Source organism: Neovison vison, chromosome X, assembly GCF_020171115.1.
Source record: "Neovison vison isolate M4711 chromosome X, ASM_NN_V1, whole genome shotgun sequence".
NCBI classification, from domain to species: Eukaryota; Metazoa; Chordata; class Mammalia; order Carnivora; family Mustelidae; genus Neogale; species Neogale vison.
This window is the reverse complement of record NC_058105.1, coordinates 94818560-95395275: the sequence shown is the minus strand read 5'-3', so window position 1 is coordinate 95395275 and position 576716 is coordinate 94818560. Positions and strand designations below refer to the sequence as shown.

Below are 576716 nucleotides of genomic sequence, written 5' to 3'. Positions count from 1 at the left end.
GTAAATACAGCAATTCCTCTTTCAATGTTTAGGCAGATCATTAACTATGAGCTAGCCAAATGTGGGCATATTATTACAGGGAAAGTTTAAAGGTCTGATAACTTGAAATAGGTTTTTAGGAGAATTCATCTACTTAGACTTTTTAAATGCCTGCCATAAATGAAATTGAAATGGTAGAATGGCTGACCACAGCAATGACCAGCCCTCCTCGGGGCCCTGGGTGATTTTTGGTCTAATAACGCATGCTAGTGTTGATGTTTTTTGGTCAAGAGGGTATGAACAGGAAGAATTAATGCAGCAGGCTTTATTTTAAATGCCGATTCACATTACTCTGTTCAAGCTGCGTTGAGATGTTAAACTGGCTTACTATAGACTTTGTAAAAATGGCTCCAGAAGAGTAACAAACTGAAATCTTTTGAGATCACACAGGTTGGAAATATGTACATAACTGCACAAGGTGTCGATTCTGCTCTACAGTGCAGTTGTAGTCAGTTTTAGTTGCATAGGTTTCCATTGTATTTATAGTCTGTTTATGCTAAATCTGGCCAAAGATGAGCATTGTCCACCACTAAAATGCCTCTGCCACTTTGAATTCTGTGCTAATTTTGTGGCCAGAATGCGGTGATCAAAACGCTCAATCTTTTTACAGTGGCATAGGAAGACGGCAAAAATTTCCTAAAGTGCAATAGATTTTCAAGTGTATTGTGCCTTGTTCTAAAACTTTTATTAAGTAGGTGCACTTGACAGTATTGAGGTCATTTGTTATGGTGCTATTTCAATTAGTCTAGGTTTAGGCCCTTGTACATTTTGCCCATAACTTTTTACAAAGTACTTCTTTTATTGCACATTCAGAGAATTTTATATATATGTCTTGTGTGCGTGTCCTTAAACTTCCAATCTTATTTTGTCTCTTGGAGATTGTTGAACGCAGCTTGTCTAGGAAGGGGATGGGACTAGATTCTAAAATTTATTTGGGACCACGGGAATAATAGTCGGGAAGAAAACTATTTGCACACGACAGATTTCTAGATACTTTTTGCTGCTAGTTTTATGTAATATTTATTGAACATTTTGACAAATATTTATTTTTGTAAGCCTAAAAGTGATTCTTTGAAAGTTTAAAGAAACTTGACCAAAAGACAGTACAAAAACACTGGCACTTGAATGTTGAATGTCACCGTATGCGTGAAATTATATATTTCGGGGTAGTGTGAGCTTTTAATGTTAAGTCATATTAAACTCTTAAGTCAAATTAAGCAGACCCGGCATTGGCAGTGTAGCCATAACTTTCTGATGTTAGTAAAAACAAAATTGGCGACTTGAAACCAAATCATGCCAAGGTTTTGATACACTTGTCTTAAGATATTAATGATACACTTCAAAACACTGATAAGAAGTGTCCAGATTCTCAGATGTTTGTTGCGTGAGTTTTGTTTAGTTGTGTGTATTTTTTTTTTTCCAGTGAATGTCTGGCACATTGCAATCCTCAAACATGTGGTTATCTTTGTTGTATTGGCATATTCAGTGACTTGTACATTCAGCGGTAGCGTTTGAGCAAGTTGTATCAGCAAGCAATATTTTCAGTTAATAAGGTTTCAAAAAATCACATAAGAATGGATTTAAACTTGCTGAATGTAAAGATTGAACTTCAAGTCACTGTAGCTTTAGTAATTGCTTACTGTATTAGTTTAGATGCTAGCACTGCATGTGCTGTGCATATTCTGATTTTATTAAAATAAAAAGTTGAACTGCACAGTCTCCTTTGTTGTTGTCAATTGTGGTTTATTATTATAGGTGAAAATAAAGTTGTGCTCTTGCCTGAAGAATTGTAAGGTGTAATTTTTTTTTTAAATATTTTTTGGTTTGCTGTCCAGTGCTAATTTGGAGATGCCTTTTGGAGACAGAATTACTCTGATACAAGTATTTGTCATAAACAATGAAGGCCCCAAAAAGAGTTGTTGGACTAGGTGGGAATCTAAGAGGTCCTTAGTGATGTACAGTATGTATTGCAAATTGGTTTGTGCTTTGAGCAGCTTAATATGGGTGGGAATCTCTTTGTTCTTTGAAGCATTTAATGAGAAGGTCATTTGAACAGTGGAAGAAGTTGGGTTAGAAGCAAAAGTACTAGTAATCTAAGTGATGGTTAACACTTTGGGATCAAGAATGTATTTGGTGCAGGGGGAGCAAGGGGAACTCCTGGGTGGTTCAGTCTGTGGATCACGTGTTTCAGTCTCAGTTGTGAGTTCAAGCCCCATGTTGGGCATGGAACCTACTTCTAAGGGTATTTGGGGTCAGGGTGATAGAGATGGCATGGGCACCCTTCCTCTGCGTTCTTTGCTGGCGTCCATTACTCTACATAGCTGCAGGCCCCTCCACTACCAAGGAACGGATGGTCTGGATAAGCCTCATTCTGAGAAGTGAGGTTGAACCATACAAAAGGACTATTTTGTTTGGGGGGTCAAACGTGAAGTGTTGGCAATCAGATAGGATTAAACCTAGGGAAAATACTTAATTCACCTTGTTTCTCTTGGAGTTCTTTGCAGTATGATTGAGAATTTTTCATGAGCATTGTAGGAAAGTACTTGCATCTGGATAGTTATTTTCAGAGTTCGACATGATCTCATAGCAGCAAACCTGTTTTTACGGCAGAATTTTGAAGCATACCATATTGGTGTTAAAGGTGGGAAAGAGGAAGGGGAGCCTGAGTTTAGTCAAAAGTATAGAAAGGTTATGTTAGGACCGCTGCATTGACAAGACAGTGGCTGAAGGTGACAAAGTGAAATTGGATTCTAAGAATGGTTCCAGTTTGCTTTTGAGTGAACACAAGCTATCTGGGGGGACTGTAGTTCTGAATTGAGAATTATTTCTAGTCTAGCAGAGCTAAGATTATAATAACTCAGGTGTACTTGCGTACTATGTTAATTTTTGTAGTTTAATTTTTAATAATTTATATGATACGTTTAAGTATAAAATACTAGTCCTTTCCCCCCTCTACCCAGTGTTAGCAGTTTCCTGGGTTTTTTCTTAACCATCTTGGCTGAATTTCAAAACCAGATACTTTTTTTCAAAAATGACTTAGTGGGGCCATGTTTGAAAATGTTCCCAGTGTCTTTGCTTAAAATTATATAAATTTTTTTTTTCTATTCTGGGTAGCTGTTCCCCCTGCCCCAATGCTCCTAAGTGACCTGGTTGAATGGTCACAGGCTTGTTCTTGAAGCTCAGTAACTAAGCTATCTAGGTGTTGACACAGGTCTTAATGGGCCTTCCCGCTGGAATGCAGAGGCTCCAAACATTCACTGCATTTTAGGAGTATCTCGGGGTTTTTTTCTCTTCTGTTCTCATTGAACACCATTCCAGATAGGTTTAAACCTGCTCTGCTTCGCATCTCATCCTCATTTCATTTGATGGACTTTCCAGCATGTTCAGTCTGTTTGTAATAGGGTTTCCTCTATAATGACTCTTCTCCACTTCCATTTTCATTGTCCATCCCCCACCCCCCCCACCCCCCAGGTTTTTCCTCTCTCTACCTGATTGGGTTGTCTTCAGGGTAATTCTGAAATAGGAATATTTTGACACAAGGCACTAGGTTTAATTATAATGTGGAAGAATATTTCATGACCTGCAAAGATGCTTATTATGGGAGAAAACTCCATAAAACAGATGAACACATTTACTGTAAGAGGAGCGGCAGTCTCAAAACAGGTGTTAAGCATAGAATTACATTATGACTCAGCAATTTTACTCCCAGGAGAATTCTACCCAGGAGAAGCGAAAACAAGCTTACAGGTTATGTTTGCATGCGAATGTTCATAGCATTCAAAATAATCAAAAAGTGGAAACCACCCAAATGCCAATCAGCTGGCGGGTGGACAAACAAAATGTGTATACATGGAATGGAATGCTGTTTGGCCTTAAAAAGAAGGAAGTACTGATGCTATCTCTATCCTCTAGGGACATGACCACATCCCTAATTTCCTTTCCCTTCAAAGGATCATTAAGAGGGTCTGTTAGTACTGTGACACATGTCTGTATTCTTACTTAAGGTTTTCTGTGGATGTCTGGTTTCAGTCCTGATTTTATTGTGTTAACAGCTCTAGTCATGGTTTATAATTTGAGGGTTCCTGTTTTCCTTGTTACACTGAGGATGACATTTTACTTTTTTTTTAAAGTAGGGCCTTGAATTTAGGGTTAGGGTTACCTAAGCCTAATCCTGAGATCAAGTGTGGCACCATGACGTTTTCCTTTTGAGCTAAGTGAAGTAAAAATGCCTCCCATCTTTGGAAGAAAGTGGAAATCCTCATTTTCCCTTTTCCACTCTTAACTCTATTCCACACTCAACCTAAATTTTCAACAACCCGTCTCATTTACCTGACATCGGTTGGTTAGTTGGATGCGGAACGGTCTCTGAAACTCCACTCCTGACCCAGTCACCTGGTAGGACCCTAGTGGGTTATCTAGTAAACATTTGGATGGCCAAATCCAAAAATGGCTCATTCAAAAGCTGATTTGGGGTCTGCTTGAGTGTTAGGGAATGTGTAGTGTTGAGTTCAAATGTAGTCCTTGTCCTCTTAGAACCTAGTTTTTTTTTTGTGGTTCCCCAACTTAATATTGCAACAAGGGAATCTGGGAAATGATTCTATGGCAACTCCTAATAAAATCTGTCCCTGGGGATTCACTCTATAATCTCTTTTGCTTTTTGCTTCGGCTTTTAATTTCCCCAGGCAATTCTGATGCAGCAGACTTAGGTATGGAGTCTGCTGTTCTCTACCCTTTATCATGTGTTCCAAAACTTCCAATGACCATGATCATATTTCAGGTACTTCATGGCAGAAGATCTCTATATTCCATATTGCAGTAGATACTGCGACCAAATTAATGGCACTCTATTAAGTTGGTCCAGTGGTGTGGCACCAGACTCCCTTGGTAGCTCTTAAGTTCCCCCTGCCTTATATTGTAGCTGAATATGATGCTCTTGTGCGGACAATCCTGTACTCGGCCAGAGTTTTTGTTCACCCTGTTCCTTCTGAGTGGAATTTGAGCTGAATAATTTTATATACTGTGCTAAGAATATTAAGCCGCCATTTACAATTATTAGCGATGTAGAGAAAATAATTGCTCTGGGTTGAGGAAGGAGTAGGTTTCAACTGGAGTGTGCAGAACGAGCTCAACTCTTTGGAGAGTGTGTAGAAAACTAGAAGGAAATCTGCCAAAATAGAGGCAGTTCCTGCTTCTGGTTGAAACAAAGATTTTCTGCTGCTTCACACTTTCCCTGTACTAAACAGGTTTTATACAGTTATATTTTCGATAAAACTTAAGTTTATGTTTTTTAGTCTGAAATGACAAATTCATAGGAAGTTGTGAAGTAGTACAAAGAGGTCATTTGGGTCATTTGTACTTTTCACAGTTTCCCCTGTTGGTAACATCTGGCATAACTACTACATCAAAACCAGGAAATTGACGTTGGTACAATCCACAGATCTCCTTCATTTCTCACCAGTTTTATGTGTGTGTATGTGTGTGTGTGTAGTCCTATGCAGTTTTATCACATGTTGATTTGTATAACCACCTCCATGGAACTATTCTACCACCAAGATCTCCCTAGTGCTGCCCCTTTAGAGTCACACCTGCATCCCTTCCTGCTTCCCCACTCTGTCACCCCTGGCAACCACTTGTTTGTTTTCCATCTCTAAAATATCATCTCAGAATTGTTAACATAAATGGATTTGTGCAGTGTGTGACCTTCTGAGATTGGCTTTTCTTTTACTCCACACAATGTCCTCAAGAGCCATTCAATTGTCGCAAAGAGTTGGTTTCTTTATTGCTGAGTGGTATAGACGTTCCCTGGTTTATCCAGCCTGTGAAGGGTATTTGGCTTGTTGCCAGTTTGTGACGATGACAGATCAAGGTTGCTACAAGCATTAAACACTTGTGTACAGCTTTTGTGTGGACATGGATTTTTGTTTTTCTGGCAGAAACGCAATTGTTGGATCATATGGTAAGTGTATGTTTAGTTTAAGAATCTGCCAAACCATTTTCCAGATGCCCATCAGCAATGCGCGAGAGATCCAGTTTCTCTGCATCCTCACAGTGTTCGCTATCAGCACATTTTGTTCTGGCTGTTCTGATTGGCGCGAGATGGTGTCTCCTCGGGGTCTTAATTTGCATTCCCTAATGGCTAGTAATGTTGAACATCTTTTCAGGTGCTTATTTGCCATCTCTGTAGTCTCTGGTAAAATATATGTGTTATATGTGTGTGTCTTTTGCTCATTTTAAAATAGTTGATAGTTTTGCAATGCTGAGGTTTAAAAAAAATATTGAAGTGTAGTTAACAGATGATGTTACATTAGTTTCAGGGATTTGATAATTCTCTACATGACATGGGGCTTACCATGATAAGTGTAGCCACCATCTGTCACCATACAAAGTTGTTGAAACATTATTGGCTATATTCCCTATGCTGTACTTTTCATCCCCATGATTTATTTCATAGCTGTAAATTTGTATCTCTTAAGCCCCATCACCTATTGCCACCCCACCACCCCACCGAACTCCCTCCCCTCTGGAAACCACCAGTTTGTTCTCTGTATGTATGAGTGAGTCTGTTTCTGTTTATTCATTGGTTTTGTACTCTGGAGTTTTGAGAGTTCTTTATATATTCTAGGTACTAGTCCTCTGTCAGATACATGATTTACAAATATCTTTTCCCAGTCTATAGCTTGTCTTTTTATTATTATTTTAATTCCAGTGTAGTTAACATACAGTGTTCTATTAGTTTCAGGTGTATAAGATGGCAATTCAACAATTCCAGTGCTCAGATAAGTATACTCTTAGGGAGCCTGGCTGGTTCAGTAAGTAGGGCCTGTGACTCTTGATCTCAGGGTTTTGAGTTTGAGCTCCATGTTATATGTAGAGATTACTTTAAAAAAAGATAAGTTTATTCTTTTTTCTTTTTAAAAAATTGATTTATTTGAGAGAGAGCACAGAGCGAGAATGCGAGAACATAAGCAGGGCCAGGGCAGAGGGAGAAGCAGATTCCCCACTGAGTGGGGAGCCTGACGCAGAGCTCGATCCCACCATGACCTGGACCAAAGGCAAATGCTTAACTGCTTGGGCCACCCAGGCGCCCCAAGATAAGTGTACTCGTAATCCCCATCACCTATTTCACCCATCCCCCTACCCACCTCCTCTCTGGTGATCCTCTGTTCTCCATAGTTAAGAGTCTCTTATTTGAGGGGCACCTGTGTGGCTCAGTCAGTTGGGTGGCTGACTCTTAATCTCAGCTCAGGTCTTGATCTCAGAGTTGTGAGTTCAAGCCCCATGTTGGGCTCCATGCTGGGTGTGGGGCCTTATTTAAAAAAAAAAAAAAATAGAGAGAGTGTTATTTGGTTTGTGTGTCTCTCTCTCTTTTTCATTTGTTTGTTTTGTTTTGTTTTGTTTGTTTTTTAAATATTTTATTTATTTATTTAAGAGAGAGAAGTGAGAGAGAACATGAGCGAGGAGAAGGTCAGAGGGAGAAGCAGACTTCCCATGGAGCTGGGAGCCTGATATGGGACTCGATCCCGGGACTGCAGGATCATGACCTGAGCCGAAGGCAGTCGTCCAACCAACTGAGCCACCCAGGCGCCCTGTTTTGTTTTTTAAATTCCACATATGAATGGGGCGCCTGGCTGGCTCAGTGGCTTAAAGCCTCTGCCTTCAACTCAGGTCATGATCTCAGGGTCCTGGGATCGAGCCCCACATCGGGCTCTCTGCTCAGTGGGGAGCCTGCTTCCCTTCCTCTCTCTCTGCCTGCTTCTCTGCCTACTTGTGATCTGTCTGTCAAATAAATAAATAAAATCTTAAAAAAAAATAAATTCCACATATGAATGAAATCATATGGTATTTGTCTTTGGATCTCTCATCCATCAATGGACATGAAGGCTGCTTATTTTTCTTCTTAGCAGGGTCTTTTGCAGAGCAAACATTTTTAGTTTCTTAAAAACATTTCCAATTTTGATGCGGCCCAATTATCAGTATTTCCTTTTGCAGATTGTGCTTTTGGCATCACATCTAAGAACACTTCACCTAGCCCTAGGTCCTAAAGATTTCCTATTTTTTCTAATTTATAATTTTACATTTAAGTACATGATCCATTTTGAGCCCATTTTTAAGGTGTGAGGTTTAATCTATGGATATTCATCTATGGATTTTTAAAAAATCTTTAAACTTTTTTTTTATTAAAGATTTTATTTATTTATTTGACAGAGATTACAAGTAGGCAGAGAGGCAGGCAGAGAGAGAGGAGGAAGCAGGCTCCCCGCTAAGCAGAGAGTCTGATGTGGGGCTCGATCCCAGGAAATTGGGATCATGACCCAAGCCAAAGGCAGAGGCTTTAACCCACTGAGCCAGCCAGGTGCCCCAAAAAATCTTTAACTTTTTAATCTATGGATGTTCAACTGCACTATGGATGTTCTAGCACTGTTTGTTGAAAAGCCCCTCCTTCCTCTGTTGACATGCCTATGCACCTTTGTCAAAGCTCAGTTGACCATCCTTGTGTGGGCCTATTTTGGGTTGTCTTCTCTTTCATTGATCTATGTGTCTGTCCCTTCCCTGACACCACACTGTTCCCATTACTTCTAGCTATACAGTGAGTCTGAAAACTGGGTAGAATGATTCTTCCCACTTTGTTCTTTTTCAAATTTGTTTCAGCTCTTCTAGTTCCTTTGTCTTTTCACATAACATTTTATTTTATTTTATTTTTTAAAGATTTATTTATTTATTTATTAAGTAGGCAGAGAGAGACAGGGTAAGCAGGTTCCCTGCTGAACAGAGAGCCCAATGTGGGGCTCGATCCCAGGACCCTGGGTTCATGACCTGAGCCGAAGGCAGAGGCCTGGGCACCCCCACATACATTTTAGAAAAAGTTTCCTTCCTTCCTTCCTCCCTCCCTCCCTTTTTTTTTTTTTTTTTTTTAAGTAATCTCTATGCCCAACGTGGGGCTTGAACTCATGATGCCGAGATCAAGAGTTGTATGCTCTACTAACTGAGCCAGCTAGGCAGCCTTAGAATGTAAGCTTTTCCTTACAAAAAAAATCTTGCTGGGATTTTGATAGTAATTGTGCTGAACCTATAGATCAATTTGGAGGAGAATTGATCTAAATCTAAAACACATTGTTACATTGTGAACTCAGAATATCCAGCCAACAGGAAAAATCATCTGCTACTTCCTATCTGGAGCGCTTCTATTTATTCATGCTCCTGGAGCACAAGATCATGCTCTTGGTTTGGAGCATGTCCATGAAGCAGGAGTCTCCGCGAAATGCCACATTTTGTGAAGGAAGTTTATGTAGGAATATATAGATGAAGGAGTCCAGCTGGTGCTCGTGGCAGTCTAGATATTTAAGAGCAACACTCCTGCTGAAGGCAACCATAAAAATGGACGTAAATTTAATGCAGGCATTCCCCTTCTGGAAGGGTTCCTGTTAGGAACAGAGAGGCTTCCCGAAAGTCAAGTTAGGAACTGCCTGTGCAGAAAGTGTGCAATATTCAGTTTATCTGAAACTTGTAAGAAACCTTACACCCTGGGGCGCCTGGGTGGCTCAGTTGTTAAGGGTCTGCCTTTGGCTCAGGTGACAATCCCAGAGTCCTGGGATCAAGCCCTGCATCAGGCTTTTTGCTGAGGAGCCTGATTCTCCCTCTCCCACTCTGCCTGATTGTGTTCCCTCTCTCACTCTCTCTCTCTCTGTCAAATACATAAATAAAATCTAAAAAAAAGAGAAAAGAAACCTTACATCTTTTCAGTTTCATCATCTTAAAACTCATCATTGGGAGAGTACTTGGGAGTCTTACTTTCATATTAATTCTCAGCAGGCACTGAACCTAATGACCATAATGTCCCAGAATTTTAATAACAAAATTTTAATGTCAGTTTTCATCAGGGAATTGTGTCCTTGGATTGTCCTGTGGTGACTTCCTGTAGAAGCTTCTTTAATTGGCATACACTTAGGCAAAGCCGTCTTTCCCACAAGGGGCACGGGAACTGCCGTGTGCAGTTTGTAAGTGTGTTTATTCCGTGGATTTCTAAGAGATCTACAATGTTAACAGTATTTCTTGTGATAGAACCTGTGGGGTAGATTTATTTTGGATATCAGTGTCATAGACAGGCTTTTTTCTAAGGACATGTTTTTACTTGAGCCCACTTCTAGGAATGAGGTCTGGGGCATTTATTAACGACACCCCTGGTTGAATCTCAGCCTACTCATTTCTCTTTCTCGACTTCTTTCATTTTCTTGCGCAGACATCTGAAACTTGCTTGTATGTTTTGGAGATAAGGTATAAACACATAAAGTGAAACTTAACACTTTTTTTTAAAGTCTGTTGTTTTGGTGTGTTACCACAGGAAGGAATATCTGGAGATAGGAATTCAGCTTTAACAATGATAATAAAAAAAATAAAAGAGGGGGCATGATTCGATTTTGACAGCCCAGCAACGTGGGTAATTGATTTCCAGCTTTGGAGTTGGGTGGGATACAACTCAGGTTTTATCTAATTCTATAGGGAAGTTGGGTTTATATTCCCGTCTGTAGCTTTCCAAAAACTAGCTTAAAAAACACTGGATGGCCCTTATAATTGTGTTCTCTACTGGGACAGAGGCAACTCTGTTGTGAATGGTAGTGTCAGTAGGTGGTCACAGCCATAGCTTACATGTTATAGTGATCAAGTAGCCAAAGGAAAGGTGTTTTTAAAGGGCATTTAGTTCCAGAAGATCAGGATGTATTTGCTAACAGCTCTGTTGAAAACCCTAAGTAAAGAGAGGAACCGACATCACCCCTGGCCAGATTCATATTTTTTTTTTTAAAGATTTTATTTATTTATTTGACAGAGAGAGAGATCACAAGTAGGCAGAGAGGCAGGCAGAGAGAGGAGGAAGCAGGCTCCCCGCGGAGCAGAGAGCCTGATGCGGGGCTCGATCCCAGGATCCTGGGATCATGACCTGAGCCGAAGGCAGAGGCTTTAACCCACTGAGCCACCCAGGCGCCCCCAGATTCATACTTTGTGTTCCTTTTGATGCTTTCTTCTGTTACCTCCTCGTGGAAGAAGTATGGCGTGCTCTTATTTAGACTATCTAGCTCTGCTTTTCTCGACCACTTTGTTCTGTGGTGGTCTCTCACCTATGAATGTATTATCTGTATTTCCCTCTCTTCTGGATCATTCCCTTAGTATCACCAATCTCAAAGCCCTGGCTTGATCTCATGTCTTTCTCCAGCTTGCGCTTCCATCCGTGTTCATAGCTTTCGGTACCACGTCTTTTTTTTTTTTTTTTTTCTGGAACCATGTCTTTTAATTAATATTTTACCTAGAGAATACATTGACTTATTTTAGAATCACCCGATATGTGAAGTTATGCAATGAAGTCTTATTCCCACCTCGCCCCCATCCCAACCAGTAACCGCATATTACTTACTTGTCTAACCTTCTAGAGGGTCTTTATGCAAAGGGAAGCATCTATGAATATATTTTCTCCTAATTTTTCATAAAAGGTAGCGTGCTACAAGGCACCTGGCTGGCTCAGTCGGCAGAGCGTGTGACTCTTGATCTCAGGGTTGTGGGTTCAAGCCCCATGCTGGGCATAGAGCTCACTTAGGAAAAAATAGATAGCACAGTATATGGTTCCATACCTTTTTTCTACTCAACAATATATAATGGAAAATTTTGCATGTCACTACATAGAGTCCATTCCTTTTTACAGTTGTGTACTCAGAATAGTCTTATTGTGTGGCTATACCGTAATTCTGCAACTGTCCTATTGATGGGTTGTTTTCTGTCATTTGTTATTTCCAGTAATAACTGCAATGAATGATTAACTTCACACACAGAAGTATATTCTTTGAAATTTGGGCACATACGGTCAAGTTCCCCACAGGAGTTGTATCAATGTGCACTGCCATCAACAAGGTACAAGAGTCCTTCTTTTTCCATAGTTTCGTATTTGAGTGTGTTGGCAAACTTCTATGTTGGCTAATGTAATTGATCCTGTTTTTTATTTTTTTAACCTGGATGGTTTTATAGTTCTCTTCTGAATGAGCTCAAACACCTTCCCATATTTAAAAGACTATTTGTATTTCTTTTTCTGTTAATTGTCCATTCCCAATGATCTTTGGGCGATTTTTCTTTTGCGTTATTGGTCTGTTTCTCGTGTTTGATTTGTAGAAGCTCTATATGAGGAAGATTAGCTCTTATAGTAGTAGCCAAATAATTTTTGTTTTTGTTTTTGTTTTACATTTGGCCATTTGTGTTTTCATGTTGCTTATGGTGTTTTGGTTTTTGACAATACAAAGGATCTAAAAAAATTTTTTTAATTAATTTATATGACAGAGAGACAGCGAGAGAGGGAACACAAGCAGCTGGACTGGGAGAGGGAGAAGCAGGCTTCCTGCTGAGCAGGGAGCCTGATGTAGGGTTCGATCCCAGGACCCTGGGATTATAACCTGAGCTGAGGACAGACGCTTAATGACTGAGCCACCCAGGAGCCCCAATACAGAGGGTTTTTAAAAATTGTTTTTTATTAGGTAGCCTCTACGACCAGTGTTGGGGTCGAACTCACAACCCCCAGATCAAGAGTCGTATGCTGCACTGACTGAGCCAGCCAGGCACCCCTGGCTTTTTTATTTCTTAAAAACAACATTTACAGGGGCGCCTGGGTGGCTCAGTGGGTTAAAGCCTCTGCCTTCAGCTCAGGTCATGATCCCAGAGTCCTGGGATCGGGTCCTGGGATCGGGCCCTGCATCTGGCTCTCTGCTCCGCAGGGAGCCAGCTTCCTCCTCTCTCTCTGCCTGTGTCTCTGCCTACTTGTGATCTCTGTCTGTCAAATAAATAAATAAAATCTTAAAAAAAAAAAAAAGCAACATTTACAGTCCATCTGTTTAGCTCTAAAAGTTTTTCAGGTTCTTTTGGAATGGTGTTGATTTACAAAGTGACTTAAGGATAATTGACATATATGATGACTCTGGTCAGGTTGTCTTTTTGTAACTTCAGTAATGGTTTCAGAGTTTTCTTTGTATAATTTTTGCACATTTCATGTGAAATTTATTCCTATGTGTTTTATGTTATTTGTTGCTATTATAAATGAGGTATCTTCTTTCATTAGATTTTCTAGCTGGTAGTTATATATAGGAAAGCTGTTGATTTTTGTATATTTTATTTTCTGCTACCTTACTGAATTCTGACATTTTTTATAGTAGTTTCTCGGTTGAGTCTCCTGGTTTTTTGAGGTATACATGTACAAATAATAATAGTTTTACTTTCTCCTTTCTAATTATTAGACCTCAAATTGGGGGAGGGCAGCACTAGCCAGGTTATGTTTCTTTATTTTTTTTTTTCATTGCAGAAGTGGTACTATTTATGAAAGACAAACTATATTATATACTATAAAAAAGATACACTATGTTAAAGATATACCCTATTAAAGATATACTGAAATCACTCAAATAATACATAGAGTAATTTTATCTGTTCCTTAAAACTATACTATTAGACCTCTGATCCATTTTTCTTGTCCAGTTGCCTCAGTTAGTGTCTCCACTAGAATGTTAAAATAAGAATTGTGAATTCTTTGGGTGTTTGTCATTAAGCATGATGCTAGAATAATATCAACTGAGGGTATCAGTCTGTTCAAATTTTGAATTTTTATTGAGAATGGGTGTTGAGCTTGTCACATGCTTTTTTAGCCTTTGCAGAAATGATTACATGTATTTTTCTCCCTAGATTCATTAATATACTTAATATATTACTATACTTAAGCATACTCCCTAGATTTATTAATCTCCCTAGCTCTATTAATATATCTAAATTTATATTAAATATAAATTACTATAAATATACATAAGCTTTAAGAGATTTTATAATATTCAAATAATGGGGTACTTGCCACCATCTGAACTAAAGAACTGAAAGGTGGTGGATAACAGTAGATACTTGTACCTTCTCCTTCCCTTTCCCTGACCTCCTCTGGGTCCTTTCCCCATTTCCTTAAATGGCTAGATCGTTCACCCACTCACTCAGGTCAAAGGCTTGGAAGTCATTCTTTTTTTTCTCTTTTTCTCCTTCCCTTCATCTGCAAATCTCAGATGCTCTACTTCTAAACCTGGCCACTTCACCACCCCCGCTGCTAAAGTCCAAGTCAACTTCCTTTCTTTCTGGAACTACTCTAACAGTCTCCTCGCCTGACCTTCCTGCCTCCGTTATGCCTTATAAGACCACCTGACTTGGTTCCTCCCTGTAGCCACAGGTCCTCCTCATACCAACCTCCTTTCCCTCCCTTAGCCGTGCCAAGTTCCTCCTTTCTGCTACAACTTCCTTTCTCCTCACAGCAGTCTCCTGCTCATTCAGGTCTCACCCAAATGTCGCCTCTTCAGAGAGGCCCTCCCTGGCATTCTTAGCTAAGGACTCTAATTAAAGTCCCAGGGAAGCCCTCAGGGAAAGACATGCCATTTCTGACAGGGCCCTGAGCCAGTCTCTTGCCTATGAAAGGGGGAACAGGAGCTGCTGAAGCTGATGACTCTTCTTGGCCCCCTCCTTTCCAGCTTCTGAGGGCCAGCTTCCAGAGGGCTGGGTTTCCCCTCTCTCGGGGCCACTAGATGTGGTTCCCTTGATGCTCCTGTGCCAAGGGCTGTCCTCCCAATACTGTCTTCCTGCCATGGAAGGATCTGTAGCACCAAACCACATTTACTCCCTGAAAGTAAGATGCTGTCTATTTAAAGGGCCATTGTATGATTCCACGGCTTCACTGGACATATCGCCAATAGTAAACTGTCATGACAGGCACGAAAACTAATGCCCTGCCCCTGCCTCCCAATCCTTCCACTTGTCCACCAGGGCAGGAAGCTCAGCACCACCCTGACGGCTCATTGTAACATCTCTCCTACTGTGATCTGAGATTGGCTCATTGTTTCTGAACATGGCTCCTGTCTGCTCTTCCTTCCCTTCCTGCTGCCTTCCACCTGGACCCCCAACGTGGCTGCCTCTCTGCTTTTATTCTCTCCCTGTCTGTGACAGATACTCCTTTCCCGTCTCCGTTCCTAACAGAACCCCACTTGGGTTCAGGATGGACATGCTTCTCTAAGAGTCCTTGGCTCCTTAACCCCCCTTCCTCTAGGGCAGCCTCGTCTTTCAATTGTGGTCAATGAGGTGTAGGTAGAAGTCTCTGGGATGGATGGGTGGCCCTTTCCAAGGGAAACCTCATAAAAAACCTTTCACATCTGCTATTTTTTTTTTCTTTCCTAGAACTTGGAGCCTCACACCCAGGGGTGCAGGAAGTGTTCTGTGACCAGAAAGACTAAAACCATATGCTGACCATAGTGGAGTAGAAAGATTGAGCAAAACTACATCACGGATGACCCTGTGATGCCAGTACCCCAGCCTGAGCTGTCTTCCCCGATGCCTCTCCGTCCATAAGAAAAATAAATCCCTGTGCATCTCACTTTCCTTCCTTTGGGCTGTTTATTCTTATAACTCTTTGGCAGGTTTAAATTTTTTTCTAGATAAAATATTGGGAAGCAAATGAACCTATAAAACTAGAGGGAAAGGGCAGCTCCAATCAATCATGATACATAAATATTTTTACATATATTTTCCATCATATGAGAGATCTGCATGACCCCTTGGCAAATACAAAATTTCTTGTTTTACGACTTTATATTTTATTTTTACTATTAAAGAAGAACACACACACACACACACACACACACACACACACACACTTTCTCTCTCTCTCGGAATATGGAGAGAATGTGGCTGGGGTGACACGGTGTTGTTATAGCGTCACTACGATGGAGGTGAGCCCGTTGCACAGAAACACTGAGAACTAGTGACTCACCAGTAACTACCACTGCTCTTGATTTTAAGTTTTCTCTGTGAGTCAGACATTGGTCTCACAAGTTCTCACAAGCACCCGGACGTTGAGGAATTGTGGGAGTTTTTTTGTGATAATGGTAGTGCAATTACTTTTTGTGAGGGGGCTTCTGACCTTTCAGAGATACATGTTTATCAGTGAAAGGAAACAATGTCTGGCATGGGCTTCCGAATAATTCAAGGGGCAGAAGTTGGGCAGGGTACAGACAAAACGAGATCACCCAATCAGTTGACAGTTGTGAAGTTGGATGGTGGGTAAGTCTTTTAAAAAATATTCCCTGAGGGAACGCCTGGGTGGCTCAGTTGGTTAAGCAGCTGCCTTCGGCTCAGGTCATGATTCCAGCGTCCTGGGATCGAGTCCCACATCGGGCTCCTTGCTTGGCAGGGAGCCTGCTTCTCCCTCTGCCTCTGCCTGCCTCTCTGCCTGCCTCTCTGTCTGCCTCTGCTCGCTCTCTCTCCCTCTCTCTCTCTGACAAATAAATAAATAAAATCTTAAAAAAAAAAAAGATTAAAAATAAAAAAATATTCCCTGAGGGGGCACCTGCGTGGCTCAGTGGGTTAAAGCCTCTGCCTTTGGCTCGGGTCATGATCCCAGGGGCCTGGGATAGAGCCCAGCATCGGGCTCTCTGCTCAGCAGGGAGTCTGCTTCCCCCCCACCCCCCTCTGCCTCTCTGCCTACTTGTGATCTCTGTCAAATAAATAAATAAAATCTTTAAAAAAATATATTCCGTTAGGATAAATTCCCAGGACTGGGGTTAGGGATCAGAGGATGGGCTCATTTATGAGTTTTTTTTTTCCTAACATTTTATTTATATATTTGACAGAGAACACAAGCAGAGGGAGAAGGTGAAGCAGACTCCCCTCTGAGCAAGGAGCCCAACACCGGGCTTGATCTGCCTGCCTTGAGCTGAATGAAGGCAGATGCTTAATTGACTGAACCACCCAGGCACCCCTTAAATATTGGTTTTGCCTGGTTTTGAGCTTTCTTTGCTCTGTAATATTCGTGAATAGCACAATGTACTGAATTCTGCCATTGCTGGACATTCGGGCCATTTTCTAGTATTTGGCTCTTGGAAACAATTGCCGAGCGAGCTTTGAGGTTCTAGCATTTTCGAAAGAACACAAAAGTAGAGAAGGAGTGATAGGATGAACCCCCGTGGAGTCACAAGAAGCTTCAACTCTTATCAGCACTGCAATGCAAGTCTTTTCTTTTTTTAAGATTTATTTATTTATTTATTTGACAGACAGAGATCACAAGCAGGCAGAAGAGACAGGCAGAGAGAGAGGAGGAAGCAGGCTCCCCGTCAGGCAGAGAGCCCGATGTGGGGCTCGATCCCAGGACCCTGGGACCATGACCCGAGCCGAAAGCAAAGGCTTTAATCCATTGAGCCACCCAGCTGCCCCAATGCAAGTCTTTTCAATACAACAATAGAATCTCTGGGGGCACCTTTGCTAAACACACGGGTTCTAGCTCAATCCCCGAAGATTCCACACTACATTTAGTTATGTCACTATTCACCAAGCTATGGACCTAATCCCAGCGTCACCAGTGTTTTCACAAATGTTTCTGATCTGTTTCAGGATCCAACCCAAGATTCCACATTGTATGTGGCTATTATGTCACCTGGTGTCTTCCGGTCTCTGACACTTTTTTTAAGATTTTATTTGTCAGAAAAAGAGAGCACAAGCCCGGGACCAACAGGCAGGAGGAGGAAGCAGGCTCCCCGCTGAGCAAGGAGCCCAAAGGCAGATGCTTAACTGAGGGAGCCACCCAGGTGTAGAAGCTTACTTAAAAAGATACTTTTTTTATCTGATACTTTTTTTTTAAATTTATTTTGTATTTTTTATTTTATTTATTTTTTTATATCTGATACTCTTGATTTCAGCTCAGGTCATGATCTCAGGATCATGAGATCAAGCCCCGCATCAGGCTCCCGGGCTCAGAGCAGAGTCTGCTTGAGAGTCTCTGTCTTCCTCTGCCCCTCCCCCGCGCTCTCTCTCTCTCTCTCTCTCTCTCTCTCAATAAATAAATAAATAAATAAAATCTTAAAAAAGGATAAACACAAAATAAAAACACAACTAGGCACTCTAGTTTAAAAAAAAGACTAAGAAGAGACACCAGAGAGCTCCCTCTCTCTCCATCATGTGAGGACACTGTGAGAAGGCGGCAAGCCAGGAAGGGGACTCTCACCAGAACCTGACCAAGCCAACACCCCGAGCTCCAATTTCCAGCCTCCAGAACCGTGAGAACATTTCTGGTGTTGAAGCCACGTGGTCCAGTGGTATTTTGTAATGGCGGCTCCCTGCTGACTGAGAGCCTCCCTTGAGGTGACAACCGTCCCCAGCGCCCCAGTTCTAGGGGTATGCTTCGGGAGAACCATAGTAAAGGCTCTATATGCAGGAGTCTTGGGGAGGGGGGAGGATGTATGAGCTCCTTTAGAGTTTTGTTTGTATCTACCCAAAGTGAACAGATGCTTTCCCTGACTCAGCACTCCCACTCCTGAGTAGATCCCCCGAGGGAAATGCAAATATACATTTGCCCCCGGACAAAAATGTTCATGGCAGCATTCCTCTTAATAACCCTAAACCGGAAACTACCCCAATGCCACTGACGTGGAACAGAGAAGTAAATGATGTCGTCAGACAGTGGAATACCATACAGCCACGCAAATGAATGGGCTCTTTAGACAAGGCGGATGCATCTCCTAATGTTGACCAAAAAAAGCAAACAAGCCCACATCTGTACTGTATGATTCCATTTACAGGAAGTTCAAAAACAAGGCAAAATGAACCCGTGATATTAGAAATCAGGGGAGTGGTTATGTTCCACTAAAAGTTTTAAATATTTATTTATTATTATTTTTTTTTAAAAAAGATTTTATTTATTTATTTATTTGACAGAGAGACAGAGAACACAAGCAGGGGGAGTAGGAGAGGGAGAAGCAGGCCTCCCGCCGAGCAGGGAGCCCCATGCGGGGCTCGATCCCAGGACTCCGGGATCATGACCTGAGCTGAAGGCAGATGCTTAATGACTGAGCCACCCAGGTGCCCCTATTTTTATTTATTTTTAAAATTTATTTTATGTTCGGGACGCCTGGGTGGCGCAGTTGGTTGAACGACTGCCTCCGGCTCAGGGCGTGATCCTGGAGTCCCGGGATCGAGTCCCACATCAGGCTCCCAGCTCCATGGGGAGTCTGCTTCGCTCTCTGACCTCTCCTCGCTCATTCTCTCTCTCACTGTCTCTCTCTCTCAAATAAATAAAATAAAAAATCTTTAAAAAAAAAATAAAATTTATTTTATGTTTTATTTTTAAAGGTTATTTATTATTTATTTATTTTTTAAATTAAGTAATCTTTATGCCCAACGTGGGGCTCTAACTCACAACCCCAGAATCAAGAGTCGCATTCGCCACCGGTGGAGCCGGCCAGGCGTCCCTTCACTGAAAGTTTTTAAATCCGCGCTGACAAATGGTTGACCAGGTATGAAGTGCCGGAGCCCACCAGTTACCTCATTCTTTGCTCTTTTTCCTGCCTATGGTACTTTATGGATATTATTTAGAGACAGCCAAATGCATAAATCTGAAGTGACCAGCTCAATGAATTTTGCCCCATATATACACCTGGGTAACCCACACCTAGATCAGGCTACAGAACATTCCAGCACTTCTGAGGCTTCTCCCACATCATCTCCTTTTATCTTCATGACAGTCGCAGGACAGCAGAGCTGTTATTTCTCCCCTCAGCCCTGAGTAACAGTCTCAGGGACGGACTCCTGGCGCTGAGCCCTGCCTCCCGCAGGTCAGAATCGCGCTGCCTTTTGTAGCAGAGCATGACTGAGAGAACTCTGGGCAGCCTTCTCAGCACTCCCTCTCTGGAGCTTGCACCATTAGCCCATGAGCTGAGTCCCTGGAAAATAAAGCTCCGTCCCCCTTTCCACACAGCCAGGCAGGGAAGTTGGGGTGGCCCAAGTGGGAGGTACCAGTTAGTTATTTTTCAGCTCCAGTTCTTTTCCAGAGTCCTCTTCCAACCATCAACATTCTGGACAGTGCCCTGGAGTCTGAGGGTTGCTGGGGACGCTGGAGCCAGGCTAGAAACTGCCGCTGGGGAGGGAGTGGCCCCCAACCCGTCAAACTGGGTGGGCAGGGTGCCTAGTGATGACAGGTACCTCTAACCCATTCGTGCTTCAAAGGAGCGGGGCCTGGAACAGGCCTCAGGCCGAAGCTTCTGGATGCTCTTGGAGTCCAATTTTCACTGTTCCTCCATCCCCGCCTGGGGCTGGGTGAGGTTTGAGGGCTGACCATAGGCACACTAGAGCAAAGAGCAGGTGCCCTGTGATCTTTACTGGGGATTTCTTCCTTCAGTTCAAAGTCCTCCCTCAAACCTATCCCCAGGTCACAGCCCTGGGGACAGAGCCCAGGCATCTCCGTGACCTCTGTTCTTCGAGGGTAGCCCAGTAGGCTCTGCAGGGGCGAGGATGCCCTTGCTCATGGTTTCTCAGAGTTCTGGGAAGTTCTCAGTCCTCTTACAAGAATATTCTGGACTCTTTCAGTCAGAAACAGAGCTCCTCCATCGGCTCCAGGGGTTGGAATTCGGTTGTCTGAAAGCAGATGACTGAAGGTCTGGATGACAAGGTGACGTGAGAAATATACAAAGGCTTGACAAAATTTTGTCTCTTCTATTTTTCTATGAAAACACACACACATGCCTTAACATTCCAAACCCACAAATGAACTTACACCATCTGCTTATCCCCCAGTTTAGGAACACAATTCCAGGAAGCAGGAGAAAGCTGGCCTGCCGTGGCTGTCATGTGAGGACCGTCGGATGGGAACAGCTGCTTATCCTCAGTGACTATTTCCATGTAGGCCCATTTTGGGGATTTGCCGTTCTTTGCGCGGCAGAAAGGAAACAGACTCCCCACCTCTGCCCAAGGGCCAAGAAAAGCTGGGTCTCTCCTCCCCCCTACAACACAGGGAGCAAGTGCAGGGGCAAGGCAAGAAAACAAACAGCCTCATGTTGCTCAAGGGACTAAGGTTTCACTTGGTTCAAAAACAAAACAAAACAAAACAAAACAAAACAAACAAACAAACAAAACAAACAAAAAAATCAAACACAAACACAACCCTCTTCCTGTTCCTGTTCCTGGGGACTGAGCTTCTGAGTAACAACTGTCAGCCTCTGCCCCCACAGATCGCCTCATCTGGATTTGCAACAAGCTCCTTGGTGTGGGACTTTGATATGAATTCTAGCCCTTTTATTGTGGCTCATGCCCGCTTGATGTTGTGTAAGTGTGTATGGAGTGGGGGAAGGCACTAGAATCAGTGCGGGACAGGAAGTCATAGAGGCAAAAGAAGAAGGAGGAGGAGGAGGAGGAGGAGGAGGAGGAGGTGGTATCTTTGTTGTGCATACAAATGTAGCCACACCCCAGCCTGAAAGATCCTTCCACAGAGAGAAGGAACTGGGCAGCAGGAGTCACATGCCACCCAAGCCTCAGTGAGGTCTGGGTGAAATGGAAACTTCCTGTTTATTTTAGTCCATCTGAGCCATGGGGGGAGGGGAGGCAGGGATTTAAACCAGGGCTGTTGGGCTTGGAAAGAATCAGAGCTGCTGCATCAGTCCGGAAAACTGTGGCGTCGCTCGTCCCATCAACCACTCCCTCCTATTCCCAGCCAAGGACAAGACCGAGATAATACCATGATAATGCATAGGAGTTACCGTGAACTTGCACCAGATGCTTTCAATGAGCTAATTTTAACCTCGCGGCACCCTTTGGGGGGTGGAGGTGAGAAGCAGACACCATCCTCGTTCTCTTGACCAATCACAGCCCGGCTGGGGGAGGCTGACTGACCCAATCACGGTCAAACAGCAACTCAAAGGCAACTCAAAGGCTGAGTCAGGACCTAGCTCGGTCTCTGTCCTCCCTCTACCCCAGCTACTTCCTCCTAAATCGCTCTAAGCACTCAGTTTCTTGGGCCTCAAGTTTCAGCGCCCAGGCTGCCAAGAGCCATTATTTCCTCAGTAACGTTCCCCCTCGTCAGCATGCCATCCCCGCTGTCCCCAAACCTGGGGCTCTCTGTGCAAGGGGATCCAACCCCGGGCCACCCCACACCTCAGAGAGGTAAACAAGTCGGACTTCTGGAGCTCAGAGCAGGGTGCTCAAACTTAGTTGCACCTGTGCAACGTGATAGAGACCCACGGGCCAAGGACATGGGGAAACTGGAACCCTCCTCCGTTGCTGGCGGGATTGTTACATGGTGTGGCTGCTGTAGAAAACAGTTTGGCAGAGCCTCAAAGGATTAAGCAGAGAGCTAACCTATGACCCAGCAGTTCCACTTCTATGTACCTCGCCAAGGGAAGTGAAAACGCACGTTCACATAAGAACTTGCACACAGACGTTCACAGCGGCATTAAACACAACAGCCCCAATGAGGAAAAGATCCAAATGTCCATGAACGGATGCTTGGATAAACAAAATGGGGTTGACCTGCATTGGGAAATACGATTCGGCCGTTGAAAGGAAGGAAGGCTTGATACCTGCTACATCATGGATGGACTTTGAAAACATGAGGCTGAGTGAAAGTAGTCAGACACACAAGGCCACGTATTGTACGATTCCATGGACAAGCGAAGTCCAGAACAGGCAAATGCACAGAGACAGAAAGTAGATTAGTGGTTGTCAGAGGCTGGGGGAATGTGGGGGGGGGGTGGAGAATGAGGAGTGACTGCTAAAGGGTTTGGAATTTCCTTTTGGGGCGATGAAAACGCTCTAAAATTAGATAGTGGTGACGTTCGCAAAACTCTGTGAATATGCCACAAACCGCTGGCTGGTACAGTGTAGAAAGGCGAATTTCATGGTATGTAAATTACACCTTGGTTAAGTTATTACCAAAAATAATACAGATGCCTGGGCCCACCTGCAGAGATTCTGGCTTAGCCAGTCTGAGATGGGACCTGGGCACCTGCCTTTTTATCAAGTGCCCTAAATGTTGCGGAGGGAGCGGTTGGCAAAGTGTATGGCGTCACTGTCCCCAAAGTGCTAGCTCATTGTCACACTGGGGAAACATGGGAGCCTCTTAAGGGGCAATTTCAGTGTCATTCCGTGTGATCCTGGAAGAGAGTGCATAAGAAGTTCAGGAGATAGAGGGCAGTTTGGGTCAAGGTGGATTGCGGGTGGGGAGAGGGGATTGATCCTTGGAGGATGGACAGATTTACACAGACAGGATCTGCTGGCACAGATTTGAGCATGGCGTGGTTTGGGGTCTGTTTGAACTGAGCTTGAGGATGAACTTGGGGGGTATTGGGGAAGACAGGCTTGGAGGAGTGGGCTGGGATCCTCCCTGAGTGCCAGGCAGGAAGCACTGGGGTGGGAGATGTGGAGCCAAAGAGGAATCTAAGGATAAAATGAAGCAGAGTTTTAGGAAAAATAACCTGCCATCTATGTAAGAACATACTAAAGGGCACCTGGGTGGCTCAGTGGGCTAAAGCCTCTCCCTTTGGCTCGGTCATGATCCCAGGGTCCTGGGATGGAGCCCCACCTTGGGAATCCCTGCTCAGCCGGGAGCCTGCTTCTTCCTCTCTCTTTGCCTGCCTCTCTGCCTACTTGTGATCTTTGTCTGTCAGATAAATAAATAAAATCTTAAAAAAAACCCATATTATAGCCAAGGACTGGCTGTGAAAGGCTGATTGAAAAGCTAGGGCAGGAATCAAGAAATAGAATCATGAGGGTCTGCACCAGGGGCTTAACAAGGTGTTAGAGATGAAAGATCAAACTCGGGGTTCAAAGAGGAAATTGGCATGTGATGGAGAACGAGGGAAAGAGTAGAATCAGAGAGAAGCCTACGTGCTTGTTCACACAAAAGGAGGAACCATGGCTGCTTCCCCAGTCAGACCTGGTTTCAATCCCAGCTCTCCCACTATTGGCTCTGGGACAGGGGGCAAGTCATGTGACCTCTCTGTGTTGTACTCTTCTAACAGGAAAAGTCAAAGAACCATTGTAACTACCCCCCAGAGGTTGTCCTCATGAATAACTGAGAAAATCCAGATGAAACAGAGGGAACACTTTGGAGAATTCAAGTGGGCTTTTCCGTCTTGCGTTTCTGTATAGGTCACCTTCTCCTTGGGCAGTCTGAGGACCATTTGGTTGGCAGCAGGAAAGGATTTTTCTGCATTTCTTGACTGAATTAAAAATTAATCCTCTGTAAAAATAAACAAGGAGGACTATATTGCACTAAGAAGCTTCCGCACCACAAAGGAAACTGTCAACAAAATGAAAAGGCGCCCTACTGAATGGGGAAAATATTTGTAAATCATGTATCTTGTAAGGGGCCAGTATCCAAAATAAACAAAGAATTCATACAACTCAATAGCAACCCCCTCAGGCAATCTAGTTAAAAAATGGGCAGGGATCTGAATAGACATTTTTCCAAAGAAAACATATAGATGACCAAAAGGTACCTGAGAAGGTGCTCAATGTCACTAATCATCAGGGAAATGCAAATGAAACGACAGTGGGATATCACCTCACTCCTGATAGGATGACTATTATCTCTTTGATAGGGGCGCCTGGGTGGCTCAGTCGGTTAAGCGTCTGCCTTTGGCTTAGGTCATGATCCCAGGGTCCTGGGATGGAGACCTGTCTTGGGAATCCCTGCTCAGCAGGGAGCCTGCTTTCCCCTCTCCCTCTGCCCCTGCCTGCCTCATGCTCTCTCTCTCTCTTTCTCTTGCTCATTCTCGCTCTATCTCAAATAAACAAATAAATTCTTTTAAAAAAGACAAGAAATAACAAGTGTTGGAGAGGATGTGGAGAAGAAGGAACTCTCGTGCATTGTTAGGAATGTAAATTGGTGTGGCTACTCTGGAAAATGGTGTGGAGGGTCCTCAGAAAATGAAAACCAGAACTGCCATAGGGTCCATCAATTCCACTTCTGGGTATTTATCTGAAGAAAATCAAAACCCCAATTGGAAAAGATACATGAACCTATGTGTTTATTGCAGCATTATTTATAACAGCCAAGATGCGGAAGCAACTCAAGTGTCCATCAATGGGTGAAGGGACAAAGAAAATGTGATGTTCATATATACAAAGGAATGAGAGTGAAATCTTGCGATTGGTGACCACCACATGGATGGATCAAGGGCATTATGCTAAGTGAAATAAGTCAGAGAAAGGCAAATACCGTATGATCTTACTTATATGTGGCATCTAAAAAAACAAAACAAAACACACACAAAAAATCCAAGCTTGTAGATGCAGAGAATAGATGGGTGTTTGCCAGAAGTGGGGTGGGTGGCTGAAATGGTACAATTTTCCAGTTATAAAATAAATAGGTCATAGGGATGTAACGTACAGCATAATGACTATAGTTAATAATACTGTCTTGCGGGGTGCCTGGGTGGCTCAGTGGGTTAAGCCGCTGCCTTCAGCTCAGGTCATGATCTCGGGGTCCTGGGATTGAGTCCCGCGTCGGGCTCTCTGCTCAGCAGGGAGCCTGCTTCCCTCTATCTCTCTCTCTGCCTGCCTTTTTGTCTACTTGTGATCTCTCTCTGTCAAATTAATAAATAAAATCTTTAAAAAAAATAATACTGTCTTGCATATTTGAAAGTTGCCAAGAGAGTAGATCTTAAACGTTCTTATTACAAGAAAATTTTTTTGTAACTGTATGGTGATGGATGTTAACGAGACTTCCTGTGGTGATCATTTCATAACATATACGAATACCAAATCATTATGTTGTACACCTGAAACTAATGTAAGGTATGTCAATTATACCTTGATACAAAAAAATCGATTCTGGAGAATTCATATCACAATAGTTCCCCTGTGATGGAGAGACAATGCCCCTTGGTCAGGCTGTTTCTTTTGAGGAGGAAGATATGACCTAGAGGAAGTGAAAGCCCAACATTGGTCCCCTATGGTTCCTGGGAATTGTGGGAAGAAACATGGAGGCGGGGCCAGGAGAGGCGTGGCAGTGGGTCCCAAGGTTGCTTTTCTGGGCATATGGCCAGAGAAAGGGTGAAAACTTGGGAGAAATTGAACGGGAAGAAGCAGAAGGCCTTTGGTCATAGTCACATTTAGGATCCTGAGAGGAGATCGTGTCCTGCACTGTCCCATGCCACCAAACACACACTGGGGCCACATGGGACAGTCTTGGCAACACAGCACGAGATAGATATATAGCAGGGAGGAGTGTATAGCTGCCCAGGATTTCCTTCCTGCGCTGCATGGCTTGGAAAGAAGTTTCTGTTCTGGCTGGATTTAGGCCAAGAAGAGAGAGTCAGGCTATATGTAGAAAAGTAGCAGTCAACGTAAATTGAGCCCCTAGAAAGTTCTGCTCTGGGGAATATAGAAAGAGTGGTGCAAAGGTGACCTAGAGTTTAATCTCTCAAAAAAAGATTTTTGAATTCAAGCTTGGTGAGCTCACTGACGAACAGGGTAAGGAGACCCATAAATCAGGGAAGACTCAGTCAGAAGCTTGCACACACCCCCAGCCAAGGGAAATTCCAAAGACTGTCCCTGACCGGAAGTGTGGCGGGAAACCTGGCAAAGTGCTGTGTCAAGGAATCAGGGGAAGGCCACGGCTTCAATGACAGATGTTCAGTTCTGGACGTGCTTGGTACAGGCCCACTCACTGGGCGCGGCCAAGTTGGGCTAATCCGCGTGTTAAAAGCTCGGTCCCTCCTGTGCCTCTGAGCCTTTCTACTCACCTGACATTTCAGAATGGGGAGGCCGAATTCTCTAGGCCTTGAATGTGCTCTTTGCAGAATACTGTACTCCTGTTGGATCCCAGGCTGACAGGAGAACAGGTCCCCGTTTGGGAGGCCACCCAGGCCCTTACTGGTAGAGTTCCTGCTGGCGCCACACCTATTGCCAGGGGAGAGGTGAGTCAGGGCCTTAAGTAGCCCAGGGGAGCACTCCCTGTCATCAGGGAGCCTCAGTCCTGGCTCTTGGCCAGAGGGCAAGGGAGCAACTCAGTTTCCTTCCACTACCATGGTTGCAACCTGGGCATGGTGGCCAATTCTGAGTGCGAGAGTGGCAGAGGCCATGGGAGCGCCCAAAGGCGGGTGGGCAGGTTACTTGAGTGGGCAGGTCACTTGCGTGGTCAGGCCTGCCCGGTCCAGATCCCTGAACTGGGCCAGGAGGGTGTGTCAGGCAATTAACCAAGGGCGACCGTGGCTGGGCACACAACCCCTGATTTCCACATGACTTGCTTCTTCTTGTTCTTCCTGTCTGGGGTAATTTTAGTTTTTGTCTTGGTTGTTACTTTCTTTTTTTTCTTTTAAAGATTTATTTATTTATTTGAGGTGGGGAGGGGCAGGAGAGAGAGGGAGAGAGAATCTCAAGTCAACTCCTTGCTGAGCGGGGAGCTCCATGAGGGGCTCGATCTCATGATCCTGAGATCATGACCTGAGCTGAAATCAAGAGTTGGACACTTAACCGACTGAGACACCCAGGCGCCCCAGTTCTTAATTTCTTTCTATAGCACTTGGTCTGAAAAAGGAGATGAAAAAAATAGCCCCTCCATTTGGACCCAGAGAGAAGTTTCGGGATGGATTTTCTTTTTTCCTCTTTCCTTCCTTCCTTCCTTCCAGTAGAGGCATATATTTATTTATTCATTTACATTTTAAAAATATTTTTAAAATTTAAATTCAATTAATTAACATATACTGTATTATTGGTTTCAGAGGTAGAGGTCAGTGAATCATCAGCCTTATATAATACCCAGTGCTCATTACATCATGTTCTTCCTTAATGTTGGGGATGGATTTTTAAGGCCCTGGTTGAGGAGGGAATAATGGGGATATCACTTCCTGAGATTCTCAGTCACTACGGGAAATTACGGAAACGACAAACTTTTTCATGGGATATATTCATCATTGTAACAAAAGGTGGATATGGACACAGTCTCATTTACCAAGTGTTTTGAGATTTTATTTTTTATTTTTTTACTTATTTATTTATTTATTTATATTTATTTATTTAATAGAGAGAGAGATCACTAGTAGGCAGAGAGGCAGGCAGAGGGAGGGGGAAGCAGGCTCCCCACTGAGCGGAGAGCCCGATGTGGGGCTTGATCCCAGGACCCTGGGATCATGACCTGAGCCAAAGGCAGAGGCTTAGCCCACTGAGCCACCCAGGCGCCCCTGTTTTGAGATTTTTTGCAAAGATTTATTTATTAGAGAGAAAGAGAGAGCGCATGTGTGATTGTAAGCAGGGGGAGGGGCAAAGGGAGAGGGACAAGTACACTCTACGCCGAAGGTGGACCCTGACTTGGGAATCAATCCCAGGCCCCTGAGATGGTGACCTGAGCCGAAATCAAGAGTCTGACTTTTTTTTTTAAAAGATTTTACTTATTTATCAGAGAGAGAGAGCGGGAGAGAGCAAGCACAGGCAGACAGAATGGCAGGCAGAGGCAGAGGGAGAAGCAGGCTCCCTGCCGAGCAAGGAGCCCGATGTGGGACTGGATCCCAGGACGCTGGGATCATGACCTGAGCCGAAGGCAGCTGCTTAACCAACTGAGCCATCCAGGCATCCCAAGAGTCTGACATTTAACTGACTGAGCCACCCAGGCGCCCAAAGTTGTTTTGAAATTTTGAATGATTTGAACCTCCTATGTTTTCTGCCAGTTTTTGTGTGTGAAAGTTGTTCCCTTAAACTGTTAACGTAGACAACATTCTGGCATTCAAAGCCGCCGTACTTTGATCCTAGCATGATGAAAATCAGTCTTCTCCCTTAGTACTCATTGACATCAACTTCAAGCTTATTCACTCATTTATTTATTCATTCATCCATCCATGTATTCATTCATTCATTCATTCAAGACACAGTTTTTGAGCATGAAATGCATAGCTATGTGCTGCTTGAAGCTTGGGGTGCAGAGATGAAAAATACAGTCTATAGGGTTCAAGAGAGAGAAAATAAAAAACAGTTTACCATTCCATGTGCAAGTGTTAGGCTTGGGACTGCAGGGTGCTGTGATGGCCTGCCCCTTCTCCCCTGGGCCCCTGAGCTCACCTGTAGCTGTGGTAGGCAGGTGAGCACTCTACCTTGAGGCCTGCTTCTCAGCCTCTCAGCCTGAGAAACTGTAGGTACAACAGGAACTGTGGATGGGGGTTAGCAAAAGGGCAAGGGAAGTTGGTAGAGAAATGTCCCAGCCTTCTGGTCCTCCAGTGTGATAGTTTGGAGGCCTGTCCCCGACTTCTCAGATGATCCCTAGGAGGCCTGAGTCCCCGGTGCCCAGGGTGCTAATCAACCCATAAACACAACTTTTATTGGCTTCCCTCTATGTCTCACTTTCCCTACTGGAAAAGAATAAAACCATAATTCTTTTTTTTTTAAACCATAATTCTTTTTTAGAAAATATCTATTTATTTATTTGAGAGAGGGAGAGAGAGAGAGCACTCGAGAGAGCAAGCATGGAGAGGGGGAGGGGGAGCGGGGATAAGGGAGAAAGAGAGAGAGAGAAGTTGACTCCTCCTTGAGCATGAACCCTGAGGCAGGGCTTGATCTCAAGACTCTGAGATGACCTGAGCCAAAATCAAGAGTTGGATGCTTAACCTACTGAGCCACCCAGGCGCCCCTAAAACCAATTCTTTGAAGGATGGAAATCAGTTTTGATTCCTGGGGTCACCTGTCAAATAAGCTACTTGTCTTTAAATCATGCTCTGAGGGTTTGCTTTGTGGGGAGGGCAAACTAAGACAAGAGGGATGTGAATTGGGGGAGCCCAGAGGAGGGACCCCCAAACCAGAAACCGTACAAATTTCTACAGACAAAAAGCCTTGAACAGAGTCAGATGAGAAGCCTGAGTTGATTAGGTGAAGAAGACAGAGAAGAGCTTGGGCTCCACGCGGAGGGGCTAACAGGTGGAAAGGGTTGTAGGTGTGAGAAATCACGGAGAGTTGCAAGTAGAACCTCCAGACTGCAGGGGGCGCAAGTGCAAGTTGCCAGGTGGGCGGGGCCGGATCTCCCGCGCAGCCGGGCTTGGGGTGGGCTTCCTGCGGTTCCGGAGACTCAGTGCCACCTCAGAATGGGTTCACGGGTTGGCCGTGAGCAAACCAGAGGGTTTGCTCAGCCTTCTAACCTCGCTGGCGCCCCCTGGAAAAAAGAAAAAAAAAGACAACATCTACTACTGAAAAGCCAACATTTTAGCAAGAGTTTAGAAGCCTTCGAGGTGGGAGCTTCAGGTTACCTCAGTCCGTAGACCCTGTGGCTCTTGATCTCGGGGCTGTGAGCTAGAACCCCACGTTGGGTGTAAAGATGACTTAAAAATAAAATCTTTAATTAAAAAAAAAAGAGGGGCGCCTGGGTGGCTCAGTGGGTTAAAGCCTCTGCCTTCGGCTCAAGTCGTGATCCTGGGGTCCTGGGAGAGAGCCCCGCATCGGACTCTCTGCTCAGCGGGGAGCCTGCTTCTTCCTCTCTCTCTGCTTGCTTCTCTGTGATCTCCATCTGTCAAATAAATAAATAAAATCTTAAAAAAAAAAAAAGAAAATCAATCGTCGCTGAACATAGGAACAAAACCACATTGGCACCCCGACTTTCCAAGGAAAGAACATAGATAAAGCAACAATCAGGCATTCCCTTAATCCCGAAGTAAGTGTTTATGGGGCACCTGCTGGGAGCCAGATGGGTGTTCAGTCAACACAAGGAAATGGCAGGGCGTCCTTGTCACGGAACACGTCTCTGTGCCCACTTGTAAGTGGACCTTTGCCTTGAAAGTGAACCATAGATACGATGAGATAGAATCGTTGAGCAGAAGGTGAGCAGTAGGAAGGCTCGTCTTAGCTCTTTCTAGTTTTCTCCCTCCCTTCTTTCCTTCTCCTTCCTTCCCTTAAAACAGTGTATTTTTATTCTCTTCAAGAACCCACAAGGGCAGAGCTAATTCTTGTTCTTTTGTTTGTGTCTGTTTTTCTGAACGGGTAATACACCTTTGTTCTGTAAAGAGAGAACAAGGTAACGTGGACACAGTCGTCGTCCTCCTTCTGCCCTAAAAGTCAATGGATCACCTCCCCAAACCTAACCCCTGTGACCAGTTTCTTGTGTACCTTCCAGAAATACCCTACGCATTTATCAACATATATGTTGACATATGGTTTTATATATAGTTCTGTCTTTTTTTTGGCTGCATAGAACTAGTAGTATTCTCTACACCATCTAAACCTTCTATTTTTACCTTGAAAATCATTCCTGGAGGTCTTTCAATACCAGGGTAACTGGAGGGGCCTCATTTGGGGGGCCATACCATCCTGTATTTGACTCGCCTACTACTGATAGATATGTAGGTTGGAGACAGCCTGTTGCTGTGACAAACAACGCTGCAATGCATACCTTGTTTACAGATCATCTTGCGCAGGTGTAAGTGTCTCTGTAGGATGACTTTTTTTTTTTTAAAGATTTTATTTATTTATTTGACAGGCAGAGATCACAAGCAAGCAGAGAGGCAGGCAGAGAGAGCGGAAGAAGCAGGCTCCCCGCTGAGCAGAGAGCGGGGCTCGATTCCAGAACCCTGGGACCATGACCCGAGCCGAAGGCAGCGGCTTTAACCCACTGAGCCACCCAGGCGCCCTGTAGGATGACTTCTTAAAGGAGCTGCTGAGTCAAAGGGATGAGCAAATTTTAATTTTCATAGATATTGCCAATTTGCCCTCTGTAGAGGTTATGTGAATTTACATGCGAAGCAGAAATACATGCATGCAGCCCTTTTAAAACACAGTGTATTAATTTTTTATGGCTGCCTAACAAATTACCTCAAACTCAGTGGGTTAACGCAACACCCATTTATTAGCACACAGTTCTGTAGATTAGAAGTCTGGCCCAGCATGGCTGGATTCTCCCTGCTCAGGGTATTACAAGGTTGAAGTCAAGGTTTTGGCCTGACTGACTTCTTGTCTGGAGACCCTAGGGAGATACCTGCTTCTAAGCTTGCTTTTGGTGAATTTCATTTCCTTACAGTTGGAGGATTGAATGGGGAGAAGTTGTCTGCACACGAGGGGGTGGGAATTTGGGAGATCATCTTAGAATTCTGCCTGCCACACACAGTGTTATGAATGTTTTTGATCTTCGCCAATGTGAGTGATGAAAATGGAATTTATTGGATATTTCTCTTACTATGCTGGTGAATATTTGTTTATGGTTTTGTGGGGGTTTTTTGCTTTTTTTTTTTTTTTAGAGGGAGAGAGCGCATGTGCACGAACACAGATGCAAGTTGGGGGAAGAGCAGAGGAAGAGAGAGAGAGAGAGAATCTTTTTTTTTTTTTTAAAGATTTTATTGATTTATTTGACAGACAGAGATTACAAAGAGGCGGAGAGGCAGGCAGAGAGAGAGAGGAGGAAGCAGGCTCCCTGCTGAGCAGAGAGCCCAATGTGGGGCTCGATCCCAGGACGCTGGGATCATGACCTGAGCCGAAGGCAGAGGCTTTAACCCACTGAGCCACCCAGGCGCCCCGAGAGAATATTTTTTTAAAAAGATTTTATTTATTTATTTTTCAGAGAGAGAGCGAGTGAGGGAGCAAGCCGAAGCAGGGGGGTGTGGCAGGCAGAGGGAGAAGCAGGCTCCCTGCCCAGCAAAGAGCCAGATAGGGCACTCAGTCCCAGGACCCTGGGATCATGACCTGAGCCGAAGACAGATGCTTAACTGAGACACCCAGACATCTCCAAGAGAGAGAATCTTAAGTAGGCTCCATGCTCAGTATGGAGCCCGACCACGGGACAGAGAGGGTTCGATCTCATGACCCTGAGATCATGACCTGAGCTGAAATCAAGATTTGATGTTTGACTGAGCCACCCAGGTGCCCCACAAATATTTTCATATATTTAAGATTCACTTTTTTTTTTTTTTGGTGAATGCTATCTGCTTATATTCTTTGCCCCTTTTCCTACTGGGTTCTTGGTCTTTTTCTTTCTTTCTTTTTTTTTTTTTTAAGATTTTATTTATTCATTTGTCAGAGAGAGAGCACAAGCAGGGAGAGCAACAGGTGGAGGGAGAAGCAGGCTCCCCGATGAGCAAGGAGCCCAATGTGGGACTAGATCCCAGGACCCTGGGATCATGATCTGAGCTGAAGGCAGACACTTAACCAACTGAGCCACCCAGACGTTTCTTTTTGGTTTTTAGAAGAGCTCTTTATATGTTGAGGATATTTCCTACCTTTTTTTTTTTTCCACCAACTCCCTCCTACCTTAATGACTTTGTTTGTCCTATTTATTTTTACCTGGAACCCCACCCTCCTTCAGCCTTCTGAAACATCATTCATTCTTTACCCACATTACTAATGTCGTACTAATGCATGCTCCGCAACTCCTCTTGACTCCTTTCTTGTGCCATTCTATGCTTTATGTTTGTTGGTTAATCTTGGCTCCCCAGCTGGGATGTTGAGCTTTTTCACTGCAGGGATCCAAAGAGTTTCACGTGTGAGACTGAACATGTAGTATGCCCAAAACTGGTATCTGTAAACTGATAAATGGATGCCTTGAACTGGAAGTTAAAAATTTCAAGCTTCCTCTTCCCATTTCCTATGTTCATTATAAATACATGTCAGCATATACCTCAAATAACCCTGTCTTTGTAACTTCCATCTTTTTATAATTTTTTAAAGTTTATTTAATTTTTTTATGTAATCTCTGTGCCCAGCATGGGGTTTCGACTCACAAACTTGAGGTCAAGAGTCGCATGCTCTTCTGACCAAGCCAGCCTGGTGCCCCCATTTTTATAATTATTAAATGATACTAGAGAATGTTAGTGGGTAATCTGTCATGTAATCTCATTTTTTTTAAAAGGTTTTATTTATTTATTTGACAGAGATCACAAGTAGGCAGAGAGGCAGGGAGAGAGAGAGAGGAGGAAGCAGGCTCCCCACCGAGCAGAGAGCCCGATGCGGGGCTCGATCCCAGGACCTCGAGATCATGACCTGAGCCGAAGGCAGAGGTTTAACCCACTGAGCCACCCAGGCGCCCCTGTCATCTCATTTTTTCTGTTAGCTTGTTTCTCTTTGGAATGGCACAGTTAGTGAAACTTGTCTCCAAATCCATAATATTTCTTTAATTTGATTTGATTTGAAATTAGTTTAAGAGTTTATAAAAGGGGGTGCCTGGGTGGCTCGGTGGATTAAGCTGCTGCCTTCAGCTCAGGTCATGGTCTCAGGGTCCTGGAATCGAGTCCCGCATCGGGCTCTCTGCTCAGCAGGGAGCCTGCTTCCTCCTCTCTCTCTCTGCCTGCCTCTCTGCCTACTTGTGATCTCTGTCTGTCAAATAAATAAATAAAATCTGGGGACGCCTGGGTGGCGCAGTTGGTTGGACGACTGCCTTCGGCTCAGGGCGTGATCCTGGAGTCCCGGGATCGAGTCCCGCATCAGGCTCCCAGCTCCATGGGGAGTCTGCTTCGCTCTCTGACCTTCTCCTCACTCGTGCTCTCTCTCACTGTTTCTCTCTCTCTCAAATAAATAAATAAAATCTTTTAAAAAAATAAATAAATAAATAAATAAAATCTTAAAAAAAAGAGTTTATCAAATAGCGTGTTCATTTTCTTTCTTTCTTTCTTCTTCTTTTTTTTTTTGTTTAAAGTAGGCTCCATGCCCAGTGTGAAGCCAGTATGGAGCCCAGCGTGGGGTTTGAACTCATGACTCTTGAGATCAAGACCTGAGCTGAGATCAAGAGTCAAGACGCTTAACCGACTGAGCCACGTAGGTGCCTGAATGTGTTCATTTTTTTCTTTCTTTCTTTTTTTTTTTTTTTTAAAGATTTTATTTATTTGAGAGTGATAGAATGAGCTGGGAGAGGGGCAGAGGGAGAAGGAGAAGGACTCTCTGGGATGATGACCTGAGTCAAAGGCAGATGCTTAACTGAATGAGCTCCCCAGATGCCACCCGAATGTGTTCATTTTTTAAGAGAGTTAAATGGAACTGAGAGTTTCATGATGAATCACCCTGCCCCGGCCTTCCCTACCTCCTTCACTTCTCTTCCAAAGGAGATATTTTCAGCCTTTTCTCTTTCTCATATTTTTCTCCATATTTCTAATTAATACACTTTAAAAAGTTTTTTAAAATTTTAAAAGCACTCTCAACACCGAACGTGGGGCTTGAACTTAAAACCCCTAGATCAAGAATCTCATGTTCTGCTGACCAAGCCAGCCAGGCACCCCTAATTAATACACTTAAACCACTCTGTTTGATTTTTTTTAAAGTTTAGATATCCTTGGGACGCCTGGGTGGCTCAGTTGGTTAAGCAGCTGCCTTCGGCTCAGGACATGATCCCAGCGTCCTGGGATCCAGTCCCACATCGGGCTCCTTGCTCGGCAGGGAGCCTGCTTCTCCCTCTGCCTCTGCCTGCCTCTCTGTCTGCCTGTGCTCGCTCTCTCTCCCTCTCTCTCTGACGAATAAATAAATAAAATCTTAAAAAAAAAAAGTTTAGATATCCTTGGTGACTTCCTGTCATGGTGATGAAGACAGGGCCTTTTCTTGTACCCTGATCCCATTTTCCCCACTTTTACTCCCCCACCAGAGCTGCTTTGTGATTTTTGCTTGAAACAGGTCACTATTTATATTATCATGACCACACAAATGCTTACTGCTGGGCTAGGTCGTGCTCCACAGCCGCATAATTCCTTTCTTAACCAGCAGTTTTATAAATGCGTGGCTATTGGTAAGGAACCCGGAAGCAACAGAAAATCCATCTTATCAACAGTGGCTTAAACCATAAGGCTCTTACTTTTCTTTTCTTCCGTTCTCTTTTCTTTCTTCTACACACCCAACGTAGGGCTTGAACTCCCCTCCTTGAGATCAAGAGTTGCATGGTCTGCTGAGCCGGCCAGGGGCCCCTCTTTTCCTGCTTTCTCTAGGAGCATGAAATAGGCGGGCCAAGGGTTAGTTCACAGGTTTGGCAACATCATCAGAACCCAGTTCCTTCCCTCCTTCCACTCTGCCCATCTGTGTCCTGTTCTTCATACTTAGTTTTGCTCTGAACAGTAACAAGATGGTTGACATGGCTCAAAGAGTGGCATATTCATACTACGTCATTCAGGAAGAAAGAATTCTCCTCCTGTGGCTCTTTCTTTATTTTGCCTGGGGTGGTGGAGGGTGTGGGGGCGGTCTTGGAGATGCACTTCCTTTTGTGTCTCACCTGCCAGAACTAGGACACGTGAGCTACCAGCTGTCAGGGAAACTGGGAAAGTAAGTGTCTGCCGTTTTCACCCTCTATAATGGAAAAGAAGTTGGGAAAGGGTTGCCAACCAACAGCATGGGCCCGTGAGGGTGTTTTTTCTGCAAGTGACAGAAGCCTCGATTAAAAATTGCTTAAACAATACTAGGGTTTGTCATTTCATATAAGCTACAGAATTCCAGGTTGGGTAATTGACTGACTCAATGATACCAGCAAAGATCCAAGCCCTTCGTGCCTTTCTGCTGTGTTATCCTTAATTGTTGGCTTTGGTCCTCTGACTTTCTCCTCATGGTCATAAGAGGGCTGCAGTGGCCAGGATCACAGAGCACCAATGGGATCAAAGAGAGAACATTTGGGGGGCACCTGGCTGGCTCAGTTGGTAGAACGTGCGACTCTTGGTCTTGGGATTGTAAATTTGACCACCATGTTGGATGTAAAGATTATTTTTAAAAAATAAAATAAAATGATTAAAAAGAAAGAGAGAAAAAGAGAATGTACTGTCTTCCTCTCTCTCTCTCTCTCTCTCTCTTTCTTTTTTATTCCAATATAGTTGACATACAGTGTTATATCCGTTTTAGGTGCACAATATAGTGAGTCAACAATTCCCTACATAATTCAGTGCTCATCACGCTAAGTGTCCTCTTCATCCCCTTCACCTGTTTCACCCATCCCCCCACCCACCTCTGCTCAGACAACCACCTTTGTTCTCCATATTTAAGAGTCTGTTTTTTTTGGTTTGTTTGTTCCTCTATTTTTTTCTTTATTCATGTGTTTTGTTTCTTAAATTCCACATATGAGTGAAATAGAGTCTTTCACTCTATAGAGTGAAATATCTTTCTCTGATTGACTTATCTCACTTAGCCTTATGCCTTCTAGATGTTGCAAATGACAAGATTTTATTTTCTTTCTTTTTTTTTTTAAGATTTTATTTTTTATTTATTTGAGAGAGAGAGAGCCCAAGCTGGGGTGGGACAGAAGCAGAGGGAGAAGCAGGGAGTCTGATGCGGGGCTCGATCCCAGGACCCTGGGATCACGACCTGAGCTGAAGGCAGATGCTCAACTGACTGAGGCACCCAGGCGCCCCCAAATTTTATTCTTTTTATGACTGAGTCATATTCCATTGTGTATATATACAGCACATCTTTCTTATCCATTCATCTATTGATGGACACTTGGGTTGCTTTTGTATCTTGGCTATGGTAAATAATGCTGCAGTACACATGGGGGTGCGTGTGTCTTTTTGAACTAGTGTTTTGTATTCTTTGGATAAATACCAAGTAGTGGAATTACTGGATCATATGGTGATTCTATTTTTTGTTTTCTGAGGAAACTCCATACTGTTTTCCACAGTGGCCATTCCAGTTTGCATTCCCACCAACAGTACACAACAGCTCCTTTTTCTCTACACCCTTGTTGACCCTTGTTTCTTTTGTGTGTGTGTGTGTGTTTAATTTTAGCCATTCTGATAGGTGTGAGGCGATAGCTCACTGTGGTTTTGGTTTGCATTTTCCTGATGAGAGTGATGTTGAGCATCATTTCATGTGTCGGTTGGCCATCTGTATGTCTTCTTTGGAAAAATGTCTATTTATGTCCTCTGGCCATTTTAAAATTGGATTATTTTCTTTTCTGCTGTTGGAGTCATGTAAGTTCTTTATATATTTTGGATATTAACCCATTATCAGATATGTCATTTCCAAATATCTTTTCCCATTTAAGGAGTTGTCTTTTTGTTTTTTGGATGGTTTCCTTCACTATGTGAAAGCTTTTTGTTTGTGTGGAGTCCTAATAGTTTAATTTTGCTTTTGTTTCTAGATATGTTTAGATATATCTAGAAAAATGATTCTATGGTCAATGTCAAAGAGATCACAGCCCATATTTTCTAGTAAGAATTTTATGATTTTGGGATACCTGAGTGGCTCAGTCAGTTAATCGTCTGCCTTTGTCTCAGATCATGATCCTAGGGTCCTGGGATCGAGCCCCACATTGGGCTCCTTGCTCAGCAAGGAGCCTGCTTCTCCCTCTACCTGCCATTCCCCCTGCTCTTGCTCTCTTTTTTTGTCTGACAAATAAATAAGTAAGATCTTTTAAAAAAAAAGAATTGTGTAATTTCAGGTCTCACATTTAGGTCTTTAATCCATTTTGAGTTTATTTTGTGTATGGTGTAAGAAAGTGGTTCAGTTTTGTTCTTTTGCATGTAACTGTCCAGTTTTCCCAACACCATTTTGTTGAAGAGACAGTCTTTTCCCCATTGTGTTGTTCTTGCCTTTTTTGGTCATAGATTAATTGACCATATAATTGTGGGTTTATTTTTGGGCTCTATTCTGTTTCATTGATCTGTGTCCATTTTTGTGCCAGTACCATACTGTGTGTGTGTGTGTGTGTGTGTGTGTGTTAAAGATTTATTTATTTGAGAGAGAGAGAATGGGGTAGGACATGAGTTGGAGGGGCAGGGGGAGCAAGAGACAGAACCTCAAGCAGATTCCCCACTGAGTATGGAACCTGAGGCGGGGCTCAATCTCGCAACCCTGAGATCATGACCCAAGCTGAAACCAAAGGTTAGATGCTTAACTGACTGAGCCACACAAGTGCCCCTACTGACCCTACTATGTTTTGATCACTACAGCTTTGTGTAGTATATCTTGAAACCTGGGAATGTGATACTTCTAACTTTGTTCTTTTGCAAGATTGCTTTGGCCTTTTGGGGTCTTCAATGGTTCCATGCAAATTTTAGGGTGATTTGTTCTAGTTCTGTGAAAAATGTATTGGTATTTTGGTAGGGATTGTATTAAATCTGTAGATTGCTTTGGGTGGTATGGACATTTTAACAATGTTGGCTCTTCAGTCTATGAGTGGGAGGTATCTTTCTACTTGTTTATGTTCTCTTCAATTTCTTTCATCGGTGTTTTATAGTTTTCAGAATACAGGTCTTTTAACTCCTTGATTAAGTTTATTCCCAGATATTTTATGTGTTTATGTATTTATTTAAAAGATTTTATTTATTTGAGAGAGAGAGAGCATGAGGGATGGGGAGGGGCAGAGAGAGAAGCAGACTCCTCGATGAGCAGGGAGCCTGATGCGGGGCTTGATTCCAGGACTTTAGGGTCATGACCTGAGCCGAAGGCAAATGCCTGACTGAGCCACCCAGGTGTGCCATTTATTTATTTATTTATTTATTTATTTTCTTTTTAAAGATTTTATTTATTTTTTTTCCTTTCTTTTTTTTTTTTTTTAAGATTTTATTTTATTTATTTGAGAGAGAGAGACAGTGAGAGAGAGAATGAGCGAGGAGAAGGTCAGAGAGCGAAGCAGACTCCCCATGGAGCTGGGAGCCTGATGTGGGACTCAATCCCGGGACTCCAGGATCACGCCCTGAGCCGGAGGCAGTCGTTTAACCAACTGCGCCACCCAGGCGTCCCTTAAAGATTTTATTTATTTACTTGACAGAGATCACCAGTAGGCAGAGAGGCAGGCAGAGAGAGAGAGGAGAAAGCAGGCTCCCTGCCGAGCAGAGAGCCCGATGCGGGGCTTGATCCCAGGACCCTGAGATCATGACCTGATCTGAAGGCAGAGGCTTTAACCCACTGAGCCACCCAGGCGCCCCTGTATTTATTTTTTTAGTGCAGTTGTGAATGGGTTTGTTTTCTTTATTTCCCTTTCTGCTACTTCATTATTAGTATATAGAAATGCAATAGATTTCTGTATATTAGTTTTGTATCCATTCCTATCCTTTTCTTTCTTTTTTTTTTTAAAGATTTTATTTATTTATTTGACAGAGAGAGATCACAAGTAGGCAGAGAGAGAGGAAGGTAAGCTGGCTCCCTGCTGAGCAGAGAGCCCAATGTGGGGCTCGATCCCAGGGCCCTGAGATCATGACCTGAGCCAAAGGCAGTGGCTTAACCCACTGAGCCACCCAGGCGCCCTCCTATCCTTTTCTTAAGAGTGAGATGTCTCTTAGAAACTTAACAGAATTCTCAGTTTCATTGACCAGTACTGTGTCACCTGTTCATTAGTTAACCAGCCATTATCAAAGGGAATAAATTACTATGATTGGACTAGTCAAGATTCTCTCTCTGGAGAAGACACTTCAAGAGTCCCAGCACTCTTGAAGTAGATGAAACTGACATATACTTAATTGAGTATATGTCAGAGTTCTGTTAGCAAAGAAGAAGGAGGGCTGGCTGCTGGGGAGGCAGCAAATAATGTCTGCCACACCTTCATTTTTCCCTGGAGTTTATAATTGCCTTAATTTTATATTAAAAATGTATTGAGACTCTACCTAATTGTAGGCACTATTCCAGGTATTAGGTATTTTTCTTAAACAAGAGAAACTTTGTTTTTGGCATTATGGACTTTACAACAAGATCATACAAGTTGGGAGCATTGGCCTCAAACTGCCATTGGCAATGGTCTCCTGCAATTTTCATTTGGGTCTACATGTACTTGTTTGAAGACTGCATCTTTTTTTTTTTTTTTAAAGATTTTTTTTTTATTTATTTATTTGATAGACAGAGAGAGATCACAAGTAGGCAGAGAAGCAGGCAGAGAGAGAGGAGGGAAGCAGGCTCCCTGCTGAGCAGAGAGCCCGATGTGGGGCTCGATCCCAGGACCCTGAGATCATGACCTGAGCTGAAGGCAGAGGCTTAAACCACTGAGCCACCCAGGCGCCCCTGAAGACTGCATCTTGCTCAACAATTATTTATATCCTTCTTTAAAATTTGAAACATTTTTTGGCCTGTCTCTGAGTAATTCATTTGAATTCTTAAGAGAGGCTTTATAGTTTCAGTTGTCAGTTACTTTTCAGATTCCTCAGACTGGATAATCAAAAAAATAATCTTACTTCCTTAGACATGGAAGGATCAATATTTTTATTTTCTTATGATGAGCACCTTTGGGTACATTCAGTCATTCCTGATTTGAAGATAATGTTCCTTTTGACTATTGTTTTCAATGAGAGATAGTAGGAGGATGAGGCCACACTATGATATAGGAGGAGAAGGGATTTTTCAAAGATACTATGCTTTTTTCAGATTATCCCATTCAGGACTCTCCCTTCTTCCCTATTGAAATAAGAATAATCAGGGTGCCTCACCGGCTTAATTGGGAGAGTATGCAACTCTTGATCTTGGGGTCCTGAGTTCCTGCCCCACATTGGTGTAGAGATTACATTAAAAAAAGTAAAAAAAAAAAAGAAATCAGAATAATCAATAGATACTCTCAAGTTTTGCCTATATTAATCATTAGCACTTGTCTCCTGCAAAGGCTACAAATTTCAGGAGTTTTTCTCTCTTCTAAACTCTGCTACAACTTTGTAAGTTTTGCTTCTCCTAAGTCAGTATTTAGGTTTTGAGTAAACATGCCAGTAGTCTTGGTAGCATGTTTTTTCTGGCCCATAGCGATGAAAACATTTACTTAATCAGTCAGCTCCCACGGTAGGATGTGAAGTTCAAGAGCTTTCACATTAACTGCAGTGTATCATGAGATATTTTAGTAAGGGGAGGACAACAGTTTTGTTGGAATTCTGAGAAATCTATGAGATGAAGTTTCACCCAGTGCCACTGGCTCATTCTTAGGAGGTTGTGAGCATACCTTTTCCACAATTGTTCCACTTTTTGTTGGTGCTGATGACAAATGTAGGTTTTAACTTTGTGAAAATTGCTGCGTACTATGATCTGAAATCATGGTCATGTTTTGGAAGGGGGTGATCCGTTTAAAAGAGGACTGTTTTATCTCACTCTAAAGAGACTCTGCATTTTACTGGAAACATTTTATGAAAATGTTCTCGATAAACATAATAGAACATGTAGAACAGGTGGGGGAACTGATGATTCTTTGGTGGTATTCGTAAAGTCCGATTTCCCACTGTAAAGAACATTTATGCTGCTTATTTTTAAAAAAGGATTTTATTTATCTATTTGAGAGAGAGAGCATGAGAGGGGAGAAGGTCAGAGAGAGAAGCAGACTCCCCTTGGAACTGGGGTCCTGATGTGGGACTCAATCCCTGGATTCCAGAATCATGACCTGAGCCGAAGGCCGTTGCCCAACCAGCTGAGCCACCCAGGTGCCCTTATGCCACTTTTCTACTGAGTGTATATGATGGGAGTTCAACTTTGTAAAATTATATGTTCTTCTCACGTCTTTTGAACGTGACACCAAAATTTTGACACCAAAATTAAAAATTTAATTTAAATTTAAATGTTCCCTCTCACTCTTCAAACAGCCTGGAACTGTTGACAGAGTTAGCCCTTCTGATTCAGGCACCCAGCATGGAAAACCATGGAACATTCCGTGGGTGCCCTGGCCTCTGGTGGTTGAGTTGCTCAACTCTTCCCAGCTTTGCACTGGGCATTGTCCGTCTGCATTCCAGCTCCTGGTGCTGGGTTTTCTCTCTTGGGTCCAGTCCTGCTTTTACCCTTCCGTCTCCTCAAATGATCTTGGCTACCTCAGGCCTGGCGCTCATGGGGCTCACTGTGCTTGGCTTTGCTCCCAGCTCTCTCTGTTCTACCTGTGTCCTCTAGGTGTCCTGCTCTGGCCTGGCCCTAGGATCAGAGCCCCCCCCAGTGTTAGACTGCCTGGCCACTCCTCACCAGGGCAGAAACATGCCATGTGTTATAGGAACAAGGATGCATTGGCTTGTTGGGTCCCAAGGTCTGCCCTTGGGGGTGTGCACCAATACCCCCACTCCATACACCTGATCCCAGCTATCACAGCCCTATCAGACACTCCTCAGAACCTGCACTCGACAGACCTCCATTTGCTCTGTTTATCAAAGAGCCTTTCCACCGCCAAGGCCTCCCTCTCTCTGATTTCCAATCTGAGCTGCAGTTTTTACCTCTGAATACTTTCCGTACGTCAGGCACTGCACTAAGGGTTTCACACAGATTATTGCCTTCAGCCTAGTTATAACCCTATGAAGTAGGCACTGTGTTCAGCCCATTTCACAGATGAGGGAATGGAAGCTTCCAGAGTTTCTGTCCCTGGGCCACAGTCACCCAACCTTCCAATTTATCCCCCGCAGACAGACTAAATGATTCATATGGGCCCATGCTAACTCACCATCCAGGTAAATGGGTAACCTGTAAATATGCCTCCCTCTATAGACCCAGAACATTCCATCCCTTGGTCATTAGAGCTTTCATCCCTGTTGCCTGTGAGCCTCACCAAAATGTTAGCTGCCTGTTCGTATCTAGCAGGACTTCTCCTTGCCCCAGCAGGACAGATCCCCTGTTAGATTTAGTGGGGTACTGTATACTGTGGGAAAGAGGCATATATGGCATGGGGCTGACAGGCATTGGCTCCAAGGGAGACAGTCAGAGAAAACAGCCTAAGACTCTCCTTCCTCCCCGGTGACTTCAGCTCCCCCTGTTGAAAAGTTGAAGTGCACTGTTTTGCCCCATGCCGGCTGACAGGTTTGCTCAGCCCCGTGGGATTCTGCTGTTGGTGACCCTGTCCAAGCACCCAGTAGTATCTTCTACCGCTTTCTGCCTTTGCTGGCTCATTGAGAGCCTGGCCCATTCCTTCCTGTGTTAGTTTCCTATCAGTGCTCTAACAGATTTCCACAATCTCAGTGACTTAAAACGCCACCCATTTATCATCTTACAGTTCGGAAAATTCAAGTCTGGATATCGAGGTGTTGGCTGTGTTCCCTCAGGAGACTAGAGGGGAGAATGCATTTCCTTGCTTTTTCCAGCTACAGGCTACCCACATTCTTTGGCTTGTGGCCCCTCCCTCCATCTTCATGGCCTTCAGTGGAGCACCTTCCAGTCCCTCTCCTTCTGTCTTCGACCTCTGCTTCCATCCCCACATCACCCTCTCTGGCTTTGACCCTCTTGCCTCCCCCTTAGAAGGACCCCTGGGCTCACATTGGGCCCAGCTGGGTAATCCAGGCTGATCTCCCCATCATGAGATCCTTGATCACACCCACAAAGTTCCTTTAGTTGTGTAAGGTCACGTGTTCATGGGTTCTAGAGATTTCCATACTTCCCACAACAACAGTCCAGCCACTAGAGATGGGGAACTAGGGGACACAGGGGAGGAGATACTGGGCTGTGGCAGAGATCCTGGCCAGCTCTAGTTTGTATGTCCTGTGGGAAGAGGAGGTGGACCAGAAGCACCTGAGGAAACTGCCTTCCTTCTCAGGAAAAGACAAATTTCTTTCCTCAGGCAAATTTGGAGCAGCCTTGATTCTGCCTTGCCCTGCCCAGCTGCTTAGGTGGGAGAGGGCAGAAGGGTGGGGGCTGCCCATAAACCAGGTCACCTTATCATCTCCCACAAGATGGATGGCCAGCAAGGAAAGCTACCACTTGACACACAAGCCCGCTCCTGTCCTGTCCATCTCCTGTCCCCCTGGCCTTGACCCTGTTTCTGTCTCTGCTTCTAACCTGGAGACTTACCCACTGACCTTACTTTCCCACCCTTGGCCCCAATGGTTGTTGAACCAGGCCTACCCTCCAGCTCTTCTTACTTCAGTAGAAATCTGGGTACCATCTTTGGGCCCTTGGATATTAACACTGTACCTCAAGGAGATGGATGTTGCTCAGGGAGAAGAGTCTAGAAATATTTGCCACTATTCTCTTGTTCTGTCTGGCTCCTTGTCCTCAGTCAGGCATTCTGACCAGAATGGGCTGCACACACAGTCTTCCCTCAGCAGAACATGGGCCACTGTGAGCTCAACTTTGTGAATAATTGTGAGGTGCTGGTCCCCCCCCAACCCTGCTATCTCAAAAATTGCTTTATGATTTCATTCATTTAGATATAATTCATCAGGATCCTAGAATTTCAGGGGAAATGATGATGTGTAATGACAAGCAGATAGACTATTTAAAATCAGGGCTCACCCAAAATAGCCAGAACATATGATCGACATCTGGAAAACATCTGCATGAATGGTGTGACTACAACAGACACCAAGGAAGTGGAAATTTTAAGAACTATACTGAGGACTTCTGGGTCCTAAGAACACCAAAACGAAGTCCTCATGGATTATATAGCAAACTAACATTCCAGAGGAGATTTTTTATTTATTTAATTTTAAAATAATTTTTATTTATTTAATTAACAGGAGAGAGAGAGTACAGGAGCAGGGGGGATGGGAGAGAGGCAGAGGGAGAGGGTGAGAAAGAGAATCTCAAGCAGGCTCCACATTCAGCACAGAGCCTGACACGGGGCTCGATCTCACAACCCTGAGATCATGACCTGAGTCGAAATCAAGAGTTGGACGCTTAACCAATGGAGTCACCCAGGTGCCCCTCCAGGGGAGATTTTCTTTTTTTCTTTCTTTCTTTTTTTTTTTTTTTTAAACAAAACCCTTTTTACTGTAAAATAAGACACGGACACAGCAAAACAAATACATGACTCGATGACTTATTTTAAGCCAAACATCCTCGTCACCACCAACCAGGTCAAGAAATAGAGCTTTGCCGGGCACCCGAGAAACCCCTTCATGTTTCCCATCCAAACCATACCCAACCCCCCACCAGCATGTAACCGTGATCCTGACTTCTCTGCTGATCACAGAAAACAATAGTTTTATCACTCAGAGGTACATTCTTATACTATAGTTTAGCTTGCCTTTAAAGAAATTTTTTTTGGTTTGCCTTTTAAAACTTCTCTTCAGATGTCTTCTAAGTCACTTTTAACCTATTCCTCACCCCCCTTCCATTTCTTTCTTTTCCTTACAACCTAGCTTTTGGAGGGCCTGAGCCATTTTTGTCCCGGACGGTTTCCCATAGTCTGAACTTTGCCCATGTCTGCTTGCAGCTCTGTCTGCCATTTTACTCTGCCCACCCTCTGAGGAGATTTGAGCTGTGAAAAGGAGGAGGAATGGCAAAAGTGGACCACCTCACCTGTTCATCTGTGGTCTTTTCCCAGAAATCTTGTGAATGAGGCTGGTGCCGATTTAGCTCTCCATGCCAGTCGAGGCACCTGCTTCCTCAGCCTGGTCCTTTGGGTTCCCACAAGCCCAGATTCCTTTATGGAACTGCCCCCCAGTCCTTCCCAACCCCATCCCAGGGTCAGGGGATCTGGTCAGGGTCACAATTTCCTGGCTTCAGTGAGGTTAGGAAAGCAGCCAGGGGTCTCCACGAAAGATCCTGTAGAGCCTGCCTGGGCTGGAGCTTGTTTTCCCAACACACAGGCTTTGTAGCAGGTCAGGCTGCCTCTGCCCATGGTAATGCCTCTGGCCCATTGCTTCCAAAGTGAGCCCGTGTCCACTGAAGCATCGGATCATCCAGAAGCATTCTTGGCCACATTCTTTTACTGCACTCTCCTGGACGGACCCGCAATGGAGGCTGGGCTACTCCAGGCAGCAAAAGGAGCTCCTCATCCAACATTGCCCTTGGACCTGGGCCAGAGGGCCCTGGCCTGGGCTCCGTGCTTTGGAGGTCGCCCTATTGCCGTAAGAACACACAGCAAACACGTGGTAGGGATTGCATGGGCATCTCTGCCTTGGGAGCCTGTGGTCAGTGCTGGCCTAGTGCTGAGCCGTGAACTGTGCCCTTCTTAGAACAGCCACTTGCTTGACTAATAACTGTGGAGGCCCTAGGGAAAGAAATACTTCTGCACAGCGCTTGCACTGTGTCCTCAAAACAAAAGGTGACTATTTATGGATGCCATGAAGGTTTGTGGGTTGTGCCTTCTGTGATCTTAGAGATGGCCACTGCTTTGGAGTAAGGGGAGAATTTGAGCAGCAGAGGTTTAGGAGGAAAAAAGACAAATTAACGCATCAAACCCTTCCTTCCGATAGTGTGAACGCAAGAGATCCACGGGTAACCAAGTTATCATTTCCCACTGATGCTGCGTGTCCCTATTCTTGTTTCTCTTTGTGTTCCAAATGGTGGTCCCACGTGGTGGCTAAGGAAAACCACGAAACATTAAAAGATTAATATTACTCTTAAGTCTATACATATGCATATCTATAAGCATACATTATTTTTTATTTTTTACTTTTAAAGATTTTATTTATTTATGTGAGACAGAGAGAGAGTGAGTGCGTACACAAGCAGCGGGGAGGGGTAGAGGGAGAGAGAGAGAAGCAGACTCTATGCTGAGCAGGGAGCCAGATGTGGGGCTTGATCCCAGGACCCTGAGATATGACCTGAGCTGAAACCATGAGTCAGATACTTAACCGACTGAGCCAACCAGGTGCCCCACAGACTCTTGACATACAGGAAGCATGGTATTAGTTCTCTAGGATGGAGCTTAGGTGAACGTTGGACTCTAATAATGTAAAAAGTTATTTATAAAAACATTTAACAAGATTTAATTAAGTTTCAAATGAGTGGGGTGCCTGGCTGGCTCAGTAGGAAGAGGATGTGACTCTTGATCTGGGGGTCGTGCATCTGAGTCCCAGAGCAGGTGTAGAGATTACTTAAAAAATGATAAAAATTAAAAAATTAAAAATTCTAATAATAAAAAAATTTTATTAAAATTTAAAAATAAAAATTCAAATTATTAAAATTCCAGCATACTTAAATCACTTTGACTTCAAGTTCTGATGTATACATTTTGAGTATACATGTGATATGGGGGCCTGCATCTGTCCTCTTGCCCTTGAGCTTGCAAATCTGCGAGGTGGACCAGATCTTGTACTCTTGAACGTCAAGCTGTGAGGCCTCTCAGAGTAACCTCCCAGCAGCCCTTGCTAATTGCAGAGTTCTGTCTTTAAAGCTGAAGTCCTGAGCCATTCTGCTTTGAAAATACCACTATGTCTTCCCTTTTTTCTTTTTGCTGGTTTCTTATATTTTCATCATGGACATGGACTAATTGATTAATTGTGGTTGTAAAAACCAGCGACTGTTTGAGGTAGCCGAGAGTAATAAGATGCCAGGAATTCCTCTCTCATACCATTCTGTTGTTTCCAAATTCTCTATATTTCTTTTTTTTAAAGATTTTTATTTATTTATTTGAGAGAGAGAGATAGAGATATATAGAGAGAGACAGAACACCTACGAGCCAGGGGTGGGTGGAGGGAGAGGGGCAATCAGACTCCACTCTGAGCACAGAGACCTATGTTTGGGGCTTGATCTCACGACGCTGAGATCATGACCTGAGCTGAAATCAAGAGTCAGCGGCTTAACCTGCTGAGCCACCCAGGTGCCCCTGGAAACTATCTACATTTCTAAATGTTCAAATTTTCCAAGTTACTTTTATAACCTGAGAAGAATTACAAGGAAAGAAAAGATAAACTTCTGGCCTTGAGCGGGGTCTAAGTCTTCTTGATCAGGAATTCAACTTGTATGAGCCCAAATAAATGTTAAGATGTTCGATTCATTCGTACAGTGGCTGTGGATCAGGGCACCATTCTGGGAGCTGATGACACAACAGCAAATCTTTCATTCTGTGAAACAAAACATATAAAGTTCCTCATGAAAAAAGAAAAAACCCAACAAACTAGAGAATGGATGAAGCAAAATGGATGAGGGTCAGGAATGAGGAGAGGCAGGAACAGGAGGTACACTTAACTGAACTGATTTCAGGATTAGTTAATTTTGTCCTACCCCTAAGTCTCCCTACCTGTGAAATGATGTTGGTATTCTGTACGCAACTTATGCAACAAACCCTATTTTAAATGGATAATTAGTAATTATGCCAGTGAAATGGAATATGTTTATTTATTGGTTTTATTTTATTTTATTTTTTAAAGATTTTATTTGACAGACAGAGATCGCAAATAGGCAGAGGGGCAGGCAGAGAGAGAGGAAGGGAGGCAGGCTCCCTGCTGAGCAGAGAGTCTAATATGGGGCTCGATCCCAGGACCCTGGGATCACGACCTGAGCTGAAGGCAGAGGCTTTAACCCACTGAGCCACCCAGGCGCCCCATAAAAATAAAATCTTTAAAAAAAAAACTTCCAGTATAATTAACATACAGTGTTATGTCACTTTCAGGAGTACAATATAGTGATTCAACAGTTCTGTACATTACTTAGTGATCTTCATGAGTGTACTCTTTTGTTAAAAATTAAAAAAAAATTTTTTTTAAATTTTAATTAGGCTCCATGCCCAGTGTGGAACCCAGTGCAGGGCTTGACCTCATGACCCTTAGATGAAGACCTGAGCTGATATCAAGAGTTGGATGCTTAACTGACTGAGCTGCTCTGGTGCCCCACGGTAAGTGTACTCATAATCCCCTTCACTTATATGACCCCCCGCTTCCCTCTGGTAACCATCAGTTGGTTCTCTATACTTAAGAATCTATGTTTTGGTTTGTCTCTTTTTTTTCTTTGTTCAATTGTTTTGTTTCTTAAATTCCATATACAAATGGAATCATATAGTATTTGTCTTTCTCTGACTGACCGATTTCACTTGGAATTATACCCTCTAGATCCATCCATGTTGTTGCAGATAGCAAGCTTGTACTCTTTTTTGTGGCTGAGTAATATTCCATTGTACATATGTATACCACATCTTTCTTATCCATTCATCTATTGATGAACACTCAGGTTGCTTTATCTTAGCTGTTGTAAATAATGCTGCAGTAAACATAGGAGGGCATATATCCTTTCAAATTAGGGTTTTGTTTTCTTTGGGTAAATACCCATTAGTGGTATTACTGGGTCATATGGTAATTCAATTAAAAAAATTTTTTTTTTAGAAAAACAAACACCATACTGTTTTTCATAGTGGTTGTACCAGCTTGTATTCCCACCAGCAGTGCACAAGGGTTCCTTTTTCTCCATATTCTCGCCAGCACCAGTTGTTTCTTGTCTTGTTGATTTTAGCCATTCTGACAGGTGTTAGATGGTAGCTCACTCTGGTTTAGATTTGTATTTTCCTGATGATGAGTGATGTTGAGCATCTTTTTATGTAGCTGTTAGCCATTTGTATGTCTTCTTTAGAGAAATGGCTATTCCTGTCCTCTGCCCATTTTAAAATTGGATTTTTTTTGGTGTTATATAAGTTCTTTATATATTTTGGATATTAACTCCTTATTGGATATGTCATTTACAAATATCTTCCCCCATTTAATGGGTTGTCTTTTTGTTTGTTGATGGTTTTCTTCACTGCGTGAAAGCTTTTTATTTGTATGGAGTCCTAATAGTTTAATTTTGCTTTTGTTTCCTTTGCCAAAGGAGGCATACCTAGAAAAATGATTCTATGGCTAATGCCAAAGAGATTACTGCCCATGTTTTCTTCTAAGACTTTTATGATTTCAGGTCTCACATTTAGGTCTTTAATCCATTTTGAGTTTATTTTGTGTATGGTGTAAGAATGTGGTCCAGTTTCATTCTTTTGCATGGAGCTGTCCAGTTTTCCCAATACCATTTGTTGAAGAGACTGTCTTTTTCCCATTGTGTATTCTTGCCTGTTTTGACATAGATTAATTGACCATATAATCATGACTTTATTTCTGGACTCTATTCTGTTTCTTTTTTTAAAGAATTTTTTTTGTATAGTTTCATTGATCTATGTGTCTATTTTTTTTTAAATTATTATTTATTTATTTATTTTCAGAAAAACAGTATTCATTATTTTTTCACCACACCCAGTGCTCCATGCAAGCCGTGCCCTTTATAATACCCACCACCTGGTACCCCAACCTCCCACCCCCCCGCCACTTCAAACTATGTGTCTATTTTTTTAAAAGATTTTATTTATTTATCTATCTATCTTGAGAGTGAGAGTGGGGGGAGGGGCAGAGGGAGAGAGAGAATTCCAAACTGACTCCATGCCAAGCACAGAGCCTAATATAGGGCTTGATCTCACACCCTTGAGATCATGACTCAAGTTGAAATCAAGAGTCAGATGCCTAACCAACTGAGCCACCCAAGTGCCCCATATGTCTATTTTTGTGCCAGTACTATACTGTTTTCATTACTATAGCTTTGTAGTATATCTTGAAACCTGGGATTGTGACACCTCTAACTTTGTTCTTCTTTTTCAAGACAGCTTTGGCTATTCTCGGTCTTTGTGCTTCCATCAAAGTTTTAGGATAATTTGTTCTAGTCCTGTGAAAAATGCTGTTGGTATTTTGAAAGGGATTGCATTAAATCTGTAGATTGCTTTGGGTAGTGTGGATATTTTAACAATATTAATTCCATGAACATGGAATATCTTTCCATTTGTTTGTGTCATCCTCAATTTCTTTCATCTTTTTTTTATGGTTTTCAGAGCACAGGTCTTTTACCTCCTTGTTTAAGTTTATTCCTAGGTATTTTACTCTTTTTGGTGTACTTGTTTTTTTGTTTTTAAAGATCTTGTTTTTAAGTAATCTCTATAGCCAAGACGGGGCTTGAAGTCACAACCCTGAGATCAAGAGTTTCGTGCTCTACTGACTGAACCAGCCAGGTGCTCCTCTTTTTGGTGCACTTATAAATGGGATTGTTTTCATTTCTCTTTTTGCTGCTTCATTATGTGTATAGAAATGCAGTAGATTTCTGTATATTGATTTTGTATCCTGTGACTTTTTATTTTTTTATTTTATTTTATTATTTTTTTAAAGATTTTATTTATTTAGTTGACAGAGAGATCACAAGTAGGAACAGAGGTGGGCAGAGAGGGAGGGGGAAGCAAGCTCCCCACTGAGCAGAGAGCCTGATGCGGGGCTTGATCCCAGGACCTTGAGATCCTGACCTGAGCCGAAGGCAGAGGCTTAACCCACTGAGCCACCCAGGCGCCCCATGACTTTTTATTTTTTAAGATTATTTATCTATTTATTTGACAGACAGAGATCACAAGTACGCAGAGAGGCAGGCAGAGAGAGAGAAGGAAGCAGGCTCCCTGCTGAGGAGAGAGCCCGATGCGGGGCTTGATCCCAGAACCCTGAGATCATGACCTGAGCCGAAGGCAGAGGCTTAACTCACTGAGCCACCCAGGCGCCCCTTGTTCTTGATCTTAGAGGAAGAGCTGTCAGTTTTTCACCATTGAGTATGATGTCAGCTGTGGGTTTTTCACATACGCCTTTATTATGTTGTGCTATGTTCTTTCTAAACATACTTTGTTCAGTTTTTATCATGAATGCATGTTACACTTTGCAAAATGCTTTATCTTTATCTATTGAAATAATCATATGGTTCTTATTCTTTATTTATTGATATGTTGTATCACATTTTTTCCTTAAGATTTTAAGTATGGGGGGCTCCTGGGTGGCTCAGTCAGTGAAGTGTCTGCCTTCGGCTCAGGTCATGATCTCAGGGTCCTGGGATCAAGTCCCATGTCAGGCTCCCTGCTCAGCAGGGTGTCTGCTTCTCCCTCTCCTTCTGCCCCTCTCCCTCCCACTCTGCTCTTGCTCTGTCTCTGGCTTTCTCTCTCTCAAATATATAAAATCTTTTTAAAAAAAATATTTTACTTATTTGACAGAGAGACAGCAAGAGAGGGACACAAGCAGGGGGAGTGGGAGAAGGAGGGAGAATCAGGCTTCCCTCCTAGCAGGGAGCCTGATGCAGGCCTCGACCCCAGGCAATTGAAGGTGGATGCCTAACACCTGAGCCACCCAGGTGCCCCATCAAATAAATAAATAAATAAAATCTTAAAAAAGAAATATTTTAATGAGGGGTGCCTGGGTGGCTCAGTCGGTTGAGCATCCAACTCTTGATTTTGGGTCAGGGCATGATCTCAAGGTCCTGAGATCGAGCCCTGCATCAGGCTCCACGCTTAGCAGGAAGTCTGCTTGAGATTCTCTCTCTCCCTCTCCTTCTGCCCCTTCCTTCCCCACTCTCACTCGCTTTCTCTCTAAAAATAAATAAATAAAATCTTTAAAAAAAAAGATGTTATTTTAAGTAAACTTTATGGTCAACATGGGGCTTGAACTCAAAACCCTGAGATCAAGAGTCAAACGTCCTTCAACTGGGTCAGCCAGGCGTCCCTTAAGTGATGTATTACATCAATTGATTTGCAAATATTGAGCCACTGGAATATTTTTAGATGGGTTTTTGTAACATATGAATCCCTTATGTCTATAAATCCATTTAAGGGGTGCCTGGCTGGGTCAGTCAGAAGAACATACAACTCTTGATCTTGAGGTTGTAAGTTTGAGCCCCACATTGGGTGTACAGATTACTAAATAAATACATAGACTTAAAAAGTACACTTAGAAAGGCCTTAATGAGGGCGCTTGGGTGGCTCAGTGGGTTAAGCTGCTGCCTTCAGCTCAGGTCATGATCCCAGGGTCCTAAGATTGAGCCCCACATTGGGCTCTCTGCTCAGCAGAGAGCCTGCTTCCTCCTCTCTCTCTGCCTGCCTCTCTGCCTACTTGTGATCTCTCTCTGTCAAATAAACAATAAAATCTTTTAAAAAAATAGAAAGGCCTTAATGAGAATGCATAATAATTGAAATCAGCCTCTTTCATGGAATGGCCCAGTAGAAGAGCAGCAGCCACCTCCCTGGATAAGAAGTACTGTGCAGATGTTATCCTGATCAATGATTTCTGCTTCTTGCTGGAGGAAATAGCAGAGAATGTTCTTTAATACCCCTCCGCTGGGGGGGTGGGGGAGGGGAGGGCAAGGGTGTGATGAGGCACACCCTGAGGAAGGTGGGAACTTGCCTGGCCGCTGAAAAGGGAAGGCAGGGTGGAGATGGCTTAGCTAACTCGAAGAACAAAGTTCAGTCTAGGCCCCACACCCCTTCTTGGCCAGCTGTAGGCCCCTGGCCTCAGTATCTAAAATGTGAATATTTTATAAATTGGCCCCATATTGAAGAAAGAAGGTCACTTCTGTGGGAGGGTGGAAAATGCACCCCCTCGTCAGGCTAGGGTCACGGACCGTAGCTAGAGCAGCCCCCTCAGTCTCTACCTGGTGGGACAAAGGAAACAGGGAAGTCCTCAGTGAGTGGGACTTGTTATTTACTTGAGGCGGGGTTTAGGTGCGGCCCATCTAGGACTGGCTGTTTCCTGGTTGACATTTGACTTGAGCTGTTTAGCACACTGTTGTTTCCTCACGTTTGTCAGAATGAAGGAAAACTTGTCAAACTTTCGCTTGTCGAAGTTCTGGATGATTCCTTGCTTCTTGAATTTGTTTTTGTATGATCAGGTTCTCATAGCCAGTACCATCCTTTTTTTTTTTTTTTTAAAGATTTTATTTATTTATTTGACAGGCAGAGATCACAAGTAGGCAGAGAGGCAGGCAGAGAGAGAGGAGGAAGCAGGCTCCCCGCTGAGCAGAGAGCCCGATGTAGGGCTCAATCCCAGGACCCAGAGCTCATGACCTGAGCCCAAGCTTAACTGACTGAGCCACTCAGGCACCCCTGTGTTATTTTTAATTTGTTATATATGCAAGTTTGGACCTAATGTGTGCAACATGATACCACTTTTTTTTATTTGTCAGAGAGAATGAGCACAGGCAGAGGCAGAGGGAGAAGCAGGCTCCCTGCTGAGCAAGGACCTGAGCTGAGCTGAGCAAGGACCTGAGCTGAGCTGAAGGCAGCTGCTTAACCAACTGAGCCACCCAGTTGTCCCGATACCATTTTTTATTGTATTGTTTTGCCATTACAAAAATGGTCCTTAAGAATTAAATTTTCAAAACCTTAAATTTAACATGTCAACCTTATTTAACGAACCTAGATAAAAATTTGATATATGGGGGCGCCTGGGTGGCTCAGTGGGTTAGAGCCTCTGCCTTCCGCTCAGGTCATGATCTCAGGGTCCTGGGATTGAGCCCTGCATCGGGCTCTCTGCTCAGCGGGGAGCCTGCTTCCTCTTCTCTCTCTGCCTGCCTCTCTGCCTACTTGTGATCTCTGTCTGTCAAATAAATAAACAAAATCTTTAAAAAAATATGATATACGTTGATTATATTTGCCACTTAATTAAAAATGTTTTTATTGTGGTGGAATACATATAATAAAATATATCATCTTAACCATTTTTAAGGGTATAACTCAGCAGTATTAAGGACATATATATATACATATATTTTAAGTTTTTTGAAGATTGATTTATTTATCTATTAGAGAGAGAAAGATTGTGTGTACATAGAGGGAGAGGGAGAAGCACACTCCCCATTGGGCAGGGAGCTTAATGTAGGGCTGGATCCCAGGACTCTGGGATCCATGACCTAAGACAAAGGCAGATGCTTAACTGACTGAGCTACCCAGGTGCTCCAACATTTTAAATTAGAAGGAAAATATTTTTTAAAAAGATTTTATTTATTTATTTGACAGAGATCACAAGAAGGCGGTGGGTGGGGGGAAGCAGGCTCCTTGCTGAGCAGAAATCCCGATGTGGGGCTCGATCCCAGGACCCTAAGATCATGACCTGAGCCGAAGGCAGAGGCTTAACCCACTGAGCCACCCAGGTGCCCCTAGAAGGAAAATATTTTTAGAACATAATTTTAAAATTTGATATAAATATATTTAAAATATTTTTTACCTTAATTTTAAAATTTGACATAAATATATTAGAAATGTGTATAATTTTACAATTTTAATGCAGTTACCTCTTCTGAGGTAATAGAAAAATATATCTATATACACACATTGGTTTCTGTCCCTGGTTTCTGGCACAGAGCTCCCAAAATCCTTTGTAAGTGCCCAAGTGATCAGAGCATATAGAGCATCTTTTGTTTTATTTTATTTTTATTTTATCTTTTTTGCATCTTTCAATTTACTGTTCGGCCTTAGACTCAGGTTCATGATGCAGAGTTCCTAAATCCTTTGTAATTTCCGGGGTGACAGCAATGTTTTTTTTTTTTCTTAGATTTATTTATTTTTAGAGAGAGAGCATGAGAGCGAGCTCGCATGAGCAGGATGGGAGGCAGAGGGAGAGAATCTTTCAAGCAGACTCCCTGCAGAGTGAGGAGCCCAGGGCGATGCAGGGTTCAGTCCCAGAACCCATGAGATTGTGACCTGAGCTGAAACCCAGGGTTGGATGCTCAACCGACTAAGCCACCAGGTTCCCCACGATGTCTTTTGTTTTAGTGAAACCGCTGCTGGTGGCTCCTGGTTGGGGGCTACTTACTGGAAAGACCAAACCATGATTAGAAGGTGGAATTTTCAGCCTCATTCCCCATTCTCCAGAAGGAGGAGAAGGCCCAGAAATGGAGATAATGATCAGTCATGCCCAGGTGAGGAAGCCTCCATAAAAACCCCAAAGTACAGGGTTCAGAGAGCTTCTGTGTTTCCGGGTTGGTGAACACGTGGCAGAACCAGGGAGCGCCACAGGCTGAGAGGGTGTGGAAACTCCACCCCCTTTCCCACACTTTGCCCTATGTACCTCTTTTTTTTTTTTTTTTTTTTAAGAATTTATTTGTTTGATAGAGAGAGAGAAAGAGCACAAGTAGGGAGAGCAGCACGCAGAGGGAGCAGGTGAAGCAGACTCCTGAAGGAGGCTCCCCGAGGAAAAGACAGAGCCCAGTTGTGGGACTCAATCCCAGGACCCCAGAATCATGACCTGAGCCGAAGGTAGACGCTTAACCAACTGAGCCACCCAGGTGCCCTTTTTTTTTTTTTTAAGATTTTATTTATTTATGTATTTGAGGGAGAGAGAGTTCAAGCGGGCCGGGGCAGGAAGGGACAGAAGGAGAGGAACAAACCAACTCTGCTGAGTGTAGAGCCCCACATGGAGCCCGATCCCACAATCCTGAGATTGTGACCTGAGCCAAAACCAAGAGTCAGATGCTCAACCAGCTGAGCCACCGGGGCACCCCCTATGTACCTTTTTATTTGGACATTCATCTGTATCCTTTGTCATACCCTTTTACAATAAACTGGTAAACAGTAAGTAAGTAAACTTTTCCTGAGTTCTGTGAGCCACTCTAACAAGTTAATTGAACTGAAGGAGGGGGTCATGGCAACTTCTCATTTATAGCCAATCTGGCCAGAACAAGTGAAAATCTGGACTTGTGACAGGCATCTGAAAGAGAGGTGGGGGGCAGTCTTGTGGGGCTGAGTTCTTGACCTGTGGGATCTGACACTAGTGTCAGATTTAACTAATTAAATTATGGTATACCCAGGGGCGCCTGGGTGGCTCAGTGGGTTAAGCCTCTGCCTTCAGCCCAGGTCATGATTCCAGGGTCCTGGGATTGAGCCCCGAATCGGGCTCTCTGCTCAGCGGGGAGCCTGCTTCCCCCTCTCTCTCTGCTTGCCTCTCTGCCTACTTGTGATCTCTGTCTGTCAAATAAATAAATAAATAAAATCTTAAAAAAAAAATTATGGTACACCCAGCTGGTGTCACAGAGGATTGTTGGTGAGGGAAAGCCCCACACATGTGGTGTCACAAGTGTGAGTGTGGTAGTCATGTGAGAGTAAAAGAGATATACAGGAGGAGACTGAGTTTTTCCCAACACATATCTTCTGTTAAAATCCTTTAGATAGGGGCACCTGGGTGGCTCAGTGGGTTAAAGCCTCTGCCTTTGGCTCAGGTCATGATCTCGGGTCCTGGGATTGAGCCCCGCATTGGGTTCTCTGTTCAGCAGGGAGCCTGCTTCCTCCTCTCTCTCTGCCTGCCTCTCTGCCTGCTTGTGATCTCTCTGTCTGTCAAATAAGTAAATAAATAAAATATTTTTAAAAATCCTTTAGATAATTGCTATCAAGAGAACATGAATTATGTAAATTTTTTATTATAGCTGCATAACTTCTGATTTTGCAAAATAAAGGCAATGCTAATATATAAAAATAGGCCTCTTTATTTTATTACTCATCCAAACTCAAATAATACACAGACATGCATAAACATAACTGATTTCAGTAGTCTTTAATATATTTTATTAAGATTTTTTAAAAAGATTTGTTTTTTTTTTTTGTTTTTTGTTTTGTTTTTTTTTTTGAGAGAGCAAGAGAGAGTGCAAGCTACGGAGTGGGCAGAGGGAGAAGGAGAAGCCAACTTCCCGCTGAATAGAGAGCCTGATGCAGGGCTTGATCCCAGGACCCCAGGATCATGACCTGAGCTGAAGGCAGACGCTTCACTGACTGAGCCACCCAGGTACCCCCACCCCTTTCTTTAAAGATTTTTAAAATTTATTTTTATTTAAAAATTTTTTTAGATTATTTATTTGAGGAAGAGGAAGAGAGCATTCATGAGGGAGGGGCAGAGAGAGAGGGAGAAAAAGAGAATCTCCAATAGATTCCTCGCTGAGCACAGAACCAGATGTAGAACTCCATCCCAAGACCCTGAGATTATGACCCGAGCTGAAACCAAGAGTCGTATGCTTAGCCAACTGAACCATCTAGGCACCCCTAAACTTTTATTTTTAAGTCATCTCTCCACCCAAAATAGGACTTGAACTCACATCAAGAGTCCCACACTCCACCAACTGAGCCAGCCAAGTGTCCCAGTAGTTTTTGATATTTTACTGACTTTCAGTCATATTAAAAATTTTGTCATTGTGTGGGTGTATTGGTCAAGATAGGAGAATAGAACATGCTTTATTCAACAATTTGCTAGTTTGGTGTATGACTTAGTCTTTAGACATAGGGTATAGGGGCTTCCCTTTGTACTCTTGTCCTGGACAGTTCGGGGTTGTCAGATTTAGCAAGTAAAAATATAAAAGCAAAGTTAGATTTGAATTTCAAATAAACAATGAATTTTTTAAAAGATTTTATTTATTTGACAGAGAGAGAGATCACAAGTAGGCAGAGAGGCAGGAATAGAGAGAGGGGGAAGAAGGCTCCCCATTGAGCAGAGAGCATGATTCGGAGCTCGATCCCTGGACCCTGAGTGATCCCAGGACCCTGAGACCATGACCTGAGCTGAAGGCAGAGTCTTAACCCACTGAGACACCCAGGCGCCCCAACAATGAATAATTTTTTTAAGATAAGCCTGTCCCATGAAGTATATTTGAAATATACTAAAAAAAAACCTGCGTGTTGTTTATCTGAAATTTAAATGCATTGGGCAGTCATTCTCTACTTTGTCTGGCAACCCTGAGCTGAATGTAAGGAGGAGAGTTACCTACAACCCAGTCTGACCTGCTGTGAATTTTTACTGTAATTCAACTTTATCTGACCTGCTAGTGTTTGTTGTTGTTAACATTTTATTTATTTACTTGACAGAGAGAGATAGCAAGAGCAGGAAGACAAGGATGGGGAGTGGGAGAGGGAGAAGCAGGCTCTGTGCTGAGCAGGGAGCCCGATGTGGGGCTCGATACCAGGACCCTAGAATCATGACCTGAGCGGAAGGCAGACGCTTAATGACTGAGCCACCCAGGTGCCCCTGACCTGCTAGTGTTTTTTAAAAAAGTTTTTCATTGTGGGGCGCCTGGGTGGCTCAGTGGGTTAAGCCGCTGCCTTCGGCTCAGGTCATGATCTCAGGGTCCATGGGATCGAGTCCCGCATCGGGCTCTCTGCTCAGCAGGAAGCCTGCTTCCTCCTCTCTCTCTCTCTCTCTGCCTGCCTCTCTGCCTACTTGTGATGTCTCTCTGTCAAATAAATTTAAAAAAAGAACTTAAAAAAAAAAGTTTTTCATTGTGAAGTAAAAGGCAAAAAAGTGCCTAAAACTCACATGTGTGATTTACCAAATGCTTATGAAGCAAACACCCACATCAGCAACACCCAGATAAAAACATAGGACATCACTCCCACTCTTGAGGTCTCCAGGTATCCCTTCCAATCATAGTTTTAATCTGTCTTTAAGAAATAATCCCTCTCCTGACTTTTATAGTAATCATTTCGTTGCTTTTCCTTACCTTTTGACTACTCATGTATGGTTTAGCAAACAAATGACAAAACCAGAGACAGACTTATAAATATAGAGAGAAAAAAACCTGGTTGTTGCCAGAGAGGAGGAGATGGGGGATGGGCAAAATAAGTGAAGGTGACGAGGTACAGACTTCCAGTTATAAAATAAATAAGTCATGGGGATGAAATGTCCAGGATAGGGAACACAGTCAGTAATGTTGGAATAACGTTATGTGGTGACAGATGGTAACTGTACTTATCATGGAGGACGTTGTGTAATGTATAGAATTGTTGAATCATACTGTACACCTGAAACTAATCTAACCCTGTATATCAGCTATACCTCAATAAAAAAAGAGATAAGGGGCAACCGGTTGGCTTGGTCAGTTAAGTGTCCGACTCTTGATATCAGCTCAGGTCATGGTTTCCAGGATGTGAGATTGAACCCTGCCGTGGGCTCTGTGCTGTGCATGTGGAATCTGCTTGGAATTCTTTCCCTTCCCTCTCCCTCCCCCTCTGCTCCTGCCCCCTGCTCATGTACTGCCCCCCCCAAATAAATGACTAAATAAATAAACAAATAAATAAAACCTTTTTTTAAAAAAGAGCTAAAACAATATGGCTTCACTTTTTTTTTTTTAATGTGTAAGTAATCCCTACGCCCAACATGGGGCTCGAACTTACAACCTTCAGAACAAGAGTTGCCTGCTCTACCAACTGAGCCAGCTGGACATCCCACTATGGTTTAGCTTTGCCTTTGCTTGAACTTCAGAGAAATCAGTTATACTGTATGTATTTGGGGGGGGTGCCAACCTCTCCGTGTTGTGGCATGTAGCTCCACTGTATCCACTCTTATGCTATATAACACTCCATGGTATGAACATTATGTAATTTATTTATTCTTCCTGCTGTTGAGACACAACTGAGTGTTCCCAGTTCAGAGTACTCATAGAGAATGCTAGCATGACTCTTGGCCCACGTGTATCCTTGTGCACATATACAAGGATTTTGCTAGGAATACACGAGGGTTTAGATTGCCTAAATATGGAAATTAAGTAGACATCTAAATTGGATTTTTTGTATATATTAGAATTCTCTGCTTAAGAAATACATGAATGGGGGTGCCTGGGGGGCTCAGTTGATCAAGGGTCTGTCTTTGGCTCAGGTCATGACCCCAGGGTCCTGGAATCAAGACCCACATTGGGCTCCCTGCTCAGTGGGGAGCCTGCTTCGCCCTCTCCCTCTGCCTGCCGCTCTGCTTAGTTGTGCTCTCTCTCCCTCTCTCTGTGTCAAATAAATAAAATCTTTAAAAAAATAAGAAATACATGAATGAAAATAAAACTGAAGAATTCTGGATTTCATCTTGCCTAATTCAATGAGCAACCTATTGTTAACATTTAAACCAGAAAACTGTCATTTTGTTTTTTAAAGGAGATAGAAGTTTATTGAATATATTGCAAGGGAGCAGTGGGCAGGACAGCAAAGGAAAGACCATCTACAAAGACTTTCTTTTAAAAAGGATTTTATTTATTTATTTTCAGAGATCACAAGTAGGCAGAGAAGCAGGCAGCGAGAGAGGGGTGGAAGCGGGCTCCCCACCAAGTAGGGAGCTCAATGCAGGGCTTGATCCCAGGACCCTGGGATCATGACCTGAGCCGAAGGCAGAGGCTTAACCCAGTGAGCCACTCAGGTGCCCCATACAAAGACTCTTTTTTTAATGTGAGCTCCTTGCCCAATGTGGAGCTCAAACTCATGACCCCAAGGTCAAGAATTGCATGCTTTACCAATTGAGCCAGACAAGTACCCCTGAAGCAGTGTCCTTTTTACATACATGTGACCATATATATTTCCACCTCCTGTTGCTTTTTTGCTTAAATTTAGGTATCATAGGCTTTTAGTTTGTGGTTTTCTGAAGCTCCTGGTACTAGGAGAAGGGGAGTACAGAGTAGTCATCCTCAGTTTTCTTGATCTTTTCCTTTTATCTTGCCAGTTTTGTGGCATCCTTTGGCTTGTTGTATCAGCTCCACTGAGTCTACCTATAATTATGGTGTCTGTGTGCAGAAAAAAAGACTTGGAAAGGAGGCAGAAACAGGTCCTGCTGACAGAGACCAGTTTTTTCCAAGTGAAATATCTGTAATTAGGCCAGTAATGATATTTTCCTGGAGAAGGGATTGAGTGAATGGTTAAAAAAAAAAGAGTTTTAAAGTGCAACATGCATGTGTCTGAGGGAGGGGTTGGCACTGAAATGTGAGATAATTTAAGAGTTTGGTTTGGTATCACCTTTCTTTACAGAAGAAACGTAGTGTTGGTAATACCAGCCCTGTCCTGTGAAGAGAGGGAACTCCTCCAAGAATAAAGGGATATAGAAGTTTTAGGGAGAAACATCGGTGATTAAAAAAAATATTTGGGTTGGAAAAAGCCTTTTATTTCATTATTTTTAAAAAAAATATTTTATTTATTTGTTGTTTTAGAGAGGGAGTGAGCAGGGGGAGGGGCAGAGGGAGAAGGAGAGAGAATCTCAAGCAGACTCCACACTGGGTGCAGAGCCTGATATGGGACTTGATCTCATGACCCTGAGATCATGACTTGAGCTGAAATCAAGAGTTGGACCCTCAACTAAGCCACCCAGATGCCCTGGAAAAAAAGCCTTTAAAAACAGGTCCACAACCACAAAGCAAAAAACTAGTAGTTTTGATAATATAATATAAGAAAAAATATGTGAATCAAAATACCATAAGTAAAGACAAAAACTAAACACAGATTCCCCCCCAAATCTTTGAAATACACATAACAGACTGTATGCTAATTTTCTGAATATACAAAGAGCTTGTACTAATCAATGAGAAAAGGACTAATAATCCAACAAAAAATGGGCAAGGGTCAGGAACAGGTAGCGTTTACAGAAAAAGAAATATGAGTGGCTAATAAGCATGTGATAAGATGCTCAATGTAATTTCTAATTAAATAAATGCAAATGAAAACAACCATATTAGTCTGCCTAATGGTTAAAGATTTAAAAGTTTGATAGAACTAGGATGTGGTAGAAATAGAAATTCTCATTCTCCATTGGTATATGTGCAAATTGGCAACCCCTTCATGGAGACAATTTAGCAGTACCTAGCAATTTGGCACCATTTAGCACAGTGTAAAAACGCACAAGCTCTTTGACTCAGCAATTCTACTTCAAAGAATTTAGCCTACAGATATACTGAAACAAGTGGGTAGAAATAAACCTAAGAGAATGTTCATTGTTTCATGGCTTGTACAGTCCCGTGATATAAATTGGTTAAGTACTTTGCAATACATCTTTACTGGGGTAGAATGAGGTAGGTCTATGGGTGCTGATGTGTGAAGATGTCTGTGTTGTAATCAGTGAAAATGTTCCCAGAGTCTCTTCCTCTCTTCTGTCTCCCCACACAGGGTAGGGTTGTACTGACCCATCCTCTTTTTTTTTTTTTTAAGATCTATTTATGTTTTTTAGAGAAGAGAGAGAGAGAGAGAGAGAGAGAGAGAGAGAAAGAGTGTGAGAGCGTGGGGGAGGGGAGGGGCAGAGGGAGATGGAAAGAGCATCTGAAGCAGACTCTTCCCGAGTGCGGAGCCTGATGCAGGGCTTGATCTTATGATCCTGAGATCACAACCTGAGCCAAAACCAAGAGTTGGACGCTTAACCAACTGCACCACCCAGGATCCTTTCCCAACCTTTTTAAAGACAGGTGTGGCCCCCTGGCTTGTGGCCAAAGATATCTGAGTAGAAGTGACATGTCCCTTCTGGGTGAACACCTTACGTGCCAGTAGGTGACATTCCCTTCTTCCTGCCCCTGTGATTGTGGACACAAATGTTGAGATGGGCCCTGGGTCTCTGAGTGACTATAATGGGCATGGCTCTCTTAACTATCTGAGTTAGTAGGAGTGGGAAATAAACATTTAAACCACTGAGAATTGTGAATGCCTTCCATTACCTCAGCATATTCTAGCCCATCCTGACTAATATGATCTCCAAGATAATTGTTACATGAAAAAAAACCTAAGTGCAAAAAGAGTGATCTCATTTGTATGCGTGTGTATTTATATGCTTAAGAAATTTCTGGAAGGATTTCTGAGAAACTTAATAGTGTTTACAACAAAGGTGTTAAGAGGAGGCAGAGATGGGGAAGGCTGTTTCTGCTTTTCACATTATAACATTTCACATTATAGCTGGAGTTTAAAAAAAAACAAAACCACCATGACCATGTGAATTTAAATTTAAAACCAGCCAATGTTTCCACAAAAAGATTTCTGCAAGAACATTCATGGCAGCTTTATTCATAGTAGCCCCAAACTGGAAATAGCCCAGATGTCCATCTATAGGAGGATGGATAAACAAATTGTGGTATATTCATACAATGGAATACTTACCATCCAGCAATGCGAATGAATGAACCACGCTGAGTGTTCCCTACGTGGAAACTCATACAGATAGGACACTGAATAAAAGCTGCCGCACACAAAAGAATGTGTAGTTTATTCCGTTTATGTAAAGAATAGAAACTGGCAGAGCTAATTTATGGTTTTAGTATTCAGGCTAGTGGTCATCTAAGGAGGTGAGTGGGTTTTGACCGGAAGTGGGCTACGTGAGGGGAGCAACTGGGGTAAGGACTTTGAGGATGCGCTCAGTTTATGGGAATTCGTGGAGCTCTCGCTTATCATTTGTACACTTCTCCATATACAGGCTATATGTCAAAGCCAAATCTAGTTGGTACAAAGAAGAAACAAATAGGAGCACCTGGCCGGTTCAGAGCATACGACTCTTTTTTTTTCCTTAATATTTTATCTATTTATTTGTCAGAGAAAGAGAGAGAGAGAGAGAGTGCACAAGCAGGGGGAGAGGCAGGCAGAGGGAGAAGCAGGCTCCCCGCTGAGCAAGGAGCGAGATGCAGGACTTGATCCCAGGACCCTGGGATCATGACCTGAGCCGAAGGCAGACGCTTAACCCACTGAGCCACCCAGGCGTCCCAGAGCATGCGTCTCTTAATCTCGGGGTTCTGAGCTCGAGCCCCATGTTGGGCGTAGAGATGACTTAATAAAATTTTAAAGAAAAGTAGAATAAACACCTAGCAAGAAGGCAGCACTTGGCAGAGCTGGGATAGGCTGTCCCCACCCATGGTGCCCTGTTGGCAGCAGATCCGTGAAGGCAGGCCTGGGCACGTGGGTGCACTAAAGCCCCAGGAGCTCAGTGTTGTAGTGGAAGCCCCCAAATAAAATCCAAGCAGGCTAGCCTCCCTTCCCTTGCATGGCCTCAGCGCCAGCCGCTGAGCCTTGCATTTAAAAACACCGCATGGGGGGCGCCTGGGGGGCTCAGTGGGTTAAGCCTCTGCCTTCGGCTCAGGTCATGATCCTGGGGTTCTGGGATCGAGCCTCGCATGGGGCTCTCTGCTCAGCGGGAGGTTGCTTCCCCCTCTCTCTCTCACTGCCTGCCTCTCAGCCTACTTGTGATCTCTGTCAAATTAATAAATAAAAAAATCTTAAAAAAAAAAAACAAAACACACCGTATGGACATCTGCTGGAGCCGGCTTGGTGACCAGTGCTTTCCAGTGGGGACAGGGCATCCTTGGCAACCAGGGCATGAGTCTTGCTCTGTTGCAGGAGAGATGCAGCAACACAAGCTCCAGCAGGAGCTGCTGGCCTCTTGGCAGCGATGCATAATTAGCTTCCTGCAGGAGATTTTGTTTTTAATATAAAAAATGATCTAATTTAAGCAGTTTTATTGAACATCGAATCGAATGAAAAGCAATCTTGTTTAATCCATCCCTCTGTGGTGCAGTTCAGGGTTCCCACCAGGTTCAAAACGACTTTCATAAAATACTAAGACGTTGTTTGCCTTTTCCCCTGTCATTCTCTCTCAAGTGTACAGTGGGGTTTTCCAAGGACTCTGTATGTTTGCTAACACCAGGGATGGAAGGGCGAAGCACTTGGAGAACCCAGCTGTCTTTTATTAAGCCATACATGAGAGATTTGCAAAAATGTGAAACAATGCCAATCTTCTGGCTCTTTTGTTTGTTTTGCAAAATGCAGGGGTTTTTTTCCCCATAAAAGTATATGATTTAGGTTAATATGTAATGGGTTTCTTTGTCTCATTTTAAATAAATTAATGAATACATATTTTGTAAAAAAGATTTGATTTATTTTTTGACACAGAGAGAGAGAGACAGTGAGAGAGGAAACACGGACAAAGGGAGTGGGAAAGGGAGAAGCAGGCTTCCTACCGAGCAGGGAGCCTGACGCAGGGCTCGATCCCAGGACACTGGGATCATGACCTGAGCTAAAGGCAGACGTTTAACCGACTGAGCCACCCAGGCACTCCATGAATACATATTTTTAATAAAAAACTTTTCAGTGTTAATTTTTTAAAAAGGATTTTATCTATTTATTTTTGCAAGAGAGAGAGAGTGAGCACATGAGCCGGGGTGGGTGGAGGGGTAGAGGGAGAAGCAGATTCCCTGCTTAGCTAGGAGCCCCATGCAGGCCCCAATCCCAGGACCCTGGGATCATGACCCAAGCAGAAGCAGATGCCCAACCAACTGAGCCACGTAGATGCCGGTTTTAATTTCTGATACAGTAAATATTGATTGCTATAACCCACATACACAAGAGCTCTTTGGGGTCCTCAATTTTTAAGAGTGTAAGGGATTCTGAGACTGAAACATTTGTGAACCACTGCTAGCTCTATAGGGTTTTTTTTTTTTTTAAGATTTTATGTATATATATATGTATGTGTGCATGTATTTTTTAGAGAGGGTGTGGAAGCAGGAGCAGGGGAGGGGGAGATAGAGAGGGAGAGAGAGAATCTTTTTTTTTTTTTTCTTTTTTTTTTTTTTTATTTATTTGAGAGAGAGAGAGAGAGACAGTGAGAGAGAGAATGAGCGAGGAGAAGGTCAGAGAGCGAAGCAGACTCCCCATGGAGCTGGGAGCCTGATGTGGGACTCGATCCCGGGACTCCAGGATCATGCCCTGAGCCGGAGGCAGTCGTTTAACCAACTGCGCCACCCAGGCGTCCCGGGAGAGAGAGAATCTTAAGCAGGCTCTGTGCTCAGTGTGGAGTCCGACTTGGGGCTCTATTTCCTGACCCTGAGCTGAAATCAAGAATTGGATGCTTCACCGACTGAACCACCCAGGTGCCCCAAAGATTGTATTTTTTTAAGTAGACTTTACACCCAACACAGAGCTTGAACTTAAAACCCCGAGATCAAGAGCTGCATACTCTATCAACTTGAGCCAGCTGGGTGCCCCACTCTATATATTTTTTTTTTTTAAGCTTTTGATTTTATAGGAGCACCTGGGTGGCTCACTTGGTTAAGCATCTGCCTTGGGCCTCAGGTCATGATCAAGTCCTGCATCAGGCTCCCTGCTCAGGGTGGAGTCTTCTTCTCTCTCTGCCCCTCACTGTGCCCCCACCCCTGCTGTACACTCTCTCTCTCTGTCAAATAAATAAATAAAATCTTAAAAAAAAAAGTGAAGGAACCAGCATTGGTACATTTCATCCCTGTACTCTTACCAGCACATGCCTACTATCTCCCTTGCTTGTTCCACTTGATATTATTTTGTCTGAACATTTTCATGTTTTTATTTTTTTAAAAAGATTATTTATTTATTTATTTGACAGACAGAGATCACAAGTAGGCAGAGAGACAGACAGAGAGAGATGAGGAAGCAGGCTCCCTGCTGAGCAGAGAGCCCAATGCAGGGCTTGATCCCAGGACCCCAGGGACCATGACCTGAGCCGAAGGCAGAGGCTTTAACCCACTGAGCCACCCAGGCACCCCCATTTTCATGTTTTTAGATGGTCTGTGTATTAAAATTTTTGCCTAGTTGTCACCCATATTGTCATATATCATATTGTTTTTATATTTTACTATTATCAGTGGCCTGCATGCTTTTATTCAGTAGGGGTTTTTTGTGTGTATACGTGTGGTATCTTTGACTTGTATTCCTCAGAATGAAATTATTGTGCTAAGGAGTATGAATAGTTTTATACGTCTTGTTATATATGATAAATGTATATATTTGTATTTTTTCATTGTTTAAAAAATATTCTTACAAAGTTATATTAGTTGACTCTCTTCATTAAGAGTTACAGAAATCAAAGTGAAGCTGTTTAAACCTCAAGGGAATTTCTTGGTGGGAGGAGAGAAAGGGGAGTCTTTATTTAATGGGTACAGGGTTTCATTTGAGAATGATGGACCAATTCTGGAGAAGGATAGTGGTGATGGCTATACAGTAGTGTGGGTATACTTAATGCCACTGAATTGTACTGTAAAACAAATTAAAATGGTAAATTTTGTGTTCTGTGTATTTTACCACAATTTTGTAAAAGAGGGGGGAGGATTTCTTAGGTCTAGCAATTAGATTGGATCTCACTTCAGTCATGGCTGGATCCAGGGGTCCAAGCAATATTATTAAGATTCTGGCACATTCAGTCCCATATCTTAGTTCTTTTCTTTGTGTGGATTTCAATTCCAGGGAGACTCTCTCCACAGGGCAATTAAGATGTCACCGGTGTCAATAGATTTATGTCCTTAACCTTCAGAATCCTGGAGAACTTACCATGACTCTCTCCCCAGTGTCCATGTCACTCCTTAAAAAGGCTGTGATTGGCCTGCTTGGAATACATGTCCAATCTAGGAGAATTCACCCTCTTTAGGAGGATGAGTTACTCTGGCCATCTGGGTCACCTCCTCATCACAGAGCCAGGGGATTGACCGTTCCACCAAAGTCATGCAGAGTTGGGGAGGGGAAGTTCTCCAAAGAAAGAGATTAACTGTTACCCTTCTGGCAAAAACAACAGATGTCTACTGCATGTGTTCTGGATTTCCCATGTAACCCAAGCACTACCAAAGAGAACATTTGAATGTTTCAAAACATTCCTATGTGATCGGCATTTTGTTTTTGTTATTAAAAAAACATTAATGCTTTGTGGTTTGACCATCTGGTGGATGGTATTTCTGCCTTTCTGTGAATTCCAAATCTAGTAAGTTGAACAAACTCTTAATGTGTGCTAAATTAATGAAAGAATGAGTCTTTGTGGTCCAATATAGGATCATAGTTTTTTGCACGTTTGCAGATGATATAATCTTTCTACACTTGGAAAGGACTATATTACCTTGTCCCACCTTAAGTTTCTCCACATGTCTGCTAACCTCATTACTGTTTAGGAGCAGTCTTCTAGCACAGACCCTGGGATCTAGTGAGCACCCCTCCCAATTTTTATTAAATGAGTTATTCGATCACATAGTATTTTCCAGTTTATTGTTTGTTATTTCCCAAAATGGAATGTTAAGTGTTCCGATGAAAATAATATTTGTTTTTATTTCTTCTTGCCTTTTTGTCCTGTCTTTCCTGGACTTTGTTGCAGTAGCTTTTGTAACATATATATTCAGTATTTCTTGATTTAATGTACGTTCGGTCATTAGGTCATGACCTTATTTGTTTATTGTCCTGCTTTTGTTCTTTTTTTTTTTTCTGCTTTTGTTCTTGACATCTGCTTTACCTGCTTCCCCGCTCTTCTTCTGTTCTCATAGGACTATCCTCTTATACTGCTACTCTGTTGATTTTTCTTTTTTGGTGTGTATATCTTTCATAGAGAACACATGGTTAGATTTTGCTCTTTTAGTAGTCAGTGAGCTGCCTTACTTTTTCAGGAGAATTCAGCCTGTTTACATTTAACACTTTAATTGATGAAATTTTACCAAATCCTATTTCCTTTTAATTTATTTTTTCCCTTTTAAATTTATTTTAATTTTTATCTGTTTTCTCCCTTTTAATTTATGGACTTTTATGTGGGGTACTTTATCTTTTTAATTTTTTAAAGAAGATTTTATTTATTTGAGAGAGACCGTGAAAGAAAGGGAATACAGAAGGAGAGTGTGAGAGAGAAGCAGGTTCCCTGCTGAGCAGGGAGCCCGATTCACGATTTGATCCCAGGACCCTGAGCTCATGACCTGAGCCAAAGGCAGATGCTTAATCGACTGAGCCATCCAGGTACCGCCCCCTTTAAAAAATATTTTATTTTTAAGTAATCTCTATACCCATTGTGGGGCCCAGACCAAAAAACCCCAAGGTCAAGAGTTGCAGGCTACACTGACTAAGCCAGCCGGACGCCATAGACCCCTTTTGAATTATATCAGAAGGTAACTGATATAACTCATCTATATTCTAGTGTTTTCGATGTATTAGGCTTTAACATAACTTCTAGTTCTAGCATTTACTTCTCTATTATTAACCTGGGATACTTTAAATTCTCACACAGGAATATTAAAAGCCTAGTTCTGGAAACTTTATTCTCTGTTCTCTGTGCTCCCACCCCCAATCATGTATGGTTGTTAGATAGTCTTTTTTTAAAAAACATTTTATTTATTTATTTGACAGAGAGAGCACAAGTAGTGGGAGTAGCAGAGGGAGAGAGAAAGGCAGGGTCTCTGACGAGCAGGGAGCTTGATGCAGGGCTTGATCCCATGACCCCGGGATCATGACTTGAGCTGAAGGCAGGTGCTTAACTGACTGAGCCACCCAGGCACCCTGTTGCTAGATATTCTCTTTTTTATTTTTTAAGTTTTATTTATTTATTTGACCCAGATTGAGAGAGAGAGAGAGATCACAAGTAGGCAGGCAGAAAGAGAGGGGGAAGCAGGTTCAGAGAGCCTAATGTGGGGCTCGATCCCAGGATCCTGAGATCATGACCTGAGCAGAAGGCAGAGGTTTAACCCACTGAGCCACCCAGGCACCCTGTTGCTAGATAGTCTTGTTAAAATTCAGTCTGTACCAGTTGTTTCTTAAAATATTTACTGACTCATTTTACTTTTCCTTTTTTGTCAGACTTGTCCTTTGCTGATGTTAGAATGTACTAAGCTCATGTTCACATCTTGCTATTTGAGCCACAAAGAGCTGTGTACTTGTTTCCCCTCCCGGTGGGCATTTGTAGCGTGGTGTTTAGGAAAATTTGCTTTGGCATTCTGCTCTCCATCCTTGTTGAAGACTGTAATGACAAGAACCCCTGTTTAATTCTTTACTGTATTTATTAGAGATTACCGAGAGATGGTTTTGAAGGCTGTTTTGTTGTTGTTGTTTATTTGACACACTGAGAGAGAAAGAGAGAGCGCGCGCACCCACGCTCTTGCAGCTGGCGGAGAGCGAGAAGCAGACTGTCCCCTGAGCAGGGAGCCCCATGCGGGGCTCAGTCCCAGAACTCTGGGATCATGACCCAAGCTGAAGGCAGATGTTTAGCTGACTGAGCCACCCAGCCGCCCCTGTTGTTGTTTTTAAATATGTCTGTCTGTAGGCCTGGAGGAGAACATTTTCCTTAGTAATGGTGAAATTGATTGCATTTTTTTCTTTGATTGGCTGCTGGACATGTAACCTTACATCATGAATTTGAGGTATTAACCTTAGCTTCATCCTGTTTTTCCTGTCATGTGTTCCTTTCTGTCCACTTCTTTGGTTAGAAAAAACTTGGTTAGAAAAATTCTTACTGTAGATACCCAGTGTATTGTATTGTATTTTATTATTATTATTGTCACTATTTTTGATGTTGTATGCTACTAGAATCCCTTTTGGGATTAGAGAAGTTTCCAGTGACAACAAATTATAATATTCTTATTTGTATGTATTCCAGGTATGCTCAGTAGGCTATTTCCTGAAAGATTGGCTAAGCATCTCCAAATTTGTGACATATCACCTGGGGACATCCACTGTGCTAGAACTTTGTGGGGCCATAGTTTTCTTTGATAATCTTCTTACGTGAATTAATACTCTTCAGTCTTTATGAAAAATCTTTCATATGGAGTTCTCTTGTTTCCACAAAAGTCTCAAATCCAAGGAAACCACGGAGAACTCATTTCTGATATATTAGAACATATATATATGTTAAAGATTTTATTTATTTGAGAGAGAGAGGGAGAACATGAGATGGGGGAGGGTCAGAGGGAGAAGCAGACTCCCCAGTGAGCAGGGAGGGCAACTTGGGGACAGTCCCAGGACCCTGAGATCAGGACCTGAGCCCAGGGCAGACACTTAACCATCTGAGCCACCCAGGCGCCCCGCATTTCTGATATATTTATAAAATGACCTTAGAGATGGCTTTGGAGAATGTATACAAGGAAGGAATTTCGTGTTCAATTTAATGTTCATCTTAGTGGCTGAAAAATTACAACGCTTTTCTGCACTGTCATTGAACTTAGTGACGGATAGGAAGTATTATTAAACTGGTGTTTGTTTGTTTGTTGCACAAATTGTAAATTTCTGAAAAGCAGTCCTGAGTGATACAGAGCAGAATTCTTTGGGGGTTCAACTGTCTTTGTTTAGAAAAGCAGACTGATTGATGGGCCACCGTGACTGTAGAAAAAGATCAGGGCTGGGGCCACCTGGGAATGAGAGACAAAGAGCCAGACTGCTTTAGCATAACAAAAGAATGAAGAATTTGGGGGATCTGGAGGTGTTTCCTGGGGAGAGGAACAAAGGAGGAGGAGAGGGCCCGCAGAGTGGCTGGAGAGGGGAGCCACGCGGAAGGGTCCGGGGCAGGAAAGGCAGAGCGGGGTGAGGGGAAGGTGTGTGGCTGGGTGGGGGGCGGTATCAACCATTCCGCCTTAAAAACTGTCCTCTGTTCTTCCGTGAGGTAGCACCCCATTGCTGCCTCCAAATCCTGAGCAGAAGTCTGCACACATTCACAGCCGCCTTGGCGAGTAGGGTTTGCTGAAGGTTGCGGAAAGGGGGCTTTATTTCATATTCGGGTTGACGTGGAGTGGAGAGAAAACAAGAGGCGAAAAGTGGGTGGCAGAGAATTCGGAGCAAGCCGGAAATGAGACCCGGAAGTCACTAGGTGAAATGCACGGGTCTCCTGCCCCACCCCACGAGCCGGTGATTCCCCGCAGATCCTGGGAGCCGGCGCAGGGTTTCCCACTGCCACGGAATTTGACACCATTGTATTAGCATTTCAAAGAGCTGCATTACTGCGGCCCGTGTCTGCATTAGCAACGCCCTGGTCAGCTATTTCGCAGAGGGCTTGGCACTGAATGGCTGAAAAGTTGCCAGTCATTCCTTGCTAGGTGTCAGGAGACAGGAATCTTGTAGCTCCTTGCCTCCTGGTGAGGACTTAAAAGGCAAGTACAGGTTTCTGGGGGGTCATTTTGGAAGCAATCGAGTTGATTTTCCAAACCTGTAATCTCAGCGTTTTGTTTTATTACTGCTGCCCGCTGGGTTTTTGGCAGGCTTACCGAAAAGATGGCTACTTTTACTGTTCATTCACTCTGTTTACAAAGCAAAAGGTTTCTCTTTCCAGCGTGCTTTCACTCAGATGGGGAGAATCTGCACTTTGTTAATATGTTTTAAAAGTCTAATGAGGACTTAGTAAGCGTTTGGAAACTGCAGCTTTCAGGATGAAAGCAGGGATCTGTGGTTATGACATCATCGCAGTTAATTACCCCTTTGCAGAAATCTGCCTGAATGGAGAAGGGGTGGGTGTATCTATGTATTTAACTTGATGATTAAAATATATTAATGATAGTTTTCACTTCCCTGGCATGGTACATCTTAGGATCTTCTTTGAAAGTGCTTCCACAAGCTTAAATTAGCCCTTATCACTCTACTAGGAAGAAGTAAAACAGCCCTATTTTCCAAAAGAGGAAAGTGAAATACAAAGAGAAAAGTCCTGTTTGGGGAAGGACTTTGGTAGAATGAAGCTGCCTCCTTACCGCTAAACAATGGGCTCAGCCTTCCTCCTTTGTTTCCACCAGGAATTGACATTCACAGACTTTGAATGAAGAGCACAAATTTGATCATACCTTACAGCATGATCACATGCTGGACACCTGAGCCAAAACAGCACGTTTTGGGGTCCATAAGCAATTACTGCTTGTTGTAAGCCATCTCACAAACAAACAACAAAGAAAATCCAAACAGTAGATGGAATGGGCTGTAAAATTCAGAGATTCTGATTCTCTTTCCTCCTTCACCATTTTGAGTTCTGGGTTATATACGGAACTGTTCTAGATTGAAAAAGAAAGGATGATTGCTAATTATTCCACTTTTTATAGGTTATTTTCATTTTCTTTTAAAAGATTTTATTTATTTGAGATAGAGCGAGAATGAGAGAGAGCGAGCTCGCGGTGGGGGGAGCGGTGCGGGAGAAGAGGCTCTATACTGAGCAGGGAAAGGTGCTTAACTACCTAAGCCACCCAGGCACCACATTTTCATTCATTCATGTGAAGGAAATGTATGACACTTGATAGGAATGCATGGAAGGAAGTTCAGAGACAAATAGAAAATTTTCTTCCCACCATGTATATTTAGCTATATATCTGAAAGAGGTCAAATGAGGAGCATACTTTTTAAAAGCTATTCTAAACAGTTTTCAAACACACACCAAAGTAGAGAAACCTCATGTATTCATCACCAGTTTCCGCAGTTATCAACTTTCTGCTATTTTTTTTTTTTTAAGTAGGCTCCCCATGTGGAGCCCAACATGCAGCCTGAACTCAGGTCCCTGAGATTATGACCCAAGCTGAGATTAAGAGTCGGACACCCAACTGACTGAGCCATCCAGGCACCTCAACTTTCTGCTATTTCTTTTTCTTTCTTTTTCTTTTTTTTAAGATTTTATTTATTCACTCGACAGAGACACAGCGAGAGAGGGAGCACAAGCAGGGGGAATGGCAGAGGGAGAAGCAGGCTTCCCGTGGAGCAGGAAGCCTGATGCGGGGCTTGATCCCAGGACCCTGGGATCATGACCTGAGCTGAAGGCAGGTGCTCAACGACTGAGCCACACAGGGGCCCCTTTTTTTTCTTTCTTTCTTTCTTTTTTTAAGATTTTATTTATTTATTTGAGAGAAGGAGAGCACGAGCAGGGGGAGGGACAGAGGGAGATTGAGAGGGAGAACCATCCCTTAGCAGGGCTGCTAAGTGGAGAGCCCCACATGGGGCTTGATGCCAGGACCCTGGGACCACGACCTGAGTCAAAGGCAGATGTTTAACCAACTGAGTCACCCAGATGCCTCAACTTTTTTTTTTTTTTTAAAGATTTATTTGAGAGAGTGAGTGAGAGAGAGCACATGCAGGGTGGAGGGGTAGGGGGAGATAGAGAAGCAGACTCCCCACTGAGCGGAGAGCCCGATGTGGGGCTCAATCTCAGAATTCCAGCACCATGCATGACCTGAGCCAAATTCAGATGCTTAACCGACTGAGCCATCCAGATGCCCCTATGCTATTTCTGTTTCAGTTCTTCCCTGCCACTTGTTTTGTGGGAAGATTTTAAAGCAAATCCCAGACATATAATTTCACCATAAATACTTCTATATTTTTTCCTAATGCACAAGAACTTTAAAAATAGGATATAATACCACTGTCACACCCAAGAGAAAACTAACTCTGTATGTTACCTAATAATCAGTCTGTATTTTGTTTCTGCTGACTGTTTCACAATTATCCAAAGATTGCCTTGTTTGACGTCTTGTAAGTTTGTTTCACGTAACAGATCTCCCTTCTTTCCCCTCCTCCCCATTCCATTAATTTGTTGGAAAAATTGGATCACTTGCCCTGTAGAACTTTCCACAGTCTATATTTAGCTGATTGCATCTTTGGTGTCTTTTAACATATTTCTCCATCCTTCATATTTCTTTAAATAGTAGCTGGATCTGGAGGCTTGATTAGCTTCAGGTTCTTTCTTTTTTGGCTGTGATTACCTCAGTGATAGTGCTATGTACTTTCTTTCTTTTTTTTTTTTTTAAGATTTATTTATTTATTTATTTGAGAGAGAGAGAGAGAGAGACAGTGAGAGAGCATGAGAGGGAAGGTCAGAGGGAGAAGCAGACTCCCCATGGAGCTGGGAGCCTGATGTGGGACTCAATCCCAGGACTCCGGGATCATGACCTGAGTCGAAGGCAGTCACTCAACCAACTGAACCACCCAGGCACCCAGTGCTATGTACTTTCTATTAGGTCATGTCAGGAGGCACCTACTGTGTGCTTGTGCCATTTTGGAGGCATGTTAGGGGTGATCAGTAGGATTCATGATTTCACTGCAGCATAGTCATTTCCTCATTCTGTCACTTCTGGATTTATTATTTATTATTTATTCTGTGATTTTTTAAAAATTTATTTATTTATTTGACAGAGTGAGAGACTCCGAGAGTGGGAACACAAGCAGGGGCAGTGGGAGACAGAGAAGCAGCCTTCCCGCCAAGGAGGGAGCTGGATGCGTGGCTTGATCCCAGGACCCTGGGACCATGACCTGAGCCGAAGGCAGACACTTAATGACTGAGACACCCAGACACCCAGGCACCCCTAGCTGTGATTCTTTTATAAAGAGAAACTTTACCTCAACTAGTGCATTTGGTTACCTTATAGTCCATAAATACGGAAAGGCAACGTAAAGGCTTCTTTCCCCTTAGTTACCACCTTTTTTTTTTGTTTTGTTTTAAAGATTTTATTTATTTATTTGACAGACAGAGATCACAAGTAGGCAGAGAGGCAGGCAGAGAGAGAGGAGGAAGCAGGCTCCCCAATGAGCAGAGAGCCTGATGCAGGGTTGGATCCCAGGACCCTGGGATCATGCCTGAGCCAAAGGAAGAGGCTTTAACCCACTGAGCCACACAGGCGCCCTAGTTACCACCTTTCCAAATAATGCTTTAGTAACCTCCAAAGTCTACTGACGAAAGTTTTTAAGTATCATTATAAACTCACGGATCTAACGAACGTTTAGTTTATTTGATGCATTTCAGTTTACTTAGGTGAGTATTCTTATCCATCCTTGTCCCGTCTTTGGCCAGTGGAACTACTTGACTTTTCTTCTACCCACCCAAGTATCTTGGATGGCTTGTCTTCTGAAAAAATAAGACATTCCAGAATGGCGTTGTACTTTGCCTGCCCCTGGCCATGGAAGTAACCTTTTCTTGGAGGAGCTCTGGTTTCTTTGAGGAGAGACCTACTTTTGATGCAGTGTAAAGAGTGATGATTTCAAAAGAGGCTCCACGGAGGTGTATCTTTGGGCAGCGGGCAGTGTTTGTTGAATGAAATGGCAGGAAGGGTCCCCGAGGCCAGCTTTTCATGCACAAAGGAGGTAACAGGGTATCAGCCACCATCAGAGCTACGTGGCCGAGTCACAAGGGCAAGGCACTGGGAGACCATCCCCAGGGTGTGTGACCTTTGGAGAGTCAGGCCCTCGCCCTGGCATCCCTTCCAGCGGGACACTCTGCGGCTCCAGGTGCGTGACTAACGTTTCCGGCAGCGACGCGCCCTGGGACTTTCCCGGGCCCCAGCCTCCCCGGCCTTGCTGCTGAGAATGGCGCGGCGGGGGCGGGGAGCAGGTGGAGGCTGGGGCTGGGAGCCGCCCGGCGGGGCTCCGGAGCCAGGGCGCCCTCTGGCGGTCACACGAGGAGGGGCGGGACTCGGCGGGGGCGGGGCTCCGCGCCCGGCAGCCCCTCCTCTTTGACCCTGGGGTTGGGCTGGGCGGGCGGACGCAGGCAGAAGCTGCAAAGGTTTCGCAAGGACGTGACCTTAAGGGGTGAAAACCACGGTGTGACGCGTGGTTGCCAGCCGGGGCTAGCGAGCTGAACTAGTTCTCCGACGCTCGGGGAGGGGGGAAGGGAGCGGCTGGGCCGAAAGGTCCAGACCTGTGACTCAATGCCTGCAGCCCCCTCCATTGCTGCGGTGGCGCGCCCTGCGCCCCGGGAGAAGGAAGGGGGCGCGAGTCTGCACCTGGTCTGCGGTTGGTGTGACGTCACTCCACCCGGGGTGGGGGGGCTCAGCGGAATGAGGGCATGGTTTTCTCTGCCTCTCCCCTCCGCCCAGTGAAGCAGTGAGGCCCAAGCTGGTCACCGAGCTGGGGGTTTTGATTCGAAGGTTGGAAGTGAAAGGACAGGGGAATTTGCTAATAGATAACAAAGGAGTTAGGTATTTTAGCCGTGGAATAGCTTCAGTCAACGTTAGATTAGGGTGATTAGGGGTGCCTTCGGTGCCTAGCAAAAAGTGGGCTGGTACCTCCCCCTCCTCACTCAGGCAGCCGGAGTGGCCATGGTGGGGGGCATCTTTTGTTCCCTTGTCTTGCTAGGGTCCCGGAAAAACCCAGGGACTGGGAGGCAGGGGGACAGGGTCCTCGCTTCATGTTTACCTGTCACTCTGGGAAACAGGTCACTTAACCTGCCTGGGTCCATCCCAGACCACGAGGGCCCTTCTCCCCACATGTCCTTCATGTGCAAACAGCTGACCCTTAAGAGGCCACTTCTCCAGCATACATAGTAGTGGCACAGTCTATGCTTAGGAAGGGGATTAAGAAAAGCAGGTTCAGGGTCTGGGCACTGCGTTCTGAGGTCCCGGGGGCCCCATGACTCCTCACCCTGCGTCTCCCTCCATCTTGCCTAGTCTGAGGGTGATCTTGGCGTTGTGGGAGGGCGATTTGGATCAGCCACAAACCTGGACCAAACGCTACAAAGGGCAAGGCTTGTGGGCATCCAGGGAGGACGCCAGGAAGGGGCTCATTTCTTAGAGGAGGTAGCGCTTGTGCTAAGCCTGCCAGGAAGGCTGGAATTTCAGCACGTGGAGAAGTGAGGAGAGAAAGGCCCAAAGGGTGGGGGACCGGCCATCCAGGGTCAGAGTGTCTGTGAATTGTGACCACCGTGCAGAAAGGCTGGAGGTGAAGTCTGCACCCTCCGAATAACAGGCGAAGCCTCCTGTATCACTGTACCATGTAGCGTGGGGGCCCCCCAGGCTGTGGAGCCCCTGAGAGGCAACCTCGCCCATCAGAACAGAAGGAGACCCTGTAGTCCATCTCAGGGCAGCTTGGCATTGAGCAAAAATCCCAACACGTCTCCCTGCACCAGGCCACCTTGGTAATTGGCATTTCTTTACCAATTCCAAATTGGGGAAGCTTAGCTGCTCCTACCTTCCATAAGGAATTCTGCCCCTCGATTTGTCCTACATGGTGACCCTGGAAAGGAGGCCTTTTTTTTTTTTTTTTTAAGATTTTATTTATTTATATGAGAGAGAGACAGAGCATGAGTGAGGGGAGGGGTAAAGGGACAGGGAGAAGCAGACTCCCTGCTGGGTGGGGAGCCCCATGTGGGGCTCCGTCCCGGGACCCCCAGATCATGACTTGAGCCGAAGGCAGACATTTAGCTGACTGAGCCAGCCATGCTCAGAATTCTCTTTAGGAATCAGCACATCTCTATCATTTTGCCTGGTAGCCAGAGTCTGCTGGAGAATATGAACCCCCTCATCTCCTCCCGGAGCAGCCCTCTACAGAGGGTGGGTGTTGGTGGATAGATGGCCCGGCTCCCTGCCCTGCAGTTGGGATAATTCGGAGATATGTGCTCTATACTGTCTTCATAGATTAGGCTCTGCTTGCCCACAATGCCGACTTGCCTGTTAACACCGTTGTTTTCCACCTTCTCCACTCTCCTGCTAGTGCTTCCAGGAATTACCTCCCGAATCAAGCCCGGGTGACCCTTGAACAACATGGTGGGATTAGGGACACTCAGAAAACCCACGTATAACTTTTGGCTCCCCCAAAACTTAACTACCAAGAGCCTGCTGTTGACCAGAAGCCTTCCCAAGAACATAAACAGTCAATGAACACCTATTTTGATTAGGCTATGCATTCTGTACTGTATTTTTGCCATATAAGCTAGAGAGAAGAAAACGTGGTTAAGAAAATCATAAGGAAAATATATTTCCCGTACTGTAGTGTGTTTGTTGGGGAAAAAAATCCTCACATAAGTGGACCTGTGCGTTTCCAATCCACGTTGTTTGCGGGTTGATTGTACTTATATTTATATCTTTGTCTCAGGATCTGTTTCTGGGGGAATGTGAACCAAACATGAGGACATGTGTTGCATGAATGAAGCGATTGCCAATTCCTTCCAGGGCTCTCCTGGGTGTGTGTCTGATTTGCCTCATATGACATGAAACAGGGCACCTTGGAGCACCTGGCTGGCTCAGCTGGAAGAGCATTCGACTCTTGATCTCAGAGTCATGAGTTCAAGCCCCATGTTGAGTGTGGGGATTACAGAAATTTAAAAAAAAAAAAAAAAAGGAAAGAGGGCACCTTTGCTTTTTTTCACTTGGAATCAATCTTCACATGTCCGTGCCCTCCGTCCCCCCTCCTCCCCCAATGGTCTTATCTCCACGTGGTGTGTGTGTGTCTGTGTGTGCAAGCAGGAGGGATCGGAGGCAGAGAAATAGAAACAATCTGGTTTCGTATCCGAGTCTTCTCCAAGAGTGTGCACAGGAGGTGGCTGAATGCCTGAACCCACGAATCCACAGGAGGAATTCTGACTTTTCCCCTCACTCGTGGCCCCTAGCTGTGTCCCTGCGGGGCTGCCCCCGACCCCAACCCGTGCAGCAGGAATTACGAAGAAACACCAGGGCTTCCCACCCCTCCTCTGCTGACAGGAAGCTTTTCTAGAAGGCCACCTGCAAAAGCAGAGTGTTGCTTCCTGGGCCGCTTCTGTTTCACAGGGTTACTTGCACCCTGCTCCTCCCTTTTCCTTCTTATCAGCTACCAACAGCATTGCAACATTGTCAGCACGAGTGCAGCGGGTGTGGCTGGGGGCCAGACTGCCTCGATCTTTGAAGTTTCTCCCTTAGGGTATACCAGTCCTTCTCGGTGGCACTTCCTGTGACCACCCCCACCCTCTTGCTTTTAACCCCTTGGGACCCTTGGGATCAGTTTTTGATAGCAAGGTGGCTTGTTCTCCAGCTGTGGTCCGTGGTGCTAGCTGGCCTGGCGGTTGGGTCCTTTCCTTTCCCCACCGAGGGTCTCTGACCGCTCCTGACTTTGCATCTGGGAGAAATGTCTGATTTCCTAGGTAGAGAAGGTCTTCCTCAGGGAGGTCCTTGGCCCAGAGCGACAGCCCAGGTCTTCCTCAGGACAGGTCCTTGGCCCAAGAGCCTGGAGAGGACTGAAGGAGAGGTGGGTCCAGGAAGCCGCGGGCAAGGACTGTGGGTGCGGACACGCTGTTCCAGCCGCCTTCCAGCCTGGGCAGCGGTTTCGTTTGTAAGGCCATGCACCCATTTCTACCCCATCGCCAGGATGCTTTCCTTCCCAGCAGAGGTTATAGCAAGTTCAGCCTTATATTGGTTTACAAGGCCCAAGCGCAAGAAAACCAAAATTCTCCAGGCACGGCAGGGGCGGACGTCTAGATTTGCACCCCGAGCCCCGGTTGTGGGAAGGGAACTCCAGGCTTCCATCCATCGGGCGCCAGCATACCAAGGTCAGGCCAGCCAGGATGTGGGCTGTCTCCCCGTGGGTGGTTCTAAGTCCTGGGTACCTGGCAGGTCAGTCCCAGCAGAGCAGAGAGCCGGATCCTACAGCCAAGCTTGCTGGGGCCAGAAGAATGTGGGGGGCACCCAAACTGCCCCCTCCGCTCCCCTAAACCAGCTCCCACACCCATGGGAATCTGGTGAAAATGGAGAGCTCTGTCCCTTCCCCACCTCTCCAGGTTATATAACAGTGTCTTTGTTAAAAATGCTGATAATGCTGTTTGGCAGCCGCAGGAAGCCAGTTTCTGGCTACATATTGCTTGGGGGCTGGGGCTGGGGTCAGGGCAGGAGGTGGGGTCTGTGGGGGTTGGTTTAAGGAGAGAAAGGGGCCAGGCAGATGGAGAGGCCAAGGCCTGGAGATAAAGCCGATTGGTGTGTCAGCAAAATCTGTCCCGGGCTTTGGTGATTCGAAAGGCAGACAAATTCTTTCATCTCTGTTAATCCTCATCTGATACAGGATTTTCCTGCCATTAAATCTGGAGAAAGAAACATAAGCACTCGAACCTGCACAAGCAAGTATTTCTCCTCGACTCCTGCTCCATCTCCCCCTCCCCACCTCCACTCCCCTTTACTTCTCTGCTGGACCATTTTTTAGGTCTGTGGCTGCCAGACTTAGGAGATGGATGGGCTTGGGGAGCCGAAGGGCGCCTTGGAGGAGGAGCAGGACCAGGCAGACCCCCAGGACAGTAAGCGACATTTGGGGACTGACTATTCATGAATGCTTCTCAGCAGAGGTCTCTTCTCTGTCCATTTGCTTGCTGGGTTGTCAGTGAGTCCATCTGTGTTGCTGTCAGGGTTCTAGTCTGATGAAGGGTTTCCAAACAGAGCCAAGCTGTCAATTGGGGGCGGGGGGACCTTCTGGTGGGCTCTTGTTACTGGTTTCTCTTAAGACCAAGATCGATGGGGAGAAGTGAGTGTGAAGAAGAGGGCAAAGGCAGGGCATTCAGGAGGAAGTGCACAGGTGTGGGGAGGGGCCTGTGTGTCCCCATTCTCCAGGGACCCCTCCTGGGCGCTCGGTGACCTGTGCTGTCTCCCTTCAGGTAGGGAGTCCACAGCTGGGTGGTTCTAAGCCACCGGGTGGATGAAAGACCACGGGATGCTGGTCCTGCTGCTGCATGGTGAGTTCCAAGGCCCCTTCCTTCTGACCCCCAGCAGATAGATGCCAGTGGGGGCAGGGGTTGGAGAGCCCATAGAAGATTCTAGAAGATGCATGGAAACCACAGGGCTTCTACCCAAGGAGCTTGGTCTTCAAGTGGCTTCCATGAAAGCCGTACATGGACACCATGTACAGAACTGTGATCAGGGGGGAGGGAATGGAGAATGAGATAAAACAGAACAGGTGGGGGGTTTAGTTTGCTTGTTTGTTTGTTGAAAAACAGAATTCCTGAGCCAAATATATGAAATAACATTTTGGCAATTTTCTTATTCTAATTTCAGATATGAGTTCTTTTTCTTTTTTTTAATTTTTAAAAAGATTTTATTGATTTGAGAGAGGGAGAGACAGCAAGAGAGGGAACACAAGCAGGATGAGCGGGAGAGGGAGAAGCAGGCTTCCTGCTGAGCAGGGAGCCCCACTCGGGGCTCAATCCTAGGACCCTGGGACCATGACCTGAGCCCAAGGCAGATGCCTCATGACTGAGCCACCCAGGCGCCCCATCATTTTCTTATTCTAATTTCCGATACAACTTCATTGGTGTAATCACCAAGAACTACAGTGGTCATATTACTTTAAGCTTATTTAGTTTTAAAAAAATTCCTTAACCATCTTCCTAAAGGAAGAAGAAAAAAATGAAAATATCAGGTGGGAATTGTGTGATTATGGATGTTGAAACATTCTTCCCCAAGGTTTTTGGTCCTATTGTTACGTGGGTTTTAATATAACAGAATTTTTTTGCCACACCTCTGCAGACCCACTTGCTCAAAGCCGAGATCGCCCAGGAGGAAAAAAATCCCTTGGTAAATTCTGCAGCAAAGGATTCTACACAAAGAATCTGTTTTTCTGGCCCTTGGGTGAATGTAATTATTTGAGGTGATAAGTACCCATGTGATAGACGTCTGTGTGCAGTGCTGGCAGAGAAAATTTTGCCAGATAATTCCAAAATGGTAGTAATAGAATCTTCTTACCCTTTATTCCACTTTTTCAAAAAGTAGAGCTTGGTCTATTCAGTGAGTCAACAGTACACTCCAGGGATATTATGAGGGGTATAATTGGACAGCTTTTGTCCTTGAGAAGCTTGCATTCCTTTATGGAAGATCTAATACATAAATGAGAAACAGAATTGGAACAAGGTGTAGGGAACACTGTGATAAGCAGAACATGACTTTCTACACTGAGGAGCCTCCAAAGGACAGAGGTTGACATATAATTACGAACAGCCAGCTCCTTGCCGTATCTTCTACCTAGAAAGGACATGAAGTTTGATTGACTCATTGGGACAGAATGTTTGGTTCTCTGAGCCAGCATGATTTTCAGTGTGTACCCAAAGCTCTCCCATCCCTGACAGAATGCAGACAGTATTCCTAGCCTGCGCATGGCAAAACGGGAGCTGTTCTTGCTGCCGCAGAAACCCGAAATACATCCAGACTTCTTGTGACAAGTTGGAGAGCTTAGCAGTGACATCATTTGCTAACAATAGCTGCACTTAAAATTAATGACCGTCTCCACATCCCCTGGCGCTTTAATTTAAAACACACTCAGCAGCACAGACAATATTACTCTGACTACAAGTCACAGGATTATGAACGACATGTTCCCGAGAAGCAGGCAGGGATAGGGTTGTACCTCCTTAGCTAGGGAAAAAAAAAATGATTAAATGAGCCTGACAAAACAAGGTCGTGGGGGAATCAGACGTGGCTCACGGCAGGGCAAATCTGGGACAAAAGCGGAACAGAAATTCTCTGGACAAGAGGGTTCACTGGAAGTGCCTCCCTTCCCCTCCCCTCCCTTCCCTTCCCCTCTCTGCTCCTCCCCTTCCCGCCCCTCCCCTCTCCACCATGGGAGCTTCTTTGGGGTCTTCCTGCTGTCCACAGCGTAATATCCCAATTCCTTGCTTTACAGGTTTCCTCACCCAGGGCTTGTTCTAAACCACAAGTCTCTAACAAGGGCCCGGGTTTCTGTTTTATTCACCTTTCCGTCTCTAGAATCTAAGACATTGTAGGTGCTTGTAAAGATTTGTTAAATGGGTGAAGCCGCCCAGATGAGAACCGTTACAGTACCTGATAGAGGCCTTGCACCTAAAAAAATCTGTATCTAGTTCAGAAACTCTTCAAAATCAATAATAAGACAACCCATTACAATTTTTTTAAAATGATGAACCTCTATGCCCAATGTGGGGCTCGAATTCACGACCCCAAGATCGAGTCACATGCTCTCCCAACTGAGCCAGCCAGGTGCCCCCTAAGACAACCCGTCTTTAAAATATGGGCAGCACATTTTGAATAGCTCTTTCATCAAAGAAGATATACAGATGACTAGCAAGTACATGAAAAGATACTCAACTTTATTAGTCATCAGGGAGATGCAAATGAAACCCACAAGGAGATACCACTTCACACCCACTAGGATGGCTAGAGTTAAAAAGACATAGCAAGTGTTGGTGTGGATGTGAAGCAACTGAGATACTTACCATCTGACCCAGCAATTCCTCTCCTAGGTAAATGCTAACTGAAAACACGTGTCTGTAGCAAGACTCACCCACAAATCCTTCCGTCAGCCTTAGTCACCACAGGTGAAAACTGGAAAACAAACCAAATGCCCATTCACAGGTGACTGAACACACAAATTGGGGTACAGCCACACGGTGGAATATTGTCCAGCAGTAAAAATGAACCACTGGGGCCTCTGGGTGGCTCAGTTCGTTGAGCGTTCAACTCTTGGTTTGGGCTTAGGTCATGATGTCAGGGCCATGGGATCGAGTCCCACATCTGGCTGCATGTTCAGCAAGGAGTCTGTGAAGGTTTCTCTTTCCCTCTCCCTCTGCTGCTCCCTGAGATCTCTCTGTCTCTCTCAAATAAGTAAATAAATCTTTAAAAAAATGAAGGAGCAAGTGACATTCAGACAACACAGATGCATCTCACAAACATCATGTTGACTGAAAAAAACCATTTGATTCCATTTATATGAAGTTCTAGAATAGGCAAAACGAATCTACAGTTCAGAAAGCGGATCAGTGGTTGTCTGGAGCTGCGGATGGGGAGGGGACTGCTGTCAATGGGACCCGAGGAAACTTTCTGAATGGTAGGAATGTTCTAAATCCCGTGTAGAGTGGAGCTTACACAGATGTGTTGCATTTGTTATACACTTAAAATGGGTACATTTCCATTGAGGTAAATTATACCTTAATCAACTTGACTTAAAAGAGAAAAGGAAGTCTGTAGGGAGAGAGCGCCTGCACCCCAAAGAGAACACATCCTTTATTAATGAGACTCACCTGCTGTGCAGTGAAGGGCAGTATGCGTGCGCCATTCATTGGTGTCGTTGCATGGATAAGTAGCTCGTTGGCTTTGATTGTAGAGTAGTACTCCTTGAATGGGGGCTACTAGTTTGTTCATCATTCATTCCCCCCATTGAAACAAGTAGAGCACTTGTTTCAGTTTGGGGCGATTATCAATATTTAGGCCCGGAGGCCTTCCTGGGGCCTTGTGTTCTACTCCTCCTATGGGACAGCTCTCTACCATAGGATTCGCAGGGCCTGTGAGGCCATCAGCAGAACACCCTTCCTGAGACACACCAGTTTCTCCATCCCCCATGACGCACATTAGTCAGCAAAGCTGAGGGGTGAATCTAGGATCCTCTCTGTCTTTACTGTCACAAAAGGTATGCTTGTGGCATGAGAAGGAAGTTCCGGGATTACCGTGAGGTCAGAGGCCATGGGATGGTCTCCCCCACTGCCTCTCCATTTCCCCCAGCCCATTTTGTTTTGAAAATCCAGCACTGGGTCTTGGCCTGAGGAGCAATCCGGACAGCATTTGCAGGGAGTGGGAGGAGAATGACTTCCAGAGCCAAAGTGGCTGAAGAGATTTTGCTGAAAGCAGAAAATGACCATATTTTCCCTTGCTATTTTGGTTTCGTGAGGCACAAGTTCTTTGAAAACAATGAGGATGAAGAAACACTTAAAACTCAGTCTGTGGTTGGAAACTCCATGAATAACTGTTCTCCTCAGCAGACCTCAAGGGGAAAAGCACACATCTGAAAATCGGAGGGCCTCTGGAGGAGAAATTCCTCAGCTGGTCTACATTAAGACCTCATTCTATGGGGCATCTGAACCCAGCCTTCCCTGCCTCCCTGCAGTGCGGAGGTGGTCAACACATCAGACCCGAACACAAAAGCAGGGACCCATTTCTGTATTTGCCTAGATTTCGGACACCTTGTAACATTCACTATTATTATTATTTTTTTATTGAAGTAAAATTCACACAACATAAAATTAACCATGAACCATTTTCTTTATGAGAGAGAGAGAAAGTGCACCTGCATGCGTGGTGAGAGGTGAGGAGAGGCAGAGAGAGAGAGAGACTTATGCAGACTCCATGCCCAGCATGGAACCCAATGTGCGGGCTCGATCTCAGGACCCCCAGATCATGCCCTGAGCCAAAATCAAGAAATCAGGAGTTGGATGCTTAACTGACTGAGCCACCCAGCTGCCCTAATCATAAACCATTTTAAATTCTTTAATTTTTTTTTTTTTAGAGTAGGCTCCAAACATGACATCAAGACCTGAGCTAAGAGTTGGACGCTTAACTGACTGAGCCATCCAGGTGCCCCAAACCATGAACCATTTTAAAGTGTACAGTTTGGCAGCATTGAGCACATTCACAATGTTGTGCAACCATCACCTCTATTTCCAAGGCATTTGCATCACCCCGAAAGGAAACCTTCTACCTATTAGGCAGTCACTCCGCATTCTTACTACTCCCAGCCCCTGGCAGACACTAACCTACTTTCTGTCTCTACGGCTTTGCCTCTTCTGGGCATTTCATGTAAATGGAATCCTACAGTATGTGGCCTGTGTGTCTGGCTGCTTTCCCCTAGCCTAATGTTTGTTTGTTAGATTTATTTATTTATTTGAGAGAGAAATCACGGGGGCGGGGCAGAGGGAGAGGGAGAGAATATCAAGCATACTCCATGCTGAGCTTGGAGGGCAACGGGATCAATCTCATGACCCTGAGATCATGACCTGAGCCGAGTTGGATGCTTAACCAACTGTGCCACCCAGGCACCCCCAGCATAACGTTTCTGAGGTTCATCCACATTTAGTGTGTATCGCTACTTCATTCCTTTTTATGGCAGAATAATATTTCATGGTGTGGACAGACCACATTTTGTTTATCCATTCATCTGTTGATGGACATTTGTTTCTCTCTTTGGGCTATTGTGAATAACGCTGCTATGAACTTTCATGCCCAAGTATTTATTTATTTATTTATTTATTTATTTATTTTTTAAAGATTTTATTTTATTTATTTGAGAGAGAGACAGTGAGAGAGAGAATGAGCGAGGAGAAGGTCAGAGAGCGAAGCAGACTCCCCATGGAGCTGGGAGCCTGATGTGGGACTCGATCCCGGGACTCCAGGATCACGCCCTGAGCCGGAGGCAGTCGTTTAACCAACAGCGCCACCCAGGCGTCCCCATGCCCAAGTATTTATTAGAACACCTGCTTTCAATTCCTTTGCGTATATACCTAAGGAGTGGAATTGCTGGGGCATATGGTAATTCTAGGTTATACCTTGTAACATTTTATACCATGTGGATAAATCCCATTTTTTATTTTTTAAAGATTTTTATTTGTTTATTTGACAGAGATCACAAGTAGGCAGAGAAGCAGGCTCCCTCCTGAGCAGAAAGCCCGACAAGGGGCTCGATCCCAGGACTCTGGGATCATGACTTGAGCCGAAGGCAGAGGCTTTAACCTACTGAGCCACCCAGGTGACCAATAAATCCCCCCCTTTTTTTTTTTAAAGATTTTATTTATTTATTTGTCAGAGAGAGTGAGCGAGAGCGAGCATAGGCAGACAGAGTGGAAGGCAGAGTCAGAGGGAGAAGCAGGCTCCCCGCAGAGCAAGGAGCCCGATGCGGGACTCGATCCCAGGACGCTGGGATCATGACCTGAGCCGAAGGCAGCTGCTTAACCAACTGAGCCACCCAGGCGTCCCTAAATCCCATTTTTTTAAAAGATTTTATTTATTTATTTGATAGGCAGAGATCACAAGTAGGCAGAGAGGCATGCAGAGAGAGAGGAGGAAGCAGGCTCCCCGCTGAGCAGAGAGCCTGATGTGGGGCTCGATCCCAGTTCTGGGATCATGACCCGAGCTGAAGGCAGAGGCTTTAACCCACTGAGCCACCCAGGCGCCCCCCAATAAATCCCATTTTAATAAAGTCGGTCCACCTGGTGATTCTAATGTGCAGCCCAGGCAGAGAACCATTCTAGACTCTTCCTTGCAGTCTACTTGTTGTAATTTCACTAGTCTCATACTTCGTGTCTTGCTTTCCACTTTGGGGGCACACCTCCATGTGGTCCTTGAAGTACTAGTCTCTTGGTGAGATTTAATCCTGTGGCAACAGTGCCTCGTGGAGCTTGCTGTTAGCTTTATCCCATGCTTTCACAGCTGTTTTGAGCTTTACAACTCATCCGTTCCTGTTACAGATGAGGGAACTGAGATTCGGAAACCTTGGCTGAGGTTAAAGCAAAACAAAACGCTCAAGAGAGCAGTGTGAGAAGGCAGGGATGAAAGGCAGTGTCATCAGAGTTTATGAGAGAATGAGAGAGGCCGTGCCCTCAGGATGAGTGCTTCCAGATTGAATGCTCTGGAAAGCCCCGTATTCGTAACCCTGAGCTGTGACAGAGCCTAGCTGAGCAGCGGCCAGTCCTGAGACCGGGCCAGGTTGGCTGAATTTCCCATCTTCCTCTCCCAATGTCAGACTGGGAAAGTCTGAAACCTTTTCAGATTTCTACACGGATCCTTCTCAAAAATACTGGTGTGCGAACAGAAATTACTCAGCAACTGCCGGGGAGTTTGACCTTCACCTCTCACAAACTGTGATCTTTATTTTAATTCGGTAAATGTTTTTCTGGCCAAGGGATCCCAGTGGAACTTGGCCCTGGACAGCCGAGGAGATTTGTTTTTGGAACGATCACTGCTGATGACAGGAGAGGCCCCTTTTCATTTGCATTTGGAAAAATCAGGGATGGCCTCAACAAATTTTGATTCTATATTCTATTTATTGTGCCAGTGAATAGCAAGGAGCTTCCTTTTGGTTGAGGGGCACCGCCTGGTCCTGAATTTGAGTAGCTTTTTCTTTTAAGGTGGAATGTTCACGAGTTCTTTGTGGGGGAGTAAGGGGCCAGAAGGAGGAGCTGGTGCAGATATTAAGGGGACCTGTTTCACCTCTGATGCTGTTTTGGATTCTTGTTGTAAACCACAGCACCTACTTAAGGTACTGTTGAAGCCAAGAAAGGGTTATTCAGGGTTGTGAGGTATTCCCAGTTTTCCTGGTTAGGGCCCACTGCACTGCCCAGAGCAACGCCTGAGCCAGGGAGCCGGACAGCTCCAGCAAAGGCCCTGAGGCCACCACCACTGGTGGACCCAGCTGGCAGCTCCTGGGCGTCATGCTGGGCACTGGGTCCCAGAAATAATACCCCAAGAGCCTGAAAATCCAGATACCTCTGCCGTCATCCTGGCCAGAAAATGGTTTCTGCCTTGCACTTACTTCTGAATCCAAGTGTCCCTTTGGGTGTCCAATCGGCAAAACTAGGTCACATGCCTCGGCCCTAACTGTAAGGGACATTGGGAAAGAGAATTTCTGGCTTCTATCTTGAGGAGAAGGACTTATAATGTAGAAAATTCCCTAAATGTAGAAAGAGTATTTAAAAGTTGCCGGGTAGCCAGAAAAAGTATCAAACATCCTCTACTATCAGAGATGGTTTGGTCGCAAGGAACAGAAATCCACTTGTCCACACAGATGGTTTGAGTAGGTTTAAAAAATGGAAATGAGGAAACGTCATAGAAACAGCTATAAACTAGCGAGCCTTCTGGGAACTAGCGAGCTGGCGGGGAACTTCCCGCTCTTCTTTATCTCCATCTCTGTGATTCTCACATTGGGGTTTTGTCCTCTGTCCGCACACCAGCTTCCTCACCTTGCCCTGGACTCCTGCTCCCTTGTAACTCTGACTGGCACGTGGCTCTGGTAACAAACCTAGCCCCAGTATTGTACTGGCTGATGCCCACCATTTCACTGCCCATTCTATGTTCACAGCCAGTTAGTGGGGAGGGGGCAGGGGCTGTTGAATGAATCTGATTGGCTCTGCTTAGGTCAAATGTTTATCCCCAGTCCAAACAGCTGTGTCTGGGAGGAGGTGGCAGAGACCCATGGGGTTCTGGTACTTTTTCTTAGAGGTGGTGGTTGGCAACAGCTGCTGCCCAACCGGGAAAATGAGAGCCAGAAGGGCCCCTAAAGGGCAGGAAGTGCGGGCCCTTCAGTTTATAGTTAAAGAGATGGAAGCTCTTTGGGTGTGTCCGGTGGGGAAGAGTACAGCATAATGGAAAGACCAAAACCAAAGGTTGATGTCATTTAACCACTTTGAACCTCAGTTTCCTCTTTCATGAGAAGAGAATAATACTTACCTTGCAGATTGTCATATGAAATGAGAAAAAGGTAGCAAGCTTAGCTTTGAGCAAACACTAATTAAAAAGAAACCCACAAAATCTGATTAATTTGAACTCTATGATACATGCTCCTATCACCCAGATAACATTCCCAAACTACGTCTTACAGATATTTGCTGTCTTTTGGGACCGAGTTCATCTGCAGGCCTTACTCTGTTGAGCCCTCAGAGCCCCCCTGCCAACGGCTCTGTTCTGGGACTGCATAGAAGTATAATCTTATAGTATGTACCCTTTTGTGTCAAGTTTCTGTGGCTCAGCATAATGTTTTTGTTGTTTGTATCAATGGTTGGTTCCTTTTTCTTTCTCTACTGTTGGGTAGTTTCCAATTTTTATCTGTTCTGAATAAGCCACTATGAGCATTCTTGTACAGTCTTCATGTGGACCTTTCTTTTCTTTCTCTTGGGTAAATACTTAGGAGTGGAATTGCTGAGTCATAGGGTAGGCATATGTTCAGCTTTAATAGACACTGCCAAAGCTTTGCAGAGTTCCCGAACTATTTTCCACTCCCGCCAACCATGGGAGAATCCAGTTGGTCTACATCTTTGCCAGCATTTGGGGTTGTCAGTCTTTTGAATTGTCGCCATTCTAGTGGGTGTATAAGGAAATCTCATTGTTTTAATTGGCACTTCCCTAATGACTACTTAATATATTCTTTCATGAAGTGTCTCAAGTCTTTTACCCATTTTTATTTAGTTGTCTTTTCATTATTTGTTTGTAGTTGTTTTTATATTCTGTATACAAGTCATATACATATATGGTATATATATATGTGTATATATGTATACACTGTATTACTTTCCTTGATATCTTTTTTTTTAAGTTGCTTTATTAGGGCACCTGGGTGCTGCAGTTAATTAAATGTCTCGCTCTTAGTTTCAGCCCAGGTCATGATCTCAGGGTCATGAGATCGAGCCCCATGTCGGGCTCTGTGTGGGGCTCCACATGGGACTCTGTGACAGACTCAGCACTCAGCATGGAGTCTGCTTAAATTTCTCTCTCCCTCTGCCCTTCCCCACACACTCGCTCATGCTCTCTTGTGCTCTCTCTCTCAAATAATCTTAAAAAAAACCCCAACTTCTTGAAATATAATTGATGTTTAACAAACTGAACATATTTGAAGTGTACCCTTGTGAAACCATCAGCGCAATCAAGATAAATGACATATCCATTACCTCCAAGATTTATGCCCCTGTAAGGTTCCTCCTTCCATGTCCCTCTCTGTCTCCCCACCCATCCTGGGCCGACCACTGGTCTTTCTGTTACTACAGAGTAATGGTCACGTACGTGGAATCAGATCCTATGTACTTTTTTTTGTTTGTACAGCAAGATTTTACTCAGCAAGATTATCTTGAGATTCATCCATTTCTTTTTATCACCCAGTAGTATTCAGTTGTGTGGCTACATGATAATTTGTTTACCTGTTCAGACTTGGTGGGTGTTAATGTTGTTTCCAGTTCTGTGTTACTCTGATTAAAGCAGCTGTGAACAGTCATGCCCAAGTCTTTTTAAAAAAAAGTTATTTATTAATTTATTTATTTGGCCAGAGAGAGAGAGAGATCACAAGTAGGTAGAGAGGCAGGCGGTGGCGGGTGGGAGGCAGAGAGCCCAATGCGGGGCTCGATCCCAGGACCCTGAGGCCATGACCTGAGCTGAAGGCAGAGGCTTAATCCACTGAGCCACCCAGGCGCCTCGTGCCCAAGTGTTTTGTATGGACATACGCTTTTATTTCCCTAGGAGTAGAATGGATGAATCATAAGGTAGGTGTATGTTTAATTTTAAAGGAAGTGCCACATTGTTTCCAATGTGGTGGTACCACTTTACACTCCCGCCAACCTTGTAAGAGGGTCGCAGTTACTCCATATGCTCTTCAATACTTGGTATGTTGATCTTTATAATTTTAGTCATTCTAATAGGATGCAATTCTAATTAGCATTTCCCTAACAACTAAGGATGTTGACCATATTTTCATGTTTGCCTTTTGTGTATCTTTTTTTGGTCAAGTGTTTCTTCACATATTTTGCCCATTTATTAATTGGGTTATCTGTTTTCTTATCACTGAGTTTTGAGAGTTCTTTATATATTTTAGATACAAGTCTTTTATGAGATATATATACAGAGAAAATACATAGCTATTTTCTCCCAGTCTGTGGCCCGTCTTTCCATTCCCCCTCCCCCGTTTTTTAAAATGATTGATTGATTGATTTTAGAGAGAGAGCACGCGCAAGCTCAACCTAATGAGGGGCAGGGGCGAGGGAGAATCCTGAAGCAGGATTCTCTGAGTGTGGAGCCCAATGCAGGGCTCAATGCAGGGCTCAACGCGGGTCTTGATCCCAGGACCCTGAGATCCTGACCTGAGCTGAAATAAAGAGTCAGATGCTTAATCATCTGCATCACCCAGAAACCCCACTTTTCATTCTCTTAACAGTGTCTTTCAAAGAGCAGACTTCTTTTATTTTGGTAAAGTCCAAGTTATTATTTTCCTCTTTTATGTTTTTTTTTTTTTTACTTTTTGGTTCTAAGAAGACCTAGCTTACCATTAGGTCACAAAAGATATTCTTTTATATTGTCTTCAAGAAGCTTTATAGTCTTAGCTTTTACATTTAGGTCTGTGGTCCACCTAAAATAAGTTTTTGTGTGTAGTGTGAGATGGGGGCCAAGGTTCTTTTTTATTTTCTAGGGATTGCAATATGCATCTTTAATTTATTGTCGTCTGCCTTGAATTAATCTTATACTGCTTCATCTATAATGTAAGATTCTTACAAGAGTACAATTCAGTTTTACTTCCCTTCTTATCCTTTATGCTCTAGTCATATTTGTCATTTACAAATGTTATAAACTCCACAGTGCATTGCTCTTTTGACTTTAAACAATCAGTTACCTGTTAAGCAATTAAGGTGAGAAAAAAGTCTTTTTGTGACATTATTGGCCATTTCCATTACTCTTCATTCCATATTTCCCTTGTGACATTATTGGCCATTTCCATTACTCTTCATTCCATATTTCCCTTCAGGCTAAAGAACATCTTTGTTTCTTGTGCGGAAGATCTGTTAGGGATGAATTTTCTTTTACTTTTTCTTTTTTTAAGATTTTATTTATTTATTTGACAGAGATCACAAGTATGCAGAGAGGCAGGCAGAGAGAGAGGGGGAAGCAGGCTCCCTGCTGAGCAGAGAGCCCGATGCGGGGCTCAATCCCAGGACCCTGGGATCATGACCTGAGCTGAAGGCAGAGGCTTTAACCCACTGAGCCACCCAGGTGCCCCTTTATTTTTTAAAAAATATTTTATTTATTTATTTATTTATTTGAGAGAGAGAGAGAGAGAAAGAAAGAGCAGAGGGAGAGGGAGAAGTAGACTCCACACAGAGCATGGAGCCCTTCTTGGGGCTTGATCGCAGGACCCTGAGATCATGACCTGAGCCAAAATCAAGAGTTGGATGCTTCACTGACTGAGCCAGCCAGGCACCCCTTTTCCAGCTCTTTAAAAGATGCAATTTCAGGGGGCACCTGGCTGCTCACTTGGTAGAGCATGGGGCTTTTGATCTTGGGGTTATGAGTTCAAGCCCCACATTGGGCATAGAGTTTACTTAAAATTTTTTTTAAAAGATATATTTTATTGTCTTATAGCCTCTGTGGGTCAGCCATTGTTCTTATTGTTGTGTACTCTACATAATGTCTTTTTTCTTTGGACGCTTTAAAGAATTTTCTATCTTTGGTTTTCAGCAGTTTGACTATGATGAGTCTAGAAGTATATTTGTGTGTGTATGTGTATGTGATGTTACTTGGGGTTTGCTGGGCTTCTTGGTTTTAATCAAATTTTAGAAATTGTCAATTATTTTTCTGCTGTATTCTCTTTCTTCTGTACTTTTAAACTCCAAAACATGCATGGTCATCCAATTGCTTGATATTATCCCATAGATCATTGAAGTTCCAATCATATTTTTTCCAGTCTTTTTTTTTTCTTCTGTGCTTCTGTAATTTCTGTTGACTTCTCTTCAAGTTCATGAAATCTTTTTTTTCTGCTGTGTCCAATCTGTTTTTCTTATTCAATCAGTTTTTAAAAATTTCAAATATTGTGGTGTGCCTAGGTGGCTCAGTTGGTTGGATGTCCAACTTGTCATTTCGGCTCAGGTCATGATCTCAGTGTCCTAGGATTGAGCCCCGCATCAGGCTCCATGCTCTGCAGGGAGTCTGCTGGAGGATTCTTCCTTTTCTCTCTCTCTCCTTCCCCAGCCATGCTCTCTGAAATAAATCTTCAAATATTATATTGTTGTTTCAGCACTAAGATTTCCATTGGGCTCATTGTTAGTTTCACGATCTCTTCTAAGATTCAAATTTTCCATGTCTTCACCCATTATATCCATCTTCTCCTGGAAATTTCTTAGCATATTTATAATTAATCCTTGTTTGGTAATTCCAACATCTCAGCAGTCTTTGGGTCTGCCTCTGTTAACTACTTTTTTTTTTCCTTTTGACAAGTGTCATGTTTTGCTACTTCACATATCTAGTATTATTTGTATACAAGTAGTAGTTACAAGGAAATCTAGATTCTATATCTTCCTTTGAAGAGTGTTGAATTTTGCATGGCATTCACTGAAAGTACTGACTGGCAGGTCACCTTGATACTGGGGAGGCTTACTTTTAGGTTTTGTTACGGTAGGCCTAGTGCAGTTTTGCCCTTTGTCCTGGGAAATGGTCTTCACTGCTAAGGTGTGGCCTTCTGGGATTTCCATAGAAAGCCTGAGGTATTTTATAAGCCCTTCTAACTTGGTAGACCTTGAACTTTTAATCTGTCTCCCATTACTGGGAAATTGTTGAAATCTTTGGTTAGTGCTTTTGGCCTTCACTTCTTGGCTCCTTGGAGTCACTCCACATATATGCACGTTAGGACTCAAACAAAGATCTGAGGGGAGTCTGTATGCCAGTTTTGTGGCTCCTTCTTTTCCGTGTTTTGCCTCTTCAATTTCCAGACACTGTGGCAGCTGTAATACTCTGACTTCTAGTGCATCAGTCTGATAAGACTCTTGCTTTCTGCTTGAACTCTACTCCCTATCTGTAGCATGGACTTGAAAATGCCCTAAGACGGGGCGCCTGGGTGACTCAGTGGGTTAAAGCCTCTGCCTTTAGCTCAGGTCATGATCCCAGGGTCATGGGATCGAGCCCCGCATCGGGCTCTCTGCTCAGCAGGGAGCCTGCGTCCTCCTCTCTCTCTGTCTGCTTCTATGCCTACTTGTGATCTCTGTCTGTAAAAAGAATAAGTAAAATCTTAAAAAAAAATGACCTAAGAGGAAAAGGCAGTTTTCTTTTCATTTTCATTTTTATAATTATTTTTTAAAATTCCGTTAGAGTTAACATACAGTGTTATTTAGGTATAAGAGGAAAAGTCAGATAAATATGTCTTCACCTAGTTTGCCTCTCATTTTTAAAAATTAATTTGTTTTAGAGAGGGAAGGAGGGGGAGGGGCAGAGAGAGAGGGAGATTGAGAATCTTTTTTTTTTTTAAAAGATTTATTTATTTATTTACTTGACAGAGAGAGATTACAAGTAGGCAGAGAGGCAGGCAGAGAGAGAGGAGGAAGCAGGCTCCCTGCTGAGCAGAGAGCCCGATGTGGGGCTCTATCCCACGACCCTGAGATCATGACCTGAGCCGAAGGCAGCGGCTTAACCCACTGAGCCACCCAGGCGCCCGGAGATTGAGAATCTTAAGCAGACTCCATGCCCAGCTTGGAGGGAGACCTGGGGGTTTGATCTCAAGATCCTGAGATCATGACCTGAGCCAAAACCAAGAAATCAAGAGTTGGAGGTTGAACCGCCTGAACCACCATGCCCCAGCTTCTCATCTTTTAAGGGTTGTATCTACTCTGGTTGCCTATTTAAGTTGCTCTCTCGTGTCTTCAAAGTTTTTTTTTGTTTAAGTATTTTTTCAGTTTACACTAGCTATCAGCAGGAATGTTAGTCTGATACAAGCTCCTGTGCCATTACTGCAAGCAGAACTCACCCAAATATGTTATTATTTTTTAAAAAAAATTTGTTTTAGTGCCCTACTTTTCTGAATCATTAGACATACACTTAGTCTTCATATTGGGTAAACCCATACTGGATTTTGGTTGTCTGTTCTGAGAATTTACTTGATTTCATTTGAATTTCACTAAGTAATCCAGTAAATTAGTAATTCCTAATGGCTCTTAAAGTTTCAAAGGTTGAAAATAGATCTCTAATAGTGACAACATCTTGAGTGTTTCAAGTTCAAAATAAATCTTAATCTATTTTCTGAAATAGGGAATACATCCACATGGTTCAACATTTAAGATAAAAACAACACACAAGCGGTGCCTGGGTGGCTCAGTGGGTTAAGCCGCTGCCTTCAGCTCAGGTCATGATCTCAGGGTGGTGGGATAGAGCCCCACATCAGGCTCTCTGCTCAGCAGGGGGCCTGCTTCCTCCTCTCTCTGCCTGCCTGTCTGCCTACTTGTGATCTCTGTCAAAGAAATAAATAAAATTTTTAAAAAAGGACACAATAAAAAGCTTCACTCCCACCCCTGTTGCATTTTTTTTTTAAAGATTTTATTTATTTCTTTGACAGAGATCACAAGTAGGCAGAGAGGCAGGCAGAGAGAGAGAGGAGGAAGCGGGTTCCCTGCAGAGCAGAGAGGCCAATGCGGGGCTCGATCCGAGGACCCTGGGACCATGACCTGAGCCGAAGGCACAGGCTTTAACCCACTGAGCCACCCAGGCACCCCTGTTGCATATGTTTTAGAAAAGCTGGTAGCTCCATTTTATTAACTAATTCCAGTCATAATCCCAGGAATTCCTTGACAAAGAGGTTTTTTTTTTTTTTTAACCAAACTTAAAAAAAATTATTTATTTATTTATTTGAGAGAGAATGAGAGAGAGAGAGAGAGACCATGAGAAGGGGGAGGGTCAGGAGAAGCAGACTCCCTGCTTCGCGGGGAGCCCAATATGGGACTCAGTCCCAGGATTCCAGGATCACGACCTGAGCTGAAGGCAGTCCCTTAACTAACTGAGCCACCCAGGTGTCCTAAACTTTCCTTTTAAAAGATTTTATGTATTTATTTGACCCAGAGAGAAAGAGAGAGAGACAGAGAACACAAGCAGGGGGAGCAGGAGAAGGAGAAGCAGACTCCCCCCTGAGCAGGGAACCCAATGTCGGACTTGATCCCAAGACCCTGGGATCCTGACCTGAGCTGAAGGCAAACACGTAACTGACTGAGCCACCCAGGCGACCTGTTTTTTTTTTAATAGATTTTAAAATTTATTCATTTGACAGAGATACAGAGACAGCACAAGCAGGGCGAGAGGCAGAGGGAGAGGGAGAAGCAGACTCCCTGCTGAGCAGGGAGCCCGATGTGGGGCTCGATCCCACATCGAGCTGAGCCGAAGGCAGATGCTTAACCATCTGAGCCACCCATGTGCCCCTTATGTTTTGTTTTTAATAAATGACATTCTCCAGGAGGAATCATTACAGAGGAAGGCATCAATTCCATTTAATTCTGCAAACATTTAGTGTGTCGGGAACAATGTTAGCTATTGTGGAGTAGAAACATGAGTCATACAGTTGAGAGCGCACTTCTCTTAATTAAAAAGGAGAAGAGAGTAGAATGAAGGACTATTTGTAAGGAAATCTGATGCCTTCTACTTGACCCAGTTGGAAGAGTTGTGATAGAAAAAGGTCCTATCCCTGCCCAGCTGACGCCTGGAGTTAAGGTTATATTCTTGGCTCTGTCTCTCTAAAAGGTTTTCTCTCTAGCCCAGCTGCTGCCCTGTTTACAGTTAAGCTCAGCACAAGGTCCAAGAACCTTGCTGGAAGCTTGGTGTCTAGTTCATAGGGAGAGGTTAGAACTAAGTCAAGCCTCTGTAATATTAGAATGTTTAACTAGCTACAGTTTACAACAGAGGGGTTGCTCAAAGGGCTGAGTGTTCTCCAGCCAAGTCTGAAAAAGCTGAACCCCTTCCTAGCAGCTGAAAAAACATGGATTGTCCACAACAAATGTACTGAAGGCCCTGGAAGCTGAACAAAGCCACAGAGGCAGCAGCAAGCAGATTCTGCACACTCCTTGTGTGGCCACACCTTCAGGTTCCTACAAGGGCTCCAAGGCAGGGTAATGGGTACACAGTGGGAGGGACTGAATGGCAGGTCAGGGATGATTGCTAGGAATTTGGGAGTACTGCTGAGGGAGGCTAGAAATTATGAGTGTCAGTGGTCAGGTTTACCTCTGGGTACCTTTGTTCCTCTGCAGGAATTTCAGATCGAGCACACTCCACCTGTGAGCTGCTCCTGGCCAGATAAAACCCGTGTTTCTTCCATGCTGCCTTTTCCATTGGAACTCAAGATGGGGCTTAGGACCTCTGGCTACCATTCTGTTTTGCTGCAGGTGGCAAGCCTCCTGGAGGGCTTTTGAAGCCTTTATCTGATTCTCCATTCATATGCTCAGAACAAAATTAACTTATAAACACCATTCTCTCCTGTGATGATTTAGAAAAGTCTCTAGAGAGCAAGGGCTGGTGAATGATAATTAACTCCATGGTGTCCACAGTTATTTTTTTGAGATGCATAAGCAGGTCATTGTAAATTTAGAATGCTGTCCTTATGGCTTAAATGTGGTGATTGTTAAAAACGATTGACAGAATTTTCTTTCTTGACTAACCTCCTGTTCCTTAAATCTCATTCATGAGGCTTAATTTTCTCAAGGGGGGGGTAAGTTTTCAGTTATTGAATTCTTACAGCGGCAGGGACTAGAGCAGCACCAATAAAAATATAATGCAAGCCACAAATGTTTAAATTTTCTAAGTAGCCCCATTAAAAATATAAAAAGAAACAGTTGGTATTAGTTTTAATATTTTAGTTAACCCAATATTTCTAAAATGTCATTTCAACACATAATATAAGAATTATTGATAACTCTTTTTTTTTTTTTGGTACTGTTTGAGACATGCTGTATATTTTACACTTCCAGCACATCTCAATTCGGGCTAGGCATATTTCAAATGCTCAGTAGCTACATGTGGCTAGTGACGAGACGGTATTGGGCAGCGCAGGACTAGAGCACAGGCAGCGGTGATGCCCTCCAGGTCCCCCTACGCATGCAATGAACCCCCTAGGCCGAATTCTAGGAGAGCATCAAGTGATGTTGCAGGCGGGAGGGTGTTCCGAATTGGGTCAGATGCCAGAATCCCACCTGGGATTTGCCGGTGAAGATAACTGGAAAGCAAAGGGGTGGGTGGCATGGGTGGGGAACCTGTGCCGGGAAGGTCTGGGACCTGGAAAGAAGGCATTAGGAGGGCACAGTTATGCAGGAGGTGTGAGAACTTGGTGGGTAGAGGGCAGAATCCTGCTAAGTGGACAGGTAGGACTTCACTGGTGCGACCCTTTGACGGTTGTTCCTTTTCTGTCTTCTCTCCGTGCTCCTCACCTCCCAGCGGTGGTCTTCAGCCTGCCCAGCGTCTGGGCGGAGGAGGCCTGCACGCGCACCTGCCCCGCCGCCTGCGCCTGCAGCAGCACGGAGCGCGGCTGTTCCGTGCGCTGTGACCGCGCCGGCCTCCTGCGGGTGCCGGCCGAGTTCCCGTGCGAGGCGGCTTCCATCGACCTGGACCGGAACGGCCTGCGCTTCCTGGGCGAGCGGGCCTTTGGCACGCTGCCGTCGCTGCGCCGCCTGTCTCTGCGCCACAACAACCTGTCCTTCATCACGCCCGGCGCCTTCAAGGGCCTCCCGCGGTTGGCCGAGCTGCGCCTGGCGCACAACGGCGAGCTGCGCTACCTGCACGCGCGCACCTTCGCCGCCCTCGGCCGCCTCCGCCGGCTCGACCTGGCCTCCTGCCGCCTCTTCACGGTGCCCGAGCGCCTCCTGGCCGAGCTGCCCGCCCTGCGCGAGCTCGCCGCCTTCGACAACCTCTTCCGCCGCGTGCCCGGCGCGCTGCGCGGCCTGGCCAACCTGACGCATGCGCACCTAGAGCGCAGCCGCATCGAGGCGGTGGCCTCCAGCTCGCTGCAGGGCATGAGGCGCCTGCGCACGCTCAGCCTGCAGGCCAACCGCGTCCGTGCGGTGCACGCAGGCGCCTTTCGCGACTGCGGCGCCTTGGAGCACCTGCTGCTCAACGACAACCGGCTGGGAGAGCTGCCCGCGGAAGCCTTCGTAGGCCTGCGCCGCCTGCGTACGCTCAACCTGGGTGGCAACGCGCTGGGCCTCGTGGCGCGCGCCTGGTTCGCGGACCTGGCGGAGCTTGAGCTGCTCTACCTGGACCGCAACAGCATCGCCTTTGTGGAGGAGGGCGCCTTCCAGAACCTCTCGGGCCTCCTCGCTCTGCACCTCAATGGCAATCACCTCACTGTGCTGGCCTGGGCCGCCTTCCAGCCTGGCTTCTTCCTGGGCCGCCTCTTTCTCTTCCGCAACCCATGGCGCTGTGACTGCCACCTGGAGTGGCTGCGGGACTGGATGGAGAGCTCTGGGCGCGTGTCTGACGTGCCGTGCGCCGCCCCGGGCTCTGTGGCTGGCCTAGACCTCAGCCAGGTGGCCTTTGGGCACTCTTCCGATGGCCTCTGTGTGGACCCCGAGGAGCTGAACCTCACCGCATCCAGTTCAGGCCCGTCCTCAGAGCCAGAGGCCACCACCGTGAGTAGGTTCAGCAGCCTCCTCTCCAAGCTGCTGGCCCCGAGGGCCCCAGTGGAGGAGGTGACCAACACCACCGAGGGGCCGCTCAACATCTCCCTGTCCGACAGCCTCCCCTCCACCGGGGTGGTCGTCTGCGCCCACAACGCCCGGGTTCTCCTCGGCTCCGGTCTCCTGCTCAGTGTGGCCCAGCACGCAGTGTTTGTCCTACACGGGAACTGACCTTGCCCCAGTGGGGTGGCCCAGATTGCCTTGGCCAGTGGGGAAAAGTGTAGTTAACTGGCCTGGAGATTGTTTGTGGTGGGGGGGAGAGGGGAACAGGGCGGGGGCAGATGGTGAAAATTCCAGCCCAGGATGGAAGGGACAGTTAACTTTCAGAGATGGCTCTAGGAAGAGGAGAACCCCCGGCAATGCCACGCCAGGGATGGGGTGGAGGTGGAGAGAGGAATGGATTTCTGCTCATGTCACATGGGCATCAGTTGGAGAAGAGAAGCAAGAGTGAACGTGGGGGGCGCCTGGGTGGCTCAGTGGGTTAAGCCGCTGCCTTCGGCTCAGGTCATGATCTCAGGGTCCTGGGATCGAGTCCCGCATCGGGCTCTCTGCTCAGCAGGGAGCCTGCTTCCCTCTCTCTCTCTCTGCCTGCCTCTCTGTCTACTTGTGATTTCTCTCTGTCAAATAAATAAATAAAATCTTTAAAAAAAAAAAAAAAAAGAGTGAACGTGGGCCCTCCAGTGAGAAGATTAGGAATTGGAAGCTCCTAGGGCTACAGGGCTCTACCCCATCACTTGCCCCCATCTTCCAGGAAACAGACTCCAGTGCCGGAAATAGCGTCAATCCAGTGGCTAAGTACCAAGAACTGTGCCAGTTTTGCTGGTGGGACTGCCCATTAAGCCCAGTCCCTTTGTTTTCTACTACAGTTGCCCTCCCCCTCACTGAGGGGCACAGGGCGCTAGAGTCCAGGAAGATGGACAGAACAGGAGAGAAGGGGAATGTGAGAGGAACTTAGACCCAAGGGGTTGGCGTTGGTTCTTGGGGTCTGGAATGTGTCAGGAGGCATTGAAAACAAAGATCCATTTCACTTACTTCACAGTTATTCCCAGGGGTGGCCTTAGCCACAAAACAACTTTAGGGCAGGGTAGGGGGAGAAAAGGTGGGGGATGGGGTTTTCCGTATACAACTAAGTGTGTGAAATACTAAGATTTAAAAAAAAGTCAAACAAGTTTCTTTATTGCAAGTTTGTTTAGTCTTTCATATGCAAACATGCATTGTGAATCTCCAGAGAGGCCACAAAATCCTATTTCTTAAGTTGTGTAGAAGACAGAGATGCTGTTAGCAGGGTAGGGAATCTCCAGCTTGGATGATCCCATTAGGTGTGGAAATTTTTATGGGTGGCACACTTTGGGGCTGACTCATGGCCAGGAGACAAGGAGGCAGCCAGTAGCTGGGAAGGGGGCCACAGAGATTTTCCAGGGTAGGAGTTGGCTAACTGTAAGCCCCTAGGCCTGAGTGTCAGAGCAAATTCTGTATGGCTGCTAAATACTTGCTCACACACTTGTCCACACACAAGTAACGATGACTGCATTTGTCAACATACGCGAAATCCTTAGGTTTGTTGTTGTTGTTGTTGTTGTGTGAGTAAAGTGATAGGGGTTTTTAAAGTGAGGATACAGAAAAAGCTCTCAGGAGGGAGAGCAGTCCCATCAGGGTTGCCCTCGAAATCGTTAGTTTTAATGTCCTGAATTCCTCTATGTTTGAAGAGCTGGTTTTTCAAAGTCCACATAATTCCACATAATGCGCCAAGCTGTCAGGTCTTCCTGGTGATAGTACTTCTTTGTTTCTAGGTCATACTAAGTATCAGAAATGTTGCAGAAAGCTCCTCTGGGGGTCGGAGTGTTCAAATGGGTTGTGATCTTTTGTGGTCAGTTACCTCACCTCAACTGGTCACAACCAGCATTTAAGAAAGATAGAACAGAAAAGTCATGGGTCTTGGGGTGCCTGGGTGGCTCAGTGGTTAAGCCTCTGCCTTCAGCTCAGGTCTTGATCTCAGGGTGCTGGGATCGAGTCCCGCATCAGGCTCTCTGCTCAGCAGGGAGCCTGCCTCCCTCTCTCTCTCTGCCTGCTTCTCCATCTACTTGTGATCTCTCTCTCCTTGTCAGATAGATAAATAAAATATTAAAAAAAAGAAAAGTCTTACATGTAGAGTCTTACATGTAACAGGTATTGTTTTGTGAAACTGTATTGAATTTGTATGCATTTGTTCAGATGATATGTGTATGTTGTGTCTGGATCACTGCATACAATTTATATTTTATTGTGGGCTATTGTTGAGAAAGTTTGAAAGTTACTAATCTGGAGGCTGCATGATTTTTTCAAACTCTTTATTTTGAAATGTGTCAAACCTACAGGAAAGTTGCAAGGATAGTAAGGTGAACACTTTGGCCATTCACCTTGGTTTCCAGATTGTTCACATTTTACTGTATTTGCCGTATATAGTCTGAGTTAGTTGTAAACATCACAGCCCTTCACCCCTAAAAAAACCACAGCATGTACTTCCTATTAGGAATGTTATCATTGATAGAATACTATTACTTAAAATATACTGTCTTGAAATTTCAGCGGTTGTCAAAATGATTTTTGAAGCAGTCATTCTTTTGCCTCTGAGTGGAAAAAAAGGTTCCTGTGTTCGTTTAATCACAATACTCAAAATTCCAAATCCACCAATTGACTTTAATATTTTAAAATGAATTCGTTCTCCAAATGTCTTTTAAAATGTGAGAACCAGATGAGGTCAGAAATGTTGTTTGTTCAAACTGTGTGTTGTGTCCATGGTAACTGGGTAAGGATCACGAGAATCCTGGAGACCAGATCTGTGCATTTGGGTAGCCATGGAAGCCCACGGCAGACATGTAGCCCGTGTTACTGAGGAACGAGATGCTGCCTCAGGAGGAATGTCCTGCCTTTCATTTGGAGCCGGTTCCCGAGAGTCAGCCTCCATTCTGCTGCTCCAATTCTGCCTGGTGGTTAGATGGCCAGCTTTTTAATGAACGTTTGTTTGACTGAATGTTTTTGAACAAGTATCAACACTGAAATAGCCTCCGGGGAGACAGATTTTTATAGAACTACCCAGCCCAGTAGAATTCTGGGAACGTGGGAGTTACTTACTGCCAAACAGATCCAGAGTCGCCTGGAACAGGTTCCCAGTGAATTGTGGCCATTGTGAGCTTTCATGAGAGAACAGGGAGTGGAGTTCCCAGTTCTGAGTTCATTAAGTTTCCCACCCCTTCATTGGCTAATCATACCTTGAGAAATCCTAAGGTGCTATGGATTCTGCTCAGGAAAACAACGTGAACCTGTCTGGGTGGGCCATTTTATGCTGTGGTAACAAACGATCCACCTTAAGTTCCCCACAGCCGGGAAGTGTGGTCCTCCTGTGTGCCCAGGAAGAGACCAGGACTGGGAATGTGGAGGAACATGAGCAACGCTTCAGAGCTGCTCCAGGCAGTTCACCTGATACACAGTCAAGCCTGGACTTCTCTGAACTGTCAGAAGAAATAGAGAATCGAGGGAGAGATCCTGCAGGCAAGCCAGTAGCCTCCGCCTCTCTCTCCTCCAGGCACACCAGCTAGGCTTTGAATAAGATATTTGCTCTACCCAGTAGGAAGCCTGTGGCCTCATTGGTTCTTTGAAGAACGGGGAGAGAAAATGTAGACAAAAGATTCATACTTTCCCCTTTAAATAATGTTTTCCACACAAACACTCAACTTACAGTATTCAGATCTTAGGAAGCTTGATCTTTGGAAAATTCCCTCTCACCAAGCTCCCTGGCTATTTCTAAGCGGTCTCCCTGTCGAGGTTTCAGGATGATCGAAGCCCCCATCTACCCACCTGTCAGGCCACCCAAGTGCTGCCCTCTAGAGGACACTTGTCTGCTGGGCACAGCTGTCCTTGGCCATTGGCTTCCTCTGCCAGCTTCACCCGGGACTTGGAGGAAGGGGACCCTATTCTCCCCTTCAGCACTGAGGCCAAAGGACAGCTTAGGTTCTCCCCCAAATCTTTCACAGCACAAAAGTGAAGGAGGTTTTTCCAGAGGGCTGGGTGTAATGGAAGTAAGTAGCCCCTCTGACCAGTCTTGGATCTGGTGGAATCCGCAGACATCAGACCCCTCAGGGACCCATGTGACTGGGCTGGCTTAATTCCTTCCCACCCCCACCCCCACCCCCCAGGGAGGAGCCTTTTTCCCCTTGTCCCTCAGTGTAAGGCCCACCTCCCCACTCTACAGGTAGTAGCCAGCCTTGCCCTCTGCAGCATTCGCCATAAGACACCACACACAGTTCCGCAGTGGGGTCCAACAGAGCTGAAGGGACTAGTCAAGTTCAGATCTTCAGCCCAACCCCCCCACCTGCCACCAGTCCTTTTGCTTCACCCTAGTGCCATGTGGCTTGAAATTGGCTCAGAGCTCCAAAGGAACAAACAACAGTTTTGGGGACGCCATTAACCTAAAGTTGAACAGAGCAAAGTAACATTTCTCTCCAAAAAGTCCCCACATCTGGGAGACTGGGAGACACAGCTCTGATAAAAGATAGAAAAGTCCCCTCCTTTTTAAGTGTTTTATACACACACACACACACACACACACACACATACATATACATATATACACACACCAGTGTTTTGTTTTTTATTTATCCTGAAAGATAGTCTCTTTTTCTGGTCTGGGATAGGACTCTTCACTTCACCCTCTGAGATTCTGTTCAGGTTTGGCCCCCAAGAGTGAGGGGGTGGGCCCTGCCTTTCTGTTTGCACTGGGCCTGAGGGCTTCCCAGAGCAGAGGGCAGTCTGTCCCAGAGGCCCGCCCAAGCCTCCATTCCAACAGCCAGAAACTGCTTATGACATGAAATTTTTCTGGGTTGCAGAAGTCTGAAGGCTCCATCTCTGCCAGTGTGATCAGGAAAGGCTGAGGGGGGTAGGAGTATACGAGGGGTTTGGTGGTATTTTCATGGTTTAGGCAGCAGTTATAACTGGATCTCTTTCTCCCCCTGCTCCCTGCCCCCCCCCCCCAAGGGGCCTGGGCTGATCAGAGGAGGAGTCATGAGCAGCCTCTGGCCTCAAAGAACACTTTGGCATCTGTCTCCCTGTGGCCTGAGGTGCAAAGTTGCAGTGAAACATGGACCCCTCCAAGCGTGTGCCCGGCCAACTTCAGCTGCTGTGTGAACATTACTTACATTCCTTCTATTCGTGTCCCAGGCACAGAAAATTTAGGAGCACTTAGACAAACATTTGTCATTTTCAAGAGAGTTCCCTTGACATGTTGCTGACTGTTACATCTGTGATCCTGACAAGAGATTATGAGACTGACGCGCTGCCTACTGCGCTAAGGAGGCACCTGATCCTGACAAGAGAAAAGGAGGGTTTTTGTTCAACCAGAGTGGGATACCAACCTGCTGGGAGACCTATGTAGGGCTTATCTCTCTGGTTCCCAGCAGCCCAGCAGGAGTTCTTTTTGAGCATATATGACCTCCCGGCTGAGGCCCACTCGTGGCTAACTCAGGATCCATTCAGCAGGTCATGGGATTGGTAGTAGCAAGCAGCATTAAATAATAGTGACAATATAGATGGGGAAACTTCCGCATGTATCACGGATAGTAACAAAAGTGTTATTTCATTAAACTTTGACTTGAGTTATGTATGTTTGTGCAGGCGTGCACCAGAACACAATAAAATACACATAAACACACACAAAAAATGTACCTGTCACTGCAGATCACAATCGTGAATATCTGTAAGCCAGTGTCATAGGTCACTTTGACTCCTTACTTGTTTTCAAAGAGCGTGGGGTTGGAAGAAAAGTGCAGCCCTCCATTTCATTTGTTGATTATTCTTCTCCCAGCCAATTTCTTTTCTTGCATCATCCCCCCAAAAGTAGGCTTGCCTTTTTTATACCCTATTTAAAAACCTAGTTAGATCAAAAGAAGTAAGATTGGGGGTTTTGGGGAGCACCTGAGCAATTAGAATCAAGGTGCTCTTTGATCACCCGAAGAGCCAGGGGGAAGTGTTGTGTGCAGACCAGGCAGCTAATGCCTGTGGGGCCCTCGCAGAGAGGTTCTGTAGAGGCCTGCAGAGCAGTAATGGCTGTTGCATTTAATAAGTTAATAACTAATAATGAGGATATCTTTGAATGATTCTCTTGGTGTCTCATGGTAATATCTATTACTAAAACATCAAATAACATGAAAAAAGAAAACCCAAGGGTAAATGATTGTAGACATGATCATTTTGCATGAACTTTGCTATGTGACCTCTGTGCCCTATGACACTAAATATAACTGCCCTTCAGAAATGTTTCTAATTCTTCTTAAAATGCTTGTTGCCAGGGAATTCAAATGGTACCAGTATTAACTACCTGTTAGGTGCCAGATAGTGCCTCATTACCTAATTCTCTCACTTGGGCATTGTTATCCCTATTTTACAGATGTGGAAACTGAGGTTTTGAGAATCAAGTGACTTGCCAATGGTCTGGGACTAGAAAATGCCAAAACTGGGATTTGAATCCTAGTTCAAAGCTCTAGACCAAGAGGAAATTTCCCTGTTTTTAGATAGTGATTGATACTTTTCATCTCTGGGAAATTTTCTCTTCTGAAGCTATTAGTTGAAGTTCAAGAGAAATGAGTACATGAAGATTCCAGATGAACTACATACCATCACCACCACCAAGTAGGATTTATTCCAGGTATGCAAGTCTGCTTGAACATTTGAAAATCAATGTAATCTACTAAAGAAAAAAATCATGCCAATTAGTTCAGAAAAAAATTTGGCAAAATAGAATACCTATTCATAATTAAAAATGCTCAGCAAGTTAGAAACAGGGGGCAATGGCCTGAACTTGATAAAGAAAGCATTTATATGAAATCTGCTAGCAATATCAGACTTAGTGGTAAAGAACTAAATGCTTTCCCCTAAAATCAGGAACGAGGTGAGAATGTTGACTCTTGGCACTTTTATTCAGGGTAGTACTCGAAGTTCTAGCTAGGGCAGTAAGTCAAGAAGACATACATATTTGAAAGGAAGAAATAAAATTGTCCTTATTTGCAAATGACATAATTTTCTAGATAGGAAATTCCAAATAATATATAAGAAATTCTTAGAACTAATAATATTCAGCAAGATCACAGGATCCAGGATCAATACACAAAATCAATTATATTTTGGGGCACCTGAGTGGCTCAGTTGGTTACATGTCTGACTCTTGACTTAGGTCAGGTCATGATCTCAAGGTTGTAAGATGGAGCCTTGCTTGGGCTCTGCCCTCAGCGGGGAGTCTACTTGAGATTCTCTCTATCCTTCTCTTTGCCTCTCCCCCCAACCCCATCAGATAAATAAATAAATCTTTAAAAAAGATCAGTTATATTTCTATATACTAACAACGAACACATGGAGACCAAAATTAAAAACACAATACCATTTACAATCACTCGAAAGAAAATGAAATACTTACATATACATTTAACAAAATATGGGGGCATCTGGGTGGCTGAGTCGGTTAAGCACCCAATTTATTTATTTATGTCCCCCCCCCGATCTTCCATTTTATTTTAATTATTATTTAAAAATTATTTTTATTAACATATAATGTATTATTTGCCCCAGGGGTACAGGTCTGTGATTCATCAGTCTTACACAATTCACAGCACTCCCCATAGCACATTCCCTCCCCAATGTCCATAACCCAACCACGCCCCACCTACCCCCTCACCTCCCAGCAACCCTTGGTTTGTTTTGTGAGATTAAGAGTCTTTTATGGTTTGTCTCCTTCCTGACCCCAGCTTGTTTCATTTTTTACTTCCCTTCCCCCCACAATCCCCCGCCCTGCCTCTCAAATTCCTCATATCAGAGAGATCATATGATAATTGTCTTTCTCCGATTGACTTATTTCGCTCAACGTAATATTCTCTAGTTCCATCCGCATCATTGCAAATGGCAAGGTTTCATTTCTTTTGATGGCTGTATAGTATTCCATTGTATATATACCACATCTTCTTTATCTATTCATCTGTTGATGGACATCTAGGTTCTTTCCATGGTAAACACCCAATTCTTGATCTCAGCTCAGGTCTTGATCTCAAGGTCATGGGTTCAGCCCTGCATTGAGCTCCACACTGAGAATAGACAAAAACAAAACAAAACAAAGCATGTATAGAGTCTCTATGAAATGCTGATGAAAGAAAGACTATTTATTTATTTATTTATAAAGATTTTATTTATTTATTTATTTGACAGAGAGACATCACAAGTAGGCAGAGAGGCAGGCAGAGAGAGAGAGAAGAGGAAGCAGGCTCCCCGCTGAGCAGAGAGCCTGACGCGGGACTTGATCCCAGGACCCTGAGCTCATGACCTGAGCCGAAGGCAGCGGCTCAACCCACTGAGCCACACAGGCGCCCCAAGAAAGACTATTTAAATAAATTGGAGAGACATATCGTGTTTATAGATGGGAAGACTCAATGTAGTAAAGATGTCAGTTCTCCCAGGTCATCTGTGTAGGTAATGTAATTTCTATTACAATTTCAGCAGTTATTTGTAGATATAGACTAGCATATTCTTGAACTTATACAGAGAGGAAAGAGACCATAGGATAGCCAAACCCATCTTGACAAAGAGGAATAAAGTGGGAAGAATCCATGTGATAATAAGTCTTCTATATAGCTACAGTAATCAAGACAGTGTGATAATGTTAGAGATAGGAACATCAAAACATAGATCAATGAACAGATAGGGAACCCAGAAATCAACCCACACAAATTAGTTCAGCTGATATTTAATAAAAGTGCAAAAGCGTTTCAATGGAGGAAGGGTAACCTTTTCAGCATGCAGTTCTGGAGTGATTGGACAACCACAGGCAAAACAAAAATGAGCTTTGACCTAACCCTCACACTTTATTAAAAAAGTTAACCCAAAATGAATCTTGGAATTATATGTAAAATATAAAATTATAAAAATTTGAGAGAAAAATAGAAAATCTTTGGAATCTAGGACTAGGCAGAGAGTTCTTAGTATTGACACCAAAGGATAATCCATAGAAGGAAAAATGGACAAATTCTATCTCATTAGAATTAAAAAGTCTTGTTCTTCAAAAGCCTATATGAAGAGGATAAAAAGACAACCTATAGCCTGGGAGATAATCTTTGCAGACCACATATCCTATTAAGGAATCTTACATTTCAATGGTAAAAATAGAAACAGTGTAGTTAGAAAATGGCAAAATAGAATAGAGATCCCAGAAATAAATCCACACGTATATGGTCCATTAATTTAGGACAAAGGAGGCAAGAATATACAATGAGGAAAGGACAGTTTCTTTACTAAGTGGTGCTGGGAAAGCTGCACAGCCACATGCAAAAGAATGAGACTGGATCCCCAACTTCCACTGTCTTATAACACACACTAAAACCAACTCAAAATGGATTCAAGACTTGAACATAAGACCTGAAACCATAAAACTGGAAGAAAGTAGGTAGTAAGCTCGTTGACATTAGTCCTGGTAATGAGTTTTTGAATTTGACACTAAAACAAAGGCAACAAAAGCAAAAATAAACAAGTAGGGCTACATCAAATTGAAAAGCTCTGCACAGCAAAGGAAATCATCAATGAAATGTAAAGGAAATCTATTAAATGGGAGAAAATATTTGCAAATCATCTTATAAGGGGCTAGAATCCAAAATATACAAAGAGCTTGTAATACAACTCAGCAAAACAAAACAAAAACCCCAGTTTGATTAAAAAAAATAGGCTAACAGTATCTGAATAGATATTTTTCCAAAGAAGGCATATAGATGGCCAACAAACACGTGAAAAGATGCCTAACGTTGGGGCATCTGGGTGGCTCAGTGGGTTAAAGCCTCTGCCTTCGGCTCAGGTCATGATCTTAGGGTCCTGGGATCGAGGCTGCTTCCCTTCCTCTCTCTCTGCCTGCCTCTCTGCCTACTTGTGATCTCTGTCTGTCAAATAAATAAATAAAATCTTAAAAGAAAAGATGCTCAATGTTACTAATCATCAAGGAAATGCAAATCAAAACCACAACGACCTCACACCTGTCATGATGGCTGAAATAAAAACGATAAATAACAATGCTGGTGAGGATGTGGAGAAAAAGGAACCCTTGGGCACTATTGGGAACATAAATTGATGCAGCCACTATGGAAAACAGTATGGAGGTTTCTCAAGAAATTAAAGGTAGAGCCATCATATGATCCAGCAAGTCCACTTCTAGGTATTTATCTGAAGAAAACAAAAACACCACCTTGAAAAGATCTCTGCACCTCCATGTTCACTGCAGCATTATTTACAATAGTCAAGACATAGAAACAACCCAAATGTTCATTGATGGGTGAATAAAAGAAATGTATATATGTATGTATATACATACACACGCACAAAGAGTTGTTATTCAGCCATAAAAAAGATGAAATCTTGGGGCGCCTGGGTGGCTCAGTGGGTTAAGCCTCTGCCTTCTGCTCAGGTCATGATCTGGGGTTCTTGGGATGGAGCCCCAGATCGGGCTTTCTGCTCAGTAGGGAGCCTGCTTCCCCCTCTCTCTCTGTCTGCCTCTGTGATCTCTGCCTACTTGTGATCGCTCTCTCTGTCAAATAAATAAATAAAATCTTTGAAAAAAAAGATGAAATCTTGCCATTCATGGCAATATGGATGGACCTTGAAGTCATGATGCTAAGTGAAATAAAGACAAATACCATGTGACCTCACTTATGTGGATTCTAATAACAAAAAATACGCACATTAATACAGAGAACAGACTGGTAGTTGCCAGAGGCTTGGGGTTTCGGGGAGGGTGGATGAAAGGGGTGAAGAGAATCAAAAGGTACAAATTTCCAATTATAAATAAGTCCTGGGGGGGCACCTGGGTGGCTCAGTGGGTTAAAGCCTCTGCCTTGGGCTCAGGTCATGATCTCAGGGTCCTGGGATCAAGCCCCGCATCAGGCTCTCTGCTCAGTGGGGAGCCTGCTTCCTCCTCTCTCTCTGCCTGCTTCTCTGCCTACTTGTGATCTCTGTCAAATAAATAAAATCTTTTAAAAATAAATAAATAAATAAGTCCTGGGGTGGTAATGTACAGCATGGCGACTATAATTAATACTGTATTGCACATTTGGAAATTGCTAAGAGAGTAAATCTTAAAAGTTCTCATCAGAAGAAAAAAAATTCCGTATAATGGTGATCGATGTTTTGGTGATCATTTTGCAATATATCAAATTATGTTGTACACCTGAAACTAATGTATTACAATTATTCCTCAATTAAAAAAAAAGGCAAGGGAGTGCCTGGTTAAGTGTCTACCTTCAGCTCAGGTCGTGATTCCAGGGTCCTGAAATCGAGTCCTGCATCGGGCTCCCTGCTAAGTTGGGGGAACTGCTTCTCCTTCTCCCTCTGCTGCTCCCCTTGCTTGTGCTCTCTCTCTCTTTGTCAAATAAATAAATAAAATCTTAAAAAAAAAAGACAGGGGTGTCCTGGCTGGCTCAGTCAGTACAACATACGATGCTTGATCTCAGTGTTGTGAGTTTGAACCCCAAGCTGGGCCTAGAGATTTTTTTTTAAAAAGCAAAAAAAAAAAAGAGGACAAAAGCCATGAACAGACATTTTTGCTGAAGAGGATATACAGATGGCAAATAAGCACATGAAAAAATGTTTAACATCAATAGCCATCAGAAATATACAAATTAAAACCATAGTGAGATAACACCATACACCTGTGAGAATGACTAAAATAAAAAATAGTGACAACACCAGTTGCTGGCAAGGTTGGGGAGAAACTGGGTCACGCATGTGTAGCTGGTAGGAAGGTAAAAGGGTGTAGGCATTGTGGAAAGAGTTAGACAATTTCTTCCAAAATTAACATTCTGCTACCAAACAACTCAGCAGTTGTACTCCTGGTCATTCACCTCAGTAAATGAAAATCATGTTTACCAAAAAAAAAAAAAAAAAAAACCAACTACAAAACCTTGTAGAAGAATGTTCATAGTAGTTTTATTCATAATAGCTAAAAACTGGGAGTGGCTCAGATGTCCTTCAGTGGTTGAGTGGTTAAACAGACTGTGCTATATCCATAGCAAGGAATCCTACTCAGCAGGGGAAAGGAATGAACTACTGATACACAAAACAACTTGGATGTGGCTCCAGAGAGTTATGCTTAGTGAAAAAAGCCAATCTCAAAAGCTTACATACTGTTAGAGTCCGTTTATATAAGATATTTGAAGTGACAACATTTTAGAAGTAGAGAAAATGGGGAACCTGTGGGGCTCAATTGGTTAAGCATCTGACTCTTGATTTCAGCTCAGGTCATGATCTTGGGGTTGTGAGATTGAGCTCCACATTGGGCTCTGCCCTCACCGTGGAGTCTGCTTTAAGATCCTCTCTCTACTCGCCCCCCACCCCCACACTCCAAAAGAGAAGTGGAGAACAGATCACTGGTTACATGGGGTTGGGGACTGGATTGGGGGAGATGTGGGTGTGGGTACATAGGGATCCTGGTGATAGAACTGTTCACTATCTTCTCTGGTAATGTGTACGTGAGATACACAGGTGATAAAATTGTGTAGAACTAAACACACTACACACAAAGGAATATAAATAAAAGTGCGGAAATCTGAATAAGATTGGTGGGGTTGACTATATCAAGGTCAGTATCCTAGCTGTGATACTGCGCTGTTCTTTTGTAAAATGTTACCCCTTGTAATTAGGAAAAGCACTCTGGGATCTCTCTGTGTTATTTCTTACAACTGCATTTGAATCTATAATGATCTCAGTAAAAGACTTCCATTAAAAACAAAAAGATGCTGGGACATCTGCGTGCCTCGGTTGAGGGTCGGCCTTTGGCTCAGATTGTGATCTTAGGTCCATCCCAAGGACCTAAGCTACGTGGGGTCTCTGATTGTCCCTTTGCCTCTCCCCACACTTGTGCTCTCTCTTTCTCTCGATCACTCTTTTTCTGAAATAAACAAATAAAATCTTTAAAAAAAATGCCAGGGCACCTGGGTGGTTCAGTCGGTTAAGTGGCTGCCTTCAGCTCAGGTCACGATCCCAAGGTCCTGGGATCGAGCCCCCCACATCGGGCACTCGGCTCAGCGGAGAGCCTGTTTCTCCCTCTCCCTCTGCCTGCCTCTCTGCCTACTTGTGTTCTCTCTGTGAAATAAATAAATAAAATATTAAAAAAAAAAAAAGGAGATGCCAAAATTTGGATCCTCGATTTTTAAGGCAAAGGGTGTTTCAAGACCTCTTTGCATTTCTGGCATGGGGAGCAGAATTTGCCACCCCAAGATATGTGTCCTTGGTATAAGATTATTTTCAAGAAACTGCAAACACAGGAGAAGCTCTGAAAACTAAGTATATATTACCCTTTTGTAAGACACATTAAGGTGTATAATAGAAATCTTCCATTTGTCAGGGTGTCTCCCTTGCTGTACCAGGAACGGGATGACTCAGGCTCTAGGAACTCTTACCAATGGAGGAGGCAAAGGCTTACATCTGCATAATAACCTTACCCTTGTTTACCATGCTTTTCCTGGTAACCTCCCTTAACCGGCTCCCCGCTCCCCAACATCTTCATTTGTCTTTCACTTGTCAACTGAAAAAAAAAAAGAAAGCCAACCTCAACATAGTTTAGTAAATGCTTAAATCATTGTCTTATTGAGGACTATAGCCTGGGAGACAGTATTTTAGATTGTCCCAAAAGATCTGCTGTGAAGCTTGTTCGTTTCCAGGGATTATATGCAAACAGGGGAAGGGGTATATGTGCTTCCAAGTGGTTCTCCAGGGTATATTTTTGCCTTACAGGTATAAGGAGGTTGTAAAAATTAAGGTTTTTTGATTTCCACATAGACAGGTGAAAAACCCTTAGGTCATCTTAATACATTATATTTCTCTCTCTTTCTTTTAAAGATTTTATTTTTAAGTAATCTCTACACCTGACATGGGGTTCGAACTTATAACCCTGAGATCAAGAGTTGTGTGCCAGCCAGGCACCCCCATGATGTTTCTATTACATCTGATTCTTCAAAAATATCGACTACATGCCTCCATGTTTTTGGTTTCTCCTTGAGGTCACCTGGACAGTCACAAGAGGCTGACATCGGTCACCTACTGTAGTTTTAGTGAACAGTCCCCACTCTAAGGCAAATTGTGAACTATAGGCAACAACGGTGAACAAGAAAGACTTTGTTCCACGGTAACAGGAAGGCTCATTCCGAGTTGTGCTGGTATAGATGAGACAAACATGTCCTCAAAAGGAGAACCCTCTCTAAGCTTCTCAGTTTGCTGAAGTTTAGGATTTTTATAGCTTGAAGTATCTCCTCATGTCTAAGTGAAATCATCAACCTTTATATAGAGCTGTACACATTATTTGTAGTATCGAGACGTTTTGCCATCATTAGCTTTGTGTGAGTCCGAGTAGATCACTGCATACAAGAGGCTAACAATTGGGCGCCTGGGTGGCTCAGTGGGTTGGGCCGCTGCCTTCGGCTCAGGTCATGATCTCTGGGTCCCAGGATCGAGTCCCGCATCGGGCTCTCTGCTCAGCAGGGAGCCTGCTTCCTCCTCTCTCTCTCTCTGCCTGCCTCTCTGCCTACTTGTGATCTGTCTCTGTCAAATAAATAAATAAAATCTTAAAAAAAAAAAGAGGCTAACAATTTGTATAGGGAACATGTTAATGGTAAGAAGGGTAATATTGGAGCTAGAAACATAAGAATGATCTAAGTCAAGAATTTCGGAACCAAACATTTAGCTAACATTTCCTCAAGACTGTGTTTTGGGTCACTTAAGGCTGATATGTGCTGTAATTAGCTTGTTTCCAGCATAATGGAGCCCCGTGACTTAATCTACTTGACCTGGGAGTCATCCACATGAATCTGTCCCATATCTGGAATAACTTTTCATGGAATAGTCCATGTGGTATGGTTATAAATGAACGCTCCACCCTTTCGACAAGATTTTCTTTTTAGTAAAATATCACAGATCAGCGTTGTTCCCCAGTAGCTGCAGTTTAACTGTTCTGTTCTAGACCTTAGGGAAGAAGTCTGTTCCATATCTCATGAACCAGGCTTAGTCTATTTTTTTTAAGAGTTTATTTATTTACTTGACAGAATGAGATCACAAGTAGGCAGAGAGGCAGACAGAGAAAAGGTGAAGCCGGCTGGGCTTGATGTGAGGTTCGATCTCAGGACCCTGGAATTATGACCTGAGCTGAAGGCAGAGGCTTTTTTTTTTTTTTTAAAGATTTTTTATTTATTCATTTGACAGAGAGTAGAGAGATCACAAGTAGGCAGAGAGGCAGGCAGAGAGAGGGGGTGGGGGGAGAAGCAGGCTCCCTGCTGAGCAGAGAGCCCGACGCGGGGCTCAATCCCAGGACCTTGGGATCATGACCTGAGCTGAAGGCAGAGGCTTTAACCCACTGAGCCACCTAGGTGCCCCTGGGCTTAGTCTTGAGAATAGGTTAGTTGGTCCTGCAGGTGGGCTCTCAAAGTTCAGGGAATTAATAAGCATTTCTTATGGGAAGAAAAGAAAAATACAGGTTAATGGTTGGAGCAAATTTGAAACCCAGTGTCTGAGTCCTGAGTGCTGCTCGTGAGAAGATTGCCAGACCAGGCTCGAAGCATCTTCAGGGGGAATGAGGGCAGACCGTGGCTCTGCAGTGTGGAAGTCTCTGGTGATCTTCCTGAGCGGCCCCGACAGCAACAGGCATGAACATGAACATTGTGTCCACATGGGCCACTGTGGCAGTTTCTCTAAGTTGACCTCAAGTTGTCTACCTTCAGTTCACCGGGCTTCAGAAAAAAAAATAAGAAAAAGGGAAAAAAAAAAAGGCAGTTTCTTTCTCAACGATTCCAAGTCAAAACAATGAGAGAAAATTGGAATCCTTAGTTTGGAGAGTCATAGCCAGATATTTGAGGAAATCAAAAGAATTTCAGTCTCAGCTCAGTTTTGTGGGCAAACAACAGTCAAACATAATCCGAACTGGAGTCTAACATTCACAGAGGTGTGTTCCTGAAACATAAATTTTCTCTCTAAAATCACCCTCATTTTCACCAGAGGTAACCAAATCAAAACTAATTTGTTTATGAAATAAGTCTAATTTCAACAACTTGGTCTGATGATTTTACATAAGTGCAGCAAGAATAGTGGTTGACCATAAAAGTTCTTTTAAAAATCTGCTTTGCAGGGCGCCTGCGTCTGCCATGAAGCCATCCTTGAGTTCCTTAAAGCTGTCTGGTTGTATTTGAGTCTCTATAAGTCTTTCCCGCGTAGGGCATTCCAGTCAAAGCCCTGGTAGTATAACCAGTGTTTCCAGTGGTATCCTGTTACAAGGAGAACAGATTATTAATAAACTTATGCAAAGAACTATAATTGCCATGAAAGTAACACTCGAGTGTTTCTGAAGTCTAGAGGGATCAGGTAGGGAGAAAAAGATAATTGTTTCCTTAAATCTGGAAGAGCAAATGTTAGAGAACCAGCAATGTTTCCTCAATTCTTTTCAGTCCCATGTTACTAATTCTTGTTCCATTGGATGCAGTTTTTCCATTAACTCCAGAAATTCTTACTCGGTTTTGTTTTATGATTGTAAGGGTATCAGAAAACTGTGTCTGTCAAAAGTCCTTTCCATGAATCTTTTTTAATTTGAAGCATATTGTAAAAGCAGCAGAGTAAAACAATAACTGTAAGGCGCCTGGGTGGCTCAGTGGGTTAAGCCGCTGCCTTCGGCTCAGGTCATGATCTCAGGGTCCTGGGATCGAGTCCCACATCGGGCTCCCTGCTCAGCAGGGAGACTGCTTCCTCCTCTCTCTCTCTGCCTGCCTCTCTGCCTATTTGTGATCTCTCTCTCTGTCAAGTAAATAAATAAAAAATATTTAAAAAAACAAAAACAAAAAACAAAACAATAACTGTAAATGTCGAGACTAAAAAATGGGGGCACCTGAGTGGCTCAGTCGGTGAAGCATCTGCCTTTGGCTCAGGTCATGATCCCAGAGTCCTGGGATCAGGTCCTGCATCCGGCTCCTTGCTCAGCAGGGAACCTGGTCCCCCTTCTTGTGCTCTCTCTGATAGATAGATAGATAGTAAATAAGTAAAAGACTAAAAAATGGCCATGGTTAAAGAGCTGATGAGAGTTCATTATAATACAGTGGACAAGGAAATTTGGTTATATCCTGTGGCAAGCAACACTTCGATAATAGAATTATAGGTGATGACATTATACAAGGACATATCAAAACTTTAGGAATTTTATATGATTTCTGGAACAGGTATAGCACAAGCCCATGTAATAGGACCTAGGAAGGTTTATCATCATTTATCTGAGAATGCTTCCCATGTAATTTAACATACCAAATAAGCCTGACTACTCAAAAAAGTCTTCTTTTAGGGGCGCCTGGGTGGCTCAGTGGGTTAAGCCGCTGCCTTCGGCTCAGGTCATGATCTCAGGGTCCTGGGATCGAGTCCCGCATCAGGCTCTCTGCTCGGCGGGGAGCCTGCTTCCTCCTCTCTCTCTCTGCCTGCCTCTCTGCCTACTTGTGATCTCTCTCTGTCAAATAAATAAATAAAATCTTTAAAAAAAAAAGTCTTCTTTTAGAATCTGAATTTTGGGAGGTTTGTTAAAAATATCAGAAGGTTTTGAAGCATAGGCTTAAATGGGATCACAGATCATTACAAAACCCAATACTTAATTATCTATTTAACCAAGGCAACAGACAATAAGAAATTCTAAAGGCAAGTACAGAAGTTTACATAGCTGTTAGCAAATCTTAGTTCTTTTAATATTGAGAAGATTCAGTTTTCCTAAGTGAGCAAGGACCTCGTAAAGACTAAACATAGAAACTTGTTTTTCTAGGCAGATTACATGAAAGATAAAAACCTTGTTTACAATTTTCTACTAAGAACAGACCAACAGTATACCCTTCTCTTTTTTTTTTTTTAAAAGATTTTATTTATTTATTTGACAGACAGAGATCACAAGTAGGCAGAGAGGCAGGCAGAGAGAGGAGGAAGCAGGCTCCCTGCTGAGCAGAGAGCCCGATGCGGGACTCGATTCCAGGACACTGAGATCATGACCTGAGCCGAAGGCAGCGGCTTAACCCACTGAGCCACCCAGGCGCCCCTATACCCTTCTCTTGATGAGCGCTGGGTAATATATGGAACTGTTGAATCACTATATTGTATACCTGAGAGTAATATAACGCTGTATATTAACTATACTGGAATTAAAAGAGCAGACCAATAATCTAAGCAAATTTTGGTATTTTTTTTTTTTAAAGATTTTATTTATTTATTTGACAGAGAGATCACAAGCAGACGGAGAGGCAGGCAGAGAGGGAGATAGAGGGAAGCAGGCTCCCTGCTGAGCAGAGAGCCCGATGCGGGACTCGATCCCAGGACCCCGAGATCATGACCCGAGCCGAAGGTAGCAGCCTAAGCCACTGAGCCACCCAGGCGCCCCGAAAATTTTGGTATTTTTAACAGAAAAACCAAATTCCAATCCTGTACCAGTGTAGTTCAGATATTAAAACTCGTTCATTCTTTTTTTTTTAATATTTTATTTATTTATTTGACAGAGAGAGATCACAAGTAGACAGAGAGGCAGGCAGAGAGAGAGGGAGAGGGAAGCAGGCTCCCTGCCGAGATGTGGGACTCGATCCCAGGACCCTGAGATCATGACCTGAGCCGAAGGCAGCGGCTTAACCCACTGAGCCACCCAGGCGTCCCAAAACTCATTCATTCTGATCTTAGTCTCAACCACACATAAAATTCTTTTCCAAAGATTCCTTTTGCATAAGCCTCATACAAATTTCTTTTTTTATTTAGACTTTGTCCTAAGTTTTCCTTCTCCAAAAAACCAGTCTCATTTTAGGACAAAAGCACTTGCTTTTTCCTCCACAAAAAATGTACTCCTATTCCTCATACCTTTCTTACCCAAAACCCACGACTTACTTTCCTTGCATACAGAGTTGTTTCCTTTATTATTTACAGTGGTTTTAATTGCACTTATTAGAATTCTTAATGCTTAGAAACCTTACTTTTTAGAGAAAACTAAGTAGTAAGCAATTGTGAACCATCTGTTACATTAGAATTCTCTAGATTGGCAAACTTAGGAATACATCTCATAATTTCTCGAAACATGTGTTTTGCCAATGGTAGGTACAATCTTTCATGTTTACCAACAGACCCAAATTTATCTTTATTTTCTCTGTAATAAGGCAAAAGTAGATAAACCTGTGTTTAGTAAGCAATGTTTCAGGATTTTATTTGTGAATGACTTAGATACCCAACAAATTCAATCCACTATATCATTTAACTTAGCAAAAGTTAGAAATTTTAGGTTCCCAAAGATTTTAGAAGCTATTTAAGTTTACCTACAAACTTTTTATCTTATTTAACCTATTTGCTTTGAACAATTAATTACCCATGAAAACTTCATGAAACAAAGTCAACCATCATTTGTAGTCATTTTGCTGACAAACTACAACAGATACAACACGAATTTAACAAACTGAGTTAGACTAAAAAGTTGATTATCTGTATTGTGTTCAATATTGATAACTCCCAAAGACATGCCAATTTTAATTAGACCAACAAACTTAAACTGCCTTTAATATTAAATATTTTTCCAGATCATGTGGACTTGAAACTTTTTTGGGTTAGTTCTATTTCTGAGAATTTAATTTATATAAGGACTTAATTTTCTTTAAGCCAATCAAATAGAGCCCTTTTACAAATTAATTTTGGCGATACCACGTGGAGGTAGAAAATGCCACATATCTACAATACATACAGACACAAACAAAAACCTTATAATCATTGTTTTAAGAATTTCAGCCACGAGGGGCGCCTGGGTGGCTCAGTGGGTTAGGCCGCTGCCTTCGGCTCAGGTCATGATCTCAGGGTCTTGGGATCGAGTCCCGCATCGGGCTCTCTGCTCAGCAGGGAGCCTGCTTCTTCCTCTCTCTCTCTCTCTGCCTGCCTCTCCATCTACTTGTGATTTCTTTCTGTCAAATAAATAAATAAAATCTTTAAAAAAAAAAAAAGAATTTCAGCCACGAGGCGGGTATGATAACGCAGAACTTGCTGGTTTACAAAAGAACGATTGGACCCAGACTGGTTTTCTGGCAGATGGAATAAATTAAGGTCACCTGCTCAGATGGCCAAAGGTTTTTTTCTGTTAACATTTGTGGAGAGGACACTTAAGATTTGTGTTTATCCTTGACAAGTAACCTTATGGAAGCTGTGGGCTAGGTTTCAACAAGTGTTTCTAGAGCCATTTGTATTTTTTTTAACTTTTAATTTTTAATTTTTTAAAAAAATATTTTATTTATTCATCTGACATATCACAAGTAGGTAGAGAGGCAGGCAGAGAGAGAGGGAGGAAGCAGGCTCCCTGCTGAGCAGAGAGTCCGATGTGGAGCTCGATCTCAGGACCCTGAGATCATGACCTGAGCCGAAGGCAGATGATTAACCCACTGAGCCACCCAGGTGCCCTTTAATTTATTTTTTTAAAAAAAGATTTTATTTAACAGAGAGAGACACAGTGAAAGAGGGAACACAGGCACTGGGAGTGGGAGAGGGGTAAGCAGGCTTCCTGCTGAGCAGGGAGTCCAAGGAGGGGCTTGATCCAAGGACTCTGGTATCATGATATGATCCAAAGGCAGATGCTTAACTACTGAGCCACCCAGGTGCCCTGAATATATATTTTTAAAGGTTTCTCTTCTTTTTCTTTTCAGTCTTAGAAATAGGAAATGATCTAGATAAGAGTTCTCCTAGAGTTTATAAGACTTGACATTGGGGCATCTGAGTGACTCAGTTGGTCAAACATGACTCTTGATCTCAGCGTCATGCGTTCAAGCCCTGTGTTGGGCTCTACACTGGTTGTGGAGCTTACTTAAAAAAAAAAAAGCCTTTTGGAGGTCCGGGGATTGGCAAAAAGGACAGATTGAAAGAGTGAATTATTTCGGGGACCATATTTCTAGCTTTGCTAAGCTTTGCAAGGTAAGGACAGCTGCCTTTAATCCTTCAAGGAATTGGGTTGCAACTTAAATGACATTCTAGGTTGATCTGTCCATCTGGTTTAGTTCTTCCCCTCTGGGTACATAGTTCTAATTTTAGCTTAGGGGAGAGGGCCTTAAAAAAATTCCTAGCAGGCTCTGAATATCAGTGACAGTTGAGCCAACTCTTGACTGTAGAGCCATAACTGCATTAATATGGTGAGGAGAAGGAGGCTTTGATTTTAATGCCTTGTTCCCTGGCAGCTCATTTGAAGGGTAAGAAGGAAGCGGAGCAGTTGGAAGTTCTTCAGGAGTTGATAATTTTGAGCTTAATGTTGTCACAATTTCAGAAAGTTTCTTATTGGTCTCTTGCGTGGATAGTATCTGGTCAGTTTCTTTTAGAAGCTTCTAAATAGCAATTCAAATATGTATCCCACTCAGATGGTTTAGTTCCGAAGCCAGCTTTCTTGAGTTGGGTGTGCAGATAAACTAGTTAGGATTCCAGAGGACCTCCATTTAGGTCAGCTGAGCCATTACGATCCTCCTTAGTATAATTTTCTTATTTCTTTAGGAACTTGCAAGAATAGGACCCATGTGCTTTAAACATGAATCCCACCAGAGTCTTGGAAGGTGGTTCTCCATCCCGTTTGTCCAGTTGTGATGGCCGATCTCTCATCTTAGTGGTTTTGAAGGCTCGGCACTACCTAAGGGGTTTTATTGTGGACCATTGCGCTGATTAGAGGGATTTCGCTGTCGCAGGTGTTACCCCCCGAGCCAACTGATCGTATTTTGTGTCTCGGTTTTCTCTTGGTTTAGCCTAGCTAAATCGAAAGTGCTCGGAGAGCTGCGTGGCCAACTCTTATATGCGTCCCCGGCAGAGCAACTAAATTATTTGTATTGTGAATGGGAATCCCTCTGGGACTGCCTGCACGGTGTGAGGTTAACCTCTGTCACTCTCTAATGAGTGGAGCTAGCGTCCCTGGTCTTCTGATTCATTCAGAATCTCGTGTATATGATTGTAGCATTGAGCGTTCAAATTGGCAAAATAGCAAAGGATTTTAAATTCCTGGGATGAGGATTCGTCTCCGATAGACCTGTAACCTGTGCTCTAGGGAATGGCGGCGCCTCTTCGGACTTACGAATGAAAAGAGAGACAACGGAGAAGACCTGAAGCCTGTGTCACACCCAGGATACGGCCCTTTCCTGAGTTGGCAGGAGAAAGACCAGAAGCAACCGTGAAGAAGCCTCTGGACTTTCTACCCACCAAACCGGGAGGTCCGGATCTGGGGAAAGACTCACCCAGGCGTCCCGTCCCTCCTCCTTCCGAGGACACGGGTTGGACGCAAGGGGCCCGTTCTGCTACCAAGGCTCTGGTTCCTCGTGGAGTCCAGGCGGAAAGGTGGCATCTCTTTCGGTCGCCATCCCTTCGTGTTCGCCAAATTGTTGCTTGGAAAAAAAAGCCAACCTCGAAATAGGTTAGTAAATGCTTTTTTCATTATCTCGCTGAGGACTGTAGCCTGGGAGACAGTATTTCAGATCGCTTGGAAAGATCTGCTCTGAAGCTTGTTGGTTTACAGGGGGATATATGCAAAAAAAGGGGAAAGGGTGTGCGTGCTTGCCAGCGGTTCGCCAAGGTATAACTGTGCCTCCCAAGGTGTAATTTCTTCGGTTGTACACATTTAAGTTTGTCGATTTCCACACGGACTCGTGAAAGACCATTAGATCCTCTCAAGACCGTGTGTTCCTGTCCTGATTGTTCAAAAATATTGCCAGCATGCCTCCCCTTTACTGGTTTTCTGGTTCTTGTGTTAGGTTTCTCCTTGAGGTCCCTTGGAATGGCCATAGGAGGCCACACAGCTGGAGGTGGTATTTAAGGTGATGGCTCCGGCCATTTTCAGGGGTTACTCAGTTTTCCTGGGTCTCCTGTTATTAAATTTGTGTTTTTCACCTGTTAATCCATTTTATATATTAATTGATTAGACTAGTCAGAGAACCTAGAAGGAAAAAAGGGAAAACGGTTTCCACCCCTACAGTACGGTTTAGGTACTAGTCCTCTGTTCCTCTCATCTTTGTTTTGTTTGTTTCTTTTTTTGTTTAATATTTTATTTATTTGTCAGCACAAGCAGGGGAGGGGGGGCAGCAGGCAGAAGGAGAAGCAGGCTCCTCGCTGAGCAAGGAGCCCGTTGCTGGGCTTGATCCCAGGACTCCCAGGATCATGATCTGCGGGGAAGGCAGCCCCCTTAACCCACTGAGCCACCTGGCGTCCCTATCTCCCGCCTCCATCTTTGAAACAAATTTTACTGAGAAGGAAAACAACTTTCATGATGAAATATGGTTGCGATTTTTTTTTTTTTTTTTGGCTTTCCCGTCCTCCCCACTGGTAATTTTCTTTGCTGACATTTTTTTTTTTGCTTTCTCTAGTTTAACATCTGTTAATCAGCAAAACAGAACACTGTCCATTATCCACAATACCCTCAAAGGCTCTCCCTGGGGGATTGAGACATTTATCTCTCAAGCTGAGAAGTGGCCTTGCATGGGTCCCTGGTGTGTTTTTTTAGCCTGGTAGGCTAGCATCTTCTGGATAGGAGCTGGCCTCCCCAGCACGGCACCTCACTAATTTCAGGCTGTGGCCGACCAAGAACGCCTTGTGCCTTCTGCTCTCCCTGGCACATGGCTGACATCACACGGCTTACTCACCGTGATTCACGCAGTGACTGCATGAACGGCCTTCTGAGAAGACCAACCAGCATCCCTCGTCTCATCTCATCACTGGGTTCTGAAGCTTCCCTTTGCTCATGAGGAAAACGTTTTTTACCTCAAAGAGCTATTGTGAGGAACAAAAATAGAACTAGCTGTGAAGCACTCTGCACCCGCCAAGGAAATGTGAGTCACCCCGGGACTCTCAAGTAGGACTGGGCTCAGCTGTAACATAAACCATGCCCCCCCCCCCAATCCCAGTGGCTGAAACAGGGTAGAAGTTTATTTTTTTCTCATGATTAAGTCCAAGGGAAGTTGTAGGGGAGGAAAAATAATTTTCCTTTTCCCCTTCTGAGTTCTGAGCCCAGAGCCCTGCAATAAAAGATTAACAAGGAGAAAACCTGCTCCCCCCAGCAGTGGTTTATTAACCTGTTGGTCTCCTGTATGTGTGAGAGAGACGCAGGGAAACTGAGCAACTCTCTGACGTGGCCTAACCAGTTTTTTTGTTTTTAAGATTTTTTTTGAGAGAGAGGGTGTGAGTGTGACAGAGAGAACACAAGTGAGGCTGGGAGGGCAGAGGGAGACTCCCCTGCTGAGTTGTGGAGCCTGATTTGGGGCTAGATCCTGCGACACTACCGCCCCCCTCCCCCCTCTCCCCGCCCCGCCCCGCCCCCAGTCATGACCTGAGCCAAAGGCACGTGCTTAACCGACTGAGCCACGCAGGCGCCCCTGACCTAACCGGCTTAAATACCATCTTCAGCTAAAGGCGGAATAATGAAAGTTACTGTGTGTGGATGTGGATGGGGGGTAGTTCTGAGGGGTGACCAGAAAAACACAGGCAAACCGGGGTCAGGTGGTTATGCAGATTTAAGTCCGTACCTTCTCCACTGGTTAGAATTGCTTGTGGCTCAACCTTTCTCTTCTGGTACCACAGGGGCCACACCCTTACCGATGGAGAGTTCCCTTATACGTGAAAACGGCCATCACAAAAGGGTTAGCTTGTTTTCCAAGCTTCTTCTGTGTCTCCTGTTTCTCAAAGGAATCCTCATGGTAAAGAGGCCTGTTCTGGGTTGGTAGCTTCTTCTTCTTCTTTTTTTTTTTTTAAAGATTTAATTTATTTATTTATTTGACAGAGAGAGAGATCACAAGTAGGCAGAGAGGCAAGCAGAGAGAGAGAGGAGGAAGCAGGCTCCCCGCTAAGCAGAGAGCCCGATATGGGACTCGATCCCAGGACCCCGAGATCATGACCTGAGCCGAAGGCAGCGGCTTAACCCACTGAGCTTCTGCTCCTTTTCAAAGGCTGGGGCATGCGGTGCAGCTCTGTTCCACCGAGCTCTGAAGGACCTAGCATCTCCCCATGTTATTGGTCCGTGGTGTCGGGTTTCTGGTCTCATCGCAGTCTTCTGATCTAAGAGGGGTGCCAGAGCGCCGTCTGACCCCAAGGAAAGATACACTCCTGTGTGCGTCTTTACTTAATGTGTCACTTCTGATCACCAAATGTGTGATTAAGTTTCCTGCCCCATGCAATTAGCGGATACCTGCTGGGTGTCCTACAGTTGAACTGAATTCTAACACTATCTCCCTGGGGAGAACATCAGAACCCCCCCCCCCCAAGGTAAAGGCTCAGTCCCACAAGACTTCTAACCCCCTTCAGTTTAGGCTCTCACCTGTGCTTCTGACTGACTGTAGATCAGTTCCCACATCTCCCTCCTTGGGTTCGATTAATTTGCTAGAGTGGTTCCCAGAGCTCCAGAAGATAGTTTAAAAAAGAATTTATTATTATTTTTTAAAGATTTTATTTATCTATTTGACAGAGAGAGATCACAAATAGGCAGGGAGGCAGGCAGAGAGAGAGAGAGAGAGAGAGAGAAGCAGGCTCTCAACTGAGCAGAGAGCCCGATGTGGGGCTCGATCCCAAGACCCTGAGATCATGACCTGAGCCAAAGGCAAAGGCCTAACCCACTGAGCCACTCAGGCGCCCTGAATTTTTTTAATTATTTTTACTTTTAAATTAACATATAATATTTGCTGCAGGGGTACAGATCTGTGATTCGTGAGTCTTACATAACACCCAGCGCTCCCCATAGCACATGCCCTCCCCAATGCCCATCACCCAGCCTCCCTGTCTCTCCCTCCCCCACCCAGCAACATTCAGATTGTTTTGTGAGATTAAGAGTCTCTTATGGTTTATCTCCCTCTCTGGTTTCGTCTTGTTTCATATTTTCTTCTCTTCCCTATGATCCTCTACCTTGTTTCTTAAATTCCACATACCAGTGAGATCATGAGATAATTATCTTTCTCTGATTGACTTATTTCACTTAGCATAATAGCTTCTAGTTCTATCCACGTTGTTGCAAATGGCAAGATTTCCTTTTTTTGATGGCTGTGAAGTAATCCATTGCATACATATACCACGTCTTCTTGATCCATTCATCTGTTGGTGGACATCTGGGCTCTTTCCAGAATTTGGCTATTGTGGACATTGCTGCTATAAACATTGGGGTACAGGTGCCCCTTCAGATAACTACATTTATATCTTTGGGATAAATATCCAGTAGTGCGATTGCTTGGTCCTAGGATAGCTCTATTTTCAACTTCTTCAGGAATCTCCCTACTCTTTTCCAGAGTGGCTGCACCAGCTTGCATTCCCACCAACAGTGTAGGAGAGTTCCCCTTTCTCTACATCCTCTCCATCACCTGTCATTTCTTACAGGTTAATTTTAGCCATTCTGACTGGTGTGAGGTGGTATCTCACTATGGTTTTGATCTGTATTTCCCTGATGCCACGTGATGTGGAGTACTTTTTCATGTGTCCGTTGGTCACCTGGATGTCTTCTTTGCAGGAATGACTGTTCATGTCCTCTGCCCATTTAAAAAAATTTATTTATTTATTTTTAATTTCTTTTCAGTGTAACAGAATTCATTGTTTATGCACCACACCCAGTACTCCATGCAATACATGCCCTCCATAATACCCACCACCAGGCTCACCCAACCTCCTACCCCCTGCCCCTCTGCCCATTTCTTGACTGGATTATTTGTTCTTCTAATCCATGAGCATGGAACGTTTTTCCATTTCTTTGTGTCTTCTTCAATTTCTTTCATGAGTATTTCATAGTTTTCTGAGTATAGATTCTTTGCCTCTTTGGTTAGGTTTATTCCTAGGTATCTTATGGTTTTGGGTGCAATTGTAAATGGGATCGACTCCTTAATTTCTCTTTCTTCTGTCTTGATGTTAGTGTATAAAAATGCAACTGATTTCTGTGCATTGATTTTATATTCTGATACTTTACTGAATTCCTATACAATTTCTAGTAGTTTTGGAGTGGATTCTTTTGGGTTTTCCACATAAAGTCATCATCTGCAAAGAGTGATAGTTTGACTTCTTCTTTGCCGATTCAGATACGTTTTATTTCTTTGTGTTGTCTTATGGCTGAGGCTAGGACTTCCAGTACTGTGTTGAAAAGCATTGGTGTTACTGGACATCCTGCCATGTTCCTGACCTTAGGGGAAAAGCTCTCAGTTTTTCCCAAATGAGAATGATAGTTGCTGTGGATTTTTTATATATGGCTTTTATGATATTGAGGTATGTATCCTCTATCCCTATACTGTGAAGAGTTTTAATCGAGAAATTGGAAGGGGAGGTGAACCTTGAGAGACTATGGACTCTGAAAAACAATCTGAGGGTTTTGAAGAGGTGGAGGGTGGGAGGTTGGGGTACCAGGTGGTGGGTATTATAGAGGGCACGTTATGCTGAAAATAAATAAAAAATAAAATAAAAAAAAGAAAGGGTGATGTATTTGTCAAATGTTTTTCTGTGTGAATTGAGAGGATCATATGGTTCTTGTCCCTTCTTTTATTAATGTAGTGTATCACATTGATTGATTTGTAAATGTTGAACCAATCTTGCAACCCAGGAATAAATCCCACTTGGTGGTGGTGAATAATCCTTTTAATGTACTGTTGCATCCTGTTGGCTAGTATTTTGTGAGAATTTTTGCATCTGTGTTCATCAAGAATATTGGTTTGTAATTCTCCTTTTGGATTGGGTCTTTTTCTGTTTTGGGATCAAAGTAATGCTGGCCTTATAAAATGAGTTTGGAAGTTTTCCTTCATTTCTGTTTTCTGTTTTTTGGAACAGTTTCAGAAGAATAGGTATTAATTCTTTAAATGTTTGGTAGAATTCCCCTGGGAAGCTGTCTGGCCCTGGGCTCTTGTTTGTTGGGAGATTTTTGATGACTGCTTCAATCTCCTTACTGGTTATGGGTCTGTTCTGGTTTTCTGTTTCTTCCTTGTTCAGTTGTGGTAGTTTTTATGTCTCTAGGAATGCATTCATTTCTTCCAGATTGTCTAATTTGCTGGCATACAGTTGCTCATAATATGTTCTTATAATTGTATTTCTTTGGTGTTGGTTGTGATCTCTCCTCTTTATTTTTTTTTTTTAAAGATTTTATTTATTTATTTGACAGAGAGAAATCACAAGTAGATGGAGAGGCAGGCAGAGAGAGAGAGGGAAGCAGGCTCCCTGCTGAGCAGAGAGCCCGATGCGGGACTTGATCCCAGGACCCTGAGATCATGACCTGAGCCGAAGGCAGTGGCTTAACCCACTGAGCCACCCAGGTGCCCCTATCTCTCCTCTTTCATTCATGATTTTATTTATTTGGGTCCTTTCTCTTTGATAAGTCTGGCCAGGGGTTTATCAATTTTATTAATTGTTTCAAAGAAACAGCTCCTAGTTTCATTGATCTGTCCTACTGTTCTTTTGGTTTCTATTTGTTGATTTATGCTCTAATCTCTATTATTTGTCTTTTCGGGCTGGGTTGAGGCTTTATTTGCTGTTCTTTTTGCAGGTCCTTTAGGTGTAGCGTTAGGTTGTGTATTTGAGACCTTTCTTGTTTCTTGAGTTAGGCTTGTAGCTATACACTTCTCTCTTAAGACTGCCTTTGCTGAATCCCAAAGATATGGAACAGTTGTGTTTTCATTTTCATTTGTTTCCATGAATTTTTAATTCTTCTTTAATTTCCAGGTTGACCCAGTCATTCTTTAGTAGGATGCTCTTTAACCTACATGTATTTGAGTTCTTTCCAACTTTCCTCTTGTTTTGAGTTCTAGTTTCAAAGCTTTGTGGTCTGAAAATATGCAGGGAATGATCCTAATCTTTAGTACTGGTTGAGACCTGATTTGTAACCCAGGATGTGACCTATTCTGGAGACTGTTCCATGTGCACTAGGGAAGAATGTGTATTCTGTTGCTTTAAGATGGAATGTTCTGAATATATCTCTGAAGTCCATCTTGTCCAGTGTGTCACTCAAAGCCCTTATTTCTTTGTTGATCTTTTGCTTAGATGATCTGTCCATTGCAGTGAGGGGAGTGTTATAATCCCCTATGATTATGGTATTATTGTCTATATGTTTCTTTTTTATGATTTTGTTTTTAATTGACTTATATAATTGGCTGATTCCATGTTAGGGGTGTAAATATTCACAATTGTTAGATCTTTTTATTGGATAGACCCTTTAAGTATGATATAGTGTCCTTCCTCATCTCTTATAGTCTTTGGCTTAAAATATAATTTGTCTGATAAAAGGATTGCCATCCCAGCTTTCCTTTGATGTCCATTAGCATGGTAAATGGTTTTCAACCCCCTCACTTTAAATCTGGAGGTAGTCTTTGTGTCTAAAATGAGTTTCTTACAGACAGCATATCCATAGGTTTATTCAATCTGATACCCTGTGTCTTTGACTGGGGCATTTAGCCCACTGACATTCAGGGTAACTATTGAAAGATATGAATGTAGTGCCATTGTATTGCCTGTAAGGTGACTGTTACTGTATGTTGTCTCTGCTCCTTTTGGCCTTTTTCTTTGCTTCAAGGACCCCTTTCAATATTTCTTGTAGGGCCAGTTTGGTGATCACAAATTTTTTTAGTTTCTGTTTGTCCTGTAAGTTTTTTTATCACTCATTCCAATTTCAATGATAGCCTAGTTGTATAAAGTATTCTTGGCTGTGTAATTTTTCTTGTTTAGTACCTTTATTACGTTTTTAAAAAGATTTTATTTATTTATTTATGAGAGAAAGAAAGAGAGCAAGCCCGAGCAGGGGAGGGCAGAGGGAGAAGCAGATTCCCCGTTGAGTAGGGACGCCCCATCAATGCAGGGCTTGATCCTAGGACCCCAAGAGCACGACCCAAGCTGAAGGCAGATGCTTAACTAACTGAGCCACTCAGGCACCCCCTGAAGACCATTTAGTTACTGAATTACCAGTTTAGTAATATCCCAACCTTAAAATATGCCTCTTTGGCATAAGGATTATTTCAAGCTAGTTATTTTATTTATTTTTTAATATTTTATTTATTTATTTGACAGAGATTACAAGTAGGCAGAGAGGCAGGCAGGGGGTGGGGGAAGCAGGCTCCCCTCTGAGCAGAGAGCCCGATATGGGGCTAGATCCCTGGGATCATGACCTGAGCCAAAGGCAGAGGCTTTAACCCACTGAGCCACCTAGGAGCCCCTAAGCTGGTTATTTTAAAGAAACTATAGGCACAGCATGTGTGGATGGGTTTGACTCTCTGGGTTTGGGTGGCCCTGAGGCTCTGTTTGGATGATGTGGCATTTAGAGCACAGATGCCTCAGCTGTACTGTCTATTCCTGGGTCAGTCAGGGGCCAGTCAGGAGACAGAAAACAACACCAGTCATTGGAGAGAACTTGTTTTATTTTACTTTTTCTAATCTTATTCTGAAATAATTTTAAACTTACAAGGAGTTTTAAAATTCATCCAGAGAATTCCCATATACCTTTCTCCTGGCTTTCTTTAATATTAATATCCTGCATAACCATAACCACAATACAATGATCTAAACCAGGAAATGAACACTGATAAAATACTACTCACCACACTACAGACCTGGTTGGAATTTCTCTGTTTGTCCTGCTAATGTCCTTTTTCTGGTCCAGGCTCCAAACCAGGATCCCACATTTCATTTAGTTTTCATGTTTCCTCAGTTTCCTTTGTCTTTCAGGATGTTGGCACTTTTGAAGAGTACTGTCCTGTTACTTTGCAGGAATATCTTTCAATTGGGGCATCTGCATAGCTTAGTCAGTTAAACGTCTGACTCTTTCTTTCAGCTTGTTCATGATCTCAGGGTCTTGAGATTGAGCCTGGAAGGTGGGCTCCACACTCAGTGGGGAATCTGCTTCTTTCCCTTTTATTTTTTTAAGATTTTATTTATTGATTTGACACACAGAGAGAGAGAGAGAGAGAGAGAGAGAGATCACAAGTAGGCAGAGAGGCAGACAGAGAGAGAGGAGGAAGCAGTTTCCCTGCTGAGCAGAGAGCCCGATGTGGGGCTCGATCCCAGGACCCCGGGATCATGACCTGAGGTGAAGGCAGAGACCCCGCCCACTGAGCCACCCAGGCGCCCCAGCTTCTTTTCCTTTCCCTCTGCCCCTTCCCCTGGTGTGCATGTGTGAGCACACATTCCCTCTCTCTCTCAAATAAATCTTAAAAAGAATATCTCTCAATTTGTCTGATGTTTTCTTATGGTTACATTGAGATGATGCATTTTAGGCAGGAATATCACAGAAGTGGTGGCTGTGCCCTTCTTGTTGCTGCTTCTAGGGAGACATGTGACGTTGACATGGATATGTCTTATACTGGTGTTAACTTTGATCACGGTAAGGCAGTGTATGCCAGGTGTCTCCACTATAAAGTTAATTATTTTCCCCTTGTAATTGATCAGTATCTTTGTACTAAAGATCTTTGAGTCTCTGCAAATTTCTTATCATACTTTCACTCACTAGAGTTAGAATCATTGATGCTTTCTACTTGCAACAATTACGACTGTAGTGCTTGCCAAATGGTGCTTTTCCTAATTCTATCATTTCTTTGTTAACTGAAATTCTACCATAGGAAAGAGTATTCCCTTTCCCCAATGAGTTATTTATGTATTTATTTTCACTAGTATGGACTTGCACAGAAAACGCCTGGGTGGCTCAGTTGGTTAAGCAGCTGCCTTCGGCTTGGGTCATGATCCCGGCGTCCTGGGATCGAGTCCCACATTGGGCTCGTTGCTCGGCGGGGAGCCTGCTTCTCCCTCTGCCTCTGCCTGCCTCTCTGTCTGCCTGTGCTCGCTCTCTCTCCCTCTCTCTCTGACAAATTAAAAAAAAAAAAGGACATTATGAACTAGTTATAAAGTTGTTCACTGGGTACCTGAAAAGTTGAACAAGTTTTCACTTTCTAGCATTATTAGCCATTAGAAAAATGCTAAGTAAAACCATGAGATAGTACTAACCAACTCTCAGAACTGGCAAAAAAAAAAAAATTGTGACAAGACCAAAAGCTGGTGGGGGTGCAGGGAAACTGGAGGTCTCCTACAGAGCAGGTGGAACTGTAAAATGGTACACTCTGGAGAACACTTGGGCAGTTTCTTAAAGTCATCCTACAACCACCATATGCTCTAGCTATTGAACTCTTGGCCGTTCATCCCACAGAAATGAAAACTTAAAGAAATGGGGAACTCGAAATCTTTTTTTTTTTTAAAGATTTTATTTATTTATTTGACAGAGAGAGATCACAAGCAGGCAGAAAGGCAGGCAGAGAGAGAGGAAGGGAAGCAGGCTCCCTGCTGAGCAGAGAGCCTGATGCGGGACTCGATCCCGGGACCCTGAGATCATGACCTGAGCCGAAGGCAGCGGCTTAACCCACTGAGCCACCCAGGCGCCCCGGGAACTCGGAATCTTAGAAAATAAATATTAACTTTGGTGGGGGATGGTACCTGGCTGGCTCTGACATAGAGCACATGACTTTTGATCTTGGGGTCGCTTCTTGAGTTCAAACCCCACATGGGCATAGAGTTTACTTAAAAAAAATTAGACTTGGAAGCAAAAGTGAAAATTAAAAAAAAAAACTAATGTTCATACAAAAAACCTTTATGAACAAGTGTTCGTAGCAGTTTTATTTGTAAGATCCCCAACCTGGAATTCATTTGCTGTCGTTCCGTGGTTGAGTGGTTAAACAGACCGCTACATCCACACTAAGGAATACTACTTGGCAACAAAAAAGGAATGATCTAGAGATCAACAACTTGGCTAAATCTCTAGGGAGCCATGTCGAATGAAAAAAGTCAGTCCCTCAAGTTTATGTACTATATGATTCCATTTTATGTTAGATTTTTGAGATGGTAAAGTTGTAGAAATTCAGAGAGAGACTAGCGATTGCCCTGGGGTTAGAGAAGAGTATGGGTGGGGATGAGAGAGAAGAGGCGGCTGGGATTCTAGACCGGCAACAGGAGGGGTGCTTGTAGGGATAGAGCTGTTCTGTGTATTGACTGCGGTGCACACACACCCCTGCACAGGTGATAAAAGTGTATAGAACTATATATACACAAACACACAAGAATGAGTACAAGTAAATGGGAAATAGGAGTAAAATCGTTGGATTGTGTCAACATCAATGTCCTGGAAGTGAGATTATACTATAGTTTTGTAAGATGTCGCCACTGGGGGAAACTGGGCAAAGCGTACAAGGGATCTCCGTGTGGTTTCTCACAACTGCATATGAATCTATCATCTCCGTAGAATTTCTAATTAAAAGAAAGTGAATGGGGGGCACTCGGGTGGCTCAGTCGGTTAGGTGGGGGTGCCTCTTGACTCCGGTCGGTTCAGGTCAAGATCTCAGGGTCCTGGGATCAAGGCCTTCGACTGTGTGCACTGGAGAGTTGGCTTGAGATTTTCTCAATTCCTCTCCTTCTGCCTGTCCCCCTGCTGGTGTGCGCATGCATGCGTTTTCTCTTTCTCTGTAAAACAAGTCTTAGAAAAACAAACAAAAAAAAACCAAGCAGTGAACACTAAGACATCAAATTGGTAGCAACTGCAGGAAGCAGCTACAACCCCCTGGTTAAAGGAGCAAAGGGAGGATGATGGAATCATTAAAATTTAGAAACTTGGAGGAGGGACCCTATAAGGATGAAACTTAGACCTCTCAGGAGGGGCTGCCGCTGGGTCCACCGAGGAAGTGTTGCTGGCCTGTTGTCTTAGGAGCTAGACACAAACAGGCCTGAGCATGGTCCTCCTCCTTATAAAGGTGCCTCTAGCACCCCCTATTGGCAGAGCTTACGGAGGACCCGCTGGCAAAACAAATGTTTGCTGACCCCTGAGCCCGGGATCACAAGGGTAGGTTTGGAACCGAGAGACAGTAACTGAGTAACTGGCCTCATCCCCAAAGTGAGCGGTCTCCTCCTGTTGAAAAAAATGCACAGAAAAGACGGGCAGCTCAATGATCTATGTCAAAGTGGGTACTCACACACCCACCACCCACATCTAAACCCTCCATCTCCCCAGGGCTTCCCCGGGGCTTTCTCCATCTTCCCCTTCCACTCCCCTCCAGAGGTAAGCCCCATCCTGCCTCTTCCCAGCTTTTCTTCATAGCATGCAGCTTTGAATACTCCGGTCTTGCTTGTGTTGGAAGTCTATAGGCACGGAAGCGTACTGTGTGCATTCCTTTGTGTCTGCCTTCTTTTAGGACACATTATTTTCGTGAGCTTTACCTGTGTTCTCTGTGGCTATTGCTTGGCCAGTATACTTGCTATCTGGTAGTTTATTGTAGGAATATACTACAGTTGATTTATTCTACTGCTGATGGATGGACCTTGGGATTATTTCCACTTTGAGGAGTCTTAGGAATAATGCTATTATTAATAGTCTTGTACATGCCTCGGTGTGGAAGTGCCTGCATTTCAGTTGAATCTGCACCTTGAAGTGGAATCGCTGGGTCCTGGTGTGTTCATGTCTTCAACTTTAGTTGATCATGCTGGACTATTTGCCAACCTACATTCCCTTTGTTGGTGTTTGAAGTCCCCATTCTTCCATGTCGTTATGGGCATTGACGATGGTCTCACACCAGTAGCTGAGTGGCTCTTGGTATCCTGACATTTAATGTACATTTCTCTGATGACTAATGAGGTTGAGAATATTTTCCTATGTTTATTGGCTAGTTGGATACTCACTTTCATGAAATCCTTGTTCGAGTCTTGCACATTTTTCCATTGGCTTGTATGTCTTACTGGTTTATAGGAAACTGCCCCTCAACGCATCTATTTTGTAATATTTTCTCCCATTCTGTGGTTTGCCTTTTCAGCTGTAATCCTATCTTTTGATAGGTAAGATCCTAAATTTAATCATCTAATTTGTCAGTCTCTTTATGGTCTGTAATCCTTTTGTCCTGTTTAAGATGTCTTTTCCTTACTCTACCTTATGAAGATATTCTAGGAGGCTGTTTTGTGTTTTGCCTTTTCACATTTATATCTATATTCTGACCAGTGTTGATTTGTGTGTATGAGGTTATGTAGAAATCAAGATTTATTTTATTACATGGTTACATAATTGTTCTCATATTATTGAAAAGACTGCCCTTTTCCCCACTGCCCACAGCTCTGCCAGTGTCCAGACAAGCTGGGATTGTTTCTGGGATTTGTTTTATTCCACTGGTTTGTGTATCTGTCTTTGTGGCAATCCACACGAGTTTACCTATGGTAGCTTTTCCTAAGTCTTCAAAGCTGATCAAGGAAGTTCTTACACCTTGTTCATCTCTTTCAGTATTGCCTTGACTATTCTAGGCCCTTGGGATTTCCATGTAAATTTTAAAATCTGTTCGTAAAGTTCTACAAAAAACTCAGAAAATCTTGTTAGAATGTTGAATTTGGGGGTGCCTGGGTGGCTCACTGGGTTAGGCCTCTGCCTTCGGCTCAGGTCATGATCACAGGGTCCTGGGATTGAGCCCCGCATAGGGTTCTCTGCTCAGTGGGGGGCCTGCTCCCCCCCCCTCCTGCCTCTCTGCCTACTTGTGATCTCTCTCTCTGTGTCAAATAAAATCTTAAAAAAAAAAAAAGAATGTTGAATTTGATTGTGTTGAGTCTGTAGACCAGTTTGGGGAGAATTGACATCTTTGTAATAATGTATCATCTCATTCATGGCTATCATATATTTCTCTTTTCATTTAGATCTTCTTTTAAGTTTTTCAATAAAATCTTATAAACTATAAACCACAAAGGAGTCCTGCATGTCTTTTTGTCAGACTTATTCCTAGGTGTTTGATGTTGTTCAAATCTTGTATACTCCTACTGATTTTTTGTTTGCTTATCTATCATTACTGAGAGAGGTATTTTTATATATATATATATGTAATATATATATATTTAATTTTATTTATTTGTTTGACAGACAGATCACAAGTAGGCAGAAAGGCAGGCAGAGACGGGGTAGGGAAGCAGGCTCCCTGCTGAGCAGATAGCCTGATGTGGGGCTCGATCCCAGGACCCTGAGATCATGACCTGAGCCACTCAGGTGCCCCTGCTCCTACTGATTTTTTGTTTGCTTGTCTATCATTACTGAGAGAGATATGTTCAAACAGACCTCTATTATATTGATTTGTCTATTAGGCAAATTAGGAATTTCCCAAAATTAGGAATTTTTTTTCTCTGAGGCTAGGTTATTAGGTGATTATCAATATAGAATTGCTCTATCTTCCTGATGACTTGAACTTTTTTTTTTAAAAAGATTTATTTATTTTAGAGGGAAGGAGAGGGAGAGCAAGAGGGAGTATGTGTGAGAGTTGGGGGGAGCAGGAGAGGGAGAGAATCTCAAGCAGGATCTCCATGGAAGTGGGGCTCAATCTTACAACCCTGAGATCATGACCTAAGCCGAAACCAAGAGTTGGACGCTCAACTGAGCCCCTGGGTGCACCTGAATTGAGCCTTTTAATCATGATGCAATGATCTCTAGTAATGCTTTTTTTTTAAGATTTTTACGTCATCTCTACACCCAGCATGGGGCTTGAACTCACAACCCTGAGATCAAGAGCTGCGTGCTCCACCGACTGGGCAGACCAGCCACCCCTTTAGTAATGCTTTTAACTTAGTTTTCTAATTTCTAATTTTCTCTAAAATTAGTATAACTACACTGGTTTCTTTTGGTTAATGTTCTCATGTCTTTTGATTTTTTTTATTTTACTTCTCTATCCTTTGCTTAAGATGTGTCTCTTAAGTCTAGAGACTAAAATTTTCAAAAGTATCTGATCATCCTTTTAATTGGAGCGTTTAGTCTATTTGCATTTAATGGAATTTTAATAATTTATTTGGGTTTACATTTGCCTTCTTACTAAGGGCCAATGGTTTGTCCTACCTGTTCTATTTTATTTTCTCTTCTTTTGGCTTGATTTAATATTTTTTATTCCATTTTCTATTAGCTTGGAAGTTATTATTAATTTTTCTGTTTCTTTTAATTCCGGTTAGTTAACAGTGTTACATTAGTTTCAGGCATACTGTATAGTGATTCAACACTCTTTTCTCTTTTTTTTCCTCTCTTCCTCGCCTCCTCCCTCCTCCCTCCCAAGATTTTTTTTTTTAAAGATTTTATTCACTTATTTGGCAGACAGAGATCACAAGTAGGCAGAGAGGCAGGCAGAGAGAGAGGAGGAAGTAGGTTCCCTGCTGAGCAGAGAGCCCGATGCGGGACTCGATCCCAGGACCCTGGGATCATGACCTGAGCAGAAGGCAGAGGCTTTAACCCACTGAGCCACCCAGGTGCCCCCCTCCTAAGATTTTATTTAACTATTTGACAGACACAGCGAGAGAGGGAACATAAGCAGGGGTAGTGGGGGAGGGAGAAGCAGGCTTCCGCTGAGTAGCGAGCCCAAGGCAGGGCTCGATCCCAGGACCCCAGGCTCATGACCTGAGCCAAAGACAGACCCCAACGACTGAGCCACTGAGGTGCCCCTGATTCAACACTTTCATTCAACACCCAGTGCTCATCACAAGTGCATACCTCAGTCCCCATCACCTGTTTCACCCGTCTCCCCACTTACCTCCCTTCCCTGGCAACCACCGGTTTGTTCTCTATAATTAAGAGTTTGTTTCTGGTTTGTCTCTCTCTTTTTTCCTTTTGCTTGTTTTGTTTCTTAAATTCCACAAATGAGTGAAATCCTATGGTATCTGTCTTTCTCTGACTGACTTATTTCACTTAGCATAATACTCTCCAGCTCCATCCACATGAATGCAAATGGCAAGATCTCATTCTTTTTGACAGCTGCGTAGTATTTCTTAGTCTGTATAAGCCACGTCTTCTTTATCTGTTCATCAGCTGACGCACACTTGGGCTGCTTCTATAGTTTGGCTATTGTAAATAGTGCTACAAGAAGCAGAAGGTATATGTATCCTCTTGAATTAGTGTTTTTGTATTTTGGGGATAAATACCCAGTATGATTACTGGATCACAGGGTAGTTCTGTATTTTCCTTGACTTCTAATTTTTAAAGATTTTATTTAATTATTTGACAGACAGAGATCACAAGTAGGCAGAGAGTGAGAGAGAGGGAAGCAGGCTCCTCGCTGAGCAGAGAGCCCGATGCAGGACTCGATCCCAGGACCCTGAGATCATGACCTGAGCTGAAGGCAGAGGCTTAACCCACTAAGCCACCCAGGTGCACCCCTGACTTCTAATTTTTATTTAAAATTATTTTGCTCTGTTTTAAAAAATTAATTTAAATTCAATGTAGGTAGCATACACTATATTATTAGTTTCAAAGGTTGAGTTGAGTGATTCATCAGTTGCATTGAACACCCAGTGCTCATTCCATCCTGTGTCCTCCTTAATGCCCATCCCCCAGTTACCCCATTTCCTCCACCCACCTCCCCTCCAGCAACCCTCAGCTTGTTCCCTATAGTTAAGAGTCTCTTATGGTTTGCCTCCCTGTTTTTATCTTATTTTATTTTTTCCTTCCCTTCCCTCATGTTCATCTGTTTCGTTTCTTAAATTCCATATACGAGTGAAATCATACGGTATTTGTCTTTCTCTGACTGACTTATTTTACTTAGCATAACACCCTCTAGCTCCATCCACGGTACTGCAAATGGCAAGATTTCATTCTTTTTGATGGCCGACCAGTATTCCATTGTGTATATATACCACATCTTCTTTATCCATTTATTGTTGATGGACATCTGTCCTCTTTCCATAGTTTGGCTGTTGTGGACATTGCTGCTATAAACATTCAGGTGCACGTGCCCCTTTGGATCACTACGTTTGAATCTTTAGGGTAAATACCCAGTAGTGCCATTGCTGGGCCGTAGGGTAGCTCTATTTTTAACTTTTTCACGAACCTCCATGCTGTTTTCTGGAGTGGCTGCACCAGCTAGCATTCCCACCAACAGTGTAGGAGGGTTCCCCCTTGTCTGCATCCTCGTCAACATCTGTCGTTTCCTGCCTTTCTAATTTTAGCCATTCTGACTGGTGTGAGGTGGTATCTCACTGCGTTTTTTTTTTTTTTTAAAGATTTTATTTATTTATTTGACACAGAGAGAGAGATCACAAGGAGGCAGAGAGGCAGGCAGAGAGAGAGGGGGAAGCAGGCTCTCTGCTGAGCAGAGAGCCCGATGTGGGACTCGATCCCAGGACCCTGAGACCATGACCTGAGCCGAAGACAGAGGCTTAACCCACTGAGCTACCCAGGTGCCCTCACTGCGGTTTTGATTTGTAGTTCCCTGATGCTGAGTGATGTGGAGCTTTTTTTTTTTTTTTTTTCATGTGTTGACCATTTGTGCGTCTTCTTTGGAGAAATGTCTGTTCATATCTTTTGCCCCATTAAAAAAAAGGTTTATTTATTTTAGAGAAAGAGAGTGAGAGGGGATGGGCTGGGGAGGGTTGGTGGGGGGAATCTCTAGCAGATACCCCAGTATGCTTGCAGCCCAGTGTGGGGCTCGATCTCATGACCTTGAGATTGTGACCCAAGCCAAAATCGAGTCAGTCGCTTAACTGACTGAGCCATGCAGGCACCCCTGCCCATTTTTAAATTTTATTTTATTTTTAAAGATTTTATTTATTTATTTGACAGAGAGAGATAGATCATAAGTAGGCAGAGAGGCAGGCAGAGAGAGAGGGGGAAGCAGACTCCCTGCTGAGCAGAGAGCCCTACGTGGGGCTTGATCCCAGGACCCTGAGATCATGACCTGAGCGGCTTAACCAACTGAGCCACCCAGGTGCCCCATCCCTGCCCATTTTTAAAAAGAAATTATTTTTAAAGATTTTATTTATCTATTTGACAGAGAGAGATCACAAGCAGGCAGGCAGAGAAAGAGGGGGAAGCAGGCTCCCCACCAAGAGGGAGCCCAACGTGGGGCTCGATCTCAGGCCCCCAAGACCATGACCTGAGCCTAAGGCAGAGGCTTGACCCACTAAGCCACCCAGGCACACCCCCCCCCGCCCATTTATTTCACTGGATTATTTGTGTTTTGGGTGTTGAGTAGTATAAGTTCTTTCTATATTTTGGATACTAACTTTTTATCACATATGTCATGTGCAAATATCTTCTTCCATTCTGTAGGTGACCGTTTAGTTTTGTTGATTGTTTCCTTTGCTGTGCTGAAGCTTTTCATCTTGATGGAGTCCCAATGGCTTTTCACTTTTCTTTTTCTTTTTTTAAAATAAGATTTTCTTTTATGCATGCATGAGCAGGGGAAGGGCAAAGGGAGAGGGAGAGAGAATCTCAGGCAGGCTTTACCCTCAGTGTGGAGCCCGATGTGGGGCTTGATCCCATGACCCAAGACAAAAATCAAGTGTTGGATGCCCAAATGAAGGAGCCACCCAGGTGCCCCAGGATTTTATTTTTTTTAAGATTATTTATTTATTTATTTGACAGAGAGACATCACAAGTAGGCAGAGAGAGAGAGAGGAGGAAGCAGGCTCCCTGCTGAGCAGAGAGCCCGATGCGGGACTCGATCCCAGGACCCTGAGATCATGACCTGAGCCGAAGGCAGCGGTTTAACCCACTGAGCCACCCAGGCGCCCCCCAGGATTTTATTTTTAAGTAATCTCTATACCTAATGTGGGACTGGAATTTACAATGCCAAGATTAAGAGGCACGTGCTCTACTGACTGAGCCAGCCGGGTGCCCCTTGCTTTTCTTTTTCAAGATTGCTTTTGCCCTTCGAGGTCTTTGGTGAATCCATACAAATTCAAGGATTGTTAATTCTAATTCTGTGAAAATTGCTGTAGGTATTTTGGTAGGGTTTGCATGAAATACGTAGATTGCTTTGGGTAGTATAGACATTTTAACAGTGTTCTTCCAACCCATGGGCGTGGAACATCCTTCCATTTCTTCGTGTCACCTTTAATTTCTTTCATCCATGTTTTATAATTTCCAGAGTACAGGTCTTTCACCTCTTGGGTTAAATTTAGTCCTAGACATCTTATTGTTTTTGGTACAATTAATTGTACATGAAACTGTTTCCTTAGTTTTACTTTCTGCAGCTTCATTATTAGTGTATAGGAATGTAACAGATTTCTGTACACTGATTTTGTATCTTGTGACTTTACTGAATTTGTTTATCTGTTCTAGTAATCTTTTTGGTGGAGTCTTTAGGGTTTTCTATATAAAGTACCATGTCATTTGCACATAGTGAGAGTCTTATGCCTTCCTTCCTTACTGGAATGCTTTTTATTTTCTGTATGTTGTCTTGACTGCTGTGGTTCGGGCTTCTAATACTGTTGGTGTCTCGTTCCTTTAGGAAAAGCTCTCAGGGTTTCACTATTGAGTATAATGTTAGCTGTGGGTTTTTCATAGATGGTCTTGATCATGTTGAGGTGTGTTCCCTCTACACCTACTTTGTTGAGAGTTTTTATCACGAGTGGATGTTGTACTTTGACAAGCGCTTTTTTTGCATTTGTTGAAATGATCGTATATTTTTTTATCCTTTCTCTTGTTGATGTGTTGTGTCTCGTTGATTGATTTTGCAAATATTGAACTGCCCTCACAGCCTGGAATGAATCCCATTTGATTATGGTGAATGATTTTTTAAAAAAAGATTTTATTTATTTATTTGAGAGAGAGAGAGAGAGAGAGAGAGAACCTGAGGAGGGAGAAGGTCAGAGGAGAAGCAGACTCCCTGTGGAGCTTGGAGCCTGATGTGGGACTCAATCCTGGGACTCCGGGATCATGAGCCAAAATCAGTCGCCCAACAAACTGAGCCACCCAGTGCCCTATGGCGAATGATTTTGTAAAAATGTATTGTTTAATTTGGTTTGCTAGTATTTTGTTGAGTATTTTTGCATCTGTGTTCATCAGAGATATGGCCTGTAGTGATTTTATCTGGTTTTGGTATCAGGGTAATGCTGGCCTTGTAGGATGAATTTGGAATTTTGCCTTCCTTTTATTTATTTATTTATTTGTTTATTTGGAGTCCCTTGAGAATAGGTATTAACTCTTCTTTAAATTTTGGTAGAATTCTCCAGTGAAGCCATGTGATTCTGGACTAGCTGGGGGTTTTTTATTACTGATTCCATTTCGTTGCTGGTGATTGGTCTATTCAAATTTTGTATTTGTTCCTGATTCAGTTTTGGTAGGTTATATGCTCCTCAGAATTTATCCACTTCTCCTAGATTGTCCCATTTGTTGGCATATAAATTTTCATAATATTTTAATTATCTTTTATATTTTTGTGGTGTTGGTTATTTCTCCTCCATTTCTGATTTTCTTTAGTGCTTTCTCTCTCTCTCTCTCTTTGTCATGAGTCTGGCTAAAGGTTTATTAATTTTATCGATCTTTTGAAAGAACCCACTCCTGGTTTCATTGATCTGTTCTATTATATATATATTTTTAAGTCTCTGTTTAATTTATTTCTGCTCCAGTCTTCATTATTTCCTTCCTTCTAGTGGCTTTGGGTTTTTATTTATTTAGCTCCTTAGGTGTAGTTTAGGTTGTTTGAGATTTTTGCTTCTTGAGGTGGGCCTGTACTGCTATAATCTTCCCTTTTATTTATTTATTTTTATTAATTAGAGAGAGAGCATGACAGAGAGTGAGAGAGCATACGAGCAGGGAGAAGAGGGAGAAGCAGGCTTCCCACCAAGGACCCTGATGTGGGGCTCGATCCCAGGACCCTGAGATCATGACCTGAGCCGAAGGCAGATGCTTAACCAGTTGAGCCACCGAAAGAGAGCACAAGCAGGAGGAGCTGCTGAGGGAGAGAGAGAAGCAGACTCCCTGTTGAGCAGGGAGCCTGACAGGGGGCTCGATCCCAGGACCCTGGGATCACGACCTGAGCTGAAAGACACTTAACCCTCTGAAGCCCTCAGGCGCCCCTATTCTTCCCTTTCAGAACAGCTTTTGCTGCATTCCAAGGATTTTCGACCAGTGTGTTTTCATTCTCATTTGCCTCCTTGTATTTTTTTTTAGATTTCCTCTTTGATGTCCTGATCCACCCGTGCTTTGTTGAGTCACATGTTGTTCAACCTCCATGTATTTTATTCTTTTTTTTTTTTTTTAAAGATTTTTATTTATTCATTTAACAGAGAGAGATCACAAGTAGGCAGAGAGAGAGGAAGGGAAGCAGGCTCCCTGCTGAGCAGAGAGCCCAATGTGGGACTCGATCCCAAGACCCTGAGATCATGACCTGAGCCGAAGGCAGTGGCTTAACCCACTGAGCCACCCAGGCGCCCCATGTATTTTATTCTTTCCAGGTTTTTTTTTCTTGTGGTTGATTTCTGGTTTCATAGTGTTACGGTTGGAAAAGCTGCATGATAGAACTTCAGTCTTCTGGAATTTGTTGAGACTTGTTTTGTGGCCTAATATGTGATCTACTCTGGAGCATGTTCCATGTGCCCTTGAAAGGAATGTGTACTTTGCTCTTTTTGGATGGAATGTTCTGAATATATCTGTTAGAACATCTGGTCCAATGTGTCATTCAATGCCACCCTCTCCTTGTTGATTTTTCTGTCCGGATGATCTGTCCATTGGTGTGAATGGGGCGTTAAAGTCCCCTACTATTATTTTTATCTCATTACCAAGTTCTTTCTTTATGTCTGCTGGTAGTCTCTTTATGTATTTGGGTGCTCCCGTGTGGGGTGCGTACGTATTTACAACTGGTACATCTTCTTGCTGGATTGTTCCTTTTATGATTATGTAGTGACCTTCTTTGTCTCTTGTTACAAACTTCATTTTACAGTCGATTTTGTCTGATCTGAGTATGGCTACCCCAGCTTTCTTTTTCCTTCCGTTTGCAGGATAAGTGCTTTTTCACTCCTTCACTGCAATCTGCATGTGTTTAGGTCTCAAGTGAGTCTCTTATAGGCAGCATATATGCGGGTCCAGATTTTTCCATTCTGATAGCCTGTGTCTTTTCACTGGAGCATTTAGTCCATTCTCATTCAGAGTAATTATTGTTGGGTGTGTACTTACTGCCATTTTCTTACTTGTTTTGGGGTTGTTTTTGCAGTTCTTCTCTGTTCTTGTGTTCCTTTCTTCCCTTGTGGTTTGATAGCTTTCTTTTTTTCTTTTTAAAGATTTTATTTATTTGACAGAGAGGGCAAGTATGCACAAGTATGCAGGCAGAAGGAGAGGGAGGAGCAGGCTTCCTGCTGAGCAGGGAGCCTGACACAGGGCTTGATCCCAGGATCCTGGGATCCTGACCTGAGGTGAAGGCAGACCCTTAACTGACTGAGCCACCCAGGCACCCCGGTTTAATGGCTTTCTTTGGTGATATACTTGGATTCCTTCTTTGTTTCTTCTGTGTCTATTAGAGATTTTTGACTTGTGATTACCATTAGGTTCATATACAACATCCTATGCTTGTAGCAGTTTATACTGACGATCATTTAAGTTTGTTTTTTTTTTTTTAAAGATTTTATTTATTTATTTATTTGACAGAGGGAGATCACAAGTAGGCAGAGAGGCAGGCAGAGAGAGAGAGAGGAGGAAGCAGGCTCCCAGCTGAGCAGAGAGCCCGATGCGGGGCTTGATCCCAGGACCCTGAGATCATGACCTGAGCCGAAGGCAGATGCTTAACCCACTGAGCCACGCAGGCGCCCCAAACATTCTTTCTTTATCACTACTTTTTGCCGTTTTGATTATTATGGTGTGGGCCTCCTTGGGTTCATCTTGTTGGGGGCTCTCTCTCTATCCTGGATCAGGAGGTCTGTTTTCTTCTCTAGATGAGGATAGTTTTCAGCTATTTCTTCAAATACATTTTCTGTCCCTTTTTCTCTCTCTTCTCCTTTTGGGGTCCGTATAATGTGAATGTTATTATGCTTGATGGTGTTGCTGAGCTCCCTTAACTTACTCCCATTTTTTATTGTTTTTTACTTTTGCTCTTCAGCTCGGTTGCTTTCCATTACTCTGTCTTCTAGGTTGCTAGGCCACCTCCTGCCTCCTCTAATCCACTATTGTTTCCCTCTATCATATTTTAAATTTTAGTTATTGAGTTCTTCATCTCTGGTACTTTTTTTTTTTCTGTTTTTGCTTTGTCGAGGGCCTCACTGAGATCCTCCACTCTTTTTGCAAGTCCCGTGAGCATCTTTATGACTATTACTTTGAATTCTTTATCAGGCATATCTCTTATCTCTGTTTCATTTGGTCCTTTTTTTGTGGTTTTGTCCTGTTCTTTTACTGGGGACCTGTTCTTCTGTCTCCTCCTCTTGTCTAACTCTCAGTGTCCTTCTGTGTGTGTTAGGAAAGTCAGCTACATCTCTTGTTCTTGAAAGTAGGGTTCTTATGATGAAGAGGTCCCATAGTGCCCTGCTGGGCGCTGTTTTCTGTTCACCAGCACCGGGCCCTTCCAGGGTGTCTCCTGTGTGCTTTCCTTTTGCGCGGAGCTGCCTTTGCCTTCAGTCCAGTTGGCGGCGGTGGCGCCCTCTGCCTGCCCTGGGCAGGGTTTGGTCCGTGTGATCTCAGTGGGCCAGTCTTGAAGCTCTAGTTAGGTCAGACCAGATGCCTGCCTTCAGTCTATGTGTCGGAACTGCGGTCACACTGACCCGCAGGGTACCTTCCCTTTGTTGTCCCCTGAGAGGTTTTTACTGGACAGGGAGCCTGTATTCCAACCAGATGGCTGGCCCCAGTTCACCTGTTGGGGGTTGCGTGACCCCGAACCACAGGGCTGCCATCGTGTTCCGTTCCCTGTGAGGGTTTCATCGGGGAGCAGGGCTGGCCTTCAGATCAGGGGTCTTTCCCCAGCGCACCACGGGGGCTGCCATTTAACTGGCGTATGTGCGCTCATCGTCCCCTCTCCCCAGGGCAGGAGGCATGTCAAAGTGGTTACTGGTCACTGTCAAGGGCTGCCTGCAGAATGAGATGTGATGGGAGCCACTCTGGAGGGGCTCCTGGTGGAGTGGGGTGGGGGGGTTCAAGCATGCAGGAGAATGCTGGGAGCGTACAGAGAGCATACGGTGTTAGCAGGAGACGTGGGGAGCATTTGTGCTGCCTCCCGCAGGGGTCCTGCTCTTGAGGCCTGGGGGAGGGGAGAGAAGTGGCACCTGCCAGTTCTCTTGTTTTTGGAGAAGTTTCCTAGAGATCCCTGCCTCTCCAGTGCATGGTCCGTGATCAGGAAATCAATCTCCTTCCCGTATACCGCACGTGCCTTCCACACTGCTGCTTCTGTGCTGAAGCTGAGCTGGGCTGTTTGTTGTCCTGTCTCTTTAACGGCAAGGACTCCGTTCCCTCTCACCCTAGCTGCCCCCCGCCCCGCCCCCACTGGCTCTCCCGGAGTTAGGTCTGCTGATTTTTTAAAAAAAGATTTTATTTATTAGAGAGAAAGCATGAGGGGGGTAGGTGGGGTGGGGTGGTGGTGCAGAGGGAGAAGCAGACTCCCTGCTGAGCAGGGAGCTCTACGTGGGGCTCGATCCCAGGACCCTGCGATCCTGATGTGCGCCCGAAGGCAGACACTTCACTGACTGAGCCACCCAGGTGCCTCCTAAGCTCGATAATTTTTAAAGTACTCCGGGTTAAGCCCTTGAGCGTAAAAACTCTAGAAGGTAAGCCCCCCTGAGTTTGAAAGAAGGATGTGACAGGGATTGGCCCTCGCCCAGTGGCTTCCCCAGGTAGCTATCTCTTTACCTATTTTCTCCTCATGTGCCCAGATACTTTTTGTCGTCACACACTGTATCTGCTCAGTGATCGGTGAGGATGTTTGAGGCTGAGGATGATACCTCCTTCTAGAGATGAGGGATGTTTTCTTGGGCCAGGCGCTCCAGCACAAGCAGTGCGGGATCCCCTCAGTCAAACGTCCTGGCTTGAGAAGCTTCGAAGCTGAGTAGTCAGTGTGAGGGTCTGTCTCCGGTGGTTCCCCTTACTCCCGGGAGGCAGAGTTTCAGGGGCCCCAGCCAGACTGGCGGATGTTCGCTCGCCCCTCCACGGCTCCCCCCCACATGCCCTGACTCTAGTTCCTTCCCCCACCCCTACCCCCGAGAGCCTGTCCCAAGTGCAGCTCGACCTCCTGGCCTGCTTCTCTGGAGGGCACAGATGTCTCCAGAGGAAAATACCCTTAAGTAAATGCTCACTCCCTTGGGAGTCTGTTTTCCCCCAAATCCTGGCCCCCTAATTCTGCATTATTTTGTTCATTTGCTACAGTCTCCAGATACATTTTAAATATTTCAGTCAGCTGTTTTAGTTGTCTTAAGCATGGGGGTTGGTCCAGATTACATAGTCTGCTATTAGTGGAATGTGAAATCCCTTATTAAGACTTTACATTCTGATTTTCCTGATTATTTGCGAGTTTCAAGAAAAGCCATTCAGATTTTATCTTCTGTGGATTGCCTGTTCATATCTTTGGCTGTTTATTCCCTTTTTGGAATTGATTTTTATCAATCCTTTTCTTTAATGGTTTATACATTTTGAGCTTTAAAAAATCCTTCCTTAACCTGAGGCCCTAAAATATTTTATTACACACACTCATACATACACATATATATAAGATATATATGTATCGTATTTTATTTTTTTAAAAAAGATTTTATTATTTTTAAAAAAAGATTTTATTATTTTAAGAGGGAGCACATGTGTGTGTATGATCATGAGCATGGGAAGAGGGGCAGAGGGGCAGGGAGAGGGATAAGCAGATTCCGAGCTGAGCGCAGAGCCTGATGCAGGGCTCGATCTCATGACCCTGAGATCCTGACCTGAGCCGAAATCAAGAGTCTGACACTTAGCCGACTGAGCCACCCAGATGCCCCAATATAGTATTATATTTTATAGATTTTTAAAAAAGATTTTATTTATTTATTTGACAGACACAAGTAGGCAGAGAGGCAGGCAGAGAGAGAGGAGGAAGCAGGCTCCCTGCTGAGCAGAGAGCCCGATGCAGGACTCAATCCCAGGACTCTGAGATCATGACTTGAGCCGAAGGCAGCGGCTTTAACCCACTGAGCCACCCAGGCGCCCCTATGGATTAAAGATTTGCTCTTTACAGGTCATTTAGCCATCAAGCATGTTATTGTTCATGTATGATGAGGTAGGGCAAAATTTAGCTTAGACCCCCTATGAATGGCTCGGTGGAACAGTCCGTCATTTCATCTCTGTGTCCAAGTCCTGAACTGCCGTACTCCGTTTCTCACATACTTGTGGCTCTGAGATCTCTGTTTTGTTCCCTGTGTCTGTCTGTCTGTCTCTGCACACTGCCATTATTATTTCCATTAAGCTCTCCGATATGTTTTACTTTCTGGTTGGGCAACTCTCCACTTAAGATGTTTATTCTTTTCAACCTGCGATGACCCTTCCACGGTAGTTTGTTTTGACAGATGACCCGTGTCGCCCAGGGAGCCGAAGCCGGCAGCTTGAGTGCTCAGGCAGAAATCCAAAGTGCTTATTAGGGGAATAAATTATTCTGGCTGAATTTCGTGCCATGTACTGAGATGGCCTTTGACTGGGCGCTGCCTCTTTCCCCCTCTTTGCCCACCACGTGCTCCTCCCTGTCCAGCTCTGCCTGTCAGTGGAAGGAGGCTGCCTTGGCAGCCAGGCAGGAGATCTCTTTAGGAATCAGGGCCTGATGGTGGCAGCCTGGCCCAGGCAGTGGGTCAGTGTGGGTTTGGGGAGCTGTTGGCATCAGCCCACTATGCTTTCTACCCTTTGACTGCTGCCATGCTGTGTCCTCTGATGGGCCCAGCCAGCGGCCATCTGTAGAATGCTGTGTTGATTCACTTTAAAAACTCTTAAATGTGTCGCCTGGGTGGCTCAGTTGGTAGAGCAACTGCCTTCAGCTCAGATCATGATCCCGGACTTCCAGGATCGAGTCCCGCATCGGGCTCCCAGTTCCTTGGGGAGTCTGCTTCTCCCTCTGACCTTCTCCTCTCTCATGCTCTCTCTCACTCATTCTCTCTCAAATAAATAAATAAAATCTTAAAAAAAAAACCCTCTAAATGGCTTCCATTTCCCTTAGCTTCGCTTAAGCAATGATCGCTGTCACCCTTATATGTGCCATCATGTACACTTGAGTGTGAGCTACGAAACACAAGTGATCTGTGTTCTACTAAAATGGTGGTGTACTACCAGGAGAGTATGTCGTAGGCATAAGTGTTGTGAGGTTCAGGAAGGGTCAGTCCTGTGGTGGGCTCCCAGGAAGGAAGGCAGTGGCCAAGGAGGTTTCCAGCTGTTGTGTGCTCTCCTAGTGCATGTCTGATGGGCGTGCTTCTCCATATTTTATCCATGGAGGAACTCCGTGCTGGGATTGGGGTGCGGCACAGGAGGGGAGCACAGAGTATAGACATGGAATTGTCCTGCCATGTTGCCCCAACCAACGCCAGAGCGAACGGAGCAAGGGAATGAGTCTGAGGGACGTTTAAAAAAAAAAATTATGTATCAAGTAAAATTGCAAAATAAAGAAAAATTCATTTATTGTCCTCCCTTCATCACCCCACCAGTGTTTGAATTTGGGGCTATTTCTTTATGATGAAGAGCTCTCAGATGCTTGAGGAGGGAGGGGTACAATAAAGGCATTCCAAACACTTAGTGCTTTGGAACAGTAGAGTACTCAGTAAATGTCACCGATTTGCCTTAATTAGATTCTTTTATGAAAACTGGTACAGAGAAATGTAATAGTATGAAAAATATCAACTTTAATTTATATGGCTCTGGGTAAATGTCACTATATTATTTGCAGTGCTGTGGGTTGTGGCTGAAAATGCTAGTTTCATCAACACACACACGCTAGCTTTGAGTATTGTATTTTTAAAAATCTGCTAATAAGTAAATATAACATCTTCAGAGTCTTTTTTTTTTCCCTAAGTAGTTAAACACTCACTTAACATCTCAAGAGTTAGTTTTTTGACTTGTATTCCCTTGATCACTGATATATTTTTTCAGGTTTTTTAAAATTGAAGATTTGATTTATTTCAGGGGCACCTGGGTGGCTCAGTTGGTTAAGTGTCTGCTTTTGGCTCAGGTCATGATCCCGGGGTCCTGGGACCGAGCTTCTCCCTCTCCTTCTGCCCCTACTCTTCCCCTCCCCACCTCTCATGCACAGTCTCTCTAATATATAAAATCTTTAAAAAATTTTATAAGAAAGATTTTATTTTGTAGAGAGAGAGTGAGCAAGAACGAGTGGGCACACAGGCAGGAGGGACGGAGAGGGAGGGAGAGAGAATCTCAAGCAGGCTCCTTGCTGAGCGCGGAGCCCGACTCAGGGCTTGATCCCACAACCCTGAGATCGTGACCTGAGCTGAAACCAACAGTCAGTCACCAAGGCCCCCCAACGTTTGTTTTTTAATAGTAGTTTTACCTTGAGTTGTTTATCTGTTCATGCCCATTATTATATACTGGGATGTTAGTATTTTGAACCAGTTTTTGTAAGTTCATTATATAATAAACTCTTCGTATGTCCTATTGATTACAAAGTATCTTTCTGAGTTCATGGTCTACAACTTTTTCATATAAAAATGTATGTTTTTAATGCAACCTTCCAGTTGCTCAGTGACTTCTTTCTCTTGTATAAACTTAAAAAGCTACTCTCTTCTAGAGTTTTACTGATTGCTTCTGTGTTTTCATTTCCTGTCATTTATTTTTTATATTGAACTCTTTGAAACTCATTTTGGTGTGTGATGTCTTAGTTGTCTTAGCTTTAGAATAGATTAAAATCTGGAAAGACTACTCACCCTTCATTTACTCTTGTTTCCTTAGTATTTCCTTTAATTAAAATTACAATAAAAAGTCGGTGTTATTCTTTATGAATTAGTGTTTTGTAAAGGTCAGAAAATGATTGGATTTTGATTTGGTGTTATATTAAACCTACACATTAATTTGGAAAAACCTGATGCCGTTGAAATATTTAGTTCTTCCTTCCAAGAATATTTCTTTGTTTAAGTCTTTTACATTCTTAGTGCGGTCTTTTTTTTTTTTTTTTCTTTTTTTTTTAAGAGAGTGGGAGTGAGGGAGGGGAGGGACAGAAGGAGAGAGAGACTCTCAAACAGAACCCCCCACCCCGGCCTGAGTGGGGAGCCTGATGACCCTCACGACCCTGAGATCATGGCCTGAGCTGAAATCAAGAGTGGGATGCTTAACCGACTGAGCCACTCTCGGCGTCCCCTCCCGTTAGTGTTTTTGGACTTTATCACTACTGCATAAGAGTGTTGAGTTCTGTGTTTCTGTATCTGTTCTTTATGAACTTGAATGGATGTCCAGCTGTCCTCTTTGGCATTTCAAGATATACAATGATATTATTAGCAAATAAGGACAGTTTTGTCTTCTCTTTCTGTCTGTTTGTATTTCTTTCTTCTGCTTCTGAGCAGCGCTTTGGAAGCACTACTAAACTGTCAGGGAGGGAGGAGGATCTGGTACACGAGTCGGGGAGCAGCATGTCGGGTAGGGATGTGGCCATGTGATGGGGCCGCCCCGAAGGGTTTCTGGAACTTCTGCCGCTGGTTTACCCGCATTTTCTACTCACTCTTGGAGGAGCGTGTGTTGTTTAGGAAATGTGAAAGATCATGGCACTTTTAATGCCTTTATTGTGTCACTTGTAGGTGGACTATGTTGCTTGTGGGTTAGAGTAGCTAGTCTTTATCTGCTAAGGATATTTTCTGTCTGATTTTTAAGAGTTTTTGTTTTTAAAGTAGAACCGGGTGTGGAATTTCATCAGGTGTCTTTCTGGCAGCTGTGAAATGACCATCCGCTTTTCCACTTTCCTTCTTGTAAGTGAGGTATGGCTCATGTACAGCAAAAGGCCCAGATCGAAGGTGCTCAGTTCAGTGTGTTGTAACAACCGTATGTACCCACATAACCACCACCTCAAAGAAGAACTGGAACATTTCCATCACCCAGAAAGTTCTAGGGGGAAGTTCTGTGGTAAGCTGTTGATTTGTGTGGCTGAACATTTACCAGTAGCTGTGTGCACGATCTCCATTTCCCGCTCTCTGGCCTTAGTTTCCCATCTCGAGGGCCAGGCCTGGAGCCACCGGGGAGGCCCCTGTCTCCTCTCACGCCGTTCATTGCCCGCTCTGCTGGCAGGACGGCTCCGGCTTCTCTGCAGGGCAACCGGCCATGGGGAGGTGGGGAGTGCTGGATAAAGCCGCCCCTGAAACGGGAAGAGGGCAAATGGCAGGAGCTGGAAGCTTTTAGTGATCACACCTAAGGATGCATCTGTGGCCGGACTGTTTCTGGGCGCCCCTCCCTAAAAGGTGAAGGTGGGCTGTGGTGAGCGGGTGCGTGCATTGGGCGCGGGAGCCCCCACACTGCCCTAAGGGTGGGATTTCGGTGGCAGGCCCGTGTCCTGTGTGCTCATTCCTTGAGAAAGTCAGATGCCGCCTTTTGGAACATTCTCCCCAGGAGCACCCCTCACCTTTGGCTGGGTTGCTAACGTGCACTACTACATTTGTCCTTTAGGGGGCTTGCTACCCTCAGGCTATTCAAGGTCGCTGTCTTCAGCGACCCTGAACTCGAGGTCACGGTCTAGTACCCAGCATTAGTCTGGTTGCCTGGTTTTTGCAGCCCCCCTCAACTCCCCACTGCGGTCATTCGCCAGAGGATACCCGCTGTTATTCAGCTTATCTTATTACAGTAAACCAGAGAAAATGCGGAAGTACGTGTTTCTGTTCATTTCTGCCAGCTAAATATTGACCTGTTCGATGTGTTTTCCATGCCACGAAGCACTGAAAATCAGCTTAGTGCTAGTGGTTGGCTCTTGGTCCTCTGTGTGCTGAGCCGAGCCATCTGAAGAAAGATGACCGGTGACTTCCTGAATCGAAAGGCCAAGGGCTCAACCTCTTGTGTTTGAATGTGATCTCAACTCTTCCATACAGTTTTTTGGTAGCGGGAGGTTTTCTCGAAAAAGCAAACAATTGGTCCTAGTTTACGTTCCTTTGATATGAGCCACGTGAACACACTCAGCCCAGGCTATTTCTGGAGGTGTGCGTGTTCAGACACACACGCGAGGGTGGCTCTCTGAAGCTACCAGGGTCCTCTGCTGGGGGAGAGCCCAGGAAAGGGAGAGTGGAGAGTAGGTCACTGAGGCACGCGAGGGGCCATGTTCCAGACTCCAGCCAGAGACCAAAGCAAACCACCTCCCCCAACTGGGGCAGGAGGCTTCCTCCTGGGGCTCTCTACGCAGACATCAAACAAGACACTTGCTTTCCATGCTGGGCGCCCACACCGCCCTGATCAACTTAGACTTCTATTTCTGGGAGCTGTCACACTTGGATTTCTCTCTCTCTCTCTCTCTCTTTTTTTTTTTAACCCAAAGCTATTTTAAATCCGCTTCCAAGTGCAACCAACTCAACTTGATGGTGACTTCCAGGGACATGCTCCCCCGAGAGTGGGGACAAGGTTGATCTCTGTCCCCCACCCCCAAGACCCCCCCCCCCCATGCACTTGTGGGAAGGTCCTCGAGGCTGAACCCTGGAGAGGAACTCCTTGTCCCTCTAACCCTCCTGTGGTCTGTCCCCCCACCCCCGCCCCAGCTGTGTGGCCTGCAGTCTGAGGAGACAAGTGCCTTTTCATGTTTTATACATTTTATTCATACATTTCTCCAACTTTGAAATGACAAAAGCCCAAGTCTATGGTTTCCCATTACACAGCATCCTACAAGTATGTATATTCTACAAAGAATACTATGGAGTTTTTCTTCCTCCCCCGTCACACAAGAGATAACTGATGAGGGTTCCGTCCGTCTCCTGTAACTGGCCGTGCACCAGTGCTCTGGTTCCCGCGACAGGGCAGAGGGATCCGGGCGGGAGGGCGTGTGCTAAGGCATGTAAATAGATACACACAGAAAGAAAAGCGGGACATTTACAAAGAATCCGAACCTGTCCGATCCCCTCACCTCCTGGGTGTCGAAGGACCCCTCCTGCACGAAGGCTCTTGTGCGCTAAGGCTTTGCTGTACCCTGCAAATACTTACAATCGGAAATGGTGAAATATACAACAACTGTTAACATCGCTCTCTTTTTATCACTGAGACAATACTTCAAAACCTTTTATAAAAAGGCAATTATACATACAGAAAAAAGAACACGTTGGCAAAACTTTAGGCAAAACAACCCCAGAACTGAGTTTGAAGGGCGACACACCTGCATTGCCATTAAACACGATGCCACAGCCCCGGCACGTGAGGGTGGCATGGCCTTTGCGTGGGTCCGGCCGCCGGCTCCTCCCGCCCCCCTCACCCCGGGCGTCATTCCAGGACACAGCTGAGACTGGAAGTCCGTTCCCCCAGTTCTTGGTCTGGTCAAAATGAAAACCAGAGGTGGGGCCGCTCATTGTGGAGGAGCCCCCCTTTCTGCTCCCAAGCAGAACTCCTAAGAGACTGCAGGTCCTCTGCGTCCCCAAGCTGGTCAGCCTCAGGCCTCTCCTGCGGGGAGTGCGTGCACCTTCCCTTGGCTGCAGGCCAGAGAGAAGGGACCTGACACCGGGTCTCTAAGCAGACATCGGTCTGGAGTGGTGCTTGGGGCCAGAAATGAGGTCTCCTTCCTACGTGGTGACAAACATCTCTTTCCGTTTTCTTTTGCTCCGTCCATTTGCACAGGTTCAAGAGTTGATGGAGGGTCAGGTGAGAGGTGTGGGGGGCGGGGGATTTTCTCTGCCTCCGAAGGGCTAAGACGTGTCACTGCCTGTCCTAGAGATGGTATGCCCCTCCCGCTCCTCTCCCTGTGGGCCGGTCTGCCCACCTTCCATGGCCCAGGAGTGGCAGAGAAAGGAGCAGATGTCAGGGATGGGGACCAGTGAACATACCCTTTGTCTCCCTTCCTTCCTCTTCCTGGATGCGGGCCACAGCCGGGCTTCATTCACGAAGCCAGAAGACCCGAGACTTCTGAGAGCTCCAGGTTTAAGGCAAACCGATAAGTGGGCATGGGCCAGGCTGATGGAGCAGTAAGCCTGCGGGGCACAGTCCCTTAAGCGGAGACATCAAATGGAGAGGAAAACCTTACTTCTAAAGGGGTAAGAAGAGGAAGAGTTCGCCCGACTGAAATGACTCATGAAGAAAGCTTGTAGCCCTTCTGCAAGCTGCATCAGGAAGCAGAATGCCTTTCAAAGAGGAGGGTTAATTAGAGGTGCAGAACCAGAGAAGGGCGCTCAGGGACCTTCAGTCTGTGACAGGCCGTAATCAGCCTCAGTATCTTAAGCCCTTGTGAAGAGGATGGAATTAGGAAGCTGTGTTCAGTTCTGGAAAAACAGACTCCTCCCCCACCCCTAACACACATACAAGTGCATTTGATGATAGGAAGCAAGGAGGAGGAGGGGTGGGGACCCTAAGTGGCTTGTCTTGGGATGCCGATGGTGCGATGCCTTCCCTTTCCCAGGGGGGCTGCGTGGGAGGCATTATAATTAAGAACTCATTAACGAGAAAACCGTCTTGCTAGCATTAGCAGCATGTTCTCTTTGCCCCAAGAGACTGACCTGAAACGAAGAAAAGGACATCACATTGGTGGGAGACAATAGAGTTTGCTTTGGGGCTGCCTGTCCCTAAAGGGCCGTGTCCACGCCGGCCATCTCCGCTGTCCTGTTTCCCCGATGGTGGCCCAGCAGACTAAACTTTTTCAAGGAGTGAAGTCGAAGCCTTACTGAACCGGTAACTACGAGTGATTTGAAAAGCAACAAAGACTGTCCTCTGCAGTAAAGGGGTCAGAGGTTTCCACTAGCTCATGGGGGCGTGGCGGTGTGAGAGGGCCCTGGCCGCGCGGGGAGGAGGAGCCGCAGAGCCCGCGCGCGCTGAGGATGGGCTCTGAATGCAAATGGCAAGAATTCGGTCACCTATTTCTTTTCTTCTCTGCACCAGTATATTAAACCATCTCAGCCGACAGGAGTTACATTTAATTGCATTTTCAGAAGCTACTGTATCATCTTGACGCTGGGAAAACTTCCAGCTGAACTCAAGTGAGTGACATGTTCCTTTTTAGTGTTAAAATTGAATCTGCTGCATGTGCAGAGTGACTACCATCTTATTAAAAAGAATCAAGACACCTCTTAACAAAAGATTCTGCATATTAAAGACACCCCCTTTCTGGCTGTGGGGCGTGGGGCTGGAATATGGTTCAGCTGACCAGTGATAAGATTTAATAGTCATCATTTGCTCTGGTCTTTAAAATGGGGGGGGTGGCGGGGATGATTTTGTTGATGGCATGGAAGCAGCAAAGCTTTTTGGTAATTTTCTCTGATTGCTTAGTGGAGGACTATAATGTAGCAGCAGCTTTGTATGGGAATTACTGTGAATTTAAGTATTTTCTGGCGGGTCATAAAGACATTATTTTTGAGGAGGGCCTATGTGAGTGGAATGGAGCAGATGACCTTTTTGAGAAGTTCCGCCAGAATGAGCTCTGGATGCAGGGGTTCTGCTGTCCACACGCGGGCGAGAGCTGTGCCTGCATGTGATGGAGAAGAGGGGACAAGAGCTAAGTGCTTCTCAATCCTGTGCCCATAGACATTGGAACTGGCTTCCCTTTGCTCTTCTTCTGCTTGATCCACCTGTCAACGGGGCTTAAGAGAGGCATCATTGGCATCTCTGGAGATGCAGCCTTCAAGGGCCTGAGAGGGGTGTGGCCATTTCTAGCAGAGGGAGGGAGTTGGTGTTCCCCACGTGTTAGCTGTAGTTTTCTTTGTGCTTCATTGGAAGAGAGGTAGAGCGGGCACTTTCACAGCGAGAAGAGCCCAGATTGTGGTCAGTACCATCGCGGGAATGACTGCCTGGCCTTGGCGTTGGTTAGATTAAAACCACTCCTAACACAGCTCCAAGCAACTCTTGGGGTTTCTCTTCTCCATCCAGGGTGTCTCTGGGTTGGTGGTTTGGTCTCCCTGCTGCGGGGCCTCAACAGGGGCTGTTTGCTCAATGCCTGGTAAGTTGCAAACTCATCTGGTCACTGGCAAAGGACAACATCAGAGAGAGAGAGAGAGAGAGAGAGAGAGAAAGAGAGAGAGAAAATCACCGTTTAATAAGGGTCGGTGGGTGGGGAGGGGGATGCCTGGAAGGGAGTCTCCAGCTGTCTTCTGTGTGTGGTCCTTCAAGAGGAGCCACGCAGCTCAGAACCTGCCCCGCGCACCCTGCCGAGGCACAAAGCGATGAGGCCATCTACCCGACAAGAAGCGACCCGGAGGGTGTTTCCTCCAGGATCCCAGGTTACCAGAACCACTTCGCACGCTGCTGCTCTAATAAAGGATCTTCCACTGACCTCTGGCCAAGAGTCAGAAAACCCCCGCCTGCATGACCTGGGTTGGAAGAATGGGACCTCGTGGAAGGGCGATGAGATGGTTAATGTCTCTAAAGCAACAAGGATAGATGATTCTCCTGTGCCAAGGGAGATAGCAAGAGGAAGGAGCAACCACAGCTGGCCTCCTGCACATGGCGGCCCTCGGGCGCCCTGCGCTCTGGGAGCCAGACGCCGTCCGAGCTGTGCTCTGGTGGACTGTGGTGCTGTCCTGCCAACTGAGCGTCACTCCGGGCCTTCCGTGGTTCAGTAAAAGCATCTAGCGGATTATCAAATCTAAAAGATAGGCTTGTAAACCTGAACAAATCTATAATGAAATGAAGGACCCAAAGGCATTGAATTATTGAACACATAAAAGGAAGTATATTTAAAAAAAAAATTGGTCAAACTGTCCTGTTAGTTATCATTTTAAAGGAATTTACAGGGCTGTTATCTTCTTTTGGAATAATTCAGTTTATAGCAAATGCCTAAACTGGTTTCTTCATTGCACAGTATATTCTCTTAAAATGGGTGCTTTAAAACAATTACATACATATTAAAAATCCTCATTTCTTTGCTTAATTAAAACGTTAATACTCTCAGACAACACAGATCTGAAATGGTGAAACCAGCAACTTCCCCTCCCACCTTACAACAAATTAAATTGAGACAAAATTACAAACACATTTCACTACATGATTATTAATAATAAAAATCAGTTTTCTTTATAAAGTTGCCCGAAATGCAAGGGATGTGCATAGGTTTACAACTTAGTCATAATAGCATTTTATTCTTATTCCCCTGGGTGTGCCCCGTGAACGGAATGTACTTTGCTGTAGATTACAGATTGTTTTGTCCAACACAGACACACCGACAGCATAAACGCTCGCGACTGTCCACATGCATTAAGAGTCAAGACCCAACTTCAAATCTCTAAAAGGTTTACAGGGTGCTTCAAAGAGACAGTATCACATTATCTGGATGTTACATAAAGGACTTAAAAAAAAATACTAGTCTAAAAAAAAAAAAGAAAAAAGGCCTTTAAAAATTTATGACTGTTTTGTAATCACTAGACTGATTATTTCAAATAAATAAAGGAAAGAAAGATTCCAATCCATAAAATCAGACTCTAAAAAGAATGTAGTGTTCCACCCCCAGTCAAGGTAACAGAATCATTGTTTATTATTAAAATAGATTATAGAAAGCAGCATCTATTTTGTGCAGTTTTTAGGGGTCTTGGAAATAAAAAGCTATGATTTCCAAAAATATAACATTCCAAAGGATTGAATAATACATACATTTAAAGATACATTTTATTAAAGTTTAGGAGAACTGATTAAAAAAGATACTGTCTCTTTAAATTAGTGTGTAATTGTTTTCTCCTCCTATCTATTTGGACATGACAATAATTATAAATGGAGGTCACACTACAACTAGGTAGTCTCTAGGGACCATGACCTGCTGACACAAGGCCGATAACAAAGAGGCTTTTCCACGGATGAGGTGGCTCCCGGGCAGGCGTCAGATATCTGGGGAGAGGCCTAATAGACCCAGGAGACCGGGACCCATTGCGGGGCTGTGCACACGAGCTCAACAGCTTCCTCCAGATGTCTGATTGTCTCATCAATTTCATTGTTGATAATTGTGAGATCGAAGTAGTGCGCGTATGTTCTCTGTAGGATATCGGACTCCTTCTGCAGGCGCTGGAGAGACTCATCCTGAAGGGTGAGGGGATGGAGGGTGGGGTGGGGAAGGGAGGAGCAAAGAGGAGACAGAAGTCAGCTGGATTCTTTCTCTTTCTGCATTTCTGCACTTCCCAGGGGCAGACCCAGTCAAGGCCAGACCCTGATGTGCCGCATCTGGGCACGAGGCCAAGTCCGCTTCATGACCAAGGCGACAGCGGCCCCGGGCAGGCAGGGTTACGGAGGAATGGCCTGCAGCCCGCAGGCTCCCCCTGCAACAGGAGCTCCATGCCATCCCTGTGCCCCGCTCCCCCCCGCCCAGGACCAGAGAGACTTGGCCCTCTTGGGCACACATGATACCTTGCCCCCACCCCCGGACCCTGCTGGTTTGCCCCAAGAAGCCACTGCCTCTGGCCAACAAATTAAGTTGTATTTTCCCCTTTTCTACTTTGAGGTCCAATGTGTTCCAGGAATTCAATTACGTCTAATGCCCTCCCGCCCCCACAGCAGCAGATGCCCGAGGCAAGAGCTTTTGGGATGTTACAAATAATGGATGAAATGAGGCCATTCCTCAGCTACCACGGTAACCAGCATCTGAGGAACGCCCTCGCGGTGGTCTACACTGGAGATGGCCGGACACAGGGCGCAGGGCAGAAGGACCCGAACCTCTGAGGAAAACTATGGGAAAAGCTGCTACCGAGTTCTGGGGGGCTCTGCTGCAGGAAAGGCCTTTCCTCGGCTTCTGCAGCTTGCTGCGGATTTGGAGCACCCTCCTCAGGGTGAGCCCGCCGGAGGCGGCCCTGTGGGGTCCCTCATTTGTCACATGAGTCTCAATTTAGCCTCAGGATGGCAGATCTTTCAAGACTGGGAGCCCTCACGGGCCACCAGAAAGTTTGCCTCCGAGTGTTCACGGGCTGGATACTGTTATGCCAAACTCGCAAGGGACAACTTCAAATCTGAAGCCAGGGAGCTTGAAGTCAAAGCATCCCCCCTCTCCACCCGCACCAGGCAGGTAAGGTGTTGGGCTGAGTCTTACACAGATGGAGATACGATTCATACCTTCTTGTCTGCTTAGCATCTCTCCCCCAACTAGAGCGGCAGCTTGTCGTGTGGGCCCTGTCATCGCTGTGCCCAGCACTTGGCATTGTGGCGTGTACACAGTAAGTGCTTACTAAATGACTAGATGTTCCTTAAAAGAACAAGCACTTGGCTAACACTGGCCACGACACGGTTTGAGGAGCGTTAAAGCCATCAAGACGGAAAGCTACACCACGAGGAAACAGAGGCCCGTGGTGACACTGATGCGCTCCCAGAAAACTAAAGGATGCGGTGCCTTCGGGAACTTGGGAGCCATGGTGTCCGCAGCGGACTTAGGACCCTTCCTCTTCACCGAGGCCCATCCATTATTTGTGAGAAACCCTTCCTGAAGATCCCCGGTCTGTGGGTGCGACTCTCCAGAGGGGGATGGAAAATGAGGTCATTCGATCCCACTGGGCAGGGAGGCCGGGGACACCGTCTGCTCTATCAGGACGCTCTGAGAGGAGAGTCCTCCAGGTTTTGTCACCGTCTACTGGGATTTCAAAGCGGGGCAGGGCTGCTTGGATGTTGGCTATTAATGGCTCCGTGTAGATAAGACCTCAGTTAATCACCACCTGCTAAGGTCCTATCAACACACTTTCCACCGGCGCCTAAAAAGCTGCTTCACTTTGCGACAAACACTGCAAAAGCCTCGTTTTGGGAAACACTCCTTTGCCCGAGGCCAGGAGTGCTTCCTGCTCAGCCGAGAAGATAGCGGTTCTCAGCACGCCACTCTCCGGTCTGGAGGACTCCACCGAAACACGGTCTGGGCTTCAGAAACCACTAGCGGAGTTTATGATTTGCTCTGAGAGCCGGGATGACGAACACGTTCAAGAAAATGTACAGCTGCCGGCATCCGTTTTTAAATGGAGCTCTCTTCATGCAAGAAAAAGCATTTCCTCTTAAGGACCCCATAAGATGAAGCTCTATTTGTGGGTTTCCTCCTCGGCAACAGCTGGTCTGCGGGCTTGCCTCACGCACGAGCAGGGTTCAACTCAGTGAAAACAAAATGCCTCTAGTCTAACAGCAAAAGGCAGGATTTATGGGAAGAAAGGGTCTACATTCTAAATCTAGGAAAGAAAACGAGGCTGCATTTCATCACCTCCTAGCTGGTACTTACGGGCAATTTTCTGCACCATTTTGGCAGCTATGGAAAATTAGTAAAAGGGCAGGAAAAGAGGCAAAAACAAACAAACAAAAAGCAAAGATGATAATTCAAGAAAAATACATGGCACCCGAAGGAAAAGCGCTCAGCACCCGGCAGGGCTTTGGGCATGCTGGGGTACTACCGGAGACCCCCGCTGCAGAGCTCCCAAAGGAATACACTTTTTGCAAATGAAAGGACCCAAAGGAACGACTGAAAAGATGAGTAACCCGGCCGTGTAAAGACGGACTGTTCCAGACACACAAGGCGCAGTTTCCCAGCCTTGACTGTACAGTCACTAGCTGGAGGCGGTTTAGATGGGTCCTCACCAAGCAGAGCCAAGAGCCCTCTGCTGGCGTGTGGGCCCCGCCGAGCACCGGGTGACCCCGTGCGGGAGCCTTCAGAGTGCACCAGTGGCAGCTGGGCCCTGCCGCACTCACCAGACACACCCAGTCGCCCACAGCATCCGCGTGGCCACGGAGGCCCTCGGGGTCGGCCCAGTGCTGGAAGGTGATGCCGGCTCTGGAGCGACACCCCCCCACCCCCGTCTCTGGGCCACTGAGCTGGCCCCAGAGCGGACAGGGCTCATTTCCAGGTGGGGTCGTCTCCGGGGACCTGAGTGGGTCCCACCCCAGAAGCTCCCTTGGGCCAAGGTCCTGGCTTCTTTAGAGCTCTGTCCCTGCGGAACGCTCTTGGGCCTAGAGCCAGGCCCTCCTGCCCAGCGCCCGCAGTGGGCGAGTGGGCCCGGCCGGCCTCCACCCCTCCGGCGGGCCCGCAGGTCCTTGCGCTGGGCTGCCACCACGCAGTGCGCCTTACCTCGTTTAGCCCCGGAGTGATGGTGGGCGCCGCGATGAAAACAACGAAAGGCGCGAACTCGGCGGTTCTCAGGACCTTCAGCGCCTGCGGATGAAACACATGGGACACTCAGGGCGCGGCTGTCATACATGTCTGCACGAAATCCCACAGCTCAGCGAGCCTGGGACTCATACTTTTGGTGAGGTGGGCGCACACTGACCTGCTGTCTCCGGAACTCCCCCTACTCCTTTCCTTCGGAAGGACGGACAACAGCCACCGACGAGTAACAGCTGACAAACCGGACATTTTTTATGAATCTCCTGAATCGATCCGACTTCCTTTTCTTCAGAAAAGTCCACACCGACTACACTAGTTAATGTTCATTTAAACCGGGCTGTGAATGGTAGCCTACCTCGGGAATGGGGAGGAAATGCGCTTTGGGGTGGCCTTGGCCCAGCAGGTGGGCTCTGCCCCTGATCTCCAGCCCCCTTCAGCACAGCTTCACCTTCTAACTGCTAATGGGGCCAGCACATCCCGGCCACGGTCACTGCCAGGCTGTGTTCCTGCTCCTGATGCCTGCTGAGTTCCCCCGCCGAGAGGCCCCCGGGGGCCAGGAGACCTGATTGGGGGCTGGTGGCTGAAGCCACTACTGGAGCTCTGAGGCCAGTTCAGTTCCCTTCCCAGGTATAATCCCCCCCCCCCAAGCTGGTGCGCCACGCCCGTGAACCGCATTCTGATGTGGGATTACAACCCCCGCCCCCAAGCCCAGGACCTGAGCCTCCCCGTGGTTGTGGCCTCCCCTCCACAGAACAAAACCCTAGTATCTGCAGGCACACATTTCACAAGGCACCAATGTGTCCTTGACTTGTCTGCAGCAGAGGTGGTGGTGGGGGGGATGACATGTAACGTGTCTATTCTGTTATCTGCATCGTTTGCTCTGCCATATTCCTATTCCTCCCTTTTCTGCCTGGTTTACTGTGGCAGCCGTCAGCCGGGTCTCTCTGCCTCTGTACTAGAGCCCGCCGCTACAATGACAGATCTTTTGAGGCAAGTTCCACCGTCTCGCTGCTCTGCTCCAAACTCTTCCACGGCTCCCTCTTGGCCTGGGGCTAAAATGTCCACTCCTCAGCATCAAAAGCCAGCACCCTGCCCCCTGTGCTGGGCCATGCTCACCTCCTCCACCTCTCTCTGCCCCTTCCCCTCCATGGACTGGCCTCGTTGAACTACTTCCAGTTCCAGAAAGGGCCATGCTCTCTCTGGTTTCCCAGCCTTTTTCTTACTACCCCCTCTGCCTGGACCCCCTGTCCATATTTTTCCTTTTGGCTTGGCTAAGGGAGCCCTTGGCACATGGCACTCGTGTTCTTTTGTCTTAGTCCTTCGTGAGCTCCGAGCCAGGTTCAGCACCTCTCCCGTCCCCCCAGGTACCCGCCACACATGCAAGCGCCGGGCACTGGACGGTGAGCTTGAGGGCAAGGGCTGGGTCCTGTTCGGTCTTCTCCCTCGTGCCCTCCACGGCACCTTGCCTAAATGGTCTTGATGCTGAAATGGAAACGTGAAAGCGGCACGAATGATCGGCAGAAAATGTTCGCCCGGAGGGCACTGTGCTTGGTGGCTGAAGGGAGCCTCTGCATGTACAGGCTCGGGAGAGACTGACGGCATGATAAAGCTTTCGTGCAAGCTTCACATGCACTGGGATTAGGTTTCTGAATCTCAGTAACCCAGGAGCTCCTTCTGGGCTAAGGGAGCCAGCTATGTCCTGTCACGTGTCACATCACAGTGCTTCAACTGTGAACGTCACACGCCCCTCTGAGCAAGCTCGTCAGCCCACCTATGCTCATTTTTGACAGAGATAATTGGCAATTTCTTTGTCAGCCCTTTTGTGATTGAAGACTTCAGCAAGGAGCAAACATAGTGCATCTGTAGCTCACCTGAGCTTATGGGGAATCTTTCTTTAGAAACCCTTTATGTCAATATTATTTTGGGCCTCCCCTCCTAACCCCTGCCCCATCTTCCTGTGCTCATTAGTCAGGAGGCTACAGGGTCCGTGGAGACAGAAGGTTTTCTCATCCACCCACAGCCAGCCTCCGTGCAGCTATGCGGGGACCAGTTCCCAGCACACGGTTCCTCCCCTTGCTTCTGTCCTGACTCCCCAAGGGCCACAGAGGAAGTCCGCACAGCGTCGATGCTGAACGGCATCCCAGGTGATGTTGAGGAGGACACCCCAGGCGTGAAATGGTCTTCTGTCTGCTCAGTGCCTCCAGCCTTCCCTGCCACCCAATTCTTCGACTGTCTTAAGTTCTAACCTATCATGCTGCAACCCCTGAAACCACACTCCCCTTCTCTGCATGGCACGTGGGTCCTTGGCCTTCATCCATCCAGATGCGAAGGTCTTTCCATGTTTCCTGCCCACAGTGGTCGCTGAAGACTGTGCTCGTCCCCTGCCTGGTGCCTGGTGTCCAGGAACCCGGTTCTATTCCCTTCCCAGTTAATTCCAAGGGAAGAACTGGTGTACTTCCAGGAAATCCAGGACCCTCCCCTCTCTGTGCTGCCTTCCAGGAACATCAGAGCTAACCCACAGGCCAATCACAGCAGTTACGGGAGCCTTTTTGGGGCTTTGATTTTCAATTTCTAGCCTATGTTACTTTCTTTTTTTTCTCTATTATATTTTCAAAAATGAAAAGACACATCACATCGAGACTGAGATTTTCTTGTCTGGTAGCCCTCGGATAGGCAGCAGAGTCACCACACATTTCCTCAGTGGCCTGGCGAAATGGGGCCTACTTGAGGGGAGCAGGTCTGGGCAGGTGATTGTATCTGAGGGATAGGGGTGTGGGACATGAACCAGTCTTAGAAATGGCAGGACCTAGGAGTCACAGTGGCATCCACGAGCCTCTCCTGTAACTCACCTGGTGTCTACAACATCTTTCCTCCTGGGCTTTAAGTCCCCCTTCTGCTCAGTTTGTCCTCAGAGATTAAGAGAAAAAAAGAGCTGACAAGCTATTTTTCTAAAGTCTATGCCTGGTGTGGAGCTTGAACTCCACGTGAGCTTGAACTCACAACCCTGAGATCAAGAGTTGGAGGCTCTGCTGACTGAGCCCGCCAGGGGCCCCAGCCTGTTAGCATTTTTAAGGCAAGGCCTTTTTTTTTTTTAACATATTTGAGATGTGGCTTCTCCTTTTTGAGTTGAATAATTCCCACTGCTTCGAGCTTAGGACTTCCCTACAGATCATCCAGTCATTCCTGTGTCTGGCTCCGAACGCCCGAAGCTCTCCACACCCCTCCCAGTTTGTGGCCGGGGTTGGGCATCCAAAGAAACGGGGGAGGCTGAGGACCCATGTGGGTCTGCATCCCCGCTGGCTCGGGCTCGCCTCCCTAAAGCGAGTGCTGTGCTTCACACCAGACCCAGGCCCCGGGATCCCTGCTGCCAAGTCACATAAGATGCTGGCAGTGGCTCGGATGGGCCGCTGTGAGCCATACTGAGAGGGGACAGGTGGCTGTTAGGATAACCGAGGGCCAGTCTCGCCCTGAGGTCACATCAGTGTCGGGTATTCCCACGGAGCTTCCGAGTGTCAACCAATCCCCTGGGAGCTTCCTGTTGCTGCTTAACCACACGGCGCATGCGCCTTCAAGCCCGTGAGCCTGTTGAGCCCACGCTGCTGACACTGTCCCACAGTTTATTAGGTTAGCGGGTGGCCCATGGCCTTCCAAGGGCCGTTCTGATTTCAGAACCTAGGCCGAACCTGCGGGCAGGTTGACGGGGGCCGCGAGGGGCTGTGCCTTACCTGTGGCTCCACGTCCAGGATGGCGATCAGCCCCTGCTCATGGATCTTCCGGATGGTCTCCAGTTTTGTCCCATACATCGCATCCTCGTGGCTGCCATATTCCAGGTACTCGTTATTCGAGATGTCTTGCATCATTTGGTCATGAGATACAAAGTAGTAATTCTTTCCATTTTCTTCATCTTTCTTTGGAGGTCTGGTTGTGTCTGCAAAGAAAGTCCCATATCCCGAAACGCTTAAAAGACTGAGCTCATCAGCGGATGCTCCCTATGGACCTGCCCAAGCCCCAGCTCTTCTAAAAACTGTGGCTTCTTTAGTATATGTCTCATGCCCTGTTCCCAGCCCCAGGAGCTTTGTAGAACTAAATTCGCGACACCATATTTATCTGTTTGTGACATCAGACCACAGCAGTTGGTTAGTTGTTTAGGTTGGTGAATCCTTTGGTGTTTAGATGAGATTTAGTTCATCCCTTCGCGGGTCACCACAGGAGAAAGACACTCAACGACCCAAGATGAACATACCTTACTGTATGCCTTAATGCAGTTAGGTCTTAAGCAGAAGGAAAAAAGAATGGAAAGAAGAAGAAATGGAAAACCATATACAATTATTTAAATTTAAATAAAATTAAACTGAAAAAATCAGTTCCTCAGTCTCACTAGCCACATTTCAAGGGTTCAGTGTAGCTACTGGCTGCCGTAGTGGACAGAACAGCTATTGAAAACTGTTACTATCAAAGAAAGTTCTGTAAGTTCTATTGGATAGCATCGGTCTCCGGCAGCTTCCTAAAGGAGATGGTTAGAATATAGCAAAAGGAGTACTGCGGGGACGCCTGGGTGGCTTTGTTGGTTAAGACCCTGCCTTTAGCTCAGGTCATGATCCCAGGGTCATAGGATCGAGTCCCGCATCGGGTTCCTTGCTCAGTGGGGAGCCTGCTTCTAACCTCTGCCTGCCACTCTGCCTGGCTGTGCGCGTGCTCTTTCTCTCTCTCACTCATAAATAAATAAAATCTTTAAAAAAAAAGGTGTATTGTGTTGAGAATACAATGACCTTGGTCAGATGTGGCTACGGTAGTCAGTAAAGACCTACACCATGAGTTGGCAAGCTACAGCCTGCATGCCAAATAGGACCTGTTTTTGTCGATAAAGTTTTCCTGGAAAACATCCATACCTGTTTAATTACATGCTGTCCATGGCTGCTTTCATGCGACACTGGCGGACTGGAGTAGTTGTGACAGAGACCAGATGGCCATTCAAGCCTCCAATATTTACTACCTAGTCCTTTACAGAAAATAGACCTCAGGGGATGTATCCTAAAATATTGGTCAGTGAGTCCTAGTTCTGGGGGATGCTGACGGGACCAGTGTTCTGCAAAGCACAGTTTAGGAAATGTTTTTCTAGCTGAGCCAGGAACACTGATTTAAATCTTCCTTCCTCCCACTCTTTTTCTTTCCTTCCTTCCTTCCTTCCTTCCTCCCTACCTTCCCCCTCCCTTTCTTTCAACTTCCTTCCTTGAGCAAGAATAAATTATTGTTCCTCTTTGCTGTGTGCATGGATCCAGACCCACAGGGACCTCCACCCCCCGCCTCCTGCCTTGACTAGACCGTTAGAACTTACAAGTGCTCATGGACACCCAAATGCACAGGTTTTAAAGAACTCTTTCTCCAGGCACATGAAAAGCTGAAGAAATGGCATCGCATATTGATGCTGTACTACCCTTGGTCATCTCGGGAGGTAAACATATGGTCTGTACACATCTGGGGTCCAATATTTGAGAGAAGGACTTCATAATTGAGGTAGACAACGATATGCATCAAAACCAAGCTCGCTAACTGGTCATTTAGTAACACAAATGTTCAATTGTTAGTGATCAAGAAGAAACTAAATGTTAGTTAAGCTTGCTCCACTCAAGATCTAGACATAAGGAGATTTAAAGGAAAAATTCAGAGTGTCTTATGAAGAAAATCTCAGAGGGACCAAGTGAAATGGTAACTGATGGATTTCCTTTTTGTGTGTAAATCAGACAGGGTTCTGGAGGGAGGGTGTTGTCTTATGAAGCCTCACGGCCCTCTGGGGTGTAGAGAAACCCACGAGTGGTGCTGATGTGGCTTCTGGAAGGCACTGGAAGGCCCTACTGGGTGGAGTCCTTCTTCCCATTTTCTCTCCTTGCTTTTACAACTCCTTCTTACCTCCAGCTAAACTCTACCTGTCTGAAAGCTTTTGGGATTCCAACGGTAAACTCTGAAATAACAAGACTAAAACCAGTCTTGGTTTTAGCTACTATATATCCAGTATCTGCTGGTGTTTCCTGATCCCAGACCTTCGGTACATTCCCGGAATTACTTCAACTTATAGTTGAGGAAACAGAGGGGAAGAAGTTATGAGTAAGACAGAGAAAATAAGGGGAATAAAAATGTTACATATTTTAAATTCTTTATAATAAACAACTGATAGCACACTGGGTTTTCAAAGGGATGAAAGTCAATTAACTTGGGTACGTTTGAGGGGGCATTGTTCTATCAGAGAAACCTATCCTATCATTCAGATCCATTCTTCTGAGGAATAATTCATGTTCATGCCAATAAGTCATGTTCATGCCATTCTGCTGGGGAAATCAGGTTATAAACAGGATGGAGGAGCCCAATTTTGTTAAAAAAAAAAAACAACAACAAATCACACACGACCTACCTCTGCATTGAGAGAAGCTTGGGAGAGTCTATGGCAGAATGTTTTATAGGGCCGTTACTGGGGGAATGGGGTTGGGATTATTGTTAACTAGGTTTTTGATTTGTTTGGCTTTGGATCTTCCAAACTTCCCATAATGAGCAGTTATTACTTATGTAATGGAAAACAGTATGTCAATTACAATATCAAATAAGTACCAGGAAAAAGAAACTTAAAAAGAGAGACATTGCTTACGTGGAATAGGGTACGCAAACCGATCTGGGTGCTTTGTGATGAGGGTGTTTTTTATGTGTCTTCTCCCAACACCGTGCGCACCTATGTCATTTTTTAAAAAGAAGGTGAAATTGACAATTGTTAATACTCGCAGAATGTTTTGAAGAGAAGTCTAAGAAAGCCACTTGTATAGTCAAGCTTACCTAATAAGACTAGTGTTTTCCTTTTGAATGCTGGCAGTTTTACTACTTCTTCATATGTAACAAGATCTAATTGATCAAACACTAAAATGCAAAGAGTTAGAAGAAAGGTAAATTTACAGGAGTATTTCATGTCCGTCAATGATAATTATACTGGCAGAACTAAAGATATAGTAAAACCGTGTCTTCAAAAACTCTGAGCCCAACTTCTATCCGCAGCTTACATATAATTTTAGTCCTACAGCCTTTCAGGAGAAAATTCATTTTTAAGCCCATGAAAATGCACTTTAGAACCAGAGGCATCCAAAGATTTTGTTGAGCACATGCATAAAAGCCCAAATTCTAAGAGATACTGCATCTCTTGTCATGCAGTATCCAACAAGTCATACGAAGTCATTCAAAACCACATGCTGTTCATATTTCTGCAATTCTAAGAAACCAGCAATACTAAAAAGAAAAAGTCTGCAGACAGTGACCAACATGAATATAGCATGAATGCAACTAAAGTTAACCAAGAAAGAGGCCACTAGATTATCTCTAGGGATGGATGAGAGATGCATGGACAGCTGGTCTTTGAGTTCATGGTTCTTTCTTTCAGCAGAGTTGCCGAAGGTAGCATGCTAGAGTCTTTCAAAGTCAAGTGCTGAAACTGATTTCACAAGCGTTCGCAATGAGCATCCCGTAAGTTTTACTGTAACCCAGCTATCCATTAGATGGAAAGTCTTGGGTATCTTAAGTAGGGGAACATGCTTCCCTGGATCCCGAACTTTGTCAGCCCGTGTGCAGTAAGTCAGGATGGACAGAATGGAAAGAAGCATGAAGCAGAGTCTGAGCTCGGAAGCCTTTGCAAAAGGAGAGTTCTCTGATCATTACAGACTGAGAAGAAATGCTCCCAAAAATAGTTTTTGGAAACCCGCCTATTAACAAAACCGTTACAAAAACCTTCCCAAGAGGATGACCATTCCTGGTGAAGTTCAAGGTAGTCCATTTGAAAATTCTCACAAGAAGGCTAAAATCGCGAGTCAACGTTTCCTGTAATAGTTTTCCTTGTGGTAATATCCAAATGTTGCCAGGCACACACTGAAATATCTTTTTAAAAGGCGGCTCAATAAAGCTCTAGATTTCAGAGGGGTTGAAACAAATTCAATACGATTGATTCCATGGTGCCATAAAGGGATCTGGGATGCTTCAGTCAATCACTAAGAGAAGCTTCTCCCAGAAACAATATGGCCAAATGCTTTTTTGGCTCTCAGCTCAGTCAACATCTGTGATCTTCCCAGTAGCAAAGAACCTTAAATTGCAAAATAGGGTACTCTCGAGTGCAACAGATCAGAGACAAAGGAACAAAAGTATCATTCCCAGACTATGTATACATATAAAAAGAAATACCATGTGTTAAAATAAGGGTTAGTGCATGTTAATGGGTATCTGTGCCTTTGTTTCCTTTTGATAGCCTGGTTCCAGAAAGGTTCACTCAACGTCTTTAATTCTGTAGCAACAGCTAAAAACCCAAAATGTTTTCTGTGTTTAGAATAGCAACCCCCCCCCCAAATCAAAACGAACACGAGGTTCTGTGCGTGCTCGAACTGGCTGATCATGCTACGGTGATTACAGAGTGTAAGAGTTGTAAAAAGAAAAGCAGGAGCGCTTATGGAATTGGTTTTTATACCCATTGCCTTCTGCGTGAGGTTTCCATCGAGAGAAAGGATGCTTATGAAAGAGGTGCGTCAACAAGCTGATATATTCTAATATAGAAAAATAAACCAGCATCTCTCAAAAGAGCAAGATGATGATGGCACAGGCTTTCGGAATGGCATCCTACCCACTTACGACTTGCCATTTTTTTTTTTTTAGACACACATGAGAATGAGTTAGAGATCAACGATCGACACCATGGACAAATGAACAGGTATGTTACATATTGATATCTTAACCGTAAACGAGCAGCATGAAGAGGTTACTCTGGTCTAAATGAAATCAGCACATGGTCATAGGATCGAGAAACAATAAGAGTATTTAAAAATAAGACATACAAGGAATATAAGGAGAACACTTAAAGGCTGAACTTTTAAAAGTTTTATGTTGTTTGCGGATTTTTTTTTTTAAAGGACTGAATGAAAGGAAACCATCAAAAACAAAGAGGCATAGTCACTCAACAGGTTACTTACATGCACAGAGGCCATTGGGAGTAAGACAGCATGAAAAATGTACAGGGGTCATTGAAATATGGCTTTTAATATATTAGTAAAATAAAAGTATAATATGCACAAAAGAAACTTTACCATGCAATATTCTAAACACGAGGCAAATAAATCACATTAAGAAACAAACTCATTTTAATAAAAATCCAACAATATCCTTAAATAAGAGCCAGTAGGTTTTTATTTACTAGCAACATGCATGGAAATCTGGTCTGGGAATAGTTACGAGACACCTTCCTCAAGGAGTGTAGGTGTGGAAGCCTTTTGTTTTTCGGTTTGTACCTTCCTGTACTGTTTGCAATGTCAAATCACAGGTGCCTATTACTTTTATTTAAAAAAAAAAAGCCAACAGGGCAGTGAGCTGATGGGCCACTCTTTGTTGTCTTAAGAGTTGTCTGTATTGAAGAGAAAAAAGTAATAGATTTTTAAAAAACTACTCAACTACTAATTTGTGGTATTACGCATCATTTAAGCATGCCTATGAATGGTACTATAGAAACCGTCTGGGTTCATGTGTACGTATGTAAATGGACTATCTCTGGATATTGAAATACTACCGCTCAGGGCTCTAACAGTTTAAAAAAATGAATTAGTGAAGACTGTTTTTCCCCTCAAATTTATGTTAGCAACTTGATCTTGAAACTGATTTTGGAAGTCCTAGGGCTGAGGCATCTCAATGCCTCAAGAGTATAGTTCTAGCAGCTTGATAATGCTTTTTGCATCAGATTTATGTGGCTAAACATCTTTTACGTGTTGCAGAAAATGTATTTGCTGTAAACACTATACACACCATAATCAAATCTATTCCCAAGGCTTCAGAAATACTTGCTGGCCTAGTTTGCTCATATTATCCTCATTTCCTGGTAAGCTACTCAATATTCATGACACTTTTATGTGTTTAGGTAAGTATTTTCTAGTTGAATCTATTCCATAAATAAGCCTTTAGTATCGATTCCTTGTCTCATTTGGAAAAACTATTAAGTACATTTAAATATTGTAAAAACCTCCCATTAGGAAAGGCCTGGCACACTGGGAATTCAGGGGTGGGTGTGGCACTCAACGGCCTGCAGCTCCTGGGCCGTGGGCATGTTTGGGTGCATGGGCTGGGTCCTAGGGAACGAGTGTCCAGCCGAAAGGGACATCAACAACCCAGTGGTGCTACAAGTGAAAGGGGGCCTACTGTCGCCACATTTCTATTTTCCTCCAAGGCAAGGCAGAAACCCAGATTTTTATGTTAAATATCTGATTTTCAAATGTGATATCTGGTTTTAATTCTTTCAAATGCCAGGTGTGGGGAAAACAAAACTAATTTATTGGTCATATCTAGCTGATAGACTGGCATTTTATAATGTGAGATGTAGGCGACACAGCTTGAACAGAATTCTGCTTTAGCTACACATGGGGACTGCGCCGGTGAGAGAAATGGGAATAATTCTAGTATCATCGCTCCTACCAGTTCTAGATATTGACAAAGTTCCCATCTTTCATTTTCACTACAAATGTAAACAGCCTCACAATTTGATGAGAAGATTTGGATCTCTAAAGCAGCGACCAAGACATACAGCCCTTATTTGGATTCACTGAGGACTGTGGGAAGATCCCACCCCCCCCCCCAACCTCATACTGGACAGTCAACTTCTGAAAAAGCCAGAAAGATCCTTCAGAAATATAGTTTGATCTGTGGCCCAGGAGCCCATTTGGCTAGTTTTTGGCCTTAAAGAATATGATGAACTTTGAAAGTTCTCATAGCACCCGCCATACTGACGGAGTTTGGTAGTATCTGTTTCTCTCTTTCACGTCGGTCCCTTATATAGGCCACGCCGCGCGTTCGGATGGCCTTCCATCATGGCTCGAAGCAGAAGAGCTGATAAAATACCTGACTTCTCTTTCCTGACAACTTCATCTTTTGTCAGCTAAAGGTGCCCACTAAGTGAATGGTTCTTCTGGACTTTGCCATGAACAAAATGGAAGGGTTCGTCAGTGAAGGGGAAGGAGACTGAAAAGGTGGCAAGAGAAAGGCCTTGCCAGGCAGCATGCTTCAGAAAGTCCAAGAAAAAAGCTGGACACCTTCTCCCGAGCAGAAACACCAATAGGAGAGCTCATGAGGCTTGATTTGGGGTGGGGGTGGGGGGTGCTGATTTTCTGACAAAATTCTTGAGTGAACGTGTCAACGGTTTCTTTGTCAGAATGGAGAGATTCTAGTTTTTTAATCAACTGGCTTCTTATTTCCCCTCACAGCTGAATTAAAGAATATTGGCCAGTTAAATACTTATGTCTACATGCCCTCCATTAGAAGAGTATCAAGCTAGTGATGGATGAACAACCTTAGTCAGCCACCAATTTGCTTTGCTTTCTAGGTTCAAATGATAATGCCAGCTATAGCTATACAGCATTTAAAATTATAAAAATGATAAGGTTTTATATATATGTATATATATATATATGCATATATACATATAAAATGTCAACACATCTTGTGAGCCTGTTAGAAGCTGATGGAAATGAAGATGAGTTGGCAGGAACCACTGACATTTGGTGTTAAACGACATTCTGCTGACATTACCGTAAACGTCTTCAGAAAGTACTACTTGAGCATTTACAATTAACAGTCACTAAATTATGTTTAATCTGCCTTAAATATTTCTTCCTTTTATAAAACAAAACCAAAAAATAAGCCATCATCAGACTAGTACTCTGTGGTGGTAAAGAATCAGAAAGGATATATTTTATTGGAATTAAAAATGGAGTAGAGTGTGGCTGACATGAAGGGAACGACTCATCGTTTAGCTGAATCATATGAAATGAACCCCTGTGGTCACTCACACTCATCCCACGTGATGCAGTATTTCAAAATGCATACTTTCACTTGCTGATTAAGAAATGAACAATTCAAAAAAAAAAAAAAAAGGAACAATTCAGGGGCACCTGGGTGGCTCAGTGGGTTAAGCCTCTGCCTTCGCCTCAGGTCGTGATCTCAGGGTCCTGGGATCGAGCCCCGCATCGGGCTCTCTGCTCGGTGGGGAGCCTGCTTCCTGCCCCACCCCCACTGCCTGCCTTTCTGCCTACCTGGGTTCTCTGTCCATCAAATAAATAAATAAAATCTTTTTAAAAAAAGAAATGAACAATGCAGAGTTTGTAAATAATTTTCCCTGGTGGATGCTAATGACGTGTTCTAACATTCTACAGACAGAAGTGTGTTTTATATTTGTCAGAAACATTACACTGTCAAATTGGGTATGCATGACTGCATTAATTCGATTTTTTTTGGCCACATGTCTGATTTTTGGAGTCATTTCTGAAACCTTGGGAACTAATCTAATGCCAATATTGGGGCTTGCAATTCCTCAGAACAAGTCCCTTATAAAAAGGGGTCCTACTGAGAAGTTACTGAAAAGAAGTCATTCCCAGCCTCTGTATCAGCATGCACTTCCTTTAGCTTAACTTACATCCTGTGAGTCTTCTGGGAATTCTACGACAAGGACGGACCATGCTTTTCTGGCATTACAAGCGAATATTTTGACTCGGGTTGAACGCAAGTTTTCATATAGACAAACAGCGTGAAGGGAAGGCCGAGATCGTGCTCTTGGTCTTTTCGGAGCCAGGAAATAACTGGCGGGGTAGGGGGAAGACAACTAGTCACAGGAACCGACCAACTGCCCTTAGTATCCAATGGCATCTGTGTTCCTTCGGCCCAATCGCCGGGCCCTTTGCGGCACGGCTCTGTGAAGAGCGTCCCTCTGCCCTTAGCAATGTGCCACGGGGCCGTGTCCAAGGGCTAGAGAGGAGGCAGGAGGGAGGGATATTAGCTCAAGATCACTCTCAGCAAGGAGGCAAGGGTCCTGGTGACTCCGCAAACCCTCAAGCTCTCATTTCTCAGGGGAGGACTGAACGTACTGGGTCCTTTTAGTTCCGGAGAAGACAGTGCTATTTCCAAATAGCACTGTCTTCCTATGAAGCAGAGCTCTGTCAAAGAGCTGGCAAATGACGGACATCAGAGTCGCAGGTAAGGGTTTCATGCAGTTTGGCAGGCTGATGAGGACCTCGTTGGGTGGGAGTTTTGGTGAGGACTCAGAAGACCGAACTGAGATGTGAGCTCTACCTCTGTCTTTGCCAGGTTCACTCGGCCTCAGCCACACTCGTATGTTTCCCTACCTGCATTGTGCTTTGCCAAGTATTTATCTTTGTACTGCTTCTTCTTCTTGCCGAACCAAGTACAGCTGGCCTGCTGCTCCTGTTTGGTTTTCTCCATGGCGATGCAAGCGACTCGCCTAGCAGAGAAAGGGGGAGAGAGAGAGAGAGAGAGAGAGAGAGAGAGAATATGAATCTCCTGTTAAGTTGTATACTGACAAAAATCATTCATTTGAAGACTTGCTAGAAGCCTGCATGAACATACTCCTCACAGATCTTTCAAGATAAAGCTTGCTCTTTGGTTTTCACAACAGTTTCCTGGAAATGTTTTAAAAACACAGGCTTATAATAAAATGACATCGCATTCCCGGGGCACCTGCTAACTGATAACACAGCCAGCAACCTAAACTCATGGCTGTGGCACGAGGTGGAAAGAGTGTGGGATTTTGAGCCCAGACAGTCTGGTTAGACTCTCGGCTCTATCACACATGACCATGGGCCAATTTAGTGTTAGGTGCTTTCCTAGGAAACATACATGTATTAACTCTTTGATCTTTTTAACAACACCTGAAATCGTGTCACCACTTTATAAATGGGTCAAAGGACTGAAAGGTTCAGTAATTTGCTCCAAATCACACAGCTCAGGTGGGACAGTGAGGTCGGTCTGACAATAGAGCCCACGCACTTGGCCAGGACATTTTGTTGCCAAGTTTTCATAGCCTCTTGGATGGCTGTCACAAAGGATTAGAACAAAAAAATGTAAATAATGTCCCCAGCACAGTGGTAGGCAAGGCAGATGATTAATAAACATTCCTGAAACTACATGGCAATTCTAGTCTAGGGAAAAACACAAATTAAATCCACAGAATTATAATCAGAGAATTTTAATTTTCTCCTATGTGATTATAGTATTCAGCAAAAATGTTATTATAAAGTTCCTCCCCTTAGGTTTAATCTAAGAAAATATTTGTCTTCTGGGATATTGCCACAGGTGGTTTTTGCTTAATGATCTTGCTTGTGGGCCAACCAGGGTTCCCTGAGTGAGCCACATACAAGGAAAATCCAAAATCAACATCAGAATGACAAGCGATTTTCAATGAGGTTGTACAGATTTACACCCCGACCAGCGGTGCGTGAGAGTACCTGCTGTTCCACTTCTTTGTCAACTCTTGGTAGTATCAGTCTTTAATTTTAGCCACCACAGTGGGCAAGTAATGGAATCAGGCTGTGCTTTGAGTTTGCATTTCACGGATTATTAATGAGATTAAGAACCTTTTCACAGGTTTATTGGATTTCTTCTTCTGTACAGTGTTTAAGTCTTTTGGCCATTTTCCTTCTCTAGTTATCTTTTTCTCATTGATTTGTTGGAATTCTCTGTGTGGTCTGGATATTATACCCCTGGGGGTTATACATGTGGCAAATGCCTTCTTCCATTTTGTGGTTTGCCTGTTTACTCTTCCTGTGGTATCTTTTGATGAATATAACTTAGTTTAAGTCAAATTTAGCCATCTTTCCCTTTTTTTTTTTTTTGGCATGTTAAGAAATCCTTCCTTGTTCCTGAAGACATTCTTCAATTATTACTTTCTCAAGGGTTTATAGTTTGGGCTTTCATATTTTGGCCTTTAATACACTAGAACTGATTTTTGTATATGGTGTGAAATTAGGGGTCCAATTTCTTTCTTGTCTTTTTCCCAAATGAATACTCAATTGTTCCAGCATGACTTATGGAAAAGACTATCCATTCCTCACTGGTGATTATTTATGTATGGGAGTGTTTTGGGATTCTCTTCAGTTGGTTTATTTGAACATCTCTATGCCCATATCTTATTATCTTAATGACTATAGCTTTATGGTATTAGTATCTGGTGGAGCAACGCCTCCCTCCTTATTCTTCTAGAAGAACATCTTGGCTATTCCTGATTCTGTGCATTTCCATGAAAACTTTAAAATTAGCTTGTCAATTTCAAAAACAATCAAGATTGCACGGAATCTATGAATCAATCTGGGAGGGAGACATCTTTATAACACTGAGTCTTCCAGTCCATGAATACAGTATATCTCCGTTTCTTTATGTATTCTTTTTTTTTTTTTAAAGATTTTATTTATTTATTTGACACAGAGAGATTACAAGTAGGCAGAGAGGCAGGCAGAGAGAGAGAGGAGGAAGCAGGCTCCCTGCTGCGCAGAGAGCCCGATGCGGGACTCGATCCCAGGACCCTGAGATCATGACCTGAGCCGAAGGCAGCGGCTTAACCCACTGAGCCACCCAGGCGCCCTCTTTATGTATTCTTTAATGTCACAATAAATATTAACATTCTCCTTTGTCTTGAACATCTTTGTTAGATTTGCTCCTAGCTTGTTGATTAAAAAAAGAGGTTATACAAATGGTGTTTAATAAATTTTTTGTAATTTAAAAAATATTCAAACAGAGACAAGAGTAGAAAGTAATGAACCTCAAATACCTACAACCCAGCTTGAACATTTACTAACTCCTGGCTTGTACTATTTACAACTTATCCACCCTAGATTATTCTGAAACAAATCCAAGTTTATATCATTCCCTCCTTAAATATTCTTAAGTTTCTCTTAAATCTATAGGTTCCCTCTCTCCTTTTCCTTCTCATAATTTATTTACTGTAAAAACGGGTTGGTTGTCCTATAGTTTCCAATTCTGGATTTTTCTGATTTCATCCTTGTGATGTCTTTAGTAAGACCCCATCTTTTACATTTCCTCCAAATAGGTAGTTAGATCTAGAGGTCTCGTCAAATTTAACTTTTTTTTTTTCAAGATACTTTATAGTATTAAGGTAATACAGGTGGTGTTATGTATGGTATGTAAAAAAATTTCTATTTTCTCAGGGCACCTGGGTTACTTGGTAGGTTGAATGTCTGAATCACGATTTCTGCTCAGGTCATGATCTTGGGGTCCTGGGATTGAGCCCCAGGCTCCCTGCTTCTCCCTCTCCCCTTGCTTGTGCATGCAAGTGCTTTCTCTCTTAAATGAATAAATAAATCTTAAAATTTTTTTTATTTTCTCTTTTCTTGCTGGTAAATAGAAATTGATTTTTGTATATTGATTTTATATCAACCATCTTGCTGAACTTTCATATTAATTCTAATGGTTTATCTATAGGTTCCTTTGAATTTCTACACACAGAAATGTATCACCAGCAGTATTTTTTTCCTTTCCAGTAGTGTTTGCTGTAGGTTTATTGTAGATGCTCTCAATTAGATTAAGGAAGTCCCTTCATTTGTAAGGGTTTTAATCATGAGTGGATTTTCAATTCTACCAAGCGCTTTCCCGGCATCTACAGATAGAACCATGTGGATTTTCTTTAGTCCGTTAATGCAGTGGATTGGCTTGATTGGTTTTCAAATGTTGAACCAGCTGAACATTCCCAGTACAGACTCCACTGGGTTAAGATGTATTATCCTTGTTATATATTGCTGGATTCAGTTTGCTAATATTTTGCTGAGGACTTCTACATCTGTGTTCACGAGGAAGCCTCATCTGTAGTTTTCTTGAATTGCCTTTTGTGAATTTTGGTATCAGGGTAATGCTGGTATCACGAAATGAGTTGAGAATGGTTCTTTCTCCTCCAAGTCTCTTATTTTCTCTTGTTCATTGAGGGGTTTTTTTGTATTCTTTTATTTTTTGGTTAGGAGGAGAACATTTATTGGGAAATACTGTGAACGCTCAGCAACAGCATCACAGTCAGTCTCCGCATATTACCTAAGTGGCACACAGAGGAGACTGATGAAGCCTTCGCTTTGGGGCTTCTTCCAGCACAAGCCAATCTGTGCTGTAGCCATAACTACGGCTTCTGTGAGGCACAGGATCTTTGGAAGCATAAACAAAACTGAGGGCTTTTTGACAGGTTAAAAGAGACAAAATCCTGACTCCGTAAAGCTCATTGTACAGTCTACAGACTATCTTACAACCCATGTTTTTAAGCTTAAGTAATACAAGTAAAAAGTTCCCAGTAAAAATCTGTGGTGTGGCTATATGGGATGCAGTGACAGAGAACGAAACTGGTCTTCACCAGCCACTCAGGAAATGACTGCTATTTCTTTTAGCTCTGTAAGTGCAGGAAAACTGTGGTAGGATTTAGGTCAACCTGGAGGGAAATTTCAAACACATACTTACCATTGTTATTGCTCACTTGGACGAGGGTCTGGTAGACAAGGGGAGGGATGACACATTCAGGGACTCAAAATATATCAAAGGACTTAACTGGTGTGCCTCATCAAGCACGATGAAATTTAACAAGCATAAAGAAGGCATCTGGGTCCACAAATGATTGGTTTCTCATTGATGGGATGTGAAAAATGTCACTTGGTAGGAACACCCATGAACCAAGATTCTGGGTCTGGCTGACAGTATTGTTTCAAGTCTTCCTCTCAAGGTACATGGTGCCCAGTGGGGCCCTTCCTCATCAGCCCAGCTAGAATCCCTTTCTCCCTCTTCAGTTTTTGTACCTTTACTGAACTTGTTTTTTTCATAAGCTGAACATGTTTGAAGTGTACAGTTTGGTCACTTCTACTGTTCGTGTACATTCTTCCCTCTCTCCTCTGGATCCCCAGGCCAACCGATGTCAGTATAGTTTTCTGGAATTTCATATAAATAGAATCATGCAGTATATTTTCTCTCTCTCTCTTCTGCCTGGAAACTCAGCAGAATGATTTTGAGTCCTATCCATATTGTGGGTGTCAGAAGTTCACTCCATCATTTGTTCATCTGTTTACCTGTTGGTGAAAACTTTGGAAAAATTTTAGCCTTTCTAAAAGGTGTGTCGCCACTGAGGTTTGGTTACTACGTGTTTTGTCCTTGGCAGTTCCTTCTGGTTCTTCTTCAAATCTGCCATGCCGTTAAGAGTTTCCCTGTTCTCTAAAGATATTTTTCAAGATTATTGATTTTAAAATATAGGCACAGTTGTTTAAAAACCCTGCCTCCTGATTCTCCTGCATCACGTGGACTGGCTTTGTTTCCGCTGCCTGTCATTTCAGCAGGGCCTCTGTTGGGTCTGGTAGGCAGGTCCTAATTGTTTTCTTCTGCGACTGTGGGTTTTTTTTTTTTTTTTCTGACTTGTTGGTCACTGCACTAGTAAAAGTTTATGTTGGGGGTGGTGGTGGTGAGGAAGGGCTCTAGGATGAGGCCTCTAGGATGAGGATGTTCTCCACCAGAGACTTTCTTTTTGTCCGTAACAGATATAGGGAACTACTTTTAGTAAAAAAAGAGGCCTCAAATTGAGTGTAAGGTTGGAAACCCCCGGCCGTCCCCGGCGATGTCTGTCTGGGCACAGAGCTATTCAAGGCGGACTAGCGGCCACGATTTTTTCAGGGAACCTTTGTTTTCCTATTATTTGTATCTTCGGCTTTGCTCAGTGACAAGGCAGCCTTCTCTCCAGTCCCCAGATGTTGGAGGGCAGCAAGGGCACACTTCTCTACTTGCTTTTAACCTGAGGGCAGAGCCTCTGAGGGCCGAGCCTCTGAGGGCCTGACAATGGGGGAGCAGGTCTCCTAACAGAACCCCTGCTTGTACAGGCATTAGGTCTTAACCTTGGTTCTCTGGCAGAAAAGTTTTCAGTAACAGACGTTTCTTCTTGGCAATATGGGCCAATTCACTGCTCTATTTTCTATCACTGTGATTAATGGCTTTCATATAAAAACTCGTCACTGAGTTGCCCGATGCCTTTTTGGCTACTTAATGCTTTTAAGGTAATTTTCAAAAACATACTTTCTGCAACACTTTTCTCTCTCTCTCTCTTTCTTTCTTTTTCAGCAGGAGGATTGATTCAGATAACCTAGTCCTCATGATAGGAGATAGGGAGCAAATCTGCTTTTCCACTGCCATTTCTCAGCATTCTTCCAGAGGAGTCGGGTGTTCTAGGTGTCCGTGAAACAGGATTTCTACACATGATCTGACTAGGGAGAAGAGGTCTGGAATCCACATAATTCTTTTTAAAAAAATGTTCATATGGCAGGAGGCTAGACCACATTTTGTAAGACGTAAATGTCACTAATGACATAATAACATCATCATGAAGGTGACTCAGAAATCACTTCCGTCCTGCCAAAGCTTGGACTGTCCCTTGAAGATGGGGCCATGAGTTGGAAGACTGTCTGCCGCTTCCTCTGGAGGCGCCTGCGAGTCCCCGTGGAAAACGATGGCACCTGAAATTCTTATCCACTCCAACATCTAAACGTAAGAATATTTCTGGAAACATGGGATAGTGATGGAGGCAATCACGCAAAGGAAATTAACTGAGAAATCTCTTTAGTGAGAAAATAGTTCTCAGTGTCTGTGGACTCGGGTACCTCTGGGGTCTTTTAGCTAGCTTCCAGGATTTGGGGACCAACTGCCCCAATGCCTAATGCTGGCTATTTTTGATCACGTGAAACAAAACTCAGATAGAAAGTCATCTCTTTGCTAGATTTCTCATCTATCGCTAAAGTACTGACGGAGGCAAAATCACCAGCATCTTTCAAAACACAGCTTAAGTAAGCGAACAGTAACAGTGGCAGAAATAGATTTTACTAAAATACATAGTAATTTGGGACTCCTTTCCTCTCAGTTAAAAGTGGCATTGAAGGGGCGCCTGGGAGGCTCAGTGGGTTAAGCCTCTGCCTTCAGCTCAGGTTATGATCCCAGGGTCCTGGATCGAGTCCCGCACTGGGCTCCCTGCTCAGTGGGAAGTCTGCTTCTCCCTCTCCCTCTGCAGCTCTCCCCTGCTTGTGCTCTCTCTCTCTCACTCTGTCTCAAATAAAATCTTTAAAACAAAACAAATTGCAGTTCTAAAAGGACTTAAGCAGCATGTGGGAATGGGGGGGGGGCTCTGCTAAGGGGCCAGGAGGGGACTGCGTCCTGCGACCCAAGGCTAGCCACTCAGCCTCCCTCTAGACTTTCCTCTCCTTTTATGTAAAACCAAGACCTGACTCCAAGCAGGAATTTGCTAGATGCTGAGGATTTAGAGCTCTTGGATGACCAATCTGAACTTTGTTTGGCTAGCGGAACAAGCAGGTTTTACACCATAGAACGGATGGCTGGGGCTTTGTTCTTATTGTAAAACAAAACAGAACAACAAAAACATACCATTCCTGAAGTTCAGGAGAAGGAATGAGACCTGCGGTTCCATTTTTGGAGTTTTCCAGTTTACCCTGCCACCAGTTGTGATCGTCCTTACTAATAATCTGGATAATGTCACCAACTCTGAATCGAATGCCAGCTTCTTTGCAGGGGATGAGGTCATCCTTTGCTGGATCGTATTCAAATTGTGCTCTTACATAGATCTATAAAACAGGAGTTTGTGAGAAGGGCTGCCACGGCGATGTGAAAGGAAACAGCTCTAACATAATAACCACACACTAACACTTACAATACGAACAAGACACTAGATGGTGAAGCCAAATGAGGCATGGAGATAGGACACCGAACTGCTACCACTACAAACGAATGGGCGGCCTCTGGTGTGTACAGGTTCAAGCCTCTGCTGTTCTTAATTGTTTAGTAAAGATCAAGACTTAGCTTCTGCTTTTACTGTAACAGACTAGGTCTCTAATTATAGAGAGGTATGCTTTCCATTTTTAAATCTGCATGTATTTAGCTGATGTTATGGGCACGTTATCTGTCACGATCACGTGGCAGCCTTTACACCAGATACACAGACATTCAGGGCAGGTTTTAACCTCAAAGCAGCACGTGACACAAAAGCAGCAAGCACTGTGTGTTGGTATCTTGCTGTAAACTGCCTACAGGACAGCCGGCGGTGTGGCTACACGCCGCTGATAAACTGAAATGTAAAGTGCTTTTAAAGCATTTAAAAAATTAATCATGTTACTGAGCTTTCAAGAAAGATTTCGGCTTTGTATCTGTATTTTCCTCTTCTTAGAGAAGAAAAATGACAAGGGGTTATCATACAGCAGCATTGTACGAACCACTGTATTTCTAAATGCTTTAAATAAGGTGATGGATATCTAATGTTGCATCACTTATGTGGTCTTAAGAACAAACTATGGGGGAGTTCTGTCAGGTGCCAATTTACGTACACTTGAACTTGGATGCCAAATTCCAAGAAAATTCCCCATAAAATTCTACCTCTTGAAATTAAATTTGAGTATTAATGTTTCGGTCACTGTAAAACCAACCTGAAGGCTTTGGAACTACTGTGTGATTATTCTGTTCAAGTTTCCTTGTCAGAAATGCAGCCTGTAAAATTACTAGGTCTCTGCCTCTGCATCTGAAATGCATACTCTTAGAGTGGGTGGCACACCGGAAGCTGCCTGCTGGTGATAGGCAGCGCGTCACTTTCCCCAGGTGACCCAACAGCGGCATACTGGGATGCAAAGCCAGGATGCTGTGAGCTTTCATCGTAAATGGCTTTTAGATACCCACAAGCAAATACAAATTAAGAAAAAGCCTTAAAATTTCAGAAAATTACTGATTAAACATGGTCGTCAGCACATACGCTTTAGTCATTCTTAGAATTCTAGGAGTTTTGTGACCCTTAACAATTTTTTTCCCAACTCCAGAGGCAGGACTGTAAGACCACCCCCCCACCCCAAAAGGCTGAATTCTTAAACCATTAACACAAGGTTATCAGGTTGAAATTACAATAACCATCACAGCTACAAAGATATGAGGAAAAAAATCCTTATAGAAAATTAGTCATGTGTAATGTGTTAAAATGAAATGGTACAAGCTCTCAATGCTTAAATGTTATGGTCCAAAATGCAGACATTATGGGATGGAAAGGGTTAATAAAGGATTGGCTATTCGCAGCTCAGTTTAGAGAAGTTTCTATAGAGGATATCTATTCACCTGTCGTCCTTTTGGTTGGGTAGTTGATGGCAAGTCCTGTAGAATAAAGCCAACCCAGGAGAAAAATTTTCATTTACTTTTCAAGAGTACAAGGTAATTTGTGTGTTCTGTTACAATATGGTTAAAAAATGAGCTAGATTTCAGTTGTAAAGAGATCACAAACATTATTCCATTTCTCAGAAATGTTGAGTTATCGAAAAAAAATCAAACCCAGGCCACTTAGCAGCAAGCTGAGGAAAGCAGGTAAGTTTAAGCAAGAGAGAAAATGTGTTCTTAAGAAACAACTCAGCATCTTCAACACAAAAGCCACTGTGAGTGAAACAGCCCTATTAAAAACAAAAAGAAAACCCCAAACATAAAAGAGCCGTTGCCCTTTTCAACTTAGTCACTGCAATTATTTAGGTTTTGAGGAATTCCATGGCTATATGGATTTTGACCATCTTAAAGTATTACATGTTTAAACTATTAGAACGAATTCCATTGGTAGCCTATTCAGAAGTTAAAAACAAAGGTTGTTAGGAATTTTCTCCTATAATTTCTCTTACTGATCTCATTCTGTTCGAGATGATCTGTAAATTACTGACAATTTTATCGACTGAAGACAGTTGATGTGTTTTTAAAGGGCACGTGGACAGCAAATGAGCGATACTGCTGTGTTTAGTAAAACTCGCGGTACAGTTCAACAGCAATATCAGCAACTTAAGATTTTGTTACCCTGAAAGATCAGACGCTTGCACCTTAAGTGCTTCCGTTTAGGTAAATGAAAAACAATTCTTTTCATATTCCAAAATGAATAGTTCTGAAAAAAAATAGTCAAATTCCAAGTTCAAGTCAAAATATCAAGTACTTTGTGTTAAAGATGTGATAACAGCGTGGCTTAAGTGCAGTTGGAAGCCAGTTCCTTTTGCTTTTCATATCCAGGCAAGGCTTATAATTCACAAAAATATGTGCACGGACCACAATAACAGAGGGCACACCAATTCGTAACGTAGATAGCGGAAACTAAAACAGGTTGCTGATATCACTCAGAATAGACAACTACAAAGCCCGAGAATACCCAGATGCCTACTCTGCAAAATCCTTAAGTTTCTTCATCTTTCTCCAATTAAAAAAAATTTAGAAATTTCAATAAATTGCCATTTAGGATATTCTTTGGGTAAGTAAGTCTGAGCAAAGTCAGAGAGGCGCCCGTGGGGTGACCCAGAAATATTTTGAGCATGACCAAAGCGATCTTGAACTCCAGTTCTTCCAATTTAACTAATTAAAGGGATTTTTCACGAGAAGAAAATGTTGAAAAGATTTTCCAGGAGTAAACTGCATTGTAGCTGTAGTAGCCTTGTATATCGGCAGAAGACAATATTTTCCACTGAACACATGTAACTATAACACTCATGGCAGGTGGCACCAACAGAATTGTCACACTTTGCTGTGTGGAGCTAGAGTTCTTACCGAAACAGAATTGTTAGTGCTGCTATGACCATTAGCTGGGGACTGCCTGGAAGTGGAGGGGGAATCTCTCTGAAATAAGACACAAGGTTCATTAACACAGAACACTGGCACAGACACAGAGATATTCACATTCACAGTTACAACCACAATCGGACAGCCGTTTCCTCTGAGGTTTTTTCTTTTCTTTTCTTTTCTTTTTTTTTAGCTGTAAAGGTGCTATACTGACTTACGTGCATGATTTCACAGAAGTATGAAAAAGTTTTTGCAGTTGGAAGATTCACATATTGTATGCGATGACTGTGTCATTCGTTAATAATTTCTCTCCTGTCTCCAATACTCTAGAACCTTGGCTGACTTTAAGTGAGACCCGGAAAAGGGAATTGATATTAAAATCCAATAAAAATCCTTTTGGACTGTAAAATGAAATATTACTGTACACTTATTGTGCTGAAGATCTCAACTGCCTAATTTTTTATTCAAAATTAGGTTGAAAAGTACTTAATAGTTTTTAGGTACCTCAGTGTCAAAAATTACTGAATGACTCATTTGAAGTAAAACAAATCTAACTCCTCCCCCCCCCCAAAAAAAAAAACTTCTCATGTTGTAATCACCTTGGAGTCTTTCCAGGACAAATATTACTAATGAGGGTAAAAGATAGACATCCACAAGAGAAGAAACCTGTATTCTTTAGATCATTTTAGGAGACTGATTATAACAATAACCTTGAGCCTCTAAAAATATTACACTTCTGGCAAAAGTCCGAGCAGGCACAGCCACTCTCCCTAGATCTGTCATCCTCAGTCACAGTCCTTCTCTGGGCTCCATTCCCTTATTGTCCAAATCAGCTTTAATGACAAGCATAAAGAGAGGAAGAAAATATGCACTGTAGCATTTCTGCTTTAGTGGAGTTCTCTGAAACCTTTGAGATATACATGTCTGCTCAAAAGACATTTGTTTTTTCTAGCAGATATACAGAAAACTTCTGGAGCTTGTTAGCTTTTGGAGTAATGGGCTCCCTTAGACGAGCATTCTCGAATGCTCAAGAGCAGATTGGTTTCTAGGTGCCACCCCCAGAGAAGCAAGTCAGCGGGACCAGTGTGAGGGCAGGTCTCCCCTCTTTTGCCCGGGGAATACTGATGCGGGTGGCCAGAGAGCCCTTCTTTAAGAAGTACTGCCCTAGCTGGGAAGAGTCCAACCACAGGCTTGAATCCTGCCAGGGCACCAGAGTGTCAAACAGGCTGGGGGTAGGGCTAGGAGGAGAGTATCATTTTTCCTACTATTCAGAAGTAAAGAAGGTAAGGGGGGACTCTTCTGACTCAAGTGTAGAATTTGTATGTGTAGTATTGGTCCTACCCTAAAACTAGTTCCACCACTTAAAAAACACAGGAGAAACTTGTATCTTAATAACTAACAATATCCCTTAGTTAGCTAAGAAAACACAAGTCAATCGTATTCATTAAATGTCTTCAATGCTGACAGATGGTATGAGGACCACCTACGATGTCAGAATATTGGAATGCTTCACATGAGAGGTGTGTGTGACATTCTCTCTTCCCTGGAAGGTTTGTGTTCTAGGTTACAAATTACAAAACTATGAATCCTGGAGCAGAAGTAGCTCTCTGTTTTCTTTTGAAATATAGTATTCACTGAAGTTCCATAAAAAGCCACCAAGAGGAGCTCAAAACCTGATAGAACAGAAATCCCAACTGTCACAATGCACTAAAAAATATCCTTGACCAAACTACAAATTCTTAGACATATCTTTGATAGGTTCGGAAAGCAAAGCCTCTGACTTTGCTTATGAGATCGAAGTCTTACTAGGGTCTGGAAGAGGCACTGCAATTTCTCCCTCAACTTCTGGGTACGAATTCAATTTTCTAGATGAGTTCCAATAAGTTACTTGTCAGTCTTGAAAATCATCTGTAGGAAATATGTTCTTCCCACCGAAGTACACAGACTCGGGAGATGCAATGAAAAGGATCAGCTTCAAATAATTATGCTCGAGCTGAGTGTGCAATGGCTGAAGGGTGACAGACCCTTCATGCCAGCTATGTATTTCCAAATACAAAAAGAATAGATTTTGGAATCTCATTTCATGACCGACACGAAACTGGATAATATAGGTCGGAGAGCTACAATTTCTATATGATACACCTACCGCGAGAAAGGAACCTTGGGGTCGTATTATCCTAGAAAACTTACTTGCTTATGAATCACAAAGTGTTCCAAATTGAAACGATTTCACAGAAGGTCACAAAAGCCTCTACTCCTCTCGGAAAGTCAGTTATCAACTCCTCATGGACTTAACATCTGTCCAGGGACTTGTCACAGTTTTTTTTTTTTTTTTTTAAAACACCTCGATCTTAACAGAAATAGATCACTTCTCAAATTCTTGGAAAGAAGAACTATCTGTGTGATTTCTTAATAAGGGAAGTGAATGTACTTCCTGGAAATATTATTGCAATTATCTTTCTTTTTTTCCTCAGAGACTCCATTTGTTATTAAGCCTTCTGTCATTACTTGGAGCTCCTCGAGATTTGGCTGCCCTTCCAGCCTGCAAACAGTTAAAGTGCTGAGGAGTTCCCCATAGAAGCAGGGCCGAGTAGGTGAATGGAACCTACTCTGTTCCGTTATCTTTGTTGTAAAATTGGTGTGCAGTGATCAACAGCACAGGCAGAAACAATTTCCCAGAAAGCCAAAACATTCAGCCATCAGCAGACAGTTAGTTAAGAACCCAGAGGAGACAGGGGTGGCGGGGGCGGTGGGAGGGGGCGGGGGGTCGCGCTGGAGCCATTACCTCACAGGACGATGACTGAGTGCGGTAACTTGGCACTATCTTGAAGGTGATACTCCCCCGCATTTCCCGCTGGAGGGGGAAGAAAGGAGAGCTTGCTTAACACACAAATGTTGCACACAAAGACATGTGAGAAACCACTTGAAATGGGGGGGATTAATGTAAGCCAGCTGAGCACGCAGGGGCCTTTTAAACGAAATGGAGTTAGAAGGTAGGGGCTGCTCACGGGAATAGACTTTGTTCTCGGGAGAAACCCTGTGAAGTCAAGGCTGACTGCCTTGTTCGGGCAGCAGCAGTGGAACAGACCCCCAGCGGTTCCCTTTTCATAGACACACAGAAACTTCTAAGTGCTTTTCAAAAGTAAGTATGAACTGAGCCAGACGACCAAATAAGTAATTACACAAAGACGGTATTTGGTCTGCTACATGATGATGGTGTACTCCATTGAATTTGCTTTTTCTTTCATAATGTTGGCCTTATGGTTTTTGCTATAGTGAGTTTGTGTGCTTATTTCACACTTAAGAGATATTCATAATGTGTGAGGCCACTACACTGTGGCAGGAAGATGGCTCAGGACCAGAGGTCCAAGACATCTGCCTCTGTTCAGTTCGACAGGGAACATAGGCCAGGGACTGTCATTCTACTTTTTTAATAAAAGGCCAATTGTGAACACAGATTTTGGCTACGCGTGGTCAAAAATAGCCAGGTCTACTATGTCTTTCCTTCCCTCTGTGCTGCAGAGAAATCCAATACAGCAGGCTATGACTCAGCTGAACAGAACAAGGCTTCTGACATTGCTGATGTCAGCAGAATGGAGGGTGGGGAGAAACGAGTTCACATATACGCACAATTGGAAAGGTTATCTTTACACATTTGTTCAGTAAGAAACGAGATCGAGGAGGCAAGGAGACCGTCGAAGCCCACGCTGCTTGATGGGCAAGAGGTCTCCAAGCTCTGTTGCATGTAAACATTTTCCCAGTTGTCAGTTCTTATGAATGTTGTAGAAAGTCAAGTCCAACAAGCAGTGGGACCAGAAAAATACTCTGATTACAAGAGAATACCACTTATTCATGCCTTATAAAGCAAGCTAACAAACTGAAAGTCAATCTTGGAAAAAAGACAAAGAAACTCACGAGCATTTTCTGCAGCTGTTCCACTGTTTGGTTAGCCACACTGATGCCGTTAATTTCTCGAATTTCATCACCGACGTGAAGTGTACCTAAAGAAACGATGTGGTTACAAACATGAAATGATGTATGTAACATTTATAATAATGTCCAAAGACAGCAATATAAGTAATTAAAAAATTAAGCTAACTATTGAAGGCCAATGTTTCAGAAACAGGTACAGATTTGGCTCATTTAGTAAACTCACCAAAACGGATAGATCTACTTACGGAAGACACACTTTTGAAAGATGGCTGTGGAAATCTACTTATTTCTCTGAGAGAGGCACTATGTATCATGGTTTAAAATGACAGTTTCTTGATCTAGCCTGTCTGGGGCAAATCTCAGCTACATCCCATACCAGCTTTAAGATCTTGGGTAGGATACCAAAATATTCCATATCTCAGTTTTCAATATTTACAAAATGGAGATGAAAACAGTATCTATTTCATATGATTGCCTTGAGGATTAAGTTAGTTTAATATATGTAGAAGGATCAGGAGTGTTCGTGGCATATGGTAAAGTATCACTGAAGTGTCTGTTATCATTTCCTACCATTTTCTTTTCTTTTCAAAGATTTTATTTATTTATTTGTCGGGGAGGGGGAGAGAGAGAGAGAGAGAGAGAGAGATAGATAGATAGATCACAAGTAGGCAGAGAGGCAGGCAGAGGCAGAGGGAGAAGCAGGCTCCCGCCGAAGAAGTAGCCTGATATGGGACTCAATCCCAGGATGCTGGGATCATGACCTGAGCCAAAGGCAGCCGCTTAAGCAACTGAGCCACCCAGGCGTCCCTCCTACCATTTTCATCTTCATCATCATCTACCAAATATGATGCAGAGAATTGTGATAATTCCTGTATAACACTCAACTTACATTAGACAAAACACAATACTTTTATAATAATTTGGTAGGCATTTCAGGGTCCTGTCATACTTCAATTGGAAAGAGAGCCCAAGAACCAATGCCTAAATAGGGAGTTATGTGAAATTTTACTTCCTTATTTATAAATTGTGCACATGTTTATATACTGACCTGGCATCGTTATGAAAAGCTCACAGCATCTTTTAGAGGTACATACTAAATGCACATAAAGAAGATAAGACCCCTGAGATTTGCTTCAAAATATTCCCTGGGGGTGGACAGTAGGGGAAGTACAGATGACATTGGTGTGGTTGTGATGTAACAGTGATTCTAGTGGCTTATGGATACGCAGGTGATCGCTGCACTCTTCTTTCCACTTTTTTCTACTTGAACTCACTGCACTATTCTCTCTACTTGTGTTTGAAAATTAACATAATAAAATAAAAATCTGTGGACTTTTGCTTCCTAGTGTGGCTGGTTAGTCACTAGAAGACTTTCTTACACCTGTATCCCATCTACGGCATACCTATTGAAGTGCTACTAGTCTCACAAAAGGAATACAAATTCCTTTTTTGGAGGGGGTAAATAAAGCGATAGAAGTTTATTAAGTGAAGATACAGAAAAAGCTCTCAAGAGTGAGAGGGGTCCCGATGGGGTTGCCGCTAAGGAGTACAAATTCCTAAGAGCACTGTCGACTTCCATCCCCCACCATCGGCTGCACATAAGGACCCGTGAGCTGGATCCAGAGTGGGGACGAATGAAGGGTGGAAAGAAACAGTGGAAAGGGTGGACGCCACAGCAGCAGTACCTGCTAGCCAGATTCTGAGCCCTGGGCCAACGGCAAGTGACAAAAACTGAGCCCAGGAATCTAGAGGGAGGCAAGATCCAGATTGGTGGCACTCCATGGTAGTTAGTAGAAGAGGGAACAAACAAAGTGTACCCAGTCTAGGCCCACCGGACTTCCATCAGTTAGAACAAACAATGAGCTCACAAAGGTCACCAAACATACAATAAGGCAAAGTCATCAGAAAGAGAAAAAACAGATTTAGATTGTCAAGAAGGACAGCTACTAGAATGATCAGATACAGAATATAAAATAGCCACATGTTAAATATTAGAAAAAAAAAAAAGGACCTAATTGCAAGGATGAGCACACAACACGAGATTATCAGATGTGAACAGATAGATTTGAAAATAAAACTAAGAACAAATGACTAGTACTTCTGGAAAAGAAAACTAGAACTGGTGATAGAAACCAGTGAATGGGGGTGCCTGGGTGGCTCAGTGGATTAAAGCCTCTGCCTTCGGCTCAGGTCACGATCCCAGGGTCCTGGGATGGAGCCCTGCATCAGGCTCTCTGCTCAGCAGGGAGCCTGCTTCCTCCTCTCTCTCTGCCTGCTTCTCTGCCTACTTGTGATCTCTGTCTGTCAAATAAATAAATAAAATCTTTAAAAAAATAAGTAAGTAAATAAAATATATATATAAAAAAAGAAACCAGTGAATGGAGGAGTTAAACAGGAATTCAGATATGGCTGAAGAGAATGTCAGTGAACTGGAAGATAGAACTAAATACATTACCTAGAATGCAGGACAGGGAAATGAGACAGGGAAAACAAGAGATAAGAAATAAAGAAAATAGGAAAAAAAAATTAAGAGATATGGGGGGAATGTCTAACGCACGTCTAGTGGAGTTCAAAAGGAGAGAATACGGAGAATGGAGAGGAGGCAATATTTGAAGAAATAATGGTTGTAAACTTTACTGAACTGATGAAAACATGATTATGCAGGTCCAGGAAGAATAATGCATCCTAAAGAGGATAAATAAAGAGAAAACCATGTTGGAAAGTAGTGAAACTACAGAACATCTAAAGGCAAAGATCTTTTCCCCCTCTAAAGACAAAGTTCTTAGAACACCAAGAGAGAAAGGAGAGATCACTTACAATTCAAGGACAATTGCAGTGACATCAGACTTTCCAATGTCAAACAATGGATGCCAAAATACAACAGAACGGTAACCATCAACCTAAGACTGTGCTCCCAGCAAAAGTAATCTTCAAGAATGAGGATGAAATAAAATATTTACAGGTAAATACCACCTGAGGGAGTTTATCAACAGGAGACTAGAACTAAAGGAACTTCTAAGGATGTACTTTAGGAAGAAGGAAAATGCTCCCCAAAGGATGGTCTGTAATTTGAGAAGGAATGGTAAGTTTATATCTGAAACTAATATACCAAACAGTTGTATGTTAACTATACTAGAAATTACATAAGAGAGAAGGAATGGGGAGTAAATAAAACCACAACCATTTATGTAAATCCAAACAAAAACAGTCATGTTAGTAATTGCAAATTTGTGAATTTAAAACAGGACAGAGCAAAATGCTGGGCAAAATAATATGTAAGTCAAAAGTGTGATCAGATTTAGTGTTCCTATGTCTTTGGGAGTGGGGTTAAGATACTATTTTCCAAAAAAAAAAAGATACTATTTTCCTCTAGTAAACACAATGTTAATTACACATGATAAAAATTCAAGGTAACCACCTAAAAGATCTAAGTAGAGTGCTGAAATTCTAAACTCCCAGAGGGAAAAAATAGAACAAAAAAATGAATAAGAAAATCCATTAAAAATGGGAAATAAAAAAGATGACAGACTCATCATAATAAATATATAAATATAAATATTAATGGACTAACCTTGCCCATTAAAAGATAGTGATCATCAGAGTGCATTAAAAAATGTAATTTTCCAATTTACTCAAGATATAGAAAGCCTGAATAACCTTATGAATGTTAAAGAAACTGAAGCAGTTTAAAAAAAAGAGAGTCTTTCCTGGGGTGCCTGGCTGGCTCAGTTGGTAGAGCATACAACTTTTGATCTCAGGATCATGAGTTCAAGCCCCACATTGGGTGTAGAGCTTCCTTAAAAAAAAGTATTTTCTAAAAAAAACAAAATGAAAACCAAAACATCAGGCCTCGATAGTTTTATAGGCAAGTTCTACCAAACTTTAAAGGTACAAGTCATTCCAATATTCTACAAAGTCTTTCAGAGAACTCATGAAGGGAGATGGCTCTCCACATGATTTTATGAGGCAATGTAACTTTGAAACTAAAACCCCACAGAGCAAGATAAGAAAGGAAAATTAACTACCAGCCAGTCTCACTCATAATTACAAATACCAAAACTCTAAACAAAACATCAGCACACAGAATCTAGCATACATAAAAAAAAAAAAACAACCCCACACACAATGAATAAGCTAGGTTTATCTGAGAGATGCAGAAGAGGTTTATCGTTAGGAAATCTTTCAAAGTCATTCACTATGTTAATAGATAAAAGGAAAAAAACCTCCAAATGATCATCTCAGCAGATGAAGAGCATCTGATAAGATTCACAACTCATTATCATTAGCCCTCAGGGAGATTCAAATTAAAACCACATTGAGATATCACCTTACACCAGTTAGAATGGTCAAAATTAACAAAACAGGAAACAACATGTGTTGGAGAGGTTGTGGAGAAAAGGGGAACCCTCTTACACTGTTGGTGGGAATGCAAGTTGGTGCAGCCTCTTTGGAGAACTGTGTGGAGATTCCTCAAAAAATTAAAAATAGAGCTTCCCTATGACCCTGCAATTGCACTCCTGGGTATTTACCCCAAGGATACAGATGTAGTGAAAAGAAAGGGCCATCTGTACCCAATGTTTATAGCAGCAATGGCCACGGTCGCCGAACTATGGAAAGAACCAAGATGCCCTTCAACGGACGAATGGATAAGGAAGATGTGGTCCATATACACTATGGAGTATTATGCCTCCATCAGAAAGGATGAATACCCAACTTTTGTAGCAACATGGACGGGACTGGAAGAGATTATGCTGAGTGAAATAAGTCAAGCAGAGAGAGTCAATTATCATATGGTTTCACTTATTTGTGGAGCATAACAAATATCATGGAGGACAAGGGGTGTTAGAGAGGAGAAGGGAGTTGGGGGAAATTGGAAGGGGAGGTGAATCACGAGAGACTATGGACTCTGAAAAACAAACTGAGGGGTTTGAAGTGGCAGGGGGGTGGGAGGTTGGGGTACCAGGTGGTGGGTATTATAGAGGGCACGGATTGCATGGAGCACTGGGTGTGGTGAAAAAAATAATGAATACTGTTTTTCTGAAAATAAATAAATTGAAAAAATTAAAAAATAAAATAAAATATTATAGGACCATGTCTCAAAAAAAAAAAAAGATTCACAACTCAATCATAATTAAAAGGCTCAGCAACTAAGGATAGAAGAGAACATTCTCAGCCCTAAGAGAAGGCATCTAACTAAAATTCTACAGTAAATGGTACTCTTCACAGGGAATCATGAGAAAGCTACTTTTCAAAAATAAGACTAGGAGGAGAATGTCCACGACACCACTTCAATCAGAGATGGCAGACCCCAGTCACATGGTAGTATAAGAAAAAGAGACTATAGAAACAATGATGTTGTGGCTTTAATGAATTTTTAAAAAAGATTTTATTTATTTATTTGACAGACAAGAGATCACAAGTAGGCAGAGAGGCGGGGGGTGGGGAGGAGGGTGCAGGCTCCCTGCTGAGCAGAGAGCCTGATGTGGGGCTGGATCCCAGGGCCCTGGGATCATGACCTGAGCCAAAGGCAGAGGCTTTAACCCACTGAGCCACCCAGGTACCCCTGCTTTACTGAATTTATAGCAACTCTTCAAAATTAAGAAACAGAAAATTCATCCTGGAGTCTAAAACCAATTCTCCCACATGAGTGCAGTCTATTTCCTCAGCCTCTAAAGATTCCCCTGTAGGCAGCAGCAATGCTGGACATCAGTGGTCAGGAAGACATGAAAATGCTTCCAGGGTTACTTCCTGCTCTCTGAGGTTAAGCAAAAAGTAAAGAGGTGCTAAGGACAAAAAAGAACCAAAAACAAAAAACACAACAATAAAAAACCTCTCATCTCAAAGAAAGGAAGCCTAATTTTTGGATCAGCCTGCTGATCAATGCTAGTACCTCTAACTCAGCCCTTCCAAGGGTGAGGCTACGCTTGCACGTGCAGATCTTGCCCACCTGAGAGTTACTGAAAGCTCCCTTTTCTCAAAAACTCATTCTTTCTTTACCTCAGGCCTTAGTGGGATGCTCTCTCAGAAGGACTGCAATTACTGTGGCAGGTATTAAAAACTTAATCTAGATTTGCTATCTCTTATTTTATCATTTAATTTTTATATTATTTATCAAACTCTAATTTCCTAATTTAGAAAGAGTATATCTCATTCCTGCACGAACGAGAAATTCTTCAACTGTCATTACATATCTATATCCATAAATGAATGTACATATGTATGTATGTATGTCCCAGAATAGATGCCTTCCAGATATCCAGGGGCCAGGTAGGATATTTACTTTATCCTCCATGGTCTTTTTAAAGTCAGGATCCAAACAGTAATTCAGAGATGTTCGGTAACAGAACTGTAATATACCCTTCCCCCCTTAATCACAGGCTGGAGCATGTACAGAAGAATATGAACAAATGAGACCAAGAGTGATTAAAACCAAAGATAGATAACTTAAATAGATCATTATGTGGACCACAGAGTAAACAGATTGTTTATATGGATCATAAAAAATACTTTCTCCACTAGCCTATAGGAAAAAAAAGGTAAGGAGGGAAAGAATCACATATGAAACTTACCTTGCCTGTGAATCATGCCCCCGTGCATAATTCTTGCGACAATACAATGATTGAGCTCATTCATTTTTAAAGTGATTCCCTGTAAAAAGGTAAGTAAAATAGAATTACTATTCTTTTTTATGTTTGTGATAATTGTAGATAATTTTATTTACTAAAAGTAAGGAAAACATTCAAGAAAATACAGACAATGAAGGAGGAAAACCGTCTGTTACTCCACCATGCCAGGACGAAAATGTTATTTTTGGTATTTTGATTGCTATAATAATGATACATACATTCCATACTGTGCTTTTTTTTTAAAGATTTGTTTATTTATTTTTAGAGAGAGAGAGCATGAGCAGGAGGGATAGAGGAGAGGGAGAGAGAATCCCAGGCAGACTCCACACTGAGTGCAGAGCCTGACGCAGGGCTTGATTGCATGAGATCATGACAGCTGAAATTAAGAGTCAGGCGTTCAACCCACTGAGACAACTTAGTGCCCCTTAAGGTGTACAATTTGGTAAATTTAATACTACATATGTGAAACCATTACTGTAATGAGGAGTATGACTATATCCATCACCTTGAAAAATTTCCTTGTGCCCACTGATCTACTCCCATCCCTGTACCCCCCTTCGCCTATGCTATGACCCCTCACACAGTATGCATTCCTTTTTTGTTGCCTTTTTTTTTTTTTTAACAATTCACAGTGTGAGATTTAATCACATTGTTGAATGTATCAATGGTTCACTCTTTGTCCTTGCTGAGTATTCCACTGTATGGATGTATCATTTTGTTTATCCATTCATGGACTGCATTTTCTCCCTAGCTTTGGATGGTGAGAAGTGAGCTGTATTCTTGAGTTAGTGTCCAGCTGGTCACGATGTCTTCTTCTTTTGTTAAGATATGGATTTGTTTGAGTTTTTGCATCTATATTCAGGAGGGATACCAGTCTATAGTTTTCTTTTCTTGTACAGTATTTAACTGGTTTTGCTATCAGGGTAAAAAAGGCTAGCCACCTAATAATAATAATAATAAATGCTAGCCACCTAACAACAACAACAACAATGTTGGGAAGAATTCCTTCCTTTTCAATGTTTTGGGGGAAAGTTTGTGTAGAATTATATGTTTGTAGATTTCGCCAGTAATGCCACCTTGGAGTTTTCTTTGAGGAATGTTTTTTAACTACAAATTCAATTTTTAAATAGTATAGGGCAATTCAGTGCATTTCTTAAGTGAGTTTTGGTGTGCTTCTGCCTTCCTGGGAATTTTTTCATTTCACCTAAGTCACTGAATTTCTTGGTGTAAGGTTGTTTATAAGATATTCCTTATACTTTTTTATGTCTGCAGATTCTGTAGTAGTGTCACTATTTTATGCAGGATACTAGTAATTAATGTCTTCTTTTTTCTCTGATCAATCTGGTCTTCTCAAAGAAAAATTCGTTTTATTGATTTTTCCTCTTTTCTGTTTTCTATTTCATTAATTTCCACTTTGATCTTTATTATTTCTTTTCTTTCACTCACCTTGTGTTTAATGTGCTCTTTTTTGTTCCAGTTTCCTAAGGTAGAAGCTGAGGTCATTTAAGATATTTCTTTTCTAATATAGGTGTCTAGTATTACACATTACTCCCTAAGTACTGCTTTTGCAGCATCCCAGAAATTCTGGTATATTGTTGTTTCATTTTCATTCACTTCAAAATACTTTTTAATTTCCCTTTTGATTTCTTCTTTGATCCACAGGTTATTTAGAATTGTGTTATTTAGTTTTCAAATACTTGGGGAGTTTTCTCAAGGTCTTCCTGTTATTCACTTCCAATTTAATCACAATGTGGTCTGAGAATTATACACTTTGATATTAATACAGCCACTTCAGCTTCCTTTTGTTTAATGCCAGCATAATATATCTTCTTCCATTCTTTTACTTTGAAACTATCTGTCTTTATGTATAAAGCAATTCTTGAAGGCAGTATATAATTGGGTCTGTCCCCCTCCCCCACCTGACAACCTCTGCTTCTTACTTTGGGGAATTCAGACTACTTACATTTCATAGGATTACTGACACAGTCAGGTATAAATACGTCTTCTTGCTATTCAATTTTCTTGTTCTATCTGTTCCATGTTTCCCTTTTCCTCTTTTTCTGCCTTCTTTTGGATTAGCTTATTTTTACTTTATTTTCTATTCTGTGTTGTCCGATTGGCTATAATTTGGTTTTGTTGTTTTGATGGTTGCTTCAGGGTTTATGGTATCCATCTTTAACTTATTGCAATTCGAGTGATATTATACAGTGTCACATATAGTATAAGAGACTTTTATGAGTATAGTTCCACTTCCTTTCTCCTGACCTTTGTGCTAGTTATACATTTTACTTTTACATGTAATAAGCCCCCAATAACAACATATTGTTATTTTTGCTTAAACTGCCAATTATCTTTTAAAGAGATTTAAATGATAAGGATATCCTTTAACATTTCTTTCACTGTAGGTCTACTGAATTCTTTCAGTTTTGGTATGTCTGAAAATGTTTTTGCCTTTAGTTTTTGAAACATACCTTTGCTGGGTTTTAAATTCTAAGACAAAACCTCTCAAGGTTTTGTTTTTTCTTTCAGTACTTTAAAGACACTGTTCTTCTCAATTGTATTGTTTCTGATAAGAAGTCTGATGCCATTCTTATCTTTGTTCCTCTGTATGCAACCTTTCTTTTTTTTTTTAATCTGTTTTTAAGATCTTCTATTTATCATGGTTTTTAAACCATTTGATTAAGATGTACCCTGGTATTGTTTCTTGGGTTCGAGGTTCACGGTGGTATTGTACCTACAAATTTATAGTTTTCATCAGGTTTGGAATATTTTCAAACATTATTTCTTCAAATATCCTTCTCTCTCTTCTTCACTCTCTTCTCCTTCACAGAATCCAATTAACTATATGTTACGCTGCCTGAGGTTGTCCCAGAGCTCAGTAATGCTTTTCTTTCCTTTTTTTTGAGAGAGAGAGAGAGAGAGAGAGAGAGCGAGAGAGCGAGCTCACGCACAAGCAGCAGGGAGGGGCAAAGGGAGAGAGAGAAAATCTTAAGCAGGTTTCACAACCCATGACCAGCATGGTGCCTGACTTGGGGCTTGATCTCATGACCCCGAGATCATGACCTAAGCTGAAAACAAGAGTCAAATGCTTGACCAACAAAGCCACCAAGGCCCCTGCTTTTTTCATTTTAAAAAATTCTTTTTCTGTATTTCATTTTTCATAGTTTCTATTGCTGTATCTTTGAGTTTACTAATCTTTGCTTCTCAAATGTCTGATCTGCCATTAATCCCATAATGTATTCTTCTGCTGAGTCTAATATCTTGGTCAGGTCTGTCAGTTTTGATTGATTATTCACTATGTTATAGGTCATACTATCCCCCTTCTTTACATGCCTAGTAATCTTTGATTCAAAGTTAGACATTGTGAATTTTATTTTGCTGCATGTTAGATGTTTTTTTATTCTTACAAATATTCTTAGACTTTGTTCTGGGATGTAGTTCACTTACTTGGGTCAATTAGTTTGATGCTTGGGTCTTGCTTTCAAGATTTGTTAGGCAGGTCTTGAGCAATTCTGAGCCTAGGGCTAATTATTCCTCATTACGGAGATAAGACTTTTCTGAGCACTCTATACACTGTGCCATGAATTCATTTGCCAGGCCAGCTGGTGGGTAACAGGCAGTGAGTGCTGGGTACTGGATGGTCTTTTTGGACCTTTTGGATGGTCTTTCCTTGGCTCTGGGTAGTTTCCTCTCATAAATGCACTGGTCATAACTCAAACGAATACTTCAGGGGGACCCTCTATAGATTTCTGGGGGTTCTCTTCCTGTGCAGCTCTCTTTTCTTTGGTCCTCTATCTTGTGCACGTTAGGTGCCTAGGTCACCTTGGATTCTCAGTTCTGTGTCCTCAATTTGGAACTGCCTGCTCTGCCTCAGTTCTCCCTTCCTGTGTTGTGGCCTGGAAACTCTTTAAAGTCAATAAGGTCAGGTGATCATAGGGCTAACCCTGTTTGCTTCCTATCTCTCAGGGATCATTTTCCTTTGTTGTCTGATGTCCAAAGTCTTGAAAACTGTTCTTTTATGTAATTTCATTTGTTTAAAAATGTTTTTTTGGTTATTTTGGGTGAGAGGGTAAATCTGGTCCTTGTTACTCCATCTTGGCCAGAAGTAGAAGCTCCACATATTTAATGCCAGACTACTAGTCTACAGAGATTACTTTTTATTTTCCCATTATTCTCTATTATAAGATAAACTTTCATAAGCATATTTTTTTGACTAGACCTGGCTGATCCTAAAAATCACATGGGGACCTTTTAAATAATACTATCTCTTAAACTCACTCCTTGGATTTAGATTCAGGAAGTCTGGAATGGAGCCCAGAAACCTGTATTTTCAACAAGTTCCCGTGGTGAAAACTGGTCCTGAATTTGAGATGATTAAGGTAGGGGGACGATCTTATCTTCTTCTTTGGAGAACAGCACTCTGTTGGAAAGGTTCATGAAAATATCTGAGCCTTTATAATTTAGACTTGGAATCTGCACAATTCCAGAGAATATAACTTTGCTTGGTTCCTATTTTTCAGTTCTTAAAAGTGGTGGGCAAGCAATGTGAAAAACTGGTATATCAAAATGTTTCTAGTCCCAACGTTCAACTGTAATGTTCAAGTTTCATTTCCAACTTGTGTATTCAATCAGCATGTATGGTTACCAAGAGAGGTGTTCCTGGAGAAATGCTATAGATTCAAGTGTAACTCAAATCTAATTTCATAAAGGAAATGATAGTATGATGGGGGTTCAATCCTTGAAATTAATAAATTAATGTATCTGTTCAACCAACATTATCATGATCCTGTTTTGTGGGCAGGCACTCGGCTAGGCACATAATGAATGAAGACTATTCATTAGTGAACAGACAATAGTGATGAGACAGGCAGGGTCTCTCGTGACTAGGGGGATGTTCACCTCAAACCAGCTAGAGTTAACATTTATTATTTTGTCTGCCCCAAACATTTCTTTGCAGAGAGGAACTGACTCACATTCTCTCTGTGCCCAAGTTCCCAAACTGCAGGGAAGGGACTGGCCTAGGTTGGGCTGGGTGCAATGAACCTACCCCCAGCTTGGGATAGACTCCGGGCCTTTCCTTGTTTACATAAGCCTTTCCCCTACCGTCCAAGCTAGTTCAACTTTGGTCTTTATCACTTGCAACTGAGGGAGTCTCAATTGACTGAGAGTAATCTCAAGGTGAAGTTGCAAATGGGAAAACAAGGGTGTGATGGGAGTATATCATCCTTACAGGGTGGATCTAACATAGCTGGACACATTAAAGAAGGTCCAAAAAGCAAAGAGATCATATAGATATATCCTGAACAGCAATATAATGCTTTTAATAAGACAACTAACCAAGAAAATGAAGCTGTATTAAATGTAACAGAGAACTGTATTCCATTATTGAAAATATCTGTTTTATATCAAATAATTTCCATTTTTTATGGCAACCAGTCAAAAGGAGAATACACACTTTCGGTAGGATCAAAGACAGAACAGAGAAGGGCTTCTTTAAGGAAACTTCTAGGGGAGACTTGGTCATTTTATGCTTTCTGAAGTTAACTGTGGGAATACACTTTTACTCAGCCTGTGGGTTTAGGTAGTGAGCCTCCACAGGAAAGATCATACAAATGTCATTGGGCTACTTTAGAATATGATAATCACTGGACACTTCTGGGCCTCCTTCTAACCCCTCCAGCTTTCCTGTCTGTTTTGCTTGGCTGAACGTCACCACTTCTTCCTGCCTCTCGGACACAGTCTTTTCTCCTCTATAGCTCTATCACTAACTCTTCCTGTTTAGCAAACTGTGCTAAACTGCATATTTATTTATTTGATGTTGGCAGCCCTGGGGAAAGTGAACTCTGGGAAGGGGCTGTGTCTTTCCTGCCACTACATTACTGGCATCCAACATAGTGATTTGTGCACAGTGGGCACTTAACAAACATTTGCTAAATGAGTGAATGAATACGTAATATGAATAAATGGGTATTAGACTTTCAGAGCAGGGTGGAATCTGGGGGGTCATTTAGTCAAGTATGCTTCTGGCAATAATTGCTAAGCAAAGTATGAGCAGACTTGAAGTGATCTGCCCAAGGCACCCAAAGGCTGCTACTGCCTGTGTGCTTAAGCCACACTGAAAAGGGGTGAAGTGATTCACATGCCCCCTGCCTGCTTTAAGTGCTGCACAGAGATCAGTTAATGAGAATTGCAGCCAGAAACATCTAGAGCTGAGGGCTCTCTGAAAATCACAGTCAGAGAATCATTGCTCTTTAACTCTCCCTTTAATCTGGAAAGCAACTGGGCAGCTTTCTTAAGTAGGGAATTTGTTTTTCTATATTGCAATATCCCTTTTCTATGCTCTGAGGGAAAGATAGGAGTGCATAAGTCTGAAGGCTTCCCCCCCCACCCTTAAGATGGGATTCCTCCCCCAAACATGGAACTTTTCCATTGGTCTTTATCTCAGTGGGTAGCATCACCGGCCATCTGGCTGTGAACACCTAAAGCTTAAGGGACATCCTTGGTAACTGCTTCTCCCTCTGTCCTCACTGGCCGTCTGTTATCCAGGTCTATTGATTTTACTTCTTTGTTAAGTCTGTTCACCTCTTTCCATTTGGTGTCCACGCCTCTACCTCCCAGTTCCAACTGCTCTCCCTGGTCGCAAGCCAATAACTTCTCACGGGTCTCCCCAAAACCTCCCTCCTCCCCGTCTAATCCGTTCTCTGGAGGACGGTCTTTCTAAAATGCGACTCTGATCTCTCCCTGCTTGAAACTCTTCAATAGCCTTCCACTGTCTTTGAGATAAAGAACAGAGTCCTTAACATGCCTTAACATTCTTTCAACACTGTGTGTGTCTGTTCCTGCCAGTCCATTTTCTATACTGCAGCTGTGGTGCCCTCTTTCCACCCAGAAGAGCCCTTCTGACCCATGGGCTTCCGCATATGCCGCTTGGGTGGCCTGGACGGTCTCCACTCTGCCCTACTGCCCCACGCCCCACTTTGCTTGCTTCACTCCAAGGAGTCTTTCCTCGATCTTTCCTTCCCCATGTACGAGGATTCTGTGACAACGAGGCGGGTTCGGCGTCAGTTCTATTCCAATGCTGTTCCTACACCCCGAGGAAATGAATTCGTATCAAAGAGATAGATGTGAATGGAAGGAATGTTATTTTAGCCACATCGCTCAGTTCTTAGAAGGCCTTCCAGATTAGTCTTCCTCTCATTTTGCAGAAGGCCAAAGATCTTATAAGAAGATGTTTTTCATAATGTCATTAGACATTCGCTTTGTTGCTACCAGTATTTCAAATTGTGCCCCAGAGGTTTTTCCTGGAGTGCTACAGCAGGTAGGTCCTTTTCTGGGTGAAGCTGCAGAGCATTTGTGAAGGTAGAGGTGGGGGGCGGGGAGCCTCAGGCATGCTGTCAGGTGCAAGAGCTCTGGGTGTGGGCTCGGAGGTGGTGGTGGAGGAGCTGGAGACAGACCGCTTGTCACACTGTCCATGCCGTCCTTCCCTCCCCACCTCCTAGCAGCACAGGCTAAAGTTGGGTGCCCTACTTCCGGCTGGGACTTCAGAGTCTAGAAAACTTACCATGGGCTCATCTGTGTTCTTTTGGAACTGGACCAGGCGAACTCTGGTCACATTCTCCATATCCATATCTCCGTTGGCGCTTTCTGGAGAATCCCCATTTAAATAGGGCGAGGTGGGGGGAGGAGTGACCCTCAATGCTTCATCACTGTAAACTTCATGAGCCACTACATCGTGAGTTTGAAGTAAGGCCTGGTAGTTTATGAAGAAAGTGAAATATTAATAATAGCACTATGCCAGGAGAAATGTGTTATTTCAAATAAAGGCAGACATAATGCACTTTCAAAGAACTAAGTAGAAAGAATCATCTGTAAACATAGGTGGCCAATTTGGGCTAGGACTTACAATGGGAACACATTTAAAAAGAAACAATGCAGTAATTGGAGTTTTGAGCAAATATCTTTCTGGACAGTATTAACCAAAGGATGAAGATAATTTATAACCTATGACTTAGTAAAAGGAATGAAGAGACACACCAGTGTGTCCGGAAAAAAATGTAATTTTCCAAAATATCACATACAATATGGAGCTCAAAGTCTAAATGTATGTAATGTTTTTGTTATTTTTCTTTTTTGGAGCCCTTGCCCAAATGAAAAATAAGCTGACAATTATTATCATCAATATTTTTGTGATCAATATTTTTGAAAAGAAAGAAAAAGTGATTTCTTTGTATTGATACCCGCATATGCTATCTTGGTGAAACTGGATAACCAAGACCCCTGGTTTCCCTAAAAAAGGATATTCTTCTGCTTACTGTCCTTTCTGTGTCATCAGAAAAAAGTTTTTAATAGCCATGAATATTTGAACATCTCTCCTTCAAAAAGAATTTTACGGCTGAATATCAGCATGTTTGGAGCTCTGCACAGATTCTACTTTCTCGTGTGCTAACTACAAACTCCGTTCTATTTTAATCTGTGATCTGCATGGTGATGAAATATCCGGAGATCATGAAATGCAATTAAAGTTGCTTTAAAAGTATAACCCTTCGCATCTCAAATTAAGTTATTTAATTAAAAAGCTTATTAAAGTCATGACTTGGCTATTTTAATCTTAAAGGCATGCATACGAGGCAAAACTAAAAGGTAACAATGCAGCAAAATCGTACAGAAGGTGGTGTTGGTCTGTCCTCTCAGCAGAGCATGTGCTTGGAGATAATGCGTTTGGGTTTCTCAGGGAAATGGCGGCTACTTTCAAGACCGCAGAGGGCTGGTCTAACCTGGGGTCTGGGTGATTGGGCACAGAACAATGCACCACTTGAGTGCAGGGCTCCATGAAAGCCCTGGGGACCTTGACTTCTGGATCCCTGCCCTGGCTGCACCCTGCACTGGCACCCCAGGCTCCAAGTATGGTGGTTGGGCTCTGGGAGTAAAAAATCCTTCTTTTCCTGGGTTAATTGTGGCCACTTAAGAGACTAATATTTAGGGCAGAAAGCAAAAATCAGTAAGAGATAAACTGAAAACTTCCTCGGCTAGTATTAGGTTCGTCATACCAACTATAGATGTAACTTCCATAATTGGGGAACTTTCAAAGACAGGCTTTGTATGACTGGAGGCTGTAGAGGCTGGCAAGCAAAGAACCAAGCTTTCATTAGGAGAACGCATCACATGGGTTGGAGAAAGTGTTTATGCTGCTTTTTTGCAAATGATTTCTACTCACCCTTTTAAGTTACATAAGCAAACACTTGTATTTAGTGTATTATTTCTAAGGAAGGATTAAGTTCCAACAATCACAAAATAATACCCAAATAGAACTTCAACAGAAAAATACTCAAATGAGGTCACTGAATAAGGTCATACTTGATGCTAAGCATGATTTGCCACTGTCAAGTCTGCTGTCAAAAATAAAACTTACCCCTAAAGTTCGAATGTATATGCAAACTGAAAAAAAGGGGCTACTTAGATTGTTCAAGGAAGCCAGTAAAAAAGAATATACAAGTGGTGCCTGGATGGCTTAAGTGTCCGACTCTTGATTTCAGCTCAGGGCACAATCTTGGGGTCACGAACTGGAGCTCCTTAACAGCTCCCTGCTCAGTTAGGCGGGGAATCTGCTTGAGGATTCATTCTCCCCCTCTTCCTCTGTCCCTCCCCCTGCTAGCACGTGCATGTGCATGCTCTCTCTCCAAAATAAGCAGATAAAATCTAAAAAAAAGGAAAAAGAATATGCAGAATAAAAAATTGGAAAAATCTAAATCTCAATATTTTTCTCCGAATATGTTATGAGGTATAATTGAGCAACTGGTAATAAGCTGAAATAGCTATTAGTTTTAATTACATAAGAATCGTGTAATAGGAAAGAAATACTTTCACTTTTTGTACTCTAGCAAGGACATGGACAAGACAATTAACTCGAGACTACAGTGAAAAAATATCTGACTACTTTAAAATAAGCAGGAAAAATATGAATTTTATGGTTGAAAAGTGGCTCCTCTGGCTTCTAAATTATCAATTGTACAACGGGCCACTAAATAATAAGAATATCATCATAATCTAAGGTGATTTTAACCATCTTATTTTTTTTGAGAAAGTAGAATACAGATTTGCTTTTAAATTCTTCTGTTCCAGATACTTTTTCATTTTTATTTTTTTAATTAAGTAGGCTCTATCTCCAGTGTGGGGCTTGAACTCATGACCCAAAGATCAAGAACTACATGATCTACTGACTAAGCCAGCCAGGCGCCCCTAGATCTTATTTCTTAAAGGAAAAAAGCATTAACTTTATTAACCTTCTCTTCTATTAATATTTGTCCTTACAATGTTTTATGTTTTACAACTGCAATAAGCAAAGGATCTATTTATTCTTTTGTAAAAAAAGTCTTTCAAAAGGAATAATTGAAAAAGGGATTAGTGTGATATTTTTTATCATGACCTCTAGAATACAGACTTTTAAAAAAAGATTTAATTTATTTATTTGACAGAGAGACACCGAGGGAGAGAACACAAGCAGGGGGAGTGGGAGAGGAAGAAGAAGGCTTCCTGCTGAGAAGGAGCCTGATGCGGGGCTCCATCCCAGGACCTGGGACCCTGACCTGAGCCGAAGGCAGACACTTAACGACTGAGCCACCCACGTGCCCCTAGAATACAGACTTTAAAAAAATAATTCAAGCCTATTCCTTTTTATTCTTTAATTACTTTAATATTCACAAGTATCTATATTTTAAGTGTCAGGTAATTCAATATTAAACCTTCATGTTTTAATGATCAGAAAGCAAAGAAAAAGCCAGGTCATTGAGGCAGTAAGTGTGAAATGATAACTATGCTAAGAATAACTCCCAAACCTCAGTATAATAAAAACATAAGCATTACAATATTTCCCTTTAAGCTATTAATATTTTTTAAAAAATACCAAGATTTTAAAACCATGACTTTAAAATGCTTGTAAGATAAAAGCTCCAGCACTTAAAAGTTTATTTAACTTAGTATATATAGCTCAGAAGTATATTTTCCACAAGGGATGTTATTTAAACATACACTTATTTGGGAATGACCAGTGAGCTCAAGTTTATAGGAAAATGGACCCTCATGACAGGTCAACCAACTTTGAGGAGCACAGGCTTTGGAGCCCACAAGATCTGGGTTTTAAACCTCAGCAAGACCACTTACTAGGTGAGTGACCTCTAGCAAGCCTCATTACCTTTCTAGGGCAGTTTCTTCTCTGAACTGTAAAATGGGCTTAGCCACGCTCCCTCACATCCCAGCCATCAGCAAGTCCTGTTGTGTCCAACCATCTCCATGTTGCATCGCAGCCTGCCCATTTCCCACCAGTTCCAGCCTTTCGCAAGCCTCTACCACCTCTCACCACAGCCTCTTTTAATTCTTACAACAGAAACCATTCTCTGCACACCAGCCCCAGGGATCTTTCAAGCACAGATCTGATCATATTTTCCTGTTCGCAGTCACTTAGTGTTGCCTGACTGCGATCAGGAGAAAATCCAGACTCCTTGTCACAGCCTGGAAGACCTGACTTGGTCTGGCCTCTGCCAACCATGCCTAGCTTTTTTTTTTTTTTTTTTTTTTTTAAGATTTTATTTACTGGGGCGCCTGGGTGGCTCAGTGGGTTAAAGCCTCTGCCTTCGGCTCAGGTCATGATCCCAGGGTCCTGGGATCGAGCCCCGCATCGGGCTCTCTGCTCAGCAGGGAGTCTGCTTCCCCCTCTCTCTCTGCCTGCCTCTCTGCCTACTTGTGATCTCTGTCAGATAAATAAATAAAATCTTTTTTTTATACTTTTTTTCCCCCAATTTATTTATTTTCAGAAAAACAGTATTCATTATTTTTTCACCACACCCAGTGTTCCATGCAAGCTGTGCCCTCTATAATACCCACCACCTGGTACCCCAACCTCCCACCCCCCCGCCACTTCAAACCCCTCAAAAGAAAAAAGATTTTATTTATTTGAGAGAGAGAGATAGACTGAGAGAGCATGAGTGGGGTGGAGGGGGAAAGGGAGAGAGAGAATCTCAAGCAGACTCCCTATTGAGCATGGAGCCTGACACAGGGTTCTATCTTGTGACCCTGACATAATGACCTGAGCCGAAATCAAGAATCGGATGCTTAATCAACTGAGCCACCCAGGCATCCCCTGTGGCTAATGTTTTAAAAATGGTATATTCAAAAACTAATGAGGAAAAAAAAGTTACAGTTAGTTACAGTGGCTAACTGAACATAATAAAAAATGTTACGTATTTAACATAAATTTCCACTTGTAATCATGCTTTTGAACTGCAGCTTAATAGACACATCTGGACCTTCTTTCACAGAAAGGCATCTCCTCTGTTTTGAGTTCTGTTTAACCATTTAGCATTGGAACTGGCTAACTACAGGTGCTGTCCCCGGTTTCCATACAGTAGAAATGAGTGAAGAGAGTGTAAGAGTTCTGCATCATCAAGTGATGGAATTCCTCCACTAAACCACCTCGGATCAGAGGTGAAAAAGATCCCACCTGGGATCTTTTCAAGTGAAACCCGTCTCTAGTTTGAGTTCTCTGTGGTTTAAATACCATACACAGTTCCAGTGACTTAAGAACTATCCTGGCAGGAGGCAAATCCCTTGTGTGATGACCATAGGGATAGCTTCTTTACAACTATGACACAAAGTAAAAAGGATCTTGATATATTTGGTATTACCTGGTACTGTACTCTTAACAGTCTGCTATTATATGAGTAACGCCATATCTGACGAAGACAGCCACATTTTAGGAGGATTATTAAAAACTGCTTTTGAAAATGAGGTTTTAGTTCTAGAGAATTTTAATCGGTACTTACCATGAAATGAGGTTGTGTTAAAATACGCTTTAGTTCCTTTGCATCATTATTCTCAGGGTAACATGAAATTTCTTCCAATACCTAAAAAATAAGCAAGATGTAGGACAGTATAAACAGAACGCCAGCTTTAGAAAATAGAGAATTCTTTTAAATTAGAAATTATGAATAGATTTTTATTTTTCTACAGTAGGCAAAACAATTACTTTAGAAAAAATTCATCACTTTATTAAAGGTTATCAATATAGAAGAACATTATTGATGGTAATAAAAAAATAAAACAAATTGCTATAATTTCTCTGACTCAATTACTCAACTATAACCCAAAAGGTTATTGAAAAATACAAAACAAAATGACAAGTCCACAATACAATTTACTACAGGTATAAGTCACTTAACTAACTTAATGGGCAAATATCTCTACAAATCTTTTTCCAAACTCACTATCAAAACGAATCTGTAATAAAAGTTAAGAGCAGCTTTTTTTTTACATTAACAAAACAGTCGATTCCTTTTAGAAAGATTAAAATGACACAGGCTCACATAAAGAACCATTTAAAGAAAAGAAACACTTCAGTAATTTTCCTGCAGCCTGGCAGAGTCCGTGTTCTCCGCACACATCTCACATAGCGGAAACCACGCCTCTGCCAACACTTCCTAGTGTTCACTGCCAGGGAATCCAAGGGAACAGTTAAAACCCCAAACCCAAAACCCCAAACCACTGAAAGCTTCTCCTTCCACTCTGAAAGTTATCCGTTACCATCAGGATGGAGTTTCTCCATTTAAAATTTGAGCATGTGACAGGAGACCAGGGAAAAGCCTCTGTTGTCCTGTCCTACCACGCCCCACCCCCCCACCTCAGGGTAAACACTCTACTGCGGTTCTAACCGTAGATGGTTGGACTCACAGAGTAGTTATACATATTGCACTCCTGAGGTTAAGCCAATCAAAGACGGCTTCAGGAGGGCTGGCTGTTACGGGCACACAAGTCATCCACCCAGAGTAATCTCTTGCATCATCTTGGAGAATCTTAATACTGGGGCAAGAAGGAGCATTTAGAGGTCGTTTAGAGGACCTCTAAGGCTTAGATCTTGCAGGCATACCTAAGTGCTACTCAATCACCTCCTCAGGGAAGAAGGATAAAGACCAAACAAACACTACAAGGTTTCTTTCTGATCTAAAAGAACTCTTAACAAGTGCTGGTTATGCAGTTAATTCATACTGTGTAAGGAAGATAATAAGCAAAGTCGCCTCGGTATATTTTATGCTTTGTGTGTCTCTACCAGTGAAATGAAAGGATGAAACCATGTGTTCTCTCTCTTCCCTGCTACTCTCAAGGTCTGTACTTTTAAACAGCAAGGCGTGGTCCCCTAAGTCAGAGAGAACGGCTCCTGGTGCCCTTGACCTCATGGGCAGGTCCAGCAGCACGGCTGGTCTTGTTTCTCAGGGAAAATGCAAGGCTCTCTAGTGCAGGCATGGGTGTTTAAAATCTGGTAGGGAAGGAATTCTGTTTTTCATACTCTTTTCACTTAGTAGTCTCACTGTATAAAAACTGCTTTCAAAGGGAAATGTTAATTTGCATACGGACTTTTATAACATCAAAAAGTGAAAGAAAAAAAGTACACATCTAATGATGGAGGACTTGCTAATTCATTATAATCTAGTAATAACAAAGACTTACTCCTTCATTAGAATTTTCTATTTATGAAGACCAAGTATAAACATTGGAAAATGATTATATAATGTCAGGTAAGAAAAGATGTATTCTGATTGCAGCTACATGAAATGTATATGCAAAAAAATAAAATTTATATGCAAATGGTAGTGACAGGAAGTGTATACACAGAAATGAAAATTACTGTGTTAGGGTCCTGGGGTTATGGATGGATTTTTACTTATCCAAACTTTTTGCAATATCATATTTCTATAATAAAAAAACCGGGGTGCCCGGCTGGCTCAGTCAGCACAGCCTGTGATTCTTGATCTCGGGCTTGTGAGTTTGAGCCCCACGTTAGGTATTGAAGTAATCTTTACTTTAAAAAACATTTAAACATTTAAAAACATTTTTTAAAAAAGCTGGTGACAGGTACAGCCATGTACACTAGCTGATAATTTATAAAAATGATTTCTCTCTCAACTCAGTATACTTAATTGTTATAGATATTTAATTAACTTCCAAACACTACTGTCTTAAGCAACTCAAATTTTCAGAGCCTATTTCCAAGCATGCGCAGTAAAATAACTTACTAAAAAAAAAAGAGAAGTACAACTGATATGTTAACATGTTCAAGTTTACAGAGCAGAACCAGAACCAGAAATCGAGGCATTGTTGTCCCTGAGGCTTTTCTTTCTTTCCTGTATGTAAAATGTTCAGTGATAAACTTAGAAATACTAAATCTGACTGTATGGTCCACTGTGACTCCAACGAAACCACCTCTTTACTGTGCAGCGGAAATGTTTTCAATAAAGGTAGCAAATATGACTCCCAGATACATTTATAAAATATATCACTTACCTCTTTGGCTCTCTGTACTGCATCACTTGGAGGATTCCTGATTTGTGGTGAAGATTTTGTGTTAATTTTGTCATACAGCTAAAAGCAAAGAAGAAAATCCAATCAACACTCCTAATTCTTTGCTAAAAGTTCAGAGCTGCCTACTTATTATTTCACTAAACAAAATCTTCCTCTGACAAACGCTTGCTGATGATTTCAGGGTCTCCTTCCATTAATAATCTCTCACTCATTCAGCGTAACTTGTTGCAAGAGGAGTCTTACGTGTATTGTTTTAGAAAATCATCTTCGAATAGATGATCCAAGATTCTGTCAGTGTGGCAGTTTCCTTTCTCATTTAAAATTGATCACTACTTCAGAATTGCAATATTTTGTTGCCTCTGATAGAAGCAACATTCACTAACATGGATCTAGAGCAAAATGAAAGAACTCTTTCTGGCCAAGACATGTCTGAAAGAATTTTCAACGAAATTGAAATCTTGGGAAAGGGCAAACCAACTCCTTCTAGGAAGGAATGTTCTCACAAAAGGTTTATGCTTGTTTTACTAGGGCTGTTTATTAACAGTATCAGTGCTGGCAACCTTCAGCAGGAAGTGAAGGACATAAACTTTTTCCTTTTGAATTTGCAAATTCACAGAGCATGAGAAGACACTGAGAAGAATCTAAATATATTTCAAAAATGCCACAAATCTAACTGATCCAAAATTTGACTTTCTGAAGACAATTAATTCTTTAAAGAAAAATATCTGTAGGGTGGAAATGTAATTAAAATACTAATTTCTACCTCAAACAAAATGGCTCATTTGACAGTCTGCTTTGAAAAGTAAAAAATTAAAATGGATTTTGGCCAGTCTGCCAATGTCTATTTCCTAACTTCTCTAAAATAGATGGGCTTTTTTCCTGCTTGGTTTTTGTTTAGTTTTTTTTTTTTTTAAAGATTTTATTTATTCACCTCACAGACAGGGATTACAACCCAAGCTGAAGGCAGAGGCTTAACCCACTGAGCCACCCAGGCGACCCTGTTTAGTTCTTTTTACCCTCCTCCTGTGGACCACAATGCTCGTGTACAGGTCAAATACTGACTGTATACATCCTTCAGGTTACAGTTAGATTTCTTCATACAGATGCAAGATAAAGCCTTACGATTTGTTTGGGCCACACCATACGTAAAAATGCCTTACAAATACATAAATTAATTACAAAGATGACAAATGAGAACAACGTGAAGATAGAGCAGTGACCATTTTTAAATGAGGGCATTGAGAAAGTACTACTAAATGAGAGGTTAAATGCACACTGTAAGTAGGCTAGTAAAATGCTGTTTAAAATATTATACAGTTGACCCTTGAACAGAATGGGTCTGAACTGCACAGGTCTACTTACTGTGTTTTCCCCCGTAATAAAAACAGTACAGTACTCTAAATGTATTTTCTCTTATGATATTCAGAAGATTTTATTTATTTGAGAGAGAAAAAGAGAGAGCATAGAAGGAGAGTGAGAGGGAGAAGCGGACGCCCCACTGAGCAGAGAGCCCGAAGCAGGGCCCAATCCCAGGACCCTGAGATCATGACCTGAGCCGAAGGCAGATGCTTAACCGACTGAGCCACCGAGGCGCCCACCAAATGCTAACTCCAGAGAGTAACAGTAGTCATACCAACAACAAGAATTACTACTTTTATTGAACACTTACTAGATGTTAGTTATTAGTGAAAATTCTTAATATATATTCCCCCATTTAACCTCAGGCAATACTGAATACTGTTATGCTGAAAATAAATAAATTTAATTAAAAAAAACCTATCAGGTCGATACCCTTTATTTTTCCCACTTTACAGATGAGGAAACTGAGGCACAGGGTAGTAAAGTGAGAACCGCTGTTCTAGGTTTATAGCCTCTTCACAGGTGACATACAGATGCCTGGAGTTTCAACATTTTTTGGGGTCCTGCTTCCAAAAAAGTGCTCAGACCAAATTTTCCTCTGTTCCTTTGGTCTGGCCTGATTCAGTTCATCATGTATTTGCCCAAAGTGCAGTGGGACTAGTGGTGGAATGAGGGAGAGGTTGGGTGCTTCTCATAAAGGCAGAAGCAGTAGAAGGAATTAAAAGAAGGGGTCTTCTGTCTGAGGTGGGGGCACTGGGCTCTGCCCCTCCAGCTCCTAGGAGATCCCGGGACTGGAGCAGTTCCAGCAGTTACTGGACACAATGGATGCTAAGAACAGATGGTGAGTCTCAACTAACTGCTCTTGAAGCAGAAGGGTGAGTAAGAACCATGGCAGGAAGGGGCAGGGAGAAACGGGGCTCACTTTGTCACCATCAGAAATGAGTCCTTGTTGTCTCCTCCATCTATCCATCCATCCACCAACTGAGCTCCTACTATGTACTAGGCCGTGCAGTTCTTTTTACTGGGTTTATGAAAATGAAAAAGAGGACAGTGTTGTCCTCAGAAAACTCCCAGATTCCAAAGACACATGGAGCCAAAAGCCTAGAAACCTGTGTCAGCTGGATCCTGTTGAGAACCTACGAGTAGTATGGTTCCCAGCGCTATCAACTGGAAGAGATCTCAGCTGAGTGAGCCCCGAGCTGGAGACTATCTGGATATGCATGCATAAGATGCCAACCTTCATATCTCCTCTTCAATTTCTGGGACTGGGTTTTGCCTTTGGGACTCAAAATATTTTAGCGATATCCACAACAAACACAAACCATTTATTTATTTATTTTTAAAAGATTTGACAGATATCACAAGTAGGCAGAGATGCAGGCAGAGAGATTAGGGTGGGGGAAGCAGGCTCCCAGCTGAGCAGAGAGTCCGATGTGGGGCTCGATGTGGGGCTTGATCCCAGGACCCTGGGATCATGACCTGAGATGAAGGCAGAGGTTTAACCCACTGAGCCACCCAGGTGCCCAAATACAAACCATTTAGAAATGTGGCAAAGCAGGTAAAGAAAAAGTCCTCCATGGAGGAATGCTTTAATGCAATGTAACATTAGTGTTTTAAAACAGTGGTCCGAGAAATATGTAGCTTTTCTTTTCTTTTTTTTTTAAAAGATTTTATTTATTTGACAGAGAGAAATCACAAGTAGGCAGAAAGGCAGGCAGAGAGAGAGGAGAAAGCAGGTTCCCTGCGGAGCAGAGAGCCCGACGCGGGGCTCGATCCCAGGACCCTGGGATCATGACCTGAGCTGAAGGCAGAGGCTTTAACCCACTGAGCCACCCAGGCGCCCCAATATGTAGCTTTTCAAGTTCTCGTTCTTAGGGATTCAAAGTCCAAGTCTAGGTGGTTTTGTGAAGGCACGGGGGTAAGTGAGACGTGGCTGGGCTCTGAGAACAAAGGAAGGCTGCAGCATGTATAAAGACTATCTAGAATGATATGATTTGGGACTTCCTCTGTACCTCTTGTACCTTCACCTGGAGCCCAGAGCTAAGGCCTATAGGAAGGAAGTGGCACCGAGCCTGCTAGAAAACTGCCAGGGCCAGACCGTCCTTCTAGGGCTTGCTGGAAGGCAGCCAAAACGGCCCTTCCGTACTCACCCCACGCCCCGTTCTGCCTACAGAGGCAGAAGTCTGGCGTCTGTCGGAGTCACAGGATGAAGAGACCAAGTATTTGATCTCCCCTTCCTTCCTCCTGGGTAGGAGGTCAGAGGGAGTTGCCTTTTTCCTCATGCCAGTGAAGGGTGGTCGGTGCTCCACGAGAATCACACCCAGAAAATGGAGGTACCAGTAACGAGAGCTCGTTATCTCACTCTCTGGAGGGATGCTTGCCGAGTGGCAGTGACTCAGGAGGCCCATCTCAGTGTACCAGGGGTACTGTGAGAAAGAGTCCTTGGGACGGCTTGACAGGTGACGTTTGTGGTCCCGAGTAAAAACATATTGATGCCTGCCTCTCTCCTGGCCGGAGGCCACCCGGGGCAGCCCTTGTCAGCAGGGTGAGGCTGGCGGTAGGGCACCCCACACCTGTAGTGTTTCCCATGGGTGTGTTTCCCATGAGTCAAGGAGCTGCCTCAGAGTGTGATCCGGCTGCAGCCATCTTGATGGAGCCCCGTCCAAGAGGGCTGCCTGCATGGAGCAAAGGGATCCAGAAATAATTAGCTGTGGGGTAACGCCTGGGTGCAGGAGCTGAGAGGGTGCTGCTGAGGCCAGCTCCAGAGTCCACTGATGATGCAGAACCCAGGACAAAGCCAGCATTTGACGACTGCCACATCGAGCGCATCAATAGCCAAGAGGACCCTAGCTGCCCGAGGGAAAGGATTCTGGAACATGCTGTTTAAGGGTTGCTTTCTCTTTTCCATGACCAGACTCTTGAGTTCCCTGACATTCAGTAACAGCGCCTCACATGGGGCTGAGTACACTGGAGATGCTTAATACATGTTTCTTTAAAAAATAAAGGCATATTTGAGCTGGTGCAGAGGAACTGGAAATAGATATTTCAAAAAAAATTTCAGAGTGACCTAAAAATAAACAGACTGGGAATACTTTCTTAGCTTGTTTCTTTAGGAACAAGGTATCATTTATCTTTGGTCCTTCCTGCATAGTTAAAACTTTCCCTCAACATTAAGAAATCTATTTTGACCATATTTCTTTTGGGTGTGTTTCAAGGCTGATTTACTTCATCAAATATGGTTCAGCTCCTCCACGCTTTTAAAGGTAATTTAATTTGCTTCTTCAGCTCCTCCATTTTAAGGAGGAAGCAGAGGTCCAGTGAGGTGAAGTGTCACGCTCAAGGTTCTGTAGGCACAACAGCAGCGACTAGACCGTGAACTCCTGATGTGCCATCCTTTCTCTCATACCAGACTTCCTTGCTTTATATCAGAATTCAGGAACACACGAAGTCTTCTGCCAGGGAGACAACCTTTAGCAAATATTTGGGGAGGGAACTGTAGAGAATGCTACTTATAGGTTGTAGGAAAAAAATATACTAAATAGGATTTGGAAGATATTAGCCAATCAACTGCAAACCTTGCCCTGTTAAAGAATGCTAGAATTCTATTCATTTTCTGGTGATAAATATCTCAGGCTTTGTGGCGGTAAGGATTCTGTCAGCCACTCAGCCTTGTCGTGTATGCCAAGGCGGCCATTAACAACCCATCAGTGAATGGACATGGCAGTGTGCCAATAAAACTTTATTTCCAAAAATAGGTGGCTGGCTGGATTTGGCCTGAGCACCACAGTTTGCCAACCCCTGCTCAAGAAGCTTAAGTTCACAGTGGATTGAAATGGTAAAATATATTTCTTTCTGCTATCTGGGGCACCTGATGCGGGGCTCGATCTCATGACTCTGAGATCATGACCTGAGCTGAACTGAGGACTTGGATGTTTAACCAACTGAGCCACCCAGGCACCTCCTAAGTTCTTACTTCCAGTTAACATACAGTGTTATATGAGTTCCAGGTGTACCACTGTGACACAACACTTCCACATACCACCCAGAGCTCATCACAACTGCCCGCCTCAATCCCATCCCCTATTTACCCCATTCCCCTGCCTGCCTCCCCTCTGGTAACCCTCAGTTTAACGGTATCGAGTGTATTTGTAAAGCTGAGGTGTAGAAGATGAGGCAGAGGGAGGGAAGAATGTTCATAATTTATCCCTAGAGAGGGGCCTGGGAATCGCTGCTCAGCAGGGGGCCTGCTTCTCCCTGTCCCTCTGTCCCTTGCCCTGTTCATGCTTGCTCTCTTGCTCAATAAAAAAAATCTTTAGGAAAAAAGTTATCCCTAGAGAGAAAACAAGAATGAATCTGTTACTGTTCTCTCTTTCCAATGAAGTTAAGGTTCCCCAACTTCAGCCCTTTTTTATTAAAACACACACACACACACACACACACACGCACACCCCAGAACAAGGAAATGTGGACAGATGTAAGGGAAACAGACTGTTGGACGCCGTCTCAGACACACCATTCTCTGCTCGTCTCTGGCGCTGGGTCAGATACGGCCACACACAGCTAGGTGCACATGCTTAATCTTTCTGCCTTAAGAAATAGAAGTACAGTTCTGTTAGGAGGCCACAATTCTACATTGGAGATGGGCTATTTTAAACACAGTGGACTCAAGTTGGTGGTAATATTAAATTCAACTCTCCTGAGAGTGTACTTCCAAACATAAAGATGAAATCTGATAAGATGTCACTTTTTATTCACATCCAATGCACTAAATCAAGTTTCCTCTTTTTTTTTTTTTAAACCATACTCCATCATATCTCATGCTCTTCTGGTGTCTAGCCCTCAAACAGAAGCCTTTGTTTTGCTCCCAGTTTATATGCAGCATTCAGCAAGATCAACATTTAAAATGGAATGGTTGGCAGAGAACCATAAAGTTACTCTCACGGGGTTGTATGTCCCACTAACTTTAGCACAGAGGAAACCAAATCTCAGGACCAGAATGTGTATTGGCTGAGATAAGAAGATAACTTTTGCAACGAGACTGCAGACATGGGCCAAATAGCAAATGGCTTTGTAGAGTTGTAGGAACTCCACTCAAGTTCATGAGCAACCACCCTCTTACCACTTCCTTCAAAGAGACTGAACAAGCTGCCTGCTGGAAAGGAATTCAAGTTTTCAAGAGTCAAATATTTAGCTGAAAAGTATGTAATGAAGTATGTCTGCGATCCTGGTACAACAGATGATAATACTTTTCATGGATTTACACTGCATAGCAATAATGGGAATGACTTGCCCTGGAAACAGGGCATCTTATTTAAAATAGAACTTTCTGTACAGTTTCTGAGTTATCTGAAGAAGCTCAGTGATTAGAAACAAGCTTCAGTGTGTCACTTCTTTTTGGTGAACCTTGATATCCAACACTATTTTTTTATGATTTTATTCATTTATTCGACAGAGAGAGATCACAAGTAGGCAGAGAGAGAGGAGGAAGTAGGCTGCCTGCCAAGCAGAGAGCCCGATGTGGGACTTGATCCCAGGACCCAGAGATCGTGACCTGAGCCGAAGGCAGAGGCTTAACCCACTGAGCCACCCAGGCGCCCTCCAACAGTATTTTTAAAAAATAAGTTTGAAATCTGGCAAACTGTGAGGGAAAGGTGATTTATTACGAAAAGGTGATTTACTACTAAGCTGGGGGCACCATGTTGCCTGATTTCAAGCTATATGACAAAGCTGCGATCACCAAAACAGCATGGTACTGGCACAAAAACAGACACATAGATCAGTGGAACAGAGTAGAGAGTCCAGATATGGAGGGGCCCTCAACTCTATGGTCAACTAATCTTTGACAAAGCAGGAAAAAATATCCAACGGAAACAAGATTATCTCTTCAATAAATGGTGCTGGGAAAATTGGACAGCTATATATGGAAGAATGAAACTCAACCATTCGCTTACACCATACACAAAGATAAACTCTAAATGGATGAAAGACCTCAATGTGAGACAGGAATCCATCAAAGTCCTAAAACATAGGAGAACATAGGCAGTAGCCTCTTCAACATCAGCTACACAAACTTCTTTCAAGACACGTCTCCAAAGGCAAGGAAAAAACAAAAGTGAAAATGAACTTCTCGGACTTCATCAAGATAAAAAGCTTCTGGACAACAAAGGAAACAGTCAACAAAAAAAGATGCAACCCACAGAATGGGAGAACATATTTGCAAATGACACTACAGATAAAGGAATGATATCTAAGATCTATAAAGAACTTCTCACTCAAATGCAACACCTAAAAAACAAATAATTAAGTCAAAAAATGGGCAGAAGATATGAACAGACACTTCTCCAAAGAAGACATACAAATGACTAACAGACACATGAATAAATGTTCATCATCATTAGCCATCAGGGGAATTCAAATCAAAACCACATTGAGATACCACCTTACACCAGTTAGAATGGCAAAAATGGACAAGGCAAGAAATAACAAATGTTGGAGATGTTGTGGAGAAAGGGGAACCCTCTTACACTGTCCCTGTTGGTGGGAATGCAAGGTGGTACAGCCACTTTGGAAAAGTGTGGAGGTTCCTCAAAAAGTTAAAAATAGGGCTAGCCTATGACCCAGCAATTGTACTACTGAGTATTTACCCCAAAGATAGAGATGCAGTGAAAAGGGCCACATGCACCCCAATGTTCACAATAGCTCAACTGTGGAAAAAGTCAAGATGCCCTTCAACAGATGAATGGATAAAGATGATGTGGTCCTAAAAAAAAAAAAAAAAAAAGAAGATGTGGTCCATATATACAATGGAATATTATGCAGCCATCAGAAAGGATGAATATCCAACTTTTGCATCAACATGGACGGAACTGCAGGAGATTATGCTGAGTGAAATAAGTCAAGTAGAGAAAGTCAATTATCATATGGATTCACTTATTTGTGGAACATAAGGAATAGCATGGAGGACATTAGGAGAAGGAAGGGAGAAATGAAGCGGGGGAAATCAGAGGGGAAGACGAATCACAAGAGACTGTGGACTCCGGGAAACAAACTGAAGGTTTTATAGGGGAGCGGGGAGGAGGGATGGGTGAGCCTGGTGATGGATATTAAGGAGGGCATGTACTGCAGGGAGCACTGGGTGTTATACGCAAACAATGTATCTTGGAACACTGCATCAAAAACTAATGATGTATTGTATGATGACTAATGTAAGATAAAAAATATAAAATGGGATTTTCAAAAATTTAAGAAGCTACAATGAAACTTTGCAATGAACTTCTATAACCTATCCTGCTCACAAATCTAAGAATGATTATGCATTGAGATATTATGATTTACAAAAAGAAATTAAAACCACCCAGGACATTTTTCTTTTATGGGATTAAAAAAATACCTTTCCTCTCTGCACTGAAAATCGTTTTCCCTAAGAATTAATATTCCATAAAACTTCTAAAAATAGTTTTTAAATTAATTTTTAAAAAATAGTTGAAGGAAGCCCTCAAAGATTAGTTTCACAGATGAATCTCCATTTGTATGGAGATAATACACTCCATTCATTTGAAGAATACACTTTCGTTTCATTTGCGTGCTACTGTTCACAATTTCTATTTTGTGCTGACTTTCCCTCTGAAAAGTCAGAAAACATGTAAATAGTTAAATTTCATAAATTTTATTTTTTAAAGGACTTATTTATTTATTTGATAGAGAGAGACTTAGCGAGAGAGGGAACACAAGCAGGGGGGAGTGGGAGAGAGAAGCAGGCTCCCCACTGAGCTTCCCCTGATGAGGGGCTCAATCCCAAGACCCTGGGATCATGACCTGAGCCGAAGACAGATGCTTAATGACTGAGCCACCCAGGTGCCCCTGGAAGTTAGATTTACTCTGGAGAAGGTTCAGGGGCTGCCCACCATTGCTAAGGCCCAGGTTATTTTGGGTAAAGTTAGAAATACGTATCTGATTTCGTGCCCAGTAAGAATGGTCCTGGGAGCCCTTGAGTTAGATGTTTCAGGAAAACGTTAGCCTAATGGTCTGGTAGTGAAATGCTAGCTTAAATCAAGCTTTAGAAAATCATGATGGGGTATATACCCTTACCTGAAGTCTTAAGAAGGGGCCCAGCTGGCTTAGTCATATTCTACTGTAACTAAATCAATTATGAAAGTTTTCCTCTGATAGCAAAAAAGGAAACTGAACAATCCGTTCACCTGGGCCAATTTGAGTTCTTCAGAGGGATACAAAATACTGTGGATTTTGACAGTGAAAGTACCCCAAAGGAGGCCCTCATTTGATTTAGGTTTTAGTTATCTGTGTACAGAGCTGCTTTTGTTTCCTGCCCATTAGAACATCGTACTTATGGAGATTTATTTTTGAAACCAAGAAATTAAGACTTGCCTTGAGCTCCTAGTTCCGTCTAAAAAGACCATCCCTTCGGTGGCCTAACAATATAGACCACTGTGGCAGATTCTGGGCAGCTGACAGCTCTTTCTGAGAAACTCAAGCAGTGGCCTCAGATGACTTAACATGACTGTTCTGTCAGCCTTTTACAGTTGGCAATTAACTCTAAAATTAAGTCTGGTAAGAAACAAATCATAATGCCTATTCTTTTTTTTTCTTTCAAAGATTTTATTTATTTATTTGACAGAGAAAGAGAGATCACAAGTAGGCAGACAGGCAGGCAGAGAGAGGGGGAAGCAGGATCCCTGTTGAGCAGAGAGACCGATGCGGGGCTCCATCCCAGAACTCTGGGATCATGACCCGAGCTGAAGGCAGAGGCTTTAACCCACTGAGCCATCCAGGTGCCCTCATAATGCCTATTCTTGAGCAAGCAAAAGAAAGCATAAGGAAACACCCCTACTTAGATGATGCAGGAGGCTTTATTCTGCTTTTATTCAAGCTTTTTGAAATATGGAACTTTCTAATACCAGATACAAGCATCTGCCTACCTATGAGAAATTTCACTAGGATATGAATTTCTTTCCCATTAAAACACTAATATTAAAGAAGTGTTGAAGCCTCATTTCTTTAAAAAATTTTTTAAAATTTATTTTTAAAAGATTTATTTGAGAGCGAGAGCATGAGAAGGGGGGAGGGGCAGAGGGAGAAGCAGACTCCCCACAGAGCAGGGAGCCCTACGTGGGGCTTGATCCCAGGACTCCAGGATCATGACCTGAGCCCAAGGCAGATGCTTAACCAACTGAGCCACGCAGGTGCCCTGCAAAAATGGATTTCTACTGCGGCAAGTTAAAAGAGAACAAATGAGTTTGGCAGAAGAGGTTTTAATGAGACAGTGTTAGATCGGCCAGAAAGAGGAGAAAGCAGCTATGTTCTTGGATTAGGAATGCTGCAAGCCAACCCCATCAAATATTCTTCAAGTGAGCATGTCACATTCCTTTCTGGGGGAAAACTCCTCCCTTCCTTGAGAACAGCATGAAGAAGAATCAGGCCTTGTGCACTGAGATGGCTTTTTGAACATTCCTCTGCCTTCTGGTAAAGTTGACTGTGGTGCCATAAAAAGAGAGGGGCACTCAGTGGCCAACACTGGGACCAGGGACAAGCTGATTCATTACTCTTGGTATTTCAGAGTAAATTCCAGTCCCTGTTTTAAGAAATAATTCGTCTGAACAAATAAGGGAACCAGAGAGACTCCTACGGTTAATCATAGTTTCAGTGAAAATCACACATTCCTTTCAGAAAGATGTAGAACACAGGAGTTAACGTGGTACCCCACGGAGAGCAACTGCCCGGGGGATGGAATGAAGGCTGGATTCCCTACTACTGGACAGGCTTAGTTTTCAGAATTTGGTCTTCTCTGTTATACAATGGTCTATCAAAAAGCATTCATATTTGGTGAATGGATAAACCAAATGTGGTATTTACCTACGAGGGAACAGTTTCGAGCCTTGAAAAGGAAGGAGAGAGTGACACATGCTACAGCCTGAATGAACACTGAGGATACTAGATGAGGTAAAATAAGCCAGGCAGTCATCGAAGAACAAATGAGGTAGGATTCCACTCACACGAGGTATCTACGCTAGTCAGAGTCCCTGAGGCTGAAAGTAGAGTGGTGGTCAGCAGGGGCTGGGGAGAGAAGGAACTGGTGGGTTGCTGTTTCATAGGTACGGGGGTTTCAGTTGCGGAAGCTGGAAGGAGTTCTGGAGATGGACGGTGGCGATGGTTGCGCCAACAGTGTGAACGTACTTAATGTCACCGAATCGTACGCTGAAAATGGTGACCATGGTATGTTTATGTCATATGGTATATTTTACCACAGTAAAAAGGCAAAAATATTGGTATTAGGTCACATCTGTTAAAAAGCTGTGAACTTTGGGAAATGACAAACATGTATTTGCATGTAAAAGAAATGAATAGCTGAAACACATTGCTCTGAGAAGGTAATCCCCTTATTGAAAAAAATAGATAAAATTATGTAATTCATAGTGTTTTAATTTTTTAGAAAGATTTTATTTATTTATTTATTTATTTATTTATTTATTTATTTATCAGTCATAGAGAGAGCACAAGCAGGCAGAGTGGTAGGCAGAGGCAGAGGGAGAAGCAGACTTCCCGCTGAGTAAGGAGCCCGATGTGGGACCAGATCCGAAGGCAGCGGCTTAATCAACTGAGCCACCCAGGCATCCCTCATAGTGTTTTGAATTAGAAAAAAGTCAATTTGGGCTTCTTTCATGAGGCACAACAATGCACTGGTTAATAAAAACAGTTCTTGGGACAGAAAAGCAAATTTAGCATTCTCAAGTCAGTAAGCGGTAAGTTCTTAGCCCTAGCATAAACTGCTGAGAAGGGGAAGTCAGTGTGCTGACTCTGTGAAATCTGCTAGGATGACCGCTTCATGGTGGGCTTTGGGCACTGCTGAGGGCAGGCAGTCTGGCTTTGCTGGACTGGTGTCAAGACACACGGACAACTCCAGGAGACTGGATAGTGCTGTTTATAGTCAGAGTGATGGTTCATTTATTGTGACCTTCTTTACTTTCTTTCAGCAACATTTGTAGTTTTTAGTGTGTGAGTCCTAAACTTCTTTTGTTCAAGTCACCAAATATTTTATTCTTTTCAGTGGTATTGTATTCCTTTAATTTTACATTCACATGATTTACTACTTGTAAAACTACTGATTTTGTAGTTACATTCACATGATTTACTACTATGTAGAAATACAGTTAATTTTTGTATATTGATCTTTTATCCTGCAGTCTTGCTAAACTTGCCTATTAGTTCTAATAGATTTTTTTTTGGTAGATTCCTTAGGCTTTTCTACATACAAGAACATATCTCTGGGGTGCCTGGGTGGCCCAGTGGGTTAAAGCCTCTGCTTTTGGCTCGGGTCATGATCCCAGGGTCCTGGGATCGAGCCCCACATCGGGCTCTCTGCTCAGCAGGAAGCCTGCATTCCTTCCTCTCTCTCTGACTGCCTCTCTGCCTACTTGTGATCTCTGTCAAATAAATTTAAAAAAAAATTAAAAAAAAAAAGAACATATCTCTGTGAGAAAATGGTTTTACTTCTTCTTTTCTTATCTGCATAACCTTGAATTTCTTTTTCTGGCTTTACTGCACTGGCCAGAACCTCCAACACAATGTTGAATTGAAATGGTAAGAGTAGACAATACTTGCTTTGTTTCTGGTTGTATCCATTTACTACTGCTGCTTAATGAATGAACATATACTTAGTAGCCTTTCTTTTTCTGGCTAGGTTTGTTGATATCTTCATTAATAATGAAGAAAAACTACTTTGAAAATATTCAGGATATATGCTATTTCTAGTTCTCTTTACTCTAGGAATTTTGTGTCATGTGGTAATTTTCTACTGACACTAATACTCGGGCATTAGTTACAGTTATATACTAGTTTATCTATATTATAGAAACAGATATGGAAGTTTTTGCCCATCAGTTAGAAAGAGTGGAAAGGGAGATCCTTATACCCACAGTGAGCAGCAATGCACTTCAGTCTCCAGCCTCAGGAGGCAAGTAGCACAAAGGTCATACCACTGGCCCACTACCCATCTGGTTTTTCATATCTGCTGAAGCTCATGCTCAAGGCTAGCAGGGACCCTGAGAAGGTCCCAGTAGTTCAGCAGGTCCACAGGCCTTAATAGTCTAGACAGTTAAGTCTAACTCGACTGGACTACGAATTCATGGGAAACTTAGCTTTGGCATTTCCTGACTGGTAATCTATTTAAACATCCAAACTTAACAGTGTATCAACTTACTTCTCAAACCCCAAATTGCTGGAAAAATCAAATCATTGCAGAAGTTCCAGTTTTTCCCACTTTAGGAAACCTTTGAGTTCTAAAAATAAGCTGTTCCCAAATAGGACTACTAATTTAATATCATCTCAAAAAAGCAAAAGAGTAAATCAAGAGTTGTAGTTTTCCAGTGCTGGATTTAAAAAAAACCTCTCTAACGCTCCCTAAACATTAAAAAACTGCAATAAAGATGTTGGTAATACAAAATATGGAGGATTCCAGACACTGATTTATTTCTAATGCGGTACTTTAAAGTATCAATTAATCTATAATAAAAATCTACATATAAATCAATATAAAGTGTTAAGTTGCTACTGCAGTGAACTTCTGCTATATTAATCTAATCATAAATTAAACATAATTTTAGGATGTCCAACGAAAATAATTTAATTAGGTGAGGCTTCACATTTACTGTGGAAACAGCAGTCTGTAACGAATGCTAACAGCTGTTCAGAGGTATGACAGATGGTGGGTGAATGTTTAAAACTAGTTGTCAAAGTTTGGCAGAGAGAGAGAGAAATGTGTCATTTAACAATGTTTCATAACATTGTTAACTTACAAAGTAAACATTTATTCTGCAACAGGAAAATTTCCATGAGATATTGAGAAGATCGAGGATCACCACCAAATAACATTCGCAAAATACTTTTTGAAATACTTTTGAAATACTTTTGAAAAATCAAGGATTTTTAAATCTAAAAATGCATCTGTCATCTGACAACCCAATGTATCACACACAAGTTGCAACCCAAAACGAACTCAGACTACCATTAAAAGACCCAAGTACACCTTAACACCAATTCCCAACAAAGTTCACTTAATGAGTGACCAGGTAAGGTTAAATTTGTGTAAGTTACACTCACACCTGAAGAATCAATTCAGGGCAAAGTCAGTTTTCCACATAGTAGTGAGCTGAATACTCTCCCCTCAAAATTCATGTCTGCCTGGAGCCTCAGAAGGTGACCTTATTTGGAAATCGGGTCTTTGAAGATGCAATTAAGATGTGGTCATACTGGGGGGCGCCTGGGTGGCTCAGTGGGTTAAGACCCTGCCTTTGGCTCGGGTGATAATCTCAGGGTTCTGGGATCAAGCCCCGCATCAGGATCTCTGCTCAGCAGGGTGCCTGCTTCCCCCCTCTCTCTCTGCCTGCCTCTCTGCTTACTCTCTCTCTCTCTGTCAAATAAATAAAATCTTAAAAAAAAAAAGATGTGGTCATACTGGATTAGGGCAGGCCCTAAATTCAATGACTGGTGTGTCTTTATAAGAAGGCTGCATGAAGACACAGAGTCACACCCATCCAGAGAGAAACGCCACAGGAAGTAGGGGGCTGAGACTGGACGGACGCATCTATAAGCCGAGGAACCCCCACGTATCACAGGCAACAAGAAGCTGGAAGAGGGAAGGAAGGAGGCTTCCTTGCAGCCTTCGGAGGGAGCACAGCCCTGCTGACACCTTGATTTAGGATTTCCGGCCTCCCAAACTGTGAGAGAATAGATCCTGTTATTTAAAGCCACCCAGTTCATGACCCTTTGTTGTGGCAGCCTCAGCAAACTCATACACAGGCCAAACTACCTTTTCCTAGTAAAACTGATCTGTATATTTTATGCACAGACCATCTCTGCACAGGGCTTATAATTTGTGAAAGCAGACATATGGACCAAGCTGGGCCAAACACAGTTCTTCATTAAGCCTCTTTATCTCTCTCCCCAAAATGAGGAGCGGCATATATATGCCAGGTAGAACTGGCTGGGGAGCAAACATTTAGAAATTTCTGGATTGGTTTCCTTTTTTTTCCTAATCTCTCACTACAGATTAAACCAGGTGTGTTTTACTAGAAATCAGATCAGAAAGCATTTCCCCTCTCAGTACAACCACAATATTTCTCCTTGTGTTTTAATGTAAATTCTCTCAACACAATAGATGTTTTGTTTCCTTCAAATTTTAATAATATTTCTTCACATTTTCAAGCTTATTATTTTGAAGGCATGACTAGTAAAAATAAAGTACTGGATGATTTGTAGTCTCCTGTAGGAACTTAATCCTGTTTCTTTTTGACAGCTTAAAACTGAGGACATCAAACTTAATTGTTTAGAGTGTTGCTGAAAGAACAGGAATTATTTAAATGTAATAAAGACATTTCACAAAATGGCTCCGTGGGATTAAGTGACAATCAACCCATGGTCCACAAAACTATGCTACTAGGTGTCACTACTTGGAATCCTTCAAAAAGGAACCAGTGTTGGGGAGCCTGGGTGGCTCAGTTGTTAAGCATCTGCCTTCCACTCAGGTCATGGTCCTAGGGTCCTGGGATCGAGCCCCGCATTGGGCTCCCTGTCAGTGGGAAGCCAGTTTCTCCCTCTCCCACTCCCTCTGTTATGTTCCCTCTCTCGCTGTCTCCCTCTGTCAAATAAATAAATAAATAAATAAATAAAATCTTTAAAAACAAAACCCAAAAAATCCCAAAAGGAACCAGTGTTGATTCTGTAAAACAAAATGATTCCAATCCAAGCATGGACTATGGAACATTAGAAGGAAGAGAAATGAATGGTCAAAGTTTGAAAAGCTTTTTCTCAAGAGTTGGTCATACTACGTGCCTTCTTAGTTAAGCACTTCAAGTATGAAAAAATTGTTTTAATCATTACATTTCTCTATATGGCAGCTACTTGAACACCTCACTGATTGTACTAGTGAAATGTAGTCTGTTAGTTCTGAGACAAGAGCTTAATGAACTATATTCATGGGCTCTAGATCATGAGAGCACATTCCAATGATGGCTTAGATCATTCATGATGATAGCTTTTCGTTGAAGGATGGGTCAGTTTGGATCTTCAGAACCCAGCACTGCCTAGGGATGGCCTTACGGTCAAGTCATTTCAGGGGGTGGGGGTTCACATGTAGCATTTGTCTGCAAAATTCTGCAGACATGGCATCTTTTTCTTGGGTACAGCGCCTTCTCAGTCCACGCACTCCTTTCCCAGTTGAGATGCACTGAGAGGGCAGATCCTGACACTGTAGACACATTCTTAAGTTTATAATTCGCAAGAATCCAAATGAACTTTAAGCATGTTTTTCCTAACACCTAGGAGTCTCTTCTGAAGTTGTGACAATGTCAACCCGAGAACACTGCAATTAGTCAAAGCACATGTTTTCAGTGAGGTCTGAAGGGCTTAGCATTGGGCAATAAGTGTGGCCTGGCTCAGTTCCAAAGTCCAGTCTGTGTCTGAGTTCTCTGGCCCTCCTTGTAGAAGCTAGCAATATTCTTCCATTTCCCCTGCAGTCTCAAGCTGGGTAGACTCATATACCTTGTTCCATTAGTCAGAAAAACATAACCTTGAAAACTAGTTTGGATTTCTCTGAGCCTTTCAAAGGCAAAAGGTCCTTGATCTAAAAGGTCAGTAGATCTTAGCAATGCCCTAACCACTGAAATAAATCAAATCTTCATGTTCTGCTACAGCTTCCTTCGAAGAGCTCACTTGCTAGTTCCACTAAAGGGCAGGACTTGTGTGGGAAATTCACATTTGCAAAAACCCTCTGCATCCTGTGAAGCAAGGATAGACAATGATAATGAAGCCAATGAATTACGAAGAGGAAGAAATGTTAAGAGCTCTCCACCAAATGGAATGCCTTTCAAAGGCTTTCTGGTACCTGAGGAAAATAAGTTACTTAAACTTACCTGAAAATGCCCTCAGATTACTTAAATTACACTAAAGAGAAGACGCATTTCCTTATCCTGCTGAGTGCATTTAACTTTATTGAAGGACAACTGACATACATAATTGTAATATATGTAAATTATACAATGTGAGGATTTGATAAATGTGTACACTGTGAAAGGATTCCACAATTAACTTAATTAACACATTCTTCACCTCGTATATTTAACCTTTTTTTTTTGGGAGGGGTAGGAACACTTAAGTTCCTTTTTAAAAAAGGAGATCGTGAGCGTAGGTAGTAGGTGGGGAAGGGCAGAGAGAGAGAGAGGGAGGGAGAGACAATCTTAAGGAAGCTTCAAACCCAGTGCAGAGCCCGACAAGGGGCTTGATCTCATGACCCTGAGATCATAACCTGAGCCAAAATCAAGAGTCGGACGTCCAACCGACTGAGCCAGTCACGCACCCCGTGAGAACATTTAAATCCTACTCTCTTAGCAGATTTCATCATATCATATAGCATGATCGACTATAGTCAGTCACCAAGTTATATATTAGAGTGTCAGACCTTACTCATCATATAAGTGGAAGCTTGTCCCCTTTTACCAACCTTCCTCATTTCCCTGAGATCACGACCTGGGCCAAAAGCAGATGCTTAACCGACTGAGCCACCCAGGCACCCCCCCCCCATCTCATTCTTTTCACCTGCTGCCCAATATTCCTTATTAGGGGTGCACAGGCCATGGTTTATTTCCCTGCTGTCCTCTGTTCACTCTTACCCCAGTCTAATGTTCACATCCCTGCATCTTTGTACCTGTTCAGGAGTGTTCTAGAGTAGAGGGATTCTTCTAAGAGAAACACATATATATACATATACACACATATAATTCTTTTTACAGTGACTTGCTAGGCTATATTGCTTTTGTACTATATATTTTATTTTAGTTATGAATCTAAAGTGGATGATTTTCCACATTTCTCACAGACTTAAGACTGAAAATGGGCTGTTATGGTGGACGTCTAGAAATTCATGTAAATTAAAAAAGGCACACTAAATATTCAATTCAGTAAAAATAAATAAGTTAAAAAAAACCCAGACAGACTTACATCTAGTAGTGTGTGGAGATGCTGATCCTGGAAAACACTGTGTAGAAAATCTAAGTCCTTTTCACTGCAGTCTGTAAGTGCGTGAATTTCTTCCAGGCTGTCCAGCACCTGTGAGACTGCTCCTAAGGGGAACAAACAGAAAAGAAAGAGCCAGAACAGAAAGTCAATGTCAAACTAACCTTTGTAACCTCAATCTTACATTTCAGCACAATGGACCAACAAACATGACTTCAAAGGTTCATGACTTCACTGGATAGACTTAAATGACCTTCATATTGCTTAAGGATAGAGTAGTTTCAGAGAGTTTCTGTCTGTGACAATGTATTTGTGTGCTTCCTATTTTTGAAAGTATACTGAAGCTGGTCTTACTTGAATTAACGAAATGTGTCAACTATAATTGAGCTACTGAAAGATCTGGGTGCAGCAAGTTATACATTGGGAAGAGTGTGTCATTTCTTTTACCCCACGATGTTTTTGAAATATTACAGAAATCACACAGGTGAGCCTTCTGTACCAGTATACCCTATCAAGAACTGAAGGTAAAGCCACCTGTAGCTCTGAGGGAAAAACCTTCGAAGGATGGGTCCTCCTGCGGAGTAAAATAAGCTTCTTAGGATTTTTTTCCCCCTTAAAGTAGGCTCCATGCCTAGTGTGGAGCCCAATGTGGGGCTTGAACTCAAGACCCCAAGATTAAGACCCAAGTTGAGATCAAGTCAGACACTTAACTGAATGAACCACCTAGGTGCCCCAGCTTCTTAGGATTTTTAAGGCTCACACTTAAGTTAGCATTCTTTCTCCTTCCTTTATGAAGTCAAGGTAATCAAGTTGTTCTCAAATCTGTTGGGCCCTTTTCACTCAAAAGACAAAGACAAAGGCTGAGCATACTGACTGACACTTCCAAATACCATATTAAATATTAGGGCCACTCATTCTTGCAGGGCAAAGAAATGGTAGTGGGATCACTTTCTTTAAATTTCTTCTTACAACCAGGAATCCAGAGAGGCATTAGTAGGGAAAGATACATACTGGGGAGCAACAAAGTCACTTACACAGCCTTAAAGAAATGCTAAGCTTATTTGACTCTGCAGACAACGTGCACATACATACTCCAGAGAAAGAACCCTAAGAGGCTAGGCATTGGAACATTAGTGTGTGAGAAATTCTAACAGTAAATGCCTCATTGCATGTGTAAGTCTTGGATCACCAGTTTTCAACCAGTGGTGATTTTGCCCCCAGGGGGAACATCTGACAGTCTGCAGATATTTCTGTTATCACAACTGTGGTGGTCGTGGGGGATGGTTTGTGCTACTATCTGTTTAGTGCATAAGGCCTGGGATTCTATTAGACATTCTACAAGGCTCACAACAGCCTTTCACAAGAAAGAATTATGCAGCCCAGAATGTCAACAGTGCTGAGGGTTCAGAAGTTTGGCTTTAGATAAGGAAAAATCTTGGATCTTTCTGTTCTGGAACTCTATGCTGTTTCTAATTGCTTCTGGTCTTGGACCTCATCCAATCACATGCACTTATTGGTGAGAATGTAAATTAGTATCACTTTCCCAGAATGCAATCTGGTAACATGTATGAAAAAGAGCCTTAAAAATGCACATGTACTTTGATTCAGTAATTTCATTTACAAAAACCTACCTTAAGGAAAAAATAGGAAACGCAACCGAGATTTACGTATGAGGATATTTATCATATAAAATGGGAGAAAATATCAAATACTTAGAGAATGATTAAATACAGAACAACCATATAATGGAATATATAACCAAATGGAAATTACTTTTGAAAAATTTTGAAGACCTAGAGAAATCCATATGATATAAAATTCAAGAAAGAAGAATGCTAAACCACATAAACTGTACATTCCCAATTATGACTGAAAAAAAAAACAGAATGAAATACACCAAAAGTATAACAGCAGTGATTTTTTACTTTCCTATTTATAGTTCATTCTGTTCTTGTCCATATGTTCCAAGTTTTCTACAGTAGAAAAAATGTTGCTATATAATCAACTGCTTTTTGCAGTATGCTTTTATTATGCGAATGATTCAGGGTGTAAGCCACAGATCAAGTGGTTATCCACGTGGAAGTTACTGTGGCTAATTTTTTTTTAAAAACAAATTTGACTTTCTGAGATAATTGCGGATTCACATGCAGTTGTAAGAAATAATACAGAGAGATCTCATGGAACGTTTATCCAGTTCCCCTCCATGGTAACATCTTGTAAAACTCACACGACATCACAACTGGGGTATTGACATTGGCAGAGGCAAGCTACAGAATTATTTCCATCCAAATGAGGGATCTTTCACTTGGCCCTTCTATAGCCATCCTCATTTCCTCCTATCCTATCCTCTCTTAACCCTCGGCAACTACTAATCTGTTCTCCCTTTCTATAATTTTGTCATTTCGAGGATGCTATATAAACGAAACCATACAGTATGTGATCTTTTGTGATTGGCTTTTTTGACCCAAGAGGACCTCTGGAGATACATCCAGGTTGTTGTATCAATGGCTTAATCCTTTTTATTGTTGGGTAGTACCAAAGTCTGACCATTCATCTATTGAAGGGACTGTGGGTACTTTCAAATTTTGAGTAATTATGTCTACCAGGATCTTGATATTCTTTCACTGAAAACATTAAGTGGATATCAAGTAGGATAAACAAAGGTACAAAGGACAAATCAGTCCTCATTTCCCTTTCTGTTCCTGAAAATGTATTAACCAAATCCACTTCCTTCTACCTGTTCTTCTTGTGAGTTTCACTTTGTTCTGAGCAGGGAAAACAAAACAAAACAACAACCCTCCGTAAATTAGTTCAAAGCCAGCTCTCTCATCATCCCTTACTGAAAGCCTTGTAAAACAAGGGATGATGTGAAGAAATTAGTTCCAATTGTCCCATGGAACACTGGCCCCAGCATATCAATAGCAGGGTTAAATGATACCAGGTTTATAGGGTCACTAAAGCCAGTTCTAAACTTTTGGACTTGACAAAACTGCAATGACAGAAATACCAATGAAATGTCTTTTGTACATTAAAGAAATTCAACAGATACTACAGAAACCCAATCATTTTCACTCAGTTACCTTAGTGGAATCTTACGTAGTTTTTACGGTCTCTACCAGTATCGCTTACCTGGATACATCATCTAGTGGCAGTTTATTAATACTATAAGATGAAAATAAAACCACCTTGTATCTAGTGGATACCGAGATGGCAAGTCTAACCACCTGCAAGCAGTTCTGGCTGTACTACTTGCTCATCTGTGAACCCCAGAGCTCCACGCAATTCCTGTCCCCCCAGCGTGCATACTCCATGGGTGACCCTACAGGTATGCTAGGTCACTCTTCTGTGCTGTGATGTCCTTAAGGCATGTCTATATTTGATTCATTTTAAAACATCCACAAAGCATGCCCTGAATTAAGTTCTAAGGAAACATCATCATCATCATAACAGGGGCTCCCAGTTCTCAAGTGTTTATTACACGCCAAGCATATCCTCAGGACAACGCAGTAAGGTAGATATGTTACCTGACCTTCCTAGACAGGGAACTGAGGTTCAGAGAAGTCAAGGAAGGTCACAGCTAGAAATGGTAGAACCGAGACTCAGCCCCAGCGTGTCTGGCTCTGAAGTCTATGCTCTGCCTGACTTACTGCATGGAAACATGCAGGAGAAACAGTGACAAGAAGCTGCCTGTGGTTTATGCATGGGTATGGAGGTTAGACAAGAACCTGATCCCTGTCGGGTCAGAGAGTAACTGAAATCTTTATTGAACATTCCTGCTTTTCGCCAGGTGCTAGGCAGGGGCTTCTGAGAAAACAGGGATGATCCCTGGCCTTGAGGAAGGGGCTCTCAGGGATCCTATACCCTGAAGTAAATGATATACAAGGGGAAAAAAACAAACTATCACAGAAATAGGCTGCCTTGTGAGGAGCTGGCGCAAGCTTAGAGAGGAGGTGGTTGAGCCGGAATTCGACACCTCCACCCGGGGTTTCATCTGCTCGGACGGACCTAGTGAATGGTTTGCTGGAAAGCACAAGGCATCTGTTAGCCAAGGTCTCCAGGAGGCAAGACCCGTCAGCTCAACGGGTCAATTTATCCTCCTTGGATCTTGTCACCATTTCTGAACTGATTTATAGTCTTATCTTCTGCTGAAATGTGGTTAACCTTGTGGGTTTTCAATCACGAGAGGAAGCCTTTCCCTACCTATACTCGAGCTACCTTTTCCAGTTTCTGAGAAGTGTCCCAAATTTTAAGTTTCTGAAATTAGGTAGGAAAATTACAGCTTTTCTTCCATTTTCCCCTTTATCTTCTACATTGAATAAACACATAGTTTTGGTCTAACCTCAAAATCTTTCTTTGCCTTTGATCATTTTAACACCTTCTGTTCTGTTTTCTTTCTTTCTTTGGGTATGAGCAGCAGAACCACAGAAAAACATTCTTTGTCTGATATATATGTATCATTGATACCTGCAGATCAGTACCAAACCCATCAAAATGTCCCATAATTTTTCCATTCATTATAAAATGTAGGTGTACATAAAGACACTTCTGGGGCAATGGAAAACCATTGCTGTTTGTTTTAAACACTGAGACAGTAGTAATAACGAAGGCAACACGACCTAACACAGTACAGCACACATGCAGGCTCTTAACTGCTATTAGTATTTACTTTGTGGATTAATACTGTCCTATTTGAAAGAGCTCTTCACTTTTCTCAAAAACGGAAAAGAATTTTTTTTCCTATAAAGCCTTTGAATCAAGTTGTAACTTCCCTAAAAAAAAAAAAAATCAATAAATAGCACACGAGTTCACCTCGGAGGGTGATCTGTTTAAGGGTGGGACTGTGGGTATTTTATTCATGTTTGTACTCCAGGCTGCACTTTGTTAGGGGGCTTTGTACAAAAAGACACAACAATATGTGTTTGATTAAGACGACTTTTTCTGAGTAAATGCTGAAGAATTCATAACGTAACACGTAACCACAGAAAACAGCTTCCTTTACAGCCCCATTTCCTTAAAGTTGTAATACAATTATTTTGATACTTAAATCTGCAGAACAGTTTATAACTTCCAAAGTGCTTTTATACTCATGACCTTATGTCATTCCACAATAACCCCGTCCTATAGGCAAGTGTTTTTATACTTGCAAAACTGGAGGCTCCCTAGGGTCATCTGATTTTGGGGCCACAGCTGTGAGCAGAAGAGTGAGTCCCCCAAAGTCAAGTCTGTAACCCTGAGTCCTTCTACTACAGACTGGCTCCTCCGGAAACCATGTTTCACCCTCAGCAACACATCGGAATAATTTGCATCGGGTGATGAGAGGATATCCAATTTCTAGCTTCTCTTTAATCTCAATTTTATTTCCCACATAAGGTTTATTTTTGTGGGCCTTGGTACAAACTTTCAAATGATAAATTTATTAGACAGTAACCAAGCCCTGCCTTCGGGATAGTATTTTATTTTAATTTCTGCACAATTCATTTGGTGATCAAGTTTGTATCTAAAAATTAGGTTGATAATCATACACTTTAACTGTGAACATCAATTCATGTTATTTTTCATTTGTTTCAAAATGAGCAGCAGAGGGGTCAACATTACTAGACTGTACCCCTAAACACTTCAGCATAGATTTTAATACTCCTTTTTCTGTCTCAGGTAAAATATACACAGAGTGAAATATAAAAATTTCAAGTGTACCATTCCATGAATTTTGATAAATGTATATACTACATACATCTTATAATTGCATACACACATATGCAGTTATTTAAGTAACAAAAATTTGTATGTGTATATTTAAAAAATTATATGTATTGCTATAAAACCCAATAGCATGGAGCAAATTCAGCATCTGAATCCAGTCTAGCTTTTTCTGAAGAGCTAATAGCCTCCTTCCTCTTGTATTAGCAATCCCAATTATACAACACTGAATCCACTACACACACATTCCTATCACCCACTCAGTCAAAGCCCCACCCACAACAGTGTTTAAAAAAATCTGCTTGCTGAAATGTAATTTATTAAGTTAAAATTCACCAACTTAAGAGTACATTTCCATCTCTCCAAAAAAAGTTCCCTTTTGTCCCTTTGCAGTCAAATGCTTCCCTTTCGCCCTCTGGACAACAGGTTTTATTCCCACCATACAAAGCAAATTCTGGTTAATGATCTAGTTATAAGCAATAGTGAAACCTGTAATGGACACTGTATTTTATTTTATTTTATTTTTTTTAAAGATTTATTTATTTATCTATTTATTTGACAGAGAGAGAGATCACAAGTAGGCAGAGAGGCAAGCAGAGAGAGAGAGGAGGAAGCAGGCTCCCTGTCGAGCAGAGAGCCCGATGTGGGACTCGATCCCAGGACCCTAAGATCATGACCTGAGCCGAAGGCAGCGGCTCAACCCACTGAGCCACCCAGGTGCCCTGGACATTGTATTTTAGACTTAAGCATTCTACTATATCCAATTCAAGCTATGAAAACTTACACATGGTGATAACTCCTTTAGATTCTTTATGTGTATCATGCAGATATCTCAAAATTTAGAATTAAAAGAAGTGAACTCTGCAAATGGATTCTATAAGAGTACAGATGCTATAATTCTAATGTCATTATGCTTGTTAAAATGGTCTGTTTTCAAACAGCAGCAGCACTGGGCACAGATTTGTCAAAGTACTTCAAATAAAAAATCTGGTTAAGTGCCCATTCAAAGAAAACTTTACAACTAAGGAAAAGCACTACTTGATATCTCCAAGATGCTTTCATTTCCAAATGCCATGATAGGTCTACTTAAAAAAACAGGAGAGGCATGATAAATCTAGAGAAACAAAAGTAGTACAAAGAAGTATTCACATTCTAATAGTCATTAAGTTGTATGTGGTGCGCAGCCTCTAAGATGGCCCCCAAGATCCCTGCCTCCTGGTATTTACACCCTTGTATAATCAAATCCCTTCCCTGGAGTGTGGGTTGGACTTATTAACTCACTTGCAATGAAGAGAATAGGGCAGAAATGATAGGATGTCACTTCTGAGATAAGATTATAAAGACTGTGGCTTTTGTCTTGGGCACTCTTACTTTTGCCCTTCCTCTTTGATCATTCATTCTGGGGGAAACAAACTTCTGTGTTGTGAGCAGCCCTCTGGAGAGGCTCAATAGCCAGTAAGGAACTGAAGCCTGTCAACAACCACGACAGTGAGTCTGGAAGAGGTTTCCTCTACCTACCACCCACAGTTGGGCCTTCTGATGAGATCGCAACCCTGGATGACTGTTTGACTGTAGTCTCATAGGAGATCCCAAGCCAGAGGCACACAGCTAAACTATGCCCATATTCCTGACCCACAGAAACTTTGAGAGGATAAATCCTGCTTTGAAATGATTCAACACAAAGCAATTAATGTACTGTGAGATTAAAAAAAAAGATTTTATTTATTTGACAGAAAAAGACAGGAAAAGAGGGAGCACAAGCAGGGGGAGTGGGAGAGGGAGAAGTAGACGCCCTACTGAGCAGGGAGCCTGATGTGGGACTCAATCCCAGGACCCTGGGATTATGACCTGAGCTGAAGGCAGACGCTTAATGACTGAGCCACCCAAGCACCCCTACTGTGAGATTTTTAAATTAAATCAGCTGCAATTGGAGTTACAAGTAACAAATGTAAGAGGATGTGACAATGTATTCAATTATTAGCATTCAGATTTTCTAATTTATCATTGTTTCCTATATACTTACCCCCAGTAAGCAAAATGTAGAGATAAAGTTTTATCCTATTGTCTTAATTGAAACTATTGAAATAATTGTAGATTCATATGCAATTGCAAGAAATGTATACTTTGCTCCGTTTCCCCATTGGGAGAATTTAACAGAACTATAGTATAATACCAAACCCAGAATACTAACATTGATACAATCCATCCATCTTATTCAGATTGCCTTAGTTTTACTTGTACCATTTGTGTGTCTAATTCTTTTACATACTTTTTACTTTAATGTTGTCACATAATCAAATTGTGTCCTTTTGTAATTCAAATTTAGCCATTATATTAGTCCTTATAAATGATCTTTCTGATGGTAAAAGTTGCTGAGACACATGAATTCAGGGCCTTATTCCACAGCTCTATATTAATTAACTAAAAATTCAGTTAGTTATAGAGAGTAAAAAAAACTGCTTATAGATTATGTAATCATCAAAAGAAAATTCACTTACCCTGAAACTTTTCTTGAAAGCGAACCATAAAATAAAATGTTACCCTTTCTCCCAAATTAATGTTCTTGTGCTTGAAATTCAGATGTGAGATAATATTAAGTGCAATTAAAATTTTAACACTGCCTATCTTCCTCTTATGAAAGTGAGAGGTTAGTATTATTTGTATGACAGTGCTTCAGGAAATCAGTACAGTCATGTTTTCAGTTTATGGTCAGGCAGTGTTAAAATTCATAATCAAACATCTAAACAAACAGCCAAAGAGAAAATCAAGCAGCTTATGAACCATGCAAAGCCAAACACTTTTGCATAAAATATAAGCTTAGAGGAAAACAAAGGGATACCTACTTTCTGCTGCTAGGAGTCCTACGAGGAAGGCAGCATATGGACAAACAACAAACAGTATGATTTTAGAGCAAGCAGGTTATCAAGCTGCAGTTGGGCCCAGTAGATGAGCCATAAGAAGCACGGTCCCCCAGCTGAGCCCAAAGTGAGTCCTTGTGTTCCATGAGCACATTCCCTGGGACTGTTAAGGATTTCAGTCATTAAAACACTGGGTTGGGATTCTGACTTCTTTGATTTGAAATATGAGAAAAGAACATTTCTACTTTGGATTGTTAAGTAACAAAGGAAGGATACACTGTATATCATATGATTAAACTCAACAAATTCTAGTGAATGTATAACGGACTAATTTTGATAAAATAGAAAAAATAATCTCTTACATTAAAATTGTTTTACAATGTACACAGCATATCTAAACATGTTAGACTCTTTAGATGACAGATCAGGAAATGTATTCATTTTAAATTCATTTTTCAATTGTGCTATTAAATAAAATTTGGGGGGGGGAACCAAAATAGGATTTTAATTGTCAAGCAAAGTCATTAAAAAAATGACCTACTTATCATTATTTCACAGGAAGAATAGAACAGGCATTATCCAAAGATGAAAAACAGACTGTCCTTCTCAAGAAATAGCAGTTGGTGACCTTACATGGTTCTCTCTCTAACCCCTCCTTCCTGGAACCCTCACCCCTACCCAACAAACACAGCCTTGCTGATCATTTTTCTCTTTTTGCCATGAGAACTTTCAGGTAAATTTAAAAGGTGCTTTGTGTTTTGTACCGTAAAACAAACGCAAGCAGATTTAAACAGAAAAGAGTGGAACAGTTAATGTTGGAACTTAAAATAAATGATGAGAAATTTAAGGATTACAATGACATTGACAAGAATTTAGGCTTGAAAATGAAAACATTTAAAAAATGAAATGAAAAATGAAAATACATGTGTTAATTTATGGGAGTGTAAAGCTCTTACGTGAGTCCAGACAAGATATATAATAGGCTTTCTGCAAGCAAGCATACATCTATCACTGCTGGTTGCAGAAAAGGAAGTTTGCTGGTAGAGAGCTATTTCATAAATGATGCTGATAAAGTAGTACAATATCTCCCTTTAAATGACTTAGTATTAAAAATTAATCTTAGGAACATATGAATAATTCTTGATAGATGAGAAAAGTTATGAAAGTATTAGAATATTCTTCAAAATGTTCCTTTGTCTTTGACTTCATAAAAAATTTCCTTTTCACTTAGGGGAGGTGATCAAACGCATACGCTGCATAATGATTCCTTTGTCTTTTATTCAGAGCAGCCTGCTATTTAAAAATATTTTAGAGGCAGCCATTCGCATGTCAAGTGAAGATATAGACTGCTTACAAGATCATTAAGATCCCGAAATTTTGGAAAAAGAAGGTGTGACTGCAGAAAAGGGAAGCAAGAGGGAATGTGAAATTGTGAACAACTAATTCGAGAGCTTGCAGGCTACCCGCAAGACTATGGGAAATTTCTTTTTTGTTTATAAAGCAAATGCTGCAATCAGAAACTATTTCAACTGTATCATTTACAAATTGAACTGAAAAACAAAACAAAAAAACCCCCTGGGCAATAAAAATGTATTTAACAGAAAATAAGCATGTCTGTAACTATAGACAATTCTCTTTCCTGATCGAAAAATCCAATTCTTTAACAGAAGGGGACACTTAAGAGCTCATTAAACTTTTGCTAGGCAGAGGTACATATTAAGGGGTTAACACTAAAGATTAGGTCTGTGAAGCTATTGCAAAGACCACATGGCTCTCTAGTCCCGATTCCAAAGATGAAAATAGTATTTGATCTTGACATACAATCTTTCAATCTATTCCAAATTTGTGACTGTATCATGTAGTCACAGTATGATATAAAACCATTACTGGATCCACTCCCTCCAGATGGGTCTACTGTAAACTGAGTGTGAGAAGAGAAGAGAGGTTTGAGCTAACACCAACCCAAATGCTACAGCGGGAGGGAACAAAATGGACTGGCAGAGGAAAAGACAGACATGGAACAGCAGGGAGCATGGGAGAACACATCTAGAAACACAACTACAGCTTTGCCTTTCATGTGGTAAGGGCTCTGGATAATCACAAAGTCAGCACAAGAGGAAACCAGCAAGACCTTCTCTTCAGAGAGTCTTTTTTCTAAGATTCCCATTTCTGATCATTTTTGGAAATCACCTTTACTCAAAAGAGGAAGATTCACATCCCAATTGGTAAAGGTCAAAATGAGGAACTACATAGCTACAGGAATGGGAAACCTGATCCTGTTCTTTTCCACAAGGTGTAATAAGCACATACCAGTTGGTAAGAAATGTAAGTGAATATTTGTGCACATATGTGTATAAACAGAGAGAAGAAAGAAGCATATACACTGATAAATGCTCATGGTTCCAAGAGGAGAGAAGCATTAGCACATCCATTCTTCCTAGACTGCTAATAGCGAACGACAAACCTCATGCTTTAGGAAGGGCCCTGGGCCTTGAGTCCCAATGGTAATACATGAATACTGAATTGGCAGCCCCGAAACTACAAAAATTAAACCAGCAGCCCAAAGTCAACCACATGGCAAATACTGAGTGACTCTAATGTGAGAAGGAAGGAAAGCTGAGGGCAGAGGACATACGATTCAGATGTAAATATGTATGTACATCAATGAAATTTAAAGAGTATAACAGACATATACATGCATTTACATAAACATGTAAATGGATACTGTGGATTTTTAACAAATGATCCTTAAGAATACCTCACTAATAAAATGGAAATCTGAGTGTTTTATAAAATATTTTTGTGAACACTGGTGGATTTTTTTCCCCCCAGGAGTACCTATATACATTTCATCCAAACAGGTAACTCTTCTGTGTTCTTCTCCCCCGAATGCTTGTATACATGTGTTACAGACTTTACAAAAAGTGAAGAACTTGTAAATTGTTTTGAGAGAGAAGTCACAAGATAGTTAATATCGAAAGAGAAAATTAAAAGGGTTGTCTGAAAGTCTGAACTGCTATGGCTGACATGGGGAAAATCATACAACAGAAGTTTTTTGTTAGGGTATAAGTCAATCAGAAAGATCCAAAACGAATGACCACCATGTTGGACTGGATGAAGTACAATGTTGGGTCTGGAGTGGAGAAAGGGGGTAAAGTATTTCTGAGGTAAAAAAAAAAAAAGTAAAATGTTTTGGAGCAGCAGGAGAAAGCAACTTCAGTAGTAAAATTAAAAGGAACTAGACACACGTGGATGGGATTTGGTTGATGACAAACTTCTTTAGAATTCCTTGGGGGGATCTAACTAGATTCATAGGAAAAGTTTATTCACAATTGCAGAGAAAGGATGAGACACCAAATGATTCACACTGGTGAATGAATGAATGGTCCAGTTACCTGAGGAGGTAGGGTCTTCGGAAAAATCTGGCAACTCTTCAGGAGGATCCCCGTAGAAGGAGTTGAATTTGTGACTTGACACAGCTGCTAGTACTGCACCCTAAAACAAAAAGATGGAAGAAAAATTAAAACAAATATGTAAATACAAAAAAGTTCAATAACAAACTAAAGGAGTATTCAGAGAGTAAAACCTATAGGAGATGACAGCTAGAAGAGGGGTAGCTTTTTAAATGATTCTGGATTCCTTCAAATTAATCACATATGCATACACGAGGAGAACACCAGTGGGGCTGGGGAAGTATGTGAAACCCTTTACATCTTGAACTCAGCATGTACCACAAAATGGAATATTCTGCAGTCACTATGAAAGGATGTTGAAGGATGTTTAATAAAACAGAAAGATGCTTGTGAATTACATAAAAAAGGTTTCAAAACAATCTATGGTATGATCTCATTTTTGAAAAACAAAGATTAATACAGATATAAAAGACTGAACATATATGAAAATGCTAACAGCATTATCTCTGGGAAGTAGGAACGTGTCCGTTCTCTTTTTAAACATCTTTTGCCCCTCCCTCTTTGTTAATAGGGACTACGTGGTACTCTAGAACAATAATTCTCCATCAGGCCGCATAGTGGAACCAAGTACAGGCGCCTCTTAAAACAGCATACACAGCTTCCCCTGACTCCTTGTTGAGAATTACTGTACTATTGAGTGCATGACACCCCTTCAGACTGCTAGATGGAAGAATGTCAGGAACCGTGACAGTGACAAGAACACCACTAAAAGTTATTTTGTGTAAATGTTCAGTTCTGCAAGTCTGTTAGGCGTGGGTCAAAATCTGGGTATGTTCCATGGCTCTGCCATTTTCCAGCTGCCTGATACTACTTGAGTTGATTATTTAACCTCTTGAAGTCTTTCTCAGTTGTAATGTGAAAATATTAAAACTGACATAACTTACTGTACAGGACTGTCAAAAATCATACTGTATACGAAAGTGCTTTGCAAACCGTAAATCATTTTGGAAGTGTAAACCATCACTAGGCTTACCGATATATCACTAGAACATGAGCACAGCCTTTTGCTGGTCCAAGTAGAATTGCTCATTTAGGTAGTTAAAGTATCAAATCACTTAAGTAGTCACTTAGTCTAAGTCTAAATTTTAAATACTGAGGGGCGCCTGGGTGGCTCAGTGGCTTAAAGCCTCTGCCTTCGGCTCAGGTCATGATCCCAGGGTCCTGGGATCGAGCCCCACATCGGGCTCTCTTCCTCCTTTCTCTCTCTGCCTGCCTCTCTGCCTACTTGTGGTCTGTCTGTCAAATAAATAAATAAAATCTTTAAAAAAATAAAATTTAAATACTGGACACATGGATTTTTCTGCAAAGAAAGAAAAAAATCTTTTTTTTTTTCTTTTAAGAGAGGGAGGGGGCGAAGAAAATCTTAAGCAGGCTCCATGACCAGTATGGAACCCAACATGGGCTCAGTCTCACAACCCTGAGATCATGATCTGAGCCGAAATCAAGAGATAGAGACTTAACTAATTGAGCCACCCAGATGGTACGCCCCCCTTTTTTTCAGAGAGGGAGAGAAAAAGATAAAATTTTTTATGTATGTAGGCATTTATTAAATATATGAAAACATTAGTTGAAGCATGTTTCCACAAGGTTCATTTTGGGGGGGCATGTTAGGGTTTCTTTCTACAAATATACATGGAAATGAATTGAACGCAGAAAGGGAAGGGCAAAAAAAAAAAAAAGAGAGACATGACCTTGGTGATACCATTCCAGGCAACTTTTTAGATTTCCTTTTTTTTTTTTTTTAAGATTTTATTTTTAAGTCATCTCTACACCCAACGTGGGACTTGAATTCACAACCCCAAGATTGAGAGTCACATGTTCTTCCTACTGAGCCAGCCAGGTGCCCCAACTTTTTAGATTTCTGGAAGTCTAGGGTTAATGCATGAGAGGTCCCTATGTGGAACATTATAGTTAGTTACCACGATGAAAAAAGAAACAGCACCGAATGTTGAGTTCTTCTTTCTATAGTAGAACCTTATTTCATTTCGCATACACACGTGTTCCCTAAAAGCTGGGTGGGAATGGAATTTTTATATATCAAAAGTTTCCCACACACTGAAACTACATTTTAGAGATGCTTTAGTTTTCTTTCCAAATGAAGTTCAACTGAGTTTCTTAATATGTTGAGTTTATGTTTCAGGGCCTGTTCCAGCTACTACTGTGTTCAAAGATTTAGAAATACTTATGCCAGGAAAGCACTATTTAAAAGAGCCTTTAGAGAGGTAAATTCTTTTAAGACAATAGTAGCAAGTTCCTAATTTATCTGTCTTATGGTTAGCAGTTTTCTTTATTTAGTTCTCTAAACTCAGTGACTGCATGTAGTTTGAATAGTCAATGCAAAGCTATTATGTAAAACAGCAAAATGGTTCCAAAACAGTTTATGGATTTATAGAATTATAACCTTAGCGGATGAGTCATTCTAAAAGACTCATTTTACGTGTGAGGAAACTGAGGTCTGGAGAGGCTTTGCAACCTGTTAAGGTTGCTGCCAACTTAAGAGATAAAATCAAGCAAAAACAGAAATGAGGTCCTCTGACTGCTCTCCCAGTTCAAGGGTTTTTACTATACCAGGTGTCAGAAATCTTTTTCTGTAAAGGGCCAGATGAATATTTGAGGCCTGCAGGGAATCTGGTCTCTGTCGCAACTATTCAACTCTGGCACTGTAGCATGAAAGCAGCCTCAGACAATATGCACACTGCTGTGTTCCAATAAATCTTTATATATAAAAGTAGGCTATGGGCCAGATTCGGTGCCCAGGCCATAGTGTGCCTCCTCTTGTACTACACTATTGCTATGAAAGAGACTGGGTACAACGACATCAATCTAGATTTAAAACAGGTAGTTCTTCAAACTTGTCAGTTCATCAAATCCTTCACAAAGAAGTTTTCTGCCTACTTTAATTTAGATGGTATACTTTAGTAAGTTCTGAAATATAATAACCACGAATTAAGACTATTCACAATCTGCTAAGACAGCAGACATTAAAGATACAATTTTTCACTAAGCAAATTAGGCAGATTCTGAATTCAAACAAAAAGAGAACTGCGGTGCCTGTGTGGTGCAGTTGGTTAAGCGTCTGATGCTTGGTTTTGGTTCAGGTCATGATCTCACAAGCGTGGGATCAAGCCCCATGTTGGGCTCTGTGCTTAGCACAGTGTCTGCTTCAGACTTTCCTTCTCCGGGTGCTCCATGCGATACATGCCCTCCTTAATACATATTAACATGTATTGCATGGAGCACTGGGTGTGGTGCATAAACAATGAATCTTGGAACACTGAAAAAAGAAAATTTCATTAAAACAACAACAAAAAACAGAGTTTAGACCCTTAAGATCTGTGCTGGCTGACTGAACCATAAAAAAAAAAGATCTTCCTTCTCCCTCTGCCCCCCCACCTCAAATAATTAAGTAAATCTTTTTTTAAGAAAGAGACAGAGCTACAAGTAATAATTCTCAACTCAATCCTAACTATTGTTAATATGTCAAACATCAAAGGGAATGCTCCCAGTTAGATGATTCTGTGTCCCATTTAGGAAGTGGAAAACAAGAAAATGGTTAGCTCAGACTTCTGCTAAGTTAAACTACTCAATGCACTTAAGGAGGTAACACAGTTTTCAAGAAAGGAACAGGAGAGCGGTGCCTGGATGGCTCAGTTGGTTACGTGTCTGCCTTTGGCTCGGGTCATGATCCCGGAGTCCTGGGACTGAGCCCTATGTTGGGCTCCCTGCTCAGTGGGGGAGCCTGCTTCTCCCTCTCCCTCTGCTGCTCCCCCTGCTTGTGCTCTTCTCTGTCAAATAAATAAAATCTTAAAAAAGAGAGAGAAATGAACAGGAGAGTGAATACAGATGAACTGCTGACTTGACGTCAATAGCCAAAAGCCAATACTCCCTTTTTGGTGCCTTGAGCTCAGAAACAAGTACCATGAAGCCTGATAGACACAAAAGCAGGGAGGTACATTTTAAAAAGTCCAAATACCAAACACAAGTTTTGAAATGACATGAAGAATAATTGGCTTTGCATCCAAATGGCAAAGCAGCACAGAGTCATACTGTAATATACTGAGGGGGCAAAACCCATCACAGGGTTTTGATCATTTTATTAGGGTTCAGAACACTGAACTCTAAGCCCTAAAAAGGGTGAAATAGAACTTGGAGAGGTTGAGGCTGAACAGAGATGACCAGAAGGCTGGATAGCCATTTCAAGGTAGAAATGGTAAAGGATTTGGGTTCATTACATGTAAGAACTGGGTCCTCGATGATGATGAGGGGAGATGACTGATGACGTCAGAGCTCCTGGTATCCCCATAGAGTCATAGGCAGAGTTGTCATTCGGTCTAGTCAGCACAGTCTATGTGCATAGGGTACTCAAACGGACCTCAAATGCAGGTTTAAAACAGGGAATTTTACAACGTTAAGTTGGGATATCTGACTAAAGGAGGCTGTGCTATCTTCTCTGAAGAAGCTGAACAATAAGACTTGTTAAGTGTAGCAGATATGACTATATTTAAGAGCAACTACACAGAATAGGTATCTTAGGAATCCTTTTGGGTCTGTGTAGAAGTATTTTATTTTATTTTATTTCTTTTATTTTTAAAGATTTTATTTATTTATTTGACAGACAGAGATCACAAGTAGGCAGAGAAGCAGGCAGAGAGAGAGGAGGTTTTAACCCACTGAGCCACCCAGGCGCCCCTAGAAGTATTTTATAAAGATGGTCTTTTAATATACATAATAATGTTCAAAAGCTAGACTGCCAAACTGGGGAAGTAATACGTTCTATATTTCAGAATCAGAAATTAATAGAATTGCTTTGTAAAATCAAGAGAAAGATCAAAATCACTTCAATTATTATTTCTGGAACTGTTCATACCACAACAACAGTTTTCACTTTTCAGAGTCATTGGTGCCTTCTGGGTAGCAGACTTGCTGCTCTGAGTAGGTAGAACCCACAATTACTTACCCCGTCTGTACCACTCCTTGCTATAGGAGAGGACTGTATGTAAATGCTGGCTTTTGTTAGGGTGCAAAGGTCCTCGACAAATCCCTAAGTTCGTTGTTGTTGAATTAATAGAAAGGGGAAGACTGCCAAAAGGCAGCTATTAAAGCTTCCCGGTTAACCGTGCAAAAGGCGATGGTTAGGTGCAAGCATTACTCTTGGAGGTGCTAGGATTCCAGATGGTGCTGGACAACAGAACTTTCTGTGCTGACGGAAATGTTCTATACCTGTACCGTTTCATACAGTGGCCACTAGCCCCCATGTGGTAGTGAACACTTGATACATGGCTACTGCAACTGAGAAATCAAATGTAAAATTTTCTTTGATATTCATTAAAATTAAAATCATCACATATGGCTAGTGGCTATTGCATGTACAGCACATCTCTGTAAAGTATTGGATAATGGCATTCCCGAGGTTTTTCTAGTTCTGCAAAGTTCAGGAATTTGAGGGGCTGACTGGTAATTCAGAGAAGCAACAGGCTATACTTTGGCAATTTGCAAAATCGATAGAGGAAAATTATAGAAAATTATCAGAAATCTCCCTCACTTTCTATATGTGCAGTGTAAGGAATAAATGGTTTTATCCTCTAAACTAAATTACATGGATTAAACTTACCATTTCCTGAACTGAATGCAATACATTTACCCAAATACAGAATATTGCTTCTATTTTTTTTTTTTTTTGAGAGAGAGCGCGCACTTGATTTGGGGGGGATTAGGAAGGGACAGAGGGAGAGAGAGAATCTTAAGCAGGTTCCATGTCCAGTGTGGAGCTTGATCTCACAACCCTGAGATCACAACCTGAGCTGAAATCAAGAGTTGGATGCTGAACCGACTGAGCCACCCAGGCGCCCCTATTGCTTCTACTCTTTTTTTTTCCTTTACAAAATTTCTTCGACATGCTTCACTGTAGGGAAATTTGCTTTCTAGAGGTAGAAATAATTCATGAAGTAACGCAATGATTTCTGGAACAGATTCTTTGAGTCTCTTCCCTAGACAAGCTCAGATGCTGACAGACATTCCCCTAGCACTGCTCCCCACCCCCAAACCTGACTCCTGGCTCGGTAACTACAAGTAGACGGCACCCAGGGTGACAGTAGAGGTGTATCTCCTTAAGAGAAACCCCCGAGCACAAATTTTCTAGACAGCCTGGATCACAGTCTGTCTTGTGCATCTTATGTTAATATTCAACTTGAGAAAATAGGATTTTCATATCTAGTCTTATACTGAGGCCTACAGTATTTATTAAAGGAAGTATTGTTTGTAGAAATTTTTTTTAAAGGAAAGTATTAAAAGTCTAGAGCTTAGTGTAAAACAAAAAGAGGGGGAAAAAACCCCAACATCTGAAATGTCTGGTAATCAAAATGAGAAATGCAAATTTTCCGCTGTCACTCAAAGATGTAGAACCAAATAATGAAAGAGAGGAGAAGAAAAAGAAGTGTGTGATAATTTGAATCACATGCAGGGTTCCATTAACTTTTTAAAAATCTATATGTGAAAGATAGTCTGAAAATGATGTTAATGTTAATTGTTCAAATAATTCTCCCATTAGAGATTTATCATCTCCTTTGGCCTACTGAGAGGTTACATGCCAAAATGAATGAACAAATATGGAAAGAAATACTTTCTGATTGTTGAGTATAGATATTACTGTAATGAATAATGAGCTGTAATCTTGAACTTTCAAAGTAAAATGAGTAATGTTTTATATTCTGGCATACAAAAGTTCCACAAAACTTTCAGAATGAGAAAAAGGTTCAACCTCGAAAGTAAAACTCACCAAAAATACATACAAATTTACTCAAACAGGTATAAGTCTTTTGGAGGGCAGGTTATTTATAGAGACCAAAAGTCTTCAATACACGCATATACTTTGATGCCAACAATTCCACTAGCACAAAAGTTACCCTAGGAAATTAATCATAGGTATACATAGTTTTATTAATGAAAATAGACAATACAATAGTATTCATGGCTATGGAAAATGAGAAGTGATCCCTGTGTCTAATAGCTGGTTAATTAAGTTATGATATATACAATATGATGGAATTTTGTGGAACCATTACCGTTTGTGCTTAAGAGTAATGACTCTCAATAAGGTGGCCAAAACATAATCAACCATGAGACTTTTTTAATAAACACATGCCCCTCCAACCTCTAGCATAACTAAGGCTGAGGGAGGGCTGGTCCCTTGGGTGAGCTGGGTGGTGCAGTGAGCCATGGTTACTATGGGATGGGTCATATCCCTTAAGTGTACTGAAAAGGCAACCAGTATGTAAGAAAAGTATTTTGTCATATGGTTAAAAAAAAAGTGGGCTATGGGAAATTTACATAAAACTAAACATCTTAAAGTGCAACTCAGGGGTGCCCGGGTGGCTCAGTGAGTTAAGCCTCTGCCTTCGGCTCAGGTCATGATCTCAGGGTCCTGGGATCGAGCCCCGCATCAGGCTCTCTGCTCAGCAGGGACCCTGCTTCCCCTAACCTCTGCCTACCTCTCTGCCTACTTGTGCTATCTCTCTCTGTCAAATAATTAAATAAAATCTTAAAAAAAAAAGTGCAATTCATTAGCTTTCAGTACATTCACGATGTTGTAAAGCCACAGTTTCTGCCTAGTTCCAGAACATCACCTCCCCCCACCCCCAAATCCTCATAAGCATTAAGCAGTCACTACCTAGCACCTGGCAATCACCAGTATACTTTCAGTCTCTATGGATTTACAGATATTAATAACTCTATTCAAATAAATGGAATCCAATATGTGGCCTTTTAAAAAAAATTTTTTTATTTATTTGACACAGAGAGAGATCACAAGTAGGCAGAGAGGCAGGCAGAGAGAAGGGGGGAATCAGGCTCCCTGCTGAGCAGAGAGCCTGATGTGGGGCTCAATCTCAGGACTCTGAGATCATGACCTGAGCCGAAGGCAGAGGCTTAACCCACTGAGCCACCCAGGTGCCCTCCAATATGTGGCCTTTTATGTCTCTTTTTGCACATGGGATATCCAATTGTCCCAGCACCATTTGCTGAGAAGACTACTCATTCCCCCATTGAATTGCCTTGGCACGTTTATTGAAATCAACTATCCATAAATATAAGAGTTTATTCCTCAACTCTCAGCTGTGTTCACTGATCTACATGTCTACCCCTATCCCATACTAGTACCAGAATCCTGATAACTGTAGCCTTATAGTTAAGTTAGTATGAGTCCTCCAACTTGGTCCTTTTTTCAAGATTATTTTGGCTCTTCTAGGTCCTTTGCATCTCCATATGAATTTTTAGGACCCATCTGTCAATTTCTGCTTAAGAGCTTGTGTTTAATCTACAGATCAACTTGGGAAACACTATCATCTTAATAATACTGAAACTTCCAGTCCATGAACATTAAATATCTCTCCATTAATTTAGCTTTTCTTTAATTTCTCTCAGCAATGTAAGTTTACAGGTTTTGTACTTCTTTTGTCAAATTTATACTTAAGCATTTAATTCTTTTTGATGCTACCATGAATGGAATTGTTTCTTTTTTTTTTTTTTAAAGATTTTATTTATTTATTTGACAGAGAGAAATCACAAGTAGATGGAGAGGCAGGCAGAAAGAGAGGGAAGCAGGCTCCCTGCCGAGCAGAGAGCCCGATGCGGGACTCGATCCCAGGACCCTGAGATCATGACCTGAGCTGAAGGCAGCGGCTTAATCCACTGAGCCACCCAGGCGCCCTGGAATTGTTTCTTAATTTTAAGATTATTCATTGCTCATATATAGAAATACAATTTAATTCTGTATACTGATCTTGTATCCTGTGACCTTGCTGGACTTCTTTGTTATCCCCCTCCCTTTTTTTAAAAAAAGATTTTATTTGTTTTAGAGAGAGAGAGAGAGAAAGAACACAAGCAGGGGGAGGAACAGAGGGCGAGGGAGCTATTCTCTAACAGACTCCATGCTGAGAGCAGAGCCTGATGTGGGGCTTGATCCCAGGACCCCAGTATCATGACCTGAGCCAAGACCAAGAGCTGGACACTTAACTAAGCCACCCAGGTACCCCTGTTTGTTATTTCTATGAGTTTTTTGTGGATATCTTACAATTTTCCACATATTGGATCATGTTATCTGTAACCAATGACAGTTTTACTTTCTTTCCAATCCGGTTATCTTTTGTTTTCTTTCCTGATTGTACTAGAGCCTGAGAATATGTATTTTTCAAGAGTTTCCAAGGTGATGCCAATGCTGCTGATCTGGGGACCACACTTGGAGATCCACTGCTTTAAAGAACGTCTATCTCATGATGGAAATGAGACCTGACGTGCGTCATGGAAGGGAAGTATATGTTTCTTTTTTTTTAATATTAACATCTAGTGTATTATTTTCCCCAGGTATACAGGTCAGCGAATCATCAGGCTTACACATTTCACAGCACTCACCATAGCACATACCCTCCCCAATGTCCATAACCCAGCCACCCTATCCCTATTTCCCCACCTCCCACCACCCCCCCGCAACCCTCAGTTTGTTTTGTGAGATTAGGAGTCTCTTATGTTTGTTTCCTTCCCGATCCCATCTTGTTTCATTTTTTTCCCTCCCTACCCACCACGATACCCTGCCCTGCCTCTCAAATTCCTCATATCAGAGAGGTCGTATGATAGTTGTCTTTCTCCAATTGCCTTATTTCGCTCAGCATAATACTCTTTAGTTCCATCCATGTCATTGCAGATAGCAAGATTTTGGGTTTTTGATGGCTGCATAGTATTCCATTGTGTGTGTGTGTGTGTGTGTGTGTGTGTACACCACATCTTCTTTATCCATTCATCTGTTGATGGGCATCTAGGTTCTTTCCATAGTTTGGCTATTGTGGACATTGCTGCTATAAACGTTCGGGTGCACGTGCCTCTTCAGATCACTACATTTGTATCTTTGGGGTAAATGCCCAGTAGTGTGACTGCTGGGTCATAGGGTAGCTCCATTTTCAACTTTTTGAGGGACCTCCATACTGTTTTGGAAGGGAAGTAAATATTACAGTATACTACAAGTATAAGATCCTCTCTATATACGTGAGGGAAAATGAAAATCCAAGTGATCCAAATGGTCTAAGCATAATTACATAATTACTTTGGAAGAAATACATAAACAGAGATTATTCAGTGAGGTTTTTGGTGATCTATACATTATTTGTATGTATGTATGTATGTATGTACTTATTGATTGATTGATTGATTATAAACTCTACACCAAATGTGGAGCTTAAGCTCACGACTCCAACCTTGAATTTAGGAGTTGCATGCTCCACTGACTGAGCCAGCCAGGCGCCCCATCTATACATCTTAAAAAGCTTTTAAAAATTTCAAAATGGGGGCACCTGGGTGGCTCAGTGGGTTAAGCCTCTGCCTTCAGGTCATGATCGCAGGGTCCTGGGATCAAGCCCTGCATCAGGCTCTCTGCTCAGCAGGGAGCTTGCTTCCCCTGCACCCTGCCTGCCTCTCTGCCTACTTGTGATCTCGCTGTCAAATATATAAATAAAATCTTAAAAAAAACCTTCAAAATGTTACTGTTAATGACTAGAAAAAAGCTAAAATAGTATGGAGTGTCCATTCTGGAATTACAGTTATTCATAAACAGAGTACCACACTGAGGTTCCACACTGGAAGTGGAGTCTGCTTGAGATTATCTCTCTCCCTCTCCCTCTATTCCTTCCCCTACATGCACTCTCATTCTCTCAAATAAGTAAATAAATCTTAAAAAAAAGAATCATAATAAAACAGTAACAACAATGATAAGGTTAATAACAATATGCATAGAAAACTTACGAATGCCACATACTATTCTAACTGCTGTAATATATTAATTCATTGAATTCTTACAGCCCTATGAGTTAGCTATTATCATTATCCCCATCTTGTAGATAAGGGAACTGAGGCACAGAGAATTTATTTATTTAAAAGATTTTATTCATTTATTTGAGAGAGAGAGCCCATGCATGCACAGGAGCAAGGGGGAAGAGCAGAGGGAGGGGGACAAGGAGACTCACACTGAGTATGGAGCCCAGTGCAGGGCTTGATCTCACAACCACAAGTTCATGGCCTGAGTCAAAATCAAGAGTTAGATGCTCAAATGACTGAGCCACCCAGGTGCTCTGAGGCACAGCGCATTCAAACAACTTGCTCAAGATCACACATCTAGTAGGTGTCAGAGCCATGATTACTCCAGGGCAATGTAGCTCTAGGGCCCACTCCTTCCCATAATGCTGTATTCCTTCTGTTTCTTCTTGCCACAGACAATAACAATTTACTTCCTCTAAGTAACAAAAGCAATCTTCTACTGCTTTCTGTGAACTTCCCTTTTAATCATTTCAAAGGGAGTCCAAAAAATTAGGTTATTGTCCAACATTTGAGGAGGTTAACAGTGGCTGGGTAGAAGGATGGTTACCTAGCTGTTCACTTGAAATAAAGCTGTGTGGTGGGTTCTGAGAGATAGCAAAGTTGCAGTCTTCTAGAAGCTCACAGAGGAGGCAGAATGAAGATAATGAGTTCCTTGAGGAGGGCAGGCATAACATGCTTTAGCCAGGATGGCTGAATCACACAAAGGAATAAAGCTTTACCAGAAGCCAAAAAATGTCAGTGACAACCCTGCTGATGTTCCTAATTCTAGGTTGTTTGGTGGGTCTTGAAACCTTAAATAGCTCTGCAAAGGGATGTGGTAAGTTCATATGACCCCTCTCTGCTGGAACAGCTTTGTCCTGTCCAAATGAATCTTAGTCACTACTCTGGCTATTTTAGGCCTGAGTCTGATTTTGTGGCACTGGGAGAACTATGGCATCGGTTTCTTGTGATAGAGCAAACCTGAGCCCCATGGTAAAAGGCCTGTACTAAAAGCCCCAGACAAGGCAATGTCATAAGGGCCCAAGCAGTTCTAGAGTTAAAAAGACTAGGGAAGAGTTAAGGGAAAAAATAAAAGATAATTAATGGTTTCTTTGGGGAGGAAATGAACATTAAAAGTAGCTGGCCAAATTTCACTTTGTATAAGATTTTTTTTCTCTCTTGTAGGCTACATTGGTTTAGGTGTATATCAAAGATGCAGGGTTTGCCTGGGTGGCTCAGCCTCTTAAGCATCTGCCTTTGGCTCAGGTCATGATCTCAGGGTCCTGGGATCGAGTCCCTGCATCGGGCTCCTTGCTCAGCAGGGAGCCTGCTTCTCCTTCTCCCTCTGCCTGATGCTTGGCCTACTTGTGCTATCTCTCTGTCAAATAAATAAATAAAATCTTTAAAACAAAAGAAAACAAAACAAAGACGGGGAAACTTCTTTGGGCACCATCTTGATATTGGCATGTCATTAATAATTATTTTTGCCAAGGACTTTTAAAGCAAATAGAGAAGAGCCAGTTTGAATCCCTGACTACAAAAACAATTAGGGCAGAGGCTTAACTGAGAATCATTATCACCAACAATGACATGTTGCAATTTCCCTTGCTGTAGAATAGCATAGTCCAAAAGGACTTTTTACAATGATGGAGATGTCCTATATCTGTGTGGTCTGATTTGGCACCCACATTTGATTACTGAGCACTTGAAATGTGCTAGTGTGACCAGGGAACTGATCTTTCAGTTTTAATTTTCATTGATTTAAATTTAAATAGCTACATGTGGCTACCAGCTACCACGATGGACAGTTCAGATCTATAGAATAATATTGTGCCCTAGGTTACCCCAAATTCATATAAATGTTCTTCTGAATCTAGAGTTGTATACAATTATTCATATATTTCAGGGGTTCAATAGTGAATGTTATTTCAATTTATGACCTATCCGAAAACACAAAGTTTTATAATTGGTAGGAGTCACTGGCTCAGGAAGACTACTAACCAATCAACCACTTAGAGGAGTTAAAAATTATGTTTTTAGAGTAATAAAAAATAAGTCAAATGTAAGTTAAATTCAAGACCACAATATAATAGAGTTTCCTCTGTTGGAAAGAGCTGAGAAGGAGGATGATGTTGTCACATAACATTTTTGAATAGTGCTGGGGAGCCTGGGTTGTTCAGTTGATTAAACGTCCAACTCATGGTTTTGGCTCAGGTCATGATCTCAGGGTTATGGGATTGAGCCCTGTGTTGGGCTCTGAGCTCAGCATAGAGTCTGCTTGAGATTCCCTCTCCCTTTACCCCTGCTCCCCCCTTCTCTCAAATAAATAAATAGATAAATAAAGAGATAAATAAAATTTTTGAATAGTGCTAAAAGACTCCATTATTTTTGTTTGGTCTTTTACAAAACGTTTAAAAATCAAATGGGCTTCCCACATGGGATAATTATATATATTTTTGGTGACATAGATAGAGTGGTAAAAGGAGAAAGGTACCTAGGAAGAATAAAGAAAAGGTGACTAAAGTAATTTGAAAGTATTTTCTAGTAGACCAAGGTAGTGGTCTGCTTTGTGATGGTTATCCAATTCTAACCCAGTATCGTTTTCATTGAGCTGAACTCACATTTTGTCAAAATATTTGAGAAAATGGGGATGCCTGGGTAGCTCAGTCTGTTAAGCATCTGCCTTTGACTTGGGTCATGATCCTGGGGTTCTGAGATCGAGTCCCACACTGGGATCCCTGCTCAGCAGGAAGCTTGCTTCTCCCTACCCGCCTCCCACTGACCCTCGACACTTGAGCTCTTTCTTGCTCTCTCTCTCTCTCAGATCAATAAGTAAATAAAAAATTAAAAAAAATTAAAAAATTATATCTCTGATATGAATTTTCAGGATAATACAAATCAAAATGTGATTAATTTTCCATTTATTATAACATTTTGTGTTTAGATTCACACTTAGCTATTACCTTAAATGATTTAAAAACCAAAATCTTATTGAAGTAAGTTTCAGAAGTGAGAATTTAGCTGTAAGAAAGGTTTTTGCTGATTTCTTTAATTACCTTTAGTTTCCTCCTTGCATTGAATTTCCTCAGTTGCTCTACTGTTTCTGGAAGATGAATCTTGTAGGCATAACGATCCCGTTCCTATAAAAGAAGAAAGATAATGAACATATGGAGCCATTTAAAAAAGTGAAGAAACTTAATAAAAAACAAACAATAAAGCCCAAATTTCTTAAATATGAAACTTAGACTGAATTCTAGAATACTGGAGATTTTATTCCATGATACTGGTAAACATTATCAAATGAAAGCTACGAAGGTAAAAAGTGATAGTAAAATAATCTTTTTTTAAAAATTTTTTCAACATAAGAAAAGGCTAAAATAATGGGTTATATAATTTTCAGGTATGGCTATATGGCTAAGATAACCGACGATAATTCTGAAAAGTATGAAGCTACCTTTGATATGATCTTGTTAGGTAATACGAGCATGTGAAAAACTAACTCCACAAATGACTGAGCATTTGGAGTCATCTGGAATAACTGGATTTAAAAAAAGAAAAATCCCAGGGGCACCTGGGTGGCTCAGAGGGTTAAAGCCTCTACCTTTGGCTCAGGTCATGATCCCAGGATCCTGGGATCAAGTCCCGCATCGGGCTCTCTGCTCAGCGGGGAGCCTGCTTCCCTTCCTCTCTCTCCGTCTGCCTCTCTGCCTACTTGTGATCTCTGTCAAATAAATAAATAAAAATCTTGAAAAAAAAGGGAAGAAAAATCCCAGTATCTTTGAACTAGAACAAATTTTCAAGGCCATCTAATTCAACCATTTTCCCATGTGGGATCCTCTTCAATCCCTGATGGGAGGATTATTCTGTTTGACCTTGTCCAGTAGGTGATCATTATTTTATGGTAACTTACTATAATTTTAAGAAAGTAAAAATGTTCTTACTTAGCCTGGGCCCACACCTGGCTTGTTTGGATTAGCTCTGTCCTCTGCAACATCACGGAGCAAACATCCTACCTCCTCCATACAATAACAGTTCAGTAGCTAAGAGGGGGATCACGCTTCTCCTAAATCTATTCTCTGGGATGTCTCCAGTTGCCTCAGCTATTCCTCCTGTATATTTTAAACCTCTTGTCATCCTTCTTAACATCTCCTTCAGTTCAACTCTAATTTGTCAGTGCATCAAAGATTTAGGTAAGTATTCATTTCAGAAATATTTCTTGAGAGACTACTATGTGCTAGGCGTCGTTCTATGCATTCGGCATACAGGAATAAACAAAACCAATGAAGATTCAGGCCCTCGTATAGCTCATATTCAAATAAGAGAAGGAAATACAAAAAGGTAAATTATGGAGTATGATAAAAACAGTATGGAATAAAGCAAAAAAGAAAGCTGAGTGAGGGGGGTTGGGTATACAGAAGTTTAAAACAGGGTGGTCAGAGTAGGCCCAATTACTGTGAGGACACCCAAAAGTGGTGAGGAAGTGGTCTAGGCAGGGAGAACCACCAATCCAAAGGCCCAAAGGAGGGAGTGCACCTAGAATTTCCAAGAACTAGCAGGGAGACCCAGGTGTGTAGAGTAAATAGATCAGATCAGAGAGATGACAGGCTGGGGGTAGGACATAAACAGCCTTTTACTCTGCGTGGAAGAGGGAGCCATGGAGGGTTTTGAGCTGAAGTGACATGATCTGACAATTTTAAAGAAACAATTGGTTATTGTTTTGAAAACAGATTAGAAGGGGGCACGGGTTTAAGAAAAAAAAAAAGTGTGGGGGGGGACAAGGATACCAGTTAGAAGGTTATTGCAGTAATCTGTGGGGGGAGATGATGATAGATGAAACCAGGTGGAAAAACTGTAAAGAGTGAAAAGGAGATAGATTCTGAATATATTTTGTTTTCCACAGAATGTTTTACTGAAGTGTAATTAGCATATAACAAACTGCATGCTTAAAATGTATAATGTGATCAGTTTTGATTTATAAGCATAATAGCATCACTGCAATCAAGATGAATATACCCACCACTCTTGAAAGTTTCCCTATGTCCCTTCGTCCTTTCCCTTCCAGTCCCCAGGCAGCCACTGTTTCTGTCACTGCAGATTGGTTTGCATTTTCTAGAATTTTACAGAAATGGAACCAGACAGTATGTACTCATTTTCCAACTTGTTTCAGTCCACATAAAGGTTCTGAACTTCATCCATGAAGTTGCGAGTATCAATAGTTCAGTCCTTTTTTTATTGTCGAGTGGCATACCACTGCAAGGATATGCCATAATTTGTTTATTCGTTCATCTGCTTATCGACTGTGGGTTGTTTCCAAATTTTGGCTATTACATAGAAAGCTGCTATGAATATTAATGTACAAGTCTTTGTATGGACATGTATTTCATTTCTCTTAGGTAAGTACTTAGGAGTAGAAAGGCTGGGTTGTATTACAGGAGTATGTTTAACTTTTAAGAAACTGCCAACCTGTTTTCCAAAGTGGTTGTACCATTTTACATTTCAATAGCAATGTATCACTTCCGGTTGTTCTATATTCTCACCAGCACTTGGTATGGTTAGTTTTTTGATTTTACTCATTCTCATACATGTGCATATAGAGATCTCATTGTGGCATTACTTTGTATTTCCCTGATGACTCATGATGTTGAGCAACTTTGCTTGTGCTTATTTGCCATCCATATATCTTACTTGTTGAAGAAGTGTCTGTTCCAAATATTTCCCTGTTCTGAACTGGGGTGGGTGTTTTCTTATTACTGACTTTTAAGAATTCTTCCCAAATAGGGAAAGGGGATTAAAAAGTACAAACTCCCAGTTATAAAATAAATAAGACACAGAGATGTAATGTACAGCAAAGGAAATACAGTTAATAATATTGTAACAACTCTGTATGGTGACAGATAGTAGCTAGGTTTTAGCATGGTGATTATTTCATAATGTATATAAACTTTCAATTACTATGTCGTACACATGAAACGGATATAATATTGTGTGTCAATGACAGTTCAAAAGAAGGGATTCTTTACATAACCTAAATATGTAACTCCTTTATCAGATAGCTAATTTGCAAATATTTACTCCCATTTCATAGCTTATCTTTTCATTTCGTTACAGTGTCCTTCCAAGAACAGAAGTTCTTAATTCTGAATATATTTTGTAGGTGGAAAGAACAGGATTTTCTGACAGATTGGTTGTGGGGTGTGAGAGAGAGGAGTCAAAGACTACACCAAGTTTTTCAGTGTGAGCAACTAGGAGTCTGACACCAATGGAGATGGGGAAGAGAGCAGGCCTATAGTTTTGACTGTATTATGCTTGAATATGTAAAGTTCAAATGGAGATTCAAGTAGGGACTTGGAAATACGAGCCTGGAGTGCAGGAGAGAAATGTGGGCTGGAAATGAAGTTTTGGAGGGTCATAAACATTTAGAAGGTATTAAGTTAGTATTTAACTCTGTTCCAGCCACTGAATTTGGGACTTTCACTGGCATTATCCCATTTATTCTTTTTTTAAAAAAAAGATTTTATTTATTTACCTGACAGAGACACAGCGAGAGAGGGAACACAGTAGAGGGAGGGGAGAGGAAAAAGGGGAGCCCGATGCGGGGTTCGATCCCAGGACCCGGGGATCATGACCTGGGCGGAAGGCAGATGCTTAATGACTGAGCCACCTAGGCACCACATATTCTTTTTTTCTTTTTTAATTAGAAATATTTATTTATTTTAGAGAGAGCCTGTGTGCAAGAGCAGGAAGAGGGGCAGAGGAAGAGAGAGAATCTCCAGCAGACTCAGCATGCTGAGTACAGAGCCTGATTCAGGGCTTGATTTGATTTCAAGACCCTGAGATCATGACCTAAGCTGAAATGAAGAGTCGGATGCTTATGTAACTGAGCCATGCAGGGGCCCCCCTCATTTAATCTTTAAAACAACTATATAAGATAGTAGAGATAATACTACACATTAATTATCTCAAAAGTCATGGCTCAAATGGATGTAACTATCATCACAATAGTTAGCATGTACTGAGGGGCTTATTACATGTCAGGCATTGTTCTAGTGCTTTACATGTTTATGTTACTTATTCTTTACAAGGTAGGAGGATATTATATCTTATTATGCATCTGGGAAAAAAGGAGATGCATTCAGAGAGAGTCAATTATCATATGGTTTCACTTATTTGTGGAGCATAACAAATAGCATGGAGGACAAGGGGAGATGGAGAGGAGAAGGGAGTTGAGGGAAATTGGAAGGGGAGGTGAACCATGACAGACTATGGATTCTGAAAAACAATCTGAGGGTTTTGAAGGGGTTGGGGGAACCAGGTGGTGGGTATTAGAGAGCACACGGATTGCATGGAGCACTGGGTGTGGTGCAAAAACAATGAATACTGTTACACTGAAAAAAATAAATTAATTTAAAAAAAAGAGATGCATTATACCTGATGAAGATTAATTAGTATGAAGTGGGCCTCTTAATTTTCTTAATCTGAATACTATATAACATTTGGAAATTAAATTCAAGATCACATTATTATTATTTTTTTAAGATTTTGTTTATTTATTTGACACACAGAGATCACAAGTAGGCAGAGAGGCAGGCAGAGAGAGAGGAGGAAGCAGGCTCCCAGCTGAGCTGAGAGCCCGATGTGGGGCTTGATACCAGGATCTGGGATCATGACCTGAGCCGAAGGCAGAGGCCTTAACCCACTGAGCCACACAGGTGCCCCTATTTTTTATTTTTTAAAAGATTTTATTTATTTGTCAGAAAGAAAGAGAGAGAGAGAGTGCACAAGAAGAGGGAGAAGCAGGCTCCCCGGTGAGTAGGGAGCCTGATGTGGGATTTGATCCCAGGACCCTGGGATCATGACCTGAGCTAAAGGCAGACACTTTACCAACTGAACTACCCAGGCAACCCACATTATTATTTTGTACCTAAATTCATGTGTGCATGTGAGCCACTTCTAAAATCAATATTTTGGTATTATGTACTTATGAAATTTATTTTTGAATTTAAATGTAGAACTTTATAGTCAGTCTTGTCAAAATTTTACCTTATTATCATTGGCATTCCTAAGGAATGAATACAAACACTTTAAAATTTATTTTCTATATTAATGACTAAATGTAACAAGAGTTCTACTGGAGAGCAAAGTTGTATTTTTCTTGAGTGCACATACAATGCTTGATGTCAAAATGACTATAATTAGCACATCTGCCAGATTCTATATGCTAAACATCTTGGAAATGATTTTATTGTCTTTAGGGACTTAATCTCCTTTTCCTACACCAAGCCAGAACAGGTTCACCAATACAGAAGACGTAAGAATTTATCAAATAATTAACTAGCAGAGACAAGCATAAAATTAGCATTCTATAACAAGCAAGGCAATCTTTTAATGGATTGCTGTTACTGTTTGTGGAAGATGTGATACCACACATGTACATAACACACGATGGACTATTACTCAGCCATAAAAAAGAATGAAATCTTGCCATTCGCAACAACACAGATGGACCTACAGGATATTATGCTAAATTAATTCAGACAGAGAATGGCAAATACCGTATGACTTCACTTAAATGTGGAATCAGAAAGACAAAATAGGGGTGCTTGGCTGGCTTAGTCGGAAGAACCTGTCTCTCAACCTCAGGGTCGTGAGTTCAAGCCCACTCTGGACTTGGAGCCTAATTAAAAAAATAATAAAAGACAAAACAAACGACCAAAAAAAACCATAAACAGTTTCATAAATACAGAGAATGAACTGGTAGTTGCCAGAGTGGATGGTGGTGGTGGTGGGGGAATAGGCGAAAACAGGTGAAGGAGATTAAGAAGAACAAACTTCCAGTTATAGAATAAGTATAGAATAATGAAAAGTACGGCATATGGAATATAGTCGATAATATTATAATTCCTCTGTTCAGTGACAGGTATTATTGTAGCAAGCAGTGCATGAGGTACACAATTGTAGAACCACTATTTTGAACATCTGAAACTAATAAAACATATGGCAGCTAAACTTCAATTTAAAAAATTATAAACAAAATTTTAAGGTGTGTTATGCCTGGTGGTATTTAACCAACATATATGGAAAAACAAACATCAAAATGGGCTTTGTTTTACTTTCTGAGTAAAACTTGTTTTTGCATTTTGATAGAATGGGGGTGTGGGGGGAAGCAAACCCAGGAAGGTCTTCAACACAAGCCAAAGAACCCAAATGAAAAGAAGCTGTATAATATAGCAGAAAGACAGTGAGTCTGGAGTCAGAAAGACTTTTGTTCAAATCCTGGGTCATTTAGGTACTGGCTGTATGACCTTATATTCTCTTAACTGTTTCTTTTTGAAAACTAATCTTACAGGATTTTTATGAAGATTAAAGGAGATGCTGTATAGGTACATGATGGGTTTTAATAATTGTTTTTGCTAGTCAACATGTATAAACCTCTGATGTAAAGTAATTAAGGAGTGCTGTAAGTATGTATGCCTGTATCAACAAACAGCTTATTAAATAAGTTTGGTTGTTTTCTAAATGATAATATGTTCCTATCACGTAAGAAAAATGTAAAAATAAAATATAGTAAGGAAGACGTGGTCCATATACACTATGGAGTATTATGCCTCCGTCAGAAAGGAGGAATACCCAACTTTTGTAGCAACATGGACGGGACTGGAAGAGATTATGCTGAGTGAAATAAGTCAAGCAGAGAGAGTCAATTATCATATGGTTTCACTTATTTGTGGAGCATAACTAATAGCATGGAGGACAAGGGGAGATGGAGAGGAGAAGGGAGTTGGGGGAAATTGGAAGGGGAGGTGAACCATGAGAGACTACGGACTCTGAAAAACAATCTGAGGGGTTTGCAGTGGCGGTGGGGGGGGGTAGGTTGGGGGGACCAGGTGGTGGGTATTAGAGAGGGCACAGATTGCATGGAGCACTGGGTGTGGTGCAAAAATAATGAATACTATTATGCTGAAAATAAAAAAAAAATTACAGAGGACCAAACCTGTGACCCATTTCTAATTGTCTTTATTTACTGTTTCCAAAAAAGGGTGAACCAAGTAACAGCATGTTTTTGAACGAGGAGTCCCAAGTCTTCTCTAATACAGTGGCCACTAGGTAAAACTATCTAAATTTAAATTCATTAAAATTAAATGTAATTAAGGGATGCCTGGGTGGCTCAGTTGGTTAAGTGTTTGACTCTTGCTTTCAGCTCAGGTCATGAGTTCGAGTCCTGAGACGGGCTCCGTGTTTAGTGGGGAGTCTGCTTGAGATTCTCTCCCTCTGCCCCTCCCCACACCTGCATGTGTCTGTCTCGCTCTCTCAAATAAATAAATCTGAAAAAAATTAATATAATTAAAAATTCAGTTCTTCAGTTATACTAGACACATTTCAAGCATATTACGAGTTGCTACCATGCTGGACAGTTCAGATATATATTACTGCCCTCGTGACAGAAAGTTCTTCATGGACAATGCTGGTAGGGAGTCTTTATTACTATTGCTGAATTGAGGTGAAAGTTGGACTGCATTTTGCTTAAACTGAAACTGCTTAACATTTTAGGTATATGTAACAGAAAAAATTCCCTCTGATATTAAAAAAATAAAAGGGTTTTCAGACCCTTTGTAGTCTCTACAGACAGTACAACAGACATTGGTCTTCTAGCTAATGCCGAATGTGAGAGAAGACAGGGCCTAGAGAAAGTGACTTCACAGATATGTGGCATGCCTGGTTCCCTGAGCAAGACATGGGCACTGGTGCAGATTTTTTAAGAAAGAGATTTATTTATTTGAGAGAGAAAAAGAGAGTGAGTGCATGTGCATATGAATGGGTAGAGGGGCAGAGGGAAAGAGAGGAGGAGAGGGAAAGGGGGAAGAGAGAATTTTAAGCAGGCTCCCTGCTGAGCACAGAGCCCTATGTGGGGCTCGATCTCACCCCTGAGATCATGACCTGAGACAAAATCAAGAGTCAGACACTCAACTGACTGAGCCAGCCAGGTGCCCCTGGTGCAGAGTTTTAAAGCATTCCCTAAACACGTCTTTTTCCAAAGCTTAATTCTTTTTTTTTCAAGATTTTATTTATTTATTTGACAGAGAGAGATCACAGGTAGGCAGAGAGGCTGGCAGAAAGAGAGAGAAAGAGAGAGAGAGAGAGAGGGAAGCAGGCTCCCCGCTGAGCAGAGAGCCCGATGTGGGACTCGATCCCAGGACCCTGAGATCATGACCTGAGCCGAAGGCAGCGGCTTCACCCACTGAGCCAGGTGCCCCCCAAAGGTTAATTCTTTAGAGTTCTTGATAACAAAGAAATTACTTGCTTTCCCTTCTGAATCACTGATAGAAGGCTCTGAAAGCTGGGGAAGAGGCAGACAAGGCAGACAAGGAAGGGAATCCCAGGACTTGACGGGTGATCCTTCGGTGATATTGCTGGAATTTTTTTTCCCTCTTAACATATATTTACAATGTATATGAAGTCCTTGCCGCATTTCCAATAACACCATGTCTAAAACCAACCAGGATCAACACAGCAAGAGCTTTAAGATGACACTATGGTATGGAATACCTCCCAGGTTTCAGAGGAGGCTCTGAGCTGTGCCCAAGTGAGGCAGACCAGACGGGTACTGCAAAGGCTTTGGAAATGAAACTACAGCCCTAAAAGTGGGCCAGGATGTGTATTCTGAATGTAATCAGGTTAGCTGCCTACTAAAATAGAAGGTTTAAATAAGAATCATAGTCCCATAATATAGTGATACTAAAAATGTCCAGCATACTATCTAAAATTACTGCTCATGCCAAGAACCAGGAAAATCTCAAACTAAATGAGAAAAGACAACCAAGAGATATCAACACAGAGAAGGCACAGATGTTAGACTCATCCAACTGGGATTTTTAAGCAGGTGCTATAAAAATGTTCCTAAAAGCAATTACGAGTGGTTAAAAAATTGCTGACATTACCAAGTGCTGACAAGGACACAGAATGACTGGTTCTCAGATACCCTGCTGGTGGGAAAGAAAAATCATACAGCCACTCTGGAAAATGATCTGGCAGTTTTTATGAAGTTGAATATATACTTACCATAGGATTCAGCAATCTCACTCACTGGTTTTTACTTTGGAGAAAAGAAAATCTGTATATAGATGTGCATAGCACCCTTCTTTGTATTAGCCAAACACTGGAAACAACCCAAGTGCCCTTCAAAAGATGGATGGATCAAAAAGCCTTGTACATCCACACAGTGGAGTACTATTCAGTCATAAAAAGGAATGAACTACTGACCTACACAACACCTTGGATGGATTCCAAGGGTATTATGCTGAGTAAAAAAACCTAATCTGTGAAGTAATAACAAATATGTAGGTCTCTGACCCCGCTTCCTGACACTGAGCCCTAAAACCCTTTTAATAGGGCTGCTAGGAGAATCTTTTGTTCTAACATTTTCCCAGCTCCTGCCGCAGAGCTCCTAAAAAACTCTTGTAATTTCCTAGGTGATAAGAGCACTGGAGCATCTTCTATTCTAGTATCTGGTCTTTGACTGTAGTTCCTGACAGAGTTCCCAAATCACTTGGCATTTCCTGGGTGACAGCAGTGTGTCTGTTTTAATGAGGTGATTCCTGGTGGGCTCCTGGATGGGGAGTGGTCCCCAGAAAGACCAAGTCATGATCATAAGGTTGGGATGTTCAGGGCCCTCCCCTGCCATTCTCTAGAGTAGGGATGGGGCTGGAAATAGAGTCAATGATCAGTGCTTACGTGATGAAGCCTCCATAAAATGTCCCAAAGTATGGGGTTTGGAGAGCTTCTGGGTTGATGGACACATGTACATACCAAGAGTGTGGTGTACCCCACCTTCCACGGGAACAGAAACTCCTGTGCTTAGGACACTTCTAAGACCTTGCTCTATGTATCTCTTCATCTGTATCCTTTATCATACTCTTTATCATATAATAAAAACTGGTACACCTAAGTGTTTCCCTAAGTGAGCTGCTCTAGCAAATGGTCAAATCCAAGGTTGAGATGGGGTAGGTTATGGGAACCTCTAATTTGTAGCCAAGCCGGACAGAAGTCGTGGGTAACCTGGGGACCTACTACTTGCAACTGGCATCTGAACTGGGGGACAGTCTCTTGGGACCAAGCCCTTAACCTGTGGGGTCTGGATTAATTTCAGTCAGTATCAGAAGTGAATTAAAATGAAGGACAACCCAGCTGGTGTCAGAGAATTGCTTGATGCGAGGAAATAACCCAGACACACTTGGTGTCAGAAGTGCTGTTGAGTGTGGTAGTTGTGTGAGAGGAAAAGAGAATACCCTGGAGACCGGAGTTTCTCATAGACAGTCAGATACTGTATAATCCCATTTATATAAGACTCTCAAAAGGACAAGAATTATAGTCATGGGAAATGGATCAGTGGTTCAGAGTTAGGGGGAGGATGATTATTAAGGAGTAGCACGACGGGTGGAAAAGCACTTGTTTATCGTGATTATGGCTGCGCTTATACACTTCCATACACATGACAAAATCTCCTAGAAACACACACACACACGCACACGCACACATAAACATACATAAAAACTGGTGAAAATCAAATAAGGCCTGCAGTTAAGTGTTCCAATGTCAATTTCCTAGTTATGGTCATATAAGATATCATCACTGGGGGGGAAGAATGGAGAAATGTACATGGGAATTTTAAACTGTTTTTGCCACTTCTTTCTCTAAATTTTTTAAGATTTTATTTGTCAGTAATCTCTATACCCAACATGGGGCTCGAACCCACAACCTCGAGAGCAAGTGTTGCATGGTCTACCAACTGAGCTGGCCAGGTGCCACTTCCAATGTGAGTCTAAAGCTATTTCAAAATAACAAGTTTACAAGACATCACTTCCACTCTACATGTTTGACTCTCCTGGGGGCTTCCTAATTCCAAATACCTCGAATCACTCACTGAGCCTCATTAGTTTTCCTTCCTTAAAATCTCTCAGTCTGAGTGTTTCTTTCCCACTTCCACCTTTACTCCCTGGGTGCAGGCCCCTGTCACCTCCTGATTGGACAGCCACAGCTTCCACCAGTTCTCTCTGCCTCCAGTGCTTGTACCCCGAAAAGACAACCCACCTGCACACAGAGTCCAAAGGAATTGTATAAGCTTGCTGCTTGCACTGTATTGGCACCCAAAAGCTTGCAGTTGCTTTTTACCATCTACACCATAATATCTAAAGTCCTCAGTTTGGCATTTGGGACTGTATGTATTCGTCCCACAAACCAGAATTCCCAGTCTCCTATCGTACAACCCTTCAAAGAGCTGACATTGGTACCAAACTAGTTTATTTCCTGTCCCCACCTCTACGTGCCATGAACACTTGGTGATGCTTTGCCTGTGCTCCCCCAGACCTTCCTGGACCTCCAGATGAGAGTGATCTCTCTTGTACCTCAATGGTCTCCCCGAGCCCATACTGCTGTGCTCATGCGATGCTTCTCCCCTATGACTTCTTTGAGCTTATCTGTGTGTTTATGTTGTATTGGTACCATCTGAAAACCTGTCTCGCAGCCTGACCATGCCTTTCTCTCTTTGGTGTGACTTATTTTTCCAAAAGTCAAATTGACTAGCCTGACGGCAACACCCTTTTCATGTTTTATTACAGTCAATGTACATTAGGATCTACATATGAAGGCTACAAAAGGTGTGAAAAGAGCTCAGTCATCCATAAAGAAAGTACAATTTTAGTTGGTCTCATTTTTGCTGGAATGAATATTCATAGCAAACACCACTAACTTAGATAAAGACATTAAATATTATAATTTGACAATCATAAGACATTCACATATTACTTGGCTATTTACTCAAATTCTTTTTTGATAGGACATCATTGAATAGGACATTTTCTTGTGGTTTTACCAAGGAAATAAGTCTTTTTTTTTTCTTTTGACACCCAGTCATGGTATTATCACTTTGGGTACTCTTTACTACAAGGACATTCATTGTCTTATTTCTTCGCTTTGTAGTTACGCAGGAGTTCTTCATATACAAACTACAGCTTAAATTTAGTCTTTACAAAATTAACATCAATTTCATCGACAGCAATGATTCACAAGTATACATGGACAAGTATTTGCTAGATAACATTCTCACGGAATTCTTCCATCTCCAGATGGCACCTAAGCAGTGAAGGTAAATTGTAGCTCCGACATGGCACGTGATTCTGAGCTCAAACAGCCTTCTGGAACTTTTTCATTTAAGTTACTAACATTTTTTGTCTATTGTCTTTCTGGTGCCAGAAATCTATTATGTATTAAGATCAGATTATTTAGAACAAGAACTACAATCACTACAGGGAGAAGGGTTCCAAAAATAAATGTTAGTCAAGATATGCATGATAATGAGAGCCAAATTTTCTAAATGATCTTAAACATGACTAATATGGCTGCCATTTTCATTGTCCTTTGGCATTTAAATTAGCTTCTGATGAATAAAAGATTCCCATTATGGAGAAACTGAGATAGGCAAAAGAGAAATAGGAGTCCCCTGTACACTGGTCATTTCTAGGAGAAAAAAAAAAACTAAGAATGTATCTAAAAACTGCTTACCTACTCTTTTTGGGGGGAAATCAGGAATAACTAAAACCAAATATTTCAAGTCAAGAATAACTAGAGCTGTGTATCAGAGTTGAATGCAGATTTGATAAATAATATTATTTTTTAAAAGATTTATTTATTAATTTGAGGCAGGGAGGGGCAAAGGGAGAGGGAGAAGAGTCTTGTGCAGACTCCACACTTAGCACAGAGCCTGATGTGGGGCTCTATCTCATGACCCCGAGACCAGGACCTGAGCTGAAACCAAGAATCGGTGCTTAACCCACTGCCCCACCCAGGTGACCTGATAAGTAAAATTCTTAAGGGAGACTCAGGATCCACTGGAATCTCAAAACTGTTCTCTAATATCACCATCCACGTCACTGCCACTAAGAAACATTAGTAATTTACATTTTAATATATCTTATTGTTTTTTCATAATTTCTAGGGGAGTAGCATGGTATAATATAATGAACATTCATTTGTTCATTCATTAAACAGTAACTAATAATTATTGAGCACCTACTATATGCCAGATACTTTCGAGAGTGCTGGACAGAAGTGAACTGACAACCCCAAATTCCCACCCTTCTGCAGCTTGTATTTTACAGAGGGTAAATAGACTACGAACAAGTAAAATATAGGTATGTCTTATGGTGACAAATGTCATGGAGAAAACTAAGGCAGGGAAGGGGGACTTGGCATACTGGTGGCAGGGGGCATTCCTTCTTCCTAATTTTAAACTAAGTAGACAGGAAAGCTCTTACTAAGAAGCTGACAGCTAAGCAAAGATCTGAAGGTGGTAAAGGAAGAAACCATGACTATACCTGGGGAAGAGTGTTCTCTGGAAAGAGCATGACGAACACAGGGGCACTGAAGCCAGAATGAACCTGGTGTCTGAGGAACCACAATGAGGCCAATATGTGGAGAACAGACTACGAGGAGAGTAGTAGGGGGCAAAATCAGAGAGGTGTTAGGGGGCGAGACTATACCCTGGGTTAAGAAAGAATCACTTTGGCGAGAGGCTGAGTCTAAAGATAAAAATTCAGGACTCTAAACAGAGTACAAATAGTACTTAAGACCATTAAAATTAAATGAGGTCTTGGACTCTGAAAAATAATCTGAGGGGTTTGAAGTGGCGGGGGGGGGGGTGGGAGGTTGGGGTACCAGGTGGTGGGTATTATAGAGGGCACGGCTTGCATGGAGCACTGGGTGTGGTGAAAAAATAATGAATAATGTTTTTCTGAAAATAAATAAATTGGAAAAAAAATGAAAAAAAAAAAAAAAGAAAAGACAAGTTAATATTTCATCAAACTAAAAAAAAAAAAAAAAATTAAATGAGGTCTCCAAGGGCCAGAGTGGAGACAGAGCAAAAGAGGAGCAAGGATGGGTACAGTCAACTTAGTTCTAGGAGTTTTGCTATCTAGGGGAACAGAAGCTGGAAGAGGTTGTAGGGTTAGGGTGTGTGTGCGCACGCACATGCGTGCACGCGTGTGCACTCACGTGCTTGTGTAATAAGAATAAGAAGTAGCATATTAGATTGAAGAGAGAGAGGAGAGCGGTGATACAAGAAAGGGGATATTGCTGTAGTCATGTCCTTGAGTAAGGAAAAGACAGAGGAACTCGCATGAAAAGGAAAGTGTCGTGGTAGGCTCAGTTAAAATCTACTGACAACTTCTGTGACTTGGGGCAAGATTCTCCACCTCTGAGCCTCTGTTTTCTCCTGTACAGAGAGTTTGCTGGAATTACTGCAGAATGTCTTAATCAAACAGCGCTGTTTCATTCAAGTCCCAAGTTACATTTTCCTTAATACTCATTCGCAAGATGGGATAGACAAAGAATTTTTAAAATCTAGCTTCTTCCTGAAACAATAAATACGTATCTAGTTATCTATTGAAATAAAAATAATGTTATGAACCATACAGTCACACCCAAAATAAAGATCACAACTTTATGTCATAAACACAGCCCCACTTCCCTTGTTCCTGTTGCACAGCTTTGGGACAAGGGTCAGTGGAGAACAAGCACACCTTCCTCCCTGATTTGTTCGGCCTTAATCTGCCTCTGTTCCCTCTGATGGCTCACTGTCATTAGAATGGTGTATTTTCTACTCAGGTATTTACAGAGGCCGTCTGGAAACAGCAAACAAGATGGACAAAACTCCAAAAAAGTGCACAGAAAAGAGGCGGGAAGAGTTGCCCTCTAGAGCAAGACATTCCTGTCGCCGGAAGTGTTCACACAAGGTGTAGTGGGCCATGTACGCGCCCCCGTACCTTAAGCCATGGGTGATTCAGTGCTTCATAAACAGTGATCCTTTCCGCTGGATCGAGCATCAGCATGCGACGAACTAGGTCTTTGGCACTTTCAGAGATATGGCTCCACTGCCTTGGATTCATCTGAAGAGAAGGAGAGGAAAATTACATAGTTATCGTCCAGTGAGAAGTTAACGTTCACTATGATGTAATACTCCTATGCTATTTCGATGTGAATAAAATTCTTGAAGAAGAGAAATCTGATTCTAAAGCCTTGCTTTCTAAGGAAGAGGACAAAGGCAGGCTTTGGTGGCTGTTGCTCCGTCTGTGAAATTTTGCATCAGTAAATATCCCTTACATATGATCTTATTGTCACATAAGTTATGCTATTTTTTAAAAATCTTTTTAAAAAGATTTTATTTATTTAATTGACAGACAGAGATCACAAGTAGGCAGAGAGGCAGGCATAGAGAGAGGAGGAAGCAGGCTCCCTGCTGAGCAGAGAACCCAATGTGGGGCTCGATCCCAGGACCCTGGGATCATGACCTGAGCTGAAGGCAGCGGCTTAACCCACTGAGCCACCCAGGCACCCCAAGTTATACTATTTTTAATAACTGAAGAACAGAATATTCCTGACTGCAGTTTCTACCTTAGCTAAAGAGACTAGATACTTTGCTCTAGGAAAGGACTAATAAAATTTTTATTTGTTTTTTTATTTTTTAAAGATTTTATTTATTTATTTGACAGAGAGAGAGAGATAGATCACGAGTAGGCAGAGAGGCAGCCAGAAAGAGAGGGGGAAGCAGGCTCCCTGCTGAGCAGAGAGCCTGATGTGGGGCTCGATCCCAGGACTCCGAGATCATGACCTGAGCCAAAGGCAGAGGCTTAACCCACTGAGCCACCCAGGCATCCCTGAAATTGTATTTTTGAGGTTGACTGGTAGTATGTGCAATACAGATGAAATCAGGTTGGCTATCTGTTGCTAGGTACTGAATCTGGGAGTTCATTGTACTGTTATCTCTGCTACTTTTCTTTGAAATTTTCAATAACAAAAAGCATAGAAATAAATTCTGACAGAACCACAGCACAGTGCATGTGTATACATATGTACATATGTATATATATACATATGCATACACATATCTATGAAAGGCCACCAGGTTTATCACTGTAGAGAGAGCAATACTTCAAACAAAGCTGCTGAAAACATGGGGCTTTCATATTAAAAAAAAAAAAGCCGTGAATATAAATGAAAGGAAAGGTTAGCCAAGTAAAAGAGTAAATAAGTTATTAACCTCAAAGCTTCACACCTCCAGGTGCAGAAATTATGATACAGCTGTCATGTCCTTCTGACTTACTATACTACTAAGAATGGGGGTTTTAAAATCGCTTAATTTTTGGCATGTGTGAACAGTTCAAATTTCTTATAAGGAATCAAACAAACTATTCAGTGCTTTACAAAAAGAGAAAATGAAAACCCAGAGGCTGCTGGAATGACAGTTTGTCTTGGAAACCAGGAAGTTAGCAACTGAACTGACACAAAGGGAGAATTCTATTATTAGCAAACGCTTAGTGCTCCAGAAGGCAGGTGGGAGATTTCATTACATGGTACCATGCTGTAAGGCACTGGGAGGATAAAATGAGTTCATAGGTGTGCTTAGCACAGTTCCTGGCACATACTAAGTGCTAGGTATGAGGCAGCTATCATTACTGCTAGTATTATTATTATGCTGGTGCATGGCTAATTGTGTTTGTTTTCCTATGTTAGTATCTGTGATGTCACTCGGCCAGATTGGACCAGAAAGCCATGGCCATGTATTCCTCAGAGCCACTCACAACTTCCAGGGATTGGAGGGGGAGGACTACTTACAAGCAGTTTCTTGAGACATTTAGTTACCCTGGAAGGATTAATTTTATTCCCCCGTGGTCAAGTGACTCTAAGAGAAGCAGAAAAACCTGTATTTCAAACATCTTTCTCCGTCAACAGAATTTGGACATATATCTTCGTCCAACTAAAGAATGAGGCGAAGCTGCAGGCCCTTCCTTATAAGCTGGAGATGGCACGAGGTGGAAAAGGAAAGTGGAATTCATTCCCACCTGCAACCCCGAAGCTACTTCGCCTTTCATTTCTCTCCCCACCCCTTCTTCAAGTCCCATGTGAAATTCTAACATTACTGAGGAAATGAAGAGAAAACTTAACAGGCCTCAGAGTTTTGTTGGAGTCTGGTGCTACACGGACCTGTGTGTCTGGTTTTGCCAGGCATGGCTGCAAAATGAAACAGGGCTTGTGTTGAATAGAAAGTATGGGTTTCTTGAGGAATCTCCACACTGTTCTCCAAAGAGGCTGCACCAACTTGCATCTCTTTGGAGAACAGTGTGGAGATTCCTCAAGAAATTAAAAATAGAGCTTCCCTATGACCCTGCAATTGCACTCCTGGGTATTTACCCCAAAGACACAGATGTTGTGAAAAGAAGGGCCATCTGTACCCCAATGTTTATAGCAGCAATGGCCACGGTTGCCAAACTATGGAAAGAACCAAGATGCCCTTCAACGGATGAATGGATAAGGAAGATGTGGTCCATATACACTATGGAGTATTATGCCTCCATCAGAAAGGAGGAATACCCAACTTTTGTAGCAACATGGATGGGACTGGAAGAGATTATGCTGAGTGAAATAAGTCAAGCAGAGAGAGTCAATTATCATATGGTTTCACTTATTTGTGGAGCATAACAAATAGCATGGAGGACAAGGGGCGTTAGAGAGGAGTAGGGAATTTGGGTAAATTGGAAGGGGAGGTGAACCATGAGAGACTATGGACTCTGAAAAACAGTCTGAGGGGTTTGAAATGGCGGGGGGGGGGGGTGGGAGGTTGGGGTACCAGGTGGTGGGTATTAGAGAGGGCACGGCTTGCATGGAGCACTGGGTGTGGTGAAAAAATAATGAATAATGTTTTTCTGAAAATAAATAAATTGGAAGAAAAAAAAAAAGAAAGTATGGGTTTTAGTAACATGGGGCGGAAAAAGAACTCCCCCAACATCAGCTGTGCGGAGCTGGTATACAGCACACATGCTCCCCCATGTTTCCCGTAGATAGCATTTGAGTCTTTGGCCATACGTGGCAGTATGGGGCCACAGAGTGTAAGAGCTGGGGCAGCGAGACCGCCTTTGAGCTTGTTTATTTCCATGCATTCCTTGGGTCTTTTTGGTATAGCCACTCAGAGTGTCACTGATGAATTTTTAGTTTTTTAATAGGGAAAGTAATAATATGCTAATCACAAGTCTGTGAATAGTCTATGCAGTTTCCAAGCCACAGTAGCCAAAGAAGAACAGGAATGTTTAAGTCCCACCACATGGCTCTAAATTATATTATGACATGCAGTTGTGATTCTGGCATTTCAGTTTATCCTGGGATGTAAGTGGCCAATTTTTCAGCTGTGCTAGCTGACTACATTAAATGGAACAACATGTGTGGTAAAGCAGAAATAAATAAATAAATAAATAAAGGCAGATACTAAGTGTGAAATAAAGAATTACTAAATCACTGGGATGAAATTTCCATTTTCACTTTGCAAACTAAGCAAAAAGCTTTAAAAACGAAGCCCTTTCCTCCAGTTACACAAAGGGCCAAAGAAGTTTATTTTCCAGCTTGGCCTAAAGAGGAGATTTGGTCACTGCACAGAGAATGGATACCTTCACATCTGGGCTCACATCTGTTGTGAACACCTCACCCAGGGTAAAATAAAAGGTCAAATTTTATCATAATAAATTCCAAGGTCATTCCAAATTCTTCCCCTGAACTAGAATTTTATTTGAAATAAGTAGGGCACTAAGCAGGGCAGTTTTGCTAGAATGTATTTATGGTAAAAGGACTGGCTTTGTGAATCTAAGGGCCCAAGACTTGGAACTATTGACTTGCATGTACAGATACTGTATCAAAGAGACCAGGGTCCCTGTTTTTATAGCCCAAACACAGGGTCGCGTTCCAAAGATGTGGGACAGAGTTCAGCTGCAGCACAGAGGGAGGGGGAAGGCCAAGGTTGTTTCAAAGCCAGTCTCCTGTCTTCTGCCTAGATGACAGTGCAGCTGATAGTGATTCAGAAATTTGCTTGACGTCCATACTGTCTAACAAGGCTAGGGCATCAATGATGTCAGCAAAGAACTATTCTCTGACTGGGTAACTACGTGATAATCAGGAAGTCCAGATAGTGACTTCCTATTTTCCAGAATAATTTAATCTCAATGGAAAAATAAAACATTCATAATATATTACCTTATATTTTCCTTTAATAATGCCTTCGAACAATCTTTCCTTGGTTCCATAAAAAGGCAAGCAACCACTTAGCAGGATAAAAAGGATCACGCCACAACCCCAGACATCTACAGGTTTTCCATAAGGCTCTCTTTTGACGACTTCTGGGGCCATAAAATGAGGTGTTCCGACGCGTCCTACATTTAAAACAACATCAAGGAAAAATGTTCACATAAAATGGCGTTTTGTTCCTCATACGAAAACTGAAAATAGAATAGTAATAGTCTGAAGGAAAAGTATAACAATATAAACATTCTCTTACTACCACCTCCCTCTTCCAAAAAAGGCAGAAGGAAAAAATTATTTAATCACTCTTGAAAATATTGAGCCCAGGATCGTACTTTGTTGTCATCGTCGTCTTTTATTTTTCTCCTTAAAATTTTAAGTCATCTCTACAGCCAGCATGGCGCTTGAACTCACAGCCATGAGATCAGGAGTCAATGCTCACCACTGAGTCAGCCAGTGTCTTTCTAACACTGGTACTGTGTATTTTATTAAGCAGGGTGCATGGTACTTACCTATTTCTTGTTTAATGAAGAAGTTGTTTAAATTTTCTAATTTTCACATTTGAAAATCACTAAAAATACAGAGTAGGGGCAGGGCTGCGAGGGCAGGAGTGAGAAGACAACTTCTGACTGCCAAAAGGAAACTCTCAAACTAAATCTAATGCAGAGAACTTTCCTTTAGAATATGACCCAGAATCTGAAATCCTGTTCAACTGTTTTAGGAATTGATTGTAGCAATTAACAATGCCTAGTAATATTTTCGTCTATAGGATTTTTTAAGCTTCCTCTGAATGTTAACATTTAGTGAGAATGAGAGCAGACACAGGACTTAAACCAAAGCAAAGTTATGAAGCTCCTCTCATTCAATCTCCTTTGGCCTCTACCTTCTTTAAAGAGTTTTCTTGGACCCCCACCCAGCAATATTAGCTTTCAATATTAGCTTTCAAATAACTGATAGCAGTTATTTGCACACTGGTAATCATCTTTAACTCAGTCTTTTCTTCTCTTGTGTGCAGGCCCAGCCTTCTCCTCCTTTCCTCCCTCCTTCCCCTACAGGGGAAGATAGTTTTTACTTTGAAGACTGCACAATTTGTTAGCTAGAGCTCAGAACTGTGGTTTACAGTTTAAAAAAATAAAAAAAAGACCTTACAGATCTTCTAATCCAGCTAGAGAAAATATACCATAAAGTCCGGTTAGTGACTGTCAAAACTCGGTTGGGATGGTGAAGGATAAACCAACTCTTACATTGTGAACTGGGGATATTCCTTTACTGCGGATCATTATGGCTCCTCTCTTCCCACATAATGGAAGAGGTTAACTCTGAGGTGCAGAGAATGGAAATATTTTCATTTAAAATATGCAGTAGAGCAGTGAGAACTGTAGTGGTTAGAAGAGGAGATTTTTATTCCACACTGCCCCATCTTGCTTGCTCTGGTAACATAAAAAAGCTCAAATGATGACAGCTAAGCTTTGTACTTCATGAAAAGCCTTGGACAGAGCTGGGCTGCTGAAGATATTTGCCTTGTGCTGACGGCAGGGGCTGGGAAAAGCAGGGCCAGAGATCAAGGTACCAGTGAGGGTGTGGGTGCTATGGCATCAGGCTGGCAACTTCTTATATTAGGGATGATGTTTTGAAATTCAACTTGACTCCTATCACTTCCTACACAAGAAAGAGCTGAACAACTCAAAAAGGAGGTTCTCTCCCTTTATCTGGATCAAAGACTATCTGTTCTGGAGAATTAGTGTTCATCCTTAGGGAACATACATGTCTTTTGGTTCAAGAATTTACTCACAGATGATGGGAGAAAGAATATATAAGAATATATAGGAATGAAATTTTTACAGTATTTTGTGCAGATCAAATGTGAAGGACTAGAGTTAACCTTCAGTGTATACCAATCTTCCTGGACTCCTTATTTGTGATAGTTTGACTTTTCCTTCTTTGCGGTCACTTGATTTTTATGACTTTGACTTCCTGTTCTTAGAATTTTGTGGTCAATTACCAAACCAAATAAAATGTCACTGTGTATGACATACTTCAGATAAACATTTAAATATTTAAACGTTAGACTTTGGGATAATATAATAAAACCTCAATGCCTAGAACCTCAGGTATGGAGCTGTTTTGAATAGCCAGGACTTGAATCTTTATACATCCAAAGCTTTTAAAAATAATTTTGGATGGTTCTCTCTTTACAATTCTTTTCTTTTTTTTTTTTTTTAAAGGTTTTATTTATTTATTTGACAGAGATCACAAGTAGGCAGAGAGGCAGGCAGAGAGAGAGAGAGAGGAAGAAGCAGGCTCCCTGCTAGGCAGAGAGCCCGATGTGGGGCTCGATCCCAGGACCCTGAGATCATGACCTGAGCTGAAGGCAGAGGCTTAACCCACTGAGTCACCCAGGTGCCCCTCTTTACAATTTTCTGACTTCTTTTACATAAGATGCTGCAAATAATGCAGACTTTTCTTGATGACTCCGGATTGTCTTGTGGCTATCAATGAAAGAACTATGCTACAGAACAGAAACACCCTCAGGAACTTCACAGATAAGCAAGGATTGAGTTCTTCAGTATTAAAAGGGGGTTGTGCTTTCTACATTTTGGTATCGCTCAACGTACTTTTTCTGTCAGGCTTTCGTGTCTTTTCTCTCACTGTGTTTCTTCTAGCCTTGTCTTCTCCTAATTTGTTGCATAAAATCTGCTATTAACCAGAAACTGATCAGCAAGCAGGCTCTTTCATTTAGAAACAATTTCCCAAATTCCTGCTTGGGTTCTAGACACAGCGGGAGGTACTGTGGACATACAGAGGGTTAAACCATGATGTTTCTTGCCCTCATAAAGCTCAGTCTTTGATATGATTACAAGTCCCTGCATAGAATACTACATGGAGGTATGCAGCCCAGATAGTTACAATAATATGGAAGAGAAGGAATAGGGTTATCGAACTTGGGAGGGTGAAGGCCAGCTTGCTTTTAAGGAGGGAGGTTTGTCAGCTCAGTCTCTCAGTCTTCAGGAGCATTAAGAGTTAAACAGATAGAGAAAATGACCAAAGGTATTCCAACCAGAGGGAGTAGCAGATGCCTGGTATGAAGGCACATGAATCCATAAAACTATGAAAAATGGCAGCATGCCAACTTTACAGAGTATGTTCTTAGATGCTCATTTGAGGGGACCATGAATGGGTATTAAGGTCAACAAATGTCTGGCTCCAAAAATAATCTTTTTGTAGGTTCTGAGTTGTCTTCTGGATAGATGAATTTTCCAAATAGCAGAATTTCAGATAGGTTAAGTGCAAATACATGTAACATGTAAGCAGTTTCTACTATATGGAACATATAAAGGAGAGAATCCTTTTCTATTTCCATTCTACTGAGTAATCAAAGATTCCAACTGACAGGAAAATAGTTTTCTCTTAATAAGCATTAGCAAATGAGCTAATATTAGAATAATTTCACAAGGACTGTAAACAATAAGAAAACTTTCTCTAAGAGAAATCATTTATCCCTTATCTATATATGTTGTATTTTTAAAGACACTGTAATGCTTGAAGTAGTTATTTCAAGACTGTAAGGAAACATATGTTAAGAAATGACATTTTGACCATCAGAAAGTATTTTAATTCTAGAAGCACTGAGAAAAATGAATTTTGTACAACTGATACACTGTAGGTTCAAAAACAGCTTTATAAACATACAATTTAGGAGAACGGCTCAAGGATTTTAGGAAAGTAGATTAATGTGGAGAAGATGTTTAAAGATTTTATTTATTTATTTGACAGATAGATCACAAGTAGGCAGAGAGAGGAAGGGAAGCAGGCTTTCTGAGAGCCCGATGCGGGGCTTGATCCCAGGACCCTGGGAACATGACCTGAGCCGAAGGCAGAGGCTTTAACCCACTGAGCCACTCAGGCGCCCCTGGAGAAGATGTTTAGATAAATCTAATGAGTCTGTTTTTCCCCGTCTCAAGATGCACGGTAAAATATGAAGCTGATACCATGTTGAATCCTAACAGGATATGGATCCAGATAAAGAGAAACAAAGCCATATGCATGGCTAGTATAGAACATATGAAAGGACATTTCATTTCACACCCTTAGTCTTGGGGCTATAAACATCAGAAGTTACTTGTTATAACTGTGTAGTCTTTTAAAAAAAAGATTTATTTTTATTTGAGAGAGCGAGCGAGAGAGAGAGAGAAGCGGAGAGTCCCAAGGAGCCTCCCTGGTGAGCGTGAAGCCTGGTGGGGCTTGACCTCATGACCCTGATCATGATTTGAGCTGAAACCAAGAGTCAGATGCTTAACTAACTGAGCCACCCAGGCGCCCCTATAATTGTGTAGGGGTGATTCTGTACAAATGCCAGATTTGAGTTAGTTTAATAGCAACAATTGTATAAAAACAACGTGGGAGCTGTAATTGACTCTAAGATCAGTATAAGCCAGTGGTGTTATGTGGATGTCCAAGAAGCTAATGCTATTTGGGGAGTCTAATAGAAATGTAAGACCCACAGCAAAAGAGGCAATAGCCCCCAGTTCCTGTGTGCTGCACTGTACCTATGGTTGTGCTCAGTTTTGGCTCCATCCTTTGCACACTGTGAGATTCTGTACCAGTTTATATGAGGAAGGGCTACATTAACCTAGCCAAGTTGATCTGAATAAGACTTTCTGGGTCCATGATATCGTCTTTAAACACTGAATGGTTATCATCTGGAAGGATTAAAATTCTTCAGCGTGGCTCCAAAAGTCACAATTAGCACCACTGGGTGGAAGTGATAAGACGACAGATTTCTGTTCAATGTGAAGATAAGTGTTTCAGTACTTAAGGAGCTTTCTAAAAATGTAAATACAGTTCTGGAACACATTGAATTCTTTGCTATGTGGGGAATTAAACTTGAGCTCAGCTTTTTGCTAAGAATTTTATGAAGGAAATGTGATCATTGGTTTTAAGACTGGGGAAGTTAAGGCTCCCTTGGAATCCTGAGATTCAGTGATTTTTTTTTTCTAAAGATTTTATTTATTTGACAGAAAGAGAGACAGCGAGAGAGGGAACACAAGCAGTGGGAGTAGGAGAGGGAGAAGCAGGCTTCCTGCTGAGCAGGGAGCCCAATGCAGAACTGGGTCCCAGGACCCTGCGATCATGAGCTGAGCTGAAGGCAGATGCTTAACGACTGAGCCACCCAAGCGCTCCAGACTCAATGATTCTATGATTAAATGATGTGCTACTACCTGATCCTATGATCAGTCCTAATCACAGATGGAAGTTTTCAATTAGGAAAAAAAAATCAGTTTTCAAAGCTATACTGAACTTGCTATTCTTCATATTATTAGAAATGATTAGCTTGAAAAGATGCAAAATTAGAAGAAAATCTAAACATAATTTTAGAGGGCAATGTGATGAAATAACAATTTTAAGAATACAACACTGACTCCTGGCTCATTTTTCAGAAGATGGTCTATGTTAATGTTGCTTTGATGTGTTAATAATAGTGTATCAAATTAGATGAAATATCCTGTGTAATGGATTGTTGTTTTGATATTTATCATTTGTCAGGTATTTGAACTTAATGTAAGTATTCATGGAGGATGACAGGTTCAAATATGTTCTGCAGGCATTTTTTATATTTTTCCTCTTTGTGAAGGCTGGCAGTATGTGGAGATGGAAAATTGAAGGCATTGACTAGAAGACTGATGATAATCTGTAGACTAGAGAACTAAGTCACTTGCAAAACTAAGGAACAGAACTAAAAACAGGGCAGCATTCTGAGCTGGAGTCTATCGAAGAGAATAAATAAAAACTCAAATTCTTGAATCTGGAATTAGCATCCACCTCTGCATGCTACTGGAGAGAATATCTATTTTTAACTTTTCTACTTCTTTTTTCTGGCAGGGGAGTTTTCTAATTATGTTTTGCTTTGGCTAATAATAAAAACCAGTCTGCATTTACATCTGCTTGCTCTTCCCAGATACACAGATTGATGGCTTGGTCAGGACTCTTTCACAAATAAAAAGAGGAAAACACTATGAAATTAAACATTAGCCGCTAATGTAAACCTGAAAGTGGTTAATCTACATGTTTTAAAATGGACTTCATTTGGCCAGTTCAACTTTATTTTTAAGTAAGTTTTATGCTCAATGAGGGGCTTGAACTCACAACCCCAAGATCAAGAGCTGTGTGCTTCACTGACGGAGCCCGCCAGGTGCCCCTGGCCAGTTCAACCTTAAAAGTCGCTTTGCCCCAGATAACACCTTTTTCCAACACTGTTTTAAACTCTGTATGCAGGGTCACTTCTTTGCCAAGTGGTAGGAATACAAAGAGTATAAGCACAGAGTCTATTCTTTTTTTTTTTAAGATTTTATTTATTTATTTGATACAGAGAGAGGCAGGCAGATAGAGAGGTGGAGACAGTCTCCCTGCTGAGCAGAGAACCCAATGTGGGGCTCGATCCCAGGACCATGAGATCATGACCTGGGCTAAAGGCAGAGGCTTAACCCACCGAGCCACCAAGGCGTCCCATATTCTTAAGGTACTAAAATTCTAGTCATAATTACAGTTATTAAATTCAAAATTGTGTTAGCACCTTCTTGGGGGGGGAGTTTGGGGAGATGGAATTGGTACGAAATGCTGAGGATGGGCTAATATTTAGTTTGAAAGTTTTACACTAGGCTGAAAGTGACCAGGTTTTGAAGGAAATGTTTTAAAAAATGTTCTTACCTCCAGCTACAAGTCCAGACTCCCCTAATTGAATAGCTACCCCAAAGCCCCCAAGTTTAACAGGTGCCGAGTTTTCCTTTGAGGCGAGGAGAACACAGTGGGGCTGGAAAGAAAAACAGAAAAACAACAAACCAAAGATAAGGATTAATTGGACATGAGCAATTCAATTTACACAAAACTGAATAACATGACCATGCAGTAATACATTAAAAACTCCTGGAATTATTTTGGATGCTTGAATTATTTGTGCTACTCTCACTTCTGGTTGATTTATCTACAGACTTACCTGTTTTATCCAATGTTTTTCAGGAATTATTTCCTTCTAAGATTAGGTATGGTGCTAAGAATTACTCAGGAAGCAAGCATGTTAAAGTATGGCAGATGAGTTTTCTAACTTTTCAAGCAATATTCTCTCCTTTTTTTTTTTTTTGAGTGACAGTCTACATTTAAGGAAAAATATTTTTTTACACCTCTTGCCAAAATGTTTCTTGAGACCTCTGACTTTACCTACAAAGCCACTGTATCTTAGTCCTTGGCTTGTTCTTTGTCTACCCTCCCACCATCCTCTTGCTTTTTTTTTTTTTAAATTCATTCCATCCCTAAGTAAGAAGAGCCAGATTTAATGACTTTAATTGAACCTGGCTCCCAGGGAGTTCAATGTTCTCCCTGAGCATGTCTTTTCTCTGGACCTGCCCTTTGTCTTTGTGGGAATGGGAAGGGAGAGAGGTGATGACTTGGCTGGCCTCTGGTCCAAGGCAAAGCATCCTTCCCAAGGAGTAGCTGTGTGACCAGGGCTCCCTAAGAATCATCTGCCTCATGGTCACAATGAGAGTTTCTCTGTAGGACCTGGTCTCAGGAAAGCACTGAACTGTGCAGACCTTTGGTCTCTGCTCAAATACTACACTCCCCAATATGACTGATATCACATATGACCTGCTTTTAAAATATGGGTTCGTGAAAAAAAAAAAATAGCAAGCTTCTTCAGGCATGGAAGAGAATAGTATTTTTGTTCTTTCCCATACTTGTTCATTTATAACATGACACAGTTTTAGCTCAGGTTTAGCCTGTATGATAGTGGCCCCCCTGCCCCCCAAATCCAAAGCTCTGAACTGGTGCACCCAGAGAGATGTCTGACGATACAGAAAAGTGGGAGGGATCCTTACTCTGTTCAATGAAAACAGCAGGGTTCTACTCTGGAAGTTATTATTCTTTTCGTCCAAAGACATTTAAAGACCTTATAATAGAGGCTCTAGCACAAAAAAAGATGAGCCCATAAATATAAATGTGTGTGTGAGAGAGAGCGAGTGAGCGAGCAAAAGAGACACAGAGGAGAGGGAAGGCAAGTGTACATGAATGGGGAGTGCACTGCAGCAAGACACAAAGTAGCCAGGAGGGCTTATGGGAGAGCAAGCCAAGCTCTGCAGAAAGCAATGGACAGAGCCTGCTCTCCTTAGGGACTTTCAGTTGGTTCAGAGATGGATGACAACAGACCAGAAGAAGACAGTGATAGTCCTAGCACGATTCTAGTGTGGGGGTGCAGCACATGAACATGCCTAGCAAAGGAAGGGCATGATGTAGGAGAAGAAACTACAAACTAAACCTAGATATGGTCTCCTTGTCAGTTCTGTCACCTTATTAAGGAGAAGTAGAAGCTTAAATCAGAATCCCAAAGTATACCCTTTATAGTTCGTTGACTATATTCATTCTTAAGTTATGGTTACACTGAGATTTATGTAATTCTCATCAGAGTGTGGATTCTCTCATTCTCAATAAATCCTTAAGTCGTAAAATTGGAGGATAGAAACTGAAAGAAATCAATACATATAAATGAATATGAGAGACTGGGTAGTGTTAAGTGCTACGAGGTAAAAGCTGGTGGTTAATGGTATGGGTCTGGACACCAAGGAGCTGCTATTTAGTAAGGGGATTGGGCTGGAGAAGAAGGATCTGGTAATACTTGAACTTTGACCAGAAGGAAGGGGCAACATGGGTCATGTGGAAGCAGGTTTCCAGGATAGTAAGTACAAAGGCCTAGAAGAACGAGGAGGGCTGGTGTGTTTGGAGAAGAGTAAGGAAGCCAGTGTGTTGGGGGAAAAATGAGCAAGGGGAAGAGTGGTAAGAAATGTGATCCACATGATCAAAGGCTCTATGGTCTGGGGCTTGAAGCCATGGCCAGAACCCTAGGTTTTATGCCAAACGAGATAGGAAATCACTGGAAAGCTGTGAGCTGGGGAGCTTTATGAGCGATCTCAGGTTTTGAAAGAATCACTTGGGCTGTTGTGTGGAGAAGAGATTTCAGGGCATGAGAGTCGAAGAGAAGATACCAGGTAGGAGGATACTGTGGTTGTCCAGGCAAGAGAAGATGGGGATTTGAATTAGACTAGCGTGACAGAAGCGGTGATGGCAAGAAGTGGTTAAGTTCAGGTTCTAAAGGTTAGGCTAACAGGAGCTGCTGCTGGATATGGGGTGTGAGAGAAGATGGTTAAGTGTGACAACTAGGTTTCTGTACTGAGCAACTGAATGAAAATGAAGATGCCGTTTACTAAAACTGGGAACACAGAAGAAGACTTCATAAGAGGCATAAAGTATTTGGTTTTGTACAAACTGAGTGTAAGATCTTAAAAGGTGGGAGAGGGAAGGCTGGAATTAAAGATGTAAATTTGGGATCAACAGCACACAGTGTTTACAGTGAAATCACTCAGGGAGTGACTACCAGTAGGAAAGAGAAGAGGGAGGTGCCTGGGTGGCTCAGATGGTTAAGTGCCTGCCTTCCACTCAAGTTATGATCTCTGGGTCCTGGGATAGAACCTCACGTCCAGCTCCTGGCTCAGTGGGGAGTATGCTTCTGCTTTTCCTCTCCCTCTTCCTCCCTCCCCTGCTCATTCTCTCTATCTCTGTCTCAAATGAATAAATTTTAAAAATCTTAAAAAAAAAGAAAAGAAAAGAGGTCGGAGGAATGAGATTTGGTACACAGCAATGTTTGAGGTCAGGAAGATAACAACAATCTAGCAAAGGAAAGAGAATGCCTAGACAGTGAAGCAGGAAGGAAATCAGAGTAGTGTGGTGTCCTGAAATGCTAGTGAGAGGCCATTTAAGATGAGAGCTGAGAACTGACCATTAGATCTGGCAACCTAGAAGTCCCTGATGATCTGGATAAGAGGGGTTTTGGTGGGATGATACTGACAAAAATCTCCACTGCACAAGGTTCAAGAAAAATGGGAAGAGATGATGTGGAGATAGTAAATTCAGGTATCTTTCAAAACCTTACTGTACCAGGAACAGAGAGATGGGAATGGGATGTAGCTAAAAGAGAATGAGAGGCCAAGGAAGCTTCCTTTTTTAAAATTTGTTTCACTTTTTAATAAACATATAATGTATTATTAGCCCCAGGGGTACAGGTCTGTGAATCGCCAGGTTTACACACTTCACAGCACTCACCATAGCACATACCCTCCCCAATGTCCATCACCCAACCACCCTCTTCCGACCCCCCTCCCCCCCGCAACCCTCAGTTTGTTTTGTGAGATTAAGAGTCTCTTATGGTTTGTCTCCCTCCCGATCCCATCTTGTTTCATTTCTTCTTCTTCTTTTTTTTTTTTAAAGATTTTATTTATTTATTTGACAGAGATCACAATTAGGCAGAGAGGCAGGCAGACAGAAAGGGAGAGAGAGAGGAGGAAGCAGGCTCCCTGCTGAGCAGAGAGCCCAATATGGGGCTTGATCCCAGAACTCTGGGATCATGACCTGAGCTGAAGGCAGAGTCTTTTTTTTTTTAAGATTTTATTTATTTATTTGACAGAGATCACAATTAGGCAGAGAGGCAGGCAGACAGAAAGGGAGAGAGAGAGGAGGAAGCAGGCTCCCTGCTGAGCAGAGAGCCCGATGCGGGACTCGATCCCAGGACCCTGAGATCATGACCTGAGCTGAAGGCAGTGGCTTAACCCGCTGAGCCACCCAGGAGCCCCATGAAGGCAGAGTCTTTAACCCACTGAGCCACTCAGGTGCCCCTGTTTCATTTATTCTTTTTTTTTAAAAGATTTTTTTATTTATTTGCTTGACAGATAGAGATCACAGGTAGGCGCAGAGAGAGAGAGAGAGAGAGAGAGAGAGAGAGAGAGAGGAGGAAGCAGGTTCCCTGCTGAGCAGAGAGCCCGATGTGGGGCTCGATCCCAGGACCCTGGGACCATGTCCTGAGCCGAAGGCAAAGGCTTTAACCCACTGAGCCACCCAGGCGCCCCTGTTTCATTTATTCTTTAAGGGAGTTTCCTTTTAAAAACTTATTAGTATTTGCAATTAAAGAAAACAGATTATTAAACCTCTGAGTACCTTTTTAAAATATTTTATTTATTTGAGAGAGAGGGGAGAGAGAGAGAAAGAGAAGCAAGCTCCCCGCTAAGCAGGGAACCCAACTCGGCGCTTGATTCCAGGACGCCGGGATCATGACCTGAGCCAAAGGCAGACGCTTAACCGACTGAGCCACCCAGGTGCCCCACTCCATTTCCCAGCTTTAATAGTTACTGACATTCTGCTGTTCTTACTTCACTTATCCCTGTTTTTTTTTTGTTGTTGTTGTTGCTTAAGTCTTTTAAACCAAATATCATTTCACCTGTTATTAGTTCAGTATTTATAACGGATGACTTGAGAAAATAACCATATTATCATATCCAATACAATGAACAACTCTTTAAAATCACCTAATACCAAGCCACATTTAATTTTCCTTGACTATCTCAAAGACTTTTTTTTTGTTGTTGTTTTTTACAGTTGGTTAGTTCAAAATGGTATTTAAGGTCCATACATTGCATTTGATGGTCATAGGTCTCATATCTCTTGACTCTATAACATATATTCCTCTTACCTTTTTAAAAAACATTCATGCCATTGATTCACTAAGATACTAGCTAATTTCCCCTGTGATATCTCCTACAATCTGGCCTTCGCTAATAGGACCTACATGGTGTCATTTAATATGTTCCTGTGTTTTTTGTAAATTGGTAGTTAGATCTAGAAGCTTGACTAGATTCACATTCAATTTTAGATTTTTTAATGCTAATGCTTTAGTTTTTTGTAGCACATCAGGAAGAACATGATGTCTGGTTGCCCTACTTTTAGCGACAGGATTGGTCAGGTATTGTCTGCCTCGATCCATCTTTACAATGTTCACCACTGGCTTTTCTTCCATGATTTTAGCAGCCAGTGATGCCCAGCTCCATAACTAGGTGTTCCAAAATGGAGCTTTTCCCCAGTATTTGTTATGAAGACTATCAAAAACAGAGAACCGAAAGAATTGTAAATAGCCACATACTCACCACATAGATTCTACAATGAACATTTTGCTGCATTTGTTTTATCAACTATCATGACACCTGGTATCATGAAACCTGGTAGGAATTATAATTGTAGGTATAATCTCTTGAAAGCCACCAGGGCAAAGAGGCTCCTTACTTACAGAGGGAAGCCCATCAGAATAACGTCAGACCTGTCCACAGAGACCTAGCAAGCCAGAAGAGGCTGGCAAGATATATTCAAGGCACTAAATGAGAAGAACATGCAGCCAAGAATACTTTATCCAGCAAGATTGACATTCAAAATGGATGGAGAGATAAAGAGTTTTCAAGACCAGCAAGGCTTAAAAGACTATGCAACCACCGAGCCGTCACTGCAGGAAATATTAAGGGGGGTTCTATAAAAGAGGAAAAATCCCAAGAATAGCATTGAACAGAAATATAGAGACAGTCTACAGAAAGAAAGACTTCAAAGGTAACTCGATGTCAATAAAAACGTATCTATCAATAATCACTCTCAATGTGAATGGCCTAAATGTACCCATAAAACGGCACAGGGTTGCAGATTGGATAAAACGACAGGACCCATCCATATGTTGTCTACAAGAGACCCATTTTGAACCTAAAGATACATGCAGACTGAAAGTGAAGGGATGGAGAAGCATCTTTCATGCCAATGGGACTCAAAAGAAGGCTGGGGTAGCGATTCTCATATCAGATAAATTGGACTTCAAACTAAAGACTGTAGTCCGAGATACAGAAGGACACTACATAATCCTTAAAGGGACTATCCACCAAGATGACCTAACAATTGTAAATATCTATGCTCCCAATATGGGAGCAGCCAATTACTTAAGAAAACTGTTAAGATAAAGAGTCATATTGATATGAATACACTAATCGTAGGAGATCTTAACACTCCTCTTTCAGAATTAGACAGATCATCGAAGCAGAAAATCAATAAAGAAACAAGAGTATTGAATGACACATTGGACCAGATGGACCTCATAGATATATACAGAACATTGCACCCTAAAACAACAGAATACTCATTCTTCTCAAGTGCACACGGAACCTTCTCCAGAATAGACCACATACTGGGTCACAAATCAGGACTCAACCGATACCAAAAGACTGAGATGATTCCCTGCACATTCTCAGATCACAATGCTTTGAAACTGAAGCTCAATCACAAGGAAAAGTTCCGAAGGAACTCAAACACCTGGAAGCTAAAGACCATCTTGTTTTATCAACTATCTATCTATTCATTCCCCTATCCAACCATCAGTCCATCTTTTCACTCTAATTCAGCACATGTCATTAGAGTTTAATATTTTTTTTTTAAAGAGCAAGTGCACATGTTGGGTGGGGACGGAGGGGCAGAGAGAGAATCTTAAGCAGACTCCACACTCGAAGTGTGGAGTCTAATGTGGGGCCCGATCTCATGACCCTGAAATCATGACCTGAGCCAAAATCAAGAGTCAAAAATCAAGAGTCAGATGCTTGGGCGTCTGGGTGGCTCAGTGGGTTAAAGCCTCTGCCTTTGACTCAGGTCATGATCCCAGGGTCCTGGGATCGAGCCCTGCATCGGATTCTCTGCTTGGCAGGGAGCCTGCCTCTCTGCCTACTTGTGATCTCTGTCAAAAAAAAAAAAAAAAAAAAGAGTCAGATGCTTAACCAACTGAGCCATCCAGGTGTCCCTTGAGTTTAATATTTAAAATTATGTTTAAGGTAAAATTTACATGCTGTGAAATGCATAAATCTTAAGAGTACCACTGGAGAATTTTGACAGTTAGCATAGAATGTGTAACCTGTATCCCTATCAAGATGTTATCATCCCAGAAACCTCCCTTGCCCTCTTACCACTCAATCTCTGCTGCCACACCCCCAGTGCAAATGACTATTCTTTTATTTGATTATTCTGAAAAAAATAAGTTTGTTTTGCTTATACTAGAACTGCATATACACAAAGCCATATAGTATGTACTCTTTTATGTAAGGGTTCTCTCACTCAGCCTGTTTCTGAGATTCATCCATTTTGTTGTGATCAGTGGTTCATTTCTTTTATTGCTGAGTAAATATTCCCTGTATGAATATATCACAGTTTGTCCATTCTCCTATTGAGAGACATTTGGGCTGTGTCTAGTTTGGGGTTATTATGAATAAAGCCGCCATGAACGATTTCTAGAATAAGTTGGTTGCCAGGTAACCTCCAAAGGTGATCAATGAAGGATTTTTTGGGTACTATTGTGAATTTATAGGTTTGTATATGTTTGATACATTTAACCAATTATAGCCATAATTCATTTTGATGCTCAAATTATCCCATTTTCTAGCCAGCAGGAGCTCCTTTAAGTCAGCTCTCATGCCCTTTTGTAAGACTCTAAACATCTGCGAAGTTCCTTGCTTTTAGGCAGAAGATGTCCGAGGTTTGTCTTGTGCATTTCTTGCCCCAGATCTGGAACAAACCATTTCTCCATGCACTCTCATTTCTGTTTAGTGGGAAACAGTATTTAAATTCACAATTATTCATTAGGTATGTTATCATTACTGGGTCATCCCTGCTTTGACTTTTCAGTGGACAGAGCTAAAAAAAAAAGTGTATTTTTTAGAAGGAGAAATATCAATTCATAGTAATATATAGTTTTTTTAAAATAGAGTTTTTACTTGACTTCTTTGATTTTGTCAAGTAATATTGGTACCTAATGACATTAAGATAATTACTCATTTGCTTTATCCCCTAGGGGTGTGTGTATAAAAGTACCTACATTACCAGTAACAACAAAACCACCGTACGCTGTTTAAGATTTTTTTTGTGGTTCTTTTTGTTCTTATGATATATCCTAACCAGGATGTCCAGTCAAATTACTGTTTTGCTATTGAATGAAGTAAGAATTCATGAGTCTGTGCTGATATAAATAAGTAAATAAACAGAGAGAGAGAGAAAATTTCATGTAAGTATAAAACCAATTAATCAATGTAAAAGAAATTCTGGCACTAGAAATCGTCATTTGGCAGTTATCATCATGATAACGGATTCAAGTGAGAACCATCAAAAGGTAGTTACTAGTGGGTAAAAGTCTGAAGAGTGACAGGATATTTGAATAATCTCAGAGTAACTCCCCAGAGGATATTTATTAACTACAAAAGGTAAAATAGTAATTTTCCAGAGAAGCAACCTGGCAGACACTCCTATCAAAGTTACTACTGCTAATAGTGGGACTAATTAAGAGCTCGTGCTTCCTTCACTGACAAGCACTCAGAAACACTCTGTGGTATTTGTGTCAAAGGACATAACTGCATCGAATCGTGAGGAAACATCAGACCAACCCAAACTGAAGGGCATTCTAGAGAGTACTGGGCCCTTGCCCATATTCTTCAAATACTGTTTCAGATGAAAAGGATCAAAAGAGACAGAAAAAACTGAACAGCTAAAATGCGATATATAATCTTGTTTTTATTTTTGCTATAAAGGATATTATTAGGACTCTTGATGAAATTGGGACAAGGTCTGTAGATTACATAAATTTCCCGATTTTGATCATTTTACTGTGGCTATTTAGAGAATTCCTTATTTTTAGGAACTATATAGATGGACAAAGAGAGAAGAGTGAAAAACTGAGAAAGATAAAACCAACGTAGAAAAATGTTAACATGGGGAATCTGAGTGAAAGGCGATGGGAATTCTTTGTATTACTATCGGAACTTTTCTCTAAGTCTAAAATATGTAAAAAAAAAAAGGAGAAATAAAACAACAACCCCACCTTATTTTTAAAAAGATTTTATTTATTTATTTAAGAGAGAGAGAAAAAGCATGAGTGGGGGGAGGGGTAGAGGGAGAGGGAAATACTCTCAAGTGGACTCCATGCTGAGTGTGGAGTCCAATGTGGGACTTCGTCTCACAAACCTGAGATCATGACCTGAGGTGAAATCAAGAGTTCAACGTTTTGACCGACAGAGCCGCCCAGGCACCCCAAAACCCACACTAAAGTCATTTAAAAGAATTCACTTTGTGGTTATGCTTTCAGTTTGTTACCCAATGAGGCCAATTTGTTTGAATTAGATTTTGACTCTTGGTGTTTGGATTATATAAAACATGTACATGGGTGCCTGGGTGGCTCAGTCAGTCAAGTGTCTGCCTTCGGCTCAGGTCATGATCTCGGGGTCCTGGGATTGAGCTTCACATCGGGCTCCCTGCTCAGCAGAGAGTCCGCTTGTCCCTCTCCCTCTGCCCCTACCCCCCCCTACTCATGCTCTGCCTCAAATAAATAAATAAAATTTTAAAAAAATAAAACATGTACATAATTCCAAATTCTACACTGTAAACAAATGTCATTCGGAGAGGTCTAGCTTTTGTACCTTCTCCTTCCCCTTATTCTCACCTTCCTCTTTTGTAAGTATTTGTATTGTTTTTTGGTTTATCCTTCCAGTGTTTGTTATCTTTTATGAAAATAAGAAAATACATACAGATATTCAAAAGTTTCAGGTAACAGTATGATTGGGGAGTCCACAGCAGCATCTAGAGATTTTCAGGGAGGTTTTTGTTTTGTCTTTGAGAGAGAGAGAGAGACACTTGTGTGCCAATGGGAAAGACCCCGTGGAGAGGAAAACAGGACTCGGGAGAAAGAAGGGATAGGATATAGTGTGTAGGTGGGGAGAGGGGTTGGCCCCAGCGACACTGAGGAAGGCAGGGTCCTGGAGCACCTGTAGATGCAAGCAGATGGGGATGTAGGAGTATGAGGAAGTTCTCTTCTGAGTACTTCTGTTTTCTATTTACATTGAAATAAAAGTGATCTTCAGGCGGGAGTGAGGAAGGAGAAGGGGTTGTTGGCAACTTGAGCAGTGTGAAGGTGTGGAAAAATATTTTCAAAGAATGGGACAATGGACTGACTAAGGCAGTGGTTCTCAAACTTCAGCCTCAGAATCACATGGATTTGCTGGCTTCCACCCCCCCAAGTTTCTGATTATAAGGTCTGGGATAAGGTCAAGAACATGCATTTCCAACAAGCTCTTGAGTGATGTTGATCATGGGAGCTATGCTTTGAGAACCAACAGACTAAGGAAATATAGCAGGACTGCTGGCAGCGCTGAGGCTCACTTGAGGTTTGTGGTCATGAATGCTAAGTGAGAATGATCAACACAATTGGGTGTTACCTAGTAGTCCTCATTTCAGCCAGCAGGGTTCCAGTGTGGAGTAGGTGATGAGCTGAATTTAACCAGGATTGGGATTTAGATGGAGAGAGGATGGTGATATCAGTAATGGATGGTGCCAGACAAACGTATCCATTTATTTATGCTTTTCTACTTCCATCTTTATATAAATGAGCTAAGATACCAACAAAGGAGGAAGAGGATAGATGAGAATGAGCAAAGAATGAGAGACAGAACGTAGAAAGCTCAGAATGAATAGGAAAAAGCTCATGTAAGGGAAGAACCAGAGAAAGATTACAGATCTTCCTGAACTTACAATGGGGTTATACCCTGATAAATTCATCATAAGTTGAAAATTCTGTAAGTTGAAAATGCAGTTAATACATCAAGCCTCCTGAATGTCACAGCTTAGTCCAGCCTACCTTAAACATGCTCAGAATACTTACATTAGCCTCCAGGTGGGCAAACTCATCTGACACAAAGCGTATTTTATAATAAAGTACTAAGTAAATCAGGTAATTTATTGGCTACTATATCCAGAGTGAAAAAGAGAATGATTGCACAGCTACAGAATGGTTAAACGTCTACTGGTTGCTGACGCTTACGATGCTGTGGCTGACTGGGAGCTGTGGCTCACTGCCAGGGTCCAGCCAATACGAAAGAGGATTGGGCCACCTATCGCTTGCCTGGGAAGAGACCAAAATTTGAAGTGAGGTTTCTACTGAATGCATATTGCTTCTGCATAATTGCAAAGTCAAAAAATCGTAAGTTGAACCACTGTAAGTTGGGGACTGTATGTATACTCGAATCTGGTCACAGTAGGGTCACCAGAGCACTGAAGATTAAAGCAGAATTAGTATTTTGCAAAAAGCAGGCTAAGGTGTAGAAAAATAGCTGGTATAACATAAAAAACATTTATATTAGATTTAGTAAACAGAATGCTAATAAATACCTATTTAGTTATTAAAAAAAAACTCTGTCACAAGCACCAAAATATATTTGCACAGCCTTATTTATCACAGCATTATTCCCAACAGCCTAGGGGTGGAAGCAATCCAAATGTCCATTGACAGGTGAATGGAGAAAGAATATATGATATATATACATACAGTGAAACATTGTGTGGCCTTAAAAAGAAGGAAGTCATGTCACATGCTGTAACATGGGGTGAACCTTAAGGATATTATGCTCAACAACAAAAAAAGCCAGCGGGAGAAGTACAGTATATGATTCCACTCAAATGAATTATCTACAATAGCCCAAATCATATCAAGTAGGAAGGGAATTGCCAAGGGTAGGGAAATGGAATCAGTGTTCAGTGAGTGTAGAGTTTCACTTTTGCATGATGAAAAAGTTCCAAAGATCTGCTGCACAAGAATATACTTAATAGTACTGAACTGTTCAAAAATCATTAAGAAAGCAAGTTTAATACTATCGGTTTTTTTTCTTTTTCTTTCTTTCTTTTAAACACTGCGCACACACAAAATTCCTGCCAGACCAACACAGTAACCCTCTTCCTTCTCAGGAGTTCTAAGGGGAAGTAAGAGCTATGAAGTATTTTCATTCTAGCAATTTTAAAATATTTTGTCCTATGTGTCATATTCATAACAAACCAAAAGCTCTGGAGAATATGAGTTCAGAAGAGTGAATGCACCCAGAAATAATGAGAATGTTAGATAAAGCCTAGTGAGTTAAATACCATTTAGGGTAAACAAAGCTGCAGGGTAACAATTACGGGGAGGATAAAAACTAATCTTTCACTTCAGATGACCAGGAAAAAGGGGAAATGCCATGAAACTGCAGGGCCAGCAGTTACATAGATGGACAGACAGTCATTAAATACTGGACTAAAAATAAAAACTGTAGAATCCCTTCATTATTTTCTTTAAAACAGAGATTTCAGTTTACTTGGGAGAATTTATTGTAGTGATAAAGAGGGGAGAATACAATCGCAAATTTCATCTAGTCCTAAGACTGTAACATTGTTTTAGAAAATAAATCCAAGGTCTTAAAGGGATCCATGAAAATCTACTAAAATAATGTACAGGCCAAATAAAACTTTAAAAAGCCCCTCAGGAATAAAATAATTCTAATATCTAATATCTAATAATCTGTTACTGATATTAGTACAATTCAATACAGGAAAGCCATTTTATGTGAAAAACTTAATTTCTAAAATGAATCCTGAAAGAAACATATTCAGTGCTTACTATGCCTCATTTCTTAGCAAAAACAGAGAATGCATAACTCTGCTTACAATTTATAAAACTTCTTTGTTTGGGGGAGGGACAAGGGAAAACCTCCCACAATCGTGAAGGTGAAAGGTATTCAAATGAAAGATAGAAATGATTTTCTAAAGGTTAAGTGTTGACTGAGCTTACACATACAATGGCTGCATGCTAGCGGGCTTCTGAACATTTTCACAAGAAATCGGAGGGATGGCATATTGAAGAAAGAAAGAAAAGGGGGAAAAAAAACCTTGTTACCACATGCAAATATAAAAAAAAAGGCAACCTCAACCAATTGTACCACGACCGGATGGAGGAGCCCAGCTGACATACAAAGACAAGTCTCTGTGTTTAGGGAAGCTTGGGGTTCTGCTCCTTCTACTGCAAGAGAGCCTGACCTGTGAGTACTCCTTGATTTCAACTCTATAAATGACCCATTATTTCAGTTAAAATTTGATTGTCTGAATACTAAAAGTGAAACCTGCTTTTTGGTGACTAGCAGCGCTTTGCTTAAAGAGACCTGAGAACTGCTTGAATGAGACCTCTCTGCCTTGATTTGACTTAAAATGAGGCTGTTCTCTTAGTTACTGGAAGTACTGTAGGTCACTGTGGGTACTGAAGCTCGTATTATCAATATCGTCATGTTGCTTATGCTGTCTTTTGTATATTGCCATGAAGACTTACAGGGCCACTTGAATCCATTAAGAGTTATTTTCATATGCAATGAACTTTATCTCCAATGTATTATAAATGATCACTTACTAACTTTATTGTTTTGCTGTTTCCCTATTTGCACCAGTTGTGCTTTATTGTATTGTTACTATTTTATGGTAATTGCCAGATGAATTAAATTTTAAGTTGGGTGTTTCTGAAGTAAATGAGGTGACTATTAGAAAAAAGAAAAAGCAAAATATGTGTAGTTACTTCAACTGAAATGCTTCCAAATGCTTTTTTAGACACAGTTAAGTTTATAACAAAACGTAATGAACTAGCAATAGTATTTAATTTCCAGTAACATGCTTCCAATTGTGATTCTGTATGCAGCAATTAATGTGACCTTTGAAGCATGGCCTGAATGACTCAGTGGCCAGCAAGTCAACCTACAGTGAAAGGTTGCTGCCATTGCCATTACTGCCGAATAGGTATGTATTTTTACATAGCAATATGATGTTTTCACAAACATACCCAGAATGCATTTAAAACCTTGGACTCTTTGGAGGCCACAGTAGAATGTGTTGGGCGCTGGCCTCCACTACAGAAGCTGAGGCTTCTATATGTCTATGGACATGAGCCAGTTGGCAACTACTGGCCAGGGGGTGGTGGTGCTGGGTACAATGCAACACTAACACAGGGGGACAAGCATGAGGATTTATCAAGTAACAACCTTAAAACAAAACAAAATAAAACAAAACAAAAACTTTACCATCTACTCTCAGAAAACCATTGTGACCATGTCAATATAGCACGCAAGTCACAAGTAACACCCACTGGGAAATTTGTCCACTGTGCAAATACAGTGGTTTGTTTCTTGTTCTCATTGGCCATTCTTAAATGAGTATTTTTTAAAACATCAATAAATGGCCTTAAGAACAGTGAGTGAGTGACACATTGTAAAGGAGGTGAAAATCAGCCATTAAGTGTAAGACAGAATGTAATCTGTTAATTTGTTAATAAATGACTGGACACTAGCCATCTAATACATGGCTCTAAATGATGGCCACTGTTACTATTTAAAACAAATGCATTGCTTTTGCTTTATTTTCTTTAAGCTTACAAATAGAGCAAAACCAGAAAGGTCTATTGGCAACCCTGTCCAACTATTACTAATTTATTTTATTGGCAGATTGAAGCTGAAGCAAATGGTTTCAGGATATGTGCTTTGTAGAAATATCTTGATGATGGCTTTCAGGCCTAGAAGTAAGTTTGAAAAGATACGCTCTGGGAGATCTGCTGAACATTCTGATGAATGATTTGTGATACTGTAAATGCTGGACTTCTTTACTTACTAAAATGGACAGAGCAAATGAGAAGAGTAAGACCTTTTTCCAAAGAAGTAAAGCTAGAAGGTATAATCTCTTTTTAAAATTGCTGTTGTAAGGGGCACCTGGCTGGCTCAGTTGGTAGAGCATGTGACTCTTGATCTCGAGGTTGTAAGTTTGAGCCCTCACATCGAACGTAGATTACTTAAAAATAAAATCTTTTAAAAATTCATTAATGTGGATAATGTTAAAGGAACCATGTCTAGATACTGCTGACAGGACTCAGCATTAAAAAAGAAAATGCTGATCCTATGTGATTAGGAGGAGTGAGGTTTAGCGAAAAGGATCATGGACCCTAAAAGCTAGGCAGATCTGAGTTCCAGCTCTGGTAATGCCATTTAAGAGCTGCACGGTCACGGGTGAAGTTGGCAACCTCTTGATCTCTCATTACCTCTTTTGGAATACCTACCTCACAAGGTTACAATGAGGATTATGCAAATGAAGTAATATCAATGTGCTTAACACACTGTCCAGTACATGGCAACTGCTAAATAAATATTAGTTAGTGGTCCAGCCATCTAGCTCAAGGGTTCAATTCTGGCTGCAGATTAGAATCCTCTGAGGAGCTTTTAAAGGAAACCACTGCCTGGAGCCCACTGCAGACCAATTAAATCAGGAGATCTGGGGTTGGAGCCAGGCATGGATACCCTTAAAAAGTCCTCAAAAGGATTCTAATAAGCAGCTGGGACTGAGAGGCACTGAGAGTCTTTTCTACAAAGCGCCCAATCAGTGGTTATCTCGAGATGTCTGGGGCTGAGACCCCTATTGCCTCCCAAGATAGCCTGTTTCATTCTAAAACAGCATTTCCTTAATAGGAAGCCACATCTGTCTCTGCAGTTTCCAGTCAGTAGTCCTTGTTCTGCTTTCTGAAAACACAGATCACAAGGTGAAATTCTTTTCTCCGTGGCTCTGTAAAGTGTTCCCATCTCCAGAATTGGGTGCTTGTTTCCTTCAGCTTGCTCGTATGACATAATTTGGGCTTTTCTCCCCTTTCGTTCTGTGCCTGTTTCCACGTGTGCTGTTGGGATGAAACACTGCATTCCAGGTGAGGCCCAGAGGTCCTCCCAGCTTGGGACTGGCAGTAACACCCCTCAGATTAGTAGTAATGGTCTTCATCTAAGGCACTCTGTGTCTACGAATTCAGCCAAAGAAGGGTGTTGGTTCTTGCTGCAGCCACAGCAACCACAGTCAATTGCAATTTCGTTTCTTACTGCAGCTCAAGCCCCTCCTGTGCTTGAACAGCTGATTTTGAGATCCTCATGTACAACTTCACCTACTTTTCCACTAAATTCCCTCTTTTATTCAATAATATTTATTGGGCTGAGAGGCAAACGAAAAGGACTTGGTTCTGAACCCTAATGGGGTTTAAAATACAGCACGGGAGGAGGAAAAAAACCCAAACCAAACCAAAGAACTACTTACAGAGGAGTTCTCACAGTTGTTTTGGCTGTCTGACCTCTCAAAATCCTATCACTTGCCATTAAGTTCCTCTTCACTGGGGGGCAATGAGAGGTTTTTACCTGAGCTTCTGCAAGCTCCCCATGTAACCACGCAATGCAAATCCCTCCTTCAGGCACCCTTTTCCTCTTCCTGGTAATCCAGATCGTATTTATCAGCTTCATTTTTTGGCAGCCCGCCATTCTTCCTAGATGGCCCTTTCTTTTTAGAATCTCAGATCACTAGAAACGTGCCTGTTAGTTTCTATAAACATCGCCGACATCGGTCTTCCTGCAGTTGAGACACAGGACAGACCTGAACTCTGCAGACAGGCCCTCACCAGGGATTACATAACTTCCTCTTTACCAGTTGGTTCCTCTTCCCTGGAATTAATTTTCCCTCTTTGACAATATTTTAAACTGGAATTTTACCCTCAATGGCATGGTTTCTTCTCGATCAAATTATAGACAGACTTTTAAGAAAAGATAAGTTCTTCCAAATGTTTTTTCTCTGTGTATCATGCCACATCAAGAAGTTACTGTAATTCAAATGCACTTTACATGATAGCATTCAGAATCTGAATGTACATGCCTATAAAAACGTTTACTGACAAGAGGAAGGTGGTCTTGGTCACCTTTGTTTTCCATGTAGTATTTAGCCAGGTGTGAAATATTTACTAAAGGGAGATTAGTCCAAAGGTGTTTTTTTTTTTAAAGCTAATTTTCATGGAGTACTTTTATGTGCTAGTGTTAAGTTCTTCATACACATTGTGTATTTCTACAGATAAGAAAATGAAGGCTTAGAAAAGATTAATTGGTTTGATCCAACGTCACAGAGTTAGGTCTGATTTTGGTAACCTTGCTCTGAACATCTTTATGTTACATCTGCTAAGATGCCGCTGTAGAGAAATGGGGCAGTCGCTCTAAGAAAGGAAGGGGATTAGACCTCCTGGAACCTTCTCTTCATGTCTTCTTGCTCCTTAGGATGGCCTCCCAGGCTGAGTTCTTCATAGCAATCAATGCCCAGGAAAAGGCCAAGAACAGGTAGCATTGTTAACATTCTCTGTTGCCACGAACAAGTGGAATCCACACTCGATCTCTTACAAGGTTCTAGCAACAGTCGCCTAACACAGGGCACAGTAAGCTGCAGTTACTTATTTCAAAATCCTGGAATGTACATCCTGTTTTCCATCTCACTATCACTCTAGATTTCTAGGTCAGGAGACTGCCTGGCCCAACTGGTGGCTGTTGCCACCTGACTTGGTTTTGTTTGGCTATTTTGCTCTCCTGTTGCAGTGTTACAAGTCTGCCTAAGGAGGCAGGTGCTCTGCTCTCTTGGTCTGCTTGCCACGCAGGCAAATGATTTTAATACGCCCAACTCAGTCTTAGGTTGCAAAGGAGGAGATTGAGGACTCTTTCCTATTTATATCTTGGAATGGAAGACTGCCACAGTTTATCTGTCTTATGCTATGTGGTAACCCTTGTCAAAATGAATGAACGCCATATCCAAGGGAAGGCGTCAAGGCAAGAAGGTGGGCAGCGGTCAGCAGTGGGCCCAGCTCACTCATGGCTGTAACTACCTTAGGGATGTCCCTTATCTTTAAGCAATGTGAGCTGTCATTTCTCTTCACCTCTGTCTCTGTTCCTATAAAAAACTCCCTGTGGAAAGTGAAATAAACCTTGAACGTATACTGCAGCCATAGGAAAAGTTAGAGCAGGACATTCCCTAAGACTCTCCTACATTTACTGCTTGTTTTATGAGATGGTAATGCTGCTACATACGTAGCGTAGATAGTCAAAGTTTCTCATGTCTAAAAATCAGTCATGGATTATTTGGGCTTTGAGTTAAAGCGACTGCTATTAAAATGACAAATGACTTGATGCTGCATTCTGTTGCAGGAAAAATCTGAAGACATAAAAGCTACACACAAGGAACATGTCATTGAGCACCTCTGCTTTTTGATCCCTACACCGGACAATGAGAAGTCACATGGTAACGACGATGAGTGCTTCAACTGGCAGCTGGCCTTCCTCCTCCCAGAAAGACAGCTTTACGGCCAGTCATAGCATCCAAGGGCTGAACCACTCAGGAGACCCAAGCAGTCCTAATCAACCTGGTATTACTGCTACTCCAAACGGTACCTGTCCCATGGATGAGAAACTACTCTCCAGCCTGTTAACAATATCCTACTCTGTTATTTTCATCGTGGGACTGGTTGGAAACATAATTGCCCTCTATGTATTTCTGGGTATCCACCGCAAAAGAAATTCCATACAGATTTACCTACTGAATGTAGCTATTGCAGATCTCTTACTGATCTTCTGCCTGCCTTTCCGAATAATGTATCACATTAACGGGAACCAGTGGACACTTGGTGTGATCCTTTGCAAGGTTGTGGGAACACTATTTTATATGAACATGTACATTAGCATTATTTTGCTTGGATTTATCAGTTTGGATCGCTACATAAAAATTAATCGGTCTGTACAACAACGAAGGGCGGTAACAACCAAACAAAGTATTTACGTTTGCTGTACAGTATGGACAGTTGCTCTTGCTGGATTTTTAGCTATGATTACCGTAACCCTTAAAGGAAATCATAATTCCACAGTGTGTTTCCATTACAGAGAGAAGCATAATGCCAAAGGAGAAGCAATTTTTAATTACGTTCTTGTGGTAATGTTCTGGCTAATTTTCTTACTAATAATCCTTTCATATATTAAGATCGGCAAGAATCTACTAAGGATTTCCAAAAGGAGGTCAAAATTTCCCAATTCTGGTAAATATGCCAAAACAGCCCGGAATTCCTTTATCGTACTTATCATTTTTACTGTATGTTTTGTTCCCTATCATGCCTTCCGATTTGTCTATATATCTTCACAGCTAAATAGCCCATCTTGCTATTGGAAGGAAATCATTCACAAAACCAATGAGATCATGTTGGTTTTCTCATCTTTCAATAGCTGCTTAGATCCAGTCATGTATTTCCTGATGTCCAGTAACATCCGCAAAATAATGTGCCAACTTCTTTCTAGACGATTTCAAGGGGAAGCGAGCAGGAGTGAGAGCACTTCAGAATTTAAGCCAGGATACTCTCTGCATGATACATCTGCCGCAGCTAAAATTCAGTCTACTGCTTAAAGCACTTGAGGGAAACACATAAAAAGGATGAGAAAATACAACCTCTTAATTACTTACAGAACTAAAAATTATGAAACAAAGCTCTAGCGTTTGCAAAGCTCACACCTGTTCAAAGCTCTTTGCTTATTTGTGATATTTCATTTGCTTAGTTGTAAACTATTTCAAGGGAAGAAAAGCTTATACTCATCACTAGATTTTAAATCTGTATGTAACGTCTTTTCAAAATAGGCTATTAAGCTAACACTCTTAACACAGATTATAAAGTTAAGTGAAATTTATGGTTTTAACAACAGAATAATTAAAATGTCACGGTATCTCAAGTCACTAACGTAGTTACTCACATTCAAGCACTTAATACTAATTTCAAGTGCATTTAAAAGTAAGTTAAATGATTGGCAGACTGACAAGAATGTCAGAAAATATATGTTCTTTGTCATTGAAAAAGCCTGTATAATTTGCTACTGTATTCATTCATGCCTAAACCTTTATAACAGATGAAATAATAAAATTCTAATAAAAAATAAAGTCACCCATTATCTATCACTGTTTAGATCAAATAGAAATAATTTAAATATGGTATAGTAAAGTCAAACAACAGAGGAGCTAAGAATTTGATAGCCTAGCAACAGGATTTGAACCTACGCCTTACTTAAAACAGATTTAGAAGTGACTCAGCCATCTTGGACCATGTTGTGATAGAGTAAAATTGAAAATAGGCACAGCCTATGGTCTACCATGTCTGATACTAGGTTTACAACTGACAGAACCACTTGAACATGTTTACAAGAAAACTTATACATAATGATGCTCAGTGAACTGCTGGGTCATGATATCAAACAATTGAAACGATCTGAGTTGGGTATCCAACAGCAAAGGAATGGAGAAATACACTGTTCACAAAATGGAGTATTACACAGTGCTTTCATGAAATGAACTACACCTGCACGTGTCAACATGGGAGAATTATCAGAAAAATGCTGAATAGAAAAATACCCCAAAACCCAACTGCAAAAAGGTAGACACACCATATGAGACCATTTATGTATAATACAAAAACACATAAAATACCATATTCTTTCTGGACCTATAGATATGCAATAAAGGTACAAAATGTGCATAATATACACAGCATAACACAATCAACTCTGAGTTATATGGTTACAGCTGGAGAGATTTGAAGCAAACATGGCAAAATGTTAAGTCGGTTAAACCTGTGTGATAGTACTTGGGTATTTATTATATTATTTTTGGCATATTGCTGAGTGTTTGTAATATTTTATAATAAAGAAAACTTAACAGATTAGAATTAAAGGGAGCAAATTCTGAAATCTTCATGTATGCTCAAAATTAAATGGAGAGTAAGCTCTAAGAAAAAGGGTTCTTATTTAGCAAGGGCTCCTGGGAACTTAGTGTGCTTCCAGGCACACAGGTGGCCAACAGGTATCTGTTGAATAATTGAATGAATGAACAAATGAGCAGATTAGTGAGACAGGGAAGGGGGGGTTGCTTAATAGAACTGAAAAAGTGGGTGTATTTTTTCCCCTAGTCAATGTATCTCAATATAGCTGCACAGAACATTGTACAGTTAGAATCAGGAGCTATCATTAAGGCAACTACTTTTAAAATTTTGCCCAGCATTTATTCAGTTTTTTTGGTCACACACAGAACCAGAATGCCATTGGGTAAATATGTAAAAGCTGTTATGACAAAGTCCAAGGATCCCCTCATATGTTTGTTACAGAGTAGGAGAATTTCTTAGAGTTAGAATAATTCTTTAAACTTCAGGTGGGCCAGTGGCTGGGGAATCAATGGTAAAGAGTATGAAGAATTTTGTTAGGGTTGAATTTATTTTAATGAGATTTGGTTTGTATATAATTACTGTGCAACCGTGTATCAGTGAGTGCACGTGACTGACTGAATAAGGAACAGGTCAAAGCAGAATTATATTTAAAAAAACAAGAAATATTTGAGAATAAAAATGGAAATTTGCAGAAAAATTAGCAGCTTAGAAAAAATTTACAGTACTTTGCTCTGACAATGTTAGCAAATACCACCAAACTGAAATTTAGCATTTCTGTTTGTATGGTTTTAAAATACGACAATACTGGGTGCCCGGGTAGCTCAGTTGGTTAAACAACTGCCTTTGGCTCAGGTCATGATCCTGGAGTCCCGGGATTGAGTCCCACATTGGGCTTCCTGCTCCACAGGGAGTCTGCTTCTCCCTCTGACCTTCTCCCCTCTCATGCTCTCACTCTCTCTCAAATGAATAAATAAAATCTTAAAATATGACAACACTAATTTTCTCTTGTGTTCTCAAAGGTAAAAAAAAATTTTTTTATATTGTTGGTAAACAATTTATATCCCTACGTGTCTCTACTATAAACGTTAACAGCTTGAATGGTTAGATTACATTGCGTGCGTGCGCGCATGTGAGGGAGGAAGGGGAGGGGCAGAGGGAGAGGGAAAGAGTTCTCACGCAAACTCCCTACTGAGCATGGACCCTGACACAGGCAGATCCCACAATCATGAGATCATGACATGAGTGGAAATCCAAGAGTCAGATGCTTGGGATGCCTGGATGGCTCAGCTGACTGGGTGTCTGCCTTCAGCTCAGGTCGTGATCCTGGGGTCCTGGGATCAAGTCCTGTGTCAGGCTCCCTGCTCACTGGTGAGGCTGCTTCTTTTTCTGCCTGCTGCTCCCCTGGCTTCAGCTCTCCCACCCTCTCTCTCTTTGACAAATAAATAAATAAAATCTTAAAAAAAAAAAAAGAGATGCTTAATTGACTGAGCCACCGAGGTGCCCCACACAATGGCATTCTTTAAAAAAAAAAATTAAAAAGCACACTGAGTTAATTCTTGTTATAATAATTGTGGTAAAATAAATTTTGATAAAAGTCAATCTGAGCTTAAGTTTATAATGGATTTTATTTATTGACAGAAGTTTCACTAATAAAGTCTTAGAGTAACCTGAATCCTGCAAGTGTTTGTAAATTTTTTAGATTACATATATATTTATTTGACAGAGAGAGATCACAAGTAGGCAGAGAATTAGCCAGAGGGGGGAGGGAGAAGGAGGCACCCTGCTGGGCAGAGAGCCCCATGTGGGGCTCAATCCTAGGGTCCTGGGATCATGACCTGAGCTGAAGGCAGAGGCTTAACCCACTGAGCCACCCAGGTGCCCCATGTTTGTAAATTTTTAACATGATACTGACTTACAAAATTTAAAGCTATTTATTATATATAATCTTTAATTTCTTACTAAGCATTAGTGTTTTCAAGCAGGAAACACTTGTCCCTATATCCCCCCAATCCAACGTTTAGTTCTAGAAGCATGCAGAAAAAGATAATTCCCGAGTATACATATATCCTCACCTTGCAAAAGATACTCAGAACAAGTTTCTAAATAGCATCTAACATATGCAAAACTAAACAAGGGCAAAATAAAATGCCTGGCTGCCAGACTCTGATACCCAATGCTGAGTACTGCTGTTCGTTTTGGAAAACCCAGCAGAGCTGGGTTTGATGATGGTTAACTTTCTAAGATCAGATCACTAGAAAAAAGAAATTTTGTTCAAGTCCAGAAGGTTTTATTTTCAACTTCTTTGATCAGGTCACTAGAAAAAGGAAATTTTATTCAAGTCCAGAAGGTTTTATTTTCAACTTCTTTTTAAAATGGGTTCTTCAGTCCTGCAGTATAAAAGTAGAACTAATAAAATTACAACTCTTTGAAGCAAAGCCTTACTGAAAGTTACCCACAAGAGAAAACAGCATGAAATAGAGTTCTCCTAGCAGGCAACCTGGATTTTGCAGAAACATATTACCAGGCTATTTTTAAGGTTTTTTAAAAAAGATTTTATTTATTTATTTGTGTGTGTGTGTGTGTGTGTGTGTGTGAGAGAGAGAGAGAGAGAGAGAGAGACAAAGAGAGAGGACACATCAGCAAGGATGAGGGCAGAGGGATTGGGAGAAACAGGCTCCTGACTAAGCAGGGAGCCGGATGTGGGCCCAGGACCCCAAGATCATGACCTGAGGTGAAGGCAGACATTTAACCAACTGAGCCACCCAGATGCCCTAGGTTTTTGAAATATGAATGGAGACTTATTTTACCAGATATTAATGTATATTCTTATCTTTCAATAAGGAGAACTCTGCACCAGATACAAGGATAAGCTTATCACTGGAACAGAATACACATCTCTAAGCAGGCCCTCAATGATACAGGAGAAGATTATATAACGTAATTAACGCCTCTCAAAAGAGTAGGGCAGGAATGATCAGAGGGAAACCCAAGATTCTGTTGCTCAAGATGTGCCAGAATCTTGCAAAGTGGTGTTAAGTGAATTTTTGAAAAGTTTTCTGAGTGACTGCAACACACACTTTCTTCCCTCAGAAAGAACCACTGCAAATAAAGGGAGATATCACGAAAAGCCTAGGGGAAGGAAGGGATGGATTAATAAAAAGTGCCGTGCTTATTAATCAAAAAGTCAGTTTATAGCCTTACCTCATGTCACACACAAAACATTATTAAGATTATATATAGATTGTTGCATGTAAATAATGGAACCATGAAAAGATTTAAAAATAAGTGATTGGGAAAGAACTTCCTATTAATCAAACAGCAGAAATCATAGGGACAATGCATAGCTTATTTTTTGGTCAAAAACCACAAACATAAACGCAAAAGCTCAGAGTGGCAAAAACGTTCACAACAGTTGTGACAACTACAAGGAGAGCCTTTTAGGTCAGGTACCAACAGACGCCATAACTTGCCAAGAAACTTCCATTTTTTCATCAGAATAAAGTATTCAAAACCCAGAATGTAATCGGAATTGTGTCAGTTAAGACAGAAACTAAGGCATGCTCTCACGTTGGCTGAGGACACGTCTTTTTTCACAGCGACGCGGCCCCGGTGAGCACACACAACGGTATGTGGCTGCGGCAGTACGTCGGTTCAGTCTGGTTTGCAGACAGACACCAGCGCTGGCTGGGGGATGGTAACAGACTCAGAGCTGGAAAGGAAGTGCTAGGTTTGTCCTAAACTTCTGCTATGCCTCTTATTTCCCCCCTTTCAAGTTCACATGCAAGAAAATGAGCAGCAAAGTTGGAGATACTTTTGTGTACCTTTTACGCTGCTAGGCGCTGGACACACATGATCATCACTTAAACTACACTGCAAGTGGTGTCAGGAGAACTGCCTTTTTCATGGGGATGTGAGTTAGTAGGCTTTGACTCTACGGAAACTGTCTCTGCTAAGATAATGCTTTTTGTTTTCATTTCCGTCTGCCCAAGCCCATGGTTAACTACTGAGATGTCTTAAAAAAACAAAAAACAAAAACCCAAAACCCAAAATTGGTAATAACATGTATTTGGGACAAAAAAATTCTGTTTACCACTCATCCAAATTGTGTGCAGTCAAAAAGCCAACATCTTAAAGGCTGGTTCTCTAGCTGTGGCACATTTGCCCACTCCGGGAAAGCCCTGCCTGAAACACGGACAGTAATCTAGTACAAGAGCCTACAGGTGGAACTGGGCGGGGGGTGTCGAATAGAGGTTTAGAGCACTCACTCTTAATTTTGCTTCTAGCCAAAGAAGGGCATCAAGAACCATCCTAAGATGAGATCTGGAAGAACTTTCTAATTATGGTTTGAGTACAGGTGTGGATGAGGCAGAGAATCTCTTTTTGCTTTAGGAAGTCGTACAGTTACTGCAAGGTCCACATTCAACTTCTACACAGGTCTATTCTGGTGGGCTCATTCAACATATCATCTTTCTTTAGTTCTAAAACATTTCAAGCACCCAAAAAAGGGGGAAGACACAATATAGCGAGCAGCAAGCACCCATCACCCAAACTGAACAGATGTTAACATTTGGCCCTATTTGCTTCACTGTTCTCTTGTACCCAGACATAACCCCCAAAGCTAGCTTCACTAAAGCTCATCCTGAGGTATCCTCTTTCCCCAAGTTAGTATTGTCATTCTGATGCACATTTTTCTTCTTTTATAACACAGCTATATATAACGATAAGTACTAGTTTTTGTTTTTTAAAACGGACACAACGAATATCTTACTACTGCACCCTTTTGTAACTTTTTCACTCAATTTCTGTTTGTTTTGATATACGTAGGTCTCCTCACTCACTACACTGATACACAGGGTTTCACTGTGGGAACAAAAAATAGCTCAATTCTCCATTTCACCTGACAGTGGGCCCTTAGGTGGTTTCCACTTTTTCACTATTAGAAACCATGGTCTCCTGTATGCCCTGGGCACATGCGTGAAATTTCTCCATGGCTGACTCCTAGAAGTAGAAATGCTTGCTCATAGGGTATGCACATTCGCAACTGATCTCTGTTGTGACAAACTGCTCTCCAAAGTGATTTTATCGATGTATATACTTCTCCCAACTAGTGAGAGACAGGACATGGGACCTGAGTCTAGTGAGACATGAGTTGTTTCCCAATACTTGGTTTTGTCATTTTTACTAACTTTAGTCCATCTAGTAGGTGTGAATGGCATCTCCCTGTGGTTTTAATTTGTGCTTCCCTGATTACAATTGAAATGGAGCACTGGCTCATGTTTTGTCCCCCCTGCCCCATTCAGGATTCTTCTTGGGTAAATGGCCTGTTTGTATTGGGACCTCTCCCCCCACTCCGTTCCCCTTTAATTAGTTGCTGCTTCTTTACTCATTTCTTTCAAACTGCTGAAATAGCACATATTCTGGATACTAATCTTTTGGTGTTTTTATGGGTTGTTAATCACTTCTATCAGTTCTATCACTTGCTTTCTCCTTTCCTTATGGTTTCTTTTGCCAGACACCACAAAGTAAGATGTTTTCTCTTTCGCTTTAAAGGAACTTTCTAGGAAAAAATGTAGATAAACCCTGGCCTTTTGATATACAGCTCTCAAAGACCATGCTAAAGAACTTGCAGAGAGAATTATGATTAGCTTGGCATTTCATAAATGGAATCCAGATGAGACATTCCCTGAGAACACAGAAATGTTTTCTTAAACTACAAAATTCAAACACCTGAGAACAGACGTGTAGATGATTTGAAAGCACAGAACGTTTCTTGGACCAGGAGAAGAGTCTTGAGCATTGGAACAATATCTCCCTCCCATCACAGTTAGGCCATAGTGGGGATCATGGTGGGCTGGATCCAATAGGTCTTCTTGGCCCAATGACAGTAAACATTATTAAATAACAGAACTGAGAGTCAGCGTACCATCAGGTCAGAAGGGCAGCCCTTGCAGCGAGACTGCCTGAATTCAATGTCTGGCTCTACCACTTACTGTATAACCTTGGACAAGCTCTCTTCCTTCTACTGAGAAATTGCTTCCTTCTACTCTTCCTTCTACTTTTTATTTGTTTTTTTTTTTCCCTATGAGAAAATGCCTTCTCCTGTTCTTCCTTACTTCCTTTTATTCTTCCTTCTACTGAGAGATTATTTAATATGAGTTAGGAGTACCTAACTCATAGTGTTGTTATGAGGACTAAACAAGCTAATAAATATACCTGGCCAGGAAGAAACATTCAATATATGTTATCCAAATACTCAAATGTCAAAATGGAATGGCCAGAAGCTGAAGGTAAACATTGGAACTAGGAAGAGAGGCAGTGGAAGCTGGTCTGGAAGTAAGCGAGGTGGGAGGGAGGCGGGGAGTAACTCACGAAGGGTAATTCAACTTCAGCTTTCATGAATAAGAGCACTGCCCAGGACAAGAGCGGTAACAGACCGATCACGGGCTCATCAGAGCCATGCTCTGGAAGTTGAATAAGCAGAAGAGGACAGTGAGGGCACCTTGCAGGATACCAGGAAAAGAGTTGGGAGAATGAGGTTACATAGCCTTACAGCAAAAGAATGAAGGAAAGATATTACAGCAAAAATGTGTGTGTGTGTAGTTCCAGAGAGCAAGCTGAAAGGATCGGTGAAGGATGGGGGTTGCAAGAGGCACATCTCACCAGATCATGAGAGAGGGTGTCTAATAATTACAGATCTCAAATGAAATAGAGAGCTGGTGACTTACTTGTTAATCGAAGCATTTCAATATAGTATGGATCCCCAGCAGGCTGGGAAGGTAGCCAAGTATTTTCGGCATTTAATAAAGTTTGGATGAGATGTTCTTTAGATCCTGTTAATAGAAATTTTGGATCTTGCGGAACATTCACTGCATCAGCGGCTGGCAAGTAGGGGCCACCTGCAGTCCAGCTGTGCCTTCAGATACTAAAACAGGGCAACTCAGGTGCACGTCTGGGGGCTGCTGCTTGATGTATGGTTGGCGGTCCCCAAGCAGTTTCCCTCAATCTTCTTTTGTGGTGAATTTGTGTGTGTCTCTTGCTCAGCACGTAGTAGGCATTTTTATTGCTAGAGAGATTGCTTTTAGGAGCTTTGTGACATTCATGTTAGGTGCTTAGGTCTCTATGCTTTCTTATAGACCCCTGGTTTTGCTCAGTAATCAGAGCGGCTAACTGGGTCACCACACTGCATTCTGAAATGGCAACAAGACACTAAACCTGGCTCAGTAGCATGAACTCAGGTGGGAATGGTAATCACTCTAATGGGTTATATTTTCCAATTTTATCCAATGGCAAACTTCTGGGCCAAGAGATTTTAATGCCTTCCATTAATACTACTGGAAGTGCTGCTACGGGCCCTTTCCTGTTACAGACATTTCCTTTCTACAGTTCCTGCCTCTTCTCGTGTTCTATTACTTATTAAGACTTTCTAGTACCCAGTCTCCCACCTCTGCTTTGTTCCTTTCCTGTACACAGCAGCACCTCTTTCTCTTCCTCAATTCAACTTTTGCTGTTTTCCTACTTTCTCTTTAAAGTGCCTTTCTCACAATTTAGTGCGGTGTTCTCTTGTATGTCCCCTGACCTGTCAGAAGCAGAAATGCTGTAAATTGTTTATACTCACAAGAAAAACACTGTTTCCTCTATATTAAAAACAACTTTCAGCTGGTTGCAAAGGGAACTGATGAGGTTTGCATGCATGTTCATATTCAGTTCCCCTTTGTGGCTAGTTAGTCTTGAAAAACATTGGAACACACAGGTCAGCTTGTGTTGGGGACGGTTGCAGAGGTCCAAATATATGTGGCAACTAGTGCAAGGAATCAGCTAAGTAAGTGAATGTGGGTCTCATGCTCTGATAGTTTCCATTTATGATCCTGCAAATAAAGAAATCTTGAGTAGTGAGTACAAACCAGCATGCTGGTGGTGGTGGTGGTGGGGAGCTACCAAAGGGTGAGCTAGACTAATTGTCATTCCACGTCCTTCTAGGCTTTAGTATTGGAGAGGTCAATGAATTTATCCAGCTTTCAGGATCACACTAGCAGAAACAGACTTTTCTTCTAGTTTTACTAAAAAGCTAGAATCTATTCTGGAAACAGATACTTAAAAAAAAAAGATTTTATTTATTTATTTGAGAGAGAGACAGTGAGAGAGAGCATGAGAGGGGAAAATGTCAGAGGGAGAAGCAGACTCCCCTTGGAGCTGGGAGCCTGATGTGGGACTTGATCCTGGGACTCTGGGATCATGACCTGAGCAGAAGGCAGTTGCTTAACCAACTGAGCCACCCAGGTGCCCAGATTCATGATACTTTTGATGCACTTCGCAATATAAGAAATAATCAAAACAAAACAACAGCTCCAAGACCCAAGTGGGACAGAGTGGGCAGCTTTTCACAAAGCAAACTCAACTTTTCTTTTTGAAATATTGCCCAAGAAGCCATGAACTCCGAGGTACACATACTATATTAATCCCCAAGGAAAGAGCCAATGCAAAGGCACTTCCCGGGAAAGATAAAGAAAATTAGTTAAAACGTTACCACTGCAAGCACATTAAAATATGTGGTAGATTAAAATTCTCCACAGCTCCTCCCATCCAGAGGTGGAGTCTTTTGCCCACCTCTTGAATCTGGGCAGATATGTGACTTGCTCTGACCGATAAAAGGTGGTGGACATTGCAGGACATCTGAGCAAAACCTTCAGAGGCCTTGCAGCTTCCAGTTTTGCCCTCTCGGAAGCCGAGACCATCACATTAGAAATAAACCCAATAAAAAGATCACATGGAAACAGACGCTCAGCCTGCATAACCATCCCAGCTGGGGCTCCAGACACAAGAGTGAGGCCATCTTGGACTACCCAGTCTCAGCTATGCTGCCAGATGACTAAGAAGCTACATAGCTGCACAGATGATCCCAGGTAAGAATGACAGAAGAACTGCCCAGCTGAGCCCAGAACAAATTGCAGAATTGAGAGTTGTCCTAAGCCACCAAGTCTGGGGGTGTCAAGAGATAAATGATGCACATAAAATATAAACAAAAAGTGTGCGTACTATTTCTAAAAAGGCAACAATGAATACATAGTGAGCGATTTCACTAACAAGAGAGACAACGCCTTGAATTCTTTTACTTGAAAGCTGTGTGTGAGAGGAAGAGAGAAAGAGATACCTATTTTCCAAACCACTGCAGGGTGGGGAATGGCAGGGTTATTAAAGATTTTTTCAAAAGATTTATCTATTTATTTATTTATTTGACAGAGATCACAAGTAGGCAGAAAGGCAGGCAGAGAGAGAGGGGGAAGCATGTTCCCTGCTGAGCAGAAAGCCAGATGTGGGGCTCGATCCCAGGACCCTGGGATCATGACCTGAGCCGAAGGCAGAGGCTTTAACCTGCTGAGCCACCCAGGCTCCCCAGGATTATTAAAGATTTAAACCAACCATGTGTTCTCTGAGATAACAACAAGCATATGCTCCCCACTGATGGAAAGAAGGGAATAACGAGGCAACAGGTTAGGGGGTTTCTTAAATGAAAGGATCTTCGGAGTCTGAGGAAGGACTAAAGGGGACACAACAGGGACTATACTGTCTTCATTAGCTGAGATAGGCTTTAAATTACATTTATTAATAGACAAATTTTCACTACAAGCCTTTCAGTATTCTTTGACTTTTGAAACTATGTCCTTAAATTGCTGTGATTAGGAGAAAAGCTAAATAAAACTAGAAGATATGATTACAACTTTCACATACTAAAATGTCAGACTTTTTTTTTTACTGCTCAGGTGATTGTAGTTGTGTTTTACAAAGGCAACTCTTGTGATAATCGCTGGTACAAAACAAAAAAGTCCCCAGAGGACATATCCTGTTAAAGGCAGATGACTGGTACTGGCTTTTCATCTTCAGGATGAAATCGTTAAGGAAATCGGGGTGAAATCGTGAAAGGAATCCTCCCCCACACAATTACTGTTACTCTCTCACGTTTAAAGTGTTTTTCAGCTAGTTAAATAATGACATTTATCATTCTGTTAGAACTTAAACAAACAAACAAACACAACTTTTAAATGGTTTTAAGTTTCTGGCTGGAAAACAGAGCAACGCCGCCGGCAGCTTCTGCTTCAGCCTTTCATTGGGAGAGGTTTACCCAGGGCTGGTAATACACTGCCCTCTGCTGGCCACAGCACGGCCAAAGGAACGGGCTGCAGACTTTGCAGCGAACACCAAACTGCTGCGCTTTTTCTCTTTTCCAATTTTCTCTACCAGCTATTTCCAGAGGTACATCACTCCGTAGGACTTAGGTTTCCTGGCCTCAATGCTTTACTTGTTGTTTATTAAAACAGCATATTTTAGGCTGGTTTTTGATGGAGGACAGGGAAGAAGAGAAAATCTGGTAATATTAGAAGCTATGCCACAGATGGCACTATTTGAGAATGATCTCAACAGCAAGACTTGTTTAGAGTGCCGCCTTCAAGTGACCACTTCAAAACTAATTTATCTGCGTCCATCAGCGCAAGAACTGACTTAGGTGATGATCATCCGTGACTGGTAAAATCAATGGACTGAAAGGGAAACAATACATAGTCTTAAAATAGAACCCTCTGATTACTTACCAGCTACGGATGGAAAAAGGCACCTCTACAATGGGGAGTTGGCAGGAGTTCATAAACTTCCAGACTGAAAACTACAGACAGGTATATAAGTGAGATATGTTTTTGGTCACTGGGGATACTGGGTCACCTTACCCAACACCATCAACCAGACTCTGGTGGCAGCCAAGAATATGGGCTCTGAAGTCACACTGCCTGGGTCCAATTCTAAGCCCTACACTATGGCAGTTCTACTAGCATCGGCAAGTTATTTCTCTTCTGTGGGCCTAAATCTCATCTAGAAACTGGTAGTTAGGATGGCATTTAGCTCAGAGATGGTTTAAAAACCGATCGAATATATATAGGAAGCACTTCAGTAGCTGCCATTTATAAGCTTCCTAATAAACGTGGTTCTCAGGCAAGCTTGTTACTTCAGTACTTGGGGCTCTTAAGAGAAAATCAACCCAGACACTCAGATACAGGCAGTAAGACAGGTACTTAACTGCCCCTCACCTTCCTGTCACATACCTGTTTTGTCCCTTGAATAAGGACAGGAAGTGACATGGAGCAGGGGACTTAACCTCAACACAACAGTATCTAGATATCCAAAAGATGATTGGTAATAAACTGGCCAGGAAACCTTGGTCTTGGGAAGAAAGGGACACTGCGGGTTCCAGGGAACGGATATAGGATGCCTTTTTGGTTCTCCAAATCTCACTGCAGTCTGATGTGCTGTTTCCCAGGGCAGAGGTGTAGGGATGTATCTTGTACCTGGGGCAATATGATGGCCTAAATTATTTTTAGAATTTTATCATCAAAGGTTTCATTTTCAGAAAATTTTCTACTTTTTCCTTTTCAAAGAACCTTTTTTAAAAAGGTTTGAGAGAGAGAGAGAAAAAGAAAGAGAGCAGGGAGAGGGGCAGACGGAGAAGCAGAGCCCTCGCTGAGCAGGGATCCCAATGTGGGGCTCAACCCCAGGACTCCCAAATCATGACCTGAGTCAAAGTCAGATGCTTAACCGACTGAGCCACCCAGGCGCCCTTCAAAGAACCTTTAAAAAAAATGGTAGATTCTGAAGCAGGATATGAATTAAACTTAACTGACTCAAAGATATTGAAATTCAAAATCTGACTGTCCTCAAAAAGATTTTTGCCTCATCTAATCCAATGCTGAAGTTTCTTCCCTTCCCCAAACCTATTTCCCATCTGGTTCCCTCTGCCGCCTCAGAGGGCATTCCAGTTCTTACGGCCACCACCCAGACTGCTGCAGTGTTATTGTGGTATGCGATTCTAGAAGACCACGTCTATCCGGTGCACACAAACCTATATGAAGAGACAAAGCCGAAGGCGAAACATAATGAAACTTTGATTAGTAGGTCCCTCTACGTTTTGTCAGTGGACCTTCCTTATGGAGCTAATCAGTTTTCTGCACGATGATAAACTTTTAAACTCTGGACTATAATTTCTGCTGTTTTAAAAATAGTTCTTGAGGGAGATACTTCCACGATATACTGAGAAATCAGCTCTTCCAACTAGAAGTTCTTGACACCCTGATTAAGGGTGGGACGGCCTGAAGTACAGCTGCTCGAGCAGCAGCAAGGGCCTGCGAGCACCGCCGTGGGGACGGGGCTGTGGCTAGACACCACATCCTGAAGGGAGCAGGGGGCTCAGCGAGCCTTGAACAAACCACAGCTTTGAGTCAAAGGTCTGTGTTTCACTCCTCGAGGTGACCACTGTCTCGGGTGTGCACTGAACTGGATAAAAGGCTTCCACTGCCCCCCCTTTTGGAGAACCACTTATCTTTTGAATGTGCTTTTCTAACACAGACTGTGTGAGGCCTATCTGCTCTGCCTGCACACCAGCCTTCCGATGGCCTGAACTGCAGACTGGTCAGGAAGAGTACTCAAAAAGGCGAACCACAGCTAGTGTGGACACCAGCCTAAAATAATTGTGTAGCTGGAGCAATGAGGTGCAGGTATGAGTGATGTGTCTTAGGTGTCCTTTGCATTCTGGCTCTGATGGAAAGTGATGAGGGACCCTACTCCTGACCCCTATAATCCCTGTGAGTCAGGAGAAGTCTCGTGCATCCTTGCTGTATACAGCTCACCACAGACTGTCAAAATAAATTACCACCTGCCTGCCCTCTGAACCATTCCTACTGAACGACTCCAAATGGGTTCTGGGGCCAGAGTGAAACATTCCCTTGACACACACACACACACACACACACACGCACGCGCATATCTCGAAAGCAGGAAACAACACAAGGCAGGGCTTGTATTCTGGGGGAACTACTCTAACACCTTGAGAAGTAAATCATAAGGGTCCGAGCAGAACACCCAGGGGATCAGTACTTGGCAGATGATGTAGGAGAGAATTAGAAGTGTTGGACAAGGGCATTTGCACTTGGATAACAGAAGCGGAACCTTGCAGAGGGTGTGGATGGGAAAGATGAATGAAAAACCAAAGAGAAAGACCAGTGGCCTGAGTGAGAAAAGTCCAAGGGGCCACGTGTACACAGCACTTGTAATCCTTGAAATTTCCACCCGACAAGTTGTATTTTGGCTAATTTTGTATGCTCTGACATTTATGCTTTTCGACCAGCTGTAGTAGTTCTTAGAAAAACATAAATTAGAAAATTCCTTATATTTCAGTTAAGGAATTCAAAAATTGCCTCAATCAAAAAGAATTTATACTGCTATCAATGAGATAGAACTTAGCTTAAAGTTCAAAGCTTTCAACGATTAGAAAATCGGACTTGATTTCTCCCATGGTCAATTCTGCTACCTTAGAGCATAGGATGGGAAGCCCTGTTTGAACAAAGTAAAAAGTATTCAAAACTTGACCCCAGTTTACTTACCGTAAGTACTACTGAGTACAACTAACTGACCCCTGAGAAAGGCCAGTAATTTCTGCTTTCAACGGCAGAGGAAGAGATTGAAAAAAAAATAAATACACATGCTTTCAAGTTCATTTACTTGTTGTGTTGCCTTGGGCACACAATTTAACCTCTTTGAAACTCAATTTCTTTCCATGTGAAATGGAACCTCTACCACCCATTGTTCGAGTTCTTACATGTAAAATGCTCTGCCCAGTCCCTACCTAGCACAGAATTATAGCTTAGCATGTGTTCCCTTTCCTTCTAGCTCCTTTGGCCTTCCAGAACAACTATGATTCACTGTTTTCTCCTCTTTCTAATTTGTAGAGCATCTTAAGTCTCTATCACACATCACACTATTTTTTAAAAAAGATTTTATTTATTTATCTGACAGAGAGAGAGATCACAGGTAGGCAGAGAGGCAGGCGGGGGGAAGGAAGCAGGCTCCCTGAGGAGCAGAAAGCCCGATGCAGGGCTTGATCTCAAGATCCTGGGATCATAACCTGAGCCGAAGGCAGAGGCTTAACCCAATGAGCCACCCAGGTGCCCCCACACATCACATTATTAATCTGAATTCTTGGCTTGCTTGTGGAATCACTCCTGAATTTCTGGAAACCCTATGTTAGCCTATGGCTAATACACTTCTGTGACTTCCACACAGCACTAGAAACATACTAGGAACTTCAATAAATACTCATTAAATGAATTGCACTGGGGCGCCGGGTGGCTCAGTGGGTTAAAGCCTCTGCCTTTGGCTCAGGTCATGGTTCTGGGGTCCTGGGATTGAGCCCTGCGTTGGGCTTTCTACTCAGCAGGGAGCCTGCTTGCCTTCCTCTCTCTCTGCCTGCCTCTCTGCCTACTTGTGATCTCTGTCTGTCAAATAAATAAATAAAATCTTTAAAAAAAATAAATGAACTGCACTGTTTAATACAGAGCACTAAAAATCAAGAGACAGGAAGAAATGACATAATGTACACCAATCCAGGCATTCTTGCTCGATAAATGATCAGCTGCCTGACAGTCATTTTAAGAAGTACTTTTGACTCTTCCCTAGTCCAATGGTTGACTGACATCTTGTGGTAGCCAGCTTCCAAGATGGCTCCCAATGATCACTGTCTCCTGCTATCTACCTCTTCATATTGAATCACTGCTGGCTCTGTGTGACCAAGAAAATACTGCAGAAGTGACAGTGCTGACTTCAGAGGCTAGATTAAACAACAAAAAAAAGATACTGCACCTATGGTCTTGTTTTGAGTCACTTGCTGTGTCTATGTGTGTGTGTATGTAAGCCACTCATCATGTTGTGAGGACAGATGGCTACATGATCTTAGGCAATTCATGTGACCTTTCTGAGGTTGTTTTCCTCATCTTTAAATTGAATATATTTTGTACTATTTATTTCACAGTGTATTGTGAAGATAAAATAAGACAAAACACAGACCAGGATGCCTGGCACATAATAAGCTTTCATTAAGTGTGGCTACTACTGGTGGTGGTGGGAGAAGCTACAGGAATTGACTGGATGTAGATGTGAAGGAAAAAGAGGAACCAGGATAATTCCTAGGTTTTTGACTTGAATAACGAGAAAGTGATGCTGTCATTTACTAAGTCTGGAGACAATGGAGGAAAGGTAGGGGATGGCAAGAGCCATCTGTCTCTCTCTTTTTTTCACTAAAGGGGCTTAAGCCTCAAAGTGGTAATATTAAAATGATCTCTCAATCACTTATAAACAGCATTCCACTTCCATTCTTCTCTAAATTAGTTCAAACGGGTTTTTGTTCTAAGTAATTCCTTCCTGGGACATGAGAAATTGATGAAGTAAAAATAATAGGAATTCCAGAGAGGCCAAATTACTGGGCAGTCCATGGCCATACAACCCTGGACGAGTCACTGTCCTTAATGAAATAATAGCAAGCATGACAAAGATGAACAGCAGCAGAACAAAATCCATTTAAGTAGTTCTCACTTTTGTTTTACAGAGAACAATTATGCAAACAGTAGGGAAGACTTAAGCAATCAACACGAAAAAAGATACACATTGGGGGTTATGAGAAATGGCAAGGTCCTTCTATTAATTTTAAATGCAGATTCACTGATAACTGAAGTGCTCAAGTTTGATGAAATTAGATTTCTATTCCCATTCTCTGACTCCCTCCGGGTGGTTTCACTACACAAGGGAGGGTAGTGTGTGACGCAAGTCTGGCTCCTCAGCTGTACCCTGAGCTTTCAGTTAGTTACTAGTTCGTAGGCTCATTACATGATACTATATATAAAACTGGATTCTTTATAGCATGATGTAACTATTCATTATATCCGAGGAGTATTTGGTCTTCAGATTTTGGCACTTTCTGGGATTCCCCAAAGCCTTTATGAAATGCTCCAACCCATGGACACTAATCTGAATCTGAATGGGGGCTCACAGGGCAGTTGGAAGTAGAATGGGTTAGTTCACTTGGTAACCTAGTTGGGACCCAAACTCGAGTGCAGTCTGTATTTACTTACAGTGTGCTACGCTGGGTCTCACTTCTTGCCTTTTCAAAAAAAAAAAAAAAAAAGACTATTTTTGTGGAGGAGGGGGCAAGCACTAGTGGGTGGGAGGGGCAGAGGAAGCAGACTCCCCACTAAGCAGGAAGCCTGATGTGGGACTCGACCCCAGGACCCTGAAATCATGACCTGAACGGAAGGCAGACATTGAACCGACTGAGCCACCCCCAGATCAGGTGCCCTGGATCTCACTCACTTCTTTATCCTTAAAATGAAGGGTTTGTATCCATAGATGATCATGAAGTTCTATTCCAGCTCTGTGATATCTGATTTCAGTAAGCCGCTACTGGTAAGAAAACTTTGGGTTTGTTTCCTCTTATTCTTGATAAAGATGAACTGCAAATGAACTATCCACAAGCGATTTTACAGACAAGTTTATACTAATATTTTCTTGGCTGAGTATGAAGTGGTTCCCTCTACCACTGTGATGTATGAAACTAGCTATGGGGACTAAACCTTTGAACTTAACTTCAGCCAAGCATGTTAATATAAAGCTCCTTGAGGTAGAGCTGGTTCATAAAATAATCATAAGGAAGTACAATATATATATTGTCCACCAACTTCCTCCCACCACAGAAATAGAGAAATGAGGGTTTTTTTTGAGAGGTAGTTGCTACATTTACCATAACTATTCAATTTCTTCAATACTGTTTAATTTCCTTTTTCCCCTCACTGTAGTTGGTGTCATGCAAGAATCTGGTCGCACTGACTAGAACTGAAAGATACTGGATGGTCGGAGAATTTTAAGTCTGAAATTTTGCATCCCTGTCCTGAACAGAGCCTTGATTGGCATAAACTACTTGTGCAGGTAAGACTGATCACTTACTTGTAGCTTAAAAGTTAACTCTGTAAAAACTCTAACAGGACTAAAATGTTTAAATTTTGATAACTGATCATTAGAGTCTTTCTCCCTCCTTTTTGTTTGGAAATATCTGCTAGTGTGAAATAGCAAAGCGAGGTGACAGTAATAGGCAGCGGCAGATGCTGTCTGAGGTGGGCTAGTTTGAAACAAGGGGAATACGATCTGTGAATACAGAAGCACTATTACCTTTTCAGATTTTAGTATATAACGCATTATCTACACAAGGCAGGGACAGTGTTTTTCTTTACTATAACCATAAAAGGAAGTTCCATTTCTTTCTTGCCTTTAAAAAAAAAGATTTTATTTATTTATTTGACCGAGAAGAGAGAGAGAGAGAGAACACACACGGGGCCAGAGGCAGAGGGAGAAGCAGGCTCCCCACTGAGCAAGGAGCCGGATGCACAGCTCAATCCGTAGGATCATGACCTGAGCTGAAGGCAGACACTTAACTGACTGAGCCACCAGGCACCCTGGAAGCTCCATTTGTTATAAAAAGATCTACTTGGATTGAATCAATTGTTCTTAGGAAATAAACTAGCTTATTTCACTCTCTATCTGACTGGTTTTAAATCAGTATGGATCAGGCTTTATATATTTACAACTGACAGTTGCACTAATTGCAACCAGATTCCAATCTGCTGGGCTGTACTGCATTCAGATACATACTCCCTCTGAAGCATCTGGACTGTTTTCTAAATAAAAATTGCAAAGAAATAAAATGATAGAAACTGGCAGACATTAGTAAAGGGTCTCTATACTGGAAGCTAGAGGCACTGTACAGACCCTCACGCTTTCAAAGTCCTTGTGTGGGGATTGCTTGGTTTAAAAAATTACTTAAGGGGCACCTGGGTGGCTCAGTGGGTTAAAGCCTCTGCCTTTGGCTCAGGTCATGATCTGAGGGTCCTGGGATGGAGCCCTGCATCAGGCTCCCTGCTTAGCAGGGAGCCTGCTTCCCTTCCTTTCTCTCTGCCTGCCTCTCTGCCTACTTGTGATCTCTGTCTGTCAAATAAATAAATAAAATATTTCAAAGAATAAAAAACAAAAAAATAAATTACTTAAAAATTCTAACAGCATATTTGGGGAAAAACCCTCCCTATTTCTGTAATCCATGATGCAAAACTTAAAACTGTGACTCTGAAGAGGGGCAGAGTGAAAGAGCTCAGAGGGGCTGGGGACATATATGAAGGTAGATCCAATGCAACATTTTTGTTTTTATCAAAAGACCGAATGTGATTTAAAAAAAGGTTTAAAGAATCTCCACTCTAAATTTTTATGAAAGAGAATGTGGTACCTAGAAAGCTATCGTGATAAACACAGAGAAATGTGGCACATTCTGAATAAAGCTCATGATTCTTACTTGACCTGAATCCAATAACTTGTAATTCCCACCTGAAAGAAATAAGGAATGAACAAAATAATGAAAGAGAGTTTGTATGTGATTCTTTAACATTTCCTGTGTACCATCATATGCAAGAAAGATAAAAGAAAAAGATTTAAAAATAAGACATGGGGCACCTGGCTAACTAAGTCGGAAGAGCACGTGATGCCTGATCTCGGGATCCTAGGTTCGAGCCTCGTGTTGGGTGTAGATTACTACAAAAAAAAAAAAAACTTAAAAACAAAAAAAAAACATAAAAAAACAAAAACCATGCCTGTATTTATGCTGTGATTAAAATGTCTTCTAAAAAAATCATATTCTCTGAAAAAACAAGGTATTAAAATTATACACAAAGACACATGAGGGCACTCTAACCAACAAGCATAGCAACTACAGTTTTGACACAGAATTTAAAGTAAACTTTTTTTAAAAACTTAAGTATGGTAGTTTAACATTAAATATTTACAATAGAAAATTTCTGATGTCTTGGTAAAGACCTTGGGATTTTGATGTCTATCCTTGGTCACTATACTTGTCTTCTGTTTGATTCAGGATCTTGTCTGAGTATTTGTGTAGAATTAAGTTTACTTCTGAAATCAAAATGACACTATTCTAAGGGTATTAGATTACAGAGGGTGCTTTAGCCTTAACCTGGAGAGAAGCCATTTTGAAAAGCATTTATTAAGGTGGTAATTAAAAGTCTTAAGTAGTAGGGTGGCCACAAAATACTTTTTGTAACACTTTCCTTTGGCCAGTATGTATTGCTTGCATGTGCTTTAAAATATTTCAATTACCTTTCTAGGAAAAAAAAAATCAAAGAATGATAAATCTCAGGCTTTTTTTTTTTTTTTTAAAGATTTTATTTATTTATTTGACAGAGCGAGATCACAAGCAGGCAGAGAGGCAGGCAGAGAGAGAGGAGGAAGCAGGCTCCCTGCTGAGCAGAAAGCCCGATGTGGGCCTCGATCCCAGGACCCTGAGATCATGACCTGAGCCGAAGGCAGCGGCTTAACCCACTGAGCCACCCAGGCGCCCAAATCTCAGGCTTTTAACTATTTGTATCAAATTTCATTTTTTAGACAAAGGTACTGTCCACCATCAAGTCTTACTTGTAGTTCCACTGGACAACCGTGATTAGAAAAGGTGAGAAAGCATCTATATCCTCTCTTTCCACCCAATACATTTACATTACTATTTTATTTCATCCAATGCTTTTAAAAAACTATTCAGTTTAAATACCATCTATAATTTTAACATTAAATATCTGCCATTCTCTTCTAGCTCCTGAGACAAAATTCCAAGAAAATCTGATATAAATGAGCAACAATTCAACATGTATTCAGCCATCCAGGATCTCTTCCCTGGCTTTGCCGATCATTTACACCTTCCTCTGCATCATTGGTCTCTTTGGAAATTCTCTCTCTCAATGGCTATTTTTAACAAAGATAGGCAAGAAAACATCAACGCACATCTACCTAGCACATCTTGTGACTGCAAACTTACTTGTGTGCAGTGCTATGCCTTTCATGGGTATCTATTTCCTAAAAGGTTCTCAATGGGAGTATCGATCTGCACAATGCACAGTGGTCAATTTTTTGGGAACTCTATCCATGCATGTAAGTATGTTCGTTAGCCTCTTAATTTTAAGTTGGATTGCCATAAGCCGCTATGCTACCTTAATGAAAAAGGACTCAGTACAAGAGACCACTTCATGCTATGAGAAAGTATTTTATGGCCATTTACTGAAAAAATTTCGCCAGCCCAACTTTGCTAGAAAACTGTGTGTTTACATATGGGGAGTTGTACTAGGCATAATTATGCCAGTTATCATATACTACTCAGTTGTAGAGGCTACAGAAGGAGAGGAGAATGTGTGCTATAACCGGCAGACGGAACTAGGAGCCATGATCTCGCAGACCGCGGGCCTCATTGGAACCACATTTATGGGATTTTCCTTTTTAGTCGTACTAACATCATATTACTCTTTTGTCAGCCATCTGAGAAAAATAAGGACCTGTACATCCATTATGGAGAAAGATCTGACTTACAGTTCTGTGAAAAGGCACCTTTTGGTCATCCAGATTCTACTAATAGTTTGCTTCCTTCCATACAGCATTTTTAAACCCATTTTTTATGTTCTACACCAAAATGAGAACTGTCAGCGACTGAATTATTTAATTGAAATTAAAAATGTCCTCACCTGTCTTGCATCAGCTAGAAGTAGCACAGACCCCATTATATTTCTTTTTTTAGATAAAACGTTCAAAAAGACACTATATAATCTCTTTACAAAATCGGAATCCCCACATATACAAGCCTATAGTTGACTTCTGAACAGAAAACACCACCAAACAGAAAAGTGTTTATATGGCTACTAGGGATATTGAACTACATGATCAACAGGTCACAGCTTGCTTGAAAGCAGGCAGTAGGAAAACCTCTTCGGTTTTAGAAATAATCATAAAATTCATTTTACAGCTCTACTAATACTGCAAGTTGAGATGGCAGAGCCTCTCAGAGGCAAAAGTCAAACATATTAAAAGGATCTCACTGCATATGAAAGCAAAAGACCATCTTCTCTTTAAACGCAACTGTGTATGCTTTTCTTTAAAACACAACAGGTCATGACTGCAGGATAAAGCAGCAAATGGTTTTCTGCTTTCTAGTAGTTGCAGTGTAAGGGCTCATCTATGGCTAGTGTTTTTAGGTAACTTTAAAAATGAGTAAAAGAAAACAAGTGAATCAGAAATTATGTCGCTCAAGTCCTATCCAGATGTATGAATAGCAGAGTGTAAAAATCCAAGGTTTTATAAAGGCATTATCTTGTATCATCTGCTTATGTTACTGTGAGAAGCAATATTCATTGATTCCCATATTTATTAAGCCAGTGTTTTTATAAATATATTTGAATATTTGGATTAAGTTTGGTCAAAATAAAGAGCGAATATGACGTCATTACATGCCTATCTTCATCACATCTTGTAAATTTCCCTCTGTATTCAATATAAATAATGTAATTAATGACAAATGGTATCTGGCATGCATATATGTCCAATTAATTTTTGTGCAAATAAATGAATGAATAGTAAGGGCAGTATAATAGTATTGTTGTTGAGAGATTGGTCTCGAGTTAGATTCCCTGGGTTCGATCCTAGCTGAAGCTCTTATTTAGCCAGAGAATTCTCAGTAAACTACTTAACCTCTTAAAGTGTTAATTTCATCATTTGCAGAATGGAAAAAAACTATGTAATTCATAGGTACTATTATTAAATCATATGATGTTACTATTCTGAGTAGCTGTCATTCACTAAGCTTTTGCTATGTGCCAGACACTCTGCTTATATGCTTTGCATGTATTTTAATCATCACCACCACAAAAGATGGCAATTTGCTGATGAAAAACCTGAAGTGCATAGATAAGTCACCTCAATTTTCTCCAGTACCTAAATAAATATTTAAACAGTAAGCATTTCTCAGTCATTTCTTTCTTTCATGTAGTCTCGTCAGCAAGATAAACGATGGGGACTATACTCTGTGCTATACACAGTCTAATTAAAAAAACATTTTTTCATGTGTTTTATTTTCCCAAAAAGATCATAAGCGCCCTCTGAGCTGTACTCTGCTTTCAATTTCTACACCCACGGTACTTGCATTATCTGCTCAGATAAGAGCCAGACAAAAACAGTTAAATGAAACTGAAGTTGAATAAATGTTAATGGTAACCTCTTACTTCCTCAGAGACTGCTCAGACTCATTTATTCACTTCGTGGTCATTTCTTCGGTGCTCAGAAAGAAGTGTAAAATAAGTTCACATAGCACTTCCAAGCCTTTAATCTCATAGCATGTTTTGTTCCTGAATTAAAAATGTAGAAACAATACACTTGTACAGATTCCCCAAGAGCCATGTGTTCAATGTCACCAGAGGTTTTTCTAACACATCTGCATAATTTTCATTAAAAAAGAATAGAAGACAAACAGGAAATATCCCCCCCCTTTTAGTGCAATGCTTAACTAAGAGAAGAAAATGTTCGGAAAAACAGCCGAAGAAAATTCATGTTGGCTTCAAATGTTTACAGGGTACATCTATTCTTTTATAGCAGTGATCTGATCTCTGGCAGATTAATTTGCGGACACAAAGGCAGACCTGGGAACTCTAGGTTGATTCCCTAAGTGCTGGCTGTAAACAGAGGTGTCCCATCATTGCTTTCATTTTTTTTTAAAGATTTTATTTATTTATTTGACAGAGATCACAAGTAGGCAGAGAGGCAGGCAGAAAGAGAGAGAGGAGGAAGCAGGCTCCCCATGGAGGAGAGAGCCTGATGTGGGGCTCCATCCCAGGACCCTGGGACCATGACCCGAGCTGAAGGCAAAGGCCTTAACCTACTGAGCCACCTAGGTGCCCCTCATTGCTTTCATTTTATCACATAAGTGATACAGTATTAAATCTCACCATATGTATATATGGATGTGTGTGTGTGTATCTGTCTATATGTATACCTCCTCTAAAGATCATTATTAAAAACATCACTTTGCCTTGCCACAATTTTAAGTAAAAGATATAAAATATTATCAAAGTAGAGTTTCCTACATTTAAAGAAGAGGAAAAGAGGTATGCAATTTCTCTTTAAGTTACTCATTCTGATAGAAAATTCTCATTTTAATTCTCTGTCCTGAGCTTATTATCACCATGCTCATCTTCACACCACAGATACTTTCCTGAACAGGTAATTGTAAAACATGTAGAATTTTTTTGTGTAATCAACAAATTGACTATTTAATGTCGTGGTAAATATTTTAGAGGAAATACTCCTTTCTAAATTACTCTACCTTTAAAGTGTGGATTTCAGAAAAACTGTGCTCAAAAAACTTTCATTGTAATATTTGACACACGATGTCATGTTGTATGTTAGATTAGTTTCAGGTGCACAGCATAGTTGATTCGACAATTCTATACATTATTCAGTGCTCATCACGGTAAGTGTAGCCACCATCTGTGACCGTATAACATTACTTCAATATTATTGGCTGTATTCCCTATGTTGCACTTCTCATCTCCATGACTAGTTTCTTTTAGAACAACTGGAAGTTTGTGCCTCTTAACCACCTTCACCTGTTTCACCCATTCCTTCACTCCCCTGCCCTCTGGGAACCACTTGTTTGAGAAAAACAAGGTTTTTAAATGCATGGGTTAGAGCGAAACAAAATTGTAGAAGCCCCAAATGTCAGCCTGTTGGCCAAACAAGCTTCACTACAGAAAACAGGCACAAGTATTTGTTTTCCCTTTTTTTAAAAAAAGATTTTATTTATTTATTTGACAGACAGAGATCTACCTGTCAGTAGGCAGAGAGGCAGGCAGAGAGAGCAGGAAGCAGGCTCCCCGCTGAGCAGGGAGCCTGATGTGGGGCTCGATCCCAGGACCCTGGGATCATGACCTGAGCGGGAAGGCAGAGGCTTTATCCCACTGAGCCACCCAGGTGCCCCTGTTTTTCCTTTTATCCTTTCCATATACACACTCCCATTAAGGTGGCTTTCAAACTACTCATTGGGAATACAACCATTAAGAAGAGAGGATCAGGGGCGCCTGGGTGGCTCAGTGGGTTAAGCCACTCCCTTCAGCTCAGGTCATGATCTCAGGGTCCTGGGATCGAGTCCCACATCGGGCTCTCTGCTCAGCAGGGAGCCTGATTCCCTCTCTCTCTGCCTGCCTCTCCATCTACTTGTGATTTCTCTCTGTCAAATAAATAAATAAAATCTTTAAAAAAAAAAAAACAAACTGAGTCAAGAAGAGAGGATCAGGGCGCCTGGGTGGCTCAGTGGGTTAAACCTCTGCCTTCCGCTCAGGTCATGAGTTCAGGGTCCTGGGATCAAGGCCCACATCAGGCTCTCTGCTCAGTGGGGACCCTGCTTCTCCCTCTCTCTTTGCCTGTCTTTCTGCCTACTTGTGATCTCTCTGTCAAATAAATAAATAAAATCTTAAAAAAAAAAAGAACAGATGAGCAAACTTATGGATAGACTACTCAACCTGGAAGAGCTTCTATTTCCTGCAGGGTGGGAGGGAAGATGTCAATCTTCTTTATTTGGTAAGGACTCTCCCAGCCCATCCCTGGCCTTGTGGGCTGCAGAGTGGGGGTTGTCAGGAACAAATATGGGAAGAAGACAAGCTGAAAGGAAATCTGGCTTGGCAAACTGCAAAAGCAGCACAGAGGGACACTGGTAATTTGCTAAGCATTTCAACCCTACTTCCTAATGCCATGGACCTTCCTCTGACTGCCCCCAAATTCAAATTGAATTGATACTGGTGGGAAGAGTTAACTACAGCTAGAAAGGTTTTCTACCTGACAGGAGAAAATGCTTTGGCCATATCATATGTGCTCGCTGCCCTGGCTCACAAGGACAGCAGCGGTTAAAGAATTCACATCTAGTAAGCAAAAGACACAGACATTCTTTTTTTTTTTTTTAAAGTAATCTCTACTCCCAACACAGGACTTGAACTCATGACCTCAAGATCAAGAGCTGCATGCTCCGCTGACCATGTTAGGCCGGCACCCCTCCTCATTCTTTTCTTTCTAAATCAAGGAGATGATTTCTTTTTGGAAGGGTGGGGTGGGAGAAGAGAAGCGTGGCAGTTAGAAACACAAGACAAATTTTAGATCTTATAATTCATGACGTTTTTCTAAGTACAATTATTAAAATCCCACATTCAAGCTAACCATGCATTATGTTCAATCTTGCTAAAGTAATGCAGAGGATGAATCAGTGTGCATCTTATAATAAAGAATAAAGAACCCCCCCACGTTTTCATTTTAATGAGAATTTCAATTTCTTGATACAATAGGAGGGACTTCTGGGAAGTTGGAGTAAGAGACGTAGAAGAAATGTCAGCAACCAAGCGCAATAGGGGAAGAAATACTGTATGAAATCCATAATGCCATAGCAACTAGTGTAATGTGATGAACACCTGTTTATCAAGTCTGGCCCTACGCAGGTGAAAGGGGAACTGAGAACAGAAGGGGACCAAAGAGCAGCCAGGCGTGTTCACCACTTAGGAGGAAAACCATTTCAAGGAAGCGCAGGCAGAAAAGCTTGGGTGGAGGCTTTTGGCTGAGTGTCTATGACTGTCTGGCTCTGGGGTTTTGCACAGTTCTGAGAACTTGACACCAAGCCCCCAAACCTCCTGGGCATACGTCCCACTCGGAACAGAAAGTAACTGTGCGCATGGCCATCTGCATTTAGAGAAGCGGTGTAACTTCAACTTCAGCTATTAAAACTGGATGTCAGTAGGTCAGAGCCACAGAAAGGTCTAAGAATGCTTCGTCTCTCCACGCCCAGGTGACGTAGGGTAAAGCTGTCTCCGGGAGTTGGGGGGCGACAAGAAAAACCCACTGACTCTTAATGCTTAATAGAGCCAATGAAGGCAGGCAAGGAGCCAGACTTTGCATTTACCTTGGCAACTGTACTATTTCTTTCTAGAGTTCTTTTAATTTCGGGGTGAGAGAAGAAATGAGAAAGATGTGAAACATAATGAAAGTTTTCGTATCCTCTCACAAGAAAATGAGGAATAAAAGGGAAGAGGACAGAATAAAGAAGACACGCATGCCTTAATTAATGCCTGTGGGGAGGTGAAGCAGGAACAATGTAGTATTATACAGTGGGTCTTAACCAGGGGAGACTTTTGTGCCCCAGGGGACATTTGGCAATGACTGGAGACATTTCTGATTGTCACAACTAAGGGGAAATACTATTGCTATGTGGTGAGTAGAGGCAGTAATACACAGGACAGCCTCCCACAAGAAAGTACCTGACTCAAAATGTCACTAGTGTGGGACACTTGGGAGTTGGGAGAAACCTGTACTATGAAGATATGCTTCCCTGAATTTCAAAGTGTTACACAATTGCCTTTTATGCAATTTATGCTTCTCCAAAGCAAGTTCCTACTGCAGGTCATGAGGTACCATATATTCAAATCTAACTTTGATATGACCAAACATTTTTAGACTCAATTATAATGATTTCAAAAAGAAATGCCTATCAAGTTAAGAAAAAACATTACTAATTAATAAAATGCCAGGACCTCTGGAAAAATCTAATACTTTGGGATCGGTGCACAGGTTATGAGAGAGAAGGAAAGGGAGAGAACATGAGAATATTCTTGGCAAGATGAAAGAGATGATTAAGTAAATTCTTCTAAAAGGAATACAACATGGCAATGTTTTTGTATTTTCTTCAGTTAAGCGTAAGGGAAGAAAACTTTGACAAAAACAAACTACAGAAACCAAAACCTATACAGAAATCTACACACAGGCCAGTCACTGAATATAGGCTATCTGAACGTGATGAAAAGCTAACAGGCTGCTTTATTAGCAAACATTAACAACACGTCAAATAGAAATTTGAAATTATTGGCCATGTGAGATGTACTGTTATTGAAGTTTTATAATGACCACAACATTGGAAAACTCCTGTGACAAGGTCCTGAATAAAACTACTTTGGGTTACCTGAATTACTAAAGCTATATTAGCAAACCCTGTTGACCCAACCTTCAGAATATATCTGGAATCTACATTTTTACTCCCTCACTGCTACCACTCTAATCCAGCTAGGCAGGACCATCTTCTGTTTCTCTGCTTCCACCTCTAAGTCCCTAGTTCAATGTATCATCAACAAAGCAATGACTGCTGTTACTGTGGAAAGTCAGATCACAGTGTGTTCAAAACCCTCTGGGGAATCCCCATTTCTCTCCGAGTAGAAGTCAAAGCCCCTCCCCTCCTCTCCTCAATAATCTTATCTACCTATCCACTCTCTTACCTATCTTACGGCTCAATTCACCCCAGCCTCACTGGCCTCCTTGCTATTCTGCAATTAGGTCTGTTATGCTCCTGCTTTAGTGCCTTCACACTAGCTGTTCCTTCTACCCAGCACATTCTCCCTTTGCGTATCAGTCAGCCCACCTTCTCTCCTCCTGTGAGTACTTGCTCAGATGTCATCTTTGCAATGTGGTTTGCTCTGACCACCCTGTTTAAAATTGCAACCCCTTCTCTAAGCAGTCCCTATCCCTCTGGCCACTCTGTTTCCCCTGCAGTCCCTTTCACATCTTAACCTATTATGTAGTTGACTTATTTATGCTTTGGCTAGCGTTGGTCTCCCTGAATTAGAAAGCCAGCTTATTCCATGGAGGCAGTGACTCTGTTTTGTTCATTGATAGAGTTCTGGTTCTTACACTACTGCCTCACCCCCCTCCCCCGAAAACACCTGATACATAGTTTTGGATGAATGTCTTAATAAAAATTTACCCAAATTCATAATTACTGATTAGCTGAATGTGAGTATTCCATTTACCCATATAAAACATATAGATTTCAGGCACTGAAATATAATGAATGTCAACATTACTGTGTACTCTGTGTTGAGTGCACTTGCCAACTGGATGATGGTACCTTTTCAGGTGGTTTCTTATTTGCAGTTTCAGAATTACTTCTATCTTCACTTCCTCAACATGTTTCTGGGTGCTTCCTCAAACTTATTTGGCATGTGCCTTAGGGATAATAAACTAATAAAATCTCATGCAAAACTAATTCTGAGCCTTTCCTTGAAAAGCCCTCTTGTCTTCATGTAACTTCCCTATGACTCAAGACCAGGCTCAAACATGACCTCTGTGAAGTTTCTCAGGCTCTGTCTTTTAATGTTATTTCCCACCCTCTACCTTGGACAATAATTATTTGTTTTGTTTGTCTGTAAAGATGGCCACAGATAAATTCCTAATGTTGCTTCTCCAACCAGAAGACACAATCTATTTTTCCTCCTCTTGAATCCACGCTAGTCTGGTAATCTATTGACTAACATAATGCAGAGAACACGACACAGTGTCAACTTCCAGCCTAGGCATCAAGAGACCTGGCAATTTCCACCTTTGCTTGTTTGGAGCCCCGAGACACCGTCCTGCTGGAGACGGGGCCCCATGAAGACAGAGAGAGAGGGAAGAAGGAGGGAGAGAGGAATACCCTGAATGAGAGACTACAAAAAGGGCCCAGCAAGCTCCTAGCTGTTCTGGCCATTTCAATGGACATGCCACAAGACTGAAGCCCATGTGGGTACTAGCCACGCTGCCTCAGCCCATATTCTGTCAACAGAATCGAGCCATCCCCATCAAGCTCTGCCCAAAATTATAGAATTGTGAGCAAATAAATAGCAGTTGTTGTCTGAAGTCCCCAAGTTCAGTTATGTGTTGATCTGCAGCCGTCGGTAACAGATACACTGCCTCATCCCCCTACTGAGACCATCATAGTATCTCTAGGGTTCCAAGCACAGCCTTGTGCATCAAGTACACACTCAAATATTTGTTGAATAAATCGATCAGAAGGTAAATAAGAAGCTGAAGCACAATATTCAAATATAGCTACTTTGGGATTTTATTTGGTTTTGGATGATCATATCAAATACCATGACTAATCAAAAGCTGACTGTATTTTTAAAAAATTTTAAAAATATTTTATAATTTTAAAAATAAACATATAATCTATTATTAGCCCCAAGGGTACAGGTCTGTGAATCGCCAGGTTTACACATTTCATAGCACTCACCATAGCACATACCCTCCCCAATGTCCATAACCCCACCACCCTCTCCCTATCCCCCTCCCCCCAGCAACCCTCAGTTTGTTTCGTGAGATAAGAGTCTTTTATGGTTTCTCTCCCCCCCATCCCATCTTGTTTCATTTATTCTTTTCCTGCCTCCCAACCCCCCACGTTGCATCTCCACTTCCTCACATCAGGGAGATCATATGATAGTTGTCTTTCTTCGATTTACTTATTTCACTAAGAATAATATCCTCTAGTTCCATCCACGTTGTCGCAAATGGCAAGATTTCATTTCTTTTGATGGTCGCATAGTATTCCATTATATATATATACCACTTCTTCTTTATCCATTCATCTGTTGATGGACATCTAGGTTCTTTCCATAGTTTGGCTATTGTAGACATTGCTGCTATAAACATTCGGGTGCACGTGCCCTTTCGGATCACTATGTTTGTATCTTTAGGGTAAATACCCAATAGTGCAATTGCTAGGTCATAGGGTAGTTCTATTTTCAACATTTTGAGGAACCTCCATGCTGTTTTCCAGAGTGGTTGCACCAGCTTGCATTCCCACCAACAGTGTAGGAGGGTTCCCCTTTCTCCACATCCTCGCCAGCATCTGTCATTTCCTGACTTGTTAATTTTAGCCATTCTGACTGGTGTGAGGTGGTATCTCATTGTGGTTTTGATTTGTATTTCCCTGATGCCGAGTGATGTGGAGCATTTTTTCATGTGTCTGTTGGCCATCTGGATGTCTTCTTTGCAGAAATATCTGTTCATATCCTCTGCCCATTTCTTGATTGGATTATCTGTTCTTTGATAAGTTTGATAAGTTCTTTACAGATTTTGGATACTAGCCCTTTATCTGATATGTCATTTCTGAATATCTTCTCCCATTCTGTCAGTTGTCTTTTGGTTTTGTCTATTATTATTACTATTATTGAAAGTATTACACAGTACAGTATGTTGTCAGTCATTACTTATTATATGATGTTCATATAATTACTTTTCAAGAACAGAATTCAAAAACTGCCTCTTGAGCAAAAGTGTTTCTAAAGCAGTGCTATTATATGAACTAAAAATCTGTTTATACATTTTAAGTTTTCAAAGTGTCATTTTTATCATCTATTTTATAATATATATGAGGAGATACACTTTACTGTTTATATCTGCATTTTCTTCTATTAATTAAATGTAGAAGAGTAACACAGCCTGCTACTATCACTGACAATTTCCCTCCTTTAACTTTTTTACACTTCTTATTCTCTTTATTTGTGTAACCGAAAAATACTTTTTTATAAAAGTGCTATGTATCCATTGGGTTCTTCAGTGCTGAGTACTGATAATAAGACTCTCCTTTTCCTATCACATTTGGAAAGAGTAAGATTTTTACAACTAAAGTGTATTCTGTACATTTCTCCAATGATTTTGTTTTTCATTTGCTATGGTAACGTTCCACTAGACTGTTTTGGAATTGCTCACGCTTTACCTCAGCTTATTTATTATTATTATTATTATTATTATTATTTACATTTAGTTAGCCATTGTATAGTACATCATTAGTTTCTGATGTAGTGTTCAATGATTCATAACTTGCACGTAACACCCAATGCTCATCGCAACACATGCCTTCCTTAGTACCCATTACCCAGTTACTCCATCTCCCCACTCCCCCACCCCTCTGAAACCCTCAATTTTATTTCATGATTCATCTCCCTCTCTGATTCTCCCTCTTCAGATTTTCCTTCCTTCACTTACGGTTTTATCTCAGCTTATAATCACAATAATTTAGTTAAAGTTTCCCAAACGTTCTAGAAAATTTAACTAAATTCTACTAAATTTCTTAACCATTAAAATATAGTGAAGAGGCCAGGCCTCTGATAATACGTTTTGACGGAAGGAGAGCCCCATGTCTGTAGATGCTGTGTGTTAGAGAGAGGCCAGTGACAAAATACCAGAGACAGAAAGGGGACAATAGGGCTAGGGAGACCCCAGGGGTTCTTAGCTATTGGAGGCCTTGGAAGGGGCTGGGCATCAGGAGGAAGGCCCACTGTTTTACTTTCTGGCCTGCCTCCATGTTCTGCCTGACACCATTATGAGCCAGGAGCTGACAGTTCTCATGAACTTAATACTGGGAAGAAATAGGCAGAAAGACCGAATAATGGTAGTAGGCACATTCCTAAGGGTGCAAAACTGTATTACATTTTTATTTATGATTTCAGACTATGTTAAAGAACTATGTGCAAAAAATGCTGACTATTATGTATGCAACACTATGAAAATATAAGCATATAATTAACTTTTACTATATAAACCAAATACCAATATAAACCAATTCCCCCCCCAATTAACTTAGGATAGGATTATTATTTGGTTCTTCCTATTTGTTGGATTTTTCATTTCTCTCTTAAACACATAATGGCAAAAGAGGAATAACAATTTCAGAATACATGTACATTTTAATAAGAATAAGGAAACTGAAATGATAAAAGTGTTCCTGTTAAGAATGAGTATGACTCTTCAAATATGAAGTAGTTAAAAAAATAAAGTAGTTAAATAAATGTTAATTTGGAAGTAAAATTAACCTTAACGTGCTCTCTATAAGAATATTAAAGAAACACTTCTGATCATTATCACTTTTATCAGTTTCTCTTCATAAACATTAAAGTTAGTGATAAAATATGGTTTCACTTATTTGTGGAGCATAACAAATAGCATGGAGGACATGGGGAGATGGAGAGGAGAAGGGAGTTGAGGGAAGTTGGAAGGGGAGGTGAACCATGAGACTATGGACTCTGAAAAACAACCTGAGGGGTTTGAAGCGGCGGGAGGTGGGGTGGGAGGCTGGGGGGAACCAGGTGGTGGGTATTAGGGAGGGCATGGATTGGATGGAGCACTGGGTGTGGTGCAAAAACACAAATACTGTTACTCTGAAAAGAAATTAAAAAAAAAGTTAGTGATAAAAATGACTTACCTTCACATCCCTGTGAATTATGTTATTATCATGACAATAGCGTAGAGCTTCCAGTATCTGTCTCATGTAATGACTGTAGAAAAACAAAAGAAATCTAAAACTGTAACAAAAATTTTTTATTTTTAAAACTTAATATACAGTGTCCCTAGTTTGTAACTCCCATCTTCATATTCACTGCCCATGGACACTTCTCATTTGAGCAGACAAGTCTGGTGAAATGTGAGGCTTAATAATGAAAAAGTTGGCAGACCCATGAGTTTATAAGCTTCATGAAGAAATATTGTGTTCTGTATTTTCTAAGATAACCAAATCAAAAGAATTTCACAGTTCATAAGTAAAATAGCTCGGCAAAAGAAAAATTCAAGCTGAAAACATGGGGCGGGGCGGGGGTGGGGAGCGAGTCTCGGTTAATTCTACTTAGTTACAGTGGATTGCTATTAAGTGAACAGTGCTCAGAGGTGCACCATGGATTCTGACTAAAGGAATGGGGAGCCTTTTATCTGCCAGCAGAGGCTGGCTCTCTGCCTTATTTCCATTTAGCTTTAAGGACAAACGAGGAAAGAACCTCTTTATGTGTACAATCTCTTTTTGCAACGGAACGGAGTTTTAGCTGGGGCATCTCTTAACAAAGCAGAGTTGTTCTGGGCTGAAATCCTAGGAAGTCAGACTCATCACGTGGCCAGTGGGGGTCTGCAGCAGCTCCCCAAAAGGTCCAGGGGAAAAACACAGGAGGAGTCAGCATTATAAAGAACAGTCCTTAAAAAGTGCTAACAGGGTCAACTAGCAACAGGGTGTGACCAGAGTAAGGACTTGTATTCGGTATTACTTCACAGCTTGCTTTGACTTCCCTCTGTTCCTTAATTCTAGGTTCTTCTTCCTCTAATTCTATTTCTCCCTGTTGAGTGTCTTCTTATCCTCTCTTCCTCTATATTTTACTCCCTTCTTATCGTTCTCTTTTTCCTATTATCCCCCTCCTTTTTCATTTTCCCATTTTCCTTCCCAAACAGGCATGACATAGAAATGCAAGATATGCAATGTTATTTATTGTATGTATTGAATTTTTATCTTTCCAGATCTTCTATTCTTCACACTTTACATAAAAATGAAATAATTTACCAGTACTTGCAAATGCCCTTGTATGTATCCTTGTGACTTAAAAAAAAAAATCCCCACTCCTGATATACAACTAAGAGGCATTTCCATCAAGTTCCCTCTCAGATATACTATCATCAAAACTCACATGAATGTCCCTCTCCTTGACATGTGCATTACTTCATGAACTACAATCGATCAGAAGGTTCCATTTTTAAAATGCAAGGTAGGAGAAAAAACCCAACCCCAGACTCTGTTTCTATACTTACCATTGTCTCCCCATACCTGGGTTCTAAAGCAGAGAACTTAGCTCATACTGTCCTTAGTACTCTGGTCAATTTTTCTTACTTTGCAGATGCACACAAAAGGGGCTGTGGTCATATACTCTTTGCCTGGGCCTACGAAGCCTACAGTTAAGTTTCTGTTTAAGTTAGGGGTTCTTAACTTGGCCATTTCCTGGCTCAAATCAGGGTTTGAAGGCTATGTGGCCCCCTGAAATGGCAGAGACAAAAGTGAACGTGTTTTGTAAACTCTGAACCATGCTACAAAGGGTAAATCATTATTATTACAATATTATTATTATTAAGTTTAGTCAAAGGTTTAGGAACAGGCTATTCGTGTATCTAGATGTGAACATTAGAATAGTGGGTATGTTTAAATTAGGTAATTTGGACATAGCTTATACTTACAGTATGGACTACTTTGGATACACTGTACTAAGAGAGCCACTTATATGTCTTTAGCCTGAAGAAAAGTCCTATCTCAAAGCCTCATTAAGGAAAAAAGAAAAAAACCTCAGTGAATGAGCATTTTTCATCTAATTATCAGAGTGCTCAATTATTTGATCCAGATATATATACATATCAGAATCTCTGGAGTGTGTCGGGGGAAGATACAATTTTTTCTCTCCAGATATTACAGCTTTAAAGTGATCTTTCTCCACCCTCCCAGTCATGACTCTGGGAGGCTGTGCACGTGAATAGTGTGCAAGCAGAATAAAGAGAGAAGCAAAAATCCACCCGCACTGCCTAGAACTGCTGACTAAACTTTAATTAGAAAGCTTCATTTTCATGAATCATCATGGTGGCCTATACTTTCAGAGAAACTTCGCAATATGTAAGTTTGTCTCTATCTCCTGTAAGGATCTGGAATGAGGACAACTCAGTGGAAGGAAAGAACTGAGGCCTGCAATCCACTCACTTCCTGTGGAAGCCTGCATTTCTGGGGTGGTGGAAGAAAGGAGGGAAGGAGACTCTAGGTAATGAGATGAACACTCTCGCTAGGCAGAAGAGACCTTGTCTCTGAAATGCTCTTAAGAGAATGTCTGGGGCTAAGGACTACCTGTGGTAAATAGAATCCAGGATCTTTGAGGTATGGCTCGCTTCCTGGAGGAGGTCATGGAAGCTATACAACTCCTTGAGGCATACAATGGAGACGTCTTGTGATTGCAAGGCTCCCCTGTGTGTGTGGGATCCCACAGACCTCATGTCGATACCTCATCTACTCTGGGCCACAGGCGCATTTCTGATGTGGGAAGCTGCCCTTGAAAACCCAGACCTTTTTGTTTCAGCTGAGCCTTTAGATTGCCTGTATCCTTGTAATTATTTAGTAAAGCTTGGTACTAGGTAAGAAGATCGCTCTGATTTGTAGGAGTGTGATTTGATAATCTGATTCTGTATGTTAGCGCCTTCCACAACTCATCGCCCCTGAAAGAACAGAGGTAATCACTAATTGGGCTGTAAGGACTGTATGCAGTTTCCTTTTATGCCATGCTTTGCTGCTTCTCTTGAAGCTCAGCCAATTGGAGAAAAACATTATCAATTTGATTTCTTGGTGCCTCGGAGTCTTCTTGCAGTTGGTCTCACTAGAATACTGATGTAAACTAAATTTCTCAATGATCAATCACAGAATCAGAGGAGGCGGGCAGGTTAGAAGTCATCCAGTTGAATGCTCTATAGCCCGAGGAAGGTTCTACATGCACTTGTTGTATGGCCACTGATTTTCTGCAAAAGGGCACATGCCTAATACTGCTTTCTGAGGATGCCCCCCCTGCCTTTTGTCATTATTTAGGAAGGGTCTTTAATAAACTGTGCCAAATTTCTCTCTTTGCAGTGTTGCTGACTGGTCCCGAGGCCACTCTTTACTGGACTATTCTGGAAAGTTCCTTTTGTGTCACTGTATGGCATCATCTCTACATAGGACTATTCTCCCTATCCTGATGCCCAGGACAGTGGTACAGATAGGCTCGAAGTTGAGGAAAAGCCATAGAGACGAGTGGGGAACAGAGTACAAATGGTAGTGGTTGAACATCAACCCCGAGTACATGCACCAGGTACCCAAGTGTTACTCCGGTTCAAAAGGAGAAAAGTCCTCTTCCTTCATCAAATTTCACTGTTCTATAAACTCAATGTTCAGAATTTTTAGTTTTCCCTATCTGATGATGCTGTTGAAAGAGATCAATGTGGGAAAGTTCAAAAGGCAGGCTGTCTCAAATTCTTGAAGAAGTAAATATGCACAATAATGCCCAAGGGTCTGAGAGGTTCATTTAGTTGAATAAAGCGGTTTACTGCTGTATCATAAGAAAACTCAAGATCACATTGACTATTCTGGTATTAAAGAATGCTTTTAAATTCTGAAGCACAATACATAATAAAAAATTTCATATTATGATACAAACTCAAAACTAATAGAAAAATGGGATTTAAAAAAACCCACTAGAGTTATGGGTTTGAATCCTTTAACATATTATGTTTGGTGACTGAGGAGACCCATGTATTAAAAAGGCTACCCACTGAAGTGGGTATTTATGATATGATTGAATGCCACCAAAGCAGAAAGCTGTATTGCTCTAAATCTATAGGCAAGTGGCCCAGTGCATGGCTCCTGTGATTTTTCCTCTTTACTCCTTATTTTGAGCCACTGGTTCCTTACAACAACTTGACTTAGAACAATGGCCACCATTTGCTTGGGAGATCACACACTGGCCTGAAGCAAATATATTTAGCAAGAGCACTGTGCTTTTATATCTATTCCTTCCTCTGTTCTGGGCGTTTCGTCAGATTAATTGGCCACATAACAATTCGCTATCACCAAAAGACAAAGTAAAGAACTAATAAGGCACATCTGCTCAAAATAAAGATTGAACACACAAAAAACCCCCAAATCTGATTCTTCATGGTTGCTGAGCTATCAAATCCCCCTCTGAACAAAAGTCATCAGAAATGGTAAAGACAGCAGTACTATGTTAAGATGTAAGCCTGTATTAATAGATAAATGCATGTTTCAATATTTTGAGTTTCCAGTTGCTACTTTGGTTCCACTAAAGCACTAAGACAGACATGCTCCTTGTAGGAAAGACTGGCAATAAGGTCATCATCAGTTCAAAAAGCAGGTCACTTTATGTGATTTGTCACTTCCTTCTTTTATTTCCACCTTGACCTCTGAGGAGTCCATATGAATGACGTACCTTGCAACAGCTTCACTGTATACAAAACCAGCGTCAGCTCGTTTTACGATTTCAAAACACAGATCTGCTCCATCCATACTGTGGAAAAATATGAAAAAGAATGTCAGAGGAAATTCCAGGAAGAAAACATTGAAACTGAATAGGCTGTAATGAAGTTATTAGTTGGCTTACAGCTAATGATTCTTTTTTTTTAAGATTTTATTCATTTATTTGGCAGAGAGAGAGAGAGGGAACACAAGCAGGGGGGTGGGTAGGAGTGGGAGAAGCAGGCTCCCCACCAAGCAGGGAGCCTGATGTGGAACTTGATCCCAGGACCCCAGGATCATGACCTGAGCCAAAGGCAGATGCTTAACGCCTGAGCCACCAAGTGCCCCACAGCTAATGATTCTAACAAGTTATTTCAATCTCCTTATTTTCAATGAAAAAGAGACAAATTATAAAGGATATTATAACCATCTTAACACTGAAAATCTACATGGGAAAACATAAAGAACAAGCAAATGGTAGCATTAAATAACATAAGGTGTCAAAAATTCACCCTAAGTTTCCTTTAAGTTATCGCAACAAAAAGTCTCAGAAAATGGCAATGCTGGGGGTTGTGGGCACATTTTTGAGTCAAGTTCCAAAATTATCGGTACCTAGTCATGTCATACAATATTTTAAGAATCCACAAGGATTCTAAAATATTTCACTATACTTATCATCACTAAATGGGAATTCAGGCTGTATGCCATAGAAGGAAAAAAGTAGCTAATTCATAATTTATTTTTGCTTACACTTCCATTACCAAAGTCAACTGCTACCAACATATTCTAACACACTGATGTATTGGTGACGGAATGGTACTATTTTGCCACAAACTTAAATATGGGTCTTTTAAAATTTCTCAGCAGATCAGTAAGGCCTCTTGTGTCGGCCACACCTTGCCTTTTCTACCCATCCTATCTAATGACTCTTTAAGGATACCTCACTCTCTACGCAGGCTAGTGTTACTACTATCCCCTGAACATACCGTTTTCTTTTTTCTCACACGCTTCTGCATGTATTGCTCCTCATATTCAAAACCTACCTCAATCCAAGGTCCCATTCCAATCCCACCCTTCCCAGAAAGCCCCCTCAGTGGATTACCAGCCACATAAAGGCTTTCATTTGCTTAAATTCTCTAACAACCCTCTGTGTCCATATCATTGTATTTGGCACTTACATACACTTAGCATTTTTCAATACATATATATGAGACTTTGCCAGATCATATCTATTAACGAAATTATTCAAATATTAATAGTTGGCCAATATCTTTTTAATGCTTTCAGGCTTATGAAGTGTTTTCAAATGCAGTATTTCACTCATTCACTTATTCAGGAGCTAAAACTGCAATAGATCTGCTACAGGTATTACACTGAAGATATAGAGACTTCTAGAAGGGAAAGTAGAGAAACTATTCATTACTATTACTAATAATTACTAATTAGGCATTAATAACAAATAATCACTAATAATTTTATTCACCAAGTATCATGGGAAACACTCCTTGTTCTATCTCCATTCTCATAGTCACCCCATGACATCAGCATCCTTATCATTCTCAAATAATCTAAGTAAACAAGTATGTGACAGGATTCAAATGTGTATCTATATTCAATGCTCTTCCCGTTGACTACAGTTACATCTGCTAGGTATGCAAGGAGCAAATGCACATATGCAAGCTCAACAGTGCAACAATAGGGTAGCCCGAAAGAACAAGTATGTTTTATACTTTCAAAATACTCCTACCCAATACCCAGTAGAAGACTGAGCACACAGTAAAGAGTCATGAGTAACTGACTATATTATTTATTTTAAAATTTTTATTATTTATTTTTTAAAAAGATTTTATTTATTTGATAGAGACAGATCACAAGTAGGCAGAGAGGCAGGAAGAGAGGGAGGGGGAAGCAAGCTCCCTGCCAAGCAGAGAGCCCAATGCGGGGCTCGATCCCAGAACCCTGGGATCATGACCTAAGCCGAAGGCAGAGGCTTAACCCACTGAGCCACCCAGGCGCCCTGACTACATTATTTAAAACTTGGTGTGGTTTTAGGTCAGTGCAAACACTTTCACATTTATACAAAGCTTTATAACACTTGTCTGGTTTCCAGTTCACAGCAGATGAACATTTTCCAATGTCAATGCATAAAATGATCTTTGTGATGGCCTAGTCTACTCTGAAGTAGGGTAGTGACCATTTTCTACCATCAGAAATAAACCCTGAATGAACATGGTCAGATATCTTGTGAACAATCGTGATCACCTGTTAGAGTAGAAATCCTATAAGAAGAGTTGTACTTGTCCTATAGGTCAAGGGGCACATACAATAACACTTCTGACACATTCCTGGCAAAAAGTTAATACAATGTACCTGCTCCTACTAATTGTGAAAGTATCCTTTCCTCTCTACCTCACCTCCACTAGGAGGACTATTCTTTTTGAATCTTGCCAATCAGATAGGAGGGTTAAAAAGTCACAGTTGCTTTAGTTTGCATTTCTTTGATTGCTAGATGATGAATACTTTTCAATTCTTTGTATTGGGAGGAGGAAAAAAATACTATTTTTAAAGCAGCCTGCGGTTTAAGCTGGTTGTTTGACCTAGGAGCACTAAAAGACCCCTGACAATGACGGAATTACAGTTTTTGTTTGGACGGTCTCCTTTTTAATTGTGGAATGTGAGGATGAGCATGTTCAGCTCAGATGAGAGAAGGGTTAGGCAAAGGAGAGCTCAACTGATTGCATCACCAAGTAGTAAGAGCCTGGGGCCTAGGAGCTCTCCTGAATGCTGGAGGAAGAATTTTTCGGTGGTACCTAGAAAAGGGGAAAAAGGAATCTTAGGGGTAGAAGATAGTCAAGTAATGAGAGGCCAATGCTTAAAGAGGGAACCAGTCAGTGAGAGAAAACTGGGAATTATTTACTGCCCTGTAATGTAACTACCAGCATGGATCAGCCCATTTCTTTCCTTGTCATTTCTGAAATACTGCTCTTTGAAATGATAGTCTCTACACATGTACAGACACATGTATTTTCAGGTTTCTACTCTTTCCTACTGACCCATCTATTCTTGTATCCAGTAACCATACCATTTTTAATACTATGTTTTTTATTTTAATTTTTAAAGGTAAGCTCCATACCCAACATGGGGCTTGAACACATGACCCTGACATCAAGAGTCACATGTTCTACTGACTGAACCTGCCAGGCACTCCTATAATAGCATATTTTAGTATTTGGAAAAATAAGTCATTTCATTATTATTCTTTGTCAATATTTTCTTCTGAAATTTTTTTCTCCCTGCTGACTTTTAAAATCAGTTTGTCAAATGCTAAACACTTTTAATATTTTGGTGGAGACAGTATTTTATTTATAAACTTGTAGAAATTAACATTTTTCTCATATTCTCATCTACAAAGATGATACTTCCTTTCATGTCTCTAAGTTGCAATTTTAAGGTTTTCTTCATACTGGCTCCAAATATCGATTATTGGGATTTTTTCCCTAGGATAATTTCAGTTTCTCTTATAAATGGGATCATTTTGCCACTGTACTTTTTTTAATACAATAGTCCATAACCAGAAGTACCAAACAAAATCACCTGTGTAATTTTTAAATATGCAGGCATGTTCTTTGAGGAGCTAGTCTGAAAGTCAGTCATCATTGTGAAAGTAATCTTCTATTAAAGCTGTTTGATTAGTTATTTGTATCACTGATATTAAAGTAAAAGAGGCAATTCATTAATTTTAAATTTTATGAGATATGGAGAAAGCAAAAATAGTATTTACACAAATTTTACTCATCACTGAAATTTAAAATATATGTATTCATAATATAATCTACATATAACAACTTTGAACAAAAAGTTTGATGCCTCAAATCTTTGATAATCTTTATTTGTTAATACTTCTAAAAACAAGTGTAAGGTTTCTTTTATTGCTTTTCTCTTTGCTTCCCATCTTAAGGTGTTTCTAGGGCTGCCAAGCTTCAAAAAGTGTGTTCTAAATTTCCTCGCTTGGTTCCATTCCGAGGGAGTAAAATAAGAGGGAGAAGAAACCTTGCTATAGAAGGGTATGGGGGAATGCTTCTATCCTATACGCAGAGAAATACTATAGGAGGTTTACTCTGACTTGTAAAAAGTGGTGGGATCATGAATGATCTTAGTTTTCCCTTCCTTTCATCTGTCTGAATTTTCAAAATTTTAGAATAAAACATGTTTCACTTATATAATTAAAAAATATCCAAACAGATATGCCCAATAAAACAGATCACAGGTCTAGAGGCAAAATGTATGGGCGGTCGTATGTGGAAGGGATTAGAATATGCCACCCCAAAATATGCCACTTTGGCACAGGATGATTTTGAGCTGAAGGCAATCGAACAACAGCAGGAAGAACAGGAGCAACAGAAAGAACTCTCTCCTGTCCTCCATTCTGCCTAAAAATAGGGTTGAAATTTCCCTTTGCAAAGGTGTTCCCCTCTCCTGTACTAGGAAGACAACTACTCTGATCTGTATGACAAATTTTACTAAACAAATCTTATTCACTACACATTTCTTAGTCCCCTTCCCACCACTTACCTCCAACCTGAGACACCCAAACTCCCCACTTCTTCCCTTGTCTAGTCGCTTCATACTTTATTATTCTTTGTTAAAACGGTATAGAAGTGTCTGGGTCTAACTCCCTCTTTGTGGTTTTTACTTTTTTCCTGTGAGGCTGCCCCCTCACCCCACTGGTCCTTCTGTGTGCAGACAAAATAAATCTTTGCTCTTGTTAGCCTCAGGCTGGCCAGTTTAATTTACACACCTAGTCACTTAACCCTCTTCTATAACGCATTTTCTGTAAAAGCAGAAAAAGAGGGGGCTTGTAGCACGGAGACTCACACTTGATTGAATGAAGAAATGCTTCTCATCATAAGTGTGGTGAAGGACCAGTGTTTCCCCCTCAGGTATTTATAAATTGGTACTTTTATAAAATACTAGATCATATGCTATGATTTCAAAGCTATGTCAAATCGCTTTAACATCTTCTAAATGTTTACTCTCAATTTCTGTCCTTACCTCATTATAGACTGGCAATCGTTGGTAGGTTGGAGCTCATCTGCAAACTATTCTTTGAGGAGCACTGTAAAGGCCAGACCAAATCTGAATTTCTCTGACAAGCATTTGCTCTGAAGGTGACAAAAACAACTACAGAACTGGATGAATTAAAAAAAATTTTTTTTAAATCTTTAAGAATTAACAGTATAGTGAGTGAAAAACGATCTAGTGCGGATGGGGAAATGTTCTGAGCTCAAAGAGGTGAGCAAGAGCTGTGTCTCCCCTTGGGGTAGGTAGTGGGCCAAGAAAAAGGAGGCTGCCATGAAAGGGGCAGGGTGAATATGAAGAAGGGGGGAGGCAGATTGACAGGGTGGGTCCTGACGCTGGGAGGGTAAGATGTCAGACTGACAGGGTCCAGCTGCCTTTGCGCTAGGGTGATCTGAGAGATGAGACAGAGTTAATCTTTTGGCTTACCCCAGAGGAGCTTGCCAAAGGCTAAGGACATGATAAAACACCCTACACTCTGGGCTGGGGTGATAAAGAGGTGTATTTTTTAAAAAGCGGGGTACAGAATACATTCTGGTATGGCTTATTAGTAGCATAGAAAAATCCCAGTGTCTACCATGAAGTGAAAAGCCCCACTTAAAAACTTCAGTGAGGATCAACAAATTATTAAAAAAAAAAGTGACACCATAGATTTGAAAAAGCAAATAGGAATTTCTGAATGAAACAATCTAATGGCAAAATTAAGAACTTAAGCAGATTAGGTTAGTTGAAGAGAAAAATTAGTGAACCAGAAGATGCAGTAAGATTGAAGCATGGAGAGACAAAACATGGAGAATATGAAAGTGAGGATAAGAAAAGATTACAGTGAGAAGGTCAGCATCTATTTTTAATTGAAGTTTCAAAAGTGAAAGGAAGGGTGGGCGCCTGGCTGGCTTACTTGGTGGTGCATGAGACTCTTGATCTTTAGGTTTTGAGTTCGAGCCCCACAATGGGTATAGAGATTACTAATAGGTAGTAAACACATAAATACATGAAAAAAGTGAAAAGAAAATGGAGCAGAAGCAATACGGAAAATATTTATCTTATCTGATAATAAGCCAGAAATGATAAAAGATCTCAAAAAACACCAAGCAGTAAAGAAATTTATAGTTAGTCACGTATCTGTGAAAACTGCAGGAAACCAGAGAAAAATAGAAAAGCTCAAAAGCAGTGAAAAGGAAGAATGGACTATTAGACTGACAGCTGAGTTCTCAATGGCAACAGTGAAAGCCAGCATACAGTAAAAAGGGATCTTAAATCAAATTAGCTGCCAACCTAATAAAATTCTCTTTTCACACACACACACACACACACAAAAACCCTAAAGAATAACGGTGAAAAATTTTTTTTCAGATAAGCAAAGAAACCAAGAGAATTTGCCAGCAGCATACCTATCCCTAAGGGAAATACAAAAGAATATTCCTCAGGTAGAAGGAAAAATGAAGGCCAATGAAAACTCAGAGATGCAGTGAGGCATGAAAAACACAAAATGTAGTAACTATGTAAGTGAATCTAAATGAACAATGATTATACAAAACAACTATTTTCTCATTCTCTCTCTGGACAGAGAGACCATATAACACAATAACTATTCTGAGAGTCAGAGAGAGAGAGAGAGAGAGAGAGACTGACCTTAAATAAAAATACTTGACAACAATAACATATAGGTCAGGATGCATACTGTAATTTCTAGGACAACCACTAAGTTCTCTAACTTTTTGATGTCAGTGCTCTTCTGTACTTAAAGATTATTGAGAACTCCAAATGGATTGTTTGTGTAGATTTTGTCTATTAACATTTGCCACATTTAAAATGAAAATCCAAGTACTTGCTTCGGCAGCACATATACTAAAATGAAAATCCAAAAATCTAAAAAACCATTTATTTTAAAATAACAGTAAACCTATCACATGTTAACAGAAATAATATTTTTTCATGAAAAATAAGTATCTATTATAAAACAAAACAAATTTAGTGAGAAGAGAGAAACTGTTGGATATTTTGCAAATCATTTTTGACTTCTGGTTTAATAGAAGACAACTAGATTCTTGTACCTGCTTCTATATTCAATCTGTTACAGTATGTTATTGGAAGAAAATCTGGCCTCACACAGATATGTAATTGGAAGAAGGAGGTATATTTTAATTGCCCTTGCAGATATGTGAGAATATTCTTCTTTGATACTGTACAAAAGACTCAAAAAGTGGTAGTTTCTTTCTTTTTTTTTAAAGATATATTTGAGAGCGAGCGAGCGAGCATGTGCACACACATCCACGAGTGGTGGCTGGGGGGAGTGCAGGGAGAGGCATATGGAGACGGAGAAGCAGGCTTCTGCTTAGCCTGATGCAGGGCTTGATCCCAGGGACCTGGCATCATGACCTGAGCTGAAGGCAGATGTTTAACTGACTGAACCACCCAGGCACCCCCCAAAAGTGGTAGTTTCTTAAAGGTAAATGGCAACGGGGATTCTGAAACCATGTCAATGAATTTTTTGGTACTGTGTCACATTATAATCCGTTGTTCAGTCTTGTTCTTTGAATGGATCTTTCCTTTACGGGTGCATGACTTTGTAACATCACACATTAGTCAACTGAAAAATACTGGTCCACTGAGTTATGCAGATTTTCTAAACATTGACACATTTCATTACACGGTATAAAAAATCCATATTCATTTGCATCATTATTGATTACATTAGAAACATTAAGTCCTGGGAAGCTGTTAAGGTCATGGTAGCAGGTACAACTTCTCCAAAATTATAATTTTCACTTGAAAATTTGAATTTCATCATTGGTGACACTACTGTGAGTGGTTTCCCTTGAAGCAGCAGGCTCACTTCATTTTGATTAAATGTATGCTACATACCCAAGTTTGAGTAACCATGGTTTGTTAGTCATTCTTTCAAGTAAAAATGATGCTACATATGCACGAACTCTAGTTCAGCTTACAACTTGAGATAGCACACAAGTGCTTTTCGAGAGCCAATGAAATTTTAAGGCTTGTAAGCACTCAGTGTATGACCCCTAATCACAATGAGTTACGTTAGAAATAAATTAACATAGTAACTAGGAAATCCCCCAAATGATTGCTTGGAAATTGAGAAGTACATGCTAAATAACCTATGAATTAGAAGAGAAATCAAATTAAAAATTATAAAATATTTCTAACAATAATGATAAAAGTACATCTAAAAATGGTGCAGGATTGGGGCATTATGTTTCAAGATTAACACGCTGCCATCATTTAGACCCACAAATATAGAAATAGGGATGAGGAGGTGGGGCACAGTACCAATCTTCCAGTAGGAGAAGCTAGACACACACACACACACACACACACACACACACCTTGGCATTGGAGAAACTTTTCTTGAATCACGTAGTCCACTGTTGATGAAAAAATACATCAATACAACCTTTCTGCCTAGCAATTTTATGGTGCTGGACAAAACCTTTAAAAATGGCCATGTCCGTTGACCCAATAAGTTCATTTCAAGGGAAACAATCAGGGATATTTGCCAAGTTTTAATGCCAGGAGCTTATGATAGCTATTTATAATAGAAGTATGAAACAATCTGAATAAATGTCTAACAAGAGAATTGTTAAATTGTGGTAAGTCCACAGGGTAGAATATTATGCTACAATTAAAATGATGCTGTAGAAATGTATTTATTGATGTAGAAAGATGGTCACAATATATTAAGATGTATAAACATATACACGTATGCATATATATATATGCATGCAGATGCACTGAGAAATTTCTGGATATCAAATGGGTGTAAGAGTGGATACATATTCAAAAATTTTTTTTGTTTTATCCTTTACTTAAAAGAAAAAAAGAAAAGGTCTTACCATGTTTGTCATACTAAAAACAGCTCTAAATTAAAAAAAATGCAAAATATCCCTCAAGAATGCAGCTAAAACAGTATGTTTTTAAACTTTAAATTACTGAAATATAACAGAAATATTACAAATACTAATGTACAATATTAGAAAATAAGAAAGCTAAAGTGACATTTTATCAGGATAATTGTTTTTAAAAGAACAGTAAAGTAAATCCAGTGACAGTAGAAGGAAATAATAATGAGCAGAAATTAATGAAGAAAAAGAGAAATTAATAAAGAAAAAATAAACAATATAAAGCAAGGAAAAAGCAAAAATATAGGTTCTTTGAAAAGATTAATGTAACTGAACTGGAAAGTCCCCAACATTGGAAATTGAACAATATACCGTTATTATACAGATCTCAGGGTAAATTATTAGAAAATAAGGAAATATCTTAAGCTGAATAACAAAAATAAACAAAATGTAGGTAAAGTAGTGATCAGAGGGAAATTTACTGCTGTAAATGCATGTATTAGGAAAGAAGCCTGAAAATTTATGAGCCCAGCCTCCATCTGCATAAGCTATATAGAGATCATCAAATTAAACTCAAATTAGAAGGAAATAAGAATAGAAATTAATGAAATGGAAAACAAACACATTAGAAGAATTAGTAAAAGCTAAAAGTTGCTCCCTATGAAATGATCAATCTTTGGCAAGACTGATTTCAAAAAAAGAAAGAGAGGACACATATAGCTACCAATATTAAGAATGAAAAAGGAGATATTTCAAATCCTGCAGAGTTAAAAAGATGACGCTGAAACTTTGTGCCACGAATTTGAAAATTCATATGAAACTGACAAACTTCCCAGAAAAATAAAACTTATCAAAGTGAACAGAAAAACAATTAGGAAACCTGAATAATTCTTTATTGATTAATGGAATTGAATCAGTAATTAAAAACCTTCTGGCATAGAAAACTCTAAGCTTAGATGGCATTTCTGACAGTTCTACTGAACATTTGGAGGAGAAATAAAATGAATAAGAAGCAGGAACAGTCTCCAATTCATTTTACGAAGCTAGTTTAATCTAGATACAAAAACCATTAAGGACAGCATGACAAAATTAAAGGACAATCTCATTAATGAACACAGATGCAAATAACCCAAACAAAACAGCAGCAAATCAAACCCAGCAATACATAAAAATTATATCAGGACCAAGCTGGATTTATCAGAGGAATGCAAAACTGTTTTAACGTTGGGAATTTGGTTAATATAATTCTAAACACTGAGACTGACTAAAGAAGAAAAAATTAGGATACCTTCAATAAATGCCAAAAATTTAATAAGATTATGTATTTAAACTTTATGAAACTCTTAGATCAAGAACAAGATGAAAATGCCCACTCCAAAAACTTATATTCACCACTATTCTGGAGGTCCTAGCCAGTGCAGTAAGGGCAAGATAAAGAAAATCTGTTAAGAATTGAAAAAGAAGAAACAAACTGTCATTATTTGCAGATGGCATAAATTGCACTTGTAGAATATCCACAGTAATCTAAGGTAAAATCAGAATTAACAGAATTTAGCAAAATTATTCTCATATATCAAAAGAAAAAATTTAAAATTTGGGGATAAAATTTATTTAAGAATGTAGAAATAAATCTAATAAAAAATGTTTTTTAAGAATGTAGAAATAGGGGCGCCTGAGTGGCTTAGTAGGTTAAGCCTCTGTCTTCGGCTCAGGTCATGATCTCAGGGTCCTGGGATCGAGCCCCGCATCAGGCTCTCTGCTCAGCAGGGAGCCTGCTTCCCCCTCTTTCTCTGCCTGCTTCTCTGCCTACTTGTGATTTCTCTCTCTGTCAAATAAATAAATAAAATCTTAAAAAAAAGAATGTAGAAATAAATTTAATAGTATAGGACCTGAAGGGAGAGAAATATGATATGTATTGAGAAATTAAACAGCTAAAATAAATGGGCAGAAAATTATTCTTTCATAGACCAGAAGATTGAATACCGTAAACAGCCACTCTTTCCCAAATTGAAGCAAGAATTCAAGAGTTCCAATCAAAATCCTAGCAGGTTTTGTGGAAGCTGTCAAGCAGAATCTAAAATGTATATGGCACTGTAGAAGGACAAGAAGATGCAAAATATTTTGGGAGAACAGTAAGGTGGGAAGATTGGCTCTACTTGATTTCAAAATTTCATAATATAAGGCTTAGTAATTAAGACCATGCTATGGACAGTAGGACACACAGGACAGCAGAACATAACAGCCTAGAAACAGATCCATTCATATGTGCATGCTTGATTTATGATGAAAAGGTGCCTGGATTGTTTTGGGCAAGGATACTCTCGTCAAAGAAGTGTGTGCTCACGTAGTCACGTGGACCAGGAATCATGTGCCTGGATGTTCACAGCAGCACTGTTCACAACGGGCACCAAGTGTCAACGACCCAAAAGTCCACTAGTGGTAGGAAGCATTGGTATATTCATACAACAGAATACTACACAGCAATGAAAAGAAATTAACTACAGGTACACAAAGTAATTTGGCTGAATCCTAAAGATAAAATACTGAGTGATCGAAGCAGACGAAGCAGAACACAAACTGTATGATTTCCTCTACATACAGTTCAAAAACAGAAATAATCTTATTTTGTTGTAATAAATAAAGCTAGCATTTACTGAGTGCTTACTACGTGACAGGCATTTTCTAAGTGCTTTACATGCCTGAATCCATTTAATGGTTATGAGAAGTATCTGAGATAGATGCTATTACTACTCCTACTTTACTTAGGAGAAAACTGAGAAACAGCAAAGTTTAAGTGACTTGCCCAGGAAATCATACATCTAGTAAGTGGCAGAGCCAGGATTCAAATTCAGGTAGTTTGGCAATAGAATCCATGAATCGTCCCTGCAAAAATGTTCAGGTTACAAAGAGGGAAGCCTCAAACTTCTGCTCCAAGGCTCTGAGTTACTTAATGGAAAAAAAAAGGATTACAGCTAAGTAGGTAAAGTCACAGTACAAGGAAGGGCTCTGTATAACAAAGCCATTTTCCTGCCTGTTATGAGGGCCCCATGCTCCAGAATCACCTAGGGACATCTTCAAAATGCAGAGCCTCCATCCCCACTGTTCCCGATGATACATGTGTCGATGCTGTGCTATCAATATCATTTAAATGAATTCTCCATATTTCATAAGTTTGCCAATAAATGCTTGAATCCTGGCATATACAAATCAATCTCTATTGATTAGAAAAAAAAAACTTTAGTTCTCCTTTATTTTCTTCTAATTTGGGGCTTTGCTTGTGGTACCATCTTGATGTCTTCACAAATGTCCTGTAACCACCACCTTTTCCTGATCCCTTTGCTTTAAGCCTCTGCTAAGGATGACCTTTTTCCACTTCTCCACCTAGCTCTCTCCTACACTGACACAGACACCCTTCGCCAACGTTGTACAAGCTTACATGTCTGCCTGTTCCAGCTCCCAATGGTTTCCTCCACTGATCTCCTAGAGACCCAAGAATCTCTGCCTCTCTATGGTCCTTTAGACCTTTACTATTGGTTATTATTTATTTCATGGATAGACACCTGTGTGGTCTGCCCAGCTGTACTATGAACAACTTGAGGGCATCAACAGGTCTTTTGTGGTCAGCATAACATCCCACATATTGATGAATATTTACAAATATTTGTTGGTGGTAAATTCTTTTCTGAAAGAAAGAGGCATGCATACTTGACCTTTCTTTACCCTTTCCTTACTCTGAACTACTCCATTTTGGGGAAGGAGTTAGTCACAACAGTGCGTATTAGAGTTTCAAAGGAAGGGAAGAGTAGATCTTTGAGGGATACAGACAGGGAGCAAGCAGCCTCTGAGATGGGTCCCAAAGATGACTCGGGAGAAGAGGAAGAAGAGGAAAATGGGGGAGCGAGAGGGTGGGGACTACAAGGGAATCAAGAGGGCAGCCACTCAAGCCATTTCTTCTGACAAGTGAACAACAGTAAGGCCTGGAGCACAAGGAAATGAATCAGCATGTTAGGCAGCTTTGGAGTAGATTGTGGGAATATTTAAGGGACTATAATTTGAGCTCAGCTGAGCTTTACCCTCTCACCACTACTATAAACTGTATACAATCAGTTTCCTGCAGTATGAACTTGACCAGGGCCCCGAGAAGATACTGACACAGGATTGTTAGCTGTGTTATGTAAGTAGAAACCTTCATTTTCTCAATGGGGAAAGAGGATGTTCACTGTAACAAGAATTGCCGAATAAAGCAAATGTTGATATATTATGAAAGGCATTAAAATGACTGAGCATATTCCATACATCTATGTACCAAGTGTATTTCTTTTGGTGGGAACTAACCATTTCTGTCCTTGCCCATTTGTACATGAAGCTTAATATTGTCCCTTTCATCACGGTGAGTTCTTATCGATGTTTAGTGGAATGGAACCCTTTTAAGTCGATATGAAAGTGAATTATTTTTCCAGGTTTTTTCAATTTTAAATCTGTTCATGCTTTCCTTTGTGAATCCCAGTTCTTTGAAGTTGTAAAAGCTCTCCAAAGATCTGTTAAATAATTTTATTTTTTTGCTAGCTTTCCTATGATTTGATTTGTTTATATAAACTGTTTTGTCTGTGGTTTTCTTTCTTGGAGAGGGGGTCGAATCTAAATCGACTTCTGAATTGCTAATTAGTTTTTCTCAATACTATTTAAAAACAAATCGTCCTTTTCCCTGGTATATTTCCTGCACAAGAGCGTCTGTCCTGCTGGAGAGGTATGTCTGGTGTTTCCCTGGCCTGGAGCGTTCTAGGTGGAGCGCCTGGCCGGTGTGCCTTATGGTAGTTTTGTGGCCCTGAAAGTTGAGCAGCACCTAAGAAGAAGACTCCTAGATTAGCTAAGGTCGGAAGGGGATTCCTCATTGCTCCCTGAGGGAATGAGGTGCTAAGGTGGGGAGACACAAGGAGACAGAGCCAAGGAAGGGAAAGGTCACTGAGAGGGAATGCACAGCACATCCAACCAATCCCGCCACCTTGTGACTTTGCTAGGGACCAGGCCGGTACTGCTTCTAAGCTGTTTCCACCCGCACGCCACAGGTGGCCTCCCTCTGCCTAGCCTCACCCCTAACACTCACAGGGCCTGAGGCAGGTGTACAAGTGGGAGCCCATGGCTCCATACACTGAAATGGTCAAGAGTTACAGGACAAACTTACTAAATGCTAAATATGTTCTAACTTTTGACTCTGACAAATACAGATTCATTAAGGACCTGGACGGTTAGGTTCTAGTAGGAATTCTTGGGTTCCTCAGAATTCCTCACCATGAACGACATGGCATTTTGGGGTATCTGGCCCTTGGTATGCTTTTTGCTGCTCCCAACTCCATGTCTCACCTTACAGCCTCCTTTCGCTGGGGCTGATATCCCAAGGTACAAGAGCTGTCAGTCTCAGCAGAGATTTCAGAGACCACAGACTCCCCTGACAGTGGGGTCATGTTCTGTCACTTCTCCACTGATTTGGTTATCTTAATGCTGGGTTGGTTAAGGCTCTGAGTTACAAGAAACAGAAACCAACTGTGGCTGATTTAAGCAGCACAGGAGTTGACTAATGGGACCAGAGTGGTAGGGAGGCCTGTCACACCGAGACTGTGGTATACAGCCAGACACAAAGCCCTGAATAGATCTGATGAAGGCACCGTGGCAGCTGATCTCCACCAGCTGCAAGAGCTTGCACTGCTGGCCCCATTAATGGCAGATGTTGGAAGCCATCCTGACTGTCACTGCTACGACTGGCCCAGTAATCATCCCTGCTGTCACCTGAGAGTGCCACATGGTCCCTGTTCTTTTTGTCACTAGCTATTACATCCTGGGTGGTTGTGTCTGACTCATGAAACTGATGTTGTATGCCCATATCTTAAATGCCAAGAAGAGCAAGTATCTGGCATTATTAGCTTCTACAGAAGAAGGTGGGCTCTGTCCCCATCAAGACTCTTAAGATGGGTGATTCTTCAAATAATGGAAGAGGGTTCAGATGTTGGACAGCCAAAAACAATGAGAAATGTTCCCTACTTATGGGTTCTGTTTGCAAGCCTACCTTTAACTGTCCGGGGGACCTCAATCATGCCACTTAACCTTTCTGAGTTGACAAAGACTCCTCAATAAAATAAAGGGCTTTGGTTTGTAATCTCTAAGGTCTCTTGATATCCCACAGAATTCTGATTCTTTAAAAACAGACTGGCTTGAAAAAATTTGCTACTTCCAAAATTAAAATGCAGTCTAGGATACTGTTCATCAAATTTTAGAAACAGTGCTGTGTTAATGCCTGTCTAGATATCAAAGGTTGATTTGTCACCATTTCCAGGGTCCTAAATTTACCACTCTTCTTTTTGCCAGACCTTTTCCTCCTATCCAATGGTTTAAAGGACCAGCAAAGATCTCCTGACCCCTACTCAATGTTGCTTGACAATGGCGCCTCCTAGTGGATGAAGAAACTCCACCTACAAAATGCTCTTAAGATAGGAGGAACAGCAGATGTCTGGATTAGTTGTTTATGTTAACATGTCTCTCTGTATGGTTTTCTGAAATTCCCAGAAAAGGCAGGCAGGCAGTTGGGAACAACCCTGTTCTGTTTACTAAGGAGGAACTTTGCTGTTAGCCCTGGGTGTTCTCACTAATCTTCACAGCTCAACACCTACCTCCCCAACCACCAACATACATATAGTCATTCATTCATTCGTTATCTCCTTCACGTGCAGACATACACACACACATGCTTTCTCTTCCAGTTAAGGGTCTGAAAGAAGAGAAAAAAAAAGGAGGGGAAGGGGCCTCCAGACAGAATCATGATGAGTCACATTAGGGGGTTCTAGAACTGAAAGTTTAATGAAAAGACTTGCTTCAGGTCAGTAACTAATGGCAGTTGGGACCAGAATCTCAGCTTCTTGATTCTTGGCCCCCTGTATTAACTCCATGTTCTCTGTTCCCCTTTTTGAGGCAGGTGGTTACACTCCTCCCTTCCCCTAACATGGACATACATGCATCGCTGAAAGCATAATGACAGGCTAACACTTTAAAAGGCTTTTTTTGGAAGGCAGCTATGCTCACCACTATACCACCAACGCCCGCTAGGCTTTTTTTGACTGCATATCACACGTGAAGGGAATCTCTCCTGTGCTTTCTTTTCAATTGACCAGGAGACAGGGTGTCATGGTGCTAGGTAGGAACTAACTTTTCAAGCTACCACTGTGTTGTCAACTCGAGGCCTACAGAGTTCACCTAAGACATTGGTTACTGTGTGGCCCCAGTCATGTCTGCATAGGGCAAAGTGTCCAAAGGTCAAGAGGTCCTTTGACCTCTCTTTTCTGCCCTACCCTCTCCCCTCCAACAAATCCTTTAACTTCATTAATTCTAAAAAGATAGTTACTATTGCAGATACCTTACATGTAATTTTTTATCTGCTGGATATATTAGTTTAGCTTGTTGAAACATGTTTTGCTCTTTTTAAAAGTTTCTTAGACTTTGATCTTGTCCTAACTTCTTTTTGCAAGCAAGAGCTGGGACAGTATCCATGCCGCTCAACACCAAATCATCATCATCATATCACTTTACTCTTGGTCCTACATAAGTTCCTGTAACTCTCGTGTGGGTGAGTATCTATGAGTCTTCCTGAAGTCTTTCTAGTTCTTCTTTTGGCCTCTCTCTCTCTAGCTCCTCAAAGCCTTGTCCTCCCCCAGAGGCAGGGTCCTCAGTGCAGACTCTGTCTGCCGAACAGGAAAGCTGTGAGCCTAGAGGAGGCAGCACACCTTCCAAAGATGGAGACAGGAAGCTCACAATATGTTCCTTCTGGCCTTTTGTGGAATTCAAAGATTCAGGGTCATTCTTTCACCATTATTCTGACTCGTCCTCTCTTTCAGCCTCGCAGAATATCTAAAGAACTGCATATAATCGTGCCAGACTCTGATGTACGTGGTCTTGGAGATAAGAAAGGGGGGCTAATTTGGAAAATGATCTCATCTTGAATAACCAGACCACAGATTAAAATAATCATATGGTTAATTACTGATTTTCTGTTTTCATGTTACTGCCATTTGCACTCTGAAATCAAACTAGCTGGTATAGTTCTTACTTCTAGGCAAGTTCTGAGCTAACGAAATGTTAATGTTGGTACTTATAAAACTACAGATGTATAGATATAAATGAAAAGAGGCATAAGAATGGGTATCTTCCCAAGACTGGATTGCTCCAACTCAGCAAGAAAAATGGAACCATTACCGTGCCCTCACGAGAAGAGTCCATCTGCGTGTGAATTATTTCTAAGTTTCAAACGTGACAAGAAAAAAATAGGGAGTTCCTGAATGTTCAAATAACATCATGGCTAATTTGCAAACAGCAACAAAACTCTGCATGTGGACAAATAAAAGTCAGCAGTTAACTAGACTGAACCTTTCAGTATTACAGGAAGACACAGATATCTAAATTTATTATCCCCATAGACCAGGATTTTCACATTAGTCACCCCTCTGGGATAAGATCCTGAAGGCTCCTGTTAAATGCAGAGATGTTAATAGCTAATAGCAAAGATTTACTGAGCATTTAACTATATACCAAGTGCTATTTTAAGTGCCTTACATGTAATAACTTATTTAATCCTCATAGCAACACAAGGAGACAGGTACTACTTTGCAGATGAGGAAATTGAGGCTTAAGACAAATGTCATATAACTTGTCCAAGGTCATATGGTTAGAATATAGCAGAGGTAGGATTTGAACCTAAGCAAACTGGCTCCAGAATCCTGAGCTCTTAACTTCTAATCCTGAGGCTTGATGATAAACAGCATTTATGACAATGAATATTATGCTCGAGACTTTGTAGACCTTTGATTATGAGAGTACTTTCACATTTCATTTCGTTCTTGCAAGTTGGTAGGTTGAAACTGAGGTGCCAAGTGTTGAGGTGGGCCTTGTCCTAAAGGTAGTGACTCCTCAACTCCATCTCTAGCCCAGATTCTTCTCCTGGGGGCCTTACTCTTTTTTTTTTTTTTTAAAGATTTTATTTATTTATTTGACAGAGAGAAATCACAAGTAGTCGGAGAGGCAGGCAGAGAGAGAGAGAGAGAGAGGGAAGCAGGCTCCCTGCTGAGCAGAGAGCCCGATGCGGGACTCGATCCCAGGACCCTGAGATCATGACCTGAGCCGAAGGCAGCGGCCTAACCCACTGAGCCACCCAGGCGCCCTGGGGGCCTTACTCTTACAGGCAGCTGCGTACTGGCCACCTACAGGCAGGTGTCCGACAATCATCACACTCTCAGATGGTCCAAAAGTTGATTAGTCATTTTCTTCCCCAAACCTTCTTTCTATCTGAAGGGAATAGTCTTTCTTCACCTTGTGGAAGTTTAGGGCTGTCATCTGAGTAAGGCCTCTCCTCTCATCATTCCTTCTATGTTCTACAGAATTCCTGTTCATGTATATTGGATATTCTCGATAGGGCCTGCATGAGTCTTAGCTTCTCCTTCATACTTATCATCTCGAACTGTGCTTTGTTCTATAATGGTTCCTCAATACGGTCTTTCAGCTTAGCCATACTGATTGCCAGCACAGACAACACAGTGCACACACATGCTCTCTTCAAGATTTTACAAAATTTATGAAATAGAACAAACAGCCTCTTGTTCTATGGATGTTACCTCTTCCTTTAATCTTTTTGAGGACTTTGAAGTCCCTTTCAGATTCTTCTATTATTTCCATTTCCTTTAGACCCAATTTCCTATCTCTTGGGTTTGTTTCAGGATGTTTTTCCATGTGTGCTTTGAAATTTTCACTTGAACATTAATCTTAAATGGGGGTCCCTTGGTTTTTTTTTCCCTTCTGTCCCCCTTTAGTTAGCTACCTAGCCTTCTATGATGGCTACAGCTTTTCTCAGCCACTGTTTAAGGCTGATGGGCTCTGTCCCACCCCTGAATTTCTCACGGGGAGCCAGATTCCAGTTCCCTTCCCTCAGGGACCCTTGGTCCTTATTACAATGAGGAAGTTGAACTCCAAATCCCATCTTGCCTGGAATTATTTATGGGCCCTCTACTACATTTTTCATACCAAGTCTAAAGGGTCTCTCTCTCTAATGCACAAATCTTATTATGTTATTGCCTTGGTAAAATTACTTCATGTCTCTATCACCTACAGAATAAAATTTAAAGTCCAGTCAAACATCACCTCTCCTCAGAAAGGGCTCCTGTGAACACTCTGTCCTCATCACTTTCTATCCCTGACCCGGCCCTTGTTATTCATAGTCCTCTCTTCACTACTTGCTAATCGTTACTGCGTATTTCTTTGTCAGTGTGTCTCTTCCACTAGAATTGAAGTTTCATGTGGGCATGGACTTTGAATTACTCACTGTTAAATCCTCAGCACCTAGAACAGTGTCTGGCACATTGTACGTATTCTATAAAAACTTGTGAATGGATGAATTAAAATCTTTAACAAGGCATCAGAAGCCCTAGATGTGTGGCGCCTGGTTGGCTCAGGTGGAAAAGCACGTGACTTTTCATCTCAGGGTCGCGAGTTCGAGCCCCATGTTGGGTGTAGAGATGACTTAAATAAATGTACAAACAAACTTAAACAAACAAACAAACAAACCAGCCCTAGATGTATCAGCACAAGTAAGAGTGTGGGCACTAGAGTTAAACAGTCTAGGATGGAATCCTGGCTGCAGCATACCAGCTTTGTGACCTTGAACAAGTCACCACTTCCTAAGCTGCAGTTTTCTCATCTATAAAATGGGCATGCTACCTAATCTAAGTGGGTTGTTGAGAGGAAGTGAGAAATAATCAAAAAGTATAAAGTGTAGCATTGTAGTCACATCACTGGTGGTTTTATTATTATATGTTCAAACTTATCTGTGGTCATTCTCTCATCCTGTACCCTGCTCCAAAGTAAGAGCCCACCATTATTAATAGTGCCCAACAATATAAACTATATGCATTTCTGGCCATTCCACGTGTTCTCTGCCCTGCTTGTAATGTTTTCCTCCTTTCCCACTAATGGTCAGTTTGCCTTCCATATTCTATTCAGCTCTCCCACCTAGAAGCCCAGCCCAAGCATGAAAACAGCAGTGGGCTTTTATTTGCCCCTGGATGGGACATGGAATAGATCCTTGATTCAAAAGGAGATTATCCAGGGCACTTGGCTGGCTCAATTGGTAGAGCACATGACTCTTGATCTCAGGGTCATGAGTTCGAGCCTCACATTGGGTGTACAGATTACTTAAAAATAAAATCTTAAAAAAAAAACCCAACCAAACAAAAAGGGTTACCCATAGAGGGTCAGGTCAACAACTTAGGCTACTCAGGGTTCTAGAAAAGAGGGAGACTGAGAAAAATCAGATAAATTCACCCACTCATTCATTTGCATTGTCTGTCTGTCTGCCTGGAATGAAGTAAGAGAAACAGAAAGAAATAACTTGGACTTGAAGGTCATGCAGATTTGGGTACTGGGGAGCCTGTTTGGAGGATATCTGCCAGTCCTTGAATAAACAGGGAAAGGTGCTCTTTCCAGAGTAAAATAGATGCAAAGTCCTAAGGAATGAAGGGAGTAGTGACCTTGGTTCCTGAGGTCTTTGTAGTTCTTATGAGGACTAGATGCATTCTGTTTTCTTTCTTTAAAGTTCATGAGGCTTCCGTATCTTGACATCTTTAATACTTTGGTCTGGTCTCACCCCTGCCACCACCACTTGGCAAACTCCTGTCATCCTTCAAGTCTCAGTATTCCTCCTCTATGAAGGCCCTCTCCTTTCCTTCTTCTCTTGCTCCCTTCTCATTATAGTTGCTTCCATGTCTATCCATCTCTGTCCTGTGCTTCTAGCTATGTCTCACAGGTAGTAGGCATTAAGAAACAAAATTACTAAATGGATAAAGTTGGTGGCAGAGTTAGGACAACAGTAGAGACCTCTACACTTGTCCTGCAACATCTCACTCACTCTCTCCTTCATTAAGGAGATGGGCACCTAGAGATGCCCACCTAGAGATCTCTATCACCTAGAGATACCAAATGGGAGCAAAGAGATATGGAGAGATAGCAAATAGGGGAGCACGTCTAAGAACTGAGCCAGGATGGGAGCTCTGCCTAGTAGGAGTGCAGAACACAGGCTGAGAAATAAGGGAGTTTAGTGAAGGATGAAACTAAGGTGTGTCCAAACTTCATTTCCATGTGATATTTTTCTTGATATAGTCTCTTTGGCTGGCTTCTCTCACACCTTGCTGTCATGGGCTTCCTTCCATCTCTTCAGCCATTCCTTCTCTGTCTCATTTGTTAGCTATTCCTCCTGTTCTCCAACCTTCCAAATTTGGGAGACCCTCCGTTCTCAAGTCCTGTTTTCTTCTCCCTCTTTATACTCTCCGAACCCAACTAAATAGTGACTATCCCCAAGCCTCCAGATCTCTCTCTCTGTGCTCTTAATCCACATATTCCACTTTGTTTTTTAGCAACTTCACTCAGGTGTCTCACAGAAACTTCAAAACTCAGCATGTCCATCTCCACCATCTAATTCCAGGCACCATCATATAATAGGTGTTCGTTCAAGCCAGGGACCAGACTCAAATCTGTCTCCTGCTTCCTTACTTCCTTTATTCAATCATCAAATACTGTCTACTCTAATTCCTAAATATCTTCAGGTTCTATTCACTCTCTTTCATCTCTATTGACACTGATCTATCCTAGACATCAATGTTCATGTTAGATCACTGTAACGGTCTCCTAATTTTCCCCACATCCAAATCCAACCCTACAGCAATACTGCAGCCAAAGAATACTTTAAAAAAGATGTCTGTTCATATAAGTTAGTTTGCTTGTGATGGCATCCACAATTTTAAAATTCAAAATCCTTGCCATGTCTTAAATAGACCCATCAAGACTTTGCCCCTATTTCTTGGGAACCTCTTGAGCCCTCAATAATGTGCACAAGAAATATGAAAGATATCTTTAAGACAAGCTATACTTTCTAGAGTCCAGCAAAAAAATACTAATATTCAAAGAGACTGCCTACTGACTCAAGTCAACAGTTGGTGGAAGGGCAAATGACTTTATCTCTACTTCTGAGTATTACAAATTTTCTTGGGCCCATTCACAATGATATAGCATCCACTGTAGTTAACATCATTCTGGTCAAGTCCAAAGACACCCATAAAGGCCAAACAAATCAGAATTTATCTACACAACTCTCTCTGCTGAGATTTATGCACCATTTTAGAATGAAATATCATATTAATTAGTAAATACCTGAGAGATTAGTTTAGTTCTTTAGATCACAATTTAAAATTAAGGTCTAACTCAAACAATGTTGGTGGGAATGCAAAGTAGTACAATATCTACATAAGGAATTTGACATTAGCAATAGTATGAAATGACGTAGGCACAAGGTTATTAACGTAACAAAAGAAGACTGGAAATGATCTAAATGTTCATTAGTAGGGGACTGGGTTAACAAACTATTCTATATCCATAATGGATTATTAAACAGGTATAAACAGGAATGAAGATGCCTACATAGTGCTATGGAGAGATCCCTCGTGTCTTCATATTGTTAAATTAAAAATAAGGTTTACAAGAGCATATATGCAAGTGTGTAAGAAGGGCAGGCAGTACAAAAACATGTAATATATATGTATCTTCTTATATTTTCAGAGATAAATAAAACTAACTAATCAAAATGGACTCATTTTAATTTTAAGAAATAATTTTCTTGAAGGAAGGAAATCAGTGGGGACGGGGATGCAAGCCAGACCTTTCTGAATGAACCTTATTAATAAGTTTGACTTTGTAAACATGTACATGCTTTTTGCAATCTAAAAACAAAATTAGGGCACCTGGGTGGCTCAGTGGGTTAAGCCGCTGCCTTCAGCTCAGGTCATAATCTCAGGGTCCTGGGATCGAGTCCCACACATCTGGCTCTCTGCTCAGCAGGGAGCCTGCTTCCTCCTCTCTCTCTCTGCCTGCCTCTCTGCCTAATTGTAATCTCTCTCTGTCGAATAAATAAATAAAATCTTTAAAAAAAAACAAAATTAAATCAAGACAAAAAAAGAGGCAATTCCTACAATTAAGAACAAACTAACGTTGATATCTGAATAAGGTCAGTAGAATGTATCAAAGTCAACATCCTGGTTGTGATATTATACTAGTTTTGCAAAATGTTAATGTTGGGAGAAACTGGGCAACATCTACAAGGATCTCTCTGCATTCTTACAGCTACACGTGAAGCTATACTTCTCTCAATAAAAACTTCAATTAAAAAAAAACCAAACTGATATAAACAACCCTAATTCTATATCCAGCTTGTCACATAATCAGGAAGTTATTTAAGTGACTTTAAATCCCAGTGCTTGTGATTGTGTATCTCTGGTGGGATACACCCTAAGGATGAAAAGAAGGAGAAAGAAATCCTAATCTGCCTTCAGTAGTCTTACTTTTATCTTTAAATCAGTAGGATGAAGCAAGTAAGTATGTTAATGTGGTAAAGAACCCAGATCTTCTGAAAAAAGATGTATGAATAAAAAATTAAAAAGCAAAAATTACTTTCTTTCTCACTTAAAAAAAACTGGAGGGTGCCTGGGTGGCTCAGTGGGTTAAAGCCTCTGCCTTCAGCTCAGGTCATGGTCCCAGGGTCCTGGGATGGAGCCCCACATCGGGCTCTCTGCTCAGTAGGGAGCCTGCTTCTTCCTCTCTCTCTGCCAGCCTTTCTGCCTACTTGTGACCTCTCTCTGTCAAATAAATAAATAAAATCTTTTTTAAAAAATTGGAAAACTTTCAAAAGGAGAGAGTGTAGAGTAATGAAGCCCTGTATACCCATTACCCTGCTCCAGCACCTGATAACTTCTAGCTAATCTTGTTTAACCTATACTTTAAATCCAGTACCCATTACTCACCCCTCACCTGATTCTGAGGCAGATCCCAGACATTAATATCACCTCATGCATAAATAGTTTAGTACTTATCTCCACAAGGTAAGGACTCTTTGTAAAATGGTTGCAATAACAAAATTATGTTAAAAACCCAATTTCCTTATATCTAGTAAATGGCTAATAAAAATCTGTAATTATTATCTGAAACTGGAAATAATGGTATAAACTTGTGGTTTTGTTTTTGTTTAGTTTTGACTGAAGAAAACTTTTTAGTTTATAATAAATTTTAAAAAGATTTTATTTATTTATTTATTTATTTATTTATTTGAGAGAGAGAGAGAGCGAGAGAGAGAGAGCGAGCGAGCGCGCGAATGAACATGTGCACAAGCCAGGGCAAGAGCAGAGGGAGAGGGAGAAGCAAGCAGACTCCCTGCTGAGCAGGGAGCCTGACACAGTTCAACCCCAGACCCTGGGATCATGACCCTGGGATCATGACCTGAGCCAGAGGCAGACGCTTAACTGACTGAGCCACTCAGGGGCCCCTAGAGTAATTTTAGATTTACATAAAAGGTGCAAAGATAGTACATAGTTCTTGTATGCCTCTCACCCAACTTCCCCTAAAGTTAACATCTTAGGTAACTATAGTATATTTGCTGAAACTAAGAGGTAACACTGGTACATTGCTATTGATTGAACTCCAGACTGTAGTTTGACTTCGGTTTGCTGAGTAATGTACTTTGTTCTAGGAGCCCATGCAAGACAGCACAACGCATTTTGTTATTAAGTCTCCTTAGTCTCCTCTGGTCTCTAACAATTTTGCAGTCTTTTCTTGTTTTTCATGACCTTGACCGCTTCCAAAAAAGGAGCACTGGTCAGGTGTTTTGTAGAATATCCCTTAATTTTGATCTGCGTTAAGTCCCCGTCCCCACCCCCCTGCCACTGCCAAGGGGGTTGTAGATTTTGGGGAAGGATATCACAGAGGTGAAGTGTCCTTCTCCTCCCATCACCTCAGGGGACACTTGATATCCACATGACTTATCACTGGTGAAGTTAACTTGATTCTTTGTTTAAGGGGAAGGGAGTGAGCCAGTTTTCTTTACTGTCAAGCTGCTATGTTCTCCTTTCTATCCTCTGTTCTTTGAAACTGAGTCATCACGTCCGGGGAACACAGAAGGAAGGATGGGGATTATCTCCATCTGGGGGAGGGGAGTAGTAGCTACATATATTGTTTGGAATTCTGTAAGGAAGATTTGTTTCTTTTCTCCCATTGTTAATTTAGTCAATAATTTATGTATACTAGTATGAACTCATAGATATGTATTTTATACTCTGCATTATAATCCAATATTATGTTATTTTGTTGCCCAAATTGTTCCTGGTTTGGCCACTGGGAGTTCTTTCAGGTTGGCTCCTGTGACTCTTTGACATCACTCTATTTTTTTCTTTTTTTGAGAATTTCCTTCCTTTCAGACACTATAAAATACTCCGAGCTCATCTATTTTCTCTGCCCCAGTCCTAGAAGTCATCATCTCTCCAAGGAGCCCTTGGCTCTTCTAACAGAGAATGATATTTAGAAATGAATATTGTTCTCTCTCTCAAATAAATAAATAAAATCTTAAAAAAAAAAAGAAAGGAGGATCTGGGTGTGGGTGTGCTCATTACTACTACAGTTTCACTGCTTCTGGACCCTCCCAGCGGGCAGAGTCAGGAAATGCATGTGTGTACTAATCCATGCACATGTAACCATCTTCATTCTTGCTTATTTGTAACTTTTTTCTGACAGAATGTAAACTTCTGCCTATTTAAAAAATCAACACAAAAAAATCCAATACCATAGGCAAAATTCAATAGAGAAAATATTTGCAAATATATGAAAAGGGTTAATATCCTTAGTAAATACTAAAATTCTTACAAAATGGCAAAAAGCTAAAGAAAGTGAATGGATGAAAAGAAATGGGTAAGCATACTTAAAATAATATTTGACCATGCTAGTAACAAAACAAATGCAAATTAAACAAAAACATCATTTCGACTTATCAAAATGTAAACATGGGTGCTGTCCTCTATCACCGGTTTGAATACAAATTGGTACAATCTGTGTGGAGAATGATAAGATACTATGTAAAAGAAGTTTTAACTGCACTGCTGACATCTGCTAGGTGATGTTTCCCATTGAAGATGAGAAAAAAGTGGGATAAAAAACTTCTGGAAGCATCAAAGTACTAACCAAATTGTCAGGAATGTTGGCTAAAATCTGGGAAAGAATGGGAACCCAGAAAGGTTAAGAGTCCTTACCCTGGGGACAAGGTCAGAGTCCTTGCCCTGGGGACATCTGCTTACAGGACAGATCTTTAAGAGAAAAGGGGTCAGAATTCCAAGGAATCTCACAGTTAACTCTTTGACCTGGAGCTAAAACCCTAAAGAGCTAGGGATGAACTAGAAATAATCAGCCCAGCCCCTTCCTTCATATACTTACAATCTGGCTTGATCTCTGAGGGGTCTTAAAAACATAAGCCTTAAACCTTAAGATGGTCCCAAACTGCTAGGCCTGAGGGTGCCTAGTAGAAGCAAATGAAAGTCCTCTCTCCACCAGAGAGGGGGGAAGAAAGTGTCATTCTAGGCCAGTGATTTTTGGAATTAATTCCAACATACAGTCAAAATGAATCTGGTACTTGAAGGGTAAGAGATCTTGATCAAGACCCAGGAAAAATGATAGACAAATAAAGGCAAACCCACAGGGACTTCTTATGGTGAGATTGTCCAGCACAGTTTATCAAATAATGAAGCTTATTATGCCCCAGAACATAACAGCTGAGCTTGAATTTTTTTGGCAAGAAAATGAAAATAATGAAAAGTAATATAAATTTTCAAAAGAAAAACATGCAAAATACTGAAAAGAAGGGAGAGGATATAGAGCATACCAAGGTACACCTGTGTCTATGCTTAACTGGGTCACAAAGGTGATGAGAGGAAGGAAGGCAACAGAGGCAATATTTAAAGAGATAACAGCTGAATATTTCCCATAACCACAAATAATATCAGTACACCAATTCAAGAGACTTAAAGAATCGAAGGCAGGACTAAGACACCCACATTCATACACACATCCCACGAAGAAAACGAAAGATGAAGAAAACATTTTTTAATAACCTGTGAAGTAGAGATCATCCTTAGATTAGTGACAGACTGCTACCTAAATTTCAACATCAATGGAAGCCGGAAGACAGGAGAATGGTATCTAATGGAAAGAAAAAGCCGACCTAGAATTCTCTACTCAGTGAATATCCTTCAAGACTGAGGGGGATAGAAGGAAATTCTGAAACTAATAAAAATGGAGAGTTTGCACCCAGCAGAGTGACACAGGGAAAATGAATCCAGATAAAACCTTAGAGATACTGAAAGAATAATGAACAAAGAAAGGACAAGTGTGGGGGTAAATATAAACTAATAATAACAGAAGTGGAGTGATGTAAATACATGTGTCTTACACATTTATGCACACAAATATAAATCTGTGAAAACAACAGCCTGTGCATCAAAGGAGGGGCATTACATCAAATTCATGTGTTCTACAGTGCTTGTCCTGTTCAGGAAGACACCCACGGTATCAGTATTAGAGCACGATGCATCTGGGAGCTGTGCAGGTACACACGAAGATAACAGAAGAGAATACTTAAATTTCCAAATTAATAGAGAAAAACAGAATGATAAAACATATTCAATTGACCCAAATAAGTCAGGGAAGGCAAAAAAAGAAATACATAATAGAAGGTAAAATAGAAAGCACATAAGAATACTACAGATGTAAGTCAACTATCCCCAAATATCATGAAGTGTAAATGTACTAAACGCTCCAATGAAAAGACAAAGATTAAGAATCTAGAATTAAAAAAAGTATATGCCTTTAAATACAAGACACATCTAAAACCTATGGTTACAAAAAGGTTGAATCTTAAAAGGGGGGAAACAACCCCTAGAAAAATTAAACCCGAAGTAGAAGGATGAAAATAACAACAAAGAAATTACTGAAACAGAACATAAATATGCAATGAAAAGGATTACCAAAGCTAAAAGTCATTGTTTAAAAGACTGATAAAACTGGCAAATAGCTAGCAAGGCTGAGAAGGAAAAAGAAGAGGCACAAATTTCTAAAGAATGGAAATGCAGAGATATTATGGACCAATTTGTGCCAAAATGGTTTAAAAAGTTTCAATAAAATTCACTCATCACTAGCAAAATACAATTCACCCAAAGAGAGGGTAGTAAATAGAAGACCAAATATTCCTATTAATATTTAAGGAATTCAATCAGAAATGAAAACCCTTCTCACAAAAGAAGTCTGACCTGAATGGGTCTACAGGTGAGTTCTACCAATCATAAAGAGAACAGAAACAAGCAAGACCAGAGAACACTCCCGGACTCATTTTATGAGGTTAGCACAATCTAGATATGAAGACCTGGTATGGACAGGATAAGAAAATTATAGTATAATCTTTCTACAAATACAGATACAAAAGGTCTAAAACATATATACAAACAAACCAAATCTAGAAATACATAAAAGGGAATATAAGGATTATACATCATGACCAAGTTTGGTTAGACGAAGGCTCAATGAAATTCACTGCATTAATAGATCAAAGGAGTCATATGATCATTGCAAAATATGCAGGAAAAAAAGTATTTGATAAAATTCACCATCCATTCATGCTTAGCAAACTCTAAGATCAGAAATAAAGATAAGTGCTATCATCACTGTTCTGCATGTTTAATCTATTGCACTAAAGGCTAGAAAAAGAAAAATGTATAAGAATGGAAAAGGAATAAACAAAATCCTCCTTATACACAGATGATATGATCAGATATGCAGAAAATTCAAGTGATTCTACAGATAAATTATTGGGATTGATACAGCTTGATGAACAGAAAGTAATATAAAGTTAATACAAGGAAGGACGGGAAGAGAAAGGAGATGAGAGAGACAGATCTACCTTTAAAAACAAATACCTAAGAATAAATCTATCAAAAGATGTGTATACAAGCTCTGCAGAGTAAAGTGTAAAACATTACTGAAAGAAATCAAAGATCTAAATAAATGGGAAGATAGACACCAGGTTCATGATGAGAATTGGAAGACTCAATATTGTAAGCATATCAATTATTCTCAAGCTGTTATAAAGATTTGATACAATAACTGAAGGCAAAATCCCAATAAGGATGTGTGTGTGTGTAAACAGATAACCTGTTTCTAAAATGTATACGGAAAAGGTGGAGAAGTACATCCCTCAAGAACTGGCCGAAGAAGAGCAAGGTACAAGGCCCTGATCTGCTAGTTACCAGAACTTAATACAAAGCTATAGATAATAAGATAACCAACCTGCTGTTGGCACAATGCCAGAGAAATATACTAATTGACCAGACCAGAACCTGGGAACAGTCACACATGTATAGGTGCTTGATCTATGACAAAAGTGGTACTGCAGAGCAGTCTTTTCAATAATTTTGCTGAGACTGCTGAATATCCACACGGAAAGAAATGAAATTGGACTGCTACCTTAGAGTGTACTCCAAATTAATTTCAGATGGATGATAAAACACAGGAGGATATCTTCACAATCTCAGAGTACTAAACATTCCTTAAACAAGAGCCAAATAGTAACCATAAAAGAAAAAAACTGATAAATTGGACTGTATTAAAACTACAAATTTCTGGGGCGCCTGGGTGGCTCAGTAGGTTGGGCTCTGGGATTGAGCCCCACATCGGGCTCTCTGCTCGGCGGGAAACCTGCTTTCTCCTCTCTCTCTGCCTGCCTCTTTGCCTGTGATCTCTGTCAAATAAATAAATAAAATATTTTTTAAAAATTACAAATTTCTGTTAATCCAAAGGTACCATTAAAAGAATGAAGAGATATGTCACACAGTTGCCATTAGGGAAGAGTAATCAGGAGAAATCACAATGAGATTGCACTATATACCAAGTGGCAAAAATTAAAAATATTGACATTGCCAAGCATCAGCAAGAGTGTGAAACACAGGCAATAAATAATCATGAGAAAAAAGGAGAGTGTTGTTAATAAGTACTAATGACAGGTATTTAAACAGGGGCAGTGCCAGGAAAACCAGGACTTGAATCACCTTAGGAGAGGCAAATACCATCGGTAAAGGGTTGGTTGATACATCTGCTTTAGAAAATAAACTTGGTATGATCTTGGAAAACTGAAGTTGTATAAACTCTAAAACCTATCAATTCCACTCCTAGGTTTATGCCCAGGATATATGTACAAGACTGTTTACAACAGCACTGTTCAAAATAGCCAAATCTGCAAACAACCCAAATACATAGTAACATTAAAACGAGTAGGTAAATTGTGAATGTTTGTTCATTGCAATACTATACCGCGATAGAGGAGCACAAAGCAACCTGGATCAAAGACTTTAAGAGAGTATATGCTGTATGACTTCATTTAAATAAAGATTTTAAAAGACAGATAACACTGAAATTATATTACTCAAGGGTACTGTATGGATGGCACAGACATGAAAGCAGGAGGTGAAGTCTAGATTAAAGGTAATCTGAGAAAAGAAGGGGATTGTGGTTAAGAGTATTATAGGCAGTGTTTGTATTTCTTGACCTGGTTGTGGGTAATGGTTCTTCAGTTTACAATAATTCCTTAAGCTGTATAGTTCTGTGTATGCATTTTTCTAAACGAAACAGGTTGTATAAAAAAGGTTACATCTATATGTGATGTACGTGTTTGTATGTATCCATACACCTTTCACCCAGTAATTCTATTTCTAAAAGCTTATTTTGAGGAAATAAAGCAATCAGCCAGTGTGAACAGAAATTATGTACAAAAATATTATTAATCATAACATTACTTCTAATACGGAAAACAGTGTAAATGTCCAACTATAAGGAAATCATTAAATATGGCATGTGCATATAGTTGAGATATCTTAATGTAACCATTAGACTACTGTATCTAAAAAATATTTAATGGCACAGCAAAAGCTTAAAACTAGTAAGTGAAAAGAATTGGGAAACAAAACTGCATATATAAAATGAGTGCAACTGTGATCATGAATATAAGTAGAAGAAAATGTTCTGAAATGTTCACTGTTATTAACTTTTGTAAGTGGTATGATTTTTATTATAATTTTTCACAATTTCTAAATTGGTACAAAGTATGTGTATTGTAAAGATTATTTATACTAGAAACTACTTATAATTTTTATTTTTAAATGAACAAACTTCTTTCAATAATGGAAAAGTAACTAAATTTTCCTATTTTATGTGCATATAAACTTATTTCAAAATTATTTTTAGAGGCTAAGATCAGCTTTCATATACAAAAAAATTTACAAGAGTGACAACTTCAAATTCATTTCTAAGATAGTAGACATCAGAATGTAGTTTGTTTTCTAATGTAGCATTCAAAAGTTAAAATTTATTCTACACCGTAGCATCTCAATCTAGGCTTTGTTTTACAGAAAAATTGGGATTCCTACATTCTTCTGTTAATAGACGTCAAAATGATACAGTAATTACAGTTAAAAAAAATCCGAACTCCACAATTTACAGGTAATTATATTTTGTTTGCAGATCCAAGAGTTAATCAACTTAAACCCCTTCCATTTATCTGTTTTTAGTTTGTGCAGAATAGAGTTAAGATAGCAGGCCTCAGCTTTTGAAAGGGCTTGAAAGGCCTGTCTATGGAGTTAGCTCTCCATTGGCATCTGGCAACTTGGACGGATTCCTCCCATCCTAACTGAAAAGCGTGGCTCACTGTGTCTAAACTGTGCAAACAATATGATTTATCCTGAACACCTGCTTTCCCTCTGGGAGGCTGGAAGATGGTACTGGCCAGGCAGAGGGTGTCTACATGACCAGCTCCCAATAAATATCCTGGGTGCTGAGTCTCTAATGAGCTTCCCAGGTTGGCAACATTTCACACGTGTTATCACAACTGGCTGCTGGCAGAAGACCCTTGGAAGCCTGTACCTGACGGCCCCTGGACTTCAACTTATATACCTTTTCTCTTAGCTGGTTTTGCTTTATAGAATCTCTGAGCTGCAATAAATCCCAGTTGTGACTACAACTAGATGCTGAGTCCTAGGAGTCCTCCTTAGTCAATCATCAAACCTGGGGGTGTGTCTTGGGGGACCCCTGACACATAGTTCTTAAAACTAATATAAAACTAAACATTTAATTTAGTGGTGAAGCTAGTTCAGATAAATGTTTAATTTTTTAAAAAAAGTTTATGATGATAGTTTTTTTCCTTTCAAATGGTATTTATCCAAGGTCTTCACAGGCACCCAGCTACATCCTCTCATGAATTTTATTGCATGACTTTAACTATCAAGTTTCTGATGTTTACTAGGACCAAACGATATTTTCCAACCATTTCCTATTACCCAGCACTTATGCAGGCGTTTGATAAATATGTGCTGATGAATGAACAGCATTTTTATCATTACACATAAAAACAAAAAATCCCCAAAAGATCAGACTAGCTCTAAAAATATGTACAGATCTTCATATAATTTTCAATGCCACAGTCCAGACTTTTCTTGCTCAATATGAAATAAATATACTTTCCTTTTCTGGGCAAGTTTGCTAGTAAGTAGAAATCAGTTCTACCTTAGCAGCACAAATGAATTCCACAAATATTCCCTTCCCCAAGCTTAAACACCAGACCAAAAGGAAAAACAAATAAAATTTAAAAAATAAAAAAGCTATCAGTCTATCTCCTCGTGAGCTTCAAAAATACAAACTGCTAATATTATTTTAAAAGATACAAACTATTGTTTTCATGTCACATGTATTTTAAATCCATATTTAATTACTACAAAAGTCTCCCTGTGGTATATGTAATCATTCTATAATAAGGTAATTAAAATTCCTTGGCCAGCCAATTTAGGATTTACAGCTTAACTCAAGTATCAGACACTATTAAAGACAAGCCCGGATGTGTTACTTAGAAATAAACATTTAATTTAAGTGGGCGTGGCACAACACAGCCCCATCTTCAAATTTGGACCTATATTTTCAAATATGTTTCAGCAAACTATTGCAGACAAATCCAAATTTAAGTGTAATCCCAAAGCAATGGATCCCAAAGCAATCAATCTAGTGCAAACACATGCAGATATCTAACAAACGACTGTGTTTGTTGGGGGGAAATGACAGCACAGTCTCTAAATAGTAATGCCCTTACTTTAAAGGTCAATGATCTCTTGACCTCCTCTCACTTTGGGACTTGCAGTTGTTGAAACTGAGTATCTAGGGGGTGGTGCCTGGGTACAAGCTTATTTGACAAGCTCTCCTTAGGATTTTTCAATGTTAAGTTTTGAAATCTACTGCTTTAATCTTTTCTGGCTCTAAAATTCTGCTTCTGTGAGTCTCTGAATTGGAATACGCTTTAAACTTAAAACCATTTGTAATTAAATGGGTACCAACGAGTTGGACAGGTTTTCTAACATAAGCAACCTGCTCGGGCCATGTAATTTCATGACTTTGGCTTAAGGGGAAAAAAAGAAGAGTTGGTTTTACACAGTCTATGGCAAAGGCAGATACGAATACCTATTAAGAAAGTCACTGATTTCTTTTTCTTCATCAAAATTATCAGAGCGGGACGCCTGGGTGGCTCAGTTGGTTAAGCAGCTGCCTTCAGCTCAGATCATGATCCCAGCATCCTGGGATGGAGTCCCACATCGGGCTCCTTGCTTGGCAGGGAGCCTGCTTCTCCCTCTGCCTCTACTGCCTCTCTGTCTGCCTGTGCTCACTCTTGCTCCTCTCTCTCTGACAAATAAATAAATAAAATCTTTAAAAACAAACAAAAACAAACAAACAAACAAACAAAAATTATCAGAGCTGTTCCCAAGTAGCCAAAAATTGCAAAGTCAACTGACCTTATTTCATTCGTTTTCCCTTTGTCTACTCTGTATTGGAGGCAGGTCATTAAAACTGGGAAATGGATCCAGATAACCCATCACCTGAGCAATGAGCCCGTGGATACCAGGGATCATTACAACTATTGCCAGAAACACAGAACTAATTCTGCAGTAGCTTTGTCGACATTTCAACTGTATAGATAATCTCTTACCTAGCCAGTAGGTGGAGGCACACACAAACTTACTGCTTTGCTCTTTGAGCCAAAGGACCTTAAATCTTCTAGTAAATTGGTCTTTTGCTTATTCATTTGTTTTAAACCCAGGAGATCAAAGAGAACACAAAAAAGTGAACAAGGACAACTGTTGATGTGAATTTATAAAAAATGGTACAAGGAACAATTTTATATTTATATTTTGTTTCTGGCCCTTTTGAGAAATAACTAAGTTACTTTAACTGTGAATTCATAATCCACTTCCAGATCCCCAGAGCTAATAAAATAATTGTAAATTTAGAAAGAGATCTTTTAAAAACTCATGTTAAATCAGGGAAAACTGAAGGTCAACCAAATGTGATCTAATACTAAGGAATGATTGTTGATTTTGCTAGGTATGATTATACTATTATGATTGATATCTATCTATATCTATACATCAAGTCCTTCTTTATAAATCCAAACATGAATATTTATAGGTGACACGGTATCCCTTTAGAAATCACCAGGAAAAAAAAGAAAAGACAACAGTAAATGCCACACAGAAAAAGAATGGCAAAATGTTGATAACTGTTGAATTCAGTGACAGGTGCACTGAGGTTCACACTATTCTCTTTTTATCTAAATTTTCCAAGACAAAAAGTTCAGAAAATTAATTTATAGAGCCACATTCTTGTGATGTGGGTTAACACTGAGATGAGATGACCAGTAGATATGCAACTTTAATGAAGTCTTATCTCCATACATAGGCACCAAGGAGTTATTTCAATCATGACTGAATCATATGAAAAATCAGCTCTATAAAATCTAATAGAATTTAACAGGAAAGACTAAAACTAACTTGCTAAATCCCCTGGAAACAATACTTTCCAGATGTCGAATACGCCACCATTTTACAAAATGAATTCCTGTTTAATTCTGATAATCCTTATTAAGATTGTAAAGGTTAAAAAAAAAATCCTGAGGCTCAGAGAAGCTAAATGGCATGGCTGGGGTCACAAAATCCGTAAAAGTGATGGAGCTGGGACAGTAACCCAAGTTTTATAACACCAAAGATCATCTTCTCTCTACCGTACTATCGCCTCGATTCCATTGAAACAAATAGCAAACATGACGAAATTTAGGTGAATCTTAAAATTTTGCCTTCTGTGCTCATTACTTTAGAGAATATGACAAAACTGTTTTTTTTTCATTTTCTCAGTGAATAAAAATATGGATAAAAACAGATTCCTTGAATAAAGAATAAAATTAAATCAGAGAAAGTTACTGAAAAAGAATGATAACATCTTAAAATTGGAAGGGACGCTAGCGGCCCTCCTGAGCCCCAAATCAAACCCTTATCTTTAGCCTCCTTGCTGGGTCCAGCTTGAGCTCAAGGTATTTTTAGTGAGGAACTGCTTACTGTGCGAGACAGCCTGCTTCATTCACTGACTTAGTCTGATTGCTACAGGGGCCTTCCTTGCTTAGGGGTGGAACTGACCTCCTGCTAGCTGATTCCAGTTATAGCCCCTGACCCTACACTGAACAAATATATAATCCTCTTACATATGACACCTTTTTAAGTAACTGAAGACTTCCATTATGTTCTACCATGGCCTTTGTTCTGAGGACTCTGCAGAAAAAGAAAATCAGTGGATACTTGAGTAACTAAAGCTTCCCAGTCTTTTCAACAACTCTTCCACGGTCTTCAAACTGGGATTTGGGAATCTCTCGGAGTACCCAAGGCCCTTCCATGAGATATGAGAATTAGGATCTTTTTAAGGCAACCAATGCCCATTTCTTCACTTGCCATAATTTAATCTGTCTGAAAACAAGTCTATGGTCTGCTGAGTTTTCCTTTTACATCACCTCTCATACAAGCCCATCTCAAAAGACGAACTGCTCACCCAACCTGAAAAGTCTGCCTAGCTTCAGAGACAACTAGGGAATGCAAAGCTCCTGAGGGAGAGACTCTTGAGAGCAAAACATCGCTTCAGAAAGAACGAGAAGAGCCACCTTATTTCATCCAGACAATATATGCATGGCAAAGCCTTATCTATTTCAGAATTAAAAATCAATCATAAAATGACTGTCACAGGGATATCTATTAACACTTTAATTTTATTTGGAAAATGAAGGCAGATTTTTTTCTGACAGAGTGAGTCTGATTTGGCTGACTGGCTTGACAATGATGACTAGCTCTGCCATTTAGGTCACACAGCAGACATTTTCCATAAGCTGGATGAGATAAAGGTGCTGATCTACCGTTTTGAAGAAAATATATTTAAAAGAATACACAAAACACTAAAAATGATAGCCCCACAATAGAAGTTTTTATGTATCAACTCAAAAAGTATGTGAGGAGGTACATGGTTTTCAAAATTCTTTTAGCAGATATGTCAACAAAAGTTTTGAACGCTGTGGCTCTAGGGCAAAATTTGTAGGCTCTTTCCCACTCTCGTTATTCCCTTCAGGCAGCATGCCAGTGTCCTGCTTACTATGAACACTCTAGGGAGAACAGATAATATATAATAACTGTGAGTGTGGGCTTCGTTCTAAATACTATCTGTTTTTAATTAAGATAGCCAAAGGTTCCATTCAGGGCTTTTTTTAAAGCTGTTGCAACAACTACCTTTCAAAACATTTCTCTTTTTCAAAGCAGTTGCAATTAAGCTTATTGTGATCTTGCACTTATATAACTGAATGAGTGACTTTGTATTAATTGGTCTTAAATTTCCTTTTTTTTTTTTTTGGTTTCAGCTCCTTTGCTATAAACTTGTAAAATATTTTCAAAAAATTTTGATCTAGAAATTCAGTGTGTGAGCCAGCCCTCCATGATAAGGAGTAGGGGCCATGGAGGGGGCAGCTTCTGACATGGCTCCCAAGGATCTCCAGTATCTCTTGGTGCTCACACCCTCATGTAATATTCTGGCCTTATGTGTGGGCTGGATCTGGGGACTTCTAATTAACAGAATATGGTAGAAGTGATGGTATGTGATTTCTGAGATTAGATTACAAAACTGACTTCCAAATGGAGAGGCCCGGAAAACAAACAAACAAAAAACAAACAAACAAACAAACAAAACAAATGGAGAGGCCTGGTGACAAGGAACCCAGGGAAGCCTAGGCCAATGACTCACACAGAACTGAGGCTCTTAGTCTAATAGGCTACTGCCAACAAGCATTGTGAGTGAGCCTAGAAGGAAATCCATCCCCAGTGGAGTCTTAAAATGACTCCAGTCCTGGCCAATGCCTCAATTACCATCTTGTGAGAAATCCTAATCAACGTCACTGATTAAAATTCTGGAAAGAACAGGATACCATCCCATAAAGCTTACACAGTCTCTTTGGACACAACTGTCCAATTAGCTACAAAACTACCCAGTTATACTATCCTTAGCTCACATTTCTCCATCTTACTGACAAAAATTCTATGACAAACATGTCAAGTGGTTTATTAAAATCAAATACACTGTTATCTACAGAATTTCCTTAATATGCCAATGTGGTAATTATATCAAAATAGGAAGTGAAGTCTGGTGTTAATTGTTTTTTGTTGCCAGAGAGGTTTCCAACATGGAGACCTCTACTCCCATCCCTCTTCTCTTCAACAAGACTCCTATGGTCAGAATTTTATATTTTGGGGCCTGCTATTCATCTGAACTCTTTCTACAGCCTCGTCTCTGAAGTATACTAAAAATGAAGGTTAACTAAATATGCCCAACTTTTGCTTCCTCAGCCATTGTGAACCTTAAGATGAGATAATCCTTTTATTCTGGTTACTTTTTTTAAACAGATGAGCTCACAACTATTGTTAAATTTTAAAAGTGTTAGCATTATCCCAAACCAGCACTGCTAAAACTTTAACCCTTAAGAAAGAAAAATGTACACTCACAATTCAAAAACCATGTAAAGCATTCCATCTGAGCTATATGTCTCCAATAACTCGACAATATGGGGGTGTTTCAGCATATGACAGATACTGGCTTCCCGCTTTAGATCTGCAAAACAAACACAGCACATACTTTGTTAGGTAAGAACAAAAGACAATCAGAGTGAATGATGAATGAATGGATATGATCTATGGTAACATGAAGACTTCTCTAACTAAAGAGATGAAATCCCCCATTTAAAGTAAGCTTTTTTACCCTTTAAAGTCTTTGATGATATAACTTTTTCATATTTTTGCCAGTTGATATCTATCTATCTATCTATCTATTACAGAGTCAGCTCTTATTTTTATTTATTTAAGTAATTAAGCTCTATGCCCAGCATGGAGCTTGAACTCATGGCTCCGAGATCAAGACTTGCATGTTTCAGCAACTCTGCCAGCCAGGCACCTCAGCTCTTATTAATAAGAAATGTAAATAGCACGAATACTTTCCCCAAACCCTGATAAACAAGCCTCAACATTTATAACTTTCTTGATCTGGTAATAAATAACTCAATCTGCTGTTCTGAATTGTACCTCTTTTTCTTAGTTTTCCCTAAAGTGGATAAGAACATGTTGTCTATTCTTTAGCTTAAAATCTAGCATTTACAGATACACAGCAGGAAAGTTACATGGAATAAAGGGCAAAATGATTTAAACAGTAAAGGCACTGCTTCTACCCAGCATCAAAGTCAGAAATTTATTTTACATCATCTATAAAACATATTTAACAATTCAGGACACTAGTTATGGTGTTATCTTGAAGAACAAATTCAGACAATGTAGGTAAGACTACTGTGTAAATTACAGAACACTATTTGGAAAATAAAACTGTCCATACCTTGTCATCATTGTTCGAACATATTTTGGGCATAGATATCCCTTGCCATGTGCACATGGAACAAGAGAACTAAAGCTTTCCTGTGTCAATAGCACTGGAGTTTTACCTGTTTGCAGGTGAATAAAATCCAGTGTGACATTTTTATATTTGGAAGTAAAAGGCAAACAGGTAAAGAAGAACCAAGCATGAAGATGTACTACATGAAGCGAAAGAGACAATGTTATTTCCTCTCTGATTTATTAATTCAACTTGGCTTTGTCAATAAGAGCAATTGTTGTAGATTGAACTACAGAAGATTTGTATAAGGGTAGGATAAGGAAGTCAGTAAATTAGACAAAAGAGAACCCACTGGAAAAGGAAGAATTAATAATACAATATTAAGAAAGTCAAGGGAGTAGAGGGAATCAAGGCATGAGTAGTTGGAGAAGGCTAAGAAAAGGCTGTTTAAGAGTCAGCCAAAGACCATTAGCAGTCTGGGCAAGATCAAGTTCTGTGGAGAGGTCAGGTCTGAAGTTCGTATGCAGGAGACAATTATGTAATAACAGATTAAAATTTATCATGTTTCTCACTGGGCTAAGTACTTAATAGAGTCATTACTCTTGCTGAGCCAACAACCCTACGAGGTAGATACTTTACAGGTGAGGAAGCTGAGGCTTAGAAATGTGTTCAAGATCACACAGCTAACCACAATGGGTAGGTCTGAGCCCTGGCCTGTCCAACTCCAAAGTCAGCAGTCCTTCGATGATGTCATGCCAGGTTTAGACATGATCAAATCAGAAGAATCTGGCTGTAGGAAAGGAATGGCAAAGTTAAAGAAGATTTGATTTTTCTGTTTTTGCTGCTGTTTAAAAACAAAACACTGTGTCAGTGGCAGTGATGAAAAGCCCATGGGATTTATAGTTGGAAACTTGGGGCCGGGTCTGCCACTTGCCAGATGACTACTACCCTCTACAAGTGCCTTCCTCACCGCAGATGAAACAGGGCAGGCTGGAGGGGATGCAGGGCCTGCAGAGTCTACTCAATCGCCTTCAGGGGGCAGCACGAGGATTCCCACGAAAGAACGGCTGTGGGGGGCACCTGGGTGGCTCTTTCAGCTCAGATCATGAACTCAGGGTCCTGAGATGGAGCCCTGTATCAAGCTCTGCACTCAGTGGGGAGCCTGCTTGAGATTTTCTCTCTCCCTCTCCCTCTGCCCTTCCCCCCACTTGCTTGTGCGCTCTCTCTTCAAAATAAATAAATAAATCTGTGTTCATGGGAAAGGAAGAGGCCAGAGGCACATGAAAGATGGTCTCCATCTCCAAAAGTGCTTGGGAAGGTCCTGCAGGAGAGGAGAGGTGTGAATCAGGTGTGGGTTTTGTGTAGAAAAGTCGTTAACTGTGAGGAAGGCTTTTGACAAGTGTTGCTGGAAAGCCAGGCTGAAGCCAGGAAACATAAATCAGGTATCTGTGCTGTTTTTTTTTCTCTCTCCTTCTTCAAGAATGTTCTACCTCCAGGGGCGCCTGGGTGGCTCAGTGGGTTAAGCCGCTGCCTTCGGCTCGGGTCATGATCTCAGGGTCCTGGGATCGAGTCCCGCATCGGGCTCTCTGCTCAGCAGGGAGCCTGCTTCCCTCTCTCTCTCTCTGCCTGCCTCTCTGTCTACTTGTGATCTCTGTCTGTCAAATAAACAAATAAAATCTTTAAAAAAAAAAAAAAAAAAGAATGTTCTACCTCCAGATTTTACGAAAAGCTCAGGAGTTTTAATTTTTATTTTGCCCTTTTCATGTAACTACAGCGTGTTGCAACTTTCATACCCACTTTGCCAGTGCCACGTCTGTTGTACCAAAGGACGGCAAGTAGAAGCGGCTGTCCTAAAGACCCCTGCCATCTGACCTGAACAGTTCTGCTTGATATACAGCTGACTGTGCTCCTGGCCTAGTCTCTCATCACCTAACCACCCTCCAAACGAAGGCACAATTGCTGTGAACCCTCCCTTCAAAGACTAAAGCCACTGAAACATCACTGGATCTGGCATTTCAGGGTCTAAAGAGCAGAGCACTGAAGAGCACAAAACTAACAACATAAAAAGATATTTGAAATTATAAGGGCAATGATGCAAAAGATGGTTTACATCTAGAATAATTATGGTACCATTTTCCATAATTCAGATATCGATTGAATGGGTATACTAAGTAGCCCAAATGGAAAATCATGGTTTGAAAAATACAAATGCATTATATAAGCATTCAAACTATAGATTCCAGGAGTATTAAATTCAGAATGCTTGGTTTTAGATGTGAATGTGAATTAAAGATATATTAAGTGCTATTAATTCCTTGCTGATATAGCAAACTAAAAATAGCATTTTCCTACGAACCAACTCATGAGGCAGAGTAGCAAGGAATTCAAAAGTAGGGGATAATGATTTGAGGCTGTGATGAACTGCTCTTGAGATACTAGCACGGAACATGCCTGTGAGTGCCCTGACCGAGTCACGATGGCTGCTTTCCAGTGCTACACTGTCCATAATGACTGGTAATTCTCTCCACAGTTCCTTGTATCTTTTCAGTTCGTACTTTTGCAATTTGTTCAACTGCAATTTATAATCTTCGACATTTAAAAGATTTAAAAAATAATTTCTATGTTTACTGCCCTGATACTTAACTATGTGCCTGTAATAATGCATTTATTTCCCTTTAAAGGGGGCACTAATAATACTGAAAGTAATATTTGGTTTTCGGACCGTAACTGGAGAAACACACTTATATCAAATCAATCCGCTTACTATGTATGAGTACTACTACCACCACTACCAGTTTTCTAAGAACTCTGGGCATCTAAGAGTAAAGCAACTATGCCCCGCAGGCTTGACCTCTCCAGTCTGTTCCTCAAGCAAGGGAGAGTTAAGGAGACTGTTTCAGGTGGTCTCTTTTATTTGAGTGTGTGTGTTTTTTTTAATTTCTTTTCAGCTAACAGTATTCATTGTTTTTGCACCACACCCAGTGCTCCATGCAATCCGTGCCCTCTATAATACCCACCACCTGGTTCCCCCAACCTCCCCCGCCCCTCCGCCGCTTCAAACCCCTCAGATTGTTTTTCAGAGTCCATAGTCTCTCATGGTTCACCTCCCCTTCCAATTTTCCTCAACTCCCTTCTCCAGGTGGTCTCTTTTAAAAAGAAGTTTCCAGGGTGCAGGGCTGGCTCTGTGAGTGCAGCATGTGACTGACTCTCGATCTCAGGGTCATGGGTTTGAGCCCCACGTTAGGTGTAGACATTACTTAAAAATACCATCTTAAAAAAGTAAATAAAAAGAAGTTTCCTGGAAAGCATTGTTCATTCTACTACTAGTTGTTCTTATGCTAGGAGAATTCTTCACGCGGTCTTTTAAAAGGCCACTTACAGAGTAACACAATTCTGTAACAAGTTAATGTGACCATGGATCAAAACTAATTTGGGTATTTACAAATAGGATTGAAGAAACAATTTCTGACATTCTTAGTATTAGAGTAGCAATCTTGACCTCAATATCTGAACTTGAAAGGATCTAAATTTAAGAGTTAGCTTGCAGAGAGCTGTTCTTCAGATCAGCACTGTCCAATGGAAGTATAATGTGAGCCACATACATAATTTTAAATTTTTCAGTAGTCACATTAAAAAGTAAAAATAGGTGAAATTCATTTTAATAACATATTTTATGCAATCTAATATATCCAAAGTAATATTTAACATATGATCACATTAAAAGTTATAAATATGTTTCTTTTCTATAGGAAGTCTTTGAGATCTGATCGTGTTTTAGATTTATAGCACATCTAAATTTGGACCAGCCATATTTCAAAGGTTCACAGCCACAACATAGCTAGTGGCTACCAAACTGGAACAGTGTAGCTCTGGCTAAACCACCTTTAATTCTTATCCTCTCTCCATAGTGAGTTCTCCTGCATTTCCTACACAGATATTTGTAAAGACATCCAGTCATTCAATAAAGATTCTAAACTCAGAAGAGGTGTTTTTAAAAAACATTTCCATAGAAGGAAACTCTACTTTTAACAATCCAAATCCATCAGTTAACAACTTAAATCTGGAATTTTTTCACTATTGTTAATCTTAGTCCTTCATGGCGGTTTTAAATTATTTTATCTTGTTTAATCTACCAAACACAAAAATAGTGGTCAACATTTACTGTACTTTTCCTGTCCTTTGTACACTTACAGATTTATTGAATGACCTTACAGTATTCAATACAACATTTGATAGTTTAACTGCCCCTCTATAAATCCTTGTTTAGTAACTATAATAACCCTGTGAGATAAATATGCCAATTCCCATTTTACCAAGGAGGAAAGTGAAGCCCTGGGCTCAGTGAGATGAAGAAGTTGCTGAAATCATACAAATAGTAAGTAAAGGAAGAAGACCTAATAATGGAAGTCTGGGGCTCTTTTTTCACACCACAATGGCTCCTGGGGCTGTACAGTTTTCACATGTGCCCTTGAGATCCAATCACACCACAGTGCTAATGTGGAAACACTAACTTGGGTGACAAGCCTTCAAGATTGTTACAAGAAAGAATTTATGTCAGCTTGCATGGTCACCAACGATGATTAGAAACTAGACACTGTTCTTTTCCTGACAAATGCATAAATATTGTCATTTATTTCCAATTTCCAACTTGTGTTAGAAACTTGACAGTTAGCAAAATTTACTAAGAGCTGACCCCAGGCTCCAAATGCACATAAAGAATATTCTAATCTAGTTACAGAAATAATTAGGCCAAGAATTAATGCTTCAGTTGAATCAATATTAATAACAAAATAAGTAAATGAAAGTCATTATTGACTCAACATTTTTTCCTTGGTGTACTAAAATTAATGACCATATGATATTGCAATAGGGGAATCTGAGCAGAATCTTGGAAAGATATAGAAACAAAGCCAAATTCTGTTGCTGAGTACCACCTTCATATAATAACCAACTTGAAAACTAAAGATCCCAGCTGCCTTTGGCAAGAATACAGGTCAGGTTGGCTTTAATGAGGCTATCTTCCTATAAATCAGGGAAGTTGACCTTCTCTACCAGTAGATGACTAGAGGCCCAGACAAGCCCACACCAATCTGGGTTAACTGCAAACTCATCATTATTTCTTTGATCTTTTACATATTTTACTACCACCCTATACATTTTATTATCTTTTTTTAACAAAGAGAAATCCAGGCAGCTTCTAATGTCTTTGAATTCTTGCCCACATTTTTTTTGATACTATGGCTTAAAAATCCCATCTCTCAGGTGAATAAAGAAAGGAAGCAGTATACCATTAACTGAGAATATTTGATTAAAAATTTTTCTTAGATAGGCAAAAGTATTATAAATCAATGTTAACTACATTAAGCATTTACAAATCAATGAGGTTTTCATAATATATTTCCCAAATAATTTTTCAGTTCTGATAAATACATTAAAACAGCCTGCCCAGTTGAATACCAAATTTAAACTGAATTCAACACTGCATTTATGAACAACTAAAAGCTGTAAAGTAGAAACATGCCAGTTACTCTGAGAACTACTGTCTTCCCTCTCACTCTTCATTAGGATGAGTTTGGCAAATAATTATCTAAAGTACCATTTATTTTCTAGGGACTTAAATTTTATAAACTCCAGGTCATTCCTAATCAATACTAAAGTACTATAAATCACTGAACTTACTAATTAGATATTAATAAAATTAGAGGTGACCAATTCAATGATCTTTATTAATATTTATCTTCTGAGATGTTAAAATCCTGAAAGAAGAGCATTTGCTTACAAAGCCATTGGTGGATAAGAGCCAACATTAGGTTAAAGAGAAACCAAATTATTTGTCTCTTAGAAGATATAACTGAATCTTCTATTCAAGGAGTTACTCAACCATGGATTGGGTGAAAATCTGTTTTGCAATCAACTAGTAAAATGTTCATTATACGGATAAAAGGAGAAGGCAGAAGTTACTGAAATCCAAACCAAACAAAATTCCAGTATTAGAGCTTTTCTCAAGCAAATAAATGACCATTCTTAAGATATTTTGTACCTGACAAAGAAAAAAATACAATATTTTAAACATTTATAGAAGGTACAATTTCTCTATTGCTTTTGCTTTTGGGAAATGTAAACCAAAAAGCTCTTCAAAAAGGTGGAAAGATGGGGCATTTTACTATTATAAAAACCAGATACCTATTTCAAAATGGTACTCCTAATTTTTGGAAGAAAATTAGAGAAATACCAGTTTATGCCTCACTTACTTTTCAACATTAGAGCCTTAAAAAACATACTCTTTAGGAGCATGAAGGAACTTTGTGGAATGACAGAGTGTATATATTTGTTAAAAGCCACTGGACTGAAGGCTTAAATGGGTTCATTTTATGGTACATAAATTTTTATTCAGTCAAGTTTACAAAGAAACTTCCTGCAATAAGACAGGAATTCAACTAATGTCTCTCAGTCAAAAAATGTTACCCACATATCTGTATTTTATACTCTTAATTATCTTACCTATCATTACCTTCTATTTTTATTTACTTACTGATAGCTGAGGAGTTCAACAAGCATATGGGCCAGGATAGGCTTCCTTACTATCCACTTCCTCCCACCCCTCCCTCCTGCAGGATAGGACCAGCCCAGGAAACACTGCCAGCAAGATCAAACGTTTCCCCAGAAAGCAATTTATAGTCTGTGCTAATACATAAATAAAAGAATTACTGAGGCCAAGATTCTGTGTGGCATAGTGCATTTGTTATCAGTTTTGTTCTTTTAAATATAGGTTTCCCCATCCAGCAGAATCCTTTTATCAATACATCTCATAAAAATAGTAAAACACCAAATTTATAGTAAAAAATAAGTATGGTTATATGTACTCATTGTGAAAAGGATCAATAAAAACAATAAGCTAACTGTTTTGATAAATAACTTGCAATCAGGGATTATGGAGAGCTCTGTGGGCACGCGGCCTCAACCACCAAATTATTTCTTTATTTTATTTTTTTGGGCCCACTGCCAAAATTCGGATTTATAGGACTAGCTTCAAATGGCTAATAGGTGTATGTAATTTAAAAAGCTTGCCTTATAGTCAAGCAGAGAGTCAATTATCATATGGTTTCACTTATTTGTGGAGCATAACAAATAGCATGGAGGACATGGGGAGTTAGGAGAAGGGAGTTGGGGGAAATTGGAAGGGGAGGTGAACCATGAGAGACTATGGACTCTGCAAAACATTCTGAGGGGTTTGTAGTGGTGGGGGGGTGGGAGGTTGGGGGAGCCAGGTGGTGGGTATTAGACAGGGCAAAGATTGCATGGAGCACTGGGTGTGATACAAAAACAATGAATACTGTCATGCTGAAAATAAATAAAAAGATGATTTTAAAAAAAAAGCTTGCTTTATAGTCTTAATTTAAAAAAAACTAATCAAGAAGCTTTAAAGAGTAGTAGAAATTTTAGTTTCAAAGTAGAATCGCTGACGGCAGTAGAAGGTGGCAGTAGGGAGATTTCGGACTAAGGGAAACATAGGGAGTTCTGAAAAGGCCGTATTTCTCCTTTTTTTTTTAAAGTAAAATTTTAAGTAAATTAATACACTGTTTTACCCTTAGAACAATCTGTCTTCATTTAATCTTTTCTACAAAACCAGGAGGTAGCAAACTTAAGTAGCTGAAAATGTGGCAGCTATCTAGATCAGAAATTCTTAACTAATTTGGGATCAGAGACCATTTTATAAATCTGTTAATGTGACATCTGACCCAAAGGTTGTCCATAAGATTTAAGAAAAGCACAAAAGCCTAAGAGACTGGCCTAGATACTGATGTCCAAGGATCAAGATCATGACAGATAATCATGTAACCCAACTTCTGGAGGCCACAAGAGCACGGTAGAAGGTGGAAAGCCATAGAAGCTAGTGCCTCCTTACAACGGGCACTACTGAGAACAGTGGGATAAAAATGGGCATGATTTGAGGATAACCACGATTTGAGGATAACCATTACTAGATTTAAAAAAATAAGCAATACTCCCCATATCATTTTAGCCTCTGCTCCAATCCTAGCACTATACTCTGTGGAATGCATGAAGCCACCATATAGTGTATTTTCTTTGTTTTTTGAAAGTTTATAGAAAGTTCCTTTGGATTCCATGTGGTCCAATTTCCTGTTTCCCATCTGACAGCAAAACAATATAAATTCTTTATTAATTAGAGTATGTTTACACACACACAAAATAAGTGTATTTTATATATTTATGCTAAACATTTTCTCCATTTGTCATAGGCTGAATGCCAGGATATGTATTTTCTTACTCTTGAAAGAATGTATGTTTATAATCAACCTGCCTTCTTTGGCTTTTTTCATAACAGCTCTTTTGTCATTTTATCAAACTTGGACTGGGTAAAACATAAGTTCTGTTAGAAATTCAGATGGAAGCACAGGCTTCTAGCATCTGATTTACACACAGTTGAGTGCAACCCTGGCAAGGGAGGATGTTCAGAGCAAGTAAGAACAAGTAGAAGGAAGTCAGGTAGGGCCTTAATCCCTCCTCTTCACTTAAGAATCCATTTGGCATTCAGTAGTAACAAGAGACCTAATTCAGGTCTCAATATTATGGGACACAAAAACAATCAAGATCTTCTGTAGATCATTCTACATAAAAGTTTATTTCACAAAAGTGACTTTTCCAGAAGGGTACCAACTCATCCTGGTTTGTCTGGGATTTTCCAGTTGTAGCACTGAAGATTCTGTATCCTGAGAACCTGCCCTCAATCCCAGGCAAACCGAAATTGTTGGTCACCCTATTTCTACAGAGCTGGCACTTATCTTTTCAAATGCTAACACTATTCTACAGGAAGGCAGTTATGATATAAGAGAGCAACAGATTTGTAGTCAAAAGGCCTAACTCTTTTTTTAAGACAGAGAGAGAAAGAGAGAGTGCATGCTCACACGAGCAGGGGGAGGTGCAGAGGGAAAGAGAATCTTTTTTTTTTTTTTAAGATTTTATTTATTTGAGGAGAGAGAGAGCGCATACGTGTGTGCAACAAGCTTGGGGAAGGCAGAGGCAGAAGGAGAAGCAGACCCTCACGGAGCACGGAGCCAGACGTGAGACTCGATCACAGGGGATCATGACCTGAGCCCAAGGCAAACACTTAACGACTGAGCCACCCAGGCCCCCTGAAGAGACAGAATCTTAAGCAGGCTTCACACCTATCATAGAGCCCAATGCGGGGCTCGATCTCGTGACTCTGAGATCAAGACCCAAGCTAAAATCAAGAGTTGGTCTTGATTGACTGACAAGTCACCCAGGCACTCCGAAAAGTTCTATCTTTAAATCTTATCTTTATAGCCTAATCACTTAATAGCTCCATAACCCTGAACATCAGTTTCTTCTTCACTGATGTTTTCTTCACAATTGAAAAAGTAAGAGCACAGCTCTCATACAGAGTTGAAGATAACCCTGGTATGGGGGTTAAGTATGGGGACGTACTTGCCATAGTGTGGGACACAGAGCATGTGCACAGTTAAGTTCTGTGTCCTTTCCCTTTGACCATCTTTTGTGGAAATAATTCTTTCCTACCTTTACCGAATGTCGATCAAACCAAGTCTGAGGACAAGAAGTTGGCAGTGTGAATATGCAATTACTAAGCCACACCACTATGCAGTTCTAAACTTACTTTTACTTTGCAGTTTTTCATCTACAATTTTTTTTGGGAAAATTGTGTAATACAGCTTATACAGAACTGAATCTGAACCTGACCATAGGACTATTTGGGAAAATAAGTAAAAATACAGGTATTCAAAGTACCTAAAGGTAACACTGGTTAAAAAAAAGTGAAGGAGAATCCACAGAGCCAGATAGATGTGTGTGGCCTACTGACTACCAGCATCATTATTCTTCCAGACAGCCCTTGGACTCATCCTCAACGTCAACTACTACCTCTCATCCACTTCCGACACGTAGCTGCCAAAACCTGTTCACTCTATTTCTGCAACACCTGTCAAAATGATCTGCCCCTTCCTGCACTTATCCTAGTTTCAGCCCTCATGGATTCTTGTCTGGGTCTTTTAATGGGTTTCTTTGCCTCTAGTTCCTTCTTTTCATTCTACTCATTAAATTGTCACCACAGTTTCACTCTACAACAGGTATTATCACATCACTCCAAAACCCTTTGTTGCTCTGCAGTGCTTATACCAAGACATTATCATCTCTCAGTTTGGCTTTGGAAGCCTTCCAAAAATGATTTTAAGGCCAACAACTTAACTGGGTCCATAGAGCTATTTAGCAACATAATTGAAAATGGAACCAAGTTCTCTTGCTTCTTAGTCAAGTAAGTTAGGTTTGCTTCTTTCTTTCTTTTTTTTTTTTGGATGTCCCATATATTACATTCCTTTCCAGCTTCATCCAACACCCTCCCCAACATCCCCATCCTGAACTACCTGCAATGTCTACAACCCTCCCCTCTTGGCCCATGCTCTCTATGCTCTTGAAAATGCTGCTTCCTGTTCGACACTCCATGTGCTTCCTTCTCTGCTTGTAACTCGGGAGTTACACTCACACTTTGCCTCAATGTTCTCCCTGACAATCTTCCCAGCTGACACAGGCATACCTTGCTGTGATCTAAGAACATTCTTCCCCACCCCCAGATAGACCTCAGTATCTCATCATTTGCCCAACTGTACTATATTGCTGGTGATTTCCATTCCCACCAACTCTGCTGGAAGGCGGCACCAAGCATGCAGAACTCCACTTGACCAATGTCTATTACATCTTCTGGCTCACATCAGAATCAGAGAGAGTTAGAAATGGGAAGGACAGTAAGAGAACCAATATCACGTGTTCTTCTCTATCCTCAAATTTTACTCATAAGAAAAATGAGATCCTAGAAAAGCAAGTGACATGTCCAGTTACACAGCTAGTTCACTGCATAACTGGAATATGAACTCAGCCTCTGACTCCCAACAAGCAATCTTTCTGCTGTCCCATACCTTATTGGAAGACAACTCTAAAAATGTCCCAAATCTGAGGCAATCTACTCCAGGTAGTACCACCATATTGACTGAAGTGTTTTCAGAATATGACCAAAAAAGGAAGTGACATCTATATGTAGTGAACTGGGTGCTAATATTATTCTGCGTATTGTATTACCATGGCTTAAAATGGAAAACTTCAAGGTACTCTCACTATTAAATGCACTAGCTTTACACAAATGTAACATACGCCTAACATTTCTAGGTCACTGCATAGAGTATGTACCAGAACTTCATTAGTTAAATGATCATAACTCCAAAAGAAGTGGAGTGGAAGATCTAGTTTTTTCCTCTAGTGGGAAAAATAGCAACTAGAGGGCACTAAAGATCATATTAAAGTTATTTAAACAAATAATATCATCAATATCTCTGGCTATAGACAGAAATATTATTAGTCTTGATAATAAAAAGATGAGATGATTACTTGCCCTTGACATGCCCAACACAAACATCTGATGAGTATTTTGAGTCAAGCTTGATTTGAGATCTGTCAATTCATTCAACTCTCCCAACAACCAAAAGAGGCAGATGATACCCATTTTACACATGAAGCGGTGGAAGCAAAAGCATTTAAGAAACTCACCCCTACAACTCAACTGTAGAACAAGGATTTGAACCCAGACTGTCTCGCCCCAGTACCTATGCCTTCCCACTTCACTATACTGCTTTTTAGCTCTACAACTACTCAATTCCAAAGATAAACCTGACAGGTAAGCTATTTCTCAAAAGTGAAATATAAGGTCTCAATTAAAATAAAATGCAATCAGAGCAAATTTCAGTAGTAAGATCATAATACTTTTCCAAAAAATCTGAGTTTAGTCCTTTCAATTCAAGTCATCTGGTTATATTTTTGAAAAATTACTTTGCCATTATGTGCAGAATCATTACAAATATAATGATTGGGCAGGGCTGCTGGATGGCTGCGTAAGTTCAGGGAAACCTTCCCCAGAGAGAGAGAGAGAGAGAGAGAGAGAGAGAGAGATTTGACTGACTGATTGATTTAGCTGGTCAAATTAACCACCAAAGTCTCCAGAGACTGATCAAAGGGCTTACAATAAATTGAGAAACATTTACTCAGTAAAATCCATAGAAACGAAGAACAATGGGAAGCTGTGAAATCCAGGATAAGGACTGCACCTGTGCCTCCACAGCCTCTGCCTTGGGTTGGAACAGTTCTAAAGGGCCCAGCATCTTAGGGGCAGATCAGCTCCTTGAGGTGGATGAGCTATTTGGGTCGGATTTTGCAATTGGTGAACACTGGGAGATACCATTTTGTACAGTTCCATGCTGTGGAAGGCGTATGTTGTTGAGTGGGTGGTAGAAGCCAGATGGCAGCACCCATTCCCCAACACCCACCTCCAGCTCAGAACAGATTATCCAGGTGCGGGAGCTGATAAAGAGTGCAGTCCCACCGCTCTGTGCTGCAAGAGAGCTACAGAGTTGGGCTTGGCAGCTAAGTGGTAGCTCCCATCTCCTTCAATTTCCTCAGCTGAAGACCTTGTCCGAGTACACTTAGCACCTGGTGAACACTGGCAGATGTCATCCTCCCTGACCTGGGGTATGAAGGATCCATACTTAATGCTAGTAGCAGCCAGGAGGGGAAACCAGTTCATAACTTTCCCCCTCCAACACATAAAGACCTGCTCTATAGGGAGGATCTGGGTGGAGAAACTAGTGAGGAGTGAATTCCCCATTTGCCCTGCTCTTGCTCCACATTACACAGATTCTGGTTAGAGGAGAATAGAGCAAGCTTAATAGACTAACAAACCCTGCCCCTGATGAGGGACCAGACTTGAACTGCATCAGACTATGGAGCAATTTACACCACAGGGCATGGTCAAAAACAGAATCAGCTAGCAATTAGTACCAGGTGATACCAATAGAGGTAGATAATTTTAACGGGAAATCAGGGGACGAGATAGTCAAAGAGAGGTAAAGCCTCAGACATTCCTGACTGTCAGTAAGGTTGTGGTCATGCCCAAGTCTGGGGTGGAGAGAGACCCTGGAGGTTACAGAGAACTAACCCAGCAGATTACTAAATAAGCAAACAAGAACAATCCCTAGGGTATGGGAGAGGGACCAATATCCAGAGCTGCTGTGACATAAATTTAGGACATTCAAAAAACAGGAAAGTGTGACACTAACACAGGTTTTTAAAAGTATAGAAAATAAAAACTGCCTTTGAGGGGGTCCAGATATTGGACTTAAGGGTTAAGACTTCAAAGCAGCTATTATAAATGTATTTATAGGACTAAAGGAAATTCATGCTTAAAGAATTAAAGCAAGGTATGACAACATCTCAAATAGAGAGTATCGGTAAGAGATATTATAGAAAAGAGCAAATATTTATTCTCAGATTAAAAGTATGATAACCAAGATGAAAAATTCATTAGAAAGGCTCAGAAATAGAACTGAACTAGCAGAAGGATCACCAAACTTGAAGATTGGTTGACAGAGATTATGCAATCTGAAGAACGCAGAGGAAAAAAGAAAGCATGAACAGAGCCTCAGAGAAATGTGGGACACCAATTAACACACTGACATATGCATAATGGGAGTACCATAAGGATAAAAGAAAAAAAAGAGCTGAAAAAAATACACTGATATAAATGAATGGGTAGTGGTGTGTGTGTGTGTGTAGACAGACAAACCTCCCACATAGAAGATATTCAAATACTAATCAGGTTATCTGATTCTATTCTTTACGAAAGAATCTTTCCCCAAGGCAGAGAAAATTTTTAAAAAATACAGTATTTTGGGTCATCTGGGTGGCTCAGTGGATTAAGCCTCTGCCTTCAGCTCAGGTCATGATCCCAGGGTCCTGGGATCAAGCCCCAAATCGGGCTCTCTGCTCAGCAGGGAGCCTGCCTCCCCGCCTACTTATGATCTCTGTCAAATAAATAAATAAAACCAAAAAATACAGTATTTTGAGATAGAGAAGAATGAAACCTATGAAAAACAGGAAACTATATAATACTAATAATTTAAACACAGACATTTAGGAAGGGACTTGAAAATTTTTCAAAATGAGACTTAAAATAGAAGATTCAAATAAAAGGGTTAGAAGATTAAATTGAGAAAGTATTTCAAAGTAGAACAGAAAGACCAAATAACAAAAGGAAATAGGGGAAAAGGTTAGAGATAAAAATCAATCCTGTGAACTCTGATATTATTTAAATAACATGCAACTGCAGAAAGGGAGAATAGAGAAAGTAGGGGGAAGAAATTTATCTAAGAAATAAAAAAAGAAACTTCTCTGAACTTAGGAACAATGCATTTAAAAAGATTTTAAAAAGATTTCTAAGAACCCAGCATAATAACTTTTAAAAATGCCTACACTAAAGCACAGCACCATGAAATTTTAGGGTATTGGGATAAAGAGAATATCATTAAGGTTTACAGAGAAAGGGGAAAAGGGCTAGGCACTGTTCTAAGTGCTTTACTTGTGTTACTCAATCTTCTCAATAGCTCTGGAGGTAGGAAAGATTATTACACTCAATTTTTAGATGAGGAAACGGGTACAGAGAGAGGTTACGTGACTTGCCCAAGCCACACAGCTGATGTGAACCCAAGTCATTGGGTTTTAGAGTATAAGCTTTTTTTTTTTTTAATTTCTTTTCAGCATAACAGTATTCATTGTTTTTGTACCATACCCAGTGCTCCAACCAGGTGGTAGAGTATAACCTTTTACTTCTTTTTTAAAGTAGGCTTCTGGGGTACCTGGGTGGCAGTGGGTTAAGCCTCTGCCTTCGGCTCAGGTCATGATCTCAGGGTCTTGGGATCAAGCCCCACATCGGGCTCTCTGCTCAGCAGGTAGCTTGCTTCCCCTTCTCTCTCTGCCTGCCTCTCTGCCTACTTGTGATCTCTCTCTTTCTCTGTCAAATAAATAAATAAAATCTTTAAAAAAAAAATGTAGGCTCCCAGCCCACCATGTAGCCCAATGTGGGGCTCGATCTCAAAGCCCTGAGATCAAGGCCTGAGCTGAGATCAAGAGTAGGACTCTTAACCGACTAAACCACCCAGGCTCCCCTCAGAATATAAGCTTTTATACACATTTTGAGGGAAAATAACTTCTAATCTAGAGTTCTATACCCAGTGAAATTATCAAATTGCTTGAGTACAATAAAGACATTTTCAGATATCTCAAAAAATGTACTTTTCTCTGGAACTTACTAGAGGGCATACCTTGCCAAAATGAAGATGAAAATAGAAAAATACAGGAAATCTAGGAAACAGGAAATCTAGCACAAATGAAAGGCAAAGAGAATTCCCATGACGACAGTCCAGTAGGCCAAGACTGCAACCAATTTTGAATGAAACAGATAGATAGATGAAGGGCAAGAAGCACCTTTTTGTTGCCAAGACAAAAAATGAGATAAATTATCCAATGAGGCTGAACATACTGAGAATATATATAGCTCAGTGGGACAGTCTGAGGGTGAATTTGCTATAATACAAAAAAAAAAAACCAAAACAAAGAAATAAGTCAATTATTTATTCGTGGCATAGCAATAAATTACGTAAGAAATATAATCACATTACACTGATGACTCAGATATACATAATGTTATAAAAATGGGAAAAGGAAAGTGAAGAGGGATGGGGGTAGCAACACAGGAGAGCTACATCTTTTGCAGCAGTACATCAATAACTGATAATATCTAAAGCTATAAAATCAAGAAGTAGTAATATAAGCATATGTGCATAGCTACAAAAAAAACAGAAAAAAATGATTACAGTAGTTATCTCAGATAACAGACTGGAGGGTTTGGAATGAATTAGAACAGAAATTGCATTTTGCTATTATTAGAAGTAATATGACTTAACTTTTAAAATCTATGTGCTTATATTACTTAGATAAAAGTATAAAAGTTTAAAGAACCAGAATAGAACTTTATATTTAATTCATCCAACACCATATTAATGATTAGTGAAGAAAAGGGAGACATCAGTCAAGTCAAGATGACTGAGGTTTTGAATGTTTACAAATTTAAAAACTAAATAAAAATGTAACTATAAGGAAAAAGCAAGTGCTCCCTGTTATAAAGGCCACTAGAAAGAAATACACAAATATGTTAAAGATAGGGATATATACTTATCTATATTTAGAATTTTCATTTATAAAGTCAGTGGTGTACTTTTTCCTTTTTATTATACCCTCACCCATTCCTTGGGCTCCAACATGTATTCCAATCTACAGGGCATAAATTATCCGTATATTAAGAAAAAAGTATAACAATGATTTTCAAGTGATTTAGGAAAAAATATTCAATTGGTCATATTCTCTCACCAATTCTCTATGACATACAAAGCTTCAGAATTTTTGGAGCTGGGAGTGAAGATTTTCTCTTACACTGGCATCAACCCACCATTTGCTAAATATTTATACATATGTATAGAGAAACACACATTTAAAATACAACAGAACAAAAAAACTTGAGATATAGAAGACAGAAAAAAGAGCACAGCTGTGAACCAGTGTCCTTAGAAAGTCCAGCTTTCCAACTAAAACTGCTAAGGTGACACCAGCAATTTGTGACACATTTACTTTGTAAATAGCTCAACACTGGTCATGGCTCTCTTCTTTTCTGGGAACTGTTATTTTATATTTATATTTATAAAGTTCCTTGTAAAGGATAACAAAGCTGATGAGATAGGCTAGGGCTGCCAAAGCGTATCACCATCAACAAAAATAAGGAATTTCAAGCTATTTATTGTTTCAACTTCATTCATTAGGCAATTTAGTGTTTGTTCTCATCTGTAATATTAACAAAAAAAGCCCTTCTGTTACAGTAACAAATTCAAAAGGCATCATCTAAACCATGGTAAGATTCATTCGGGTATTGGATACTATCAACTAAATCCGAGGCTTTGTCCTATAGACTGATGGCTCTCCTGCCTTAACATAAGCACTCATTTTATACTATATATACTCATTTTATATTTTAACATAAGCACTCAACAAATGATTTTTAAAAGTCATTTGATGCACTGGTAAAAAGTACTAAAAACCACAATTAAAACTGCTTTTTTTCTTGGTTAATTACAATCTTCAAGCAGACCACTAGAAATAACTTCCTTTAAAATTCTCTGTTTTGCCGATTTTTCTTTCTTTTTTTAAAAAAATATGGCACTGGTCTCATTATTGTCATTAGTTGCAGTGCCTGCTGAGAGAAAATGCTGACTTCGTGAGCATAGAATCAATTTTCTGAATTAAAAAAGGCTTTTGTGGGGCTACTTCTTGCATAGTATTTATTTTCTCAAAAGCCTTCACTGTAGGAAATGCTTTAATTACTGTGGTAGGTGCCAGATTACCAAATCTACATTTATGTAATGAAATTACATGAACTTTCTTAAAACATGTTCCTTCACTAGTTTCAGCCACTTAATCTTGCTGCAACCTCCAATGCATGAGGAAGCATACAAAGTCCTTCCTCAGAAGACTAGACAGATACATTTCCTAGCTTTGTATTTGTGGATTTGGTGACAAAGGTTATTCTCCAGTGAAGCAATGTACAGTGACTGAAAAGATCAGGAAACACACAGGGTATGTGGGGAAAGGGGAGAGGGAAGGAAGAGACAGCGTCATATGCAGAGTTGAGGAGTGACAAGGTGAACAGGTCCAGGACAAAAGAGGTGTGAGAAGCCAAATACTATGGATAGGCTTCTGAGGAAAGATACTAAATTCAAAGATGCAAAGTCGAACACAGATCTTGAAATAGAGTCGAGACAGTGCCCCCAGGCAGCCAACACAGAGATTGGAAGGGCCCTGCCTAGCACAGATATATGGCCACTACTGTGACAAAGCACCATAGGTGAGCTGCTTTCAAAAGTCTGGGTGGGGGTTGGGGGTGTTGGGGAGAAGGGGCCAAGTGGCTCAGTCTGTTAAGCGTTTGCCTTTGGCTCAGGTCATGATCCCAGGCCCTGGGATCAAACCCTGCATCCGGCTCCTTGTTTAGTGGGGGAAACTGTTTCTCCCTCTCCTGCTTCCCCTGCTCATGCTTGCTTATGCTTCCCCACTTCCCCCTTTCTTAAAAAAAAATCTGGGCTGATACTCCCATATGGACATCACATAAGTCTTTAAGGGAAATAAGTCCCTTATCAGGTATCAGGTGGGGCTGTTAAAGCAATAAGGAATATTGGAGAAGAGTGAATATTGAATAAGAGTGCAGAGAGATGAGGTACAGGACAGGAACATGGTACAAAGAAAATGGTTAGAGTAATATAGAGGAGAAAGGGGTGCTGGATTTTTTTTTGAATTATAATAATCCAGAGTATCTGGTACATTATGACTTCACAGGAACTGAAATTAACAGGACTATTTAAAATTAAAGCATTTCTAAACGTCACACGACCTTCTTCTCTGACACACACCTGATGATCAGATATCTAAATGCTGTCAGTGTTGGGATGCTTTTGTTAGGATGCTTATAAATAGTACTGAAATCACATTCAGTGAAATAGTAATAGATGACAAAAGCCCTCTACTTGCGTTTTCTAGAAAAATAGATGGTTAAAAAAATAAAAGTATTATTGGATTAGCTACTGTACATCAGGGAGAGGTAGAGGTTTTAAAAAGTAGTTTAAAATTCCATAAGTTTCTTAAGGGTGAAAACTGCACATTGCACATCTCCATTTTCTCCAAAATGCCAGCATCCACTTGATGGAAAACATATAAAGTAGATGATAAGTATTTACCAAAAAGATTTTAAAGATTTTTACTTATTTATTTGACAGACAGAGATCACAAGTAGGCAGAGAAGTGGAAAGAGAGAGGGGAAGTAGGCTCCCTGCTGAGCAGAGAGCCTGATGCAGGGCTCAATCCCAGGACACTGGGATCATGACCTGAGCTGAAGGCAGAGGTTTTAACCCACTGAGCCACCCAGGTGCCCCCAAATAAGATTTTGAAGATTGTCCTTGTTTCCTTATCTTTCATTAGGTTTACAATTTTGTTATGAAGTAAACTCTAGAATGTATACTATTAGTGGGGGGAAAACCCCCAAAACATAAAGACCCAGAAGGGGTGCCTAGGTGGTGCACTCAGTTAAGTGTCTGAGTTTTAACTTCCGCTCAGGTCATGACCTTGGGGTTGTGAGATGGAGCCCTGTGGTGGACTCTGCACTCGGTGGGAGTGTGCTCCAGATTCTCTCTCCCTCTCCCGCTGCCCCCCACAATGTCCTTGCTCACGCGCGTGCGACTTTCTCATAAAAAAAAAGAACAGTGTGTAGAATATGCCACCATTTACGTAAGAAAGAGCAAAGTATGTTTGTGTGTTTACTTATGATTTTTAAGAAAAGACAACAAAGAATAAACCAGCTAATGCAAATGGTTACTTACAGAGGAGGAAGATAATAGGGATGGAAGATACACTTCTTAAAATTAGTCTTTGTGACCATGTAAATGTTTTACTTAATTACAAAACAAAATTAAACCAAAATAAGAAAAACAGTACCTAGAAATAAAAGTCAAAATGAAATAATCTATTAATATAGAAAGTTGGTGGGAAAACTCCAAAGAGAACTGTTTTCAGTAAATCTTTTATTTTAAAAACTTTTAATTTTAAAATAATTTCAGACTTAGCAAATCACTGAATGTTTTGCTTCTGTATATTTGGCCACCACTTTCCAGTCATGTAATTCTACTTTCTGGTATTTTATCATTCTTAAAAAACTGCCTTAACATAGAGTTACAGTAAAAAATCATAGCCAATGACAAGGTTTCTAACCTATCTAACCTTGCCTTAGATTTCTACTTGCATGTTGATAAATGGAAAACCAGCCCTTAAGTGTTACTTAAACGATGTCTGACTTGACTTTTGAAGTAAAAGGAGGTAAAAATCTGACTCAAGACTGCTATAGAAAACCTAGAAATGGGGCCCCAAAGTATTGCATCCCAGACTCCCAGTACACTGAAGCTGATTCCATAACAGTCACAGCTACCCATATACTTTTTATAAAAAAGATTTTATTTATTTATTTGAGGGAGACAGCGTGAGAGAGCAAGAGCACAAGCAGGGGGGCAGGCAGAGGGAGATGGAGAAGGAGACTCCCCACTGAGCAGGCAGCCCACTGTGGGGCTCAATCCCAACCCCCTGAGATCATTATCCAAGCCGAAGGCAGACACTTAACAGACTGAGGCACCAAGGCGGCCCATCCATATACTTCTTTTAAAGGCAGCATGGCCATGGTGTTGATAAACAGGGCTTTGGGAGTTTGGCAGAACTGAGATGGAATCTGGGCTCTGCTCTTTACTCAACTGGTAAGTGAGCTTAAACACATCACTTAACTACTTTTAAGTTTCAATTCCTTCATCTCTAAAATGAGCATAATATAATACCTAAACAATAAGACTATAATGAGAGCTGAGACACATTTTAGTAAGGTGCCTTGCATCACTAAAATGCTAAAAAATTTTAGCTATTGTTGGCATATTACTGTACTACTAATTTGTGCACTGTAAAATTCTATCCTTCTATTTCAACTTCACAAACTTCTATTTTTAATCACATCAGAAATGCAGAGCATTAATGGAAACAAGCTAAGTTCTACCACTGTATTTGACAAAATTTTACCCAATAGTAAAGTCATTAGAATTAAGATTCTTTAAAATCACATTAAATGCCATGATAATGACTTCTGCTTCTAATCATGAAACTTTAATTGGAACAGAACTTTTTTCTCCCACTAAACTAAAAGTCTGAATATTTTCAGTCATTGGGACAACAGGCAGTAAAGGATTATGATTCCTCTGGGAGGGAAAACGAATGGAGTGAATGCTTAATGACAGGCCTGACTTCTTTCTGGAAGCATTTCTTAATTCCCAGTACAAGGAGGGGAAACAAAGCAGAGCATGGCATGTCACTGAGTTGAGGACATAGAGATCACAGTTCAGGAAGAACTGTGAGGAAGATGGAATGTTCACGGCAGAATACCAAGGAGAATGGAGCTAAGTATAGAAAAAGTTCCCAAAATCTGCACAAAGAACACTATGTGTCTTTACCTTAATAATAATTTGCGCATGCATAGGTTCAAACTCCATGAGGCTGGGCAAAAAGAGCATGGAGACACTGGAGTTCTAGTAAGTTCAAGAGAGTCCTCCCTGAACTCTAAAGACTCTAAAGTAGAGATCTCAGAAAAGTCACATCTAAGTATGAAGCTCAACTAAGCCCTAGAATAAAGGCTACTCTAGATCTGGTCTAATCAAAGGAAGCACCAAACTATAAAATAGAACAACAAAAAGGCTAATCAACACAAATGGACCTATAAATGGCAGACATGAAGACATTATGTAAGGCAGGAGCTTCAAAATATCCTGGGAATATGCTCAAGGATTTAAAAGAAAGCATGAACTTTATGAGGAAAGAAACAGAAAAAATAAAAAAGAACGAAAAGGAGCTTCTAGAATTGAAGAAAATATATTACCTTAAACGAAAAGCTCACTGGATGAACTAAACAGAACATTAGACAATGCATGAAATGGTGAAGTTAAAGACATGGAACAGCAATTTTCCCGATATAAAGCATGAACTTTCTCAAGAGAAAAAAAAAGACTGAGATTAAAATACAGAAGCTCAATGACATGTGGGACGATACTAAGGGGTCTAACATGCAAAGCCCCCAGAGAGAAGAGAGACCCGTAGAGACAGAATTAAAACCCGTCAAGAAATAATGTCCAAATTTGCATACCAGTACAAGAAACTCCAAGTACCTTAAGCAGATTAAAAACAACAGGGGCGCCTTGGTGGCTCAGTGGGTTAAGCCTCTGCTTTCGGCTCAGGTCATGATCTCAGGGTCCTGGGGCCAAGCCCCACATCGGGCTCTCTGCTTACCGGGGAACCTGCTTCCCCCTCTCTCTGCCTGCCTGTCTACTTGTGATCTCTCTGTGTCAAATAAAGAAAATCTTTAAAATAAATAAATAAATAAAATACAAACAACAACACAAGTCACATCAATAATGGACAGCATAAAACCAGCGATAAAAACAAAAATTTCAAAGCAGCCAGAAGAAAAAAACCACACTGCAAAAGGAAAAAACAGGAACAAAAAAAGGTGATAGTAATAAGGCAGTCAAGTCATCAAGAGGGTATAACATTCCTAAACGTATGTGCACCTAACAGAGCTTCAGAATACGGGAAAGACCAAAATGATAGTACATTAAGAAATAGATCGACAATTATAATAGATAAAACAAATAGGCAGAAAATCCACAAGGATATAGAAGAGTTGAACAATCCTATCAGTTAACTTGAAATATGCTTAGAACACTACACAAAACAAGAGGAAATTATACCTTCTACTTAATTGCACATGGAACATTTGCCAAAATGGGCCATACTGTGGGCCACTAAAAATGTCTCAATTAATTTAAAACTTATTCATTCATATTCAGTTCAAGTCACACAAAGCGTGTCCTCTGATCCTAATGAAATCAGAACTCAATATCTGAGTTTAAATATTTGGAAATTAAATAACACTTCTAATAACCCATGGGTAAAAGCAGAAATCAAAAGAGAAAACTGAAAATTTTCTCAACTGAATAAAAATATAAAATATAACTAAAGCAGAACTTAGGGTGAAATTTATAGCATCAAATACCCACATTAGTAAGGAAGAAAGGCCTCAGGGGCACCGGGATGGCTCAATAGGTTAAGCATCCAACTCTTTATTTTGGCTCAGGTCTGATCTCAGGGTCATGAGATAGAGCCCTATACTGGGGTCCATGCTGGGTGGAGCCTGCTTAAGATTCTCGCTCTCCCTCTGCCCCTCCTCCCCTCTAAAAATAAAGGTTTCAACTCAAAGATTTTAGTTTGCAAATTAAGAAACTAGCAAAAGATGAGCAAATGAAACAAAAAAAAAGATACAAAAGGGGGGGAAATAAAGCCCAAAATGGGAATAAATGAAATAGAAAAAAAATGGAAAAAAATCCCTAATTCTTGAAATAGGCCAATGAAATTGCTAAACCTCTAGCCAGGGTGATCAAGACAAAAAGAAAGAGATATTACACAAATCAATTTCCCAAAACTGAAAAGGTAGGAACACTTCCAACTCATTCCATGAGGTTAGCATTCCCATGACACCAAAACCAGACAAAGATATTACCAAAAAAAGGAGAAAACTACAAACATCCAAAATTTCCAAGAATATAGGTTTGTCATTATAAAAATCAATATAATTCACTACTATAATTCACACTAATATACTAAAAAGAAAAATACTCATGATTATCTCAATAAGTGAGATACGTCAGAAATGTCAGAAAAATAATCTGACAAAATCCACCATCCATTCCTGAGTAAAAAAAAACCAACCCCCCCCAAAAAAACCTTGGCAAATTAAGAAAAGAAGGCAACTTCTTCAACTTGAAAATGGTTATCCATGAAAGGCCTAACTGTTAACATGATACTTTATGATACAAGATCCGTAATAAGACAGTGTCTGCTCTTATGACTTCTATTCACCATTATTCTGGAGGTTCTAGCCAATGCAATAAGGCAAGAAAACCAAACCAAGAGAAGTGTAAATTGGAAAAGAGATAATGTTCACTATATTAAAGATGACATAACTGACATGCTCTTTCATGTAAAAAATCATATGAAATCTACAAAAAAGCTACTAGACCCACTGAGTTTAGCAAGACTGTGGAAGACTGATATATAAATCAATTGTATTTATATATTCCAGCAACAAAAAAAAATGGGAATTGAAACTAAAAAAGTGCCATTTACAATCACATCAAATATAGGAAATATATAGAGATAAATCTTACAAAATATGTGAAAAACATTTACATTAAAAACTAATGCTGCTGAGAGATGTTTTTAAAAATACAAATAAAAGAGAAATATTATGTTATTGGGTTGAAGACTCAATACTGTTAACATGTTAGTAATAGTTATCCTTTTTGGGCTACTATGACAAAATACCACAGACTGGGTAGTTTATAAACAACAGGAATTTATTTCTCACTGATCCAGAGGCTGGAAAGTCTAAGATTAAGGTACTAACATAGCTGTACCCTGGTGAGACCTCTTCCTGGTTCATGGCCAGTGCCTTCTTACTATGTCCTCTTGTGGTGGAAGGAGGCTAGGGAGCTCTCTGTTGTCTCTTTTATAAGAGGACTGATCCCATTCACAAGAACTCCATCCTCAAAACCTAATCATTTCTGAAAGGTCTTATTTCCTAATACTATCACATGGGGCACTAGGATTTTAACATATGAATTTGGCAGGGAGGGGACAAGCATTGGGACCACAGCACTCACATCTCAAATTATTCTATAAATAGTCTGTACCTGCTTTGCAAATTACTGTGTTAAATGAAAAAATGTGCATGTTGAAACCATGCAAAGTGAGGACTTGGCTCCAATATGTACATGTTTCAGTTAACATAATACTATGCAAAGGTAAGAATACTCTGTATTCTAGATAATTCCTGTCAAAATCCCAGGAGGCTTTTTTGGGGCAGAAATTGACAAACTAATTCTAAAATTCATATGGAAATGCAAATGACATAAAAAATTAAACAAATTTGACAAAGTAAAACAAAGTTGATGTACGAATACTGAGTTCAAAACTTATTTAAAACTATAGTAATCAAGATGGCATGTTATTGTCCTAAAGACAGACCAACAGGTCAATGGAACAGAATAGAGAGCTTTGTCTCACATATTATTTATTTGACAGAGGGGGAGAGAGACAGAGAGAAAGACAGACAGGAAGCACAAGCAGGGGGAGCAGCAGGCAGGGGAGCCTGATGTGGGGTTTGATCCCAGGGCCTTGGGATCACGACCTAAGCTGAAGGCAGATGCTTAATTGACTGAGCAATTCAGGGGCCCCCAGAATAGAGAGATCTAAAACAGACCCATATTTATATGTATCACCAACTTCTAACAAAGTTAGAAGTAGGATTCAATGGACAACGAAGAGTCTATTCAACAAAGAGTTCTGTATACTTACTTTGTATCACATACAAATATTAATCAAAATGGATCACAGACCTAAATACGAAACCTAAGCTACTAAACTTCTAGGAAAAAACATAGGAGAAAACCTTTCTGACTGACCTTGGGTTACGCAAAGATTTCTTAGAAACACAACCAAAAGCGTGACCCATTAAAGAACAAATTGATAAACTGGACTTTACCATGACTTCTCATCTTCAAAAGACACTGTTCAGAAAATTTAAAGTCACGGACTGGGTAAAAATACTTGCAAATCATGCTTCTTATTAAGGCCTTATATCCAGAATTGATAAAGAACTCTCATAAATCAATAAGAAAACTGAATACGATAAGGGCAAAATGCTTGAACAGACATCTCAACAAAGAAGATATGCAGATGTAAAATAAGTACATGAAATAATGCTCAACATCATTAGTAATTAGGGAAATACAAATTAGTAGTACAAAGGGATACCAATACATCCTTAGTAGTTTGGTTAAAATCAAAAAGACTTATCAGAGCAAGAGTTGTCAAGGATGTTGAGAAACTCATGTACTGCTGGTAGAAATGTAAAATGTACAATCACTTCGGAAAACAGTTTCTTAAAAAGTTAAACATACATGTACTGTATGATTCAGCCATTACACTCATTTACCCAAGAGAAATAAAGGGATATATAAATAATTGAATTTCATAGCAAGTTTACTTCCCCATAGCAAGTTTGCTTCCCCAAATCAGAAGTAACCCACATGTCCACCAACAGGTCAATGAATAAACCAACTGTGGTATATCCATTTAATGGAATACTACCTAGCAATTAACAAGCATCAACTACTAATACATGTTACAGCAGCTCAACCAAAGTGTACGATTCCATTTATATGAAACCCTAGAAAACATAAGCTAATTTACAGTGACAGAAAGAAAATCAGTAGTTGTCTGGAGAATGGCTGGAATCTTTCAGGGGAATGCAGGGAAAGTAAGGAGGGTGAAATTAGAAATGTCCATAAGGAAACTTTTAGTCCTGATGGGTATATTCATTGTCTTAACTGCAGTGATGGTCTAATAGGTTTATATATGTGTCAAAATTTATCAAACTGTACACTTTCTATATGTACAGTTTATTGGAGGTCAATTATATTGAAATAAAACTGTCAAACTAAGACAAAAGATCCTTTAAGGTAAAAATAACAGTGTACACAAGGTTTAACATATACACAAACAAAAGTTGTGAAAACAATAGTGCAAAGAATGGGAAGAGGTGTTGTAAGGAGCTTATACTACAGGTGCAGTGGTAAAATGTTATTTGAATGCAAACTGTGATAAATTAAAAAAATATATTTTAAACCCTAGAGCAACCACATAAAAAAGAAATTTGCCTAAGAAGCAAACACTGAGAATAAACTAGCATGTTAAAAAAATACTCAACAGGGGCGCCTGGGTGGCTCAGTCGTTAAGCGTCTGCCTTCAGCTCAGGTCATGATCCCAGGGTCCTAGGATCAAGCCCCGCATCGGGCTGTCTACTCAGTGAGGCACCTGCTTCTCCCCCTGCCTGTGTTTCCTCTCTCTCTCTGTCAAATAAATAAAGTATTTCTTTAAAAAAATACTCAACAAATCTAAAGTTGGTGGGAAATATTGGGCAAAAGAACATAAACTAGATAGGAGGAATAGACGAATAAAAAGATGAATCAAACCCAACCACACCAATACTTAAATTATATGTAAGTGGTCTAAATACTTCAATTAAATGACAAATTGTTAAAACAGATTTTTTAAAAAGATTTTATTTATTTATTTGACAGAGAGAGATCACAAGTAGGCAGAAAGGCAGAGAGAGAGGGGGAAGCAGGCTTCCTGCTGAACAGAAAGCCAGATGCGGGGCTCAATCCCAGGACCCTGAGATCATGACCTGAGCGGAAGGCAGGGGCTTTAACCCACTGAGCCACGCAGGCGCCCCAAAGCAGATTTTTTTTTTTTTAAAAAGCAAGATCCAACAATATGTCTTCTATAGGAAATGTTTTAAATGTGAAGAAATAGGTTTAAGGCTTAAAATTGGGGAAAAATATATCATTCAAGTACTTATCTTCAAAAGCTGACGTGTCTATATTAGCACCATGTTAGGACAAAGAAAGATACCTTGTAACAATAAAAGGATCAATTTATCAAGAAAATATAATACAAGGTAACATACTGAATGGGCGAAAATATTTGCAAATCATGTACCTAATAAGGGGTTAATATCCAAAATATATAAAGAACTCATAACTCAATAGCAAAAGAAAAAATCCAATTAAAAAATTGGCAAAAAGGGGCACCTGGATGTCTCAGTTGGTTAGGTGTCTGCCTTCGGCTTGGGTTATGATCCTGGGGTCTTGGGATCAAGCCCCATGTCAGGCTCCCTCTGCCTCTGCTGCTACTACTGCTTGTGCTCTCTCATTCTCTCTCAAATAAATAAATAAAATCTTAAAAAAAAATAAAAAGTGAGCAGAAGATTGGCATAGACAATTTTCTGAAGAAGACATCCAGATGATCAATGGTACATGAAAAGATGTTCAACAGCATTAATAATCAGGAGGATGTAAATCAAAACTGCAATGATATATATCATCTCATGCCTATTAGAATGGCTATTATCAAAAAGACAAGAAATAACAAGCATTAGTGTGTATGTGGAGAAAAGGAAACCCTCGTGCACTATTGGCAGCTACTATGGGAAACAGTACAGTGGTATCTCAGAAAATTAAAAAGAGATGCCATATGGGTATTTATCTGAATAAATATTAAGATAAAATACTTATGGGTATTTATCTGAAGAAAACAAAAAAGTTAACTTGAAAAGGCACCCGTACCCTTATATTCATTGCAGTATTATTTACAATAGCCAAGTTATGGAAACAACCTAAGTGTCCATTGATGGGTGAATGAAAAGTGAAAGAGAGAATACATGGAATAATATTCAGTCACAAAAAAGAAAAATCTTGCCATTTGTGACAACATAAATGGACCTTGAGGGCACTATGCTAAATGATGTAAGTCAGAGAAAGACAAATACCAGAAGATCTCACTTATCTGTGGAATCTAAGAAAAAAAAAACAACAACTCATAGATACAGAGAACAGATTGGTGGTTGTCAGAGTTAGAAGAGCTCCAATTATTCAAAAAGTCAGAAACACAGCTGAATAACCCACTGGACAAGAAGGTATCACACAAGGGAAACTAGAAAATATTTTGACCTTAAAAAAATCCAGTGGGATGCAGCTAAGACAATTTTTAAGACAGAAATTTATACATTTAAATGCTTACATTAGAAGAGGTTAAAAAGCCCCAAATCAATGACTTCTGTTTCCATGGTAAGAAGACAGAAAAACAGCAAATTAAATACAAAGTAAATAGAATAAAAAGTTAATGACCTACAAAATGAACAAATAGGTCAATGATATCAAAAGCTTGCTCTTGTAAAGATCAATAATAAACCCCTAGCTAAACTGATCAAGGAAAAAGAGAGAACACAACATTGTTACTATTGGGAAGGAAAAGAACATCTATGTCAGGCAGAAAAATTTTAAGGAATGCTATAAACAAGATACATTAATAAACCCTACAAATAAAATAAATTGACAAACACCTGAAAATATTCAAATTACCCAAACTGAAAGAATAATCTGAATAGCCCTGAACCTGTTACAGAAATTTAATATATAATTTTAAATCTCCCCACAAAGAAAATCTCAGGCTCAAATAGTTTTACTGCTGGATTTCACCATGAATTAAGAAAAAGTAATACCAATTCAATATAAACTTAAAAAAAAAAAAGGATAAAGCAGTTCGGTCAGCAGAATGGCCTGATTCTACTTACACAAAAGCCAGTAAAAACTTAACAACAACTAGAAAGCAAAATCTTTCATAACCATTGATACGAAAATCCTTATCTTTTAAATATAGTAATTTATGGGCTCTGTCAAACATATCAAAAGCTTGACACACTCTGACCAAATGAGGTTTATCCTAGTAATAAAAGACTGTTTCAATATTTTAAAAAAAATCAGTGTGACTAACAGAATAAAGAAGACCTATATAAAAATGTCAATACATAAAAAGAAGGCATTTTAAAAAATTCAACAGCTGTCCAAGATAAAAATTTCAACAAATTCTAGGAAGAGAAAAATTCCTGAGCCTACTAGGGAGCATTTGTAAAAACCCACAGCTAATATCATACTTAATGATGACAGAGTGAATTCTTTACCCCCCAAGATCGTAACTGGATGTCCCAGCCAGGCAGTTAAGGAAAAGGAACAAAAGACATATGAAATGGAAAGAAATAAAAAGTCTTTATTTGCACATAACATAATATGCAAACAGAAAATCCTAAGGAATTTTTTTTAAGATTATTTATTTATTTATTTGACAGAGAGAGAGAGAGAGAGAGATCACAAGTAGGCAGAGAGGCAGGCAGAGAGAGAGAGAGGAGGAAGCAGGCTCCCTGCAGAGCAGAGAGCTCGATGTGGGGCTCGATCCCAGGACCCTGGGATCATGACCTGAGCCAAAGGCAGAGGCTTTAACGCACTGAGCCACCCAGGCGCCCTGCTAAGCAATCTTTTTTTTTTAAAAAGATATTATTTATTTCAATCTCAAGTAGGTGGAGAGGCAGGCAGAGAGAGAGAGGAGGAGGAGGAAGCAGGCTCCCCACTGAGCAGAGAGCCTGATGCGGGGCTTGATCCCAGGACCCTGAGATCATGACCTGAGCCGAAGGCAGAGGTTTAACCCACTGAGCCATGCAGGTGCCCCCCTGCTAAGCAATCTTTAAAAAGCTACTAGAACTAATGATTTTAGCAAGATAATGAATGTAAGATCAATACATGAGAACCAACCGTCTTTATTTCCATATGCTGTCAGCAACTGTTAAATAAAAAATTAAAAGTACCATTTACAAAAACATGAGGTCCTAAAAATAAATTTAACAAAATATGCATAAAATCTCTACTCTTAAAAATATGCAGATGTTGGGGCATCTTGATGGGTGGCTCAGTTGGTTAAGCGAGTGCCTTTGGCTCAGGTCATGATCCAGGAGTCCCGGGACAGAGTCCCGCATCGGCCTCCTCGCTCAGCAGGGAGTCTGCTTCTCCCGCTGACCTCTGTCCTCTCATCCTCTCTCTCATCCTCTCTCTTTAACAATAGGTAAAAATCTTCTAAAAAAATAATAAAAATTTAAAAAATATGCAAATGTTGCTAAAAGTAAAGAACTGTATAAATGGAGAAATAGATTATGTTTATGGACTCAAATAATATTAAGATTTTCAATCTCTCCAAATTATATAGATTCAAAATAACCCCAACCAAAATGCTATGCCTTTTTTTTTTTTTTTGCAGAAACTGGCAAACTTACTCATTTTTAAAATAGAAATGTAAAGGACCTAAAACAGACTCAACACTTGAAAGTCGTACCAAACTGAATCATACATACCATTTCCCATAAAGACATGGTGTACTTCAAGTTCGAGTCATGGAGGATGGTCTGACTTTTAACTTGGTGTTTTCTCCCTCTCAACATTCATCCTTGGAACTTGGCAGCCATGCAGCAAGGAAGCCTCTCCGTATGGAGAGGCCAAATGAAAAGTGGCCAAGAGTCCCAACTAAGGTCTCCCAGTCAACAGCCAGCATCAACTGCAAACTAAGTGAGTAAACCTGCAGATTATTCCAGTTTCTAGCCTTCAAACTTTCCAGCTTATGCCGCAGACATTGTGGAAGAGAGAAACCATACTCCTGCTGTGCCCTGCCCAAATTGATGACCCCCAGAAGCTGTGAGCATATGAAGCAGTTGTTTTACACCACCAAGTTTTAGGGTGATTTGTTACGCACAATCCCTAGGATACCATGTAGCAAAGCAAAATGTTTTGATCAAAACTGCCTAATAGTCCTAAACAAAAATGCATTCTTGATTTTGTTTGCACTCAAATGACATGTCTAATGATGCATCATGCTGTACCTTCCCATTTATTGACATTATACTTTATTTTTAAAAAACTTTATTAGTTTCCGAGGTAGAATTTAGTGATTCATCAGTTGCATAGATACCCAGCACTCATTCCATCAAGTGCCCTCCTTAATGCCCATCCCCCCCATCACCTTCTTCCAGAATCCCTTAGTTTGTTTCCTCTGATTAACAGTCTCTTATATTTGCCTCCCTCTCAATTTATTTTTTCCTTCCCTTCCCCCATGGCTGTCTGTTTTGTTTCTCAAATTCCACATTTAAAATTTTTATTTATTTTAATTTTATTTATTTATTTGAGAGAGAGAATGAGAGGCGGGAGCATCAGAGGGAGAAGCAGACTCCCTGCTGAGCAGGGAGCCTGATGCCGGACTTGATCCTGGCACTAAGGGTCATGACCTGAGCCTGACGCAGTTGCCGACCAACTGAGCCACCCAAATTCCACATTTTTAAAAACATTTGTTGAACACTTATTATGCATAAAAATTCAAGCTTGCTTAAAAGTAACTTTCCCAAGGTCAAATCTGAACCCAAGTCTTCCTAAAACTAATTCCGTCATCCTTTCGGTACCGTAAGTTGCTCCTACACTCGTGTCACCACAGCTTATTGTGACTGGTGATAAACTGACCAACTAGAATATTTTTTTAATTATTTTTTTAAAATTTCTTATAAACATATAATGTATTTTTATCCCCAGGGGTACAGGTCTGTGAATCGCCAGGTTTACACACTTCACAGTACTCACCATAGCACATACCCTCCCCAATGTCCATAACCCCACACCCCTCTCCCAAACCCCCTCGCCCCAGCAACCCTCAGTTTGTTTTGTGAGATTAAGAGTCACATATGGTTTGTCTCCCTCCCTATCCCATCTTGTTTCATTCATTCTTCACCTACCCCCTTAACCACCCATGTTGCATCTCTACTTCCTCATATCAGGGAGATCATATGATAGTTGTCTTTCTCTGATTGACTTATTTCGCTAAGCATGATACCCTCTAGTTCCACCCACGTCGTCGCAAATGGCAAGATTTCATTTCTTTTGATGGCTGCATAGTATTCCATTGTGTATATATACCACATCTTCTTTATCCATTCATCTGTTGATGGACATCTAGATTCTTTCCATAGTTTGGCTATTGTGGACATTGCTGCTATAAACATTCAGGTGCACGTACCCCTTAGGATCACTACGTTTGAATCTTTAGGGTAAATACCCAGTAGTGCAATTGCTGGGTCGTAGGGCAGTTCTATTTTCAACATTTTGAGGAACCTCCAAGCTGTTTTTCAGAGTGGTTGCACCAGCTTGCATTCCCACCAACAGTGTAGGAGGGTTCCCCTTTCTCCACATCCTCGCCAGCATCTGCATTTCCTGACTTGTTAATTTTAGCCATTCTGACTAGTGTGAGGTGATATCTCATTGCGGTTTTGATTTGTACTTCCATGATGCCGAGTGATATGGAGCACTTTTTCATGTGTCTGTTGGCCATCTGGATGTCTTCTTTGCAGAAATGTCTGTTCATGTCCTCTGCCCATTTCTTGATTGGATTATTTGTTCATTGGTTGTTGAGTTTGCTAAGTTCTTTATAGATTTTGGACACTAGCCCTTTATCTGATATGTCATTTGCAAATATCTTCTCCCATTCTGTCAGGTGTCTTTTGGTTTTATTAACTGTTTCCTTTGCTGTGCAAAAGCTTTTGATCTTGATGAAATCCCAACAGTTCATTCCTGTCCTTGCTTCCCTTGCCTTTGGCTATGTTCCTAGGAAGATGTTGCTGCGGCTGAGGTCGAAGAGGTTGCTGCCTGTGTTCTCCTCAAAGATTTTGATGGATTCCTTTCTCACATTGAGGTCCTTTATCCATTTTGAGTCTATTTTCCTGTGTGGTGTAAGGAAATGGTCCAGTTTCATTTTTCTGCATGTGGCTGTTCAATTTTCCCAACACCATTTATTGAAGAGGCTGTCTTTTTTCCATTGGACATTCTTTCCTGCTTTGTCGAAGATTAGTTGACCATAGAGTTGAGGGTCTATTTCTGGGCTCTCTATTCTGTTCCATTGATCTATGTATCTGTTTTTGTGCCAGTACCATGCTGTCTTGATGATGACAGCTTTGTGTTTTTTTTTTTTAAAGATTTTATTTATTTATTTGACAGAGAGAGATCACAAGTAGGCAGAGAGGCAGGCAGAGAGAGAGGAGGAAGCAGGCTCCCTGCTGAGCAGAGAGCCCGATGCGGGACTCGATCCCAGGACCCTGAGATCATGACCTGAGCCGAAGGCAGCGGCTTAACCACTGAGCCACCCAGGCGCCCCTGATGACAGCTTTGTAATAGAGCTTGAAGTCCGGAATTGTGATGCCACCAACTTTGGCTTTCTTTTTCAATATTCCTTTGGCTATTCGAAGTCTTTTCTGGTTCCATATAAATTTTGGGGTTATTTGTTCCATTTCTTTGAAAAAAATGTATGGTATTTTGATAGGAATTGCATTAAATATGTAGATTACTTTAGGTAGCATAGACATTTTCACAATATTTGTTCTTCTAATCCAGGAGCATGAAACAAGTTCTTCTTTAAACATTTGGTAGAATTCCCCTGGGAAGCCGTCTGGCCCTGGGCTTTTGTTTGTTTGGAGATTTTTGATGACTGTTTCAATCTCCTTAGAGGTTATGGGTCTGTTCAGGTTTCCTACTTCTTCCTGCTTCAGTTGTGGTAGTTTATATGTCTCTAGAAATGCATCCATTTCTTCCAGATTGTCAAATTTGTTGGCATAGAGTTGCTCATAGTCTGTTCTTATAATTGTCTGTATTTCTTTGGTGTTAGTTGTGACCTCTTCTCTTTCATTCACGATTTTATTTATTTGGGTACTTTCTCTTTTCTTTTTGATAAGTCTGGCCAGGGGTTTATCAATCTTATAAATTCTTTCAAAGAACCAGCTCCTAGTTTCATTGATTTGTTCTATTTTTTTTTTTTTTGGTTTCCATTTCATTGATTTCTGCTCTGATCTTTATGATTTCTCCTCTTCTGCTGGGTTTAGGGTTTCTGCTGGGTTTTAGGCTTCTTGTTCTTTCTCCAGCTCCTTTAGGTGTAGGGCTAGGTTGTATACTTGAGACCTTTCTTGTTTCTTGAGAAAGGCTTGTACCACTATATATTTTCCTCTCAGGACTGCCTTTGCTGTGTCCCACAGATTTTGAACCATTGTGTTTTCATTATCATTTGTTTCCATGAATTTTTTCAATTCTTCTTTAATTTCCTGGTTGACCCATTCATTCTTTAGAAGGATGCTGTTTAGTCTCCATGTATTTGGGTTCTTTCCAAATTTCCTCTTGTGGCAGAGTTCTAGCTTCAGAGCATTGTGGTCTGAAAATATGCAGGGAATGATCCCAATCTTTTGATAGCGGTTGAGACCTGATTTAGGATCCAGGATGTGATCTATTCTGGAGAATGTTCCATGTGCACCAGGGAAGAATGTGTATTCTGTTGCTTTGGGATGAAATGTACTGAATATATCTGTGATGTCCATCTGGTCCAGTGTGTCATTTAAGGCCTTTATTTCCTTGTTGATCTTTTGCTTGGATGATCTGTCCATTTCAGTGAGGGGAGTATTAAAGTCCCCTACTATTATTGTATTATTGTTGATGTGTTTCTTTCATTTTGTTATTAATTGGCTTATATAGTTGGCTGCTCCCACGTTAGAGGCATAGATATTTAAAATTGTTAGATCTTCTTGTTGGACAGATCCTTTGAGTATGATATAGTGTCCTTCCTCATCTCTTCTTATAGTCTTTGGCTTAAAATCTAATTGATCTGATATAAAGATTGCCACCCCAGCTTTCTTCTGATGTCCATTAGCATGGTAAATTGTTTTGCACCCCCTCACTTTAAATCTGGAGGTGTCTTCGGGTCTGAAGTGAGTTTCTTGTAGGCAACTTATAGATGGGTTTTGTTTTTTTATCCATTCTGATACCCTGTGTCTTTTGATTGGGGCATTTAGCCCATTAACATTCAGGGTAACTACTGAGAGATATGAATTTAGTGCCATTGTATTGCCTGTAAGGTGACTGTTAACTGTATACTGTCTCTGTTCCTTTCTGATCTACTACTTGTAGGCTCTCTCTTTGCTTAGAGGACCCCTTCCAATATTTCCTGTAGAGCTGGTTTGTTGTTTGCAAGTTCTTTCAGTTTTTGTTTGTCCTGGAAGCTTTTTATCTCTCCTTCTATTTTCAATGATAGCCTAGCTGGATATATCCAGTATTCTAGGCTGCATGTTTTTCTCATTTAGTGCTCTGAATATATCATATCAGTTCTTTCTGGCCTGCCAGGTCTCTGTGGATAAGTCTGCTGCTAATCTAATATTTTTACCATTGTATGTTACAGACTTCTTTTCCTGGGCTGCTTTCAGGATTTTCTCTTTGTCACAAAGACTTGTAAATTTTACTATTAGGTGACAGTGTGTGGACCTATTCTTGTTGATTTTGAGGGGGGTTCTCTGCGCCTCCTGGATTTTGATGCTTGTTCCCTTTACCATATTAGGGAAATTGTTTACAATAATTCAATCCAATATACCTTTGGCTCCCCTCTCTCTTTCTTCTTCTTCTGGAATCCCAATTATTCTAATGTTGTTTCATCTTATGGTGTCACTTATCTCTCGAATTCTCCCCTCGTGCTCCAGTAGCTGTTTGTCCCTTTTTTTCAGCTTCTTTATTCTCTGTCATTTGGTCTTCTATATCACTAATTCTTTCTTCTGCCTCATTTATCCTATCAGTGAGAGCCTCCATTTTTGACTGCACCTCATTAACAGCTATTTTTTATTTCAACTTGGTTAGATTTTAGTCCTTTTATTTTCCAGAAAGGGCTTTTATATCTCCCAAGAGGGTTTCTCTAATATCTTCCATACCTTTTTTGAGCCCAGCTAGAACCTTAACAATCGTCATTCTGAACTCTAGATCTGACATATTACCAATGTCTGTATTGATTAGGTCCCTAGCCTTTGGTACTGCCTCTTGTTCTTTTTATTTTGTGATGAATTTTTCCGCCTTGTCATTTTGTCCAGATAAGAGTATATGAAGCAAGTAAAATACTAAAAGGGTGGCAATAACCCCAGGAAAATATGCTTTAACCAAATCAGAAGAGACCCCAAATTGTGGGGGGGAGAAAGGGGATAAAAAGAGGTTGAGGAAAAAAATGAAACAATTAAAAAAAGAAAACGAATAAAGAGAAAATATAAAAAGGAAAAAAATATATATATTAGATAAACTAGTTAAAAAACGTTTAAAAAGAAAAGGGTAAATGTTAAAAAAAATTTAGCAGAAGAAGAAAGAAAAAAATTGAAAAAACGAAACAAAACAAATTAAATTAACTGCAAGACTAATGAATCATGGGGAGAAAGCCATGAGTTCAGTGCTTTGCTTTCTCCTCCTCTGGAATTCCGCTGCTCTCCTTGGTATTGAACCTGCACTCCTTGGTAGGTGAACTTGGTCCTGGCTGGATTTCTTGTTGATCTTCTGGGGGAGGGGCCTGTTGTAGTGATTCTCAAGTGTCTTTGCCCCAGCCGGAATTGCACCGCCCTCACCAGGAGCCGGGCTGAGTAATCTGCTCGCGTTCGCTTTCGGGAGCTTTTGTCCCCTGAACGCTTTCCGTAGAGGTCCCGAGGACGGGAATGAAAATGGCGGCCTCCCAGTCTCCGGCCCCGAGGAGCCAAGAGCTCGGGGTCCCACTCCTCAGTGCACCCTCAGAGCATAGCGCCCAATAGCTCCCGTCACCCTGGCCTGCAGCCGTGCTCCGAGCTCACCCAGGCTGCGACTGGTTCAAGGTAACCCTGAGCTGAAAGCTCACTCCTCGGCTCTCTGTAGCCAGCTTCTCCGTTCTAATACCTGCAAGCTCTGAGACACTCAGAACCCCAGATCCCCCTGCGGGACCTGGGGCCACGCTGACCCCGCATGGGCTTCACCCAGTTTAGCCTCTGGAGTGATGTCCCTCAGTGGAACAGACTTTTAAAGGTCCCGATTTTGTGCTCTGTTGCTCCGCTGCTTGCAGGGAGCTGCCCCCCGCCCCGCCCCGTGGTCTATCTTCCTGTCACTTTGGATTCACTTCTCCACCAGTCCTACCTTTCAGAAAGTGGTTGATTTTCTGTTTCTAGAATTGCTGTTCTTCTTCTCTTTGATATCCCATTGGATTTGTAGGTGTTTGCAATGTTTAGATAAGCTATCTAGCTGATTTCCTGTTACCTGATGTAGCCTCAGCCTGCTACTTCTCCGCCATCTTCCAACTAGAATATTTTTGTTATACCTCTGAAAACCTGCGTCCCCATCCAGCTCTATGGTCTTTTCTCTCGCCATTCATTTCAGCTCTCCTGATTCCTTCATCCATCATGTCTGCTGTGTGTGAGGCCTCCCACTCTGGGGCAATCTACCCATACCATTCTCATCTCCTCAGCTGCAGGCTAATTATTACTGCCATGGGAAGTCCATCGGCACACTGATGGTGTTACTGCCACAAGCTTCTTGCATCTAGCCTCAGCTGGGGCCCTGAAGCACCCTAGCAGTTTCTCCTCACAGCTCCCTTCTATTTCTCAAATGTGCTATTACAAACTCTCTCCATTCTTTATCACCACTGTTCTCAGCAGGTGGCTCTTCCTTTACTCTTCCAAGAGAATCAAGCCATCAGCTGAGGGACATCCTCTGCTCCCTCCTGTTACCTGTAGACCCAGCTCTATGGGTACTTCCACTTCCTGCTGTCTCAGTGGAAGAGGAGCCCATCTCTCATTTAGCTTTAGACCCATGCTCCACCTGCTGCTTATCAAAGACCTCATTCCATTGGTACATCCTCCTCCTTTCTATTAGCTCTTTTCCCCCAGCATAAAATGGTGACGTCCCTCCTATCTTAATCTCAACTCTTATTCCACATGCCCCTTACCTACTCCTGTCTCTCCTCTTCTCGGTCTAGCCTCTTGAAAATGATTCTGTATTTACTCTCCCCACTTCCTTGGTACCCACTCCTGCAGCCTACTACAATCTGGCTTCCATCCTCACCGAAACTCTGGAAGTGCTCTGGCCAAGGTTCTGAATGATTTCTATGTCGGCAAATTCCATGGACATCACAGTTCTTCCATCACTCAGCCTTTTTATAGCATTTGAAACCACAGAAGACCTTCTCTCTCAGCTGCTGTGACTGCATTCTCTGATGATAATTTTCTTACCTCTGTCGCTTGCCTGGTTTCTCCTTCTTGGCCTTGGCCCATCCTTTCTTCCAAGGTAAGTGTTCGTCAGGATCCTAACCTTGACTGTGTTTTATTTTCATTGCTGTCTTCAAGCATCGTATATTCTTCTAGGATTTCATCTGTTACCTACACGATGAGGATTCTCAAGTCTTTTCTTTTTTTGCTCTGACTGCGGTCCTGAGTTTGAGACTAAAACATCTAACTGCTTACTGATCACCAATATTTAGATCTCAAAGACTCCTCAAACTCAACATGTGCAAGACTCATTTATTCCCTCAGACCCACCTACCAGTGGACAGTGTTTATTTGAATAAAAGAAAGAGTGTCCCTATCCAATTTCTCAAAATCTGGCACTCCTGCCAAAGCTTTAATTCAGGCACCTACCTCTTTGTGTGGATCACTGAAACACCCTACCTAGTCTTCTCTCCTTATGTAACCTCCTGCACAGTACTACCTGACTGGCCTTCCTAAAATACCAATCTGAGGGACCCTCCTACCTAAAACTTGCCAGTGGTTCCCCAGTGCCTAGACAATATAGTTCAAAATGCGTATGGCTGCTCACAAGGCATTCATACCCTAACAGGTGGTATCTCTCACCCTCCCTTCTGCCTCAACTCCAACAAAATCAAACTACTTGCACTTTCCTGAACATGACTTGCTAATAATTCACAGCTCCGCATCTCTATACACATTTCCCCTTCCTTTCAATGTCCTACCCCACTAAGTCCATTTGTGAATAGCCTCATTTTGTCACAACAGAATTTGTCACTTTCCTCTCTGTGCTATAGCGGGGAATGCTTACATTTTTCTATTTATTACACTGTGTGTTAATTTTTTACTGTGGCTGTAACAAATGACCTCAAACATTGTAGCCTAAAACAACACGAAGTTATTCATTTACAGTTTTGGAGGTCAGAAGTCTGCAATGAGTCTTTCAGGGCCAAATTATGGAGGAGAATCAGCTCATTGCCTTTCCAGCATCTAGAGACTGCTCATATTCCTTGGCACATGGCTGTGTTATCCCAATCTCAGCTTCTTTGGCCACACTGCCTTTTCTTGTAATTAAATCTCCCTCTGCCTCCCTCTCATAAATAACCCTGTGATTACATTAATAATCCAGATAATTCAGAATAATCTCCCCATCTCAAGATCCTTAATTTAGCCACACCTGCAAAGTCCCTTTTGGATGCAGGGTAACATAGTCACAGGTTCCGGGATTAGGACAGGAACATCTTTTAGGTGTGGGGGAGCATTATTTAACCTTCCGCACATTGTAACAATCATTTTATTTGTATGCCTCCCTGACTGCACTGTGACCTTCCCTTTATGGAAGGTTCATTTTTCCCTTCTCAGCATCTGACATTTGGTAATAAGTTAACAAAAGTCTGTTAAATAAATCTAACAAAGGATTCATGTTGGGAAGTAAGACTGGCCTGGTAATGTGGATCTAGATACCAAACACCAGAAAACCCAATTTATCAGAATTTCAATTCAATCCTACATCAGTAAGGCAATAGGGAGTACCATTATTAATTATACATTCCCAAGATTGGGAAAAATGATGAAAGTAGTAATTAAGGAAGATAAAAATGCTAGTAGTCAGCAGAGTAAATTAGACACAGGGTGGGACTGGAGAGAACCCTCTAAGAAGATTCTTGCAGATGGGCAATGAGGAGGTTAGGATGTGGTTGGGACACTGGTAAATGGGAATGGAAAACACAGGTTTAAGATTTGTGTTGTTAAAGTAAGTTAACAAAGGAATAGTGGCCCTATTGCAGGGTACTGAAGAGACCCATCTGATCACACTCCCTTCCTCATATTATACTTTAAACTTGCTTTATTTTCAGAGCAACATTCTGACTTTAATTACAGAGTAGTAATAATGCTTTCATGAAAACTCATTTGGACATTCAATATTATCCTACACCATCTATTTAGGTAACATATGTGAAATTCTAATATCATAGGAACAAATATGTAACATGGACTAATGTAATATTCTAAATCAAATTACAGGTCTATTCTACTTAAGTGGATGATTTTTCAGGTAGAATTTGATTTTTAAAATTTAATTTTGCTGAAGTGATGATAACCAATACAAAAATTCCACTTTGAATTATGTAGTTGCTAATCATTTAAGGGGAATAAGGAACAGGAGAAAAAGAAAAGCAAAAGAAAAACACTGCCAAGTCTCACAGATGGTGTTGCTTAATATGACAGGCTCCTCAAAACTATAATCACGGCCATACACACCAACCCCATGCCAGTTACCAGTCCACTGTTCTCTCAGCTCCAAACCCACCCATCACTGCCTGCCCTGAAATATAGGAGCCGGACTCTGAATATTTTTCCAACTGGCACAAAATGAAACTTCCTTGGTAGAGGACAATGGAGGGACACTGGAGGACAAAGATGTTTGCCTTCCTGGTCCCACTGTTATTGTCCTCAGGCAATGATGTGTGCAGTTTATCCACAGGGCCCAGGGGCCAGGAACACGTGGCACCTTTCCACGGACAGGTGGCTTTGCAGCAGAGCGCTACTGTAAGGGCATCCTCCTTATAATCAGCATCCCCCGGAACCCCCAGCCAACTTTGCAGCAGAGTACAACTGGTAGGTCACCTCCTGCAAACACCTTTTTCCAGCACCTTCTTGGTCAGTTTGCTGCAAGTTCAGAAGTGAGGCATCTCCCTAAGGATGTCTTCTAAACTCCAGAGGGCAAATGTCCACATCCCACCAGCATGAGAGCTCAGCGAACTTTTCTGTAGCAGAGTGAGCCCGGGCCATGAACACTGCAATAAGGTTTACCTCTCAACCCTGCTGCGAGGAAGGCCAGCTGTCTTCCTGGAAGGTTCATCTCAGCGCTTGGGGGTAGTGGCTGTTCACTGTGTCTGCCATTTCTGAATTTTGTGAAGTTCTCCAATTCTCACTAGCCAATTCCCTACTATTCTAATTTCTTGGTAATAATTCTTTTTAATAAATTTGCCTGTTCAAAGGAACTGTTTGGTTTCTGTCTCCTGACTGGGCTTTGACTGATATGCCATCCCCACGCAGGAAAAGAACCCCAAACTGCTCTGACTGGGTTCTAAGAGGCCCCTGATATGACCAGATTATCTAAAGTGATTAAAATATTCACACTAGATACCAAATACTTTGTCTAAAATTATAGATATTAAACTGGTCACATACAGAATCAAAGGAAAGAGAGATGTTGGTTTTAGAATTTTTTTAAGAATCAAACAGTTTTCAATATATTTTCAAACCAGTAAGAGCAAGTATGTGTCATTTTATGAATTTTTTAGTTGAGCAGTCTACACCTGCCTATTCTGATGAAATCAAACTAGCTCTGCACTCAGTTCTGAGGATTTCCCAACATGAGAGCTTTATGATGTGTTCCTGGGCTTCTGAGCCTTCTGGTGGCTACACAAGCAATCACAGACAGATGATCTATTCTTCCAAATTGTTTTATAGACCTAAAACTCTTGCTCAAAATGAAAAGCACTTTACAGTTCAAAAGGTAATCACTACTTGTTTCCTTGTATTATTCTTCTGGGAAGAGTGTCAAAACCATATTATAATAACCAACCTGCCTAAAATAATTTATCTTTTGATTATAAAAAATAGTAAAATTTGGTTTTAGCAAACGGGGCCAGATGAGATTTTAGTCTCTAATTGCAGAACACAATATGTCCTTATTTTAGTCTATTCACAGTGACAAATTATTCACTGCTGTCATTTGTAACCTGGATTGATACTGAATTGGGGACATTTGATCCTATGATAGAATTTTAATACTGCTTTGGAAAGAAGTGGCACCAGCTACTTACTCAAACATTAAGGCAACAAAGTTTAAAAATTTCCTGGCGTGGCTGATTAAAGGCGGCCAGAACTGAAGGGGGGCAGAAATCAGAGAGGGAGACAAATCACGAGAGGCTACGGACTCCTGGAAACAAAATGAGGGTTTCAGAGGGGAGTGGGGGTAGGGGGATGAGGCAGCTGGGGAATGGGTTTTAAGGAGGGCACATGTTGTAACGCGCACTGGGTGTTGTACGCAGCTAATTGAATCCTTGAACGCTACATCAGCAACCAATGATGTACTGTATGGTAGCTAACTGAACATAATAATAAAAAAAAAAGGTGGCTAGCAATTTTGTGTCATCGCTCCTATTTAGAGGTGGGTTCTACATCCCCTCCCCTTTCAGTCCAGGGGTGCTCTGTGACTTCTCTGATCTGTGCACTGTAGTGGAAACAAAACTGTGCCAGTTACCCTGTGAGCATGATGGGGCATTTTCCATATCATATGCATCTGTGTCACTATACCACTCTGGCCTCTGGTTGAGATTAGTTTTCAAGTATCATACATTTGAGGATGTCTAGCCTAACAGCTGTCAAATTTCACTTAAAAGAAAAACATACATATTACTTTACTGTAATGTGAATCCTTCAATTATTCTTGGCTTAATTTTAATAATTACTTAGTAGAATTTCCTGATAAGTTCCCATTTTTAAATGATTTTTGTTTATTTACTTGATAGAGAGACAGTGAGAGAGAGAACACAAGCAGAGGGAGTGGGAGAAGCAGAGGGAGAAGCAAACTCTCCACTGAGCAGGAAGCCCAATGTGGGTCTCAATCCCAGGACCCTGGGATCATGACCTGAGCTGAAGGCAGACGCTTAACAACTGAGCCGACAACGTACACCAAATTGCCATCCTTTTTAATGTATACTGGTAAAACCATGATTAGTTTCTTTTATTGAAGTGTTAACAACAGAGTAAGACAAAAATATGCTTCAAAAGAATTATACTAATTCATTTACTTTGATTACCTTAGAGAAAACTCCAACAGAAAGTAGCCACCACCTAAAGTCTGAATGGGGGAGGGAAAATCACTTGATGATCTCAGTTAATAATCCTGAGAGAAATTTTAAGAAAAAAAGAAAACACAAAAATGTCTTCAAACTAAATCTAAGTCAGAAATACACGCTAGATAAAAGGAGAGTTTCAAATAATAAACCAGCCAGATGTCAATATACTTGGTAAGCTGGAACATAAATGGGCCCATTCTCGCCAAATCAGCAGTCCTTACTAAAGACATCTCAGTCTTATGAGTGGAAAATTTATCAGCCACCCTGGGGTAGAGAGTTTGAAAGAAGACATGAAAAAGCATGTTGACTTTTTTTTTTTTATTTTTAAAAGATTCCATTTTTAAGTAATTTCTGCCCATAAGGTGGGGCTCGAACTTACAACCCTGACATTGCAAGTCACATGTTCTACTGACTGAGCTGGGTGGGTGCCCCTGACATTTTTTTAAATTTAAATTTAAATTTTTATGTATTTATTTGAAAGAAAGAGAGAGAGCAAGAGAGCACACAAGCGTGGGGGGTGTGCAGAGGGAGAGGGAGAAGCAGACTCCCCACTGAGCAGGGAGCCCCATACAGGGCTCGATCCCAGGGCTCTGGGATCATGACCTGAGCCAAAGGCAGACATATAACTGACTGAGCCACTCAGGTGCCTCAATACTTTTTATTTTTAAAAAAAATTGGAAATTAGTTTTGTCTAACAGTATTAGAAGTAGTAAAAATTCAGTTGTTGACTGAACCTAGAAAACTATTTTACTGTAGCTTTATTTAAAAAAATAAAAGGAAGATGAGATAATGAAAATAAGTAAAGGGAAATTACAGAGATGGAACTGAGGTGGGCCAGATGGTGATAACTCCAGAATGAATCTAGGAGGAGTTTCAATGGAGGACAGGGAAATTATGGCCCACCACAAATTAGCATCACAAAGTGCTAATCGTGAGTGGAGATGCTTCAGAGGGATCATCACCCTTAATCCTGTCACCAGCTCTGGGAGGACAGTATTATTACCCTCACTTGACACCTTGGTTTATGAAATGAAACTCGAGGTCACATCACACAGGACAGATGTGAAATGTCTGACTTCAACTCTTCCCATGCTTTTCCTACAACAATGGAACTGTTAAAAAAAAACACTGGGAAACCTTTAGCTATAGTTCACTTAATATTTAACAACCTCAAACTTGCCTTGAATTTAATAAGAACTCAATAGGATAGCCCTGTACTTAGTCTCGTGAAAAAAGAGACTGTTTCCAAGTAATAGAGAAGATGATCAAATTAAAAAGATAAAAGCTTAGTTACCAAAGCTCAGTTAAAAAAAGCCATTGTATGAACAAATAATTAAGGTGGGGATACAGGAAAAGCTTGGTAACATTTTCATTCATATATTAGAAGTATTTAAAAATATTAGGTACACATTAGAGAGACAAACTGGCAAGGCTTTTCAGAAAGCCTGTATTGCTTATTGACTCCGCATTAAAAAATGAGCAATTTGGCCATCATTCCTCAAACAGTAGTCTTAACGTTTCCTGGCAGTTATTTCTGAAGAGTAAACAAAATAGATAAAATCTACCCCATTGATAGGGAGAAAACAGAAGCAAGCCAAGATAAAGGCAAATACCACAGACAACACAAGGCCAATTCAAATAGACTAGTGGAATTTTCTCCCAAAATCAGTTCAGAAATGGTCTTTCTCATGTCATAATCTTAGATGCATTTTGAACCAAATGCATTGCTCTGGGTGCTAGTAAGTCAATGAGTTCACAGAAAATTCATCAAACTGTACTATTTTTCATTATTTCTGAAGCAGCCAGTAAGAATAACAAAACGAGACTCATCTGCGTCCCGAGTTGCTCTCCCTTCTTACTATTTACTATCAAGAATGAGAATCTTGGGGCGCCTGGGTGGCTCAGATGGTTAGATGTCTGCCTTCGGTTCAAGTCATGATCCCAGGTTCTGGGATGGAGCCCTGTGTTGGGCTCCCTGCTCAGCAGGAATCTGCTTCTCCCTCTCCCTCTACTGCTTCCCCTGCTTATGTGCTCGCTTTCATGCTCTCAAATAAATAAATAAAATCTTAAAAAAAAAGAGAATCCTCAGTCTGGATTACTAGATTTAAAGGTGTTCTATGTTTTATTCCTATCTATACCCACCCCAGCATTTAGCATTCTGTACAGAATAACTATCTGATGAGTCTCCCCCTCCAAACCCCGCTGCCCCACCGAATGAATGAATGCTTCTGTGAATTAGCAAACCTACTAAGGCAAAAATATGCAAATAGCCAGGACAGGTATTTTCCCCTGACCACATGAGCTGGCAAAAATCAAATTGCTTTACCCTCTTTCCCTTGAGACAATGTATAGCTAATTCCTTGTACATAAAACCTAAGTGTAGAGTTTGATGAATTTTCTGTGAACTCATCCAGGTAATAGCAATAGAACACGACCAACATCTCAGAAGCCCCTATCATGCTCCCGTCTCAGTCACTACCACCCCCCAGAGGTAACAACTATTTTAATTTCAAAGGTCATAAATCAGTTGCACTGTTTTTATACTTTAAATAAATGGAATCATAGGGTAGGTAGCCTTTTATGCCTGGCTTCTTTGACTCATCATTTTGCTTAAGAGATTCATATGTGTCTTATGCACACAAATCCATTCTCATCGCTTTTTAATACCTCACCATGTGAAGTCACTCAAATTTATGCCATCATCTTGTTGGACATTTGAGGTGTTTCTTATTTAAGGCTATTACAATTCTGCTAAAAGTATTCTTATACCTATTTTTTGGTGGACATGTGTTAAGGCCTTTTGGTTGGGTATATGCCTAGGAGTGGAAATGCCAGATCACAAGGTACATACATATAAGTCAGCTTTGGTAGATCTTTCCAGATTACCAGAGTGGTTGAACTAATTTACACTATTAGCAATCAGAGTTCTAATCTTCAGCTCTGTCTTCAGCAATACTTGGAATTGCCTATCATTTTAATTTTTTAGCTATTTTGTTGGGAATGCAGTAGTATCACACTGTGGTATCACACTGTGCTTTTAATTTGCATGTCTCTGATGACTAATGAAGTTATGTATCATTTATTAATCACCTGGATAATCTTTTCCCTGAGCTATCTTCCAAGTCTTTTCTCCATTCCTGAGACTTTTTTTTTTTTAAGATTTTTTTATTTTATTTATTTGTCATAGAGAGAGAGGCGAGAGCAAGCACAGGCAGACAGAGTGGCAGGCAGAGGCAGAGGGAGAAGCAGGCTCCCTGCCAAGCAAGGAGCCCGATGTGGGACTCGATCCCAGGATGCTGGGATCATGACCTGAGCCGAAGGCAGCTGCTTAACCAACTGAGCCACCCAGGCATCCCCATTCCTGAGACTTCTTGACCTATCTCTGGGATCACTGCACAATCTACTTGATGATACCTAAACTTGGATTCTTTCTCATAGGAGAAGGGTCACCATCCCCCCACCATAACTAATAACATGACCTCTCTAGAGCAATGTGCAGAACAAGCTTGCCCAGCAAAGCAGTCTGGATATACTAGAGTGCTGACCGGGTAAAAAGGGATAAACACAGAACCATGTGTTTACTGCCCATCTTTGGACTCCTAACCATGAAAGTGTAAAACAGCCTATTTACGCTTTACAGATGTAATTTTTCCCCAAAAGAAGAAATCTTCCTTTGTTCATTACTCTTCTTTTATGGTACCATTCCCCAGAATCTTCAGTAAATTCACAAAACTGATGGGACATTCTTTCATTCACTCAGTGAATATTTACTAAATAACTCCTTGGTGGCATGCACAGCTCTAGGTGCTCAGAGTAAAGCTGTGAAGAAAACAAAAATAACCCTGCTTCCAGTTCACACACACACACACACACACCTCTTTCCTTTTTTGTGGAGGGTGGGGTGCATGCATGAAGCCAAGGATAGCTAAGTTGTAGCACATAAAAGGTAAAGGCTCTGGAGTTCAAAAGAGAGACTAACTTGGGTTTGCCTGGCTCTATCACTTCTGTGCATGAATTGAAAAGTTCTTAAACTCCTCTGATCCTCAATATCCTCTGCAAGATGTAGATTTTTTTTGCAAGATTTCTCTGAGAATTAAATGAGAGGACATATACAAACAGCACCCAAGAGAATGCCTGGCATTTTAAATAATGGATGATTGGTACATGGCCACAATTAAAAAGGAGAATAGGTTGATTTCATTTAGTTACAGACGAAATCTTTACTACAAAAACAGAAGCACAAAACTGCTTCTGTTCATACCTATTGCTCTGATGTACTATTATGAAAATCTATTATACAGTCAATTATTCATGCTACTGGAGAGGTAAACCGTTAAGATATTAGAAAGCAACAGTTCATAAGAAAACATTAACTTTTACAGCATTAAGCTTTAACCCATTTACATGCTCAACTTCCTTTCTAGAGGAGAAGGCTTAAACCCTCTAGATTCAATCCCATAAATTGGTCTTGAAGCAACTGAGCAGCGGACAAGCGGAACATGATGGAGAGCTGGTATCATGAACAGAGGAAAGAATGAACGGTTCTGGAGTCCATGGAATGTGGGGATTTCTTATAGTTGGCCTTGACTCTTGAGGGGCCTTTGAAAGCTATTCCTGTGGATGTATCACAAGAGATACTGCCTCCTCTGTGTCACGGGCTTAGAAGATCTCACCTCTTGGTCTTGGTTGAGTAAGAGGATTCAGCATAAATTCTCTAATTTTTATGGATGTGAACACTAAGAAATCTTGTTCACAAAAACAAGTAGATAGGACTGCATGACTCAGCAATTCTACTCTTAGGCATATACCCAAGAGAATGAAAACATGTGTCTGCATAAAAATACATACAGTCAATGTTTATTATTCACAGTAGTTATGTTCTACAAAGTCACATCAACACTGAGTGAGTGAATATGGAACTGCTGCTCCAAGAGGAGAGAGCATTAGGCTCCTTGTGCATCTCTGGTCACATTTTGGTCAACCAGTCTACACATAACCTTATTTTATATGCATTTCTGTTTAAGATGCCTTCTTTAATACATATTGTCAGTCTGTTAACATTGAACTCACGGCTTAGAGTTCTTGAACTCAAGCCTGAATGAAGCTTCTCTAACAGAGAAGCTTCTCTCTATAAGGCACATCACAGCCTGCCCATGCTTAGAAATGGGGAACACCAGTTCACCATTATGCCTGGGGCCTATGTGGAGGAATAAATGCATCAGCAAAAAGCACAGAAATGTCAAATTGTGGCACTCAATAGATGGCAAAAAGGACATGTGTCTACTTGGCACTTGAGCCAAAATAAGAAGGCAGAGTGTAGCTGGTTTCACCTCAGCTGGGAATATGTGCCTTGAGTGACTTAAATTTTTGGCTGCTCTGCACAGGTCTATGAATGACTGCGAAAGTGGTGAGTATCTGTTTTGGGGTAACAAGTAAATTTTAGTGAGCAGGCAAATTTCCAAATCAGAATTCATGAGTGGGGGTAGACTGTACATGAATGGTCATGGCAGCTAAAAAGTTGATATGGCCCAAATGTCATCAGCTAATGGATGAATAAAACATGGCCTATCCACACAATGGAATATTATTCAGACATAAAAAGGATGAAAACAGATACATGCTACAACATGGAGGAACTCTGAAAACACATTAAGTGAAAGTAGCCAGACACAAAGGTTACGTATTACGAGACTCCATTTATCTGATATGTCCAAAACAGGCAAATCCATAGAGACAGAAAGTAGAATAGTAGTTGCCAGAGGCTGGGGAGGGGGAAAATAGTTGGTGTCTACTAATAGGTATGGAGTTTCTTTTGGGGATGATGAAAATGTTTTGGAAATACTGGTGATGTTTGTGTTTGTACAACTCGGAATATATAGAAACCACTGAATTATACAATTTAAAGGAGTAAATTCTGTGGTGTATGAATTATATCCTAATAAAGCTATTATTAAAAGAAAACAAGAAGGGGCGCCTGAGTGGCTCAGTGGGTTAAAGCCTCTGCCTTCGGCTCAGGTCATGATCTAAGGGTCCTGGGATCGAGCCCCGCATCGGGCTCTCTGCTCAGCAGGGAGCCTGCTTCCCCCACCCCTTTCTCTCTCTGCCTGCCTCTCTGCCTATTTGTGATCTCTGTCTGTCAAATAAATGAATTAAATCTTAAAAAAAAAGAAGACAAGAAGATGGGACTGGATGAAGTTTTGTTAAAGCAAACTTCTTCTGCGGTACTTGCCATAGATGGCATAGTGACCTAAAAATTACCGTTAATGATCCATCAGCTAACAGGTTGGTAATTTTGTCAAAAGCAAAGCAAGCAACAGCCTGACTTGAAAAAGTATGTGTTACTTAGTCTTTGAGACTTACTTCCTCAACACTGATGCCAGTTTTTAAGCTGCTTCTTTGTTTGGCATCCTGGAGGTTTCTGCACAAATTCCAATGCATCTTATAACGCATCATGATATGATTCTGGATTGCTAAGAAGGCTCATTGTGCATAAGGACAGAAGAAATTGTGAAAGGGAACACGAGGAAAAAGTCTGTATGTCCATTACAGGCATTCTCCTGGGCGCATCAACTTTAGAAAGAATACCTATAGAAGAATTTGGAAACTGATTCCCTTGTAACTACCCATGCCTGATATCGCTTAGAAGTCTGTAAACACCTAGGAACATGTGCACCCACATGAAGACAGCCCCTTAAGGAGTGAAAACTCAAATGTCAGTTTCCCCCAGTTCTTTCCCTTTCTCACCAGCAACTTAATTCAGGCTTCCATTTCTTGGCAGGTAACAGTTACTGTTTTAGGTCTACAACTATCATACTATCCCTAAGAGGTTTTTTGTTTATTTAAGTAGGCTCCGTGCCCAGCATGGAGCCCAACATGGGGCTTGAACTCACAGCCCTGAGCTCAAGACCTGAGCTGAGATCAAAAGTCAGAATGAGCAATTCAGGCGCCCCCTAAAAGGTTTTAAATTGCAAAAGAACAGACTCCCTCTTGTGTTTCTTTTTATTCCCCTGTATTACTGAGCATTGTTAAAAGGTATTGAGTATGCATAAATTTTTGCTAACAATAAAACCTACTCCTTACTAAAGAAAACCAGGCGGTGTAATATTCCTGTGTAAATCGGGAATAATAGGACTGGATAATGAATACGAATGATTCTTCAAAGCCCTCACATTGGAAAATGTTGAGCCCTCCAACCCTGGAAAACAGCAGAGACTGAGAAAGCTCTACCCTCTTTGTGTTCCAAAAACAGCTTTCTGCATGGAAACACCTTCCCCAGATGACTTAAAAAGATTCACAGATGCCCTCCCCTGTTTGTTTACCTATGATAAAGTCAGACAAGCCCTCCAAATATCCATTCTTTGTCTCATAAGTGATTAGCCCAACTGCTTGTCCGCACTTATGAATCAGAACAAGATGCTTTTTAACTAAAGCTTGGGGAAGCTCTTCTACTTCTCACCAGTCCTCCTGTCTCCTTGCACTCAGTTCTTTCTGTAGCCTTGTTTATTCCTCCCTATAAAAGCAAAAACTTTTTTTTTTTTTTTGGCCTAACTTGAGATACTTGTAGATCTGTCAGGTCATTCTATTTGAATAGACGCCACTGCCTACTGCAACAGTCCCTTCCTCCTCCTTGAAACAATCCTTTCAAATAAAGACTTTTCTTTACTAAATTGGAATTTGTGTTTTTGACACATTATGTAAAGCAAGTTTCTTTCAGAATAACCATACTCACAGAAGACTTACATCTTAGCCTGTTTTCAAGGCTATTCATATAGATGGTATAATTGCAACTTGGACATTCAATATATCCAAGAACGACCCTACCTCTACTTCTTCAGACTTATATTTCAGTAACTATACTCTGAAATTCTTGTGACAGTATATAGATTGTGTGTCCCATCTATTAGTTCCCATATATCAAAGACTATGCTTCCCCTGAACCACCCAATCTGCTACCACCTACTTCTGTTTCTACAGCTTCCTGAGAAATTTTATGAATTGTGTAATTTAAAAGCTAGCAAAATGCAGATCTGAAAGGAAATAGGTAGTTACTTTTATGGGGGGGGGAGCCCAAAATGATTTAAAACATGAAGCATACTTTAGTCCATATAGTGGAAGAGGGGAAATTTTTAAAAGCTGCTTATTTCAGAATAAAAAAAATGAACAGTCCCTCATTTCACAGTTTTTCATAGTGTTATATTTCCTGGATGTGATATTAAGATGAAATTGAATATACAAGCCAGAGAGCTTTGAGAGATCTAGTACACAAACATGACAGCCATAACTAAGTCATAGGAGATGGGAAATCCAGCCTAAGAGAGGTTTAGGAGTAAAATGATATGAAAGATTATGGCCAACACACTTTATGTGATATCAAGCCATGTTTACACCTGGAATTATAATGAACAAGTCATTTCAGTTTAACAAATGGCCACATACTTGCAGAAGCAGAGATGGCAAACTTAAGTCTTCTCTGTATTTTTTAAAAGGCAAAACAATAATAAGATGAAAGAAAGTGGGATTTTCTTTTTCCAGAGTTGATCCTCCAACAGTCATGATAAATTGCCTCAGCTCTAGATTCATCAGCACTTACTCACAGAACAGTAACTGCCAACAGGATTTGATTAGCAATTCAATTAAAAACTTGACATTTGTAAAATTCAGATCTTATTTTAAATATTGTAGTCCAGAAATGCTTGCCACAATATAGCAAAATGATCTAATCATTAAAACAGCAGATGGGTTTTTAAAAGTTGACTCTTCAGCCTCAAAACATTCAATACTGTCACAAAAAAGGCCAGGAGGGAAAACAGCCAAAGATGTACCATGGAGGCAGTTTGCTAAAATAGCATTCACAATTTATTGCCTAAGATCTACAGAAATACTTGATTTTTCTATATAAAACGTACATGCTTTAAAAATAAAAAACCTGGGGCATCTGGGTGGCTTATTAGATTGAACATCTGACTCTTGGTTTAGGCTCAGGTCATGATTTCATGGGTCATGGGATCAAGCCCTCCAATAGGCTCTGCACTCAGTGGGGAGTCTGCTGGAGATTCTCTCCCTCTGCCCCTCTTCCCCCCAATTTGTGTGCTCGCTCTCGGATAAATTTTTTTTAATTAAAAAAATAAAAATAAATATCTTAACGGGAAAACCCCTTCAGCAATATATGTTACCCAGCAAGCCATATAGTAATTAAATGACTACTATGGGTCAGAAGTTATGAAAAGGGAGCGTTTTGTTGAAAATTATTCACTAGGTAAAAGATGGTTTCTAGCAGTTTTTCTCAAACTACTCCATGAAATGCAAAACCCTATTGTCCCCATAGAACCACTATTAACAAACATGATTTTTAAAATACTAGCCAAGTTTAAGGATTCCCATCAACCATAAGAGTCTATGACTATTAATATCAGTGCTCAGATAATTGTGACATGGTAACTCAAAGTTAAATTAATATTTTTCACATGTCTCTGACATGGCACATAAAGGATAATTCATTAATGTTTGAAACAATGGGTCTTTCCATTTCAAATATTTATTGAATTTGATATATTAAATCTGTGGTCAGGATTTAAAAACACATGATCAAGCTCCTCAAGAATCCCATTTTATGGTATTTAATATGGCAAAATAAAACATAAGTATAAGCCTGGAATTTGCTAGATTATTTCTAACCATTTCAATTGCAAAACACAGTGGAAGAAACAGTGACATTAAGAAAATGCAAAAGCAAAGAAAAAGGTTTTGTCAAACAATTTCTGCATGCAAAAGGAAGAGATGGAGATTTATTAACTAGACCAGTAATTATTCCACATAACGAACATAAATTCACTATGTAAATTAAATCTATTAAATATTCATTTTTCCTGCGGAAAACAAGTGACAGTTTTTGATTATGCGATCAGTTACATTAGTCAGAGTTTGCCTATACAGAACAATTTAGATTATTTGGAAATCAAAACCTGAAGTTAAAATGTTTTTGCCTATATGTCCAAATCTTATGGGCTAATTATCCATTTTGTGGATGAATGCATTGATTAGGAGGAGATTTTTAAAACTTATTCATCTTAAAATAATTGTTCATTAATAAAAAGTACAAAAATAGCACAGACATTCTACATACCTTTAAATCAGTTTCCCATGTCGGGGAACAAAATTTGCCACCACAGAAAGTTTTGGTATGTGGATTATATTAGGCTGCTTGCTTTTAAAAGAAGAAATATCCTGGAGATCATTTTTACCCCTGGACATTTAGGTGGTTTTTAGAAGTAACCACTCTTAGCATATTGATATGGATCCTTCTAGTTCTTTGTGCAGGTTTCTTTTCTACTTAACATAATAGAAAATATTATACTGTGAATTTCTTTCATTTAAATAATAATAAAGGTTGAGGTGGCTCTATGGCTTAGTTGGTTAAAGCACCCGTCTTATAAATAACAATAAAATTTGGAGACTATTTTATGTCATTTATATTCTTCTAGGCTGGTTATTGTTTTTTAAGATTTAAAAAAAATTATTTGACAGAGAAAGAGAGAGAAAGTACAAGCAGGGAGAGCAGCAGAGGGAGAGGGAGAAGCAGGCTCCCCTCTGAGCAAGGAGGCCGATGTAGGACTCGATCCCAGGACCCTGGGATCAAGACCTGAGCTGAAGGCAGATGTTTAACTGACTGAGCCACCCAGGCGCTCCTAGGCTGATTATGTTTAAGAAACAGAAGACTTACCAAGTTTATCTTTTTTTTTTTGCCTTCTCTCTAAATGGTCTAAAAAAAAAAAAAATTAGAGGACCTGCGCCATGAGAAAGCTGTCACCACAGATAACTACAGGATAATATAAACTAGGTACAGTAGATAGCAACCTATTCCACTAGATGACCCAGCAAACATTTGCTTACCAAACACTTACTCTTTCCATTCTTCCTGTGAATTGCCTTCCTTCCCTTTGAAGTATCAGATTCATACCCCCTTTTCCTTAAGTCTAGAATGACATATATACCTCATTTTGCCTGTCTTTGAAATCTCATGTTTATGCAGATTTCCTGTACATAGGTAATTAAACTTGATATTCCCCTGTTAATCTGTCTCATGTCAACATAATTCTCAGAGCAACTGGAGGAAATCTTAAGGGTATCGGAAAATTTTTCCTCCCCAGGACGTCTGATGTTAACACCTTCTGTAACTTAAAATAGTACAGGGTCAACACCAGGAGACTGACGGTACAATCGACAGAACTTATTCAGATTCCACCAGTTTCACATGGACCTGTGTGCATGTAGAGCCATTCAATTTTATCACCATGTGTAAGTTCATGTAGTCACTATCACGACAGAAGTAAAGAACTGTTCACAAAGATCCCCCGCAACGATCCTAACATACTAGCCCTTCAGAGTCATACCTGCCTCCCCTTCTCTCATGCTTCTCACAAAAACTTTGTGATCCTTAGTACTTGACAATCACTAATCTGTTGTCCAGTTCTATAATTTTATTACTTCAAAACGTATATAAAGGAAATCATATGGTATATCAACTTTTAGAAAGTTTTTTTTTAAACATAGCATAATTCCCTTGAGATCTACCCAAGTAGTTGTATGCATCAGCAGGTTTTGTGGGTTTTTTTTTGTTTGTTTTGCTATATAGTCATTCCATGGTATGGATGTAACTCAATTTGTTTAACCATTTATCCACTGGAGGATATTTTAGTTCTTTCTAAATTTTACCCATTTCAAATAGAACTGCTATGAAAACTTGGTTGCAGGTCTTTGTGTGAACATAGGTTTTCCTTTCTCTGAGATGTACACTTCCCTGGAGTACAACTGTTGAATTGTTCAGTAAGTCTATATTTAGTTTTTCAAAGAAACTGTTAGACTATTTTCCAGAGTGACTTTATCCTGTATATTTCCATCAACAATGTATAAAATATCCAGTTTCTCCACATTTTTGCCAGGACACAGTATTATTTTTTATTACAACTGTTCTAATAGTTGTGTTGTAATATCTTGTTGTGGTTTAAATTTGTATTTCCCTAATAACTAAAGATGTTGAACATTATTTGCACGTGCTTGGTACAAACTTGTACAATCCATTTCTGGAAAAAGTTCATGTTTTTTACCTGGGTAGTTGGAAAATGTTCATGTTTTTACTGGATAATTGGATTTTTTAAAATTAATTTATTTTACTGTTGGATTTCTTCTCATTATCTTTATTTTTTTTAATTTTAAATATTTTATTTTTAAACTGCTAAAAATGCTTTGTACATTTCAACATAAAGTCCCCATAACAGAAACGTAACAAAACGGGAATGGTTGTGAAAGGGTTAAAGTGGCACAAATTCATCAAACTACACATTTTCAGAGGTAGATTACTTTTAAAGTTGAGAACAAAAAACAACATGAATAAAACCAAGCCATTTTCCACCAACTCAGTCATCAATTAAGGGGAAGGCATAGAATGCAGAGAGAAGCAACACTTAACATCCATTCAGGACAAGGCCAGTTTGGGGGCTTTTTGCTCTCTTTTAGAGATGGAAGTGTAAAACCTGGCATGTAAGTTCATTTATACTTACGTGTGCACATACATCTATAGAGGCCTATGGTGCATCCTGGCTGCATATATATTGCTACATGGTCTCCGATAATAGTTATAGTGCCAGATAATCATCGGAGAGGATAACATCCATCTGGATGGATATATGAACATGACAGTGGAAGAAGTATTTAAAAAAAAAAAGTCCATATCCAATCTGGTTTCCTCTCCATTATGCTGGCAATCTGCTTGTGACATAAATTTAAAAAACAAAAACAAACAAACAAAAAGAACCAATAAGCTGAGAGAAGCTAAACGCCTCTCTGTATAGAACTCATTTAAAAGAAAGGCATCAAGATCTGGTGTGTGACCAAGACATTTTAGAGTGAGTGCGTCCGAATTTGTCATCCCTGAAATCTACAGAGAACAATCATAAACCACAACTTGCTCTGCAAAGTTAAGTTCCAATCATTCCCTTCTCTGTTGTGTGCCAAGACCCAGGGCTGTGCTTAGATCTGAGCCCCCAGTGCCGTGGCCACATGCCCTCCTCCTGGTACCCCGATCGCCTGGAAGCCCAGCGCATGTGCCTGGGCTCTGGCAAAGCGGTGTAGATTGTACATTTGGTGTCATGTCTAAGAAATCCATACCCTAGGTCCTGATGATTTTCTGGTAATTTTCTGTTCAAAGTTACATAATTTTATGTTTTACCTTCAAATCTAGGATATGCTTGGAGGTAATTTTTATATAAAATGTTAGATTTAGCCTGACATTCAATTTTTACCCAACGAATGCCCAATTGTTCTATTACCATTTGTTAAGTGACACTATTCTTGTGGCACCTGGGTGGCTCAGTCAGTTAGGCCTTGGACTCTCGGTTTCAGTTCAGACCATGATCTCAAGGTTGTACTGAGGATCACACTGGACTTCATGCTCGGCGGGGGAATCTGCTTGTGATTATTTCCCCTTCCCTTTCCCTCTGCTCACTGTCTAAAATAAAATCTTTAAAAAATTATTCTTCCCTCATTGAATTGGGTTTGAACCATTGTCAGAAATCAGTTGGCTGTACAGGTGTAGAGCTACTTCTGAGCAATCTAATCTGTTCCATTGATCGCAGTCTAGTCCTCTGCCAGCACCACACTGTATTAATACCTACAGCTATATAAATCTTAACAAATGGGATGGAATGATTTCTCCTGCTTTATTACAGCTTTTGAAAATTGTTTTCTCTGTTCTTATTCTTTTGCCTTTCCATATATAGCCCAGGATAAGCTTTCCACACCCACAACAAATACTCCTGGGAATTTAACTGGAATTGGAGCAAATCCATAGATAAATCTGGGAAGAAATGACATCTTTACTTCGTTGTATCATCCATACCATGAAGAGAGTATATCTCTCCATTTATTTAGATCTTGGAGTTCCTTCATCAGAGATTTAGAGTTTTTACAAGGCTTAGAGATATTTTGTGGGATTTATACCTAAGAATTTCATTTTGTTTTGGGCAACTGCAAATAGCACCATGTTTTTAACTGTGGTATCTAAGTGTTCTTTATCAAGTATATAGAAAAACAAATATAATTGGTTTGGGTCTGTTCATTTTACGTGGTTGATGAACTCACTTATTAGTTCTGGAAGTTTTGTTGTAGATCCTTGGGATTTGGTACATAGGCTTCTGTGTCTTCCTTTCCCTGCCTTATTGTGATGGCTTCCAGCACGAGGCTGAACAAGAATGGTAAGAATGAACAGCCTTGCCTTGTTCCCATTCTGAGAAGAAAAGCATTTTGAGGAAATTTTTGTGGAAAAAAAGTAAGGTCTATGTCCAGATGTCCAGTTGTACTAGCACCACTTGTTGAGAAGAACATCCTTTCACCGTTGCCTTTGTTACTTCAAGATCAGCTGGCCGTATTTGTGTGTATGTATTTCCAGGCTCTCTTTTCTACTGATTTGTTTTTTCTTTCATACATACTACACTGTCTTGATTATTCAACTCTAAATTAAGTACTGGAGTAAAGTCAGTCCACCAACTTTGTTCTCGGCTGCTTTAAGCAGTGATCTCTTATATCAGGAAAAAAAAGTTGAAATCAAAAATACATGTGGGCTGTCTTTCATGTTTACATATGCAATTACCTTTACTGGTACTTGTAGTTTGCTACTAACCAGTGTTTTCTTTTGAGCCTAAAGGGCTACTTTTACTATTTCTTGTAGGCCAGGTTTGCTAGTGATGAATTTTCTCAGTTTTATCTGAGAAAGTCTTGAACCTTCATTTGTGAGCTATTATTTTCCTGGATATAGAATTCTTGGCAGACCATCTCTTTCATCACTTTGAATAAGTTACCCTCTTGTCTTCTAGTCTCCATGGTTTCTGACAAGAGGTCTGCTCTTAACCTCATTAAGGATCCCTTGTACATGACGAGTTACTTCTGTCGCTTTTGACAGTTTGATTCTGAAATATCTTTGAGTTTACCCTACTTGGAGTTGGAGTTGCTTGGGTTTTTTGAGTGTGTAGATTTAGATCTTTCACATCTGAGAAAATTTTGGCCATTGCTTCTTCAAATATTCTCTCCCTTTCTCTCCTCTCCTTCTGGGACTCCAGTTATACATATGTTCATGTGCCTGATGGTGTCCTACAGGTCTCTGAGGCTCTTGTAATTTTGTTCAACCTTTTTTTCTTTCTGTTCCTCAGCCTAAATAATCTTAATGGACCCATCCTCAAGACTGCTAACTCTGTTGTCTGCTCAAATCTTCCATTGAGTCCCTCCAGTAAAACGGTTTTGTTTTTTTGCACTTTTCTACTCCAGAATTCCTATTTGGGTCTCTTTTTAATTTCTTTTTATTGATAGTTTCTATTTGGTGAAATTATTCTTATTCTCCTTTAGTTTTTTTAGACAGTTTTACTTCTTTGAACACATTTAAGATAGCGGATTTAAACTCTTTTACTAGGGGGCACCTGGATGGCTCAGTTGGTAAAGCATCTGTCTTCAGCTCAGTACATGATCCCTTTCAGAAGGGAGGCTGCTTCTCCCTCTCTCTGTTGCTTCCCCTGCTTGTGTGCTCTCTCATTCTGTAAAATAAATAAAATCTTAAAAAAAAATAAGCTATTTTTTCATTAAGTCCAACAACTCAGTTTGCTCTATTGATTATTTCTATTGATTGCTTTTTTTCTCATTAATGAGCCCTACTTTGTTTCTTTGTATGTCTCAATTTTTTGTTGTTGTTGAAAACTAGGTGTTTTAAATAATGTGTCAACTTTGGAAGTTAGACTCTCTCTTCCTCTAGGTTTTGCTGTTACTGTGGCAGTTTCTGTTCTTACTTGTTTGGTTAAGTTTTTGGAATAAATTCTGTAAAGTTGGCAATCTTTGTTGTGTGTGGCCACTAACTCTCTGCTTGGTTGGTTTGGTTGTTGCTCAGGCAGAGGCTCTGTATGCATTGGGGCATACTTTCAACCCTCAGGGAGTTGACAACTCTGCCTTAGCATTCAATTCCTATTGGCAAAGCCTCAAAGTTGGTCAGAGTTCAGAGCTTAAGGCCTTGTTAGGTCTTTTCTGGGCATGTACACAGTCCTATGTATGTGCATGGCTTCCTTGATTCCCAAAGATATGTTTGTTTTTTTCAGAGCTCCTACAGACTTCTCAATATCCAGTTTTTCTTTTTAAACTTTTAGGTTAGCTTTTTGTTTGCCCCAACTGTTACTCTATGACTTCAGGTAGCTATGAAATTAAACTGCCTCTAAAAATTTTCAACAAATGCCCCCAGGCAAAAGTTATTTTGCAGTAGGCAGTCTCTGAGTCAGACCAAATAAAGAGTGGTGTCCCTTCGAGGGAACTACCAGACAGGTCAGATAATGACAGTTTCATAGGCATGAGGCTTTCAAGGAACTTCATCCCTGTTCTGCCTCCTTTGGAGACTGCCTACCTCCTGGTTTGCACCATAATTGTGAACTCTTTTTTTCAGGGCTACCATGGAACTAGAGAGAGGAAGGTGGGAATGAGGTGAGGTAAAATGCCACAAAGCTCACTGTTATTAGCAAGAATCAGTGGTTTTTCCTGAATAAATTCTTCCTGCATAGCTGCAAACCTTTGGTTAATTTCCAGAGTTCTGAAAAAGTTGATTCTATTTTTGCCAGTTTTCCCCTTGCTTTCATGGAGAGGAGAATTGTCAAAGGCCCTTACTCCTCCAATTTTGCTGACATCATCTGCTATCTGGAACTTTCAGAATGAGATATTCTTAAAGGCTAGGTAAATTGGGACCCAATCTATATTCTTTCTAGAAGACAATCTTCTTCCAAAATAAAAACTGCCTTTTTTAACTTTTAAAATTGAATCATAAAGAACAGAGTCTCTTCAAGATTTCAGAACTGTCAATTCAATTTCCAATTCTATATATCTTATGTTCCTTAAAATTTCCTTGTAACAATTGCCTAAGTTAATTTTGATACCTATTTTTAAAACAAAAAAGTCAAATTTAATTAGTGGTTTAGTAGGGATAAAGAGATATAAGAGATAAAATGTGCACTCATTAAAAGTTTTAAGATATTCATCAAGGAATTTCATTAATGGAGGCTGTGTATGTATGTATGAAAATATCCTCTGATCAGAAGTAATATCCTAATATAAATTCAGCCAGCTTTCATTTAATAAAAACTTGCTATTCGTCTCATGTTCATAGGCATCAATTTCATTTTTTCATACATGTGAAAGAAGAAATTCAACCAGTTAGGAATAATATGGCTTTTTAGGAATCTAATAAAAGCTACGGACTTCCTTCCTAAGAAAATGAACATGTATTTATAATTGAGCTTACAATTTAAAGGGTTCTTGGATATCCTATAACCTGTAAATTAAGAACTGCTACTGAAAAAAAATAGATTTTAATGGGAAAAATAGAAAATAGATATTCAAATAATTACATCTCCAGTGGAGCATCAAGAATTTAGAATATTAAAACATAAAAGTGGTCTCAAACTAATACATAGTATTTCATTTCAAAAGCTGCTTTGTAAATTATGTATTTAGGATTTATTACATGTTCTTATTAAAACAATGTTAGAAACAATGGTTGAAGACTCTTTAACTATAAGCCTCTTTAAAGTAGGTGCTCTTGCTTATGAGCCACCTGGGTGGCTCAGTTGGTTAAGCGACTGCCTTCCGCTCAGGTCATGATCTGGGAGTCCCCAAATCGAGTCCCATGTCAGGCTCCCAGCTCCATGGGAAGTCTATTATTCCCTCTGACCTTTTCCCCTCTCATGCTATCTCTCATTCCCTCTCTCAAATAAATAAAGAAAATCTTTAAAAGTGGGTGCTCTTTGTATATGTCTTCATATTATAATAATCTATCGAAGTAAAGAGCACATGTTAGGACCTCAGGTAACCCTTTACAAAACCCATTTTACTCAATAATGTGTCTGAATACAAATGCACTAAAACAGGAAAAAATATTGAGGCAATGACAAGGCCAAATAAACCACAAAGACAAAAATTAAAAAATAAAATGGAAGTGATGAAAAACTGAATTCTACTCTAGAAACGATACTACACTATATGTCAACTAAGCAAAATTTAAATAAAAAATAAATTTAAAAAGTGGAAAAATAATAAAGAATAAAACAGATTTTAAATTATGTATCGCTTGAGAGGCCTAATTAGAAGAGAATGTAACAGTAAATACAGCTATTTCTAGGGCGCCTGGGTGGCTCAGTGGGTTAAGCCGCTGCCTTCGGCTCAGGTCATGATCTCAGGGTCCTGGGATCGAGTCATACATCGGGCTCTCTGCTCAGCAGGGAGCCTGCTTCCTCCTCTCTCTCTCTGCTTGCCTCTCTGCCTACTTGTGATCTCTCTCTCTGTCAAATAAATAAATAAATAAAATCCTTAAAAAAAAACAGTAAACACAGCTACTTCTAGATATTTAAATTCATGGATGTCTTTTTACTGTGTTAAATTTCACTTCATAATATTTTTTTTTAATATAGCACCTCCTACACTTAGCCATGAATGAGGTCATATTTGGACCCTAACAGTTAGTAAATGGACTGGAAGGGCAAAAGGGTTAAGATGTTTTGCCGTCAGTGATTGGAAACAAGTTAATAGACATTGGGAAGGGCAAATTAGCTAGAGATTTTATAAATAAAATATTTATTATATATATCTTAAGATGTGTCCAGGTTAAAATAAGATAGTGTGAGCATGAACAGTAAGAGGATATGGGAGCACCACTGGAGGGAAGGAAGGGCAGAAAGGAAGGGCAGAAAGAAAGAAAGAAAGAAAGGGAAGGAAAGAAAGGAAAGGTGGGTGAGTAATGGAGATGGAATTTTGATTTTGCTTCTTCGTCACTGAAGAAGTGCTGAAGAAGACAGGAAAACTACATTTCAGTGCCATAAATATAAAGGACAAATGGCACATTCTCATTTGAGTAGCAATGAACTCTTATCAGAACTAGATAAAATCATAAGTAATAATCAGAATTCAACTGGTATCATTTACTATCTATAGGTATCATTTACTATCTATATCATTTACCCTTCTATAGGATAAATGAAATGACCTGGCCTTGTCTTCAGAACTGGACTTGAAGACGTTTATATAGCAAAAGCAATGCCAAAACAATGAAGGAATGAACTACAATTTCAGTGACAGGCTCCCATTTATTAGGTAAAGACAAGACAAACTCAGAGACATGGATTACATCCCAACCCTCCCTGTCCCACCCCCACCTCTTTTTTGTTAAGTTTGGCATTTGACTCCCTAACTAGGTGAAAATGGGGGAAAAAAAAGGTTCAGCCTGGCAGTTGGGAGTCTATAGTGCCAGAGATCCCTTGCTGAAGAAATCTGTCAATAAACAATCTCAGCAAACTGAGAAAGTAATCAATTGCCTCCCTAAAAATGTCTTTAGCCTGAAGAGATTCAGAATTAGATATAACAATGAGCTAAATCAATATAAAATTGGTATATTGAGTAACTGATTTAGACTTGTGATTTTAAACTAGACTCTAAGTTTATCAACAGTAACAGAACATTAAGAGAAAGACTCAACACATGTATAGGTTTAATAAACTATGTTCAAGACCTAGGAAGGTTTTATTCATTGACAACTGAGGTATACAAAATCACATACAGTATATTAAACTTAAATCCAGCTAAGTTTTAGGAAACATAATTAAGTTGCAAAGCCTGCTTGGAAGTAAATTTTAAATTCTGCTAAATTCATAAAATAATTCATATTAAAAAGTAATAATAGCCAATTCCAGAGAATGAAACCATGAGATCTAAAACCTCTGAATCTTACCATAACATTTTAAGGATTAAAGCACTTAAAAAATCAGTGCTTTTTGTGAGTAACAACTTCTAAGGCTCTTCTATAATCAGTATATGGATAATAATAATAATAATAATCCAAAGGGTTAAAAAAGTATTTAAAAGCAGGGATCCTGAAAAAAGATCTACAGAAACAGATTAACTTGGAGCACACGGAATGTGGGATTCTACTTTCCAAAGTCAGGATAACTGGATAAAATATAAATAGGCTACTCTGCCTTAGGTTTTCCAACTTCAGTGATCAACTGCATTGTTCCTGGGGGGGGGAAAAAAAAGACTGTAGAAGGGTAGCTTTTACTGCACTGTTAAATAGCCTGCATTTGGAAGACAGGCTAATTAGAAAAATAAATACAATCAATGGTGCCAGCTGAAGTAGGAGCACACTGGAACTGTAGCCAGGTGAAGCAAGGATGATATAAAAAATAACTATATAAAAAATAAGTAACTTTAAAATGTTTACCTACTGTTTAAAAACATTTACATATAAATATGATTAACCATATCAATGTCTTAAAACCAAAGTTTAAGTCTTGCACATCATAACCGTACTGATCTTTCCAATTTTCACATATGCAATCTAAGTGACTTAAGCCAAACATGATATAGGAGTCTTTAGTACTATTAGACCATAATCATAAAGGTGGTAAGTTACGGATTTGGAGGGAATTCATCCTAGTTTCTTTTGAACTGCCATTATCACATCTTTGCCATTATTTCCCCTCCCTCCCTTCCCATCCCATCTTCCATACCACAGGACTCAAAATTAGACCTTATAAATAGATATCTAGATTTCACTTCTTCCTAGTCAAAAACAATAGGCCTAGAGCAATGTGTTTCTATAACTGTAAATTACTCTAGCTATCTTTCAAATACCATGTTCTAAAACTGACAAACTAGAATGAAATTTAAACTGTCTCCACCCACTTCCCACTACATTAAACCCACCACTTCCCCACCCCCAGATGAAAGTTAGGTTGATAAATGGATTTTGGAGATGAAATAAAGCCAGACATCAAATAACTTACTTGAAATCCATCTCTTACCTTCTGTACTTAACCCTGGACTTGATGTGAACTTGGCTACATCAACAATTTTTACAGCAAATTGCTGCCCAGTTTCTCTGTTGATACATCGTCGTACAACACTGAAGGGACCCCTTTAAAAAAGAAAAAGGCCAAGTTTAATACATTGCTTTTAATTAATGTCCCCATCAACATCTTACTGAGGTTTCAGTGTCTACTATGGCTATAGTTTAAGATCAAATTTAAGTACAACAATTTTGAACATGTTTTTCTACAATCCATGAGGTAAATAATTCATAAGTTATTAAACCAGAATAGAAAGCAAATCTGCATTTAAAAATGACTTATGAAAATTCTTATTATTCTTATACTCAAGGCAAATAATTTTTGTAATATTCTACATATATTATCAACATCTTAGAGTAAGAAATCACAGTGGCAGTACACACAGCTTTTACCTTTTGAAGCAGTAACTGAAGTCATTCTTGACCCCTTCCACTTTCACCTCACCTACTACCTACCCAATCTTCATTAACAAGGCCACTGACTTTCTCTCAACTCTCTCTCAATCCTCTCCACCTCTCTCCATGTAACATACCCAGATCTAAGCTACTACCATCTTCTACCAGGACTGCTGAAGAACTTGCTTCTCCCACTCATTCTTGGAGTCATGTTTTAAAAATGGAAATCTGGTCTTATATTTCTGCTCAAAATCCCACAGAAAGAAGGTATTTTCAATACACATATTTAGCTAAGAACCAAAACACATAAATAATTCCCAAATAGGAAAATATACCCCAGTAAAGTCTGGCCAAAATATTCGAAGAGGCACTTCACAAAGAGAAAGCCCTGCATGATTTTGCCTCCAACAGCCTCTCCAGTCTCACAAGACATGACAGAGAAATCCATCTTCCTTAAATTTCAAATTGGAATCGTTCTAAATTACCATAGAAAAGGAAGTACTTTCTGCCAGACGAGCTACTGAGCTACTCATCTGAGTCACCCAGCTCTCTCCCTAAACTGGTGGCTTTTAATACCGGCCATACAATTGAATCAACTGGGATGACTGATTAAAACACCAATGCCCAGGCCCATGCATTACATACACACACACGTGGGTACACACAGTTCCTTGTGATTAATAGTTATCAAATAAATATATGAACCAAAGATAATCCAAAGATTGAATTGTATATGGACATGCTTGAATTGACTACTGAATAATACAGAACACAATAGCAATATACTGTACAATTTATCTGAAAGCAAGTATAGTTTAAGTCATTAAATACATGTACATGTATACACAGGTATATCCCTCCCACCAGGAAAAGTAACACCCTCATTAGCTTTTACAGGTAAAAACAGTACATGTGGATGCCCATGGTCAATCAGCAGGTAAGTTCTTCATTTACATTGGGGCACTTGTGATCCTGCTTGCCTTAAAAGAGTTTGTCTTTCTCTCAATTAGGGGACAAGGAAAAGAATATAACCTAACCCAGACTTAAACATTTCTCTAACATCATATGAATTAGTTGATTTCACTGTGCCATCATCTGGACATCTATTACACCACATTTCTCTAACATCATATGAATTAGTTGATTTCACTGTGCCATCATCTGGACATCTATTACACCACAGCCTCAAATCTCTCTCTTCAAGCAACCTAACAAAGCTCAACTGGAAGGAAGAAAGTGGTAATAATGTGCCTTTCAGAACTCTGAAGAAAGAGGACCTTTTCAAAAACCACTCCAAACTGCTCAAAGATTTTGCTCTAAGAGAAGACAATACAACAAAGTGAGACAGGACTCCCACAGACGTTTTCATTCTCAATCTGGATGCCTTACTTGTGACTACTTATCCTGACAACAGCAAGCAATTTCAGGAAATGCTTATTGTAATTTGTTTTTGTCCACATATAAGCCCTTGGGATTCTATTTATATATACATTCCTGTAGTGTGCTTCAATTCACTACATCTTTTAGAAAATTTCCAAGATCCATATGCAGGATTATTTGTGGACAATAGAGTCAATTTTTAACTTTTTCCTGTTTGATGTAAGGTGAGGAAGAAAAGCATAGTGTCTCTCCCTGCCCTTTTAGTAATAGTAAAATGAAGAAAGCTACAGAAAAAGGAGAGAAAAGGGAATTTGGGGGTGGGGGGGAGAGGCATTTAAGTCTATGAATAAAAGTCAAACCCAATCCTCAATTCTTTAGGCTAATTCTATAATGTGGAGCAAGGAAAAGGAGTTTATTAACTACTGATGACCTGAAGACAGGTCAAAAAGTAAGGCATTTCAATGGCACCCAAGGAGTTAGGAAAAGTGAATCAAATTTAGTACACAAAAAGACACTGAAATATACCTTAAGTTTTTTTTATGATTTACTCCATCAACCAGATACTCAGTAAAAATTGATAAAAATTTAAATGAGTATACAGGATTTGAGTACCATTATTTGGTTGATAGGTTGAAAATGGACAAGTAATACTCTGAATATTCTGGCTTGGTTTCCCATCTTCAAAAAAGAGGGTGTAATAAAGTATGTGTAATACAGTAATTGTTTTACATTTATTATACTTGAATGATATTTTAAGGAACAGCAAAAATTCAGAGGGCCTAAGTCTGGCCATTCATCTGGCCAAAACTCTTCCATGCTTGAAATTTCACCCGTACATGGTTTTTTTTTTTCGGGGGAGGGGGGTATCCTATGGTACAGATGGTTCTCGAGTATTTATGTGGAGGAAAATATTGACAGATAGTAGTAAGCCACCATCATAAGCTATTATCTTTCTCTTATTTCTACTAATTCTGGCCAGCATGTTAATCAAGATGAAATAAGATAATTGATAGCATTTCAGATTTGATAAAATAGATGTTCTCTCTTCCACTTTTAGAATAATGAATTTCGATTAGGATTGTGGCAGAAAGTTCCATCTGAGGCAGGTGGCATCTCGCAGAATTCTGTTTTTTTTTTTAAGATTTTATTTATTTATTTGATGGAGAGAGAGAGAGAGAGATCACAAGTAGGCAGAGAAGCAGGCAAAGAGAAAGGGGGAAGCAGGCTCCCCACTGAGAAGAGAGCCGATGTGGGGCTTAATCCCAGGACTCTTGAGACTAGGACCTGAGCTGAAGGCAGAGGCTTAACCCACTGAGCCACCCAGGTGCCCTAGAATTCTGTTTTTAAGTAAAAGGTCAATGAAACCAGAATATGTTGCAAGTGAATAAATATTGTTGTACCATGGCCTATGGTTCTAAAAAGAATGCAGCTGTGTCTCTATGCAGTCAGAGAGTCCTCTCCTCTGGTATTCATTTATGTGAAAAAAGGTTAAGTCTAGGAAATGAGCAATTAAAAAAAGCTTTATTTATTATTTGAGAGAGAAAAAGAGAGAAGAGGGAGAGGGAGAGAATCCTTAAGTAGACTCCTTGCTGAGCAGGGAGCTCAACACAGGGCCCTGAGTATCAGGACCAGAGCTGAAATCAAGAGTCGGATGCTTAACCAAATGAGTCACCCAGGTGCTCTGGAAATGAACAATTTTGATACCAAAAGTAAATATATCAAAAAAGGACACTAGAATTAAGGTTGAAATCAAGCTAGAATATGGCATATTGGTTTCCAGGATAACAGATTTAACACAATGCATCTAATTCATCTTCCTCCCCAGACCCCACTAAAATGATACCAAAGGGGCTATCACTTTTGAAACTAGAAGCGACAGTAGTAATACTCAAATTTGGGAAGCAAAAAAGCAGTGGTGGAGTAGTGGTAACTGACTTAGTAGAGTCAGGAAAGCTGAAGTGCAAAGAGAAAATAAAGCAAGTTCATAAACCAAACACATTTTATACTCCAGAATCCTCAAGAAACTCTTGAGCTGGCTGCACCAGATAACCCTGGAACTAGAAGGTGGGGCTAAAAGAACAGGTTTGAAAGAAATCTCTAGAGCAGCAGTTAGAGCCCGAGGCCCCCTCCATACCCACACTCCATCCCACCGTGCAAAGGCCCTACCATCATTCTCTACAGAGGTTAAAACATAGGGTTTGAGAACTGGGGCACAAGGCAGTTGAGGAGTGGGTAAGAGTAAATGGAAAGCTACAGGATTGAGTGATCACACACAAACTGAATACAGACAGCCCCACCTCTTTTCTCCTTAACAGGGGGTTGTAAGAAGCTAGAGCTTTAGCCTTCAGGCAGGAGGAGAAAAGATTTTCTGTTGTGTACCTGACCAGGCCAGAAGGAAAGACCTATAGATAACAACAAGCCCCACCCACAAGTTCAGAGCTGTCAATCAGCTTTCAGCACCGCTACTGCAGGATTTCCAACCTCATCACTACTGACATTTTGAAAGCCTGGATAGGTCTTTACTGGGCAAGGATATCCTCTGCATTGCAGGATGCTTAACAGCAATCCAGGCAGCACCCCCGACCAAGTTCTGACATCCAAAAATGTCTCCAGACATTGTCCTATATCCCCTGGGGGGGGGGTAAAAACTGGCTCCAGCTGAGAACCACTGCTCTATTCCTAGTCATAAGTACACCTCCAAACTTCCAAGATATTTGGAGAATAGTCTGTAATTTGGAAGATAGAGATCACAAAACAGAAAGAGCAACCTAAAGGAAAAAGACTAAACAAACAAAAAAACCCTTCAGACTACCATGAATATCCTCAGAAAGCTATTATAACTATGAAACAAAAACAGAACTTTCAGAAAAGAAAAAAGGGGCTCTTTGTTTTTTTATTAATTTTTTAAATTTATTTTCAGCGTAACAGTATTCATTGTTTTTTGCACCACACCCAGTGCTCCATGCAATCCGTGCCCTCTGCAATACCCACCACCTGGTACCCCAACCTCCCACCCCCCCACCTCCCACCCCCGCCCAAAAGAAACAAGTTAAGAAATTTAAAACTCAATAGCAGGGCTAGAAGATAACTTTGAGGAAATAGCCCAGAAAGTAAAGCAAAAAGAACAAAAGAAATGGAGTGGAAGAACACAAAAGAGTCATCCAAGAAAATTTCCCAGAACTTAAATCAGTAGTTTCCCAAATTGAAAGGACCCACCAAATACTTGACAAAATAGATCATAGGCCCATGTCCGCACATGCCATTGTGAAACCTAAAAGCACTGTGGGCCAGATTTTCCATTTCTAGAAGTAGAAGGAAGGATGGTGTGCTGGGAGGGGAGAATCATATGGTTCACACAGAAAGATCAGGAAGCAGAATGGCTTCTAAGTTCTCAATGGCGATACTAAAAGCAAGAAGACAATGGAGCAACAACTTCAAAATCATGGAGGAAATTTCTAACTTTTAATTCTGTATCCAGTCAGAAAAATCAATAATCACAAAGACATTTTCAGACATGAAAAAGCTCAATAAATTACTCACAATGCATACTATTTGAAGAAGTTATTTTAAGATATGTTTGCCGAAACAAGAGACTAGATCGGCAGAAAGGATGTCAAGAAGACAGCAAAGAGGAGACCCAACACAGGAGATGCATAAACGGAGCCCCCAGGAGTATAAGGGAGACCTCGGGCTGACAGCAGGAGAGGTTAACCAGTCCAAACTGTGAGCTGTCAAAAATTCCCACTGCCAATGATCCCCTAACCCCAAAACAAGGAGAAGTAGGTGTGCTGGGCCCAGATTCTTCTGTTTGGCTTTTTCTGACCAGGGGCTGTTAAGATTCCTGCTCTTCTCTGCCGCCTGGATTAGCAGAAGACGGTCATTTTGCTCCACAGCAGTTGGTATATTCCTGAGAGCTGGAGGCGGGTCTCAGGGGACTGAAAAGCAGGAGAATGCACAGCAGCCCAAGCCCCCTGACCATATCCCTGCAGAACAGTAAACCAGCCCCCATACATAGCACTGGTGTCCTGTCTGTGAGGATCCCCGTGTCGTAGGATTTACTTGGGACCTTGCCAGCTGACTTCCCAGACAGGGCTCCTATATACTCTCAGGGTATCTGAAGCCAGACTGTGACCAAGAGGCTCTGTTCAGCTTTTCTTCTCCTGAGAATCTTCATACAATACTGGTAATATTGCCCTTTCCTTACATACCTAAGTTTGTCCTCATTACTTAGTTTTTAAAGACTAAATAATATACTCTTTGGACATACATAGCTAGGTGGTCAATCTATAAAGAAAACCAAAAGGAATGATTAATATAAAAGCCAGGATAGCAGTTGGGGGGGCTGTTTTCGGGAAGGGGCATACAAAGGGCTTTTAAAGGTACTTAGAAATATTCCCTTTCATCACCTGGATGATGGATTCATGAGTTTTCATTTCACTACTTTTAATATACACACATACTTAATACAATCCTCCATACATCTATTTCATAGTTTAAAAAGTGTTTTTAACGGCTTAGAGGTATATCTCTAAGATCTTGCTAATCAAAAGTCTTAATTTTGTTTACATATCTGTACAAATTATTTTAAGTGACTTGATATACATAAATGAAACCAATGTTTAGATCTCAAACATTAAGTTTATAATGTTATTAAGTTAATATGAATTATGTTCACTGTAACAGTATGAACTTCTTGTCCATATCACAGGTCTAGAAGCTTCACTGCTTTATAATAGATTATGCAACATACCACAAGGATACAGGAAAACCATGAAGAAAAAGAAACATCAATTAACAAAAGGAAAGAAACAGATGGGGGAAATAAAGACAAAGAACAAATTCATATTTCATATATATATATATTTACACACACACAGTTGATATATAGTCAATCCTAATTACTTGTAGAGTATTTACAAAGTCACTTACTAACATTTATTTGTAACCCCAAATCAATACCCACTGTACTTTCACAGTCATTCACAAACACATGCCCAACAGTAAAATACCTGAGTTGCCTGATGTGGATGTTACCAGCTAAGGGTGAACAAAGTGACACTCAGCCTTCATGTTTCAGTCGCCATACTGTAAGCAAGTGTCCTTTTTGCCATTTAGTGCATTTTTTACACTTTGTGCCTCTTGTTGGTCATTTCACTGTTTAAAATGGCCTTCAAATGTGATGCTGAAGGGCTGTCTAGCTAAGTGCAAGAAGGCTGTGATGCGCCTTAAGGAGAAAATACACGTGTGAGATGAGCTTCATTCAAGAATGAATTACAGAGCTGTTAGTATTGATTGAAGGTTAATCCATCAACAATATATATGAAATAAGGTATCTTCAAACAAAAATACATGTAAGACGGGTTATATATTGATTAGTTAAACAGGTGACCAACAGCTCACAGGAGCATAACCCTGTATTGCCCCTAGGAGCAGGGAGGGGTTCAGCATTCATTTAGTGTTTGGGGCAACTTCATAGAACATAACTGTGGGAAATAATGAATATCACCTGTGTGTGTGCATATATGCATACACATAAACACGTGTGTATTTGAGTTATGTAATGTATATTTATAATATGTAGTATTATGTTACATTTAGAATATACACTCAATGAGTACCTGGTATATATTAGACTCTCGGTAAGTATTTGGTGAATGATGGATCAAAAATAAACTAGGAATGAGCAAAGCCACTGATAAACTTATCATAGCACACAATTTTACACAAGCATATAAAACTGAAAAATTATGGTACGTCTAGCTATTTCTCTACCAATTTACTAAGTCCGTACTTTTCCTACGATTTTCTATATAGTTCTGATATGAGTTGAGGGAAATAAATGGTGGCTGGGTATAAAGGAAACAAATTACAAATACAATAATAACGACATTAGCAGTAAGAATGAAGTCTTAAGAACTACATTCTATAGACACACAAATATATATAAAAATAATACTTAATAAAGGTAATAGTGGTCTTTTCCTCTTATTTCTCCATTGTTAGTCATTGCCATTAAAGAAGAGCTCAGATATATCATTCCATCAAGAAGTGCTTTCCTTGTCTTCCTATAGTTTTCTGGCAGTGATAGGACAGGAATGTTGCTCTGACACTTGTTTTTCTCTTTAATACTTCTGGTGCCACCCCACCTGCAACACACACACTTATATATACACATACCAAGCTGGGTTACTTTAGGTACAGTGACTAAACCAAAGGAAAAAAGCTTGTCTAATCATAGCTACCGCTACAGAAATACATGAGATGGAAAATTATTAAAATCAAAGTCTCAGGAACTATTGCCTAAATGTTAACAAAGACCTGACACTTCGAAGAATTAAGCTCAGTATCATTCATATTGTTCCTTGAACATAAAAAGGGGAGGCTTATTTGAAAATTTGGCAGTGGCTCTCCAATAAGCTAAAAGAACAAATCTAGCTCAACTGTCAAAGCTGAGTAATTCAAAGAGTTAAGACTAACATTTACTAACTCGGTACTTATACTGGCATAATTAGTACCTCTGTCAAACCTTGATAGTTCAGTGAAAAGTTTAGTAGACCTTTCTTTAGATTTTATGTAGCACACCATTCTCTGGTCTGAATCTATGCAGGATATATTCACCACTTTTATGAGAGGACTGACTGTAGAGTATACATAGTAATTTCTGCTAATCCAAAAGTTCCGGAAAACTTGACTGATGTGTGTGTGTGTGTGTGTGTGTGCATGCGTGCACTCGCATGCATGTGTTTGAAGGGCTAGGGCCATAGTAGGATATGGATTCTAAGTCTTGGTTAGCTCACATATGATGGAGCGTGTATCAAGGAGACATGCTAAGAGGAGAAAAAAATACTGGATATTGAAGCACTGACATTAAAAAATTCTATAGATATTTGCACATTTTATTCATTTACTTCATTTTCCCCCACGGAAATAAGACCAGTAAAAATACAAATAAACAAATATCTATTTGTTCCTGAGGACAAGCAATTCTTGTCCTCAGAAAACACCTAATCTTAACAGATTACTGTTGGTACATATACATGATTTCGGTATAATGTTATAGAACAAGGAATTAAAACAGTAGAATACCAATAATTTATTATCTGTGGAAAGGAAGGTGGTCAGAGGAAGCCTCTAAGGCAGAAACACTTAGGAAGGCTTGGAAAGGTAAATACATTTTTCAGGCCAACAAGGGAAAGGGGAAAATTCCAGAAATGAGTAGGTGTATGTGGAATAGCCTGCAGCCAAGTCAAAACATGGTTTGTGCTGGATTCTACAAGCTATTTGGTATTGCTGGTTTGAAAAATCAGAGGGTGAGAAATAGCTAGAAAGAGAAAAAGGCAGAGGAGTGGAAGATGGGTTGAATAATGAATGGGGCCAGTTAGGAAGTTACTACTTTAGCCTAAGCATGAGGTGATAAACACCTAAACCAATAGAGTACACGTAACAGAGATACTTAAACTGACAATGTAGTGGGGCACCTGGGTGGTGCAGTCGACTGAGACACCGACTCTTGGTTTCAGCTCAGATGCTGATCTTGGGTTGTGGGACTGAGCCCCGTGTCAGGCTATGATCCGTTCTGAGTCTGCTTGGGACTCTGTCTCTCCCTCTGCCTCTGCCCCTTCCCCTGTGATCGCACGTGCACTCTCTCTCTCAAATCAACTGTTTAAAAACACTGACAGTGTAATGAATGACCAGCTTGGGGGGGCAGCTGAAAGAATGATTTACAGACTTCTGGCAACAGTTACTGAGTAAATAATGATACCATCAAATGAGAGGGGCTACATGACAAAGAGCTAGTAGAAAACTGAAAAAGGAGACACATGGTGGTATTTTCAAAACACTGATTCAAACCAAAATATGGATTTCCATGAACTATCCAGGAAGAGATCTACAGAGGACATTAGACAGGAATATGAAGTTCAAGGAAGGGGTCAACATGTAGATGAAGACAACACCAACCACCACTGACAGCATACCATTTTCCAAGCATGCTGCTAAGAACTTTACATGGATTCTCTCATTTGTAGTATACATCATTACCTATTGTAACAGCCAAGAAACAACCCCCCATTTTATAGATTAGGAAAACTGAGGCCAAGACCGGTTTTCTAGGGCCAGACAGTGAATGGCTGAGTCAGGACTGGAACCAAAACATAAGGAACTCCAAGATCGAAGTTCTCAATCCCTGTACTCTGTAAGGAGGCACCAGTGAACAGGAGGTAACTTAAGCCATTCATGTGAACGAGATTACTTAAGAGTACAGACCAAAAAGGACAGAAGACAGAGCCCCAGAAAACACAAACATATCCCATTTCTCCAAAAGGAACTGCTAGAAACATCCCCCTCAGAAGGACTGCAAGAAGCCCAGAAAGACAAAGTGCTAAAGGCAAGCTCTTAGAACATAGTATGTTCTAGAAATAGAGACACAAAACCAAGTGCTTAGCAGGGTCTGCCCTAGGCATGAACACATGGATTCTCCCCATTCCTCTCAAGGCAGGTACGAGAAAAGCCCAATTTTCATTTTTAAATTAAGAGCTGCACAGTCCCATTGTTATTTTCTACATGTGGGACTATTATGTCAGAAACTGACCCAAAGGAAATATTTCATAGAGAAACAACTTTTTGGAAACTTGCTCCTAACTTTCTACTAGTGTATAACTAGTACTAAAATTAATTATCACAATTGTCAAATTCTGCATGCATACTCTAGTCTTTAAAAACTGAAACTAAAAATTATGGAAGGCTGGCAGTATGAGGTTACATTGTAAATTATATTTATAAAAGGAGGGTGTTCTGTTAATATGCCACTAACATAGTTCTCCAAATGCTACATTATTCCTGTAATAGTATGTCTCCTGCCATTAGCTATTATTTGGGCCCAGAAGTTACTATCTTTGTTAACAGGTTGTTTTTTCACTGATACTTCTGTAGAGTACTGTTAATTTCTTCTCACTCAGAACCATGTTTTATGGATCTTCATAACAAGTTAGACCTAATTCTGAATTAAATAAAATTATCTCATTTAAGTTACATAAATTAGCGAAAGAAACCTCAAAGCCAGCAATATGCTCCTTTCTCTATTATTCATTTCAGTTGCAACAGGATTATGTAAAGTTTATATAGCAGCACAGAAACCAAAATGGATTTAGCTAACACTCTAAATTGGGGTTTCCCAAATTGGCATCTTGTGGAGTCCTTAAGGAATAAAAGTTTCTCTGTCAAGTCTGGCAAACACCATATAAAATACTTACCCCCTCATCCCCACCCCATATTCAAATGTGAAGACACATCAGCAGCTAAGTCTTGAAGTCAGAAAACCAGCATCTCTCCATCCTCAACTCCCATCACCCACGCTGCACCTATTAATCATCAGTGTTCCCTGGAAAGCATGCCGGACTGGTGATCTAAATTTTAATATTTATAATCACACTACAAATTACGAAGTTGTAACTGCTGTGAGATATTCAGATTTCCAACTTTTCTCTGAAACAAATATTCTCCCACCCCCACAGGGCATATAAATTGTTGTTTAAATTCTTACAGAGAGGGAGATAATCCAATTGTTTGCTTAGTAAAGGATGGAAAAGATTTAACTATGCAATTTAAATGTCTATTCATTAATACTCCCAAAAGTAATTTACTTTTTACAATTGTTAATATAAGCATATTCAGCAGGCAATAATGTAACCTCTGGTCTTTTAACCAAAAAACAGTTAACAAAAAGGCAAAGCACACAAAGGAAATAAGCATTTATACCTAATTACCCAGCTCAGTGCAGGGCAGCAGAAAATAGGTTTTGAATCATAATTGTAGTAATCAGTTTTTAGGTCTAAAGAAGGAGATGATCTGGAAAATAACTGCTTTAGGGGAAAAAATAAGAAAAGAAGAGTATAAAATAAGTGGATATAAACTGTTCAGGCAAGACAGTAAAATCGAATATTCAGACATTTGGAGAATTTTTCAAGTTAGGTAAGAAAGCAAAGTCCCCGCATATTACAAGAATATGCAAGTTAGTAAAGCTTATTTTTAACCAGTTTCCCAGGGATGGATCAACTGTGCTTTTCTAAGTACTTCCTTTTAATCAATAAGGCTTGTAAGAGAGCACAGGGGACAAGAGAAAAGGACTAGCACATTCCTCAACGCATATGAAACTGAGCCCTTGCGCTTTTCAGTCTTTCTCCTGATCTCAGTTGAAGGCCAACTCCACATTTCCTTCCAGTTGCTTAGCCAAAAGGTAAGGTGCCATTCTTGATCCATTTCTTTCACAGTCCAACTCCGATTCATAAGGTAATGCTCTTGGCTCTACTTTGCTGAGATCTTTATTTTCATTTGTTTCAAGAAAATTTGTAACCAACTGTTGGAACAGTTTTATGACAGCTGAATTAAAACTCCCATGGAATAATTCCAATATCTGATTCAAAGTCAGTATTGGCCTCAGCGGTATTGGCCTTTTCTCTTTCAAATTGTGGCTTTCCTGGTGCTTAGTAAGTATCTTGGTCTTTATTAGACTCTAGATCAAAGAGTCTTATATTTTAGCAGGTAGTTGTACTTGATCTCACTGGGTGACCTTAAAGGAGAACGGGGTGCAGTCAGAAGCTCCCAGGCCTGGGTCTCCTCTGCCATGGGGTGGACGGCAGGGAAACAAGTAACAGCTGCTACCGTGGTCTGGCCTTTGTTCTTGTTGCTGCTGTAGGCAGATCAGACGGCTGGGGCCTAGTTGTGGGAGGGGGACTGAAATGGCCAGGGCTTTGATGCTGCTGGCAGATCAGACCACCCACCAGGGCCCCAGGCTTTGCTGTTCTTGCTGGGACTCTGGGCAGATCAGACTGCCCACTGGGCTCCAGGTGTGGGGTCCCACTAAGTCTCTGTTAAGTTTTCCCTTGCCTGGGGAAAGGGGTTAGAGAAAGCAAGCTTTTGTTTTTGTTTTCTGTGCCTTTGGTGGATCTGGACAGTCGGTCTCTCCTACACCCAGTCCAGAAGTAAATGGGAGGTTAAAAAAAAAAGATCCACTGAACTCTCCACACTGTCATTCTTCAAGTACTGCTACTCTACCTTCTTTCCATTTCTGGCTGTTTTATTGATGTCAGTTAAATAATTTCCAAGGTATTTATAGTTGTATTTATAGGGGTGGGGCAGGAATAAGGGAGTCTAAACCATCTTGTCCCAGAAATGGAAGTCAGTACATTTTCAACCTCTTCTGTTCTAGCTGGTATTCGGAGTCCATGCTATTCAAAATTCAGGAATGAGCTGCAGTTCCTTTAAGTCCAATACAGCCAGTTAAAAATAGCAGTCATTAAACTTGTCAGGTCCATGCTATAGTTTCCAGGACTCCTGGCTCAGAATTTTAGTCTCAATCAAGTAACTGATGTTTCTCAACCTTCTGCAGTTTGAGGAATGCCGAGCTAGACAAGGTATACTAGAACAGGGGTATCTTTCTCTTGTCTCCACACACGTGTGCGCACACATTCATACTTGCACATTTGCTGACCCCGGCAGTCTTCTGGAATCTAAAAGGAGATCTAAGATACCAGAGTCTCTTCGGTGTATTTTAGTTATGCTGTATTGGTGGGAAAATGGTGTTTTTAATAATCTCATTATTTGATCCTACCTATTATAGAAAGTGAGGAAAGGTGAGGCATAGTAATTCCCATAAATAAGGTGATGCACAATTGAAGATCAGCTCTTAATAAAGGATCTGTTAGGTGACTAAACTAGTACTTTGAGGGCAGGGATTTTTGCTTATCCACACTGTTTCTTAGTATATAGAACTATCGGTGCCATTATGCTAGTGGAGACGCAAATGCTTTCTGGATGGACAAATGGACTCAAATCCATTTTAGGATGTACAAACAAGACCCATTAGCATAATTATATTTTATTTCATCTAAATTATAGTTAATAGCTTTCTAGCTCTTTAATCTCTCGGAGATTTTCACTTCTCTAGTAGAAATAAAACTTTTAACTTGTCAGTGCCAATTACTAAAAGGCAGGCAAAAGTTATAAAATCATACAACATGTTAATTTTTAAATAATTCTTTAAAAATACATTCTTTTGTTTTACTAGAAATGTGTGCCAGTTCAAAATCCTTCTAATGCTATTATAATTAAAACTCAAAAACCAGACTTTTTTACTTCTAACATGTAGTAACATCTGTTCTTAAGCACTTTGTTTTAATGATTTGAAACAGGCCTTGTAAACTTGAGGCATTTTACAAAAGCAGTATTTTGTAATGGCACAGACCCAAACATAGCTCCTAAAATTTAGAAAGCTTTGCAACCTAAAAGTTTATAAAATCAGCTGTGATAATGATTACCTCAAAATCAATTGAAGCTTTTTATTTACTTGAATGTTTAAACAGTTTACTAAAACAAATTTTACTTTGTATAATCTGATAAGATTAAATATGAGCCTCAATCACAGTAACAGTTTAACCACAAGATGTAACCAAATGGAAATAAACTATTTATTTTATTCATATGATCACTTTTTTGATGAAATTACAAATAAATAAGCTCAATTAAGAGTTAGAAGACAAAGAAACTCCATGGCTCCTAATTAATGCTGGATTGAAGACTAAATTTTAAGCACAGGCTTAAATCATAAGCCTTAAAGCACAATATGAGATGATAAAATTAGAAACATTCTATAACCAATGACTAATCATCCACCCATTAAAAATCAATATATATGTAATTACCATTTACTGTCCCTTAACCAAATCCTTTATTTCATAGCGGCCATTAAAGAAAAAAAAAAGGAATGAAGCATGCAGAATATCTAGCACAGATACAAAACACATGGGTTGAGATCACATAAAAGAACATGATGTTGTTAACATATGAATTTTGGGGGGAGCTCCACCCAGTGACCGCTGAAATTTCAAAAGGGAAAAAATTATTCTACTAGCCCAGAATCCTTGCACGTGAAAACTACGTAATGAACTTACAACTTCCTTTTGGCTTGCCCAAGCAACCTATAGGTCCAAAAACATCAGCTGCAAATATTCCTTAAGTATGAAAAGTCGCTTTAAGAGAAGACACTTTAACTCTTGATAGACTTTTTCCTCTTTGAATCAAAGCCAACACAGCATAAACAGAGCATGGGCTTCAGAATTCCAAAGACTTGGGGCTGAATCCTGGATCTGCCCCTTACTAGGATGACATTTGGGCGGTCATTCAGTCTCTCTGAGTCCACTTTATTTAAACTGTGAAAAAGACAGCTACTTCAAAGAATTCTGAGGAGATAAGAGAAAGCATCTAGGCCTGTGCCTGACAGGCACAAGAGGGGACTTCTTCAGGGGGTCATCTGTTACTGGACAAAGATCTCTTTACTCCTCCTTCCCTACAAAATACGAGACATCTTCCATACTACTAAGGTGCCATTTCACTATCAAAACCAAGAATCAGGAAAAAATCAGGGAGAGTTCTGTTCTTATTAATAGTGAAACAGGCAAGCAGGACCAACCTTCCTACTGTAGAACAAAATAAAATCCAGATGCAAACACGCACCTTTTCTCGAAAGTATAAATATTTTATAAGGTACTTAAATTTTGCCAGTTGAAGACCTAGGAGAACACGAGAACCTACAGCAGTAAGCTCAGCCACACACAGCTTCTTTTGCCTACAGGGTAATTCTCTACTCCTCAGAGGGAGCTGCTTCAAAAAGATGGCCTCATAGGAATGGGCAAGTAAAGAGAAGCCTTGCAATTTAATTGAGAAACCAACCCCCACTTTATTCTGGTTTCTTCTGAAGAGCTATGCCTATGGTAGAGGTAAACCAAAAGCAAACCTAGCCCTGCAGGAACTTGGGATTGGGAGTATGGTTCCTCCTTATCTAGTAGCTCACAGAATCTCAAACCTTAAATTTGGATTAGGGCATTCCTGGCCATGAACTCTCCTCCACAATCCTAGCAAGGCAAACCCTCTCTCGAGAAAGATCCTGCCATCTTAGTATGAGCAAGAATCAGAATAAGGGGCCAAAGAAAAAGACCAAAGCATGAGATATTGGGACAAAAATATATAATAGCCAAATTTTAAAACTCAAAGTGTGGATTTCTGGGAGCTGAAATTAAGAATTAGTAAAGGGGAATACAAATCGGAAGAAATGATCTGGACTACATCATGAAGAAAAACAAGAAGAAAACAAAGAACAAAGTAGGAGACTCAGATGAAATAATGAGAAGATTTCATGTATGTTAATTGGGGTCCCAGCAGGAAAGAAGACAATGAGGTCAAGGCGATATCGGAGGAAATAGTGGAGAACGTTTTTATAGAATATTTTCACAGAATATTCAGACAGGTCTAGCAACAAATTCAAGACTCTCAGTTAATCACAGAATAAACAAAATCTATACCCAGACACACCAAAGGAAAACAAAGACAAAGAGAAAATAACCAGAGGTTTTAAAAAAAAAAAAGATTATCTTCAAAAAAGTGACAGTTTGACAGCTGACAAGAGAATCCAGAAGACAATGGAACAATTCAATGAGATGAAATAAACTGTCATCCAAACAATTTTATACCCAGAGACTTCAATCATGAAAGCAAAGGTGAGCACAAACTGAAAGAGGGTGTCATAGCAGACCCACACCAAGCCAGTTTCTGGGAGGGAAAATTACCCCTGATAGAAGATCAGAGATGCAAAGAATGAAGAGCAAAATAGACATAAATATATGGATAAATCTAAATACAGACTACGTAAAACAATGTTCTGTTGGTGTGCAAATATAGAGTATTAAAATGTATGACATGAAATCAAGAAGGAATGAAATTCAAATTTCCTAAGATCCTTGCGCTGGGTGAGATAAGGGTTATAAGACTCCCCAGTATTACACTCCGTAAATGCATAATACACATTATTTTAAGGGTTACCACTGAAAGAACGGAAACAATGTCTAAATCCCAAACTAACTGGGGGAGGGAATGGAGTGACAAAAAAATACCCATGTAAGAAAAAAAAAATCAAAGAGAATAGGCAGGACAAGCAAAAATACAAAATACATTTAAACTCAAGTATATTACTACCTATAAACATAATAAGGAAATTATAAAGTATATTAAGAGGGGATAAGTCTATAGGAAAAAATTAACATTCAGGAATCGAGAATACTAAGGGTAGTCAGGGTAAGCCTCATTAAAAAGGTAGCCTCTGAGCAAGACTCCTTCCTTCTCTAGAGCCAGCCTAAAGGCACATACCTTCTTCAGCCACAGCTCTGGGCCTGCCATTGTGGGGACCATTATTCTCAGTGTCTTTTGTTTCCTGCCCATGTCTGTCACCTTTAATTTTGTTGCTTTAACTTTTTCTACTCCTAGTACTTTGGCAATTCTTACAAAGATTCATTGTTTCTGAAGGCATGTCACAGAGTGGAGAAATCTTATACTTTCCAAATTAAGTAAGTCAAAATCTCCGCAAGTAAGTATTCCTTAAGCAAAAAGCCTAACAAACTGTGACTGATTCTGGTCTACTTTCCCTGTCTACCACTTTTATCCCATTTAGTACACATAGATCAGCCACCATTGTACAGCTTAATAAATCCTTCCCTCTCCCTGAAATGCAAAATGAATTCAGAGAAGATTCTGTGCAGAAAACAACTAGAAGTTTTAGCTGTATTGTGTTGCACTTGGTTGGCACCCTTCTTTAGGGCTCTGAGAATCAGGCCGGAGCACAAGGACACCAGGGTCATGAAACTCCCAATCCATCTACTAGCTGTGACCTGGCTGCTGATGCACAATTCTCTACCAGTGAACTAAGGAAGTGGAAGAGCCAGAGACTAAGCTCACCCTGGGCTAAAATAAGCCAGTTGAGAGTTGGCCTTTGGCACGGACTCTTTTCCCATTCTGGGTCCCCTCTCCTCACCTGGTGCTGGCCAATGGCCGGCTCTTCCTCCGTGCTGGCTGCCGGTCATTACCGACAGCATAAGCAGACAGGCCGGGTGGCGAGGGCCTGTCCCTTAGAGAGGCCAGAAGGAAAGGTGTTAGTGGCAGGTGTTCTAGGAGGAGCTCAGAGAGGACTCTGTTGGTCAGTCTCCTCCCCGCTGCCAAGGGAAGATGGGCACTCAAAGGCTGAACCGGACTGGAGATCAGGATCCAGAGCACTCAGACCAGGGGCAGATCTGAAGAGGACAAACGCGATCCAAGAACTGAGAAACTTCAAATCCATGGAACTCATCTGGAACTAATCCTGTATAAGATGTCTAACACAATAGCTGAGGTCATAGGTTCACTTGGTTTCCTCCTGTGCCCTGAAAATGATCAAATACTTTGTGGCTGAAGAGTAAAATAAGTGAGAAGCTGACAGAAGAGTGCTGGTGTCAGGAAAAATATGACAAACGAAAGGTCTGAAATCATGCCGTTTGAATAGTATCTAAAATATAAGTTTTCAGAAGAGCTTTTTATCCAAAATATTTAGTCAGTCTACTAAATTTTAGCAAAAAGAAGAAATCCATATTTCTGACCTTGACTCAATTCTCCCAACTCAAAGAACAGCTTGAGAAGCAAATACAAAGTTATGCTGACCTTGCCTTCTTTATTGGGAAGAAAAATGAGAATCCAATTATGTCGCCTAGAAAGACATATTTATACTGCTTAGCATTAAATGCTCCAAACAAAAGGCTAATACTGAAGTAAAAGGTGAAAAATGCAAACCAAGAACCAAGACTTTGAAACAGTACATCTGGTATGCAATTCATTGCAGGGCTGTAGGCAATTAGGTTTCCTCCAACATCTTTCACAGAGCCAGCTACAACAGAGAAGAAATGAGTTCCACTGCACGGTTCTATTTTATTTTGGCTGTAACACTATTAGTAAATAACACTGAAAGCACTGAATAACAAAGACTATCAGTTGGGGGAAAAAATCACAGAACACAATTCCTTCTAGGAACACATCAGAAAAGCCATTACCATTCCATTTGTTGGAAAATTCTGGTATTTCCACAGTACACAAATGCAGAGTTGCTGTCATTAATGAGATTGTAGTTTGTCCCTTTCATGTAATAGACTGGATTTTTTAGCCTGTTTTATACCTCTGATTTACCACAAATACTTTGCTGATCCATAATACAAACATTCTAGAGTACTATACATCTGCTGCTTTCATTCTTGGACAGATAAAATGGGCCTCAATACCAGCTGAGGAAAGGACATTAGGGCTAGATAGCTCATCTACAGGTAATACACTATTGATCAAGACTAAGCATTCTTGGGCGCCTGGGTGGCTCAGTGGGTTAAGCCGCTGCCTTTGGCTCAGGTCATGATCCCAGGGTCCTGGGATTGAGTCCTGCATGGGGCTCTCTGCTCAGCAGGGAGCCTGCTTCCCTCTCTCTCTCTGCCTGCCTCTCTGCCTACTTGCGATTTCTCTCTGTCAAATAAATAAATAAATAAAAATCTTTAAAAAAAAAAAAAAGACTAAGCATTCTTTCTGAAAGAGATCACTCAGCTTAAACCTTAACTCTAGTTGGTAAAATGTATTCAGGTGATCAGAAAATAAAGATGGTTGTATTGACCGGTGGAATTAGCAAAGGCTGCTATTTCCACCACTGCCCAGGATGCTCTTGGCCTTTGCCATAATGTTGCTTTTCACAGAACCAAGACAAGCATGGGTGGCAACAGATTGCTTACTGGTTTAGAGGAGTACTTAAATCAAATATACAGCGCTTTGTGTTTTCCAATCTTAGTAAAGCATTATATGAATTCAACTACCAACCATCATGCACAATGCTAAAGTTATCAGAGCAAATCTGTTTTTATTGCTTTCTCTAAAAATCCTGGAGAGATTCCGCCCCTAAATTAGGAAGTCACTGCTAAGAGAATAGTTTCAGTAATGTGCTCTTGAAAAAGTGAAGTTCTGTACTTCTGTCTTTGCCTAGAGTAGAACTGATCAGCAACAGAGCACATTTGAAAACCATCATGCTAACCCGTCTGGTTCTTCCCTAAATTTCAGTGAGCCTTCTTTATGGCCTGTTACAGCCTTCTGGTCCTGTCAAAGCTCCTGCTCTTGAGGAGGCAGTTTCCTTAGAGCGTTTGCAAAACCAGTTCAGCCTTCTTCCTGCTCCCACCTTTGACTCCTCATACAGAAAACATCTCGGTTTTCTCTCAGCCTCAGCCATGCTACTCTCCTTGTCATCAGAAACCTCATTTTGGGGGCACCTTCACCCCTCATCACTTAATGAGTCACAATCTACCTCTGCTTATGCTGACTCGAGTTACTGAGATGTTTTGAAGGGGGTGGTATTAACAAGAATATCAAAGTCAGGGGAAGCCAGTAGAGAGGACTACCAGGGAAACAAGAACACATGTGGAATGAGGAATGATCTGGAAGGCCTCTTTTAAAGAAGACTATATTGGCTGGTATATTAGTGTAAAAATGATAAAAGTGACGTGTGTAAAAGAAAACTTACAACGCTAGAAGCCATTGTTTTAAAGATTTGGTATTTTTGAAAGCCTGATTTTAGGACTTCTACAGAAAAAAAATTATCCCAATACTTCTAGGAAAATACAGAAACAGAAAAAAATTACAAACGGTTTAACTGTATGGTACAGAAAAGTGATCAAGGAATTAAGTTGGCTTAGTGGAACCATCTGGGCTGGGAAATACTTTCTCAACAAAAAAATTCATTAATACTGGTTTAATTCTGATTAAAATATTTATATTTACATCCAAGTAGTAAAAAGCTTCCCTAGGTCAAATATCCTGCACTTACCAAGATTACCCATTCACATGTCACATTTCCCGCAGTCTTCCAATAAGAGCAGTAAGAATGATAAAATTATTAGTGATAGGTACTGTATTAGGATATGTTAGAATACAGTATTAATATTATAAGGTATTGAGCACAATATGCTAGTCATCTCTCTAAGACTTGCTGGTATTAACTCAAGTTCTCATAAGTACTCTAGGATAGGCAGTGTCTTTATTCCACTTTACAGAGGAGGAAAACTGAGGTACAGAGAAGCTTAGCCTAGCCCCAGAACCAGCAACTGGTTCAACAAGAATTCAAATCCAGAAATTCCAGATCCAGAGCCCATGCTTTTCTTAATCACAAGGTTATCCCTGCCTCACACCTGTATCAGACATATGCCCAAAGTCCCCTGCTGAAGTTATCCAATCTTTATCCCCTTTATAAAGGCAAAAACTCCCCTGTTGTATTTATCAGGAAAATCTGCAGACTTCAGTTGCCTAGTATGTTTATTTATATTCTGTAGTACTTTGGGTTTTCTTTTTAAAAAGTATATAGTAAGTATTCACTTACGATATGAAAAGAACACTGTATTTTGTAGAAAGCATCTCCATGTTCAACATTTATTTGAAAAACAATTTTCAAACTTACAAAAAAGTGAAATTAATACTGCATATTGACTTAAGTTTCCTTTCTGCTATATACTTACATTATTAAGTGACACTAAAAACATCTTTAGTTGGTTAGGAGGTGATGCAGAACTAGAATATTAATAATACTCCTTCTAGGGGCGCCTGGGTGGCTCAGTGGGTTAAAGCCTCTGCCTACGGCTGAGGTCATGATCCCAGGGTCCTGGGATCGAGCCCCATGTTGGGCTCTCTGCTCTGCAGGGAGACTGCTTCCTCCTCTCTCTCTCTGCCTCTCTACCTACTTGTGATCTCTGTCTGTCAAATAAATAAATAAATAAATCTTTAAAAAATAATATTTCTTCTAGAGTAATTCTATAAGTACATGGCAACGACAATTCTACCAAATGCTCTGTAGGCAAATAAACTAACAGAGTCACACTCCCATGAATCTAGCATTAGAGCAAGAGTCAAGAAATATGGGTGTCCAATTCTGGCTTTACAAGTGATTTTTGAGTTACAGTCACTCCGTGCCTATTTCCTCGATTTTCATAGACAGTGTTAGAGGTAGGTAACTACTCCCATTCTGCCAAGATCTAAATTTGGACTTAGAAAAAAAAATCTGTAAGGCACTAGAGGTTTCCGCAACAGGTTTTTCTACCAATCCTGTCCCTGTTTCATCAACCACCACAGGACAATCATCACCTGTGACTGGAGAGAAGAATGTGTGCGTTCTAGTTCTAAAATTCAACACCAACTATTAGTCCAACTCTCTGGACTTCCCTCAAAAAGGGGAATTAGACTGGTCCCTACTCTCTTTTTGTAGGGATAAGTCACTTCATTTACGCAAAGACTAAAGGTTAATGACCAGGACTAAGAGGGAGAATCTGCTCACGAGACACAGCACCTCCAGGCTGGAAGAAAGATTCGTTTCTGACAGAATCTGGAAGAGATTCCAGTCTCATTGCCAAATAGACATTGTAGGCAAGGGCGAAACCTCTAGTTTTAACTTCAGACTGCCAGAAAGACCAAAGCCAAGAATGGAGAAGGTATGCCAGTACATAGGAGATCTAACTCGGCATTTCTTTTGCTTGAAATACTCATTACCTTAAAAGAATGCTGTGGCAGTAGAATACCGACGATTCAATAAGGTACTTGCTCATTTCAAGTCTGACCAATCAGCTCAAACTACAACATCTACCAAAGGATTTAGTTAACTAAGATCTAAAATACTAGGCTCTGAAGAAGTCATTTAACCATTCTATACCATGAGTTTCTCTCCCTTACCATAACATCTAAGTAGGATCATGGTATCTTTAGAATTTAGCAGAAAATTATCCTGGTATAAAGTGCTGTAAAATACAACCAAGTTAAATCACAACAAAGCCTTGCTTACCAAAAGGCTAACAATACATCTTAGACACAGTTGTACTATATTGTGAAAGCAACTAAAGGCACTAAACTGTACAGTTAAAAGGGCGCAAGTGGCAAATTTCATGTTATATACATTTTACTACAATTTTTAATAATTTTAAAAATGGGAAGGAATAAAAATACGTCTTAGAATGCAATTTATTTTCATGAGGCATGAATATATATTTTTTAAAAAATCAACCAGTACATGTTTAAAGTGAAATAAACACATTATGACACTTGAGTTTTAAAAGACCAACTTTTTCATTAATAGCAGTAATCAACGTCAATCACATAATGGCGAAAACAAAAACAAAACAAAAAAACCTCCCACGGATGAGAAAGTAAATGCCTATAATTACAGGTGGATTTAACTTCTACATGTTATGCTTCCGTAAACTTAGTTATATGTGAATTACATTTAATTAGACTGGAGGGGAAAACTGACAAAACTCAGCTTGAGAAGCTGATTTCTCCACAGTGAGAGATTTCTTCCTATAAAGTAAGTGAGTGCCTAACAAATTACCTAGAATTCTAGCTTCTGTACAGAGTTTTGGTAAAGTGAGGCTCATCTAGAAAAAACGTGAGATGTAGAGATGATCCCAGATGTCTCTTGATCCAGTCCCTCATTTTGTAGATGAGGACTCTAGGTCAAAAAATGCAAAGACAAGCACCATTTCCCACACACCCTCAAAACACATACTCATGAACACACAGACACATGACGTCTGGTGACCTAGGACCTGAACTCTGAAACTCAAAGTGCAACAGTCTTCATTCTCCTCATACTGTTCTCCATTTCTCTTCCTTCCAACCACCATGGCTCAAGAATGCCAAATAAAGGTTTTAATTCCTATGAAACACTTGGTTACTTATTTTTAAAAAGATTTTATTTATTTGAGAGAGAGAGAGACAAAGAGAAAGAATGAGCAGGGGGAGAGAAGAAACAGAGAAGCAGGCTCCTCACTGATCAGAGAGCCTGATGTGGGGCTTGATCCCAGGACCCTGGGATCATGACCTGAGCCAAAGGCAGACTCTTTGAACTGACTTAAGCCACCCAGGAACCCCGGTTACTCGTTTTAAAAAACAAAACAAAACACTTATTTCGAGAGAGAGACTGCACACAAGTGTGCAAGTAGGGGGAGGAGCAGAGGGAGAGAATCTCAAGCAGACTCCCTGCTTAGTGCAGAGCCCGATGTGGGGCTCGATTTCATGACCCTGAGATCATGACCTGATCCAGCATCAAGAGTTGGACACTTAGCCAACTGAGTCACCCAGGTGCCCCAGTTACTCATTTTTAAACGATTTTTATCCCTATCACATTTCCTAAGGTATGTTTTGAGGTTCACTATTCTTACAAAATGCTCTACGACTCAAAGGTTCTAAGAGTAAAGTACATTAAAAAGACATTCAAGAACACTCCTTTTTTTTAAGATCTCAATGCATATTAGCAAATTTAAGGCTCTGAAAGGTCCCATGGAAAAGAGACTTGTTAAAATTTCTTTAAAACTAGAATTTCCTAAACTTCTGAGCATACTATACTTAGAAAAAAAGATGGAAACAATGTTCTTCAAACATATTTTGGGGGGCACCTGGGTGGCTCAGTCGGCTAAACATCTGCCTTTGGCTCAGGTCATGATCCCAGGGTCCTGGGATCAAGCCCCAGCATTGGGCTCCCTGCTCAGCAGGGAGTCTGCTTCTCCTTCTTCCTCTCCTCCTGGCTTGTACCAGCTCACTTGCTCACTTACTCTCAAATGAATAAGCTTAAAAAAAAAAAAAAGAAACATACTTTAGGAGATGGTATCCTATAGTTTCATTCAAGATCTGGAGTATTCACGTATCTGTGGAATTGAATTCAACTCTGAACACATCAAATAAAGTGTCCACAAAAAACACAGCTATCAACTAACTATATGTTTCACTGTTAGGGGAAGGAAATATATTAGTGTATAAAGATAATAGACATTTTATAGTAAAAAAGAGTGAATTCTGACAAATCAGATTTAAAATATGACAGAGTTTAAGGTCATGTAAACATAAAAAAGCAAAACAGATTCTGATGTGGAACATGTTTACTACATAGACTCAAAGATTTTCAAAGAGGATTGTGACATAGGTAGACTAAACACATGCCACTCCTCCACACAACAAATATTCTTAAGACTGGTGTTCTCCCCATGGCTTTGGGGAGCAGTCTTTCTGTTGAAGGTTATACAGATTTGGTGGTAACCTGAAGTGATCATATAGGTATTCTGATAACCTGAGGGGAGAATTTGGGAAACTGAAGCTAAACAATCAGGACAGCATTTTGTTAACTCTAGTACCAGGTATGAGCTTTTGGGAATTTGATATAAAATATAATGATATATACCTTATGTACTTTGAAATGTTCTATCTACTGGCACTAACAACAATGGCAAACTATGGAATGTCAGTTTATGTTTCCAAATTTTTGTTTCACACTAAATGGCAGGGACAATTAAAAAACAAATTCCTTCCTGTCCTAATTAAGTAGGTCTGTCTAAACAGTATGCCTCTTGCCTGAGGAAGACAAGCTCTCATGCTGTATGGGAGAGTCCTTGTTCTAATGAGGAGGGGTTTACATTTACTCACGGGCCCATGTGACCACTTGGTAGCCTTTCAATTCTGGCTAAACAGCCAGAGTACTTGAGCCAAATACTTGAGAAGGATTAAGGCAGTTTCTTTTCCTGGGCATGTTTTAGTTTAAACTACCTTATGCTGCATTCACATTTAAGATACCCTCTGTAACCATAAACCAGATTCTGCCTTATTACCAGTGACTAGACTTCTCCTTGATGTGGGAAAAAAACAAAACAAAAAAACACCGCTCTTATACACCTACCTGCATACGTCTTTCAGAGCATCTATCCATGCTAAACTTCATCCAGAAGATGAAGAGAAGCTGGGTTCCTGAAGGAACTGAGTCACATGACAACAGGGGCACACTGCATCCCAAAGTACATACTCTGGGCAGCATTAGCGTATGTGCTCGGCCTCTCCACTTGTCTCTACTGTCGCAGGCCATGCTTGAGACCCAGAGACCCATCCCCAGTGGAATGGACTGAAGTCGCTGACTACATGAAACAAAAGGAGAATGATTCAAATGCCCAAGCAAGTTTATGAAAATAGGAGTCAAATGATATTTGGTTCTAATTCTTCATTCAATTTCACATTTTCAACTTCTACTTTAAAATCTGGAAACCCTAGGCAATACTCAAATGTTTATTACAAGTACAGCTGCTCTATTTGTTTATTCTTTAGAACTATACTGCCTATGTTAAGAACTTCCCAAGTAAATCACCAAATAATTGAAAGAATTCAATTCTTTCTGAACTTCTGCACTCAAAGATTATTTGATTTTTTAAAAAAGATTTTATTATTTGATAGAGACACAGCAAAAAAGGGAATACAAGCAGAGGGAGTGGGAGAGGGAGAAACAGGCTCCCCACTGAGCAGACAGCCTGATATGGGGCTTGATCCCAGGACCCTGGGATCATGACCAGAGCTGAAGGCTAACGCTTAACGACTAAGCCACCCAGGTGCCCCTCGGAGATAATTATAAATATCAAAGAGGAAATAAATAAAATAACCCTACCTTATAGAATTTAAAAATCATAGTTCACTGTTTTTCATTTATAGGTAAATTTCAGAGTAGCTCTTAAGGGGGTCCAATAAGATGTTGTGGAGGGAAATAAATTTGGAAGTAACAGGGAAAAGTGCAGAATTACTGTTGTGGTGACTACAGCTAGTGTCATTTGTTAGAGTAAGCATCAATCTGTCATCGCACTAAATAAATTAGAAATTTTTTTTCAGAAAGTGCTACAAGAGTATGTGGTTTCATTTATGATTACTCAGCAAGAAAGCAATTATTCAGTTAAAAGGACCAAGAACACGAAGGAGGACTTCCTGTCCTAAAATCATTCATTAACATTCAGGTTAATATAAGGAGATTCAACATCAGATCTCTTGAAACCTAAAGAGAAATATTTGGTGAATTCAAGGTTTGTGGGTATTTTCACATTGCAACTTGCTTTTAATTCTGGGAGCTACCATTCCTTGAATTTTCTCAAATAATGAGCAGTTTCATACTGGTAGAGCATTAAAAAAATACATAAGTCGCTTTAATGAGTCCCAAGAATGACATTTTTTAAGTGGGTTCTACACCCAAATTTGGGGGCCCAAACCCATGACTATACTGATGGAGCCAGCCAGGCGCCCCAAGAATGACATCTTGCATAAACTAACAGTAAGGCATCACACTCTGCTTGCAAATCTTTATGGTTAGTTTTAGATGGTGGTTTTGTCCTTTGCTTTGCCGTTTTCAGACTTCCTTGCTCATTCACCCCCGATTTAATAGGTTTATTAATAATATCCTAAGTAAGCTCTATACAATTTCGGAAACTTGTCCTACTTCCTCGGGTCTAACACAGTGCTAGAGCTATTTCACTTCACTTGCACAAAACTACCTAAGAGAGATCAAAGCACTTTCTGTCCTTTCTCAACACTCCTGAACAGTGAAGAAGACAGTATTACTCTATTTTAAGGATAAAAATGGAAGTGCAGGAAGTGCAAAGATGGCTCCGGCAATAGCCTCATTTCTTGCCTTGGGTGCTGGCTACAGAAACATTTCAGTCTGTAAAAGCTCATCGAGCACCACATGCTTACGGTCTGTATATTCTTCTGTAGTTTATGCTATACTTCAGTAAAAAGTTCAAAAAAGGAAAAAAACTAAAGACCCAAATTCTGAAATGTCTAGTGACTTGAACATCAGTGGCAGAGGCTGCCCCAGATGCAAGCCATGCAAAGCTTGGCTTCGGTGTTCCACATTCAACTGCAATGTTGCTTTCCCTGTTAATCATTTCTTTCCACTCAATCTCCCGATCATTAGCAATAAAATACTCTGCCTCATCAGAATATGCCTGGAACATCACACTTAGAAAACCTTTCCACATGCTCAGCACGGACTCTACTTGGGTTTCTATCTCCCCTCTCCCTCTGCCCCTCTCCCGCCCACATACGTTTTCTCACCCTAGCTCTCAAATAAATAAGTCTTAAAAAAACAAACAAACAACACTTTCTTCATGTCAAATTAATCTTATATGCATGCAGTAACATAGATTCCTCCAACACCCAAACTTCATCCTAGCTAGGTCATCCAAATGCATTTCACTTATTGATAACCATGCTTTAGTAGTCTGACTGCAACCCTTACAGTTATTGCATTGCATACAATTACAGGTTTTTTTTTTTTTAAGATTTATTTATTTATTTATTTGACACAGAGAGATCACAAGTAGGCAGAGAGGCAGGCAGAGAGAGAGATAGCGGAAAGCAGGCTTCCTGCTGAGCAGAGAGCCCGATGTGGGACTCGATCCCAGAACCCTGAGATCATGACCTGAGCCAAAGGCAGCGGCTTAACCCACTGAGCCACCCAGGCACTCCTACAATTATGTTTTTAACCAAAAAATGTCTCATTATCTATATTGAGTCCATCCTTATACTTTAAAAATGTTAATGATTAAAATGTGGAAGAGAAAAGAATCTTACTCCATTCCCCTATAGCTCTTAGATTATCTGAAATGATGGAGAAAGGTCAGTAGAATAACTTTGCAGAAACAAAATTTGGTTACATAGATATTTCTCATCTATTTATTTTTCTCCTCTCATCTCTCAGTACCACCTAGACACATATTACATGTACCTATACTAACCACAATCATCTTAAAAAGATGAGATTCTCAGCTGCCCCCAATGCCTTTGTACTAACTTTTGAAAACTGTTTCCTTTGCCTGGAATACACTTCTCCTTGTCCAATCCCTCTCCACTAATCCTTCAAGATTTAGCTTTAGTATCTAAGAATTGTTTTTATTCCCCTCTGAGCAAGTAAAGCTCTCTTTCCCCTTAGTGCTCACAAAGCACAGGACTTCAGTACAGCAACAGGAAGAACAGTCAAGAGTCACAAAATTCAATGATAAAAAAATTAAAGTATGTTGTGGAGTCTTAAAGTTAGCTCCATTCAGAAGCTGGAGTACTCCCCCATTTCTCACTCCCGAAGCAGGGTGAACTCCCTCTCTCTGTTTTGTCATAGCATCCCTTTGGCCTTCCTTCACGGCACTCACAAGTGAGTTTTAAACAATTACTTATAGAATTATTATTTAACACTGGTCTTCCTCTGTAGACTAGTAAGTTTCATTAAAAAAAGTACACCTTCCAGGTTTTCAAGGCTCTTATCTCCAGGGCTCAGAAGAACTTGTGACATAGTAACAGCTCACTACATTTTGTTGAATGAATGTTTCCAAGAAGCTACATACCATTTTGGTTCATTTGCTATGCCATTTTTGCTCACTTGATAGACAGGTTTACTGCTTTAAAAATAATATTCTGACTTAGCGTGCCCCAGTTGCTTCACATATGCAACTTACCTTTACAGGCACTGTGAAATAATCACAATAATATGAACAAACGAAGAAAGTAAAATAATTCAATTTGTATTTATATGTTTACTTCCCCTATAGAGTTCCCAAGTGGCAGGGTCTGTTGGTACAATTACAGCAAGATAGCTGACCAGGGGTGCCTGAGTGGCTCAGTGGGTTAAGCCTCTGCCTTTGGCTCGGGTCATTATCTCAGGGTCTTGGGATCGACCCCTGCATCCGGATCTCTGCTCAGCGAGGAGCCTGCTTCCCCCTCTCTCTCTGCCTACTTGTGATTTCTCTCTGTGTCAAATAAGTAAGTAAAATCTAAATAAGTAAAACCTTTAAAAGAAATATATCCAAAAAAAAAAAAAGTAGCTGACCAATTCAGAGGAGAGAGTCAAACCTCCTTAGGCTCCCAGCTTTACCATTTGAGAGCTTGGTAACCTTGGACAAGGGACTTAAAACTCTCTTGAGTCTCTGTTTACATACAGCTGTAGTGAGGATAATACTATCTACCCTCCTGAGATTGTTGTATTTTTTACACAGTTTTACTGAGGTATATTTGAGGAATATTGAGATACAGTGAAAGTTGTATATACTTAAGGCATACAATATGATTTGATATATACATTGTGAAATGATTACCAGAATCAAGTTACCAGAATCAAGGTACCAAGTTACCAAGTTACTTGATTAACATGCCATCAACTCACACAATTACCATCTTTTTGTGGTGAGAACATTTATGATCTACTATTTCAGCAAATTTCAGTCACATAATGTAGTGACTGTATTCAATGACATAATGTAATAACTACAGTCGCCATGCTGTACATTAGCTTATGTACAGAACTTATTCATTCTGCACAACTGAAACTTTGTATACTTTGAGCAACATCTCCCCATTTCTCCTACCACTCCAGCTCCTAGCAACCACGTTACACTCTCTGCTAGGAGTTAGACTATTTTAGACTCCACATAGAAGATCATGTAGTGTTTGTCTTTCTGTGTCTAGCTTACTTCACGTAGCATGATGTCCTCCAGATTCATCCATACAGTCACAAACAGCAGGTTTTCCTTCTTTAAGGCTAAACAATAGTATGCTGTGTTTGCACATACATGCATATCCCATTTCCTTTATCCATTCATCCACTAACATTTTGATGGTTTCTAGATCTTAGCTTCTAATGAATAATGTTCCAATGAACAAGGGGGTGCAGACTCTCTTTGACACTGATTTCATTTCTTTTGGATATACACCAAGAAGTAGAACTGCTAGATCATATGGTAGTTCCATTTTTTGAGCATCCTCCATACTGTTCTCCAAAATGGCTTTATCCATTTATATTCCCACAAATAGTGTATAAGGATTCCTTTTTCTCCACATCCTTGCCAACACTTGTGTTTTTGAGAACAGCCACATTTCGATGTGCATTTCTCTGATGAGTAGTGATGCTGTGAACATCCCTCTTAGAACTGCTTTTGCTGCATCCTTTAGGTTTTAGTATGTCACGTTTGCACACAGGTCCTGAGACTGATTAGACTGCCTCTAGGATTACAATTGAGTAGGGATGAAGCCAGGTCTTGTGGTTGTTGGGTTCATGTTGACAGGCCTATTACCAGGGCTGCAGTCAAGTGCAGCTTCCACCACCCCCCTGAACATCCTCCTACTGGGTTGCTGGGCTGCTTGGGTGGAGCAGGAGGTGGGGCTGGAAAGACACCCTCCAGGGTTTGGTATAGCAGGACTGCAGCCAGGTCACAAGATGGCTTCAGGGATTACAGTCAGATCTGAGGTTGATGGGCCTATTATTGGAGGTACCTAAGGGCATGGTTTCTACCAGGTCCTTAGGTGGGCAGGACTGCCATGGGAACAGGTAGAATGGGGCTGGACTTGGGTCATGGGCCTGCAGTTGGGTTCAAGGGTCAGCAGGCCAGTTACCAGGAACAGGGAAAGAGGTGGCTCCTCCTAGGTACCTTGATGGAAGGGCCTGGAGGCAGGACTGTAGACAAGTAAGGCTATTGCCAAATACTCAAGAAAATGCAGCTGCTTCTGGTCTGCAAGCAGGACCACATATCTATCTTCTCAAAGTGGCCCCCTTCGGTCTTGGGCTCCACTGAGGTTTTACAGTCTCCTAACTGGATACCAAAACTCTTGTTTTGGTGCCTCTTGTAGAGGTACTTTTGTTCATGCACAGTTGCCAAATATTCTGTTGGGGAGGGTTGGGGGGATATGGGCTGGGGAATCTCTATCTTGCATCTAACTAGGCAATTTAACCGAATAGATTGTTGTGAGGATTAAATGAATATATGTAAAATGTTTATGAAATAGTCACAAAGGTAATTACTCAAAAACTGTTATTTACTAGTATTAAGTACTACTGTCTAATATAACAGCTGACAACTGGTGCTCAAATATCTATTATTTGATGAATCTTCAAAACAAAGGAGAATTTGAAAATGTGAAATCTTAGAAATGAGATTCTAGTGCTCAGGTACTACTTATCCTCTTCTTTTTATGTTAATTCTTTTTTTTTTTCTTTTTAAAGGACTACCTTGAAGAGAGCTAATCAGGGAAAACCAGCAAGGTACAGAGGTCACAACACTACAACACTCCAAGTAGCATAAAACATTATTCTTTATTAAAACTTTTCTTTCAAGACTCTCAGTCTAGGACACTGCCAAAAGGTAAAGTTTACAGAACTTAAAAGTCTTAACTTTGGTCAACTGAAGATATTTACATAATGGTCAATAATTGGCATATATATAACATATATTATATATAATAATCAGCAAATATATACATATGTAATTGCTAAGTACCAAATAAAACAGCCACAAAAGAATTTAGTTTCCATTTATAAGGGAAAATTACATACATCCAAAGGTCCTAATATTGACCTTATAAGCATCTAGTTGCAAGTTCACTTTCTACTTACCCATGGAACCTGTCCCCATGGACAAGAATCAAGACCCTGGGTAAACTGCATCACCTGGTGGCTGACATCAAAACAGCTGGCACAACAGCTCTTCTGCTTTAAAAGAAACCACCTGTTTTTTCTTGACCATTTACCCATCACTGATTAACTTTTCTTGGAAATTATGTCCACATATTTCTTTGTTCACACTTTTCCTGTCTTTGCCAAGTGTTCCTGTACTTAGGAAAAAGTACTCCTTGCTAGTCCTAATTTCTCCCAGTTTAGGACTTAAAAAGCAGATGTACACCAAGCTGCTCATTGGTGCTTAGAATACACCTATATGAAGGTAGGGAAAAGATTTTCTTGAAAATTTGTCTTAAGAACTAATGGCAGTTTCTAACAAACTCAAAGTGACTTTAAAGCTGGTTACTCTTGTTAGGTGGTAGCAAAATACTTGATAATGTCACATGCCCAATCAGACTGTAATTTAGGGAACTTGAGGAAGATTTCAGGACACGAGTATATGATGGCTTTTTCGTGCAGCTTTTGAGTCCAGTCCCAGGAGAGGCCAAATCAAACTAGAGCTAGACATTCTATGCCTGCAGCCTTCAGTCTAGATTGACTGAGAGTCACATAATTTGAAGCTTTGCAGGGCTGTAAATATCACAGCCTCTGTACCTCAGATTGAGGTGATTTTAAGCAGTAACTCACAAGTGGCTGTCTTAGCAGGAGATAAGACCACAGCCCCAAGCTGTTTTAAGAGTTCTTTTCAGGACAAGGAAGAAAACCAGCCAGCAAAAAAAAAAAAAAATCAGATTAAGGATGTTGCCTACCCCAAGGCAGCTGGCTATTAATTTAAGAGCTAAAAGAAAAGAGCTGAGCACAGAGGACAGTGAGCAGAAGAATTTAAGCTAGATGTGGCTTCTACTCCATGGAGCTTACTGAAAGCAAAATATCAAACACCCATAAGTTCTTGAGGGAATGTCATAGAAACTGTAAGACTGCACTGTAGCAGCCAGCAAGTATTAAGTCTCCAGAAATAATTCATGGCCCCAAATTCTCACCAAGAGAACATTTATTAGTTGTGAAAGCTGTGCTTTCCCCCCCAAAAAAGTATGCTCTTGAGATGGGGCCATGGAGAAGAATGGACAATAAAGAATCTCTAGAGAACAGTTAGGGGCCTGCTGGAAGGCAAAGGAAACCCCCTGTATTATTCGGACTATTCCAGTTGCTGCTTTGACCCTGATATTTAGCTAACCACACCTACCTTGCCTCTAGGGACAGAGTGCCACTTGGCTTCTGCTACACCAGGATCCAATAACCCACCCTGTATTTAGGTTTGTGAATCCAATGGCAGCAGTTTCCACTATAATTTCAGACCTATAGGGAGGAGCAGTCAGAGAGCACCTCGGATGCTGGGACTCTCCTCACAAATTTATTTCCCAGGCAAAGGAAATCCCTCTAGAGAAGAGAGCCAGGGACTGTCATATAGGCCATTCAGGGAACTTTCTCAGCTGGCAGCGCAGGAAGTCTTTGCTCTTCCTGCCCAGTAGGGTTTGGTCACTGCTATCTTTCCCAATCTCCCCTCTTTTGTGTGTAGGAACTTTTACTATAGTAATCAACTATTTTTTTCCTATCTGTGTAACAATGGGGGCATGGCAGTTTTGTGAAAAATCAGACAAGACATAACTAGACCTAATGGGGTAGACTGCACATCACCAAGAAATGGACTTGGGAAAATGGACACAATGACTAGGTAATACTTTGGAGGTAGTTCCATTGAGGACAGGGGGAGCATGTTCTTTGTATGGGAAAAAGATTCAATAAGGATCAGGGTAGTTAATGGGGTATACTACAGCAAAGAGTGTTAACTACCCCCCCCAATATCCATTCTCCCCTTTTTTTTCTTGATACCAGAAGCCCAAAGTTTTGGGGTTGCAATGTGCTCCAGTAAAAATACATGCCCCAGCTTTTTGGTATATAAGGGGGCCATGTGATATAGTTTGACCAATGACCTAAAAACAGACTTCACTGGATGTGCTTTACAAGAAAGTTCTTTAAAGAGGTCTTATGCATCTAGCAGACACCATTTTGCTCTTTCCCATCTTTCAGCCTACCTAAAACACAGATGGGATGACTTGGGAATAACGCTATAACCATGAGCGTAGGCTAAAATGGCAGGGAAGAAGGCTAGAAGGCACCTGGGTCCCTAATGGTATCCTGGAGACCCTGTACCAGCCCTGGAATGCTGTATTTTGGATTGTCATGAGTAAAAAAATTAACTCAAATTTAAGGCCACCATTATGTTTTCTATCTCATGTAGTAAAATTAAATTTCTTAACCGGTACACACAGCATCCTTTAACTTACTGAGCATTCAATACAAAATCTACAAAGAAACTATCAGGTACCTTAGATTAGCTAGCATGACTGCTACCTATTTGCCATCCATAGGTTGCCCCCATGTCCACTTCAGATGTGGTTCAATCAGGGGCATTCTCCCCCAGTAAGTTGGAAGTAGGCCTACAAAACTATTTCAACTCCAACAAGTCTCAACAGTTACAGCTGACCTGGCACCCAGTATAGAACCCATTTTCCATTTGTATCAATTTCAGTTTCTCGGAGCTCGAGAATTCTGAAGACAAATTTATAGACCTTGTAATGGAGAAAATGTGTCAAGAGTTCTACCTACCAAGGAATGCAGAAAAAATTAATATAATCTGAATTCTACAACTCTGGACCAGTCACATTTTGTCAAAAAACTGGTTCCTTCATTTGTGAGATGGAAAAAAAAATACAGGAAAATCTACTTACCTCATAGGGTTGACATGAAAATCATATAGAAAGAGAGTGCAAAAAAACAGTACAATAAAACTTTGAACCTGAAATTTCTATGAACACATAAATCATTAACCTATGAAATGTTACTCTTTACAACTGGCGTACTTTCCTACCTATTAGGGATACTCAACATCTAAAATTCATTTCAAGAACAGGGTTATATGGTCCTGTGTGGTAGTACAGACCATTCGAAGAGTTCATTCTGATTTTACACTGAAGAAATAATCGACTAGGGTGGGGGAAACACAGAAAGATCAAGGGTCTCTTCCAATTGTCATAGGGTCTCTCTGATATGAGGAATTTGAGAAGCAGGACAGAGGGAGGGGGTTCTGGGGTAGGGGCAGAGAATGGAGGAAAAAAATGAAACAAGATGGGACCAGGGAGGGAGATAAACCATAAGAGACCCTTAATCTCAGGAAACAAACTGAGGGCTGCTGGACGGGAGAGGGTGGGAGGGATAAGGTGGCTGGGGGATGCACATTGGGGAGGGAATGTGCTATGGTGAGTGCCGTGAATTGTGTAAGACTGATGGTTCACAGACCTGTACCCTGAAGCTAATAAGCATAATGTTATGTTCATAAAATCAAAAAAGAATTAAAAAAAAATAAAAGCAATCAAGGGTCTGTTCTAATCATCTTTATAGCCTTAATTCCACAATGCAGAAATAATACTACCACTCATGAAAGAATTCAGTTTTTACCCTACTGGGTTAATCTTAAAAACAGAATAAATTAATTTCACTATGCAAGGGGGAGGGCCAGTTTATCACATGTGTTGGTTTTATTTCATTTTTAACTTAAAGGGGAGAAATCTCTTCAGCTCTACACATAAAGTTCACAATAAATGTAAAAGTAACTAGGCAAATTTAATCAAATAAATATTTGATTGCCAACCAAATATGGTAACTTGCTGCTATTACCAAAGTGAATTACCAACAAACCAACTTCAGTAAAAGCAGTGAAGTAACCCCTGAGATACAAGTCTTTGTACCCAGGGTAACATATAATTGAAGTTTCAATGTTTGGAGAGGCTTTAGTAATTAAAAAATAAATGTACCCATTACTATCTGAAATGGTCTTTAAAACACGGGTTACATACATATTGCCAGCTGAAGTTCACTGAAGTTTTCCAAAGCTTACTTTAATTTCCCTTTCAACATTTTAAAACCACTTAGAACTACTTGGAAAGTCTAGAAACTTACAGAAGCTTGGAAACCTAACACTTGAAAAAGGAAACAGTAACAATAAGAGACAAGTTACAGAGACATCTTTAAGGTCAAGCTTGCTCAGATCACTTCTGAAGTACCTTACACACTGAATAGAACCTAGATCCCAGCTACAGAAAATAAAAGGCATCTATGCAGATAAGCACTATATTCTACAAGTGCTATACAAATCACTGTGTCCAGATGTTAAAGGACCTTAGTTCTAAAATATGAACAAGGACATGCAAGCAGAGTTAAGAAGTTTCCAGTCAAAAGTCAAAACATTCTGGTTAGATGAGAAAAGCTTCTTTCCAAAATACATAGCTACCTGCTAGAGACAAAAGCCCTAGTTAGACCCTATTGTCTAGACCATCCTCTTACTTGGCTAATGCAGATGGAAAAGCCCCAGTGACTTTCTAAAAGCCACTGTACATCACAGGTATATTGTAGCATACCTTTGACACTGGGCATGTACACCCACAATCAGGAGACATATGCTAGAAGCTGTGATATTAACAGCTTTCTCCCTTGCTATTACTATCCACAGTGGGCACCATCTGGAATGATTTAGAGAATCACACAAGCAAAAACAGAGGATTTAAGATGCATTGTATATTTTCCTGTACAAAGTTATCTACATACTGCTACCTAATAAACTCTACTATATCTCGCCAGACCAGAAGTAGCACCTTCTGAGGAAAATGGTGAAGAAATAAAATTTGTAGCAAAACACAAAACTGAAGTACTGCCTAATCTTCAAGACCACCCACCACATGGAAGAGAAATTAGAGTGGTATATACTAAGTGTTTAGGTCCCCCTAGAATTCTCATGTTTGAAACTGAATCCCAACAGGATGATTTTGAGGTGGAATCTTTGAGATAGAACTGGTTTATGAGGGTGGAGCCCTCATGAATGGAATTAGTGCCCTTATAAAGGAGATCTCTCCTTGCCTCCCTCACCCCACCCCCACCCCAGGGGTCCTGTTGAGGTCACAGTGAGAATATAGTCACATCACACAGGCCCCCACTAGACTCCCAATCTGCCAGCACCTTGATCCTGAACTTCCCAGCCTCCAAAGCTGTGAGAAATAAATGGTTGTTGAAACTACCTAGTTTGTTGTACTGTTATTATAGCAGCCTGAAAAGTCTATGACAGAAGGCAAATTCTTCATTGCAAGTATATCCCAAACCAGTTTCTAAGTTTTCACTCCTGGCTTCTGACCAGGATATATTCATTTTTTCCCCCTAGGCTAACTGAGTCCATCTTTTTTTTTTTTTTCCACAAATGTCAAATTCTAACCAAATACTCTAATGTTTCTGAAGATTATCTGCTACCTAAGCAAATAAAACCATGTATAGGCTACATCTGTGCATTAGAAGATAAATGCTCATGGGTATACTAGACATGTCCTAGACAGACAAACAGTGGAAAGGTCAAAACTTAATGTATTAAATGGAAGAATTATCTTCAAGTCAAAAGAAGCAGGAAGCAATACAGGGTGTGTAGGTACAAGGGAGTGGTTGAGATCGGAACCATATTACCCTTTTCATTTTAATGCACCAGGCACAGCAATCTCAGCAAATACTGAATTAAAAGCCTAACACCACTCTTTTTGAGACTTACACAAAGCAGTGATAGCTTTCTAATTAGTTTAAGCCAGGTCTCTGAAGGCACCGAAAACAAAAATCCTATCTGAAACTATCAGAAACTATCAATCCATTACAAACATCACTTTTCTTCAGTTAATTCCAGGTGAAGAAATGTAACTCTAAAAGGAAAACCCCAAAGCAGTAACAACATCAATCTATAGCCACATTTTTCTGAGAACTGTCAATAATTCTCACATTCACAGAAAATATCACAACCTTCAATGTCTCCTTTATTTCACTTTCCCCTCCTGGAATGGAAAGATAAAACAAAGCTCTTACACAAGGATTCCAATTTAGCCATCTGCCAATAGATCATCAAGCCATCTGAAATTTTAGACTACAGAAGCCACAGGTAGCTCCAGATGGTCTAAAAAACTTGGGGACACTTGCTGCATGTGTTCTGCTAGGCTTTCTAGCAAGAACCCCTAATAACCTAAAACTGGAAGAGGGGAAAAGGGCTTGCAATCGGTACTTTCCAAAGTAAGGAAAGAAAACAACTTTAAGAATCAGACGGTAGCTACACTTGTGAACATAGCGTATAAAGTTGTGGAATCGCTAGGTCTTACACTTGAAACTAATGTAACATTGCATGTCAACTCTAGTCAAAAAATAAGGCCATGCAGCTGAAACAAATCTCCCATGTTGCTTGTATGCTTTAATACAATGCTGATGAGTCACTCTGAAGTGACTTGTAATAAAATAAGTGTTGGGAAGCTTAGATAGAACCTATCAACACTAAATATTTTGAAAATAAAATTCATACATGATCACTTAAAGAGCAAACACTTTAAAACAAAACAAGCACTAATACCACTGTATAATAAGATTTCACGAGTAATACTTGCTTCACAGCAACTCTTTAATATTAATTCCATATTTCCCATATAATACTTGGAAGCTATCCATAGCCTTAAACAGTATTAGACTATTTCACTAGCTGACGGCCCAGGAAAAAGCAATTATTTGCACTGAGAAGTTGACTTATTCCAAAGGCTTACATAAAATGCACCATAATTCAATGAAATTACCGAAAAGAATTTCCAAGCAGAAACTGGTAATACAGGAGGGTAAATCATGCTTTCAAGTTTGACAGGATCCACAGAACTTTGCTTAATTCCTTCCTTGCTGGCATACCCTTTGTTAATAAACTACTTAAGGACACCTGGATGGCTCAGTTGCTTCAGTATCTGACTCCTGATTTTGGCTCTAGTCATGATCTTGGGGTTGTAAGATCAAGTTCCACAACCAATGTGGAACCCACTTAGGATTTTCTTTCTCCCCCTTTACCCCCTCCCCTCTCTAAAAAAAATAAATAAACTGCTTGATTGTTTATGCTTTTTAAGCTGCTTAATAAAATTTTACTCCACTATTACACACATAGAGAGCTCAGCTGCCCCCTAAAATGGCCATTTGGGGGCAGGGACTGGGTTTTAAAAGAGGGTCTTAAGAATTACCCACTTCTTGCTAACTCTGTTCTTACCTAATTACCCCATTCTCTCTTTCATGCATGGGCACACTCACCTCTCACTATTCTCTACCTGTCCTGCTCTAGCTCAAGGACAATACTGACTTTCCACTCCCAAGACTAGACTAATTGAGAACTAGAAATGACACTTTTGATCAGTCACTTTTATGAAAGTACTTGCTATACTAGAAAAACGGGCACATTATTTGAGGATGGAAAGTCTATCTAGATCCATCATGGTGAACAACAATAACTCGCAGATGAATCAAAGAGTCAAATGTAAGAAATCAAAACAAAGACAAAATGTAGGTGAATTTCTACAGGACTCCCTGGAAGGGTAGGACTTCCACCATCAAAACAATTACAGAAATAAAGGGAAGGAATAACAGATTTTGACTATTGTAGAAGCTCTCCTAATCAACCTCCTCTTAGCCAATTCCACAGACTGTATCATTCCCCAGCCCCGGTGTAGAAACCCCATGCCCATTGCTGAGTGCTAACAGGCTACTACGTACTACACTTGTCCATGAGCCCTACAAATTAAGTTACCTACTTACCAAGAGTTAGGTTATAAAGGTGATGTTAGTTAAGTGTGGATGACAAACCTGCAAAAGACTGGGGGAGGGGGGTGGGGGGGAGGCAGGGAGCAGGGGGCCAGGTCTATTACCTGAAAAAATCCTGCCTAGATTGCAGTTCATTAAGGTAACACTCCCCCTTAAAGAGACCAGAACTGGAAATCACGGATGATGCATTTTGGGTGAGATGTAAATTAGGAATATTATACACACACACACACACACACACACACACACACACACATATATATGTCTAATCAATTAGAAAGGGCACCTGAATACAAAAGCATTAGCTGCTTAGTGTGTATTCTGAAGCTTTAATGTTTAAGATACACTGTTACCTTTTTTGGGCCACCCCTTCCCCTTAAACAGTCCAGCTAAAAGATCTAATTACACTGAAGAGGCTGCTTCTGTAGGATTTCAGTTTCTCCATATTCACACTCATCAGGAACAGAATCAAAAGGTGAACTTGAAAAATATTTGAAAAACAAGGATAATAGGTTAATTGCCGAAACATAAAAAGTTTATATAAAATGGCAAGAATTCTCTGAAGCCCAACAACAGGGGAAATATCAAATAAATTATGAAACATCCAAACGAGATGATACACAGCCATCAGAAATTACTTATAATGAATTGTATCAAGGACTGAAGTACTTCTAAGTGAAAGCTATCAAACTACAAATGATATCAAAAATACACGGAGAATCTAAGGTGGGGGGCAGGACTTCTAGGGGCAGAATGAGGGGCTCACACATGAACAATCCTAGATACAACAGAGAGCATCTGTGGCATCCTAACTTGGGGCTGCTTCCATTCCCATTACAATTCGGTGGCATTAAAGGGAGCTGCCATTAAAGGGAGCTGACCTGATTTGGAGCTCCAAGGGAAAGCCCCACGCCTGCAGCTTTGTCAAAAACAATAGGGATCATTAGCGAACAAATATCACAGCTGCCTAAGCCTGCAGTACTGGTTGCGGCAAACAAGACTTCAGCCAAACGTGCGAAAGGGGAGACCTGGGGAACCAGACAGCCAGAAGGGGCTTAAAGCTCTGACAGATTATTCCTGTGCTGCAAGGCTGGATGCATGTGAGGAATTGTGGATAAGGAATAAGGATCAAGGAAAGAGGAGAGCTTCCCAACTTATCTACCAGAAAGATTTCGCTGATTTTAAGTTTCTGCACAAGCAGAAAGTAAAAGCCAAGGCAGACTTGTAAACTGCCTGAACTTTGAATGTGTGGGTTGGGGCACACATTCAAAGTTCATTCATTTAATAAGCCTACTACATGGCAGACATTATGCAAGTGCTGGAGATATAAAAACCCTGGTTCCTGCCTTTGAGAAGCTCATAATCTAAGGGTAGAAGCAGATGTCGAAGTAGTAATTAGAAATCCGGGGGGGGGGGGGAGATTTCAGCCGAGGGAGGGGCTTTTGATTAAACACAGCTGATTGAATATAAGCATTTATCTACCTCCCTCTAGGGATCATGAGTGGGATTAGAGACGGTATGAATTTACAAGAAAGTCCAAGAACCTGACAGCAAAAGAGGGACAACCACAAAATTAGGAATAAAAACACTTGGAAAAGAGGTACTAGCCTGGTTGTAGCTTTCTTCTTTCTGCCAAGCACCTGCAGTAGGAGAATCTAAATTGAAGCCCAGTGAGCTAGTTCACTTCTGAGCACCCTGGAAAAAGCAGAAGGTAAAGAAGCCCAAGAACTGCAGTTTCCAGGGACATTTAAAGGAAATAGAAATTTTTTTAAAGGTGGGGGAGGGGGCAGCTTGGGGTGCCTGGCTAGGTTAGTCAGTGGAGCATGTGATGCGATTTCAGAGTTGTGAGTTCAAGCCCCATGCTGGGTTTGGAGTCTTTAAAAAAAATGACTAAAAAATAAAGGGGGGGGCGGCTGAAAATTCCTTTAAAAGAATAAGACTCTTGGTTTTCTCGTCCGCCAGGGCAGGAGGGCAAGCAACTGCCTCCATCCACCCCCAAACACAGAATACTTAAACTCTCAGGGAAGACTGAACCAAAGTATTCCTGAGCTTAGGAGCTCCGGCATAACCGAGAACAGAAACAGGATGCCTTACTGAAAAACAAGGAGGAAGTCAGTCTTCATGGCTGATGGTGAAAAAGCCAGCTTTTTGCAGGCTGGGCTTCTCAATTCTAGAGGTGAGCTTATTACCACCAATTTCCCTCTCATAAAAGATTCAAGGAGTCCTATATAGAAAAACTGGCTGTAGAAAACAGAATAGATATGGAGTTCCCCATAAATGTCCAGGTTTTCCCCCCAGACACACCAGAGCCAAACCCAGGAGTCAACAAGCCCCACTCATGAACACGGTTCCCAATCAGCTGTTCCTTAACAGAAACAACCTGCCAAAGACACTTGAGGAATACATGCAACATGAAAGACAGGCACAAGACTGAGCAAGGGAAAAAGAAACGGAAAAAACAGACGATACAGGGGAAAGAAAAGGCCAACACAATTACCTCTCTGAAGACATTAGATCTAGCACCCAAGAAACAAAAGTCAACCAGCGGGGGGGGGGGGGGGGGAAATACAGCTGTCAGAAATGAATTACAGAACCGGAAAATAAGTTGAAGGGAACTTCCAGAAAGTAAAACAAGAGGAGAATACATGCTAAATATGAGAGAGAACGGAGGGCCAAAAATCTAAGAAATAAGAGTTCTAAAAGAAAAAAAAATAGAAGGCATTATTTAAAAAAAAAATCTAATTTTCCACAAGTGAAGAAAATGAATCTTCAAATCGGTAGGCCTATGAAGTGTCCCATAAAGTGAATACAAGAGCGTCCATACTAAATTATATAGCGTGGTATTTTGAGAACCCTGGGATAAAGCCTAAAAAGCAGGTAGAGGGTAAAATGGAAAAAAAAAAGTCACAAAAGATAAACAACTTTACAGAGAACAATGTAGCAATGCCTTCAAAGCTGAGAGCAAATTATTTCCAACCTGGAATTCTATCTTAATAGCTACATAAATTATGTCTACATAAACTCTCAATACCGACACAATACCAACATTTCCATACATGGTGTGTTCACAGTTTCCTATTGCTGTTGTAAAAAATTACTACAAACTTAGTGGTTTGAAGGAACAGATTTTTTTTCTCTTCCAGTTCTGGAGGTTGGTAGTCTAAAATCAAGGGGTCGGCCGCATTCTTTCTGGAGGCATCAGGGAGAATCTGATTCCTTGCCCTTTCTGGCTTCTAGAGGCTGCCTGTATTCCTTGGCTCGTGGCCCCTTTCTCCATCTTCAAAGCGCATCACCCCGGATTCATGACCTGAGCTGAAGGCAGACGCTTTACTGACTGAGCCACCCAGGCCTCCCGACCCCTGTTAGTTCTGTTCTCTTGTCTCCTCCTATTGACTCTGAGCCGCCTGCCTCCCTCTTATAAAGACCCTTATTTCCATGGGGCTCCCCTGGATAATCTCCCCACCTCAAAATCCTTACCTTGATGACATCTGCAAAGTCCTTCTTACCATGTAAGGCAATATATTCACGGGTTCTGGGAATGATGACGTAGGACCTTATTTAGCATGTTATATACAGTCTCAAAAATTACTTCCCATTCAATCTTTCTCCAGAAGCCACTGGAGGATATGCTCTACCAAAACCAGAAAAGAAACTGAGGTCAGCATAAGGTCAGAACAAGATGACCTCAGAATCCAGGCAAAGCCTTGGAAAGAGCTCCGGAATTCAATCAGGTATCTTTTTTTTAGCATCAAGAGTTTTGCAGATAGAAAAATACGAAAACACGGCAGGCTTTTATCGAGCTCAAAGAGCCTAAGCAGAAAGCTGTAGTAAGAGGTGCTTGACAAGTACTGTAGCAGTGAGGATGGAGAGGGTAGACCTTTGGGAGTGGAAAGGAGAAGGTAATGTATATAGATTGAATTCAAGGGCCCGGACAAGAAGACCACTTCCTTCCCTGTTACAGCCACCAACAGAGCAGCTACAAATAGGGCTCAGTGTCTCACAGGGTCAACACAAGAATCCACCCCACAGTTTCACCCAGGTGAGACAGCAGCCCCCAACACTGCATGACATAATTGTTCCCTTAGTGGATAAGTATCTTTTAACTTTGGGACTATTTAGAACTTAACTACGGAAACGTTAGCAGAAAAAGGCTTCAGACTGGAAGGGTCGGAAAGCTTCACAAAGGAAGGTTTAGCTCAGCAGCACCCTGAGGGGAGCGGAGCAGAGAGACACCGTAGTGTTCGGTGAGGGCAGGTGGACAACGGAGGGCTGGCTAACAGACCCGCTTCTGCCAAGGCAGAAAAAGTACTGTGCATTTAAGGTACTGTGAACAGCTCTCTGTTGGGCTGGCAACAAAGTAGGGGCGGAGGATGGGTGACAAGAAAATAACAAATTCCATAAGGAGACGGCAACAATATAGCACAGAAGGAAAGTACATGTGAAGTAACCCAACCTAGGGAAGAAACTTGGCTGGGCCCTCACTAGCTATGCAAATCTCTTAAACTCAGTAAAGCCCCCATTAATTCATTTGTACAAAGTGAAAACAACAGTACCTCCTTCGTGGATTTGAGAATTAAATGAAAATACTTTGGGGGCTGCCCAGTGGAACAGTCAGAAAGCAACAAAGAGTAAAACTGCCCAAAAGTAACATTTCTCCAGAGCATAATCCACATACATAATCTGCCTTCTATTCCATTCTCTCTGTGATTTTCAGCCTCTGCTTTTTCCTTCCTGCCCCTACCCCACCCATGGGGCCTTTCTTTTGGTCCCAAAAGAGAAACTTGGTTCCTCTAGGTCATCACTTTCTAACAGAACTTTCTTGTAATGATGGAAATGTTCTAAGTCTGCACCATCCACTCTGTAGCCACTAGCAACATGTAGCTATTGACGACTTGAAATGTGGCTGGTACAACTAAGGAACGAAGTTTTAAAAAAGAACATCTTCATTGAGATGTAATTCACATACCATCAAGTTCACCCTTTTAAAGTATACAATTCAGTGTTTTTTCAGTATATTCATGAACAGGTGTCTTGATCAGTAAGCACTATCTAATTCCAGAATTTATAAGTAATCTCAGAAAGAAAACCCATACCCTTAGCAATTACATCCCACCCCCTGGACATTTCATATAAATGTGGTCTTTTCTGTCTGGCTTCTTTCACTTGGCATGACGTTTCTGAGGTTCAGCCTTGTGGAAGCAGGTACCAGTACCTCATTTCTTTTCTGGCTGAGTAATATTCCACTGCCCACAACTACCCCATTTTGTTTCTCTGTTCATCAGAAAATGGAAATTTCCATTGTTTCCACCTTTTGGCTACTGAGAACAATGCTGCTGTGAACACTGATGTACAAGTTTTTGTGTGAATATACGTTTTCAGTTCTCCTGGGTGTATATCCAGGAGTAGAACTGCTGGGTTGTATGGAAACTATAACTTTTTGAGGAACTGCAAAAGTGTTTTACACAGTGGTTGTGCCACATTACATTCCCACCAGCAATGTATAAAGAGATACAATTTCTTCACATCCTTGCTAACATTTGTTATTATCCCTCTTTTCAATTATGGCCATCCTGGTGTGTGTGAAGTGGTATCTCACTGTGGTTTTGATTTGTACTTCCCTAACAACTAATGATGTTGACAACCTTTTCAATGTGTTGTATTAGCCATTTATAAATCTTTAGGAAAATAGTCAATGGATTTTATTTAATTTTAATTAACTTTAAATATGCACATCTGGCTAGTGGCTAAAGTATTGGGCAGATGGTGGGATTTAACAGTTGGTCGCTTAACTTTGTTCAAGGTAAGGAGGGGCTGGCTAGGTGACTGAAGCTCTATCCCAGCTTCATGACTCTCCCAGATGGAACCCAGGAAAGGGAGGCTGGTGCAAAACTTGGGAGGAGAGGACACCTGGCACAGAGCCTGGCACTTAGGAAGCTCTCAAAACTCACTGTTGATGATGGAAGCAACTGGTGTCTATGAGCACTTCTGAAGGGCTAGGAACTGTGCCTTTATACCCACTTTTTCATTCAATCCTTAGAACAATCCCATCAGGTAGATTCTACTGTCTCCATTTTACAAATGAGGAAGCAGTTTTAGACAGATCAGGTAAGACTTAGAAAGTTTTCTCAATCCAGTTAATTATGGCCATGATCTTCTAGATCTCAACCAGGGAAGCTAAGTGTTATTCGGGATTCCACCCTCATGCGCAGCACCTATGTACAATTCTGTATCCACTAACCTACCGCCGAGGGATGGTCTGAGAATGAGATGGTTTTTGAAGCAGCAAAATATTAGCACTAAATGAAAATATGAATTCCTGACTGTGTGTATAATGGGCCAACTTATATCTTTTCCAATGTGTTCAGCTACTTCCTCCTCTTTGAATTGGTTCAATAACTATGCAACACTGACTGTGTTACCATGGACAGCCAGATGCTGTCCTAGGTATAGAGATACAGCAATGACTATGACAGCCATGCATCCTGACCTAATGAAGCTTAAAATATATATTAAAGAAATATATGGTTTTAAAAATACACAAGCTCCGATAAGTTTATGTCACATGGAGGCCCTGCTGCAATGTCTATTTCATAATGAACCTTATCCCAGCGGCATAAGAACCCTTAAATGGCACTCTCTGCCTACTAAGAAATTCTGAGTCTGAACATTATAGCCTTTAAAATGGCTCAAAATCCGTGCATTTGGCAGAACTCGTCTATAAGAGTTGCTTCTAGGAAAGCAGCACCCAGCTCCCAAGCACGGCCAGCTGCCAAGAAATAAAGGGATTAAAGCTTACCTCCAGTTCCACAGGGCTGTCCGAAACTCTTATGCACATGAGGGGAGGCCAACACAGCAAGAGTCACAAGAGCATTTCTCTTGCCTAGAGAGTGATTTCCCAAGCTTTCATCACCACCCACCTCTGACCCCTGTTTCAGGTAGATAAAACAGAAATGATGAGGTTGTTCAGATGATTCGTGTGGGTGGCTATTGTCCTGACTGGGGCAATAAGGCTGCAGAACATTACTCTCTTTTTAAAAAAAGTTCTCATTTTATTCTTTGGTATAAATAACAATTTAATTTTGGAAACAATGCACGTCCATGCTGTATTGTACAAAACGGTAAAGCTCAAGTTCTCCTGTAGATGGGCTGCTTTTGGCAATAGACCTAAGTAACCACACTGAGGGCTGGCCTTTGCCTGACCCTCTCTCATTGTACCTCGCCTCTGGGATGAGTCAGCATGGCAAAAAGTATGAATTAAGTTGATTGGGAAAGCCTAAATAAAAGGTCTCACTCAATCGTTTCCAGTTTTAAGCTCACTATCTCCTGTGTCTTACCCGACCAAAGTATTCCACCCGAATATACCAAAAGAAATCATGGACCAAACAAACTCATCAGTGACACAGCTTGGGATCATTTGGCCAAGTCATGTTTCTTAACTTCAAACTACCATGGAATCACAGTTGCAAAAGCAATACTTTCCTCGCTTTTGCTACTAGAGTGAATGGAGATGGTGAGAAGGCTTTTCGTTTCTTTTTTTTTTTTTTAAGATTTTATTTATTTATTTATTTATTTGAGAGAGAGAATGAGGGAGCATGAGGGGGTAGGGACAGAGGGAGAAGCAGACTCCCTCCTGAGCAAGGAGGCTGATGTGGGACTCGATCCTGGGACTCCAGGGCATGATCTGAGTCAAAGGCAGTCGCTTAATGGATTGAGCCACCCAGGCGTCCCAAGAAGGCTTTTCAGAAGCTATTATACTGCTTTCAGTGGAGTGGGCAGAGCGAAAGATTCCAAGTGCATCAATAAGAACAAAATTAAAATTCGGTTCCAGTATTTCATATGACGCTGGCCACCAATTCCCTTAAAGGCAGAGAGCAAGAACAAAAGAAGATGGTATTTCAACTAAGGATAGAAATAGCCATCCTTGGTATGGGAAGGCTAACAGAACCTTGTCTGGTGAACATTCTAGGATTACCCACAATATTCAGTATTTATGTGCTCACGAACATCTTTGTGAAGTACCAATGACTACAGCACTCCAGGCCAAGGATAAAACATTTCCACACGGAATGGCACTATTTCCATGGCTCAGAGTACACCAAATGGCTCCCAAGAATTCCTAAACTCAGCAGCCACAAGGTAGACTTTCACTTGACAAAGTTAAAAGGCAGTAAGACTTGGGCAAAATGAAGACTATAAAAGATAATTAAGTCAGGCTACACCAGAGTACAGGAAGAACCAAGAACATATCAGTGCAGAATCAGTGAGGAAATGTCACAGAAATGTTAAACAGGCTACCGCCGTTAGCAAACATAAAAGGAAAGGACACAATTGTGTATTTTCATTCACAGGTCTCTAGCCACTAAATTACAGTTTGCTATCAGAGAGAAGAAGGGGTTTAAAGAAATAAGAGCATCAGGTGTAATGGCAACAAAAAAAAAATTGGTGTTTTACCTACAGAATTCAGAGATTTGCAGTTTTGTATAACAGGCAAGAAAACTGTACCAAGGCTTCAACTCAAGCAAGGATCAGCAAACTTTTTTGTGTGAAGGACCAGAAAGTAAAAATTTTTGGGTTTGTGGGCCATATGGTCACTGCCGCAATTACTTACCTCTGCCCTTACATGTAGTGTGAAAACAGCTACAGACAATATTTAAATGAATGGGCATGGCTGTATTCCTAAAAAACTATAAAAACAGACAGTGGTCCAATTTGGCCCAGGCACCACAGTTTACTAGACCCTGATGTGGAGTTCCAAATCAGTGGTTCCCTAACATTAATGTACCTCAGGACCCCTTGGAGGGCTGTTAAAACAGATTGCTGTGCTCCACCCCACCTTGTTTCTGATCTGTAAGGCAGGCCCAGGACCTGAGAATCCGCATTTCTAACAAGTTTCCGTGTAATACTGCTGCAGCTGGTCAGAATAAGGTCCACACTTTGAGAGCCACTGCTCTAGACCTTACTACTAAACAAGAAGTTCAATATTTTAAGTAGCTGCCACAGTTCCCATCTGATTGGTTACAGAAATTTGTTACTTGTAGTAAGTTCCAAACTTCAAAGCTCAAACAAAATTAAATAATACAAAGAAAACAAAGGAGAAACATACTAATCGGGGTTTTTTTTTCCTTCAGTGTAAACATTGTCCCACCAGTAAAATATACATAATTCATCCTCAAGTCTCTTACCCAACACTTTCACATAGTATGTTCTAAGTCCTATAAAGAGTTGAAAAGTGTTAAGTTCTAGAAATAAAACAAAATACAACGAGTATTAAAGACAAAGGTAATCCATTCTTGCAAAATCAAAGAAAATTCAACGCAACCCATTATTAAGAAGTGCTTCATCTCAATAAAATCAAAATATGGGGGTGCCTGGGTGGCTCAGTTGGTTAAGCCTCTGCCTTCGGCTCAGGTCATGATCTTAGGGTCCTGGGATTGAGCCCCACATCAGGCTCTCTGCTCAGCGGGGAGTCTGCTCCCCCACCCCCCGCCTGCCTCTCAGCCTACTTGTGGTCTCTCTCTCTCTCTGTGTGTCAAATAAATAAATAAAATCTTAAAAAAAATCAAAATATGTAAGACAGCTTAAGAATTTTAAAGAATTGTGTCATTTTATCCTAAGAATCTAAGGAGATAGATAATACAGCATTTACTAGCTTTCTTTTACAAGACGAAGAAACTGAGGAAAACAAACGAAGTGGTGATCTGTCACCATTATTTTAAAAAAATCCTTAAAATACTATTTTTCTTGGTAAGTTCTAAGCCACATTTATCAAATCCAACTTTTATATGTCTTTTCAGGACTATGTCTATGAATGTGTCTTCATGAGGAAAAACCTCATTCTAGTAACATCTTCAAGTCTATATTCACATTCATGGGCCTAGTTCTGAAGCCACTCCCACAAGTCTAACCAATAAGCCTGAACTTTAATCAGATGGCAATTTTAAGCATCGACCTTTAGTGTGAGTGGGTCATAGATTATGGAAGTATGGTGATCCTTTCCAGCAGTACAACAGAAATACTTGGCAATGGGAGAAATACTATTAATGGAGATAATCCAAAAAGTAGAGCAGCAAGCCTAGAATCTCCCTCTCTAGATACCCAGGCTCTTTCTGCAGTGATAATAATGAAAATGTATTCATTTGAATAGATATTTACACAAATCAGTTTCACCTCCATTATAAGAGGTAAATGTTTTTTAAAAAGAAGGGAAGAAAGAAGAATAACCCATAGTGCATATGGTCAGTAGAGGTTTTTTCCATTCCTATTAGCACTCTTTTAAAAGTTTTATGTAAGTTGATTATAATGTGAGATAATTACATTCTCACTCTAACCTGTGATCCGAATACTCCAGTAACAATTTTTTTTAATTTATATGAAACATAATTAAAGAAAGTTCTCAGTGAAAACACCTTCTTGTTTGTTTTACAAGTACCTAATTATTTTACAAGTGACTAAATTAAAGAAAAAAATATTTATTAAAAAGATCATTTCAAATTCAATGCCATATATTACTGCCAGGACAGATATCCAGTTAAGATGTTATTAAACCTAAGACGATCAGTAAATATTCTATATAAATAAAAGTAGACCATTCTGCTTTTGAGATAATGGCTCAGATGGAAGTCAACAAAAACTTCAAACCTAAAAAAGTGCAATATAAATAGTACTGTTCATGGATTATAAGAGGAAAGGGTGCCTTCTCCTGTCCTCTGAAGCCAACCTAGAGAAGTATTTTCATCAAAGTAAGTGATCTAAACATATTCCAACATGATCATTCTTCCGCCTGACAATGTAATGTGACCTTGTGGATGAAATGTCGCTCTGTAAGTTTAGGGAATTTAGAGTCAGTGGCCAACTGTGTCAGAGACTGCCAACTTTAGGATCGTCCTACCTCATTTTGCTCACTGTTAGAATGTGGACACTGCTGCCATAATAAAATGTGGGGAAGTTACATAAAAGAACACTATAATATTCACAAATCCTTCATATGGCTATTTCCTAAATATATATTCTGAGATTTTCCTTGTCTCCTTTCTAAAATTTCACAATTTGAACAATTAATTCACCTGTCAAATGCCCAAATGCAAAGACAAAAGCTGTGATACAAAATTCCCTCTCTTAACAGTCTTTGGAGCTTTTCACAACACTGCAAAATTACAATCTGGAACAGTCTTGCAAACAAATTACAAAAAGCTCTAAGCACAAAGAATACTATCTTTCTGATGTACCTAAGAGGCAATGACAGGTTTTTTAAAAATGATTTTTATTTATTTATTTGACAAAGAGAGAGATCACAAGTAGGCAGAGAGGCAGGCAGAGAAAGAAGAGGAAGCAGGCTCCCCGCTGAGCAGAGAGCCCGGGGCGGGGCTCGATCCCAGGATCCTGAGATCAGGACCTGAACTGAAGGTAGAGGCTTTAACCCACTGAGCCACCCAGGTGCCCCGCAATGACAGTTTTTTAAAGCCACAAAGCACTCTACGTATTGTAGGTCTATTACCACAATATATATTGAGTAAAATGAATTTCAAACACAAAATAGAACCTGAAAAGGTTTTGTTTACAACACACATGCACGCACGCATGCTCACACCCTAATTAAACAGTGATTCTATCAGGGGCTCTTTGAGAAGTCATAAAATATACATAGATGGCACATCACAACTCTCAAATTAGGGATGGAGATTTAGCCAGTGATTTTCCCCCTAACTTTATTAAAGCTAGTATTTTAAATAATCTTTCATATCTGAAAATTTTTAGTACATTCTCATTTCTATTTTCATCCACTCTACAGGCAATAGGCAAGCATGAAAGAAAGAATTTCTTTTAGGAACTCTATATTTATATTGCTTCTGGTGAAACAATCTTAAAAGAATTTTGATGGGTTTTTTTTCCCTTCCGAGGATTGAAAAAAAAATCCAAAAGCAGTAAAAAAAATTGTAATAAAAACAAATTTAAAACCCACAAAAAACTAAATGTATAGCATTTCCCCATGTAACAGTGAAAACAGTTCAGTGAACCAGCTTCCATGTATACATTTTTTCAGAAATAACCTGCTCATTATGGGGCTATTCAGACCACTGACAGAATATCCCAATCTTGATTGTAAATAAGAAAAGGAACTGGATAGTAAGCTCCAGTTTCATTTTTAATCTACAACAGGATCAGCCAAATCTAACCACCTATTTTTATAAATAAAGTTTTATTGGAACACAGCCACACTCATTTGTTTTCATATGGTTGTCTTCACGCTACAATGGTAGAGTTGAGTAGCTGTGACATCTGCTGTAGGGCTCACAAAGCCCAAAATATTTACAATCTAGTAGTTTACAGATAGCTTGCCAACCCTTGGTCTACAACATCTAAAATTGATGGAAATCAGTATAAATAGGTCTGTGAGATAAAAGGTTAACCAATAACCCATAAAATTTACTTTTATTTATGTTACAGTGTATTGAACAGACTCTACCAGCAAACTCTGATAGTGCTCACCTGATTAAAAAGCATTTTAACCCTCATACACTGCTGGTGGGAATGTAAAATGATGCAACAGCTTTGGGAAATAGTCTGGCAGTGCCTCAAAATGTTAAGCACAGAGTTAGCATTTGACCCAGCAATTCTACTCCTACATATATACCCAAGAGAAATAAAAATATATGCCCACACAAAAACTTGTAGGTCAATATCCACAGCAGGATTATTTATGATAGCCAATGGATAAAAAGCACCCAAATGGCCCATCAGTTGATGAATGGATCAACAAAATTGGTATATCCACACGATGGAGTATTACTGGGTCTTAAAGATGAAACACTGATACATCGACAACATGGATGAACTTTGAAAACATTATGCTCAAAGAAGTAGTCACAAAAAGACCACATGTGGTATGATTCCATTTACATGCAATGTCCAGAACAGGCACATCTGTAGAGCTAGAAAGTAGACCAGTTGTTACTTAGGGGTAGGGAAAGATGGGGTTGGGAGCTAACGTATACTGGGTTTCTTTTGCGGGTGATAAAAATGTTTGGAAATTTCTCATGGTGATGGTTTCACAACTCTGTGAATATACTAAATCCCAATAAAATGTACACTTTACATTGGTGAATTGTATGGTATGTGAATTACATCTCAATAAAGCTGGTACCAAAAAAAAACGTGTTCTATGAACCTGCTGAAACATCTAAAATCAGAATGGTAGAGTCTTATATTTAGGACTAGCCTTTAAAAGACAACCAGTCTCTGGTATACTAAATGACAAGCAGTAAAACAGTACTGAAGAGCAAGTGCTTAGATGGGTCATAAATACCCAGGTATGAATCCCCATGTTGCCGCTTATTACTATTGACACTTTGCCCAGGGCAAGTTACTGATCACCCTCTTGCTTAGTTTCCTTATCGGTTAAAGGGGAAAGGATGATTGCCTCAAAGGGAAGGCTGGTAGCTAAGGTTAAATTAGAAAAATATAAACAATTTAACACTGTGTCCAGCATATAATACTAATATAACACTCAAGCCATGAAATTCAAGAACCAAAAAAAGAGAGAAAAATTCCTACTGTTATCCCTAAAACATTTAATTTTATGCTTATTGTTCAAATTTCTTATGTAGGTTGTCTGTGTCATTAAACTAAAATAGGAGCTGTGAACCCAAAATTGCTCAAAAAAATAAAGTTCATTATTTTAAAAAATAAGATAAACATTTTTAAAATTTCATAAGAGTTCTTTAATTTTCCTGACCTGTATTCCTCTACTCTGTTTTCTTAATGAGGAAACAGGCATAAAAAGATGACATGAGTTACCCAAGAAGAAGACTAAAAAATCATTCAAGCCTGACCTCCTCTGTAAAAAATTCCCCAACTTCCTTTTATGGCTAGGTGGTCACAGTCTCTGGATTGCTCATTTAACACTCACTCTTTCAACAACTGAATACTTACTTACTGTGTGTCAGTTGTGCGGAGGATACTAGCTGAACATGTCAGATGCAACCCTGGCTTTAACAGGACTTAATGTCTAGTTAGTTGAGATCTGAGCCACTTTTCAACTTCTCCCATTGACAGAGAGCTCCTTGAGGCCAGAGAACTCAAGCATTTGGTGAGTAATAGGGCACCTGGCTGATTCAGTCAGTGGAGCACATAACACTTGATCTCAGGGTCATGAGCTTCAGCCCAATGTTGGCAGTAGAGTTCATTTAAAAAGAAATTTAAAACATAAAAAAATTGATAATGGCAATTAAAATCACAACAACTATCTTTAGTCATTTTACACAGATCACATTATTCAATCCTCACAACAATCCTGCAAGGCGTATAGTATCACCTTCATTTTGCAGGTAAAGAAACTGAGACTCAGAGAGGTTAACTAACTTGGCTAGGGCCACACAGCTAGAAATGCACTCATAAATGAACAAATGAAGGAACTGTTAACACCACTAACAATTTTACCCATGTGATAGGAAAGAATGTTCATTTCACCATATTATTTATGTAATAGAGCCTGTGTTTAGCATTGAGAAAGTGCACATTTGGAAATTGTTGAAACTTATCTACATAGCTGCCAAAAGTAATTTGAGTATCTCAGAGACATTCTAGAAATAAAAAATACTTATGCTGCACTTTACAATCACTAATCCATGCAAATAGCTTGTGAAGTGGCCATCATTCTTTCTATAAATAAGAAGAAAATGGCCACACTGTGCCCAAAGGCTACCAGATCTGATCTTAGGGGGCTGCCTCATAAGATATAAAACAATGTCAATCCATATGTTTGGGGGGTAAAGTACATACCAAGGGTAAGCAGAAAGGCTGAAAATCTATGATGTTTCCTAAAAATACAAATTAAATTCCATAAAATAGCAGCAGTATAATGGTAATCTGCATGTCCTAGCAGGGCTAGAGACCTCATAATTGCATTAATAACATCAAGAGTATTTTAACAAAACATTAGAATCTGCATATAGCTAGGCAGTTATACTTCCACTTTAGATTTAAATACACCAAGATATTCTAAACTCAGGGTTACAATTAAAAAGCCTGAAATACAGACTCGACATAGTAGAGTTTGGATATTATTAAACTACACTGAGACAGACAGAAAGAGAACACAGTCATCATTCCAAACTAAGTGATTCAAATATTCAAAACAATGGTAACAAAGCAAAAAAAATATGTGTATTAAAAGAAATAAGATGGGCGCCTGGGTGGCTCAGTCAATTAAGCATCTGCCTTTGGCTCAGGTCATGATCCCAGGGTCCTGGATTGAGCCCTGTGTTGGGCTCCCTGCTCGGTGGGAAGCCTGCTTCTCCCTCTCCCACTCCCCCTGCTTGTGTTCCCTCTCTTGCTGTGTCTCTCTGTCAAATAAATAAATAACATCTTTTAAAAAAATAATAAAGAAATAAGATTGGAAAAAATAACGTGCAACAGTTCAGTGATAGAACACAGGTGTTAAAATGAAATAATGTACACTTACCAAAAAATTGGCTTAAGTGCAATAAAGTAATCGTTTCTTATTGTGAATGGGTATGGCACAACTACAAAAAGCCAATGAACAAATTTAGTTGCACAGTGGGAGGTAGAGGGACATTAACTACACTCATCCAATGGGGACCCAAAACCTTGAGACAAGGAAGGCTGCAGTTCCCTGTGGGGAAGGGATTTTAAAAAATAAGAATGCTTGGACTAATATCAAGAACATAGAGTAAATGTAAAGTATATAAAATTTACCACGTCATTTCATTGAAGGCTTCCATTTAATTGAAAGTTATGAACCAAGCTGAGGAATGAAAAATACCTAATCTTAGGAAAACCAAATGGTTTTACCTAAAAGCCAGCCATCAGAATCTACAAAACACAATCATAACAAAAAAGAAATCAGCTTCTTTTTTTTTACCCTAAATATGCTGCTGTTGAGGTGGAGTCACAGAGAAATAGCGTATTACCAACATGCACAGAACCTTGCTTTTCAGTCACAACATGAATTGATATTTAACATTATATTTATTTTGATAGATGCTTTAAATTGCCTCTATACTATAAACAAGCCTCTTTTTTTGATAGTCCATCACAGTGTGCTGGCATTTTACATTATTGATCCTCCCTACTTTAAAACTTCTGTGAAATCCAGCTATTCTGACTCTACTAGCTCTGTAAGTTACACAGCAAACCACATCTCTCCAGCTCAGTCACCTGTCAAGAACTCATTCACTCAGTTTTACTTTCCAAACCTTCACTGTCATTCCAGAACTCTCACCCAAACTCCAGTTCAGCATTTCCAATGATGTCTGTCTACTTACAAATGGCTTGCACTCAACTCAAAGCTGCAATAATCAATCTATACCATGGAATACTGGGCAGCAGTTTAAGAAGAGACAAAGTTCAACAGAGATGTAGATGGATATGGAAAGGTCATCAGAGACAGTGTTTGTCAATGGAAAATTAATATTTCAGCATAGTGTACAAATATGATCCCATTCTGTTTTTTAAACAAAGACCTTCCAGAAAGATGTACAAGAACTGGACAATGGTAACCTCTGGAGAATGGGGCTACGGACGGTGGGAGAATGGAGAGAGGGGCACATATCCCTCTGTACATTCTAGAATTTAAAATTAATTTTATAATTTATTTTACAAAGACGAGTCAATTTACGAAGAGAAAGTAATAGAAAATTATTGACTCTCAACATTGCAAATACATATTAACTTCCTTTAAATCAAACAAGCTTCAGAAATGAAATCTTCCTGGTGTGGATGAAGGGAGACTCTCCCTTTACTGACTCTGGCTCCATAATGGCCAGAAGGATGATTACATTGGACTCAGTTCAAAGAGGAATACCCAGACAGAGGGTGGCCCCAGCAGAGAAAGAAGAGAGCGGGTCCTGTCACACCTTGAACCCTGGAGCATGAATTCAGAGCTGTATCTGGTGGTTTTAGAATCTGCACTGTCAGTTGCCAACTAAAAAATAAAACCCCAAATGCGAGAGCTGCACCGGCCATCAGCTTGTTGGTGGGGCTCAGGGACCTGTTCAGTAACTCACTCACTCGCCTACTTAGGTGTGCCGTGCTGGCCCCCAGCTGACAAGCTCATAGCTCCGCAGCTGCAGTTCCACACGTGGTTTTCAGAGTCAGGGAGAGCAACTGCAGGATTTGTAGCACAGGATATAGGAGCAACGACCCAGTGGAAACCACTCCACCCTACTCGCAACAAACACCCATCTCCCACACCTCATCATGTCTGGTTTGGCAAGTTAGGAGTCATTAATCAACGATGCTGTTTGTTGGGGCAGGGGAAAGGAAAAGAAAAACCTGGAGAGTAAAAGGTGTAGAGAAAGTTCCAAAACAAATTGTATTTTGGATGAATGGACAAGAGTCTATATTTCCACTGCTAAAGAATGCAGAGGCTTATCAGTTTAGTAACAAACGCGGCTATCTCATTAACAAGAAAGACAAAAAGAAAAATGGGTGAAACAATGAAGGTAGTATGGAACCTCCAATGAAGGAGTGAAAAATAGAACTAGAGCGTCAAACAATTAAAAATTGTAAATAAACTCTGAAAATGAAGGCATGGGCCTCGCTTTAAAGAAACCCGATGTAGCATATTTAACTACCGCAATTGGCAGGAAATGAATGAATGGACTTCGGAACCAGTTGCAATTTCATGTGATCTCGGGCAAGTTACCCCTCGCTGAATCGCAGTGTTTTCTGTAAAACAGGTATAATCAGAGGAGATAATATATGTAAAGTGCCTAACATTAGAAGGCATAAATGTCAACTCCCCTTACGAAGTAAGCATTAAATGATAAAAGATTTTTTGTTTTTACCTTTAAACAATCTTATGTCAAAGTTCTTTTAAACAGTGCTTCTGGCAAATTTAAAATGTGAAAATGTTTTTAAAAATGCAGTAATTCAAGAACAGTCTCAAAAAGGAAGGCATACTTGCTTCTTTAATATGTTGAGTAGAACTACAACTGGGAACGGTAACAGACTTTTCGATTTAAAGGCAATAACCAGGAACACCATTTAAGGTGCACGAGAGGTAGTTTGCCAGGTGAAATGTTGCAGATTCAACGGAGAAAACAGGGGGGTTGTGAAGTGCACATGTCAAGGACACAGAAGCAGGTCACAGTTGTAGAATGCAAGGGAGTCACAGGAAGTCTTTATAAAGGAGACAGGCAAACGACACTTCAGAAACTCCAAGTCCTAAGGCATTCTGTAAGAAGCAGGCATGAAGAGACTCCGAGAAAGTGCGCACACGCAGGAAAGCTCAATTCCCTCCAAAATGGTCCCAGAAGCCAACTACGTCATCAGGAATCAACACTGCTTACCTACTCCCAAAAAGGCTGGCCACATGCAGGCATCTGCACCATGTGAAACAGGTTTCTCTTCCATGGAACTGCAGCTGATCCCCCTTGGCTTGACCCTTTCTGGGCCACCAGTGGGCTAGCTGGTGACTGTGTTTCTCCTGCCTTGCTACACAACTGTCACTCTGATCAAACACTTCTCTCATAAAACATCTATTCATTTCTAGGAAATTCCTGGTTCCTTTGGGCTCATACTTTTCCAGACACTAAAAACTAATTTGCCTACAATGTCTACATAAAATTTCCAAGAAAGATGTTCCAACATATTATAATGTTGCCCTCTGTGGTACTGGAAATCCAAATCAGTGGGCCAATCAATATATGTGCAAGCCATGGTAATTAGCAAAAAGAGTAAAGCTGAATTTTTGTCATGTTAAATTACATATTTTACCAATGATTAATCCCATGTTTGTATAAAGGCTGCATTTAATTCAATTCTCTGGTAAATGGTGTTACTGGAATTGCAAGTGTGGACGTGAAGTATATAAGCAAAATAACCACACTCTTTTAATAGAGTATATGTATAAACACAATCCATACTGAACTGATAAATCTCTTAATATTAAATTAAGTTGTTGTAGTGGACAGCCACAGTTATTGAAGCAATCCTCGTTCTGTGCTGTTCCAAACATCAGTCACCGTGTTAGCATTAGATGAGCATCATAAATCAATGCGAATCTTAAAGGACCCAAGAAATCAAAGCCAAACACAGGCTGAAACAAAATTCTGACACAACAGGGCTCAGAGACACAGCACAGAGGAGATAAAATCCACATTTTGGTCTCCTGGCTTCAATACCACCCAAAAAGCACTTCTTCTACTTTTCAAATCCTGTAAGCCTCTGAAAACCCAGTCCCAAAATATTACATACATTACCTAAGTTTTAAACCAATGACTCAATCGTAGCTGCACATTAGAATTACTTAGAGAGCTTTCAAAAAATGCCAGTGTCCAGGACCCACTCCCAGAGATTCTGATTTTATTGCGCTGACACAGGGCCCTGGCATTGATCTTTTTTAAAAGCTCCCCTGGTGATTCTGATATGCAGCCAGGTGGAGATCCATTGCTTCAGACTAATACAGCCTTTTGGGATAGTAATTGCTCTGAGGTTGATAAACATGCTTTTTGCCTTTTAATGAGATTTTATTAAAACTACTCAATTCATCCCATAGCTAATGAGCAACGTCGCAGGCCCTGAGTTAAGTTAACGGAGAAAGATATATATGTTCCCTGTCCTCAAGAAGCTCCCTGTTCACTAGGCAGAGAGACTCATGAATAAGAAACCGTAATTAAATATGGTAAGTACTCTCAAAGTACAAGCAAATTCAGCAAGCCTCACAAACTTGCATGTCATCCTTGAGCAGGGGTCATGCTGCATCATTCCAAGTTTAGTATACATCCTACCAAAGCAGGAAAGTCAGAAGTTACAGGTTACTAAGAATCCTAAATACCAGGGCAAATATTCAGCTCATGCAAGATGAAAACGGTGTGCCTTTTGCTATTCTCATTCACAGAAACTCCTGTACCATGAAGGTAGGCATTTCTATGTTTTAATTTGGATGAATCATCTTAAAATTGCCTTCATGTAATATTACTGACTGTACACTTACCTCTAAAGCTATACACTTGCAAAAGATACAGTAAATGATCATGGCATAAAAATGAGCCAATTTCCTGCATTTGCATAAAATCTTTCTTTCCCACTAATTGCTACATTTGCAAGGACGAGAAGTTTTGGGACTAGGATAAGGTCCCATCATTGGAGATTTGTTTCAGTCACTTGAAAGACGTTACACAGGAAAACGTTATGGAAACAACGGGCATTCAAAGGATCTTTTGTAAGACTTTCAAAAATAAGAAACGCGGGGAAAGAGTTTAATTTTTTTAAAACAAGAAATGGCATCCTTTCAATATTCCTAACGAATCAGGCACATGATTCCCTCGCAGACAGTGGATGAGTGAATGAGCTGATACGCAGTGAGGTAGGGGAGTGAATGGGTGGTCAATAGATCTTGAAAATTGAAATCTGTCTTAAAGTACCTCAGTGGAAATTTAAACCTATTAACACCTAAGGGTCAAAAACAATTTGTGATGCTAATGTGGTATACAAGAAAATCACAATTCTAGAGAACTTGGATAGAAATCAACAAAAGGGTTTCCAGTACAAGTGAACATCTTCAAGGCCTTTCTGTTTAAAGCTCGAGTTGAACAAATGCTAAGTTAAAATGTATGCTGTCAAGGTCCCTGCAAGAAAATCTCAAGTGAATTTCAATTTCCAGATCAATATATGCTGAGACAATTTACGGGAGAAACCTTCAACCTTTACACAGGGTGAGGAACACTATCATTACATTCTTTACCACGAAGGCTACCTTGAATTCATTATTTCACGAAATGACACATTATAAATGGCACTGACCAAGTCAGATTTTGTAGGGTATGAAAGAGATTTCACATTCACAATAGTTAAGGGAGCCATAGGGTACCTATCACCTCTGAATCAGCCTGCTCTCCCTCCTTATGCAGCTCTGAAGCAACAGAAAAGATGAATTTAGTTCTACCAGAGGTGTTTCCTGAAAACATTCTATCAATTACAAGCCAGCAGAATACTGATTGTGCTCATGTGATGCCGACCACTTTGTTCTGATATCCAAAGAGATCATGTCATCACTCTTTAAGACCTTAAGAAATCGGAACTGGTTACTAACATTGATCCAAAGATGGCTATATTCCGTCATCACGATATAATTAACATTTTAATTTCACATTTTCCAATTATGACTTTGCTGGCTCATTTAAAGCAAATATAACTAAGACACAACAAATATCATTCACCCACACACACGATCATTTGGGAGCTTTTGGAAAACCCTAATTTACCTTTACCGGGTGCTAAGAATGAAGAAACCAAGGAGATTTTTTTTTAAAACATGTATGTCTCTACAGAACAGTGCTTGCTATCCACATATGGCTGTGGAGCACTTGAAATGTGGCTAGTCCAACTGAGAAACTGAATTTTCAATTTTATTTAATTTTATTTCATCAAAATTTAAATTTAGAAAGAGATATCAATTAGGTTATTAGAAAACTTTTAGATATGTTTGGGGAAACTTGGGTATGTGAAGCTACTTTTGCAAATGCAAATGTTATGAAACCTAAATACAGATCAAGTATTTCTGATGAAAATTTAGCTTAGTGTCAGAATTAAGATGTGCTGTAAGTGTAGAATACACACCGGATTTCAAAGACTGAATACAAAAGAAAGGATGTAAAATATCTCATGAATAATTTCTGCCCTGATTATGTGTTGAAATAATAATAGTTTGGATCTAGTGGGTTAAATAAAATACTTTATTAAAATTGATTGCACCTATTTGCTTCTGATTTTTTTAATGTGGCCATTACAAAATTTGCATATGTAAGATTTTTGTATAGAAAATTACATATACATCTTGCATTCTGTATCTTTGGAAAGCACTACTCTAGAGCACTTCCAAAAGCACTTTGCAGGGCACACTGGATATCCTTCCTCTAGTAGACAAGCTGGTCATGTAACAATAGGGGCAAGGAGTAACATGTCCTTGTATCAGTTGGGTCTGAGGAAAGTGTGTAGCAAGCTCTACCCATAATTTCACCATGAGAGGCAACATGGTAATACCTCAACACAGAAGAAAAAAAATGAGTTATCAGCACTTAAACAAATTGAAATCCAGTACAGCAGACAACTTAAAAGGGATACAGCCAACTGCTCTAAGGTCTTGGTTTCATTTCCCAACTGCAGACCTTAAAATAGACAATAAAGCACGGCTTCCAAAAAGAGGTAAAATATTTCAATGGTAGCTACCTAGCGATCCTTAATAAAGCAGCAAAAATTGCTCTTAAATCTTATCTCCTGAACTTCTAAAGGCACAGCTAGCTGTGCCTAGCTGAACTAGGAAATCAACTTCGGATCGCCAGCCTTTTCCTTCACAAGCAAATTAGCAGGATTGTGCACTTGGAATACTGTTTGACAAGAATGAAAAGGAAACTATTCAAAACAGATTTAAGGAATGGACAATTAGATGAGGAACTGCAGATTTAATTCTCAATCAGCACTGTGATTAATCTGATTCCCTGCTTTTCCCTAGTGTAATTACACAACACAGATGAAAGGATGAGCATTTGGACTGTCAGTTCTATATTCTAGACCAGCCCGGTGACTCAAAGCAGACGGCTCCACCACCATCCCAACAACAGTCGAGGGAAGCCTTGAACACTGATTTAACAGTCATTGCATAACGAGGCATTAAAAATTCGGATACCCCCAACTCTTTCCACGCTGGTCTACACCAGGTGAGCAATTTGCTGAAACTGAACGCACCCCGTCTGAAAATGACCCCCTCCAATCCGGGCACGGGGTGAACACAAAGGCATCTCTCTAATATCCTGCACAATAGACACACACCCCACAATTAAAAACCCTGGACGTTCTCTCGCTATCGCTCCATGCAGGCAAAGGAAATGCAAGCTGCTCTTTTCGTTAATGGTCTGTGGTACACACAAGGTAACAATAACCCCAACTGTTCCCAGGAAGCAACTATAAAATCGGGTCTGCCACGTCCCTGTGCAACCGTCAGATAAAATGCAGACAGCGGATTTCGGCCGGCCCCACGCCTCGTGGGGTGGCGGACCTCGGCTCGGTGGCTTCCACGGATCGCTGAGAACCCCCCGGACCCCCGCCCAGCAGGAGGTCCAGGTACACGTCTATAAATACGCCCGGGCGAGGACGAGGGAGGCGGAGGGGAAGGGAGGGCAGGGGGCAGGCCCGGAGCGGGTGCCGGTGCGGGAGGACCCGGGCATCACTGAAATGCATTTTTCCACACTCCCGCTCCCTCGCGTGGGAACTCACTTGCCGATCACCTCGCAGAGCTCGTACACATCTTCGAACAGCACGTCGTCGTCGGCCATGGTCCGGAGGGGACAGCGGCCGCAGCGTGGAGGGCTCCGAAAACGGGGGTGGGGGCGCCAAAGAGCTCAGTGACCGGCCCCTGGCTCGCCTCTTCCCCTCAGGACCCGCGAGTCCTCGGTGCTGAGGACGCTCGAGTGGGGCTGCGAGGCCCGGAGACTGCGGCGCCTTCCTCTGCGGGCGACCGCCCCGGCGCGGGCGGCGGGGCCGGGGCGCAGGAGCGAGGGCGGCCCGGGCCCGGCGCCGCCCGCCCGCCCGCTGCTCCTCGCGCTGCTCGGGCCGCGCTGCCCGGCGTGCGGATCCTCGGGGACCGCGCGGGGCCGCGCTCTCCGCTCGTCAGCCCGCGCGGGCCGCGAGGCCGCGACCGCTCCCTCTGACGAGGCTGGCTCCGGCGCGGCGCGGCGCGGGGCAGCTCAGGCTACCAGGGGGGCCGCGGCAGGACCATGGAGGGAGGATCGCCGCGGAGGGAGGTGGCGGCGGCAGATCGGCGCTGGGGACCAGGAGGCGGCGGCAGAGACGCTCCCTCCTCCTTCTCCTCCTCCCGCCGCCGCCGCCGCCGCCCGCCTGAGAGTGGGAGGGGGCTTCGCGGGACTGGCTGTCTGTGCGGGCGGGAGTCGCGGCCGCCGCCTTCAACTCCTCCTCCTCCGCCCCAGCCGCGGACCAGCTCCCGAGCCCCGCGCACCCGCCTCGCGCACACACACCCTCCTCCCCCTACGGCCGCGCGGCTTCCAGAACCACAGGCCCCGCCCACTCCAGCCCGTCGGGAGGCGGTGGCCAAGGGACGGGGAACCGGGCTGAGCGGCGCATGCGCGCGCCGCGGGCCACGTCACGGCGAACGGGCGGGCGTCGGGGATCTAGAAAGGGTGCGGGGTGGCGGGGGTTGGGGGGGCTTGGCCCGAGGGGCGCGCGGGCGGCAGCTTCTTAGGCGGGGGCCGGTTGGGTCGTCCACTCCGCGACCGAGCTGCGGAAGGGGTCCTGGGACAAAAGGTCCACGACCGAACGCACGTTCTTGGCTCTCTGCGGCGAGAGGCTCTAACCCCGGCCGCTCCCCTCTCTTCTTTTGTAACCGCAGGAAGCCTTGCCCGGTTTTTGCTCGGGAAAGAGGCTGGGAAAGGGTCCTAATGAATGGGAAAAGCAAGAAGAGAGGTGGTAGACGCTGTCATTCCAGACCGTGCTCGGCGGCGGATGCTTTTAGAGACACTCTGCGTTCCTTATTTCAAATGAGGGCTGGGGAATGGGGGTCGTCCACCTACAAGAAGAACCAGGCAAAAACTGGCCAGGAAGGTATGCAACAATAAGTGACAATTCATAGACATCTTCTCCCGCATTCTGCCCCAAACTCAACAAATTGCTATCCAGCACTTGCCCTCAATAGAGACAGCCTATAGAGCGGTCAGGAAGGCAGGGACAGAGTTTTAAGCCCCTTTGTATGTTGCCTCCCCCGACCGCCAAATTTCACTGCCTACCCTGCTCCCCGAAGTCCCTATAAATGTTAGACATGTCAGGATAAAAATGCAACTAGAGGGAGTGGATGCACAGGGTCAGCCAGGGAGTGGGGTTCTGGGTGTTGCCGCTGTGCTAGGTTGTATTCAATATGAAGATTTCTGTTCAACTGAGCATGTGCAGAATGAGCCAACGCCATCAGACAGGTATATGCCTCAGTTAAGGACCAATAAAAAAAGTCTTTGTTCCTCCGCACAGCAGAAGTGCCCAATTAGTTCATAAGTCAGCTACTAGAAATCATCTGGTAAAATTCTCAGTGCGGTAATTAAAAAAAAAAAAAAAAAGAGCTAGTATTTACCAAAGTGGGGGGGGGAGTGGAAACAGCCTATTTTCTCAGAAACGTTTCGTGCAAACCGCTCGACCACTCCCTCAAGAGACTGAGAGATTTACCAGTGTTAAGGATTTGAGTACTAAACATTTTTTACAATGCAAATCAGAGGGAAAATGTAATTGTATGAGGTCTTCCTCCTTTCCCCAAGAGCTAGTGCATTCTTTAGACAAGGGAGATTTCGAGCCTGAGAAACATTGCCTCCATTAAGGGTGCAGCAGTTCCAAGTCACTGTCACCCTAAGTTGTTATGTCCACCTGGTGCACAGGGACTCTCACAAGTCACTTTGTCAGCTTCGCTTCCCCTCCCCACCCCAAGTCTGAGTGATGCCAAGACTTATCAGCTTCATTTTGGGGCTTGTTATCTTCCACAGGGGCTTATATTCAGAGGTAGAAAAGGACAATTATAAAATTGTGGAGTTGAATTAAAAAATACAATTATAGAGATAGGATTGCAGCCCGCTCATGGAATCACAGCCAGTTTTGATCTGCAAAGAGCCTTAGACATCAGCCACTCTGACTCAATCATTTACAGATGTGGGTAATGTGGTGGTTGCCCTGTCAGGAGCCATTCCACCCCTCCACGGTGGGGATTAGGCTCTGGGTTTGCCTGGGGTTTCAACCACCTCACCTGGAGAGGTGGGTCCTGATTTCATTAAAATAATAAATGCAACCCTCTTGCCACAAAGAAAGACCTAACCTAATCAGCTCCTGGCATTCGGTGCTCACTGACCTCGAGTGGTTCAAAGTCTCCCAATCAGCACAAAGTTCAGGACTTCACCCTCCCTCACCCATGATCTCTCTTTCTCCCCACCCCAGTCCCCAACCAGCACATTGGCTTTGAAGGAGAAGGTATGCAGCCTCAGTTGCTGCCATCATCATACATCTGTAACTGCGAGGGTAGTCAGACCTAAGATGAAGGTGGACTTGAGGGCCAGCAGGGTGATGTCCTCAGTGACATTTTCAATCTCTTATTTAGCCAACTCTCTACAGTTTCCGGGCAATGAATTCGCTTATTGTCTATGCCATTTTGAGTTGAGTTTCCTGTTACTTCTAGAGAAAGCATCCTACAAATGGTACAACAAATGAGAAAAATTCAGAGACAAACTTACATCCATATCACGAAACATCTCATCTGAGCCTAGATCTCCCAGTTCTGGCTTGGAATTAAGTCATGTAGAAATTCTCTGTAATGCACATCCCTAAGAACTCGTACATTGTATACATTGTAGCTGGAGGTAGCTCCTCTCTGGTTCTGTAACTAAATGACCAAAGCTCCTGAGTGGCTCAGTCGTTGAGCATCAGACTTTGGCTCAGTTCATCATCTCAGGGTCCCGGGATCGAGCCCCAGGTCCAGCTCCAGGCTGGGCTCCAGATGTTCAGGCTCCAGATCAGGCTCGGCGTCATCAGGAGTCTAGCTCTGTGCTCAGCAGGGAGTCTGCTTCTCTCTCTTTCTCTGCCCCTCCGCCTGCTCTTGTTCTTTCTTTCTCTCTTTCAAAGAAATAAATAAAATCTTTAAAACATAAAATGACCCAAGCTTTTAAAGTTAAATTAGTTAATCCTTCTCCTGGTTTCTTACAAAAATCTAATATTCTTCCAACAAATATGTCAGGTATAAATGGTCAGGTGTCAATAATCTGTTTTAGTTTTCGCGAAGAAGTGTTAAAGCAACTAGGTGCATCAGTTAGGTTGTGTCCACATGTTAATAACGGAATATAATGGCAGTTTAAACAAATGGGGGGCTTATCTTCCTCAGAGAGCCAGAAGTCTGGAGGCGGGTGGTTACTCACACTGGCTCAGCTACTCCACAGTCTCATCAGTGACCAGGTTCTTTCCCTCCACTCTGTGATCCTGGACGTGTCACCCCAGGCTTGTTCTCTGACCATCGCAAGACGGCTACTGCAATTTCCAGCATCCAGCTGCATTCAGGGGCAGGATTCAGAAAGGCAACAAGGGTAGGCAAAGCCATTTTGTTCCCTCTCCCATTTCTCAGTAGGGAAAGAAAATATTGCTTCCCCAAATCACTGGCCAGAACAGTCATACAGCAACTCTTGCCTCCATAGGAAGCTGGTGACATGGGTGTCTGACTTTTCCTGCCTCCTCTTTGGAGGTGGGCAAGGGAGAAGCAGGTGGGGAATGGACTTTGGCAACCAATCAGCAGTATTTCTAATATTACCAATGAAATAATTCTAGATCTTTATCACAACATAGAAATATACCTCAAGTATATGACTGATGGAACCTTACTGAGACGTGTGTGTGTGTGTGTGTGTGTGCGTGTGTATGTGTGTGTGTGTTAACTTTAAAAATTCAGAAATATTTAAAAATCCACAAGGATGGAGTTGGTACTAGAGAAATTTGATTCTCAGATGGCAGTGGAAATCTTCAATGACTTTGAGGCATTGGACTTCCTCCCAGTCACATTAGACATTCTCACGTTGTTGGGCTCCCAGGTAATTTCAACATGAAACAGATATAAAAGGGAGTAACACACTCTAGAGAAATATTAGCATGAGAACAACACAGAGGTCAGGGTGGCATAGGGTTGATTTAGGCAATTTGGGGTTCAGCCTCATCCCGTAGCTATAATTGTTTAAGCAAAAAAAAATTACTGAATTACTGAATAAAACTAAAACTGACACTGTTTCTAAACTGGAATAAAGTGATTGCCTTGTGATACAAGCAGGCCACTCTAAGCTGAGATGAAAGACACCATCAGTGTCTCTGGAAAATCTGCATTTACAAGACTTATACTCTGATATCATACTGTGGATCATTTTTTTTATATTTGTCTTCAATATCATGTTGCAAATCATGTGTTTTATACTCCTTGCATGAATATTTACTCTAGCCACTGAGGTTACAGCTACAAATAAAGCAGACCTGGTCTCTGCCTTGGCCAAGTTTTGCTCTTAAAGAAAACAAGTATCAGACAAGTAATCACAATGAACACTAACAGTCATTAGGTTGTGGGAAGTATGGGGAGCTAATAGCAAGGGGACATATAGGCCAGGGAAGGCCAACTGAGGCAACGTTTAAACTAAGGCTGAAGAAAGTATAGAAATTAACAGGGTGGGAAGAGTGGGAGACAGTTGATCATAGGTAGAGAGAACAGCATTTGTGGAGTCCTGGAGAGGGGCAAGACTATGCTCTTTCGGAGAAGTAGGTCATGGCTGAATCACAGAGTGTAGAAAGAAAGAGGTCAGAGGTGTTAGAGACATAGGGAGGGGCTGGAAAGCAGCAGATGTCAAACACCATCTTAAACAGTTTACCCCTTAGAAGACTGCACACTTCAGTGGTACTAGTCTTATGTGTAGCCTGAGCCCCTTCCCTCAGTTACTTAAAAAAAAAAACAGGTGCTCCTGTAGTAAATGAAATCCCTCCAATCATTTGAGCAGACACTGTAGGTACTCCACTCAAATCCCCATCACTCCCTTTTAGTATTTCTGTGTGTGCCCCTCCCCCAGCCTCAGCTCAGTTTTGATTCCAAAGCCCACGCCTGTGACTTCAGAGAACTTCCCACAAGCTCCTGGAATCATTTTGCCCACATGGAAGTGCCTGGGCATTTAGGTCTCTCTGGCTATTTAGTGCAGGAATGTAGAAGCCCAGTTACCTTCCCTGAGGGACAGGGGACGACTTTGTGGGTTTGCTTACATCGTCCCTTTGGGAATGGGACAAACAGGACTTTCCCCTGATCCTGTTCCCTCCCTCTCATACTACTTCTTTCCCTCATTCCTTAACAGGTTTCTCCTGGGAGTTCTTCCTTAATAAACCATTTGCTCATGAACCCCTTTATCAAGATTCGCTTTGGGAGGGATCCCACCTAAGACGGTGGTGTTTCTCAAAGGGACAATTGCCTCTGAATCACCTGGGAATTTACGAAAATTGTTTCATATGTTGATATCCGGGCCCTTCCCAGGACTCACTGTATCTGAACGTCCTAAAGCATGTCATGGGAATCTGTATTGTTGTAAGCTCCCCAAAATGAGCCCTAAACACATAAAATTAAGAACCATTGCTCGAACACCAGCCACTGAATAAGCTCTATGAAAAAAAGGAGGCAGTGCTGACCTCATCGTTAGGTTGGAGAAACCATAAGAAATGCAAAAGAACACTTCAGGGAGCAGAAATGGATCTGAATACAAATGTGTTTTCTTCTGTACAACTCTGTCTAAAGATTCATGTTACCCTTCTTCCTTTAACATCAGTGGACAAGTCACTGGAAAGTTTTGTTTGACAGTAGAAACAAGATTGTCTCCGGACACAGCACAGTGTCGCTGCACACTGAACACATCGTAGTCAAAAGGTAGCCACTTAAGATCACAAGTATTCCCTTACCCCCTGGAGACTCAACATTGTGCTGCCTGCTAGTAGGGATTACAATGGTCAGGCTTTTTTGGCTGCAAGTGACGGAAGACCCAAACCAGCTTAAACAATATATAGATTCTCTTGGTTCACATAATTGAAAAATCGAGATGTAGGGTAGCTTCATGTAAGGCCTGAACCAGGATTCAAAGGATATCATTTCTTCTAGTCTTATTAGTGTGCATTCTAAGATACTAGCTTCATCTGTAGGTTCAACGGAGAGGTCCCCAGAGCTTCAGGCTTGAAGAAGCAAAAGAGCTGCCATTGTTCTAGACTTCACCTCCTTAGACATCAGCATCCAGAAAAGGAGGGAAAAAGAGTGTTATCCGGTAGGCCCTTCCCATATTTTAGGATTCACTCTCTCTCTTTGGCCTTATGGAGGCACATGACCCTCCCTGAACAACTCACTGTAGGCAGGGAGTGAGTGTCATTGAACAATTTAACCAACCAGGGCCCACTCTTGAGCTGGATGTGGGAATCAGTCTTTTGGTTGAGAAAACAAAACAGGAACATGCTCTGAAGGAAAATCAGATGCTTTGGGCTGAAAAAAGGCAGAATAAATGGTGGAAAGGCTTCTCGGCTTTCCTAGTTACCTAAATGCTGTCATTGGCTTCGTCTTCACATGTCACTTCTTTCTCCATGTTCAACCAGTCACTACATCCTGCTGATTTTTCTTACAAAATTTCTTTGAGATTCTCTACTTCTTTTCCATTTCTTTTTTTTTAAAGATTTTATTTATTTATTTGACAGAGAAATAGAGAGCACAAGTAGGCAGAGCAGCAGACAGAGGGAGAAGCAGGCTCTCTGCTGAGCAGGGAGCCCAATGCAGGGCTTGATCCCAGGACCCTGGGATCATGACCTGAGCCAAAGGCAGCCACTTAACCGACTGTGCCACCCAGGTGATCCTCTTTTCCATTTCTTTAGTCTCCACCCCAACCCACTCTCCCATCAACCCATGTTTAGTTATTGCCTCACTTTACTCATTAGGCTCCTGCCTCCAATGCCTTGTCCTATCTTGTTCACCATAGGGAGACCCAATTAAGGCCAATGAAAGAGATTCTGAGCATCTAGAACAATGCCTGTTGTGTAGTAGGCATTTAAAAGGTTATTTGTTGAATGAGGAATAAATGAATGAATGGTTTCACAGCCCTTATCATTTCTTGCAGTTCTTTTATTTGTTTTGTGGATAGCCTTTCTTCTTCAACCCTTTAACTTAGAAATTGTCTAGAACATAGTAAGTACTTCATATGTATTTCTTAACTAAATACATGCCTATGTTTCTTGAATTGGATTAGAGTCACTCATAATTAAGAAGAGATTGAGGACCCAACAGAAGCAGTTAAAGAGGTTGGATTCTGGGAAGAAAAAGCATAATGGAAGAAGGAAGATTTTTGTAGAGGAGGAGAAAGTCAACAGTATCAGAGCTGAAGACATATCAAAGAGAACAGGGCATTGGATTCATTTCTACTAATTGAAAGTGATTCTACTAGCTTTCTTTTGCTTAGAAAAATAAATTAAAATCTCACAGAGCATTTGGAATTTTGCCTTCTGTCTTTACTACGAGAGATTTTGAAGGTAGGGCAGAAAATTAAATTGGTATCTCCTGAATTTTCTCCTCTGGGTTTCCTGGTGTTTTCTTTCCAGGTTGCTGGCAAACTATCATATTATGTGGTAAAAACACACGATCAGCAGCAAAATGTCCAATGGGTGACTTACATTGAGACCAGCCCTGGCTAAATTGCAGAGAGTCACGTAAGTTACCCAAGCCTCAGTGGAAAGGAGTACAATTTACTATGCTAAGTGCACTGTGAAAAAGGTCAAGTGATTAATAAGTCACCAACATGAAATACAAGCCTATGGACACTGGTAGGTTTAATCATTTACCCTCCTCTGGGCACAGATGTAGGAGATCCTCTCTGGGGGTCTTTTGCGGTGGTATGAGTCTGCAGAACTCTCAAGTAGCTATTTTCTTCTTACCATCCTTTTTCATATATGATACTTTCCTTTTGTAAATGGAGACTTCTTTCCTGAAAAATCTTTTTTCTCATAGAGATCATCTATAATGTCGGGATCTGCACTAACAAGATGTTTTCCATTTTGGTCAAGGAAAGAAAATCACTATTAGATTTTCCACAGGCTGTTTGTGGTAATTCTCAGATCTGATAGGAACTCTTCAATGATATTTTGCCTTAAGTATTCTAATCAAATATTTCCCATTCAAGCTTATTTACCCTTGTTATCTATTTTAAATTGTCCTGTAATGGAGACAATAGCTAAGAAAGTAACCTTTTAAAAGACAATAGCAAAATCAATCTAAAGGGAAGAGATAGAGATTGTAATGGTCTGTAAAAAATAATGGAAGGACTATTTATTGAGGGCTTATTATAAATGCCAGACACTATACGAAGACATTACACATATTTCATTTAATCCACATAACAACTTTGTGAAGTAGATATTACTGCCCGCATTTTGCAGAGGAAGAGGCTGAGACTTGGAGGGAAGTTGACTAATGTCCCAAGGATCACACAGTCAGAAAGAGATGGACCAATGTTTGAACGAGTCGTCCAGATTGCAAAGCCTGAGTGACTGTGCACCCTGACTCTGGCTTTCTTGTGTTCCTCAGAGGCAGTACCTTTCATTTTCATTTCTTTTATTGTAAGCAAAGTGTGCCTCAGGCAAAAGGTACAGTGCGTTGAATAAAACAAGATTAACAGTTCCTGCTTGTTGAAATGTTATTTAGTGGTAGGCATTGAGCTTAGTATCTTTCAAGCATTTATTTGCTCATTCAGTAAAACTTTATTGAGCCTTTATTACATACGAGGTGCTGAGGAGACAGTAGTGAGCAAAATCAACATGATTCTTACCCTCCTGGAGATCATAACTTAGTGAGGGGGGCAGACATGAATCAAACACTCACAAAAGCAAAAGTATTATTAATTGCACAGGGGTTCCAAGGCTATTCAATGGGGGAAAGGACAGTCTTTACAACAAATGGTGTTTGGAAAACCGGATATCCACATGTTAAAGAATGAAGTTAGAATCTTACCTTATACCGTGTTTAAGAATTAACTCAAAGTCAAAGACCTAAGCATAAGTCCTAAACTATAAAACTCTTAGAAGAAAACATAGAGAAAAAGCTTCATGACATTAGAGTTGGCGATGGTTTCTTGGATATGACACCAAAGGCATTGGAAATAAAAGTAAAAACATAAATGGGACACTATCAAAATGAAAAACTTCTGGGCATCAAAGGACACAATCAACAGACTGAAAATGCAACATATGGAATGGAATAAAATATTTTACAAACCACATTTGTGATAAGAGTTTAAACTCCAGACTATAGGAGGAATTCCTATTACTCAACAACAACAACAAAAAACCCAAATAATCCGATTAAAAAATAGGCAAAGAACTTGAAAAGACATTATCTCCAAAGAAGACATAGGAATGACCAACGAGCATATGAAAAGGTACTCAACCTCACTTATCATTAGGGAAACATAAATCAAAACCACAAAGAAATATTATCTCGTATTCATTAGAGTAGCTGCTATCAGAGAAAAACAAATGAAAGAACAAACAAACAACCCCCCCCCACACACAAAACAGTGACTAGAAAATAACAAGTGTTGGTGAAGACGTAGGGAACTAGAACCCTTGAACACCACTGGTGTGAATGTAAAATAATGTAGCTGCCATGGAAAACAGTACGGCAGTTTCTCAAAAAATTAAAAATAGAGCTACTATATGATCAGCAATACCAGCTCCGGGTATCTATCTAAGAGAATTGAAATTAAGTTCTTGAACAAATGTGTACATCCCTGATGATAGCAGCACTATTCACAATAGGCAAAAGGTGGAAGCAACCCAAATGTCTACCCACAGATGCATGGATAAACAAAGTATGGTGTATCCATACAATGGAATGTTACTCAGCCTTAGAAAGGAAGGCGGTTGTGAAACATTCTACAATATGGGTGAACCTTGAGAACATCATTCTGAATGAAATAAGCTAGTGAAAAAGACAAATACTGTAGGATTTCACAAATATGAGGTATGAAGAGTAAACTCATAGAAACAGAAAGTAGAATGGTGGTTGCCAGGGGCCGGAGGGAAGAGGGAAGTGAGAATTATTATTTAATGGGTACAGAGTTTTAGTTTTACAAGAGAAAAAATTTCTGGAGATCAATTGCACAACAATGTGTATATACTTAACATTGTACACTTAAAATGATTAAGATGGCAAATTTCATGTTATATGTATTGCATCTCAACTCTACATTTAAAAATAATTTTAATGTATAATTTAAACATGTATCTCTAATCTTTTTAACGACACTATGAGAGAGATTTTTTATTGGGCTCACTTTGTAGAGTAAATTCAGTTTTAGAAAGGCTAAGTCACTTGCCCAAGGTGACACAGTTAGTCATGGGTGGGTATGGAATTTGAACCCATTTCCTGAGCCTAAAGTTCATATTCTAAACCGTCACCCAACTTAGTTAGCCAGGTCTTCAAACAAATGAACCAAACTATGTCTTGCTGGATTGGGTCCCTGTGGTTGGAGAGAATACAGGGCACCAAGGTTGAGAGTGGAGTATGGGTAGCATTGGGGGTGAAGGGTCCTGTTGAAGGGTCTGTATCCCATGACCAGGTCAGTTCCTCTCCCCCTTCCCATGAAAACTGAGTGTAAGCCTAGAAACAGGGTAACAGTTTGGTTTCATTTATTTCTATTCTATACGTTTTCTATAGGTAAATTTCTAAGATAACGACTTAAACCCAAGCAGAAATAGAAAGCTTAGAAACTTTTAGTACAGTAGCTGCCTTAAAAGCGTGTTGGCTGGGAAGAATGGCAACGAGGGTAAGTTCCTAAGATAAAGCCCCTGGTTACATTCTGGAGTTCAAGTGAAATCGCAGATTGCTTTAGCCTGGATGAGGTAACTGGTGGATGGGTACTGAAGAGCAATTTTCCAGGGAAAGAAGAAAAAGTGGTGACCGATACCCTGGCCAGACTATCCCGGGGATTGGGGTGAGGGTGAGGGCTGTGACCTGTTGAAACTTCCAAGGACCTTCAGAGTGAAGTCAATGTAACAGTAAAGAAAGTGCTCCACACGGAAGGGTCTCGCAGACCCAGGCTGCTACTATTGTGAGGACCGTGTGCGGGGCCAACAGAGAAATACAGGCACTGGATGGCAAGAAGAGACTTGGTGGTAGGCCAACGGGCTCCCTGCTTATGTAGGACCAAACAGAGACAGGACTTTGTCCAAGTGAAGGAATGTAGTCCCTCCCTGAGCTCAAAAATAAGCTAGCTCACACAGAGGGGGCTGACAGGTCATGGTTACATAAACAAATTATAGCTTCATTCCCAGAAGGCCTAAAATTCTCTAAAGATTCTCTATGACCACGAACTTGAGAACATAAAAAGGGCTGGGAAAGGATTCTGGGTATTTCGGTTCTGCAGCCTCTCGCCCCAGTGTGATAATTTTTAATAAGAAAAACCTAGTCAAACCATTGCACACACTACCCACCCCCCCCACCCCCCCCCCCCCCCCCCACCCCCGCCTTAGCCTGTGGGCTATTTTCCTCACAATTACTTTTTCTCAGAGCAATATAACCAATGCTAAAAACAACACTAGATTCCACAGTGGTCTGGAATGAATGTTTTAAAGAGACAAGGAACATCACTTGAGTGGATTTATTCCACGAAAGACCATACAGACTACGTAGAATAGTCTGTCGAAGTTCTCGGGCTGAAATGAAAGTCACTCATTCCCTTATGACTAGATCAGTGACAACGAGCAAATTCGTAGTAGGCTTGTTAGAAAAACCCCACTAAACGTGAATGTCTGATTCAGAGAATTCTAAGACACAGGGGGGTGTCTCTTTTCAAACCTGGGGTTATTTGAAGTCAGAAAACCCACCCTGGAAAGTCATTATATATCCACATATGCACAGATAATTGTCCCACTGTGATCTCTTCTGCCTCAGACTTTTGACTGAGAGGAATAAACACTGCAGTAGTTCTCCAAGCTGAACTTTGCTGACTCATGAGTCCTTATTCTTCCTGACCTGGGTAGTAGGACACTGCTGAGGAGGGAGGCGGGGAGGAACTTCCGGTTAAGTCATCATTTATGTCTGGAACACTGAGGCAGTTTTATTGTACCTTACCAGGCACTACTGGGAAGCATTGCCTCCTCAGGGAGACCAGACGCTGAGGCTGTGCTGGAGAAAACAGTTATAGGGAAATGATGGAAGGCGTCATAGCTCTCAGAAGCGAAGGGACAGAACACATTTTGGCAAGGAAAAAATGGCTTTCTTTAGCAAGTTCCTATATAACTGGGTTTTTAAATTAATTTTCTTTCCCGTATCCACTTTAGCATCTCTTGAATTCAGAGAAATAAATGTAATTTTGAGGCAATTCATTAATATTAGTCATGCACTCATTCTTTCTTTTCATGCCTACTGAGTGCTTGGGAGGGTGCTCGGCCTGGGCAGCTCTGGGTAGAGCAAACTGAGGAAAAAAGCTTTCTCGGAGGATCAGAGGAAATGGATATGGAACATAAACGGACATAAGTTCTCTTTTGGGGAGACACCACTTTGGGTAAAGTGGGAGGTTAACTCAGACTGGGAATCTAGTAGGGGAAGGTCAGATAAGGCGCCCCTAGCAGAGTCATGAACTAGGCCAAGGGTTGGGTTTGGGGGTGGAGAAGTCCAGACTGAAGAAATAGCTCAATCAAAGGCCTTGTGGCTTATTTTAGGAACTGAAAGAAGGCCTGTGTGACAGGAACAAAGGGAGTGAGTGGGAGAGTGACCCAACATGAGGTTGGGGGCGTAAGGATTTTGATCCTTTCAGGAAGTAACTATTAGGTTTTAAATAGGGGATGTAGTTTGGAGAGTACATCGGAGGGGAACAAGAGTGGATGATGAGAAATGACTTAGGCTTTACTTTAGCAGAGATGATGATAGATTGCATGAGAGCGGCATGCTGAATGTTCTCTATTCCCCGCCAAGCTTTCTCTCTACCTTCTTCCTCCTGCTTTATACGCTGGGAAGCTGAACTGTGCAAACCACATAAACAGGATCCTGTGCCCTCTGCATTCTGGTTGAGTTTGGCCAGTGGGGAGCCCCTGTAGAGGCCTAGAGAATTGGAGGAGAATGAGGTCAAGATATTTATTTTCCCAATTCCCTCACTCCTAGGTTGTCTCTGGTTGGCTGTATCCTTCATCCGAAGAAGATATTCCTCTCAAATTTACCTTCTGTCCACATCACTCTCTTTTGAGAGTACTGCTCCCTCCCTGGGTCCCTTCAAATCTAGGGGTGGTGATAGCTTTGCTCATATTGCCAAGGATTTGTCTTTTTTCCTTGGATTGCTCTCTTTTTTATTCTGTGTGGTTTCTCTCTGCTCACCCCCTTGTAAATAACCCCCATCTCCAATGGTCCCAGTTTGATTGTGTCATGTGTTTCCTGTTGATACACTCACTGACATAGGTGGTGGCAGGATATAAAGGGAAATGAATAGATTAGAGATGTATTGAAGAAGTTAAATTAGCAGGATTGGTGATTGCAAAAAAGCATTACTTATAGACATAAAAATATTACAGTAATAGTACTTGTATTTTTACCGCTAACAAAATAGATGCCATGGAGTATTGGCTGAAAATTATATTTGTGTTCATCATCATTTACAGGAACTGTGATTTTCAAAAGCAGCAAGATTCCAATAGCCTAAGGGAGACAACAGTGACGGGAAAAGTAGTATTTGGTAATTCCACTTTTACCTCCCTCCTTTCTCTTCTTCTGAATCTGCCTGTTTTTCTTTTCTATAAATCTGTTGTTGAATATCTTAACAGGAAAGCTAGTCCTATAATGCTAGATTCAAACTCTAGGCAAAGACTTCCCCTAATTAACCTGTTTTGTTTTGTTTTTGTTTTTGTTTTGAGAGAGAGAGAGTGTGTGGGATGGGGAGATGCAGAGAGGGACAAATAGAATCTCAAGCAGCCCCCATGCTGAATGGGGAGCCCAATGGGGGGCCCAGTCTCACAACCCTGAGATCATGACCTGAACTGAAATCAAGAGTTGGACACTTAACTTGACTAAACCACCCAGGTGCCCCCTTCTTGTTTTTTTTTTCTTTTTTCTTTTTAAGCATGTGTTCCCTGGTAACATCCCCTGGGCTTTGCTCCTAAGCCCTTTACCATCATAGGGAAATACAGGCAAAACTACTGGAAGATCACTTGTGACCTGTGTAATTCCGAAGTGTCTAGGGTTGGCCCCACTTTTAGTGGGATTGTACTTAAATCATACCAAAGTAAATAAAACCTCCAGGTTTTAGATTCTTCCTAAAGGACATCTTCTTTGATGAGTGAAAATACCTAATGATGTCGCAATCTGTGCCCCTTCCTGATTTCTGTGGGGATTAAGACTAGCTCATCATTATAGTATGAATAAAAGATGCTCATTTACTTGAAAACTTGATCTATCCAGAATTATCTGCCCGTTTCCTGATTTACCTTCTGTAATAGTTTTCTATCGCTTCTGTAACAAATTACCACCAACTTAGTGGCTTAAAACAACATACTTTTTAAAATTTCCTCTTACAATTCTGGAGGTCAGAAGTCCTAAAAGGAGTCAGCAAGACTGGGTTCCTTCCAGAGGCTCTAAGGGGAAATCTGTTTCCTTTCCTTTCTAACTTCTAGAGGTCATCTACCTTCTTTGGCTCATGATCCCACCAGCCATGTCCAAAGCCAGCACTGTAGCATCTTCCCCTGTCTCTCTATCTTTTTCTCTCTCTGGGCCCACCAGGATAATAACCCCATCTCAAATTCCTTAACTTGATCACATCTGCAAGTATCCTTTGCCATGTAAGGTCACATATTCACAGGTTCCTGGCCTAGGGACATGGATATCTTAGGGTGAGGGGCTAATTCAGCCCACCACAGCTTCATTCTTCTTGGTCTACTCCAGACACACCTCCTCTTTCCCAGCTTCGCTCTATTTGTTCCTATTGCTAAACTGTTCTGCTACTACCTCTCTGTGTGTCAAAGTCATCCTCCAATCATTGTTAACTGAATATTTTTCTGAGTCTTGTGCTACACTTGCACATAAGTGTGAATGGGATACTGCTAAGACGTCACTTTTCTCTGAAACCTTCCCACTAGGCTTACACTTTGGGGAGGGAAGCCCTAAGAGGCAGAGCTGAACTCTGGGTTTTTGTTTTGTTTTTCAAAGATTTTATTTATTTATTTGAGATAAAGAGAGTGAGGGAGAGAGAGAGCGCAAGCGCATGGAGGGGGGAGGGGCAGAGGCAGATGGAGACAGACTCCCTACTGAGCCGAGAGCCCAAGGCAGTGTTCCATCCCAGGACTCTGAGATCATGATCTGAGCTGAAGGCAGATGCTTAACCGACTGAGCCACCCAGCCGCCCTGAGCTCTGGGTTTTCACTGGGTGCTTGCAGCTGTCTTGAAAACACACATATTTAAATTCTTATTGCCCTGATAATTTCTCACATTTTTCCCCCCGAAGACCTTTCCAGCATTCTAGTGGGTTTCTGCTATACTCTTTTCACATCCTTAGTTTGGGAATTTGGTACAAGACACACTTTTCTAGAAATTTTTTTAAATGTTACAGGAAATAATCAAAGAGAAATTAATCAAAGATATTATTAATAATATCTTTACAATCACAGAGGGGGCACATGGAGGGAATATTTCTGGATGATTTTCCTTATACTTTAGGTACTTATCAAATACTCCACAATGAACATGTAGTTTTCTAGTTAAATAAACATACAAGACAAAAAGGCAAAATGTTTCCAGTTTTCAGGTCTTAAAATTCAAGTGCCATAGTAACAATTAATACTATATTTTGCATAGACCCAGGAAACAAACCTGCTTCTTAATTTAAGTAATTGTTTGTAATCAGGACTCACTACATAATTTGTGGGGCCCAGTGTAAAATGAAAACACAGGTCCCTTGTTCTAAAATTATTAAGGATTGGGGCACCTGGGTGGCTCAGTTGGTTAAGGGTCTGCCTTTGGCTCAGGTCATGATCTCAGGGTCCCCTTGTTGTGCTCTCTGCTCAGTGGGGCGTCTGCTTCTCCCTCTCCCTCTGCCCTCTGCTTGTGTTCTTGCTCTCTCAAATAAATAAATAGAATCTTCATAAAAAACGTAAAATTATTAAGGATTCCACAATAGCAACAACAGCAGAGCACTCCACGAAGTGTGAGGTTTCTTCTAAGCACAGGGTCCCATGTGAGTGCGTAGGTGGAATGCCCAGGAAGCTCACTCTGGTTGTCATTATTGTCACACATAGACACAATGGCCTTTTCATCCCCTTAGGCAAAAATCTGAGAACAGGAACTCACTTCTGCAAATTTTGGCGGTAAGAAACAAGCTCTGTGGGTGGTAATAACCACCATGGGCACTGTTTGTCATTTTCTTCTTCTTTGTACAGTTTTGATAGTAATTACTAGTTTGTGCCTGCCCAAGACAAAAATTCATCTAAAAATGTGAGACATTCCGTCAGTTGCCTAGATCTCTCTGGAAAGCTAGATATCATATAGTAGACAACAAACCTATGGAAGCTCAACTTTTGATGACTAGGCACAACCTCAGTGTGCAGTCTCCAGAACACCTCACCAAGCCTGTCCTTAGTGGAGTGGACTATTTTACTCAACTGACAAACCATTTGAGCCTGGCCATTGAGTTAGTGGTGAAAATATGGTGCCCCAACGACTACCCAAGTTTCTTCCTGGCTTTATGTTTTTTGGCTTTTTTTTTTTTTTAAAGATTGTGTTTATTTATTTGACACAGAGAGAGAGAGTGAGAGAGAACACAAGTAGGGGGAGTGGGAGAGGGAGAAGCAGGTTTCCCGCTGAGCTGGGAGCCCAACTCGGGGCTCAATCCCAGAACGCTGGGATCATGACCTGAGCCAAAGGCAGACGCTTAATGACTGAGCCACCCAGGTGCCCAATGGCTTTATGTTTAAATGGCCTTGAATAGCTTACTTCATCCTGCTGCAGGAGGGAAATAATTAAATTCTTTGAAGTCCCAACCCAGAAAGGTACCCAAGGAAGTGAATGCTCTGAGAGCCTCAGAAAAAATATGCTCCGAAAATGCAAATCTTCCCTCACTTCTTTGGCCCCTTGCTTCTGTTTAGCCAAAAGGTTACCTCTTTCTAGGTGCTTTTTTTTTTTTAAGATTGTATTTATTTATTTGAAAAAGAAAGAGAGATCACAAGTAGGCAGAGAGGCAGGCAGAGGGAGGGGGGAAGCAGGCTCCCTGCTGAGCAGAGAGCCCGATGTGGGACCCTGAGATCATGAGATCATGACCTGAGCCGAAGGCAGAGGCTCAACCCACTGAGCCACTCTGGTGCCCCTCTAGGTCTTTTTTTTTTTTGCTTCCCTGACCCAATCTCTGCTAGGTGCTCCTGCGGCAACCTGCCTGCTATTTAATCTATTGTAGATTTTCCCATCCTGTGACAAATTATATTTGGATCTGTTTTTCCCCCCACACTGTGGAAGACAGAGAGGTGCCCTGCCCATATTTGCCTTCAAGGAAGGACCTGCAGTCCAGATGCACGCAACGTGGTCAGCCCCTTCAGGGGCAATAGATAGCCCCAAGGCCCTAGGTTATGCCTCTTCCTGGGAAGCCCACACTCAATGAATGAGCAAGCTGGGGATATAGAGTCCCAGCCAGTCCAGCCACATATAGGACAATGCTGACGGACAATTCTTGCTCCAGAGCCCCCTGCCAGCTGGAGGGACACTATCAGGCTTGCATTGTAGTTCAACTTCTCTCCTTGCCCAGTCCTGCACCCTTCCAGTTGTTGATCCCTAATGACCATCACGGACCCCAAAGTCCATCTCACCATCTGCTTTTAGACACTGCAGTCTGAAAGGTGGACTATGCCTTTGTACTCACGAATCTTAGCGTTTTGCCACAGTACACACCCAATTCACGCCGCCTGAACTGAACAGTTTGCTATGGCCTTAAAAACAATAGTATTATTCCCGCTTTTCCCTCTCCCTTTCACAGAGAACCGTGTGACAAAAATCACTGCGAAGCTCTCTAACATTGTTAAACATACCATCAATAAAAAAAATGTAATAAAGTGGTGCTGAAATATCTTTAAGCAAATTATTCAGCCAATATAATCTTTATGTGTTATCTGTATAATTTTTTAACATGATACATCAGCGTTTTAATACGGTATTAGACTTTGCCAGTCTCTTTATACGCTCTCAAAGTGGTGCCTTTGTTTAAGCCTTGGGAAAAGCTTTATTTGTTGGTAGAAATGAAGACAATCCCCAAAGTGCTTTTGAATATGAAGAATGCAGCATGGATTCTTAGTTATGGGTTTTCCTTATAATACATTTTTGTTTGTTTGTTTTCAAACAAGATGCTTTGGAAGAGAAATCAGGTTGGGGGAACTGAAAGAAGCAATGAAGAGAAGAAATAAACATGTTTCTAGCAATATCAGGAGGCTGTGAGTGACGTTACAGCTGCTAAGTCAGTTCCCACAGCAATTAAGATGGGGAATAAAACTGGAGGAAAAATCAAAAGAAAACAAAACAAGTGCCAAACAACGTCCCTGCTACTACGTCCTCCTGAAAAACACCCCCCCCCCACCAAGCCACAAAAGAATTACCTATCCAATAACCCAACATCATGCCGAAGGCAGCAGCTTTCATCTCCAATGATTCGGCACTACATTAATCTAAATGCAATGGGTTTTGCAGCTCCAAAGATGCCAGAATTGAGGGAGAGAGGCTTTCAAATGCGGAAGGATGAGAAGAAGCAAATTGGGGTAAGAATTTGCGAGGATACAAGAAGATTTGCTATAGCAATCGTCTACTTGAAGAAGTTTAGGGGGCACCTCAGTGGCTCAGTCGGCTAAGCATCCGACTCTTGATTTTGGTTCGGGTCGTGATATCACAGATTGTGAGATCAAGCCCAGTGAGGGGCTCTGTGCTCCATGGGGAGTCCGATTGAAGATCCTCTCTCTCTCTCTCTTTTTCTCTCCCTCTGCCTTTTCCTTCACTCATGCATGTGCTCTCTCTTTCTCTGAAATCAATCAATCAATCAATCCTTTCTTTTTTTTTTTTTAAAAAAAAGAAGTTTATCAGTTTGTAAAAGAGTATCCATAGTGTCTTCTGAAAAAGGTGGAAAATTCGGTTAAGTGAGGTGTTACAATTTCCGAATGCTTTGCAAGGGTTTATTGTAAATAGTGCTTCAATCAGAGCTATAAAGGCAGCAAAAAGATCAGTGGTTGGTGGGGAGGACAGAAGGAAAGAACAAATGGGGGGAGCTCAGGGGGTGTCGAAGGCATGGAAATTGTCCCGTATGGTACTGTAACAGTGGATACATACATGACATCCCACATTTGGCAAACCCCGTGGAACCGTGTGACACAAGGATTGAGCCCTAATGTAAGCCATGGACTTTAGTAAATAATAAGGTACAAATACAGGTTTGTCAACTGTAACAAAAGTACCACACTCAGGTCAGATATTAATAATAGAGAGCCGAGGGATGCCTGGGTGGCTCAGTCAGTTAAGCGTCTGCCTTCAGCTCAGGTCATGATCCCAGGGTCCTGGGATCAAGTCCCGCATCTGGCTCCTTGTTCAGCGGGGAGCCTGCTTCTATCTCTGCCTCTGCCTACCACTCTGCTTGCTTGTGCTCTCTCTCTCTCTGACAGATAAATAAATAAAAATTTAAAAAAATAGAGAGCCGGAGGGGTCAGAGGTTGGCAGAGGGAGTAAATAGCACTCTTTGTACTTTCTGCTCTATTTTCCTCTACACTGAAAACTTCTCTAAAAATTAAAATCTATTAATTAAAAAACCCTATTTCTGTGTATGTTAATGACTGCTCAGATAGAGATGAGCAGGTTTGGGTTTTGTCCGCCAGGAGCTCCTTTTCCATACTTCGGCTGGTAACAGGTCCCCCCTTCCCAACCCAGTAAATGGATAAATGACCCAGGTCTGACCACCCTTCTTCAGTCACAGGAACTAGTCCGGAGCTTATGAGTCAAAGTTGGATTCCCCCAGAGACCTCCCCTGGGACAGAGCTCCCTTTCCATCAGTTGTCAGTTGCAACTGAGAGCATGGACACCTGAAGAATGTCTCAGAATGAAGCAGGAATGATGGGTGGACAGAGAATGTGCAAAGTCCCTGGATCCAGTCACCCAAGGCCATAGTCTTTGTTTGGTCTCTTGGCCCAACGCAAGCCATTTTCTGCTTAAGCTTGTTTGAGTTAACTTTTTGTTTATTGCCATCAAGAGTAAAATAGGATTTTTGCTTTTTTCCATTTTGAGCAAGTAACCAGTTATTGGGGACTTATTATGTGCCAGGAGCTTGCTGTATAGTCTCATATGATTTTTCCAGGCAGTGTATGAGGCAGCTCCATTGTATGTGTGTTGAAATGGGAGCTCCCAGAGATTAACTTGCTCAACTTTGCACACTGTAAGAGGCAGTATTTGAACCTAGGTCCAACTCAATCCAAAACCCAGGCTGGTAACCAGGGTGCGAAATGTGTATAGTGTATCTTTACTGTCTACTGAAGCACAGCTTATTCTACCCTGGGCTACACCTAGCAGGACTGCTTTTGGAACCACAAGCTTTGTCCTTGATCTGTGTTCAAACCTCTGCCCTGATTTTTAGTATTAGGTTCAAACATGAGTTTGCGGGTATTTGACCATTGGCAATCTACAGCAATGGCATTTTCATATAATTCCGCTGAGTGGCTTACGGCCTGGTGTGCATGATCCAACCTTTTAAGAGTTTCAGTTTCTTAACCTATTAAATCGGGATGTAGTCAAAATAGACCCTGAGTTGAGCGTTTGGTTACCAGACTCTCACACGAGGATTTAGGTGCAAAGATTTCAAAGAAATCTTTGAAAGATTTTCAAAGAAAATCCAGTGAAGGAGTGGGGGAAAGAGAGATAAGGAAGGAGAAAGCCAATGAAGGGTATCTTGATGAGCAGGTTAGTGCTGTGGGCAAGGGCTCAGTTCTCTAGGAGAGCTTCTGAGAGACGGCGTGGAACACATCTTGAAAGTTTTCCCCCTGGGAGCCAAGGAAGCTGGGTATATCCACCAATGCATCCACCAATGCCCGTTGCTCACTGCATGAAGGTCATTCCTGGACACTTCCCTCCTGTGCTTCATGCAGGTCAAGTAGGCTCCTGCCTCCAGATCAAAAGATGCAAGAAGGGACGCCTGGGTGGCTCAGTTGGGTAAGGGGCTGCCTTCCGCTCAGATCATGATCCCAGGGTCCTGGGATCAAGTCCTGCATGGGGCTCCTTGCCCAGCGTGGAGCCTGCTTTTCCCTCTGCCTGCCGCTTCCCTTGCTTGTGCTCTCTCTCTGACCAATAATTAAATCTTAAAAAGAAATAAGAGAGACATGCAAAAAGCAGGGCCCGTAGTGAAATTCAGCACAGGGGACCTCTGGGGTAGGTCATGGAATATGAATAGGGCACTGACAGGGAGTGCAACAGAGAGTGTTAACACTTACTTTATGGGATTTTTGGTAAGGGTGAAATACATGTGATGTGTAGTTGTCAAAATAGCCAATCAATTTACGCCGAGGGTAAGGGCCAGATTAAATTAAAAGACCCTATGATAGCTCATTGATTTGGAAACTCAGGTGCTTGATTTCCAGGTTTTCCTTATCTGTCCCAATAAGCCTACCGGTGTGAATATCTGACCTTCACATCACCTGACACATACGGGATTATTCTGGACATACTGTTTGGGAATATTGGACATTATATCTTATTCTTTTTAATGCCTGCATGGTATGCGCTGCTGTCTTCTGTATGGATTTACTACAATTTCTTTAACCTTTATGGTTTTGATAGGTAGTTATCTTATTTTCCTGTTTTTCACCATTACAAAGGGAGCTGCAGGGGCCGTCTTAGATGCGTATCGCTGTGCCCTTATGCGAGGGTGCTTTTACATAAATTCCTTTTAGTGTAGTTGCGGAGTCCCCAAACATGGGCCTTTGAAGTGTCGATAAATATTGACAGATTGGTCTCTGGGAAGCTTGCTCCTATTTGCACACTAACAGTGTGCAAACTGCCATTTCCTCACACCGTTAGCCATCCTGCTAGGGGTTATTTTAGGTGCCGTTTGGGGAGGTTAGCACATTTGGAAACAGTTTCAGAATTGTGCGATGATGAGCTTTGGCATCTTTTAAATTACAGTATTAACAATGGCTGGAATGGATCCTTTGTTGATTCATTCAGCCCATATGGTTTAGAGGGTACCATGTGACAGCTCTGTGCAAAGGGCTAGGGGCTAAAAGTCAGTAGGGACATGGGTAAGGATTCATACACACAGTCGTAGTCACTACCTCGGTGGAAAACGGCTGCACATGGTGGAGAGGGTAGCTGTTGCTAGTGGTGCCCTGCCCAAATCCCTTCACTCTTCTCACTCTGATCACTAGCACACTGGCTCAAAAGTTTTCTCCGTCCTCCAGAGCCCCCGTGCAATCCACGGGGCAGGCCGGAAGGGCCAAGAAATTAATGCTCCCCTGGGAGTATTGCTCAGCCAATAAATGACAAGAATTTGTGTATAAATACTCCTGCTCCCTAGGCCCTTGGGAGGAATAAGTCTGAGGTGTGTGTGCTCGCTCCACTGGCTCCCAGAGCTCCCCAGTGAACTGGAGTTCAGGTTGTCCACAGCGGAAACAGGCGGCTTTGTTGTTGGTTTTTTTTTTTTTTTCCCCTTCTTGGTCTCACTTCTCCACACTGCTGTGGAGTGTCTCATTCACCCTCCAAATGAAATACTTATACGTTAGTCCTTGTTTCAGAGTCTGCTTCTGGGCGAGCCCAAATTCAGGCCTATGCTTGACCTACATTTTACTTTGATAAATTATCCTGTAAGTCTCGCTCCCATAGGTAGCTTTCATGAGCTCTGTAATTTACGAGCCAACCAACCAGGGCCAGCGGCGTTGAGTTGAGTCCTAAGAGTTTACTTACGAAATATCTCTCAAATCCAGAGACTTCATTATGAGCAGTGGGGATTTTAGTCTCAGATGATTAAAGGAAACTTTCCAAACCCCTCACAACGTGACAGCTGCCTACACACTTTGTCCTCTGGGATTTTAAAATATGCAACAATTGGCACGCTTGGCTTCTGGTTCTAAATCTCTGCCACCTTCTATGGCCTTACCTGACGGTTGTGTTTACAGACCTCACGGTCTCTTTGCTTTTGCCTAATTTTGCCCCAGTAACGTGAGTGCAAATACGTAGGGGTTCGCTTGGATTCCCCGAACTTAAACCCAGCCAATAAGCAGTCAGTGACCAAACTGAAAAGATTTCTTTGTCTCCAGTGGGTTGATTAAACATGGAATTCCATAAAGCTACCGCTGGCCTGTGAACCGGGAAGGTACAATGCATTGAGTTAACTCGCTTGGGCAAAAAGGTGCAGGTGCCATTACGCATCAGGGCTTCTAGATAGAGTGCGGCTGCGAAATAATTTCATCTTAAAGCTAGAATGCCAATTAAGGTTTTTTTCTTTCAGATTTTAATCACTTAAATCTCCACCCCCTGAGGGCTGTGAGGGAGAGGGAGGGACAAAAATAAAGGGCACATTTCAGAAATCAAATTCTTTAGTAACAGTGTGGGTGGAAAGGATGTATATACAATTTCAGGGACAGAGACCTGAGCCACTGTTGTCATAGCACCTCGGGGGGGGGGAAGTTTTTACTTGCAAATGCAAAATAAATGAAAAAGGGCGACCTTTTCAGGAAAACGCTACAGGAGTGTACTTTGGAGCAGTTTGTGCACTCAGTAAGATGTGAAATTATCAGTGGTCCATGAGGGTCTACTGGGTAGTGTGTCTTGGTGCAAAATGGAAAGGCAGGTTTATGAGGACAGCGTAGACATCATAGGACAAGTAGCTTACTTTCTAGGCGGCCTAGGTACACAGACCATAATCCACCTATATTTCAATTTCACAGTTTCTTGGCTCCGAAAGGAAGCAATGATACTTCTAAGGACAGAGAAAATAGGAGAAAGGGAAATATCCTATCTGACCTGCTGGGCAGCTCCTTTTTTTTAAGCTTGCAGTTTTTACCCCAGCGGGCCTCCCCCCCTTCCATCCTAGTGATACTAAATACTGCCCAGGCAGCCTCAGAGGAGCGGGGGCTCAAACAGAGTGAGATCTGCAGAAGTTTCTGTGTGCAAATCCCGGATGCCTTTATTATTTATTTATTTGTTTGTTTGTTTTGTTTATAAAGAATTTATTTATTTATTTGAGACAAAGAGACAGAGCATGAAGTAGGGGGAAGGAGCAGAGGGAGAGTAAGAAGCAGACTCCTGCGGAACAGGGACCCTGATGGGGGGCTCGATCCCAGGACCCTGGGATCATGACCTGAGCCCAAGGCAGACGGTCAACCAACTGAGCCTCCCAGGCACCCCTCCTGGAAGCCTTTGATGAAGATGCTGTCTAGAATCCCCAAGCTTTGAAAACCTTTATGTCAAAGGTTTGAGGATAAGCTTGGTTTTTGGGGGTATGTGACAGACCCCATGTGGGGCAGTGATTGATCCCTAGGCTCCCTCTCTGCCCCTCTACCTGCCACTCTGTCGGTGACAGCCTCCACACCCAACACGGCTCCCCAGATTTGGAGTAGCTCTAGGAAAACAGAGGACGGTTGTTTATTATGTTCTAGTTAGAAGTATAAAGTTATCAGTTCTGTAAAAAATAAGTTTCGGGATAGTAAACTGAATTTGCGCTACCTGCCTGGCAGGAGCCCAAAGTAGTAATTGCTTTCAGTGAAGTGATTTTCTTACATTCCCATTCCTTGTTCCATCTGACTTCTTACGCTGCTTTATTGTTTATTTAAATCCTAAATGTTCTGTGCCTTATCCTCCTTTTAGTGGCTTCTACTCACTTTTATTTTTTCCTTGCTGTTACCTTTTTGGACTTAATAGGCAAAGACATAAATTTAAATATTGGCTCCTCAGGCAGAAATTTCAGAAATAACTCCAAGTCCCTTGCCAAATAAACAGATTTCTGTATGTGAATATTTTCCACATGTCTTGTGTCTCTTTTCCCCTTTCCCTTTGCATTCTTTTATCATATCAGTAGACCACCTACTTGTGCATAGGTAGTCCCCCCCCCTTATTCATGAGGTATACTTCTGAGACTTCCAGTGGATGCCTGAAATGACAGATAACACTGAGCTTTATTTATTAGTTAGGTGCAGTAAGAGATTAATGACTACAACTAATAATAGAACAATTATAATAATACACTGTAGTAAAAGTTGTGTGAATATGGTCTCTCTCTTTCTCAAAAAATATCTTATTTTGCTGTACTTTACTCACCCTGCCTGGGATCATGCGAGATGATAAAATACTTGCATGATGAGATAAAGTGAGGGGAATGACGTAAGCATAGTGACGTTGCGCTAGGCTACTACTGACTTTCTGACTACCCATCATAAGGAGGACCATCTGCTTCCGGACTGCAGTTGACTGTGGGTAACTGAGATCAAGAACAGCAAAACCATGGGTACAGGGGGGACTATCGTATATACTGAATATAAGTGCACAGTTCTATTCAATCCATATTCTCAGTTACCCAGTTCCCTGCCTGAAGGTAGATCTTGTTACCAATTTTCTTGTGTGCGTATAATTTCAGAGATATTTTATGCATATACAAGTTATGCACACTCACACACACACACACAAGCCTATAAGTTATGTACATACAGGCTCCCATCCGTAGTTCCTTTCTCCCTTCCTACCAACATGGCAACCTACCATGCATATTGGCCTGCATCTCGCCTTTTTTGCTTCAAAAAATAGTGAAATAATCCTCATCTTTATGTGTAAAGATTCTCCTTATTCTTTTCTATGGTTGCACAGCATTCTATTGTATGGCTGGGTCATGGTTTATTGAACAGGCCCCCTTATGGATGAACAATTGGGATGTTCTCAATCTTCTCTCTTACTAATGGTTCTGAAAGGCCCAAGTTGGTACATGCTTTGTTTTCCCCCATGCAAATATATCTGTAGGAGATGTTCTCAGAAGTGGGATTGCTAAATTCAAGGTCATGCACTTTTTGTACTTTTGATAGCTGGGGCCAAATTGTCCTTCACAAAGTCAGCCCAAGGTGTTGATCTATATGCCCCCCCTACCCCGAGCACCACCACTATATTTGCATCCTATATGTATATCTGTCAGCTTCTACTCACTTACTACACCTGGGGACACTGTTACATCAGAATCTCTAGTCTTTTTGTCAAGCACACATGACATGAAGTGTTCTGGTCTTATTCCTAATAGCTATTTAAAAAGGAAAATGGAAAAAAAAAAAAGGAAACTGGAATCCAAAGATGTAGTAAGGGCAAGTTTTGGCTAGATTTCTTACCTGCCTTGCAATGTTGCACAAATGACTCATCTACTCTGGGCCTAGCTGTTCCATCTAAAAACTGGGATAAGTCTACCACTTCAAATGTTTTGTGAAAATGAAAACATATGATGCATGAGAAGCATTTGTATTTTCCTGACACAACATTAGGAATCCTGTAATTGATGGTTCCTTCCCTTCTTTGTCCTATTCCCCTTTGGGTTTTATAACATTATTATTGTTATTATTTACTAGCACATTTTATTATTACAAACTAAAAATAATAAATTGATTGGTTAAAACTGACCAAAACCAAGCAACGAAACTTAGCATTACTGAGCATATCTTTAACATAAATCCAGTCCCAAGACATCTAATTTCTAGGCCTTTGATACAAATTGCAATATTGTATAATTAGCACCAACAGTCAACCAAAGAGCAAGGGAACCATAGAGCCACTTTCTTGGTTTCCTTATTGTTTTTTCTTTAAGAAAGCATAAAGTTGGGGCACCTGGGTGGCTTAGTTGGTTAAGCAACTGCCTTCAGTTCAGGTCATCATCCTGGAGTCCTTGGGATTGAGTCCCACATCAGGCTCCCTGCTCAGTGGGGAGTCTGCTTTTCCCTCTGACCCTCTCCCTTCTTATACTCTCTCTGTCATTCTCTCTCAAATAAATAAATAAAATCTTTAAAAAATAAAATAAAATTAAAAAGCATAAGGTTTCTGAGAGTGTAAAATTAAAAACTATGTGGAAATGATTTGGAAACTATGTGGTAGACAAAATTCTAAGAGGACCCCTAATGACTCATACCCTTATTGAGTCTCCTCCCCTTGAATGTGGGAGAGACCTATAAATAAGACAGGATATTGTTCCCATGATTCTTTTATGTTATATGGCACAGTTGACTTTAAGAAAAGGAGATGACTTAAGAAAGGGAGATTATCCTCAGTGGAGCTGACCTCAGTGAGCCCTTTAGAAGTGGAGAGTTTTCTCTGGCTAGTCATGGAAGAGGAAGGCAGCATGACACCAGCTGGCCCCGAAGAAAGCAAACATCCACTATGAACCGCCTTTGGGAGCCACATGGCAAACAACTAGGGGCAGCCTCCAGAAGCTGAGAGCAGTACCCCAGCACTGGCAAGCAAGTGAATGAAAATCTAAGTCCGACAACCCCAAGGAACTGAATTCTGTCAACAAACCAATGAACCTGGAAGAGCACCCCAAGGCCCGGTTGAGAACCCCAGAAGCAACTGACACCTTGATGTCATCCCAGGGAGATTCTGAGCATGAACTTGGGGCACACTGTGCCCAGACTCTAACCTACGGCACTGTGAGAAAATGCATTTGGGTTGTTGTAAACCACTAACCTTATGATAGTTTGTTATGCAGCACTAAAAAAATGAAGACTATATAAATCCTTTGTCCAGTGAGATAAACCAGTGAAGAGATTGTACAGAGGCCACAGAAAAGAAAAACTAGTATCTCACTTTTAATACTATACTAGCCTGATTTATTTATGTTTCAGTTGATTCAATGCTCCTATTCTTTCTGGAAGCCAGTTTCCCCAAACAAAAGAGTATACATGGCACCTTAATATTCCTGTTATATTTTGAGGGCCTTAAGTTCACAAAATGCCCATTGTTTGCTTCTAAGAAAGCATTGTTTTTTTTTTCTTAAAACAAGTTTTGATTAATTTGTGAGCAACTAAACTGTGTTATGTTTTGAATGACAGAATTTGACTTTAATGTGGATTTTGGTCAGTTTCCTTCTATTACTTGGAAATGGTGGCACTAACGTCCACTCCGGCGAAGATTAGATTCCGTATTCTGATTTCATTAGTTTTCATTATCTGCTCTTTTTGCCTACATTTAGTGCATTTTGAGTCTCTTATGAAGATAATTGTTCATTCTAAGTAAGATGAGCAGCTAGTAGTAGGTTTCTTGAACAGCAAGCCATTAGGTGACTTGACTTTAACCGATATCAGTGGTGTCCGTAAGAACAAAATTATGAATCAGGGGAGCATGTAGAAGCTTAATTTGAAAGTTTATGAAGGGTATAAGACTCGCTATTATATGGTAACAATTATCCAAGAAATAAAACTGATAGATCCTATAAATGTTTTAACTCTGCTGGCTAAGACTTCTTAACTTTTCATATTATTGCCTTAGTCCAGCTTTTTAAAACACTGAAAATTAAAACAATTATTATTCATTAAAATATATCTAATAAGAACAATATAATGATCAGATATAGCTTGTCTAATTTTGATTGATGATGTTTCAAAAAACACTTATTTAAAATTTTATATTTCTGCATTCTGACTCACATGGTAACATGGAATCTTATACACTGAGCTATTTGTATGCCTTAAAAAGGAGTTTGGTGTCCATGCATCCACGTTTCTTTTCTTGGTTGTTAACTTGATGGATTAATGGATTAGGAGCTACTAATATGGTGATAAATGGTGCTTATGTTTATTATTTTTTTATTCTAAAGCTATTGGTTGTTTAACAATTCATTAAATTTTTTAAAAGATTTTATTTATTTATTTGAGAGAGAGAGAGAGAGAGTGAGAGAGAGAGAATGAGAGGGGAGAGGGTCAGAGGGGGAAGTAGACTCCCCCCTAAGCAGGGAGCCTGACATGGGACTTGATTCTGGAACTCCAGGATCATGACCTGAACTGAAGGCAGTTGCTTAACCAACTGAGCCACCCAGGCACCCTCATTAAATTTTTCTAATTTGAGTATAGTTGACACCCAATGTTATCCTAGTTTTAGGAGCATGGCATAGTGATTCAACTTCTTTATACATTTTGCTATGCTCACCACACGTATAGCTACCATGTGTTGCCATATACTGCTATTACAATATCATTGATTATATTCCCTATGCTGGACCTTTCATCCCCATGATTTACTCTTCCATAACTGGAAGCCTGGACCTCCCACTCCTCTTCACCCATTTTGCCCATCCCCTCTCCCCTCGGAAAACCACCAGTTTGTTCTTTGTTTTTTATAGGGCTAATTATGCTTTAAAAATTCATTTGTGATGGTCTGACTTTCCTAAATAAGGAAGTGGAAGTGTCAATGCGAAAGCAACCTGCTCCTAGAGTGGTCTATTAGACAGTGTCTAGTTAAGAAGCTTCAGCTGCTGCCTCCACACCTCGCTTTCCCCTTTGGAGCTCAAGGGATTGTACAATTAATCCTCCTAACATCCATTTACACTTGATTAAGAACAGGTGGAGGGATCTTCATTTCACAAATAAGACTCTTACACATAAAGAGGTTAATGATTTGCTGACAAGCCAGCAGCAAAACTGGGCCGGCCGTCCTCATGACTGCTCTCCTGGCCCAGAATTCTGTACTCTGCATCATCACCCTTCTGTCTGACTGTCAGTGAGATGGGTTTTCATTGTAAACCACATGTTTGTTTTCTGGATGAAAATGGAGAGCTAGATAAAGCAGGTCTTTGATCAGACTGTTTTCATCATTTTCCTCAAGTAGTCACTGACGAAGGTATTTGCAAAATCATTTTTGTTTAGTACTTTGCACCTTCCCCAACCACTTATCCCTGTACGTGAAGATGTTAGAAAGAAATGAAGTGGTCTATTGCATTTTTCTTTGACAAAAGCCCTTGGAATGCTGCTATAATAACAATACCCGATTTTAAAGTGAAGGACTAACATCAGATCATCCTCGCAATGGCATTAACATAGCTGAATACCAGAGGGGGGAAAATGTTCTATTCCATGAGAATGTCACGGAGGTGAGCTTGCTTTGTAACCATGTAAGTAAGTCTGCTAAGACACTAAGAGCTTTTAGGCAGTCATGACTGTAAAACAAGTCTCAGGGTTTGGGGAAATGTCAGAAAACCTCAGGCCCACATTGTACAATCAGAGTAGCCCCACTGCGTTATAAAATTTAAAATGGAAGGAAGTGATTGTTGGCCCCACTTCGAAGATATCAAACATGAAAATTTTACTCAAGCTGCCTCCCCTCTTTCCAGCTGGCAGTACCACCACCAGAATCACAAACGATAGCAGGTAATTTTAGCAGAATATGTCTCATCCAAAAGAAAAAAAAGGTGAGTTGTACCAACAGACAAGAAAGTTAAACAACGAAGCCACAATGAACAATTAATATGGCATCACTTCTATAAAGAGTATTTGAGAATTGTTACCAAATTTGGAAAAGTGCAAATTAACTTTACTGGGAAACATTGATCTAACATACCAAAAACTCATAGTTGTTTCATGTGGTCAGGAAATGGAATGCTCTTATAAACCAACATTTTGATGAATAGAGGTAGCATGGTATTACATAAAGAATTCTATGCAGTTATGGGTCAGAAGATCGACTCTGCATCGAGCATAGTTGTATGCCTTTTGTTCATAAGTTTGACCTCTCTGAATTAGTTTTTTCACCTGCAAAATGGGACAGTGGTGAGAGTAATACATATTCTTTCTATTTCATTAAGTTATTACAAGGGCAGATATGTTTGCCAAGTATAAGGTTTTGTTAATACCATATGGGGCCCGGCTGGGGGGTGGGGGCATCTAGCGTTCAATCATTAGGTTAGAATATACTACACGTGACACAAAAGCTAAACTGTGTATAAATACATCCTTGATTAAGCACGGGTGTGGTATTAATGAAACTTCACAAACCCATGAGTGCAGAAATGACCTTTACATTTTTCTAAAATATCACATTAGTCATTGTGGGGTTTTCCTTCTCCAAATGCCGTCATCCATTGTCTGGGATCTTGCTCAGGACTAGACTATTGTGTGTGTGTGTGTGTGTGTGTGTGTGTGTGTGTGTATGTGTGGGTGTAAGGGTCTATGTGGTCCTCTTAGATTGGTCCTCATGAATACATACACTGGCTCTGACCATGTGACCCCCATACCTCTCTTGGGTCTTGCTCCTGCCCCAAGCTGTTATTGAGAAGCTGGGTACAGGTCTTCTTGCTAGTCTGAGGGAAGTCCTTTTCTCACCTGCTTCTTCAAGAAACTCTACTGTAGACCTACAAATCTCCCAAAGACCAGGTTTTTAGAAAAAAGAACCACAAAGGCCTGCAGCCTTTTTCAGCTTTCCACCCTGCCACATACCTTCCCTGAGAAACCAAGCTGACTATCTGATAGAAGGTGGGTATGAGAAAGGAAGGAGAAATTCCAGATCCCTAGTCATTTGTTCATTCAACACAAAGTTATTGAATACCTACTATATAGTAGACACTGTGGTCTGTCCTTGGCATAGAGCCGTGAACAAGACAGGTACAATCCCCACTCAGGTGCTTACATTCTAGAGGAGCCAGACATGCAAACACGACTGAAATAAGTATTTGCACAATTGTACTTGTGAGAAGTGCTAAAGAACATGGAGAAAGGGGTGCCTGAGTGGCTCAGTTGGTGAAACCTTCGACTCTTGATTTTGGCTCAGGTCATGATCTCAAGGTTGTGAGATCGAGCCCCATATCAGGCATGGAGCTGGCTTAAGGTTCTCCCTCTCTCTCTGCTCCTCTCCCACCCCCATCCCCGCTCATGTGTGCATGCTCTCTCTCTCTAAAACAAACAAATAAACAAACAAACATGGAAGAGGTGTTAAGAGCAGGTATAAGGGGGAACTGATCTAATCTGGAGTCAAGACAGGTTTCTATGAAACCTAAAACTATTTAAACTGAGATCTGAAGGACAAGTAGCAATCCAATTTGGGATGGGGAGAGGACATTCAGGCAAAGGAAAGAATATGTCCAGATGGAAGGGTAATGGCCCATTGAGCCAGGCTGACATCACCTACCATGAGGCAGATGTGGAAAGAAATATACGACATTATTTTCTGTGATCAAATGCAGCTTTATATCAAGGGAACTCTCTAGCTAAAACAGGTAACTTATTCTATTCCTTTCTGGTATGCTTGTTCCAATTTACTAATTTTCCCTCTGATTCAATGACCATTATTTGTCATTATCCAATTCAAAAGAGTGCTAATTATCATTATTAGCTACTATCCATGACCACTTATGAAATTATTGCATTCCTGCACAACCGTCTCCCCAGACGATTTCTAACCCTTCTATCCTCTAGATTTTGAGTCACAGGGCAGGGGTGCAGGGTGGGGGGAATCCTGGACACTCCTATGCAAACTTGAGCGTTAACGTTTCCTCTCTGTGTGGAATCATGAGTGGTTGGAAGAGAGCTCAGAGAACATGAGAGACCAGTTAGGAGGCTACTGCCATGGTCCAGGTGAACAATGGTGCGAGCTGAATCAGAGGGATAGCAGTAATGATGAACAAAGTAGATGGACTTAGGACATATAGAGTGGAGGGAAAATAAATGGGACTCAAAGGGTTGATTGGATATATGCATGAGGGGGTCATCTAGGGAGGAGGTAGAGACTTCTAGGGTTTCAGACAGGTGACATATCACTTCCTAAGGTATGGAACATTGGAAAAAGAAGACTGGGGAGGATTTTCTTGTGTGTGGGGGGGGTGCATCATCAAAATGGTTTCTTTCTGGCAATGGCTGGCCCTCTTTGAAATGAAGCCTAGCTATTAATGGACTGTGGTGTTGGTTTAACTAAAGAGCAGATTCTGAGAATTCTCTCATGATGCAACTGCCTCCTTAATATGTCCACTTGGGTGTGTGATTGGCATCTCACACTTCACATTTCCCACACGGAGTGTCTGATCTTCTTTCTACACCCACTCCTCCTTCAATGTCCTTCTCAGGAAATGATGAGTCTGTCCTTCCAGTTGCTCTCCTTATACCCTACGCATGCAATCAATCAGTGAATCCTTTGGTTTCTACTCCTGCATCTATTCAGAATCCAGTCCACTTCCACTGCTACCCCTTTTGAGCATTTGATCATATCTCATTTTTGTCATTTCTCTTCTGAATTGTTGCAGTAGCCTCTCACTGGGCTGCTTGCTTCCATTCCACCTCCTCTATGGTCTGTCATCTACACAGCATTCCGAGTGAACCTGTTCCAGTGAGCCAGATCTTATCACTGCTCTGTTCAAACCCCTCCACTCTTACCAAAGTCAAAGTCAAAATCTTAACAGTGGCCTCCAAGACCCTATATGATATGATTTGGCTCCCCCTCTGGCCTCATGTTTTACCACTGTCTCCCTTGCACACTCCTCTCAAACCACCCTGGCTTCTGAACTTTCCCAACTATGCTAAGCACACTTCCATCTCAGGGTCTTTGTAAATTCTATTCTTTCCTTCTGGAATGGTTCTCCTCTTTACATATGCACAGCTTACTTCCTTACCTCCTACTCAAATGACATCTTATCAGTGAGGCCTTCACTGCTACCCTATTTAAAATTGCATTCCTATTCCCACAGTCTGTCCCCCTTCTCTGCTTTATTTTTTCCCACAACATTTACAACCATGTAACACATAATACACTTTACCCTTTAATCATCTGCTTCCCATCACCCTCCCCAATGCCACGTGCAATGCATGTCTCCTGAGGGCAGGTTTTTCTTTCTCCCATGCTGTGTTTTGTGGGCCTAGCTTAGTACTTGACACCCCGGAGGGACCTCAGGGGCATTTGCTTGCAACCAGTCCAGCTGCATCCCCAGGTTTGGCCTTCTGTTTGGAGGGATCAACACATTTGTCAGATGGGAGGACTCAGAGCTTTGGAGGAGATCCAGGGTTCAGAGTTATTCAATTCCTTTGGCTCCTTCATAACATCCTCATTCCAATGACCAAGATTTGAGTCTTTTCCAATTAGGGCATTCATTTTAACCTAAGGAACGGCCTAGAAGCCAGATAGTGCTGTTCAGCTGGGTTCACAGTGGTCTCCTCTTGTGGGTCCCGGTATACTTAGACCTTGAACACAATGGATTGGTTATAGCTTAAACTCAGGAGTAGAAGCTTTTATGAGCCTTTTAAAATTCAAGTTCTTTTCCTGTTGAACAGCTCCTTGTGAAAATAAAGGCAGTCTTGGTTCAGGGATGGCAGCAGCAAAAAGTGAAATTGTATCATGGCAGCTGAATCTGCAGCAAGGCCCACATGGAAATGGAGTTGGGAGTGCGATAGGTTTATTGGGAGTAAAGCTTATGAGAGATAAAGGGGGGCTGAAATAGGATCAGGCAGGATTGAGCCCACAGACTGAGATGCAGTTCCCATAGAAGTCTTATCAACCCAACCATGAACTCCGGAGAAAAGTTGCCGGGAGATGAGTCCCCGTGAGGCAGAAATGGCCAGTCCCTGGACTTCTGCCATGCTGAGTCACCGGCTGGGGCTCCCTGAGAAGAGCTCGGCCTCAGTCCCAAAGCTAAGGTAGCTCCTGAAGGCATGATAGCTGGAGGCCGTCTGCCCACTGAGTTCCATGGCCTTGAATGGCAAGTTTTTTTCTTGACGGGAGATCTGAGAAGCGTACCTCCATGGCTGCCACACATCCTTACTTAAATGTTATTTTGAGGGCCCCCGGGTGGCTCAGTCGTTAAGCCTCTGCCTTTGGCTCAGGTCGTGATCCCAGGGTCCTGGAATCGAACCCCGCATCGGGTCCCTGCTTGGTGGGAAGCCTGCTTCTCCCTCTCCCACCCACCCCTGCTGCGTTCCCTCTCTTGCTGTGTCTCTCTCTGTCAAATAAATAAATAAATAAAATCTTAAAAAATAAAAATAAATGTTATTTTGACTACCCGTGGATCTCCAAGTTGGCCTGGGGTGGCTTCAGGAGGGAGGGACATGGAAAACAGGTTTACACAATTGTTCACCACATCTGGGGAGATGTTGGCCTTACCTTAGTTGGCTGAGGAGTTGTTGGTGGCCAGATTTCTTTTCTTTTCTTTCTTCTTTTCTTCCCCACTTTGGTTGGGAGAAGACAATACCCAACAACTAACTGGTCTTTACCACTTTTCTTGAGATAACAACCTCAAAATAGGAGCTTTTGAGCATTAACCAAAGCCTTTGCTTTCAGTGACAGTGAGATCCAAGGCTATGGGAGAGCATCGGTCCTGTTTACATATTTAAAAATATCTCTCACAACGAATGCAAATCAAATGCTTTAAAATTTTAAAGCATTCCCACTCGTGCACACTTCAAACAACAGTTTGAAGTTATTACATCATCTTAAAAAAAACCACTCTTGTAATCAATTAAACTCATTACACCTGAATAATCATTACCAATGATGTATAATTTAAATAATCTCTGCAAGATGACTTATTTATGACTGGCAGGCCTCTGAACGACTTTCCAGAACGTCACTCAGTAGAGTCTGATAAAGTTTCCCGTTGAACCTGATTCAAACCCAAGGGAGTTTCCAGCTTTGCTCTGGGATGCACGGTTGAAGCCAGGAAGAGCAGCCCATGAAAACTACTGGAGTGCCTTGTTTTCCCTTATCTTCCTCCAGCTGGCACTCTGGAAGGAATCTGTCTCTTTCTTGTTAGTCTTTACTTAAGCCACCAGATACAACCAACTCCCTCAGATATCCTTAGATTTGGCTACCTGAAAATCCACCCCCTCACACTTGCCAGGTGTCTGACGGGAGACCCTTGAGACAGCTGGCTGTAACTTAAGCCATTGCTTTTAGCACCTTGCATGGACTACCATTTTCCCGTCCTGGGATTGGGGGCATCTCACAACCATTGACGTTACTACTATCACTCCACATTTTCTCTCAAAATCTACTGTATGCAACTTCACTCCTGTTTAGACATGTTTGATAGCAAGAGTTCGAAATCTGCTCACACTAACTTAAAGTGAAGCACGATTGACAATAATGTGACATGCTACAATCTCAGAGACACTTGAGGATAAGAACTGGATTCTGTCCAGGCCGTACAGGGATGGGAACTAGGATACCAGGCACTGTGGTTGTTTGTGTGTGTCTCTGTGTGTGGGGGGTGTTGTAGCATGGCCTTTTCTCTTGGCAGCCTTCCCTGGTCCTATCTCTTGTGGCTTTTCCGCAACGCACCTCTAGAACTTGAGCTCCTATATGGCTTTAGTTTGCCTTGGCATTGACCCCTCTCCTATCTCTACTTGACTTTGTTTCCAAGATGCAGTCTCTCAATGGCCCAATTTTTGAATTAAGTTTCATAGTGTTCCAATTCTGAATTCCTAGGAGAAAGTCACGTGTATGCCCGTTGTCCAATCAACCGGTTGGGCCTGTCATAACACTCCAGTGCTGGGAGTTTCTAAGAAAAGATTACAGGTGGCAAGGTAATGATGGGCATGTCAATTGAAAGTTGGGATGAAGTCACTGGAGCCCGGTAAGTGGTTAGGAAGAAGGATAAGAATTTGCATAAATACTTAGAGTAATTTTATGATCAGGAGGTAGTATCACATAATGATTAAGAGAAAAGATTCTGGAGTCAGACTTACAATGTATGTGACCTTGGATATGTTATGTAATTTTTCTGTATCTCAGTTTTCTCATTGGGAGAGTGGAGATAATGGGACCTCTCTTACAGTGTTGTTGCCAATTAATACGTGTAAAATATTTAAAATAGTGCCTGGCTTGGCTTGTGTCAAGGGCTAAATAAGCATCACCCACCATATTCTTAACTACAGTCTTCTTAGAGCTCTCTACTGACTATATATAAACTTTATTTACATTTTATCATTCTAATTCTACTTATATTAAAATAAACATTGTTATTTGTGTTCTCTCATTGTCACCGACTGGTTAGCAAATGGCTGGTGTGTGTAGACAAATACGGTCAGTTTCATGGCTCTTTGGGCTGTTTGCTTTATTACTTAGCACAGTAAAATATTTAAGATTTTAGTCCTGTAAGTACTGACTTTTGGTGTAATTTGTACACCATGGATCTTCCTAATTAACATTTTTTTCTAAATTAACACACTTAGGTGAAGAAGTGTTTTTTTAATTTAATTTAATTTTTTTAAAGATTTTATTTATTTATTTGACAGATGGAGATCCCAGAGCAGCAGGCAGAGAGAGAGGAGGAAGCAGGCCCCCCCTCCCCCCCCGCTGAGCAGAGAGCTCGATGCAGGGCTCGATCCCAGGACCCTGGGATCATGACCTGAGCCAAAGGCAGAGGTTTTAACCCACTGAGCCACCCAGGCGCTCCAAGAAGTGTCTTTTTTTAAAAAGATTTTATTTATTTGAGATAGAGAGAGCACAAGCAGGGGTAGGGGCAGAGGGAGAAGCAGACTCCCCGCTGAGCACGGAGCTGGACAAAGGGCTGGACGTAGAGCTCGATCCCAGTACCCTGGGATCCTAACCTGAGCTGAAGGCAGATGCTTAACCAACTGAGCCACCCAGGCACCCCTGAAGAAGAATCTTAACTACATTTCCTTAAAGGAAGAAACACTTTATTATCACCATAAAAGAATAACCTGTATCACTTGCCTTATGTAGAAGATAACCATAGATATCAATACACTGAAAACAGCACAGTGTGCCAAAATTCTAAGTAGGTAACGAAGTTACACTTGCCAGCTCAGAACGGGGGACAAGGAGGGGGTTGGCTTTCTGTAAAAAAAGAAAGAAAGAAAGAAAGAAAAGGAGATCAGCAAGTGTTTAAGAGCAGCACTGAGTTAAAACTTCGGTCGTGATACAATCAGAGGCTTAAAAAGAATTGAGCGGGGGGAATAACACTTTCACTATGTGGGTAAATGGTGTTTAATGGTTGGACTGCTGAAGCCATCCCAGAAATTACTTCTTCTACCCCCGGTTACACTAGTTCTGCACAATAAGAAACCACTGTTCTGGAGGGACTGAAAGCCTCTAAGCAGGGAGAAGAGTAGGCACCGTGCTTTACTTCTTTTTCCATCCATTTTCTCCACAGGAGAATTATACCTCGAGGAAAGTAGGGGTTTTGGAGCTCAGATCCTTTCTCCAACACTTACTTGGATTAGAAGTTACTTATCATCTCTTGTTTCCTTACCTGTAATGTGGGGCCGGGGAGTGGAAATAATAGAACCTGACTTGCCAAATTATTATGAAGATTAAATATGACCACAGCTGAGGAGTGCTTAGCACAGGTCCTCATGGCAGCAAGCACTAATAAATATGTATATTTTGCATTTAAAATGAGATCATGAATATACCAACTTGCTTTTTACTCTCAGTAAGATTTTACAGTTATTTCTCCATGTGAGTTCATATAAATCCACTTTTTTTAAACGGCTGTGTAAAACCCTGAAGTATATATATTCAAACTTTGCTTTAACCCGTCTTTTCTAGGTGGGGTGCGGTGGTGGCATTCAAGTGGCTTTCTGCATGTGTCTGTGTGTGTATTCATTATTCATTTTACAAGTGAGGGGATCGAGGCTTCATGAGGTTAAGGCAGCCTGAGCAAACCAAAGTTGTAGCATTTTCTGTCCTCTACACTCTGAGACATTGTCAACAGAGCCTTCGTTCCCACCAATATCAATGCCCTATCTACATATGCCAGAAACATCTGCTGTCCCTAAGTGTTGGATTCCTGGAGTCAAGGCAGTTTGTGCCTTGTATCTTTTTTTTTAATTATTTTTTTACATGGGCTCCACACCCAGCGTGGAGCCCAAAGCAGGGCTTGAACTGATGAACTTGAGATCAAGACCTGAGCTAAGATCAAGAGTCAGATGCTTAAGCTACTGTACCACCTGGGTGCCTCTGAGACAGTTTGAGTCACATGTAAAGGGGGAAATGATATTACTCAAGGGGGTTACATAGAGACCTCACCCCCTGCCTGTGGAGGGCATAAGTGTGTGGGGATGGAAGCGAGTGGGACTAGCCAGAGGTCCTTCGGGTTGGGAAACACCGGAAGGACACCTGGGGATGGAGGGGAGAGTGGGGGTGGAAACAACACAGAGACTCGCAGCGAGAGATCAGAAGGGAAGAGGCAAGAAAGCTTTATAGGCTCACTCTGCCCACAGCTCAATTTTGCATCCTCTTCTGTCACCTGTTTATGGTGTAGAAGCAAGAGCAAATTACATTTCGGTGCCTGTCTAGCACAATGCCTCCTCCTGCAAATGCTCAATAAATATTTACTGAGTGAATGAATAGATTTACATTCCTGATTACCTAAGACTTAGGGAATCTTGAGGCAGGCATCTAGGTGTGGCAGGGACAACCATCTGGCAGTGAAGGCACCGTCCAACTCGGCCCCCCACCGACAAGGGGAGTCAGAGGAGTGAACAGAGGCAAGTACTGAAGTTTATGGTTGCCACGTGGTGTGGAACACAATTCACAACATTGTTTCAGGTGCTAGCAGAGGAGAAAAAAAAAATCTTGAAGAACCATTATAAGACTTCTCATGTCCTTTGTGCAGGATCATAAAAACTGGATATCTTGCCCAAGTTTATGATTCAATTGCAAAAGAAAAATAAAGCCATTAGTAAATCTAAGGAAAGAATATTGACTGCACATTTCTTCGGCCAAGTCTGTTTGCAGAATATATTGAATTGGGCTATGTGGCCCCCAAGAGTGAAATCCATGAGTTATTTTTAGTGGAGACCAAGTCTAAATAAATACAATTCTGTCTGCCTTGAGTTGTTCTGTATGGTAGCAGGATCATCCCCTTTGTATCTATCCTATAATGCTTTCAAAGTGCAACACTTTGACCACAGGTAGTCTGTGCTCCTGGTGAAATAGCTGTGAACTGAGTACGTTTTGAACAGTGGCTCTCATTGATTTAGGTTACGTAGTTTGAATTCTGCTTGTGCCTCATGATTAGCCATGATTTTGCCGAAATAATGCTGTGTAACAAATAACTATCGCCTGTCCTTTGTTTTTCTCACTTGCAAGCCAGGGAACTGACTGTGGCTCTCCTGGGTTCAGCTGGGATCTGCTGGGCTTGGTTTCAGGCTGTAGGTTGTGTTTAGGACTGTTCCACGTATTTTCTCATTCTGGAGAAGATAGCTACCCAGGGTATATTCTCTCATGGTGGATGGAAGAAGTGAAAGGAAGTCAAAGCACACAGGCACATTTGTTTATTTTTTTAATTTAAATTCAATTAGCCAACATAGAGTAGATTAGTTTCAGATGTAGTGTTCAATAATTGATCAGTTGTGCATAACACCCAGTGCTCATCATATCACATGTCCTCCTTAATATCCCTCACCCAACTGCCCCATCCCCTCCACATCCCCTCCAACAACCCTCAGTTTGTTTCCTGGAGTTAAGAGTCTTTCATGGTTTTTCTCCCTCTCTGATGACTTGCCATTCAGTTTTCCCTTCCTTCCCCTATGATTTTCTGCTCTGTTTCTTATATTCCACATATGAGTGAAACCATATGATAATTGTCTTTCTCTGACTTATTTCGCTCACTATAATATCTCCATTTCCATCCATGTTAATGTAATTGGTAAGTATTCATCCTTTCTGGTGGCTGAGTAATATTAATATATTCATATATATATATATATATACATACATACACACACACATATATATGTATCTATATATATCTCTATATCACATTTTCTTTTTAAAAATCTTTTTAAAGATTTTATTTATTCATTAGAGAGAGCACAGAGGGAGAGCTAGAGGGAGAAGCAGGCTCTCTGCTGAGCAGGGAGCCCAATGTGGGACTTGATCCCTGTACCGCAGTATCATGAAATAAGCTGAAGGCGGATGCTTAACTGACTGAACCACCCAGGTGCTCACACCACATCTTTATCCATTCATCTGTCAATGGACATCTCAGCTCTTTCCATAGTTTGGCTATTGTGGACACTGATGCTATGAACATTGGGGTGCAGGTGCCGCTTCCGATCAATACATTTGTATCTTTGGAGTGAATACCTGCTAGTGCAATTGCTGGGTCATAGGGTAGCTCTATTTTTTTTTTAGCTCTATTTTTAACTTCTTGAGGAAACTCCATACTGTTTTCCAAAGTGGCTGTATCACCTTGCATTCCCACCAACAGTGTAAGAGGGTTTCCCTTTCTCTGCATCCTCACCAACATTTGTCATTTCCTGTCTCGTTAATTTAAGCCATTCTCAATGGTGTGAGGTAGTATCTCATTGTGGTTTTGATTTTTATTTTCATGACGACAAATGATGTGAAGCATTTTTTCATGTATCTGTTGGCCATTTGTATGTCTTCTTTAGAGAAATGTCTGTTCATGCCTTCTACCCATTTCTTGACTAGATTCTTTGATTTTGGGTGTTGAGTTTGATAAATTTTTTTAATAGAAATTGGATACTAACCCTTTGTCTGATATGTCATTTTCAAATATCTTCTCCCATTCCATAGGTTACCTCTGAGTTTTGTTGACTTTTTCCTTTCCTGTGCAGAAGTCTTTTATCTTGATGAAGTCCCAACAGTTCATTTTTGCTTTTGTTTCCCTTACCTTTGGAGACATGTCTAGTAGGAAGTTGCTGTGGCTGAGGTCAGAGAGGTTGCTGCCCGTGTTCTCCTCTAGGATTTGGATGGATTCCTCTCACATATTTAGGTCTTTCATCCATTTTGAGTTTATCTTTGTGTGTTGTGCAAGAAAATGGTCCAGTTCCATTCTTCTACATGCTGCTGTCCAATTTTTCCAGCAGCATTTATTAAAGAGACTGTCTTTTTTCCATCGTATATTCTTCTCTGCCTTGTTGAAGATTAGTTGACCATAGAGTTGAGGGTCCATTTCTGGGTTCTCTATTCTGTTCCATTGATTGATGTGTCTGTTATTGTGTCGGTACCATACTGTCTTGATGGTGACAGCTTTGTAATAGAGCTTGAAGTCCAGCATTGTGATGCCACCAGCTTTGGTTTCCTTTGTCAGCATTCCTCTGGTAGCATTCTATGCTCATGGATTGGAAGAATAAATATTGTTAAAATGCCTATGTTACCCAGAGCAATCTACACATTCAATACAATTCCATCAACATTTTTCACAGAACTGAAACAAATAATCCTAAAATTTGTATGAAACCAGGAAAGACTCCAAATAACCAGAGGAATGTTGAAAAAGAAAACACACAGACACATTTAAAACCTCTATGTGTGGTCATGCCAACTAACACTGCATTGGCCCAAACATATGTCAATGGGACAGGGAAGTATATTTCTTCTATGGAGAGGGGACATAGCAAGAAGAAAAATTTGTGAGCAAATAATGCAATGTAGCACACCATGGGGTCTTGGGTAAGATGATGAACCTCTTTGTGCCTCAGTTTTCATTATCTGAAAAATGGGCATCTTTGGGTTGCTTGAAGATTTAAGAGTAGTTGGACTGGTGCCTGGCTCATAGGAAGCACTTGATGAATATCAATTATTCATACTTAAACTATTTTCTAAGCAAGCAAAGGAAAAGTTCCTGATTTCTAGGAACCCAAGTTCCAACAAACTCTGACAGAAATCTTATGTCTATACTGATAAGGATGATGGGCATATTAGCACACATTTAGAAAGATGATAGAAGAGAGCAGGAGTAAGTAGGACCTTGACTAAATCACAACTCAACTAGACTGGCTGTAAGAATTGTAGATTGTTAGTATTATCGAGGACACTAGAGATCCTCTAGCCTCTGAAAGAGCATGGACTTGGAGTCTGAAGGTAAGGGTTAGGATTGTCTCCTCCACTCGGGCATGTCCTTGAATGTCATTTGAAACACATATAAAATTGGGATAATGAGGTTGTTGCTATAATCAAGTCATATAATATGCAAATATTACATTAAAAAATGTAAAGCACTACACGAGCAGCAATGCTCTAAATTCATTCTCTTTCATTTTTATGGAAGGCAGAATTGAGGCCCAGGGAAAGACCAAAGTTACACAAGTTCATCTCATTGCAACAGAGCCAGGAGTAGAATACTGTCTACTAAGTCAAAGTCTATTCACTTAAACTTAAACACATTTCTTTTAGCACTATGCTTTTTGAGAAAAAGACAAAAGACAAAATAGGTTTATATCGAGTTTGTAATAAAAAGTTTAAAATTACCTTCTAGTACATATCCTAAGGTCAGTGAATTTTTAACCTGATTTACTCCATTTTTTCCCCTCTATAGTGCTATTTAGAATAATAACACTAAGATAAAGGAAAACTATGAATTTTCTAAGAAGAACAATTACTATTCTAAGAAAAGCAGGAAAGTTAACTGGTATATTTTAAAAACATGTTAAGAATTAAGGTTGAAATGAAGAAAATTTGCTCGTTAACCTCCAAATTACATCTACCCTACTATGCATTCTGTAGTTGCTATCATTCATCAAGGTTTTAATAGATTATAAAATGTGAGAGTCTGGTGTTGAGAAATTTTATGTTAGAAAATGTGAGTTGCTGACTGGAATGAGACTATGAGAGAGGTGGCTTGATGCAGCAGAAGGAGTATAAGCATTGGGATCAGAATATTAAGTTCCAATTCTAGCTCTGCCCCTTCATAGCTGTGTTTTGGGCAGGTTACTTAATTTCTCTGTACCCTGCTGAGTCATGTCAAGGATTTTGAGAGAACATAGGCTCCTTTCAGGCAGGAACTTTGTTTCATTGACTGCTATGTTCCTGGTGCCTGGAAGAGTGATTGGGAGAAGAAGCATTAGAGATAACCTATCACATGTCCAGCACAAAATCCAGCCCACAGCAGGTGTCAATCCAAGGTGGCCATTTTTTATGATCAGGAAGAGAAGAATAAGGTTTTTAGGAAAATTGTATAATCTCTGTTTCTAGCTAAGTAGGGGACACAAGGCTCATACCCAGGATAGATGGTCAGAGGCTTGAGGAAAGATAGGCATGGAGTCTAAGGCATTTAAAACACTACAACCAGGGGCAGAGCTGAGGAAGGCAACCAAAAAAGCTAACCTGAATGAAATACCACTCCAATGAAATTGGGCAGAGAATAGAAAATTCTATCCTGAATCCAGTGCTTGGCATTTTGAAGGATTTACCAAGTATTTGTTGAATGAAAGAAACGATGAATCTTTAACTTGAGGCCTCAAGTGGAACCCATGACATTGGGAGAAGAATAAGAAACAGAGCCAGAATTAAAAAAAAAAAAAAAAGCAGGACCTAAAAAGGTTCTTGAGCTAGTTCTGTAACAAAGCAGGGGGAGGAGTCTCTTAAACGCCCACCAAGAGAGGAGTAGTAGGGGGCTAACTTACAGACTGTGTCAACTGTACATTCTCCACCAGGGGAGAATGTATAATACAGTGAAGAATTACATTGAAATATGATGGGACCTGGGGGACAGCCCAAATGGATTGAGCACTGGACACTGAGAGAAAGATCCTTGACCTTAGTTTAGAGGAACACCATGAAGTTCTGAGGATAGGATAAACATAATTAATGAGAATAAGGGGGAAAAATTAAAGCAGCCACAATGAAGTTTCTCAAGAAACAGAGAAGTATTTATTCAATTCATTCTTATCAAGAGTGCCAATACCATTCAATGGGAGCAGGAATAGTCTGTTGAGCAAATGGTACTGGGACAACTTGCTATTTACACGAAACAGAATGAAGTTGGACCCTACCTTACATCATATATAAAAATTAACTGAAAATGGTTCAAAGACTTAAATATAATGTGAGCAAAATTGACAAAACTCAATAGCATGGAGGATAAGGGGCGTTAGAGAGGAGTAGGGAATTTGGGTAAATTGGAAGGGGAGATGAACCATGAGAGACTATGGACTCTGAAAAACAGTCTGAAGGGTTTGAAGTGGCGGGGGGGTGGGAGGTTGGGGTACCAGGTGGTGGGTATTATAGAGGGCACGGCTTGCATGGAGCACTGGGTGTGGTGAAAAAATAATGAATACTGTTTTTCTGAAAATAAATAAATTGAAAAAAAATAAATAAATCTTATAAAAACAAACAAAAAATTGACAAAACTCTTAGAATAAAATAGGGGAATTTCTGCATAACCTTGGGTTTGGTGATGGTTTCTTAAATATGACACCAAAACAAAGGTGTTAAAAGAAAAAATAGATAAGTTGTATTTCACCAAACTTAAAAACTTTCGTGCATCAAAAGACGCTACCAGAGAGTGAAAAGGCAGTCCACACAATGGGAGAAAATCTATTAGCAAATTATATATCTGATAAGAATTTAATATCCAGAACACATAAAGAAGAAACTGAACAACAAAAGACAAACAACCCCAGTTTAATAATGGGCAAAGGACTAGAATAGACATTTCCCCAAAGAAGATCTATAAATCAGCACATGAAAAGGTGCTCAACATCACTGGTCATTAGGTTTTGTGAAACAAAACCATGATAAGAGACCACTTCCCACCTGCTAGGATGGTTATTAAAAAAAAAATGGAAAATAAGGAGTGTTGGTGAGGACGTGGAGAAATTAGAACCCTCACACATTGCTGATGAGAATGTAAAATAGCACAGTTGCTGTGGAAAATAATCTGGCCTTTCCTCAAAAAGTTAAATACAGAATCGCCACGTGACCCTGCAATTCTACTCCTAGGTATTTATCCAAAAGAATTGCGGGTTTCAAATGGATACTTGCACATCCATGTCTATAACATCATGACTCACAATAGCCAAAAGATGGAATCACCCAAGTGTTAATCACAGATGAATGGATAACAAAATGTGGTACATACATACATTAGGCTATTATTCAGCCATAAAAAGGAAAAAAGTTCTGATCCATGCTACAACATGGGTGAACCTTGGAAATGTTATGCTATGTGAAGTCAGACACAAAAGGACAAATATTGTATGATTCCACTTTTTTGAAATATCCAGAATAGGCAAATTCATACAGACAAAAATTAAGTGAGCAATTACACGGGGGAGGGAGTCATTGCTTAATGGCTACAGAGTTTCTGTTTGAGGTGATGAAAGGGTTTTGAAAATAGGTGGTAGCGATGGTTGTACAACATCGTGTATGTGTTTAATGCCACTGAATTGTACACTAAAACTGGCAAATGTTATGATATATGTGTATTTCCTGCAATAATAAAAATATGAAAGAGAGATGTAGTGCTGTCATCTGGGATCACTGTGGTAGACTGAATAATGCTGTCCTAAATATAGTTTAGATGGCTAAACTATAGTCCCTGGTGTTCTGTTTTTGTATGTTACATTATCGGACAAAAGGAGCCTTGCAGATGGATTAATTTTACAGATCTTTTAAAAAGAAGATTTATTTATTTATTTTAGAGAGAGGGACAGGGGACAGAGTGAGAGGGACAGAGAGAAAAAATTTCAAGCAAATTCCCTGCTGAATCTGGAGTCTGAGGGTAGCGGGGGAGCTTGACTGCTCCACCCAGATCATGACCTGAGCCAAAATCAAGAGTTAGACACTTAACAGAATGGGCCACCCAGGCACCCCTAATTTTACAGATCTTAAAATAAGGAGATTATCCTGGATTATCTGGATAGGCTCAGTGTAATCACATGAGGCCTTAAAAGTGGAAGAAGAAGACAGAAGAAGGAGGTTGGGGAGATGCCGTGGAAGAAGAGGCAGAAGATGTTCAACATGTAAGAGGGACAAAACCATTCACAATTTGCTGGCTTTGAAGATAGGGGAAGGGGGCTGTGAGCCAAGGAATTCAAGAGACCTCTGGAAGTTGAGAACAGTCCTCAGCTGACATCCAGTAAGGAAATGGGATCTCAGTCCTCTAAACACAAAAATCTGAAGTCAGCCGGCAGCCTGCAGGAACAAAGAATGGGTTCTGCTTTGGAGCCAGCAGACAAGAATACAGCCCTGCAGACAGGTTGGTTTTAGCCTGGTGAGACCCATGTTGGAATTACAGAAATACAAAATGATAAGTTTGTGTTAAAAAGAAAAAAAAAGGAAGGAAATAGGGTGTGGTGGAGGTGGTTATTGCTCTGTGATTGGAAGACAGCCAGGGCTCAGGTGAGGGGTTTTTCTGAGTAGTCAGAAAACAGAGCAAAAATGACCATCAAAAGTGTTGTAGCAAGTTTTCCTTTTCCAGGGATGGTGACGACAGTATCTCTCACCCCATAAGTTCTTTGGCAATGAGAACTTGCCACTCCACCATCAAGGTGTCCCTCTCCTTGAATCTGGGTTGGTCTTTGTGACTTGCCTATAATCAAAGGAGTGTAATGAAAGCAATTCTGTGTGATATCTGAGGCTGCGTCCAAAGAGACCATGTACTTCTTCCTGGTTCCCTTAATGCCTCTTGGAACCCAGGTTCCATGCTGTGAGAAGACCCAGCCACACTGAGAGGCCTGCATAGACTCTCCAGTCAACAGTTCCAACCAAGTCCAGCCTTGGAGTCATCCTACACAGACGATGAAGCCTCCAGAAAATTCCAACCTACAGTTGTTTGAGTCACTTCCAGCTGAATCAGAATCTTTGTGCCCCCAAACCACAGCATGTAGATTAGCCATCCCTGCCCAGCCCAGTCCAAATTGCTGACCCACAGAATCTGTGAGTGTTAAAAGATCATACCTTATGCCACCAAGTATGGGGTGTTATGTTATGGAGCAATATATAACCAGAATAAGTGTGAAAGCAGAAGAAACAGAATTTAATTTGCACCCACGGGATGCAAAGCAGTGAAGAGGCATGGATCATGCCAGAGTCTCTTGCTTGAGGGCTAGGAAAATGGTGGTCTTCATTACTTATGGAATGCAGATAGGAAAGGATGGAGAAGAAGTAGGGAAATAGAGAAAGAAGCATGATTATTCCTCTATGGAGCAGCAAGAAAATGAGGGAGCCTTTCTGTTTTAGTGAAAGGCTTGGTTGGGATTTGGCTCCCTATAACCACTCTTAGAACTTTGAAGAACAGCACTGTAATTCTCAAAAGTACTAAAGTATCAATTTTTTGGAGCCAGGCTGACTCTGACTAAGGTTTGACCAGCCCACAAGAATTATTGTCAGGGGGAGGAGCAAGATGGTGGAGGAGTAGGACACCTAAATTCTGTGGGATCCCAGAAATTCAGCTAGATAGTTATCAAACCATTCTGAACACTTACAAACTCAACAGGAGATTGGAGAGAAGAACACAAATTCTAGGAGCAGAAAAGCGACCACATTCTGGAAGGTAGGACATGGAGAGAAGTGAATCCGAGGTGATACACGGGAAGATAGACCATGAGGGAAGGGGCTAGCTCCCAGCAAACGGTAGAGCAGCAGAGCACAAAATCGGAACTTTTACAAGTCTGCACCACTGAGCAATGTCACCCTAGTGGCTAAGCAGGGAGTGGAACCCTTGCAGGGACAGTGTGGTCTCAGGTCTCTCAGGGTCACAAAAAGACCCGGGTGTCTAAGTGCAGCAGAGCTGCAGGTATTGGAGTGGGGAAGCCACTGCAGAGACACAGCCAAGGAGTGGGCTCACAGCTTGGGGTTACCTTAAACCATGATCCAAGGCACAGTCAGACCACTACTCTTGGAGGAGAGACCCACAAGTGGCAAATCCAGGGAGACTCACCTTCCTCCCCCACAAGGGGAGTGACGTGGGAGTGTGTTGCAGGTCTGCTGGGTTTGGAGACTCCAAACGGAGCCATGTGCCAGAGAAAGAAATGCTCGGTCACAGGCTGGGTGAGCACAGAGTGCAGCTGGAGACTAGGAAGACGGGAGTGATTGACTGTTTTTCTCTGAGGGTGCACTGAGGAGTGGGGCCCTGAGATCTTGGCTCCTCCTGGCCAGAGATTGGGAGGCCGCCATCTTTATTCCCATCCCCCAAAGCAGTACGGAAAGCATTCAGGGAAAAAAGTTCCCGAGAGCAAACCTGAGCAGATTACTTAGTCTGGCCCCTGGCAAGGGCAGTGCAATTCTGCCTCAGGCAAAGACATTTGAGAATCACAGCAACAGGCCCCTCCCCAAGAAGATCATCAAGAACATCCAGCCAAGATCAAGTTTACCAATCAATGAGAACTGCAGAACTCCAGAGCTAGGGGAGCAATACATAAAATTCATGGCTTTTACCCCGTGATTCTTTAGTCTTTCAAAGTTAAATTTTTTAAACTTTATTTTTTGCTTATTCTATTTTTTAAATGGCCAACAGACACATGAAAAAGTGCTCCACATCACTTGGCATCAGGGAGATACAAATCAAAACCACAGTGAGATACCACCTTACACCAGCCAGAATGGCTAAAATTAACCTGTCAGGAAATGACAGGTGTTGACGAGGATGTAGAGAAAGGGGAACCCTCATTACTGTTGGTGAAAATGCTAGCTGGTGCAGCCATTCTGGAAAACAGCATGGAGGTTCCTCAAAAAGTTGAAAATAGAGCTACCCTATGACCTAACAATTGCACTACTAGGAATTTACTCTAAAGATACAAATGTATTGATCCGAGGGGCATATGTACCCAAATGTTTACAGCAGCAATGTCCACATTAGCTAAACTATGGAAAGGGCCTAGATGTCCATCAACAGATGAATGGATAAAGAAGAAGTGATACACACCTACAATAGAATACCATGCAGCCATCAACAAAAATGAAACCTTGCCATCTGCAATGACGTGGATGGAACTAGAGGGTATTATGCTAAGTGAAATAAATCAATTAGAGAAAGACAATTATTGTACGATCTCTCTGACTTGAAGAATTTGAAAGGCAGGGCAGGGGGTCATGGGGTGCAGGGAGGGAAAAATGAAACAAGATGGGACTGGGGAAGGAAACAAACCATAGAGACTCTTAATCTCCGGAAACAAACAGAGGGTTGCTGGGGGGTGAGGGGAGGGATAGGGTGGCTGGGTGATGGACATTGGGGAGGGTATGTGTTATGGTAAATGTTGTGAATTGTAAGACTGATGATTCACAGACCTGTACCCCTGAAACAAATAATACATTATATGTTAAAAAAAGGGGATTATTGTCAGTTGGCTAAAGTAGAGTACAGATGTGTACATTGAAGTGCTAGTGAAGGATGCATTCGAACATACTGAATTCTTCTGAAAAACTTAAATAGTGGAAACTACCACCGATGCTTGCTGTTGGCCTTTTTATATACTTCAATTAGGACTTTTCAATAAACACAAAACTGAACAAATTATGAAATTAAAGAATTTTGTCCAGAATGAAGCCATGCTCTGAGGATCCAAGACAATTCTCTCATAGAAAGCAGTCTTAGCATTCTACAACATAATTGTACCAAGAAAACAAGTAGTGGTGCAGATGTAAATAGGAGAGCCTCAAAGATAAGAATGAAATAAAATAAAATAAAATAAAATAAAATAAAATAAGAGAGTCTCAAGATGAATCAGATATTCATCACAATTCCCCGTAATCTTGACTACAAGGAAAATTAAGAGAAAAAGTAGCCTATAGGTAACACTGAGGTTTGACACAAGATTCCTCAAAAACAACTTCATAAAAAAATAGTTACTTTTTAGTTTTTTGCTTTTTTTTTAATTAGTGAAGATTTCAATAGGAGGCCATAGCTATGTTCCTTAGAACCCTCTGGAATCCACATCACATCACCATTCATTAGAACTGCATCATTTAAGATCACCATAGGACTAAGTACCATTGGCCAAAGTCAATGGTACTAATTCAACTTTAATTCTTAGCTACTCAGCTGTGTTATATTAAATAATTTAACTTCTAAATCTCTTTCCTCCCCTACATTCTAGTACACTACATTGATGTGTGTGGTTTTTTTTTCTTATCTGTTTGATTCTTCTATATCTTAGTTAACTTTTCTCCCTCATTAACTGTAGTTGGTTTCTAAGGCCCATTTTGTGGCATCTGCTCTTCTCATTCTGGACTTCATAGCTTCAGGAAGCTTATCCAAATATATGATAAGTTAGTTTTTCTTCAAGATCTACTTACTACATCTAGATCTTCCGGTTCTTTCTACTAACCCATTCTTCAGTTCTACCCCTCCACTTAAATGTTTTTTCCAGTTCAAAAAATATGAAAGCTCATTCTGTAAAGTGATTGGAATGAGTTTCAAGTGGTCATCATACCTTTTTATTTTAATCTAATGAATTTGCTTTGCAATTTGTTTTGAATCCCATTTTCAGTAATAGCATTCAAGTGAATGCGCAGTCAGCCACTCTGAATTGATATGATCCAAATTATGAGGACTTTTAAAAGAAAGCTAAAGTCAATGTTAGGTAGCATGGATATTATCTTGCACACTTTGGGGACAGAGAATTCTAAATTGTCTCTCCATTAACATAAGAAGTTGGGAGTAGATCACTGCTTTTTCAAACTGGACTGCATGAGCACTGAATGAGCACTATCTGTGACCTCCCTTCAGGGGTGCCAGTGGGATGAGAAGGCAACCAAGAAGTAAGAGCTACTCCAACACTTGCTCTTCACAAGTGTCAACCAGATGACTTCATTTCATCAGTTTTTTATATTGTGAGATTTTATTTGTACAAAGGTTTCTGAGTCTATGTTTTGTTTTGTTTTTTGAAAATTTTCAGACTAGCTCCAAGGTTTTTTCTAGCTCTTATAATTCCGTGGTTCTGTCAAATCACTGAAGAGTGGTTACAGGTTAAGAACTATAAACAGAATAGTTTAAATAGATCTTCATAATCTATCTTCATACATCAGATGAATTCAGACAGCAAGTGCAAAGGGCAGTTCATTGCATTGTGTTGTACAGCTCTACTGATGCTCTCAATTTGCAAGGGCAATAGTGCTCCTGCTTCACTGCAGTCCTTTCGCAAAATGAAAGGTGCCCACATTTCATAATCTCCTGTGTCTCTTAAGGCATCTTTGGGTATTGAGTAGCTAGAACTTGAAGACTTAACAGTCAATGTGGCAGATGTTGTTGGTACCCACGTTTATTCTTGTTTTCACCACTCCCATGTATGCCCACAACTTCTTGCCATAAGCACCTGCAACCCTCTGCCCAAGGGCTTTCTCTTGCCACAAGTGTATGCTTGGTCTATGTACAAGGAAAGCTGGAAATGCTGGGGACTTGATTTTTCCAAAACTAGCCTTCAGGTAATGCAGGACAGGAGGTGATGGATAAACACTCCAGTTTCACCACCCCTTGGATGGGACAATTTTGAATCATGTTCTACAGAGTTACCTGAGGTCCCTGAAAGCCTTAAGGCCTAATGGCTCACAACAGTAACTTCATTAAGCAACCCTGCATTTCCTTCCTTTCCCTCCCCATCTCTTGTACTCACCTCCAAAAGAAATTACTCCCAAATAAACTACTTACATTCATACAGTTCTTGTGGGGTCTGCTTCTGGGGGAAAGCCAAGTGTATCAGTCAGGGTCCAGTCAGGAGACAGAAACCCTACCAGTTATTTTGACAGCAGAATTTAACATAGAAATTGTTAGGTATAAAACTATTAACTTGCTCTCTGTGTTGGTAGCTTCCTGGGGCTGCTATACCAAAGTATCTCCAGCTGGGTGGCTTAAACAAAAGAAATTTATTGTTTCATAGTTCTGAAGGCCAGAGGTCTAAATCAAGTTGTCATCACAGTAAATTCCTTCTGAGGGTCATGAGGAAGAATCTATTCCATGTCTCTCCCCTAGCTTCTGGTAGCCTCAGGCTTTCCTTGGCTTCTAGATGGTGGTGTCCTTGTGTATTCATATTGTCTTCCTTCTGTTGAATTAAGGCCCATTGTAATGACCTCGTCTTAACTTAATCATCTGCAAGGACTCTATTTCCAAGTAAGGTCACATTCAGAAGAACTAGGAGTTAGGACTTCAGCCTCTTTTGGGGGTGGGGCACAATTCAGCCCATAATGGTACCTGAAGAGGGAAAAGAAATATGTGAGGTATCATGGAGGTAGGAATTTCAGGACATAGCTACCATCCTTGGCATGAGGGAATAAAGGGAAGATGTTGAAATTACTAAACCATCATAGGATGGAACACAGATGCTTGAGGAATGGACACCCGTTGAGCAACCCTAGTGTCTATGTGCTGAAAGAAGACACCTCGTGGGGGCCTGGACCCAGCCACCTGAAAAGGGGGTATTACTGTCTGGCGCTGGTGTTGCTAGGTGGGGCGTGATGAGATGGGTTCTGCAAGTGTTGGAAAAACTGCAAACTATATTCAGCTGCTGCTACAGGAAGGGACTGCCACTTCTGGGATTAAGAAGTGAGGTTGGGGTAACTCTCACAGGAATAGGAAGCAGATAGGGAACCCCAAGAAACAAATGGGAAGTAAATAGGAAGGAGCATGAGCCTTCTTCCTCCTTCAGCCTTGCATTTCCTTCTAGCACCCTGTATGGACAAAACCTAAAAGAGAGCAGCTAGAAATTCCAGTCCCAGCATCATAAAGCAGACTATAGAAGATTAGGTTTGGAGCTGAGAAAGAATAGCTTAATCATTGGCATACCAACCTTCGATGATCAGGAAACTCAGAAAAGTAAAATTTTTATCCCAAAGAAGGTAAAGATTAGGCCAAGGAACATCAACATAGGTGCTTGATTAATGGTGGTTAATGAGGCAGTGTCTGAGTGGAAAAGAAACACCTAGGTAAAGGTGTGGCTATAAAGTAATGTGATTGAATTTTTAACAACTTACTAGAACTTCAGCATACAAATGAGAGCAGTTCTCTTCAGAATAGTTCATGGAAAGTCTTCAACTCACTCTTTTAATACAGCCATGGCTCAAAGAATCCTTGGAGCTCAGCATATTGATTGGCCTGCATTTTGATTCAATCCATGTTGCCAATACTTTACCTGTTACAGGTGAGTTAACTTTTTAGAAACAGCTTCATGTCATCCCATGCTAAACTTGGTGAGCAAAAGTCACATAATCAGGTTTGATTCTATTTTTTTAAAACAGGTTTTGGGGAGGGGTTTTGGGGGCAGTGTGTCGTAATCAAGGTATACTTTCTGTCTTAAGGTGATATCTGGCTAGTGGTCTCTGATGCTGTAATTCTCAACTTGTTGGTAATGATACAAACACAAAAAATGATGAAGGCTCACAATAACAAATCAAATCAAGACTAACATTTTGTTGTTTTCCAACTCTGTTTAGAATCTCACCTAATTATAAGGGTGATTCACTTGCTCGAAAAGTACAATTTGTGATCTACAGATGCATTGCTGTCAGTTACAGAAAATAATCTGCCAGTGTAATAAAAAAAAGGTCATTTTATGCTTCCTTTATGAAATGGAGGGCTTCGGTGGCTCAAAATCATCAGGTGTGGGCCTCACAGAAAACACAACAGCCATCTGCTTACTAGTGGGGAGCTTTTATGAGATAGCCATGACTTTCTTACTTATCTCCTTTTCTATTAGTATATATCTTATATTTAGAAGAGACCAGAAATCTTCCAGAAAGCTATTTGCAACAACATAGACAGGTAACTGATGCTACCTTTCTGCAGTTGAAGAGACCAGAAGAATCTTTGCCATGGTGCACAGTGATTACAGTTTTACATATTCCTTATTGATTTAGAACATCATAAAACCAAGCTATGGGATGGGGGAAGGTTCCAATTTGGTACATCAGAGTTTCTCAAAGTGAATATCTTCTGGGCACTGGAAATTGGATTGAGAGCCAGGTACATCAAGATCATTGAAATCTCAGAACGCAAAATGAGCAATACCCATGGGAAAATGAAGACAAAGTTTGTCATATGGCAAGAACTGGGTTAGGCTACATCCCTCTTCATTTTGGGGATGAATAAAGGGAAATAGCTTACACAGTGGTCTTTGAAAAATTTGGCAGAACAAGCGAAACACTACCCTGAAGACTCAGGAGAATAATGCCAACTGTGAAATGATTTACATTGAAACGAATAGAAAATCATATCCTTAAGGGTGCAAGAAGATGAAACTTCTGCAAAATGGGAGCAGAGTCTCAGGGAAAGTAGTAGAAATGAAGACAAATGTAGGGGGAAATGGTCATGATAAAGAAAAGAAAAAAGAAAAAAAATTGATAATAAAAAAAAAGAACTAGAAATGCAATAGCAGAATCAAAAATCCTTCCTGGAAATCAAAAAGAGCAGGATTGACACTAAAAAATTGATTTGGTTACACAGAAAACAAATAAGAAAATTTCCCTGAAATTCAGGGAATAGGTTAAAAAAAAAAAGATGAAAAGACATACTCAGAAAAATGATCAAACCTAACAATTTTAGATATACCAGAGAAAGACATCACTATGACCCAAACACAATAAATAATCAGACATAATTGAAGAAAATCTTCCTGAGTCAATGAAAGACCTGATTATAAAGACTGAAAGTCCAGAATCTTCTAGGCACAAAAAGTTAAAAAGAAATTCTTATGTAGACATATTTTGAATCATAAGTATTTAAACATCTCTTACATTGTTGTTTAGTTAGTTTACTTATAAAAGAGAGGAAAATAGAGTTAACTTCAGTGTTTTTAAAGTAAATGCTAAGAGACTATAGAATAATGCCCCAAATATTTGGAGAAAAAAAGATTTTGTTCAAATCTTTATTTATTTCTTAATGAAGGCAACAGAGAGATTTGAGTATTACCAACTCAAAAAACATGTCATCCATGTTACCTTTTGAAAAATAACTTGAATACCTATTACATCTGTGTAAACATTTGCCATGTATATTGCAAAAGTTTGTAATGTTTATATTTTCTTAAAGACTAATGAGAAAAACACAAGCAATGTATAAAAACACGTGTCTTTAAGGGAACAAAAAAACATCAAAAAAGGCATGAAGGCAATGAAAAATCAGTGGTAACAATAAATACAAATTGTTAAAACTAATTAAGATAGAAATACTCTCTAATTAAATTATAATATAAAGTTTACACATATATTGCTTATAAGATACAAAATGACACTGGATCTTAAAAATTAAAAGCAAACAAGAATGTATTTTTGTTGGCAAGTACAAACAAAAGGAAACCAGAATTGGCAATATTAATTTCAGGCAAAGCAGATTTCAAGGCTAAGACCATTATATAGAGCAAAGATAAAATACCTGTGAACTTTCTATGCCATATAACTTACTATCAATATGTTTTATTTTTATTAAAGTATAATTAACAATGTTATGTTAGTTTAAGGTGTACAACAAATTGATTCAACAATTCTACACATTACTTAGTGCTTAGTATCAATATTTATAAAGCAGAAGCTGTCAGAAACTCTTTGACAAACTCACATATATCTGATAGCTGTTTAGAGACTTTGATAGAACTATCACATAAAACATATAATGCCCTAACAAAATAAGGGGAAAACATATATTACGCAGCAGTTTGAGTTTCAGAGACAGAAACTGCTGAGTCACAGTTCAGATGACCAATGACATCTTGCCATAAATCTTGTTTCTTTCTTGAAAAAAATAAGTCAGTGGAATGTTAATTTGCATATACTGGGTGGTAGTGAGTCACTACCACATTAGTTAAAAACCTTTTATTTTCCTTGGGACACACCTACCTAATATTCAGGCTGATGTAGGCATGAGCACATAACTCCAAGCAAAATGTCTGGGGAGCCCCTTCCTTCCCTTCCTCGTTGCCTATTTTCCATACAACAATCAGAAAGCCACTTCCTTCCTCTTCTTCTTTCCTATCCCTTTCATATTCCATTTCTTCTACCCCTTTGCCTTACTGGGGAAACTTAGATTTGGAGTTGGTGGTTGAAACAGTAGAGATAAGATGTTAGATGAAAGAAAGTCTCACGGTAGTTCTCTGGATTGATGGTATTGCTTGGAACAGATATCATGTGTCCCTACCCCTATTGCCAAGGGCCTTATTCAGCAATACATCATCCCTATCAAGACAGGAACAGTTGTGATACTACTGAGAGACAGGTGGGTGGAGAGAACCTATGCTGTCTTTCAGTAAATACTTGAGAAGGTCAAGGACTTAACAGATTAAAGTTCTTTGCACAAATTAACTTCAATAGAAAACTAACATTGGTGGGGTACCCAGGTGGCTCAGTCTGTTGGTTTCCACTCAGGCCATGATCTCCTGAGTGGTGGGATGGAGTCCGGGTCAGCTCGGTGCTCAGAGGGGAGTCTCCTTGAAGAGTTTCTCCCTCTGCCCCTCCTCCCTCACTCTTGCGTGCATTCTCTCTATTTTATTTTATTAAATAAAATAAATCTTATAAAAGAAAACTAACATTGGTATAGATGCTGTTTAAAACATTATTTCCCAGAATAGGGAATGCTAATCATAAGCAGTAACCATGAAATGACAACTTTTAAAAAAGTACTCAGCATGGTTACATCAAACTTTCCACATCTAAGGGATGGCTTCCTCTCAATAAAGATAGAGATGTAGTCAGTGAAATAATTGCTATAGTTTAAAAAATCTATGGTGATCCCTAGACTTTTGCACTAAAGCTGTCCACTTAATAAATGTAACTATCAAACTTAGATTTCAGGGGCTATGTCTTGTGACTAAATACTACCTAAATAAACAACAACCTGAGTAAGTTTGTAATGGTCTAGTAAGCCAGCTGACGAAAGGTGACTCACAGTCTGGTTCCAACAACACAGGGCAAGTATGTGTCAGATGCAACTGTAGTTCTGTACCATTCAATCTCTGACTGGGCATGTGGTTCACACAGGGAGAGAACTCTGTTTTGTCAGGAACATGGAAGTAGAAAGAGAGGAAGCATGTGCATCCATCCATTCAATTGTTCTTTCATCTAATGTTTACTGAATCCCTACTGGGAGTTAGACATTGTGTTAGGCTGTGGGGATGGATTAAAGAACTCCAGGGCTCTTCAGTCCAGCCAATGGAGATGGGACATACAATCAAATATAACACACATAAAATACATGCTGCGCTAGTGCTTCTCAAACTTTAATATGTGTAAGAATCACCTGGAGAGCTTGATTAAAACACATGCTACAATGGAAGTCTACACAGGGCATGGTGGGTATATGAAGAGGGAGCTGTCTATTTTCCCTGCAGGTGATGATTGAGCTGAGTTTCAAAAAATAAGTAGATATTTATGCACCAGACAAAAAAGGTGAAGTGGAGAGAATTCAGAAACAGAGCTCACTGTGTTTGGGACCAAATGTGTAACAGATAAAGATGTAGAGATGAGTGTGGGCCACATCCTGAAGAGTGCTAAGTGTGGCACTGAGGAATTTAAAATTTATCCTGTCAGCAGTGGAGTACCATTGAGAGTTTTAAGCAAGGGAGTAGGCCATGCAGGTATTCAGCATAGAATGTTTTAGTGAGGAAAAACAGCAACAGTAAATACGTTGAAGTTGGGGTGTCCATAGACTGTTTGTGGACAAGCAAGCAGGCCCTTGTGGTTGGAATATGAAGGGGGATGTACTAGGGGATGAAGTCAGAGAACTAGGCAGGGAGGGGCTGGATTGTGTAGGGCCTTAAGCATCATAGTATGAATATTGGATTTAATTTTAAGCCTGTTGGGCATGGGTATGACATGATATCACTTAGATTTGAAAGTATCGCTCTGGCTATCATGTGTACTATAAAGTGGCAAGAGTGATGGCAGGAAAGCATTTAGGAGATTACTGTAGGAGTCCAGGGGAGAGTTGATGGTGACTTGGACCAGGTTTTTTTTTTAACAAATTAATATATTAATGTATGTACTAGTGCAGGCATGGCATAGAACAGTTCCATTATTCTAAAAATTGCTTTATGCTACTTCTTTGTAGTCACCCCTCTCAAACCCCAATTCCTGGCAACCCCTAATTTTATTTCTGTCCCTGTAGTTCTGTCTTTTCCAGAATTTCACACAAATGGAACGTTTTGGATCTGGCTTCTTCTATTGAACAAATATATTTTGCATTCATCCATGACACTATGTGAATGAATAGTTCATTTCTTTTTATTGCTGAGTAGATCTCCATTCATGGACGTACCACAGTTTGTTTCTTCATTTACACCAACTGATGGATATTTGGATTGTTTGCAGTTTTGCTGATTATGAATGAAGCGGCTATAAATATTTGTGTGTAGGTTCTTGGATGAACATAAGTTTCACTTCTTTTGGGTAGATATCTGGAAGTGTCTTGGTATGTATGGCAGGTGTATGTTTAAGTTTATAAGAACATGCCAAACTGTTTTCCATTGACAGCATACTGCTTTGCATTCTTGGCAGCAATACACAAGAGTTCCAGTTGCTCTGCAATCTTGTCAGCATTTGGTATTACTGGTATTTTTATTTTAGCCATTATAGCCGATATGGAGTGGTATCTCCTTGTGTTTCAATTTGCATTTTTAATGACTAATGTTGTGGAGCAAAGCAGAGCCAGAAGGATTTACTGATGGAATCAGTGTGGAATGTGAAAGAGTGAGGAGTCAAGCATGGATTCAAGGTCTTTGACCTGAGCAACATGACAATGAAAGAGCTAGAGATAATTCAGAAACAGTTAATGGGACATGATTTCAGTGGCTCAGGAATAGTCATTAGGAACAAGAAAGTGGTTATTGTCATTGGACAAAGGGAAAGTGGTAGCACCCTCTTACCCTATATTCCCATCAGGAACCGCATGTGAGATTTACTCAGAGCAAATAGAACTGAAGATGATTAAAGAACTTTCATGGGTGGTGTGTGGGTGGAAAATGAAAGGTGTCACCCTCAGGGAAAGACCTGTCAGTCTTGGAAAAGCAGGCTCCTGTTAACATCTCAGGGATGTGATTCACTATGAAAGCCTGAAACCTGTTTTATAGCCCAGGTGGGCGGTGGCTAGGGCAGAGTTGTTTATACTGAGACAAAGAACAGAGAGAAGTTGATGGACTGGATAATGGAATCTGGTGCCTGGGCGTAATGGACCATGATGTCATCTTGAATAAGCAAATCTAAGGAAAGAATTACATGGGTCCACACTAAGAAAAACCTTGGGAAAGCTGGCAAAGCAAGGGAGCCTGCCAGAAACACTATGTCCTGGGTTTTCCACCTGGCTTCAGAGGGGGACCCAGGATAATTGTCCATGTGTAGATTATCAATCATCTCTGGTTCATGTATAGGTGAAGGTGACTTAAGGAACAATAAAGAAGAGATTATCCGGGATCCTCTTGACTCTGGTGCCATGGTGACCAGCTTCAATCAAAGAAGACAGATCCTCTTTCTACCATAGCTCTGGGATGCTTCATGTCTCGATTTCTAATTCTACTTTGGTTTATTAATTCCCTCTCTTCAACTTTTTACATTTATTGTCACTTATTGTTTTTAGCAATGAAAATAGCTTTATTGTTCTGAGTTTTCCTTTGCAAAAAATTCAAACAGTTTAGAAAAATGTGCTAAAGAAAGTAAAAGTTTTCTGAAATCTCACCATACCAGATTAATGTTTTGGGAGACTATCCATTTCTTATGTATGTATATTCACAGTTGTACTTTTACTTAAATGACCTAACACCACACATATTCATTTCTTTAAATTACAGCAAACTTTTGAAAAACTGACTTTTGTTTCATGTTTTATTGACACCCCCACCTCCCACTGACATCCCCAGTAACCAATGTAAATAACTTGGTGTTTATTCTTCAGGAATTTCTCTGTAATCATATAATTTTACACACACACATACACACGCACACACACACACACACACACACACACGAACTGTTTAACAAAAAATGGGCTCTGAGCCACCTGGGTGGCTCAGTGGGTTAAGCCTCTGCTTTTGGCTCAGGTCATGCTCTTAGGGTCCTGGGATCGAGTCCTGCATCGGGCTCTCTGCTCAGCAGGGAGCCTGCTTCTCCATCTCTCTCTGCCTGCCTCTCTGCCTACTTGCTATCTCTCTCTGTCAAATAAATAAATAAAATCTTTTAAAAAAGAGGCTCTTTGTAATGTACTTCTCTGAATCTTCCTTTTCCCATTGTACTTGCATCATTCTTTTCTATGGCTGCCTAATGTTCTGTGCTCCAATTGATTGACACTAATTTTGCTTCCTTTTTTTTTTGCCACTTCAAACATTGCTACAATAGATATCTCTATGTATTCCTTATATACTAAAGATTTGTTTTTCATGCTAGCATTTTAATTTCTATGTGATAGAGTCCAAGAAATAGGATTTTCAAGTTGAAAAATATGCACAATTATAGTTTTAATAAATATTGCCAAATTACTTTCTAAAATGATTGCTTTTGATATCCTTATTATGTTTTTCTATCTTTATTGAGATATAATTGACAAATAAAATTGTACATATTTAAGGTTTATGACTTGATGTTTTGATAAGTATGTATGATGAAATAATTGCCACAAGGAAGCTAATTAACCTATCCATCACCTCATACAGTTAACATTTTTTTTGTGTGGTGAGAGTGCTTAAGGTCTATCCTCCCAGCAAATTTCAAGTATATAGTATAATATTGTTAACTATATTCATATTGCTGTACTTTAGATTTCTAGAGCTTTTTTTCTTTCATAACTGAAAGTTTATACTCTGACTATATATATAGTTTATCACTTCACCTGCTAATGGACAGTTAGGGTGTTTCCATATTTCGGCTATTGTAAATAATGCTACAGTGAACATGATCATGCAGATATTTCTTCAAGATGTTGATTTCATTTCCTTTGGAGATATACCCGAAAGTGGGACTGCAGGATCACAAGGTCCTATTTTTAATTTGGGGAAAAACTTCACAGTTTTCCAAAATGGCTGTACCAACTTACATTCCCACCAATGCTGTACAAGCGTTCCCTTTTCTCCACAACCTCACCAATACTTGTTATCTTTGTCTTTTTGATAATAGCCATTCTAACAAGTATAACATGATATCTCATTGTGGTTTTGATTTGTATTCCCGTGATGATTAGTGACATTGAATACCTTTTCATATATCTTTGGCCATTTCTTTTTTTTTTTTAAGATTTTATTTATTTATTTGAGAGAGAGAGACAGTGAGAGAGAACATGAGCAAGGAGAAGGTCAGAGGGAGAAGCAGACTTCCCATGGAGCTGGGAGCCTGATATGGGACTCGATCCTGGGACTGCAGGATCATGACCTGAGCCGAAGGCAGTTGTCCAACCAACTGAGCCACCCAGGCGCCCCTCTTTGGCCATTTCTATAACTACTTTTGAGAAATGTCTATTTAGGAGCTTTGCTCATATTTGAATTGGGTTATTTGTTTTGCTTATTTGTTTCTGCAGTTGAGTTGTATGAATTCCTTATGTATTTCAGATATAAGCTTCTTATCAGACATATGGCTTGCAAATATTTTTTACCATTCTGTAAATCACTTTTTCACTCTGTTGATTGTTTTCTTTGCTACAGAAGCTTTTTAGTTTGATGCAATCCCACATATCTATTTCGGCTTTTGTTGCCTGTGCTGTCAGTGTCATATCCAAAAAATCATAGCCCAGACCAATGTCAAAGAAGCTTTACCCCTATGTTTTCTTCCAAAACTTTTATAGTTTCAGGTCTTATGTTTAAGACTTTAAACAATTTTGGGTTGATTTTTGTATTTGATGTGAGATAAGTGCATAGCTTTATTCTCTTTATGACTATCCAGTTTTCCCAACACTATCTATTGAAGAGATTATTCTTTTCATGTGTGTTCTTGACACTTCTGTTGAATATTAGTTGACCATAGATGTGTGGATTTATTTCTGGTCTATTTATTCTTTTCCACTGGTCCCTGTGTCTGTTTTTATGTCAGTACCATACTGTTTTGATTACTGTAGATTTATAATATATTTTGAAATCAGGAAGTGCGATGCTTCTAGTTTTATTCTTCTTGCTTAAGATTGCTTTGTCTATTCAGGGAGCTTTTGTGAATCTATATGAATTTTAGGGTTGTTTTTTCTCTTTCTGTAGTGAATGTTATTGGAATTTTTATAGGGATTGCACTGAATATGTAGATTACTTTGGGTGGTATGTCTATTTTAACAATATTAATTCTTCTAATTTATGAACTCAGTATCTGTCTCTTTATCTGTGTCTGATAGCTTGTTAGTTATATAGTTTATGATTTTATTTTAGTAGTTTCACTCTAAGCATGATGATGTGATGAGCTCCATGACTTGTATCCCAGTAAAACTGGTGAAATTATAAAAATAACCCAGTCATTTAGAACATCAAGAGATGGTTCTGTGGGTAAAGAGTAAATGAAGAAACATATATTTAAGAAAATTATCTAAAACTTGATAAGAACTGCAAGAGTCTGTGGCATTTGAAGCATGACTTGTGCTGTCCTCTCCCCATTTCCCACCTTAGGAAGATGGAAACTCCACTCCAGACTGGTATGTTGGTAACACATGGATCCCTCTTCCCTCAGCTTCCATTTAGAGGGCTATCTTCCAAGGATGGTCAAATTGTCAACATTTATCATTCTGTTCCTAGCTACCTGTTGCTGAAACTAAGTTCTGCAGTGAGTGGGGCAGAAAGGCGGGGCTCCCATCTTCTGCTCAGCTCCTCTCATGGGAATTGAAGCTATATCTTGGGTATGGTAATTCTTAGGATACTGTGGCCCAGATCACCTTTGCCCTGGCTCATGGGGCAGAAGTTCTATGCTGAGAGATGCAAGCTGATGCACCCCTCTTTCATTCAGAATGCTCAGTTCCTAAAGCAGTGGTGTCACTGAGAAAGAAGAATGTTCTCTTGGTACTCAGTACAGAGTCTTGGTTCAGAATTTGGGGCAGGGGAGAGGAACAGATCGTAGAACCGAGAGCTTCAAATCTTCCTCCGAAGGATCCTGTTTGATTTACAACAGATGTGAGGAAATTTCAGTCTAAGAGACTCACAAAACAGTGGAAGCTGTGGTAAAAGTCAGTTGAGAAGATTGATAGACTTGTTGGAGATATAAGCTAAAGTGTAAGCCAACAGGTTTCCCACAAAAGAACAGGGAAAGAGACAGTTGTCTATCCTATAGATTATAACAAGCACAATGGACAAATTATAGTTTATTTTAAACAAATACTTTTGTTATTTCCTGAACATTGTAAGAACTTTATAAGTCTTCAGTGCTGTTTGTTTTCCTCTGCCTTTTCATGTTACTGCTGTTGATATTTAATTCTTTATGTATTTTAAATCTAAAAGTATTATTTCAAACCTTAAAGACAGTATATTTATCTGGATTTAGTTACATACTTTTCTTTTCCATTGCTCTTCATTTTTTTCTTACATTATTCTACTTCCATCTGGGATCATTCTCCTTTCTTCTGAAGAACTCCCTTCATTACTACTTTTAGTGAAGTTTTGCTGGAATTAACATTCTTATTTGTCATAACATTTATTTTAATTTATGTTTCAAAAAGTTTTTTACCTAGTGTAGTTGGCATTACACTGGGTGAAATCTATGTTGGTACTTTGGTTTTTAAGTATTTTATAAAGATGTATTCCACTGTCTTCTGGCTTCTATGGTTTCTTTTGAAAAGATAGTTGTTGGTGTTATTGTTATTTTGATAACAGTATTTTTTTCCCCTCTGGAAGCTTTTAATGTCTTCCTTTTGGAAAGGGGTTAGATATTTAGGAGACTTACACAGTTCCTTTGTATTTCTCCTGCTAGGTGTTTATACTGATTCTTGAACTGATATTTTCATGTCATTTTCTGTTTTGGAATATCTTGGCCAATATTTCTTCAACCACTGTTTCTGTTTTGTCTCTTTTCCTGAGAATCCAACGTATACACCTTAGATCCTTTAATCTTATTCCATGTTTATATTCTGCATTTTTCTGTATTTTAATTTTCTATCAATTATGGATATTTCATATTGACCTATATTCCACTTCACCTGTCTTCTCTTCTGCTATTAAATACATCTATTGAATTCCCAATTTCAGTGAATGTGTTTTTCAGTTCTAGAATTCCATTTGACTCTTTTGATACATGTATATAGGTTTTAATTCTCTGGTGAAATTCCTCACCCATTTCTCTGCTTTCTTAAGCCCATTAGTCACAGTTATTTATATTCCCTGTCTGATTACTCCAATATTTGAATTATCTGTTCATCTGCTTCTATTGTTTGGATTTTCTCTCGATTTTAAGCATTTATTCATGTTTCTTTTTTTTTTAAAAGATTTTTATTTATTTATTTGACAGACAGAGATCACAAGTAGGCAGAAAGGCAGACGGGGTGGGGGCAGGGGAAGCAGGGCCCCTGCTGAGCAGAGATGTGGGGCTCGATCCCAGGACTCTGGGATCATGACCTGAGCTGAAGGCAGAGGCTTAACCCACCGAGCCACCCAGGCGCCCCTATTCATGTTTCTTGACATGTTAACAAATTCCTTGTAATTGGATGCAGGAAAGTGTATATTAAAGATTGTAGATACTTCTTCGGCTTATGTTAAATTTCTCCTGGAAGGTAGACATAGCACTATAAGATCATCTTGATCCAGGTGATGGCAGGTGTTAGCCTTTATAATGCCTGGTCTTTTCCTAGTTTTTTTCTACGGGTAGAGTATCACCTTTAGTTTCAGAACTTTTTTCTTATGGAGTAAAAGGTCTACCCTGGTTAGTTGAACCTGAACTTCATTCTCTAATTCCCTAACCCTATCAGAATTCTGATGTATTTTTTTCTTTCATGAAGATAGAATCATTTTTATTTATTTATGTTTTCAGCTAACATCTTCTTTTCCTATATTTAAATTCTATACCAGTATCATTAATTTCAGATGTAGTGTTCAACAACTCATTGGTTATTTTTTTTTATTTTTTATAATTTCTTGTTTTTTAAAAAATTTATTTATTTTCAGCATAACAGTATTCATTATTTTTTCACCACACCCAGTGCTCCATGCAAGCCGTGCCTTCTATAATACCCACCACCTGGTACCTCAACCTCCCACCCCCCAGCCACTTCAAACCCCTCAGATTGTTTTTCAGAGTCCATAGTCTGTCATGGTTCACCTCCCCTTCCAATTTCCCCCAACTCCCTTCTTTTCTCTAACTCCCCATGTCTATTTGTTATGCTATTTATTATGCTCCACAAATAAATGAAACCATATGATAATTGACTCTCTCTGCTTGACTTATTTCACTCAGCATAATCTCTTCCAGTCCCGTCCATGTTGCTACAAAAGTTGGATATTCATCCTTTCTGATGGAGGCATAATACTCCATAGTGTATATGGACCACATCTTCCTTATCTATTCATCGGTTGAAGGGCATCTTGGTTCTTTCCACAGTTTGGCGACCGTGGCCATTGCTGCTATAAACATTGGGGTACAGATGGCCCTTCTTTTCACGACCTCTGTATCTTTGGGGTAAATACCAAGGAGTGCAATTGCAGGGTCATAGGGAAGTTCTATTTTTAATTTCTTGAGGAATCTCCACACTGTTCTCCAAAGAGGCTGCACCAACTTGCATTCCCACCAATAGTGTAAGAGGGTTCCCCTTTCTCCACATCCCCTCCAACACATGTTGTTATGTTTAACACTCAGTGCTCATCACAGAACATGCCTTCCTTAAGAATTCTGATGTATTGGGGTGCCTGGGTGGCTCAGTGGGTTAAAGCCTCTGCCTTCAGCTTGGGTCATGATCTTAGGGTCCTGGGATAGAGCCCCGCATCCGACTCTCTGCTCATTGGGGAGCCTGTTTTCTCCTCTCTCTCGCTCTCTGCCTGCCTCTCTGCCTACTTGTGATCTCTGTCTGTCAAATAAATAAATAAATAAATAAAATCTTAAAAAAAAGAATTCTGATTTTTTTTATTAGCTTTTCAGCTCCCCAGATCTTGATTTCTTCTTGTTTTTTTTTTCTTTTTTTCTGGGACTCTCATCTTGATTATGCATACAACTTAGGAATCAGTAAACATCTTAAGGTGAAATTGATTCTAGAGTTCACTTCTCTCCTATTTGACTTTTGTTCTCCTTGGTAACACCATATTTTGACTTTTTTCTCTACGACCCTAAGAGATTTCCACAAGCCTTGACCACAGTTTACTGCTAGGACTCTATTCCCAGTGCAGTGAACTAGCAAATGAACTAAAGAAAAAGTCAAAGGCAAATGAGGACCTCACCTCAATGTACCTCCCACCTCTGTGAAATTTATGTACCTGGAGTACATATGTACCTTGGAGTCTTATGTACCTTGATATTTTTCAATGATTTCACACACATACTTTGTGTATTTGTACCAGCTTTTTAAATGGTTCTTGGAAAAAAAATGGTTCTTGGCAGTCTTGAGACAAGTTGCTCCTTTGTGGAAGTTGAAGTCCACCTGCTTTGTGTTTTGTAGTATGTTTCCTTTTTTATTTTTAAAATGTTTTTTAAAAATATAATGTATTATTTGTTTGAGGGGTATAGGTCTATGAATCATTAGTCTTACACAATTCACAGCACTCAACATAGAACATACCCTCCCCAATGTCCATCACCCAGCCGCCCTATCCCTCATATCCCCTCTCCTCCAGTAACCCTCAATTTGTTTCCTGAGATTAAGAGTCTCATATTGTTTGTCTCCCACCCCAGTCCCATCTTCTTTCATTTATCCCTTTCTTCCCCCCCAAGACCCCCCTGCCCTCCCTCTTAAATTACTCATATCAGAGAGATATTATGACAGTTCTCTTTCTCTAATTGACTGATTTTGCTTAGCATAATACCCTTTAGTTCCAACTAAGCTGTTGCAAATGGCAAGATTTCGGTTTTATTTTTGATGGATGAATAGTATTCCACTGTATATATTACTACATCTTCTTTATCCATTCATCTGTTGATGGACATCTAGGCTCTTTCTATAGTTTGGCTAATGTGGACATTGCTGCTATAAACATTTGGTTACACGTGACCCCTCGGATCAATACCTTTAGAATAAATTCCTAGTAGTGCAATTGTTAGGTCATAGGGTTGTTCTATTTTCTACTTTTTGTATCTTTAGAATAAATTCCTAGTAGTGCAATTGTTAGGTCATAGGGTTGTTCTATTTTCTACTTTTTGAGAAACCTCCATGCTGTTTTCCAGAGTAGCTGCACCAGCTTGCATTCCCACCAGCAGTATATGAGGGTTCCCCTTTCTTCACATCCTTGCCAACACCTGTCATTTTTTGACAGGTTAATTTTAGCCATTCTGACTGATGTGAGGTGGTATCTCTCTGTGGTTTTGATTTGTATCTCCCTGATGCTGAGTGATGTGGAGCACTTTTTCATGTGTTTGTTGGCCATTTGGAGGTCTTCTTTGCAGAAATGTCTGTTCATGCCTTCTGTCCATTTCTTGATTGGATTATTTGTTCTTTGGGTGTTGAGTTTGATAAGGTCTTTATAGATTTTGGATACTAGCCCTTTATATGATATGTCATTTGCAAATATCTTCTCCCATTCTGTTGGTCATCTTTTGGTTTTTTTGACTGTTTCCTTTGCTGTGCAAAGGCTTTTGATCTTGGTGAAGTCCCAATAGTTCATTTTTGCCCTTGTTTCCCTTGCCTTTGGCAATGTTTCTAGGAAGAAGTTGCTGTGGCTGAGGTTGAAGAGGTTGCTGATGTGTTCTCCTCAAGGATTTGGATGGATTCCTGCATCACATTGAGGTCTTTCAACCATTTTGAGTCTATTTTTATGTGTGGTGTAAGGAAATGGTCCAGTTTCCTTTTTCTGCATGTGGCTGTCCAATTTTCCCAACACCATTAGTTGAAGAGACTGTTTTTTTTCCACTGGACATTCTTTCCTGTTTTGTCAAAGATGAGTTGACCATAGAGTTGAGGCTCCATTTCTTTGCTCTCTATTCTGTTCCATTGATCTATGTGTCTGTTTTTGTGCCAGGACCATACTATCTTGATGATGTAATAGAGTTTGAAGTGTGGAATTGTGATGCCGCCAACTTTGGTTTTCCTTTTCAACATTCCTCTGGCTATTCGGGGTCTTTTCTGGTTCCATATAAATTTTAGGATAATTTGTTCCTTTTCTTTGAAAAAAAAATGGTGGGATTGCATTAAATGTGTAGATTGCTCTAGGTAGCAGAGACATTTTCACAATATTTGTTCTTCAATCCATGAGTATGGAATGTTTCTCCATTTCTTTGTGTCTTCCTCAATTTCTTTCATGAGTACTTTATAGTTATCTAAGTAGATTCTTTGCCTCTTTAATTAGGTGTATTCCTAGGTATCTAATGGTTTTGGATGCAGTTGTAAATGGGATCAACTCCTTAATTTCTCTTTCTTCTGTCTCGTTGTTGGTTTATAGAAATGCAACTGATTTCTGTGCATTGATTTTATATCCTGACACTTTTCTGAATTCCTGGTTGAGTTCTAGCAGTTTTAGCATGGTCTTTTGGGTTTTCCACATAAAGTATCACATCACCTGCAAAGAGTGAGAGTTTTACTTCTTTGCCAATTCAGATGCCTTTTATTTCTTTTTGTTGTCTGATTGCTGAGGCTAGGACTTCTAGTACTATGCTGAATGGCCGTGGTGATAGTGGATAGTCCTGCCATGTTCCTGACCTTAGCATTAAAGCTCTCAGTTTTTCCCCATTGAGAATGATATCTGCTGTGAGTTTTTCATAGATGGATTTGATGATGTTGAGGTATGTACCCTCTATCCCTATAACGTGAAGAGTTGTGATCAAGAAAGGATTTTATACTTTGTCAAATGCTTTTAGAGCACCTACTGAGAGGATCATATGGTTCTTGCCCTTTCTTTTATTAATGCAGTGTATCACATTGATCTGCAGATGTTGAACTTACCTTGAAGCCCAGGAATAAATCCCACTTGGTCATGGTGAATAATCCTTTTAATGTACTGTTGGATCCTGTTGGCTAGTATTTTGGTGACCATTTTTGCATCCATGTTCATCAGGGATATTGGTCTGTAATTCTCCTTTTTGATAGTGTCTTTGGTTTTGGGATCAAGGTGATGCTGGCCTCATAAAATGAGTTTGGAAGTTTTCCTTCCATTTCTATTTTTTTTGGAACAGTTTCAGGAGAATAGGTATTAATTCTTCTTTAAATGTTTGGTAAAATTTCCCTGGGAAGCCATCTGGCCCTGGGCCAGATGGAAGACTAAAGAATCATGGGGAAAAAGCCATGAATTCTATGTCTTGCTCCCCTAGCCCTCGAGTTCCGCAGTTCTCATTGATTGGTAAACTTGATCTTGGCAGGATGTTCTTGACCTCTTGGAGGAGGGGCCTGTTGCTGTGATTCTCAAATGTCTTTTCCTGAGGTGGAATTGTACCTCTCTTGCTAGGGGACGGGCTAAGTAATCTGCTGGAGTTCGCTCTCGGGAGCTTTTGCTCCCTGAACGTTTTCCACAGAGCTCTGGAGGACGGGAATGAAAATGGCGGCCTCCCAATCTCCAGCCAGGACGAGCAGAGAGCTTGGGGGCCCACTCCTCAGTGTGGCCTCAGAGATAAGCAGTCAGTCACTCCTGTCTCCCTGGTCTCCATCCGCACTCTGCGCTTACCCTGCCCGTGACTGAGCATTTCTATCTCTGGCAAACAACCCCGTTTGGACTCTCCAAACCCAGCAGATTCCTGCCACGCTTCTCCTGAGCCACTCACCCAGGGGGAGGAAGGTGAGTCTGCCTGGATCTGCCACTTGTGGGTCCGTCCTCGAAGAGCAGTGGCCTGAATGTGTTGGAGATCATGGTTTAAGGTAACCCTGAGCTGAAAACCCCCTCTTTGGCTCTGTCTCTGCTGCTGGCTTCCGTCTCTGATACCTGGGAGTTCTGCCACACTCAGACACTCCCAGTCTTTCTGTGACCCCGAATGACTTGAGACCACACTGTCCCCGCAAGTGCTCCATCCCCCGCTTAGCCTCTGGAGCTACGTCCCTCAGTGGAGCCGACTTCTAAAAGTTCTGATTTTGTGCTCCGCTGCTCCACTGCTTGCTGGGAGCTGGTCTATCTTCCTGTATATCTCTCCCCGTGGTCTATCTTCCTGTATATCACCTCGGGTTCACTTCTATGTACGTCCTACCTTCCAGAAATTGGTCACTTTTCTGTTCCTAGAGTTGCTGCTCTTCTTCTCTTCGATCTCCTGTTGAATTTGTAGGTGTTCAGAATGGTTTGGAAACTATTTAGCTGAATTCCTGGGACCCCACGAAATTTAGGCCTCCTACTCTTCCTTTTTTATCTTTCAGACCATCAATTTGGATCTCAAAAGTGACCGTATTCTCTTTCATTTCATCCACTGAATTTTAAAAAGTGAAAAAGATCATGTTTCTTGGTTCCAAAAAGTCTGATTTTGAACCATGGTTGATCATCACTATGTGTTCCTTCTTTTCTTCCATGTTGTTACCAGTGTCCTTTAGTAATTCTGTTTCAGTATTGTAGTTCTTCTCTAGTGTGTAGAAGCACCAGGATGAAGCTTCACTGCTTATTCTTTTTGGCTTGAAATATCAGACTCTTGTAGCCTCTCTAACAGGGAGGACTCACTTCCATACTCCGTCCCATTACAGGTCCTCCTCAGACCATTCCCTATGGCTCGTATTACACCTCCTCTGAGGTGGGATAGGTCTTGAGATTTTTAGGGAGCAAACTTACCTCTAAGAATGGAGAAGCTCTGGTTCTCACCTCTACAGTTTTTCATCACAGGAATTTCTTGGACTCTGGTTTTGAGGGAAGCCAAGTTCTGTGACAGCTCCTTCCTTAGGAGTATAAGTTATCCTTCTAGGCCTTCCCCATCCCCTTCAGCCTCTACCTGCCTCCTGGAGCTTGTGGAAGCTCCTGTTCAGAAGTGAGAGACATTTGGATTGGCATTGTGAGGCACTGGATGGTAGGGATGCATATTTCTGCCGACATATTCCCAGAATGCTCATTAACCTTTTCTCACCTCTGAATATAGGTGTTGCCCACAGGAAACTAGGTCAAGGCCATTAGTGCATAGAAAACCATGTGAGCTGAGGTTCTGAATAGTATTAAATAT

General features: G+C 41.1%; 5 protein-coding genes, 1 long non-coding RNA gene, 1 other non-coding gene and 1 pseudogene across 20 annotated transcripts in view; 6 read left to right on the top strand and 2 right to left on the bottom strand.

The window, feature by feature from the left end:
• DDX3X (DEAD-box helicase 3 X-linked) overlaps nt 1-1753 on the top strand; it is a 16040-nt gene extending 14287 nt beyond the window's left edge. For both annotated transcript variants that reach the window (XM_044235778.1, XM_044235777.1), the window contains exon 17: nt 1-1753. This exon is cut by the window's left edge and continues 820 nt beyond it. The gene's annotated coding sequence lies outside the window, so the exon portion shown is untranslated.
• A 9783-nt stretch (nt 1754-11536) lies between these two features.
• TRNAK-CUU lies at nt 11537-11609 on the top strand. The gene has a single exon. It is a non-coding gene; the product is annotated as a tRNA-Lys (tRNA).
• A 70316-nt stretch (nt 11610-81925) lies between these two features.
• Nucleotides 81926-101351, top strand: NYX (nyctalopin). The gene is made up of 3 exons (XM_044234739.1): nt 81926-81962; nt 90154-90237; nt 99943-101351. The coding sequence occupies exons 1-3, from the start codon at nt 81926-81928 to the stop codon at nt 101349-101351; spliced, it is 1530 nt and encodes a 509-aa protein (XP_044090674.1).
• Nucleotides 101352-154571: 53220 nt separating this feature from the next.
• Nucleotides 154572-504954, bottom strand: CASK (calcium/calmodulin dependent serine protein kinase). Of its 13 annotated transcripts, none has more exons than XM_044235607.1 (27): nt 504689-504954; nt 441830-441960; nt 377099-377204; nt 339305-339382; nt 334747-334819; nt 282398-282500; nt 275648-275823; nt 271396-271518; nt 256639-256722; nt 242669-242768; nt 239259-239276; nt 230704-230825; nt 212320-212397; nt 209808-209888; nt 204554-204742; nt 196936-197014; nt 190349-190434; nt 189219-189287; nt 186422-186490; nt 184973-185008; nt 183248-183444; nt 176179-176294; nt 169829-169909; nt 169647-169727; nt 166735-166937; nt 162974-163057; nt 154572-159972 (listed from the first exon to the last, which is right to left on the bottom strand). In XM_044235607.1, the coding sequence occupies exons 1-27, from the start codon at nt 504745-504747 to the stop codon at nt 159796-159798; spliced, it is 2799 nt and encodes a 932-aa protein (XP_044091542.1). In that variant the 5' UTR covers nt 504748-504954; the 3' UTR covers nt 154572-159795. The 13 variants fall into 13 exon arrangements, with proteins under 13 accessions (XP_044091542.1, XP_044091543.1, XP_044091544.1 ...); XM_044235608.1 differs by having other exon boundaries at nt 169829-169894; XM_044235609.1 differs by having other exon boundaries at nt 441848-441960.
• LOC122897395 lies at nt 295374-296962 on the top strand. The gene is made up of 3 exons (XR_006382525.1): nt 295374-295461; nt 296106-296203; nt 296905-296962. It is a non-coding gene; the product is annotated as an uncharacterized LOC122897395 (long non-coding RNA).
• On the top strand, nt 296993-301687 carry GPR34 (G protein-coupled receptor 34). Its single transcript, XM_044235620.1, is given in 2 exon segments — nt 296993-297127; nt 300436-301687. A coding segment is annotated over 1 exon segment (1173 nt). The 5' UTR covers nt 296993-297127; nt 300436-300514.
• GPR82 (G protein-coupled receptor 82) lies at nt 322282-323781 on the top strand. Its single transcript, XM_044235621.1, has 2 exons — nt 322282-322341; nt 322480-323781. Exon 2 carries the CDS (start codon nt 322515-322517, stop codon nt 323523-323525), a length of 1011 nt encoding a protein of 336 aa, XP_044091556.1. The 5' UTR covers nt 322282-322341; nt 322480-322514; the 3' UTR covers nt 323526-323781.
• LOC122897840 lies at nt 501120-501215 on the bottom strand (annotated as a pseudogene).
• Nucleotides 504955-576716: the final 71762 nt, after the last annotated feature.

Bases quoted from the DNA above. Each gene is read 5' to 3' on its own strand.
- NYX (XM_044234739.1), top strand. From the start codon at position 81,926: ATGAAAGACCACGGGATGCTGGTCCTGCTGCTGCATG. The intron at 81,963-90,153 runs GTGAGTTCCAAG...GGCTCTGCTTAG, and splicing joins GCTGGTCCTGCTGCTGCATG to GTCAAATGTTTATCCCCAGT. The intron at 90,238-99,942 runs GTGGTGGTTGGC...CTCACCTCCCAG, and splicing joins TCTGGTACTTTTTCTTAGAG to CGGTGGTCTTCAGCCTGCCC.
- GPR82 (XM_044235621.1), top strand. From the start codon at position 322,515: ATGAGCAACAATTCAACATGTATTCAGCCATCCAGGATCTCTTCCCTG.
- CASK (XM_044235607.1), bottom strand. From the start codon at position 504,747: ATGGCCGACGACGACGTGCTGTTCGAAGATGTGTACGAGCTCTGCGAG. The intron at 204,743-209,807 runs GTAAGTACCGAT...ATAAACTACCAG, and splicing joins TAACACAACCTCATTTCATG to GCCTTACTTCAAACTCACGA. The intron at 186,491-189,218 runs GTAATGGCTCCA...GTCTTATTTCAG, and splicing joins CTCAGTCATCGTCCTGTGAG to AGAGATTCCCCCTCCACTTC.